The 576,716-nt window shown below is 36.0% G+C and overlaps 1 protein-coding gene, 1 non-coding gene and 2 pseudogenes across 8 annotated transcripts; 3 read left to right on the forward strand and 1 right to left on the reverse strand.

The window, feature by feature from the left end:
- Window positions 1-8,902: 8,902 nt before the first annotated feature.
- On the forward strand, window positions 8,903-306,202 carry CHSY3 (chondroitin sulfate synthase 3). Of its 7 annotated transcripts, XM_063665475.1 has the most exons (6): window positions 8,903-10,103; window positions 12,550-12,833; window positions 157,896-158,066; window positions 160,553-160,640; window positions 284,314-284,440; window positions 298,700-298,928. In XM_063665475.1, exons 1-6 carry the CDS (start codon window positions 9,302-9,304, stop codon window positions 298,785-298,787), a joined length of 1,560 nt encoding a protein of 519 aa, XP_063521545.1. In that variant the 5' UTR covers window positions 8,903-9,301; the 3' UTR covers window positions 298,788-298,928. The 7 variants fall into 7 exon arrangements, with proteins under 7 accessions (XP_063521545.1, XP_063521548.1, XP_063521547.1 ...); XM_063665478.1 differs by lacking the exon at window positions 284,314-284,440 and having other exon boundaries at window positions 8,904-10,103; window positions 298,700-298,778; XM_063665477.1 differs by lacking the exons at window positions 284,314-284,440; window positions 298,700-298,928 and adding an exon at window positions 166,044-166,098 and having other exon boundaries at window positions 8,904-10,103.
- Window positions 83,238-83,348, forward strand: LOC129037726 (U6atac minor spliceosomal RNA; annotated as a pseudogene).
- LOC129037094 (heat shock cognate 71 kDa protein-like) lies at window positions 250,299-252,224 on the forward strand (annotated as a pseudogene).
- A 204,562-nt stretch (window positions 306,203-510,764) lies between the features above and the next one.
- Window positions 510,765-510,826, reverse strand: LOC129037683 (U7 small nuclear RNA). The gene has a single exon (XR_008502913.1). It is a non-coding gene; the product is annotated as a U7 small nuclear RNA (small nuclear RNA).
- Window positions 510,827-576,716: the final 65,890 nt, after the last annotated feature.

The following is a 576,716-nucleotide window of genomic DNA, read 5'->3' on the forward strand; positions in this document are numbered from 1 at the left end:
AAACTGAAACTGGGCCCCTTCCTGACACCTTATACAAAAATCCACTGAAGATGGATTAAAGACTTCAATGTAAGACCTAAAACCATACACACCCTAGAAGAAAACTTAGGTGATACCATTCAGGACATAGGCATAGGTAAAGACTTCATGACTAAAACCCAAAAACAGTGGCAAAAAAAAGCCAAAAGTGACAAATGAAATCTGATTAAACTAAAGAGATTCTGCACAGCAAAAAAAAAAAAAAAAAAAGAAAGAAAGAAAAAAAATCATCAGAGTGAACAGGTAACCTACAGGAGAAAATTTTTGCAATCTATCCATCTGACAAAGAGCTAATATCCAGAATCTACAAATAACTTAAACAAATTTACAAGAAAAAAAAAAACAACCCCATCAAAAAATGGGCAAAGGATATGAACAGACACTTCTCAAAAGAAGACATTTATATGGCCAACAAACATATGAAAAAAAGCTCATCATCACTGGTCATTAGAGAAATGCAAATCAAAACCACAATGAGATACCATCTCACACCAGTTAGCATGGTGATCATTAAAAAGTCAGGAAACAACAGATGCTGGAGAGGATGTGGAGAAATAGGAATGCTTTTACACTGTTGGTGGGAGTGTAAATTAGTTGAATCGTTGTGGAAGAGTGTGGCGATTCCTCAAGGATCTAGAACCAGAAATATCATTTGACCCAGCAATGCCATAACTGGGTATATACCCAAAGGATTATAAATCATTCTACTATAAAGACACATCCACACATATGCTGATTGCAGCACTGTTCACAACAGCAAAGACTTGCAGACAACCCAAATGCCCATCAATGATAGATTGGATAAAGAAAATGTGGCACATATACACCATGGAATACTATTCAGCCATAAAAAGGATGAGTTCTTGTCCTTTGCAGGGACATGGATGAAGCTGGAAACTGCCATTATCAGCAAACTAACAGAAGAACAGAAAACCAAACACCACATGTTCTCACTCATAAGTGGGAGTTGAACAATGAGAACACATGGACACAGGGAGGGGAACATCACACATTGGGGACTGTTGTGGGGGTTGTGGGGCTTGGGGAGGGATAGCATTAGGAGAAATACCTAATGTAGATGACAGGTTGATGGGTGCAGCAAACCACCATGGCACATGTATACCTATGTAACTAACCTCCACTTTCTGCACATGTATCCTAGAACTTAAAGTGTAATTTTTAAAAAAATTCAAAGTTCAAAAATGCAAATTCATGGCCAGTTACTCTCATGTCACCCCACTATTGATGTTCCATCACGGACAGGAAATGATTTTACTATTATTATTTTTATTATTTTTCTTTTGAGATGGAGTCTCGCTCTGTCACCCAGGCTGGAGTGCAGTGGCGGTATCTCGGCTCACTGCAACCTCCACCTCCCGAGTTCAAGCGATTCTCCTGCCTCAGCCTCCTGAGTAGTTGGGACTACAGGCATGTGCCACCACACCCAGCTAATTTTTGTACTTTTAGTAGAGACGGGGTTTTGCCATGCTGGCCAGGCTGGTCTCAATCTCCTGACCTCAGGTGATCCACCTGCCTCAGCTTCCCAAAGTGCTGGGATTACAAGCATCAGCCACCACGCATGGCCAGGACAGGAAATTCTAACTCTTGTTAATTTTTCCTAGGTAATTTTTTTTTGGCAGTTCTAGCAGAAAAAAAACTAAAGTAAGGAATTTCTTTAGACTAGCAATCTCAAACATTTTGTTCTTAAGGGATATCAAGCATATATTGAATGATAAATTTAAAATGAGATAAAATTAAACATTTATTATTTCATTTAAAATGACAAACCTAATACAGGTTAACATGATTAAATAAGATAGTTGGTGAAAATAATTATATTTTCAACCACCCCCAAGAATTTTGAAGACTGACAGAAAAACAATCTGCTCTCCCGGTGCCAATATTCTGTTGAAAGTCATAAGTCCTTACTTTTAATAACTATTGAAATATTTGTGTCATTATTAGTTCACTACAGACTTAAAGAAAAATCTACTGCTGTATGCAGCACCTTAAGATGAATTATAAATTATTCCCGCCTCATTCACTCAAGATACAAAATCTTAGATAGAATACCCAACTTGCTAAGCCTAAGCCATATCACCTTGACACGGGGTTGAGAGATATGGTATCTAACTTCTCCTACATCCTAGTAAGGTATCCTAAAATTTAAATAAGAGTAATCATTATGGAAAAGGAAAGACCTCAATCTCTCCTCTTATGTTTAACTTGTCATGATATGTGGTTATAAAGAAATGTATATATGTGTGTTTCTATATGTGCATACACAAACACATATATATATAGTGTTTCTGTATGTAAACACATACATACATATATATTTATGTGTATAAATATGCAATGTATTCATATGTTGATATCTAAGAATGCAGCACAATGAATCCTGTAAACATCCTGAAATCCAATTGTCTGTCATTTAAAGTGTTTTTAGGCTTAATAGTCAGAAATGGTATTTTTTTAATTTAAAAAATGTTTTAGCTTCCCCATCCTTTTAGTTTTAGTTGACATGTAATAATTGTATATATTGATGGGATACAGAGTGATATTTTAATACATGTACATAATATATAATGATCAAATCAGGGTAATCAGCATATGATACCTATCACCTGAAACATTTTACCTTTCTTTGTGCTGTGAACATTCAAAAATCTTCTCTTCTAGCTTTTTGGAAATATACAAAAATGATAATGAACCATATTCACCCTGTGATGCTTCAGAACACCCAAACTCATTCCTCCCATCTAGCTGTAATTTTGTATCCTTTATGCAAGCTCTGCTCCTCCTCCCCCTTATGTTTCCCAGCCTCGAATACCCACAACTCTACTCTCTACTGGAACTGGATATATTAAGGAAAATAAAATAAAGTATATTAGTAAGATTAATTTCACATGTCCTTGCTTTGTAAAATGCGGCTACTAAAAAATTTTAAATTACATATGTGGATAATACTATGTCTCTACTGAACAGCACAGATCTATGGGACAGGAAAGGAAACCAAGTAATGAACAGGGATTGACAATTAAAGCAACAGAAAGAAGGTGGCACATGCATTTTATTTCAAGTTTTCAGAGATAGGAAATATTGAATTGGAGATTATTCATACTTTAGGAAAGTAGTGAGCGGAGCCAATTAAAAATAAAAATCTTTTTTTTAGCATAAATTCAGGTTAGTGATTAGGAACTCGAGATTTTGCAGCCCATTACCTAATCATAGACTATTACTACTTACGAAAAAATTCTCATGTGTAACTAGTCCCTTTTTCTTTGTAAAAGCTTGATCGAGTATTTTGCTTATGTCTCAGACTGTCATGGGGCCAAGAGGGGCTGGAAGAAGTGAATGTTTTTATTTCAATTGATTGCTTTTTGACCCTTTCCTAAGTGACAGGAGGAGTTTCATTCTTTCCTCCTCAACTGATCTTCTCACTGATTGTTTAAACAAGTGGACCATCTCTTGGTTAGGTAAATCTATAGAAAATAAATGAAGAGTATGTCCTGACCTTAAACAAATGAAGTATTTTTTAAAAAAACTTTTTATTATAGAGATCCAAATTTATCTGAAGATAATTACCTACCCTAATAGTAATCAATACCTGGTCAATCAGACCCTATTCACATCTACATCCATTTAGCACCCCCCTCCATCCCATATATTTAAATCCCAGATATCATACCAGTTTATCTATAAACATTTCAGTATGTATTTCAGAAAATAAGGACTCTTTGTATAAAAAAACAAGGCTACAATAGCATTATCATACCTAAAAAGTAACTCTTGATTAATAAAACTTTGGTAGCATCAAATATCTGATCGATGTAAAAAAAATTACTGGAACATTTTCATGGTGATTAAATGTAGATTAATACTAGGCTCTGAAACTTACATAGTTTTATGATATGCCATAAATAATTACCTTTTCATATGTCAATATATGGATTTTGATCATATATTGATCAAATCAATTTATGCTGATTTCTGAGAAAATAAAAATAGAATCAAATTGTTATCTTATTATGTCTCTCTGATTATAATACTCCTTGGCAATATCAAAAATATTTTGTAACACAATTTATCCCTTAGGAACAAACTGAATTACCATTATGATTATTAACCACTAGATGCCACAGTTGCTTCACACAAATGAAATTAACTCAGCCTTGATCTGTCAAGAAAAAATGATAACATTCAAAATAGCTTAGTAAAATCCTGATTCAAAGTGTCAGTACAAGCCTAATCTTGATTATACCTTGTAAGAGAAGCATAAACTGAACATTCATGTATGTGTTGACCTTTTACTTTCATAAATGATCAAAGAATGATTCCACCCTTTAAAGTCACTTGTGCCTTTTCTGTGATTTTAAAGTTATTAGTAACCTTTTCCAATTAGTTTTAATATCTAATGTAGTCCCATTAGAGCAGTTTGCTCAAAGACTCTGCTAAGTATAGCAGACTTTGTCTTGGGGTGGTTGACATTAAAGTCTTTCCAAAGCCACAGGAACACAATCTCTACAAGAAGAAATCTGTCTTCACTGTGAATCCAGATGATACTTTATGTTCCAGTAGCCACAGCTCAGAGAAAGTGGCAAATAATTCATATGTTACTGTAGTCTAATATGGACATATTTGAAATTGTTAAAGGGTTTAGGAAAGACAGAAAATCAGTTTTGTAATTTTCTTTGTAAACTATTATAATTTTAGAAGGATTTTATTATTGCTTTTTTCTCAAAATCCACTACAGAGGTGCTTCACAGAGATTTTATGAGATGGTTGACAAGTATACTTATTGGCACATTCTTGCTTAGATAAGAACAGCAACTATATGAGACATTTTTCCCAGAGTTATTATTATAGAATTACCTGTATTTGTGTATCCTTTCCTCTAACATAGTATATAGATTTTTATTATATTTTGGTATGCAATTATGTTTATTTTTCTTCAATGTTAGTTCCATGAAAATTTCCTCCTCAACAACCCTTATATCCAGTTGAAATTTTTTTCTTAAATTATTCCTATAACTTATTACTTAATGTTTTGAAAATAAAAAAGTGAGTTCTTGATAGAGATTTCCCAGAAAATTACCTCCTCTAAAAGTCATGTATCTTCAGAACTAAAGTGAGTATGAGAAAATTACTTCACTGACTTTGGGAAACTCCCACAAATAACCATAGGAATCTCAATACATATAAAATTAAATTTATATAAAAATATTTTCCCAGAGCTTCTACTTATTACAAATAAGGAAAGGGGCAGACGCTGTGCAGGAAGAAAAAAAAAGAGGCTTGTTTTTTCCCTTCTATTCTAAAGTGATGGGGTCACTTCAATAAAGATTTAAATGTTTTCTCTAATTCTACCCTAGAATGATCTTTGTAAACAATAAATAAAAACCAGATCACTACTCCACACAACAGCTTCATTGTCACTCGGAATAAAAGCCAAAGTCTTTATGAACGTCTGCAAGGATCTATATATGCACTGTCCAATGTGGTAGTCCCTAGCCACTTGTGTCTATTGAACATTAGAAATGTGGCCAGTTTGAATTCAGATGTGCTGTAAGTGATGAGCACACAATGGTTTTGAAAAATTAGTACTAATAAAAAGAATGTAAAAATCTCCCGATATTTTAGATATATTAAGATGAATAAAAAGTATGAAAATCAATTTCACCTGTTTTTAAATGAGGCTTCTAGAAAAAAATTAAATTATATGTCTTGCATTTGTGGCTCACATTATAATTCTATTCAGCACTGACCTAAATTATCAACAAGTCATCCGCTTCCTCCTTTTTCCAATCTACTTTGGCCTCTGCTGCTTCTCAATATGCCATGTCTGTGTCAAAGACTTGTGTTAGCTACTCCTTCTCCTTGAAAAGTATTATTTCAGATATCTTCAGGATTAGTTTCCTCACTTTTTTCTGTTTTCTTCTAAAATTATCAGAAAGAACTTTCCTGACGTATCAGTTTTAAGGGCCTCACCCAACACATAATACACTCACTATCCTTCTCTATTTTTTAAATAAACACTTACACCAACATATTACAGGTATTTATTTCTTCATATGTAAAAATACTTCATATACACACATGCATGTGTGTGTGTGTGTGTGTGTGTGTGTGTGTGTAATCTCCTCTTAGAATACAAGTCCCATGAAGTCAGGACTTTGTTTTGTCTACTTTTTTTCTCAGTGATAGTGTCTGCCTCACAGTACATACTAAATAAGTATCTGTTAAATAAATGAAAAGATGAAATGTAATAAAAATGAGATGATAGATACCATGAGAGAGACGTTTTAGCATAAGGGAAGGGATTAGAAAATGAGAACATTTCCCAAGTGTTTACAATGAAGTAAACATCATGCTAAGCACTTCATATAGTATATTAATAAAGCCTCACAGAAATGAATTTACAGATGAGAAATCAAAAACTTAGAATTTTCACAACTTGCCCAAGATCACTTGCCTCATATGTAATATCACTTCAATGATTTCATTTTATCTGAATCTTTTCTAGTGACTTCCCTCATTCCCAGACTAAATTAGATGCTCTTATAAATATTCTCAGAGTACTCTGTATTTCTATTCATATCATTTATCACCATTGTAATTCATTTCATAGTGTGATGTTTAATGTGTCTTCTTCAATGCACTATAAGCTTCATGATGGGAAGCACTGAATAGTTTGTTGACATCTCCATGTCCAGAGCCTTCCACCTTGTCTAATGTTTAATCTCTAATATACACTTGTTGAATAAGTGAATGAAATCAACTTTCTCTCCAAATATTCCAAGCAGTTGATGAATGGGTTATTTATGCCCAATGAGAATTAATGATTTTGTAGATCAACAATATGAATGGCATCCATTACCATAAAGCCCAGTTGAATACTGCAGGGGAGAGGGTGCTGGTGTGTAGGTGGACTTATTTGTCCTTTACTGTTGACTATATGCAATAGGAAATCCTCTGGAAATGTGCTGTCCTACATGGTAACCCCTGGCCACATGGGGCTATTTAAATAAAAAGTAATTAAAATTAAATAAAATGAAAATTCATTTCTTCAATCACACTAGCCACCTTTCAATGCTCCATAATTTTATGTGGCTACTAACTGTCTTATCAGCACAAATAAAAAAATTTCCATTATAGCGAAAGTTCTATTGAATAGTACTATTCTAGAAATTTTAAAATGCCTTTGACGATTTAAAAATCAGAAGGGGCCTGTTTGACTAGCTTTGTATTCTAACTAAAATTTAACTTTGAGAGAGTCCATTAATCTGTATTCCCAAGTGTCTCTGGGCAAAACCTAGACATGGAAAAGGAGCTTCATTGTCCAGCAGATGAAACATTTAGTCAGACGTGCTCATGCACAGCCAGTGACCGGTGTGGAAAGAACCATTCCTCCAAAGGCTCCAGGCAGGCCTAGTGTTCCAGGGACGCTGCCAGCACCTCGCTGGATCGAGCCATTATGTCTAATGCCATTCAATACCATCCCTTTGCGTTTGATGTCTAAAACAGAAGACTGAAATTTGAAGAGAAGGAAGGACTTGGGATGCCAAATGCACCCCAGACTATAGCCTTATGCACAACCTTTAGAGAGAAATTTGTTAATGCTCCCTTCTTCAAAATATCATATACCTTCAGGTAATTTCTTCCTAACGTAACTAAGGCACAATGCTTTTGGCCAATACAGCTTAACTTTTTTTGAGATTCTGTTGCTGGACAATTTTCCTCTCTCATTGGAGAGGTAAAATTTTCCTGTCTTTGCCTTAGAAAATAAAACGGTTCATAGGCAAGAATAAAAATCATATCCTCCATTTTATTTTTTGATTAAGTTCACTTATTTTGTGGGGGTAAGAATTTCTTTCGTTTGGATCTTCAGGGTATTGGCCCTGTGAATGTGTGCCCATTTCTCCACTATTTGCCAGTCCCACTGAGCCAATCTTCTACCAAGACTGAAAATATACCATAGTGCTCATTTCTAGAACAGATATCATCAGGAGAGCCGAGGGGCAGACCATTAGGCAGCCCCACATTTTCCAACTCAACAGGTGGAGGACATGGGATTTTTACGTTCTTTGGGGATTGAACCCCCACTCACCAGCATCTCCCTTAGCCTTTCAGGATAAGTATTTCCAATCCCTCAGAGATTTTCTTACGAGAGACCCCAAACGACAGTGGTGCTTCTGTGAAGGACTGAGGAAAGCTGGTGGAGGATGCAGGTAGGAGGGAAGTTAGGCTGGGAGGAGAGGTGCTGGGATGGGACTTTTGGTTTCCTGACAAATGACCGACTAGAGAGAGAAGGCGCGGAGTGGCAGCGGTAAGAACAACGTGGAAAGGACGGAAAACGCGAAGAGTGGCGCCCTGGCGGACCTGGGGCGGGGCAGAGTGGTAAGGGTCACGCCAGGACGTACCCGGCAGTGGGCCGGGGGAGGAGAGCCCGAAGGCACAGCGACGAACTTGCTGGGGGCTCCCGGACCCGAGCTCCGCCGATGAGGTCAGCGGAGCCTAGGCGCCGGGAGGAGGCCCATAGAGCCCCCAGACACGAGTGTCGGGAGGCCAGCGGAGGGGCGGGACAGGACGGGAAATGGGACGAAGAGCAAGAGCTAGGGGAGGAGGGAAGAGGGGGCGTCAGCGCTGCAAGCCGGAGGCGGCCCGACAGGGATCGTTTCCTTCCGGAGAGGAGGCCGGCTCTAGACTGAGGCGCGGACGGGGGGCGTCCAAGGGTGGGTGACGGGGAAATACCGCGGCCCGCGCTTCTCTCCGGCTGGCAGCGGTGCCGCCTGCGGCTCCTCCTCCGGGCCAGCTCGGAGCCCGGCGGCGGGGGGAGCGGGAGGCGGGAGCGAGGGCGGGGGCTCGGGAAGGAGGGAGGAGGGAGGGCCCAGGCGCGCCAGTGACAGGGTGGCAGCCTAGGAGCGGACGCGTTGCCGCCGCCGCTGCTCCTCCTCCTCCTCCTGCAGCTCCTCTCGCTGCCGCTGCTGCCGCCACCGCCGCCGCCGGGAGAAGTTTCACTCCCGACCCTCGCTCGGAGCCCCAGCCCAGAGCTGAGGGGGAGCCCGGCAGGCAGCTGCAGCCCGCGGCAGTCGAGGCGTCGGCGGCGCTCCGACCTCCAGCCGGTGTCGGCGCCTAGGCTGCTGGCTGCGGCCGCGGCTAGGGGCGCAAAGGCGGAGGAGGGGCGGGTGTGAGCCGGCGGAACCGCGTGCCGCGCCGCGCCGCGACAGCCCAGCGAGCGTCCGCGCCCGGGACAGCCGCGATGGCTGTGCGCTCCCGCCGCCCGTGGATGAGCGTGGCATTAGGGCTGGTGCTGGGCTTCACCGCCGCGTCCTGGCTCATCGCCCCCAGGGTGGCGGAGCTGAGCGAGAGGAAGAGACGCGGCTCCAGCCTCTGCTCCTACTACGGTCGCTCTGCTGCTGGCCCCCGCGCCGGCGCTCAGCAGCCGCTCCCCCAGCCCCAGTCCCGACCACGGCAGGAGCAGTCGCCGCCCCCCGCGCGCCAGGATCTCCAGGGGCCACCGCTGCCCGAGGCAGCGCCCGGGATCACCAGTTTTCGAAGCAGCCCCTGGCAGCAGCCACCTCCGCTGCAGCAGCGGCGGCGAGGACGCGAGCCTGAGGGCGCGACGGGGCTTCCCGGTGCTCCAGCGGCTGAGGGGGAACCCGAAGAGGAGGACGGGGGCGCGGCTGGGCAGCGGAGAGACGGCCGGCCGGGGAGTAGCCACAACGGCAGCGGGGACGGGGGCGCTGCCGCCCCGAGCGCCCGACCCCGGGACTTCCTGTACGTGGGGGTGATGACCGCGCAGAAGTACCTGGGCAGCCGCGCGCTGGCCGCGCAGCGGACCTGGGCGCGTTTCATCCCCGGTCGCGTGGAGTTCTTTTCCAGCCAGCAGCCCCCCAACGCCGGCCAGCCCCCGCCACCCCTGCCTGTCATCGCGCTGCCGGGTGTGGACGACTCCTATCCTCCCCAGAAAAAGTCCTTCATGATGATCAAGTACATGCACGACCACTACCTGGACAAGTATGAGTGGTTCATGCGCGCCGACGACGATGTCTACATCAAAGGTGACCTCCCTGCGCCGGCTTTCCAGCCTGCCAGTCTCCCCGACTCCTTTCTCTGTAACCGGTCCTAGCCCCTGCCCAGCCCCTCCGCTGCTTCTCTGCCAGCACGTGCTTCGGGCTCCCACAGGCCCTGGCCCGTCCTCCCCACCCCTTGCATCCGCCCACAATTCATAGCCCGTTCCTCGTCTTCTGCAATCTGGACCCTCCTCACACCTGCCTGGCTTTATTCGCCTTCCTCACTTGCTGTTTTCGGTGCCGCCTCGCGCTTGTCCCTTAGTCTTTACCGTGTGGGAGAGGTTAGAAAAGGGACCTTAGAGCTAAACCAAAGGCCATTCCCACTCTGCCCTCCTCTGAAAGCCCCTGCTGATGGTAGTTTCCCCAGTCGGTCCAGAGGGGCGTGGTCTTTGGTGCAGGAAGGGAAGACGGAGGATGCTGGCTACAACCAGTCTGGAGATCCAGTGTTCTGGCTTTGGATCTTGCTCTTTTGTTTAAACTGGATCTAGCGCACTTTTGGAACTGCTCAGATTGAGGAATCATCTTCGCTGTCCCGGACCCTTTCCTATGTGTTCCTTTCCCTTTGGCTCAACTCTCCACATACTGGGAGTCCTTCGCCATCCCCACCGTGCCAGCGCGCTGCTCCTTCCAGCCACTACAGTTCAGCACCAAGCCGTCCCCCATCCCCCCGCCACACCTCAATAAAACCCTGAGAGGATGGGCATGTTGTAAGGAATTGGTGGTGGGGGAAAAGAGGAAAGCACCCGCTAATAAGCCAGACCCCTGGGAACAGCAGACTGTACTAGCACACACTAGTATTGGTTCCTTTCCAGTGCATTTTGGTGGCCGCGGTGATAAGCAGAGGCTGGAAGTCCTTCCCAGAACCACAGGCAGCCACAGCAAGAAAAAACTTTTTTTGTCAGTTTAAAAAAGGCGCGGTCTTTTTCCCGGAATGTGGGCAGCTCTGGACAGAGAATTTCTAAACTCAGCGGATCAAAGTTCTTTAGGTCAGAGAAGTGAATCTTTCCAGTCCAGCCAGTTGCTGATATGGGGAGGAACGCAAGGGAAGCAGCAGGGTTGTACCGAATGAGGTTTCTCTGTGCTTTCCACATTTCCTTGCTTCTCGGTCAAAGGGGGGCAGCCCTTCCTTATTTTATGCCTCTACTCATAGCCTCATTGCTTTCTCCTGATTCGGATAGTACTTTTCACATAATGCAAGAAAAACGAACAAAAAGCCAAACAATAAACCCAAACTGTTGCATTTTGGCACAAGGAATTAGTGTAATCATAATAACTAGAGATTTCTTGGCTTTGGATTGGAAGGAGGGAAGTCACTCTAGAGCAGGTTGGAATAGAAAATATTGATAATTGGATATAAAAATAAAGAATAGTCTCATTACATTTTTAACAGTGATATTTAGGATTGACTCAAAGAAGAAAGCTTCCTCTACTTTAAGTTCCTTGCCTTGGATGTCTCAAAATTACAAAGGTTTCCTGGCAGAAGTTTGCCACATTTTGCAGGGAATTTATAAAATGCATTAACAGCACCTACTTCTTTCATTTGTTTTAATACTTTGAAAGATTGTTCTTTAGAACATTAAAATAACATATTATTTCAATTTCTATTAAGAATGAAATGTGTTTTGAATGAAGAACACAATAATAGCTGAAACTCATTGAGATACACGGGGCAAGGCATGGGATCAAGATAATGACTGCAGATGCTGTGCTCATCAAAAATGGTAGTAAAGATGCTGATTGGGAATATGAAGAAGGTGACTCTCTACTTATTCCAATGTATCAGTTAGAATACCAAGTGCTTCTCAACTGTTTTAGCTGCAAAATTTCATTTTTAAACGTTTTTTCTGAATTTACAAACTGCAAGTGAAACCAATTACACTAATTTTTGACAAACTTTTTTTTTCTAAAAAGGTGCCTTCCCAAATTAAATTTCAAGACAGGTTTGATTTAAACATCCTCCAAAACTGTGTGGGTTGTATATGACTGAAGTTTAGTTAATGGCAAAACACTGAACTAAACCAATTATGAATAAAAAATAATTATTAGGTATTAAGAGTCAGCCAAAACAATGCTAAATACCAGTATTGAATATTATTTTATATTCCTGGGAACTTTTTGTTACTTCAAATGTACTAAGAAACCTGTCTTTACTTTCCTTGTCGTTATTTCACCTTTTACAGAAAATTGATGATTGTCAGAGCTGTTAAGGTTTTTCAGTGACCTAGCCAGAAGCTGATACAATTTTAATATGTTTAAATTAATAACTATGAATTAGTCTTTCAAAAATAATAGAATATTGGAAGAGCCTTTTTCTTCTTTTCAGTTGTGTAAGACTGAGGATTTTAAGCACAATGTTGAAAGTTCTGTCCCTTACCTTGTACATAAGTGACTATGAAATAAGGAGACATAGTAATTGTTGCCTTTCTTTTTGTAGGTGATAAATTAGAAGAGTTTCTTAGATCACTAAACAGCAGTAAGCCTCTCTACCTGGGACAGACTGGCCTGGGGAATATTGAAGAGCTTGGAAAGTTGGGACTGGAGCCTGGGGAAAACTTCTGTATGGGAGGACCTGGCATGATCTTTAGCCGAGAAGTTCTCAGGAGGATGGTGCCACATATTGGTGAATGCCTTAGAGAAATGTACACGACTCATGAGGATGTGGAAGTAGGAAGATGCGTTCGCCGTTTTGGTGGGACTCAGTGTGTCTGGTCTTACGAGGTAAGCATTGAGCTGTGATGAAAATGTTCACATAGTACATGTACATGCCATTTTATAATCTAGGGCAGCGATTCTATTCATTCTCTCTGTATCTTTGTATTTACTTGAAAGTGATAGTAGCAGCCCTTAAGGAATACAAGAGTGGGAGATAACTTTCTCATTAGGTGTCAGGCCTGTCTGAGACTTTGTTATTAGCATGCCCCTTAACTTTAAGCAGTGGCCTATACTTATGGCCACATCTCTGGAAGATGCTTATATCCTCCCCTGCTTGATTTATTGGTGCTTATATACATGTGAATCTATTTCCCTTCTCTAACAAGAGGTTTAATTTTACTCTTCTCTTCAGCTGTAGCCTTTAGCATTTGGTACTGTGCCTTTTTATTTTATTTTATTTTATTTTTTTGGTTAGGTGTGTAATGGCATCTCTTTGTTTTTAAATGGTTAAAATCTGAAGTTTCTTTGGATATTTTCCAGTGGAAATTTAACATATTTTTAAAAGTATTAGAAAAGTAAACTAATAGTGTATCATTTATGGTAGATGTATTCACAAAATTGCAATCACTGTATTTCCTTAGGCATACAAAAGGAATGAGTTGTCTGGAAAAAAGCAGAAGTTTAAATGGTGGGCAGTAGCTGCTTAGTATTTTTGACAGGTTCCCTAAAATTTGTTTATGTCTATTCTTATGCTATTTTCTGAAGAGGAACCATTATTTAAATAATCTTAGCTATTTATTTATTGCCGTGATCATTTTTATGAAATACTTTGAGATTTTTTCTTCAGAAATTGATTTTGAAATGTAATAACATTTTATTTAAAATAGATTTCCCAAAAGATAATTTTAGTAAAAATCTATTTAACATTAAAATAATGTATTGTTTTTAGTATAGTTTGGTTTTCAAGTAGTTGGAATTTAGTATTATTTTAGCTATGGAGTGCACAGCTTTGTAAATTATATCTTAACTCCTTTGCTTATGTTTTCAAATTTTTCATGTCACTTAGTATAGAAGAAACATTTTATGAAAATATGTTCCCTGTGAAGTCACCAAATACACAGTTTCATTTGTTTTTCTTGTAAGTGTAGTCTCACTATAGTTAATTTTGCTTTCTCTTTCATACTTCGTGGTATTTATACTTTGGGGACATATTTTATACATTACAGAAAGTAAAATTTATTCGTCATTTGAAATAGGCATGAAAATTTGAAATGATTATGTTGCTGATTTCTTTTGCTAATAAAATGGTAATTTGTAAAAACTATCCTACAACTACCCTTTAGGATAAAAATTTATGTAAAAACATTACGGTTTAGAGACAGGTAATCTAGAATAAACTCAATAAAATATTTCTTCCTTTGTTATAAAACAAAGTAAAAGACAAAAATATTCAATACGGGGAACATATTCAGTTGATTTTGTTTACACACTGTTATTGTTTTGCAGATATTTACTTTGCATGGATAAGTAAAAAATATTTGTACAGATAAGTAAAAAAATCTCATCTGTAGTTAACAATATAGATGGGAAATTATTGTGTTTTATAGGATACTTTATTACCTTAACATAATATATAAAATTTTAACCAAGATAGTGTTTAAGTGTTCCTCTTTTCAAGTTCTCATTGATTCTGCTATGAAGGCCTAGTCTTCGCCTAGCATTCCATTCATTCATGTTCAAGACAGTAAGATATGCACAAAAATTGGGAGCTCAAAAATTGATTTAATATTTTATTTATAATATAGGCCTTTGTTCTGGTTAAAGTGAAGAGAAGTTATATTATAGATGTGCACCCTGTCTATTAGAATAAGTGCAATCTTAGATCCTTTTATTAACTGATGTAAGAGCAAACAAAAGAGATTCCAAGTCTTACAGGCTATAACCTGGTGAATATAACATTTTCCGTAACTTTTCTTAATACATTTGAATTTAGACTGACACTTGACCATCACTGACTTATGAATCTGTATAAAACTAAACTAATTGTCTCAATATATTTTCCTAGCATTATAAAATATTTTCTAGATAAGTACTGTTGACTTTATGTTTTGCTAAGCCATTATATAGAATTTACTTTGTATTGGGATTTCAGTCATTAAAGGAGCTATTTAAACAGTATTTATTTAAGGGAGGCATTGATTTAATTCTAATATAAAATCTCAAAAGTCTTATATAGAGAAATGATGGTAAATTTTATTACCAAGAGATATGTGAAAAAGCATTGTTAGCAAAACTAGTAAAGATACATATACAAAGAAATTATATCTAAATTTTAATACTAGAATGTGTTCTATGTTTCATGAGACACCTAAGTACATAACTTGGGGCACAGCTAAACTGGGTATAACATTCACAGATCCCATACTTCACTTTCTAATTTGGATTTTATGTTAGTGGAAATGGTCTCCATATATGATACTGTTCATATTATATAGAAAGATTGGTCTATTCTACTCCAGGTTGGCATTCTCAGTAAAGGTGAGATTTTACATCTGCTGGTTAAAAAAGCTATGAAATTGATCATTTTTTTTCCATAGTTCTTTTAAAAGCACTATCTGTGATAGAATTTTCGTAAATTTTTAAATTTCTTTTGTCTATACCTTTCACAAATTTTAGGATTTTTTTTTTTTTTTTTGGTTTATCCTCCTAACAAAAGTTCTTTCAGAGTTGAGAGTCCTGTTAAGGCACCATGTTCATGATTTTTGAGTTTGAATAGATGAAGTGTTCATGATAGAATGTCATCTTTTAAAAATGGTGAATGTGCTTACAGATCTTATAGAAAGAGAATTGAAATAATTATTAAATAAAATATATAATTGTATAGTTTCCTTGAATATAAGTTATATTTTTTTAAAATCCAGGATTGAAGCTTCTAGTATTCTTCTTAACTGCTAAACTGAAATTACTTTCTCTGTGTTTGTATATACTATTAAAAATATATTGTAAAAGACAAACAGAGAGAAAGGTAGTAGCGGGATTTGAACTGGGGTTTGAGCCACCATCCTAAGACTTACTAGTTTAGTTGTCCTTTGCAAGTTACTTCTTTAAGTCTTGTGTAATTCAACTGAAAGTGGAGATTTTAAGAGTGTTTATCTCATACATTTCAGGAAAGATTAGGTGAAATGATCCATGTAAAGCCCTTAATGTAGTGTCTGTCACATAGTAAATTTTCAATAGATGTTAGTTTTTATTGTTCTAATGTTATAGATATCACGTACTATATTATACAACATGGATTCATATATTTCACTTAATAATCATTAGTAATGGATGGGTGATTCATTTATATCAAAAGGGTCAAAATAAAAAATAAATTCTCAGAGAGTTAAGCTTTTTTTGGCAAAGAATAAGAAACCAGTATGTTGCAGTATTTTAGAAATATGAGGGATTCAGTAATAGTAAAACTTACTATGGGCCGGGCACGGTGGCTCACGCTTGTAATCCCAGCACTTTGGGAGGCTGAGGCGGGCGGATCACTAGGTCAGGAGATCCAGACCATCCTGGCTAACATGGTGAAACCCCGCCTCTACTAAAAATACAAAAAATTAGCCAGGCGTGGTGGTGGGCGCCTGTAGTCCCACCTACTTGGAAGGCTGAGGCAGGAGAATGGCGTGAACCCGGGAGGCGGAGCTTGCAGTGAGCCGAGATCGCGCCACTGCAGTCCGGGAGACAGCGAGACTCCGTCTCAAACAAACAACAAAAAACTTACTATAAAATATGGACACCTGTTTTAAAAATGCATTACAAATATTTGTTTCAGTCTTTGCACCTAATATGTGTAAGATACATATAACTGAATTTGAGGATGTTGTGTGGAAAATATTACTTAACAAGTTATTATTTAATATACATATATAAAGAATCCCAAACAGATCTACATAAGGAAAAAAATTACAGTATAGATTTCTAAATTAATTGCCAGAACAATGGCCCCCTTTTTTGAGTTTCTCTGGCATCTTCAGTAGGGAAGGAAGTGAATAGTATCTCATTCTCCAGTCAACTCATGAACACCCAGGGGCTTGTCTCTCAAGGCAGCGGGAACCTCCTCCTGGTGTACCTCAGGTCTTTGAGGTAATGATCTGCAGCTTCCGGCCTTTCTCACAATAAGGCCCAGGTGGTCTGGGGAAATATGTCTTGCTTGTTGGTCTTTTGCTCTTTTTCTCTGTCTTCTCTGCTCACTTTTTCTATTTCCTTCCGCTTGGTGATAGATAAAATAAATTTCAAATGTATTTTGATATGTACTGCTTTTCATCAGGTTCCTTGTAAATTAATGTGCTCATATAGGCCAATCCGGATATCTTAAAAGATCACTGGATGTGCACCCAGACCACAGTAGATCACAGTTAGGGCTCCAGCATGGTCTGACCTGTTCAGAATAAAGAGGCCTTTGGTTGAGGGTGAGCCTTACACAGACTGGTTCTTTGTGTGCCTGTGATCATTGGAGAGTCTAAATTGAGATTCCCCCTTTCCCACTTGGGATTGAGGCATCTTGTTTTAAGGCCATATGGCAGATGTTAATAACCAACAGACTTCATGGGTTATACCTCAAACTTTATAAGCAAAGATTACTAACTGAATGAAGCATGCATTCTATTCTATTCACTCTGCAAGTGTTAGAATTTATTGGCCCCTCCTGTTGGCAAAGATCACACTTTTGGTTGAGCTCTATCTTGGCTACTGCTTTTCTAGAGCTGCAATCTGGCAGTTTGGGAGGCTGCATATGGCTCTTAAACATTGTTTGGCACATAGAGTATTTTAAGGTTTTTTGCTTTTGTTTTTGTTTTTTGACTCCTTTAGCAGAGGCAGGCAATCTACAGTTCCCTTCATGTCCTCTTATTATTTGTAAGACTCTTTTTTTCACGTTTATTTTCCCTGCCTGGCTTACGCAGGCATAAAAATTTTGATCTTTTGAACTAGATAATGCACATATTGCAAGTTTCATGATAATATTCTGTAGAAAATGAAGTGATTTTCCAGTGAGACTGAGAGGTATATTTTAAATACTTTATGGAAGAGTTAATATGTTACAAATTTGGCCATTAAAATTGTATATCATATAACATAGTTACATTTTATTATAGATATGTTTTTAGTAAATAACAAAAATATTCTCACTGTTAAAAATTATTTATACATTCGTGTTCATTTTGTGTATTAGCAAAACCGAAAGTTTTGTTTTTTGATTTTGTTTTTAACAAGATCACTTATATTCAAATCATAAAATAATTTTAATTCAGATTATTGTTCTTCTCCCTTTGAAGGAGTTTTGCATTTCTTCTAAGAGTCAGTTTAAGAATAGTTTGTACTTATCATTTTAATGTTTGCAGTAAAATAGAGCCAAAGAGGATATCTATTTCATTCAATTAAATGTTATTTCAAAGACAGCAGAGTTCTATGTTGGTAAAAATATGTATCTGTAGTTTTAAAAATTATTTCATAAGACTAACTAGATTTTCATTAGTCTCCTTAAAGTGATAATTTTACACTAGAATGTTTTATGTTCAATCTTAGTTCCTTAAAGTCTGTAAACACCCTAGGAAATTACATTATTTCACAAAAGGATATATTCTGGAAGTGTTTTCCTGAGCTTGTAAAGTAATATCAGAAAGCTGTACCATATGAAACTGAACTATCAATAAGTTCTTAATAACATATTTTTAAGGTTAAAATATCTGTATTATTCTTACAGGGCTGCTGCACATCCTTCTTAGCTTCCTATTCCATATAAATTTCCCTTTTTTATTGACACGGAGTTTCACTCTTGTCGTCCAGGCTGGAGTGCAATGGTGCAATCTTGGCTCACTGCAACCTCCCCCTCCCAGGTTCAAGTGATTCTCCTGCCTCAACCTCCCGAGTAGCTGGGATTAAAGACATGCACCACCACACCCAGCTAACTTTATATTTTTTTTAGTAGAGATGGGGTTTCTCCATGTTGGTCAGGCTGGCCTCGAACTCCCGACCTCAGGTGATCTGCCTGCCTTGGCCTCCCAAAGTGCTGGGATTACAGGCATAAGCCACCGCACCCGGCCAAATTTCCCTCTTTTCTAATGTTGATTTTACTCAATCATGAACATGTTTATGCCCCCAAAGTATATTCATATATATGAAAAAGTATAAAACAGGGATTTTGATTTAAAATTCAGTCTTTCAAAATCTTTTCTTGGTCTGATTCCGTCACAATTTAGTTTTTAACTTTACTAAAAGCAGTAAGCTTCTCACACCTACTCTTCCCACTCCCATACCACTTGTCAGATGAAATCATCATGCATCGATTTTGTAAAACTTATTTTCTTCCACACTGTTTTCTTCATTATACAAAATAAAATTGCATTCTGAGTTGATGGAGAAGCATGATATGGTAAGTGTTGTAGGCTTAGGTAGTTCATTTTTATCACTAACTGATGTCTTATCACCTAAATTGTGACAATTTATGCTTTCCAAGAAGATGATTTACTACAGTTATGAAAAATGTTAAGTTTGGAAGATGCCTACAGGCAATTCGAAATAAGCTCTGTGATAACAAAAATACTCATATTAATTTAAAAACTTTGAATATTCTTTCTCTTTAATTGATCACAAACATTCTAATTTCCTGAAATAATTCCAGGTCAGTTTCCTACTTTCCATTTATTTGTCTTGGTCTCCAAAAAGCTATGTTTTGGGAAACATTCACTTTAGTCTCTTTTCTATTTAGTGAATTATGCTGAAATTACAGAGAAATATATTCTACTATATAACTATATTGCATTTAATTTTTATTATAGCATGTTATTTTTGCACCAGGTATAGCTGTTAATCAGGCATTTCAGTTAAAAAATTCATTGAAATTAGAAACAAAATCAGCTTACTGAGTTACATGAGTCATTATCTGATATTATTGAACCACAAAAAAGCCTAAGTAAACTGAAAAATTGAGGAGTTGCAGTTCTTCACAATTCTAATGTTCTCTTAAATACTGTCCTAACCATTAAACAACATTCTACTTGAGGCTTAACTACATATAAATCAGTTTGAGTCATGCTATGTGTTTAAAGATACTCTATCTTAGAAAGTGTATAACAAGTTTCTAAATTAACTGAATCAAAATAATGTGTTTAAAAAATAAGCAGGCACAATTTTGGAAGTAACAGATGAACGAAATGCATTTATTAATTTTTTGAGATTTAAAAAGTTTTACTCAACCTTTGTAATTTTGAAAGCTATGCTAATCATTCTTCACAGTCAGTGGTATCTGAACATGTCATCATCTCTTTCAGTTTCATTATTTTTTATTGCAAAGCTATTTGTTTATTCGTAGAGTTTCTGTGTCTCAAAAAGTGGTGGTTTAAAGAAATTAATATGTGTAATATTAATATAGATACTTTATAGTAAAATAAAATTAAAATGTGAAGAAATAAGAGAGAAGTATGCAGAAAATATGATAAAACCATAAAAATACATGTTGGGTTCCTGTTTTCCTGGCATGAAAGAGAACTCTAACTTCTTTTGATACTGAGACCTGAGAAATCTCCCCCAGAGAAAAGAAGGAAGTTGTGAGGGATGTAGCAGATCACAACCTTAGCACCACTTCTATAAATAGAGTAGCATGGTTTAATTTGGATGTTCCTTAATAATTCCCTCAATAGAAGCCAGGGCTACAACTCAAAAGGGCAATTCTACAAAAGAAATTCAACTTAGAGATAATGCAGTTATGGTCATAGTGTACTATTATTTAGTTCCTTGCTTGATTTTGTTTTAAAATTTAGAATACTCTTCAAAGAGCCCTTCAAGGCTGTTATGTCTCACTCAAATGTTTTATATGAGGTTGTCCAACAGGAAGTTTGAGATACGCATATTCTCTGGTGAGAACCCAGAGTGTGGCTATTGTATTGTTGATTAACGGCAGATCTATAGTTAAGCTTTGCTAATCAAGAGGAGAGTAGATATTAAATATACCAACCACAAATGGAGGAAACCAACCAGGTAAGGACAGGATGGGCCCCCAAACCGAGGAGCACAGAAGAGGTTCAGAGAATTCTAAACAGCGTGGCTTAGAAATGTGGTCACCTAGCTACTGAGATGATTACTTAAAAGGTCTGCTTTTATAATAATAATTTAATTTTAAGGTAAAACTTTCATGTAAAAATTAAAATATGGAAAAATCAACATTTTTATTAAAACAGTGTATTTTAATTATCTGATATCCTATTGTACAGAAATAAATGTTATATGAAGTAAGGATATTTAAAATATGTGAGTATCTTATAAAATATGAAAACATATGGTGTTAAAATAAATTGAAAATGTTCTGCCTTAGAATTCAGTCATTTCACATCTTATGTAGCTAAATGATTTTATTTGCTCAAATGTGTTTATTGAGCAGTTTTTATCAGCAGTAAACAACACACATGCCTTCCTTGTCTTCATGGAGTGCATAAGGAGGAGGAGTCAGGCTTCCTACTGATCTCTTGGTTTCAAATCTAATATAGAGTTGGGTTTCTAATCTCTGACATCCTTCTAAATTGTTTTTTTTCACTATAGGTCATAAAATATCTCTAATTGGGTCCAATTTTGGTACCTCTCTCAGAACTAGGACCAAATTATTCTTATTTGAGTTTTCTTAAGTAAGCCTCTTCTTTTATTTATATAACTATCCCTTGAAGAAGAGAAAAATAAAGACATTTTTTAGTAATTTTCTTGTATATTAATATATTTTATGCCTGTTGAATCACACCAATAACTAGGATTTTGTATTTTAGGTTTAGCACTAGATTACCTGGCTTCTTACTCTAGTTTTGCCATTCACTAGCTGTGTGGCCTTACACAAGTTATTTAACCTCTCTGTGCCTTAGTTTCCTCATCTGTCTACAATGGGTCAGCCCTCATATCTGAGGTGCATTGTTTCTAAGACCCCCATGGATACTAAAATCTATGGATGCTAAAGTTCCTTATATAAAATGGTGTAGAACAATAGGTCTTCCATATCTTTGGATGTGGATGTTATTACAACAGAGAGCCGGTTGTAATAACAGTGCTTACTCCCTAGAGCTGTTATGAAGATTAAACGAGTCAATGCAAATAGCAGCATTCAGAGTAATGTCTCACGGTGTTAAGCATTCTGCAACTACTAGCTATTTTTGCAGAAGCAGAAAGGCATGAAATAGTGCCAACTTCACAGAGCTGTTGTGAGGCATAAAAAGGTCAGTGTATTAGAAGCCCTTAGAATAATGCTTGCCACACAATAAACTCTGCATAAAGGTTAACTATTATTACTATTTTCCAGCTTTTAATGTTTATATTATTTGTTCCCCTCATGGGAGTGGGATAATGTTGATTGGATAGGTTTTCATTGCTATTTCTTTTTGTATGGTGGGCTTTGCTGTAATAGGGAAGGTGTTCATTCAGAGTGGTTCCTGACAGCGCAATAGAACTTTCAATGGACTTTGAAAAAATTCTGATGCTGGACCCCACCCTTCATCCATTATGTCAAAATCTCTTACAGGTGAGGCCTGCAGCATAGATAGTGTTTAAAGCTTCTCAGGTGACCCTAATTTGGCTTCAGGGTTTCGACCACTGTGTAAATTTGTTTTATCAATTTTCCATATTCAAATATCAAGTCTATTTTAAAACTATTTGTTAAAAGTTAGTTTTGCTTTGTTTTCCTTTTGGGGAATCACAGGAGAGTAATGAACACTTCTGCATTTCCATTCTTGTCTGGCCTGTTACTCATCTGTTCCAAATAACTAATCATTGGACTTTAAGACGATGGCTACAAAGCCATCACTGACAACTCCATGTTTTCTCACGATCTGATTTTCATGGTTCATATATTAATTATCCTTTTCTTAAAAAATATCCAAGGTGGATTTTAAAACATTCTCATAAAGATATGTTTTTACTCTACAAGGCTTAAGGTTTATAGTTGTGTTTATTTATTACATCTCAGTAATACATAATAAGAGAGTTCTTATGAGTGGAATGTCTACATTGGCTTGATTGCTTTAACATTGACTTAAATAATTTGATCTCTAATGGAAAAAGGTATCAGAACTACATGTGGGATTAAATAATAACTTTTTAGATTTTTTAAAAGCTTAAATGGGTAATTTTGATTCTATGCCATCACTCTCAGCAAATAGTTTTGAGCCCACTCCTATAGGTGACTGCTATGATGGAGGAAAGTACAGGATACACAGGAGTTTAAGGGAAGAAATGCCTGAGGAGAGCAGGAAAATGCTTCCTCCAAACTGGAAGTAACACATAGGGGCAATGCCAGGTGAGTGGGGATGCATGGGCAGGCAAAGGTGGAAGAATAGCACACTAGATAATGTGTTTGGCTCCAGCATATGTACAGGCAGGAGATGTGAGGCCCAAAAGCTGTAGTTAGAACCCAGTTATGAAGGGCTTTTTATGTAATGCTCAAAGGTTTAGATCACACATTGTAGATCAGTGATTCTCTTTTTTTAAAAAAAAATTAATTTATTCTGCTAATATATTTTTTAGAAGGTAAAATCATGATTCTTGCAAAAATATACACATTGAAGGTCTTATTTATTTCATCAATTAATAAAGAAACAGTGTTACCAACTGTTCAGAGAAGAACCCAAAGACAATTACACATATCAGTATTAGAGAATTCTGGGGTAAATGTGCAAATAGATGCAAAGGTAGGAAAACTGTTAATATCTATAAGGTGTTGTCAACTAATCAGTTGCACTCAGTGGACATAGTTGGTGTATTAGTCTTTTCTCACACTGCTGATAGAGAGATACCTGAGACTGGGTAAATTATAAAGAAAAAGAGGTTTAATGGACTCACAGTTCCACGTGGCTGGAGAGGCCTCACAATCATGGCGGAAGGCGAAAGGCACATCTTACATAGCAGCAGGCAAGAGAGAGAATGAGAACCAAGTGAAAGGGGTTTCCCCATATAAAACCATCAGATCTTGTGAGACTTATTCACTACCATGAGAAGAGTATGGGGGAAACTGTCCCCATGATTCAGTTATCTGCCACGGGTCCCTCCCACAACACGTGGGAATTATAGGAGCTACAATTCAATATGAGATTTGGGTGGGGACACAGCCAAACCATATCAGTTGGCATTCTGTCAGTGACAATGATTTGTATAACTATAATAAAACATTTTTATTCTTATTATATATTAACAAGTTATAGTTGTGTATGTATATATAAGGTAAAAAGTGGTATAATGATTTTTTTATATAATGTGGAGTGATTAAATCAAGCTAATTAACCTATTCATCACCTCAAATATTTGACATTTTTTTCTGAAGAGAACATTCAAGATTTACTCTTAGTTATGTTGAAATGTACAGTATTCAAGTATTAGCCATATTTACCATGCTGTGCAACAGATTCAATTAAAAAAACAAACGTATTCTATCTAATTGAGGCTTTTTAATCTTTGATTGTCATCCCCCTATTTACCCCACCTGAAGTCCCTGCTAACCACCATTCTACTCTGCATCTATGAGTTCATTTGCTTTAGATTCCACATAGAAGTGAGGACATGTGGTACAGTGGTCCCCCGCTAATCCACAAGGAATAGGTTTCTTTTTTTGCTTGTTTGCTTTTTGTTTTGAGACAGAGTCTTACTGTGTCACCCAGACTGGAGTGCACTGGTGCACGACCTTGGCTCACTGCAACCTCCACCTCCCAAGTTCAAGCGATTCTCCTGCCTCAGCCTCCTGAGTAGCTAAGATTACAGACATGCGCCACTACGTCTGGCTAATTTTTGTATTTTTGGTAGAGACGGGATTTTGCCATGTTGGCCAGACTGGTCTCGAGCTCCTGATCTCGTGATCCACCCACCTTGGCCTCTCAAAGTGCTGGGATTACAGGTGTGAGCTACCATGCCCAGCCAGGGAATTGGTTTCAAGACCTCTGGTGGATGCCTGAAACCCTCTGTAGTACTGAACCCAATTACCATCAGTTGGAACACATTTCTGATCATGTCTTCCATCCATAAATTTAACGCCTTTCTATTATAACTAAGCACTTACCACACACTGTGGTTGTAACTTTTACAGTTTGAAGTGTATCAGTAAAACTAGCACTAATTTCTTTCTCCTTCTTTGTAATTTCATGGATAGAAGTGTCGTTCTTATATTAGACCTTAGCAACCCCACCATATGATTTTTTTTTCTTTTTTATTTAAGACTGTGTTTCACTCTGTCACCCAGGCTGGAATGCAGTGGTACAATCATGACCCTCTGCAGCCTTGACTTCCTGGGCTCAGGTGATCCTCCAACTTCAGCCTCCCGAGCAGCTGAGACTGCAGGCATGCACCACCATGCCCATCTAACTTTTTAATTTTTTTGTAGTGATGTGGTTTTGCCACATTATCCAGGCTGATCTCCAACTCCTGAGCTCAAGTGATCTGCCTGCATTGGCTTCCCAAAGTGTTAAGATTATAGGCGTGAACCATCGTGCATAGCCGATTTTTTTTCTTAAGTCCGGAACTTTCACCTTTTTGCTCCTAGGAGACATTATATGGCTCCTCTTTGGCATACCAAATTGCTGGCATCACTACTCTTGCACTTTGGGGCCATTGTTAAGTAGAACATGTACTATGCACAAGCACTATGATACCTTGACACAAGCATTATGATACCTTGAGCACAAGCACTATGATACCTTGACAGTCAGTCTGAGAAGCAAGGTGCTACTGAGTGACCACCAGGCAGGTAGCATCTATAGCAGGGATCCCCTAGATAAAGAGATGACTCATGTCCTGGGCAGGATGGAACAAGATGACTCAAGATTTTATCACTCTATCAGAACAGTGTGCAATTTAAAACATATAATTTATTTCTAGAATTTTTCATTTAATATTTTTGGACCAGAGATGAGTACAGGTAACTAAAACCATCCACAGAAAGTGAAATGGTGGATTAGGGAGGACTACTGTATTTGTCTTTTTGTGCTTGCTTATTACGTTAGCATAACGTTCTCCAATTCCATCCATGTTGTTGCAGATGAGAGAATTTCTTCTATTTTTACTTTAAAACATTTTTATTTTTAATTTGTATGGTATATGTTGTATATATTTATACAGTACATCTGATTTTTTGATACAGGCATACAATGCCTATATCAACTCAGGGTAATTGGGATATCTGTCATCTCAGGCCTTTTATCATTTCTTTGTGTTAGGAACATCCCAATGTCACTGTTTCGGTTATTTTAAAATATACGATGAACTATTTTCATCTATAGTCACCCTATTGTGCTACCAAATACTAGATCTTACTCATTCTAACTGTATTTTTGTACCCATTAACCATTCCCACTTTAACACACTCTACCCACCCCCAGCCTCTGGCAACCATCATTCTACTCCCCATCTTCATGAGTTGTTGTTGTTTTAATTCCCACATATGAGTAAGAACATGTGAAGTTTGTCTTTCTGTATCTGGCTCATTTCACTTAACCTAATGCCCTCTTGTTCTATCCATGTTGTTGCAAATGACAGGATTTCATTCTTGTTTATGGCTGAACAGTACTCCATTGCATACATGTAGCACATTTTCTTTATCCGTTCATCCACTGATGGATACTTAGGTTGATCCCATATCTTGGCTATTGTGGGTAATGCTGTAATGAACATGGGTGTGCAAATATCTCTCCAATGTACTGATAACATTCTCCTTTGGATATATACCCCAAAGTGAAAATGCTGGAACATATGGTAGTTCTATTTTTATTTTGGGGGGAGCCCCCATATTGTTTTTCATAATGGGTATTCTAATTTACATTCCCACCAAAAGTGTACAAGCATTCCCTTTTCTCCACATTCTCACCAACACTTGTTATTTTTCATCTTTTCATAATAGTCACTCTAACAGGCATGAGGTAATAGCTCATTGTTGTTTTAATTTACATTTCCCTGATGATTAGTGATGTCTAACTTTTTTTTTTCACGTATCTGTTAGCCATTTGTATGTCTTTTCAAAAATGTCAGTTCAGGTCTTTTGCCCATTTCTTAATCATATTATTTGTTTTCTTTCTGTAGAATTGTTTGAATTCCTTATATATTTTGGTTATCAATCTCTTACTAGATATGTGGTTTACAATCATTTTCTCCCATTGTATAGATTGTTTCTTTACTCTGTTAGCTGTTTCCTTTGTTGTGCAGTGATCAGTTATTCTGAGAATTACCTGGAGTGATATAATTGGTCTAGAGCAGTGCCCATGCATAGTATTGTTGAAAATCTATCCGGGTGATTCTAATGAGCAGTCATGTTGGAAAATCAGTTCTGTAGATAATGGGGAGATTTGAAGAGTTCTGAGTAGGTGAGCACCATGATCAGATTACCTCTTGTTGGCTGGATCATAGAAGGATGTATTGGAGGTTTTTGTCTTAGAGATTGTGACAAATGACAGCTATTTCCCCAGACCCAGTGAGAGATGAATTTTAAGTCATAGTGGAAATGGAAGTGAGGAGATGGACTTAAGAGCTAAGGAGGAAAGAAAATTTGCAGAACTAGTGATTGATTAGAGATGTAGGAGCGGGATGTGGGAATTTTTAAGATGATGACTAGGTTTTGGATTTGGATGATAATAATATTCCTAGAGATAGGGTATAAGAGAAGAAAAAGAAACTTAGGTGGTTGGTGTGTTTGAGCCATTGGGAGAGGGTGAAGAGGAATGAGTTTTGCTTTGTGAACATCGAGTTTCATTCATTATTCATTTACTCAACAAATACTTATCGAGCATCTAATATGCCAGGCACTGTTCCAAGTGCTGGAGTTGTGGCAGTCAAAAAAATAGACAAACTTCCCTAATTTATTTTATAATGGGAAAGACAAAATATAAGCAGGGGAAATGAATGCAGGATGGTAGGTGTGCAGTTTTAAATAGGGTGGTTAGATGGACCTCACTGAGAAGATGATATTTAAGCTATGGAGATGTCTGAGGGAGAAGCTTTTCTGCAGGGAAGAGTAGGTGGACAAGTCCTCAGGGAAACACAGTTGGCAGATCAAGAACTAGGCAGAAGGCAAGGGAAACTAGAATTGAAGAAGGCACTTTGGGACAGTAGTAAAAGGGGATGAGAGAGGAAAAAACATGGGATATGAGGGCAGGTATCATATATGGCTTTGCAGCCCTTTGTGAAAACTTTTTAGTAGAAAAGTAAGGATCATCTAGCTGAATAACTTTCCCAGATTAGGCAGGCAGGGGTACAAATCCATTGTGAGTATTATCAGACTGCATAAATGCATTTGTTTTAAGTAAATTATATTCATGGGTAAAGTAGTTAATATTTAAAATTAAAAACAAATTGTATCACAGCCATAGAATTAAAAAGTTTAAGATTTGACTTATTAAACTCAGTAATTTGTTTGAAAATTATATAAAATTTAAGTTCTGTTTAGTGATTTGAACTAAATCACTAATATAAAATGGTTCAAACACTAAAAAGCATAAAAATACATATAATGAAAAATCAATTTCTGTTCTCTATCTTCCTAGAGAGCTTCCCCCAACCCCCTACTAACCACTCTTTTTTATATTTCCATAGTTTCTCTCAAACGTTAGACAACTTGATACATACGTTACCTCCTTTACCCTCAATTTTTGTTTATCTCAAGAGGTGGTGTATTACTCACATTGTTCTGAATGCTTTTAAAATTAGAATTAATGGCTGAGCGCAGTGGCTCATGCCTGTAATCCCAGCACTTTGGGAGGCCGAGGCGGGCGGATCACGAGATCAAGAGACCAAGACCATCCTGGCCAACATGATGAAACCCTGTCTCTACTAAAAATACAAACATTAGCCAGGCGTGGTGGCATGCACCTGTAGTCCCAGCTGCTCGGGAGGCTGAAGCACGAGAATTGCTTGAACCTGGGAGGCAGAGGTTGCAGTGAGCCGAGATCATGCCACTGCACTCCATCCTGATGACAGAGTGAGACTCCATCTAAAAAAAAAAAAAAAAAAAAACAATTGGGATTAACTTTCTGTAGTTATTCTTATGCCAGTACCTAGATATCATCTTTATTTTTTTTTTACTTTAATGCTGCCTAGCATTTCAAACCAATTGAATTATTGTTTTCAGAGAAGTGCATGCACTTCTGTGAGAGCAAGAGGAAAATGCACTGCATAGCATCCTCAAATTAACACACAAATTCCCACCCTTTTTAGACTACTAGAAATTATTTTAAAAGAGGAGCAAATTCCTTAAATAATGATTATCCCTCTTTAATATGTCTTATTTGTTTATTCTACATTTACTGAGTATGTCTTGGAAAAGACATACTTTGCTGGGTGGTGGGATAGGTGAGTTCTCTGTCCTTGTGGAATTTATATTTTCATGGAGGGAGATATAAAATAAACAGGTAAACAAATAGATGATCACAAACTCTGAGAAGAAATGAGCTAGATTATGCAGGAAAGATTAAATGTGGAGGCCACTTCAGATTATTTCACCAGGGAAGGCTTCTGGGAAGAGGTGACATTTGAGCCCAGAAGTAAAGCATAAGAATGAACCTGGGAAGAATTGAATATCCAGACTAAGGCCTTACTGAGATGTGTGTAGAATTGGTTATGGGGTAATGTGGTTGATATATAAACATTCAGGGAGAAATGACATGAGATTAAGGTTCCAGAGAGGCAGGAGCCAGATGACGGAAAAGAAGTTTAGTAAGAGAAATGGGAAGGCTTGAAAGATTTTAAACAGCTGAGTGATCTGCCTTATTTATAAATTCATGTTCTTTTTAAAATTTTATTTTTCAATTGACAAATAAAAATTGCAAATTTCTGTGGTGTACAACATGGTTTTCATATATGTAAGCATTATGGAATGCTGAACCAAGCTAATTAGCATGCATTACCTTGCATACTCATCATATTTTTGTGGTGAGAACACTTAAAATCTACTATCTTAGTTGTTTTCAAGTATACAGTATATTATTATTAACTGTAATAATCACAATGTACAATAGCTGTCTTGAACTTATTTCTCTTATCTAACTGAAATTGTCTATCCTTTGATCAAAATCTCCCAATTTTCCATTCCCCAACCTCTGGTAAACACCATTCTACTCTCTGCTTCTATGAGTTCACCATTTTAATTTTTTTAAAGACATGCTTAGTGTGATCTGAAAGGTAGAAATTGTAATATTATGGCTGCACAGTATTCCATGGTGTATATATGCCACATTTTCTTAATCCAGTCTATCATTGTTGGACATTTGGGTTGGTTCCAAGTCTTTGCTGTTGTGAATAATGCCACAGTAAACATACGTGTGCATGTGTCTTTATAGCAGCATGATTTATAGTCCTTTGGGTATATGCCCAGTAATGGGATGGCTCGGTCAAATGGTATTTCTAGTTCTAGATCCCTGAGGAATCGCCACACTGACTTCTACAATGGTTGAACTACTTTAGTGTTCCTATTTCTCCACATCCTCTCCAGCACCTGTTGTTTCCTGACTTCTTAATGATTGCCATTCTAACTGGTGTGAGATGGTACCTCATTGTGGTTTTGATTTGCATTTCTCTGATGGCCAGTGATGATAAGCATTTTTTCATGTGTCTTTTGGCTGCATAAATGTCTTCTTTTGAGAAGTGTCTGTTCATATCCTTTGCCCATTTTTTGATGGGGTTGTTTGTTTTTTTCTTGTAAATTTGTTTGAGTTCATTGTAGATTCTGGATATTAGCCCTTTGTCAGATAAGTAGGTTGCGAAAATTTTCTCCCATTTTGTAGGTTGCCTGTTCACTCTGATGGTAGTTTCTTTTGCTGTGCAGAAGCTCTTTAGTTTAATTAGATCCCATTTGTCAATTTTGGCATTTGTTGCCATTGCTTTTGGCGTTTTAGACATGACGTCCTTGCCCACGCCTATGTCCTGAATGGTATTGCCTAGGTTTTCTTCTCGGCTTTTTATGGTTTTAGGTCTAACATTTAAGTCTTTAATCCATCTTGAATTAATTTTTGTATAAGGTGTAAGGAAGGGATCCAGTTTCAGCTTTCTACATAGGGCTAGCCAGTTTTCCCAGCACCATTTATTAAATAGGGAATCCTTTCCCCATTTCTTGTTTTTCTCAGGTTTGTCAAAGATCAGATAGTTGTAGATATGCGGCATTATTTCTGAGGGCTTTGTTCTGTTCCATTGATCCATATCTCTGTTTTGGTACCAGTACCATGCTGTTTTGGTTACTGTAGCCTTGTAGTGTAGTTTGAAGTCAGGTAGGGTGATGCCTCCAGCTTTGTTCTTTTGGCTTAGGATTGACTTGGCGATGTGGGCTCTTTTTTGGTTCCATATGAACTTTAAAGTAGTTTTTTCCAATTCTGTGAAGAAAGTCATTGGTAGCTGATGGGGATGGCATTGAATCTATAAATTACCTTGGGCAGTATGGCCATTTTCATGATATTGATTCTTCCTACCCATGAGCATGGAATGTTCTTCCATTTGTTTGTATCCTCTTTTGTTTCATTGAGCAGTGGTTTGTAGTTCTCCTTGAAGAAGTCCTTCACGTCCCTTGTAAGTTGGATTCCTAAATATTTTATTCTCTTTGAAGCAATTGTGAATGGGAGTTCACTCATGATTTGGCTCTCTGTTTGTCTGTTATTGGTGTATAAGCATGCTTGTGATTTTTGTACATTGATTTTGTATCCTGAGACTTTGCTGAAGTTGCTTATCAGCTTAAGGAGATTTTGGGCTGAGACAATGGGGTTTTCTAGATATACAATCATGTCATCTGCAAACAGGGACAATTTGACTTCCTCTTTTCCTAATTGAATACCATTTATTTCCTTCTCCTGCCTAATTGTCCAGAACTTCCAACACTATGTTGAATAGGAGTGGTGAGAGAGGGCATCCCTGTCTTGTGCCAGTTTTCAAAGGGAATGCTTCCAGTTTTTGCCCATTCAGTATGATGTTGGCTGTGGGTTTGTCATAGATAGCTCTTATTATTTTGAGATACGTCCCATCAATACCTAATTTATTGAGAGTTTTTAGCATGAAAGGTTGTTGAATCTTGTCACAGGCCTTTTCTGCATCTATTGAGATAATCATGTGGTTTTTGTCTTTGGTTCTGTTTATATGCTGGATTACATTTATTGATTTGTGGATATTGAACCAGCCTTTCATCCCAGGGATGAAGCCCACTTGATCATGGTGGATTAGCTTTTTGATGTGCTGCTGGATTCGGTTTGCTAGTATTTTATTGAGGATTTTTGCATCAATGTTCATCAAGGATATTGGTCTAAAATTCTCTTTTTTGGTTGTGTCTCTGCCCGGCTTTGGTATCAGGATGATGCTGGCCTCATAAAATGAGTTAGGGAGGATTCCCTCTTTTTCTATTGATTGGAATAGTTTCAGAAGGAATGGTACCAGTTCCTCCTTGTACCTCTGGTAGAATTCGGCTGTGAATTCATCTGGTCCTGGACTCTTTTGGTTGGTAAGCTATTGATTATTGCCTCAATTTCAGATCCTGTTATTGGTCTATTCAGAGATTCAATTTCTTCCTGGTTTAGTCTTGTGAGAGTGTATGTGTCGAGGAATTTATCCATTTCTTCTAGATTTTCTAGTTTATTTGCGTAGAGGTTTGTAGTATGCTCTGATGGTAGTTTGTATTTCTGTGGGATTGGTGGTGATATTCAGTTCATGTCCTTTGTAGGGACATGGATGAAATTGCAAATCATCATTCTCAGTAAACTATCGCCAGGACAAAAAACCAAACACCACATGTTCTCACTCATAGATGGGAATTGAACAATGAGAACACATGGACACAGGAAGGGGAACATCACACTCTGGGGACTGTTATGGGGTGGGGGGAGGGGGGAGGGATAGCATTAGGAGATATACCTAATGCTAAATGATGAGTTAATTGGTGAAGCACACCAGCATGGCACATGTCTACATATGTAACTAACCTGCACATTGTGCACATGTACCCTAAAACTTAAAGTATAATAATAATAATTTAAAAAAAGAACACAAGCGCGTGACAGCGCACAAGCTATTAAGTGGCCACAAAAATGGAGAAAATACTAAAAATATGTGAATCTAAAAAAAACAAAAACAAAAACAAAAACAAAACACAATAAAAATGATATTGAAATAGGCTTCTTCTACTCCTCCCACAGAAAGTCAATCACTAAGACAGTGAATTTTCCAGTAGAGAAAATATTTGTTCACAGGGCAACCCAATAAGGAGACAGGAGAAAAGTTATCAAATCTGTCTTTCCGAAGATAAGTCTTAGGGAATTTATGGGGTAAAGAAGTGGAGTGGTCTAAGGCATGGGGAAAGGTGACTGGCAGTGAGGAAGAATGAAGTAGTCGGTGATCTGAGCAAGCATAGTCAGGGTTCACGGCTCCACATAGGGCTCATGTACAGAAAACAGCAGCGTTAGCACAACCTGAGGGAGGAGTTTTTGATTCTCTGACATCAAAAAAATCACCTCAAAAAAAAAAAAGAAATTGTATATTAAAACACATTTTAGGTATTCTTGAATATTTCTTATACTAATGTGTGTGCATATATGTGTATGTGCATGTATATATATGCATTTATATAAAGCATTTATCACTGCATGAGATTGTGAGGGCAGTTATGGAGATTCTTTATTATTAAATGGCCAGTAAAAGGATAATGGACATAAAGGATAATAAATCTCCAGTTGTAAATTTGAGCTTCTGTGTATTTTATGTGATTTACCAGACCTTGAATGCAATGTATTCTGTCATTGAGATTTTCTGAATTAGGATTACAAAACAAATTTTGGGCCATTAAAGCATATAGCATGGAACTTGATCACACATTATTATTTGGTCACGAACCAAAGTTCTTTTTATTTCCCTTGAAAATTCAGTTTGGATGGCCAACTTATTGATTATTTACATAATGTTGTTTGTCAAGCCCGCAGGTTATTTTTGTAATACAGAATCATTTAATAAAGTTTCCATCTGAAATGTCTTTAGTTTGGTGTGCCAAATCTCTTAAGATATATGTCTTATTTTGTGAACTGGAGTTTAGATTTATGAACATATAGTTTTATTTTATTTCTTAATTGAGTTGTAGGTACTTCTACTGTAAATAGACTGAGAGCAGCATAACCTTGGATTAATTTAAAATATAAATCCATGATCATTGATTTTCCACCCATATAATTGGTTATGTTAAGATTCATGTGATTCCCCTATGGTTGTTTAAAATTCTGCATTTCTCATATTTGACCTTCATCTTGTTTTGGTTTCCCTTTTTTTTAAAAATAATCTTAAAGATTTATGCAGTTGTGGTAAATCAAATTTTAGCAAGAATGTCTTCTGACTTCAGAAAGTCTATAGAAAGATTTACCATAATCAAATAACTTTTGTTATTCAGTGTTTGCTCTTCTGATGACATATTTTATAGTTTTGTTTGTGAGTGTTTTTTTCGTTGGTTTTAAGCATATAGTTGATAAATACTCTTGTTGGTATACATATTTGTTACCATAATATTTATATATTCAATTCACTAACTTCTGCATGTAGATTGTCTAACACCTGGTCAAGTATATAAATAATTTTAAATTTATTGAAATTGATCTGTTGTTTTATTTAAAGAGCATTGAACAGTATACCACAAATTGGTTTTGTTGAAACCTAGGCAACCTAATGAATGATAGTGTATTAATAATAAAACAAACTTACTTGACACAAACAATAAATGTAGATATTTTCATGAGGTCCTATAAGGCCCTGATTTATGTAAATTTTAGTATTCTGTTTTTTTCTTAACTAAGTTCTAATTTCTTAAAATTTCAACTGAATTTTCATTTTATGTTCTTTATGCCTCTAATATTTCTTTGTTTTCTGGTCTTTATCTTGTTCAGTGCTATTAGCAGGTTTTATTTTGCCTCAATTCATTTTAGAAATGGTTCATTTTCTGTTAAATACTGCCATATTGCTCTGGAATTCTTGGACACATTATGAATTTCGATTACATTTTTCTTAAAAAAAACTTCTGACATTTTTAACAAATGGTCACAAGAACTAAGTTTTGTGTTCAGGACACTGTGTTTATAGATTCAAAAATCAGCCTACCCAAAACTCTTAAAATATCCAAGCTTGTGAAACTTAAAATTGCATTTGAATTACACCAAATATCCATTTCATCAAGTATGTCGTTTGCAGAATTGATTGAAACAGTTGATAACGAGTGAAATTGAGTTCATCAAATTTGGCAGACAACTGTAAAGTGTGTCTGTGAATAATTGAAGGAAAATGCATTTCGTTGTTTTTCAGGTTTTATTGTGTAGTGGCACATATCAGTTTCGTGTGTAAATAAGTAATAATACTGACAACTCCTGGTTATGTAAAACATTTACACTTGTATTTTTTTTAAAGAAACTGTATTTTCATTTTATTTTTTCCCAAAAGATTTGTGGTTGAACACATTACAGGAACATTTTTTTTAAGGGATTGGAATGGTTAATCCCTTTCTTGTTTTCCATTTCTCCATATTAGTGTTAAATTCCAGTTTTTGTGTGTGTGTGTGAGTTTATAGGATATGTAGTTGTCCTGAAGCCCCCACAATTCCTAGGAAAAATGAATCAAGAATGATAATTTTATGTGATTCTTATTGGCCAATTCATGTGGTTATTAATCATAAATTTTAGAATAGTAGAAAATTATGAAAATACATTTTTAAAACTTTTAAGTTCGGGAGTACATGTGCAAGATGTGCATGTTTGTTACATAGGTAAATGTGTGTCATGGGGGTTTGTTATACAGATTATTTCATCACCCAGGTGTTAAGCTTGGTATTCATTAGTTATCTTTCCTGATCCTCCCTCTCCCCACCTTCCACCCTGCGAAAGGCTCCAGTACTCAACTTCACTGATCATTAGAGGGAGAAAACAAATTTTTTGTTAGTTCATATTTGTCATTTTTTCAGTAGAATAGAATTTACATGGCTTGGCCAAATTAATCTAGAACTGCATCTAATAGTTTTTATTTTTAAATAAAACAAGTTTTTTTTTATTTAACAGTTTGGTAGATAATGCTGGCATCATTTTGTACAGCTGCTTTGATTAGCTTTGTTTCTTTTGGATGCTATATTTACAGTTGAAGTAAATTTAGGTGAGTCTCTGCATCATTTTAACACTTAAGGTATCATGCAACTTGTGGAGGAAATGGCAGTTGGAACAAAGACTTATTGTAGCATAAAAACCAGTATAGACAACCTAACTAAATGCTGATCTGTAGCTCTGTGTGGTTCTATTAATTTCTACCTTCTTTCATTATAGAATCAAAACTATGCTAAACAAGTCTCAAATATCTGGTATTTTATTATGCTGCTGATGAACAATAATCTAAATGTTTGAACACTTCTGAGTGTATAAAATAATGATAGTAATAAGCATAAAATTGATTTATATTGATATGTAGCTAAAACAATATTGACCATTATTTATGTACCAAGCTGTGTACTGGGTGCTTTAACACAGTTTTCTGAGCTATAAAGGGGATTAAGTGAGTTCCTTTGCCCTATGCCACAAATGAGGGAACAGGCTCAGAGAAATTTAATAACTTGCCCAAGATCACACTGCTAGAGAGTTGTTAGGGTCTTGCTTTGAGCTCTGGCTTCTTTTATCTCAAAGACTATATATTCTTCTCACAATGTTACATTGAAATTCTGCTTATGAATTCAAAGAAAGGCATTTCATTTTTATTTTAAAACCGCGATGTCAGATTGGAATAGACAAGGTCAAGTATATATAATATAAGGAAATGGGAAAGAAAAGAGGTAGGTGACAAAGATCAGACAGTAAAGGCCCAGAATGAACTATCGTCATCCATTTTAGCATTCTCTCTACTAGACAGTTGGAGCTAGAGTCACTTTGTTGTTCTAGGAGAGATCTGTGAGGAGTGAAAGAGATAAAAATTGCTACATTTCTTCTAGTCCGTAGCATGTTTACAGGAAAAATATGTAAGAATAAAGTTTTCATTTTCGGTAGAAACAGAAAATTGTATCTTTTACTGTACCTCAGGGCAAGAATAAAAATATAAGCTGTCAGTTTTATTTAATGTAATTGTTTTTCTTTCAGCTGTACTATTTAGGAACAAAGTGCACATGGGACATGGGCACACACAGCACACTAGAATTTCACTTGATGGGCTGTATTCTGAAAACTCATCATTGTAGCGGAACATGTTCCTTGTTCTGGTGATTAGTGTAGGTTAGAATGAAGATTTCTCATTTACTGCTCAAAAATATATACACATAGTGGAAATTTCTCAGGGATAGTTAAATAGTAAAAATAAAAAAAGAACACAAACTAGCTGCAACTTTGTTGAAATCCTTATTGCTCCAGGAATTTTTAACATTAGTGTTTAATAATTTTTAATTTCTAGGAGTGTCTTTTACATTTCTTTATATTGTTAGTAAATCCTTGTGAAAATCTCTATGGATAAGTGGGGTTATTACCACCTTTATTAAAATTACCATAGTAAGCAGGTTTGTGTTGAATTTAGCCATATGCTTAGCTGTTGATAGAATATGAAAATGATGGTGCTCCAGATAATCTCTTTAGAAAGGTACAACTATTTCTGGAGTTTAAACAAAATGTAAAGTCATGCAGTAAAAATATCAGGACATCAGAGTATACCTGAATGAATGTATTGGAAGTACTTACCAGGTATAAAATTCTATGCCTTCGGGCATGGTGGCTTAAGCAAGCATGGATGGAATCTTAGCACTTTGGAAGGCCGAGGCAGGCAGATCACCTGAGGTCAGGAGTTGAGACCAGCCTGGCCAACATAGTGAAACCCCATCTCTACTAAAAATACAAAAATTAGCCAGACATGGTGGCTTATGCCTGTAATCCCAGCTACTCAGGAGGTTGAGGCAAGAGAATCATTTGCACCCCGGATGCAGAGGTTGCAGTGAGACAAGGTCTCGCCACCACACTACACCCTGAGCGGCAGAACCAGACTCTATCTCAAAAAAAAAAAAAAAAAAAGCTATCCCTTATTCTAAGCACATAACCATTTTTCTTGAAGAGTGTAGCTATGGAAACAAGATAGCCAAATAAGAATATGAGTCACATAGAAGCTAACATGGCATTGATAAGTCATACATAGATAAGCACCATAGATGTTTGAAAGGAGGCATCACTGGGGGGGGTATGAAGTTTTGGCTGGAGGACTTCATGAAGTTGATCTTAACTTGGAAAAGCAGGTAGATAAACTTTCCAAGCATAGAGAAGGAATAAAACAAGGTGAGCTGCACATGATGCCCTGAGGGGAGGACGGTCAGGCTAGTTTCACCTACATCAAAGCTGTAGATAAGGCAGTCACAGAAACAAAAGAGGAAACCCAAGACCCTACCCCCATAAGGCTGACTGCTTCGGTGACTACCTAAGAGTCCCAGCTGTTGTCAAAAAGCCATGGGACGACTACAGATGAGATGACAGCCACAGAGGGACCACGAAAAGTATGAAGGAGAATACTCTCCTACTGCTGGGGATTGAGCATCTCTTCTTCTCTACCAATTAAAGTAACATCTTAGAATTCTGGGAACACATAGGTAAGTAGGTTAATTTCATTTTATTTTGGAAACAGCTTTATGCAAATTTGTGTCTGATGCACATCAGCCTTTCCAATTCAGTCGGTTTTAAATTGCCTTTGTCTCAGCCTCCTGATTTTATTACAGTCTGCCTATAGCAACAGTTGTAAGGTCATATATTATGCTAACTGAATATTATTTTGTCATTTTGAATAATGCACTGAAAATAATTCCTGTTTAGTGTGGCTTTGAAAATAATTTAAAACATGTATATTTGTGAAAAATATATCCAGCCTACACATGTGTCTCCATTCTTATTTGTTAGTGTTGTCCTACAACCATTTGTGCCATGGACAGACTGACATCCCCATCTTGTTTCATGGATCTCAGCTGATTGGAAGGGCTGATTTCTTCCAGCGTAGCTCTAAATGAGAGCCTATTAAACACAGCCATTATTTAATTATTTTAATTAAGGAAATCATTAAGTGCTTGATAAGTTATACCTGGGCTTTGAATAGTTCTATTTTCTTAAAATTATGTTTTACTAACTTTTTTACAAGGAAAGAGATATTTACCAGCTGAATGCTAGATATTTGATCTATAGATATTTGAATAGATGTGTATAAAGACATTATACAAGTTATTGTGGCAGTTAATAATGTATTTTACTAAAGAGAACAGAAAACTTGGCCACAGTGGCTTTTGCTTTTCAATTTTCCAGATGTATAGGTGAGTAGGCCATTACTAAATGATGCTGTTAGGGTCTCATACTTTTTTGTCTTTTTACTCTGCCTTTTCTTCAAGTGTTGGCTTTTGTTCTCATGCATGTAGATTTCGGACACTTTTTAAGTATCTAATTCTAGTTTTAGGTAGGGAGGGGGACCACTGTTTCCTGGCGTGGATTTTGTCTTTTCTGCATGGATGAAAGTCCTCCCCATGGACTTCTACCTAAATTGTGTCATATAACCAAGTGTAGCTGCAAGAGAGGCAAATAAATTGAGTATTTACATTCTAGCTTTCATAGCAGAAGAAGGGAAAGGAGAAGGATCTTGGGAAGTGGTGTTGATAAAGCTAATGTACTCTACTAGTTAGGGTTCTCTACAGAAAAAGAAATAATAGGATATATGAAAAAATAAAACCATATATTTATATGTAAACAGTAAAACCATATATACATAAACAATAAAACCATATATTTATATATAAACAATAAAACCATATATAGTGTAAACCGTAAAACCATATATATATATATATATATATATATATATATATATGAGAGTTAGCTATCTATCAGAGTCTCTGATAGTTTTTTTTTTAAGGAGTTGGTTCACACTGCTGTGGGGTCTGGCAAGTTTACAATCTGCAGGACAGGCTGAAAGATGGGAAATTCTAGCAGGAGTTGATGTTGGGGCACTAGTATAACGGCAGTCTGGAGGTAGACCACCTTCTTCTTCTTCAGGAACCTATCTTTCCCCTTAAGACTTTCAATTGATTGGATGAGGCCTACATACAATATGATGGAGAATAAGATTTATTCAGAGTCCACTGATTTAAATGTTAATTATGTCTTTGAAAATACATTTACAGCCACATCTAGACTTGTGTTTGACCCCAAACAACTGGACACCATAACTAGCCAAACTGACACATAAATTTACCCATTACACCTATATTATCTACAAAGGATTAATAATAATCAGTGGTTTAAAACTTTTGGATACTAAAGTCCAGCATCAACTTCTTAGGGTTGACATCTTCCTGATCTGTGTATTAGTTTACGTATATTAAATGCAATAATGTTTCCATGTATTCCAGAAAGTTCTTACGCTAATTCTGAATTAGAGTTAAAATATTGACTAATATCCATTTTAAAAAGAGAAAGTCTTTTTTTTTTTTTTTTTAAAAGGCATATTGAGAATTTCTAAGGCTCTTACTTTGTTTTCAGGCAGTAAATGACGTATATAATAACATTTTAACCAATAAGATTACTGTTGCTCAAATGGCCTGGAGAACGTTAGAAGAAATAAAGGAATGTTGACTGGCCTGAAATGAGGAGATGTAGGTTTTTATATTAATTCTGACATTAGCTAGTTTATTACCTTGCTCTCCTGAACTTAAGACTGATAATAGATCCCCTACCTTTCCTCCCAGATTGTGGCAGTTACATGAGATAACAGATCTAAAAAATGCTTAATGTAGCATAGAGTGATACAAATATATAAAGCAGCATTGGAATATAAAGATAAATGTCTCATGATAACCTCCTCTGTGATTGGAGGATGGCATGGCTGACTAGCCATCAAACAAAGGTTAGAACTGAATGCAGACTCAGAAGTGACCTGTGCAAACTCTGTTAGCCTGGATGGCCACAAAGAAACATCCATTATCCATCCATTAAAAGTAAAATTCTGTGGAAAGGAGGGCCATTTCTGTCAGCATGAGGAATGTTTTGAAATTAGCATCAGGTTGTCAGGCTTGGTCAGCATGACAGCTGTTTCAATTCAGGCTTGTCCAACCCCTTTCCTTGGAAATACACAAGCAATTACTCTGCTAATGTTGGGAAAAATCCGATGTAAAAAATATTTCATTTTAATAACAAATTTCTAGATCTGAATATTATATTTAAAATACTAAATAAAGAAGGGTGTAACAGAAGTGTTTACTTGATGTATTTATTTTTAAGAAGATCTTTTAGTCAAAGTAATTTTAGCTAAGTTAATTTTACTTGTGTACAGAATCATTAGGTACCACTAAAAGTCACTGACAATTTTTTAATTCAGTGAGACTTACTCTATCAGCAAAACTTCCAAAAATAGTTGATAATAAGTATACCCCTGGAATGGGATTTATATAACCCCACATTCATTTAACATTATCTCTAAATTCTTTCATATAATTCTATTCTTTCATGTAATTTTTTCATATAATTCTAAATTATTCCATATAATTCTAATTCTAATTGGATGAATTTTTTAGAAGTTGTAACCAGCATTTAATTTCTTTAAAGATAGTAATTTTGAAACTCTTAAATACCAGCTGTTAACACTTTTTCTTGATGTTCATGTGAAATGGACACTTAGAATTTCAGTGTTGGTTTCAAGTTTTCAGTGTTGCTTATGCATAACCAATCCTTTGACCTAACAATGCCACTTTTAGTTGTTTATCCTAAGGAAACTAGAGATGATTTTAGGTTTGTGTGAAATGATATTTATTATGTGAGGCAACCTAGACAATAGATGGAAATGGTTAATAAACTACTGTGCATTTGTATTATAAAATTTCAGACAAAATTATAAAAAATGATCTCAATATTTATTATGTGAAATAGAAAAAAGCTTATGACATAATATGTGAAAAGAATGAGATAAAATATAATTCAAATCATTATCTTTATTTAAGAGATACCTTACAATATAATTAGGGCTGTGGGGGCACTAACTTGAACTCTCCTATACTTGATCAGATTATGTTAATATGTATAATGGTGTGGTTGCTCTGTTTACGGCAATTTAAAGTGCTTTTTTTAATGTGAGAAAATGAAAAATAAACAAACATAGTGGGTTTCTTGCCAGATGATAGGCATAGAGTAAATATAGAAGAAATCATTTGAATTTAATGCAGTTTATCCTATGTTGTTCAGAAGTGTAGTTCTGTGATTATGATAGCCTATTAGGAAGGTAACTGGAGCAGCAGTCTGTAGAAGGTTCTGGAGGAGTAAGTCTGGATTTGAAAAGGTTAGGAGAAAGCTTTTGTTTGTCTGTCAGGATAGGCTCTTCATTTGCACTGGCGTGTGAAAATAAGGCTGCATACTGCTCCTGGATAGTGCTGGTAATTAAACATAGGTACCCCATATTTTGTTTTCCAAAAATAATGCTGACATCTTTTTATTTCCATTAGCGGTCTGTTATGAATAAGATTTGGGAAAAGAGAAGGGAAGCAATGAGAAAACAGGTTGCTTTATTAAAAGGCGTAGGTCTCACTGAGAGGGACTTTGCAGAGTAAAATCCTACAAACTTAGGAAGACTTAGTCTAAATTTGGCACTCCGAAATGCAGAAAGAAATTCTTACTCATAATAAAAACTCTACACTCACATTAAATGAATCAAAACAAGAGCTAGGTTATCAAAGAAAGACAAACTACTTAAAAGAGCTATTTTAATTGCCGTACGAGAAGGACATTTCTCGTAAACATAAACAAAATTTCTTTAGTTACATCATGTTTTCTCTTGGTAGTTATCTCTCATTATTGTGAGAAAATTTTAAGAATTCAAATTCACATTTCTGAGATAAACATTCTGAAATATTATTTTGTTTTGAGCAGTCCCTTTAGTGTTTAAATAACCTCTCTTTCTGATCACAAACATGGAAGAGGTTTCTTTGTTATGTATCATCTTTTGTCCTAGTAGTCACATATGCTTATACATGAAATATGAAATAAGAAGATAAAAGACATTTTTTGTTTAATTTTGGCAGTCTATATTTGTACTCTGTGTCCCTAAATTAGAGTCGCTACAGGGCCTTACCTCAGAACACTCATGTTCTTCTGCCAAATAAATAAGGACAGACATCGCTCTTGAGGCCTTTATTAGTCATCCCTTAGAAAGGTTGGTTCTTGACAATGTATCATTTAGACAAAATATTCATTTAGCACAGTTTGTATTTTCAGGGCATATTCATCCACATCAGGGATAACAAATAGTTGCATAAGGGGAATTATTCACAAATTGAATTGCTTGAACAAAAAGGAAGAATAGATGGAACAGAAACCCCAAAATTGTTCCACTTAGAAATGAGATGTGGCTACTCTTTTGATTCATCTTGTACCAAATTCTGAGTCAATCACATGGAAATATTGCATTTTAAAATAAGTGTTACAGCGCAAGATTTACAGCTCTCAAGCTCTAAACTGAAGCTGCCACGTGTCAAGTGTTGGCTTGTATGGCTCATAAATCACCAGCTGTTGTTTAGACTGTATCCATCTTCAAAGTTTGTACAGTAAAGGGGTCTATTCAATGCATTTTTACATCAAATTTCTGCAGAGGAGTTTTGGACTAGACAGATCTGGGAACTAGGCTGAGAACAACCTCTTAGTTGTTGATTCAAACACACTTTTGGCAAAATTTAACTCAGAGGCTGAAAAAAATATCTGAATTTCAAAGCTGTAGTAAAGTATTGATTAAATGGTAATCTATATTTATAGTGTTTTAAACCTTTAATTAATACACGTGTCCTTATGTAAAAGTTTGGGGAACTTGAAAGACTTTATGAAATTGATTGGAGGATAAAAAGAAATAACACTTCTAAATCAAAGTCAGATTTGGAGAAAACTAATTTGCCTCTAATTCACTTTTGTTTCAATGTATCCTATAAAATAAAGGCCAAGCAATTTTGCATGGCATGTTAGGATTCTTGGTTGAAAGCAAAAGGAACACCTCTGGTTAATTTATATAGAAGGGAATTTTTTTAAAAAGGATCTTGTGCAATTCATAGAATCCTTACATACCCTAAGAAACAGATTGAGTTCTAGGCTGACAGGCATAGGGCCTAGAGTTTTGGATCAGCCCCTATCTAGTGTGATGTCAAGTGCCACTGCAAGGGCACTCACCAGACCTTGGTCACCAGGCACTGACCCTGGAAACATTTTCCCTCCTTGCTGCCTCAGTGGTCACCACTTTTGCAGGGAAGGAGCCTGCACTGTTTTTGTTTCTCCATGTCACCAGCTTTCTGGGCAGCTGGGTCTGATGTGGAGATCCCAGGCTAGATTTCTGCACCATAGCTGTAAGGAAGGTTGTGAACATGACTATGTTTCATTTTTATTGTTTCTTAGAGAGACATAAGATAGGGATCTTGTATAGGGCATTCCCCATATAAGAATGGGGTATAGATGATGACAGTACAGGAAAATATTAAAACATATATGGTATACAAGGTCTTAAACTACCATTCCCATTCATGTTGCCCTGCATTCTGGCCACAGGCTCCTCATCATCCCTTTGGCATTCCTTATACTTTTCTGACACTGTAGTGCTGCTCATGTTGTTCCCTTGGTCTGGAATGCTCTCCTGCTCCATTTATATAGACTTTCCTTCAAGGGGTATCTTAAAGCTCCACAAAGTCTTCCTCTTTTCCCTAGGTAGAAGAATTACCTTCCTTCATTTGGAGTTCTCTCTTTCTCACTCTCATTCTCTTTTTGGTTTCTGTCTCATCCACTTGAAGCTAAACTCTTCCAAATGAGACACTATATTTGTCCATTCTCATACTGCTGTAAAGACATACCTGAAGCTAGGTAATTTATAAAGAAAAGAGGTTTAATTGGTTCATGGTTATGTGGGCTGTACAGGCTTCTTCTTCTGCAGAGCCCTCGGGAAACTTCATGGTGGAAGGTGAAGGGGAAGCAGGCACATCTTCATATGGCTGGCAGGAGAGACAGGGAGCTAAGGAAGAAGTGCTACACACTTTGAAACAACCAGATCCCATGAGAACTATATCAGGAGACAGCAAGGGGGAAGTCCACCCCCATGATTCAATCACCTCCCACCAAGCCCCTCCTCCAACACTGGGAATTACAATTCAACATGAGATTTGGGTAGAGACACAGAGCCAAACCATGTTATTCTGTCCCTGGACCCTCCCAAGTCTCATGTCCTTCTCACATTTTAAAACACAATAATGCCTCCTCAACAGTCCCTGAAAGTCTTAACTCATTCCAGCATTAACTCAAAAGTCCAAGTCCAATGCCTCATCTGAGACAAGGCAAGTCCCTTCTACCTATGAGCCTGAAAAATAAAAAGTAAAAAAATAGTCACTTCTCAGACATATGGGGGTACAGGCTTTAGGTAAATGCTCCTATTCCAAATGAGAGAAATTGGCCAAAACAAAGGGGCTACGGGCCCCATGCAAGTCTACAACCCAGCAGAGCAGTTATTAAATCTCAAAGCTCCATAATAATCTCCTTTAACTCCATGTCTCACATCCAGGCTACACTGATGCAAGGGTTGGGCTCCCAAGACCTTGGGAAGCTCTACCCTTGTGGCTATGCAGGGTACAGCCTCCACAACTGCTTTCACAGGCTGGTGTATGGGGGCTCCAACCTCACATTTCCCCTCTTCACTTCCCTAGTCGAGGTTTTCCATGAAGGCTCCACCCCTGCAGCAAACCTCTGCCTGAACATCCAGGCATCTCCATAATCCTCTGAAATCTAGGTGGAGGCTCCCAAGCCTCAACTCTTGCCCTCTGTGCACCCACAGGCTTAACACCATGTGGAAGCCACCAGACGTGGGGCTTGTACCCTCCAAAGCAACAGCCCAAGCTGTACCTCGGTCCCTTTTAGCCATGGCTAGAGCTGGAGCAGCCCAATGCCAGGAGCCTTGTCCCAAGGCTGCGTAGAGTAAGGGGGCCCTGGGCCTGGCCCATGAAACCATTCTTCCTCCCTGGGCCTCCAGGCCTGTGATGAGAAGGGCTGCTGGGAAGGTCTCTGAAATGCCTTGGAGGCATTTTCCCAATTATCTTGGCTACTAACATTCAGTTCATGTTTACTTATGCAAATTTCTACATGCAACTTGAATTTCTTCCCAGAAAATGAGTTTTTCTTTTGTGCTACATGCCTGAGCTGTAGATTTTTCAAACTTTTATGCTTTGCTTCCCTTTTAAATATAGTTCTCTTTGTTCATGCATATGAGCGTATGCTGTTAGAAGCAGCCAGGCAACATCTTGAACACTTTGCTGTTTAGAAATTTCTTCTGCCAGATATTCTAAATTTTCTCTCTCAAGTTCAAAGTTCCACAGCTATCTAGAGTAGGGGCACAATGTCACCAGTCTCTTTGCTAAAGCATAACAAGTGTGACCTTTGCTGTAGTTCCCAATAAGTTTCTTATCTCCATCTGAGACCTCTGCAGACTGGACTTCATTGTCCATGTCACTATCAGCATTTGATCACAATAATTTAACAAGTCTCTAGGAAGTTCCAAACTTTCATTTTCTCATCTTCTTCTGAGCCTTCCAGCCTGTTCCAGCCTCTGCCCATGGCTCAGTTCCAAAGTTGCTTCCAATTTTCAGGTATCTTTATAGCAATGCTCCAATACTCTGGTACCAATTTTCTGTATTAGTCCATTCTCACACTGCTATAAACACATAACTGAGACTGGGTAATTTATGAAGAAAAGAGGTTTTATTGGCTCACAGTTCTGCTGGCTGTACAGGCTTCTGCTCTTGGGGAGCCCTCAGGAAACCTACAATCATGGCAGAAGGTTACAGGAAAGTAGGCACACCTTCTCATGGCTGTCAGGAAAGAGAGAGAGTGAATAGGGAAGTGCTACACACTTTGAAATAATCAGATTTTATGAGAACTCCATCAGGAGACAGCAAGGGAGAAGTCTGTCTCCCCAACCCCCGATTCAGTCACCTCCTACCAGGCCCCTCATCCAATGCTGGGGATTGCAATTCAACATGAGATTTGGATGGGGACACAGAGCCAAACCATATCAGATGCCATACCTTAATCATTCTGTGGAGCTTCAAGTCATAATGAAGATTAGGCTGTATTCACTCTTGTCAAAAGAATTTTTAATATGACCCTTTAAAACTTGAATATTGTAATATTTGTATAGGATTTTACCTTTTCATTTATTTCCTTCAAGTGCCATTTTACATAGAGCCTCAGGTACTATGTTTTATGTATAATTTGAAAAATAAAACAAACTTAGAAATTACATACTTTGGATTTTTCTCTCCAAATAAGAAATGAAAACCTAGAATATGGAAAGTCTTGTCTATCTGAATGATGCTTTGAATTAATGTGATATAGTGAACTTTACTTCAGTGAGTCTGAATTTACATTTGGGATATGAATAATCTTCACTTATGTTGAAAATGATGGGCTGAAAATAAACGTACTCATAGCTTTTTCATGCAGATCCTTTAATATCAATTAACATAGGAAATCTTTATAAGTGCTGCTTAAAGTTTAGATGATAACTTAAAGCCTGAGGATATAAAGACATAATGATCAGACATATCTCAAAATTCTGATTATTCACTCTCATATTATATTGGGAGATATTCCCATTCACTAAGGAACATTGTATGTTATCTGAGTTATAGGACTGTTTAAACAGTATAATTTCCATATATTATATTAGATTTTAAGAGTGATTATGCTGATCAAATTATAACACCACTGAAAAAATTCTTTAAAGGCTTGTCATTAAATAGAAATGTTCTAAATTCCTTTTTCCAGTTTGGATTGTCTTCACCCCTGAAAATATGGGGACACATATTCTCATTGCCTATATACACCATGCAGTGTCTCTACACAGAGTATAAGAAATTTAAACCTATTATCTAGATCTAAGGGGATATGAGCAGGCATCTCCCTAGATTTTCTTAAAAAAAAAAACAAACTGAATTCTTTGTTTAGTACCTATATGAGTTGAAATTCTGATTATTGAGTTAAGATGTGATGAATCTTTTGATTCTTGTTAACTGAACTCATTCTCAGGATTTGTAGTGATGACTTACATGTGAATCAGAAATTAAAGTTTTTCAAAAGAGTAATTGCCAAAATTATGTCATTATATTGTTGTACAAGTATTGTTTTTAGGAATATAACGTGTAGATGCTATGTTAACCTTTAAAATGTGAGAACAAATCTACACATTATTAATTTAATGTAGATTCCTAATATGTAAGAATATGCTTTTTACATTTTGGAAAATTACATAAAATTGACCTTTTCCCTCTTTTTATAAACTCTGATTTTAAAATTTCACTATTATAAAAAATACTGCAGAACCTATCTTTATGCATGTGTGTGTGTGAGTGTGTGTGTGTATGCCAATGTATGTGTGTATAGTATGTACAGGTAAATAGGTCTGTGTGAGAGTATATTCATGTGTGTAGACTTTATACATACGTATATATATATGTTTTTTCACTTTCAGGTTAATATTCAACAAATTACATGAGATATTCAACACTTCATCATAAAATAAGCATTGTGTTAGATGATTTTGCCCAACTGAAGGCTAATGTAAGTGTTCTGAACACATTGAAGGTAGACTATGCTAAGCTATGATGTTCAGTAGGCACGGTGGCTCATGCCTATTATCCCAGCACTTTGGGAGGCCGAGATGGAAGGATTACTTGAAGCCAGGAGTTTGAGACCTATCTGGACAACATAGGGAGAGCCTGCCTCTACAAAAAAAAATACAAAAATTAGCCGAGCGTGGTAGCACACAGCTGTGGTCCCATGTGGTCCCAGCTATTCCAGAAGCTGAAGTGAGAGGATTGCATGAGCCCAGAGGTCACTGCAGCCCAGGCTGGGTGACAGAGAAAGATCCTGTCTTAATAAATAAATAAATAAATAAATGGAGTTTTAGCTTATAATGTTTTCAATTTATGGTGGATTTATTGGGATGTAACCCCATCATAAGTCAAGGAACATCCATATCTTTGTATAAACAGATGCACAACAAATGTATTATTTAAGTAAATCAATATCAAAATCATAGACTCTTTATTCATTGTATTAAATTATAGGAGACAGGGCCATATTATCATTTTTTCAATTAATAAGTAGCTTTAATGGTAGACAGATTTATGCCAGTGTCTTAATTATGATTTTTATATGATGTTTCTTGGTATAGGTGGAAATTTCCAAAAGTGGCATATACTTTTGATAAAGCAAAGCCCATTTAAATTTTCATACTATGAATACTAGCCTATAGAATCTATTTAACAAGTGAAGATTACCAGAGAGTGTCTTTGTCAGGGGAAAAACTTTCTCAAACCGTGTTTTTCCTCTAATCTCATACTACCACAACAGTCAACACAGAAGACTTCTATGACAAAAGCAGCAGACACCAGCTGGGTGTCCTCTAATTCAGTTCTCACGCTCTCTACTTGGAGATAGTGTAAGATTGCATGGGTTGGAGGCTCAATCCCCACGACTAACCACACACCCCAGACACCAGTCAAAAGTCCAGACCTCTGGAACTTCTGACCAACTGGCTTCAAGCTGGGGTTCCCACAACCCCCTCTTTGGATTTGATTAATTTGCTAGAATTGCTCACAGAACTCAGGGAAATGTATTTAGTGGTTTATTATAAAGGACACTGCAAAGGATACAGATAAAGAGATGCGTAGGACAAGGTATAAGAAACTTCTGGAACCCAGTCCTTTTGGGTTTTTATGGGAGCTTCACGGTGTCATCATTCCTTCCCCCAGGGTATAGGACAGGACTGTTGGGAGGATCATAAAATCTACAATCAGAAAGGTGGGGAAAGATTAGAGTCTTGCCTTGGGATAGGTGAAAGGAGGGCAGGAGAGAGATTCTGCTTCCTGAAGCCTGTGACACCCAACATTACATCAAAAAACTATAACTAGAGCTTTTGGAGTTATGAGCCAGGAAGCATGGACAAAAAACAGTATATACCACCACAGTAACACTTAACACTGTAAGAACACTAAATTTGTTTTATTTAAATGAGTTCATTATTTTCTTATAAATGTTGATCCCTAAAATTTCTATTATATATTTGGAAAATTACATTTGTCAACTTTCATAAAATTAATTTTCTTCATATTTTTGAATATGGATTTTATTTAGATGTAATAACATCAAATAATTATCTCTAAATTTTCTTCCCAAAGGAAATAGTACAGATTAGCTAGAATGAAAGAAGAGATTTATATTTGTTGTACCAGACACCCTGCCTAACATGATCTATGTTAGCTTGTTTCGTTTTTACAGTAACCTGAGTGTATATTTTATCTCCACTTTATAGATAATGAAACTGCCGCTTAGGGGAGGTTACCTAATATTTCTAAAAGTTTTCTGATTTCAAAGCCTATTATCTTTGCATTCTACCTAACCAGATCAAGGAGAGAGTGTGTTCTTTGGTTTGAATGTTTAAAACTATGTTTTATTTGGTCACAGATTTGGGAGATAGAATTTACATTTAATGTTTTCTTCACTTATGACATGTTGCAAGCTGAGTAGTTAATGGATATATATGAGAGTAGCTTTTATTGACTCATGTGTTTATCCTGCCTTCAACCAAAATTCTTCTTTGGAGTGTTTTCTTGGATGTAAAAGAGTGACATTTGCATTCGTATGAGTCTGAAAGTTTTCCACAAAAGTTATATATCTTTTTATCTTGATGATAATGAAATAATATATATTGGCACATTGAACAGATTCTGCATCATTTTTATGATGCCATTATAACAGTTTTGGCATGCAGTAGTAGTATGCATATTTGTGTCCATTTTTTCTTTCATTTGAACTAAATAGGTCTCTTTTCTTTATCATGAGCTAAGGTTAACAGAAGAAAGTCAGACTAATATGGACCTAATGCATTAGCACCAAATGAATATTAAAATATCATCAATGCACACTGTGAGAAAGGTTTTGCAGTAGTTCAGTTACTGAAAACTGCTGGAGGAATTGATCTATCAAATGTTCATCAAAAAATCATGCTGAACTCCAAAGAGCCTGTGCCATTGTAGGCAATACTCTAAACAAATTGGAAAACGGCAATTGTCACATTAAATTAATGCTAAAATTTTTGTCGGTTCAAATTTTATTGGTTTGCCATGCTGGCATTTAATTTGTAAATTAAATATGTGTAGATAAAACTATATTATTATGTCAGATATAAGCTGACAGATTTTGTAATTAGTGATATGTTTGTACATATTTAGGTAATGTATTAATAACAGCCATTTAAATCAACGATCATGATCCTTGAGAATTTTTTCCCTTTAAACGTATTTTGTACATACAATTTCATAAAGGGTAGATTAGGATATTCTAACTACTTTGCAGACAGGTACCAGAACTAATTCGGAGCTGTAGAGAATAGATGTTTTCAATAAATTTGTGAATAATTAAATTTTATCATCCACATATAGATAGTATTAAAGAGACAGCTCATACACATAGATTATAATGATGAGCATTTACAGCTTTTTTGGATTAAATATTAAATATTGCCATAAAATTTGAAAGGCATTAACTGGAAATCTCACCAAATTATATAAATGCTAGGCAAGTTGCACAAGCTGGGGAACACACAAGTGTGAGTGTTGTAGTAAAGTTGAATGGATGCCCTTCTACTATTCCATGCTGCTTCTCTTTTGTAATGGCAGCTCTTTTATGGTTTGTATCAAATATAGAGCTTCCACTTGGAAAGTGATAGTTACAGAACTATCGTTTTCTCCTGGGCTTCAAAGCTAAGTTGACAACATCCCCTCCTGTGGCGCTTGGCCAAGGGCCAGCTGAAATTAATCTGCGAAAGAGACAGTGCCTCTGACATAAAGGTCTCCTTACTTCAACAGAGAGAAGTGACCCATCTGAACATCCATGATAGTTTACTGGTAGGTGGAAGGAGGAGGGAGAAGATTAGTTGTCCTAGACTGGTAATGCAAGGTATCCAGAAAGAGATAAGTTTTCATTTGCCTAAACAGAATTACAAGCTGGGTGTAGATGGTCTTATAAATTGCCTGTGATAAAGTCACTCATTTGGAACAATTAACGAATTTTTTTTTTTTTGAGTTGGAGTTCCGCTCTGTCAGTTCAAGTGATTCTCCTGCCTCAGCCTCCTGAGTAGCTGGGATTACAGGCGAACACCACCACACCCAGCTAATTTTTGTATTTTTGGTAGAGATGGGGTTTCAGCATGTTGGTCAGGCTGGTATTGAACTCCTGGCCTCATGATCTGCCCACCTCGGCCTTCAAAAGTGCTGGGATTACAGGTGTGAGCCACCGCGCCCAGCCCAGTGAATAAACTTAATATTCTGAACTGTTGACCACAGCTATATTTTAACTATTTAATTTTTAGATTAATATATTTGAAAATGTTACATGAAAACAAATTTATAGCGAGTATAGATGAAAATTCCAAGTGCTGTAGTTTTACTTCCTTTTTTATTACAAAAGTAATGCATGCTTCTTATAAATAACAAAACAATGCAAACAAGTAAAAGGGATAAAGTAAATGTCTCTTTTCTCTGTATATTTCACAATGTATGTGTTCATAGCTTAGACAAACAAAAAACAATGCGTATTTTGTTTAAAAAAGGAAAGAAACAGAAAGGATTGTCACTTCCTTAACAAATGCTGATATCAAATGATAATTTTAGAACACTTATGTTCCAGGCTAAGACGTCCATTATTTTCTTTTCATTTCTTTGAATTTATCTACGCAAATTAACTGGATTGGGAATTAAAATGAGCCTGTTTGTTCAGCCATTTGTGCTTTAGTAAAAACAGATGTGTTTAAACACCTGATTACTGCAATATTCAAAGTTTGTGAATCATTCCGAAGCCTTTTGTAATCTACTGCCCTGGATATTCTAAGTGAAGATGGACATTAGGAAACTCTGTGGGCAGGAGGAATATGGAACATGGCACTTGTGCCTGTTGGGAGAAAACAAAAATTGCTAGTCTGTTCTTTTCAGAGTGGCCAAACATCCCAAGAAAAGCCACAGAATAAACATGGCATAACTTCTTGAAGTATCAGCTTTGCTTAAAGTTGTGAGAGGAAAACATTATAATGAAATAAATAAGGCTATGTTAAGAAACAAAATCAAATAATTTATAAAATTTTTAAAGTTTTAATATAAAACAAAAGAAATTACTCATAAGCATTGACTTTATACATACCATCAAGTCCCTGAGGGTATGTGTCTCATTTCCCCTTCTGTTAAGGGTACTACTTATTGGGCAAAGTTGAGAAACTGCTATATAAGGACTCGGGGAAAGAAGAGAGAGGGGAAACTTTTGGATTTTTCCTTCGGACAGTATGAGAGGAGACAGATGGGTAGGTAAAAATTGAGGATGTCTCACTTATTTTTTATTTCCCACAGTATTTAGGATAATACCTTGCAGATGGTAGGGTGGTAGGGCATATAAAAATGTTTGTGGGATTTTTGATTCTGTTTCTTTTCTTATGAAGGAAAAAACATGCGTTACTGAACACTAGCTTCCAAATTTTGCCAATAAGGTTTATAAAAAGTTTTTTAACTGGCTGGTACATTCTTTTTTCTCTTTTTTTTTATTCTGTAGATGTGAGCTCTGACTCAGAGAAAAAAGAGAAAGATTTTGAGTAAAGTGAACGATAAAAATATTATTCCAACCACAAAACTTATTTTTAACAATCTTCCCACACTTAGCTGTGACTTGAATAGCAGCACAGAAGCACAACTGCACTAGGTGAAGTACAGTGAGGGTGCCGGGCAGAATTTTTCACCTTTCTGAATATTCTTATTTTGTTCACCAGTTATTTCTTTTGTCCTTAGATATGTGGCTTGATGTTAAATAGTACAGTTGAAGAATTTTCTTTTTTGGAAAAAAATAGACATTTCTAGAAATTTTTTTTTCTTCTTATTATTATTATTATTATTATACTTTAGGTTTTATGGTACATGTGCCCAATGTGCAGGTAAGTTACATATGTATACATGTGCCATGCTGGTGCGCTGCACCCACCAACTCGTCATCTAGCATTAGGTGTATCTCCCAATGCTATCCCTCCCCCCTCCCCCCAACCCACAACAGTCCCCGAAGTGTGATGTTCCCCTTCCTGTGTCCATGTGTTCTCACTGTTCAATTCCCACCTATGAGTGAGAATATGCGGTGTTTGGTTTTTTTAATTTCTCATTTCCTAGATGTTTTCTAAAGAATACTTTTAAGGTCAGATTAGGGGATCTTGGAAGTAAGCACATTTCCAAAAAGGATTTCTCCATATAAGGAAATTATTAGCCAAAATTAGGCCAGGGCAAAATTTCAGATTATAGAATTAGAAAGTTTAAAAAGTATAGGTTTTAAACTTAACAATCCAAACACAATCATAAATTTAAGCGACTGTTTTGTTTGGATTGAAATTGTATAAGTATTCATAGATAATTTTGTTTTAATCTATAATTTCCATACACTAAATAAACTATAGTTACTATGCTGTACATTAGGTCTCCAAAATTTATTTATAACTGAAGGTTTATACCCTTTGACCAGCATCTCCCCTATTTGCCCTGACACTTGAACCCTGATAACCATGTTTCTGCCATTTCTATGAGTTTGACTCTTTTAGATTCCACATATAAGTGCCTTTCTGTGCCTGGCTTATTTCTCTTAGCATAATGTCCTCCAGGTTCATCCATGTTGTTGCAAATGGCAAGATATCCCCCTTTTTTAAGGCTAAATAATATTTCATTGTATATACTTGTCACATTTTCTTCGTTCATTTATCCACTAACAGACACCCAAGTTGTTTATATATCTTGGCTATTGTGAATAATACTGCAATGAACATGCAGATATCTCTAGACATAGTGATTTAATTTCCCTTGGATACATACTCAGATGTGGGATTGCTGAATCATATGGTAGTTGTATTTTTAATTTTATGAGGAACCTCCTATATTAGTCCATTCTCACACTGCTAATAAAGACATACCTGAGACTGGGTAATTTATAAATAAAAGAGGTTTAATTGACTCACAGTTCAGCATGACTGGGGAGGCCTCAGGAAACTTACAATCATGGTGGAAGGGAAGTAAACACGTTTTTCTTCACATGGCAGCAGGAAGAAGAAGTGCCCAGTGATAGGGGGGAAAGCCCATTATAAAGCCATCAGATCTCATAAGAACTCACTATCATGAGAACAACATAAGGTTAACTGCCCTCATGATTAAATTACCTCCCACCCTTTCCCTCCCATGACATATGGGGATTATGGGAACTACAATTCAAGATGAGATTTGAGCTTGGTGCAGTGGCTTACCCCAGTAATCCCAGCACTTTGGGAGGCTGAGGCGGGTGATTCACTTGGGCCCAGGAGTTCAAGACCAGCTTGGCCAACATGATGAAACCCATCTCTACTAAAAATACAAAAATTAGCTGGGTGTGGTGGCGCATGCCTCTAATCCCAGCTACTTGGGAGGCTGAGAAATAAAAATCACTTGAACCTGAGAGGTGGAGGCTGCAGTGAGTCGAGACTGCACCACTGCACTCCAGCCTGGGCACATAGCGAGACTCCATCTCAAAAAAAACAAAACAAAACAAAAAAAATGAGATTTGGGTGGGGACACAGCCAAACTATATTATGTCCATACTGTTTTCTATATTGGCTGTACCAATTTACATTCTTTCTAACAGTATAAATGTTCCTTTTTATTCATGTCTTTAGCAACACGTATCTTTTGACTTTTTGATAATAGCCATCTTAACAAGTGCCAGGTGAAATCTTGTGGTTTTGATTTTCATTTCCCTGAGGATTAGTGATGTTGAACACCTTTTAATATACCTGTTGGCTATTTGTATGTCTTCTTTGGGAAAATTCCTATGTTCTTTGCCCATTTCAAAAGTCAGATTATTTGTTTTTGGGCTATTCAGCTATGTATGTTTCTCATATATTATGGATATTAGTCATTTATCATATAAATTGTTTGCAAATATTTTCTCCAATTCTATAGGTTGCCTTTTAATTTTCTTGATGGTGTCCTCTGCTGTGCTGCTAAACAAAATTGACAAACCTGAACTAGACTAAGAAGAGAGAAGACTCAAATAAATAAAATTGGAAAAGATGGAAGATATTTTTATTTATTTTTTTATTTCCATAGGTTTTTGGGGAACAGGTGGTGTTTAGTTACATGAATAATTTATTTAGTCGTGATTTCTGAGATTTTGGTCCACTCATCACCCAAGCAGTATATGTTATACCCAATTTACAGTCTTTATCCCTCACCCCTCCTTCCACCTATTTTCCTGGGTCCCAAAAATCCATTGTATTGTTCTTATGCCTTTGCATCCTCATAGCTTACCTCCCACTTACGAGTGAGGACATATGATTTTAGTTTTCCGTTCCTGAATTACTTCACTTAGAATAATGGTCTCCAATCCCATCCAGGTCACTGTGAATGCCATTGTATTGTTCTTTTTAAGGCAGAGTTTTATACATATATATATATACACACACATATATATGTATATATATATAAAAGGCAGAGTTTTATATATATACATATACATATATACGTATATATGTATATGTATATATATGTATATGTATGTACACACACACCATAATTTCTTTATCCACTCATTGATTGATGGGCATTTTGGCTGGTTCCATATTTTTAATTGCAAATTGTGCTGCTGTAAACATGTATGTCCAAGTATCTTTTTCATATAATGAGTTCCTTTTCTCCTGGTGGATACCCAGTAGTGGGATTGCTGGATCAAATGGTAGTTCTACTTTTAGTTCAAGGGATCTCCATATGGTTTTCCATAGGGGTGTACTAGTTTACATCCCCACCAACAGTGTAAAAGTGTTCCCTTTGCACCACATTCATGCCAACATCTATTATTTTTTATTATGGCCATTCTTGCAGTAGTGGGATTGTTGAATCAACTGGTAGATCTACTTGTAGTTCTTTAAGGGTTCTCTATGCTGTTTTCTATAGTGGTTGGACTAGTTTACATTACCACCCGGAGATTGCAAAGGTTTTCTCCCACTCTATGGGTTGTCTATTAACTCTGCTGATTATTTCTTTTGTTGTGCAGAAGCTTTTTAATGATAAAAGGACTAGTCCAACAGGAAACTATCACAATCACATGTATATATGCACCTAACACTGGTGCTCCCAAACTTATAAAACAATTAGTACTAGACTTAAGAAATTAGATAGACAGCAACAAAATAATAGTGGGGGACTTCGATACTCCATTGACAACACTAGACAGGTCATCAAGAGAGAAAGTCAACAAAGAAGATGGAAGATATTACTACTAATACTGCAAAAATACAAAAAATCATAAGAAACTATAGACAATTATACACTAACGACCTGGAAACCTAGAAATAATGGATAAATTTCTAAAGACATACAACTTACGATGACTGAATCAATAATAAATAGAAAATCTGAAAAGACTAATAAGGAGTAAGGAGACAGAATTAATAACAAAAAAGGCTCCTAACCAAGAAAAGAAAAACAAAGAAAAGTTCAGTGACCTGATGGCTTCACTGGTGCATTCTACCAAACATTTAAAGGAGAGCTAATATCAATCCTTGTCAAACTCTTCCCAAAAATTGAAGAAGAGGGAATACTTCCAAACTAATTGTATGAGGCCATCATTATCCTGATACCAAAGCCAAGATGAGGACACTACAAGAAAAGAAAACTATAGGCCAATATCCCTGATGAACATACATGCAAAAATCCCCAACAAAACCAGAGTAAACCAAATTTAATAGCGCTTTACAAACATCATTCACCATGATCAAGTAGAATTATACCTGAGATAACAAGGGTGGTTCAACATACATAAATTAGTAAAGTTGATACACGATATTAACAGAGTGAAGGATGAAGGATAAAAATCATATGATGAATAGTCCGGGCACGGTGGCTCACGCCTGTAATCCCAGCACTTTGGGAGGCTGAGGGGGGTGGATCACAAGGTCAGGAGATTGAGACCATCCTGGCCAACATGGTGAAACCTTGTCTCTACTAAAAATACAAAAATTAGCCGGGCATGGTGGCGGGTGCCTGTAGTCTCAGCTACTCAGGAGGCTGAGGCAGGAGAATCTCTTGAACCCAGGAGGTGGAGGTTGCAGTGAGCTGAGATTGCGCCACTGCACTCCAGCCTGGTGACAGAGCAATACTCCATCTCAAAAAAAAAAAAAATCATATGATGAATAGTTGCAGGAAAACATTTGACAAAATTCAACATCCTTTCATGACAAAAATTTTCAACAAATTAGGTGTAAAGAAATATACCTCACTATAGTAAAAACCATATATGATAAGCCTGCACCATCATACATAATAGTGAAAAACTTAGTTTTTTCTGTAAAACCAGGAACAAAGAAACAGTCCCTACTCTTATCACTTCTATTCACCATATCCCTGGAAGCCCTAGCCAGAGCAATTAGGTAAATAAAGAAAGAAAAGGCATCTAAATAGGAAAGGAAGTAGTAAAATTGTGTCTGTTTGCAGATGATATGCTCTTATATATTACAATTTCTAAAGACTCCACCAAAATACTGTTAGAGCTAATAAATATATTCAGTAAAGTTTCAGGACACAAAATGAATATACAAAAATCACTTGTTTTCCTATACACTAACAATGAAATATCTGTAAAAGAAATTAAGAAAATAATTCCATTTATGATAGTATGAGAAAAATACTTAGGAATAAATTTAACCAAGGTGGTGAAAGAGCTGTACATGAAAACTGTAAAATATTGATGAAAGAAATTGAGTAAGACACAAATAAATGGAAAGGCATCCTGTGTTTGTAGAATAAATAACACAGTCAATATATCTATACTACCCAAAGCAACCTGCAGATTCAGTGAAATCCTTACCAAAGTTCCAATAGCATTTTTCACATAAATGGAAAAAGTAATCCTAAAATTCACATGGAAACACAAAAAAACCCTGAATAGCTAAAACACAAGAACAAAGCTGGTGGCACAACATCTCCTGATTTCAAATTATATTACACAGCTGTAGTACTCAAAACAGTGTAGTACTGGCATAAAAGCATACACAAAGGCCAATAGGGCAGAATAGAAAGCCAAGAAATGAACCCAAGCATTTATGGTCAACTAATCTTTGACAAAGACACAAAAAATACACGGTGGAGAAAGCAGAGCCTTTTTAATAAATAGTGTTAGGAAAACTGCTTATTCACAGGCAAAATAAAAGTGAAATTGAATCCTTATCTTACATCACACCCCAAAATCAACTCAAAGTGAATTATAGTTTTAAACTTAAATCCTGAGCCATAAAACTCCTAAAAGAAAACAGAAAAGAAAAGCCCTATGACATTGGTCTTGGTGATTATTTTTTACATATGAAACTAAAAGCTCAGGCAACAAAAGCAAAAAATAAACACATGAGGCTAAATCAAATGAAACTGATTTTGTAGTTTTAATTTTAAAAGGCACATTTACACAAAATATGACATTTTCTGTTTGAAATTAAATGAGTTAAATACCAAAGCATTTTATCTGTAAATTGCTTTTTTTAAATTAATAATGTATATCAATATGAGTAATAACATTTAAGCAACACATGTCATCTTTCTCCCTGGTGATTCTGCCTGTAAAATCACATGCCTGTGGTGGGAAGCTTGGGAAGGCAGAGCCCCACCTGATAGGCATCTCCACCCATTGTCTCTCCGTGTGGACCCTGAAGAGATTCTGAGAATTCATGTACATAGAAGCAGTCTAAACCATTGGCCATCTGTGTAGATACTTGGCTTTGTAATTTACATTTTCTTAAAATATGATATCCAGATATAAATTGAAAGGCAGACTTCTCCAGGTATGTAATATTTTTTAAATTATCTGTTTTGGCAAACAATGTAATTACCATTTGTTTTTAACTGTTTTTCAGCTTTACATTACTAGCACAGACATTTATTGAGCATCTGCTAAATACTGGTTATACTAGAAGGAATGATACAATCAGCCTGGATAGGAAGAGGGAGCATCCATGTAGAAAAATCATTATCACATAATTAGCTTTTAACTTACTACCACATTGGTATAGGCAATAAGAACCCATAAATATTCAAGTCAGGAGGTAAAGGAAAAAGAGCTGAACCAGGTTGAGAGGTTTTAAGGCAGTCAAGAGACTGATGTTGGAGGAAGAGTGGAGCTTCTAATACTTGTTTTAAGTAAAAGTGGAAAGAATGCCTGTAGCTCTTAGAGCAATAAGCAGAGCCCTTGTCCTGCTGGGTTGGAGGGTTTGGATAAGAGAGGTGAGCAGTATCAAGTTGGAAGAGCAATTGAAACCAGATGTAACAAAAAACTTATTTCTTTTGAAGACCCCTGGAAAGTGTTTAACATCTATTAAAATCTCAAGGTCAAATATGCTTTTTATTAATGTAATTGAAATAGGTATTAATATATTTACATAAGCAGTGCCATTAAAACAGAATTGTATTCATTTTGCTGTCAGAAATGAGCTTATAACTTAAGATGCTAATTTGCCTAATTATCTACATTTTCACCTTATGTTTTAAAATCTTTCTTTGAACACATTTGAGGAGTCATATTTTCTACCAAATGCCTTTAATGAAAATGTCCATTTTATTCTTTAAATTCTGCAATTTCTTCTTTATAGAATTTGCCTAGCCTGTTTCCAGAGAGTGCGTTTTATTTCTACTTTAGTTCAAATTATTAGATGTCTTTTGCATCCATTAGGAAAGCACTTTGGCATGCTGTGGTAGTTGCCTAGGAAACACTAATAAAGATAGGATGAGTGCTGAGACAGGAAGAGAGGAAAAGTAACTTCTAGTGTCTACTATATGCCAGGCACTGGGCTGGATATTTGGATTATATTGTTTTCTTTAATCATCAAACACTGTAAGGTGAATATTATTGTCCCCATTTTTAAAATTGTATGACAAACTTTTATTTGAGACTTCAGTACACGAACAAATAAGAATGACTGAAAATTGTGTAGTATCCTATATCTTCTTTTTTTAAATTATACTTTAAGTTCTGGGATACATGTGCAGAATGTGCAGGTTTGTTACATAGGTATACACATGCCGTGGTGGTTTGCTGCACCCATGAACCCATCATCTACAGTAGGTATTTCTCCTAATGCTATCCCTCCCCTATCCCCCTATCCCCAACAGGTCCCGATGTGTGATGTTCCCCTCCCTGTGTCCATGTGTTCTCATTGTTCACCTCCCACTTATGAGTGAGAACATGTGGTGTTTGGTTTTCTGTTCCTGTATTAGATTGCTGAGAATGATGGTTTCCAGCTTCATCCATGTCTCTGCAAACGACGTGAACTCATCATTTTTTATGGCTACATAGTATTCTATGATGTATATGTGCCACATTTTCTTTATCCAATCTAACATTGATAGGCATTTGGATTGGTTCCAAGTCTTTGCTATTGTGAATAGTGCTGCAATAAACATACGTGTGCATCTGTCTTTATAGTAGCATGATTTATAATCCTTTGGGTATATACCCAAAAATGGGATTGCTAGGTCAAATGGTATTGCTGGTTCTAGGTCCCTGAGGAGTCGCCACACTGTCTTCCACAATGGTTGAACAAATTTACACCCCCACCAACAGTGTAAAAGTGTTCTTATTTCTCCACATCCTCTTTAGCATCTGTTGTTTCCTGACTTTTTAATGATCGCCATCCTAACTGGTGTGAGATGGTACCTCATTGTGGTTTTGATTTGCATTTCTCTAATGACCACTGATGATGAGCTTTTTTTGTATGTTTGTTGGCTGCATAAATGTCTTCTTTTGAGAAGTGTCTGTTCATATCCTTCTCCCACTTTTGGATGGGGTTGTTCATTTTTTTCTTGTTAATTTGTTTGAGTTCCTTGTAGATTCTGGATATTAGCCCTTTGTCAGATGAATAGATTGCAAAAATGTTCTCCCATTCTGTAGGTTGCCTGTTCACTCTGATGATACTTTCTTTTGCTGTGCAAAAGCTCTTTAGTTCAATTAGATCCGAGTTGTCAATTTTGGCTTTTGTTACCACTGCTTTTGGTTTTATTCCTGAAGTCTTTGCCCATGCCTATGTCCTGTATGGTATTGCCTAGGTTTTCTTTTGGGGTCTTTATGGTTTTAGGTCTTACATTTAAGTCTTTAATCCATCTTGAGTTAATTTCTGTATAAGGTGTAAGGAAAGGGTTCAGTTTCAGTTTTCTGCATATGGCTAACCAGTTTTCCCAACACCAGTGATTAAATTGGGAATCCTTTCCCCATTTCTTGTTTTTGTCAGGTTTGTCAAAGATCAGATGGTTGTAAATGTGTGGCATTATTTCTGAGGCCTCTGTTCTGTTCCATTGGTCTATATATCTGTTTTGGTACCAGTACCATGCTGTTTTGATTACTGTGGCCTTATAGTATAGTTTGAAGTCAGGTAGAGTGATACCTCTAGCTTTGTTCTTTTTGCTTAGGATTGTCTTGGCTATACGGGCCTTTTTGTTTGTTTTTGGTTGCATATGAAATTTAAAGTAGTTTTTTCTAATTCTGTGAAGAAAGTCAATGGTAACTTGATGGGGATAGCATTGAATCTATAAATTACTTTGGTCCGTATGGCCATTTTCACAATATTGATTCTTCCTATCCATGAGCATGTAGTGTTTTTCCATTTGTTTGTGTCCTCTCTTATTTCCTTGAGCAGTGGTTTCTGGTTCTCCTTGAAGAGGTCCTTCACATTTCTTGTAAGTTGTATTCCTAGGTAATTTATTCTCTTGGTAGCAATTGTGAATGGGAGTTCACTCATGATTTGGCTCTCTGTTTGTCTGTTATTGATGTATAGGAATGCTTATGATTTTTGCATATTGATTTTGTATCATGAGACTTTGCTGAAGTTGCCTATATTTTCTTAAATACATTTTTTTTTGAGATGGAGTCTCGCTCTGCCACCCAGGCTGCAGTGCAGTGGCGCAATCCTGGCTCACTGCAACCTCCGTCTTCTGGGTTCAAGTGATTCTCCTGCCTCAGCCTCCCGAGTAGGTGTGACTACAGGCGTGTGCCACAATACTTCGCTAATTTTTGTATTTTCAATATAGACGGGTTTTCACCATGTTGGCCAGGATGGTCTTGGTCTCCTGACCTCGTGATCTGCCCACCTTGGCCTCCCAAAGTGTTGGGATTACAGGCGTGAGCCACTGCGCCTGGCCCATTTTTTTTAAATGACTGTTTTGGAGCTATGATTTTTACATAATGACTTTTGTTTACACAGATTTTGACCAAATTATATGAAAATTAAGTATCCCCCTCTTTTCCTTGGAGACATCTTCTGGTGCCTTCTACCGTCTTGCCCAAGTTTGGGTCTGTTGTTCCAGAGCCAGCTGCACAACTCTCACCAACTGATCTGCATGTATTCTTTCTTGGTTATCATTGATTTTTACTTAGTTTTTGTTTTTGTTTTTAATATTTTTTCCTCTCTCCTTTCCTTTTTCCCTTTCTCCTTCCTTTCTTTTTCCCTTCCTTCCTCCTTTCTTTCCTTCCTTACTTACATATAACTTAAGATATATGTATTTATTATATATATATATATATAATCTTAAAAGTTTATTTAAGTTCAGGGGTACACGTGTAGGTTTGTTATCTAAGTAAACTCATGTCATGAGGGTTTGTTGTGCAGATTATTTCATCACCCAGGTATTAGTTATTTTTCCTGTTCCTCTCCCTCCTCCCACTCTTCACTCTCCAGGAGGCTTGAGTGTGCATTGTTCCCCTCTATGCGTCCATGAGCTTTCATCATTTAGCTTCCACTTATAGATAAGAATATGTGGTATTTGCTTTTCTGTTCTTGCGTTAGTTTGCTAAGGATGATGGCTTCCAGCTCCATCCATGTTCCTGCAAAGGACATGATCTTGTTCTTTTGTTATGGCTGCATAGTATTCCATGGTGTACATATACCACATTCTCTTTATCCAGTCTATCACTGATGAACATTTAGGTTGATTCCATATCTTTGCTATCATAAGCAGTGAACATACACATGTATGTGTCTTTACCATAGAACAATTTATATTCCTTTGGGTATATGACCAGTAATGGGATTGCTGGGTTGAAGGTTCTCTAAAAAGTTCTCTTTTTAGCTCTTTGAGGAATTGCCACGCATCTTTCCACAATGGTTGAACTTATTTACACTCCCACCAGCAGTGTATAAGCGTTTTTTTTCTCCAAAACCTTGCTGGCGTGTTATTTTTTGACATTTTAATAATAACCATTCTGACTGGTAGTATTTAATAATAGCCATTTTGATGGTATCTCATTGTGGGTTTGATTTTCATTTCTCTAACAATCAGTGATGTTGAGCTTTTTTTCATATGCTTGTTGGTCGTATGTAGGTCTTTTTTTGGAATGTGTCTGTTCATGTCCTTTGTCCACTTTTTAATGGAGCTGTTGGTTTTTCTCTTATAAATTTGTTTAGGTTCCTTATAGATGCTGAATATTAGTCTTTTGTCAAATGCAGTTTGCAAAATTTATATCTCATTCTGTGGGTTGTGTATTTACTCAATTGATAGTTTCTTTTGCTGTGCAGAAGCTCTTGTGTTTAATAATATCCCATTTGTCAGTTTTTGCTTTTGTTACAATTCCTTTTGGCATATTCATCATGAAATCTTGAATTGATTTTTGTGTATGGTATAAGGAAGGGGTCCAGTTTTAGTCTTCTGCATATGGCTAGCCAGTTATCCCAGCACCATTTATTGAATAGGGAGTACGTCCTCGTTGCTTGATTTTTTTGATTTTGTCAAAGCTCAGATGGTTGTAGGTTTGCAGCATTATTTCTGGGCTCTCCATTCTGTTTCATTGGTCTATGTATCTGTTTTTGTACCAGTACCATGCTGTTTTGGTTACTGTAGCTCTTTAGTATAGCTTGAAGACAAGTAGTGTAATGCCTCCAGCTTTGTTTTTGTTGCTTAGGATTTCTTTGGCTATGCGGGCTATTTTTGGTTCCATATTAATTGTAAAATTGATTTTTTTCTAGTTCTGTGAGGAATGTCATTGGTAGTTTAATAGGAATAGCATTGAACTTATAAATTGTTTTGTGCAGTATGACTATTTTAACAATATTGATTCATCCTATCCATCCTATCCATGAGCATGGAATGTTTTTCCATTTGTTCATGCCATCTCTGATTTCTTTGAACAGTGTTTTGCAACTCTCATTGTAGATATCTTTCACCTCCGTCATTATCTATGTTTCTATGTATTTTATTCTTTTTATAGCAATTGTGAATGGGATTGTGTTCCTGATTTGGCTCTCAGCTTGATTGTTTTTGGTGAATAAGATTGCTAGTGATTTTTGTACGTTGATTTTGTATTCTGAGACTTTGCTGAAGTTGTTTTTCAGCTTAAGGACCTTTTGAGCCGAGACTATGGGATTTTCTAGATATGGAATTATGTTGTCTGCAAACAGGGATAGTTTGACTTCTCTCCTATTTGAATGCTTTTTATTCCTTTCTTTTGCCTGATTGATCTTCATGTATTTGACATAAATATATGTGGGAGATAAACTGAATGAATTCCTGCAAGTATGAAAGTATCTGTAGTTTTTCCTCACATGTAATTAATATTTTGCTTTAGCGTAGAATTTTAGGTTCAAAATATTTTTTCCTCATACTTTGAAGATATTGATGAACTGTGTTCTATTTTTTACTGTAATATTGAAATATTTGATGACAATCTCATCATTTGGAAATCATTACTTCTTTGCCTCTCATGCCTTCAGGAGCTATTAGGTTCTTCCTTTATCCCCAGTGCTCTAAAATTTCATAATTTATGTCTAGGCATTGTAGGTTCATATTAATTTCAATATAAACACTTGTGTCCTTCAAATCTGGGTTTCTTTTTTTTCTATTATTTCCTTGATTTTTTCTTCCCCTCCAACTTCATTCTTATTCTTTCTTTTCCAAAATAAATCCCAGTTGGCCATATCTTTAACTTACTATGTTGATCCTCTATCTGATTTATCTTTACTTTCATACTTTTCTTCTTCTGAGATTTACATCCTGGCTGATGTTTTCAACTTTATGTTCTAAACCTTCTATTAATTTTTTAAAATGTGAATTTTTAAAACTTCTAAATATTTTTAATGTTCTCTGATTGCGTCTTTTCAGAGCATCCAGTTATTTTTATGAATGTGATACTCTTCTTGAATATTAGAGTGTTATTAGTTTGTGTGTTTGACTTTTCTTTGCTATCTTGAATTATCAATTTGTCCTCTTCTTTCCTTGGGAATCTGTTGATTCTTGGTTTTCTGCTCATATTTGAGTGAAAGGCATGGTTGATTATTCTAATTATGCAATGTGGATTTCTTCTACTGGTATATAACTAGACCTGATTCCAGCTGGGCCTTTCTTGGGAGTAGGGCATCTGACAGGGAACTATGGGTAGGAAGGATATGAGCATATTTAAAATTATTCCTTGCATTGGGTGGTCAGGGAAGCTGCTGTCAAATGATTGACCCCCAAGCCTGCATTAGAAAGCCCTCCAGGTCACTTTAACATTTTTGTAACTTCTGTACTTTTGTTGAACTACTTTTGTTATCCATTAAATATCACTTTACTGCTGGTTCCTTGTTCAGGGAAATCTCACTTATCAACAATATAAGAGACAATTATTTTCAACCTACAAAGCAGAATAAAAAACAAACCAAAAAAATCACTGTAATCCCAAATCTCTGTCACAAAGACATTAAAGTATGAGCTTGATTCCTTATCTTTTATACTGGACTTTATCTACTCTAGCGTTTTCCTGATTTTCTAACAAAGTTGCTTTCTTGATTTTTTTGTTTGTTTGTTTTTGTTTGTTTTGGTTTTTTTCCCCAGTAAAAAAGGAGAATAAAAAAGAAAAAGAGAAACGAGGTATCATTAGAAGTAGGTGATCTTCTGGAGATCAAAAGTAAATGGAGGATGGAACCATAGCGATATGAATAATAAGCCATATAATCTCCAAATTAAACTATGTTCAATGCCTTCTTCTTAAAAATATTCTATTTTTTTTAAGAAATGGGGTCTTGCTCTGTTACCCAGCCTGGAGTGCAGCAGTGTGATCACAGATCACTGAAGTTTCAAACTCCTGAGTTCAAGCAATCTTCCTACCTCACCCTCCTGAGTAGCTGAGACTACAGGCACATGCCACCATGTCTGGCTATTTATTTATTTACTTATTTTTTCCAGGTGGGGTCTCACTTGCCCAGGCTTGTCTCAAGCTCCTGGCCTCAAGTGATCCTCTTGTTTCAGCTACCCAAAGTGCTGGGATTGTAGGAATTAGCCAGTGTGCCTGGCAGATGCAGATGTCTTCTTTGTAAGAAGATAGAGAAGCAATTTTTTTTAGAGAGAGATTATTTTTGAATGCCATAAATTGGTAAATATTAATCCCTAAAAGAATAAAATATAGGACTCAGTATTTCCTTATTAGCCTAAATAAATGACATATTAATCTAGTTTGTTAGCTAAACATAGCAAACTCTACTATTCATTCAAATTTCAGCTTGAATCTTGCCCTTCTTAATGAAGTCTTCTTGGATGAATCCCAAGTGAATATGCTCTCTTTAGTGAATTTGGATATTCATATATTTATTTTTCCTTCTGTTATGATAATTAACATATTTTGCATTTACTAGTTACTTCTAGACGTTAATCTTGTCCTGAATAAGATTTGAATTTTCATTTATCTTTCTTCATTTTTAGATACTTTTGCCTAGTATATATGTAAATAATATTGGTTAGATGACTAGAGAGATGATCTCATTATCATATTCCAGTAGTAATTTGTTACTTGCTTTCTAAGCAAAAATCTTTGCCCATATATCCAGAATGTTGTTTTTTGATGCTTTCACATTTCCTATAGCTACCTATGGGATTGTAGTTTGTATTTTGATTTATGATTTGCATCTTGAAATTTGGATGTTATGAATAAAAAATTTGAAAACAAGAACTCTCTTCTGTATTTTCTTCACTTTCATATTTATTCAGTAGAGCAGAGATTCTTAATTTGCATGTAAAACTATAAGACATGTTAATTTCAATATTGTTAAATAAGGAGGAATAACAATAAACATATATTTATGATCTGGAATAGTTGAGTTTATTGTTATTCAGTTTGAATATGCAGCTAAAGAAGCAAGATTATAAATAAGTGGTTTCCATAGATAGCATGTTTAGACTTATTTGCATTAAGATTTCTATGTCATCAGCATAGGAAAGATGCTGAGAGCTATAATAAATTTGAAATTTTTTTCCGATTACAGTTTTTACTTTGCATGTTCATTTTGTTACAGTTTAAGGTACTGTTTTCTTTTTCCTTTTATTGCAAGTGATGCGTATCTTTTTTTTTTACTTGTTAACAACACTTTAAAATTTCTCTGATATCATACTTGATTATTGCATTGCCATGAAGTTAAGTGGTGTTGAGTGTTTAAGCATATTTGATACTGAATATATTTTCAGACAAACCTTAGAAAATTCCTATTCCAAAGGACTCTGAAGGGACTAAGTTAGTTTTATGACAAGAGATGATGATTTAATGAAGTTAGAAAGCTTTTCTGGGACCCCATCAGTAGAATTTTCCCTCCCTTAAGAAAGCTTCTTTCCATTCCCAGCACACTTAGCACATCTTCCTATCATGGTCCTGATGCTCTTTGTGGGCTTTACAGGATTCTTTCTCTCCCTGTTTGATGTTGTCCACAGAAGGACTGGTAGAGTTTGGCATGTAGCAGACATTCTCTTAACGTGGTTGAATGAATAAAGATTGAGCTTATAAAGTTTGGAAGATCTTTGAAGGTTTTTGGCCAAAAATGACATGGTGAATACAGTGTCTCCAAAATATTTATTTCCTGATACTCTTTAAAATGGTCATTGAGGTTGGGATTTTGTCACTGGGTATACTTTTTAATAAATAACTTCAAGGATTAATGTGTTTTCTTGTGAAATGACATGGGAAATTTAAATTTTTATCATTTAAAAAAGACAACTGTAGTATGATGAGCCAGTCATCATGCTACATTTTGGTCATTTTACTTAAATACATGAGAAAACGGAAATTACAAAAAAGATTATTAAACTCCAACTTTGATTTTAATTAGATTTATTTGTTTTAAAGTTTTAAGACTCTCAATGTAATAATCTCTGATAATTTGGTAAACATGAAACTTTGTATCAGCATCCTTTTAGTAAATCATTTGTTTTATATATGAAATATTTTTTAAAAAAATAATGAATGCATGCCACTGTTTAAAAAGTAAACTAGTTTTAATTTTTCCTGCAAAATTAACAGATTTTTATGAAACATTTTATATGTACCCTACTCCAAATAATAGCATAAATAAGAAAGGGCATTATAAAAGACTGCCCTTGTAATTATTTTACTTTGTGCCCAGTGTTCGTAGTTATCAAATTATAATCTATTTTCCAAGTTACTCTGAATGCCGTGTCCACCAGTGGATATGATCAAACCAGTAGACAATTTCCGCAGTATGTTCTGAGTTGAAATTCTTCCCGGAGTGACTTGAATTGGAATGTTTGGTTGATTGCGGCAAGTCTGACTTGCTTTTCACCATAAATGGTACAGACATGAGTTTTCAGAAAACGGGCAATGGAAATTACAGCTAATGCATGGAATACACCAAAAGGGGTAATTGCTTCCTTCCTTCCCTCTTTAAATTCAGTATTTCTGACATTGCTAACGTTGCTCAAAATGCTTACTTTTCTAATTGCAACATATAAAGTCAGTAAAAGCAGGGAAGGTATGTAACAGTGATAAAAAGGGTTTGAATTGAGACAGAATAAAATGTGTGTTCATATTGGCCTATTATTTCTTAAAATAGTTTTATGTGAAATAGCAATATACAGAGAATTATTCCTCAAATTGTGTGAACTTTTCAAATTGAACTCTCATTTGAGAAAAATAGTTTAGACCACTTACTGCCCCCTTTTAAGAAATGATAATCAGTGATGATCATCCCTTTCTTTTTATATCTGAGCATACTGTACACAGTATGCACTTAGCCCTAGAAGTTTTTCTCTGATACCCAAAAGTCCTAAACTGCTCCAGGCTTTCCACGCCTTTTGTTTCTGATTTTAAACACTACCTCAGATAACCCCTTCTCTGATCACACATTTTTTTTTCTTTGAGCATAATTATTCAACGATTCTCTCCTTTTCTCTCCATTAGCCTCTTTCTTCCTTTCTGATCCAGGATGGTCCACAATTTCAGTAACCTTTAAGCATTAATTTGTTTATGAAAGCAAAACCTGACATAAACTTGTGCAACAGCTGTACTTTTTTCCCTCTAGTCAATAAATTTTTTTAAAAACTTTCAATAACTATTTCAGATCTTCTCTATTCTCATGCTTTTTATTACTCACCTCATTTTCTACAGGTGACTCTGCTCCTTCCATCCAGAAGAAAATAAAAGTCATTTGGGAACTCTCATATTCTCTCAGCCCAAACCAGGAAACTATCCATACCTGCAGCCAATCTTTCAACTTTGTCCCTAAGTTACATACATAACAGGGGTCCTACTCATCTCATACCAATCCCTGCTTCTGGGTTTTGTTTCCTGTATCCCCAACCCTCTCAGAAAATTTTCATTATGAATTATTTTCTCCTCTCTTCTGTACCAACTATTGCATCTCAAAAGAATCATTCCAATCAAGACTCAGACTCAACACCACTATGGCTGAACGCATAACCCTCAGCATCAAGCCTTGCCTTTTCTTCTCTAATCTCAGCAAATGGTACCACCACCAAGCCAACTGAACAGAAACCTGAGTCATTCATGAGATCTCCTCCTCTCTCCCTGAATTCAATCTGTCCCCAAGTCTTATTGCTATTGCCTCCTAAATATCTCCTTTAAATCCACTTGTTTTCTTCTCTCCTCTTAACACCCTCATCTAGGCTGGCATCATCTGTTTCCAGAGACACTACACAAACTTCCTAATGCATCAAGATTGTTCTCTGATTTGCAGCTGTATTTATCTTTTCTGATTGTAAATATGACCTGTCACTGCCCTGCTTAAAACTATTTAGTTGTTTCCCATAAAACACAATATAAAGACCACACTCCTTTCTGTAGCCCATGAGATCCTGCATGGTCTGACACCTGTGTGCTTTTGCAGCTCTGTCTCATGCTCCCTGCTCTCTGCTCTCCAACCACAACAGCCTTCTCTAGTCAAGCAAAGAAATCCTGCTTCCTCCTCTCTGATGGTGACATCAAGTCTCTGGACTCTGGCTTTTTTTGTACATATTAACTTGATGGCTGAATTCCGGCTTCAAGGTTTGCATTCAAATGATAACTCCAGCAGAAAGAGCAGAATTATCATCCAGAAGAGCCAGCTGACTGTATGAGAGGTTAGAACACATGGGTTGTGATGTAGGCTGCACCTATCTTTGGTATTGATAGCCCATTCTGGAACAGCCAATTTGGGGGTCTTTGCGGCTTATGTTTTAGATTCTGCTCCTGGTGTTCTAGTAACTTCAAGGTGGTTGCTGGGAGCCTCAAAGGTAGCTGCCAGGGTTTCAGCTCCAGTGGTAAAGCCAGAATGATGAGAATTGACTATAACTTGTAATTGATCTAGCAAAACTATGGTGGAATGGAGAGAGAGGGCTTCTATACTGAGCCTAGATCTAGAATGCTATTGATTATTGAAGAGAGATGTGTACACTATTTTATTTCCCAGGCTTGGAAAATGGATGATAGCTATTACAGATACGTTACATCTCTATAGTCTTTTGATGTTTAGGAAACTATTTTCATCTACTGCCTTGGTTGATAGCTTACTTGATTGTTAGGGTAGGCATGACAAACATTTTTCAATTTCTTTTTGTATAAATGAAGAAGCTAAGAGAAGGGTTATGACTTGCCCATGACACTTGAGTGTCAGAGTCCAGCATGAGCAGCTCCTTGTTCTGATTTCTGTGGTTCCCCTCATGGGACTGGTATAACATTTAACACTATTCTGGTCACGATGTGTACTATTAACATATGAGTGAAGTGTGATGCAGTGGGAAAATGACTAGCAGATGACACTGTGGAGTCAGTTTTCAGCTGCTTTTCACAGTGCAGCCCTCTATTCAGCAGTTTAATCGACCTATTTTTAGTTGTGTTTGGGACAAAGCCCAGAGCTGTACTTTACAGAGTCTACAACCTCCTGTTGGGTGTTATTGCCCTTAGTCATCATTTGAATGTTTCTTATGTCATCTGACTCAGAAAGTCCACATTTTCATTTTCTTCCACAGAATTGGTTTGGCTAATCTTGGGTCCTATATAATGTCAGGTTTTTTTTCCCTTTAAGAGTTTGAAAAAACCCCAGGGATATGTGTGGGCATGTGTGTGCATATATGTATCTGTGTATATATGTGTATGTGTATATGTGTAGGTGTGTACGTGTATCTGTATGTATGTATATCTGTATGTGTGTGCACATGTCCTGTAATTCACTTGGGATAATAAATTTCTGAATCATGGTAGTGCTCACTTTCTCGATCCTCACTGTTCAGGATGGTGTATGCCAGTCAGAAACAGATATAGTGGGCAACCTCTCCCTCAAGCCCACCTCGTGGGCATCAAGGAAGTCTGTGCTGGGTAAGAGTGGAATAATGGTTTGCCTCCTTACTCTGGGGCCAGGATTTTATGTGGCTGGAAGTTGTTTTTAGAGAAGAAACTCTGATGTACTTTCTGGCTGTGTGATCCTAGACTAACTGACTGAAGGTCTGATTTGACCCTGAATACCCAAGGATACACCTGCTCTTATATACAAATATGTGAGGAAGATAAGGTGTATCCTTGGGTAAGGTGGAATTCCCACTCCTGCTGCCCTAGCATCTTCTGTTTCATCAGTTGGGCTCTATGTAGCTTGGGAGGGAGAAGATAGGAGAAGATGAAGAGAAGAGGGTAATTATAAATACCCTCCAGGAAAGAGAAGAGGGTAATTATAATTTTTCCAGAAGCTAGGGGGCTAACACAGCCCAAGTGTGCATTCAGGTATAGGACTCCAGTAGCTCTCAATCCATCCCTGTCAATGTTGTGTGCCTCTCTTCTATTTGGGATTCCCAGCTGGAAAACAATGCGCAGTCCTATCTGGTCTTACTTTAACAGCCACTCTTTAACAGTCTAGGATTGAATTATTCAGGGCAATTTTCCCCCTGTGTACATAGCAAATAGTATGTAGAGAATCTTAATCACTTTAGAAATAATCTTAATTACTGTCATAAGACTGGTTATTAGTAATTTTGGTGTATTTGAAATTCAAATTAGTATGAAGGGTTTTTATTCTTCACTGTACAAACTCTGGAGCTATGAAGCTGCTCACAGTGTAGATCTTTTCTTTTCCCCCACTTTTAGAGCTATGACTGAAAACACAAAATGTTCTTGATTTTTTCATTCCCCATCTGTTTTCTGTCATTCAAATACCAGTACATTATTTGAAATATATTTAGTCTGCAGCCACAGTACATAGGTTGAATCATGTGTAACTTTTCATGTTGACCAGTTTAAACTTTACTTTTAATTGAAAAACATTTTCAAGTGCCTCATGACATCAGTTGGAATTTTCTTGGTTTGTGTGTGTCAGTGAGGATTTGGATTCACGAGTTTCCTTCCAGGGGGAAGAGGCAAAGAGGTTAAATGGTGTGGATGCACGTTATTTTGTGGAAAGAGCTCTGAAATGGGTGGTAGAAATCTGGTTTTCAGGTCAACTTCTGGGAAACACTGCCATTTGACAATGGGGAAGTGATGTTACTTCTTTAGAACTGAGATTTGCCATCTGGAAAATTGGCAGAAGTTGCCTAGATGTATTCTACCTTGCCAGCTTTGAAACCTGTGACACCATCACGTGTTCTTTGATTTTATTGCAGAATTTCCAAATTACATTTCCGTATAATACAGTATGATGTGGAGCTGATCAAAAGTTTGCTTTAACTGTCAGTCCTGGTGGTTAAATAAATATTGTACATAGTTCACTTTGTGGACTCTTCATTTCTAGTTATCATATGCTATTTTGGTGCTGCAGTGCACTTTGAGGTTACTCCATTTAGATACACTGTTTAATCCAATGCTTCTGTGAGTCATTAAAGAAAGGTTTTCATCGTACCTTTTGTTGAAACGAGATAATTGACAGGTTTCAGAAAGGAACCTGGAATCGTGGGGAGGTTACTAATTTCTAACATATAATTGATAAAGGGTAATTGTCTTTTCACATTTGTCAAACATTTTTTCAGTAATTATTCTTTGCAGCAATAGGAAAGAAATCATAGGGATGTCTCATTTAAGGTCACCAGAGATTTTATTTTATATTACAGAATACTGGTTCATCAGCTATTTGCCTGTTGATAAACTTGTTGGTATAAAAACATTTCAGTTAGTGAGACCAGAGCCTTAAATTCTTGTTTTAAAAGCTGTTACATGAGGAGTAGTTGACTGAATAACTCTTCTCATACTCCACAGATTCTGGATTCTGTCCATCAGAAACATATTTTGATGAAGGGAGCTCTGTACACACATGCAAAGATGTAAAGCTCCATCCTAACTTTTCTGACAACATGCTTTATTCTAGGTGATAGTCTGTATTTGTATTATAGGCTGTTAGAGAAAAAGCACCTTTGAAGTATTAGAAATACCAAATGATTTGAGAAGAACAGCTGTTGAAATGTCAAGGAATGTTTGTGTAGTGGAAGCAAAAGTGTGGAGTATTTTTCTTCTGTTTAATCTGTTGATCCAAATAAATTCATCTTTGGAAACTATCCAGTGTCTTGTGCATAACAGGAACTCAGTAAGTGATTGGCAAGTGAAAATAAGGCCGCATTTCTCAGTGCACAGCTCAGCAGGTAGGTAGTGCATTGTGTAAAATTTGCTGCACTGCACAAGTGTGAACCTGGGCTCTCTAACTACTTGCCAGATAACTGTTATCTCACTGAGCATTTGATCACTCATCTGAAAATGGGGGCAATGTAAGATCCATGTCATAAGGTTGTTATGAGCATTAAATTAGATAATATGTTAATAAAATGATAAAATTTTTAATGAAAAATAAGTAAATAACGAATACCTTTATTTGTGTCTCATAACGTCTTGGAGGTATGAAAATTGAAAGATTCCCAAGACATACTCATCAAATCACAGTTTGGAGTTTATAGACCTCTACAAATTTGGCAGATATTCTTTACATGGAACTTTTGCAGCTCCATGAAAAGTTCTGCTTTTATCCAGTGTCTGCTCAAAGGAAAGACTCTCACCTACTGTTTGTGTATCAGTTTTCCTGAAGTGGGTTTAGTTCTTGCCTTGAAAAGAGAATGAAAAAAGTCACTAAGAAGTAACAATAAGAAAGGAAGCAATGCCTGACTTTATTTTATTTCTTGATGACCAAGTTGTCCCTCCTACAGTACAGATACTGAAAGTAACTTTATACTTAAGGTCAAAGTACTCCTTGTGTAGGGGCTCAACGTGTGTAGTGTTACCTCTGTCTAAAGCAATTTAAGAAGGCCATCATAAGCGATTTGACCATCTTCTATTTATATAACCAATTTAGAGTGGCAGAGTTGTAACAGAAAAAGATACTCAAAATCCAAAGCCCTTGTTTAACATCAGAATTCACTCCTTAACTGGCTTCAGTATCTTCATAAAATAAAAATAATGTACCTATCTCATAGACTCTATAGTTTAATGTGCCCATACCACATTTATATAGGGTGAGAAAGACTTTGAAGGAGGGAAGATGGAATTAATGGAGAGCCTTTTTACGTGTCTTAAGAGTCAGCATTTGATACAAGAGGAATCAAGTCATGTAAATAAGGACTATTTTCAAATGATTATACTTGATGAAAAGTCTTATGTGGAATACCATTTTAGATATGTGTATATAATATGCTTATCTTGTTTACTTTTAAATATCATTTTAAGAGAATTAAACACACTTATTTCTGTAAAATTGAAAAGTCATTTCTAACAGTTCTTTTTCCTGCTAAATATGGCATTTATTTAAAGATCTAATATTTACCAGTCACTGCTATGTGGTTCTCTGAAAACCCTCCTAATTATCTGTGAAAGCCAAATGTGATCTGAGCTTTCTTGGCAAAAGGATATTGACTTTCATTAAGACCGAATTGCAGTACAGACCTTTAAGCCTTTATCTGCATCTCATTAATTGGCATGTGATTTGGGAGAGTGGCTATTAATTATACAGAAGACGGTGAGTGAATAGAAAGGATCATTCAAAGGCAAACTATGCTTAAACCTGACCATGTCCACAGACATTATATACTTCATCTGGCAGTCATTAATTTTCCTAAGTGTTTGAAATCAGCCATAGTAAGGGTTTTTAAATGGCACATCTAGAAATAACATTAATGTCTAGATTTTTACAATTTAATTTACTGGTAAGTCACTTTTATTAAACTTGCATGAATTTTTGGTTGAAGTGGCAATAAGAGAGTATACATAATATGATACGCTACAGATCCATTTTTAATAACAAAATCTCTCTTCCGCTGACAATAAACTATGGTAGTGTAGTCTTCAAAAAATCCACTAAGTTAAAATAAAGTTTTCAAGCTAAAATAAAGATACAAGAAGAGACAATCCTCATACCTATCTTTAAGATGTCAGCAGGTAGATTGTGCCTTGTTAAATACATACTGTTGGGGAATCTAAATTATTCTTTCAATTCCATTAGAGTGATATCTCATAATATACTTTGATAAATCCACACATAAGAATAGACCAAAATGAACGTGCAGTTAACTTTATGTGAATTCCCTGTTTTCCGTTTTATCTGTGTAGCTAACATTTTTTAAATTTGAACATATATTTTCAAGTTGTCTCTTTTTCCAGAGAACACTTAAATCCATCTAATTGTTGCATTGAAAAATCTTGATCATTTTCAATATTAAATTTATTTTTATTAATGCAATTCAGCAAAAATATATTGAATATTGAGTACAAAATGCATTGTTCTACATTAAACCACTTAGATGGGGAGTTTGAAACTTGGTACTCTAACATTTAACTTGGGAGAAACAGAGTAGAGGATATTGATTCCACTGATGAGGTGAACAGTGTTTAGTCATCTCATCTGACTGGTTTCTCACTAGTTCCTTATGAATTTTGCTGTAACTGTAAAGGACAGGTGTTTCTCACACTTTGATGGGTCAGAAGCAAATGGAAACCAACAGTTTTGAATGAAGGTTTTTATTAAATGGTAAGCATACTGTTACAAGATCTCCCAGCAAATAGGCCAATGTGTGTTTAAAACACTTTTCTTCTTAAGATTATCCAGGCTCAAGGCAGTGTTTCCCAAAGTGCAGGCCACCAGTAGTCTACCTGCATCTGAAATATGTGGGGGTATTTATTAATGCAGATTTCTTGGCTCCACTCCACAGTTAACTGAGTCAGAATCTGTAGAAGTGGAGCCTGGGAATCTGTATGTAACACATTCCTTGGGGGAATTCTTAATCACTGACTTATTTTTCTGATGTTTTAGCTAGAATGGTTAATTTATGTGAAAAATGCTTATGATTAATGGATATCACATTATAGTTAAGTCAGCGTTGTTATGTATTGGTGTATATTCTACAGCGTTACTGTATCTTTGAAAAGAAATATCTGTGGGTCAATGGAAGTAAATTGATGCTGGTATGACAGCTCCTTTCCTATTTTCCTATAAAATGATACTTCAAAAAATTTACTTTACACCTAGACACACACACATGAAGTTAAGAGGTGACATAGCTAGGGTTAAATAAGTCGGTATAAGTTTGAGACCACATTTCTGGAAGCAATGAATATTCCAATATGTTTAAAGTAGTTGATACCACTTCCATTATCAATGTAATGATTTACTCATTAATGTTTAATATTAAGCATTACTTAATGTAATTAAATAGACCATGTTTTATGATGCATATTTTCTTCAACTAAACATTAGCTAATTGTAGTTAAGTCATTTAGTATACTGATTGCATGCTAAACACATTTTCTTGCTTTTTACAGACAATTAATTTGAAATACTGCATGAATATCAGTTATTTGCTTGTGACTGATCTCAAGCCTAAAAAGAAACTCTTTTCATGAAGTATTTAATTCAGTTATTTTTACACTCTTTACAAAGGATATGTAATTTCAAAGCATATGTAAATGGTTTTGCTAGATTGTTTGAAGAAATGGGTAGAAAAAATACTTTTCTCCCTGATCTGAAATAGGTTTATCTTTAATTCAGTGGTGGAATAATTTTGGTAAGGTTGTCTTAAGTGCCATTTCTACAATAATTGAAGGGTATCCAGAAATAGAAGCTTGAGAAAAATAGTTTACTTTAATTAATGCATTTAGGCAGTTTCTTTCTGTTGTATCAAAAATAAAATAAGGAACTTTTCAACCAAAATACTAGTGAAGCATTATGAACATATTTATTTGTTGAATAAATAAAATGAACTCTGTACTTCTTTCAATTTCTCCAAAATTCCAGGCTGTTTCCTGAACTGTGTTCTTGCCACATGCTGTCCCTGCTTGTAAAAGGCCACCCAAATCTGCAAAGCTGCCTCTTTCTCATTCTTTAGTTCCCCACTTGAAGGAGCTCCTCTCAGATCAGCCTTGCCTTACTACTACATTTAATGTAGATCTCCAAGTCAGCCTTTTGTTTGCTTCTTTCGTAAGACTTACTGAAATTGTTTTATTTGTCTGCTTACTCATTTCTTTTTTGTTTCCCACTGGGCTGTAAGCAACTTGAGATCAGAGAAAATGTTTGTCTTGTAAACATTTGCATCACCAGAGCCTAGCAGAATGCCTGGCACATAGTAGGTACTCAACATCTTTATTTGTTTGACTTTAGGGATGGATAGATGGATGGATGGATGGATGGGCAAACAGGGGGGTGGACAGAGGAACAGATTAATTAGATAGATAGATAGATAGATAGATAGATAGATAGATAGATAGATAGAAAGTGCTTTTGAGTTGAAAATGTTTACACAGAGAGAGATCTTAAATGAAGTGCTAGCATGGAATAATGCTTACATTTGATCAGTGGTAAGGAATAGATAAAAGTGTAATCACATTTATCTAAAGCATTTGAATGGAATAATCAGGCTAGAGAATTTTGTGGATTGGGTTGTTTTTCTGAAATGCTGTATTTCACTTACACTGTTGTGTTTAATTTGATTGATATTGTAGATGCAATTTTCTTTGTATAACTGAATAATTTTTCTCATACTTATAAAGAAGATGTGACTTGTGGGTAAATTTGATTAATAATGCTACCAGCTACTCTAGGCTATACAACTATGCTACCAGAAGCCATGCTGCCATTTGAATTTGGCAAATGTCCAAACCTGATGATATATGTGATAACATTGGGGAAACATGAGTTACTGTTTATAACTCTAAATTGTTATAGTTAAATATCAATCTAAATGTCTCTACTATGCCAGATAAACGTAAGGTTATAGCAGGTCTTTTCATAAAGCTATAATATTAAGGCTTATTATAGTATGTACCTATAAATGTATGCTCAGCCCATTCCTTGGTGTTCTATTTAAAAATATGTGAAACTATTTAGAAGAAAATAGTATATTTGGAATTCAAAGGACATGTACTGAACAGGATGAGGAGGTTGAAAGTGACAAGTTTTCAGGATTATTCTGTTATCTCATTTGTAATAAGATGGAAGCAACTCTGCATGTATTTTAATTTTAATAATAATGTAGGTAGTGTACATTTTACATTTGGTATAATTTTATAGTAAAAGTAGATATTCAATACATTAATTAGTCAAAATATGGTAAGTTATTTTAAGACAGATGCTGTTTTAAAGATATGAAATAATAATAATAAATAGGTTGGTTTCTAATTTTATTTCCATGCACTAATTTTATTAAAATAAATAAAATAATAAAATAATTTAATATTTATTTAGCTATGTAATTCTTCAGTCATTGGCTAACAAAAGATTTACATCAGAATACTATGTACTGTAAATTTAATTGCTTAGTACATTTTATTACCAGGTGCTGAAGTAGACAAGTTTTTAAAATTTCTGTCTTCACAGCAACTCTGTAAGTTAGTATCATTACCTCTATTTTACAAATGAGAAAATTGTGACTTAGGAAAGTTACTTGTCTAATGCTATATTGTTAAAAAGTTTCAGGGTCAAGTTTACCTACTTTCAAACCCCTAATGTGTTATATGGTATATCACATTGCTTATAAAAAATAGCTTTAGCCATGTAAAATAATATTCAGAGACATTATTAATGAGGGCTATATTTTTCATTTAGCCAATCAGCAAGCATTTATAGGGAGTGACCAGGCACTGAACTGAGAACTAGAGATAGTCTAAAATTAGACATGAGACTTGTCTCCAAGGACCTTACTGTTGTAAAGTGAGATCGTTGCTGGTGGCTGTAAATTTCTACACATGCTTGGATTCTACTGGGAATTCAGCTATGCTATTTTATACATCTCTTCATCTGTAGCTAATTCAAAAGTGTGAAAGGGCTGCTTCCCCTAGGGCAATTCTAACTGTGCCTTGTTTAACCAACAATGCACTAAATCATTCTATCAAGAGACAGACTTTCCCTTAAGAATCAGATTAGAGTTTTGACTGAATTCAGATAGGTAACTTGAACAAAAAGAACTTCAGTGTTAACTGTTATTTACAGATTAAGTCAAAATTATTTAGCATGACTTAAAAATTATGACATAACCAGTCCCCAAGTTTAAGAACATTACAAATTATCTCCAGATTTTCCACTCTGTCTAAATGGACCTTAGGGTTGCAGAAAGATAAAAGATGAAAAATCATGAGTGAGAAGGGGATGACTTGAAGACCCCTAACAGTTATTCCTGGTATGTTTCCCTTCCCACTTTCTATTTGTAGTATTCCAGGATGCAGTTATGCAAGCCCAGTTTAGTCCTCTCAGTCACATATAGATATATGTATGCATATGCTATATATGTCTATACATCCTATTATTTTTGTACAACCTAAAATTTTTGATGTTAATAGCCTTTTTTTCCCTAAGTAAAAGTCTTAATGTCTGTTTTAGGGACTCTCCAAGAAATCTGCATCATGAAAACAGCTACTGGCCTGATCTCTGCAGTGTGTGTGTGTGTGTGTGTGTGTGTGTGTGTGGTCTGTGTGTGTCTTGATGAATATGGGAAAATGCTCTGCAACTGAACCCTTAAGGTTAACTCCCCCACACCCACTCTCCTACTCACAAAGCTTTCAAAATCAGACCTATAATAGGCAAGAAATGAGTGGGGAAACCATCTTTATTTCTTTTCGAATATCTAATTCTGACATATTGACATCTTGAGTGCTGTCTATTGTTGCCTGTGTCTTAGTTTTGTGCCTTGCATCTTCTCATGGCTGTCTTCTCTGTTTCATAGGCCTATATTGCCTCCTCTGCTCTTTTCTCCCACGCACTGCCCTGTCCCTTCTTACTTGGTCTTTAGCCCACTGATGGAGTCTTGTGATGAGTCAATCATGCTTTTTCATCTCATGGTGAGTCTTATGCCTTGTGTTGCTCTCATATTGTGATTGTAACTCTCTCACATGATGCTCCTGCTCCTCTATCCCCTCAATAACTCTTTCATTAAATTGCTTTTTTGTGAGTTATCTTTTAGCTATGGTGTTTATGAAACCTTTGTGTCATAGATTCTACACTGATCATGTGTTATCAGGAATGTAGTCCTATCAGCCATGATTGTTGATTCACATTATATTATTCTATCCAAGATCATAAGCTTTCCAAAAAGAACATATTCTCATTTAATTTATTCTAATTTAATTACACTTTTTATGAAGAATTTCAGAGAATCTAGAATTCTATCCGTAGTGCTAACTTAGCCACCTCTAACTACATATTCAAATGAACTGAGAAAATTTTGCCTGTTTTTATGTGTCTGAATTATATTCTTGTATGACTAGCTATTTTATGCATATGAAGTTTTTTATTCGTATTCTAATGGATATAAAATGTTTCTTTTTGAATTGTTGCCATTTTTAAAGATAATTAAGTGCAATTCAGTTTCTTCAGAATTTCAAAATGATTATATACATATTTTCTCTCCCCAATACGCCCCACTGTTAAGTATGATTTGTTACAAATTTGCAGTAGTCTATATTGTCATTTTGTGAAATCTCCTTTCCTCAATTTTTACAGGCATTGCCTTGATTAAAGGCCTCATTACCTCTCCTAGAGGAATGATGAGCTGCATCCTCACAGTCCATCCCCTTAAAAAGTGATTGTTTCCACAGTAATCTTCTAAAAAAAGTATATCATTTTGGAGAAGTCACTTTTAGTCTTATAGTCCTTCAGTGTCTTGACAAAACCCAGACTCCATAGCAACATCTGCCCCTGCTTACTTTCTCAATAGAAATTATCCCACTGTTTATAAACCTCAAACTACTTGTGTTTTCTTCTAGAATGACATGCTATTACACAACCTCATGATTTTTCATAAGTTGGCTCCTAGGTCTGCAGTGCTCTTATTCTGATTGTCAGTCTCTTGTCTCCCCTGCATTCTTAATAGATTGACCACCCCTGAACTTTCTATAATTGTAAAAATAGCATATTATCCCAAATAACTGAATATGAAAAATCATAATTTCATCAAGTCTATTTTGGGGCAAATGAGATTTCCTAGCACATAGCTTATTTCTAATAGCCCATAATTGGAAGGGATGCCTTTGAGCTGATAAGGCCCTTTACACTGATCTGGTTACATTGCTGCTTGGTCCTCCTGGTGAATCATGTAAAAGGGATGGAATGTGCCAGTCTGGCTGTGCAGATTATCACCATAGAAAGGATAACTCAACTGACCCTTCTGTGGGCTTACCCTGACTTGGTGATACTGCGACTTTAATATGAGTTAGACCAGTCAGAAGAACAGTAATTCCAACTGGAATATATAAAATGTGTTTATACTCACCCCTACCCCCAGTGCCCTTAATGTAGTTTCTCTTGCTAATCTTTGAAGGAAGATCTAAAACACTGGAATTCTTTGTCTCCGCTAAAAATCAAAAATTACCATGGTCGAGAAAAAAAAGCAAGAGCCCCTATGTACTTATAGTTCCTCAAGGCTGTCAAGTGTGGTTGGGTTGCTGGTGCTCTCCACAATTCTAGAGGAACTTCATGGCACAGTTGTAAGGGCTGGTGCAGAGAATGAGATTCGGGAGCAGAAAGTTGTGCACAGATTTCCTTTACTGGATGTCAAGGTGGGCAGCACAGCACATTGAAAATGTCACATCTGATTTTACAGATTTCAGGACACCATAGAATGTCTGTTTTTTTATCTGTAGAAAGGATCTAAATTGATTTTTACACGAACATATATTATTTGTGTAAGCTATGGTGTAGAGAAGTAACATTAATCATATTTAAAATCTAAGACTAGTGTTGTATGAAAGGAGAGAAGGTTAGCACTCCCCTTGACAAGGATGGAAGAGGCCCTTGGGCCTGACAACACACATACGCAAGGACAAAAAACCAAACACCGCATGTTCTCACTCATAGGTGGGAATTGAACAATGAGAACACATGGACACAGGAAGGGAAGCATCACACACCGGGGCCTGTTGTGGGGTGGGGAGAGCGGGGAAGGATAGCTTTAGGAGATATACCTAATGTTAAATGAAGAGTTAATGGGTGCAGCACACCAACATGGCACATGTATACATATGTAACAAACCTGCACGTTGTGCACATGTACCCTAAAACTTAAAGTATACTAAAAAATAAATAAATAAATAAATAAATACAATCTAAGACTATTAGTTTTGTTACCTCGGATACAATTATAGTAGCATCTACTCAGAACTTTAGTTTTCAAACTATATGTAATTATTATTTTAAAATGATTACTTTACAATTTATGACATTACAAAATGACTTATCGTTGACCTTCAATTTCTGAAGGAAGTAGCAAGTTGAAGAACACAAAGCATTGATTGAGAGATGACTGTCCTAATTTTTGATGTTAATACAATATTTTAATACAATAATGAATTATTAGTTACTTCATATGTAACAAAAGTACCTCTAGAAATTTGACTAAGATGGTTAAATATAAAACTTAAATAGAAAGTGCTTTATCTAATGTGATTATTTGATTTTTTAAATTTTATAAACCATTTTTGACATATATTACAATATGTAATTCTGTGAATATTCGAATAATATTTGATGTGTTCCACTTAGGATAGTCAAGAACCAAGGTAATGGAAAAATTTCTCTTAAGCCATCTTTACTACGGAATTTCTGTTTGGTGATGATGATGGTGACAATGATGGCATCATAGTTATGTATGAAATTTGAACTCATATTATGGACAGGTCAGTCCTCTTAAGTATTTTGTATAGGGTTGTTGCATGGATAAAATGAGATAGTTTATGTGGTAGGAGTCATCATTTTTCTCTTTATATGGGCAAGGAGACTGATGCATGGAGAGTTGAAGTAACTTGTACAGATCAGTAAGTGGTTGTGTTCGGAGTTTCATCTTAGCTGTTCTGACCACATTCTGTGTTCTTCTGTGTGAAAAATAAATAAAAATAAATTAAAATAAAACCAGTCTTATTCAAGAAGATCGGCTGTTTTGCTTTCACCCTACTTGATACGATAGTTGGTTGAAAATGTCTATATCCTTAGATCCCCACAGACCCCACAGATGTGAAAAATGAGTAGTGGAGTTCTCTCAAAGAAGAAATATGTGGTCAATTAGGACCTAGAATCAGTCTTTGATGAACTGGAAGTTGCCCGGATAGGCAGAAAATTCATAAGAAATCCTAGAACTTGGCCTCAAAGACTATCCATGGCAATTTAAGTAGCTGAATGAACAAAATCTGAGTCCAAAGTGAAGAGCTAAGTTAAAAAGAAACCAGTTAATAAATAGGGATTTGCCCTCCATAACCAATCTCACCTTGGTTTCATAGATAATATCCCAGTAAATGTGCACAGATATTTACTGTAACAGAGTGTCCACCTAAAAATACAGTGGATTGTGTTAGGACGCTAGAATAAAATGTTATAAAAGGGAATGACTGAATGAAGGATATCTGAGAACCTTTCCTTTTCTTGAATTTGTATTCCTTTAGGAGTATTTAATATAGAACTTCCTGATTGGAAGACTTACATATACCTAAAAAGCTCTTCACATTTAATATTATATATTTTTTAAATGGCGGGATTTTTGGCTGTGTAGGAACTGGCTACTCTGGCATTTTTACTCATGATGAAGAAAACTCTAGTAATCCAAAAAACATTTATTAAAAAGAGAGTTAAATAAAGCACATTGTTTTTCTTATGACAACCTCTGTCTGGGGGGTGGTTCACTTGAGCAGTTCATAAAATATGTCTAATGCTTTGCTTTGTTAAGACAAAGCAACTTTCTTGTTTATGACATGCAGAGAAGACATATATATATATATGATATTACTATGTAGAAGATGTTCATTTTTTAAGTTTTGCTTTGTTTATTTCAATACTAGCCTAAAATTTTCATTTAATTGAATGGCTACTATATAAGGCACTTCCTGCTAGGTGTTTTACATTTTATACCTCTAATCTGAAAAATAACCTTACGGTAGAAATTATTAACCCTTCTTTACTTAGAAGAAAGTCAGAGCTCACATAGTTTTGGGTAAAGGGATGGGTTCCAAAGGTCCAAATGGCATGAAGGCAATCCAAACCTGAATCTCTGTGCCCCAAAGGTCACACACTATTCATTACATCACACTGGCTCCCAAGGACAAAATGAATCCAAAGATAGGTATTTCAAGGATAGGTATATTTTCAATTACTGATTAGCAGCACAGTTATAAAGCATAAGCAATCCTTTAAGAACAATGCTTTATTTGGGAACAGATTACTTGGGACTATCTGAACCCTTATGAATCCTTGAAAATCACCACTGTGGCAGCTCAAAACAAAGCAGTCTTTTGTACACATAATATATCTGCATTACATAAGTTGAATGTATATTTGTCTAATGTCACCCAAAGTTAGCTTATCTGTAAGATGGTTTTTAAGATGTAGGAAGATAATAACTAAAATGTGCTCATGATTCATTAAAATATACTTTAAAAGAATGAGATGAGCATAGCATTGAACGAGGTATCCCATTTCAATGGTAATTATTTCCCTTGAGTTAATTAAATAGTCTTTTATTTAGGGGAAAATTAAAAAGTAAAAAATATCAAGTTTTATCATGGCCATAAAGCTGTCAAAATAGTAATGGTGAGATTATCTGTACTACAGTTTTAATTTAAAGTAAATCTTTTAAGCAAATATGTATGGAAATATTAAGTCATTTTCCTGATTTTGACTTGCTCAGTATGACCATTATAAATATAAGAAGTAAAAAATAAAAAAAAAAAACTAATAGCTTACTTCAGAACAGCAACAACAAAAATAAAGCATAGATGGATTTCTGAGTGGAGATTTTAACAAAGCAGAACTGAAAGAAATCAGTCTGAAACTTTCACCAGAACCCCTCTGCATTTTTTCTTTCTCAGTTTCTGTTGTGCTTCTTTTTCACAATCTTCTGCCTTTCTAGAAAGTAAATGTGTTAATTAATTACTTATATAGGAGGTTTACAATGCTGTGAATTAAATGTTAACATAATTTATTTTTAGGTATCCCTTTAGTTCTGAGCTTAGAGTACTAATTATTTTGTTGGAATTTTGGTTATATTTTGCTTTTGAAAAAAAGATGGTCACAATTCGCTTCCAATGACATTTATGAAGTAATATTTATGGTATGTCTTTGATTTCAAAACAGTTTTAACTTAAAATATCTAATATAAATGATTCATTTTAGTCATATCTGTTATTTAATATCCAGTATTTTGCCAATACAAATTATGCTAATGAGTTTTTAATAGCTTCATTCATATTTGTCCTTAAGTTGGAGATGTACAAATACATATTTTACATATGTACACATGAGCACTTTAAAATATGTAAATATACAGCTGTTTTGAATGCTCTTACAATTAACATGCAGTTTAACAGAACTTTGAACACCTGCTGCATCTTATGTTCTATATTCCTTACTGTGTGGATACAAAGATGAATTACAAACAGTTCTTGAGATCAAGGACTTTCCAGTATATCATATGTATTTTTATGTACAAATCATAATGAAGATAAGCCTATAATGTTGATGGAATGTGTCACTGACAAATGAGTATTTTGCCTTTTCTTTAATAATTTATATAAATTTTCTACAGTGAGTATATGTTATCTCAGTTTATCTAAATATATAAAAGTATTTTAATCTACCCAAAAAAGGAAATATAAGTATATTTGATAATTTATATTTCCAGATACTTAGCTTCCCAACTGAAACTGTAATTATTTATTTATACTAAATAATTAAGAAGCCTTAATTAGCATTATACTGTCATCAGAAAAATTGGTACTAATTGGCCGGGCGCGGTGGCTCACGCCTGTAATCCCAGCACTTTGGGAGGCCGAGGTGGGCAGATCACGAGGTCAGGAGATTGAGACCATCCTGGCTAACACGGTGAAACCCCTTGTCTACTAAAAATACAAAAAAATTAGCCGTGTGTGATGGTGCGCGCCAGTAGTCCCAGCTACTCAGGAGGCTGAGGCAGGAGAACGGCGTGAACCTGGGAGGCAGAGCTTGCAGTGAGCAGAGATCGCGCCGCTGCACTCCAGCCTGGGCGAGAGAGTGAGACTCCGTCTCAAGAAAAAAAAAAAAAAAAAAAAAAAAAAGAAAAATTGGTACTAATTTGTCAGTAACGGTGTAATTCAGAAGTTAATCTAATGAAGAAAATATTACACTGAAAAGTTAAAATTGTGAGGTTTAAAAAACTGACAAGATTTGTGGCTTTTTATTTACTAAATATTCATTGTATGATATAAAGTTTTTAAACTTTTCAACTCATAACAAGTGGTTCAATTAGAGATTCTGGCCTTCCTTTTTTTTAAAGACTATTTTTAGAGCAGTTTTTTCTTCACAGTGGAATTGAGATTTCCCATGTATCTCCGACCTCTACAGGAGCATAGCCTCCACATTATCAACATCTCTCACCAAAAGGTACATTTGTTACAATCGATGAGCCTAAATTGACACTTCATAATTACCCAAAGTCTATAATTTACCTTAGGGTTCACTCTCAATGTTGTACATTCTATGGGTCTGAACAAATGTATAATGACATGTATTCATCCTTATTGTATTTTACAGAGTACATTATAAATATCCTCTGCACTTGAACTATTCATCCTCTATCCGCCAGTCTCTGATAACCACTTATCTTTTTACTGTTTCCATAGTTTCGCCTTTTCCAGAATGTTCCATAAAGTACATAACCTTTTTAGCTTGGTTTTATTCACTTAATAATGTGCATTTAAGATTCTCCTATGTCTTTTAATGACGTAATAACTCATTTCTTTTAATGATAGATAATATTTCATTTCCCTGATATATACCTCATTTTATCCATTCACCTAATGAAAGACATCTTGATTGCTTTTAAGTTTTGGCAATTATGAATAAAGCTGCTGTAATCATCATTGTGCAGGTTTTATATGGACATACGTTTTTAACTCCATAGGGTAAATACTACAAAGTGTGATTGCTGGATTGTATGGTAAAAGTATGTTTAGCTTTGTAAAAAATCACCAGCCTGTCTTCTTAAGTAGTTATACCATTTTGCACTCATCCCAGCAGTAAATGGGAGTTTCTGTTGCACCACGTCCTTTCAGAATTTAGTGTTATCAGTGATCTGGATTTTGGTATGTAGTAGTATCTCATTCTTGTTTTAATTTGTATTTCCTAATGATGTATAATGTGGAGCATATTTTCACATTTGACATTTCATTCACATTCATTTCACATTTCAGATGCTTATTTGCCATCTATCTATCTTCTTTGGTGAAGGGTCTGGTGAGGTCTTTGACCCATTTTTGAATCAAGTTGTTTGTGTTCTTATTGTTGTGTCTTAAGTGTTCTTTGTATATTTTAGGTAACAGTTCTTTATCAAATGTGTCCTTTTCAAATATTTTCTCCCAGTATGTGACTTGTCATCTCATTTTCTTAACATTGCCTCTCACAGAGCATAAATTTTTAAATTTATCAAAGTCCAGCTTATCAATGATTTCTTTTATTGATTGTGTCTCTAGTGTTGTATCTAAAAGGTCATCACCATACCCAAGGTCGTCTAGGTTTTCTCTTATGTTACCATTTGGGAGTTTTGGAGTTTTGTGTTTTACATGGAATTCTAGGATTCACGTTGAGTTAACTGTGTGAAGAGGATAAGGTCTGTGTCTAGATCCATGTTTTCATATGTGGATGTCCAGTTTTCTAGTACCATTTGTTGAAAAAACCATGTTTGCTATATTGTACTGCCTTTGCTCCTTAGTCAAAGATTGGCTGGGCGCATTGGCTCACACCTGTAATCCCAGCACTTTGGGAGGCCGAGGCGGGCGGATCACGAGGTCAGGAGATGGAGACCATCCTGGTTAACACGGTGAAACCCCGTCTCTACTGAAAATACAAAAAAAAAAAAAAATAGCCGGGCGTGGTGGCGGGCGCCTGTAGTCCCAGCTACTCGGGAGGCTGAGGCAGGAGAATGGCATGAACCCGCGGGACGGAGCTTGCAGTGAGCCGAGATTGCGCCACTGCACTCTGTCCTGGGCCAAAGAGGGAGACTCCGTCTCAAAAAAAAAAAAAAAAAAAAAAATCAGTCTACTATATTTATGTGGATCTATTTCTGAACTTTATTTTGTGTTTCATTGGTCTGTAATATTTGTCTTTCCTGCTGCCAGTACCACACTGTCTTGATTACTGTAGCTTTATATTGAATTATTTTATTATATTCTGCAACCTTGCTATAATCATTTATTATTTCCAGGATTTTTTCAGTATTTTTGGATTTTATGCAGATGATCATGTCATCTGCAAATAAGGACAGTTTTATTTTTTCCAAATCTACATACTTTTAATTTTTTTTTATTTTTTATATTTAATTTTGGAAACAGGGTCTCACTTGGACACCCAGGCCGGAGTGCAGAGGTGTGATCATAGTTCGCTGCACCCTCGGACTCCTGGGCTCAAAGAATCCTCTCACCTCAGCCTCCTGAGTAGCTGGAATTACAGGTGCGAGCCACCATGCCTGGCCAAATCTGTATACTTTTTATTTTCTTTTCTTCTTGTCTTAGCAGAGTCCCGGCATGCTACTGAAAAGCGATGGAGCGAGGGCATATCCTTGCCCTGATCTTAGTGGGAAAGCTTTGAGTTTCTCATCACTATGTATAATGCTAGATGTGGGTTTTTTTGTAGGTATTCTTTATCAAGTAGAGTAAGTCCCCCCCTTTTCCTAGTTTACTGAGAATTTTTGTCGTGAATGAGTGTTGAATTTCATCAAATGCTTTTTCTGAATTTAATATAATCATGCAATTATTCTTCTTTAACCTGTTGATGTGCTAGATTACATGAATTGATTTTTTAATGTTGAACCAGCCTTGCATGCCTGAGACAGATATGAATTGGTTGTGGCATACAATTCTTTTTATACATTGTTGACTTTGATTTGCTGGCTTGTCTTTTAATAGGATTTGAGTACCATGCATATTTTTTACTTTGGCAACATGTTTGACACTTGCTGTTAGGTTCTTTATAATAAATATACTATTCATTTATGTGATAGAAATTCAGTCTTCACTGATTCTTGTCCTCACATCTTTCTATATATAAAACTATATTATTCCAATGTAAAAAAATAACACACACACAAAAAAGCAACCCATCAATGAACTCTACTCTAAAATGGTTGCCTTGGTTTTCCTTATAATTGCAATTTTTTTTAACGTAAGAGAAACAAAAAATTCATTTCCGTTATCCATCTATTCCATGTAAATTTGAACACATTCTTTTATTCATTTTTTTCCCTTTCATGAAAGTGGAATAATATTGTAAGAGCAGTTACATAATTTGATCAAAATTTGTGTCTTGAATTGTTAGTTCAGCATGTAATTTTCTTTTGTACAATTCAGAACTATGTTTTTTTAAAGGGTAAAGAACAGGTACTATATTTAACACCATATCTTTCATTCAGCTTTCCTAATATATTCTAATAGCCTCATTAAATACAAATATAAATTAAACATTCAATTTCAAGGCTTTAAAATTATGTTAATTTAATTAAAGAAAGTATCAAAAGCGGCACTCATAGAAGTTATATAAAAACTGAGATAAAATTCAGTGGAAGTATATTATTTTAGCTTTTGATTTAAAAATGAAGTTTATTTCACCTGTTAATTATGTTTTTTTATCTAATAGAAAGGGAGAGTGATAGCTACTTAGCAAAGCAGCTTTAAGAATTACATAAACAAATATACATAAAAGTCTTAGTAGTACCTTGCATACAGTAAATGCTCAATACATGGTGGTGTTTATTTATAGTTAATGTTCTTGATAATTTTGTGTTTGGGATTTAATCTTATATTTTATAATTAAGCTAACCAGTTTGTAACTTTCCATGTTGTAATGAAGCATAATACTTGTTTCAAACAAAAATTGAGTTTCTTAGTTATTCTTTGAAAAACACTGTATATCTACTGTTAAAAAATTATAGTGTAATTGATGATGTTTGTATATTTTAACTTGTGTCTTTGCTTCACCTCTCTTCTCTTCATTTATCAACCCAATAACTATTTGTAGAATAGGGAGATTAAATCTCTACACTTTCAGTGTCTTGTTCAGGTCTCTTTTAGTGCTGTGGCAGTGGTAATTCTTTAATATTTACACTCACAGAGACAGTGTGATTAGGTCAACATAATTTTTTTCATGGTGTTCTTTGTCCTCCTACATCCATATTTGTCAACATTCCTCATGGTATAAGCAATCAATGTAATACATTACTTATTATGAAATAAAATGTTTATAATGTATCCCATTTTCAGAAGCATTTTTTTCTACTGTGTACACTTAGATTAAGCTTAAATATTCTTTGATCTCTGAAGAAATTGAAGAAAGAGAGCTCTTCCTTTTCATTCTTCTCTGATATGGGCCATGAATGATTTAGTTTAACACATATTTATGGAGCACCAACTACATGCCAAGAGAGAGGGTAGATGCTAATGATAGAACTATGAAAACTGCCTTTAGGATGCTCAGGTACATACAAACTCATTTCAATGTAGTTTATTAAGTATTAAGATCAATGTATGCATAAAATATGAGGGGAATTGAGTATCAGAGAAGCATTTAATCCAGCTTCCAGAAAATGAATTCAGCCCAAACAACCCATTTTAAGGTAGAATGGTAATTATATGTAGAATTACATCTGAATTATCATGAAATTCTTTGGTCATCAGTAAAGATGCACTTGTGATCATAGTAATTCTCTGAATATTGAACAAAACATCCTAATGCATTTTAGCAAAAAATTTTAATTGTAGTAAACAAGGAGTGTTATCTGATGATTAAGTGGAAATTTCACCAGAAACCTCATATATTTTCATTTTCCAACTTTTAGGTTCAAGATGTACATGTACAAATTTGTACGTGGGTAACTTATGTGTTGCAGGGGTTTGATGTATAGATAATTTCATTACCCAGGTAATAAGCATAGTACCCAATAGGTAGTTTTTCAATCCTTACTCTCCTCCCAACCTCTACCCTCAAGTAGGCCTCAATGTCTGTTGTTCCCTTTGTATTGATGTGTACTCAATGTTTAGCTCACACTTATTAGTTAAAACATGTGGTACTTGGTTTTCTATTCCTGTGTTAATTCATTTTTGATAATGGCTTCCAGCTCCATCCATGTTGCTGCAAAGGATATGATCTCATTCTTTTTTATGGCTGTGTAGTATTCCGTGGTGCATATGTACCACATTTCTTTATCCAGTCCACCATTGATGGGAATATAGGTTGATTCCACATCTTTGCAACAGTCAGCACTGCTATGACACACACATTGATGTGTCTTTATGATAGAACAATTTATATCCCTTTGAGTATATGCCCCGCAATGGGATTGCAGGGTCAAATGGTAATTCTATTTTAAGTTCTTCGAGAAATCTCTAACTGCTTTCCAAAGTGACTGAGCTAATTTACATTACCCCAGAACTGTATGTGTTCCCTTTTCTTTGTTATCTTGTGAACATATGTTATTTTTTCACTTTTTAGTAGTAGACATTCTGACTGGTGTGAGATAGTATCTCATTGTGGTTTTTATTTGCATTTGCCTAATGATTAGAAATATTGAGCATTTTTTCATACACTTCATGGTTATGTATATGTCTTCTTTTGAGAAATGCCTTTTCATGTTCTTTGCCCATCTTATAAAGTGGTTGTTTGTTTTTTGCTTGTTGATTTGTTTAAGTTCCTTGGAAGTTGTGGATATTAGACCTTTGAGGAATGCATAATTTCCAAATAATTTCTCCCATTCTATAGGCTGTCTATTCATGCTGTTGATAGTTTTGTTTTGGCTATGCAGAAGCTGTTTAGTTTAATTAGGTCCCACTTGTCAATTTTTGGTTTTGTTACGATTGCTGTTGTAGTCTTCATCATGAAGTCTTTGCCAGGGCTAGTGCCCCAGATGGTATTTCCTAAGTTTTCTACTAGAGCTTTTATAGTTTTAGGTTGTACATTTAAGCATTTAATTAATCTCGAGTTGGTTTTTTAAAATATGGTGAAAGCTAAGAGTCTAGTTTTAGTCTTCTGCATATGGCTAGCCAGTCATCCCAGCAACATTTATTGAATAGTGAGTCCTTTCCCCATTGCTTGTTATTGTCAGCTTTGTTGAAGATCAGATAGTTATAGGTATGTAGCTTTATTTCTGGGTTCTCTAACCTGTTCTACTGGTCTGTGTGTCTGTTTTTATGCGAGTATCATGTTGTTTTGGTTACTCTAGCATTGTGGTATAGTTTGAAGTCAAGTAGTGTGATGCCTCAAGCTTTGTTCTTTTCAGTTAGGATTCCTTTAGTTATTCGGGCTTTTTTTTGGTTCCAAATGAATTTTTGAATTATTTTTTCACGTTCTGTGAAAAATGTCATTGGTAGTTTGATAGGAATAGCACTGAATCCGTAAATTCCTTTGTGCAGTATGGCCATTTTAACGCTATTGATTCTTCCTATCCATGGGCATAAATGTTTTTCCATTTCTTTGTGTCATCTCCGACTTCTTTGAGCAGTGTTTTGTAATTTGTATTGTACTGATCTTTTACCTCCCTGGTTAGCTGTATTCCTAGGTATCTTCTTCTCTTTGTGGCTTTTGTGAATGGGATTGTGGTCTTGATTTGTCTCTCAGCTTGGACATTATTGGTATATAGAAATGATACTGATTTTTGTACATTGATTTTGTATCTTGAAACTTGGCTGAAGTTGTTTATCATATCCAAGAGCCTTTGGGGAGAGACTATGGGATTTTCTAGGTATAGTATCATAGTATCATATTATCTGCAAAGAGAGATGGTTTGACTTCCTCTCTTCCTATTTGGATGCCTTTTATTTCTTTCTTTTGCCTAATTGCTCTAGACTTCCAGTACTATGTTGAATAGGAGTCATGAGAATGGGCATCCTTGTCTTGTTCCAGATCTCAATGGGAATGCTCCCAATTTTTGCCCATTCAGTATGCTGTTGGCTGTGGTTTTGTCATAGATCACTCTTATCATTTTGAGGTATGTACATTCAGTGCCTAGTTTATTCAGGGTTTTTTAACATGAAGGGATGTTGAATTTTATCTAAAGCCTTTTCTGTATCTATTGAGATGATCATGTGGTTTTTGTTTCAGTTCTGTTTGTGTGATGAATCACAACTATTGATTTGCATATGTTGAACCAACCTTGCATTCCAGGAATAAAGCCTACTTGTATGTGGTGGATTAGCTTTTTGATGTGCTCCTGGATTCTATTTGCAATTACTTGTTGAGGATTTTTGTATCATTGTTCATCCAGGATATTGGCCTAAAGTTTTCCTTTTTCATCATGTTTCTGCCAGGTTTTGCTATCAGAATGATGCTGGCCACATAGAATGATTTAGGGAGGAATCCCTAAATCATTTAAAAATACTAGCATGATTAGTTTATTAACATTTTCAACACTATCAGAAAAGGTTGCTTTCCTTTATTTTATTTGTTTATTTATTTCTTGAGACAGGGTCACACTCTGTCACCCAGGCTGGAGTACAGCGGCATGTTCTTGGTTCACTGCAGCCTCCATCTCCCAGGTCCAAACAATTCTCTTGCCCCAGCCACCCAAGTAGCTGGGATTACAGGCATGCACCACTGCGCCCAGCTAATTTTTGTATTTTTTGTAGAGACAGGGTTTTGCCATCTTTCCCAAGCTGGTCTCAAACTCCTGAGGTTAAGCAATCTGCCTGCCCTGGCCTCCCAAAGTACTGGGATTATAGGAGTCAGCCAATGTGTCCAGCCACAAGTTTTCTTATTAACGACTTTTCTTTGACTAAAAACAAATTGAACAAAGTTGAAAAAGAGATATCAAAAAATTATAGCAATATTTTTGTTAATTTTATAATTTTTTAAATTAACTCAAAATTTGGTTTCATTAAAGTTCCTTTTTCTGTGAAGTTCAGTGGCCATATTAGACCTTGATATTTAGAAAAATGAAAATATTAAAATAGAGAACAGAGAAAACAAAGATTTCATTACTACCCTAGAATTCAGCTTGGTGGTGGAAGGAATTGTGTTCATCAGTTTGTTCATAAAATTCTGTAGGCCATATGGAGAAGATTAAATGTTATGTTATTGGTAGAACTATGTGGAAAATTAGAGAGGACACACTATATAAAAGTAAAACATTTCTCATTTAATTTACAGTACTAGAGAATGCCAAATGCTGTCCTTGTTGTATGAATTAGGTACAAAATGTTTATTATGACATTTTTAAACAGAACTTAGGACACATTCCGTGTAATTAATAACAGGAGATGTTTCTTAATTCATGATATCAACTCCTTTATAAGCATATTTTGGAGATTATCTTTTAATTAAAATATACCATACTTCTAGCATAGATGTAAATCACTCATGTTTAAAGGAATGACTTCTACAGGGTGATATGATCTCATTCAGAGATACTAGAGCTTTGGTACTGTTCTGTAGGTTGGTTTTAGTTTCCTTCAAAACAAGATCACATTGTTAAATTTTATTTCCATAACTTGCTCATATGTGTAACATGGCATATTTCTGTCTTGTATTAGTTGACTATAAATTTAATAAAATAATAGCTGGCCAGTAGAAAAAAATAAGCAGAAATATCTTGAGAAGAAGCGTATTCCATTTGGACTGTTTTGTTTTTTCATACTAAATATGTTGGAAAAGTTTCTGATTTTTCTCGCTGCAGTTGTGGCTCTTAAGTAATTTATTTTGATTTACCATGAAGATCATATTATGACTGCCTATTTCAAATCATTCTTAAAGTCTTTCTGTTTTTCTTGCAGTGTGCCATGATATTTATAAGTATTAAAATTTTTTAGGCACCTGAAATAATCTACAGATATGCTTGTGTAGTGAACCAAGAAATGCGATAAAATGAATGCATAGGACACTTATAGACATAAAAGGACATTTGCTTCAAAATGGCATTTGTACTCAGGGTTAAAAACAGGTTATTTTCCTGGCCCAGAGAAATGTACTCTCTTTACAATGACGTATTGTTCCCTGAATTTGGATGAGTAATGGCACCAGAGCCATTTTACATGTGAGTACAGATCTCTTAGATTCTTTTAATCCTGTTTAATCACTCAGGTGATGAGTATGCAGAATGAAAATATTTTTGATAAAAGGCATAGCTCATTCATCTAAAAAGTTATCAATGTTTTCTTCTACCTTCCTTACAAAATACCTTTTCAGAAACAGACCTATTTATAAACACTGGTAAAGAATCAGACAGTGGTAAGGACTGTCATGAAGCCCCACTCGCTGTCATGGTGTCTTCTAGACATATATTTTTCTTGATGATAGTAAAGGTTGGCCTCTTCCATTTCAGAGCACACAAACAAATCTAATCAGGAGTTCTTATCAGTTGTGTTCACTGCTATATCCTCATCCCCTAAAACAGAGCCTAGCACATAGTAGGCACTCGGTAAATATTTCTGAATGAATGAATGAATATATTGTGCAATAGTATTCTATTAGAGCTGTCACTTGTGTGAGTCAGTTTTTATTAGATCATTGGGCTAATCAAGTCAAAGATATAATCATGTGAAGCTGCTGACTTTTTAAGAGAGAACTCTCTGGTCTTTTGCAATATTTTATTATTTTAACCTAAAATTTTCTAAAATGTGATTTTTCTAGAAGTATAAGTTCATGCTGTAGAATTTAAAGCTGAGAAGGACCTTAAAACCTGTATTTCTGTACCAACATCATCAGAGGGGCCCATTTGTCTTCCTCGAAGAGCAACTTGGAATACTTTCTATACTGCTTCACATCTGGCATATGTCTTCAGAAAGCTGTATTCCAGTAAGGGATGCCTCTAGAATAAAAGGAGGTACACAGTGAGAAATTTTGTAAAGTATTCTTTGCTTAGTTCCTGTCTTAGTTTGTTTATGCTGCTATAACAGAATACCACAGACTGGGCAATTTGTAACAAACAGAAACTTATTGGCTGACGGTTCTGGAGGCTGGAAAGTCCAAGATCAAGAGGCTGCCATTTGCACAGCCTTCTTACAGGGTCATCCCATAGAGGAAAGGCAAAGAGGATGAGAGAAAGCAAGAGGGCAACAAACTTGTTCTTTTTTTTTTTTTGAGACAGAGTTTCGCTCTTGTTGCCCAGGCTGGAGTGCAATGGCGGGATCTCGGCTCACCGCAACCTCCGCCTCTGGGGTTCAAGTGATTCTCCTGCCTCAGCCTCCCAAGTACCTGGGATTACAGGCATGCGCTACTGCCCCAGCAAATTTTGTGTTTTTAGTAGAGACTTGTACTTTTATAAGGAAACCATTCCCATGGTTTTATTATTAATCCATTCTTGAGGGCCTCACCCAGGCCTTAACACCTCCCATTAAGCCTCACTTTCCAACACTGCTGCATTGGGAATCAAGTTTCCAACATATGAACTTCAAAGGACACTTTCAAACCATAGCAGTTCCTTTCTGCTAAATTAGCTTGACAAGTGGTTGCTTAAAAACACGACTTGCAGCGTTTGTCCCAACTCTGCCATCTGCTAACTTTCCGATGTTGGGCAAATTATTTAACTTCTTGATGCCTCAGGTTATCATTCATAAAATGGTGATAATTATAGTGCAAGCTTCATAGTATTAATATTACTTTGGTAATTTAATGAGCAGGGTTTAGGAGTCTTATTCTGTAAACAGATAGTAAATACTTCAGGCTTTGTATGCCATGTGTTACCTCTGCACTACTTAACTCTATTGTGTCATACAAGCAATATAGGTAATCCATGAATGAATTAATATGGCTCTGTTCCAGTAAAACTTTATTTACTTAAACAGACATTCCAGGAGCTGAGGTTTGTGGACCCCTGGTCTAAAATATTGCTTAGTAGATAATCAAGTTAAAAATGATTAAATCTTTTATTCCCTTTTGAATTTTTTTTTTCACTTAACGTATCATGGATATACAGAATTCTTCAATGTACTAAAAAAACACACTGTATGTTTGCAAATCTAATTTTTTAACAAAAATACAGATTTATTATAATATAAAAGAATGTCTAAAAACTTCTGGTAGCAAATCCTTAAATTAATCAAGGGATAGGATTAGAAAATGTTTTTAAAGGAATGTAAATGGAATAGGTTTAGGATAGGTTTCAGGGCACTCAATGATGTGTTTCAAATCAAGCAGCTGGGAAGCATCAGGAATGGGGCTGAAGTGGTGTGAGTGAGTGTGTGTATGTGTGTGTGTGTGTGTCCTGCTGTCTAGTCTGTGGCCTTTTTACCTGTCAATCATCCATACTGTAATTGAATTTAGAAAGTATATTTACCTCCTGGTCATACAGAAATTGAATATAAAGCAATATGTATTTGTGAAGATGGATAGGTAATATATTAACAAACCCAAATTTTTATTTTATAGAACTTAACTACACTGTCTGGTTGTATTAATGCTAGAAATATTATTCCAGTAGCATTTATATCAGAGTTTGATGACTTCAATCAAATTCTATCCATTTATATAGTAGTAGATTATACTTATATTCAATTATTTCTTAGTTAATTTTTCACTTTATTCATTCATTTAGCAATAATTTGTTGAATACCTTCCCTAGGGTAGAATCTGAGAGTGACAATATGAAAAAACATAGTTCCAGGGATCAAGAAGTTTATAGTAGAATAAGGATAATAGAGAAGCAGTAAGGTGGTAACATGATGGTTGACAAAAGTACCATAGAAGGACACCCAGGGGGTTGTGAATCTACAGAGCACATAACCCAGCCTATGTGACACCTAGGCTAAGAGGTGACACCTAGGCTAAGAGGTGACACCTAGGCAAAGACCTAGGTGTCAGAAGTTATTGTTAGCAAGTTTAAGGATGCCAGGTAACCATTTTAGACAAATAGGGCACCAAGGTGAGAGATCACAAGGAGACAGAAAGTAGATCATTAGAAGTGAGTAAAATAAGAAGGGGTTGGGGAGGTTGCAGGTCTTTATCTGCATAATTCCTGGGATGGTGACTAAAGAATTTAAGTTGAAGAATAGCATAATTGAATTTATCCTTGAGGAAGAATGATCTAGTGGCAAGGTGGGAAATTCACTGGAGGAAGATGATGCTGGAGTTTGAAACAAATTAAGAAGATTCGGTAGTAGTAATATCGATGAGAGATGATGCCAGTTGGACTTCTGGAGAAAAATTTAGGAGCTAAAATTAAAAGCTTTGAAGATTGATTTCTGAGGGAAATGAGAGTGAAGATATAATCAGGATGACTTCTGGACTTCTGGTTCTTTTTTATACTAATTTATTTATATTCGGTATCTCAGGTATGAAATTTCATCAACACATTATTTGCTCTTTTTATAAAGCAGTGATAGTGCTGATATATTTAAGAGCTTGTTCCTTGATGAGTATAATAGTAAAGCTAAAGAATATGTAGGGTGTTGAGGTCTGATTAACAAGCTTGAGTTTTTCCTTGAGTGTTAACCAGTGTCTGCCATTGTTACAATTATGAAATTCAAATTCTGTAAGTAATGTAACTGGCAAGCAGCCATGGGTAGTGGCTTAATAACAGCATAGGCAATAGCTATCACTGGATGAAGAGGAGTAGGAAAAAGAGGAAGAAGAAAAGAAAGAGTAGAGGGAAGAGGAAGAGGCAGAGGATTCTTGTTTGAGATTGGGAATCAGGGAAGCAGATAATTTTTCCCTTAGATTTAAAAGAAAATACGACAATTAATGACGTCCCCAAAAGATTTCAGGGAACATGAAGTTGCTTCTGAGAACTCTCTAGGTTGCTCCACTGTGGTTATGCCCTTTCTCTGTTTATAGTTTATGGTTAGGCTCATCCTATAGTACAAACTGTTCTTTGTTTCTCCATTTGCTTCTGTCCAGGAAGCACTGGAGACAATCAAAGATGAAGAAAGAACCTTTTAATTAATTAAAGTTGTTCTGTAGCTTGCCTTTGAAGTTTCTTTTCTGGGAACTTCTTCAGCAGCTCAAATCAGCCATGTGACCCTGTGAGGCAGCTTGCTGAAACTGAAGGCCTGCAAACAGTCTTGTTCACCATGCTATACACTTTTGCTAAGGCACACACTTTCTTCACCTTTCAGTCACAACAACAATAAAAGTAAGTTAAAATCTGACTAGAATTCAGTAGTACATTACTTTGGCATTCCAACTGAATGATTACCTTGATTAAGCCAAAGTATATTTTGGAAGGAATGAGTATGTCCCCTACTTTTATTTATTTTCTAATATTTTATTTTATACATAGTTTTCAGTTAGGAATCATACACTATTGAACTATTGCTCTTTTTAATTACCAAAGCATGCTGAATTAAACTACAAATACCAGATAAGACAGAGGACAGAACAAACTGGCATTCTCCAGTACTTAAAAATTTTATTTTATGTTCTTAAACACATTTCACAGATGTTAGATTTTCAAATGGGACCTATTTTTTACATCATTCAAGTAAAGCTGGAAAACAATCTTGACGTCTGTTGTTGGAGGTGCTATGAGCAGAGGAGATGAATTTTTACCAGTAGTCCTGTCCCATCAATATATGATGTGCTTTATGGCCAGAGCAGCCATTAGTAGTGTTGTCACCTTTTGTGGCTTTGACTAAATCCTGATCTGCCTTAAGGTTTTGCCTAAAAGAACCATTGCTAATAGTAACATGCTGGTCTATTTGAGGCAGTTTCCTTGCAAATCCTCAGTCATGCCATGTTATGTCAAATTGTGTACTAAAGCAGTAGTTTTTGATTGAAATTCTCACACATATCTATTATTATCATGGTAATTGGGAAAATAAATTTTTGTTCAATATTTTGAGTGTTGGAGTGTTTTAAGTTCAATGTTCTGAGTGTTTTGAATCACAAACTTTTGTTCTGGTGGTTTGGCACTCAAAACACTGTTGCAAATGCTTTACCCATGTTGTCATTTAATTTTCCTTCTAACTCTAGAAAACGGGTACTGTTGTGTGCTATTTCAGATGAGAAAATTAAGCTCAAAGTTTATGTGACATGCTCAAGTTTATATGGCACGTTAATTCATGTTGGAGCCAAGATTCTAGTTCTTGTCATTAGTTCTGAATCCAAAAACTACACTGTTGTTCACAGTACTCTGTCTTTTAAGAATGATGTGATACCGTCTCATTGATCTGTCTAATGTTGACAGTGGGGTGTTAAAGTCTCCCACTGTTATTGTGTGGGAGTCTAAGTCTCTTTGTAGGTCTCTAAGAACTTGCTTTATGAATCTGGGTACTCCTGTATTGGGTGCATATATATTTAGGATAGTTAGCTCTTCTTGTTGAATTGATCCCTTTACCATTATGTAATGGCCTTCTTTGTCTCTTTTGATCTTTGTTGGTTTAAAGTCTGTTTTATCAGAGACTAGGATTGCAACCCCTGCCTTTTTTTGTTTTCCATTTGCTTGATAGATCTTCCTACATCCCTTTATTTTGAGCCTATGTATGTCTCTGCACGTGAGATGGGTTTCCTGAATACAGCACACTGATGGGTCTTGACTCTTTATCCAATTTGCCAGTCTGTGTCTTTTAATTGGAGCATTTAGCCCATTTACATTTAAAGTTAATATTGTTATGTGTGAATTTGATCCTGTCATTATGATGTTAGTTGGTGATTTTGCTCGTTAGTTGATGCAGTTTCTTCCTAGCCTCGATGGTCTTTACAATTTGGCATGTTTTTGCAGTGGCTGGTACCGGTTGTTCCTTTCCATGTTTAGTGCTTCCTTCAGGAACTCTTTTAGGGCAGGCCTGGTGGTGACAAAAATCTCTCAGCATTTGCTTGTCTGTAAAGGATTTTATTTCTCCTTCACTTATGAAACTTAGTTTGGCTGGATATGAAATTCTGGGTTGAAAATTCTTTTCTTTAAGAATGTTGAATATTGGCCCCCACTCTCTTCTGACTTACAGAGTTTCTGTCTAGAGATCAGCTGTTAGTCTGATGGGCTTCCCCTTGTGGGTAACCCGACCTTTCTCTCTGGCTGCCCTTAACATTTTTTCCTTCATTTCAACTTTGGTGAATCTGACAATTATGTGTCTTGGAGTTGCTCTTTTCGAGGAGTATCTTTGTGGTGTTCTGTGTATTTCCTGAATTTGAATGTTGGCCTGTCTTGCTAGATTGGGGAAGTTCTCCTGGATAATATCCTGCAGAGTGTTTTCCAACTTGGTTCCATTCTCCCTTTGACTTTCAGGTACACCAATCAGATGTAGATTTGGTCTTTTCACATAGTCCCGTATTTCTTGGAGGCTTCGTTTGTTTCTTTTTATTCTTTTTTCTCTAGACTTCTCTTCTTGCTTCATTTCATTCATTTGATCTTCCATCACTGATACTCTTTCTTCCAGTTGATCGAATCGGCTACTGAGGCTTGTGCATTTGTCACGTAGTTCTCGTGCCATGGTTTTCATACCGGATTATAAATCATGCTGCTATAAAGACACATGCACACATATGTTTATTGTGGCACTTATTCACAATAGCAAAGGCTTGGAACCAAGCCAAATGTCCAACAATGATAGACTGGTTTAAGAAAATGTGGCGCATATGTACCATGGAATACTATGCAGCCATAAAAAATGATGAGTTCATGTCCTTTGTAGGGACATGGATGAAATTGGAAACCATCATTCTCAGCAAACTATCGCAAGGACAAAAAACCAAACACCGCATGTTCTCACTCATAGGTGGGAATTGAACAATGAGAACACTTGGACACAGGGCGGGGAACATCACACACCAGTGTCTGTTGTGGGGTGGGGGGATGGGGGAGGGATAGCATTAGTAAATATTCCTAATGCTAAATGACAAGTTAATGGGTGCAGCACACCAACATGGCACATGTATACATATGTAACAAACCTGCACATTGTACACATGTACCCTAAAACTTAAAGCATAAAAACAAAAAATTCAGACTTTCACCAGCAGTGTATGATAGTTAGATGGTCAATCCTTGCCAAAACTTTTATATTAGTTTTTAAAGTTTTCTCCATCCTAGTGATGTGTAGAGGTCTCTCATTATGGCTTTAATTTATATTTCTTCGATTATTGTTATTAAACATATTTTTGTTTATTGGCCATGTGTATATCCTTTTTGTAAAATGCCTGCTCAAGTCTTTTTGACCATTTTATACAAATGATGTATTTTTCTTATTGATTTGTAGGAGGTCCTCATATTTTCTGGGTATGAGATCTTTATTGGATAGATGTATTGCAAATATCTTCACCCACCCTGGGGTTGGCCTCTGCACATCCATAATCATGTCCTTTGATGAACAGAAGTTCTTAGTTTTAATAAAGTCTAATTCGTCAATAAAAAAAAGAATGATGTGATTCCAAACCATCTAGGTACTTTTTTTTTCTTTTCTTTTTCTTTTTTTTTTTTTTTTTTTTGAGACGGAGTCTCGCTCTGTCGCCCAAGCTGGAGTGCAGTGGCTGTGTACTTTTAAGAAAAGTAGTGCACATGTATTAAGGTTCTTCCTTCCTTCCTTCTCTTCTTCCCTTCTCTCTTTCTCCCTCTCCCATGTTGGAGCCAACATTCTAATTCTAGTCATTAGTCCTGACTCCAACAACTACACTGTTATCCACGATACTCTGTTTTTTAAGAATGATCTGGTTCCAAACCATCTGTATACCTTAAACAGAAAAGTAATGCACATGCATTAAGATTATTCTTTCCTTCCTTATCTTCTTCCCTGTGTCTTCTTTCTCTCTCTTTCTCCCTTTCCCTCTCCCAACTCCTGCCTATCTCCAATCTCCCATCTTTATCTGTCTCTACCATTTCCTTCTCCCATTTTCCATCTCTCTCTTCCTCTCCCTCTCTCTCTCTGTCTCTCTCCATCTTTCAGTTTCTAGATATAGAGCATAGGGCTTAGAACCAAAAAGATCTTATTTCAAAGCCTGGTTCTGTCATTTGCCAACCATCTTATTTTTGTTATGAAGTTAGTGAACGTCCCCAAGACTCAGTTTTTCCATCTTAAAAATGGGGTAATAATACACTTGTCAGAGTGATTTTTGTTTAAATTATTTTGTGTCTGGGAAGTGCCTAACAACAGCAGCTGTTATTATGAGGAAATTTTGTTATTATTACTTTAGGTCACCTTGGAACCTCACTTTTAATGCTGCTGTCATCTATACACCCAGCCAGTACAGCCTGATTGCATTGTGGTCCCTTTAGTGCTTATGGAATAGCTTGCTTATAAGAACTTTTACAGGACTGTATTCATACACCAAATGTGAGTGTCTCAAAAAATGGCACAAGAAGCCCAGTGGAACATGGTGGCATTTGTGCCTCTCGGAACCCTGAAGTTATTTGTGTTATTTTTACATCATCCGACAGCATTTTAATATGTTGTAGGACTTAATGCCATAAACAGTTTCTGTTTTCCAACAAATATGCTGGATTTCTTGATTTGGTTTCTTAGTTCATTGTCAGAAAGAACTTGTTTTAAAAATGCACAGCAAAGTTCTGTATTGATGAATATCATAAGTTTTGTGTGCTCTAGTTTTTGAGGACAAGGCCTTCTAAACCAGGCTGAGTGCTTCAAAGGAGATCTTATTATCTTTATGACAAACGTGGCAATTCTGAGGTCTGCCATCCTCAATACATAGTCACACACATACACACACACACTCCTACATCACTTGCATTATTTTTGTTTCTTTATAATAGCATTTATCATATTTGTAACAACCTAATTTAATTATTGCTAATTGTGTATCTTTCCCATCATAGTCTTAATAAAAGAAGATATATTGTTTCCCTTCTTTTCAGTTTCATTAGTGCAAAACACAATTCCTGAATTTATACAAATTTTTTTGAACCAATGAATGAATCCATATAAAGTACCAGTGTTTTATTCATAACTATGCCTTCTGTCAATACTTGGTTGTTTCTTCCTCATTTTTGGATTAACTTTGCAGAAACTTCTGATGATTGAAGTCTACCAAAGTGCATATTTCTCAGATGATTCAAAGCATATTAAAAAAAAAAAAAACTCTAGCTCTTCTGTTTCATTCTTGAGGATGACTTTTTTAAACAAATTAAGTAAAACCAGGTTAGGTCATTTTCTGCACTTTGTCAAAGCCAATATATGACAATATATGCCATATATATGACCAATATGACACCCGCCTCTTTTTCTCTCAGACAATAAAGTTATATCAGCAATGCTACCAAGTGTTTAACCTTTTTTTAACCTCATTTTTTAATTTAAAAAGCTATGCAAGAATATAGTTTTTAAAAATCAAAACTCACAGTGCAATGACATGTAAGTCTCCATGCCAACTCAGATCCTTTGGCTTCAAGACTAGAAATAATCAATAACTTAATTTATAGTAATTTAACAGTAAAATATTTAGAAACATTTCACTCTTTTTTTTTAATACTTTAAGTTCTAGGGTACATGTGCACAATGCGCAGGTTTGTTACATAGGTATACACGTGCCATGTTGGTTTGCTGCACCCATCAACTCATTATTTACATTAGGTATTTCTTCTAATGCTATCCCTCCCCCAGCCTCCCACCCCCCAACAGGCCCCAGTGTATGATGTTTCCCGCCCTGTGTCCAAGTGTTCTCATTGTTCAATTCCCATCTATGAGTGAGAACATGCGGTGTTTGATTTTCTGTCGTTGTGATAGTTTGCTGAGAATGATGGTTTCCAGCTTCATCCATGTCCCCGCAAAGGACATGAACTTACCCTTTTTCTTGTGGCTGCATAGTATTCCATGGTGTATATGTGCCACATTTTCTTAATCCAGTCTATCATTGATGGACATTTGGGTTGGTTCCAAGTCTTTGCTATTGTGAATAGTGCTGCAATAAACATACGTGTGCATGTGTCTTTTTTTTTTTATTATACTTTAAGTTTTAGGGTACATGTGCACAATGTGCAGGTTAGTTACATACGTATACATGTGCCATGCTGGTGTGCTGCACCCATTAACTCGTCATTTAGCATTATGGTAGCATGATTTATAATTCTTTGGGAATACACCCAGTAATGGGATTGCTGGGTCAAATGGTATTTCTAGTTCTAAATCTTTGAGGAATCACCACACTGTCTTCCACAATGGTTGAACTAATTTACACTCCCACCAACAGTGTAAAAGCATTCCTATTTCTCCACATCCTCTTCAGCATCTGTTGAGAAACATTTCACTTTTATGCTAGCCTATATGTATGTGTATAGTTAAATGAATTCTTTGCTCACTGTTATAACACTTTGGTTATTTTTCCCCACTTAAAAGTAGGTATCTTTAAGATCCTTGTTTATTAGTATATGAGGAACTAATTTTATTAAAATTACTGCATACTGTTTCACTGTGAGGATATAAATCCCTAAATTTAGTGATTAATCTACTGATGAGCATTAAGATTGTTTTGTGTTTTGATATTTAAAAGCAATGCTAAAATAATTATTATGGTAAATAATTCTTATACACACATTTATATATCTATAGGATAAATTCTTAAAGTAAAATGTTGGATAAAGGGTTTATGCTTTGTAAGTGAAAATACATCTTGCCAAATTTTCATATAGGTTGATTGCTCAAATTTATACTACTGAGAAGAGTCTATGAAGAATATTGTTTATGAAAAATCTTTTTGATTTTGTCAGTCTGATTATTAAAAAAGCCAGTCCTTTTTAAATTGTTTTTGCAGTTTTTTTGACCAGGTAAAAGGCTTAAGATCTTTCAAATCTATGTATTTTTTTTTTGCCCAGTTTTCTTTTATGTTTTTGACTTTTCTTACTGATTTGTAGGAATATCTCATTCAGTACAGAAATTTGCTCTTTTTGTGCCATATGCTGCAAAATTCTTTTTTCGGTTAGTTGTTTGGGCTTTTTCTTTTAACTTTACCATGTTTTTTATGCAGAATTTTTAAAATGCAGACATAGTTATTACTCTTTTCCATTACCCCTTTTTTAAGGCTTCTGTGTTATTTGACATACAGAAAGGATTTCCTACTCCAAGATTATGTTAAACATTGTACCATTTTATTCTAAAATATTACAGGTTTTTAAAAATGTTTAAATCCCTGATCCAACTGGAATTATTTTTTTGGAAGAGTGAAATACAGATCTAGCTCCCCCCTCCTTTTTTTTTTTTTTCCTGTGTGGCTAGCTCTTTGTCCCAACACTAATTGTTGAATAATATATCTTTTTTTCTATATGTTGAGATGGTATCTTTATCCTATACATAATTTCTATATACAAATACACCCAACCTTTTGTGAAAATTGAATGGAAAAAATGAAGAGACTGCTATGATTGAAAACAATGTTATTTCATTCTTCCTTTTTATTTGCAGTTATGCAGAAGTGGTTCAGAGAGGACTATGCCAATTAAAATATCTAAAAACTTTCCATCATATACTATCATGATAGTGTGTATTACAGTAAGAACTGAGATCCCAGAGAAGACCTAGGCAATGATAATGGCAGTGGTGGAGTATTCCATCCTAAGAAATGCAATGATTACACTAGAAAACAAGGTCCATGAACACCTTCCAGCAATGTTGAGAGGGTACTGAATTTTATCTTCCAAGTTTCTGCATTATCAGACCCTTCTTTTCCCTATAGTCTCATTTTGTCCTATTCTCTTCCTCATTCAGATAGCTCCAGCTACCCTGGAATTATTTCAGTTTCCTGAACACACCATGCTTTCCTGCCTTTGGGAATTTATTCCTCTAGTTTGAGTAATTTCCCTTACTTACTTAGAAGAATTTGCTTTAAAACAAAATTTAAACTCTACCATATATCTACATAATATTTTAATTTAAATATTAGGTAGCTGCAAGATAATGTGACAGCATAAAAATGTTAAAAAGTGGATACCTTTGTGACAACATCTAGGTTAAGAATTAGGATACCACAGGCATACTAGAAACCCCCTATTTTTCCTTTCTGATTCCATCCCATTTATCTTCCCTCAGAAGTAACCATTGTCTTTGAGAAAGCTAAAATCTCCTGCTTATCAAGAAATTTGTGATAAATTTCAGCATATCTCAGAAACAGCTAACTTTGAAAAGTGGTAAAAAGTATTTTTTATGAGGAGTATTCCCATATTTAAAGAACTCATACTTCTTAGATGAATAGACAGTTTTCAAAGATAATGATTATGGATAACATATATTTTATTTTCTGTTGCTTTTTATGAAAGATAGGGACATGCTAAGCATGCTTTTCCTTCTCTAAGTTAAAAATCATCGTAGGATTTTAGTGTAACGTTTTGAAAGGCTGCACTATAAAAATAACACTTTGTAGCAGGTACAAATAATAAGGTAGAATGAGGGTGCATAATTTTTATTAGACTGTTAGTAGTGGAAGAGTTGATCATTAGAATTATATCTGATTTTAAATTTCAAGTCAGTACACATTTAAACTTTATAAAAAATATCTACTTCATGGTTTAAAAGATTCTTCTAACATGGGTTTATATTCATATATACTATGTCTCTTGCCGATTACGATTTTGTGTTCTTTCTCTCTAACTCCAGAGGTTGATGATTATTTTACAGACTGTAGTAGAAGCTAGGTGTATTGCTTCTTCTTTCGCCCACTTTTTTTTTTTTTTTCTGTCACCCAGGCTGGAGTGCAGTGGCACAATCATGCTTCACTGCATCCTGGGCCTCCTGGCCTCAAGCCATCCTCTCACCTGAGCTCCCCAAGTAGCTGGGACTACAGATGTGTAACTTCTCTTCCTTTTTTTTTTTTTTTTTGTGGAGATGAAATCTTGCTACGTTACCCAGGCTGGTGTGAACTCCTGGGCTTAAGCCATATTCCGGTCTTGACCTCCCAAAGTGCTGGGATTACAGGCTAGGTCACAGCACCAGCCAGCCTGTCTTCTTTTTTTTTTTTTTTCTCCAAGACAGAGTCTCGCTCTGTCACCCAGGCTGGATTGTGCAGTGGAGCAATCTCCACTCACTGCAACCTCAGCCTCCAGGGTTCAAACGATTCTCCTGCCTCAGCCTCCCGAGTAGCTGGTACTACAGGTGTGTGCCACAACGCCTTGTTAACTTTTTGTATTTTTAGTAGAGATGGGGATTCACTGTCTTAGCCAGGATGGTCTTTATCTCTTGACCTCCTGATCTGCCCGCCTTGGCCTCCCAAAGTGCTGGAAATACAGGCATGAGCCACCACGCCTGGCCCTGCCTTCTTTTTTATATGCCTACTCAGTAATTTAGGCAAAGGGCGCCACCTCTCAATGCTCAGGTTACCTGGAGGTTGAATTTATACTCAAGGGAAAGAAAAGATTATCTGAGAAACAGTCATGATTCATGATGCAAAAAGTTTTAGAATTAGGGGCTTGATGGAATTCTTTCATTTTAAAATTCTTCTTCCTCCTACTCTTCTTCTTCTCCTTTTCCTCCACAGTTGAGTTAGTAGGCTGCTGAAGAAATTACCAGATGATGAAGGTATCACCATGGACACAGTAGGCATAGCTCCTTTGTGCCTGTGGCAGAGACTGGTACCAAGATCTAGCGAAGGGCCTGGGATGAGAACCAAGATACGCAGGACCCCATGGAGAGTCCCTCCTGTCCTTGCCTTTATTCCATAAGAATAGTACTACGTGAGCATTCTGTGAGAATTTATGTGTTGTTGTTTCTAGTTAAGTAGTAGGATAATATGTAGAGAGTAATTTATAAGCCTGTGTCTTGACTATTCACAATTATTTCATAAAAATAAGTAACATTATTTTTTAAAGATCTCTATGCTCATAAAAATGGCATCCCTTATTCTGAACATGCCCTTGCTGATAGTTTCCTGTATATCTAGGTTATGGGAATACAAATATCTATTTTCCTGTAACTGACATTCAGAAATTTAACCCACTAACATAATCCCATATGTAACAAAAAGGTAATGGTGGAAGCTGAAACAGTTATGTAAAATTCTGGCTAGTTCCTTTAAGATGTTAATTAATATGTCAGCCAATCCTTATATTGGCTACAATAAGCCAGTGCTTATAGTAACTTAGAGTTACTCTGTAAGTCCTTTTTCTGTGTTCTTTTTTTTAACTCACTACTTTAGCAATAGAAGATGAAATTCTGTTGCCTATAAACAAAGGTGGTGCTTGGTGGCCTTCTTCTGTGTCTCTGTGTGTTGTCCCTTGAGAGAATCATTTAGTTTCCACCTTGTATGCCATAGGGCTCAGGACAAATTCTATGAAGCCTATATAGTTAAGGAATAGGTTTTATTGGGAAAACCTGCATAGCCCAGGATCAAAAAGAGAAGAGAAGGCATGGCTGCCTCGGATCCTTCCATTATCCTGTAGAAAACCATGTCCTGGCTAGAGTGCTTCCAGCCCAGGCTGATTTGTGCCAGGCAGCCTGTGTTTAGGATGCCAGCTGTTTAAAAGCCTTTTCTGGATGTGCCCCAGTTGCGCAGCACTTGGAGGCCTTATAATCCATTGGATATTACAGTTCCCTCTGCAGATGAGAGGGAGCCACAGGAAGCTGAGCTTGCATGGCCCCTGCTGCTAAGATACAAGGCAGCCCCCATCCTGGCTAACTTATTGTCCAGGAAACCATAGTACTCAGTCATTTTTCAGGCAGTCCTGATGCTAGTGCTATAATGTAGGAGCCACCAAGAGCAAATTAGATCCTAAAGAGACATAGAAGCTAGAGACATAAATATTTTTAAATGGATAACTATTTGAGATGATGTCTATGTTAATTTGTTCCACTATAGTAAACATTTTATCATATATGCATCTTATAACATCATGTTGTATACCTTAAATATACACAATAAATATTATTTTATAAAAATAATTAACAGGTATTAAGCTTGATTTTTTTCCCTTTTTGGGAGGGGCTGGAGGGGGTGGGTAGTTTATTTTCAATCACATAGCCACACTTCTAACCCAACTGTAATCCCAGATGACTTTACGTGTGTTCTTGTTTCTTTGTTTTTAAATTACTATTTCTGTTTGTGTTTTAAAAACATTTCCTGTGTTCAGTCCCAGTTTCTTTGGGTTGCTTTGCACATGAATGTTATCAGGACTTCTCAGATGACTTTCCTACTCAAACTGATTTGTTGTAAGCTGTCCTTCAACAGCTGCAGATCAGATATGCCCGTTGTCAGAAACTTTGTCCTGTTTTTGATGTTGGTGATAGTGTTGTTGCTAATTAATTTGTTAGGACTCGGATGGAATATCCATGATAGCCCAGGTTCTTGTTATCAAAACCATAATGTGGTAGGAAGCATTATTATTCAGGTAATGAGTTTTTCTTGAGGTACAATGCCATGTTGTAATGGAGTTTGCTGGTATGTAAAAAGGGTATTTAACATCTTTGTCTTCTTTTGATGGACAGAAGGCTGTCAAAGGAGCAATAGTTTTAGTTCCCTTTGGGGTTTATTATGGTCAGAGTGATGTTTCAGACTTGGATCTGATACAACCTAAATGGTGAACTAATTTGAAAATAAAAAATATCATAAGCCTTGTTGTAGGGACCTTGAATTGGCTCAAGTTAGGCTCAGTGAAAGGCTGTGCTGTGTTCTTCCCAAGCACAATTGTAATTGGGAGAGGATTCCATTTGTATTCTGTCTTTAGCATGAGCCACATGTTCATGTACTCTGGAGGCAAGACAAAGAGGGGTTACCAGATGGGACAAAGCAACATTTACTTAATTAAAAAAAATAAGAAAGCAGAACAGAAAAATAATCCCAATGAATAAGAAGAGAGGGATTTTAAAGTTCCTCCATGGGCAATTTGAGACCCTGTGGTCTAGTTTTCTTGAAATTTTCTGTTATGAGGGCATTGAAGTATATGACTGCCAAATTGGTTTAAGCACCTTGAACATGTTAATGGTTAATTTGATGTACACAAAACCTGTTTGTGCCTCATATTTTTTGGGAAAAATCCAACCCTTGTGATGTCATGAATCAGCATTTATCATGTATTTTGAATTGTTCTCAGTATTTCATATAACAGATATTTATTTAAAAATTGGTTTGACAGGATATGCATTTTTTGGTTTCGTATTTTTCCTTTGAGGACTTTACTTATTTAAAATATCTGGAAAATGTTCTGAAACATTCAAAGCCATTGATAAATTAGATATATTTCAGGGTTTATGTGATTTTTAAACTTGCTTTAATATATTCACATTTTAATTCTTAAAATTTATTCAGACTATAACTCTTGAAAAGCTAAAATGCAGAAAGGAAGTTGTTTCTCATTTGTTTTTGTATCCTCCATATAGTGGCCGTTCAACCTACTTTTCTTAAATGAAATGATGTTCTTTTCTTAACTGAACCACGCAACATAAAGTTGACTGCTGAGTGGCAAATAATGAATAATGCAATGTCTTTCTTTAAATAAGCTTGTGTTTTTCAACGTTTACAATTTTTATATATTTGAGTATAAGTGATATATTTCTGTTACTTTGAAATTTTTTAAACCATCTAGAGTTAGAAATATTGATTGGAACCTGGTCTTTATTAATCATGACTTAAAGTAAAAAGTATGTTAATCCATAGAAGCAATAGTTACCCAGTTATTTGCCTGTTTGTCCTGTTTGTATTTGTTGATAGTATCTACTAAATGAGGAAAGAGAAAAGGTGAGGCAAAAATGTGAGACTTGATTTTGGTAATAATTAGGATACCCCAAATTAATCTAGTTTTAAAAATTGATATTTAGGGATTGAGTTGGCTCTGAATTATTTGCATGTTTCTAATAAAAGATTGTTTTAAAACAAATGTTCACAAGTGAATGAAATATTGTTTAAGAGACTGGATAACCAGACTGGAAAATAATGAAGTAGGTCATGAGTAGACCTGTCACTTTAAAATTATATTTATGTATATTTTAATTTATTTTTCTTCTCACCAAATATGATTATAATCTCAATGTTACTTTGGATGCTGCAATTTTTGTTATATAAATAACTTTATATCATTATATCAAATAAAGTGACGGACTAAGTGAATATTATTCAAACATTTTCCAAAGCTGATAGTTTGTAAGTATGCTTAAAAGTATATAATTTGAGGATCCTATTTCAGTAACACATATTTAAACTCAATATATTAAAGTTTTTCGAGATACTATAAAGTTTAGTTTGGCCAAAAAACCTATTATCATTTAGATAAGAAATCAGCTGAGATTTTTAAAAGTACCTTCTTTAAAATTCCAGCACTTTGGGAGGCTAAGGCAGGCAGATCATGAGGTCAGGAGATCGAGACCATCCTGGCCAACATGGTGAAACCCTGTCTCTAGTAAAAATACAAAAATTAGCTGGGCATGGTGGCATGCGCCTGTAGTCCCAGCTACTCGGGAGGCTGAGGCAGGAGAATCGCTTGAACCCAGGAGGCAGAGGTTGCAGTGAGCCGAGAGTGCGCCACTGCACTCCAGCCTGGGCGACAGAGTGAGAGCCTGTGGAAAAAAAAAAAAAAAAAAAAAAAATTATAATATTATTACGTAAAATAAGTTATTTTTAAAAATTCACTCTCTTAGTATGCATTGCTAAACATGACTCAATACAATACAGAATTTCTGCTTAAATTTATTGTAATAGTCTGAAGATACTGTGATGTTTTAAAAACTCATGATATTTAGGAATAACTTGTTTCTTTTTAGTTGCATTTTAAATCTATGGGTGATTCCAGTAGGATGTCAAATTAAAGTACTTGAATAAGATGATTACAATCTTTATTTTTTATATTCGAATCTGCAGTGAGGCAATAATGAATACCTTCTGTCCTAAGCACACTGATACTCTAAATTGCAAATTTTGAATGTCATTCTCTCTGAAATATTTAATTGAAAGAGGAATGTAATTGACATATAATTTCCAAATAAGTTTTGTTTGGCTATATAATACATTAATTCATGCCTTTGTTCTTTTTATCTTCATTATGCTATCAATAACAAATGTTTATTGCTTCTGTTTAAAGTATTCCTACAGATAATGGGAATCTTGGAGGCATAAGATATAGAACTTAGTCTACTGGGCAAATTGTACATGAAAAGATAAACCCATGGAAGCCCATACTAATTTGTGTCAAATTAATAATGTGTGTCCCAAAATTAAATAAGCGTTGCAGAAAATAGAAGGGTATTTGGGTCACTGGGGTCTGAGAGTAGTCAATGAACTTCACATTCTTGGATTATACTTGCATACAACCTTGTTTCAACAAAAACAAGGAGGAACATTTTCCAAGCAGTAGGAATCTGGGTAAAGTTGTGGTGTTAGGAATTTGCCTGGAATGGTTAGAATGGCCTGCAATGTTAGGACACAGTAAGATGCAAACCTGGTGTGAGAGAGGATAGATATGTAGTGTGGAACTAGGAGATGAGGATGAAGAAGTGTCAGGCTAAAGTGTTTGTATTATGTAACTCATGAATGTCTTTAAGCTGTGAGCGACAAGTTCCAAAGAACCAGCTGTGTCAGATAATCAGAGGGTGAGCTCTGTGATGATCTGGGTTGAGGTAATATGTTCCAAAATGCCTTATAAAATAAGAGTTTATGCTACATATTTTGATTGGTGAAATTCAGAATATATAAACTATTAATAAAATTTTGTGTTTTCTGAATGTAATATTGGATTACTCAAGGAGCAGAGGAAGCATAGGAATAACACATCAGCAAAAGTGGTTACCCTCAACAATATCTTGTGAAATAATATGATATTTTTAAAAAAGGTATCAAAGTAGTTACAAATGGAAGCATCAGAGCTATATAATTTTTAAAATTTAATACATTTATTTTCAATTGCATATAGGAAGGGGATATATTTTCAGTGCTTGGGTCCTCTAAAAAATTTATCTAATCCTATGCAGATATAATATTTAATGAAAGGGCTCTTAGCCTACAATGTGCTAGATGACTAAGAAAATCAATTGACTTTCTGAAGAAACTAGATATTGGTGGCTGTCAAACATTATGCCACACTACCTTGGAATCTTGTTAAAATGCAGATTCTGAGTTCAGTTGCTCTGAAGTGGAGCCAGAGATTCTACATATCTAAAAAGCACTTAGGCGATATTCATGATGTTGATCCTTGGACCACACGTTGAGTAATACAATGAAATTTTCAGCAAGTTATTCTCTTAATGTATTGTACATAAACAAAATATTATACCATGTTGTTATGTGTTGGTTTATACTCAAAGTACTGTTCTAAGATTCTATCCAATACTTTTAAAAAGTGAAGGATTTAACATCCTCTTACACATTTTTATGTTGTTTTGTCACTGCTGTGAATTATAAAAAGTTTTAAAAGATACTGTCACTGCTGTCAAGAAATTTCTATTTAACTCCCTTCAAGATGGCTGACTAGACACAGACAGGAAGAGTTTCTCCCACTGTGAGGCCAGACCATCAAAAAGATGCACAATCCAAGCAGATCTTCTGAAGGAACTAATTGAGAATGGAAAGAGGAAGGACTCAGATCCTGGGTTGAAGGGGGAGGAAGCAGAGAACCCTGCATGTGGTTACTTAGTAGCAAGACTCATTCTTGGTCCTGTGTGCTTCCTCGAGAAAGGGTGAGTTAAATAGACATGGTCTGTGGCCCACATTTGCCACAGACCTCCAGAATCCTAGCATCAGGAGACACCATGAACCCCGTGGACATTTAGGCTGGGAGAGAGAGCTGCTTGGAGAGTTTGCAGGGTCACAACTCAGTATTATGAAGCCCAGAGGGTTTGGTGTGGGAACTGCTATGGTGGAGTATTACCAGTTACACTCACGCCTCAAGACTCACCAAACTCCTCCAAACTCCTCTGGGTGGCTTTGGTCTTTGTTGACTGTTGGGTCTGTACAGAACAGGGCTATCTTGCCCATGGGATTGGGCCAATCTAATCTGAATACCCCCTTGTCTGCCAGCCTCTCTCAGGGTCCCTGTCTGGCCATACCCTCTTGCAGCACAGCTTCAGATGTTCATATGGGGCACATCTTGAAGGCCACCACCATAGCTTTTTTACTGCCAGACCTTGCCTAACCATCGGAGAGATTTTGCAGATGGGCCCCAGCCAGTGTGTAACCACATGCAGCCTCCCCCGCACCACTTTGCCAGCATGCGTTCGTCTGCAGCATCGCCCACCAGTTTGCCAGCATGTGCAGACCCCGCTGCTGTACCCCCACTGGAGCACGTGTATGTGTGGACCCTGCTGCTATGCCAGTGCTGGTGCACATACATGTGCATGGACTCAACTGCCACCATTCTGACAAGCACTGTTGCTGCCCACCCCCCATACCCCCCATTGGAGTGTTGTTGCCAGCAGACTGGGGACACATTGGCCCCTCCAGTGATAGCAGATCAGAGAACAAAGCCATGGGCCTGGTCCCAGCACCTAGGGTTAGAGCATGCAGACCAAGAGTGCTAAACTGAGCTGGCCCCCTGAAATCATCGAGAAATGAAGCCAGTTGATGGAACCCAACTTATACCATAGTCAAGGCCTCAAAATAATCAAAAAATATAAAAGCAAAAAGCTTCATCCAAAGGACAGCAACATCAAAGATTAAAGGAACATCAACCTAACAGATGGAAAAGAATTAGCACAGGAATCCTGGCAACTCTAAAAGCCAGTGTCCTCTTCCTCCAAACAACCCACTAGCTCCCCAGCAGTGGTTCATAATCAGACTGAAATGGCTGAAATGACAGACATAGAATTCAGAATCTGGATGGCAATGAAGATCATTGAAATTCAGGAGAAAGTTGAAACCCAATCCAAGGAATCTAGTGAAATGATTTAAATGCTGAGAAGTGAAATAGCCATTTGAAGAAAGAACCAAACTGATCTGAGAGAGGTGAAAAACTCACTACAAGAAATTCATGCTATATTCGAAGTATTTACAGCAGAGTAGAGGTAAGGTGAGGTAAGAATCTCAGAGCTTGAAGATTAGTTCTGTGAATCAACTCAGTCAGACAAAAATAAAGAAAAAAGAATTTTAAAAAAGGAAGAAAACTTCCAAAAAATATGGGATTATGTAAAGAGACAAAACCTATGACTCATTGGCATCCCTAAAGGAGAGGGAGAGAGAGCAAGCAATGTGAAAAACATATTTGAGGATATTATCCACAAAATTTTCACAACTTCACTAGAGAGGTCAACATTCAAATTCAGTAAATTCAGAGAATCCTTGTAAAATCGTATACAAGATGACCATCCCCAAAACACATCATCATCGTATTCTTCAAAGACAGTGCAAAAGAAAAGATATTTAAGACACTAGAAAGAAGGGGCAAATCACCTACAAAGTGAACCCAATCAGGCTAAGAGAGGACCTTTCAGCAGAAATTCTATAAGCCAGAAGAGATTGGGAGCCTATATTCAGCATCTCTAAAGAAAAAAAATTCCAACCAAGAATTTCATATCCAGCCAAACTAAGCTTCATAAACAAAGGAAAAATATAATCCTTTTCAGACAACCAAATGCTGAGAGAATTCATTACCACTAGGCCTGCCTTTCAAGAGGTCCTTAAAGGAGTGCTAGACATGAAATCAAAGACATTACTGGCCACCAAAAAAAAAAAGAAAAGAAAGAAAGAAAAAGTAAAACCACTCATTTAATTACATGGGTTAATGATACTATAAAACAACTACACAGTCAAGTCTAAACAACAACCAGCTAACATGACGACAGGATCAAATACACATGTATCAATATTAACCTTGAATGTAAACAGACTGAACACCCCATTTAAAAGGCACAGAGTGGCAAGTTGGATAATGAAGTAAGGCCCAAATGTATGCTGTCCTCAAGAGAACCATCTCACATGCAGTGACACCCATAGGCTCAAAGTAAAGGGATAGAGAAAAATCCATCAAGAAAACAGAAAACATGAGTAAAGGTAGCTGTTCTAATTTCAGGAAAAACAGATTTCAAACCAACCACCATCAAGAAGCACAAAGAGGGTTATTACATAATGATAAAGGGTTCAATTCAAAAAGAAGACTTACCTATCCTAAATATATGTACACCCAACACTGGAGCACCCAGATCATAAAACAAGTAATTAGAGACCAATTAAGAGACTTCTATAACTGCACAATAATAGTATGAAACTATAACACCCCACTGACAGTATTAGACAGAATATCAAGGCAGAAAACCAGCAAAGATATTTGGGACCTAAACTTGACACTTGACCAAATGCGCCTAACAGACATCCACAGAACATTCCATCCAACAAAAAGAGAATATATATTCTTCTCATATGCACATGAAACATACACTAAGATCAACCACATGCTCGACTGTAAAGCAATTCTCAACAAATTATAAAAACCAAAATTATACCAACCATACTCTTGGACCACAGTGCAACAAAATTAGAAATCAATTACAAGAAGATCTCTGAAATAACTTACATGGAAATTAAACCTGTTCCTGAAGGACTTTTGGCCAAACATGACATTAAGGCATAAATCAATAAATTCTTTGAAATTAATGCAAACAAGGATACAACACACCGGCATCTCTGTGACACAGCTAACACAGTGTTAAGAGGAAAGGTGATAGCACTAAGTGCACACTAAAAAGTTAGAAAGATCTTAAATTAACAACCTAACATCACACCTAAAGGAATTAGAGAAACAAGAGCAAACAAAGCCCAAAGCTGGCAGAAGAAAATAAATAACCAAACTCAGAGCTGAACTGAGTGAAATGGAGTAATGAAAAATATTATAAAAAATCAACAAAACCAAAAGTGATGATTTGAAGAATATATAAGATTGATAGACCACTAGGTAGACAAATAAAATGAGATGGTTCAAATAAACACAATCAGAAATGACAAGGGACATTACCACCAACCCACAGAAACACACACACAAAATAGAGAGTATTATGAACAACTGTAAGCACACATAGTTGAAAACCTAGGAAAAAATGGATAAATTCCTGGAAATATGCAACCTCCCAAGATTGAACTAGAAAGAAATTAAAACCCTGAACAGACCAGTAATGAATTCCAAAATTGAATCAGTAACAAAACACCTACCAACAACAAAAAGCCCTGATCCAGACAAATTCACAGCCAAATTCTATTAGATGTATAAAGAAGAGCTATTACCAATCCTTCTGAAACTATTCCATTGAATTGAGAAAGCAGGACCCTTCCTAACTCATTCTATGAAGGCAGTATCACTATGATAGCAAAACCTTGCAGAAACAAAACAAAAAAAGAAAATTTCAGGCCAGTATCTCTGATGGGCCTAGGTGCAGAAGTGCTCAACAAATACAAGCAAACCAAATCCAGCAGCACACCAAAAAGCTAATCCACCATGATCAAGTAGGTTTTATTTGTGAGATGCATGGTTAGTTGAACATATGCAAATCAATAAATGCGATTCATCACATAAATGGAACTAAAAACAAACACCACGTGGTCATCCCAATAGATGCTGAAAAGTCTTTCAATAAAATTCAACATTCCTTCATGTTAAAAACCCTCAGAAAACTAGTCATCAATGGTACATGCCTCAAAATAATAAGAGTCACCTATTACAAACCAACAGCCAACATCATACTGAATGGGCAAAACCTGGAAGCATTCCTTTGAGACCTGGAACAAGGCCAAGATGACTGCTCTGACCACTCCTATTCAACATAGTAATGGAAGTCCTAGCCAGAGCAATCAGGCAAAAGAAAGAAATAAAAGGCATCCAAACAGGAAGATAGGAAATCAGACTATCTCTATTATATAATTTTGTACTTAGAAAATGCCATGGTCTCTGCCCAAAGGCTCCTAGATCTGATAAACAACTTCAGCAAAGTCTCAGGATACAAAAGCAATGTATATAAATCAGTGTTTCTATACACAAATAACATTCAAGCTGAGAGCTAAATCAAGAACACAATCCCATTCACAATAGCCACAAAAAGAAGAAGATGCCTAGGAATACAGCTAACCAAGGAGGTGAAATATTTCTAAACAAGAATTAGAAAACACTGTCCAAAGAAATCATAAATGACACAAATAAATGGAAAAACGTCCCATCCTCATGAATAGGAAGAATCAGTGGCCGCACTCCACACAGCAATTTAAAGTTTCAATGCTCTTCCTACCAACTACCCATGACGTTTTTCAAAGAAACAGAAAAAAATATTTTAAAATTCATGTGTATCCAAAAAAGAGCCTGAGTAATAAAAGCAATCATAAGCAAACAGAACAAAGCCACAGGCATAACACTGCCAGGAGTCAAACTACAAATGCTACAGTAACCAAAACAGTATGGTACTGATACAAAAACAGACACATAGACCAATGGGACAGGTTAAATAACCCACAAATAAAGCTGCATACCTGCAAGCATCAGATCTTATACAAAGCCAACAAAAACAAGCACAAGGGAAAGGACTGCTTATTCCATACATAATACTGGGATAGCTGGTTAGCCATTTGCTAATGACTGGAAATGTACTCCTTCCTTTCACCATTGTTTTACTCCATTCTCATGCTACTGTGACTTAGACTAGGTAATTCGTAAAGAAAAGAGGTTTAATTGATTCACAGTTCCACATGGCTAGGGAGACCTCAGGAAACTTACAATCATGGTGGAAGGCACCTCTTCACAGGGCAGCATGAGAGAGAATGAGTGCCAGCTGGGGAAATTCCAGCTGCTTATAAACCATCCAATCTCATAAGAACTCACTCGCTATCATGAGAACAGCATGGGGGAACTGCCCCCACAAACTAATCACCTCCCACATGGTTCCTCGCGTGACACATGAGGATTATGGGAACTGTAATTCAAGATGAGATTTGGGTGGGGGCACAACCAAACCATATCATTTTGCTCCTGGCCCCTCACAAATCTCATGTCCTCACATTTCAAAACACCCAAGTCATGCCTTTCCAAAAGTCCCCCAAAAAGTCTTAACTCATTCCAGCATTAACTCAAAAGTCCAACTCCAAAGTCTCATCTGAGACAAGGCAAGTCCCTTCCACCTATGAGCCTGTAAAATCAAAAGCAAGTTTGTTACATCCTAGATACAATGGGGGTACAGGCATTGGGTAAATGCACCCATTCCAAATTAGAGAAATTGGTGAAAACAAGGGGGCTACTGGACCCATGCAAGTCTGAAATCCAACAGGCCAGTTATTAAACCTTAGAGTTCTAAAATGATTTCCTTTAACTCCATGTCTCACTGTTGCAAGAGGTGGGCTCCCATGGTCTTGGAGACCTCCACCTTTGTGGCTTTGCAGGGTACAGCCCCCCTCCTGGCTGCTTTCACAGGCTGGCATTGAGTGTCCCTGGCTTTCACAGGCACATGGTGTAAGCTGTTGGTGGATCTACCATTCTGGGGTTTGGAGGACAATGGCCCTCTTCTCACAGCTCTACCAGGCAATGCCCTAGTGGAGACTCTGTCTGGGGGCTGCAACCCCACATTTCCCTTCTACACTTGCCGTAGCAGAGATTCTCCATGAGGGCTCTGCCCCTGCAGCAAACTTCTGCCTGGACATCCAGGCATTTCCATACATTCTCTGAAATCTAACTGGAGGTTCCCCAACCACAGTTCTTGACTTCTTTGTACCTTCAGACCCAACACCACGTGGAGGCTGCCAAGGCTTGAGGATTGCACACTCTGAAACAATGGCCCCAGCTGTACCTTGGTCCCTTTTAGCTGGAGCAGCTGGAGGTAAAGCAGCTGGGATGCAGAGCACCATGTCCTGAGGCTGCACAGAGCAGAGGGGCCCTTGACCTAGCCCATGAAATCCTTTCCCTTCCCAGGCCTCCAGGCCTGCAATGGGAGGGTTGTGATTAAGTCTCTGACATGCCCTGGAGATGTTTTCCCCATTGTCTAGGTGATTAACATTTGGCCCCTTGTTACTTATGCAGATTTCTGTAGCCAGTTTGAATTTCTCCCCAGAAAATGGGGTTTTCTTTTTTATCTCATCATCAGACTGAAAATTTTCCAAACTGCTGTGCTCTGCTTCCTCTTGAATGCTTTGCCAGTTAGAAATTTCTTACAGCAGATACCCTAAATCATCTCTTTCGAGTTTAAAGTTCCACATATCCCTAAAGCACTGCACAATGCCACCAGTCTCTTTGATAAAGCATAGTGAGAGTCACCTTTGCTCCATTTCCCAAGAAGTTTCTCATCTCCATCTGAGAACACCTCAACTTCTACCTCATTGTCCATATCACTATCAGCATTTTGGTCAAAGCCATTCAAAAAGTCTCTAGGAAGTTCCCACTGTCCCACATTTTTCTGTCTTCTTCTGAGCCCTCCAAACTGTTCCAATGCCTGCTTGTTACCCAGTTCTAAAGTCGCTTCCACATTTTCAGGTATCTTTACAGCAGCACCCACTCCTGGTACCAATTTACTGTATTAGTCCATTTTCATGCTGCTATGAAGAAATACCCAAAAGTGGGTAATTTATAAAGAAAAGAGGTTTAATTGACTCATAGTTTCACATGGCTAGAGGACCTCAGTAAACTTACAATCATTGTGGAAGGCACCTCTTCACAAGACAGCAGGAGAGAGAATGAGTGCCAGGCCGGATGGGGAAATGCCAGACATTCATAACCATCAGATCTTGTGAGAACTCACTCACTGTCATGAGAACAGCATGGGGGAATCTCCCTGACAATCTAATTACCTCCCATGAGGTCCCTCCAATGACATGTGGGGATTATGAGAACTACAATTCAAGATGAGATTTGGGTTGGGGCAAAGCCAAACCATATCAACCACATATAAAAATTAACTCAAGAGGGATTAAAGATGTAAATAAAAGACCTAAAGCTTTAAAAATCCTAGAAAAAATTCTAGGAAATACTATTCTAAACATCAGCCTCAGCAAAAATTTCATGACAAAGACTCCCAAAGCAATTACAACAAAACCAAAAATTGACAAGTGGGACCTAATTAAGCTAAAGAGCTTTTGCACTGCAAAAGAAACTATCAACAGAGCAAACAGACATCCTACAAAATGGGAGAAAATATTTGCAAACTATACATCTGACAAAGGTCAAATATCTATAATATATAAGGAACTGATATGGTTTGGCTCTGTGTCTCCACTCAAATCTCGTGTTGAATTGTAACTCCCATTGTTAGAGGAGGAACCTGGTGGGAGGTGATTGGATCATGGTGGTGGATTTCCCCCATGTTTTTCTCGTGATAGTGAGTTTTTCTCATGAGATCTGATGGTTTAAAAGTGTGCGGCACTTCCCCCTTCACTCTCTGTCTCTCCTGCTGTCATATGAAGATATGCTGGCTTCCCCTTCACCTTCTGCCATGATTAGAAGTTTCCTGAGGCCTCTCAGCCATGCCTCCCATACAGCCTGTGGAACTGTGAGTGAATTAAACTTATTTTCTTTATAAATTACCCAGTATCAGGTATATCTTTACAGCAGTGTGAGAATGGACTAATACAGGAACTTAAACAAATTAACAAGCTAAAAAAACCTCATAAAAAATGGGCAAAGGACATGAACAGACACTTCACAAAAGAAGACATACACAGGGTCAACAAACATATAAAAAAATGTTCAGCATCACTAATCATTAGGGAAATGCAAATCAAAACCACATTGAATTTTTCTCTGACATGAGTCAGAATGCCTATTATTAAAAAGCCAAAAATTAAGGGATGCTGGTGAGATTGTGGAGAAAGGGGAACACTTACACAGTGCTGGAGGGAATGTAAATTAGTTCAGTCACTGTGGAAAAAATTTTAAAGATTCCTCAAAGATCTTAGAACTATGATTCAACCTATCAATCCCATTACTGGGTAGATACCCAAAGGAATAGAAATCATTCTACTGTAAAGATACATGCACCTGAATGTTCATCTCCGCACTAGTCACCATAGCAAAGACATAGAATCAACCTAGGTGCCCGTTAACGGTGGATTGGATAAAGAAAATGTGGTATATATACACCATGGAATACTACACAGCCATAAAAATGAATGAAATCGTGTCCTTGACAGCAGCATGGATGCAGCTGGCGAGCATTATCTTAAGTGAATTAATGCAGGAACAGAAAATCAAATACCACATATTCTCACTTATAAATACAAGCTAGACATTTAGGGCATATTGACACAGAAAAGGGAAGAATTGACAACCTGAGCCTACTTGAAGGTGGAAGGAAGGATGGTAAGGATTGAAAAACTACCTGTTGTGTACTATGGTCTCTACCTGGTGATGGAGTAATCTTACAGCAAACCCCAGTGTCACAAAATTCACCCATGTAACAAATCTGCACATGTATAAAATTTGGAAGAAACAAAAGAAAAAAGAATTTTCCACTGAAAAGGGGAGAGAAGACACATAATTGGGGTTATAAGGCTATCCATATTGTATGTAGACAGCGTCTGGAGTGAACAGATAAAGTACTATAACAGGGCTGATGATTTTGTCCATCATTTTCAAATATCATCATTATTAGTAGTAGTATTTTATTTTATGTTATTTTGTTATTATTTTTTGAGACGAAGTCTCGCTCTTGTCCCCCAGGCTGGAGTGCAATGGTGCAGTCTCAGCTCACTGCAACCTGCGCCACCCGGATTCAAGTGATTCTCCTGCCTCAGCCTCCCAAGTAGCTGGGATTACAGGTGCCTGCCACCACGCCCAGCTAATTTTTTGTATTTTTAGCAGAGGTGGGGTTTCCCCATGTTGGCCAGGCTGGTCTTGAACTCCTGACCTCAGGTGATCCTCCGCCTTGGCCTCCCAAAGTGCTGGGATCACAGGCGTGAGCCACTGTGCCCGGCCAATTAGTGGTATTATTAACAAGGAAAGGACAGTCCCTAAATGTCTGAAGTATAGAGATCGTATTACATATTAATTAGGCATGCGACTATACTAGGTGTGTTATAGTAGATCTAGAATTCCAGCTTGGATTTTGTTTAGTGGTAATGGACACCATCACTTTAAAGGCTTTTGAGATAGTAGAGGAGAGTGGGAAGGTAGTGCTAGAGAGAGGATGATCAACCGACACATTAGGAAAATGGGTCTTGATAGGGGTATGGTATAGGTAATACTGGTGAGAGTCTGAAGATAGTTGGGTTTTTGAGGAGACTGCTGTAAACATCCAGCCATCAAATAAGGACCAGGATGAATGCAAAGACGTGGGAATTGAAAGACACTGATACAAGCCTGATTTATGAAGGTTCTACTTTTTAAAATTAGTTTCTTTGTAGTGGTTTGAAGTGCTTGAACGAAGAGGATACTGCCGGCAGTTTTTTTTTTTTTCATTTGTTTGCATATTTTATATTCATGCTATGCAGGTGTGGAAGTTCAAGTGTATGGTTAGTGTTCAGGTTGCTGCCAGTCTCAGATATTCTAGAGGTTAGCAGCTGCATGGTGATTAGAATCCTGCTGCTTTTTCCTCACTCCAAACGAGATCCCCTGTCAAACTAGTCTCCTCATTGCCCCAGACTTTCTCAGATCTTCCCACTGCCTCTCCAGTAGGTTTTTAACAGTTTGCAAGCACTGGTGTGGTGGTGGGATGGAGGGGTCTGGGGTAGGGAAGGCTGGGATAGTGCACTTTCTAATCCTGATGGTAGTGAAAGGTAATGAAAGAGAAAAGTTACTTGATCTCCCGAGAAGTTATTTTCCTGTTTTCTTTAATATGAAAATTTGACAGGCTTTTAAAAAAATCTCTTTTTGAGGAAATCTCACTCCATATTCCCTGCTCTTAAGTGATGTTTACATTTACTTATTTTATTATTTTCTTTAGACCAGTTGAATATTAACATACTGAAGTAAAATTTTTTAAATGTCCTACTAACAATCTTTTGCTGCAATATATAAAGTTAGTAAAATGTAGCTTTTAAAAACATTTAACTAAAACATCATGGAGATATTAAGCAGTGGATTTAACATAACTCCAGAAAGCAAGAAAAACAGCTTTGTTTGCATTTTCTTTTATATCTTGAGATGAGAAAACCAACCATAATCCTCTAGAAACCTCTTTGAACAAGGACCCTACTTTTGAGAGAATGGGGTTAATGGACACGTAATTCCTTTGTAGTAACTGTTCTGTTTCTGTGCCCACTGTCTGGTAATCTTATGTGGATCTTGCCACTGAAGAAAATCAAAGTAGATTGCAGAGGTATGTCTTTAGGTACTTTTGTTTTTTAACAGACAAATTGCTCCTCACTCAACTACTTTGTTTTTCTCTTTAAAGAGAGAATGTGATCTCACATTCTTATTTGTAAAAAATAAATCTTATTTTCTACAAAAAAGTTAATCTTATTTTTTACAAAAAATTAATCATATTTTTTACAAATAAGATTTTAAATCTTATTGTTTAAATCTTCTTTCACTATCTTAGTGAAATATAGTAAGTCTTTATTTGTCAAATAAATTGCAGTGCCTCTTGCCCAGATACACACCTCCTGATGTTTTAACAAGTATCCAGAAATGTAATTGTTCAAATTATAATCACCCCTGCATCTCCAGCTATTTAACGCACTTCATGAATAACTTTGAAATGGTCCTAGTAACTGAGACAATAAATACTTTTTTGGTTCTCTGCTTCTGTCTCTACATATGCTTTGCCAATACTGCTGTGGCTTTTGTGCTTCTACATATTTTCTCATTACAAAGAATTTTGTCATGGTTATATTAGGTCAAACACATTTCTAGGACTTTTGCTATTTATTGAATGGTTTTATATATCTTAACCATAGGTCAGCCTTGTCGATGTATTGTGGCTTTATCGTAATTCATCACTGCTATGGTTTAGATATGGTTTGTTTGTCCACACCAAATCTTACGTTGAAATTTGATCCCTAGTGTGGTGATGTTTGGAGATGTTGCCTGGTGGGAGGTTGTTTGGGTCATGTGTGCAGACCCCTCATGAATGGCTCAGTGCCCTTCTAGGTTAGTGAGTTCTCACCCTTATTACTGGCTCAGTTCTCGAGTGCATGGATTCATTTCCTTGAGAATGGGTTGCTATAAAGCCAGGATGCCCTCAGGCTTGATTCCTCTGTGCATGTGTGCCCGCTTCCCCTCGGACCATCTCTGCCATGTTTTGATGCAGCCCAAAGACCCTCACCAGAAACCAAGCAGATGCTGACACCATGTTTCTTGTATAGCCTTCAGAACCATGGGCTAAATTAAACCCTTTATTTACTACCCAGTCTCAGGTATTTCTTTATAGCAACACAAAACAGACTAAAACAATTGTGTAGAAGAAAATTTTTTTTTCTAAAATGCATTGTATTCTCACTTAAATAACTAATTTTACACGTGCTTGTTTGAAGAATAATTGCTTGCATGATTACCATCAATATGGTAATGTTATTAGACCTTAATATAAATTTTAAAACAACTAATTTTCCATTCTCTTTCTTTTCCGTACTCTTCTCATGTATTCTTTATCTCTGTGAATGGCAACATCAGGTACTCCATCACCCAGCCCAGAAACCTGGGCAATTGTCTTTTGTTTCCTGATACTCGTACAGTTCCCCAACACCCCACCACCACCACCAATTATTTATGTGGTTGATCTTATATCCTTAATATCACTTGGTCCCATCACTAACTTCCTGTGTCACCACTTGGTCCCCTCTTCCTTAGCTCAAGTCTGTATCCCTTCTCCCTTAGATCACTGCATTTCCCACCTAATTAGTCTGCTATGTTTAGTCTCTCTGGTTTTTAAGCAGGCTTACCCCTCAAAATAACAACCTCGTTTATCTTTCCCTGGTAGAATGTCTCTTAATTTTTACAACTGCAGTTTCATAGGTGCTTCACTTGATGTTTGTATCAGAAAATTTTATAAATTTCTTATTCGGTGTAGCTGCATCAGTTTGAGCATCGACTAAAGGTTTTTGCATCTCTCATGTCACTAACACTATGAGAGGCCCTTTTTACTTTTCACAAAACTATGTGGTTTAGCAATCATGTTGTTTGATCAGTAAATTAGAGCTTGTAGATATTTTAGATATGCTTTAGGAAAATGTTAGGGATTTGCATTGATTTATTTTGCATTATAATTATTTACACTTAAAATAATAGGAGATAAGCCCCAATTAGCATTGTACTGAGGAATATTAGAACATCTTACTTTCATGAGTTATTGACATTTAGAGTGAGATTCATATACTTTCTCTACAGTGTTGCCTGTGAGATCTTGCTAAAATATAAATTCAACCCTCCTATTTCTCAGATTAAATTTTTTTCTCTGGGCCAGGTGCAGTGGCTCATGCTGGTAATCCCAGCATTTTGGGAGGGTAAAGTGGGTGCATTACTCAAGGTCAGGAGTTAGAGACCAGCCTGGACAACATGGTGAAACCCCGTCTCTACTAAAAATACAAAAAAAATTAGCAGGGTGTGGTGGCTGGTGCCTGTAGTCCAGCTACTTGGGAGGCTGAGGCAGGAGAATCGCTGGAACCTGGGAGGCAGAGGTTGTAGTGAGCTGAGATCGCGCCACTGCACTCCAACCTGGACAACAGAGCAAGGCTTCAGAATCTCAAAAATATATATATATATATATATTTTTTTTTTCCTCTGACTCCTCCACATCCTTTTGATTAAAGTTTAAACTCTCTGTTGCTTGAAGAAAGCTTTCTATACCTCTCCTTGACTTTTCACACTGCCCCTTCAAAGCAGTCTTTCTCTGTTCAGGACCATGTGTATCTGAATCACCTGAGATGCATATTAAAAATGTGAATTCCCAGACAGTTTCCCAGACATACAGAATCAGAGGTTCTGGGAGTCTAGCCTAGGAATCTTCACCCACTGCATAAGTTATTGGTCAGGACGCTCACCTAAGCAATAACTTATGAAGTGTGTATGTAATTCCTCTAAGAAATCTATTGCCTCTTCTCCTGTCCCCTACTCAGTCTGTCGAGATGCTTCAAATCTGGGCTCATACTTGTCCTTGTGCATGTCGTGATCTAACCCCTTCCACACCATAGTATTTTCAGTTATTTACGTGTTTTTTTCTTCTCAACTCTACAGTATATTCTTAAGAGAAGGAGCCATGTTTTATTCAGTGTTGTGCCCTCTGTATTTGGTGTAGCAAATGTCCAAGTATATTTGCCTGACCAATAAATAGATGAAAGACATCTGCCAAGATGGTAAAACTTGGAGATGGGACCTCTGTTTATTTGATGTTATATTACCAATATTTATGTAGCATCTTCTCTCATATTTTTTATCATATACTTAAGATGATGGGTTTAGTCACCAGAATCTTGTCCTGATTCACAATCCCAATAAGCATATATCAGCATTATTTACAAAGTCTTAGCTAATGGGCCATGGTTAATATTGCACTAAGAAACATTTGCCTGTGCCTACACTTGTTATTTTACTGCCCTTACTACCACCACTAGTAACATGCCCCACATAGTAATAATATCTAACCAGCATATTGGAGAGTTTTTGGATTACTATTATTTTCATTTATAATGGAATTCCTGTTTTCACTGAATCAATACAGCCTGATCTTTTCTTCATATCCTACCAAATATGAGGAGAGAATAAATAGAAAATAAAAAAGAATTGTTTTTCTTGTCAGTTTCCGTGGCAGTGGAGCTTTCTATTTGTTTCACCAGTAAAGAATGTTCACACAACCTGTTTTTCTTTTTCTTCCCCGTCTCACACTCTCTCACACACACATACATATATACAAACATCATAAAAGTTTATTCTGTCAAATCTAGCCAAAACTATAATATGTTTTAATGCTTTTTCTACTTTAGTTAATTTGTCTTACCCAGCGCTATTTCACTTATAATAAAAAGATAAACACTATGTAAATTCGCATGTGTGATAAATATTTAGAAAATGTGAAAGGAGCAAATATGTGATATTTTCAAAATATACTACAGCTCTCAGGGTTATGAAGACTTTCACTTTTCTAATTGGGGTTTCAATAAAATTAAAAAGGAGATAGTCATTGTTTCTATTGTTTACTCATTGTCTTGCCAATATATGTAATTATGTGCCATCTATTGGAAAGATCCATATGTAGTCAGATCCATGGAGTACAGGAGTAATTAACTGAAATCATTATTCTTATTTGTATGAATGAATTAGGTCATTTGCTGGGAAGGTAGATTAAATTTCTTCTGTGTTCTGAAAGGCCGACATTGCTTTTTGAAATACCCTCCAGGGAGGGCTGGATGAATTTGACAATTTGATTTACAGTATTAATGTAGAAAATAATGTAATTCTATATCCAGGGGATTAATGAATATCTATTTCCACCTATACTAGCTTGTTATTCTCGGTAATTAGGGTTTACCATGGCAATTATTGAACTTTAATTTTCATGTGTTTGTGAGTCACACTATTCTGTAGCATAGTTACATTGTTAGAATATATTAGCATTAACTACATGATGTTAGTAAGTAGTCATGAGTAAGTAGTCATGACTAAGTATTGTACTAAGAAACTCCTTTGGTTTCTATACATAACATTATGTTTGGATTGCTGCTGTTAATACCACCACTAATAATTTGCCTAAAATAGTAAATAGTAAATTATATATATGGTTGCATTTGATCCTAGCAAAGTTAAAAGTATCTAGATAAGTCTTTGAGAGTAGTACCAGTTCTATTTATTCTGTCAATGACATCTTGCCTTCTTTTTGTGACCCTTTTTGATCAACTGTAACTTATAATTTATTTTTAAAAATACATTTTTGACCAGGGAGTGAAATGATAAACTTAATAAATGACAATCTCATCAGATAATTTAATGATTTTACATTTAACCCTTGTAATTTATTCGATACCTTCCATGAAATCACATTATTTAAATGTTGCCTTGCTAACTTGCCTGTTATTTTGGAATATATTTAAAAATTAATAGTATATGTACCTTACAGTGAATGTAAGGTAAATAAAAAATAGTTATTTCTCTTCTTGCTTTTGTGTGTTCAGTTTTCTGAAAGGGGTCCATGAAACTTCCAGTAAAATGTGAAATTTAATTCACCTAAAATTCAGAGTATAAAAATATGCCCTATATTTGTTATATCTGGGGAAGGGGTAAAGTTAAATAATGATGGACTCATAAACTTGAGATAGACTGAGAACCATAAACAATGACTAGAATGTCCTTGGATATTCCTAGAGAAGACCTCTCAAAATTCTTGAAACATTTCATAATAACTTCTAGAATGTTCCAGGTCAGAGTGATTTTCACTCTTAGATAATGAAACCTTCAATTCTTTTTTTAGAAGTGGGAAAAATCTATACAGATGAGTGTATAGTCCTTGAGTTTTGTTTCTTAGGTTTTGTTTTCCCCATAGGAAGGAAAAAAAAAAGAGTTTATAGTTGCTTACAGATGTTAGGAAACCCAGTTATAGGGAATCTAGCAAATGGTAAGGGATTTTGGGGAATACATTTCTTCTCCAGAAATTACATAAGGAAGAAGGGACCATAATCTAGCCTTTGATTCTGATCATGCTGTACTTTTACTTTTTCAGAGGTCAGTTTCCCAGTTTGCCTCACAGTTAGTATTGGGAAGATAAATATGAAGCAAGAATAATAATACATGATAATATAATGGGAAAGAAATTTTGTAAATGCTTGAAGGGTGTTTATAAGAATTTCATCAACTATTTAAAACTAATGTGTTTAAAGTACGGAGGAAAAGAGCCCAACCAAGGTTCGGTGAGAGCTAATCATTGGGCCTAAATGTCTTCAGATTTACAATTTTTCAGTAAAATGTGCATAAGAAGTAAATAAAGAATACTGAAGTCTAAAACCATCATCACAGGGTTTTAAAGACAGTCCTGAGAACAGTGCTGAAGAAATTAACACCCAGGGCTTACATGTAACACTCTCCACCCTTTTCTGTTTTTTTTGGTCTCATGTATTAATAAAGTATACAGAGAGGAAAAATGAGTAAGACAGTTTAGCCTCAGATAGGAGGAAATGCTTGTTCTCTAAATACACAGCATTACAGCACACATTATTTAAACATAACACAGTAAGACCATTTCCCCCCGCCCCCAAAATAGCTCTTTAAAGGGGAATACAAGCTTTTTGGCATGAACTGCTTATCACATTTTCCTAATACTAGGTATTGGTAGCAACTCTTACAGTTTTTAAACAGTTTATTCCACTTAAAATATTCAATCAATGTAGACACTTCTTCTGGGTAGTACTTACATCTCCTATTTAATAATCAGATGTTGTCCTCATCCTTCCCTATGATTGACGGCCAAAAAAAAAAAAAAAAAAAAAAAAAAAAAAAAAAAAAAAGCCTGTCTTGCTTTTTTAAGGGCTTTCTCCTTGCCTGTTTTGTAATTGAGTAACCCCCACCCCCAGGGAGAATCTAAATTCTTTCCACATTAGAAATCAAATATCAAGTTCTTTTCTCTAGCTTTTCCATTATTGATATAATCTAATTTAAATGAGTTTGATAAGATCTAAAAATGACAGTTGTTCATCCAAATCTTTTAAATATAGAAGCCCATTGCAGCAGTCTGTATTTTACTGAGCCTTTACTTGATTAATGTAAGGAAAGTGCCTTTCCTGCTTCGAATTTTTGAGCAATTAGTTTGGAAAGTGTTTATTTGTAGGAAAAAAGAATGTGCAGACTCTGACCCTGACTTTCTGCAGTGTGCCGCTCTTTCATGGTGACATCTAATCTGTTTTAACCCCTATTAAGGACAATACAAGATAGTCAATCAAATTACGTTTTACAAAATGTACTTTTGCTGATTTCATATTGACAATATGGAGAGTTAATTTTCTTCTACATGCTTAGAGAAGTGGTCAGAGATTAGAAATTCTTGGTAACCATGAATAACATGAAAAAAATTGGACAAAACATTGAAGCAGCGTTCATAAATGATCTACAATTTGAGATAGACAAATTCAGACTGCTCCCTAATGTCACTTTGTAAACTACAGTGTATAAACTTATGTTGATAATAGGACAATTCTAAAGGTATTTTATATTATTGAGTTATTCTAAAGGTATTTTATATTATAAGTTATCTGAGTTTTAATGTTGCACAGGATCAAAAGTGACAGTGGCTGGGCTGGAATTGAGTTCAGTTTTATTAATCTATTTTTATTGATTCAGCAAATGTTTGATGAGTGATTGATTTATGGCATGAGGCAGGTTATATAGTAGAAAATAAAACAGAAAGTTCTTCCCTTGAGAAGTATTTTCATATAACACATTTTTCTCCACTATGTAAAACTTATTTTCAGTGTTATATTAGGGTCCTTTATGGATTTAGTGTTATGAACATCTCTCAGGCTGGTCAGCCCCTTAATTTGGCTTTGTATGAGAGAGAGTAGTGAAAGGATCCTAATTTGGATTTGGTATAGGGATCAGTGAAATTTTCTCTAAGGAATTAACCTTTAGGTTGAGACCTGGTAAAATTAGCCATGTGAAAAATCCAGCAAAGAGTGTTCTGTGCAAAAGAAGCAACATGCAAAAGATACAGTGCTGGGAACCAGCTAAGAAAGAAGGCCTGTGTAGTCAAAGAGAAGGAAGTAAGAAACTCAGACAAGCTGGAGGGCCAACAGGAGGAGCCAGATCAGGTGGGGTTCTGGCTCACAAAAAAAGATTTGCCCTATAACAAAAGAAGCCACGGAATCAAAGAGGAACAGTGATATTGTCTCAGTCTGCTTGGGCTGCTCTAACAAACTACCATAAACTAGGTGGCTTCTAAACAACCAAAATTTATTTCTCACAGTTCGGGAGGCTGAGAAGTCCCAGATGAAGGCACCAGTAGATTTGGTGTCTGTTGAAGGCCTGGTTTTTGAGTCATAGACAGCTGTCTTTGGGCTGTGTCCTCCCATAGCAGAAGGGCCAGGGAACTCCCTGGAATGTCTTGATAAATGTACTAACTCCATTCATGAGGGTTCTGCCTTCATGACCTAATCTCCTCTCAAAGGCCCCATGCATGTCCAAATATGATCACATTGTGCATTTGAATTCAGCATATGGAATTGAGGTGGGACACAAACCTTCTGTCTATAGCAGATATCATCTGGTTTGTGCTTAATTCATTTTGACCACCATTGAGAATGGATTGAAAGGCCAAGAATGAAACAAGGAGAGGCCAGTTTTATTAACATGGGTAGCCCCTTGCAGGCATTTAGGTAAGAGATTCTGGTGACTCTAAGGACCTGTACAATGAAGAAGAAAAGTGAAGTGATGTGAAGGAAATTTCATAGGAACTTGTTGCCTCACAAGACCATGTTACCAAGGAGAGTTACTTGTTTGTATATATTTTTTCTGATATTTCTGATCTCTGCAGCCCACCCTTTCTTTCCTTGAAATTTCTGCATGACCATGGATTCCTTAGCAGTTTCTTATAGCATTCATAGATTGAAATGACTATTTATCTGTAGTATCTCCTCTTAATTTCCAATCCAACATTTTGAAAATCATCACATTTTATTTGGAAAAGTAATAAAATGGGACTAATGAAGTGATTAAAATGTAAACTGCATTCACCATAATTAAATACTATAGTAAAGGAAGATAATAATTTTCAAAATAAATTGACTGCTTGTTGAAAACACTGGTAAGCAGGATTTCCTTCAATAGAACTCATTGTTTCACATCAGCAAAAAATATTATTATGGACTCTCAGGTGGGATCTATAAATAGCAGTGATATATTTTACCAGTGTTGATGTAAATATATTTTGCCTTGTAATTTTGAACCTAATTTGCATTCTTATAAGAAAATCATGCTTACTTACTTCTCTGAAAATGGGATCTTACTACCCTTAAAATTGTATGTAATTGCTTTTGGCATTTTATATTACATTGTGTTTTAAAAAGTAAGTTGTTTTAAAACAAGTTATCATAAAAATTTGCCTTCCTTCTGCAAGCTTGGCAGATTAATCTATTTAAATTTGAATTAAACAATAACATGTAATTAAGTAAAATTCTTGTAACATTTTATTCTGTTACCACACTTTTAAAAACACTGACAAGTTTACTTTTCTGTAATTTGAGATAAAAATATTATTTTTCCCAAGGGCCATGTGTGTGTGCATTCACACATAAGTACATAGGTAATTCTAATTTAAAATAGTGGGGAGTGGGATGCCTAGTGCTGTCTTTTCCTGTGTTTACAGCCGTCATCACTAGGGTGTTGCAACCTCACGTGACTTGCCCTTGCAGCCTCTAGGAACACTGACTAAATTTGTGCCCCAAAGTCACTGTAGTAGCAAATGCAGCCTTTCTGGTTCTCTAACACTATGGTACTTCCTGAGACACAGGGAAGGAGTTTCATGCTGGCATTAAGAAGCTCTGCAGTGGCACTGAACTCAGCAAATTATATAATGTGAGTCTAATAAATCTACAGCAGATAAAGGATTTACTCTTTCATTTGATATCTAGAAATGCCCAAACCCTGAACAACTTTGTAAAAGGAGAATATAGCTGGGAGGAAGAATAGCCACAAGTCTGGGGTAGTAGAGCACCTCAACCTCTGTGAACATTTATGTTACCTGTAAAAGAAATATGATAATAGGCTTACCATGAGGATTAAACAAGGCATGCACAATATCAGATGCATAATTTTTTTACATCTTAATACTTATTTTTTTAATTTTATTCTTATTATACTTTAAGTTCTAGGGTACATGTGCACAACATGCAGGTTTGTCATATATGTATACATGTGCCATGATGGTGTGCTGCACCCATTAACTCATCATTTACATTAGGTATATCTCCTAATGTTTTCCCTCCCCCCTCCCCCAACCCCACGACAGGCCCCGGTGTGTGATGTTCCCCTTCCTGTGTCCGAGTGTTCTTGTTGTTCAATTCCCACCTATGAGTGAGAACATGCGGTGTTGCATTTTTTGTTCTTGCGATAGTTTGCTGAGAATGATGGTTTCCAGCTTCATCCATGTCCCTACAAAGGACATGAACTCATCCTTTTTTATGGCTGCATAGTATTCCATGGTGTATATGTGCCACATTTTCTTAATCCAGTCTATCATTGATGGACATTTGGGTTGGCCAAGTCTTTGCTATTGCTGCAATAAACGTATGTGTGCATGTGCCTTTATAGCAGCATGATTTAGAATCCTTTGGGTATATACCCAGTAATGGGATGGCTGGGTCAAGTGGTATTTCTAGTTCTAGATCCTTGAGGAATCACCACACTGTCTTCCACAATGGTTGAACTAGTTTAATGGCCATACTGCCCAAGGTAATTTGTAGATTCAATGCCATCCCCATCAAGCTACCAATGACTTTCTTTACAGAACTGGAAAAAACTACTTTAAAGTTCATATGGAACCGAAAAAGAGCCCTCATTGCCAAGACAATCCTAAGCCAAAATAATAAAGCTGGAGGCATCACGCTACCTGACTTCAAACTATACTACAAGGCTACAGTAACCACGTGGTACTGGTACCAAAACAGAGATATAGACCAATGGAACAGAACAGAGCCCTCAGAAATAATACCACACATCTACAACCATCTGATCTTTAACAAACCTGACAAAAACAAGAAATGGGGAAAGGATTCCCTATTTAATAAATGGTGCTGGGAAAACTGGCTAGCCATATGTAGAAAGCTGAAACTGGATCACTTCCTTACACCTTACACAGAAGCATAATTTTTAATAATTATGAACTATTATTACAATTACTATTTTGGCTAAGTGTCCAACATGTCACCTGGTACATAATAGCTGCTTAATTAAATTAGCTATAGTGAAAATGACAACTTATTATCTCACATAACTGAAAAGTATAGGGGTGGTCCTAGTCCTGGGCTCATCTGGAGAGCGTGCTGGAAAAAATCTCTGTCTCTGTCTCTCTCTTTCTTTATTTCTGTCATTCTCTCTCTTATTACTTTTTGTATTGTCTATTTTTATCTCACTGTTTCCATATCTTTTCTCTATCTTTTTTCTTTTGTCCCTTTCTAAAGCTCTCTTATGTTTTACCTCATTATCATTCTCTTGCTGCCTCTGTCTCTCTGCCTCTTTTCTCTCTGCCTCTTTGTCTCTCTCCCACATCTGCTTCTCCTACTGATTCCTCACCACCTCATATCTCTCTCTTCTTTTTCCCTCCTTCTGTCTGTGTCTGTCCTTGTATCTTTGCTTCTTTATCTATTCTGTCTCCTTCCCTCCTTCATTCTTGTGTGTTGGATATGATTCTTGATAGACTGACATCAGTGCCGGTGGCCCCACAGAAAAGAAACTACTACTTCTCTCTTACCCCCAGCCAAAATCCAGTGTCCCCAATCCTCACAAAAGTGAGTGAAGTGCTATTTGCCGAGGTCCGGAGCCAGAAGCTTTGTTCTACCCAAGTCTCTTGGACTCAAAGGGGATTGTGTGTGACAATAATAAATACTGTAGCTTATTAGATTGATTATTATTTAGCAGGTCTCATGCTACACATTTTAATAATCTTATTAAGTATTAAGAACTATGCTATCCTCATTCAACAAATCAGGAAATTGAGGTTTAGAAAATTAAGGGTCTTTCACAAGGTTGTATATCAACTAAGCAACTAAGCTGGCATTATTAATAGAATATAGACTGTCTGCCCCAAGCCCTGTACTGTTAATGCCACACACACACACCACTGCCTCACAAGGAAATTAAATTTACTGGGTCTCCATGTGTTCATGAGGTGTTTGATTTATATATTTATGCTGTTTAGTCCTTATAATATTAATTTTGCAATTAACTTGCAATATATTATACACACATTTGAGCACCTTCTGCTCCTTCCCAAAAGTTCTCAGCTAGCCCTCTTTTTTTAAAATAAAACGTTGTGGGGTTTTCATTTAACATATTGTTTTGTATCTAGCAGAACTTCGGTAACATAATCCCTTGGTAACATTAGAGAGAAAATCAGCATTGCTCGCCCACTGTGGGTACAGAGACAGAATTGATTCTCCTACCAACCCCCATCCCCACTCCATCTTTCCGCTAGAAATGGAGGGGTTGAAGTCCAAAGACTTCTTATATTCAACAACATGTCAAATTGTATCTCTTTTGTATAGCCAAAGATGTAAGAAGTAGTGGATTATACCTTTTTCTTTGAATATTGTAAATGAAAGTTACTACAGACACAAATATTTGCATCTGTCCTATACTTAAATTTTTTTCCTAAATTAGTTTTCTAATTCTTAATTTTTTATTATTTTCTTATTTCTTTTCAAGAGGTCCTCTATTTTATCCTCTAGGTTGATGGTATGCTGTTTTTTATTATTTTGTATGTATTTAACCACGATTTGAATTATCTCACCTAAAATATCTTTTTCATCTCAATGTTTTGTTCTAATGAATTGAAAAAGAAAGTTTTAAGTGTCATAGTTTTCTGGTTATATGATGTTTTGCCAATTTTGCACAGGTTTAGAGTTTTAATGACTTTTAAAATTGCTTCCAGTAATGGAGGCAGCATTTTACATTTCCTTTAACGTATGTCAGAGATGATACACAAAATCCTGAATTTAAAAAACTGTATATGCTAAAAGAATTGTTTATCAGGAAGTCAAGTAAACTTACTTTTATTGTTAAAACTGTATTTTGAGGTTAATTTTCCAAAAGAAGCATGTGCCACAACTCTGATATAATACTGGTGCTTAGAACATTATTCAAAAATAGGGAAATTTTAATGTTATTCTTTAGTCATTATTATTTTGGTTTCTGAAAATAACTTGTTAATTCAATAGAGGTTTTTAAATACTGTTTTTGAAAAGTTGATATGTAAATAGTAATTTAACGTGTTTAATTCCAATATCCATTTTTGGAACACTAGTAAAGCTATTATCTGAGACCTAATCCCACAGAGCCTTCCAGGTGGACTCTACTAAGTCAGGACAGTTTTAAGAGCTTTGGGGGCTTTAGTGTTATTCCCCAGAGCTAGGTTCTTAGAGTGTTTATGAACCTAGTCCCTTGATCTGAACTTTCCATTGAAGATTTGAGGATGGTCTAAAGAATGGTAATTAAGGCTTGTTATAAAACATTTTGTTGTAAGAATAATGAATGAAAGTTTTTGCCTCATTATATGTCCCTACAAATCAGGGATAGTTTTTACTTTTTTTTATTTTAATAGCTAGAGTATAGCAGGCTTATCCTAGAAGAATTAAACCTATTACTTATGGAGTGTAAGAAGCAGATGGTTTCATATAAAGAAGACCAAATGAGATTGGCTCATTCTGAGTGGTATGAAAAATAAATAAATAAATAAATAAATAAAACAAAATGGAATTTGTAAGATAAACAGTTTAAAAAAGATGAAGACTGGGATTCTGCTGCTCTGGATGTGTATCCTGATGAGCCATTAATTTCTCTATATTTTTGCTAACACATGAGAGAGCTGAAGATCTGTCCAAGGAGTTATATTATTAGACTCATTGTCTTTATTCATCCAAGATATACTTATTTATTTGCTGTTATCTCATACTTTAATGGATTTTATGCATATATGAATTATCTAAATTTGAAATAGTGTGATATACAACATTATTATCTCACTGTGTGCACAAAATATTTACTAGAACAGCCCCCAAATTAACTTTCTATTGTTAAAGAATTGGGAAATTTCCAAGATGGGTGGGTATTTGTTTATCTTGTTTACATTATTCCATGTGGCAACATTGCTTTGGCTAGTACACCAATAAAACTGTCATTGGTAATCAAGATCCCAGTGAATTATACAAGTTTTGAATTGGTTGATATGTGCAGGGGATATATATCTTGCATAAATTGTGAATACAATGTACATTGTTCCATATAATATTTGTAAGCCATGCATGGTTTGAATAAAGTTATTCATTCAACATTGTAACTGTGTTGTTTAAGATGCAAAGGCACAAAATTGAATCTAATGGGCATAGTATCTTCCATCAGAAATTATGCAAGATAGTGTTACAAATTGATGTTTGGGTAAATATGTAAAAATCTATTTTCAGTTTTAAAAATAAATAATTTCTGTTGAAATTAACTTGTTCTAGCAGAAATATGCCCAAGCCAAACATTTTGATATTTCACAGAGGCAGGCTAGAAACTCAGGAGAAGAAATTATCTTCAACTTAGATGTAACTTGATAAATTTGCAATTTGATAAATCAGAGAATGTAGGCATTCGATGATGAATTCAGTAAATCAAAGTAAAATCACAACTTGTATTTCATTTATGGTTCCTCCCTATTCCTCTATTGCTTATTGTCAGTAAATCCCAACTACATAAATGTGTATGTATGGGTTTGGAATGTATCTGTTGCATATCTATATAATATGTTCTATTTCCTGTAGTTATGTTCTGTTATGGCAGCCTCTATGTTTGCAAATCATTTCCCGTCACAGATTATAGATGTGAGATATCCTTGAACAATAAGGGAATATTTCCCTCATAAATTGGTTGTTTGGAAGATAGTATTCATAGCACTTAGATTATATGTGTTATCGTTTCTACTAATGTAAAAATATTTTGTTAGATTGTGCCTGTTTGGGTAATAGGGTGTTTAAATGGAAGCTTTGGCAGAGACACATTATAAAGGTAGATTTTGCCTAGGCTTTCCTCAGAAGAATCCCACTGTGACTCAATACCACCCATTTCCAAAATGAAAAAGGTCCATGTTGCTATCACCTATCCTAAGCCTAGTGAGAGAGTCTTCAAGGAGATTTATTGGAGAGAACTCTGCTATGCCTCCCGCTACCCTCACCTTCCCAGGAGTGCTACCCGCCTCACTTCAGGTTAAGAGAGAGGAGATTTCGGTAGACCACTCTGAGGGCATAAAATGAGTACCCAGGTTAGACATACGCCTGGGAAATCAAAGCTGAATACGAATGAGAAAGAGGTGTATGCTTTGGGATAAACCTACACTCCTGAAGTTTGTTGGAGTTTCCCAAGATGAATCTCAGGAGATTCATCTGAGATTTAACACCATTAACACCTGTGAAAGGAGAAGGGTGAGGAGGCCCAATTAGTTGGGCCAGGGAAGCCATTAGGCAGCCATGTAGACCAGACAGTGTCTCTGCCAGCCCAGCCAGAATGCACATTAGACAAGTCCCATGTTGTGGGGAAGTGGCCAGTCCCTCATACCAGAGTCTTGCTCAATCCTGGGCTGTGGGCCACTCTGAGAAGACTGTGCCTTTGGCTTAAAAGCTGAAGCAGACCCAGATGAAGCCGACAGCTGGAGGCTGCCAACTAACCACACTCCTCACAGATGGACATTGAATGCTTTCTTGAAGGAGAATCTGGTCAGGATATCTCCATTTGTAAAAGTCCTCTAGCAACTCTGTTGATACTCCTATAATCAAAGTATTTTGTGTACTTTTAGTCATCAATCTTAAGTAAACTTTTTAATTAGTTACAGTCTAGTGTAATCATCAACATTTGGATTTTCTTCAATTATTTTATCCCTTCAACCCCAGCACATATACAACTACTCTCTTTCCTCCATTTGTTCTTTAACTCCTCTTTCCTTCACTTTCCAGAGGTAGCTTCTAACTCTTCCAGTTTAGACCCAAAGAAGAGAGGCATTAGTGGAAGAAGAGATACTGTTGAGGTCCCCTGATCCATAGATGTGCAATTACTGATTCTCTCTCATGAAACTATCTTGTGATAAATGAATCTCATTGAATTACAAAAATATTGGATGATTTTAATGTGTTTTATTAATTACAGTAATTCCCACTGATTTGGAAGACACTCCCAGGAACTGTATTTACAAACTCTATGTATTTTTAACCATTACACCAATTTTTATGTACAAGAAACAAACCCCACTGGTAAATGGAGATGCTGGAGACTGGATAGCTGAAGATCCCAGAGTTCTTGTGCCTAGGCTGCCCAAATGTGGGATAGACTTTTTAAAAGATTTCCACATTATGTACTTTATATTTGCTTTTAAAAAAATTTTTGGCTTAATAAAATTTTTGAGTTTGATTATATTTACCAATTTCTGGTCTTTCTATCAGTACAAATCAAGAGAGTAAATACAAGTAACTATCTCAGAACAAATTAAAGAAATCCAACTTGCAATTCTCTGGATGTTTGGAAGGTAGTTTTAAATTGGAAAATCTATTTTTGTTTTAGGGATTTATATTTTAAAATGCAAGTTGCAAAAGAGTGAATTTTGTAGGAAAGGGAGGATCTGCGAATAACATCTTCTTAAACTAAATCTTGCTTTTGACTATTACTTAAGTTTTTTACACAATAACGTTCCCCAGATGTTTGTTTGCAAGTTGTTTTGGTGTTTATCATATGAAATAGGACAAATATTAACTGTGTCTATTTCTAATTTTTCTTATGTAAGAATAATACAGCAGTTTTTTTTCTTTTTCAAATAACATACTTGAAATGGAAGCAAATTTCACTTCATTTTACAATGAATATTCTAATAGGCTTTTAGCTATTAATCTTGGATGATTCTCCTATGAAAGACTCTATCATTATAAACTTCCTAAGTTATTCAGAATTCATCTTTTCCATATTTATGAGAGGTACAACTTCACATTTTTAAAAAGAATGGTTCATTTCCTGAAATAGAAATCTTAGCACTGCCAATTTTAGCAACATTTTATTATGAGCAGTTGTCACCATTCTCATCGTTGACATTTAATTGGTTTCCTTTCAAAACCAGGAAAAGATCCATTCAACAGATATTTATGGTACAGGCCCAGCTCTAAGGGCTGTAGATAAAATGGTGAACAAAACAGTCAAAATCCTTCACTTCATAGAAGTTAGACTCTAAAGAGGTGAGATAAACAATTAAAAGTAAGCAATCAAAAAAAAATTTAACATACCTCATGGTGATATGTGCTATATTGAAAAAATAAAGCAGGATGTCAAGACAGGGAGCACTGATGGGATGGGAGAAGACAGTGTTTTGCAATTTTAAATCAGCAAGTTGTCACAAAGAAAATAACACTTGAATAAAAACCCAGTGGAGGTCAGAAAATGAGGCAGAAAAATATCTAGGGGATGAACATCCCAGGCAGGCAGAATAGCAAGTGCAAAGGTTTTGAGGCAGGAGCTTGCTTGAAATATTAAAGAAGGAACAGGGAGATCAATATGGCTAGTACAGAGTGGACAGAGAAGGGAACAGAGAAGAAGATAAGGATAGAGAACCAATAGGGGAAACAGCAAGTAAGTTCTTTTAAGTGATTTGAGTAACTAGGATGTCTGTGCTGGTGAGATGGGAATGCATAGAAGTATTTTGATCAGATGAGTCACAATGGTCTGACTTCCATTTCAACATACATTAGGAATATACTAAAACAAGGCAAGGGAAAAAGCAGAAAGATGAGGTAGGAGGTTGTTGTTGTAATACAAATGAGAGATGGTGGTAACTTGGGCCAGGATAATTATAGGAGAAGTGGGAGAAGGGGCAGTTTTGTGGGTATATTTTTAATTTAGAACCCATGGGATTTCCTGATGGATTAGCAGTAGAAATGCAAAAAAAGAGAGGAATCCAGCCGGCCTTCACGATTTTTGGTATAAATAGCCAAAAACTTGGGGATGCCACAAAACATGAGTGTCTGCAGTCCAATCAAAATCACATATGCATTTGGTATTTATTTATCGGTAATACAAGGTATTGCAGAGAAAAACAATCTAAATTGGCTACAGTTAAAGCAACATGAAGCCTATAAATGCCCCCAGGCTGTGCATAGCACTGATAAAGTAAGTAGAAATGAGTGATATGACACACATGCCTCAAGATACAGGAAGCAGAAATGAGCCAACCTCTGTTAGCAGTAGGTAAAAATTACCATGTGAAGGGTGTAATCATTTCTGTTCATGAGAAATCTGATATATCAGATCTTCAGTCACTTTGAAAATGAAAGCTTCTAAGCTAATTTCTTTCCTTTTTCAAATTCAAATGACAAGATTGGTGCAGGTAAGTCCTATGACAATGAAATTAAAAATAAGATATGCAGTTGATCAGGATACTGGCATTCCAAGGGTAATTCTAGGGCACATTCCCAAGTCTGGTCATTCATTTGGTTTTTTTTTTTTTTTTTTTTTTTTTTTTTTTTTTTTTAGTGTTGCTTTAGAAAGTAGTTCATGAGCATCAATGTGTGAGGTATGATCATCAAACTCCTGTATTAAAAAGATGTACATTCTAAAAATGTGGCAAGGCCCTTTGTTCAATCCTGGGCAGCTAAGAGAAGAGCTTTGGTTCCAGATGCACTGACTGTCTCAAAAAAATATGGGAAGATAGATTTAGCATCTCAGTGTTGCTGAGCACTCTAGTGTAACATGACAGTAATTCTTGGTCATTTTCTTACACTGTCTTTCCTGGACATGATAAAGAATTAGTTAAGTAATGCCCATTCTTGAGGGAATGTATTGAACAAAAAGGGTGGCAAAAGCTCTTGCATATACTTTATTAATTGTGTCTTCTGTATCTTCTCACTTTGCCTGACAAGATTATGATTTTCATGCATTCTTAAATTACTTATATATTTTTCTAGTATATCTCTTCCATAACTGTGCTAACGTATCATAGCTAATCTAGAGCACCAAATTTAAGTATCTAAAATGCACAAAGATTGCTTTTGAAATGTGTACTAATTTCAATGACATTGGGCTTGGATGCTGTAAATATTCTCCCTTTTAAACATAAAATGGATTTGTTCATTGCTTAAATATCATGTCCCCTGTTAAACTGCAAAGGTTGCTGGAAAAGTGGAAAAACAATATAAGCAGGCTATTGAGAAAAGACCTTGGACCTTGGAGCCCTACAGATCTGGGCTCGAATCCTAGTCCTGCCAGGCTCCAGCTGTGAGTCCTTCCTTCATCTCCCTAAGCCTCAGTTTCTTCATGTGTGGAAAGGTTTTTGTTTTAACATGGATTAGTAAACAAATAACTGAGTAAGTGTGGTTTTACTTTGTCCCCATTTCGAAACCAGCTCTGTGTGTGTGGCTGTGGGTGGGTGTTTGTGTTATGTGTATTGAGGATCATAAATGTTAAAGATAGAAGAATAACTCCACAACTCCTTGTCAGTGAAACTGGTAAAGAGCCATAGTCCAAACCACAGATGATAAATTCCATGCTAAGTAGACTGAAATCTGGATCAGCTTGAGGAAAGATACTAAAAGAAGAAACAAATCTCCTAACTCATGTAGCATGTAGATCCTCCAAGAACATATGGTATCCTGAATGGCCCAAAGATGCTTATTGGAAGTAGGATGTATAGGGATGGTAGCTGTCATAAAAGAAGGAAACATGCATAGCAAGAGAGACTTCCTTCTACTCAGCGGGATAGCAAGGAGGCAGATTGAAAAAGGCACCTTTGAGACAGGCCGTATTTAATTTCTGGAACCCACCTCTTGACCTAGAAAAAAATAGCCCAGAAATTACACAGAAGGAGCATGGTGCAGCTGAGGACCTTGATGGGCAAGTGATACATCTTAGAAAGCAGGATGAGGGACACTCTTCCCACCGTCAGACCCCTCTTGCCAAGGAAGGTGCAGGAAGACAAATCATGATGTGCCCACAGTGCAGAGGCTGTTAGAGTTGGTGAAATAAAAAGAAAATGAGCAGTTGGAAAAATTATTTATAAAACATAAACCAGCAAAATTCTCCATTTCTTAAAAGTATTTTTAAAAGCTTTTAAATCAGTAAGAAAAATGAGTGGGGAACCAAGGTAGTTTGAACATACTATGGCCTGACTGTTCCACTTCTATGATATATATTATATAAATAAAGTTTTAATCGTGCCTACCTGTCAACAATGAGATGGAGAGGTGACTTTTCCTTTTTACCTCATAATTTACTATGTTTTCAGAATTTTTAAAATTACCAATGTAATTTATTTTCTTTTATTTTTTAATTTTTTAAAATGAAAGGAAAGGGCAATATTCTTCAAAGTGCCTAGTACAGGGCAGCAGCTAATATCCTAGAGCTCAACCACTTGTGTAGTTAGGTTGTTCAAATTCTGCTTTCACTTAAAAGCAGCCATTTGATCACATATAGAGACAAGAATGCAGATTTTTTGAAATCTAAAAATCATTAGTACTGGTAATGAGATATTTATTTTTAGAATCACTTATCCTCTTGACCCTTAATTTATGGTGCTGTTTGACCATTAAAAAATTGTGTGAGAGGATGGTAAGTGAGATAAATATTATTAACCTGAACTTGATCTTTCATTAGCCCCTGTGGTATGCAGTGCTACTGAAGTCAAAAGATACCTGTATTAGCAGGTTAATTTCTGCCACAGAGAGAATTGCTGAAATTTACATTTGCTTTGTATTTAACTGACTGTAGGGAGTGACCTTAGATACCTCTGGCTAGGAAAAGGGCAGAATATTAATATTGTGTAATTATCCTTTCCTTTATGTTCCCAGAACTTTTGTTCCTGAAAAAGATTGAGGGACAGTGAAAAAGGTACCTCTTTATGTTTCTCTATTTGAAAAGTTATAAGGCAGCATTGCTCTATTACATTCTAGGAATAATACAACTAATTCTTATTAAGCTCGAAAATAGACTTCTTAATGTGCAGAATGACCGTGTTATTTATTGTTGGTCATAATTATGACTTTTTAAATAAAGGCTTGATAAACTTTCTCTTACATGTGATCCATGTGATCATCAATTTGTATTTAACCGAAAAGAGCAGGTAATGTAGAGATTTTGCATGTGTAGATTCCTACCCTGCACACAAGGATTGGGAAGAAAGGAAGCACATTCAAGCCTTAAAGATGCTATGAGGTAGGAAATTATTTTGAAGGGAATTTCCACTTTCCTCTCCATAATGTATTGTTTGTCTATTTCAGTCTTTTATTCCTTTGCCAAATAATTAGTTTTCTCTGCTTTACATGTGCAACGGAAGACAATTAACTTGCTGCATGCTGGATAGGGAATGGTTTATCTGCACTGCACTACAAAATATGTGTATTCTTATTGTTATTAAGGGTGAGTGCCTGGTTTATAACAGAATTATAAATAAAGCCATCAGGAAGGAAGAATCCACCATAATTACTAGATTATCTTTATTGGCCAATCTTTTAACCTTTTCCACATATTATATTTACATTTCCTTGCAATTATTAGAAGAAAAAGAACAGAAGCACCACTGAAAGAAATGCAGAAATTCAGATGAATATTTCTATATCGTAACAGTTCCTCAAAAATTATTAGAGAAGAAAGAAAATAAAAAATTAAGAGATTAGGGTTATAATATTTTCAAGACATTTTTCTTATTTTACTTTACCTCCAATTAAAGCTTCACACAGAACAGGGAGTTCATTGTGTGGCAGATTCCCTTTGTAGGACTTTAGAGTCATTTAGAGTATCTACTAGAGATTCCAGGAACAGGATAGTTTGGATTAAAAATAGGTAACATCCCAGAGCTTTGGGAGACCAAGGCAAGAGGATTGCTTGAATCCAGGATTTTAAGACCGGCCTGGACAAAATAGGGGAACCTGTCTCTACAAAAAATAAGAATAAAAATATAACCAGGCATGATGGTGAGTGCCTGTAGTCCTAGCAACTTGGGTGGCTGAGGTGGGATGATCTCTTGAGCCCAGGAGTTCAAGGTTACAGTGAACTATGATCATGCCACTGCACTCTAGCTTGGGTGACAGAGCAAGAGCAAGAGCAAGTCCCTGTATCTAAAACCAAAACACAAACAATAACAACAAAACCAAGACGATAAATTAATGTGGAATTTTCCCAGTTTGTATAAACTTTTGTTGTTGTTTTGAGACAGGGAGTGCAGTGGCACAATAACAGCTCAGATTCTCCTCAGGTAGCTGGCACTACATGCCAGGCTAATTTTTTGTAGAGACAGGGTTTCACTATATTGTTCAGGCTGGTCTCAAACTCCTAGGCTCAAGTGATCCATGTGCCTCAGCCTCCCAAGGTGGTAAGATTACAAGTGTGAGCCACTGCATCCCACTAACATTTTTTCCCCTAAGTAGCAGTTGTGGCAAAGGGCTTTTCCCTGTGAAAACTTCCCCCTAAATAGCAGTTGTGGCAAAGGGCTTTTCCCTGTGAAAACTTTTCTGATCCTCTTATTTCTTTATAGTATTTGATTTTCCAGGGTTTCCTTTCAAAAGATTAGAAACTTGTGTGTCTAAGTTGCTTAAATTTTGACACTGACATTGTCGCTTTAGGGAGGTAAAGTAAAAAACTAAGGTAAAATTAATTTATTCCATGGGGAAAGTGAAGGGTGTGACTGTAAACATTTTGAACTTTAGTGTAGAGTTTTGTCTCCATTGACCACAGTATTACTATTGTTAAGCATCCAGGTACTTGGGTGCCTATGTGCAAGAGCTCTAGTGAGGTCTTTGAGTGTCTCTCCATTAAATCTGAAATAAAACTGATTTCAAAATAAATTCCATTTTCGGCAACTAATCAGTGACCATTTTCCTGGAAACACCCAGTAACTGTCTTGTATTTAGAGTACACCACGTGAAGACAAATCACAGGGAATGCTGTCTTTGTCCAGCCGTCAGCTTCCAGAGTACCAGTTTCATCAGGCATGCAGAATACCAGTTTCAATTCTGAGTGACAAGGTGTCCATTCTAAAATTTGCTCCCTGAAATTGTTCATACATGTAATAATATGTATTTGAGACAGTAAAAATGGTTAAACTGTCAAAACTGTCTTTCTTTGTCCATATTTAATTTTGAGGAGATGGCGAAGGCTCAGCACAGCCAAGAATTTACTCACTTAATGGCCTATGATAAATCCTTTCTGGCTTTAATGCTTTCAATATTATGTCATGTACAGCTGTAAATAATAACTTGCAACTATAGTCGTGGAAATCAGAAAGGTAAACAATTTGAAACTTCATGGGCACTCAAAATGAGCAAATCATTAGGTTTCAGAGAAACTGATTCTTATGTCAAACACCTAAATGAACAGTTTGCAGCCTATTTATAGTGACAGCATTTCTTGAGAAAAGAGGAAAAGCTGTTTTTTCAAGGCTCTTCCTAAACTCTTTCAGTGTCTATTCTATATTGATCCCTTTGTGAGGCCCCTATATGGTTCAGTACAAAAAGTGGTCTACTTAATTTTCAGAAGAGAAAATACTGTTTAGTAAGCTCAAGCAGCAAAATTGCTTGGCTGTTTATTTAACAGAGGCAAATTAGTATTGATGAACAGATTTGATGATTAACAAGGATCCTACTTGTCCCAGCTGTTGGAGTACAGCTCAGATCTGCACTTGTGCTGTCAATGCCCGTTAGCAAGCTGCTCTAAGTGTTGGCTGCTAACAGCTTGGAGCTCTTTCTCTGGAATATTGCCCTTGGTCCAACAGGAATTGTCTTACCCCCCAAAAAAGTTACGTGCCCCTTACCCACCCAATGACTGACTGATAATGGGATGTGGAAGATGGTCTCTTTGTCCCAAGGTGGAATAAACTTTGCTGTGCAATTGGCATCCATTTCTCCCCAAGCAATCAGGCTGAAGCTAGACACCAGCTGAGACCATATTCTCCTGCAATGGTTTCCTCACACTCTGTTCCAAGAGAGTACTCCCTCAGTAAGACATGTGCACCTGAAGCTGCCTCTAGGCACTCCAGCCCAACACAAATGTGAATGCTGCATTTCTACAATACTATTTTTACCCTATTACATTAGTAATATCAAATGTAAGAGGCATCAAGACACCAAAAGTGACCAGGAAGCCACATGTTACTTAGGTTACCTAGCACTAGTCAACATATAAACTGAGAAAACGATAAAAGCAATGGTTGTTTTCTCTAAAAGGGTATCCCAATTGTGTAAAGATGGTATTTAGTGAAAGAGAAAGAGAGAAAGAAGCAGAGAGAGAGAGTGACTATAAAATACTATAAAATGTTCAGGTCATTAAATTTTCCTTTTTTGATCATTTAAAAATATTTTTTGAAACTTATGAGGCTACATTTTAACAGATATAAACAATGTAATAATGAGGATTAAATGCATAGTGATCACATTCGAAATGTTTCTCTTAATACATATTAAGAGAAAATGTGAAAGTTTCTCTTAATACATATTTTAGTGATGCCTATGTCTTTATAAATTATAAATTAGGAAACATAGAGAAAGGGTAACAGTGGTTGAAGTAATAAATCTTTCCACATAATTTTAAGGAAGTTTGGAATTTAAAAATCAGCCTGGTACAGTGGCTCACACCTGTAATCCCAGCATTTTGGGGAAGGTAGGAGGATCACTTGAGTGCAGGGGTTCAAGACCAGCCTGGGCAACATGTTAAGACCTCATCTCTACAAAATCTGAAGAAAATTAGCTGGACATGGTGGCACATGCCTGTGGTCCCAGTTACTTGGTAGGCTGAGTTGGGAGGATCCCCTTAGCCCAAGAGTTCAAGGCTGCAGTGAGCCAAAAATATGCCACTGTACTCCAGCCTTGGGGACAGAGTGAGACCCTGTCTCCAAAAATTTTTTTTAATCTCGTCTGTTACAGGATATCATTGCTATCTTCTAGCTTTTAATTTGCATATAAATTTATTATAGCATAGCAGCTCACTAATATGCATTTTCCCCTAAACAGTAATTATTCAGGCAAATCTTTAATTAGATCAAGGCAAAATAAATATTCATACACTCTAATTTTGAATTGTTGGAACCTTCTATTATAATTTTAAAATGATAAGCTCCCATTACAGTATCAATTCCTTTGTCTATTGGTTTTAAAAAGAGAAGCACATCATTTTATTTGATAGCAACCTGCACATATGAAACTATTTCAGTATTTGTTTTTTGTTAAAGTATAGAGCGTTTATATTCTCAGTTTGTTAAAGGTACTCTATAAGATTTTGTTTTTATTTTTTAATCATGGTGCATTAGAGATAAAAATCAATTGCTTTCTTACCATGTATAGAAATACATAACAGTTACAGTTAGCAGGACAGTTATTACCTACCAAAGTGGTACATTATTCTTTTTGGTTTCTCACTCTTCATATAGCAAATAAACATTAATTCAGTGTTTTGTTTCCAACAGTACCCTAGAGCAGTTTCTGCTTGTTATCGTGGTATGTATTATCTAACCCTCATTAGTATAAACACAAAGATGTATTTGCAAAAGTAGTTTTATTTTTGAGTTCTTCAGTAGGGTCATGATAATAACTCACAGAATTCTACCACAAGAACTGGGATAGCAAAGTTGGGTCATAGGCAGTTAAGTAGTTGGCCTCAGATAGTTATCCTAAAGCTGGAAATTTTTGTAAAGTTATTGTTGGTCCAATGAAAAAGCTGAAACATTATCCTTAATTGTGATATAAATGTTAAATTCCATGTTAACAAGGAGTGCTTTGCCTTAAGCGCTCTACAAACTAGGTCAGAACACAAAAATCCCCCAAGTTAGAGATTACTTTTATTGTTTTGTTGTTTGTTTGTTTTTTACTGTGCTAAATTGAAATTTATTGTCAAATAAATAATTTTTAATAGATCATTTAAAATTAATAAATAGATATTTAATAAATATATATTGTTAAAGAGAAGTCACTTATTTGTCTAGACTATAATTTATAATATCAGGGGGATGATTCATCAGATATTTCCCTGAGAATAGATTTCAATTAAGGAATTAGAGATTAAAAAGGAGAGATTTGCATGAATTTGGATGTCTGGAGAGGGGAGAACTTAGAAAGTGGAGGTTACTTCAGATATTTGCCCTGTTTCACAGTCTTGTCCACGTGGGTCTGTTTGCATTCTCTGTTTTGGTAGACAGGAATAATGCAGCAGCATCTCTAAACAGAGTGTTAGAACATTAGCCGTCCACAATCCTAAATGTAGGACATTGACAATACAGTTATCCTTTGCAGTACTGTTGCCTTCTAGTATGGAAGTAAGTCACATATAATGCTGGTTAGTCATTTATTATATTTGATGTCATGTAGCAGCATTAGTTTAAGAAATCATTGGAAAAACACCTGACGTATGCGTATGTTTTACAGTGTTTAAGGTTGTTCTAAAGATAATAGACAAAGACCAGTCTTTAATTTCATTGGAGAAAAAGATTGACTTCTGGATTTAATTACAATTTAGTTCTAGATTCCAGATCAGATTTTTTTTATGTTGAAAAACACCATTTCACCATGCAAGGCCTCTGTTGTCAGCTTTGTACTTCCATAGATTTGGCCATGCTGAGGTTAAAATGCATGTTAGACATCAACATGGAGATATCAGGCACACAGCCGAATGGAGTCTGAAGCTCAGAAAGAGATCAGAGTTGGAAATACATATGCTGAAATATGTAAATCTTGAGCAAATATAAAAGGCATTTAAAGGCCCAGGGTGAGATAAGTTTACTTGAAGAAGGAATATACTGAAAAATTTGAACAATTCAAGAATGATTATCTAGGAACTTCATTATTTGGAGGTCAAGTAGAGGAGAAAGAAGGAGTCACTAAGAAAGTAATATAAAAACCATTGGAGCATATTATCATGGAGACCAAGAGAGGAGAGTGTTTCAAGAAGGGGAGAGGAGGTCAGCTGCATCATCTGTGGCTAAAATATGATGGTAGAAACATCATCGTTGATTTTGATAACATGGGGTTTTGTAGGTGAATTTGGTGAGACTTTTCAGAAGTGTGGCGGATACACATCAGATTGGTGAGTACTGAAGCATGAATGGTAGCAGAAACAGGAAAGCAGATGAAGTCAGTTTGGCTTTGAAACAGAAGAAAATAGTTGCTGGAGAGACTATGAAGTCAAAGAAATAAGTGACTCTAAAAGGGATGGTGGTGGGTAGCAGAAAAGTGGATTGGTCAGTGAAAGTCATACGAAGTAGTAGAATTTTAAAATGTATTTGAGTCAATGAAAAGGATAGAGGAATATAGTCAGTGAGATAAGTATTATAAAGAAGATGAAGGAGGTGGGATATTTTTCTAAGTGAATGTTAGGACTAGGGTATCGTTATGGGAATGGGAAGCTGTCAAGTAATGTAAGGAAAGCTTACTGGAGGCGACAAAGTCAAGGAATCAGATGTCGGCGTATTGGGTGGGTCATTCCCCAGATGCTGATGTAACACAGAAGGATGACAGAGAAGATACTTCAATAGATCTTCAAGGATCTTCAAGGAATGACCCAAGTTTTATAAATGACACTAGAGGAAACAATGGCGGCTAGCATACTTGGATGGCATAAGTAGTTTTTTGTTTTTGTTTTGTTTTGTTTTGCTTTGAGACAGGGTCTCACTCTGTTGCCCATGCTGGAGTGAAGTGGCACGAACATGGCTTAAGTAACAGCCTGGCCTCCTGGGCTCAAGCAATCCTCCCACCTCAGCCTCCCAAGTAGCTGAGACTGCAGACACACACCACCATGCCTGTCAGTTTGGGTTTTTAATAGAACTAAATGAATTACAAATGGAAAAGTAGAGTGAAAACACTCATCTTCACCTCCTGGACCTGAGGTACACAGAGTGTAAAAGAAAATTTAAAAAGCACTCACTAGGGAGAGCTAGTAAAACAATGATGTGCTCAGGGTACATTCACATTTGAGTTATGGCAAGGGGAAGGACATATTTTTAAAAGACATTGAGAGTAGAGGAACATGTAGTGATCATAGACATGGGCTTCTGGCAGTAACAAAGTGTTTAGAATGGAGTGGAGATGTGAATGAGGGTATGCACACGGAACACACAGGGGATGAAAGTCTGAGTCATAGTGAGTGTTATGATCCTGGAGGTCTGGTTGCTAGTGACACAAGGATGTGGGGCAAGATGAAATTAATCCCAAGAGCATCCTGAGCAGAAATAAGACTAATCAGTTCTGTATGTGTGCCTGAAAAGTTATCTGATGTAGATTTGGTGCTCTCTATGGGAGTACGTGGGGATGCCATTGCCCTGGAACTACTGTTTCTGGTGAAGGATGCTGAAGCTTTGTGGATTCTTCCTCTAATTTGCCTCACTCTTGAGTCCTACCCAATCAGTACATTTTCAGAGATGGAAACTTCGTCACTATTATATTCAGCAAATATGAACACCTTGTGCTTGCTCAGAGTGGGTAAAAGCTCTCAACCCTGCCAAGATGTGCTTCAAACTTGATTGCTCTGGTAATTTTCTTGTGCTCAATGGCAGGGCAAGGAGTAAAGGGAAGAAATTTTCACTGAGTATCTAGATGTGCTGAACTCTGGAAACCTTGCCTCATTTATTGTGGCTTCAATCTACTCTTCTGCTCATTTTGTAAGCAAGAGTCTCAACTCTACTAATGCTAGCAATACTTAACTGCAGGAAACGACTATTATAACACATGTCATTATACCGACGTCTTGAAAACTACCATATTAAAGGGAAAAAGTACTGGCTCAGGGAGGCTACTTTATTAATATCACATTACATTTAAGTCAAAGTAATGCTGCTTTTGGAATTTAGATTTCTTGCATCCAAATCTTTTTGAAGGTTAGGAAGCCAAGTAGCATACAAATGAAGGTGAACTATATTATCTATTGCCAAAGTTAGACTGATTTATAACCAAATACTATGTGTGTTATGCTATTCTTTTAGTATATGTTAAAGTATAGAGTTAAAGCTTGAGGAGATGCTGAGAGGAATGTTATCATGAAAATAAAATCTGTCTAGTTATTAAGGTGCTTCAAAATTAGATTTTCACCGTGGTTTGGGTTTGACCTTAAATTTGTAGGCTGATGGATTTGATCTTGTGATTATCTCAAATATCTAGTGAACAGCTACATTGTGGGAAGCTGTACCTACAGAGACAGCTTTATTGTTCAGTGGAGACAGTATCAAATATGACATACCTCATGACTTGAATGAGCTTACGATCTTGTAAAACATACAATCAATTGTCAATTAGAATGTGCTAATCATCGACATTGGAACAACAGGGAAACTAAACGTGGGGGCAGGGTATCAGGGCAGAGCTGTTAAATAAATGGATATCTAAGCACCAATAAATAATTTTTACGGATACCTTGCATAAAATCAGCATTTCAGTTTTTTTTAATTTACTATTAAAAATGCCTGTATAGAAAATCAGATTATTTTGTGATCTCTTAAATGGCAGCAAGTTAATTAAAAGTTCAGTGTATTCAATTGTCATCTTTTTGGAAGAGATTGAATTTTTAATTAATAAATTAACACATTAAATATAAATTTTCTTAATATAAATTGTTAAAATAAATTAATTAAAATTTAAAATAAATTAATTAAAATTTAAAATATGGTATTGTTTCTCCTATGCTGATGTAAATTTTCTTAATATAAATTGTTAAAATAAATTAATTAAAATTTAAAATATGGTATTGTTTCTCCTATGCCGTTTCAGTGGGTACATTTATTTCCATGTCTTCTGTAAATATAAGAAAAATAAATAAAATTTAAAAGTATATTTGATAACTTGCAATATTTGATCCTGCAAAAGTCTTGGGAAAATAAAAATAAAAAGAGGAAATATTTTCTTCGTATTCAATAACGTATTGAAATGACTTTAGCTCACCTCACCTTTTATCTGATATTGTTCCCTAAGATTTTAACTGCTTTTAGGAGTTGAAATGACTCATTCATCCAACAAACCTTTCTTTTTCACCTACTGTGTACAAAGTCCCACATGACCTCTCAATATGTTATCAAGAAAGATAAAGCAGACAGGGCCCCCAGCCACAGAATCTTACAAATACACCTTACCAGTTGCAAGTTAAATACTACATTGTAGGAAAGAATTGTCTTCTGAAATATATGTTAGTAATTTATTGGCCATCCAGAAATGATCATGGTCCCTTATTTATCCCAGAATTTTCCTGGACCAGATTTCTCCTCTATATAATAGGAAAAGTCTGTTGGATGCAGTTCACTAGCTGAAATGAATAAAGTTCAAATAATACATATTTCTTATATAATATGTGCTAAAATCCTCAATAACAACATACTGAACTCTTACAAATGCCAAAGCAAGAATAATATCTAATTCCATTTAAAGCATAGAAACCAGGAAATGGAGATCAATATATTTTCATCACTTTTCTCATTATGTAATCAAGTCAAATACTATCATTGCATTATGTATATGCGAATATATGTTTCAACTAATTTTGTTAATTCAAATTTTAATATAACATTTCACTTTTTATAATTACTGAACAGAATTATTGTCAGGTTTTGTTTGTGTTAACTTGTACATCTTAGGAGTATCAACCTTTTTTTTTCCTTTTTTAAGTAAAAATAAAGAATGACTTTACCTATTTTGCACGTGTGGCTGTAAAAAAAGAAGCAAAGAAAAAGCAAGGAAAGAGGAAAAGGTTTAAAAAATGGGAAGGAAAGAAGAGAAAATGAACAAATTCGTAGAACGAAGTATGGATTTAGTGTGTATATGTGTATAGAGATGGGCTCTTCTGAGTTCTACTTTTCTGCCCAGTTGGATCTTAAGTCTAATCCTTATCATTATCATTAGTCCATGCAGGGTTGGCTTTTATGTGTTTAGTTTATTATTTTTACTATTGTGATAAGCATCCAAGAACCCTCCACATCCACAAAATAGTAGGAGTTTTAAAATATATATATAAAGTGAAATATATAGCTACTCCCTGAAATATATTCCTGCTCCTTGATGAGTTTTTCTAGATATTTTTAATTTCTTTTCTTTTTATTATTTTATAGTTTGAAACTATGATTTTCAGTGTATACCTCTGGAAAATATTCACTCTTTTTGTATAATTAATATAGTAGGTGCAACTGTTTTCTTTTTCTGTCTCCTTAAATCTATGGAGTGCAGCTTGGAGTGGAGGAAGAATTTGATAGGGCAGAGCCCTGTCTCTGCAGATTTTTGAATGTGCTCCTGTATTCAGTTAGGGAAGAAACAACTTCCAGATCTGTGCTAATTACTCTGCTCTCCTCTCTCTCTCTGCCCCCCCCGCCTGCATCTTTCTCCTCTTCTCTCTGTATTTTTTCTTTTTCTTATTTATTCTTGTTATGTATCTTTTCTACAAGTCCTTCTCTTTCCTCAGTCATCTTCCAACTTGTGAGTGAGATGGTGAGGATAAATATTAAGAAAGCAGAGGGTAGAATGGTGATTACCAGAGGGTAGGGAGTTGAGTGGAATGGGGAGATGGTGGTCAAATAATACAAAATTTCAGTTAGACAGGAAGAATGAATTTTTTGTGCTGCACAACATAGCGACTATAGTTAATAATGGTGTATTGTATATTTCAAAATTGCCAAGAGAGTAAATTTCAAATGTTGACACCACACACACAGACACACATGCACACACACACAGAATTTTGATGGTGAGTAAAACCTACTTTTCAATCCTGGTTCTTCCCTTTCACAAAGTTGCAGCAAAAGGGATGGGATAGTGGTTACATAATTTACAACATTTATAATTTGGCTCTAAGTCATGAGTTATATTAATACATCTCTAAACTCTCACTTTAGAACTGATGTTGAATTTCTAAATAAAAGATAAGATATGACATTTATTTTATGAGAGTTGAGAATTTTGATTTTCATGATTGAAATTATCACACCAAGAAATTATCACACCAAGAAGATATTTTTAAAAATTCTTTCATTGACAAAAAGAGGAGCTTCTCTTTATGTCAGCTGGGAACATGCTTGTATAGTACAGGCTTTTCTTATGAAAGAAAATTTATTAAAGCTGTTTCCCCTTTTATTTTTCCCACAGATAGCTGGCACATGCCATAGAAAAGAACAAGAAGTCATTCTCAATGTTCTGTTACTTGTTGCCCACCATATAAGCAGCTCCTCAAAATTAGGGACCCTAACTAGAGTTTCAGGAAATACCTTTAAATATCTTTTATTTGAAGCAGAGGCTGTCAACTACTCTAGTAAAAAGGTAAGCTCACTTAACTGGCAAAGTATAAAGATCAAATTATCCTACTAGGATGTGCTTTATAAATGTCATGATAAAATGCTCTTTGATGCACTAATTAATTGGTACATAATTGGGTAGTTTTGTTCCACAGTCAAAAATCAATTATAAAACGTTCCCTATATATCTCCCCATCTTTTTTTTTTTTTTAAATTTGAGATTGTCGATAACCACGCATCTTCTTTAACAATTTAGGGACGGGAAGAAATGAGGCTCTTCTGCTTCATAAAGTTAGTACAATGGGGGAATAAGGGGATCATCATTTTGCTCTTTTCGTGAGACAGCAAAATTTCTCTATGGTTTGTACTTCTTTGACTGCCTTCCAAGCATTTTTAAAGTATAATCTTGTACCTTAAGACTGTTTTTTCAACACTTTAAAGACACCATGGAGAAACTTGTAGGTATGACTGTAAGCTGTATCTCTCTTTAACATTTGAACGCTAAGAAGCAAAGTATTACTACTAAGCCACCTACTGTTGTAGGGCTTTGTTTACTGCTCCACATAGGTGAATACACATCAAACTACAACAACATTGTATTTAAGTACTTTTCTTTTGACTAGTGCATTCCGTTCTGGTGTTATAAAATTCCTGGCAGTTGTATGTCAATTGTCTTCTATCTCACGTTAAAAGATTTTATGAGAATCACTCAAATTACCTTCCGTTCATTATCTTTACCTGTTCAAAAATAACTTAAATTTAATTTGTGGTATCTTTAAGCAATATGTTATTGATAAAGGGGGCATTATAAATGACATAATCTGGCAACTAGAGGAAAGAGTGCTATGTCTACACAAAGAATACAAATTTATGGTTATGGCATGTAATCTGGTTTTGTCCAGCTGCTCTTTTTAAATACCAAATTTTATAAAGAAATAATAATTTTGTCTAATATTGTACAGCAATAGCTGGTTGTATATAGAATTTACTCTCTATGGAAGATTTAATAAGCACTCATTTGGGAAGAAAACCTATGTTTTAAAACTTGAAACGTGATATAATTAAAAGAACATGGGCACTGTAATCACATACAGTTGGGTTCAAGTTCTAGATAAGAACCTGTCTTAGCCATCAAGGAAATGAGAATTTTCACTAGGCATATGTAAATGTACTCATCTTCAATATTGGCACTCATCTACGCATACATATCAGTCAGCTAGACTCAGCAAGGTTTGAGGAAAACCAGCCAGCAGAATTGTTACCACACTCAGCTACACATGAAACACCTTTATTTGTGTTTTTCACTATGTCATTGTTTCTATTGTCCATCAATAAGTTAATGATTGTGTTAATTGGTATATACCCACCTTTGGGCTGTTAGTGCAGCTATTACAAAAAATATGGTATATTTAAATGTACTATCATAAAAATATAAAATATATTCTTAAATGGAAAAAAGTTAAAAGCTATAAAGTATTATTTGATTTTTGTTAACAAAAGAAAAACATGTTTACAACTACAAGTAAATCTTTAGTAAGACATAGGAACAATGTATACCAAACTCTTAACAATGGTCACCTCTGTGGAAGGGAGTGGATGGAGATGAGGATGTGGTGGAGGTGGGCGTGCATGGAGGGAAACTTCATATTGTGTTCTGTGCAATTCTATATTGCTTGGATTTGTTTTTAGGGTAAAGATATATTCATTTGTTGCTTCTGTAAGTAAAATATAAAGAATATAATTGAAAATCACTATAGAACTTTTTTTTAAAGGAGCTAAATTTCTTTAAAGACTGCCTATCTGTCTACCAGGTCCACTAAATTTTGATTCTTTCTAGGCTCTTACTTTCTTAACCAAAGAAAAACATGTTTTTTAGACACAGTGGGCCTGCAGTGCTCACAGTGTAATCAAGTTATTACACACTAGGGAAGAAAACTCATACCACGTGGTATATATGTAATAGAACCCCAAAGAATGACCTAGAAAATGGTCATAGGATGTCATTAATACCTGGGGGATGGAACAGGGACATTTCCTGTGAGGAGGACAAGCTTCATTACTAGAGTGATAAGCCAGAATCAGACATTTGAGGAAAGGAAAAAAACTTATGGGAAAAAGATAGAGATAACATTTAAGGTGTATTCAGGGGACAGAGACCCAGGCAGGTGAAATGCAAAACAAGTGAAACATTCTGGGAAAGATAAGGGGAGAAAAGCAAATTGTGGAAAATTGTGAATGGACTTGTAAACCAGACGTTAGAATTTGAGTTGCCAGAGAAGGTGACAGGCATTTAAATTAGATGCAGTACATTGAGATGACAGAAAAATATTCAGAGGTAGAATTGGGAATGACAACTGTGTGCATTAAAATTCTTAAAAAAAAAGAAACTCACTTCGAAAACAAAACTGGAATGTACTAAAATGATTAGGGTACAGCAAACCAAGAACTATACTTTGCCCCTCTCTTGTTTCTCTGGGTGTATCTGCATCATTCTTTTCTTTCTCTCTGCAGATGAGCTTTCATGAACTCTCAGTCCACACTGCCATAGATGGTCATTCCCACAGCTCCTGCTCTGCATGGTGTAGCCCCATAGACAGAGGTACTGGACTCCCTCTCACCCAATCTCTCTCAGGGGGAGAGAGAAATCTAATTAGCCAATCTGGGCTCAAGAACCCAGAATAATCTATAGTGAGGAGTAGTGAGCAGTTCATGGTGCAGTCATAACTCCTGGGAGTTCCCCCCACAGTGGGGGTGTGGTTCCCAGAGCAAGTGAGGGGAAGACTTGTGATCAGGTACCTTCTCTCTCTATTAACTATGTAACTATTAGCTACATAATTGCCATTGGGAAGATTTTACTTTTGGTATTATTATCCATAAAGATACTGATAAATATTTTGTGACAAAGCATTGGTCCCATGGCACTGCTCATGCCAGTTTACCATCAATAACAATTTTTTTATTTTGTGAACTTAAAATATTTATGAATGTCTTATTTTATGAACTGCTGTGAGAGAAAATAAGTGGGAATTTTATTCAAAGGGAAAACAGAGACATCTGTCTAATCAAGAAGTGCTGAAACCAAACTTGGGAAATATACCTTTTTTTCTATTCTGGTAAGGGAGCCTATGTCTTTTACCCAAGGCTTTTCACATCTTAATACCATTTAAATATTATAATCAGATAATATCCACAGGCGTTAATTTATCCTTTCTGCCTCTGTTTTACAAATGAAAAGCTGAAGCATTTAAATTTTCTCAATGCTACATAAGACAGAAAAATGGACTCAGTAAATTTAAGTACTGGAATATGCTCCAGTACTAAAACAGGAATGCCCAGAAGAGACAGGAAGCTATAAACCATGATAAGTAAACAATACAAAAACTTAATAATTATGAAATACAGCAAACAAGGAGTGAATTGGATAACAAGCCCATGGTGAACTGTTGAGTCAGTTGTATAATTACAGATATTATAAGTTCAGAGGAAGGCAGTATCCTAAAGATTAGACATGGCTCAATAATTTATGTATTCCCAAATAGGAACACTTCTAAATTGAATAATTAAAAAAGAGTTTGTTTTAACAGGAAAAATAGCTGGTCTGTATAGAGTTAGTCTCCTGAAGGAGAGAAGAATCACATGATAGCTAAGTAAAACAAAAACTAGGATGTAATAAATTTTAAGTAACAAACAGAAAATATAGACAATGAGGGCCGAGTCAAAGTTAAGATCAAAATGAGTTTACTTTTAGTTAAAAGTAATAAGGAAGCAAGAACTATAACCAAGCAAAAGCTATATAGGATGAAATGTAAGAATTAGTGAATTGGAGGTGGGAAGCCCAGATAGGCAGATCTGTAGAAGGAACCCATAGAGTAGAAATGCATCTGTTAGTAATGATGGTCATTCCTCATGTTTCTGATTCTCAAATGCATACATACTGTCTCAGTTCCAGAACTATCCTTCAGTTCCTAATTGGGAGGCCAAGCTTATGATGTGTCTTGATTGCAGACTTGTATGTGATACCCTTATCTTTATCACATCACATGTGTCTTACAGTGGCTCCAGTGCTGGCCTTAGTGGGTCTCTATTCTTTATAACAGGGGAAGATAAAGTAGAACCATAGAATAAATATGGCCAGAAAAGGGAAGAGTTAAAGAAAACATTGCATTAAGAGCCTGAGTGATTGGGAAAATATCAACATTAATGATAGAAATCGTGAAAATAAAAGGGTATGTTTAGATGAGCTCACTTTTAGGTATATTTTTAGTTATCTTAATTTTGAGGTGCTCAAAAATGAAATATAAATGCCTCATAAATCTGGAAAATTCATCCTGAGATATCAAGATATATTTATTTTACTCATTTTCCCAGCATTCATTAGAACTTCTAAATCCAAGAGCCTAAAACTTTCCTCAGTTTTAAGACATTTTGTTCCATGCTTGCTTTACATGTCCTTATACTTTATTTTCTCATTCTTGGTTTCTGGAAAGCCTATCGTCAAATATTGGAATCAGTCCTTCATATCCTTTGGCTTTACTTTCACGCTTTGTATCTCTTGGTATTTTTAACTGCTTCTGGGAGAATTCTGGCTCATTCTTCTAATTTGTTATTTCGCTGTGCCCATTCTCTTATTCAGCTCATCTATTGAGATTTAAATGTCAGTGATCATTTTGGTCATTTTTCTGAAAATTAGTTGATTTTTATTAAGGATATAGCCTCCTATTTCCCTGATGATATTAATTATACTTAATCTAAATTTTTGAGAAATTTCTTCTAACTTTGTTTTCAAATATATTAATATTTATTAGCTGCTTTTCATGGCATCGGCTTTCCTTAAATGTCTATGTGCTCATCTTTAGAATCAGGATTCCTTGTTAGCTCAAGAAAAAGTCTAGTGAAGTAGTTAAGAAGATAAGGCCCAGAGCCCCATGGCCTGTGATGAAATTCCTGCACTACCATGTGCTGGCCCTGTGATATTAATATTCCCTAAGTTACCCTGTGACTAATGTGACTTCACATTTCTGTGCCTCAGTTTCCTCACATATAAAAACTCTTACTTCACAGGGTTTCATGGGAATTAAATTATTAACACATGCAGTGCTTTTGGAAGGAAACCTACCACTTAATGGATATTAGTTATTAATGTTATGAGAATAATGAAGTGTTTTGGTATTAATAAATACTAGCTTTTAATATTATATGACTACTGAAACATTTTATTGCATTCAGACTCCACTAGTTATGTGAGTGGTTAAGCCGTGTTGCTGAGCAGAGTTGCAGTGTACTAGTAGTTTGTCCTCTAGGTATGGAGGCTTTCTGATCCTATCTAATGTAGTCAGCCACCTGGAGCATTTACTGCTCCAGCAGGGCTAGGTGGGGTCTGAGGACGGTGGTGGAAAATCATATCTCCTTCTCACTCCCTGGTCCAAGTGTATATATGGAGGTGGAGGACTCCCTGGATACTCCAATCTTATATCACTACTCTTCACCCTATAGGGAGTGTGTCTGGCTGTGGGTCTCTGTCTTCTGATATGTATAGGGATTTTTGATAGGAAAATGAAGTGCAGCATGTACTCTGATCCCCATCTTGAGGTAATTCTGAGTGTTTGTTTTGAATGTGACTTGCCTGATGTGATTCAACAAACAATTCTGTGTTTTTGACATGCCCTCCTTTCTGCCAATATGTCTTAGAATTTGCCCCTTGTAAAAAAAAAAAAAAAGTCATTTTGAACTATGGATATGGTGGTCTACAAAAGTGTTATAAAGATAGCTTTTGTTTTTATTTCATAGTTTATGATACATGGCTGCAATAAGTAAATACGTCCATTAATAACTAGTGTATAGATTTTTCCTGGTTTTCATTAATAAGTAGATTGTGAAACAAGAGTTGGAAACAAGTGGAAAACATTTTAAATTCTTGGCTTTTTTGTACTGATGATGTGTTAGAAGAGATATGGGAATTTCTTCAGCTATTAGTTGAGCTGTCTTAATTAGTTTCATGAAATCAAATCGTTTCATGATGGCTTTGAGGACATAAAATAAGATGACACATACACCCTAGTAGTATATGTATGTCCTCTATACATCCCAAAGATTATTCTGAATAGGAGAACAACAGCAGCAGCAGCTACTGCTGCTGCTGCCACTGCCACCGGAAGCACTGTGGTGGGAAGGGACTCAATTTTCCAGGCGAAATGCCATTAAGTCCCGGACATTTTAACAAGATGATGTATTCAATGTCTGAGCTCATGCAAGGCAGTGGCAGTGGCACCTTCATCCCTCTCCCTGCAGAATTGTCATTGTGGCTACTGGTCACCAACACCAAGGGACAACGTATGATAAAAAATGATGCTGGTAGAAAGATTTGGAGGGGGATAAGAATTGATGTTGATACTCTTTCCCTTTTGATCATATAAGTATTAATGTTGCCTGAATTTGATGCATATTAAGATTCTCCTTTGTGGAAGAGGTGAATGCCTGTCATGCTCTAAGAATTGAAGCCAGTGTGACATGCCTTGAAAACTTCAAACTGTACTTTCTTTCCTATGTGCATCCTAACTTCTCCAGGTTGGATGCAGTTCATTGACCCAGAAGGTATCTGATGGCATGGAGTTGGCATTTAAACAAACTTTCTGACTCAGGTGGTTCAAGAAAAAAGTTTTGGTTCATCAGAAAGAGAAGTTTCTTAAAAAAAAAAAAAACTGGGCAGTTAATCTGACAGCTTCGTGTTCACTTTGATTTAAAATTTGCTTCTCTTTTGTTAAAATGTTAACATTCCATTTATTGTGGTTCCCATCTTTAGAATTATTCTTTCTCTTTTGCTTAAAGAGCTTTGATAGAATTGGATTAGAATACTGTGGGCTGTTAAATATAGTCGTGATTTGTAAGAAAAGGAATTTCAAAATGAATCAAAGATGAATCTTCACTGATCTTAGAAAAGCAAAGGATACATGGAAGCTTGACTTTTCAGAATTGATCTTTTTGTTTTACAGCTTGTTTTCATTTCAATAAAAAAGACACTAAGTCTGCAAATACCTATCACAAAATCTTAAATGTCATTTTTATTTATAGCATGCAGTGCATAGAGTAGTGTAGCTTAGTGATTTAGATCATGGATAAAATCCTGACTCAGTCCTTACTAGCTATGTGGTCTTGGGCATGATTCTTAACTGTATTGTGACTCAATGTCCTCATATATAAAGTAGGAATAATAAGAGTATCTGTTTGATGGGGTTGTTAAGAGGACTATGTGAGTCAATACTCAGAAAGCACAAAGAGTATATACTACCTGGAAACACTATGTATATGTTTATTTTTAGCATTTCTTTTTTTTTTTTTTTTTTTTTCTGACAGAGTCTGGCTTTGTCGCCCAGGCCGGAGTGCAGTGGCATGATCTCGGCTCACTGCAAGCTCCTCCTCCCGGGTTCACGCCATTCTCCTGCCTCAGCCTCCTGAGTAGCTGGGACTACAGGGCGCCTGCCACCATGCCCGGTTAATTTTTTTGTATTTTTAGTAGAGAAGGGGTTTCACCATGTTAGCCAGGATGGTCTCGATCTCCTGACCTTGTGATCCACCCGCCTCGGCCTCCCAAAGTGCTGGGATTACGGGCATGAGCCACCGCACCCGGCCATGTTTTTAGCATTTCTTTTTTAAAAAACCACCTGAAATTATGGGGAAGCTTAAGTTATTGGACTATATAAAGTGAAATTGTTTCTGAAGCTGTTTGTAAACATATTTTGTGATTCTGACGTCATGTGTAGTAAATTACTACGAAAAAACTTCCCTAGTTATAATTAAGAACAATAATTATTCTCACTCTTATCACTGTTTTCTGAAACTAAAATATTTTTCTTCCCTTTGTATAGCTCAGTATAAAAACTACAGAAAACTTAATGTGATGCTTTTAGAAGGAAAATCTTATCAATGATCCCATAATACTAATATTTGTCATTAATAACCTAGCTCAGTGTATCTTACTGTTTGTAGCATTTTTATTCATTTTCAGAGCTGGTAGCAAAAATCACATTAAATGATATTGTTGGATGACAGTGCCTATTAATGTAAGTATAAAAGGACTAATGATGGACTCATCTATAATTTTTGGCTTGCTTTCTCCATACCTCCTTCAGTAGTAACTCTGTTGATGTACACATTCATACCAAGATGTTTACCCAATTTGTGAAATTCAATACGTGCCAAACTTAATTTTTCATCATTCATGCTCAGTTCTCAGACCTTTATCTGTTTCTCCCGCCTCCTTTCAACCTTTCCTTTATACTGCCTATGTCGACACATACAAGCACACAGAGAGAGAGAGAGAGAGAGAGAGAGAGAGATACAGAGCACCTCTGTTCAACTTTTTTCTCAGATGTATCTTTGTTTCCTATTTCTCCAATCTCAAATATTTAATTATATTTGAGTCATCATTTCTGTTTTTTTAAAAATTCAGAACACAATGAAATTGTAATGAATCTTCCTTTAAAATAGCTCTTCTTTCCTACCGCTGCTGTCATGACTCTAGAGATAGCCTTCAATGTCTGATTTTCTTCTTTCCGTATTGTCATTATACTTAACCATCTGTATTTGTTGGTCATATTGATTTTTATTATCAAATCTAGGTGCAAGGTACTCATTGCTTTTGAAATGCTTCATTGACAAATTATCCTTTAAGTATGGGTAGGTGAAAAATGGACAAGGAAAGATGATATCTTATAATATCATAAAATAATGTAATAGAGAAGAAATAGCCAGGCACGGTGGCTCATGCCTGTAATCCCAGCACTTTGGGAGGCCGAGGCAGGTGGATCACCTGAGGTCAGGGGTTCGAGACCAGCCTGGCTAACATGGTAAAACCCCATCTCTACTAAAAATACAAAATTCGCTGGATGTGGTGGCACGTGCCTGTAATCCCAGCTACTTGGGGGGCTGAAGAAGTGGAATCACTTGAACCCTGAGGTGGAAGTTGCAGTGAGCCAAGATTGCACCATTGTACTCCAGCCTGGACAAAAAGAGTGAAACTTCGTCTCAAAAAGAAAAAAGAGGAAATATTTAGAATGATTGGTTAAAAGTATGAGGAACATATTAATTTTCTATTTTCAGCTATTAGTTTTCTGTGGCTGCCATATTACCACAAACTGAGTGCCTTAAAACAGCAGAAATATGTTCTCTTATTCTTCTGGAGGTCAGACGTCTGAAAGCAAGGTGTCAGCAGGCCTGTACTACATCTGTGGCTCCAGGGGAGAATTCATTCTTTGCGTTTTCATCATTCTGGCTGTTGCCAGCTTCCTTGACTTGTGTCCACCTCCCTTTGCTTTATCTTCAAATGGCCTTCTCTGTGTGTTTTTTATGAGACATTTGTCTTTGAATTTAGGGACTATGAAGGTTGATTTTTTGTGTGTGTCAACTTGGCTATGATGTTCAGTTGTTAGGTCAGACACTTGTCTAGATGTGTTTTGTGAAGGTACCTTAAAGATGTGATGAATATTTATGAGACAGCAGATTATCTTCTGTAAAATGTGGATAGGCCTCATGCAAGAGGCCTAAAGAGCAACAGCTGAGGTTTCTTGGAGAAAAAAGAATTTTGTCTCAAGACTGTAACATAAAAATCCTGTCTGAGTTTTCAGTCTGCTACTCTGACCTATAAATGTCAGACTTAGGACTGCAACATCAACTTTTACCTGAATTTCAAGCCTGCCAGCCTGCCATGTGGATTTCAGACCAGCACTTACAGTTGTGGGAACTAATTCCTTAAAACCAGTCTTTCTCTGTTCTCTCTCTACCTCTCTCTCTCTCTTCCTCTCTTTCTCTCTCTCTCCCCCCTCTCCTTCCCCCTCCCCTTCTTCCAATCTACCTCCTTATTTCCATCTTTTCCATTGATTCTATTTCACTAGAGAACCCTGACTAAAACAGGATCCAACTTGCATACTCTGGGATGATCTTAACTCAAAATTCTTAACTTAGTTACATCTGCAAAAACCCTTTATCTATCTGAAAAACCCTTTATCCATAAAATAAGAGTCCTAAGTTCCAGGGATTTGATATGAATAAATATCTTTGGGGTGGGTGGATATGTTTTAACCGACTACAACTACCCTATAATTAGGAATTCCTTATTCTGTCTCACTTGTACCACAGTACATTACCAAGTTTCAAAAGGTATCATATACTTTTCAAAAGAGTTATCAACATAAAATTAATTTTATTCACATCAGAAAATGAACATATATGCCAGATGAACTTTATGAAAGAAGACTATCTTAAGGTATAATAAAAATAGTATAGTTAATTATAACTTTAAATCCCATGCATAAAGCTATATTTATTAATAAAATCTAGAATCTGAGCCACACTTTTAAAAAATGAAATGAAGATGTACAAAAAAAAAACTGGTACCAGTCTTACTGAAACTATTCCAAAAAGTCAAGGAGGAGGAATTCCTCCCTAACTCCTTCTGCAAAACCTGTATTACCCTGCTACCAAAATCGGGCAAGAACACAACAAAAAGAGAAAACTACAAGGCAACATCCCTGATAACACAGATGCAAAATCTTTAAGAAAATACTACCAGACTGAATCCAAAAGCACATCCAAAAGATAATTTACCACAATCAAGTGGGTTTTATTCCAGGATGCAAGGATGGTTCAACATCCACAAATCAATAAATGTGATTCATTGCATGAACAGCCATACAAGCAAAAACCATATGATCATTCCAATAGATGCAGAAAAGGCATTCGATAAAGTCCAACATTTCTTCATGATAAAAACCCTCAACAAACTATGCATAGACAGAGCATACTCCTAGATAACAAAAGCCACATACAACAAACCCACAGTTATCATACTGCATGGGGAAAAGTTGAAAGCTTTTTTTCCAAGAACTGGAACAAGACAAGGATATCTACTCTTAGTTCTTTCATTCAACATAGGACTGGAAGTCCTAGCCAGAGCAGTCAGGCAAGAGAAGGAAATAAAAGGCCTCCAAACTGAAAGAGAAGAAGTGAAATTATCTCTGCTTGTGACATGATTATACACCTAGAGAAGCTAAAGACTCCTCCAAAAGACTCCTAGACTTCATAAACACATTCAGTAAAGTTTCAGGATACAAAAATCAGTAGCATTTCCATACACTGATAACATTCAAGTTGAGAGCAAAATCAAGAACTCAATCCCATTTACAATAGACACACACACACACACACACACAAACAAATAAATGCCTAGGAATACATTTAACCAAGGAGGTGACAGATCTCTAAAAGGAGAACGACAAACACTGATGAAAGAAACCATAGATAACACAAACCAAAGGAAAAACATCCCATGCTCAAGGATTAGATGAATCAATATCGTCAAAATGACCGTACTGCCTAAGGAAATCTGTAGACTCAGTGAAATCCCTCTAAAATTATCAATGTCATTTTTCACAGAAGTATAAAAAACTCCTAAAGTTCATATGGAACCAGAAAAGACCCTGAGTAGCCAAAGCAATCCTAAGCAAAAAGAACACACCTGGAGATCCCACACTGCCTGACTTCAAATTATACTACAAGGCCATAGCAACTAAAATAGCATGATACTGTACAAAAATAGATACTTTGATCAATGGAACAGAATAGAGAACCCAGATATAAAGCCACATATTTACAACCAATTGACCTTTGACAAAGTTGACAAAAATAAACAGTGGGGAAAGGACACCTTATTCAATAAATGGTGCTAGAAAAATAGGCCAGTGATATGCAGAGGAATCTCTTTTATCTCTTCACATATACAAAAATTAACTCAATATGAATTAGAGACTTAAATGTAAGACCTGAAACTATAAAAGTCACAGAAGAAAGTCTAGGAAAATTTCTTTTTGACATTGGCCTAGGCAAAGAATTTATGATGAAGACCCCAAAAGCAAATACAGCAAAAACAAAAGTAGACAAATGGGACTTAATTAAACTAAAAGCTTCTGCACAGCAAAAGAAATAATCAACAGAGTAAACAGAAAACCTGTAGAATAGGAGAAAATATTTGCAAATTGTGCCTGTGACAAAAGACAAATGTCCAGAATCTATAAGGAACTCAGACAATGCAACAAGAAAAAGACAACCCCATTGAAAGCTGGGCAAAGGACATGAAAAGTCATTCCTCCGAAGAAGAAATACAAGTAGACAAAAAACACACGAGACAATGTTCAACATTACTGATCATCAGAGAAATGCAAACTAAAACCACAATGAAATAGCATCTTACATGAGTCAGAATGGCTATTATTAAAAAGTCAAAAAAAAAAAAACACCAGATATTGGCATGGATGCAGAGAAAAGAGAACACTTATACATTGTTGGTAAGAATGTAAATTAGTTCAGCCTCTATGGAAAACAATATGAAGATTTATCAAAGAACTAAAAATAGCACACCATTCCACCCAGCAACCGCCACTACTGGGTATCTACACCAAGGAAAAGAAATCATTCTATCAAAAAGACCACTGTACTCATGTTCATTGCTGTCCTGTTCACAATAGCAAAGTGATAGAACAAACCTAAGTGTCCATCAACAGTTGATTAGATAAGGAAAATGTGGTATATATACACCATGGACTATTACACGGCCATTTTAATAAAGAGTGAAATAATTCCCTTTGCAGCAACATGTATGGAGTTGGAGGCCATTATCTTAAATGAACTAACCCAGAAACAGAAAACCAAATACAAAATATTTTCACTTATACATGGGAGCTAAACAATGGGCACACATGGACATAAAGATGGAAATAATGGACACTGGGGACTCCAAAAGTGGAGAGGCTGAGAGGGCGGTGAGGGCTGAAAAATTACCTGTCAGATAAAATGTTCACTATTTGGGTAATGGGTACTCTAGAAGCCTAATCTCTGTCAGTATGCAATATACCCATGTAACAAGCAAGCACATGTACCCCCTGAATATAAAATAAGATAATTTTTTTTGACTGAACTTTTTTTTTGTACTTTAAGTTCTAAGGTACATGTGCATACCTATGTAATAATTTTTTTAAATGCAGTGAAATTAATTTCAGAGGAAATTCATGTTTCTATAAACAAGAGACCTAATTTTTCAATATTAGGTCAAGAAGCTAATACAAACTATATTTGTTCTATTAATTTGCATATTTGCCAGAGTTTATGAAGTTTTTTTTTAGTAAATAACTTATTCAAGCTATTTATATATCAGACTGAAATAAATATCGAGCATATTTTAAGGTATATATTAACTCACAATTTTTTAAAGCATGTTCAAAAAAATATAGATTTTTTTTTACACATGGGATTCAGCGCCCAAATGAAAAACAGACTTTCATTTAAAAGGAAATTTGCATTTGGTGGATAATAAATAGCTCCTGGATTTTGTTGAGTGTGGCTTCTTTTAGCATTCTTTTCTTTCTTGCATTTTAACATCTGTTAAGATTCAGCAGTAGAATTTGGTCTTCTATATTAAATGGCTATGTCTATTTTTTGATTTTTAAATTTATTTTCTTACCATTTTAAAACTGAAGATAAACTTTACAGTTTTTTATTGTATGCATGTAATCTGAGCAATAATTTTGTGAATATATGTCTACTCGCCTGAATCTCATCAGGTATTTGATTTTGGGGGTGGGGAGAGTAGCTGAAGATGAAGAAAAAAATAAAGGACTCTCAGCATAAACAAATAAGCCTTTTGTCTTTAACTTTTGGAGCCCAACTTTCATTTATAGTTCTACACTGATTGTCATAAAGGTTCACAAAATTGGATGCATTTCAGTAGTGAAACTGTCACTGTACTAGAATGTTCTTCATCTGATTTTTCATTGTTGTGACATCTCAGATATATATTTGTGTCGTAGTTTTATATCTCTCTTCTTGCTTTTTCACTAAATTTCCATCTTCATTCCTCTTGAGAACCTTTCATTGTTACTGTTGTCATTAAATAATCGAAGAGGGTGTACTCTCTTTTTATAAATTTAGTATTTTCATTTCCCAGGAGTTCTGTTGTGTCTTAGTGCATTTGTGCTACCACAACCGAATACCACAGACTGGATAATTTATAAACAATAGAAATTTATTTCTCACAGTTCTGGAGGTTGATAAGTCCAAGATCCAGGTGCCAGTATTTGGTGTCTGGTGAGGGCCTTCTTGCAGCATCCTCACCTGGCAGAAGATGGAAGGGCAAGAAAGCAAGCTAGCCCAATGCTGTGTGGAGCCTCTTTTATCTGGGTCTTAATCTCATTCACATGGAGAGGAGCCCTCATGGCCTAATCACCCCTAGAAGGCCCCATTTCTTAATACTATCACATTGGCAACATCTGGATTTTGGAAGGAACACATTCAAACCATAGCATGATAATTAGGGAAGATAATACTGATGAGGGTGATTTTTAACAGTAATTTTTTTGAAGATGATTTAGGAGGAATTAGTCATATGGACTAAGTTTGCCTTCCTATTCAGACTCTAATAAAAAAGTAGTCACAGGAGGCTTTGCAGATATACTAAGGAAGACTCAGGGACAACTGACTTGCTATTTGGGCTGGAGACAATCTTATGTTTTAAAATGTTTTCATCAGTAGCCCATAAGATGATAGACATTCCCAACTAATATATTATTAGTGATTATTTTAGGTACATACTCTATATCCAAAATGCACCAGATGTTTTGCACATATTCTCTCCTGTCCCCACAGGAGTCCTGTCATGTAGATATAAGGTCCATTTTACATGGAAAAATTGAAGCTGACAGAAGTTAAGGAGTTTTTACACAATTATACAGTGGCTAAGGAAGGACTAGAGACAGTTCTGTTTATTGCTTTAATTCTTCACTGCCCATCCTTTTTGTGTTTGGATAAGGAAGGTGGTTTTGAAATGACTTTTACTTGCTCTAGGCAAGTTTCAGAAACAAACCTACTTCTATGGCACATGTTAAGAATTTTAAAAATAGTTCAAATAATTTTGCTCAATTTGGGAAACAGTTGAAAGTCTTGTCTGCTGTTCATTGACTTCACATTTTACATAATGAGTATACGATGTTTAAATCTGCATATGCCTCACTCTTTATCTAGAGCCAAATCTCAGAGAATTCTCAAGAGCAAGGGCTGCTACCAGAATTCTTCCAAGTGATTTGCAGGGTCTAGAAAGTTAAGTCCAAACAAAGTCATTCACCATGAGAAAAGAGAAAGTCTGGATAGGTTACCAAATAATCGTGCTGCGCATGAAATAGGATTTGCTTTTCCTTTTTCTAGAGCTGACTTTGTATTAGATTTAAGGACATGCCTCTCTGAGGAGCTGTCTAGGGGGAATACTTTTATTGTGAACAGTCAGGAACCCATGTATAGTTTCTACTTTGCACACATCAGTTTGCAAAAGTAGTTTCTTTCTCTTCTTTTTCATTACCCTTGTCATTGATTTCCTGCATAGGCTGTGAATAGAACTTGGTTTCTGTAACTCATTCATCTGGAAGAAGTCCTTTATTTTGCTACTACGGAGCCAACAGATGCCAAAGCCTCAGAACAGTTAAATTTATTTTAAAGTGTTTTTTTATGGTGGTTGTTTCGATTTTGCCTGTAAAATATGAACTTAGTGTTCATTATTTTGAAAGAATAAATCCACTTTAAAATAAGAACACCTTTGCTAGGTAATAGCAACTTTGACATTTAGAACCAGCTTGTAAAATTCTCTCTTAACAATGTCTGAATATTTATTGAAGATTTAGTGGTAGCCCTTGGCCTCTGTTTAGTACAAATTAAAAGCAAAACAAAACAAAAAACGACTCGTGTAGGCCATTGGCCCTTCATCTGCTTCTTTGCTTATAATTTCTGACTATGGGGATTTTAGAGTACTTCATAGAAAATGAGGTTGCTTCTGGGAATTGTATGGAGTACACTAGGGTCCATCCTCTATGTGACCCTTTCTATTCTCTGGGGTAGCTTCTTGTTCTTGGGTGAATCTGAGAAACTGGTGACGATCACAGACTACCAAAGACTGTACCTGAGAACTTTAGTGATCAACTTCACAACTCAAGAAAAGCTGGTTAAGTGTAAAATATCTAAGATAGCACTACTGTGTCACCAGTTTAAAAGGTTCAGACAAAGTTGTATTTCTAGTCTGACAATGATCCAGTTTGTGAATATGCTCCTGAATTTATTGTCTGACATCATTGTTTAATCACAGCCATTCATCGACTTTTCCAGTTTGGTGAGACTCCAGTTTACTAAACTGAAATGTCTGGTTCACACAGTCTCCTCCCCTGTCACATTGGTTCAGGGCCTACAAGTTTTTAAATTCTGAACAATGTCCTTGTTCATACTGCTTTATATTACATTAAGATCTCCCCAGCCTGCTTTCAGGTCATTAACTCTTTATTCCCAAACACATTTTGGCTTCTACCATGGAAAATAATCCAAAACTTGGAAAACACCTTGTTCTGAGACTACATCAACACAAAAAGCCATGAATCTTTGCCTTCATTTCTCCATGCTTCTTCAAACCAGCATTTTCTACTGTTTGTGTCAGGTTTCTGCTACTCATTACTTCCTTTTCAATACTCCTGTTCGTGTGTCTCTTTCATTTATCATATTCTAGAGGATTATTGAATTCCTGACCAAAATCATCTATTATTATTGATTTTGCACACAACTATGCTGGGTATTATTTCAGAACACCCTGGGGATAATATTTTGCTGCCCCCAAAATAATGGAGCATGATGAATCCAGAGAGGCCACTGAGAAAACCTCCCTCCTTTTGAATACTATGAGAACTAAGGAGCATAAAAGTTAAGTGACTTTTCTGGAGACTCACGATTAATTAGTAGCAAGATGGAATTTGAACTTAGGGCCTCTAGCTGTAAGTACAATTATTTTTATATTGTTCCATTCTCCAAACAAAATAAAACTGGGGTGTATAGTGTAGTAGGACTTGAATACCCAAAGAAGATTTGAGAAAAAATTAAGCATAGCATCCTTAACCAATCTCAAGAATTCCACCCAATCCTCAGGTTAGTAAAGCTTTACTTGGTCCTATCTCTATTGTTATTACTTATTCATAACTTGCATAGCACTTTGACATTAGGTGACTTCATTATGTAATGTAACTTTTCCATGGAGAAAATAAGGAGTCATCTACTCTGAGTATTTAGGCCAGGAAAAGGCGTAAGCTGCAGGACCAGCCAGGGAGCACAAAAGCAAGCTTCACTGTCGGATGCTTCTCAACACCCTTCAGGATCCAGGGTCTGTGATAGGCTTATGGTGGCTATTTCAGCAGGAGTGCTGTTTTATCTCATGCCTGGGCTACTGCCAGCAAGGCCAGGATGCTAGATTCCTTTTCAGTGATCTGCTAATGTAAGAAATGTGTTTCATAATAGTGCTTTAGAATTTTGTGAACTAGCACCTCAGTTTCTTCCCCTGTCTGCATTTCATTTTTATTTTCTTCAAGTATATTTATATAACACAGTTTTACTAAAAAAACTGTGGTGACTTTGGGTGGGAAATAATCCTTACTAAAGTTTTCACATCTTAGTTTGCTGAAACTCACAATTAGGACTTTCCAATAACAGTGAAATAGCTCTCTTCCTGAAGCCCTCTCTAATTCCACTGACCAAATAGTTCTCTTCCTTATATGTACTACAATCGTTTTATATCCTGTATGTTTCTCTATGGATTTGTCAACATTTTATATTTTCATTAGATGTGTCACCATAGTTCTGTTATGTAACATGGTTTGAAATATTTGAAAAATTGTCATATCCTTTACAAACTTAGTTGAAGAGTTTGTACACAATGTGTGCACTCAAACATTTTCTAATTGAATGCCTCTTTGAAGTAATGAAATTTTGTGCACTCTCCCAACTTCTTAAACAGCTGTGTAATGAAAGCGTGATTCTAGAGTATTTACATAAAACAGACTTTTTAGTGGTAGGAATGTTTGTTTAGCAGAGTTAAAGCAGTAAAGATACCTGTGCCACCTCTGTACTCTATGGTATTGGACTTTTAAAAGAGAAAACAGCCACTCCTAGAGAAGGTCCAGGGAAAGCAGTACGCTCAGAAGAAAGAGGTTAGAGCAGTAAGATGAGAATAGGTTAGAACAAGAAGGTGAAAGGAATGTTTAGGGTAGAGTTTGAGAATATGAGTGATTATGTATGTTTGTATATCTGCTTTTGTGTTTACATGATTGTGATGTCGAAGACATCAACTATATATTTTATTCATCTCTGGGTTCCACACATCTATCACAATAAAGCATTGTTGAATGATTTAATGTTACATAGGTTCCCCAAAATAAATGTAGAACTTTTTACAAAAATAGATCCAAACCATAGTTTAGTTCTATGAAAGTTTAATGTTTGTAGGTCTATAAATAACTTTCCCAGTGAATAAATGGGTGTTAGGCTCATAAATGTCCAGGCAGCTGTAAATATGTATTACATGTAACTATCTAATGTTTAAGTTGCCATCACCTCTTCTCACCCCTTCTTCAATGTGGCCTGTTTCAATATTGAATTTAATTTCATTTGTAATTCTTTATTGGTTTTCCAGCCAACAACTAAGTGTCATTATCATACACAGAGCACCACCAATTTCTGTTAATTAGCTCTATAATTGCAAGTGAAAGAGCTGAATACACTTGAGTTTCCCATGAAAATTAAAAAATAAGATGGAAAATCCACTAATTGCCCATTTCAGTTTCAGAGGATTTCATAATTACCAAAGCATCCCTCTGCTGCATTGAATTGATGCCTCTGACTGTACATGATGGTCCACGTGCTCACAGGGTGGGCTGTCTTCAGTTGTGCTGATTTCCTGTTTGTCAGTAGTCACCAAGAAAACACTGTAAGAAAAATACTACTCCTCTAAGAACAACAACAACAACAACAAAAACTATACGACAAAATGTCTACTCCCTTTCCTAGTACAGAAACCTTTGTGGGGAATTCACTTAACATCCTGAGTGTGTACTGGGAGGGTTGCCACAGAGCAAATGCATGCCAAAGCACAAAAGTGCAGTAGAAAATATGAAGCAAGTTCATAGGAATAAGTACCGTATAGCAATTCCTTATGGAAAACACCATTTTAAATGGTATGAGTCTGTGAAGACATTTTCTAAAAGCTTTCATCAATCATGCTGGTACATGATGCCTGCAGTCAACTTATTTATAGTCTGCCACTGTCAGATTCTGGCTCGAAGAGCTGATCTTTCACTTTCACACATTTATATAGGTAGTTCAGTAACCACTAGAAAGCAAATTTGTCAAGGAAAGGGATTTGGTTTTGCTCCTTTTGGCATCTACAAAGTCTAGTAGCAAAGTCTATTGCCAATCTAGAACTCAAAAATTGTTTCGTGCGTGAATGAATAAATGGGTGGAGTACTCAAAATATGTAGGTATTTCATTGTGTTTGTAAACATCTTGTCATAGAAAATCCATATTTTCTAATAGGTTACCCAGGGTTCAATTACCTGTAAATCACATTAGCTGAGGTTGAAAACATAAGCACTACTTAACTCCTTGAATGGAGAATGTTATTGAAGAGGCAAAACAGTGCAAGTTCAGGCCTGTCATCACAGCCTCTGTGGTCATCATACCTAGCCTGTGGTCGGTCATCTTCTCAGATATGGGACGTAAATGCATTTGAAGCTATAAGACTATGTAAACAGAAAATTACTGTGAATATTGATCTATGACCAATAAAATGAGCAGAAATGAAACATACATTTCAATCTTATGAACTTAAATAAACCAAGATAGAAGAAGAGTGTATGGCCAGGCATGGTGACTCATGCCTGTAATCCCAACATTTTGGGAGGATGAGGTGGAGGATCGCTTGAGCCCACGAGTTCAAGACCAGCCTGAGCAATATAGTGAGACCCCCATCTCTGTTTTAAAATATATATATTTTTAAAATAAATAAATAAAAATAACTTACATGGAACAATTTTCTCACATAATTATTTTCTTGACATGCCATGGCCTATTTGGTAAATGTATACATAAAAATCTTTGCTGACTTATCTACTTAACATTTGCATAATTTTATGGCTTTATTTACATATTACATCATATGTGATTTGAATCTTCACTATCTCTATTTTTATGGGATTGAACTTCTAGGAAACATAGCATATTCCAGACTGTGCTCTAGATTGATCTAATAGGTAAAAATCTCTGATAACATGGAAAACAAAAGATATTTCTCTTACCTTTATGTTTCTCCTTCTTCTCACCAATTCTTTCTCTTCTAAATTAAGATTTTAGAGAATTCCTCTGTCATAAATTAAATGATTAAGTACATTTGATAATTTTGATATCTCACTAGGAGGTACTTTATTACCATTTGTACTGTAGCATTTGCATTTAATATTGACATTTATCTTAAATAACATTTTTAATGAAACATAAGATATAGGCATATATTTCTATTTTTTTGATGATTATAGAATTAGAAACACAGAAAAGATCACATATCTAAGAAAAACATACCAACAATAGACATAATGAAAAATTAGATCTTATAGCTGTTTTACAAACACAGTCCACTCTTTAGAACTTCAGAAACATCTTTACACTTACTATTAACTAATAGGAGTACTACCTATGAAAATACTTCTCTTCATGAAAATTCTAAATAAGTTTTTATTATTTCATTTGGATTACTGTTATGTATTCATTGTCATAAAATGTTAAAAGAAATGATAGACATTATACTGAATCAAGCAATTTGAGTTGTTCCCAGAATTGATTATATTTGATTGCTAGTGAATGCTGGGATATCTGGTTTTCAGACCAAAACAAGCTAAGATTAGGACAGTGATTGAAAGGCAAAGAGCTTGGATAAATGAATCCACCATGTCCAGCTTTCCCTGGTACATCACAGTAAGTTTTATGTGGATTTTGGTGTCAGAAAATCATGAAATGAAAAATCTTCTTAAGTACAAATGTTCAATTAACTATAGAAATCATAATGCAGTATTGAAATATTGAAATGATTAAATGCGATTGGTTTTATCAGATGTTGAAACTGGAAATAATTTTAAGGTTAATACTCAATTATTTGGCTAAAGGCCCTATTCCTCATTTATTTATTACAGTCATATAAAAATAAATTCAACTTTTACTACTTTGATAAAATATACAGATATTCAGTACTGTTGAAGTGTTAATAAAAGTAAGATGAATCTTAATAATGTTAAAGCTGTTTTCAGCAGCCAAAATAAAACTCACTAGGAATAAACACAGTAAGAACAGTGATATTTTGACTGCTTTACGACTCAGATTTGCTTTATTGGTGCTTCAGGATTGGAAGTCATTTTATATTCCTTTTTATTTGCAGAGAGAAGGGTTTGTAGCTTTCATAGATAAAACTATATAGGTTCCTGTGTTCATTTATCTATATATGTCTATGCCATTTAGATAGATTAGATAGATAGACACAGAGACAGATAGTAATAGAGAGAGATGCTTTTTTGAGATTATATCAGTTTAGCAGTGTGGTGTCCAATCTGATGCCCAACACTGGCAGTAAAGGAACCCAACACTCTCTCTATAATAAGGCTGTTGAGCTCCAGAGAGCTTCATAAGCACATCTGTTGTTTTGTAGCTAACTTGGAAATTAGTAAATGCACAGTTTTATAACCATATTTAAGAGAGAACAGTTGTCACCTAAAATATTAATTAGTTCTTGGTTGCCTGGACTTTTACATTTATGTGTTTGCATGAAAATGAAGGTTTCACATGCAAAATAAATTTTCAAACCTGACATTTGTATTCTGTCAAGAGAAGAGTTGGGTCCATCCTCTGAACAGTTTGGACAGTTTAAATAAATGAGTGAAAAGACTCGTATCTGTGGGAGAAAACAAAACAGTTTATTTTGCCTCATAAAACTGCACAAAATATAGCTGAGTAAAAAGATGACACTATTGTATTTCATTGTGTGTGTGTGTGTGTGTATACACATATCACATTCTTTTTATCTATTTACCCTTTGATGGACAGTTAGATTTCTTACATATCTTGGCTATTGTGAATAATGCTGAAATGAACATGGAAGTTCAGATAGCTCTCTGACATAAAAATTTCAATTATTTTGGATATATACTCAGAAGTGGGACTGCTAAATCATATAATAATTATGTTTTTAGATTTTGAGGATCCTTTGTATTATTTTTCAAAGTGACTGTACTAATTTACAATCCCAGGTTCCCTTTTCTCTACATTCTTACTAACATTGGTTACCTTTCTCTTTTGGATAGTAGGCATTCTAATAGGTGTGAGAGGATATCTCATTGTGGTTTTCATTTCCATTTCCTTGATAATTAGAAATGTTGAGCATTGTTTCGTGTATCTGTTAGCCATTCATGTCTCTTTGTTTGAGAAATGTCTGTTTAGATCCTTTGCCCATTTTTAATTAAGGTTATTTGTTTTCATACTATTGAGTTTTTTTGAGTTCCTTGTGTATTTTTTATATTAACCCCTTATCAGACATATGGTTTGCAAATATTTTCTCCCAATCCATGGTTGTCTCATCACATTGTTGTTTTCTTTGCTATGCAAAAGCTTTTTAGTTTCATGCAATCTACCCAAGAAATCATTGCCAAGAGCAATGTTTTGGAGATTTTCCCCTATGCTTTCTCCCTGTAGCTTTACAGTTGCAGGTCTTACATTTAAATCTTTAATTCATTTTGAGTTGATTTTTGTGTGATGTGAGAAAATATTTTAATTTTATTCTAATGTCATTCTTCAGCATGTGGATATCCAGTTTTCTTAGCATCATTTATTGAGGAGACTGTCTTTTCCCCATGTGTGTTCTTGGCACCCTTCTTGAAAATCTATTGATAATAAATACTTGGGTTTGTTTCTGGGCTTTCTATCCTGTTCCATTGGTCAGTGTGTCTGACTTTTATGATAGTACCATGCTGTTTTGATTACAATAGTTTATAATATATTTAAGTCAGGAAGTATGGTATGATGCCTCCAGCTTTGTTATTTTTGCTCAAGATTGCTTTGGCTATTTGGGGTCATTTGTGGTTCCATGCAAACTTTAGGATTTTTTTCTATTTATATGAAAAAACGGCACTGGAATTTTGATAAGAATGCATTGAAATTGTGGCTTGCTTTGGGTGGTGTGGACATAGTAACAATAATAATTCTTCCAATCTGTAAACATGGAATACTGCACAGCCTTTAAAAAGAAGGAAATTCTGCCATTCATGACAACATGAGTTGAACTGGTGGACCTTATGCTAAGTGAAATAAGCCAGGCACAGAAAGACAAACACTGTATGATCTCACTTATATATGGAATCTGAAAATGTCAGTCTCCCAGAAACAGTGTAAGTAGAAAGGTGGCTACCAGAGCCTGGGAGAAGAGCAGGATAGGAAAAGGGAAGATGTTGATCAAAGGGTACAATTCAGTTCAGTTAGACTGGAGGAATAACTTTTAGTGATCTATTGCACTTCATTGTGACCACAGTTAATAATAGTGTGTTGTACGTTCAGAATTGCTAAAAGAGTAGATTTTAATGTACTCACACACAAAAAAAGTTGATTGGATGATGTATATGTTAATTAGCTTGATTCAGTCTTTTTACAGTGTATGCATAGATCAAAATGTCATATTATACCCCATAAATATACACATTTTTCTTCAATTAAAAATAAACTTTTTTTTTTTTTTTAAGACAGAGTTTCACTCTGTCGCTCAGGTTGGAGTGCAATGGCATGATCTCAGCTCACTGCAACCTGCGCCTCCCGGGTTCAAGCGATTCTTCTGCCTGAGCCTCCTGAGTGGCTGGGATTACAGGCATATGCTACCATGCCTGGCTAGTTTTGGTATTTTTAGTAGAGATGGGGTTTCACCGTGTTGACCAGGCTGGTCTTGAACACCCGCCCCAGCTGGATCAAAAAGAGAAAGATAACAAATGTTAGTAAGGATATGAAGAAAAGGGAACCATTGTATACTGTTGGTGGGATTGTAAATTAGTACGGTCACTTTGAAAAATAAGACATAGGGCCCTCAAAGTGCTGGGATTACAGGCGTGAGCCCCCGCGCCTGGCCAAAAATAAAAATGTCATCATTGACTAAACTTCATTGAAATCAACTGAATCTTACATTGTCATATTAATCTATTGTATATAGTTTGCAGTGCATACTTATGTTTATTTCTTATATGATTTTCATGACAGACTTTAGTGACAGGCGTGGTAGAAACATCACCCTGTGTCACAGACTGGAGAGGTGAGATACAGAGTTTGAAGTGACAACCACAAGTTCATGGAGCTAGTATGTAAAGAGCAATATTCTTCCAAGTGGGCATCAGACTATCTTTGTTTACCTGACTTTTTGTTTTCTTTTCTGTGTCCTAGTGAAATCGTATCACATTGGAAGATTTAACAATTATCTTTCAGCTAGAATACAATTTTTTTTTTTTTTTTGAGACAGAGTCTCGCTCTGTCACCCAGGCTAGAGTGCAGTAGCACGAACTCAGCTCACTACAACCTCCTCCTTCCAGTTTCAAGTGATTCCTGTGCCTCAGGCTCTTGAGTAGCTGGGACTACAGTTGCACACCATGACACCTGGCTAATTTTTGTATTTTTAGTAGAGATGGAGTTTCACCATGTTGGCTGGTCTCAATCTCCCAGCCTCAAGGGATCCACCCGCCTCAGCCTCCCAATGTGCTGGGATTACAGGCGTGAGCCACAGCGCCTGGCCATACAACTTTTTTTAATAGTGTACCACACTAGAAGATATGGCACACATTCCTAAAAAATAAGGTAACAGAGTAGAATAAAACCGTTAAAATATAGGAAATGAGAGGATGAATTTGATATAACCAAATGTGCTCTCTTAATATTTAGGAACTGCTGAAATTAAAATATTGATACAATGTGGAATTTCTACATGACTTCCACAATGTCTGCTTATGAAAGATCCAACTATTTAACATGGGAAATATTTGGAATACTTTTATTCATTGGTGCTAAAAATAGGGGACAGTTTTCTACACAAAATGCTCTTGAGAGAAGAAATAATTTATTAAAGATTATAAGACTGTTCATTCCTTCAGTTTTTACATTGACATAATGTTCAATACTGACAGAAAAAAATACATATTTAGGATTCAATACTTGTTGAATGCAATTGGAAACCTTGCTTTTATACCCAGTAAAGAGAAAAGTTGATTTTTGAGAGTAAACAGTTGGAGTTATATAAACAAATACATTAATGATAGTAATAATTAAACTTTTTAACTTAATAGCCACATGACTTCAGACAAGTTACCCCTTGTTCCTGAGCTGTATTTAGTTTTATCATCTGTAGATGAAATAAAAATTCCTCTCTTACTGGAATGCTGTCAGGATTAAGTGGAAAAGAGGGCTTTCAGACTCCAGAGTCACACCCATTTATGGAGCTATTTCTGTTTGTTTGTTAAAGCCACTATTACTTTTTTTCCAAGAACAGAGAAGGGCCATTGCGGTCCACCTACCTTAAATGTGCTTAAAATATTTCAGGCTTAGAGAGGGATACATCCAACTCATTATTCTCCTTGCTTTATAGGAAAAAGTCAAACACCTTGTTTTTATAATCTTGGGTTTAAAATTTAAGAAAAAGAATCCTTTTTAGAATGTTCTAGTGCTCAGAATATTTTTAAATGAACTGATATATAGTGATAATACAATAAAGCAATATAAAATTCAAAGAGATGGGTCTCTAGTCATATATTATATACTTTAATTACTAAAGCTTATGCAGTTGTATTCATTCTACTAAAAATATTCCTGTTTGAAAGTACCCAATGCCTTTCTGTTCATTTTTATTTAGGTTTTATGAGGGAACTTTTTTCCTTTCCCATTCATCCAAACTCTTATTTTTCAAGTGGCTATTACACACATAAGACATTATGCAGGCACTATGAAAAATACAAAGACAAAATATTTATAAATCTTGACCTCAGATTGCTTAGCATCTAGTTGGATAAAGGTAAATCAATTTCATATGTATAATAAAATGCAAAAAGCAAAGAAGCTGGGAGTGCGTTGGGGAAATGAAGTAATAGTGCTTGCCGTGCCATCTCCATGGAAGAAAGGGCCATGTCAATGGCGTGAGATCAAGTAAGGCAAGTGCCACCTGAGTTTTCATATAGGCCAATGTAATTCATTCATATTTCTGGTGATGATTTCTGTTGCTATCCCAGTGCCTCAAATTCAATGATGTACCAGAATTTATCATGTTTTCAAAAAGTACTGTTTCCTCTTGACCTAATTTTCCTTTTTAAGGGAATTACCACCTTCTTAGTTATCAAGGCTTAAAATCTTGGTTATCTTTGACCCTTCCCTCATTCTCAACACTCAAATCCATAGGAATAGGGATCCATGTCTTCTTTGAAACTATACTTGTCTATTGCCTTTCTGGTCCCAGCCTTGCCTTAACCTTACTACTCTCCACTGTGTCAATTTACCCTATGCCATTGTACTTCTATGCGTTCGCGTATATATTTTCCTCTACCTGGAATGCCCTTCCTCAATTATTTTTTGAGAGCTATAAGCATCTAACTAAGATGCAGCCTTGTCCATAAACCTTGTCTGTCCTCTTTCTTATTGCATACCTTCGCTTCAGGACACCCTGTCCTCCCAGCTAAAACTGAATCTTTTTTTTTTTTTTCCCAAAATCCATGGCCCTCAGTTTCTACCACTTTTGCGGTCTTATCACATTCTACGCCACATTATAATTATCTGAGAATATACATTTTTTTGTAATTAGTTTATAAGGCCTTAAAGAAAAGAAACTTTTTTTTCCCATTTTGGTATCCTGTGTCTTATAGAGTAAAATAGTAATAAATGTTTGTGTATCAATGACCTAACAGATAATTTCAGGCAAATAATTTAATAGCATTTCCTTGAGATTAATAATTTTTTAAACATTCCTACATGCACACTTCATATGTTCTCTAAAGAAAAAAAAATGTTAAGATACATACACATAGGGTTTTACTTTTCTTGAAATTTTCTCTTATTATTAAAAAAGAAGGACATCATTTTAATAATGCTACATTACTCCTAAAATTTAAATGTAAACTTTTGGGAGTAGGGGGTAGTCAATGATCTTTCATTGGAGTTAAAAGATTTTAACTTTTAAAATCTTTTTTTATACTTGTCACGAAAGAGAGTGACAAGTATAGTTGGAAGAGGCATAAATAGTGCCCACATGTGGCCAGGAGAGGTGTGAGGCCTGCTTCACAATATCTTTAAAGTTCTACCCACCCCCTACACCCTCAGTGATTCTGGAATTTGTTTTAATTTTAACCATGTATGCTGTAGTAATGTATATAGACAGTCCCTTCTCCTTTTAATTTGAAGTACCTGGATACCATAACGTGACCAGAGTGTGGCAGAAGCCCAAACAGGAATTTATTTTTCAATTGCCTGGTCTCTGTGAACCTAAGGATGGGCATTTTAAAGGAGGCTGATAGAATAAATATGGGACCTTTTCATTGTGGAGACGTTGGACCGCTAATATCCATATATGTTGTATGCAGAATTAATATTCTCCACTACTCAGGACAGTACATTTATTTCAGCAAGCTAACGAGGAGGAAGAGTTGGAAAGTTATTTCTCAATGCATATAATATTTTGTATACAAGCAGGTGTTCTATACTAGTAAATGGAAATTTGAACTTATCAGAGAAGTCTGAATATCAAAAGCGGATAATTCACAATTACTGACTAGCACATCCTGTATCTCTTTAAATTACTATGTCTAACTTTTTAATAAACCTACTTGTAGTTCTGACATATATATGTGTATATATATATACATATATATACACATATATATATACACACATACATTTATATATATTCTTTTTTGTGAGAATACATATTGAAAAAAAGTTTTATTTTATATAACAAATAGAAATCTCCTAGGAAAACTATTTCTAAAGAAAGCTGAATGTGAATATATAGCCATAACAAGTAACACCTATTGAGCACTTAATACTTGCCAGTCACTGTGCTAAGCAATGCATTTTCTCTGTTGAATTGTACTACAATACTTTGAAGTATTATTTCCATTTTATGGATAAGAAAACTGAGATTTGGAGAGTTAAAATAACTCATGCAAGGTGAAATATCTTATAAGTGTTGGTGATAGGATTTTGAATCAGATTGTCTGATCCCAGGTTCCAAATACACCGTGTTGGGGGGCCATCCATACAACTTTACTTGGCAGTATCTGTGTTTCCTGAATCACAAATGCCTCTCTGCCAGCCTACCCACTTGGGCTTCAGAAACACCAAATATAATTCTCATAAATTTTACGTGATCGTGATGCTGAGATGCTTTTACTCCATTGGTGTGTGTATTGTTTCATGAAGAAAACAGTGAGTACTTGCCTATGGAACTGCCACATAAAGACATACATATCCCGGTCCCTGCAAAGCAGCTGCCCCATCTTGCTAATATGATCACTCTAGGATTAAAAGGTAATTCATTTTTGGAATCATTTTTTAAATATTTTTAAAGATTTACACGTCAGTTTTGTCATTGATGGGAGTTGACTGTTGGATTCTTTTATTAGATATTCAAAACCCTCAGCTATTATTTGTATTTATTGCTCTAACCAATTGTTGCTAAGCTAGAATGCTCTCCTAGTCACTATTATGTTTTAAAGACCATTTGGACATAGGATGCGTAGCTGGTCCTTAAAAACACAAAATACAAAGTGCCAAAATAAATTCCTATTGACTTCATCAAAGCAGACCTTATTCTTTTGCTCAGTGCTTGAACCTTCAGTGATGCTCAGCTGGCCTCCGAAGGAGAGGGAAGAAGACAGGCAGCTGTCGAGAAACAGCTGTGCCTATTGGAGAGGCCGTGAACAGCAGTGGAGAATAAGGCCGGATCCATTGCTACATGTCTATCATACTCAGTCTCTCTTTAATCACCCATCCCCCTGAGCTCACTTGCTCAATATGCTATAGTCGTCAAAGCAAGACATTAAGTATATACTGAGATTTCTTCTCCTCCAAAGGTTATTATGAGGATTGATGAGATTATATTTGTGAAAGATCCCAGCAAATATCAAATGAAAGGCACTGCCTGTATATCAAGAGCTCCTGTATTTGAAGGAAAACATCGTTCTTCTCTGCTTTTTTCTCTTGTATGCCTCACAGACCCATGACAACCTCCATTCTTCCGTTTTCCCAGCCAAGATATAGGCTGTAAAAAGGACAAAGCTCAAAGCTGAGGTCAGAGCTTCTTTCCTTAGAAATTTAGACCTGACTTGTATTGCTTTTACCTCTTCTACATAAAACATTTCCTTTCAAATATATTTTATACACTTACAGATGTATTTAAATAAATGGAAGTTTCTTTTATTAAAGACTTGAAGCCAAATCTTATAAGGAAAGCTTTTTTTCTGGCTATGATATTTTTCAATTTTTAACACTGGGATAAACTTCAGGATTTTTGTGGAAAATAGAATCTTGTTAGGTTTAAAAGCAAATATTTTTGCCTCTTTCCTTTATTATTTCAGTGAATGCTGTCATATGTAGAATGGATATCTTTTCTAATATCTAAAGAAAATAGTTTCAGGGACAAGCAGAATAGAATCACAGTTAAGAACACAGAGAGGGATCTTACAGACTGGGTTCAGGTACTGGATCCGACACTAGCTGCCTGGCTTAAGGCAAATAATTAAAACTTCCCGAGTCTTGTTCTTTTATCTGCAACAGTAGCATAATAATCATACTTGTTTCATAGAGATGAAGAAACCAGATACTTGTAAGAAGTATTTGGCACAAGTTTTACATGTGCAGCAATTACTGATTATTTTAATGTACTTTTTCAATCCATATCAGAAACAAGGAAGTTTGTGAGTACTACATTAGCATGAGAATTTATCAATAAAAGGCTAACATTTCTCTCTCTGGCTACCTTCTAATGATCCAAGGGTCCTAAAGAAGTCATTAAATTGTTTTTTTGTTTGTTTGTTTTCTGCCAAGCTCATAGCTATACTTGCTTAGGAAAATGTTTTCAGCCCTTCAGAAATACACCTGAATATATACACACACACACACACACACACACACAGACACACAGAAAAACACACATACATACATACACACACACACATACACTTAAATATATACATAAAATGTATATCTATCATGCTACTGTTTCTGCAAGCTACAGGTAATTCAATCAATCTATACTATACTATATAATATAAACTACTTCAAGGAAGTAGGTCAGACCTCCAATACACACTTTCATTACACCATGTACCCATCTCTCTGTGTGACCATGACTTCTCCATGGGTCTATAGTTCCTGTAATTATTCTGCCCATCACCGATACTGAGCATAGTAGGTATTCTATCTGTATTGATGGTAGCATTGGTTTATAGCTGAGGACTGATTGCTGTAAGCTGTCATATGATGTTTTTTCTCACATAGGATGTTTTTTCTCACAGTGTATTTCTGCAAGCAAGGTATTTTGTGATAAGTTTATTACTTTGTTTATAATTTGTTGGCTCCATTCTTAGGATATTAGGTAAAACCTGGGAATGTAAACAAAATTTTAGTAATTATTTAATGTAACTCTTGGAAAATAATCAAGATCAGAAGTCAGGGTGTACTCAGCTGAACAGAATGACCTCTCTTTTAAAAAGACTATCTTCATTCCTTCATTACTTAAATACCTAAAAATTATGGACAGCACAGAGAAAAAGGCTGAGTGGATTTGAGTGAATAAATATGCTTCACTTACTGTGTGATCATAGTCAATCTTTTAGACTCTCTAAGTCCCTGTTTCTGAATTGAAGATTATACCTATAGGGGCCAAGAGAAAACTTCCCTTTCACTCTCAAAAGGTTCACAGAAAAAGAAACTCAAAAAAGACACATTAATAGGAGAAAAGGCATGCAAATTTATTAGCATGCACAGGGAGAAAATTATAGGGTGATTACTCCGCCACACAACAGGGTATAGTTGTTCTATACCATCTTCTTAGAGACCAGGGAGATGGGAAAATGTGGATGATTTTAGGGAGGTAGTAATTTTTTTAGGGGAATTCAATGGGCTTGAAGAACCTACAATGGCTGGGAACAAAGTCTGTTGGGCCTGCAGAGCAGGCAATGGTTTGTAACAAAAATCTATTTAGATGTGTTGACAGATTTCGGTCTTTCTTCCTGTGATATGAGTTCAGTTAATGAAAACTCAGGGAGGATTCCAGAGGTCACTGTTTTCTTCCTTGTTGGATCTGGACTTCAGTCAGATAAAGGGACTTCAAGAGAACAGCTTCATTCTGTGCTTTGGGTGGGACAGAGGATTGTCAGACAGGATAGACAGGTGTGTGTGTTGGTGGGGCGGGTGGGGGTGCTGCAGGACTTGGGGGAGGGGAGGTCAGAAAGACCTTGAGGCTTCTTCTTCAAGTCAGCATGTGAAAGTGCCATATTTGGGAGTTTTGGTTTCTGAACCCCAATATACCCCATGAACATAGTGTGATGATTAAATTAGACAGGTTGTATAATATCTCAAACCAGTACCTGGCTCCCTGATATCGTTTGGCTGTGTCCCCACCCAAATCCACTCCTGAATTATGGCTCCCATAATCCCCACATGTTGTGGGAGGGACCTGGTGGGAGGTAATTGAATCATGGGGGCAAATTTTCCTGTGCTGTTCTCGTGATAATAAGTCTCATGAGATCTGATGGTTTTATAAAAGGCAGTTCCCCTGCACAAGCTCTCTTGCCTTCTACCATGTGAGATGTGCCTTTGCTCCTCCTTCACCTTCCGTGTGATTGGGAGGCCTCCCCAAGCATGTGGAACTGTGAGTTCATTAAGCCTCTTTTTCTTTATAAATTACCCACTCTTGGGTGTTTCTTCATAGCAGTAAGAAAATAGACTAATACATTCCCAATCTATATATTTTTTCCTTTCTTTTTAAATATCTGTCTCAAAGATTTAACAGAGGAATTAAGGAATGTTATTTTGAATTATTGCTTGAACTAGAAATTTTCCTTACTTATAGCTCTATAATTGAAAGCAAATCCTAAAGACATTATGCATTGAACATAATCTCTCTCCTGGAAATATCCACAAACTGGTGTGCACATTATGGGAGTACAATGGAAAAATTACGTTTCCCATCTGAATCCAGTTTAACCAGAACCCAAATGTCAGCATTTGTCTCCAAACCCCATCTCCAGTGGGGTTTCATGGAATTATGATTATTATGGTCACAATCTTAAAAGGCCAGCAGAAATGACATTTAAAGTGGACTGCTGAATTTTTACTTATATAAAACGAGCTTTGATTTATAAGAGTAATAAGTGGTTGATAAATTCAGTATGATTAATAACTTTTAAAACATGAATTCTTCATAGAAAAATTAATACAAGGGATTCTGAAATAACAAATTTGAGAAGCAGCTACTAATATGTTTTGTTCAGAGATAAGAAATCCAAATCACAGTGTAGTTTGTTTCAAATCATATGTTTGATCCAATAAAACATTTTCTTTTAATGATTTCTCTTAACGATGTAAGCATGGAATTCATTTTCCTCTTGTATTATTACAAGAGTTTATCTGAATAAATATCATTAATGCTAATCTCTGGATTAATCTGGCCAAATTCCTTATATAGTGATTTTTCTTAATGAATATTTTCCTATTGGCCATGTTGTGTTTTATTCCCAAAGATTATGTATGGTTAAGTCGGCATGGAGCAGGGATAGGAAGGCATGTTGGCATGTGTTTGTGCTTTTGAAAAAAGCCTTCAACAAACACATGAGAAACACTGTTTTCACAGTGACAGAAATGGAGTGTATCTAATTACTTGTACATGCTTAAGTGACAGTAGTCCTCCTGAAATGTTGGAGCACTATATATATGTGTGTATATACATATATATACACACACACACACACATATATATATATTTAAAGGAATTGTGATGGGTTGATAGCTGCAGCAAACAATCGTGGCACACATTTACTTATATAAAAAACCTCACATCCTGCACATGTATCCCAGAACTGAAAATATAAAATAAATAAAATAAAATAAAATAAGGAATTGTATTAGTAACAGGAACAGAGGTAACAGAAATGAGGAGCTTCAATCATTTCCAATGTTGTAATTTCCCATTGAATGCAGAGAAGAAACATACTTTTCCAAGACCTGAACTTTTTTTCTTTCCTTCTTAATATAACAAATGACTGCTGTGATTCAAAAGCACTATTTGGTCTCCTATCAATTATTTTATTTTACATTTGGGGTTTGTACATTTAATCAGCAGTAAAGCTAATTCATTTCTCAATTCGTCTTCCTGCGTAGGTATATATGTGAGAACGAAGCAAGTACTGAGCTGGCAAAGCATCTTTTTTCACTGGATCCTCTTCTATTACTTTTAAACTGTATCTCTCTGTGTTAGCATTTTATGGAAGTGTATGCATAGGAAAATACACCCTATTTTTCTCCTTTCTCAAGACTCATTTCCACTGCCCTAAGGCTAATGATTCCATGTTATAAGCAGGCTTCATTACCTAGCCATAAATATGACAAGAAAAATATTAAAATCAATTTGAGTCATCACATGTGGTAACATCCAATTTATCTGACATTATTAAAGAATTAGATGAGAAATATAAATGAACGTTTGAGATAATGAGGGGTTTGGTTCCTTATGTGCTTTTTCATTTTAGCAAGTTTTCTCCAATGTGTCTTTCTAAAGTACATTATACTTCAGTGAATTGTTGAAATACAGTGTTCTGGATACCAGCAAACATTTTTAGGGTAATTCAGGATCATTATCATAAACGAATGCTGGTTTTTGTTTTTTTTCTGTATGGAAATACCTCAGAAGCCTTTGAGAAGTATACATTTTTTTTTTTTGGCCTTTTAATAAACAGACGTATGCTGGTCTTTCTGTTTTCTTTTTTTCCTCTTCTTCTTTAAATGGGAGATTGTATTTCAGTTTTTTCCTCCCTCCAAATAAGAAATACGCATTTTTTTCAAACAGTTTACTACCCACCTTTTATATTTACCTCTCTTCCTTTTAATCAAATAACTAATCGTGTTAAACCATTTAATGTAATTTAGTCACAACTAAAGTTTCCTGTCGTCTGAGGGATATTTCATTGTCTCCTTAGGTAATTCATATTAGTTCTATGATATCCTTCAAGAGGCACTTTTCCACTTGCTATTGGGTTTATCATTATATTTCAAATATCTGAAATTGCTAAAAATCTGCTGTCTTCAACAAGTGGGAATTTCTAATATTGAACTTTTAAACAGTGACTATATCTACTAATAATGCATATTTCAAAATAACTAAAAGAGAAGATTTTAAATTTTCTCACCACAAAGAAATCATAAATATTTAAGGTGATAGATATGCAGTTAGCTTGATTTGATCACTCCACAATGTATACATGTATGTGTTGACAAAGATTCAAACTCTGTAAAATATTGGAAAAAATTTATTCAGAGCAAAATATGTGTGACCAATGACCTGTGACACAGCCCCAGAAGACCCTGAGAACATGCGCCCAAGATGTCAGGCTACAGCTTGGTTTTATACATTTTAGGGAGACATAAGACATCAATAGACTGAGCTTTTAATTAATTAATTATTTATTTATTTAATAAGACATCAAAAGAATAATTAATCCTTTGCAGCATTTTGTTTCCGGTTGTGCTGTTCTGATCCTAAATGTAAACACAATGTATTAATATCTTATGTCTCCCTAAAATATATAAAACCAAGCTGTAGCCCAAGTGAGGTTGGGAAGGTACTTTCAGGTGATTGAATTCAAAGATTTGCTGATTGGCAATTGGTTGAGAGAGTTTATCTAAAGACCTGGAATCAATAGAAGGGAGTGTCTAGGTTAAGATAAGAAATTGTGGAGACTAAGGTTTTTATTATGCAGATGAAACCTCCAGGTAGCAGGCTTCAGAGAGAATAGATTGTAAATGTTTCTTATCACACTTACAGAGTCTGTTCTATCAATTGTAGGATTTATGTTTTCATGTTAACGCTGGTCAGCTATACCTGAATTCCAAAGAGAAGAAAGTATAATGAGGCATGTCCTACCTCCACTTCTCATCATGGCCTGAACTAACTTTTCAGGTTAATATTGGAATGCCCCTGGCCAAGGGCGATGGTTCATCAGTAGTTGAGAGGATTAGGGTTTTATTTTTGGTCTACATATTGAAACATTGCATTGTACCCCATAAATATATACAATTATTATTTGTCAATAAAAACTAAAATTTGTAAAACTTTTTAATTGGAAAATGTAATACACATATTTGATCAAATAATGATATGAATATGCAATTTCAAAAGCAGCCTTGAAAATATTACAAATAGGTAAAAATGATTAGACTCAGTGTCAGAAAAAATAGTCTATAATTATGATGATTTTTGAACCAGAGCATCTTCTATCTTGGTTGATATGAACTTATTTTAAAGTACAGAAACTTCATTTTAATAGATTAATTAAGCATCAAGTAACCAAAAAAAATTGCTGCTTTCAAGTGAGTAGTAAAATTTTGCTCATCAATAGTTTCAGTTAGCAAATGGTACAAAATGTGTTCATTGACTTAAATTTTCAGCATCTGATCTATTTCTGACAGGAGAAACACAAGTATTGGTTGAAAAATATTTGTTAAATTGCTGTTAGAGGAATAGGCATTGCCTGAGAAACATGATACATGAAACATGATCACTGCTTGATCATGCCTGTTTGATTTCTTCTCATATGTTTAGAAAACTGGATTTCTCTTATTTTGTTGCATGTGTATAATACACATTTCTCTCTGGATAGACATTTGTAGGAAGATAGGTAAAGGAATTGCAGAGCTCTGTAAATTGGCATCCCTGAAGTACTGATGACAAGGGAAATGGAAGCTTATTACTGTCAGCATGTGTCCAGATAACAACTGGGGACCAACAAAGGTTGTTCATCCAATATTTACACTTCAGTGTGAAAATGTAGTTGTAACTGATTGATTGAACCAGCTAAACACAGTAGGGGGAAAGCATCTTTATTCTTTCACATTTCCTTCTTTCCTTCATGCTCCCAGCTTCAGCCTTTATCCCTTATAGTTCCCATGGCTTGCCTTCACTCCAGGTACTAATACCAAAACTTCAGCCTCTTAAAAAATTCAGTTTCTGTCTTCCCCTGCTCAGGCCTGCTTTAGTTTCTTCACTATTTGCCCTCCTCTTCCACTCACCAGGCTGCCTCTCCATTGGAGAGTTACAGGAAAGAGAAGAGGTAATGGGGCAGAAAAGGCTTAGGATGGTGTTAGTGCCTTCTCAAAGAGCTAGATATCTAATTGCAGATTATTTCCTTGTGAGGTATGGAGAGCCCTTTACTGGAGTCTTCCAATTCCCTAGCATGCTGAAGACCCCTCCAGTGGGCTCCCTACAACTTAAGTCTCCTATAGTACCTGGCTACCAGTGCTTCCACATTAGTCACTTCTCCAGTCCACATGGTCCACACAGCTGAGGTCACATTCAGGAAAACAAGGCTGGTGCCCTTCTTCAAGGATCTGCGTCTGGTGTTTCACCTCTCACCACTGTTGCTTGCTTCTTGCTCTGCACACTCAAGGTGGGCTCCTGATCATTTAAACATTTTTACCTGTGAGCACACACCAATCCCTGCATTCTCCAAATTCTGGAGAACACGTATCACGTTGTTGCATTACTCACTCATTTTTCCCCTCATTGGTTAATGCACATATTTTATTTACTCAGGATACACACAGATAACATGAGTTTGTTTCCCATTAAGACTGCCTTGCCCATTCAGTATGATATCATAGAAGGACAGAAGGAAGCAATTACATAATGTGAAGTGCCTCCTTTTCTCAGATTAATACTTCCCAACACAGAAACATTGTAAATCTTCTTTGAGAATAAAGGGGGAACTTTGCACTTTGCCTATGAAATAAGTGAATGAATATGCTATTTAAAGTATGTTGTTAGTTTAGCTGGCTAGAAGCTATCTGTCTGACATAAATATTTTCTTTCCTTTCAAATCTGTGTTTTTTTTTTCATTTGGGATGTTCTGTTTATGAATTATTTATATCTCTTATTTACCAGAAATGACTTTGGACCATTGCCAAAGCACCAGGTCTGCTGTTTCTGAACTTAAACGCAACACACACACACACACACACACACACACACTTCTTTACTTTTGTTCTGTTTAATTATGGAGGCTTCTGCTTTCCTCTTATCAGGGCCATGATTCAGTCCTTTTAGTATGTAATTATCCCAAGTGTCCTCGACTTAAAAAAGTGAGACTCTGTATTTTTGTCAGAATGCAGTGTTATTCAGCTATGGAAATCTTTTGTGGCATTTTGTTTCCAATTGTACCATTGTGATTCTAAATGTAAACACAAGAAGTTGAATTTCTACTTGGTAAAGAGAATTCATCTTGAAATAAATTAACCAACAAAAAAGTGAAGGAAAATTCTAAGTACTCATTGCCTTATCTGCAAAACAGCTATGGATAGCTTAAATGTTGGATGGCAGGACTATGCCTAATGATCTTTTCAAGATCCCTCTAGGTCAAAGTACCATAACGTAGAACAAGAACATGGATTGCTGAAAAAAATCGCTTTTCAAATTTCTAGGTTCTTTATCTGTAGGATTAAGATAATTACACTTCATAAAGTTAATAGGACCATCATGTGATATAACAGTACCTGAAACAGCAGGCATGACATAAATGCCTGTTCACTCTAACAATGCATTATATTTAGATAGGGGGAAATGACATTTTAAAAAACTGCACTCAAAAAGCACTTCAGGAAAATTTCTAAAAATCTCAATTTTAATGACCTCTTTGCAGAGTTAATTGTTATTTCTTGGTACCGCAGGCTTCATAAGGTTAACTAGCCTAGAGTTCAAAATGAGATTCCATTAATGGTGAAGATCCCTGTTTTGCTGACTCCTGCCCAAGTGAGATCACCTACAGTGGTACTGGGGAGTCCACAGAGAGAGACAATCCCTCTCACTTGTTCTCAGTCAGAGAGCATTTGGGGGGTCTGTCAGTTTCTTCCTCTCTGTCCCTGCCATTTTGAGTGAGGTCAGTTGCTGAGCCCTCCGAAGGCCCACAGTGTTTACTCATCCTCCCTCTTGCCCTCTGTTGCTGGACCCCACTATGCATTGCAGCAGACAGCTCAAGGAGGCAGATGGGCCTATGCTCTGAAACCTTAAAAACACTGGGTCTGCTCTAAATTCCTCATGTGTGACATGGGAAAATAATTTTCTCTCTACCCTGCTACAATTTATCACACTGTGGAAAAGGGTTTAGTTTGGGGGACAAATCTTGAGTTACAGATGCCATATACAGAAAGCATTGGCAGGCCTACACTACTGATAAGCTAGACCTGCATAAGTGGGCCAAAACCCACTGTGAATTCATCATAGTCTTGAGTTGGAATGATGATGTTTAGGTTCACACCTCTTTATAAAATACTTAGAGCTTTGTTTACTGTATAGATTCAAAAGAACTACATATTCCACTAACCCTAAAATTAAGTATTCTGATTCCTCAAAGTACCAAAATATGGGCAATTTTAATGTACCCAAGAAGTTTCCTGTCCATCTTTCACTTTAAATATTGGCCTTTGCTATAATCTGAACATAATCTGAATCTAATCTTTTAACCAAAATACCAGGGGTTTGGTATAGGTCCTGCTGCTTGCATTACAGAAAACCAATTACTGACACAAGTATTGCCAGGAAAGAAGGCTTCAATCAGGTGCTGTGGCAGAGGAGATGGGAGATCAGTCTCAAATCCATCTCCCTGACCAACTAAAATTCAGGGTTTATATACCAGGGAAGAAATGGAACCATGTGTAGGAAAACAGGAATTAGGGAGTGGTAAGAAAGAGGAGTTGATCAACAGAAAGCAGGTAGTCAGGCAATCATAACAGCCAAGGTGTCTGGCATCTCATTGTTCAAATCCAATGATCTGGTGAGTATCAGCTCCTAGCTACTATCTGGGAGGCCTCATGGTTGGTTTCCTCAGAAAGGAACTCAGATAAAACAAATGTAACTTTCTCAAGTTTTAAGACTGGGAGAATCAATTTATGTGTTTATTCAAAAAATTATAAATACCATCTCTATGGGACAATTGGGTTAGTTTCAATCTAAACAATTCCATTGAATTTAGAGAGTTTTCTTATGACTACTTTTGGAAATTCCTAGAAATACAAAGATGAAAAAGGTATGAGTCACTCTTCCAGGACCTCCACAGACTATAAGAGAAACACAGAGAAAAATTTAGATAGATCATGTCTTGTTGTTTTTGAATATACAATAATGCATATTATCTTGTTTTTGAAGCACAAGTACTATTTAGTTTATTTGAGTAATATAACCATATTGAAGTTTTTTGGAATTGTGGTTATTTTAAGAAATTATATATGTTTGGTTGTAAATATTAAATGCTGCTATTCTTATATAACCAGATTTCCCTATCACATAAGAAAATACGCACAAATACTACTAATAATGATAATTGCTTTTATTGCTGTTGCATACTTATTTATACTAGATGCTTCATATGCTTGAATTTGCTTACTTATTACAACAACCTTGAAAGTTATGTATGATATGGTTTATTTTGCATTGAAGGAAACTGATGAGTGATGTAGTCAGTTGCACAGAATCACACACAACTTGCCAGGGCAACTGTAAAGTCAATACTTTAGGCTTTACCTTCTCTGCTTGATTATATCTCAAGAACACAGCATCTTCTTAAGAATGGGTTCATTTTCATCCTTTAATTTTTTTACCCACTTATGGTAACCACCACGAAGCTTGCTTTGAGAAATTGCTATTTCAGCATAGAAAAAGTCCATATAATGGTGAGCAGAAAAGATTTTAATTTTTTTCTGCTGAATAAAAAGTACCACATCTCTTCTATTTCCTTCTCTTAACATTCTGGTGATCACTTGCCTTCCATCCCACTTCACCATTATCTACTGTTATGCACAATAATAACAAAATATTATAATGCATACAAAAATGCACAAGCACTTTCTGCATGAGCCATTTGTTGTCAGCACACTCAGTAAAGGGGCTCGGTAGGGATAGACAGTGGCAGCCCTTCTAGTAATCTTTGACAAGTACTGGATACTTCTCCAAGAAAGCACCACCTTCTTCTATTAGGTGGAGGAGGGAGAGAGAAGGCTGGTATTTTCATTCCTTTTCAGTGAATAGATGGTGCTGAACTATAGACTTCTTAAGAAACTCTAAATGTAAGCATTCAAAGAAAGAAAAATTACCCCCTAAAAAAATCTATGGTGTAATTTTATATATATTTAGACCTAAATAGTTTTAAAGACCAAATCTGAACACTCATATATTATAAAACAAATGGCAGTTTGTAGCCTTACCTGTTGGACTTTTTCTGTGTACTGACCTTCAGATGCATTTTTACTATAGCATAGTTAAAATGCGCTATTTAATTCTAATTAATTCCAAACCGTATACAGGATATTGAAGTAAAAGCTTGTTTTTGTCTGGTGTCAGGAGTGAAGAGTTTCCTATACAGGGGTAGCACAGAGAAATTTTTGGGGTGACAAAACTGTTCTGGGTGGAATTGTGGAGGTGGATACATAGCTCCAGGCATTTGTCAAAATCCATAAAACTGTACAACAAAAAAGTGAAAGTTTTTCTTTAATTTAAAAAGTCCATTAGGAGGTGGCAGGGGGATAGAACACAGACAGTAACAAATGAATCTAACTATATTACACAATGAACCACATAACCACATTGGGGGGTGGTAGGAAGAAAGGAGCTGACCTTCCATCATTTGGAAAATGATGTTTAGACTGGATACTATAAAATAAAGATAAAAGGAACTGTATATACGCATATTAGTGAGGAATTTTGAAAGTAATATATTTGTATACTAAGATTGAACAAATAGCTATTATATCATAGATAATGGGAGCTAGGAGTCCCACTGTTAGAGTAAGAAGTTACAAAAGAAAGGGGAATGCTAGAATGAGCCCTGTGGTCCTGAATGAGAGGTGGAGGTATTAATGTGGATATACCAAAAAATTGTATATAGTATCATTATATATGCATACATATATACACACAGATGAATAGAAATAGACACAGAAATATAGATGCTTACATATGCATGAGTTAATATACATACCTATATTTCCTAGTTCTCTTCACTGAGGAGACTAGAAACAGTAATTTCCCCAATAGCAATGAGCATATTCAGTGCTTATAATTTAGTAGTTTCTAAATACAGTTATGCAATAAAAAATACTTGGGGTCCTTGGAGAACTGTTTGATTCCAGGACTGGGGCAGGGAAAATACAAGTTGCATCTAGAGCATCTTGCTATACTGGAAAGTGCCAGGTGCTAAACATAAGGGAACTGGGGATGAAGCCTAGTGAAAGGAGCACAGAGCCAACCTGAAAGAGCTTGAGCAATAAAATGATTATAATAGTGGATTATACTCCAAAGAATGGAATAAATATCCGTGGCCCCATGCCAATATAAAAAATTGAATCAATGAATAAGGTGGTTAAACAACAATGCTTTGCAGAAGAATTCCAATTATAAGTGTAGAAGAAGGGACTATATTAAAATACAAAATTATAAATGGAAAATCACTATTAGAATATCACAGTAACAATTGCTGCAAGGCAAGATCCACCAATGGAGGCTAAAATTAATGGGCAAAAGTATAAGCAAAAACAGGATATTTGCATAGTCTCAAAGTATCTCTTTCAAACTATTTAATAATTACAAATGAAAAAAGTAGTAACTTGACTGTGGACAACCTTGGCAGACATTATCCTAGCCAAGGTTGACGTAACCACCGATACGTATAGTCATAATGAACCCCCGATATGACGCACTGAAAAGGCTACATCACCTGCGTGGTATCGTTCCAGATAATGCATGGTCTCAATATAATTATGAGAAAACATCAGACCAAATGAAATTCAGGAACAGTCTACCAAATAACTGACAAGAAGTGTTCAAAGTTCTCAAGGTCATGAATGATAAGGAAGATTGAGAAACTGTTACAGACTCAGGGTGACTAAGGGCATGACAACTAAATGCAATATGGGATCTTGAATTGGATCCTGGAACAGAAAAACTACATAACTAGAAAAACTGGAGAAATATACATATATATATTTTTTTAGATGGAGTCTTGCTCTGTCGCCCAGGCTGGAGTGCAGTGGCGCAGTCTCAGCTCACTGCAACCTCCTTCTCCCGGGTTCAAGCAGTTTTCTGCCTCAGCCTCCTGAGTAGCTGAGACTATAGGCGCATGCCACCATACCCAGCTAATTTTTTGTATTTTTAGTATAGACGGGGTTTCGCCCTGTCAGCCAGTATGGTCTCAATCTCCTGACCTCATGATCCACCTGCCTCGGCCTCCCAAAGTGTCAGAAATATTTTAAAAGTTCTGTCGTGCACTTTGGTTAGTACTATTGTATCAAAGCGCTTAGTTTTGATAAATCTTCCATGGTTATGTAACATGTTAACAGAGGGGAAGCTGTGAAGGATGTATAGGAATTTTCTGTACTATTTCTGCAACTCTTCTGTAAGTCTAAAGTTATCTCAAAATAAAGTTTTTTTTAATTTGCTTTGATTTTTTTCACTACCATTGGTTCTTTTCTAAATATGACGTAAGGTGTTGCCAACCATTTTTTTTAGTATTTTTTTTTTAGTATTTTTTTAAATGAGCAACCACCACCTGCAGTTGAAAGCAGTTGTACCAATTTTTATTTGCAGCAAAATTCAGCCTCTTTACCCCAGTACAGAGCTGGTTACTTCCAAATGGTCTTAAGGAGGAGGAGAATCTGGAAGGAGTAGGAGCCTGAATTGTCCAGAAATTATTATTTTCATTCTCTTATCCTTACAGTATTAACATTTTATTGCTATGACTCTTTCTCCTACTATATTTGTTTTGTGATCTATAATACTTTGATATTTAAATATGATATTTTAGTATTTGGTGTGCTGCTTCCAAGTGTCTAGTTTGTTTTTTGCTCCCCTTGTGGGTACACACATGCAAAGTAGAGCAATTCTCTTAGATAATTCTATGACAGCTATAATTTTGCTAGGAGATTAATAATTTTTGATTATCCAGACTGTTAGTATGTAAGTTACAGTACAGTAAGCACTCACTTCTGCTTACAGAATGGCCCCTCCAGAGCCTCTACGTAACCCACTGTGTTTGTCATTTTCTAAGTGATTCTTCCTATTTCTGATACCAGGCATTAGATACACCAATATTAGGCTGACCAGAGCAGCCAGTCAGCCAATGTAGACAGACAAAACTTGAAGAAAGACTTCTACCCTGTTTTTTGCCTCCCTCTGTGAGCAGCCTCAGGGAAGAGCAATTCAAACACTGGCTGCCATGGCTTGTATTTCTACTCTTAGCATGTCACAGATGAACCTCCAGGAGAGGCTGGGACTCTCCTGCTACCTGTGAGAATGACTTAATTGACAAAGTGCTACTGCAGGATTCCACTACCTACTCCTGCCTCTTTTGGGCTTCCCTCTTGTGTTTGGATTTTTGAAACACTGGTCTGACTTTTTAGCCCTTTGGTTTACCTTTCAAACTAATTAATTGTAACTACGTGTTAAGATGTCTACACTGTTTTTAAGTAAATGTTTTTATTTTGAGATAATTGTAGATTCACATGCCATTGTAAGGAATAATACAGGAGGCAGGATGTGGTGGCTCACGCCTGTAATCCCAGCACTTTGGGAGGCCGAGGCGGGCGGATCACAAGGTCAGGAAATCGTAGCCATCCTGGCTAACACGGTGAAACCCCGTCTCTACTAAAAATACAAAAAGAAATTAGCTGGGGGTGGTGGTGGGCGCCTGTAGTCCCAGCTACTAGGGAGGCTGAGGCAGGAGAATTGTGAACCCGGGAGGCAGAGCTTGCAGTGAGCTGAGATAGCGCCCCTGCACTCCAGCCTGGGTGACAGAGCCAGACTCCATCTCAAAAAAAAAAGAAAGAAGTAATACAGGGAAGATGCCATGTATCCATTACTCAGTTTTCCTCCAATGGAAAAAAAAGCCTACAAAACTATAATGCAATGTCACAATCAAGGTATTGATATTGGCCCAGTCAGGATACAAAACATTTTCATCCCTTGAAGCATCCCTCATAAGAACCCTTTATAGCCTTACCCTCTTCCCTCCTGCCTTACTCTCTCCTTAATCTCTGCCAACCTTCAATCTGTTCTCTGTATCTATATGCAGTCCTTTAAAAAATCATGATTTGTCTGCTTATCAGAGAGGAACAGTCTTTCTCCTATATCTTGGAAGGTATACACACCCACGTTTATTGATATCTGCCAAATCTTAATCTGTCTAGTTGGGTGTTTGTGGGAGCTGGTGCACTTGGTTTGGCCTCAGTGCCTGTGAATTTACTACCAAATCACCAAGGATTAAATTCTCACTCTCTCTGCCCCGTGCTGGCTATGTGACCTTGGACAAGTCAGACTTCTCTGAAACAAAGTTTTCTTACCAAGGGGAGAAAAAAAATGGATAATAATAACGTTTACCTTAAAGTGTTTGGGGTGAACTACATGAGATGATTTAAGCAAATTACTCACTATCACCTGATGGAGTTGGTTCTAGAAGAATTTAGAACATGAGGAAAAGGCAAGTGATGTCTATAGACCCAGTTTCCTAACTCCACTTTCTCAGGCTCAGGAGAAAACTAAAAGCAATAAAATTCATAGAAGGTTCTTGACCAAAGGGAATCATTAAGAATCATTAAGATATTCAGAAATTATTAAAAATGAATTAATATTAGAAAGTATCCATGAGTAATATTTCAACTTTGAATAACAGTTAATGACAGTTGCCTTTAATTATTAGTGTTTTCTAATTTTTTTAACTGTTAGAATTTTTCCCTAAAAAATGCTTTTACATTAATGTGTGGGTTTGACTTGCAGCACAACCCTAAATATGCACCTGGACAGATTTAAATTCATTCTCCACTAAGCATGCAGGTCCCAAAAGCAGTTGGGCGGAGCAGTGTCTGTAATTGATATAACATATTGGTAAATCAACACATTTATTTCTCCTCCAGTGACTCATGCAGCTGTATACATCTAAAATAAACTGTAATTCTACCTCCCACAAACCAATTTGAAGACTCTCTGCTAATGTTTATTTGGTGGTTGATAAAAATGGAATAATTATGTGGAAGTTGTTTTTCTTTCTGGCATTTCCAGTGCTCCTTTCCAAACAGATCTCTTTGAGAGAATATTTGGAAGGCAATGCTTTCCATTCTCCAAACCTTCTTTGATATGCTGGTAGCAATATAGAGAGGCACATAGATGTGTTCATTGTTAGTAGTATGTCCTTTTATTAGAGCTGGATAACATTTTAGTACAGATGCCAAGGATGTAGTGACTATGGAAAGTCTGATATAATTCTCAAAAATTAGTCGAACAATGACAATGAGATAGGAATATCCCTCATCTTTATAAGTGAATTAATACATATGTCTATACACGAATGTGTGAGAATGATTCTATTTTGAATGGAATTTATTCCTTTTACATGAGTCATTACCCATAAAAATGATATTCAGAATTTCATCTTTTCATTTATTTTGCACTGGTGTGAGGAGCTATCTACTCTTATAATTGCATTTGTGAGCACTCTTATAAGTGCATTTGTATAATTGGGGCAGAGCCAAATAGTGAAACATTTTCATGGGGTCTACTTTGCACAGATTCTCAGGCTAAAATCATGAAGTAAGCTATGGCACATAATATGTCAGTCCCTTAAAGCCAACCTCTACCGAGCTTTCAGAGCTGACTGTTCAATGTAGCAGAATTTCTGGTGCAGTTGTTTCTTTTTTTTTAATTTTTTTATTTTTTATTTTTTATTATTATTATACTTTAGGTTTTATGGTACACGTGCACAATGTGCAGGTTAGCTACATATGTATACATGTGCCATGCTGGTGCGCTGCACCTACTAACTCGTCATCTAGCATTAGGTATATCTACCAAGGCTATCCCTCCCCCCTCCCCCCACCCCACAACAGTCCTGAAGTGTGATGTTCCCCTTCCTGTGTCCATGTGTTCTCATTGTTCAATTCCCACCTATGAGTGAGAATATGCGGTGTTTGGTTTTTTGTTCTTGCGATAGTTTACTGAGAATGATGATTTCCAATTTCATCCATGTCCCTACAAAGGACATGAACTCATTATTTTTTATGGCTGCATAGTATTCCATGGTGTATATGTGCCACATTTTCTTAATCCAGTCTATCATTGTTGGACATTTGGGTTGGTTCCAAGTCTTTGCTATTGTGAATAATGCCGCAATAAACATATGTGTGCATGTGTCTTTATAGCAGCATGATTTATAGTCCTTTGGGTATATACCCAGTAATGGGATGGCTGGGTCAAATGGAATTTCTAGTTCTAGATCCCTGAGGAATCGCCACACTGACTTCCACAATGGTTGAACTAGTTTACAGTCCCACCAACAGTGTAAAAGTGTTCCTATTTCTCCATATCCTCTCCAGCGCCTGTTGTTTCCTGACTTTTTAATGATTGCCATTCTAACTGGTGTGAGATGGTATCTCATTGTGGTTTTGATTTGCATTTCTCTGATGGCCAGTGATGATGAGCATTTTTTCATGTGTTTTTTGGCTGCATAAATGTCTTCTTTTGAGAAGTGTCTGTTCAAGTCCTTCGCCCACTTTTTGATGGGGTTGTTTGTTTTTTTCTTGTAAATTTGTTGGAGTTCATTGTAGATTCTGGATATTAGCCCTTTGTCGGATGAGTAGGTTGCGAAAATTTTCTCCCATTTTGTAGGTTGCCTGTTCACTCTGATGGTAGTTGCTTTTGCTGTGCAGAAGCTCTTTAGTTTAATTAGATCCCATTTGTCAATTTTGGCTTTTGTTGCCATTGCTTTTGGTGTTTTAGACATGAAGGCCTTGCCCATGCCTATGTCCTGAATGGTAATGCCTAGGTTTTCTTCTAGGGTTTTTATGGTTTTAGGTCTAACGTTTAAGTCTTTAATCCATCTTGAATTGATTTTTGTATAAGGTGTAAGGAAGGGATCCAGTTTCAGCTTTCTCCATATGGCTAGCCAGTTTTCCCAGCACCATTTATTAAATAGGGAATCCTTTCCCCATTGCTTGTTTTTCTCAGGTTTGTCAAAGATCAGATAGTTGTAGATATATGGCATTATTTCTGACGGCTCTGTTCTGTTCCATTGATCTATATCTCTGTTTTGGTACCAGTACTACGCTGTTTTGGTTACTGTAGCCTTGTAGTATAGTTTGAAGTCAGGTAGTGTGATGCCTCCAGCTTTGTTCTTTTGGCTTAGGATTGACTTGGCGATGCGGGCTCTTTTTTGGTTCCATATGAACTTTAAAGTAGTTTTTTCCAGTTCTATGAAGAAAGTCATTGGTAGCTTGATGGGGATGGCATTGAATCTGTAAATTACCTTGGGCAGTATGGCCATTTTCACGATATTGATTCTTCCTACCCATGAGCATGGAATGTTCTTCCATTTGTTTGTATCCTCTTTTATTTCCTTGAGCAGTGGTTTGTAGTTCTCCTTGAAGAGGTCCTTCACATCCCTTGTAAGTTGGATTCCTAGGTATTTTATTCTCTTTGAAGCAATTGTGAATGGGAGTTCACTCATGATTTGGCTGGCTGTTTGTCTGTTATTGGTGTATAAGAATGCTTGTGATTTTTGTACATTGATTTTGTATCCTGAGACTTTGCTGAAGTTGCTTATCAGCTTAAGGAGATTTTGGGCTGAGACAATGGGGTTTTCTAGATATACAATCATGTCATCTGCAAACAGGGACAATTTGACTTCCTCTTTTCCTAATTGAATACCCTTTATTTCCTTCTCCTGCCTAATTGCCCTGGCCAGAACTTCCAACACTATGTTGAATAGAAGTGGTAAGAGAAGGCATCCCTGTCTTGTGCCAGTTTTCAAAGGGAATGCTTCCAGTTTTTGCCCATTCAGTATGATATTGGCTGTGGGTTTGTCATAGATAGCTCTTATTATTTTGAGATATGTCCCATGAATACCTAATTTATTGAGAGTTTTTCGCATGAAGAGTTGTTGAATTTTGTCAAAGGCCTTTTCTGCATCTATTGAGATAATCATGTGGTTTTTGTCTTTGGTTCTATTTATATGCTGGATTACATTTATTGATTTGCATATATTGAACCAGCCTTGCATCCCAGGGATGAAGCCCACTTGATCATGGTGGATAAGCTTTTTGATGTGCTGCTGGATTCTGTTTGCCAGTATTTTATTGAGGATTTTTGCATCAATGTTCATCAAGGATATTGGTCTAAAATTCTCTTTTTTGGTTGTGTCTCTGCCCGGCTTTGGTATCAGGATGATGCTGGCCTCATAAAATGAGTTAGGGAGGATTCCCTCTTTTTCTATTGATTGGAATAGTTGCAGAAGGAATGGTACCAGTTCCTCCTTGTACCTCTGGTAGAATTTGGCTGTGAACCCATCTGGTCCTGGACTTTTTTTGGTTGGTAAGCTATTGATTATTGCCACAATTTCAGCTCCTGTTATTGGTCTATTCAGAGATTCAACTTCTTCCTGGTTTAGTCTTGGGAGAGTGTATGTGTTGAGGAATTTATCCATTTCTTCTAGATTTTCTAGTTTATTTGTGTAGAGGTGTTTGTAGTATTCTCTGATGGTAGTTTGTATTTCTGTGGGATTGGTGGTGATATCCCCTTTATCATTTTTTATTGCATCTATTTGATTCTTCTCTCTTTTTTTCTTTATTAATCTTGCTAGCGGTCTATCAATTTTGTTGATCCTTTCAAAAAACCAGCTCCTGGATTCATTAATTTTTTGAAGGGTTTTTTGTGTCTCTATTTCCTTCAGTTCTGCTCTGATTTTAGTTATTTCTTGCCTTCTGCTAGCTTTTGAATGTGTTTGCTCTTGCTTTTCTAGTTCTTTTAATTGTAATGTTAGGGTGTCAATTTTGGATCTTTCCCGCTTTCTCTTGTGGGCATTTAGTGCTATAAATTTCCCTCTACACACTGCTTTGAATGCATCCCAGAGATTCTGGTATGTTGTGTCTTGGTTCTCGTTGGTTTCAAAGAACATCTTTATTTCTTCCTTCATTTCGTTATGTACCCAGTAGTCATTCAGGAGCAGGTTGTTCAGTTTCCATGTAGTTGAGCGGTTTTGAGTGAGATTCTTAATCCTGAGTTCTAGCTTGATTGCACTGTGATCTGAGAGATAGTTTGTTATAATTTCTGTTCTTTTACATTTACTGAGGAGAGCTTTACTTCCAAGTATGTGGTCAATTTTGGAATAGGTGTGGTGTGGTGCTGAAAAAAATGTATATTCTGTTGATTTGGGGTGGAGAGTTCTGTAGATGTCTATTAGGTCTGCTTGGGGCAGAGGTGAGTTCAATTCCTGGGTATCCTTGTTGACTTTCTGTCTCGTTGATCTGTCTAATGTTGACAGTGGGGTGTTAAAGTCTCCCATTATTAATGTGTTGGAGTCTAAGTCTCTTTGTAGGTCACTCAGGACTTGCTTTATGAATCTGGGTGCTCCTGTATTGGGTGCATATATATTTAGGATAGTTAGCTCTTCTTGTTGAATTAATCCCTTTACCATTATGTAATGGCCTTCTTTGTCTCTTTTGATCTTTGTTGGTTTAAAATCTGTTTTATCAGAGACTAGGATTGCAACCCCTGCCTTTTTTTGTTTTCCATTTGCTTGGTAGATCTTCCTCCATCCTTTTATTTTGAGCCTATGTGTGTCTCTGCACGTGAGATGGGTTTCCTGAATACAGCACGCTGATGGGTCTTGACTCTTTATCCAGTTTGCCAGTCTATGTCTTTTAATTGGAGCATTTAGTCCATTTACATTTAAAGTTAATATTGTTATGTGTGAATTTGATCCTGTCATTATGATGTTAGCTGGTTATTTTGCTCGTTAGTTGATGCGGTCTCTTCCTAGTCTCGATGGTCTTTACATTTTGGCATGATTTTGCAGTGGCTCGTACCGGTTGTGCCTTTCCATGTTTAGCGCTTCCTTCAGGAGCTCTTTTAGGGCAGGCCTGGTGGTGACAAAATCTCTCAGCATTTGCTTGTCTGTAAAGTATTTTATTTCTCCTTCACTTCTGAAGCTTAGTTTGGCTGGATATGAAATTCTGGGTTGAAAATTCTTTTCTTTAAGAATGTTGAATATTGGCCCCCACTCTCCTCTGGCTTGTAGGGTTTCTGCCGAGAGATCCGCTGTTAGTCTGACGGGCTTCCCTTTGAGGGTAACCCGACCTTTCTCTCTGGCTGCCCTTAACATTTTTTCCTTCATTTCAACTTTGTTGAATCTGACAATTATGTGTCTTGGAGTTGCTCTTCTCGAGGAATATCTTTGTGGCGTTCTCTGTATTTCGTGAATCTGAATGTTGGCCTGCCTTGCTAGATTGGGGAAGTTCTCCTGGATAATATCCTGCAGAGTGTTTTCCAACTTGGTTCCATTCTCCCCGTCACTTTCAGGTACACCAATCAGACGTAGATTTGGTCTTTTCACATAGTCCCACATTTCTTGGAGTCTTTGCTCGTTTCTTTTTATTCTTTTTTCTTTAAACTTCCCTTATCGCTTCATTTCATTCATTTCATCTTCCATGGCTGATACCCTTTCTTCCATTTGATCGCATCGGCTCCTGAGGCTTCTGCATTCTTCACGTAGTTCTCGAGCCTTGGTTTTCAGCTCCATCAGCTCCTTTAAGCACTTCTCTGTATTGGTTATTCTAGTTATACATTCTTCTAAATTTTTTTCAAAGTTTTCAACTTCTTTGCCTTTGGTTTGAATATCCTCCCGTAGCTCAGAGTAATTTGATCGTCTGAAGCCTTCTTCTCTCAGCTCGTCAAAGTCATTCTCCGTCCAGCTTTGTTCCGTTGCTGGTGAGGAACTGCGTTCCTTTGGAGGAGGAGAGGCACTCTGCTTTTTAGAGTTTCCAGTTTTTCTGCTCTGTTTTTTCCCCATCTTTGTGGTTTTATCTACTTTTGGTCTTTGATGATGCTGATGTACAGATGGGTTTTTGGTGTGGATGTCCTTTCTGTTAGTTTTCCTTCTAACAGACAGGACCCTCAGCTGCAGGTCTGTTGGAGTACCCGGCCGGCCATGTGAGGTGTCAGTCTGCCCCTGCTTGGGGGTGCCTCCCAATTAGGCTGCTCGGGGTCAGGGGTCAGGGACCCACTTGAGGAGGCAGTCTGCCCGTTCTCAGATCTCCAGCTGCGTGCTGGGAGAACCACTGCTCTCCTCAAAGCTGTCAGACGGGGACATTTAAGTCTGCAGAGGTTACTGCTGTCTTTTTGTTTGTCTGTGCCCTGCCCCCAGAGGTGGAGCCTACAGAGGCAGGCAGGCCTCCTTGAGCTGTGGTGGGCTCCACCCAGTTCAAGCTTCCTGGCTGCTTTGTTTACCTAAGCGAGCCTGGGCAATGGCGGGCGCCCCTCCCCCAGCCTCGCTGCCACCTTGCAGTTTGATCTCAGACTGCTGTGCTAGCAATCAGCAAGACTCCGTGGGCGTAGGACCCTCTGAGCCAGTTGCGGGCTATAATCTCCTGGTGCACCGTTTCCTAAGCCCGTCAGAAAAGCACAGTATTCGGGTGGGAGTGGCCCGATTTTCCAGGTGCCGTCTGTCACCCCTGGAAAGGGAACTCCCTGACCCCTTGCGCTTCCCAAGTGAGGCAATGCCTTGCCCCTGCTTCGGCTGGCACACGGTGCGCTCACCCACTGACCTGCACCCACTGTCTGGCACTCCCTAGTGAAATGAACACGATACCTCAGATGGAAATGCAGAAATCACCCCTCTTCTGCGTGGCTCACGCTGGGAGCTGTAGACTGGAGCTGTTCCTATTCGGCCATCTTGGCTCCTCCCCACCTGGTGCAGTTGTTTCTAAATGAGGCTCATAGATTGAGCAGAGCCTAATGTAATGAATATGTCTCACCTCTGAGTCCCTGGGTATCTTGTCTCCACTTTATTTTAATTGTAGTGATTACAAAAAAAAAAAACAGAGAAAGCTGTGAAGAGAGAAATTTAGAAAATAGATACTGTATTTTGGAAAGCATCAATGCTTTCCAAAAGCATTAATTAATGAGAGAATATTTTTATGAGCACAGAGATAAGGTATGGGAATATTCATAGAAGGGCAGAGATAAAAAGGAAGCTTTCAATATACTCTATTTGAGGAGTTAGATTTCTTTTTTTTTTTTTTTTTTTTTTTGAGACAGAGTCTCGCTCTGTCGCCCAGGCTGGAGTGCAGTGGCGTGATCTCCGCTCACTGCAAGCTCCACCGCCTCCCAGGTTCATGCCATTTTCCTGCCTTAGCCTCCCAAGTAGCTGGGACTACAGGTGCCTGCCACCACGCCTGGCTAATTTTTTTTGTATTTTTAGTAGAGACGGGCTTTCACCGTGTTAGCCAGGATAGTCTCGATCTCCTGACCTTGTGATCTGCCTGCCTCAGCCTCCCAAAGTTGAGGAGTTAGATTTCTAATGCATCTATATCCCTGATGTTTATACATACCTATTTATCAAAGTATCTGATTGTCAGCAGATTATTGATTTTTCCCTAGATTCCACCTAAAGTTGAAATGAGAAAGTCAAATTTAGGTCCCTTAGTGACAAAAGTTAAATAATGTAGCTATCATTAACTGAGTAATTATTATGTTCCAATTAATAGGGTAAGAGCTTTACATGATTTCTTAAACTAACTTTAATCCTTAAACTAACTTTATGAAGTTCATTTATCTTTGTAAATGTTACCAGTCAAAGGAAAATGAGGCTTGAAGAAGGTAAGTAACTTACACAAGTTGTTAGTACTCAGGAAATGTATACCTGTAAATTTGTAATTGCCATTTCAACCCTCTTAAGTCTTAGAAAAGGCACAATTTGTTGACTTTTTGATCTAATCAAACATAAACTGTGCAAGAAATGAAAAAGCTCACCTCAACTTTGCCTTGAAATATAAATGTTTCACTGATCAAGTATAATAAATTTCTCCAATTGGGTCACCCCAGAGGTATAAATTCTCTCTTTCCATCTAAATATATTAAACAGTCCCTCAAGTACTTTTAATTGAAAATGAAAACTGCTAGCAATTGTCTAACAGCTGGGGTATCCGTGAAGAGCTGGCATTCAGTGGACTATTTCTTCATACTCTTATTTTCTCATGCATGATCACACTGCTACAAAATCTTGATAAACCATCTGAGTATTTTTTTGTTTTTGTTTTTGTTGTTTTTGTATTAATTTAACATTGTCAAAGAACAATCACAATCAGTTTAATGATCAAATAAATGCTGTCTTTTACTGTATCATTTCCTTCATAGAATAGCATAACGCAAATTTCTCAAAATCACCATTGATTCAGCAGTTATTACAAGCTTCTCAGAAACATCACAAAGCACATGTTTTTTCTAAAAAAATTACCAAAAAGATACAATTATGTCAGTTAAGTCTATAAGATGTTTTTCAACGTATCCTGTTTTTTAAATAACAAATAAAAATTATATATATTTATAGTGTATAACATAATGTTTTGATATATGTAGACATTGTGGAATGCCTAAGTCAATCTCGTTATCATATCCATTACCTCACATACATTTTTGAGTGGAGAACGCTTAACATTTATTTACTGTCTTAGCAATTTTCAGGTATACAATATATTGTTATTAACTATAGTCACCATGTTATACAATAGGTCCCTTGAAATTATTCCTCTTGTCTAACTTATATTTAGAAATTTACATTTAGGTAGATATGTATGTCATGATATCATAAAAGGGACACTGGGAAATCATTTGATTCCAAAAAATTTCAATACTTTGATTCATAAAGTATTTGAAATCTGCCATTGGTTAAAAATTACATCACAATTTTGTATCATTCTTCAGTTTTAATCAATCTTGTCAAGATTCACTTGCTCCTTTTGTGTTACATTTAAAGGAGTAGATTATTTCCAAGCATTGTCATACTTTTGTATTTTGTTACTTGTAATGGATGTTGATGCAAAAACTGTACCATGAAAATCAACATTGTTTTGTGGTGTTATTACACTGGAGTGCTTCCTTTTGGAAGATGTCAGTTGTATTTTTTCCACCAATTATTGGGCTTGATATCTTTCACAAGTTTAAATCCTAATATATTATCCTTGTATATTAACTTATTGTTAACACATTGACTTTAAAATATTTCAATGGTAAATGAAAGAAAAAAACATCAAGATTCTGGCAGTAAGACAATGCCATAGCTACTAAGTTCCAATAATAAGAGCCAGGTAGCAACAAGACAAATAATCACCTCTACTATTAACTAATTTTGAAAGAGGATATCTTCAGGGTAGACTTGATTTGCTGCATTAATTATGTGTCCTTTTTGTCATTAGTCTTGAATACTATTTTAATTAAACAAAATTAAAATTCATACTGTTTAATAAATCAATGTAATTTGAAAACCTTACTGGTAGTTAACTATTGAGAAAGATCTTGTTTTTTAACTACTCTCCTTCTACAAAAAAAAAAATGACTAGTGAGCAATAATATTTCTGGTCATTTTTAGCAGTAACCACATTTGCCTTACGGTGTAGAGCAGCACAATGATTTCACTTTCAGATGGGGCTAGTCACATTACCTCTATGTAAACACACAGGTAATATTCCATCTGCTAGGTATAACAGCATGATTAATTGGATGAGAAAATGTTGATGACCATAAATAATCCTTGAACCTAAAGCCAAATTATGAATATGGCTTAATTGAAATTTAAATTCCTACATATTGGCCTGGTTGTCAAGAAGAATAAGGGAATGGGGTACCAGGAATCTTCTGATTCGTGTTATTTCAGAACTCTTTTCTGCTACTTTATTTATACACCTTCTCTCCTACACATTTTTTCTAACAGCTTGTTCTCTGAGGAAAGACCATATAATTACTCTAGTACAGTGTTTCACTTGAGAATAAAAGTGTTTATCAAGTAACTCAAGGAAGAAAATATGGGTTATTTATTTGCCTAACAACAAAATAAAATGAATCACATGCCCAGCTAAACAGAAAAAAAAAATAGGACTACTCAGTCTCCTTGTGCCTAGAGGCTTGGTGCTTCCTGGGATGCAACTATGGATTCAGCCAGACGAACATATGGCAGAGACTAATTACAGGACTCCTACTGGGAACAAGCCACTTTCAGAACCATTTCTAGAATGTTGAAAATTTCTAGCAACAGCATACTTTGTGGTCTTGTTTAGCCTTGTGGCCAAATTTGCAAGTTGTATGACAAACCTATTAATGCAGGAGACGGGTCATACACAATCCAGAAGTAAAGGGATCTGTGGAATTCTAGAATTGATATATTATGAAGTTATATTAGAATTTCTATAATTGAGTTATTTACTTCTGTGGCATTGTACCACATTGAGAGCAGAAAGTAATATAAATGTATGACTGTTAAATGTGACTTATAAGGTTGGCCTAAGTGTTCTCTTTATGTGCTGCAGTTTTATTATTGTTATAATTATCTTCTCTTTATGTTTTGTTCCATTCAAGTTTCATCATTTTGCTGAGTATATGCCAGACGTAGGGTAGCATTGTGTTATCCAGTATTATAAGAGAGGAATATCTCACTGTTGGCAGAAAAATATATAGAGAGATATATGTATGTGTATACATGTATGAATTATCTGTTAACTGACAATGAAATGTTTTTCTGTATTTAAAAACACATAAACATTTTACTACTGCATATAGCCAACTCTTAATGTTATATATAAGTTTACCTGAGAGCCTTGACTCCTTGTATGTATTACCTATCAGCATTTCACTCTGAATAAAATATTACCCTATTTATGGCTACGCTTTGCTTTACACATGCCTTGATGCACATTTCTTGAGCTGATGACCATACATTGTTTACTCTGGGATAATTAATTCATAAAATGGGTTGTCTCCTAGTATCTTATATCTTAAAAGTGTCTTTTATCTCAAACACAGTACCTTGTTCTAGCCAGAGACTATGTATTGATGGACTTTAAGCATTCATTTTTTACAAGTAGCTAAATGGATCTGCTAGTTTTGTTGTTAGCCCAACCCATTTTTATGTTACCTTTAGTTTAGTTTTTTGGCATGTTTATTATTTTGATTCTTGCTTTGGTAGGCTTACCTTTTAGTGTATATATCACCAGCCCATAAAACTCAGCAGAAGCACAGATAATTGATTATTCACAATAAAAAAGAATGCATCTATGAAAATTTCTCAGAGGATTAAAATTAAAGCTGTTGATTAAACACATAATTTAGCACATCTCAGCCATGATGTTTTCTCATGGGAATCCTTTCTCACCAAAGAGTTACTTTACATGTGGCTTCAGGAATGAATTAACAGCCTTGATCGAATTAACTAAATGTGTTTTCAGATACCTCCTTCCATCACGGTAATGTGCTTTTGTTGATGAAACAAAATATGACTCAAAAAGAATAAAACTGGAAGGTTCAGAGTTAGGAGGAAGAGATTACCTATTTTTAGGAGAGACTTCACACCAAAAGCCAAAGGTTCAGGGCTTTTGGTCTCATAGCGTATTAGGTAAACAGAGAGAAGAAGGAAGGACTGGAAGAGCAATGCCATAAACAAAGGCATGAGGACATTTCTTTAAAGGTGCTATTATTGGCACTAATGTGAGACAAGTAGCGTAAGGCCTGTCATACTTGTTAATGTTTCGACTTGTTAATGTTTTTTGTTAATGAATGTGAATTAACAAAAAAGTATAAGTGCGTGACTGTAATAGAGCCACTTAAGTCACTACAGAGCTAAGCATTGTCTTCTTATGCTAATGAAATAAAAATATCATGCAATTTTTATGACTAATTAAATGTATCATGTGGTACAGTAAAATTATGTAATTGGCAACTGCTTTCTGAAAGGAGCCTGAGACTCTTATTCTCATATCCAAATCCACTTGACCTTGCGTGCTGGGAGACAGGGTTTGGGTTAGACTGATAGACAGTCAGGGTTTAGGTTAGACTTATGAAGTCAAGGAAACCATTATTGGTTTTTGAGCCAAGGGGCCCCAAGTAGTTTTTAGGGATGAGTAATGTGATAACAATATGGTGATTAATTGGAGGTGGAAAGTATGAATATGAGATTAAGGCAGTGTCACCTTTCAGCAATGCAGCCCTGTGCACATCATTTCTCTCTTTCTTTTTTCTTGCTCCCTTTCTTTCTTCCCCTGAAAATAATTTGGACACAAGAATTTAAGAACTTCAAAGTATTATTTGATTTTAAATATCTAATGTTTAAACATATAATTTAGTCTCACTACCAGTGTTTCACTGAGATAGAAGTGGCTCCTAGGTAAGTAAAGATCGCTATTCATTTATTGCTTCCCACTGACATTTTCACTCTGGCATAGTTTATAATTCTCTGAGTCAATCCAGATCCTACTATATAAAAAGATGACAGAGAGACTTATTACTCACTTCAAGAAAGGCCTCCATGAAATAGTAGCATTCTCAGAACAAAGTGGCATGGAATTTAGCATAACTTTTCATCACAGGCCCTGTTTCATTCCGGAAATTGTTTGGAGTTATGCTGTCATATTATGCACATTCCTATGCAGTGGCTACTAACTAGATATTGTAAAATTACATTTACATTTATAGCAACTGGACTTGGGTTGTAATTTTGTCAGAGTTCATTGAAGTATCCCATCCTCAATCATTACTTTTCAGATGTATTAGTGCCATTGTCGTGAGTATTAAATTATCTCCAGATCATTTTATAAGAAGATCCTATGTAAAGCAAGATTTTAAAAATATATGTGGACATAAAATTATTCTTGAAAAAGTGATAGGCAGCAATTCAGATACTCTGTTCTCAAAGTTCCAATAACTGATCAATATGGATAGTTATAATTGAGTCAAAACCATTTTTCTCCAGTATTCCCCCAGAGAACTAGGATGCTGTTCTTTTTTTAAAAAAAAGTTTCTGATAAACAGGGTTTTGGTTTTTGTTTCAGATATTTTTCACTGTGAATATGTGAAAATATTTTACTCTAATACCTTACTTAACCTCCCCAACCACACAAGTTCGAGTGGATTTGGGTATGAGAATAAGAGTCTCAGACTTCTTTCAGAAAATCATTGCCAATTATGTTATTTTACTATAGCACATAATACATTTGTCATATAAATTCCATGATAATTTTATTTCATTAGTATGAACAGGCAATGCTTAGGTCTGCAGTGAGGTAAGTGGACGTATGACAGTCATGCGCTTAAACTTTTTTGTTAATTCATATAATTTTGCTGCTTTTGGATGGTGTAAAAGACCAATCTTGTCACTAAATCCATTAATTTGTGTTATGGGTGTATCGCTCCCAGCAGTACAGGAGAAGAATACACACTCATGGGCAAACCAGTTATGTAAAACACCTACTTTTGTGTGCTAGGCATTGGGGATACAGCAGAGAATAAAATAGATCAAGTCTTTGCCTTTTAAACCAGCTTTTATTCTACTGTAGGGATACAGGCAATAAACTCATAAAGAAATAAATATATTTCAGATGGTGACAAAGTTCTATGAAAGAAAATAAAGTGAAGTAGGAATGAGAAAGTACTATTGGTGGGAAGACATTGAACACAGTTTAACCTGCCCTTGAGATGACTTAGCATCGTCTATTATAAATATTCATATTTGCATGATTCATTGTTATGTTGTCTGTCTCTAAACTTAAATTTATAATCTCAGCTGTCACTGTTCTAGAAGTCATTATACCTACCCCTAACTACGCCACTTATTGTATTTATTACTTGCATATGCAAGGGAACATGGAAATTAGGCCAGTTAGAAAAATTATGTTAAGAATCAATCCAGGAATGCTAAGGAAGGTTCATAATTTTAGTTTAAGCAGTTTTTATGTGGCATGTGTTGCACAGTCTCAGTTACCTTTTTGACAATTTGTTATGCTTTGAAGAGTTGAGAATGAATGACATTTAATTAACAATTCTCATTTTGTCACTGTAAGTCTCCATTACTGGATTTACTCTCAATTTATTGAGAATCTTAGTTTGTTTACTAAAATATGGGTAACTAAGTTTATTAATATGATTATTTAACATAACATTGATAATAATTGCTTCAGTTAATGTTGTGCTTTTCAAAGCAAAATGATTCTTACTTGTATAATTTTGTATTATTTGATCAGAGCCTTCATTCTTTACTCTTCACCTATAAAAACAGAAATAAAACTGATCTAATTTGCAGTTTTGCCATCCAAGCATTATGTAAAGGGTAAATTCTCCTGACCTTCTTCACAATGTTACTATAGCTAACGTTAACAATAGTAATGTGGTGTTCCTACTAGCTCAGCAAAAAGAGTAGTATATATTTAACAAAGAAGGTGACTTGCTCTGAGTCTCTTTTACTGAATAATTAAGTATACCTTACAGGGCTACAGTGTGTGTGTGTGTGTGTGTGTGTGTGTGTGTTCATGTATATATATACTTTTTCCAATTTATTTTGATATATGTAGAGGAAATGGTACTTATATTAAAATAAATTTGAAAATGAGTTGTTTTCCTTCTGCTTTATACGTACATATACCACTTTTGCAAATGTGCTGTTAGCTTAGACAGCCCTAACTTCACTCTTTGTAGTATTACATGTGTATTGTCAAATTCTGTTCTGCCAACTTATATGGCATACTCTGGCGGGCAGGCCTTTGACTACACAGAATAGATACAAAGTAAAACTTAGTGGTATTTGATCAATCAAGTCAGTTCAGTTTAATAATTAGGTCTAATTATTGGTATCATGCCTGCAAAGCAGCCTCTATCCTCTCCATCCTGCCTCACAATCACTCAAATCAGTTGGCTACTTAATTCTTCTCTCCTCTAGTTTATTACCTCTTTTCAGAGCAGAATAGCTAAGGGGTTATATTTGCTTCAGTGTCTAACACCCTCTTTCATATGGCTGATAGAATCCTTCAGAATTACTTTTTATTATCAAAGTAATTTATCAACCAACTATAAGCATAACACACCTGACAATTTTACAATTGTTTATAATTTACAAAACACTTTCATATATATTTTTAATTGTGGTGCTACCAACAGCCTTGTAAGGTCGGTGGGGCAGGAATTAATATTCTTGCCTAATTCTATAATTTATGCACTCTAGTTGATGGCAATTTAATCAGTTTATGATGCAAAACTTTTTACATCATGAAAATACACATATATAAATATTTAAATGTTATTGTTATGTTTGAAGTTATCTAAACATCATGCTCATATTGGAATTTCCATGCATAGTTCCAGAGAGCCCTTTCAAAAAATTATCCTCCTGCATTAGTGTTTTATATTTTTATATTATTGTATATATCACATATTATAAATTATATAGGGCCATCCAGAGTCTATGCAAAGTACTTAATACAAATAAATAACTTCTCCTTTGGCTAACTTAAGTGGCAATTTGCCATTTACCTAAGATTGAGGTTTTATTCTTTCAGAAATAGTTGTAATCAATATTTCATGAAATGATAGAAAAATGCAAAACTGACAATCATTTAGATTGTAATGCTTTGTCAAAAAGTTATATTATCATAAAAGCACAATCACATATATGCGGTTATGATTAGTTAATGGAAGGTTTTATCAAAGATGAGGTTGAATTTATTGGTTTTGATTTGAAAATGTGATAAAGTTTTTACAGCATTTAAAAAAATGACTGCATTCACACTTAGGCTTTTCATTAGAACATTCACATGCTATATTATCAACTTCAAATCAGATGCACCAATGGAGACAATAGTTAAGCATTTTATCCACAAGTATTTTTATAGGTTTATTAACTGAGTAACATATCAAGCACCCAGAATAATCCTTTTGTATTGCGTCTATTAAATATAAGGCAAATATTAATATTTTATATTTTGTATACCGTCTCTTCTGAAAATGGACCAAAATAGTCTAAAGCATGGGTATTATCCATTTGACTATGAAGACATATGAAGCCCTCAAGTTTCTTAAACAGAAAGAAGATTGAAAATTACTTCAGTCATGTATTATAGTTTACATTTACAGCCCCATCAGTGTCTAAAAATAAGATAAGGAAATGAAATAAAAGTTCTGATGGAAATAGACAATAATTTGTGAATTAGGATAAAGGTCCAAGAAACTTTAAAACCGTTAATATATTCTTATGCAAATAGGGACTCATTGTAACTTAGAAATCTTTGTTGCTTACAAAATTGCCGCTTCAGATTTTGCTTGACAGTATTAATATCATTTTAAGAGACATAGATTTCCTTTAAATTTTCACTAAACAGAGAAGCACAAAAATGCCATACTTTCTACTGCATTTCCACTAGGGGGTGATCTCCTATTGAAAGTAGCAGAGGAGGATTGAAAACACTGTGACCCTACCAAGGCAAAATGGATACCGTGGTAGGTTAGAAAGTTCTCAACTAAAATGTTGTAAGTAAGAGAAAAAAAAATTAATACATTAGAAGCTAATTTCAGCAAGGAGAACCTCTAAAATCTTCACACGTCTACAAAACACAATTGTTAGGCTTAAATTTTTTCCCAATTTTAAAATTTCAGGAGTTCTAGTATTTTTCTCATCAATATAGAATATAAGGAGCATTTCATGAAAGAGAGCTGCACCTTTGCTTCTTCCTTAAAGAACACACTTTCCTATTCTGAGGAGAGTAATTTTTTTTGAAGTGCATATTTACTACTTTGTAGATGAATATCGGGAAATAGTAGGTGGGGATTTGACATGGGGTTGGAATCTGACAATTATCAAGGGCTTGCCCAGAGCTGGATATTGTCCTATGTAGGTTTTATACATCATCTTATGTAGTCTTCACTGTCATCCTGTTTAAACCAAAAGTGACTTGAAAACTCCACAGATCTCCACAAGGGGAAGTGAATTGGAGTTTGGGTATTAAGCAAGGGAAAGAGATGGGATAGAGAATGGAGAGGTTCAAAATTGCTAGGAAAAACTATGGCTTATAATTAATTACTAAAGAAAAGGCTTATAAGTACTGGAAATGGCAATGCTGAACAATCTGCAACTACTCTGATAAAGAAAAATGTTGGCAGTTCATGGGTATGAAGAGCAAACCTGGCTGCTTCTGAAATTTTTTCCTGGGATTTATCTAAAAAGTATGCTCTAGAACCTTGTTTTTGTAGTGACTTCAGAAATGAGCTTGGCTTCTACTGAACATGGGTTCTTATATAGTCACCATTGTTTTTTCTCATTTAATTTCCTGACAACAAAATTTGACTAAAGCTTTCCCTTTAGTCAAAATTTCAACCATAAAGAGCTCGGTTTTAGATGCAATGGTTAGCTAAATGTATTAAGAAATTTTCTTAATACCTGATTTTCTTCATCTTACTGTCATGTTCATAATAACACACAGGCAGAGGCAGCTATTGAAAAATGTTGTTTCTTTAGTATTTGTAATTCATAAGAAATGTGTTCTGACATTTCTCAAAGGAGAGCACAGATAAACCACAGTCTAATCTTTGGCTTTCATTCTGCCCAGAGGGTTTTGTGCTGACAATATGTGAAGCCCAGACTTCATAAGATCTGTCTTGAGCCTTAGGGAGATAATCTTCACAGTGGATGGATACTTACATGCAGGGTTTTTTTTTCTAACTTAGATGAAAAATACATCCAACTCATTTTCATTTTCATGTAAAAAGCATAGAGAATATTAATGATGACATATAATACCTTTTTACATTTCATTAACTTGGGGATTAAATCTAAATAAACTGTGCAGCATTATAAGATAACTTAAAACTCTGTATATTATATCCCTAATAAGAGAAATATTTGTAAGATCTTTAGAAATCTTCATGTTTGGGAATGTAAAAATGTTTGAACAGTCTTTTGCTTTTGTTAGGAATTGAATTTTGACTGTGGGTAATTTTTATTGCTAGCTCTTCAACTTTCACCAACATTTAATTTCTTATCTGTTGGCTGTTACTCATTCACAAACCTCCATGTTTGTATCATTGAGAAAAGGACGTATGACCATATGAAAGAATGCTGCCTGTAGGCTAGGCTCACTGAGGAGCACAAGAGCTCAAATCCTATTTGCTAGCCCCATGGCATGAAACCTTCAAATCTATGTTTCAGTCAAGTACAAATCCCCATAGTCATGGATCTTCAGGATGAAAACTGATTAACATTAAATCCTCACATGCCAATAATCTGCTATACTGTGTTTTTAACCATATTGCTAGAATTGAAGTATCACCTCCTTAATCAGCCAGTTTTTTAAAATTCTTTACACATTGATGATGAATTGTCTGAAACTATACATTTTATGACCCTGAATATATATGGCTAATTTTATACTAAGTCCTCAGATTCATTAAAATCTAGCTGTTGTTAAGTTTGTGAGCACATTATACAATCAGCCCATTTTTAAAAAGCTCTAGGCAATAGAGCTTTGCTCTATTCAGTATGATTATTTATTTGTGTAACAAAAGATCCCAAATATGACCACCATGTTCTAGAAACATACTGCTTATTTATAGGTTAAGGCAGTAATTTCCAATCCTAGCTGAATATTATAATTGCCTAGAGAGTAAAGTATTCTAGTACCAAGGCTTCAGCCTACATCAAATAAATCAAAATCATCAAATAGTAATTTTTAAAAGCTTCCCAGGTGATTCTAATATTCTGCCAAGATTGGGAACCAATGGGTTAAAGTGATTTTTTTTTCAGCCATCTGGAAATAAAATGCTGACAGAAATATGCAGGTGCAATGAGGTGACTGTGGGTAAAATATAACAGATGCAACTAATTCCACACATTTTATTTTAACACACACATACCGGGCTTACTAGAATTCAGGCAGGGTTTTAAGTGGTTGACTCATTTAACCCTCGTATCATGTTTATGAGGAATACACTAACTCATCCCCATTTACAGAAAAGAATTGGATTAAACAGTTTTCTTAAACTTATACAGTTGATAAGGGGCTGAGCCACACTTCAGAATCTATGTTCCAATCCGTTGATTCTCAGACTGTGGTTCCCAAGTCAGCTGCATCTGGTTTTTTGGAAAATCATCACTTCAAACTTACAAAGAAAAAGATTTGTAAGTACTATAATTGGAGATATCACACAACTTGTTGTTCTCATGATAAAGATATGGATATCAAAGATCATAGATATCAATAGCACACCTTGCTACTTCTGAATATTTTCCTGGAATTTGTCTAAAATAAATGCTCTAGAAAGTTGTTTTTGTAGTGACTTCAGAAATGAACTTTGGTTGCTAGTGGGTTTTAACAAGTTCTCAGCTGGAAACTTGTTAGAAATGCAAATTCTCAGACTGGATTTCTAGAGTTTCCTAGTCAGTAAACCTGGAGTCTGGCCCAAGAATTTGCATTTCTAAGTTTCAAGGTTCTGCTGCTTCTGCTGGTGGTCTGCTAAGCACATGTGGAGAACCACTACACTGTCTACACCACCTCTCTAAATTAGCCAATGAATTTTGCTGTATTGTCCGGCTACACTCCCCTATAGAATAGTCTTTTTAATTATAAGAACAATATAAGTGTAAAAGTCTAAGCCTTGGTAGACATAAATTATTTTTATTACTCAGAGTCACCTTTGTTTGTTTGGAGAGATATAGGCTGGAATGGCTTAAGTTGATGAATCTGTGTGTAAAATGTACAAGCTGCTGCTGAGTTTCCTATTAGGGATTGAAAAAGTGAGATTAAACAAGCAAAAAGGCAATGAAAGAAATGAGATTATAGATATAGAGTATCCTCATTTCACTATGCCTTTGACCACAACCCAACTCATTTTCCTTTTTAGATCTTTTATTTCATGCCATTTTCACTCTGTTTCCCTTTGGCTAAATAACTCTGTGATTAACAATATAATGCAGAAAATTACTATTACATAGTCATTTGTAGCTTATATTTAAAAGCAATTAGAAGTCACATTTTAAGATAGTACTATTAATCTTTTGTTTCATGTAGTCTGTGTTGGAATGAGGGGTATATTTGGAATTTTGTGATCATGAGTCATGTTGTAAAAATGATATAATAAGTGTGTGTGTATACATATTATATATAACGTATCTGAGACAAATAATTTCTGGAAAGAATATGAGACAGAATATCAGCTAACATTTATAACAAGGAAGATAACAAATGATAAATTTATATATTATCCTTCCAGTAATATTTCAGCTGCAAAATCTCAGTTTTTGTGTAAATCATGCATAATGTCCCAATTTATTTTTGTCAGAGCATAGATCTTTAGTTGGCCCTTGTCAAATACAAGTGTATATCTCAATCTCTGTAGGAATATATTTTAAGTACAGTTCTGTGTACTTTGTAATCGCTCCATTTATAAATGTCACAATATGTATTTAAACTCAGAAACAAAGCTATTAAAAGAGCATTTTTAATTCATTCAAAATTGTGTTTGTGTTATAGATGGGAATACAGAATTTAAAAATATAGACATAACAGTTAGAAAACACTAATAGAGTTTTATTCTGGGACTTGGCACAGAGTAGGTGTCCGCTGAGTTCCACTCCTATTGCATGATTCCTTTGTCTATTACAAGGCCCAGTCTCTCCATTTGCAATCTTCAGTTTGATACATTCCAGGAGTGGCAGGAGAGACAGGTCTACATAAGAGACCACACCATCAGAGTTGTTTCACCAGCCACATTCATCACAAAATGGAATCATTTTAGTAGTGCTATTTTACAGATACGTAAAAACCAACTATATTCTACAAAAATACACTCCATCCAAAAATACTGCTACAAACCAGGAGAGTGCTAAAAATTCTATTAGTGGAGAAAATAAGAATTAGATAAATAATTCCTTAAATTATACTCCCCTTTTGTCATTGCCACCATGAGAACTATGTTATGTTTTGGAATGTGGGAAAATGATACTACTTTTCTGCTTTATGCTGAATCATTTTGAGACTCAATTTTTACTCATATTTTTTCTTCATTGTTTCCATAAAGGATTTGTGTGAAATGACTAAGCAAACATGTTTTTATTACGTTTTTATTATAGGTTTGAAAATCTCACATAATAGTTTATCCAAATGCAGTGATTATTGAGCCTTGTTTTTGTCGTTTTAATTGTGGTTCTTGATATTGGCTTATAAGGATAACAAAACAGCCAGAAGCCTGGTGAAGTTTTCAACTTGAGAATTACGAAAAAAGTTCGTGTGATGGTGGTTGCTATAGATAAGAAGGCATGGAAACTATGTATAATAATGAATAATACAGTGAAAGCCTTTTGGATATTGCTGTTATCCTAGTTTCTGAAAACTTTAAAGCCCCTAAGTGAAGTTAGAAATGTGGGAAAAGTCTACGGCCATACCACCCTGAACGTGCCGGATCTCATCTGATCTTGGAAGCTAAGCAGGGTCGGGCCTGGTTAGTACTTGGATGGGAGAAATGTGGAAAAAATACTTTTAAAATCTCTGCATACTATGAATAATAGTAGTATCCACCTCATGGAGATATTGTGAGGATTAAGTAAGGTAATATGTGTAAAGTTCTTAGAACAGCGTCTACTACACACTGCCATGGAACTCTGAAAAATCGGTGATGAATTAACCACCAAAAGAGTCACTTAAAGTTTCTTTATGTGGTATGCCTAAAACAAAAAGCTTTTTTCTCTGAATTTTCATTGCCATTTTCAAAATACCTGCAAGTAGTGTTCAGAGTGTGTCCCTTCCAAGCTGTCACTTTAGGACATCATCTGACACTCCTAGGCTGCATGACAGGATCCTTTTTGTCGCTTTCCTGGTACCTGTTTCTGTTCCTGTCTGTTGCCTACAGGACCATCTGTCCTTAGCTGACTCCTGAAGATGCTACTCAACTATTGAACAGTCCTCTCTAAATTTGTCCTAGGTCTTTAACTATCAATGGGATCTATAGCTATCACTTTGGAATGTGCAACAGAGATGGGTTAAAATCCAATTTTTAAAAATTGCATGCAGGGCATGATTGCAACTATGGAAAAATAAGCAAATTGTTCAAAGGTTTTTTTTATTTTAGGTGATTTTATTTATTTTCTCAAATTTTTATAAATCTTCCACAATGAGATTGAAAGATTACAATATGAATGATTGCAGAGAGGATTTTTTTTCAAATCTCGTCCCCCTAACACTTCAAAAAGAAAGGTTTATAGTTCTTTTTTCCTCCCATTTTTTTCCTCCATAAATACAGAGAACATAATCATCTTGTGAACAAATAATTATGTTTAATGTTTTCATGGTAATATATTTATATAATTGTAATATTAGACCTGAAAAAGTCACTTCAAAGCAAGGCATAAATTTCACAATTTCACAATTTCCATATAGTGTTTCTCCATCTTGTCAACGTTTTCTAATGTTTTTACTTATGTTTTATGTCTCCAGATTACCATAGCTAGAACTCCCATTTTTTCCTACTTATAATGCTTGCTGAAGATGAATGATGTGATCATTCTACTAGAGCTAGAATTTGACATTATACTGTCCTCTTTAAATGTATTTATTAAACAAACGATTCAGCCGTTCTCTTTGTTTCTGAAGTATCTTATACTTCCACAAGATCTTCTGTCCAAATCTGTTAACATTTTACTAATTTAGGGCCCAATTATTCACTTCTTACTTGGATTATTGTAGCATTGACTTCTTTTCTGTTAATTTCAGACAACCAAAAACAAAATGCATGTAATCACGAGTGCTAACTAACGTAGTCTGAGCTCAGCCGGATTACATACTGACGCTTACAGCAGAGATTTTCTTGTGAATGGCAGTGTTCTGTATTCTTCTTCCAGACTAGCAGCCGAGGGGAGCCCACAGTGGCCCACCATCCCTGGAGTCTGACTGAGCTCACGTCGACCTCCTTCTATGATGACTCAAAGACTCCTCTCCTTGTCTTCTTCAGTTCTCTCACCACACAGATCACACAAGAGGTTCTCCTTTCTTGTCATTTTCATCCTCATTTCATTCTCCATCCCAAAGTGACCAACCTAAGTGCATCATTGCCCCTTTCTTCTCCAGAATCCCTCTGGCAATTTCTTCACTTGCCTCCCAGAATTATTTCTGAAAAATCCTTTCTGGGAAGTTTTAAGATACTTGACCCAAATAGCAACAACAATAACATTTCCAGCAGTAAAAAGAGGAGAGTTATACTCCCACAGCCTTAGGCAATCATACTAATTATCTTAGAAGAGTTCACAAAAAAAGTGGCAAGGATAGAGTGCTAATTGTAATGTTCACTCTTTGACAGAATTAAGCTATAAATAGCATCTTCTGGATCAGAGTAAGCACGGTGCTTTTAAATATGTTATCAAAATAAGTTTGTCATTTTTTATATCCAGTATTCAATTCTTCTGGCATTCTTTTCCTATGGACTGTACAAGAATTCAGATGAATCAACTATTAGGAAGATTTGTGGGCAGTATTAATGCTGTAACTTTAATAGTCTGAGCAAGAAGCTTAATTGGCACTCACTTTTCTTTATTCCTGATGTAATAGTCTCTGTAGTTGGCTGTGATGAATTATTCCACCTTCGTGGGTGCCAAGTGGAGCGATTCCTGATTCATTAGTCCATTGCTCCTGAAATGGAGAGTTCACTACTTGTATGGATCTTTTGAGATCCCACGGAGCCCATCTGTGTGCCACTCATAGGAATGCAGACCTGAAGGCAGTATCAGCAAGAGAAGGTCAGATGATAAATTGTGGCTCTCCAAGCCAAGTTATTCAGAATTTGTTCTGAAAGTTCAGTCAGCAGTATACTAAGAGACTTGACAAATTCTCCTGAAGTGAAAAATTGCCTTTCAGCTGTAGCTTTGTCTTTTTTTTTTGAGTAAATAAGTTATTGCAATAGAAAGAGAACTTTTGATTAAGTGTTTAATTATTGCCACTTGTGTAGAAAATGTGGCATCATTTCAAGGGGACCTGGGCTTCTTTTGGGGGAGAGAGTTGAGACTGGAATGCAGAGCATCCTAATTCTTGCAGTGTATCCTCTCAGTACCTACCAATCTCTTGTCACCCAGGTGAAGTTGGATGGGAGCATGCCATGGAGAACACAGAGACTCACTACAGTGGTGTGAGGAGGAGCAATTAGATACCTGTATTTGGACCAGCAGGGTCCGGGAGCCCTACGGGTGGTGCTGGAGCACAAGGAATTGGTGGGAGTGGGAAAGTGATGGTCTTGAATTGACACAAGGATGCAGAGGAGCCCAGAAGATGTGTTGGATGTTACTAATTTCTACACTAAGGAACCATGGGATCATGGAACACTGTTGATAGAAGAAATGTTGGAACTAGAGATTCCAGACCATTTAGTTTATAGCCAGTGAAAATGAAGCCCAAAGAAGTTCCATTGAGATCTCATGGTCAGGTTGTGGCAGAGCTGAAAATAAAAACCAGTCTTCTGATTCCCAGTCAATGTCTTTCTCTCTGAGCTCTTTGCAGCTTCATTAAAGACATTCTGTCAATAGTTATACCATGTCTGCTTTCTGGGTAGCTGTTTTTGTTTCCCTGTTTTTTTGTTCATAAACAAGCTTAGAGCATAATAAACAATTTTTTTTGTTTTTCCTTCATACTTTCTGTGTGACTGCAAAAGTTTGTAAAGATGATAATTTTTCTAAAATTTCTAAATTTCTAAATTTTCTAAAATGTCACCACCAAAAGTTTCTTCAAAACTACAGATGTCCAGCTACTTATCTGGTATCAAACACATCATACATTTGTTAAATACTGATGCTTCCAGATCATTTTTCTTGATGCTCAGAATAATACTGCTGCATTTCCATTAAATTCTCAGCATTAATGTTGTGCTTTGGATGTTTGTCTCCTCCATATCTCATGCTGAAATGTGATTCTCAATGTTGGAGGTAGGGCCTGGTGGGAGGGGATTGGACCATGGAGGCAGATTCTGTGAATGGCTTAGTACCATCCCTTTGGTTAGTGAGTTAGCACTCTGAGTTCCTGTGAGATCTGGTTGTTTAAAAGAACATGCCACTCCCCCTGCCCCTCTTGCTCCATGTTTTGTCAGGTGACATGCCTGCTCCCTCTTCGCTTTCCGCAAGCGCTGGTAAGCTTCCTGAGATCCTCACTAGGAGCAGCTGCCAGCACCATACATCTTGTACAGCATGTAGAACTATGAGCCAATTAAACAGTTTTTCCGTATAAATTACCCAGCCTCATGTATTTCATTTCAGGGATGTAAGAATGGACTAACAGAATTAGTAACTAATATTTTAGCTTTGTTTTCAATATTTATAAGTCAGGGCATTTATAATGTTTTAAATGCAGATAAACTTAACAAAACAATCAGAATTTACCCAGTTGTTTTTATCAATAAAGCAGGTTATTCTAAGTAAGCAACTGATTGCACATCTACAATTACTACATCTCTCTATCTATATATACACACACACATATGCACATACACATATATAATGTATATATGTGTGTGTGTATATATATATACAGACACGTATGTGTGTGTATGTGTATATATTATATAATGGTGATTCTCATTAACCTTAGGCTATTTTTCTGTATATGCAGAGGATAAACTGGAACATCTGCTGTAGAGTATGATACTTTTCAGTAGTATTTTTGCAAACTATCATCGATTTCCTTTCTCCACATGTAACCTTAAGATGAAGAATTTTGTCTTTTCTTTTAATGGAGGTGAAATTTTCTTCCTTAGATTATCCTCTGTAAAGCACTTTATTAAAGTGATTCTATACCTAAGTGTCCATGAAATAGGAATGCTGGGTGCTTTTGTATTCCAGGTGTGTCATTAAGCGAGGCTACAGTAATGATAATTCTGCCAAATTTTCCTCTTTCTTTCACATACAGATAGGAAGAAGGAACATGATGACTAAAAGCCCAAGGCTGGCTTTACACACATCAAATCATTTAATATCCTTATGATGAGGAGGGAGCATATAATTTTTTCAAATTGGGACTATTTTAGAATGAAAGGGAACACTGTTAATGACTTAGAGGCAAAGGGTATAAACAAACACTATCCTAAGAACTTGAGGAAATGTGGTCATTCTACCTTGACCGCTAGATGAGGGTTTCAGACCCTCTCATTGTACAGGTAGGGGAACTGAGGTGTAGAGAGGATATACAGTAGGCCCGAGGTTGCATTTAGAAAGTAGGTATCCAGAACTCCAACTCAGGACTGACTGACTTCAAAGCAGATGCTCCTTCCTCTAGACTACCTTTCTGTGCAGTTCAGCATTTCCCAGACTGTTTCTACAAACATGACATTTTGTAGCCGTGATTGCAGGAGTAAGAAAGGTGCCTGCTTGAGGAAGATAGAGATGTGCTAAACATCCTAACTGTTTCTTTGTATGCTTGATTCATTACGCGTGTATTGAGTGTGCTAAACAGCTTTGAGGGGCCTCAGGTCGCAGGGAGGAGCTCCCCACGGCCACTTTTTCCCTCTTCCACTGGGAGCAGCACCTGGTCTGTATTCCAGGCTTCCCCTTGACATATTCAACCTGAGACTCTCAACTGAAGGGGTTATCTTCCCTTCGTAGAGGTTTATTGCTTATATTCTTGACTCAGTATTCATGTCATTTCCTAAATTTGAAAACTCCAGGGTCAATAACTAATTTTTGAGTAATGATTACAAAATTAAAGGAAAGACAGGTTTTTCCCCTAACTTGATAGAATATTTTATTCCTTTTGTTTTCTTTTCTACTTACCGTCACTCCTCTTAATATCATTAGACTCAAAGGGAAATTTTAATCTACCCGGAAAGGCAAATTAAAATAGAAAGCATGTTCTTATACCCATGAAAAAATAAATAAAAGGTAGCCTATCTATTTAAAATTTATTTCGTTTGCTAAAAATGTTAAACGAGTAACATGACATTGTGTCTGCTTCTTTTTCCTTTTGTTCTTTTTAATTCCACATTCGCTTGCTATCCTCAGATTACTATACACATTCAAATATTCAATTTAAAAAGCATAAATTAAACTATCAAACCCATCCATATAACCTTAAAGAACATAAATATAAAATTTTAAAAATCTACAAAAAAAGAAAGTATAAACTTTCACTTCTCCTCTTCTCACCCACCTGCCCACTTATAGGGAGAGTCTTCCAGCCTTGCTGCTTGGGGCCCGCCACCTCCTCCAGAGCCTCATTATATCTCTTGCCTACATAGTTTTAGGGACTTCCTTCAAACATTCCTGCCATTTTTTTTTCTTTTATTGCTACCAGGGTCATATTCCTGAACATTAAACCAGATAATAGCACAACTTGGACCGTTCCTGTAGTGTTCTCTGTAGCCTGTAAGATAACACTCAGGCTTCCCAGAATAATACACGATCAGCTCCTTAGAGAAAACAATCAATCTCTCAAAAAGAGAGAACAAAAGGAGGCATGCCAATTTCTGGAAAAAAAAAAAAAACACGACAAAATTATAAGGTCTGTCTTCATTAACACTAGTTGTGAACACAGCTGACCCTGACCCAAACTACCTGTGACTGTGTCCCCCATCTACCACTTACTGGTTGTATATGTGACCTATGGCAAGTTATTTAACTAACTTCTATTCCTCAATTTCATGAGTGTGAAAAGTGTGTAATAATAATGCCTACCTCATAGATTTGTTGTCAGGATTAAATGAGTTAAGATTAATAAAAGAGCTTGGAACAATGAAAAAACAAAAAAGAGAGAGAGAGAAGGAGTGAGGGAGGGAGAAAACATGACTATTTCAGGGACACACCGTAAAAGCTGGTGGTTGCACAGAGCAACCAAACGTTAGAATGTGGCCTGCACGCCGCTTTCCATATCCCTGAGTCTAGGTATGTGGGATGGACCACCCTGAAGAAGAGACTCCTTTTTCTAATTTGTACAAAAACTCCTCCACTTGCCAGTGCATGTGCCCACAGGGCTTCCTCCATCTGGGGATCAGCATCTTTTCAATGTGTGCCCTACTGTTCCGTTTGGGCTGGCTGTGGCCCTGGCTGTTTCCTGTGATAGACTGTAAATCTCAAGGGTAGGGCTATGTCTTTATAGTGCTTCCCCAACTTTAATGTGCATATGATTCAGCTGGGGGAGTCTTGTTAAAATGTGGGTTCTGATTCAATGATTCTGGGTACCGATGCTGCTGATCCATACTTTGAATACCCAGATTCTAAAATCTAATCGTGTTCTTAGCATATAATAGGGGCTGCATGAATAAACACTGACTGGATGCGTAAATGGAAGCATGAAAAGGAAGGATAAAGCTATATTTCATACACACTAGAGACCTAGAAATCCATTTTTCTAATGTATTTAGAGAAATGATGCCAAGTAAAGGTAAAATGATGAAGAGTTGTGAATTGTATTTTTCCATAGGTAAACATTTTTGAAATTCAGGACCAGAGTGTAAATCTATTAAAGGAGATTCCTGCATTTCTCCTGGAGCTTCCTTGTAGCTCTAATAATAAAGCATGACCTCCACAGTAGCACAGAAACATAGATACTTGGGGCACATCACATATTAAATAACTACTCTATAATATCTGTGTACTCTGAGATTTATGTAATTTGGGGGGGAATTTAGGGCAGCAGTATTGTTTAGTATACTTGAAACCATTCATTTCAATGTTTTCCCTTAAAAAACAAAAACAAAAAGTGTGTCCTTCATCACTGGTGATAGAAAAACAATGAGGGCAAGCGCATTACTGCTTTGTTGACCCATGTATGTCTCCAAATTGCTTATCTTTTTTTCAGAAATAGGAAAGTGAGGCTGCTAAGGAGGATGAGGCTGGGCATAATGGAACCTGTAATGGGCTGACCACCAGAGACTGGCCCTTCTGGTTCATGGCTGAGTGATCCTGGACATGTCCGTCTGGGCTCAGCACCCTCAGCTGCACAATTCACCAATCCAGCATCTATTTATTGAGTGCTTACTTTGTGTAAAGGCCCTACCCGAGGAAATATTAGTGAGTACACTGAATTAGGTGACCCCATCCTCATTTGTTAGTCTATAAGTCAGTAATATCTGTGACTTGCCAGAATATACATGAATACATGAATTAATAAGTAAACAATTGATATAATAGCTCAAGAAATATATACATATATACGTACATGCATGCATACATGTAGAAAATCAGTCTGTGATAACAGCAGATTTAGACATTCTTCAATTTGTTCCTATATTTGTTGTTTTCCTCTCTTTATATAATTATTAGAGTGAATTTCTTCTTAGTTGAATTAGACATTTTTTCAGACTTTAAGATAATATTTGGGCAAAATAAGAGATTAACCTAATCTAAGCCAAACTCTTGATTTGTGTGGCTCTTTACTTCTTAATGATGAGTATTATTTCACACTTAGGCTTTCTTTTGATGCCTTTCTGGAAAGGAAAATAAAAGAAAAGTAAGTATACATTTTTGTCTTCTAACAGCCTGTAGCAAGTAGCACAAAGGCGGCACTCAGCTTTCTAACGACACCATCTTGAAGATAGTGTTTGTATCACTTTGGAAGGGAGGTTCTCAGACAGTCCCATAGTCAGGGATGCGCAACAGCCAGTGGTTTTGTGCTGTTAGGATAAGGGTAGTGTTGCTTATGGCATTTCCAAAATGAAAGAGGTTTTTGTTTTTTCCAGGTAAATGTAAATATTTTGGTTTGCCTAAATATTTAACAATTAAAAAAGAAAATCTTACTGTCAGCCAGGAATAAGCTTATTAAAGCATAAGTGTGTTTTTCTTCGTGTCATTTATAAATGTTCTTTCATAACAACACATATTAGAAGCTATGTATAACGTGAGAAAATGACTAAAATAGGGAGTCCATTTCTGGGGTCTGTTTGCTCTCACTTCAGTTGTCCAGAGAGATTATGTTAATTGACCATATGGCAAAGTTTTAGTGCTACTAGGTATTTCTCATCTTTACATTCTATATTCCTGAAACAAATATTTTAGAATTCATCCTATTGGCCATTTCTTGAATTAGTAGGTATGACCCCTGCCTCCATAAGATGCAAGAAAAAAAACGCAAATTAAATAGAGCCATTAATTAAAAACATTTCCATCGGATATTTATAAAATAAGAGATTAATTTTATATAGTTGCCACTATGTAAAAAATAAAAGTATAGTAATTTGGAGAAATTTCTATTGAGCCCCAAATAGGGAGACTGTTTCAGAAAGAGAGTATCTTTTAAATTCACCATTTTCAATCTAATGAATATGCTGATTTTTCAAATAAGCCTGTTAGAATGGCAGTCCCCAACCTTTTTGGCACCAGGGCCCAGTTTTATAGAAGACAGTCATTCCATGGACCAGTAGGGAAGATGGTTTCAGGATGAAACTATTCCACCTCAAGCATTAGATTCTCATAAGGAGCACACAACCTAGATCCCTCGCATGCACAGTTCACAATAGGGTTCCTTCTCCTATGATAATCTGATGCCACTGCTGATCTGACAGGAGGCAGAGCTCAGGCTGTAATGCTCACCTGCTGCTCACCTCCTGCTGTGCAGCCAGGTTCCTAACACACCTTCCAGTCTGTGGCCTGGGGTTTGAGGAATCCTGTGTTAGACCACATCAGCTTCTGCTCTTACTCTGTTTCTTTTGTGCATCTGTGCATGCACACACACAGAGACACAATCAGTGCCCTAAAATAAAAAATAAAAAAGAGAGACACAGAGACAGTGATGACAAAATATAAAGAAATAAACAGTTCTGGCTGGGCCGCGGTGGCTCACGCCTGTAATCCCAGCACTTTGGGAGGCCGAGATGGGTGGATCACGAGGTCAGGAGATCAAGACCATCCTGGCTAACACGGTGAAACCCCGTCTCTACTAAAAATACAAAAAAAAATTAGCCGGGCGTGGTGGCGGGCGCCTGTAGTCCCAGCTACTGGGGAGGCTGAGGCAGGAGAATGGCATGAACCCGGGAGGCGGAGCTTGCAGTGAGCCGAGATCGCGCCACTACACTCCAGCCTGGGTGACAGAGCGAGACTCTGTCTCAAAACAAAACAAAACAAAACAAAACAAAAAAAAGAAGTAAACAATTCTAAGAGCAATGGAGGAAAAAGCATAAAATTGACTATATAATATAGGATTAAGAAAAGTTAAATGATAAAATAGAAAGCAGAATTTTTTGGATAGATCTTAAGTAATAACAACAGGATGTGAGCCATGGTTGCAGGACAGTGTCTTAAGGGCCAAAATAGCTCCACATTCTCTAAGCCCACCTTGTCCTGTGAGCTTCAACTTGCATTTTCTGTCTTCCTTCTGTAATCTCTGCCCCTGAATCTTCTTCATCTATTCTTCTGAGAATGAACCAACAGTAGTTATTTTCATAATCATGTCTGTAAAATAGGGCAAACTATTTTTGCGTCTTGCAAATTTATCTGTGCTTCAGTACAAATACCAAAAACATACAGAGCGAACATTTTTTTTTTTTTGAGACAGAGTCTCACTCTGTTGCCCAGGCTGGAGTGCAATGGTGTGATCTCAGCTCACTATAACCTCCACCTCCTCGGTTCAAGCAATTCTCCTGCTTCAGCATCCCCAGTAGCTGAGATTACAGGTTCCCGCCGCCACACTTGGCTAATTTTTCGTATTTTTATTAGAGATGGTGTTTTGCCATGTTGCCCAAGGCTGGTTTCGAACTCCCCAGCTCAGGCAATCCACCTGCCTTGGCCTCCCAAAGTTATGGGATTACAGGTGTGAGCCACTGCTCCCAGCACATAGTGAACTTTTATTCCTTAACCATGGCACATGTATTCCTATGTAAAATTGCATGTTAGGCACATGCACCCCAGAACTTAAAGTATAATAATAAAAAAAGAGTAAAAAAAATGCAGCTCTTCAAATTTGGCTCCAAGTGTGATTTCTCTCTCCTTATTCTTAAGGCACCTCTCATATTTTGCTCTCAATGCCAGTAAAAATTCTAGCAGAGAAAATGCTTGTTAAAAACTAAATGTATTGTCCGGGTATGATGGCTCATGCCTGTAATCTCAAGCCTTTGAGAGGCCGAGGTGGGGAGAATTGCTTGACCTCGGGAGTTCTCGAACTCCTGCAGAGATTACAGAAGGAAGACAGAAAATGCAAGTTGAAGCTCACAGGACAAGGTGGGCTTAGAGAATAAAATGTGGAGCTATTTTGGCCCTTAAGACACTGTCCTGCAACCGTGGCTCACATCCTGTTGTTATCACATAAGATTGGACAGATTGAGTCCTCATCTCTCCAAAAATTAAACAAATCAGCTGGGCATGGTGGTGTACACCTGTAGTCCCAGCCACTCAGGAGACTGAGGTGAGAGAATAGCTTGAGTTCAAGAAATTGAGGCTGCAGCAAGCTGTTATCATGCCATTGCACTCCAGCCTGGGGAACAGAGTGAGATCCTGTCTCAGATAGATAGATAGATAGATAGATAGATAGATAGATAAATGGATTTAATATTAGTTATACTGCAGTTTTCTTCCTTTTCAACTCATCACTAGAGAACAAGAGTAAAGGTTGGAAATGAAATGATGAGCTATACATGATAAAATTTCAGTATAGAGATAATGATGAACTCCAAGTTAATACCTAATTAACATAAGAATAACGGAGTCAAAATTTAGTCTCTTGATCCCTATTCTGAACCCAAATCTATACATGACTGTGATGATCACTTGGAAACAGGTTTGTCTGCCTGTAAATCTGTTGACTTGATGGTGGCAAAACCGAAAGCAAAAGAGGTAAGTGATCTTAGAAAGCTGCTCTCATAAGAATGGCTACTAAGATTTCCTTGGATAACAAGCCTGAATTTTGTATTTTATGACTCCATCTCTTATGATTGTGCAAACTGGTCCCAGGAATGCCATCCTTCCCACTCCATAATAAAATGGGCACAGTTCATTAGACCTTTTAAACCAAATGTAGCTTCCCAGCTCTCAATTGAGTGTTTCCTTTACTTACTTGCTTAACATACCTGGTATTGGTCATTATAATAATACCTAGGATTTGGTTTTTGCAATGCCTTTTTATATACTTTTTTATTCCTCCTTGATGAATGCCATTCTAATTAATAATCACATTTTGGGGTTGCATGAGTACCTATTTCATGTCTGCCCCTGGGAGAGTTTTCTTATCAATATGGAGTCCCTAACACATGGTGGGTACTTGATAAGTATGTGTGTATTGATTTCCTGCTGAATGGCCTCTGATGGGCTTATTAACCTTACCTAAAGAAAAAAGACCAATGATTATTGGTTACATAGGCTGAGTTAAAAAAAAAAAAGGTAGGTCTTAGGCTGTAACATTAGATAATCTTACTATTCTGCTTCCAAATATTTATGCAATATTATGGGCTTGTGTTTACAGTCATTCAGTTAACCAACTCTGAATAAATAAAGATAATTATACTCATGATATTAGGTGGAACTTCTTGGTAAGAATAGTGTCCATTTGTCTTTTTTTCTCTGCATTGATAAGATTGGCTTGTAATTTTGTTATGGTAGAGAGAGCGAGAATGAGAAGAAGCAACAGACAGAGAAAGAGAGAGAGAGAAAAAGAGAGAGACAGAGACAGAGAGACGTTGCTCTGTCTGTAAACTGAAAAATCCATGTTGATCTTATATTTTTATGTTTTTCTCGTAGAGTAAAACTTGAATGGTCGAATCATTCTCATTTCATTTTTGGGGCTTTTCTGTCTCATAATTTAGTGATAGCATGACTACATAATATCATATAAACCAAGACACTTTAAGAATAAAAGAGGCACCTCTATAATTATCCAAAAATGAAAAGCATAAACCCAGACTTTAGGGTCACATTGTCATTGTTTTTCTTTCCTTTCGTTCCTACCCCATTAGTGAGCCACCTCTGTCTGACTCTGAACAGATGCAGGCAATGGCCTTGCTGAGTTTCTGGTGTTCATGGCCTGTGTGGCTATGCTAATGCTTTTTGGCTTTGCACCAAGTGAAACATCTTTCAGAGACATGAAAGTTATTGGCATCTCCTGGGAAAGGCTGTATCTATTTTCCTCTGATACATATGTGAACACCATTGGGAATCTAATCTGAATCAAGCAGCAGCTTTGTTTTCCAAGTGTATATTATCAATATATTGTAATGGACAAAAATGCCGTAACATGAATTAGTGTAGATCATGCCACATTTTTCTCTTGAGCCAATCATCATAGACTTAGCCTTTCTTTCTCAATCTCAATCTGTGAGTAGTTATACCAATAATATTTCCAAATTAAGCTCCTATTTCATGCCTTGCTCTGTGCCAGACAATTCCCCACATTATTTCTAATCACTAAAACAACCTGCAAGTGAAGAAGCATATCCTCTTGTAAAAACTGAAGAAAAAGGAGAGGAGAGAGGCTAAGACACTGGTCTAGTTAGTAAATGTAGATTCTGGGTTGCATCTTGGGTCTGTCTGACTCTAAGCCCATGTTATTTCTACTAAACCCTAATTTCTCTTTAATTAATAATATCATAAACATTCTAGAACATATCTTGCTCTCAGTTATGATCTGATAGCAGTCATTTGCTGTAAATATATGGATAAAGGCACTTTGTTTTATTTTATTTTCATGTCAGTTAGACCATTGTTAAGTCATAAATTAGGAAAACCAAACAGTCACAAAGGTAATAAGAACTCAAACTTAGGTCAATGAGAAATTCCTGATGTTGAAACTGCTATCATACCATCAGCTTCTTAAGGATTAACACCTGTTTCTGGTGCTTTTTCTCCATGAAGATGAATTAACAAGGTTTTGTTCTATTCTAAAGAATATTATTTTAGAGTGTGGGATGCTTTATTATGATTATGCACTATTAGAGTTCTCAATTCTATAAATATATGCTTTAAAATATAGCAGGAAGGTACAATTTCAGCACCTTATCAACCAAGTAAGGAAGTATATACCTAAATTATTACTGCTTCACTGACAATTTGCAGCTTTAATTTATTCATAAAGTTTGAAGGAAACATATCCCAACTTTATATTTATGGATATTTTAATACAAAAAGTAATGTTTTGTGCTTATTCCAAAGAAAATCTTTTCATTTCTAACAATGAACACATACTGAGGAATGAAAATAGCAAAATCTCATAGAGAAAAACAAATTATATCTCCCTCAAAAATTCTCTCAAGAGATGAACAAGATTAAAAAATATTTCTAGTAGCCAAGATGTGGAAGAAGAAAATGTGGTGTGTGTGTGTGTGCACACGCACATGCTCAGGCATGCACATCTACGCATATATACATGTTATGATGTGTGTGTATGTGTAAATAATGAATATTATACAGCCTTAAAAAATAGGGAAGTCCTGCCATTTATGCTAACATGGACGGACTTGGAGGACATTATGCTAAGTGAAATAAGCCAGACACAAAAAACAAATACCTAGTGATCCCACTTATATGTAGAATCTAAATTAAATCATATAGGAGTAAGTAGAATGGTAATTACCAGAGGCTGAGGGGAGAGGGAAATGGGGAGATGCTGATCAAAAAACATAAACTTTATTATGCAAGATAAGTGGAGATCCTTTATGCAGCATAGTGCCTATAGCTAATAATACTATGTTGCATACCTAAAATTGCCAAGAGTAGATCTTCTATTAAGTGTTCTTAACACACACAAAAAAAATAATAAAAGGAATGGTAGGAAATTTGGGTAGGTCATACATGTGTCTGTGGCCTTGTATAAGTCTGTGATGGTGGGGATGGTTTAACAGGTGTAGACTTATTCCCAAACTCATGGAATTATATACATTAAATATGGACAGCTATTTACATGTCAATAATACCTTTATAAAGTGGGTTAAAATATTTCTGTAATGAACTTTATTTCTCATCAAAGTAAGATCATGGGCATGTGTATGTTGACAAAAATGTGAGGTGTTTTTTTTTCTTCCTTTTTTTCAACAGGTCTGCATAGAGAATGCTCAATGTTATGGCTATTGTAGTTAGCCAATACAGTAGCAAATGTGCTCAGGCAAACATTTATCTGCTCAATTCTAGTGATGCACATAGAAACTAGGGTGGACACAGAAAGCCCTGTGTGCCAAGTTTCCTCAAGATAATCAGCACCAATTTTGTGGATGGTGTACAAGTCTTTGTTGTATTATTCTCCATTACCTAGTATGCCCAAAATATAACATTAATACAAGATAGCATCATCAATTTAGCTTAGATAGAAGGTCTCATTTCCATCTAATGAGCAACATTTGGCCAGCCCAAAATGTGGAATTGCTCTAAAAGGATGAGTTTCACAAAGATCTCTACTTATGAAGTGCCATGGTGGTAACATGATGTGCCAGAATCTCTGCTCATGATATGCCACTAGTTGCACATATGTAAGGTGCAAACTTTTAGATGAGCAACTGGATCACTTGGCTTTGTTGGAAATACTTCCTCTTCATATGGCACAAATTAATTTATAACACACAAGACATTTATTATCCTGTTTAGCTTTCTAAGTAGCAAGACAGGTAATTTTCCGTTATGTGATTATACATGTGCTATTTATGAAACTAATAAAAATTTTAGGCCTTTATCCTACTTTAGAGACACAATAATATGAATATACATAGCAATTTAGAAAATGAATATTAAATCATTTTAAATTTTGTGATAAAAACATTGTAATGGAAAGAACAATGGACCATCTGTCAGAAGCTCTAATTCTGGAGCTCGCACTGCCCGTTACTAGTTGTGTGTTCTTGTAGGAAGCCGCAGACTCGAAGTCTCATTCTCCTTATCAGTAAAAGATGGATGAAACCACATTGCCTGAGTGACCATAAGAACCCAACGAAAGAAAGCACATGAAAGTCCTCTAAAAGCCATCAAGCACTGTATACATACAAACTAGTATTCATAAAATGTAACATTTGACATACTTTTCCTCTGAATCTTAAGTAAAATGAAATTTGCTTCTGATAGGAAAATATCATTACAATTATTTAAAAAAACGAAATTTCACAAATTGTTATGCCAAGAAAATTTGATAGGGAACTAGAAACAGATGAATGTAATTATCTTAAATCTAATCTAGCTTTTATAAACTGTTTATTCTATTAGGATGTCAGAGTTTATAGACAAATGGCCAAATATATATTTTTAATTTGCATGATTTAATTTTTAAAGGTACTACTGTCAGTAAATATTCCCCCTTAAGTTCTCTTTCTCTCTCTCCTATTTTTCTTCCCTGACATCAGATGTACACACAATTAAGGCAAGATTTTTTATAGTTTATGCATTTCTGACTTCCCAACTTTTCTGAACCATCCTCTCCTAGAATTTCTTGCCATGTAATCATTTTGAAATCCATATACCTAAATCTATGGTGTATATCTGGAATTCTGATCTCAGGTTCCTTCCCTAGCTTTCACAATCTCTGAGATGCCACAGACATTTTATCTTCAGGTTCTTATTACTTCACTAACCCATTCCATTTCATCTGCCAGAATTAGGTTTGCAGGAGCCCTTCCTCCAGGCACATCTCCTTCTTGGGAGTCTAAAACTTCTCCTAGTGTTTGACCAAGACTTACAGAAGATGCCCCAACTGTTGATGTTCACTGTCAGCATTATTTCCTGCACTTCACTTGGTCATAGACATCAGTCTCTTCTCTAGAAGGCCTGAGCTGTTGTAGCTGGTTCTGCAGTCATCATAATTCTGTTCCTTTTTCTCTTTGTCCTTCCTTTCATGTTCCATACTTCCTTTACTCCCTCAGGTCCACAAACCTCCACAGAGGTGTTCATCTTCTTTTAATAAGTACTTCTGTGAACCACTTATAGCAGAAATTGTTTGTAAGAAATGATACATCCCCTGTATAATGTTTCCTGCTTTCCCTATGTCAGTCTCACAGACAGGTTCTGTTTTCATGATTCTATCTGGGTATGATTCTCCATAACCTCAGGATTCCCTGATCCATTACTAAGGGTGTTTCTCAGAGCTTGCTTTTCATCTCTATTCCTTTTTATCTCCACACATCTTCCTAAGGAATATCATTTACTGTCACCACTTATATAGCCCAGTGCTCACTCATCATCTACTCACATATTCCCAGAAAGGACTGAACTAAAACAGTTAATATTACATTCTAGAATATCTGCCCAATTTTGTTTCTTCAGAGTCTTCTCCACCTTAGGAAATCATTGAATGGGTCAAGTTGGATACTACAGTGTGTTCTTGGATTCTTCCTTTCACTTTTCACACTCAATTTCCCCTAAAGTATCTAAAAGGCTAAAAAGCCTTTTCTGTCTAGACACCACTGTTGCCTCTTACTGGGGCCTTCTGCAATAGCCTCCTGACTCTCTCTGCCGTTTCCACTCAACTTTCCATATAGAAGGAATAGAGCTCTTCTAAAACTGTAAATCAGATCATACCACTTGTCTGCTTAAAACCTTGAAATGCCTTACTTTTTCACTTAAACTTAGCATTAACCAAGCCCAAAGTTAATAATCAATATTTATATCTATTTATTTAATCCTACCATCCTATATGGTAAATACTACTAATATAGTCATTGAATAGACAAGGAAACTGAGGCACAGAAAACGCAGGAAACCTGTCCAAGTTAATCCAGGCAGTAACTACTGAATCCAAGATTAAAACCCAGGTAGTGGCTCTCAGAGCCTGTATGGTAAACTATCACAGTTTGCAGTTCAAAGGCCCTGTAGAGTTGGTCATTGCCAACCCAACCATTCAACCTCATGATATCTACTAGAATGTAAGCTTCATAGTAATAAGGATGTTGTCTACTTGTTTCACTGCTGTGCCCCAGAGTCTGGAACAATGTGTGTATGTGAGAAGCAAACTCTCTTCTTCTTGTGGACTGCACATACTGGTCCCAGATAACCCAGAGAACACTTCTAAATTGTATCATAGAGAGTGCCTCCTTATCTTTAAGGTCTTACCTAAACTGTGATTCCCTACTCTCAGCACTCCCCTCCACCCAAAGGCCCTCACTGGCTACCTTATTTAAAGCAAGCCCTATGTGACTATTCTTATAGCATTATTCAATTAATTTCCTTCATACCATTTAGCCCATTTTGAATTTACTGTTAACTAATATACTCTTTTCCCTTTTGACTTACATCAGAATGTAAGCTCCATAGAGGCATAGACATATTTACTCTTGTAAACCCAGAGTCTCTCATAGCAGGCATTTAAGAAATACTTGAGTGAATCGGCTTTCCATTTTCACCTTTAAGCTCTCTTCAAGATCAGAGATAATCTCTGAAAAAGCATGGTTATTTATTCCTGGTGCATTCATAAATTCAATAAATACTAAGTGATTTATCATGAAACTAAAACTACCGTAGGAACTGGAGATGCCAAACTGAACAAGTTAAACGTGATCCTGTACCTCAGAGAGCATACAGTCTAGAACAAGAAGAAATAATAAGTATAACAAAAACCACAACAACAAATTGTTGCAATGTAATATGATGGGCTAAGTTATTATAGAATCACACATTATTCTTGGTATCTTAAGCCACAGTGACAAAATCTCAGTTGATATAAGTAGTTAGACCTTCTGTTTTCTAACAGTATCCTCTCTCTGTTTTAGCAGCTGGATCTGATTAGGATAGCAAGAATGACTTGATTGATACAGACAGCCCAGTGGTTCTCAACAGAGGGCAATTTTGTCTCCCACCCAGAAGATACTTAGCAATGTCTAGAGACATTTATTATTGTCATAATTGGGGGACACCTAGTCAGTAGAAGCCAGAAATGCTGCCAAACATCTTGCAATGACCAGGATGTTTCTTTTCACACACACACAACAAATAATTTTCCACCCCAAACGTCAATAGTACCAATGTTGAGAAACCCTGAAGTACCCTAACACTGGCCTCACAATCAGACTTCTGTAATCTTTCACCAAAGACATCATAAAAGCAATAGTTAATATTTTCTAAACCTCTTCAGTAGGCATAATTCATTCAGAAAGTATTTATTTATTATACTAGTCTACTATAGGAGCATAAGAAATGCCATGCCTCATTGGAAATCTGTGTAACATGGGTGGGCATGCTGGAGAGATGTGTCCTGAGATGTTTATGTAAAAGGTTGTATACTAATTTACCAATTTACCAAAAGTTCTCCATCATAGACATAAAAAGGACTCAGAGTCTCAGCACCATGAGAAGGGCAAGAGGCAGAAAATTTCAATGACATTGTTTCCATCACATTCTCAATCATCAATGAGACAATTGTGTGGATTACTTGTAATGCATTTTTTTCTTCTCCTAGTCAGACTTGGAATTGACCCCTTGGTGTGCATAGATATGCATGACTACTGGGTAGCCATGTGGGATGCATAATTTATACTTTTAGCTTTCATAATCTTGAAATTAATGAACCATTACAATCTTTTTTATATCCCTAAAAGTTGGTTTTCAAAAGAGGCTAAGCATCAAGATAAGTTTACAAGGTAAGGCCTGGCATGGTGGCTCACACCTGTAATCTCAGCACTTTGGGAGGCTAAGGCAGGTGTATCACTTGAGATTAGGAGTTCAAGACAAGCCTGGCCAACATGGTGAAACCCCATCTTTACTAAATATACAAAAATTAGCTGGGTGTGGTGTCATGCATCTGTAATCCCAGCTACTTGGGAGGCTGAGGCACGAGAATTGCTTGAACCCAGGAGGCGGAGGTTGCAGTGAGCCGAGATCATACCACTGCACTCCAGCCTGGGCGACAGTGTGAGACTCTGTCTTAAAAAAAAAAAAAAAAAAAAAAAGGGCTGTCAACCTAAGAGGGAGAGCAGCAAAGAAAGCTGGTTTATATTTGCTCCCAAACATATATTCCCTTTATTATGATACCCACTTTCCTCATGTTGCTTAACTCTAATTTTTGATTTTCAGTTATTTCATAAAACCTATACCCGATTATTCTAACAACAGTTATTAAGTATTGTTACTATGATATTAATTGTATTTTCTTGACTTGACTTAATGTATTATTTACATTTTTCCACTAATTTTTTAAGCAACCTGGTGAGATATGTTTGCCTTGTTATTTAAGGGGACAATGAGGCTTACAGAAGTGATGTTGCTTTCTTAGGGTCACAGAGTTTGTAAATGGCAGATTTGGATTCAAACCCTGGTTTATCTGATTCTGCATGCAGTCCATGCTTCTAATCTTCAAGTTATTACTACACTGGTTTGTGTGGTGATCTTTTTGCAAATGGTTGAACAGTGTGATTCATTCTATTTTTGGTTTCCATTTGAAAGGTCATACATTTTAAAACTTTAGAAGAGGAGACTTAGACATCAAAATATATTATAAAAGTTAGATATTTTGGTAACACACAAAAAAAGTTTAGGATCATTTCTTTGACAATGGCAGGTAATAATCAAAAACATGTAGCATTATTCTGAATCCTGTTGACATTCACTAATTGTAATATCTTATCATGTCTTACATAGTGTTCCATACGCATATGTTGAACACATTTACTCTCCTGAGCAGGGACTTTCTCTCTTGAGAGGAGAGACTTAGTTTGGTTTAAATATGCTATTCCTAAAAACCATTGATCATCTTGAAATTACTAATTACTGTTGTTACTGCTACACTGATTATTTAAGATTTTGAGATTGAAGGTTTCAATTTTTTAATGTAGTTTTGTTTTGTGTTTGCATCATTTTTCTACACACAAAGTGTTTAGATGGCAAAGAAAACTGAAGCATAGAATTTTAGAAAATAAAGTTAATAGTTAAATTGCACCATCATCTCTGGTTTTATTTACTTACACTCTCACGTTTTACTTCCCACCCCCCTAATTTTTATGCTTCATATGTCTAAAATTGACAAGCTACAAAAAGGTAAACAACAAGAAGTGTATTTTTCTCCAATATCAGAATCTTAAAGCTCATTCCCCAGTCACCCATTTGTGAATCTTATCTTTCCAGACATATTATTTGAATATAGGTACACAAAGTATTAAAAGTATATGGGTACCTTGTGTACCTATAGTGTAGATATAGATATACTAGTATAGATACAGATGTACACACACATATATACATGTCTATATTTTTAAACATACTTATACATACAGTTGTGTATGTGTGGTCCCTTCTTTATGGCTGTATATGAAAATATATTAAATATATGTGTGTATACATACATAGATATATGTATACACACACAAACATATATGCATGTCTGTGTATATAATATGTATAAGTTTAATAAGTGTATATATATACACACACACACTGTGCTGTACTTTAGTTTTCTTTCACTCAATCACATCTCTTTAAACTTACTGTACACTAACAAATAGAGATTTACCTCATTTACCTCATTATTTTAAGGACTGCCAAGTGGAATCACTGAAAAGATACTGAGGTTTATCCTTAGAAAATCAGACTTGGGAAGCATTTTAACCATTGGAAATACAATTTTAATTCCTTTCTCTTATATTTTCATTTGTTTAAGTTAACTTTAAAGCCCACACCAGTCATGTTCCTTCATTACTTCTCACAGTCTCAAACTCAATTTCCTTTGTTGTTTGTTACCATCATTTTTCTCTGCCTCTCCATATCACAATGAATGGGTTTCCCTGCATGTCAAAACTGTCACTGAAATAATGTTGAGAAAGCTTTCAGGCTTTACCAGTCATGTTGAACTCATGACTCATTTCTCTGGAAATAACTCAGTGTGTCTCAGTGGGGACCATGTCTTGATTATATATTTCCTAATAAAGGTAAAAGAGCTAGAAGATTGTTTTGCTACCCTCACTAATCTTCAGTCTCAAAAGAAATAAGTAAAATCCATTATTATTTTGCTTATGTAATTGTTTAGAGACTGTGTATAACCAATAAACCAAAATTAAGAATGTTAATTTTCCTTTTGTTTTTCCAAATATTTATTGAAGGCCCTTCATTTCCTAGGCATTATGCCATGTGTTTAAAATTCACTAAGAAAAGTCCCAGACCCTTGTGTTCATTAAAGCTGTTAAAGGAAACAAGCAAAGTGTTTAAGATAAAGTGTTGGATAATTAAGGTGTACACTGGATACAGTGGAAATCCAGAAGAGGTCATCTACCATAGCTAAATAGGAGTCAGAGTGAGAAAGGCTTCACCAAGGAGGTAATGCTTGATTTTAATTTTAATACAGGAAGATATTAAGCCAGCTAGAGAAGTGGAATGGTTGCCAGAGCTAGAGAAGTGGGAAAAGGTCCAGGCAGAAGGAATAAGTCACTCCAAGGCAAAAATCAGCATAATGTATTTGGGAAACTGTAAGTAGTTTGGTAAAACTGGTGTGTACTGTGCATGGATGGTTGCAAAGAAACCTAAGAGACAGTCATGAAGGCTGATACCAAGGAACTTTGAGTAACTGAAGTTTTGAGGCAGGGAGTGATATAAGTGAATTTTAACTCTGGCAGCTGCATGGCAGATGGAGTTGAGAAAGAAGAGAGTGGACCCATTTCAAAAGCTACTGAAATAGTCCAGGCATGAGCTGATGAGATACAGACCTAAGCACTGGCAGGAATAATGGAAAGAAAATAATAGTTTAAGATTTCTCTAGAAATTAAAAAGACAGGACTTTATTCACTCCTGAGTCATTCAACAAGAAGAAAATCATATGAAGTAGAGATTTTAATTACCAGTAGATTTGAATCAGAAACTCATGCTTTGTAACACTTGAGTTACAAAATTTTTGACAATTCTCTCATGAAGGAAATTAAATATTGTTTTGATTTTTTAATTTTCGTGTTATTTTATGTACCAGTATTCCTGGTGGGTAAAATATAAAGATTTATTTAAAATATAAAGCATATAATAAATGTTATTGAATTCACCATTCAACCCAAGAACCAGATCATCATCAATAAGTGAGTCTGTTTACTTCTTCCCTATTTTAATCTCAGGTTCTCAAAGCTTAGTAAGACTTAAAAGGCCTCATGTGCCTTCAAAATTGTTAGGGGTTTCTTGTCTCCACTGGCTCCAAACAATATCAAATGTTCAAAACTGTTTCCTACCTTTGTTCTTTCTGTATTTTCCCTTACATATAAATCTCTAGTCTTCAGATAGAACTAAGAATAAAAAAATCACTCCTCTCAATATATTGTCTTCTACTATTTAAAAATGAGACAAAGGGGAACATCACACTCTGGGGACTGTTGTGGGGTGGGGGGAGGGGGGAGGGATAGCATTAGGAGATATACCTAATGCTAAATGGCGAGTTAATGGGTGCAGCACACCAGCATGGCACATGTATACATATGTAACTAACCTGCACATTGTGCACGTGTACCCTAAAACTTAAAGTATAATAATAATAATAATAAAAAGAAAAAAAATAGGGATGAAAGAAAATTAGATTTCCTAGATGTTTTGTAGGTTCTGTTTGCACATCTCCAGGAATGAAGATCTTGTATCCTGTCGTTTTCCATGCTATTTAATACCCAAAATACATCTTCCTACAACTCTTTTCCTTTATCAGTCCTGTGGAACCACACAGAACATGTTGATTTTTTTTCTGACAGCTCACCCGGTATGTGAAGATTATTATGATCTTCTAAGTTTTCTCTTTTCTAACTAAATATCCGAATATTTTCAGTATATCTTCTTGGTTTTAAATCATTTTGCCATCCTGATCCTTTTTCCCTGAAGCACTATATTATATATATTGGTTAAAAGCTTAAATGACAATGGGCATAATATGAATTTGTGAATTTAATTGAGGGTATATCAGAAATGTTGCACATGAAACATCTAAGAATAGTCTTCTCTTTCATTAAAAGATATACTCTCATTTATTTATTAACATGGATCTAGGTCAACTATTTGTTTTCCTACTTTTATTAGAGTCAACAGTAAAAGGATATATTAACTTAAATCTTAGATATAAAATTTAAATATTTTTCTCTTAAATATTCCCTATGAAAAAGGCAACAGGACAAACATGATGATCAAGATCCTGGAAATTTGGCTACAGTGTGAGAAGGAAGACAGTTGTTTACAGTAGCAACTGTAACATCTGGAGAGAGTTTATACCCAATCTTAAGAGTCAAGAATGTTGCCATATGGCAATGTGGACCCAACATTGTTACAACTTCTACCTTCAAGCCAGCTGGAAGTCTGTTTTTGGTTTTTTTTGGTTTTTTAATGTGAAATTTTTTGATTTGTAAATTTGATAGCCAATTGAAATAAGGAAGGAAAAGAGGAGAGAGAGAGAGAGAGAGAGAGGGAGAAACTCTGTGTGTTAATATTGTGCTAGCCAAAAAATACAAATACAAAAAACAAAAATAAAAATAAAAATTCAAAAAAAAAAATTTCTGTAGGACAGACATAGCAATTTTGTAACTCTTGCTTACCAATCCTTCCTACAGATGTTGTTTAAGAATAGAAGCTCCTTGGGCAGAAGTGTGGAGCAAAAGAGGCACAGCTGGGCTAAGGAGGCCATTCAAGGGCTGAGCCAGCACCAGGAGCCAGGACAATATCTAGCCAACCAAGGACACATCTCCTCAGGTGTCTAAGGGCAGGCTGTGACCAGAGGTAGGCATAGGCTGTCAGCAAGGTAGGTCATACAGGGTAGGCAGGCTTTGTCCAGAATGCCGGTGGAGCAAGCCTGGAAGGACCACAGGGCCACATGGTTCTGGTGATGGGCATGGCTTAGATGTAGGGAACTCGGAGGCCAGCCAGCTAGGTGGGAAATGTGAAACTGAAGCCAGTTAAATGGCAGGGGGTGGGCTACAGGCAAGAAGGTTAGACAGAAAGTTGATACTAAAAGAATGGCAGACAGCCAAGACTGCTGAATTTTTAGCCTAGAATACATTTCATTCTTTATGCCCAGAAGCAGTATTGGCTCAAGAGCTAAAATGAGGCTAGGAATTGGCAAGGATGATATAAAGATAATAGAGGCCACAAAGAGAATAAACCCTGAATCTGATTTAGCAATCAGCAAAAGATTGCTAAAGTGGTGATAAATTATGAGATAAGGATATATTAACTGAAGAGCTCATACTGTTCTAGTAGGTTGGACCCAAATCCCTTTTGTTAAAGTAGAGCAATGATGAGACTATTAAAAATAATATAGTCATGTGTCCCTTAAGTGAATGCATCATTCTGAGAATATGTTCTGAGAAATGCATTTTTGGTGAATTCATCATTGTGTGGTTATCATAGAGTGTATTTATGCAAATATAGATGGTATAACCTACTACACACATAGGCTATACGGTATAGCCTATTGCTCCTAGGGCTATACACCTGTATAGCAAGTTACTGTACTGAATACTCTAGGCAACGGTAAGACAATGGAAAGTATCTAAACGTAGAAAAGTTAATTTGTTGCCCTACAACATTACAGCAATTATATCACTAGGCAATAAAAATGTTTCAGCTCCATCATAATTTTACCAGACCACTGACCATATATGCAGTCCATCATTGACTGAAGCATCATCTAAAACATCAATTCAGCCAAGGGTAGAAATTGATTGGCCCAAGGAGATCCGTTGAGCAAGACACATTGGAATGAACCTTGAAGAGAGAAGTAGAAATTACAGCAGGTGATTATTTTTCCCATCATATGAAGTTCAGAAGTTCAGAGCAAGCAGTGTGGGCTCTGTCACACTTTAGCTGGATATGAAGTCTATGTGAGCTCCAGATTAGAGTATGTATGATAACTTTACATCTTTGTCACTCATAAAAAAGGAGAGCAACACTTTGTTAGAAGATCGAACAAAAGCAATTTTTTGAGAATAGGAGCTGCTTTATTTTAAGTTAAAGTTCTTTTCTTCTGTGCTGCTAATGAGAACATGTGGCTGCCCTCTTGGGATTTTACAACATGAAATCAAAACCACACAGTTCCACTCTGAATATTCTACCTTTAAAATATGGTGAAGAATATTAATAATAATCATTACAGGTGCCATTATAATAGGTATTGATTATTGTGGAGAAATTGGAAACAAAAGCAAATATTTTTAAGCCTTCTACAATATTAGATTGCTTAGTAGTATGATTATAAAACAAATTTTCAGCCAATTATTTTGTTAACAATAGCTTACCTCGAATAATAGATCTTACCTCAAAAGTAGAACTACTTCCTACTACAGCTAAATTTGACTATCAAGTCAAGTACACTGATGGAATTTTGAAGCATTTTTTAAAAAATGCCTATAATGGCTCATGGAATGTTGTGACAGCTTTTGGGATTCCTGTGTCTTCACAATCCATGCCATGACTATATGCAAGCAAACATGTCTAAAGGACCTGCAGTTGGTATTGATCTTAGCACTACCAACTGTTGTGTGGGTATTTTCCAGCATGAACAAGTAGAGATAATTGCCAATGATCAGGGAAGCGGAACCACTCCAAGCTATGTCATCTTCACTGGTACTGAATGATTGATCAGTGATGCCACAAAGAATCAAATTGCAATGAACCCCTAACAACATGGTTTTTGATGCCAAATATCTGACTAGATGGAGATTTGAGGATACTGTTGTCCAGTCTAATATGAAGCATCAGCGCTTCATAGTGGTGAATGAGCCCAAGGTCCCAGTAGAATACAAGGGAGAGACAAAAAGCTTCTATCCAGAGGAAGTGTTTTTTTATGGTTCTGTTAAAGATGAAGGAAATTGCATAAACCTACCTTGGAAAGACTGTTACCAATGCTGTGGTCACAGTGCCAGCTTACTTTAATGACTCTCAGCATCAGGCTACCAAAGATGCTGGAACAATTGTTAGTCTCAATGTACTTAGAATTATCAGTAAGCCAACTGCTGCTGCTACTGCTTGTAGACAAAAAGGTTGGAGCTGAAAGAAATATGCTGATCTTTGACCTGGGAGATGGCACTTTTGATGTGTCAGTCTTCATTGTTTAGAATGGAATCTCTGGCGTTAGGTCTACAGCCATAGCCACCCACTTGGGTTGAGAAGACTTTGATAACTGAATGGTCAACCATTTTATTACTGAGTTTACGCACAAGCACAAGCACAAGAAGGACATCAGTGAGAACAACAGAGCTGTCTGATGCCTCCATACTTCTTGTGAATGTGCTAAGCATACTCTCTCTTCCAGCACCCAGGCCAGTATTGAGATCTATTTTCTCTTTGCAGGAATTGACTTCAATACCTCCATTTTCCATGCCTTATTTGAAGAATTGAATGCTTACCTGTTCCATGGCACTCTAGACTCCATAGAGAAAGCCCTTAGAAATGCCAAACTAGACAAGTCACAGATCCATGATATTGTCCTGGTTCATGATTCTATTTGTATCTCCAAGATTTAGTAGCTTCTCCAAGACTTCTTTAATGAAAATGAGCTGAATGAGTATCAAGCCTGATGAGGCTATTGTTTATGGTACAACTGTCCAGGCAGCCGTCCTATCTGGAAGCAAATCTGAAAATGTTCAAGATTTGCTGCTCTTGGATGTCAGCTCCTCTTTTTCTTGGTATTGAAACTGCTGGTAGAGTCATGAATGTCCTCATTAAGCATAATCCCACCATTCCTACCAAGCAGACATAGACCTCATTACCTACTTTGACAACCAGCGTGGTGTGCTTATTTAGATTTATCAAGGAGAGAGTGCCATGACCAAGGACAACAACCTGCTTGGCAAGTTTGAACTCACAGTCATTCCTCCTGCATCCCATGGTGTTCCTTTGATTTAAGTCACTTTTGATATTGATGACAATGGCATCCTCAATGTCTCTCTTGTGGCCCAGAGTAAGTAAAGGAGAACAAAGTTATTATCACTAATGACAAGGGCCATTTGAGCAAGGAAGACATTGAATGTATGGTCCAGGAAGCTGAGAAATACAGAGCTGAAGATGAGAAGCAGAAGGACAAGATGTCATCCAAGAATTTAGTTGAATGCTATGCATTCGATATGAAAGCAGCTGTTGAAGATGAGAAACTTCAAGGCAAGATTAACGTTGAAGACAAACAGAAGATTCTTGATAAGGGTATTAAAATTATCAACTGGCTGGATAAGAATCAGATGCAGAAGACGGAAGAATTTCAACATCAAAATCTGGAGAAAGTCTGCAACCACATAATTACCAAGCTGTACCAGAGTACAGGAGGCACACCAGGAGGAATGCCTGGGGGATTCCCTGATGGTGGAGCTCCCTCTCTCTGCTGGAGCTTCCCCAGGGCCCCCATTGAAGAGGCTGACTAAGTCAGCTCAAGTATAGATGTAGCATTGTTCCACACAGTTAAAAACATTGAAGGACTCAAATTTGTAACAAATTCTGTGGCCATCTTAAAGTTGAGCTGCTGTAGTTAACTAATGGCCAATCTCAATACTTGAATATGGAACATGTGCACAGGGGAAGTACATAACATTGCACTTTATAAGTACTGTATTATAAGTGGAAAAGGTAATGTCTTAAAAAACTGTATTTAAAATTGGCACCAAAAAATTCTATAATAATATGGTTTTCACATAGCCAAACTAGCAGTCAGTATCTACTGAGGAGATGGGGATCTTCAGAGTACTTTGAAACCCACAAGTGTGCATATGCAGTGATTATGTATTTAAAATAAATTGTGACTATTTGGTATCTGTTTCATTTGGTGGAACATTTATTCTCAATCACTCAAACATTTATTCTCCAAAGTGAGAGTCATGACCTTTTGTTCATAATTTTTGTTTTCAAACTGGAAAACTGAAAGCTCGCTTTTTGGAAATGTTGCTTGTAGCTAACAAAGAAATAGAATATTCCAATTTGATTATGTTTTAGGAAATTATTTTAAAATAAGGTATCAAAATCAATCTCTTTTTAAAGGATTTTCATTTTTATTATTGTTGTAGGAATTAATTACATAATATCAAAAGATAAATGAGAATATAAATTCAAGATCCTCAAAGCCTTTCCTTTGCAATTGTTTCTAAGCAAAAATTATCCAGACAGTTTCTGTTATTAAATGTGTAGGGAGCTCCTAGGCTATTTGATCAAGTCTCAAATTTCCACTTTCCAAAGACAGAGAATCCATGGTCTTCACCTTAATAGCTGCTTTAGTGAGTGCTCAGTGGGACTGGAAGGGCCAAGCCTCAGAAAATAGGGCAGAGTCAAAATCCCATATGGGTGAACTTGAAGATTTCCCTCAATCAGAACACAGGAGATGGTGGAAAGGAGGAGCAAGCCAGAGGAAAGGGAGCCACTTCTAAAGAGACATTAATAATGTATCTGGTACTCGTTCTACATTCTGTCTTCTATAAGAGTATGGAAGTATGTTATGGCCTTACTTAACACATCGATCTGTTGTTAATGCTATCTTCTAACCATAGCGCATTGCTAGCATTTCAGTGTATCTATTCAAAAAAATAAATCCTTAATTACAACAGACAAATTTTTTTGTGTGGATAAAAGCCTAGTGATTGCCTTACCCATAAAGAGCTAGCTAGTTATCTCTCCAAACTATTTCTTTCCTTTGATCATTGTCACAACTTGTCTAATAGAAGTAGTTTGAGTTCATCATTTGAAATAGAAAGGCAATAACCCTCCAGAGTAGGTTTTGATTACAAGACATAATATTGAATTTACTAGGAAAAAGAAGCAGACCATGAGACAAAGGGATTTTTAAAAGCCCACTAAGGGACCAGAGTTTTAAGACAGGCCAAATTAATCTAAGCTATTTGAACTGAAATATATGAATTTATATATAGTAAGTGCTATTTCGTATCTGGCTTCTTTCACTCAAAATTATGTTTGCCAGAGTCATCTGTGTTGTTGCATGGAGCGATGGTTTGCTCATTCTCATGATATATTCCTTCATTCTACTGGTTGATATTTGGGCCATTTCTAATTCAGGGTTATTGCTACTATTGGGGCTATTGCATACTATCACTACTATGAAAATTGTTGGACATGTCTTTTGGTGAACATATGCACATTCATTTGACATACCAAGGAGTAGAAATCATACCCATAGGATATATATATACACATATATATATATAATATATATATAATATATATAATATAATAATATATATATAATAATATATATATTATCTATATATATTATATATAATATAATAATATATATAATATATATAATATATATATTATATAATATAATAATATATATAATATATTATATATATAATATAATAATATATATAATATATTATATATATAATATAATAATATATATAATTATATATATATATTATCAATATAGCTGAATATGTATATATATACATATTCAGCTATATTGGATACTTCCGAACTATTTTCCAAAGTAGTTGGATCAATTGTATACTTTTACTAACTGCATATGAAAGTAAGTATTACTTTATATTCAGGAAAAAGTGAATATTAAACTTCAGAGTGGCAAACTTCAGCTTTACATTGCTGTCTTCTTTTTATTAAGTTGTTCAATCTAGGGTGTCTAGAGATTGATTGTAATGATTTGTGGGTGGCCTTAGATTGCTATTCTTAAAGGGTTTAAGCAGTGTTTCTTCTATAAATATATCTTTCCAAGCAAAAAAAAAAATTTACAAGTATTCCGTGTTTACCAATGACAAAACATGTAATGACTTTTGATATAAATAATAGTACTTTAGAACGCAGAAAAATCTTCCTAAAACTCCAAGTGGAGCAAGATGGCTGACTCCAGTTTCCTGGTACTTATCCCCACCAAAAGGGACTAAACAACAAATATATGGTTATTTGCTGGATACAAAATCAACACACAAAAATCAGTAGCATATCTAAACACTAATATTACACTATCAAGTAAAAAAAATTTATTTACAATAGCTGCATAAAAGTAAGGTATCTAGGAATAAACTTAACCAACGAAATAAAAGATATCAACACTAAAAACTATAAACCATTAATGAAAGAAATTGAAGGCACAATTAAGTAGAAAGAAACCCCATGTTCATAGGTTGGAAGAAATAATATTGTTAAAATGTCCATACTACCTAAAGGAAAGTACAGATTCAATATAATTCTTATCAAAATACCAATGAAACTCTTCAGAGAAATGGAAAAAAATCTTAATTTTTTTAATGGAACTAAAGACACCAAATAAATAGCCAAAGCAATCGTGAGAAAAAAGAACAAAGCTGGAGTCATCCCACTGTCTGACTTCAAAATATAGTACAAAGCTATAGTAAGCAAATGTATTAGGCCCTTCTCTCATTGCTATCAAGAAATATCTGATACGGGGTAATTTATAAAGAAAAAAGGTTTAATTGGCTCACAGTTCTGCAGGCTGCAAGCCAATTACAAAGAAGCATGATGCTGGCATTTGCTTGGCTTCTGGGGAGGCCTCAGGAAACTTACAATCATGGTAGAAGGGAAAGGGGGAACCAGCACTTCACATGGCTGGTGCAGGAGGAAGAGAGAGGGAGGGGCAGTGCTACACACATTTAAACAACCAGATCTTATGAGAACCCACTCACTATCATGAGAACAGCACCAAGGGGCTGGTGCTAAACCATTAATGAGAAACCACCCACACAACCCAGTCACCTCCCACCAGCCTCCACCTCCAACACTGGGCATTACAATTGAACATGAGATTTGGGTGGAGACACATATCCAAACCATTAACATCAAAACAACTGGTGCTGGCATAAAAACAGATAAATAAACCAATGGAACACAATAAAGAGCCCAAACATAGTTCACACAGCTATGTCTAACTGATTTTTGACAAAGGTGCCAAGAACACAGTTGGGGAAGAGATAGTATCTTCAATAAATGTTGCTGGGAAAATTGGATATCCACATGCAGAAGAATGAAGCTACACCACTACCTCTCACCATATACAAAATCAACACAAATTCTAGACTTTAAGGAGAATATTAAAGACTTAAATGTAAAACCTGAAATGAGGAAACTACAAGAAGGCAAAATGCTTTATGGCATTGGCCTGGGCAAGAATTTTTAAACCAAGACCTCAAATGTGCAGGCAGCAAAAACAAAAACAGACAAATGAGATTACATCAAACGAAAAAGCTTTTGCACAGCAAAGGAAACAACAGAGTAAGGAGACAATGTAGACAATGGGAGAAAAATATTTGCAAACTATACATCTGACAGTGGGTTAATATCCAGAATATATAAGGAATTTAAACAACTCAACAGCAAAAAAACTAAATTACCCCATTAAAAAATGGACAAATGATATTAATAGACATTTCTAAAAGAAGACATACCAATGGCCAATGAATACATGAAAAAAGTTCAACATCACTAATCATCAAGGGAATGCAAATCAATGCCACAATGAGATACTATCTCATTCCAGTTAGAATGGCTATCATTAAAAAGACAAAAGAAAAGTGTTGGCAAAGATATGGAGAAAAGGCAACATTTACACACTGTTGGTGGTATTGTAAATTTGTATGTCTATTATGGATAACAGTATGGAGATTCCTCAAAAAATTAAAACTAGAACTATCATATGACCCAGCAATCCTACTACTTAATATATATCCAAAGGAAATATAATCAGTATGTTGAAGATATATCTACACTCCCATGTTTATTGTAGCACTATTTATAATAGTCAGGATATAGAATCAACCTGTGTCCAACAATGGATTAATGGTTAAAGAAAATGTGGTGTATATATACACAATGTAATATTATCTAGCCATAAAAAAGAATGAAATCCTTCATTTGGCCAGGTGATGGTTGAATCAGGAGGTTATTGTGTTAAGTAAAATAAGCAAGATACAGAAAGACAAATACTGCATGATCTCACTCATACGTGGAAACTAAAAAAAAGATGTTATCAAACATACCAGAGAGTAGATCAGTGATTACCAGAGACTGGAGAGGGAAGGGAGACGAAGGGGGAGAGGCTGGTTAATAGGCAGAAATTACAATTAGATAGGAAAAATATGTTCTTGTATTCTATTATACAGTAGAGTTAACCATCACTAGATGGTTAACAGTAAGATATTATACATTATGAAATATCAGAAGATAGGCTTTTTAAAATATTTTCTTCACAAAGAAATGATAAATGCATTTATCATTAAGGTAATGGATACTAAATACACTGATTTCATCATTATATGTACATATCAAAACATCAAATTGTACCCCATGAATATCTAGAGTTATAGTGTGTTAATTTTTTTTTTAAAAAAAAGCATTTTCATTTGTTTTTTGTTTTGTTTTGTTTTGTTTTTTGAGACAGAGTTTCATTCTTGTCACCCAGGCTGGAGTGCAATGGCGCGATCTTGGCTCACTGCAACCTCTGCCTCCTGGGTGCAAGTGATTTTCCTGCCTCAGCCTCCCCAGTAGCTGGGATTACAGGTGCCTGCCACCATGCCCAGCTAATTTTTGTATTTTTAGTAGAGACGGGGTTTCACCATGTTGGCCTGGCTAGTCATGAACTCCTGACCTTAAGTGATCCGCCTGCCTCGGCCTCCCAAAACGTTGGGATTACAGGCATGAACCACTGTGCCGGGCCTTAATATGTTTTTATCTCATGGTAGTACTGCTTGCCTTGTTTCCACATGATATATCTGAGATCCAAAGAAGTTAAAAGGTTAAAGCGTTTGTATAAATAGCATCGTTCCATATCAGATCTTGGACTATGATCTAGATGTGAAGACTGCCAGCCATGATATCATTCTTCATGGATACAGATGTAGGATTGTGAGCCAAACTCTTTAAAGCATACGTGAATTGTGATTGTATCAACTGAGCTTTATTTATTCCAGGTAGACAATACCACTGCTAATTTGCATGGTTGCTTTATGTTAATTAATGCATTTGTTTCCTTTTGTAAAAAATTAGAAATTGAGTCATAGAAAGATTAAATGCCTGGCTTAACATTACCAGAAAATGACATTCCTTTTATGAACTTCCAATTAAAGATGTCTTCAACTTCTATAACATCAAGCATTTTAACAGCATATGTGTATTAGGCCATTCTTGCATTGCTATAAAGAAATACCTACGACTGGGTAATTTACAAAGAAAAGAAATTTAATTGGCTCCTGAATCTGTGGGGTATAGAGGAAGCATGGTGCTTGGCATCTGCTCAGCTTCTAATGACGCCTCAGGGAGCTTACAATCTGGCAGTAGGCAAAGTGGGAGCTTGCATGTCACATGGAAAAGCGGGAATGAGAGCGAGTAGGGGAATGAGAGTGAGTAGGGGTAAGATAATACACACTTTTATTTTATTTCATTTTTTGCTTTTTACAACTTTGACTTTTAAATTGAGAAGTAATTTTTTAACCTCAAGTTTAAGGGTACATGTGCAGGTTTGTTATACAGGTAAACCCGTGTCATGGGGGGTTGTTGTACAGACTATTTTGTTACCCAAGTATTAACCTCAGCAACCATAGTTATTTTTCCTGATCCCCTCCCTCCTCCCACCCTCCATACTCCTGAAGGGTGCTGTTTCCCTCTATGTGTATATGTGTTCTCATCACTGTTCCCCGTGTGTGTTGTTTTCCTCTATACGTATGCACATGTGTTCTCATCATCTTGCTCCCACTTATAAGTGAGAACATGTGTTATTTGGTTTTCTGTTCCTGCATTACTTTGCTAAGGATAATGGTCTCTAGCTCCGTTCATGTTCCTGCAAAGTACATGATCCCATTCTTTTTATGGCTGCATAGTATTCCATGGTGTATATGTACCACATTTTCTTTATTAGTCTATCATTTATGGGCACTTAGGGTTGATTCCATGTCTTTAACATTGTTAATAGTGCTGCAATGAACACATGCATGTGTCTTTATGATAGAATGATTTGTATTCCTTTGGGTATATACCCAGTAATGGGATTGCTGGGTAGAATGGTAGCTCTGCTTTCAGGTCTCTGATGAATCACCACACTGTTTTCCACAATGGTTAAAACTAATTTACACTCCCATCAATAGTGTGTAATGTTTCTTTTTCTCCTCAACCTGGCCAGCACCTCTCATTTTTTGATGTTTTAATAATAGCCATTCTGACTGGTGTGAGATGGTATCTCCTTGTGGTTTTGATTTGCATTTCTCTAATGATCAGTGATGTTGTTGAACTTTTTTCATATGCTTATTGGCTATATGTATGTCTTCTTTTGAAAAGTGTCTGTTCATGTTCTTTGCCCACTTTTTAATGGGGTTGTTTGTTTTTTTATTGTAAATTTGTTTTAAGTTCCTTATAGATGCTGGATATTAGACCTTTGTCAGTTGCATAAATTGAAATTATCTCCTATTCTGTGGGTTGTCTGGTGACTCTGTTGGTAGTTTCCTTTGCTGTGCAGAGTTCTTTAGTTTAATTGTATCCCATTTATCAATTCTTGCTTTGGTTGCCATTGCTTTTGGCATCTTCATTATGAAATCTTTGCCTGTTCATATGTCCAGAATGGTGTTGCCTAGGTTACCTTCCAAGGTTTTTATAGTTTTGTGTTTTACATTTAAGTCTTTAATCCATCTTGAGTTGATTTGTGTATATGCTGTAAGGAAGTGGTCCAGGTTCAATCTTCTTCATATGGCTAGCCAGTTATCCCAGCACCATTTATTGATGTGTCTGCTACCCAATTCCAAAGTTGCTTCCACATTTTCAGGTATCTTTGTAGCAAGACCCCACTCCTTGGTACCAATTTTCTGTATTAGGCTGTTCTTGCATTGCTATAAAGAAATACCTGAGACTGGGTAATTTATAAAGAAAAGAAATTTAATTGGCTCATGGTTCTGCAGGCTTCACAGGAAGCATAGTACCAGTATCTGCTTCTGGGGAAGCCTCTGTAAACTTATAATTATGGCAGAAGGCAAAGCAGGAGGTTGCACATCACATGGTGAAAGCAGGAGCAAGAGAGAATGGGGGACGGGAGGTGCCACACACTTTAAAAGACCAGATCTTGCGTGAACTCAGAGCAAGAGCTCACTGTCACGAAGACAGCACCAAGCCTTAAGGGGGTCTGCCCCCATGATCCAAACACCTCCCACTAGGCCCCACCTCCAGCATTGGGGATTAAAATTCAACATGAGATTTGGGCAGGGACAAACATCCAAACTATATCAACATATGGTGGCAACCCATTATGACAGATTATTATATTAAATGAGACTGAGTATCTAAAGAGTGAGAGTTGCATTAATGACTAAAATTCTGGTATAACAAGGGTCAGCCACTTTTCTCAGAAATGGACAGATTTGCCACTGTGCATTTATTGGTTAAAAACACCAGTATCTGTATACAAGTTTCTTTAAAGAAATGTGAAATTACAGTAATTTTTAAAATATGAATTATGCTTGAAAATTTTATTCAGCCATTAAAATGATGTTTATAAACTATTTGAAATAACCAGCTTTAAAAGTAGACTAAGAAATTGCATATGTCTTATGATCACAACTATGTACAAATACATACAGAAAGACTGAAAGTAAGTATATAAAAATAATGATGGCTCTCGTGTGATTTTAGATCGGGGTGTATTTTGACAACTTTTAAAATATTTTCCAAATTTTGTAAAGTAAGTATTTATTACTTTTTTTCACAAAGAATGAAAAATAACTTTATTAAAAAGTTTGACTACTAGTGAGAGAGACAAATGGATAGAATTTTTCAGCAGTAAACAGAAGATACACACTGTATTCCAATAACACGGGGAAAAATAAATAGCAAAGTTTTAGGTCTAACAATATCATTAATTTTATGAAAGCAGAAATTCAACAGGTCATATCTTTTAGGACACTAAAATGGCAGTAGAAATTACAAATTGTAATCAACAAGTAATATCTAGCCACACACAAATTTTGTTTCTTCTAATTAATTTATAAAATAAATAAAATACTCAACAAATTACTTTTAAGAGGTCACAATATTTATTACTTTAAAATGAAAAAATGTAAATAGAAATAATATTGTACTGGAGAAATCATTTAAAATATGGATAAGTAGAGCTGTGTTCAACCAACCAGTATTAATTAATAACAACATGAACACATTTGAATATATACTATTGATAAAAATTTTATGATTATATGATATTTAGGCCTGAAGCAGTCTCAAAAGGATTACTTTCCATCATGGTGCTAAGAGTACTGTAAACTTTTATGTTAAGTGTGTTAATTTACAGGATGAATTACTAAGGGCATTAGCACCAATGTCCTTACTAATGAAGGACACATTCAAAATAGTACAGGATCTGCTCCCTTGGTTAATACCATGTATTTTCCATCTTTTCTGAATCTCTATGAAGGAATAAAACTTGCAGTTATATTTGTTTCTTCCTATGAGTTTTATGTAACTTTATGATTTCACAAAATATTTTTTTGTGCCCTAGAGAAATAATACAATATTTCTTAAAAGAAATCATGTGTTTGTGTGGGTCTGCCTGTCCATTCCCTTTAAATCTAGTTGAAACATCATCACACCAAGTTTGTTTCAAAGCATGACAACTAACGCAGGAATATTTTATAAGCTCATAGGGTCTGAAAAAGAAAATAGGAACTCTGCAGTTCAGCATCATTAAGAACCACATGGATATTTTGTGGGGATTATGGGTGTCATATTTCTGTGATAGGTTATACATTTGGAATGTGCATGCTGATTTGTTGTGATCCACTAAGGTACTGCAGCCCCTTACAGGTACACTTTTAAGTTTTGTAGGTCAGAAAATAAAACTCAAAAATTACACTTTCAAGACTGGTAACTTTGCCAAATGTCATTATTATGAGGCCCAAAATGCCACTTTTTGTGAGCAAATTGGGGCATGCTTGACACAAGTCCTTTGCCTTCTGATGGTTAGTGTGGGATAGAAGATCTAGTGAACGGTGTGAACTTCAGAAAGCAAGTACTGACATGCTCAAATCATTCTTTCACACATCCACTCAACAAATAGTTATTCTGTTCCATTGATCTATATCTCTGTTTTGGTACCAGTACCATACTGTTTTTATTACTGTAGCCTTGTAGTATAGTTTGAAGTCAGGTAGTGTGATGCCTCCAGCTTTGTTCTTTTGGCTTAGGATTGACTTGGCGATGCGGGCTCTTTTTTGGTTCCATATAAACTTTAAAGTAGTTTTTTCCAATTCTGTGAAGAAAGTCATTGGTAGCTTGATGGGGATGGCATTGAATCTGTAAATTACCTTGGGCAGTATGGCCATTTTCACGATATTGATTCTTCCTACCCATGAGCATGGAATGTTCTTCCATTTGTTTGTATCCTCTTTTATTTCCTTGAGCAGTGGTTTGTAGTTCTCCTTGAAGAGGTCCTTCACGCCCCTTGTAAGTTGGATTCCTAGGTATTTTATTCTCTTTGAAGCAATTGTGAATGGGAGTTCACTCATGATTTGGCTCTCTGTTTGTCTGTTATTGGTGTATAAGAATGCTTGTGATTTTTGTACATTGATTTTGTGGAAGTCAGTGTGGTGATTCCTCAGGGATCTAGAACTAGAAATACCATTTGACCCAGCCATCTCATTACTGGGTATATACCCAAAGGACTGTAAATCATGCTGCTATAAAGACACATGCACATGTATGTTTATTGCGGCATTACTCACAATAGCAAAGACTTGGAACCAACCCAAATGTCCAACAATGATAGACTGGATTAAGAAAATGTGGCACATATATACCATGGAATACTATGCAGCCATAAAAAATGATGAGTTCATGTCCTTTGTAGGGACATGGATGAAATTGGAAATCATCATTCTCAGTAAACTATCGCAAGAACAAAAAACCAAACACTGCATATTCTCACTCATAGGTGGGAAGTGAACAATGAGAACACATGGACACAGGAAGGGGAACATCACACTCTGGGGACTGTTGTGGGGTGGGGGGAGGGGGGAGGGATAGCATTGGGAGATATACCTAAAGTATAATAATAATAAATAAAAATAAAAATAAATAAAAAATAGTTATTGACTCTGTGCCGGGTGCTAATCTCAGTGCTGGGAACATGGCTGTTGTATTAGCCTGTTCTCATGCTGCTATGAAGATATACCGGAGACTGAGTAATTTATAAAGAAAAGAGACTTAATTGACTTGCAGTTCAGCATGGCTGGGGAAGCCTCAGGAAACTTACAGTCGTGGAAGAAGGGGAAGCAAACACGTCCTCCTTCACATGGTGGCAGGAAGAAGTGTCAGGTAAACAGAGAAGCCCCTTATAAAACTACCAGATCTTATGAGAACTCACTCAGTATCATGAGAACAGCATGGGGGTAACCGCCCCCATGATTCAGTTACCTCCCACTATGTCCCTTCCATGATACATGGGGATTATGAGGTTACAATTCCAGATGAGATTTGGGTGGGAAGACAAAACCAAAACATATTAGCTGTGAACAAAACAGGCAAAATTCATCCCCTCACAATGCTTGCATTCATCAGCATTCATCAGCATTGTCATTGTAGATACATCTCAGAAGTTTTTACTTTCTTTGAGGACATATCTATGCCAGGCACTAGGTGCCCTTGAGCCAGCCCAACATTATTCAAAATTTAATTCGGAGACACCTGCATCAGAATCACTTGGAGACACATTTTAAAAATCAGAATTGGACTCTTTTAAGAAAAAGTCTGAAAATCTGCATTTTTGACAAGCACCCCAGCTGCATCTTCACATGAAAGTTTAAAAGCCACTGTTCCAGCATTAATGTCTAATATTTATTATGAGGAAAAAATAATAGCAAAATAGTTGAAGCCAAAGTAATTTGCAAACTTGTGACCATAACCAAAATTGTTGAGTTTCCATAAAAGCTGTGGTCTTCCCATTCTAACACTATATTCAGTAAGAAACAGCTGCAGACTGACTATTAATGATTTCCAGAACACATATTGAATAATTAAATAAAATATGCTTCACATGTTTTGATCCTCTACTAACTTTCATCATTTCTCTTCTTCCGGTAATTTTTGTAGATATTTTTATGTCGACTTTTTTCCTTCACCACAGAGCATTTAAAACTTTTCCTATCAGTTTTGTGAGGGTGAGTAAGAGGGTGAGAGTTATTTAAGCTTCTAGTCAGTGTTCTCTTGCTAAAATTGGAAGTAAATAAATAATTAAAATTCATATATGGAATACCTATAATTAAAACTATACATACAGCAATAGACACAAGTTTCCTCTGAAAGCAACAGATAAAAGAATCACAGCTGTTGTTAAAAGCTGTTTTGCAAAGAAATATGAAGTAAGCTTGACTGATAATATTTAATGCCCTTGGAACATCTGTAAAATGGCCTTCTTTCAGTTTTTGGTAATTTTTGAAAACTGAATAAATTATTACAAACCATTTGCTAGCCCAAGCAGCACTAGTTTTATAAAATTCTTACTTCTGTGTACATCATCTCTGTAGCCCCAGACAAATCAATGGCATGTTACATAAAAGCAACTACTGATAGGCTAAGTGCAGCGGCTCACACCTGTAATCAGTCCCAGCACTTTAGGAGGCTGAGGCAGGCAGATCACTTGAAGTCAGGAGTTCGAGATCATCCTGGCCAAAGTGGTAAAACCCCGCCTCTACTAAAAATACAAAAACTAACTGGGTGTGGTGGTGCACACCTGTGGTCCTGGCTACTTGGGAGGCTGAGGTACGAGAATTGCTTGAGTCTGGAAGGTGGAGGTTGCAGTGAGGCAGGTAAGCAGAGATCACACCACTGCACTCCAGCCTGGGCACCTGGGCAACACAGCGAGACTCTAAAATAAAATTTTTAAAAAAGCAACTATTTATAAATGAAAGAGGTTTCCTATTTTTCTTGCCCCAGCCTGGAAAATTACCATTCTTGAGAAAAAAAAATAGGACATAATTCACCAACTGCTTAAAACTACATAAATTTGTTGCCTTTGTATACCCTTCTCCTAGCCATTCTGACCTCTGATGTTTTCTCAAAACATCATTCTCTCTCAGCCTTTAAATTTTGCAAGTTGAGTTATCTTACCTGCTTATAAATACCTTCTCCTATTACCTCTCTTCCCATTTTTTGCACCTTTGATCCTTTATATCTCAGCGTATAATCCCCAATCTGGGAAGCCTTTTTTCATTGCTCCAACAGGTAGTCCCTTTTTAATTTACAGCTCCTTGAAGGCTGGATTCTACTTCAGCATGCATCACACTGTGCTTCCTCGTGCTGTCGCCTCTGCAAGTGCCACAGCTGGTCTTGATCATCATGGAGCCCCCATTGTGAGCACTGCTGCCAAGCCTCTATTGGGTCAAAATGCTAGAGTTTAGAGTTTGCAAACTACTGGTTCTCGGCAAGCTCTTAGTTTTATTTACTTGGTTCATTGTTCATTTAGTTTTTGTTTTTCGTTTTTTTGTTTATTTTTTTTTCTGTAATCATTACTCAAACATTAGGAAATTGCACATACCATAGAAATTTGGATTTCTGGCTGTTTTTGTTTGTTTGTTTATTTGTTTGAGACAGAGTCTCACGCTGTTGCCTAGGCTGGAGTGCAGTGGCACAATGTTGGCTCACTGCAACTTCCACCTCTCAGTTTCAAGTGATTCTCCGGCCTCAGCCTCCTGAGTAGCTGGGACTACAGGTGCACGCCACCACACCCAGCTAATTTTCGTACTTTTAGTAGAGACAGGGTTTCATCATATTGGTCAGGCTGGTCTTGAACCCCTTACCTCAGGGGATCCACCCACCTCAGCCTCCCAAAGTGCTGAGATTACAGGCATGAGCCACCGCGTCTGGCCCTGGCTGTTTTTAAAAATCACAAGATATGCTAACATCAGTCCCAGTAGACAAGAATTTAAGGAATAGCTCTTCCTTTAACACAAGACAAATAGCTTTTCACTTAATCTCCTTCAACTTTTTGCCCCTGGCCTCTGGAGTATTAGAATGTGTGTGTCCCACTTGCTAATTTAAATTTCACATGCCTTGGAATGGAGGACAAAACATTATGATAGCTAATCCAATATTATCTTAAACTATCTCAGTGAACCATCCCATGATCTTATTTTCTCCCATTCAGAAAGACTCAGTGCCTTCTTAAATGTCATGTTTTTCTGTGTCTATCCATCCAACGTTGTGATTATTCATTTGTGATTATTCATATGTGTCTAGACATTATTAAATCATTGGGTTGAGAGTGTGTCTTCTTCAATTCTGATGGTTATGTAGCACATAGTGGATGTTCATTAATAGTAATATGTTAATTAACTTTGACATGGAGGTGTTTATATGTTGTTGCTGTGTGACTCTCAGATGAAATTCTTTTCTATTCAATATTATATTGTAAGAGGAGAAATTAATGTTATTGTTAGGAGTGTGAGATAATTACAATAGAACTACTAAGGGAGTTAAAGATCTTCCTAGGAAGGTAGAGTGTTAGATAGAGACTGGCAAACCCTGTGCCACTAAAATTTTAACTTGCAACCAGATCACCTGGGGATTTTGTTAAACTACAGCTTCTGATTCACTAGGTTTGGGGTGGGGCCTGAGAGTCTTCATTTCTAACACACTCTGTGATGATGCCCATATTGACACCTCAAACAGCAACTCCAACAGGTTTGATTCTTCAGTAGGAATTTGGTATTGGTTAAGTGGTAGACCGCTACTCCCCGGGACGTACTGTAATCTGAAGATGAGGTCTGTAGGAGGCATTTCCTAGAGTTAACTTTGGTTTTAATTCTTCAGTATGCCAAGAAAACTGAGTGCTGGATTCTGGATAGATAGCTTGTAATGGGCCAGCAGATTTTCTTTGTATAGTAAACGTGGGACCTTTACATATTTAGGAAGCCCCCATCTGGGGAAAAAATGTGCACATAAAAGAAGGCCCTTTGATTTCAGTTGAAGGGCAAGCCATCTAGCCCTCTTTTTATGCAGTAATCAGGCTAATAGTGCTAGTGGCTTTGTTGGAGAAAGCATAGAATGGTACTTTAAATCTGTTCAAGGCCCTATTTTTAGAGTCTGGCAGCACAGGAATGGAGTGTTTATTTCATGTTTAATGCAACCTTCCACTTCAAACTAGAAACGTTTCTTTTCCTTTACTGAGTTTCTATCAAGTCTCCCAAGAAACACTGCCAGCTTTGCATATCCCTATCCTCTAAGATGATTAACTGTTTAAAATTGAAAAGCCTTGAAAATGCAAATCCTGCCACAGGCTCCTCGTGGGGTAAAAAGACAACTCAAATAAAATGTTTCCAGATGGTTTAGGCATTATGTTCTTTATATCCTCAAAGCAAGGGAGGGATCCTAAGCTGGACGAGTCGGTAAAGAGTCATATTGAGGAATATTTAGCAGCTTCTTTTTCAGAAGCTGAAGAAGGCCACCGCATAGTTCCTGGAGTGGCATACGTTAGTGAGATTCTATTAAGCAGCTGTTCAGCTCTAGTAAGAGCTGCCTCAGTAGAACGGTAGGATGGCTTGTGTAGTCTTGTTTTTTAATCATTGTACATTTGTAATCTATTTTGCAATCTCAAAACATTTTCTCAACCTGACAGTTTAGCATTTGAGAGCAGCTGTATCTGCTAATCCAAATCAATAGATCTTATGGTATGAGGAGTGCATTTATAGCTTTATTAGTAATACTGAATTTTTACAGAAAGAACTGTCAGATTTCTTATCATAGCATGTACTACCTGGAGTAATTTTTTTCCCCTGAGCAATTTAGTTACTTGTCTTTCTGACAATCACTTAAAGTATATCCTCCACCTTTTAAAGAGAGACGTTCAAGTTACTGCTTATTTCTAACTTGCAGTCATAAAATCCATAAAAATTTTGTTGCTTCAAAATAGAATGAGAGAGGACTATGGATTTTGAGCAGGTGTCAGGCTGTTTATTTGGTTTCCCCCATTTTGTGCAAGGCATTTCATCATCTAGGCCACCTTAATGCCAAGGTACACTTGTCATCTGTTGAATACACACATTTAGTATTTAAATAGCAATTTGCATTTTCAAAGTGTTTTGTCAACTATTAATTAGCACTTCTTCGCAGCATACCTGTGAGATGGGTCAATATCACCATTTTACAGATCAGAAAAGTGGAATGACGAAGGCTGAGTGATTTGAATGAAGGAACACAACAAGTCAAAGGCAGCCAAGGATGGATTTGTGGCACCAGCCTGGGAGTTCAAACATATTATGCTCTCTGAGCATCAACATCCTTCCACTCAGTGTTCAAAGAGGGCTTAATATTAGTAAAGACACAGATAGTTTTGCTTAAGCAGCAGATAAACAAATTACTAGGGTTTAATTGATTAATACAGGGACTAGATTGACTACGGGCAAGCAAGCTACATCCTACAGACAGCTGATGGCTGAAACCATAGGATCAGGCTTTTTGACACCCATCTCTGTGACAACAGTATGGAAACTTTTTTAACAGCAAGAAAACACTTTTTATTGAGTATCTGTTCTGTGTGAAGACTCTCTTAGAATCTACAAATATCATTGTTATGGCAGCTGTAAGGATGTACTGTCATTCCTAATTTGTAGATTAAGAAACTGAGGTTAAATTCCTTTTCTAAATCACTTGGCTGGTTTGAGGTGAGGCTTTGATTCAAACATAAGTTTATGAATTACTTACTTGTGGTCCCCAAATGTGCACATGTTGAGGTTAAGTATCAGTCTGGACCAGAGAGCCACACAGAGTTGACTTCTCTCTCCCACTGTTATCAATGACTCAGGTAAATTTATAGACAGCAAGCACATCATGTTTAAAAACCTGTGAAGATTAATAGAATAAATGTTGGTTAAGAGAATAATGATCTACTGTATTTTATTTATTTATTTATTATTATTATACTTTAGGTTTTAGGGTACATGTATGCAATGTGCAGGTTAGTTACATATGTATACATGTGCCATGCTGGTGTGCTGCACCCACTAACTCGTCATCTAGCATTAGGTATATCTCCCAGTGCTATCCCTCCCCCCTCCCCCAACTCCACAACAGTTCTCAGAGTGTGATGTTCCCCTTCCTGTGTCCATGTGTTCTCATTGTTCACTTCCCACCTATGAGTGAGAATGTGCGGTGTTTGGTTTTTTGTTCTTGCGATAGTTTACTGAGAATGATGATTTCCAATTTCATCCATGTCCCTACAAAGGACATGAACTCATCATTTTTTATGGCTGCATAGTATTCCATGGTGTATATGTGCCACATTTTCTTAATCCAGTCTATCATTGTTGGACATTTGGGTTGGTTCCAAGTCTTTGCTATTGTGAATAATGCCGCAATAAACATACGTGTGCATGTGTCTTTATAGCAGCATGATTTATAGTCCTTTGGGTATATACCCAGTAATGGGATGACCAAAACAATGAGCCAGATCTGGTGCTCAGATACTCAGGCCATACCTGGAATGCTGTTATGTGTTTACTTTTGGTTATTATACCTTAATAGGACTGCAATCCAGTAGAAACATATTTAAAGGAGAGAGACTAGGGTGCTAATAGGAACTATTTAGGCTGCATAGCAACAGACCTAAGTGACCCAAGCTATCTATAACATGAAGACATGTCATATGGAAGAAGGAATAAAACCTGAGTTTGGCAATGTTAGATGTTAGAATTAATACCAGTCGCTAAGATTTAAAGGACCAAAGATTTTCGTTTATAGAGAAAAATTTTCTACGGGTCACATCTGTCTAAAAAAGAAGTCAACTGAACAGAGAGGCACTGAATCCCAATAATCATGTTACCTGAAAGGGCTCCCGATCCAGACCCCAAAAGAGGGTTCTTGGATTTCGAGCAAGAAAGAATTAGAGGTGAATCCATAGGGTAAAGTGAAAGCAAGTTTATTTAAAAAGTAAAGGAATAAAAGAATGGCTACTCCATAGGCTGAGCAGTGGCATGCACCACTGGTGGCCCATTTTTATGGTTATTTCTTGAGTATATGCTAAACAAGGGGTGGATTATTCATGAGTTTTCCAAGAAAGGGGTGGGAAATTCCCAGAACTGAGGATTTTTCCCCTTTTTAGACCATATAGGGTAACTTCTGGATGTTGCCGTGGCATCTATAAATTGTCATGGCACTGACGGGAGTGTCTTTTAGCATGCTATTGCATTATAATTGCATATAAAAAGCAGTGGGGACGACCAGAGGTCACTCTTGTTGCCATCTTGGTTTTGATGGGTTTCGTCCAGCTTCTTTACTGCAACCTGTTTTATCAGCAAGGTCTTTATTACACGTATGTTGTGCTGATCTCCTATCTCATCCTGTGACTTAGAATGGCTAACTTACTGGGAATGCAGTTCAGCAGGTCTCAGCCTTATTTTACTCAGCCCCTATTCAAATGGAGTCGCTCTGGTTCACAAACACCTCTGACAATCAAAGTTGTCTGGCTAGTGTGGTGAGTGGCAGGAGCATGCCTTTGAAGCTAGACATGCCAGAGTTTGAATTTCAACTCTACCATTGCACTGCTCTGAATGAAGAACAATGGTAGAGGTGCTGTATCCTGTTCTTAAAGAAGCAAGTAACTAGCTATATCCTATGTTAAGTTTCCTAGAGTACTTCCTAGCCAACAAGTGGTACCCGGCAAATACTTAATGTCAATTTCCCAGTTTAAAGAGATCAAATAAAATGCATTTAACATCAAATGTGGGTCTAGACAAGATGTACTTTAAAGTGCCTAACACTATGCTCTGGACAGCCTTTGATTCTAAGTCAGGATCAGCCATTAGTCAAGGGAGAATGAATTTTCTAAGTGGTGACCTTTTATAAAGGAAAGTATGGGAGAGCTGAAAACTTATTCCAGAGTTTTTGCAGCAAGTTTCTGAAAAGCATTACTTAAGTATGAACAGACAAAAAGAAAGTTGTCATCAAGGGAATTTCCATTATTTTTTATTTGTTTGTTTATTTATTTGTTTTAGAGACAGGATCTCTATCTGTTGGCCAGGCTGGAGTGCAGTGCTATGATCACAGCTCACTGCAGCCTCGACCTCCTAGGGCTCAGGCGATCTTTTCACTTCAGCCTCCCAAGTAGCTGGAACTGCAGGCATGTGCTACCACGTCCTCCTAATTTTTCTATTTTTTGTAGAGACGCAGTTTCACCATGTTGCCCAGTCTGTCTCGAACTGCTGAATGCAAGCGATCTGCTTGCCTCAGCCTCCCAAAGTGCTGGGATTACAGGTGTGAACCATGGCACCAAGCAGAATTTTGGTTTACTAAAAAACTTTAAAACATTTATTTCTTAATTCTGCATTAAGATTTGTCTTTTTTTTTTTTTGAGACAGGATCTACTCTGTTGCCCAGGCTGGAGTGCAGTGGCACAATCATGGCTCACTGTAGCCTGGACCTCCAGGGCTCAGGTGACCCTCCCACCCCAGCCTCCCAACTAGCCAGGACTACAGGCGTGCGCCACCACACTCTGCTATTTTTTCTATTTTTTGTAGAGACAGGGTTTCCCCATGTTGCCCAGGCTGGTCTCAAAATCCTGGGCTCAAGGGATCCGCCTATTTTAGCTTCCCAAAACGCTGGGATTACAGGCTTGAGCCACTGTACCTGGCCGCAATTCTGCATTAAGATTTTTAAAAGCATGTTTTATGTAGTACTTGAAACCACTTTAAATTTAGTTTTAAGCACTTTTCTTTTACTTATTGTGCAGCCTCTTCTTTGTGCTTTTTTTCATTTTTCCAATTGAGGCTGCATAAATAAATGAAGTGAAAGTTTGAATGCAATATCTAGTCGTTGCATTTTCTCTGTAATATGCAAATTAAGTCTAATAACTTTAAGCAAATTAGCATATATCAATTATTCTTATCTTAGATACACATGACTAGATGACTAGAGGTATGAGTGGTGAGATTAGGATATTGGTAATAATTTAAAGGGCAAGAGCAAGGATCGGCATCAGTGATCACTGTAAATTAGCCAAGAAATGCATCCAAGGCAATCAGTTACTGATAGTACTTACCATGGAACAGCTTCTTGGTAGAAGTGCATACCTAATGTGACAAAGAATATTTCTAACTAAAAATCCCTAATAGTAGCATTTTTTTGAAGAAGAAGATCAAAGGTAACACAGTGGTTTGAATGGAGTTTGAAGGTGTCACCCAGGTTACAGAAAAAGAAGGCATATGTTACTGGAGATACTCTGTTTTGAGACTGTTAGCACGATTTAAAGATTATTCCATCTGAGAAGATGATTTCTGTCAAATTTTGCATTCCAGTTTGGATCTAAATCTGGAGCAGATTGAGTATTTGCATTCTATTTTTATTCATAGAAAGATTATGTAAATTGGAACCACAGATTTACTCATTTCAACCAAGCAGAGTTAAATTGAGAACAAGCAAGTTCCTTGTCCATCTGACTCCCAATACTTGCCTTAATTAGAAGTCGTAACATAGGAAGCTTCTCATCTCCTCACTACAAAATCCTCAGTCCTGCTTTCCTCCTTGCCCACTATCTTTTCAACCCCCCTTACTATAACATGGAATGGCCCTTTCTCCTATCAAAGGCCCATTCATTTTCTGATGCTTTGGACCTCATTTCTTTCTCAGAGACCTATCTGCTTCCCTTTGTAAATCCATCCCTTTGCCCATTACTTCATTATTTCCTTTGAAATCCACTAAACAGTTTACTGAGCACCTACTCTGTGCTTTCCTGGTGTCCTCGGCATTTGGAGATGCTTTCTGCATTAGAGCCAGAGAATTTTGATTCTTTTATTCTCACAGAGGGGAAGAGTCTTTCTCCCCAATTAAATGCAATGTCCTAACATTAGCCAGAAGGGACCTATGCTGCTTTCAACTCTTTGCCTAACTCTAGGTTTAGGACAGTTCTAATTTAGACGGTGTTACCTACTTGCCAAATGAGGATTCAGTGGAGGATGAGGGGTGTGTGACCAGTAAAGGGGTTTCACTACAACTACAGATAATCCTTTGGAGGGAATACCAGGGAACGGCTCCAGAAAGTGATGTAAAATACTGATAATTTTTATTTATTCATTTATTATTTATTTATTTATTTTTATTTATTTATTTATTTTTTTGAGACGGAGTCTCGCTTTGTCGCCCAGGCTGGAGTGCAGTGGCCCGATCTCAGCTCACTGCAAGCTCCGCCTCCCGGGTTCACGCCATTCTCCTGCCTCAGCCTCCCTGGTAGCTGGGACTACAGGCGCCTACTACCACGCTCAGCTAATTTTTTGTATTTTTAGTTGAGACAGGGTTTCACCATGTTAGCCAGGATGGTCTCCGTCTCCTGACCTCGTGATTCACCCGCCTCTGCTTCCCAAAGTGCTGGGATTACAGGCGTGAGCCACCACGACCAGCCTATAGGTAATTGTTTTAATAGCACTTGTTGAATGATTAATCCTTTGACCACTTATTAGAAATGTTACCTTTTAATTTATCAAACTTCTGGAACGTGTAGTACTCTTTCTGGATTGTTCATTCTATTCTACTGATCTATTTATCTATCCTAGTACTATTACCACACCCTTACATTACTCAAATAAATTGGATGTCCTTCTTTTCAAGATTTTTTTTACCAGTGTTGTGCAAACACCATAAGTTTTAGGAAAAGCCTATCAAGTTCTAAAGTTTTAAAAGTTAATATACTTTCTAGAATTGCGTTCTATTTTAAGAGGAATTATATTTAGTTAATGTAGACATTAAAGAATTATATTCTCATTCAGAATTTTGGTTACATTTTGCAATTTATTCAGAGTTTGCTCATATGTTAGCATAGGTATTTTACAAGGTATATCAGTCAGTCCTACAACCATTATAAACTTGTTATAATAAAGAATGTTTATTCTAGCTTATCACCACTTTAATGTTTGACTTCTTAACTTCAAAAATAGTTGAAAACTTAGAACTGGCCAGGCACAGTGGGTCACACCTGTAATCCCAGCACTCTGGGAGGCTGAGGCTGGTGGATTGCTTGAGTCCAAGAGTTCAAGACTAACCTGGGAAACATATTGAAACCCTGTCTCTACTGAAAATATAAAAAATTAGCCAGATGTGGTGGCGTGCCCTGTAATTCAAGCTACTAGGGAGGTTGAGGTGGGACAATCACCTGAGCCTGGGAGTTCGAGGCTGCAGTGAGCCGAGATTGCGCCATTTCACTCCAGCCTGGGCAACCAGAGTGAGACCCTGTCTCAAAAAAAAGAAAGAAAGAAAGAAAGAAAAGTTAAGACTATCCTTGTAGAGTGTTTTAATTTAATTATTTGGTCAATTAATTTTACCCCTCAATAAACCGTTTACCTATTGACATTCGTGTGGTGTAAAAAAGTCATTCCTTGATTTGTTGGAACATTTATTTTAAAAATGTACGCTTAACCAGAGACCCATTTGTGTCTACTGCACATTTAAATAATGTATGATATATAAATATATTTTAATGTTTTCACATAACTGTCTTCTTTTGACCTTCATACAAGCATTGTACATTTGAAAAAGCAATGATTTTTCTCCCCATTTAAAAAAATGAGAAGACTGACATAGACAAATAGTGTGCTTTGCCCACTATCACAAAGCTGGTCAACGGACTCTCAGTACAATGACCTTCCTTATGAAATCAGCTGCTTCCTAATATTCCTTTCTGTAAAGCCATACAGCAAACTCTCTAGATTCCTATATTTATTTATTAATTGACTTATTTAAGAAACGGGGTCTTGCTCTGTCACCCAGGATGGAGTACAGTGGGATGATCATGGCTCACTGCAGCATGGAACTTCTGGGCTTAAGAGATTCTCCCGCCTCAGTCTCCTGTGTAGCTAGGACTACAGGTGCCTGCCACCACACCTGGCTCATATCTTTTTTTTTTTTAATGTTATTTCTCATTATGTTCTCTCCAACTAGAAGCATTGGAGCAGAATTGTGAGGAAGGACACCCTAAGAAGTGAATCTTGAAGGATGGTAGAAAGGCCACATACCAATTGTACTGTGGCTGGCACAATGCAGATGGAATAAATTACATAGCCGCAATCAACTCAGGTCTAAACTCAGGTGATGTGAATGTAGCAATATTGTACTTTCTCTATCTAATTGCAATTGCCTCCAAGTTTATTTGTCACGAAACAAGCAATTTTTCAATCAGTGCAACTTGTGCAAATCAGCACTCTGGGATGTGAATGATTTAATTCACTCATCATGCACTTCGTGATGCCCAGCCCTACCCCACCAATGAAGAAAATAAATAAAGTTTAAGGAGAGATTACATGGAAAGCAGACATGTGGGGCACAAAAGTAATGTCTAAGTTATCATTCTTAAAAAAAGTTAAACGTGAGAAGAGTAGAATAAAACTATTAGTGAGATACATAGTTTTATTTAACAAAGAAACACAGTATTGATTAAAATAAGAATAAAATGAAGCATATTTTATTAACCAAGAATAAAGCACATTTTATTCTTGGTTAATTTTCCTTCTTTTTAGAGAACTTAATAGACATATATATATAGTAATTGTTTGTTTTGACAAAGAAGACATTTAAGCAGAAAGAGGATGCCTTCACATTTCATTTCTTTACACAAATGACACATGCCAGACCCATGGAATTCACTCCCAACTAATAATGACACTTTCCCTTCAACTTCTGGACCGTTCTTAACTTGAGGTTTCAAAGAGTTGCTCCCATTTCTTCTAAATTATTCTCTGAGGAAAAAAAAAATCTATTTTTCTCGAGAAAACCTATTTTTTCTTCCTCATTAAAAGTATGGTCATTTATTAAATTTTGCCGTACTGAATTATCTCAATACTAATCACAGTGAGTGAAATGAAAAATTTGTTATTACCTTTGCCAAAATAAACTTAACAGTTTAACTGTGGATGGGGGAGGATTGAAAATAATAACTAAGCTAGCTAACTAACATATAAATCTCTAATTGATAGAGGAATAAATTAGAAAGTAAAGCATTATAGTAAACACCAAACTATATGATATGGTGACCTCTGTGATACCTTGCAAAGAAGAGTCATGGTGTCCTGGAGTTGACCGAGAATGCATCTGTATGATTAGGCATCTAGCAAGATTTAAGGAATGGGTAGCATTCAAATTAACAGAGCTGTGCAAGAAGGTGAAAACTCAGGTGATAACAGCGATTTTTCCCATTTGACAGAATTTTCTCTTTAAGTGAACGACTGCTTGGAGACCTATTATGTAACAGCTTAAAGCAGAACTGCTGTGATTGAAGGGAGGAGAAAAATGGGCTCCAGAGCCCTGTTAAGATGTCCTTCTGGTTTTTCCTGGGCTTCTCTCTGATTTAGAATGTTAAAAACTCTCTATCTATATTTCATTTGATCTATATCTTCCTTGAGGATTAATATTGATGCCCTATAATAAAGATACTTGTAATAATTCAAACTTGAGCCAGGGTCCAGGTAATAAGAGGGGAAGAAGCAACAGGTTAATTAGGGAGCAGTTGTAAAAAAGAAATAAAATTGACTAGGACGCAGGTAGAGGAAGAAAGGAGGAGTCTACGACATTGTAGGAGTAAGAAGTCTATATATCAGGAAGGAAACAGTTGTACAAGGTAGAGAATTGAGATGTCAGGAGAGGAAACTATATTTGTTTATTTGTTTTAGTATATATAGTATGTATATGTTTTATTCAATTTCCCCCTTTCAATATATCACTGTATTGAGATGACTCTAAAGCAGGAACATAAAGACCAGATTTATTCTGGTTGGATCCATAAGACTCCATCTTTTCTGAAAATCTAGAATCCATTCATAGGCCTGTGATGTGCATTGAGTCTCTCTTCCCAGACAGCTCTGCCCTGCACCATTTACAGGATGTCAGGCACTGGAGATAGAATGGTGAAAAAAAGACACAGTCCTATCCTTCAGAAAATTCCCGAATTTGTTAAGAAGCCAGATGTATCTAGATCAATAAACAAATGTAAAATTATAATTTGATTAATTAGTGAGGCAAAAATGGCACCTAGTACCAGGAGACATATACTAGTCCTGATTTAGTCAGAGAAAGTGTCCATGAGGTAGCTGAGTAAGAGTTAAATAGGAAAAGAAATGGTATTGACAGATGGGAGACCACCCTAAGTAGAAAAAAAAGGCATATGCAAAGGCACTAGGAGAGAAAGAAGCCAGTATTGGTAAAGTATAGAGGGTGAAAGGTAACAGAGAAACCTGGAGAGGAATGCAAGGACCAGACCATAAGAGCTCTTTATTCTACAGTCATCTATTCCATGGTCAGTGGATGGCATGGACAGAAGGGAGAGTCATATGATTACATTCCATCTTGGAAAGATGCCTCATGTTGCATCATGGAGAACTGATTGGAGAGTGGCCTGATGACATGTAGGCAGACCGGTAGCTATTGCAGACAAAGTTCTTGGGATTTTGGACCAGGATGGTTGCCCAGAAGATATGAAGAAGAAAAGCAAGAGTCAAGAGATAGGTAAAATAGATTGGAATTAGTAATGAGGCTTAAAGGAGAGCAATGATATAATAATGATTTATAATGATATATTAGGGCTAACTCTTGACATGACATCATTATTGCAAAATCACTTTCCCAATTTGTCTTTTAATTTTATCTTTGTCGCTTTTGATATAGGAAGCTTTTAATGTTAATGTACTATTAAAATCCATTATCTTGTCCTTTATTTTCTTCTTTATATTTTTGTTTTTGCTTTAAAAGAACTTCTCCACGTTTAGAAAAGGTAAATATTTACCTACATTCTTTTCCCATTATTTTATGGTATTTTTTTTTTCTTATAGGAGAGGGTCCAAGTAGGATTTAGATCTTTTATATATTTGAGATACATGCACATATCTATGTGCACACATATATCTGAACACATATACAGGTATATATGTATATGTATTTACTGTATTTAGTATAAGATATGAGGTAGGTATGGATCTAAGTTTATTTTTTCCTTGTAAATGGCTAATGGCCCTATAAATCATATATGAAATATGATTCTGAGTCATTTGCCTTTTCGTGAAATATTTTCTCAATGAATATGCCATTGAGATTAGCTATGCAATATATAAAGAATTGGAGATGGTATTCACATGAATATTTTGATTACACTGATCTGTTTTAAACAATTATGTAAACAGTATGTAAAATAATTTAAATGTCCATTAGTATTAGGAGCAATAGTAGTGAAAACAGAGCCATGAAAACAAATCCAAAACCTAGTGAGATTTGGAGTGTTTAGCTTTCCTTCTTTATAAAATATAGTTATTTAGCTCATTGATTGTACTAATTATAGTTTTATTCCTCAAATCTCAGCAGTTTTGCCTTAGCATCTTATATCTGCTTTATAGAATTAAAAATAATTCATTTATTTTATTTTATCTGTTCAGAGAGAAAAATTTAAAAACTCCATTTAAACAATTTTAAAAGATAACTGCGCAGACTTGAAACCCAAATTGTTCTTTACTCTTTTACCAAAGCTATTATGGTGACAGTGAGTCACTAGGACACTTACTGGGTCTCATGAAATGATTTTATTAATCTTACCCTTTTCCGTTATGTAAATTACTCTTTTTGTGGTGACATCTTTACACATAAGAAAGAAAGGTAAGTTATACTTAGTCTCCAGTAAGGATATATCAATGTAATTAGATCAAAGAGACTCAAGTCTTTGCATCTTCATTTCCAGAAAATTTGACTTTAAAAAGATTAGGCTTTACTTGATTTTTGTTAGCACTATCTTATAAATACCTACTTGTTATTTAGCACTGTGATTCCCATCCATTCCCACAGCAGTGTTGTGCCCATGCAGAAGTCCACAGCACTATAATTAGGGTATTTTTTCCTAAGAAAAATATTGTAATAGACATCTTGCCATGCTTATGTTATTTTAATTGGATGTTTAGCTCTAGGGATCTTCATAATTTATCATAAAGCTTTAATGTTAATAAAATCAGCTGGAAGGAAACACTACTTATCTCCTTGATTGCACCACAAGGAGTAGGATCTTAATTTGAGCCTTTCTTTCCTTCTTTTTTTAAGCTAATGGAGAAAGAGTTTTAAGTGGATCATGAGATCTAAGCAATGTAACACAATGCTTCATTAAGTATTACCCATGATCCACATCAAAGAAAAATTACTAAAGGTGGAGGTAAACAGGCAAGGAAGACTTATTCAAGACTACTACAATAGGGGAGAGATTGAACTCAACTCCCACTGAAACAAAAGGAAGGAGAGTTTTTTTGCTTGTTTGTTTTCCTTTTTTTTCCCCGCTTCTTTTTTATTGTGTAAATTTAAGGTATACAACTGATGTTTTTACATACATACACAAAGTAAAGTGATTACTACCTGGAGAGTTTTTAAGTGCTGGGGTGAGCCAGTGGAAAAGTACTGGAAGACATTAGAGGGGAAGTTGGCTGGTATGATCAGGTCTTCTGTGTTTGCTAATTGGTGTTTATCAAAGTTAGGCTTCTACCCTCCCACAGAGACTAAGAGATGGAGGGCTGTCTTTCTTGATGATTACATTTTGAAGGGATAGCTAATAGTACCTTGAGAAAGACATTTCTAGATTGTAAAACTGGCAGGCAAGAAGCTGGAAGATTTACATCTCAATAGGGCAGAAAGGAATTCACAACTGCAAGTTTTATAAAGTAAATCTTCTAAGAAAAAGGAGATCTGGAACCTATAGTCAGGAAGAAACCTAAGTTATTTCAAGCTGAGGGAAATGTTAAGGCCATCTTGGCCACGCATTGATGGGTATTGGATTTTACTTGATCTGGAAACTGATCTAAAAGTATAAGCCCTTTCTTACTTTACAATATATAATACAATCTTAAAACTTTAAGTATTATGTACAACTAAAGGTTACTCATTAGAAAACTAATAAATTAGATATTCAGATGCAGAAGGGATGTCTTTGAAATGTGCTTTAGAGTGCAAGAGATTTCACTGTTTAAAGTTTACTAAATAATATAATAACAACACCTATTGAGTATTTACCCTATGTCAGATACTAATTTATGCATGTTTCATATAACGTAGAAAAAAATCTAGGAGCTCTTCTTTTCCTAGAAGAAAATTTAATCCAGTATCAAACTGGGAATGGAAGAGCAGGTCTCAAAACCAAGCCTGTGACTTCAGAGAAGGGATCTTGGCCTGGAATAGACACACATGCACACACACTGATAGAATAACAGATGAATATGCTGAAGAGGTTCTTTTTTCTTTCCTTTAAGTAGTTGAAAGGTCCCCAAAACCCAGGTCTAACTCCACCACTTTAAAATTTCCTACAGAAGCACTAGTTTTGTCCTATTTCTTGAATGAAAGACTACCTTGTTTCCATGCAGCTGGCAAAGGCCTTCATTGGGCTTTGCTGTCATTCTCATTTACTGTGGTCTTTCAGCAGCACTTCATTTATTTGTGCAGAAATTATTAATGTGATGGAGTGCAGCCTGACTTAGAATCAGTTTAGACTCCTACAGTCATTTCACATCCCAGTGCCACAAAGCAGGAATGATGATGGCTGTTTTCGCCCTTTCTCCCTGCTTGGATGACTGCATCGATTACGAAAATAGTAAAGAGATGGAGGACTCCCATCAGTCATGCTACAACAGTACTGGCCTGTGAGTCACTACTTAAATAAGATATAAAAGCTCTAAGATATGTGCCAAATCTTTTGCAGCACAGATGTGTAAAGTCTTAAGTTACATTTTATTTTTTAACTTAAAGAAACATTCAGAAGCTTGGGAAATACTGCAGAATTCTGAGAATTGTCTTTTAGACAATTAAAGTTCTTCCAGTAAATATTTTGCTCCCTGTTTTGGTTATCAGCTAGTTTTGGAGGGCATATGTTACTTTATTAAAAATTAATTATAAATATATTCTTAAATATTAGGCCTAGGCTACCCTCTAGGAGCTGGTCATCTAGAAAGGCATGCTATCAAGTAAAGCAGCAAGTACAATATGGAATAATTAGTACAATGAGCACTGGCCAAAATTACACAGCTGTTTATGAATATGTATAGTTAGTGCTTGTCTCCTTCACTAGATAGTTAGCTCCATGAGGGCAAGGACCATTTTTGTTGTTGTTGTTGCTATATCTATAGTAACTGATGCATTTTAGAAACTCAGGAAATATTTGTAAATGAATGAATAAATATAGCTGCAAGTAGCAGAGGGAGCCAAACTGTTGGGGAGGATAGAATCAAGAAAGGTTTGTTCAGACAAAATTACTGAAATGATCATATTGTAGTAGAGTATAGTATGTCATCTTTCTTATGGTTTCCATTTTTTTTGTCAATTAGATCTCACTAACCTTCTTCAGCATCTACTGTATACATGGCAGTGAACTATGTTCTCTTCTGTACCTTATTACTCTGCAATGTACTGAGAGCTGAGGTCCATTTCCTACATAATGAATATAAATTTTTCACTCTTAAATATTGACAATGTGATACCTAATTTCCATTTCTGAGTATATCCGAATATAGACCAAATGACATAAGAAACTCCGCAAAAAACAATTAACACTGAACACTGCACAATGGCCCTCCTATTTGTTGCAAGGTGGTCACATTTTAGCTCCTTATACAGCATTCCAAATTTCCCTGAAGATTACTACAGAAGCATAAATGATGATCACTGGAAATTGTCAGGTAGCCAAAGCTGATACTCACAGAAGTATATGTTATCCTTCAAACAAAAAAATCCTGAGTTTGTCCTAACTTTATCTGACCCATTTTTTAATGCTCTCTAACATTAGTGAATGATATAATGTTTATGCAGAATTAGATAAGCTTATGTTAAGTTTTTCACAAGGCTAAATAGTTGGTTGCTTGAATTTTGGGAGCACGGAAAAAAAACAAAAATTGGATTGGTAATTACAACCAATCCAACCTTTGGCTTTTGCTTTAGCACATTAGTTAAATAAGAATCTACTTGGTATTTGAAAGCTTTCAAAACTGGAATGAAACATATGAATTAGAAAGAAGGTAATTTCCTCTTTTTTATCTGAAAGGGAGGTATGATTTTATGCATGATCAGTGACATCATACACTCATTATATTTCCTCTGTGGATACAAAACATTCATGAATTGGGTTAATGTCTTCTGAAATTTTGTAGCAACTACTATCTTTCTTTTTATTTTTTAAATTTTTAAATAAAATATTTTATTTTAGATTCAAGAGGTACGTGTGCATATTAGTTACATGGGTATGTTGTGTACTAGTAGAGACAGGGCTTCTAGTGTACCCGTTACCCAAATAGTAAATATTGTATCCAAAATATGATTTTTCGACCCTTGACCCCTTTCCACCTCCCCGATTTTGGAGTCCCTAGTATCTATTATTTCCATCTTTATATCCATGTGTTCCCATTGTTTAGTTCCCACTTATAAGAAAGAACATGTGGTATTTGGTTTCTTGTTTCTGAGTTAGTTCACTTAGGATAATGGCCTCCAGCTGCACCCAGTGTTGCTGCAAAGGACATGATTTCATTCTTTTTTGTAATTGCATAGTATTCCATGCTGTGTATATACCACATTTTCTTTATCCAGTCAACTGTTGATGGACGCTTAGGTTGATTCCATGACTTTGCTATTGTTAACAATGCTGTGATTAACATACAGGCACAGGTATCTTTGTATATAATTATTTATTTTCCTTTGGATAGACACCCAGTAGTAGGATTGCTGGGTATAATGGTAGTTCTGTTTTTAGTTCTTTACTGTTTTAGTTCCATACTGTTTTCCATGGATGTTGAACTAATTTACATTCCCACCAACAGTGTATGAGCATTCTGTTTTATCTGCATTCATGCCAACATGTTTTTTGACTTTTTAATAATAGCTATTCTGACTGGTGTAAGATGATATCTCATTGTAGTTTTAATTTGCATTTCTCTGATGATTAGTGATGTTGATCATTGTTTCATGTGTTTGTTGGCTGTTTGTATTTCTTCTTTTGAGAAATGTTTGTTCATATCCTTTGCCCAGTTTTAATCAAGTTTTTTTTTTTTCTTGTTGAGTCGTTTGAGTAACTATTACTTTACGTTTTGTTTTTCAGAGGTCTTGAAAGCCTAGTTTGGAAATGATAACTTCCCTTTGTCTATTGTTAGTTATGCTCTGAACCAATCATTTACAAGGAAATGAAATCACTAGTGAAGGGAGTCGTTATATTGGTATTACATGAATAAAGGGTGTGTGCGTGTTTGCAAAATGGCAACTCACAAACCTAATATTCTTCTTTACCTCTTCTTTGTAATAAATAGTGAGTACTTAAAATGTTTAGGGAAAAAATAAATGTAAAATTCTACTTGAAAGTTTACCAAATTTTTTAAAAGTATACAGAGGAAGAGAAATGTGTAGATTTTAACAATCATCTAGTGTTTTCTTAACTATATCTCAGGCAATATATATATATAGTCACTCTGAATATGTGTATGTCAGGCTAAATCAGGCAGATAGATGAGCAGTTAAGTTCAGTTATCATTAGTTTTTTTTCTTATTAGAGTAATATTTTAGTTCTAAAAGGGTAGTTTTAATTAAGGCATAAGGGTTTATTTAAACTAACAAATTATTATGTGTCGTTATACCATTATAAACAAATCTGATGAACTTAGTGATTTCTTTAAGATTTTTAATCTCTTTGGTATTTGTCTAAGACATCAGGTGTCCAGAATATACTCTGCTGAGAAATCTATATCAATGACTGAGAGTTAATATCTATGAGCTATTTTCCATGTTGTCTGAAAGTGTTTTTAAGTTGTATAGAATATATCTTTCTAAGTAATCTTTATCACATATAAGAGTTGCTATCTGCAAGCTATTTTCTGTGTTGTCTGACAGGTTTTCTAAAAACTAAAATAGCTAAAAAAAATGAAACAGGAAAAAATGTGTCAGTTTTAATGGTGCAGATTATCCATATCAGATTGTTACTTGGATTTCAACCAAGACTGAACTAACTAATTAAACAGAAGGCAAACCTTCTTCAAAATCATACAGAGCATTAGTACAGAGCTGAAATTGCAACTTCACTTATCAGGTTGCTTTTGACAGGATGCTTTGTGGTGCAAGTGACAGAACCACAGCTAAACTAACTGGAATAAAGAAGATACTATAGTCCTAGGAAGCCAGAAAGTCTGAGTGTGCTCTGGCCTGAGGCATAGCTCAGTGCTGTGTTCAGTGCTCTCAATAGCACTCAGTTTTTCTTATGTCACTTCTCTGCCCTGTCTGGGTGGTGAGGTCTGCTTTTCTTTCTCCAGGATTATAGTGTGCAAAATATGAGCCTATGGTCAAAGGCAACCATTTTTTTCCTGTTACAAGAGAGATCTTGCCCATGAATAAAACTAATCCAGAAGGAAACATTTATAACAAAGCATATTAATTGGCCAGAGTGTGATATGCCTTCACTTTTAGGAAAAGATGAAAGTTGTGTAAAATAAAAACTGAAGAAAAAGAATAGTTTATTGTTTAACTCTTTTTTTTTTTTTTTTTTTTTTGAGACAGTTGAGACAGGGGCTCACTTTGCCACCCAGGCTGGAGTGCAATGGCACCATCTCAACTCACTGCAGCCTCAACCTCCCAGGCTCAAACCATCCTCCCACTTCAGCCTCCCAAGTAGCTGGGACTACAGGTGTGTGCTACCATGCCCAGCTAATTTTTCTGTTTTGTAGAGATGGGGTTTCACCATGTTGCCCAGGCTGGTCTCAATATTCTGGACTCAAGCGACCTGCCTGTCTTGGCCTCCCAAAGTGCTGGGATTACAGGCATGAACCACTGTGCCTGGCCACATGTAACTCTTTTGAAGTGTACAATTTGGTAGTGTCAGCTATATTAATGTGTTGTGCAATGCTTCTGTAGAACTCTTTAATCTTGCGAAACTGAAACTCCGTGCCTGAACAGCAACTCCCCATTTTCTTCTCACTCCAGCCCCTGGCAACTGCCATTCTATTTTCTATTTCTATAAATTTGACTACTTTAGATATTTCTTATAAGTGGAATCATAGAGTATTTGTCTTTTTGTGACTGGCATATTTCACTTAGTATAATGTCCTCAAGATTCATCCATATTGTAGCAAGTGATAGGATTTCAAAAGGAAAAGAAATTTTAAGATTTTTTAAAAGTTACTTTAAAAGGTTATTCACAAACATAAAATGCTTTCAGGAAACTTAAATTTATGACAACTTAAATTTATAACAAACATGGAGAAATTTGATGGGACTGAAAGAAACTTGAAAATGCACTGATCGCTTATTATCTTTCAAATTCAAATTTATTCAAAATACTGGACTCACCAAGAAAAAAGGCAGCAACAAAAATCACATCTATAGCCTTTGGACTACACGTTTTTAACACTGCTACTAATATATTTGGGGAGGGATTTCCTTCAAAACAAAAAAGAGAGAGAGACAAGAGACAAAATATTTTATTTTTTGCATCATAATTTTTAAAATTTAACCTTTTGTTTGGAAATAATTATCAATTCACATACAGTTGTAAAAAAAAAAAAACCAAGAGATTCCATGTGTCCTTTATCCAGTTTTTCTCACTGATAACATCTCGCAAAACTATATTCACAACCAGGACATGGATATAATCCACTGATTTATTCAAATTTTCTTAGTTTTGCAAGTACTCTGTGTATGGGTGTTTGTGTGCATGTATACACACAGGGATTTAGTTTCATGCAATTTTATCACACGTTGTATAGTGAATTTAAAAGCAGAGTTTATAGATCAGATATATCTATTATCAAGGTGTTATTATTTTTAGAAATCTCAGTGGCAGAATGTTCTTATTTTATATGAAAAATATGCATACATGATATGAAGAAGAGCATACCTTATTATTCTTATACCAGATCATTGCTTTAAACAATTTATACAAGCTATATACACTCTTTAACATGTTCTCATTCTTTCCATAATTATAGAATGAAATATGTATGTTTATTTTCCCTCAAGTTATTTATTTTCTTTTATATTGAGAATCAGGCTTTTTTTAAATTTTACCATTATTACCAGAGAAGTAGGGCACATGTTAAGAATCTTACTGTTAATATCTGCAGACAATAATTGAGGGCAAACAATTGTGTTAATTTGAAAATTCACTATTTTACTTAGAATTTTTATATTCACTAGTCTTATAAAAGAAAGATTATTAATCATTTTCATTAAGGACAATAAGACTCTCCATTTAGTTACATAACTAAATCATCGAAAATAAAATGGGTTTAAATATTTGCAAAGCAAATTACTGAACCTATAGGTGCATATTCACCATTATATTGTACACCACTTAAATGATTTTTTATTTTCTTACATGCCTTCATAATTTTTCTAATTTGCAGAGTCTTCACTTCCTGGTAAAGGAATGCCTCATTCTCCCAAATCCTCCTTGATCTCATATCTAAGAAGAGATACAAACAGATTTTTCCAAGTTAGAGGATCCTTTCTCATAAAAAAAAAATGTAGTAGCATAATGAGAACAAAATAACTTTCAGATTGAAGTAACTTCTTTACATAAGTAAATTAAGGAGACTTTTTTCCTTCATAGAGAAGACCAAAGATGTTCATAGACAGCTTTACCCATAATAGTATGGCCTCTTATTTCTCTTTCAACAGAGGTAATTTAGTTTTCTTAGTTTTCAAATTATGATCTGAAATCAAATGATAGCTATTGTAAACACATTTGAATCATTTTCTAAGGCAAATTTAATCAGGAGCATTTTCATGTACTCATTTATTCAATACCTACATTAATAATAATATAAAAACAAATTTCAACAACTACAAAGATAACAACTACAACAATAATAACTAATTATATACAATCATAATAACTAAGCGGTTACAATATGCCACATTCTTTTCTACATGTTTCAAATACAAATACTCATTTAACACTAACAGCCACGCTATGAGGTATATACTATTTATTGTATTTCTTATTTTACAAATAGTTAAACTGAGGCACAAAAAGTTAAAGGATTTGTCCAAGGTCACATGTTTATTAAGTTTCAGAGCCTGGCTCCATCCATGGCATCTGGCTCCAGAATCTAAGCACTTCGTTGCAATGCACATGCACCCCCCTGAATTACAGTGAGACATACATGGAAAAGAGACACACGTGGAAAAGAGACATACATGGGAAAGAGACATACATGGAAAAGATGTACACCCCCCCGAATTACAATGAGACATACATGGAAAAGACATACACCCCCCTGAATTACAATGAGACATACATGGAAAAGAGACATACATGGGAAAGAGACATACATGGAAAAGACGTATGCCCCCCTGAATTACAATGAGATATACATGGAAAAGACATACACCCCCCTGAATTACAATGAGACATACATGGAAAAGGCCTGTTCCCTTCCTTCAGGATATTTATAGGCTCATAAGAGAGAAATGACAAACACCTATAGTACAAGACAGAAAGAGATTGGGGTCATTAAGACATATACTTTGAGGATTTCTGAGTTATTTATAGAACAGGATTTCTTGCATGTAGTTGAAAAAGGTAGCAACATTTGTGACATAATTCAGAGTTAATAGTGTGTTGACAAGATGGAAGAAAGAGAAAACAAGAGGCCTGGCTGGGGACAAGGAGAAGAGATTCTAGGAAGGGTGCCTGGGCTCCTTCAAGTGTGAACAACTAAAGGAAACAGCTCCTTTTTTATCACGTGGGGGCCCCTTTCTGAAGATACAGGAAAATTTTGAACATAAGTCTCTCGGTTATGGATAATACTTATCAAAATTTATATGTTACACAGATGATTATCTGGTTTAACCTAATTTTTATCAAAGACACATGTATATTTGTTAAAAAGTTAAGTGATGCTTTGAATTTATAATGCAAATCCAGAGTTTGGATCAAAATGCAAATTTTGACTTTTTTCATAATTTTTAAATGGAATCTTTATTTTTAAAAAAGATTGATGAGTTTGCTCACCAGCTTAAGGAGATATTGGGCTGAGACGGTGGAGTTTTCTAAATATACAATCATGTCATCTGCAAACAGAGACAATTTGACTTCCTCTCTTCCTATTTGACTGCACTTTATTTCTTTCTCTTGCTTGATTGCCCTGGTCAGAACTTCCAATACTATGTTGAATAGGAGTGGTGAGAGAGGGCATCCTTGTCTTGTGCCAGTTTTCAAAGAGAATGCTTCCAGCTTTTGCCCATTGAGTATGATATTAGCTGTGGGTTTGTCATAAATAGCTCTTATTATTTTGAGATATGTTCCATCAATATGTAGTTTATTGAGAGTTTTTAGCATGAAGGGGGATTGAATTTTATCAAAGGCCTTTTCTGCATCTGTTGAGATAATCATGTGGTTTTTGTCATTGGTTCTGTTTACGTGATGGATTACATTTATTGATTTGCATATGTTGAACCAGCCTTGCATCCCAGGGATGAAGCTGACTTGATCTTGGTGGATAAGCCTTTTGATGTGCTGCTGGATTTGGTTTGCCAGTATTTTATTGAGGATTTTCACATCAATGTTCATCAGAGATATTGGCCTGAAATTTTCTTTTTTTGTTGTGTCTCCCAGGCTTTAGTATTAGGATGATGCTGGCCTCATAAAATGAGTTAGGGAGGAGTCCCTCCATTTCAAATGTTTGGAATTGTTTCAGAAGGAATGGTACCAGCTCCTCTTTCTACCTCTGGTATAATTCAGCTGTGAATCCATTGGTTCTGGGCTTTTTTAGGTTGGTAGGCTATTAATTACTGCCTCAATTTCAGAACTTGTTATTGGTCTATTCAGGGATTCAACTTCTTCCTGGTTTAGTCTTGGGAGGGTGCATGTGTCCGGGAATTTATCCATTTCTTCTAGAGTTTCTAGTTTATTTGTGTAGAGGTGTTTATAGTATTCTCTGAGGGTAGTTTGTATTTCTGTGGGATCAGTGGTGATATCCCCTTTATCACTTTTTACTGCATCTATTTGATTTTTCTCTCGTTTCTTCTTTGTTAGTCTTGCTAGTTATCTATTTTGTTCATCTTTTCAAAAAAACAGCTCCTGGATTCATTGATTTTTTGAAGGGCTTTTTGTGTCTCTGTCGCCTTCAGTTCTGTTCTGATCTTAGTTATTTCTTGTTTTCTGTTAGCTTTTAAATTTGTTTGCTCTTGCCTCTCTAGTTCTTTTCATTGTGACATTGTGGTAAAGATTTTAGAATCTTTCCCGCTTTCTTCTATGGGCATTGAATGCTATAAATTTGCCTCTAAACACTGCTATAGCTGTGTCCCAGAGATTCTGGTATGTTGTGCCTTTGTTCTCATTGGTTTCAAAGAACTTATTTGTTTCTGCCTTAATTTCGTTATTTACCCAGTAGTCATTTAGGAGCAGGTTGTTCAGTTTCCATGTAGTTGTGCAGTTTCAGTGAGTTTCTTAACCCTGAGTTCTAATTTGATTGCACTGTGGTCTGAGAGACTGTTTGTTATGATTTCTATTCTTTTGCATTGGCTGAGGAGTGTTTTACTTCCAATTATGTGGTCAATTTTAGAATAAGTGCAATGTGGAACTGAGAAGAATGTATATTCTGTTGATTTGGGGTAGAGAGTTCCGTATATGTCTATTAGGTTTGCTTGGTCCAGAGCTGAGTTCAAGTCCTGAATACCCTTGTTAATTTTCTGTCTCATTGATCTGTCTAATATTGACAGTGGGGTGTTAAGTCTCCCACTATTATTGTATGGGAATCTAAGTCTCTCTGTAGGTCTCTAAGAACTTGCTTTATGAATCTGGGTGCTCCTGTATTGGGTGCATATATATTTTGGATAGTTAGCCCTTCTTGTTTCAGTGATCCCATTACCAGTATGTAATGCCCTTCAGCAAAGTCTCAGCGTACAAAATCAATGTGCAAAAATCACAAGCATTTCTATACACCAATAGTAGACAATCAGAGAGCCAAATCATCAGTGAACTCCCATTCACAATTGCTACTAAGAGAATAAAATAACTAGGAATACAATTTACAAGGGATGTGAAGGACCTCTTCAAGGAGAACTACAAACCACTGCTCAAGGAAATAAGAGAGGACACAAACAAATGGAAAAACATTCCATGCTCATGGATAGGAAGAACCAATATGGTGAAAATGGTCATACTGCCCAAAGTAATGTATAGATTCAATGCTATACCCATCAAGCTACCATTGACTTTCTTCACAGAATTAGAAAAAACTATGTTAAATTTCATATGGAACCAAAACAGAGCCTGTATAGCCAAGGCAATTCTAAGCAAAAGAACAAAGCTGGAGGCATCATGCTACCTGAATTCAAACTATGCTACAAGGCCACAGTAATCCAAACAGTATGGTACTGGTACCAAAACAGATATATAGATCAATGGAACAGAATAGAGGCCTCAGAAACAATGCCACACATCTACAACTATCTGATCTTTGACAAACCTGACAAAAACAAGCAACAGGCAAAGGATTCCCTATTTAATAAATGGTGTTGGGAAAACTTGCTAGCCATATGCAGAAAACTGAAACTGAACCCCTTCCTTACACCTTATAAATTAACTGAAGATGGATTAAAGATTTAAATGTAAGACCTAAAACCATAGAAACCCTAGAAGAAAACCTAGGCCATACCATTCAGGACATAGGCATGGGCAAAGACTTCATAATTAAACACCAAAAGCAATGGCAACAAAAGCGAAAATTGACAAATGGGATCTAATTAAACTAAAGAGCTCCTGCACAGTAAAAGAAACTATCATCAGAGTGAACAGGCAACCTACAGAATGGGAGAAAATTATTGCAATCTATCCAACTGACAAAGGGCTAATATCCAGAATCCATAAAGAACTTAAACAAATTTACAAGAAAAAAACAAACACCCCATCAAAAAATGGGCAAAGGATATGAACAGACATTTCTCAAAAGAAGACATTTATGCAGCCAACAAATATATGATAAAAAAGCCCATCGTCACTGATCATTAGAGAAATGCAAATCAAAACCACAATGAGATATCATCTCACATCAGTTAGAATGGTGATCAATAAAAAGTCAGGAAACAACAGATGCTGGAGAGGATGTGGAGAAATAAGAATGCTTTTACCCTATTGGTGGGCGTGTAAATTAGTTCAACCATTGTGGAAGACAGTGTGGTGATTCCTCAAGGTTCTAGAACTATTTGACCCAGCAATACCCATTACTGGGTGTATACCCAAAGGATTCTAAATCATTCTACTATAAAGACACATGCACACATATGTTTATTGCAGTGCTATTCACAATAGCAGAGACTTGGAACCAACCCAAATGCCCATCAGTGATAGACTGGATAAAGAAAATGTCACACATATACACCATGAAATACTGTGCAGCCATAAAAAAGGACGAGTTCATACCCTTTGCAGGACATGGATGAAGCTGGAAAGCATCATTTTCAGCAAACTGACACAGGAACAGAAAACCAAACACTGCGTGTTCTCACTCATAGTGGGAGTTGAACAATGAGAACAGATGGACACAGAGAGGGGAACATCACACACCAGGGCCTGTTGAGGAGTGGGGTACTAGGGGAGGGATAGCATTAGGATAAATACCTAATGTAGGTGATGGGTTGATGAGTGCAGCAAACCACCATGGCACGCATATACCTATGTAACGTGTATGGCACATGTGTCCCAGAACTTAAAGTATAAAAAAAAAGATTGAATTAAAATACTTATTTTGATTACCACATCTCTAATAACTTCCTTGTGTTTTTTCTTCATCTTTCAGTTTTAGTCATTTTCTATTGACTTAGTTAACTTTCCTTTCCTACACAATCACACATGTGTATCCTGTCCTTGACTCCCTATACTTCATATGGGGCACATAATTTTTCATACATATATATATATGAAAAAATATATATATATGAGTGTGTGTATATATATGTGTGTGTGTATATATATATATTCATTTTTTGTATTCTTCATGAACTGCTTCTCCAGATTCACTGGGTTTTCTATCAATTTATTTTTCTGAACAATCCCTTCCTTTTGCCTTCTGACCTGCTGGAATATCTATTGGTTGCCTTTGATGTTCCTGTTTGCACCATGTTTTCTCTTTCCTGACTTTCTCTCTGCTTGGGAATAGCAAATCTATTAATAGTTCTCTGAGAAATGAGCTTGAAAGATAGTTCTTTGAGGTACAGCAATTACCTTATTTTCTCCTAACACTTCATTGATATCTTGTTTAGCTATAGAATTCTAGGTTTGAAGCCATTTTCATCATATTTTGAAATGACTATTTGTTTACTTTTTGTACTTCCAGTTTTCATTGAGAAGTCTATAGACATGCTGCTTTTTGAGCCTTTTATCACTGTCCTCCCAGGAGACATCTAACATATCCTCTGCCTCAAGGCTCTAAAATTTCACAGTGGTGTGCTTCATATGGGTCTAATTTCATCGGATTTAGCTTTTATAGAATAAGCTCTTTGAATCTGGAAACTCAAGCCCTTCATCTGTTGCATTTTGTGGAAATTTTCTTGAATTATTTTGTTGATAATTTTTTCCTCTCTGTTTCTCTGCTCACTCATTCTGGAACTACTGTTATTTGGATATTGGATCTCCTGAACTGTTCCTGTAATTCTTTAAACATTTCCCACAAATTTTCATTTTTTGTCTTTTTGCTTAACTTTCTAGGAGTTTTATTACCTTTATTTTCCAACTCTTCTTTTGCATTTTAAAATTTGTTACATTTTAATTTTGGTGCATTTTATGTTTTGGTTTTTCTACATGTGTACTTGATATGTGCAATTATGTGTGGGTAGATAGATATAATAAAACATATATAAACATGGATAAATATGGATATAGTTGTGGTCTTTTTTTGGTATTTTATATATATATATATATATATATTTTTTTTTTTTTTTTTTTTTTTTTGAGACGGAGTCTCGCTCTGTCACCCAGGCTGGAGTGCAGTGGCAGGATCTCAGCTCACTGCAAGCTCCGCCTCTCGGGTTCACACCGTTCTCCTTCCTCAGCCTCCCTAGTAGCTGGGACTACAGGCACCCACCACCACGCCCAGCTAATTTTTTGTATTTCTAGTACAGACGGGGTTTCACCATGTTAGCCAGGATGGTCTCCATCTCCTGACCTCGTGATCCGCCCGTCTCGGCCTCCCAAAGTGCTGGGATTACAGGTGTGAGCCACTGCGCCCGGCCGTGGTCTGGTTTTATGTTCTCAGTATCTTCCCTCACTTTTCTTAAGATAGTAATTCAATATACATTTTTTTGTCTTCTTCTACCTGAATATTCTCTATTTCTATAGAGACGGCTTCTATCCTTAATAAACTGCTCAAGATTGAGCATAAGGGATGACAATCTGATGAGAAACTTTGAAAAAGTGACTTGGTTTTATCAACAATGACAAGGGTATCCCTAAATTCAGAGATGATGGAAAATAAATATTAAGTTTGTTAACATTACTTTTTTGCTCAGAGAGGGTCAGTTGTCTGGCTGCACAATCTGACTGATTATTTTCACTCTACCAACTTTTACTCCTATTTCTGGAGGTTCCAATAAGGGTTTCAAGGTTCAATTTAAGTTTATTCTTGGTTTTGCCCATTGCAAGTCTACAATTCAGTTTTCTACAATTTGCTAGATCTATTACCACTTATCTGTGTGCAGTCAACTTCCACAATTATAGTGTCCTCCACTTCTTTTATTCCCTATGTTTTTGTGTATACCTTTAAAGAATCACTTTATTACTGTCCTCATTGAGTTCAATAAATAGTAAATGTGGAAATTACTGTTAAATCTACCATTTTTATTCAGAAGTTGACTTGAACTTTTTATCTATCTTCTAAAGGATTTTGTTCTTTTATTGAACATTCTGGGTTGATTTTATCTGGCACAGACAGTAAGACCATTTAATGTAGATACTATGCTCTTTTTATTTCAATAACAGTTTCTTAAATTGTATGTTTATGTCTTCTGTTTTATTATTTTTTTTCAGTCACTCTAAGCATGTTTTTGGCTTTTCTTAGCCTACCCTCCTATCAGTATGATTTCTCTCTCGTTTGTCATTAACTCTTTATTTCTATTTCACTTTCCTTAGCTTTCCTTATTTCTGCCCTTCTATCCCTTAATAATAGCTTTCCACAGTGCCTATTTTTTTCTGATTTTATTTTCATGCCTGTGATAGAGTTTATTTTTTAATTATTTCTTTATTTCTTTGTTCTTTGAGCTAACATTTCATCTTACTATCACATCCCTGAGCTCTTATATTTCCGCTTTGTTGTTTATGAAGACAGAGGCAAATGCTTCATATGTTTTCAAAAATGGGTGCCTAATGTTTTTCTCAATTTCATGGCTTTTTTTCTGGGGGGAAAAGGAAGTGGTAGTTTTTCATCTAATTTTTTTTTTGATACTTTGTGTCAGCGTTACACTATTTTTCTTTTTTAGATAAATGACTCATCTCTGAAAAAAATTACATTTTTCCTGGACAAGCAATTCACGGTAGATTTATTTTGGTAGGAGTGTTTGCTATAATTCTTGGCTTGCTGATTTCCACAAAGAAAAGACATAGATATTCTCTGCTGCTTCAGATTAAACCTGCTTCATGAAACTAGGGTTTAAGTGTTTAATTCTTTCTGTACCTCTGTCTTTTCTACTTCTCTGAAACCAAATGTTGCCATCAGGGTTTATTCCGCCTGTCCAGCTCACCTGAGTTCCTGAACTTAAAGTTGTAAATGTAGAGTAAGTTTTAGGCCCTACATTTTCAGGCAGTGTATTTTCTTGGTGCTTTCTGAGATCTATTACCCTTGAACCCTTTGGGCACTGACATTGATCTGCTTAGCCTCTCATTTCCCCCTGTTTCCAAATGATTCTGCCCAACCTCAGAAGCTTTTGGAAATTCTAAACATATTTTGGCGACTAAAGGCATTTTGGTGACTATGTATTATTCCATCTCTTCATTTTTAAAGTTAGAGTTAGAGGTATTTTATTTTTATTCCCTATTGTTTTCTAAGTAGCCTCATCACTGTATAATTTACATTCCACAAAATTTTCTCCTTATATATATTACATTTTACTGATATTTGGTAAATTTATACAGTTATACAATCATTACCACAATCTACTTTTACAAATTTTCCATTGCTCCAAAGTTACCTTGTGGCTATTAGTAATCAACTCCTGTTTTGTTTGTTTTTGTTTTTTTAATATTTTAAAGTTTCTCATTTAAGACTGGGCATGGTGCCTCACGCCTGTAATCCCAGACTTTGGGAGGCTGAGGTGGGAGGATCGCTTGAGCCAAGGAGGTCAAGACCAGCCTAGGCAACATAGTGAGACTCATCTCTACAAAAAAAATTGAAAAATTAGCCAGGCGCGGTGGTATGCACCTATAGTCCTAGCTACTCAGGAGGCTGAGGTGGGAGGATTGCTTGAGCCCAGGAGCACTGCAATGAGCAGAGATCAGGCCACTGCATTCCAGCCTGGGCGACAGAGTGAGACCCCATCTCAAGAAAACAAAAAACAAAAAAGTTTCTCATTTATATAGCTATGATCATTTCAGAAATGACCTATGCTATGTTTTCATTATTAATAATTCTAAGAAAGGTAACAAAAGTGTAATATAGTAGAAGAGTAAATAATTCAACATAAAACTACCTCTTGGCATTTATTCTTCTTCTGTTAGGTTTTTTGAGAAGATTTTCCTAGAGCCTCTCAGATAATCTTTCTCAGAGGGTGAGATCATGTGTGATACATTTAAAGCACTGGGTTCAGTTGGGGCACACTGGTGTTCATTGCTGCTGTGATTTTGTTGTTGTGAAATGATTTTTCTTTGCAGTGTAATGTTCTGGAGGTTCCATGAAATCCACTGATAATTCTTTAAAGGAGAGGAAGCCAGCTTAAACTAAAGGTTCTTAATTATTTCAAGCAAATTAATATAATTTTTAAAATAAATTTTACACTTTTTTTCTTAGAACAATTTTGCTACGTTCAAAATGTATCATGATCTATAGAAAAACTGAAAATAATGAGAATTCTAGTTTTAATTTTATTCTCATCATTCTCAATAGACACTTGGTTGAATAACTCTGGGAAAATCTCTCTGATATCCTCTCTCTCTCTCTCTCTCTCTCTCTCTGTCTCTCTCTCCAGGCCCACATATCCACACATTTATGAACATACATGTCAGAAAAGCATATCTAATTCTATGTGCATATATATGCATACTTTCAAAATAAAGTCCTTCATTAATTGGAGTATAGCAGATAAATATATCTTAAGCAGCAGTTCAGTGAATGTTCACACATTAAATGCACACATATGACCACCACCTGGATAAATAAAAGAACATTACCAGCACTCCAGAAGCTTCCCTCTTCTTGATTCTTGATCATTATTCCAACAGGAAACCATATAGGTTAGCTTTACCTGTTTCTGAATTTCACATAAATGGAATCATACAAAATGTATTATTTTGTTATATGGCTTCTTTCATTTTTTGTGAGATTCATCCATGTTGTTGCAAGTAGAATTTCAAGTATTTAATTGATGTATTGTTTTTCATTACATGAATATACTACATTTATTCTGTTCTTGATGTAAATTTAGGTTATTTTCGGTTTTGGAGTATGAATAATGCAGCTATGAAAATTCTTCTATATATATTTATATTTTTATATATATATATATACGTATTTCTATTGGGCATGTATCTAAGAGAGAATTACTGAGTCGTAGGGAATATGTATGTTCATTTTAGTTGATATGGGTTTTCTCAGTGATAGAACCAAGTTATATTCTCATTAGCAGTGTATGAGAGTTCCAAATCTTCCACTGCCTTCACAATGCACAGTATTATCTATCTGTTTTTTTGTGGATCCATCACGTTATCACACAGTAATTTTAAGTTGCTTTACCTTGATGACGAATAAAGTAGAGAATGTTTTTATATGTCTATTGAGTATTTGCATACTCTTTTGTGAAGTACTCATTCAAGTTTTCTTTCTCATTTTTCTGCTAGGTTTGTCCTTCCTTTTTTCCTTATTTGTATAAGTTTATTATATATTCTGGGAAGTGGTTGTTTTCATAAAATCTATTGAATTTTTTTTCTCCTGCTCTGTAATTGCCCTTTATTATTTTCCTAATGGTGTTTTTAAAGAACGAGCTTCTTAATTTTAACATAATGTAATGTATTAGTCTGTTTTAATGGTTAGTGCCTTATGCCCTATTTACAAAATCTTCACCTACGCAAAAGTCATGCAGATATTTTCATGTAAGTTCTAGAAACTTTTTAAAGACTTTTTCTAAAATAAACCTTTATATTTACATCAACAGGTCATCCATTGTAGGATGTAGGGGATCAATTTTTACCTTTTTCCCTTATATGAATATCCTACTGATCTGGCACTAATTACTTAAAAGACCACCCTTTCTCCAAACTGTAAGCTCTATTTTATATTTCTATTACTTTGCTAATTTTTTTCAAATCTCTTCTTCCTATGTTTTTCACAAATCTCTTTTTATGCTTCTTGCAATATGTCTATCAATGATTTTATTTTTTTCTCCCTTTTTTCCTTAGCCCTGCCAGTTTACTTTTTGTCTTTTTTAAGCTTATTTGTCTATTAATTGAGTTTTTTTTTGAAGAGGCTGTTTTTTTAAATTTGTGTACAATTTGTACCTGCTTCTGATGAGTATTCTTAAGTTTGCAATATTTCTTTCTTCTTATTCATCAGTATATTTGCAGACATCTCATGATGCTGCTGGCCTTTTTTCTTCTTTTTCAACTCCTTCTCCTCATCCCATCTTTTTTTCCTTCTTTTTCTTATTCATAATCACTTATCTCAAGTGGGTATAATGGAGGTATCTTAATCAACTGGCAGAAAAGGAAGAATCAGCTGGCAGTTTGAACTTTGTCCTCATAACTGCATTTTTTTTTCATTTTTCTTTCTGCCTGAACTAGTGAATTTGTTCTAGACTAGCAGAAAGCCTTTTTTTTCGTAAGGATGTCAAGCATGTCTATTTTGGGTATGATACTTTACATCAGGAGTGTAGATCAGTATAGTTTCTGTTTCACCTTATCTTACCAAGAACTTACTCGGTAAAAATAGTATATCAGGATGCTAAATGAAATTTACGACTCCCCTGGCAAATAACCTCTTATTGCCATTCCAAACAACAGGTCATTGGTTTTCCTCCTTAGGGTGAATCCTTATTTTGGAAGACTCATGCTGTATCCATTCTGTCTCTCTCCTTCTCCGTGATCTGTTATGGGGTTATGGACACAGTCAATTGTTGTTTTATGTATAGCTAGAGGTTCATTTGCAATATTTGAGCCTATGAACCCGACATTTATGCTGTCACACATATATAGAAATCAAAAAGTTGATTTCATAGGACTAGAGTGTGGAATGTTGGTTACCAGGGGCTAAGTCACCTGGAGAGAGGGGTTGGGGAGATTTCTGTCGAATGATACCACATTTCACTTAGATAGGAAGAATAAATTCAAGTGATCTATTGAATACACGATGACTATAGTTAATAACAATATATTATATACTTTAAAATGCTAAAAAAAGATGATAAATGTTCTCACCACAATAATAACTATGTGAGGTAACGAATACATCAATTAGCTAGATTTACTCATCCCACTATATGTATATTCATATTCTATATATATATTATATATATACTTCAAAACATGTGGTACATGATAAGTACATGGAATTTCATCTACCAATTACAAATAATAAAACTATTTTAATTTTAAATAATATAAATATTACAAACCATTTTTGTTATGAAATACCGTACCAAAAATTTATTAACATTTTCATTTAGATGCTTTAGTTTATTGCTGGTTTTCTTTTTAAATAAATCTTTTAAAATTAATCCTGATTTTTTTTATTTTACTTTTCAGATGCAACAACTGTTCCATGAAAATTATGAACACAATCGGAAGGGTTACATCCAAGACCTTCACAATAGCAAAATCCATGCAGCCATAACACTTCATCCCAACAAAAGGCCTGCATACCAATACAGGCTGCATAATTACATGCTCAGCCGCAAAATTTCTGAACTTCGCTACCGCACCATCCAGCTCCACAGGGAGAGCGCCCTGATGAGCAAGCTCAGTAACACAGAAGTGAGCAAAGAGGACCAGCAGCTGGGAGTGATACCTTCTTTCAACCACTTCCAGCCTCGGGAGAGAAATGAAGTGATAGAATGGGAGTTCCTGACAGGGAAGCTCCTATACTCAGCAGCTGAGAACCAGCCCCCTCGACAGAGCCTCAGTAGCATTTTAAGAACAGCACTGGATGACACCGTCCTACAGGTGATGGAGATGATCAACGAGAATGCCAAGAGCAGAGGACGGCTCATTGACTTCAAGGAAATTCAGTATGGCTACCGCAGAGTTAACCCCATGCACGGGGTGGAGTACATTTTGGATTTACTCCTTTTATACAAAAGACACAAGGGAAGGAAACTGACTGTGCCAGTAAGACGTCATGCCTATCTTCAGCAGTTGTTCAGCAAGACTTTCTTCAGAGAGACCGAAGAGCTAGATGTCAACAGTCTTGTGGAGAGTATTAACAGTGAAACTCAGTCATTCTCCTTTATATCTAATTCTTTAAAGATATTATCTTCTTTTCAAGGTGCCAAAGAAATGGGAGGGCACAATGAAAAGAAAGTAAACATTCTCGTTCCTCTCATCGGAAGGTATGACATTTTCTTGAGATTCATGGAGAACTTTGAAAACATGTGTCTTATCCCAAAGCAGAATGTAAAGTTAGTCATTATCCTTTTCAGTAGGGATTCTGGCCAAGATTCCAGCAAGCATATTGAGCTGATAAAAGGGTACCAGAACAAGTACCCCAAAGCAGAAATGACTCTAATCCCAATGAAGGGAGAGTTTTCCAGAGGTCTTGGTCTTGAAATGGCTTCTGCCCAGTTTGACAATGACACTTTGCTGCTATTTTGTGATGTTGACTTGATCTTCAGAGAAGACTTTCTCCAACGATGTAGAGACAATACAATTCAGGGACAACAGGTGTACTATCCCATCATCTTTAGCCAGTATGACCCAAAGGTAACAAACGGGGGAAATCCTCCCACTGATGATTACTTTGTATTCTCAAAAAAGACTGGATTTTGGAGAGACTATGGATATGGCATCACCTGTATTTACAAAAGTGATCTTCTAGGTGCAGGTGGATTTGATACCTCAATACAAGGCTGGGGACTAGAAGATGTAGATCTCTACAATAAAGTCATTCTATCTGGCTTAAGGCCATTCAGAAGCCAAGAAGTAGGAGTGGTGCATATTTTCCATCCAGTTCATTGTGATCCTAACTTGGACCCTAAGCAGTATAAGATGTGCTTAGGATCCAAGGCAAGTACTTTTGCCTCAACCATGCAACTGGCTGAACTCTGGCTAGAAAAACATTTGGGTGTCAGGTACAATCGAACTCTCTCCTGACAGTCCAGGCAACACATTTTGCCTTTTTTAAGGGGAGTTTACCTCATTGTTGGTTGTTGTTATTTTTATTTTATTATTGTTATTTTATTATTATTATTGTTATAATTTTATTTTGTTGTCCTGGTCTTAAACTACTCTTGGTTGTCTTCCTAAGGGTGTTTGTTGACCTCAAGCAAGAAGAGTCTGCAGTTCACTGATGTTTCAGATTTCTACTGAAGTCAATATGTTTTATTACTTTTATATATCTTTATTTGAGATTGAGTTAAATCGTGGCAATCAAATGACTTTTGAAACTCATTCATCACAAGAGACAGCTTAGAAGAATGTTCTCTTGGGGCTTAAAGATGCAATATCGACTTTTATTTGGTTTCTCAAATTCAATGTGATACAAATATTTACTGGTGAAAGGTACCACAAAAGTGCTTTATGCTTCCTATGGGGAAGGGACTCTGTAACATAAACTTGAGTTTTGTAATTTATACAAGGACTTAAATATATAGACAATAATTTTCTTCATCTTTAGAATTTTTAAAGTAAATGAACACCTATGATTGTATGTTTATTTTTTAAAAAAAGTTTTAAAAATTGAGGAGTTTTGTTCCACAAGCAACCGGTACTGGCTACCCTGGTCTTATGACAATTATGAGCTCCTCACAACTGTCTGCTATAAATGCGAATGAACTTTATTTTCTCAAGGAAATATGATTTAATTAAATATTCATGTACATTTTAGAAGCTTTATGAAACAATGTCCTTCATTTGCTGGCAAGAAGATTAAAATATGACAGAACCTGTTTATTTAAAATAAAACACAGGTATAGCAGTATTCTTTTTCAAAAACACTGACAAAGTTTTGTTGTTTCCTTTTAGTCACGCCTGATATGTTTCTGTTCATTTTCACCAAAACATGCTTGCTGAGCAGGCTTGAAAAGTTAACAAAGGATTATAGTATGCTGTTTGTATTATTATACTGGAAAATCTAGCCTTCATAAGTGATTAAACTGAGCAATTTCTTTACTCAATAATTTACAATCTGGGAGAAACATCCTTCCTCAATCTCTTCAGCTTTGGGATCAAGCTGACCCAAGAACAGTTCAAAAATTGCCTTTAATATGGGTTTGTAGTTATCTCAAAAGTCACTGGAGAAATTATTAATATGACATCAATTTTATAATTATTAAAATACATCAGGAAATATCTCATTTAGTTTTACATATCATTCTTTCTTTGACCTGGATCAGTGGTGTCCAGTTTCTAGGAAAGCATAATGGGATTAAAGAAGTGTAAGAGAAAATGAACATCTATGCAATGGAGTGTCATTAAGGCATATTGTAAAATCTTATTTTGTAAATAGGTAATAAATTTGCACGGTTCCAAAATCAAACAAAATTTTTAAATGCCTAAAGCTGTTGGCTCCACTCCCCATCCACCCATATCTGTCACCTGACCACACATGACCATTGTTTGGGCTGTGTGAGTGTTTTGTGCATGTCTTTCTAGAGTTTCTGAAGCACACATTTTATTTTTTTAACTCTCTATACACAAAATGCAGTATACTATACATATTGTTCTGCACTTTGATGTTCTGTTTCTACTTAATGAAAAAATAATTTGCATCAAAATTGATTTGAAAGTGATTGTTGTAAATTGTTGCCATTATTTTTAATGGAATGCCATGAGGCCACATATCATTTGCCTTGGTGATGGATTCCTTACATGTTGACAACCTTTTTTACTGAAGACATTTTGGGAGCCTTAACAAATATAATTGCTTAATATTAGGACAAACAGGATGGCAGTGTCCTTGGCTATAACTTGTAATCCTAATAATGTCAAATTCATTAGAAAATAATTAATGGTATTTTTACATGTTAAAATGCTCGTCTTGACAGGGCCAACAATTCATAATTGATCTCTGCTCTAATATTGTCTCTGGCTTTCACAAACCCTCACTCTAATAACTTATTTTCCTGTATTACAAGACTTAGCTCTCTTGCAGGTTTTATTTTGCTGAACAGTAAATATATTAACATTCAGTAAACATAGTCATTTGGGAAGATCTATTACCAAATAATAAGTATTAAGTATTTTGTTAATGAAGAAAGGAAATCAGGGACTGATCTTTAACTCAGACAAATGAAATAAGGAGTTTCACAGAGGTAATAAATGTAAAGGCCTAGTTTAAAACATTCCAAGACTTAGAGAGTTATGAAGCAGCTGCCAGGGGATGAAGTGGCATTCTGTATTATATGATGAAACCATGCTGATGAACCAAGGGAATGCAGAGATCTCATTTGAACTTAATTACACATGTATACACTATACTGTTAGTATACATGCATTTTAAACCTATTATGTGATTTTGCATTCAGCCTTCATATAATCTTCTTCAGGCAATGCAGTACTACCTGACTGAAAATATGGGGAGAATGATGATAGTAAAATTGAGTGTTTTTCTATCCGTGTAGTATCAATTACCTAAAGCCTTTAAGTTTGAAGGGCAACACACTATGAATGCAACCAAAAAAGCACAATATATGCATGTGAAGTAATCCATACATTGTAGTGTTACCTTATTTGGATAGCTGTAGATGTTCTGTTTCAATGTCACCCCAAGAATAATTTCATCAGCATTCAATGTCATCTTACTGATCATCTGCTGTCCACTCAGCACCACACTATGCATTTTATTTTTAAGCTTAATCCTCAGAACGGCTCTCAGAATATCGATATTACTTTCTTCATTAAACAGATATGGAAACTGAAGCCACACATGGTTAAGTAACTTGTCCCAGGTTCACACAGTTGGCATGCTGTAGAGGTAAGATTTAAGCAAAAGCCTGTCTGAATGAAGCGCCTGTTTTTTCACTGTACCCCATGGCTCCTCAGTTGCTGGAGGGATGTAGAAAACAATGGGGGGCAAAGGGCCTCCTGACATCATGCACATGTGAGATCCACTAGTCAGCTTGCTCCTGCTGAATACTCTTTCTGGACAGAGCTAAATTTGCGGATGTTTGCTCAGTTAAAGCCTCTTCAGGATTTAATCTCAAGCGTCTACCATTTTGCTAGGTCCTTCTGTGTACCAGTGTCAGGCAAGGGTAGGGTTTTTCTGTCTACCTGCTCAAACATCACTGAACTTCAGCAAGGAAAAAAACTGTCCAGAATTTCTGATGCCAACAATATCCCTTCTATATCATCTCAGCCCCTGAGTGTAGAAACTGTTCACACTGATGAACATCACCAAATAATTGCTTGACTGTTTCTGTCACTTATAAGCAATGTTGTCAGTGCTGAAATAGTTCTGAATTTAAGAGATGAGCCCATTATGACTAGTTAATAGATACGGAACTAGAGGAAGGAAACACCCAAATGTGTAGACTGATAGTCCAAACAAGAGAATAAATATTCCCTGGAAAGGTAAATTATGAAGTTACTCTGTTTTTAGCATATGAAACCTGGAGACCATCTCTAGACAGCAGCCCCATGGCTGGGCTACTCTCATTTCATTTTCAGAGGAGCCCTGTAGAAAGTTCTGTCTTCTAAGAGTAGGGCTCACCAGATGAGGTTCCCTTCTAATGGTTTCAGATTGCTCAGATGAGAGGCTGTGGGCCTGTCTGCCCTGTTGAACCCTCAGCTAGGACTTCCTTGTCCCGGGGACTATATTCTAAGGTAGGCCTGGATCTAGAAAGAGATTGCTGTCCCTCTTCCTTTCCTCTTCCACCCCAACAGAAAATATGCTTATGCTGGTAAAATATAAATAACCACAAAATATTTGTAGCTCCATATTGACCTTAATGATAAGATTTATATGGGGAAATAAAGATTTCAGCATATTTTACATTATATGGTCAAGCTACCTTTATTTCCCTGCTACCTAAGTCACTGCACCTGTGGCCCTACAAGTTATAGGAAGCTTGTGTGCCTTATCCTAGCAGTATCTCTATCTAAGAGGTGACTACTGGTAATCTGAAGAATGCCCACTTAATCTCTCATTTGTGCTTAATTATTGATGGCACAATCTCTTCAGGAAGTAGCCTGCGATTGTGGATATTACAGTGAATGAGAAAAACGGTGTCCTTATGGACAATAAAAGAATTTGCTATCAGTTCTTAGTGCTGTTGACTTGCCTACCTTCCCCATTCACATTCTTATTAGCATCTTAATTCCTGTCAGACATACAGTGTTGGAGTATTCTGCCTGTGCTGAGGCCAGGAGCCTCCTAGACCTTTGTTTTCAACCAGCGGCAATAGTGGTGCCAGATTGGAGCTTCCAGATATGCCAGTGTGGTTCTGTCTCTGTCTGCCCCACAGCCTCCTTCACATGCTGGCTGTGCTGCCAAGCTTGCCGGGACAGATGGTGGGAATGATGTGAGGAACTGGCAATGACTCATGCTCCCAGGTGGTGATACAGTCAGCATCTGCATCAAGCAACAAACTACCTGGCACTGGCACAAAGTGCCAGGGTATTCTATTGTCGACTTCAATTTGACACCCTGTTGTCCATTTCCCTCTTCCTTTCTGATCTCAAAAGCTGCCAAGGTCTAAGACATATTTGGGATTTCACTCCATGCAGGATTTTATTTCGATCAAATTTAGTCAATATGTATTTTATTCATAGGTTGGTGTCAATGCTGAGATTCTTCAGTTTTATTATCCATTATGCATGGTTATACATTTTTGCTATTCCTTTACCATCCAACCCCCATCTTTATAGGCTTAATTCTGGAGGATTTGGTAAACATCATATTAGAACGATAAAATTGTATATTAAATGGTCCTATGGTAAAAAGACTTCCAACAGAAAAAAAAAAAACACAGTAACAACAACAACAAAGAAACCACAACACTTGCTCATATCTGTAATGTTAACTGATTATTTATTGGAACTTGTTTGGGCACAATACTCTCAAGTGGAAACTCCGAGGCTGTGAAAACATGCATCACCTGGAAGCAAACCTCTCAATACTATTAGGCCTCCTTCCTTGGGGCTGTTTTCCATCTCTTTCTCAGTTCTCCCACAGCCACTATCCCTCAGTGTCCCACAAACACGGTTTCTTATTTTGTCCAAGTGGGGGTAAGTGTGTATACATACCAAATGGAATCTAAGTCCTACAGTTGAATTTCAAATACAGATGTGAATCTACCTCAGTTGTTGCATTTTGATTCTTGCAACAAAGGTTCAAATTGACATTCGTCAAAAATAACTAAGTTAATATAAAAATGAAAAATACCTTCAACTGTAGGGTTTGCCACCACCCCAATACAAAGCTCATATAAAAATGAAAATAAATACCTCCAACCATAGGGTTTGCCACCAGTCCCAATCATTTTTAATATCTAACCTATTAAATGCTCTAACACCACAATGACTCTCAAGCTCTTTTTCCTTTCTCTTCCATACCCACCAAAGTGGATCCAACACCTACTTCTAAAAGAAGTATCTTTAATAGTAAATAAGCAAAATGTTAAAGACATGGTACTAAGAAAATCCATTATTTTCTTCTTTTTAACTTGACTCCTAATTTTCCTACCATTCTAATATGTTGATGACCTACTTTAAAAATTTTTTTCTTTTTTTCCTGCCATTAAGGTCTTCCCTGTCTCTCTAACTTAGAAACTAGATGATACAAACCACATGCTGTTTAGATTACAAATTTTTAGTATGAGTATTGAGAAGTTACTATTATATAATTCATGAGCTTGAAGTACAAAGTTAACATACATTTTTCAATTCTTTTTCTTTAGTCATTTTGGCCTATTTCAAGTGTGCTGGAATATACTTATTCTTTTTAGTTGACTGGAATCCCAGAGGCTTTTCTACAGCCTCTTGAGTTTTTAGACTAGAAACTGAAGGCAGAGAAGTTTGATCCTCTTCAAACGCTTCCATTTCTCAATTAATCTTTTCAACATTATATTAAGGCTTGTGCTATAATGAAAAAAAGGATTGCATGAAAATATTTACTGAAGTAATTATTCATTTATTTAAAGAAAGAGACTTCATGAATAAATATAATGTGTATTTTTAGAAACTATTTTGCCTTTGCAAACTAAATAATTCACAATGGATTATATGTTTATATGTATTTTATAATATATTTCTGATAATTCATTATTATATTGAATGAGGAATATTAAATAATTATGTTTTAGTTATCATTGTTTCCTCAATATCAATAATGTTCATAATTTTATATTCTACATAAGACAAACAGATTTCTTTTAATAAGCCTAAGAGATCAGAAAGGGCATGTGATAAAAATGGAAATAAATTATTATTGCTCATAATCATCATTCTTTTCATTTACACCTGTTTCCACCCAATGTGCAGTCAATTTAGAGAAAGGTCATTTTGTTTTCAAACACTCCTATTTGTTACTTCATACAAGAAGCTACTTTAATAAGGGAGGAGAAAAAGCAAAATGCTTTTATTGTTATTATTTTAGTAGTTACTATTCATTAAGTGCTTACCTATTCTGCACTGTTACTCGGAAAACTTATCTTCTTTGAGCTTCATCAGCTCTAAAGTAGGTATCATTATCCCTATTTTACAGGTGAGCAAAATAAATTTCAGAGATTCATTTTGCTCTCAAAAATGAAAATGCCTGAATTTGTGCTGGGACTCAACCCCGCTCAAATGTGTTTGGTTCATCTGCTGCAGATGGACCCAGAAAGTCCATCGGTGTCCAGAGCACATACTTTCCCCAATACACAGTAAGATAGACGGAATAGAGTATCTAACCCATCTACCTTCAGAGATTCTTTAGGGGGCTCTTTAAGCAAGGCTGGTATGCATTTATATTAGTGTCACGCCATTGATGGGATATTTCTGGCAGCAACATTTTCTTCCTTTCTTCCATATTTCTTTTACTGAGCTAACATACACCAAAGACTTATTTGAGACAAAGTGCAAGTATAACATCTCATTTTGTTCAAACTACTGTCTCAACAGCATCAATCTACAGTAACTAGCTGGATTGTCCATAATGCCACAATTCTTAATTTTGCCACAATAAAACATCCTTAAAAAGACTGTATATTATGAAAATGAGACTCACAGATAGTGGGACATATTTCTACAAGAAAGACTTCAAAACTCCCCAGACTATATACCTTTTGGAATAAAACAACATGCTTATATGTTTTTTAAATGTATAATTCATTGTGCTTACTTTTCACCTATGTATAAATAAGTTGAACAAACCTATCAGTTTATGCTTCTAAGATGTATGATTCATTGTTTCTACTTTAAAGACTCCTATATATTTTCTTGATTTATTAGTTTATTATTTAATGAAGTAACTTTTGACTGAATCATATGGAAAAATGTCAAGTTCATTTTTGAAAAAGCAGATATTATGGGACAATTTATGACAATATTTTGTTAAGAAAAAAAGGTTCTAGGCCAGGAGCAGTGGCTCACGCCTGTAATCCCAGCACTTTGGAAGGCCGAGGCAGGCGGATCACTGGAGCTCAGGAGTTACAGACCAGCCTGGCCAACATGGTGAGATCTGTCTCTACTAAAAACACAAAAATTAGCCGGGCGTGGTGGCATGAGCCTGTAATTTCAGCTACTTGAGAGGCTAAGTCACGAGAACAGCTTGAACCCAGGAGGAAGAGGTTGCAGTGAGCCAAGATCATGCCACTGCACTCCAGCCTGGGTGACAGAGTGAGACTCTGTCTCAAAACAAACAAACAAACAACAACAACAAAAAACTCTATTGTGAGCCAGTTGCAGGTACTATTCTCTGAGCATCCTTTATTCAGACAAGAAATTTGAACTTTACGTTTCTTTACAAAAAAAAAAAAAACTGCATAGAAATTGAAGTCCTTTAAGGAGAATTTCCTAATAAGAAAATTAGTCCCTTACTCCTTCTATGTTTTTATATATTTTTCTGTATTCTCTTTTTTTCTTGACCTTTTTTTGATACTACTGCCTTTATCTTTATGGAGAAACTTGTTCCTACACCAGCAACTCTAACCTGTAGCTCTTTTATTTTCCTTGTTCTATGTAGCTGTCTCTCCTCCACATGGGCAGAACAGCTGAATTCATTTCTCATTCTAATTGGTTTCTTCATAATCTTTAGAAATTGAAGATATTATAATAGCATAATATTTGGCTATACATTTAAAATGTTTTTTCCACGGATATTTCATCAAGTTTCTTTTTTTTTTTTTTTTAAACCAAGTCTCGCTCTGTAGCCTAGGCTGGAGTGCAGTGGCGCAATCTCGGCTCACTGCAAGCTCTGCCTCCCAGGTTCACACCATTCTCCTGCCTCAGCCTCCCGAGTAGCTGGGACTACAGGCTCCTGTCACCACACCTGGCTAATTTTTTTGTATTTTTTTAGTAGAGACGGGGTTTCACCGTGTTAGCCAGGATGGTCTCAATCTCCTGACCTCGTGATCCACCCGCCTTGGCCTCCCAAAGTGCTGGGATTACAGGCGTGAGCCACCACACCTGGCCTCATCAAGTATTTTTTAAACTTTGATTTTTTTAACCGTATCTCAAAATAGATCAAAGGGTCCATATAGAGGCAAATAATATTTAAAAATCAATATAGTTTGAAAAACTGGGAATTGCCTTACAAATCATGGGATTCATTTTGTTTCAAAATAATATTTAAGAATATTTAGTCTCCACTGATTTTTGAAGACTCTACTTGTTATTTGAATTAAGATGTTTTAAAATTCCAAAAAGAAGCAGGATTTGGATCATAGATAGTTTCATGATTGATGCTTCTCTTCTTAAAAATCTCTAAATCTTTCCAAATTTACTTAGTGTAACATCTAATCTCCTTTCCTTGGTGTATAAAACCTGCTGCACGGGACTTGCTCCTGTCTCCTCTCTGTTCTCTTCTCTCTCACTCCACCTGGTTCATTCTGCTCTCTTCATACCAGCCTCTGTTAAGTGTGCCAAGCTGGCTCCCACCTTTGTGCCTCTTCCCAGGTTATTCCCTGAGCTTGGAAAGTTTGTCCTTGAAGTCTTCTCAGTTGATTCATTTTTATAATTCAGGGCTTACCACACATTTTACCTCACCAGAGAGACTTTTCTGAGTGCCCAATCTTTAATAGCTTCCTCTGCCACCTCCTCCAAGTTATTTTCATTTACTTCTCTGTTTATTCTCATCACATAATCGTTACCATTGAAACAGCATCTGGTATATTCTGTTTACAATGAATCTGGAATATTCATTATTTACTTTTAAAATACACGTCTTTGTCCTTCCTTCCTAAAATAATGTGCTTTATAAGAACAGGGACCCTCACTATCTGTCTTGCTCAGTGCTGTGCCCTCAAGTGCTAGAATAGAGCCTTGCTCAGGGATCTCAATGTCAAGAGCATGAACCTGATTGGAGAGGGCATCTCAGACTCAGTTCATTTTTCCTTCTCTCCATTTATGTCTTCTCTACCTCCTACCTCCTTTAATCTCTCTTCTCTCTTAATAAGCCATTTTCATTCATTTCAGCCTTATGGATTTGGAGCTTCATTGCACATTGTGTCATGTATTATTTTACCCTGTTTATTTCTTATACATGCATTAGCAAGTCTTCCATCTTTTGCCATAAGCTGAATATTTGTTAAATACTAGGTAATGCAGGAAAAAGTATCTTCCCCACATATAATAATAACAAAACACAAAAGACCAAGCCCCAAATTAAAAGTATCCTTCAGGATATCAGTAAGGATACTATAACTTATTTCTTTCTTCTCCCTATTCTGCCCAATTATGGCAGATTCTCTTTAAAAGTTTTTTCTTCCAAAATGTGAAAATAAACTGTGTCTCTGGATGTCCTTGTATTGTCATCTAATGTTTCCGTTTAAATCTCTCCTGTGTTTGAAGTGTCAGCACTGTGACAGAAGTTCTGCATTTTTGTGGAATCTGAACAGCTCTGCATCTATCAGTGACCCTTGTGGGCTCAGGGGTCCACTTTGTCAAAGGGTTTAGAGCAGATTCTGATACTAATTGATCTGCGTTAGCAAAACTTATCAGGTACAGAATTCCAATAGGGTCCTTAATACAAAGATAGCAGTTGCCGGTTAATTCACAAAGACATATTCATTGTCCCCATGTTATCATCTTTCCAATATCCAAAGCCTTCTTAGAAGCAAACAGCAAAAAATGGTTGTTTGGTTAAGCACAGGTTTAGAATTAATCAAAATGAATGACTTTAATGCATATTGCCATCAAACTATGTGGCCTGGATAGGCAGAGGAGCCTCTACCAAGATGACTCCAACTAGATGACTGTTTCCCAGCATCAAGGACCTTCTTTACTCACACTTCCATTGCTACAGGAAAATACAGGCTATTCACCCAATGTGTGTTACTATATTCTGGTTTTAGTCATAAATGAAATTTAAATCATAGTGTTATGTGCATGTATCAGTCATGTTCTAGAGTGTATAATATTCTAACCTATTTCATCTACAAAATTTATTAAACTATATTTAGTAAAATATCAACTAGGGCAAATTAAAAACTTGCATTCTATGCAAAAGCAATTATGAAAACCTGCATCTTACCAGTGTGCATCAGCGACTAATGGTCAGGCAAAAAAGACAAAAGAGAATTAAAATGATCACGTCTGCAATGTCTTGATCTCACTCTAGTTACACAGTTGTTTTTTTAAAGTCAACTATTTGAACTTTGTAACTAAATGAGAACTAGTACATAAAGGCAGCATCTTCTAAGTAATCAATTGAAAAGTGACTAGCCACAGCTAGTGACTAAGGGCTATTGATATATTAAATCCATCACACAGGTATATATAAATAAAAGAGAGTTGGGTTATATGAAAGAAAATTGATATGTGACTTTTACCTTGTCATTTGCTAGCCTCTGACCAGCTCTGGCTTCTTCAATGTAAGCATGTGAAGAACTATGAAACAGCCCAGACAACTCTGGTCTCCCAAAAGTTGATGAAATGTGTCTTCTTCTTGCTGCCTTTTTACCCTCCATGTTGACCATTATTCTTCTATTACAACATTCTTTCATGATGGGTATATTAAATATGGTTATAGGTTATGTTTCATCATTACATTAAAATCTATAATGAGATTTGAGGATGATTCTCTCATATCAGAAGCCACACACATGCATACTCTGTCTTAGAACAAGCTACTTCTATGATTTATTCCCATTAAAGTTTACTAAGAACTACCTAATGCAAGACACTGTTCAGGGTTGGGGATGTCAAACTGGCAAAACCTCGTCCACAACAATCTCATCCATTTCATAAAAGTGAGAGAAATAATTTTCTGCTTCACTGGCAGCCACTTGGCCCTTGCTCCCAAATTCTGGTAATGCACAGAATTTGGAGTTTAGCTAAAGTTTTATGCAATTCTATTTATTAAATAAATGCTTAATTTTAATCTTGAGTGATATTTTTAAACAAACAGCACTAACTTTAATAAAATATTTTTATTTGAGGAGCATTAAGAAAAAGGATGAAGACAGAAACCTGATTAACAAACTCAAGGAGCTCCAAACCCCAACACACTTTGCATTCACTACAAGATAGGAGATTTTACCCCATAGACCACTTTCCTAAGTGTTATAATATATCTTTACTAGTCTTGACAGAAAACATGAGGTTTCTGACATAGAAAACAGAATGATTACCTACAAAAAAATCTTATATTGTTTTCCCACACCCCAATCCCCTACAGGGTGATGTGATGAAAGTCAGATGTACCCAGTTTGTGCAAGTGGAGAGAGGTCTGTTCCACAGGAGAGGAATCCCCCGAATTATACATTTCTGAGCTTTCATAGAATGGCTGTCATAGTTGCCCATCCTCCCTTCAGAAGAAAGAGAAATCATATCTTCTAATACAAACAAATTCTCTCTGGGAAGAGAAAGAGAATGTCTCCAGAATCACTACCCTTTGTCATCTAAACAAATGGTTCCAGGGGAGAAAAATCTGAATCTCTCCAGAACGTATCTGAATTTAATATTCAAAGGGTTCTTGCCATTCATTCATGTTTGAACCCAGGTTGCTAGAACTGAGAAAGCTCACATCATGAAGAAATATGAAAATATTTATGAGACTTTTCCTCCTGACAGTCCGCTGTTATCCCTCTTCAGATCACCTTTTAGTAATTGAAGAGTATGTGGTGTGCTAAGGGAGTGTCCAGAGCATGAAACTGCTTTACTGTCCAGGCTTGAAATCAGCCATACTTTCTCTTAGTTCCTGTTCCAAAATGCTTCATTTTCTATTAATCTTTGGTTATCAGAATGAGTATATTTCTCATTTCCTCACAATTCTCTTACCTGTCAATAACTCATAAAATTAGGTTGAAAACTCTTGTTTATATCAATTCAAAAAACTAAAGGAAGAATTATAATAATTATTTCAAAATTAAAAATCAAGTCTGACTCAATGTTTTTGTCTAGAAAATTCTTAGAAACTTTCTCCTGAAAAAAAATAATGCCCACCTGTATATATCAGTTATTCAGTCCCTCCTGTTTCACTTTGCTGTCCATAACCATTCATTGGAATTGTATAGGAAGAAATGTGATATTTTAACGTTAAATATCCATACTTACAAGTTTAAAAATAATAATTTCATCTGAAGTTACAGTGTGGTTATCAAAGGCTTCTTTTCAATTGAAATGGAGTTTTAACATTAGGATTGTATTTGGCTTATCCCTCCAATGAAAGGTTTTCTCCTGACAAAGTGATTAATGTATCCCCTAATGACAAAATCATTTGTCTTTTTTTTTATGAACTTGACATCCTCTCCTCATTATTTCTCAACCAGGTCAAAAAGGCAGAAACAGTTCTGCAGAATTTTTTAGGTGGTTGGAAATGTTGACATTTTATCATTGCTTGAGGGAGAATTAAGAATGGACTTAAGAATATCCATTTTTTGTTGTTACTGTTATTTCTGTGATGGAGAGTTCTATTTTGGTTTCACACTCTCTCAGAGAACTTATTACATGCTGTTATAATAACTTTTATTGCCTTTACAATTTATTATTTTAGTATTTATTTAAATGTCTTACTAATATGTTTCTCTGATCAAAATGCTCAAGTAGAAAGCAAAGTTGATCTTACAAACATATTTCAAGTTTTTGCTAGACTTTCATTTGTTCTGATTAGTTATTGCTGCATAATCTACTACCCCCAAAACTTAATGGCTTAAAACAAACATTTTTTATTGTTCATGATTTTTTGGGTCAGGAATATGGGAAGGGCTCAGCTGATGCCCATGGCATCCTCTGGAATAGCTGAGGCTGGATGATCCACTCCAAGATGGCATCTTCACTCTTGTCTAGAGCATTCATGCTCTTCATCCCCTCTCTCTCTCCACAAGGTGTTGCATCCTTCAGAGCCTCTTCATGTAAGGAGCTTTTCTTAGCTTGGCTGCCCAAGGGTACCTGAGTTTCTTCACTTGACAGCTTAAGTCGCCAAAGCCAAGTGTCCCAAGAGACCAAGGCAGAGTCTGTAAGCCTTCTTATAATCCAGCTTTGGAATTTGAACATATTCTATTCATGAAGCCAGTCATGGAGGAGGGAGAGTTCCATTCTACCTCTCAATAGGAATTATTGCAAAGAAAGTGTGGTCCATACATTCAATATGCCCAGAAAATGGCTTCATCTCTGCCTCTCCAGGAAACTGGGTAGTAAATCAAGAGAAAGAAAGGCTGATTCTCATCACAGCTTGAAACTTTAATCCCAGTATTAGACCCAATTGAAACAAACAAAATGGTGTACTTAGCTGTAAAGAAAAAAGACCAAGAATTGTTAACTTTTTCTCAAGAAGAAAGCAGGTGAGCTCATGGAAAGAAGGTTTAAAGGGCACTTCACAAAACACTTTTTATAAAATTGCCTGTTAATCTCTCACAGAAACAAAAAATTCCTGGCATGCTGCAGATGACATGATATGGTGATGTATCAATCAAGACTTTCAATCAGACAAGTATTAAATCTTCAGGGAACTTAAATCTCAAGTGTTTAATTGCCTGTTTTATCTCTCCAGAAATTTTCAAGAACTCTGAAGAACTTAGCACTTTCACACAAGTAAAACCAGCAGTTTTGTTTATCAGTGGTTCACAAAATAACCTAATAATTTAAAATAAAACCCTCTTTTAAAAAAGAATACATGATTCCTATAATACCTGTGTGTGTAAAATTTTCCTATAACCAAATAAAATTATGAATCCTCCAACAGACAACTTACACACGTTTTTTGTAAATCTAGCAATTTTTATCTTGTCATTGTTTCCTTGTTATCTGTATCACCCTCTTCTCTTCCCTGTTTTTCATCCTTTTTGTTTGTTTTTGATAATTCATAATAGTTCTGATTTATATGCATTTTATTATTTCTGATGCCCAAAGATTTTAATTTTCAAAACAGGATTTTAGAATTTGTTTTCTTTTTCCTTTCCACTGTAGTAAAAATGTTAATGATAATATGTGTTTTTAATATTAAGCTAATCATACTTTATCAAAAAACATTTTTCTTAAGTAATCTTTAATAAATGGATCTAAGTAGTCACTTGTTGCTCTGTAGATAATAAATGAAAATCTGTTTTTATATCTTTATTTGCCAATATTCTTCCCTTAGGCAGATGCTGACTCCCCTGCCCTTCATATATATTGATTTGGAGAATGAATATTTTAAATAATTTTAGCCAGCTGTGTGTTCCCTGATTTTTCCCCACTGTCTTCTGTTAATTCTAGACTCTAAAATAATTATTCATTCTGTAAATGATTTTGGTGTGTCTACTGTGTTTCTCTTATCATTGCACTAATTTCTGGTCAAAGTTGATTAAAATAGGACCATTGCCCTGAAGAAACTTATAGTCTAGCAAAAAAAAGGAAGAACAATGAACTATTACAAAATATGTGAAATACCACAATAGGAAAATGTATTATGGGTTCAGTAGAGTCAGAGCAGATTCTTCTTGGAGACAAAAAGAGCAGGGAACATCTTCTCCAAACAAGGCCAAATAAAGTTCTATTTATTCATAGTAAGGACTTTAGAATTTATTCTATTAAAAAGGGCTAAATAGAGAGCAATAAGGATGTATGCATTTAGAATATTTTTATAATTAATCATTAAAGTCCATGATCTTTATCTTCAATTTTGTAAAAATTTTCCATATAATTTTATAAAATTATCTATGAATGCATATAACTGTAAAAAGTACTCTCCTTTTCTCAAGTCTTTCTATAGAAGATATGTGAATGAGTTTGCCTCCCAAAATACATATTCTTTTCTTTTAAGAATTAATTCCCAGAAATATTTTACTATAAAATAATTATTACTTCTGACCTTTCTTAAAACAGATACATGGGCTATTTTTAACCAATATTGGTAGCTAAAATAAATACGGGTTGGAATAATAATACGAATAACAATAATAAACATTTATTGAGGCCCATTCATTTTCCAGGCATTCTACTAATTACTTTACAGCTATGTTATCATTTTGTTCTACAATAATCCTATAAAGTAGGTATTATTATTTTCTCTATTTTACAATACTGACACAGAAACATGAAGATTAAACTACTGGATCCAGGTCTCACAGCCAGGAGGTGGAGGATCAAGGATTCTAATAAAGGTGCCAGAATTCTAGCATGTTAAAAACATTTAAATAAGAGATCCCGAAATTATGGTACCAGAAGTCAATTAACAGGTATTTTCCTATATTCTGATCATTTCTAAGCACATAATACTTATTATTTTGTTATTAGTTTAAATTTTATGACCTGTTTTTGAATTAGCTATATAATCCTGAAAATCTCCAAACATCTTTTTTTTTTTTGCTCTAATAACCCACGCTAACATGTACCTCCTTTTATTTATTGTGATGTAATTTGCAAACACAAAAATGTACAAATTTTGGTGTGCAGCTTAATGAAATTTTACATGTGCATATACATACATTACCACCACCCAGATCAAGACATGTTCCTTCTCCCCAGTAGTTTCTGTATGCCACTTTCCAGTAAAGAACTATATTAGTCTGTTCTCAGGTGGCTAATAAAGATAGATCTGAGACTGAATAATTTATAAAGGAAAGAGGTTTAATTGTTAAACTCACAGTTCCACATGGCTAGGAGGTCTCAGAATCATGGTGGAAAGTGAATGAGGAACAAAGTCACGTCTTACATTGTGGCAGGCAAGAAAGCTTGTGCAGGGGAACTCCCCAATATAAAACCATCAGATCTCATGAAACTTATTCACTATCACAAGAACAGCATGAGGAATACCCACCCCAATGATTCAATTACCTCCCACCAGGTTCCTCCCACAACACATGGGAATTATGGGAGCTAAAATTCAAGTTGAGATTTGGGTGGGGACACAACCAAACCATATCATTCCATCACTGACAACTCCCAAATCTCATGTCCTCACATTTGAAAACAAATCATGCCTTCCCAACAGTCCCCCCAAAGTCTTAACTCACTTCAGCATTAACTCAAAAGTCCATAGTCCAAAGTCTCATCTGAGACAAGGCAAGTCCCTTCTGCCTATGAGCCTATAAAATCAAAGGCAAGTTAATTACTTCCCAGATACAATGGGGTACAAACGTTGGGTAAATACAGCCATTCCAAATGGGATAAATGGGTCAAGACAAAGGGGGCACAGGACCCATGCAAGTCCAAAATCCAGCAGGGCAGTCAAATCTTAAAGCTCCAAAATGTTCTTTGACTCCATGTCTCGTATTCAGGTCATGCTGCTGATGCAAGAGGTGTGTTCCCATGGTCTTGGGCATCTCTGACCCTGTGGCTTTGCAGGGTATAGCTCCTCTCCTGGCTGCTTTCATGGCCTGGCATTAATTGTCTGTGGCTTTTCCAGGCACATGGTATAAGCTGTCAGTGGATCTACCATTCTGGGGTCTGGAGGATGGTGGCCCGCCTCTCACAGCTCCACTAGGCACTGCCCTAGTGGGGACTCTGTGTTGGAGCTCCAACCCCACATTTCCCTCCTGCATTGCCCTAGCAGAGTTTCTCCATGAGGGCTCCACCCCTGCAGTGTACCACTGCCTGGACATCCAGACATTTCCATACATCCTTTAAAATCTAGAGGGAAATTCTCAAACCTCAATTCTTGACTTCTGTGCACCTGCAGGCCCAACACCATGTGTAAGCCTCCAAGGCTTGAGCTTGCACTCTCTGAAGTCATGGCTCAAGTTGTATGTTGGCCCCTTTTAGCCACAGCTGGAGCATCAGGGATGCAGGGCACCAAGTACCTAGGCTGCACACAGCAGGGGGGCCCTGGGCCCAGCCCATGAAACCATTTTTTCCTCCTTAGCTTCTAGGCCTATGATGGGAGGGGCTGCTGTGAAGACCTCTGAAATGACCTGGAGATATTTTCCCCATTGTATTGCCAATTAACATTTGGCTCCTCGTTACTTATGCAAATTTCTGTAGAAGACTTGAATTTCTCCTCAGAAAATGGGTTTTTCTTTTCCATCACATTGTCAGACTGCAAATTTTCCAACTTTTTATGTTCTGCATCCTTCTAGACATAAGTTCCAATTCCAAACCATATCTTTGTGAATGCATAAGCCTGAATGCTTTTAACAGTAGCCAAGTCACCTTTTCAACACTTTGCTGCTTAGAAATTTCTTACACCAGTTGCCCCAAATCATCTCTCTCAAGTTCAAATTTCCGTAAATCTCTAGGGCAGGGGCAAAATGCCACCAGTCTCTTTGCTAAAACATAACAAGAGTTACCTTTGCTTCAGTTCCCAATAAGTTCCTTGTCTCCAACTGAGGCCACATCAGCCTGGACTTTATTGTCCATATCACTATCAGCATTTTAGTCAAAGCCACTCAACAAGTCCCTAGGAAGTTCCAAACTTTCCCACATCTACCTATCTTCTTCTGAGCCCTCCAAAGTGTTCCAATCTCTGCCTGTTACCCAGTTCCAAAGTCACTTGACATTTTCTGGTATCTTTAGAGCAGTTCCCCAGTACTCCTGGTAAAAATTTACTGTATTAATCTGTTCTCACACTGCTAATAAAGACATACCCAACACTGGGAAATTTATAAAAGAAAGAGGTTTAATTGATTCACAGTTCCACATGTTGAGGAGGCCTCACAATCATGGTGGAAGACTAAAGAGGAGCAAAGTCACATCTTACATAGCAGCAGGCAAGGGAACTTGTGTAGGGGACCTCCCCTTTATAAAACCATCAGTTCTTGCGAAATTGATTATTTTTTTATTTTTTTATTTTAATTAATTCATTATTATTATTATACTTTAGGTTTTAGGGTACATGTGTGCAACGTGCAGGTTAGTTAAATATGTATACATGTGCCATGCTGGTGCGCTGCACCCACTAACTCGTCATCTAGCATTAGGTATATCTCCCAATGCTATCCCTCCCCCCTCCCCCCACCCCACAACAGTCCCCAGAGTGTGATGATCCCCTTCCTGTGTCCATGTGTTCTCATTGTTCAATGCCCACCTATGAGTGAGAATATGTGGTGTTTGGTTTTTTGTTCTTGCGATAGTTTACTGAGAATGATGATTTCCAGTTTCATCCATGTCCCTACAAAGGACGTGAACTCATCATTTTTTATGGCTGCATAGTATTCCATGGTGTATATGTGCCACATTTTCTTAATCCAGTCTATCATTGTTGGACATTTGGTTTGGTTCCAAGTCTTTGATATTGTGAATAATGCCACAATAAACATACATGTGCATGTGTCTTTATAGCAGCATGATTTATAGTCCTTTGGGTATATACCCAGTAATGGGATGGCTGGGTCAAATGGAATTTCTAGTTCTAGATCCCTGAGGAATCGCCACACTGACTTCCACAAGGGTTGAATTGGTTTACAGTCCCACCAACAGCGTAAAAGTGTTCCTATTTCTCCACATCCTCTCCAGCACCTGTTGTTTCCTGACTTTTTAATGATTGCCATTCTAACTGGTGTGAGATGGTATCTCATTGTGGTTTTGATTTCCATTTCTCTGATGGCTAGTGATGATGAGCATTTTTTCATGTGTTTTTTGGCTGCATAAATATCTTATTTTGAGAAGTGTCCTTCGCCCACTTTTTGATGGTGTTGTTTGTTTTCTTCCTGTAAATTTGTTGGAGTTCATTGTAGATCCTGGCTATTAGCCCTTTATCAGATGAGTAGGTTGCAAAAATTTTCTCCCATTTTGTAGGTTGCCTGTTCACTCTGATGGTAGTTTCTTTTGCTGTGCAGAAGCTCTTTAGTTTAATTAGATCCCATTTGTCAATTTTGGCTTTTGTTGCCATTGCTTTTGGTGTTTTAGACATGAAGTCCTTGCCCATGCCTATGTCCTGAATGGTAATGCCTAGGTTTTCTTCTAGGGTTTTTATGGTTTTAGGTCTAACATTTAAGTCTTTAATCCATCTTGAATTGATTTTTGTATAAGGTGTAAGGAAGGGATCCAGTTTCAGCTTTCTACATATGGCTAGCCAGTTTTCCCAGCACCATTTATTAAATAGGGAATCCTTTCCCCATTGCTTGTTTTTCTCAGGTTTGTCAAAGATCAGATAGTTGTAGATATGCGGCGTTATTTCTGAGGGCTCTGTTCTGTTCCATTGATCTATATCTCTGTTTTGGTACCAGTACCATGCTGTTTTGGTTACTGTAGCCTTGTAGTATAGCTTGAAGTCAGGTAGTGTGATGCTTCCAGCTTTGTTCTTTTGGCTTAGGATTGACTTGGTGATGCGGGCTCTTTTTTGGTTCCATATGAACTTTGAAGTAGTTTTTTCCAATTCTGTGAAGAAAGTCATTGGTAGCTTGATGGGGATGGCATTGAATCTGTAAATTACCTTGGGCAGTACGGCCATTTTCACGATATTGATTCTTCCTACCCATGAGCATGGAATGTTCTTCCATTTGTTTGTATCCTCTTTTATTTCCTTGAGTAGTGGTTTGTAGTTCTCCTTGAAGAGGTCCTTCACATCCCTTGTAAGTTGGATTCCTAGGTATTTTATTCTCTTTGAAGCAATTGGGAATGGGAGTTCACTCATGATTTGGATCTCTGTTTGTCTGTTGTTGGTGTATAAGAATGCTTGTGATTTTTGTACATTGATTTTGTATCCTGAGACTTTGCTGAAGTTGCTTATCAGCTTAAGGAGATTTTGGGCTGAGACAATGGGGTTTTCTAGATATACAATCATGTCATCTGCAAACAGGAACAATTTGACTTCCTCTTTTCCTAATTGACTACCCTTTATTTCCTTCTCCTGCCTAATTGCCCTGGCCAGAACTTCCAACACTATGTTGAATAGGAGTGGTGAGAGAGGGCATCCCTGTCTTGTGCCAGTTTTCAAAGGGAATGCTTCCAGTTTTTGCCCATTCAGTATGATATTGGCTGTGGGTTTGTCATAGATAGCTCTGATTATTTTGAGATATGTCCCATCAATACCTAATTTATTGAGAGTTTTTAGCATGAAGCGTTGTTGAATTTTGTCAAAGGCCTTTTCTGCATCTATTGAGATAATCATGTGGTTTTTGTCTTTGGTTCTGTTTATATGCTGGATTACATTTATTGATTTGCGTATATTGAACCAGCCTTGCATCCCAGGGATGAAGCCCACTTGATCATGGTGGATAAGCTTTTTGATGTGCTGCTGGATTCTGTTTGCCAGTATTTTATTGAGGATTTTTGCATCAATGTTCATCAAGGATATTGGTCTAAAATTCTCTTTTTTTGTTGTGTCTCTGCCCGGCTTTGGTATCGGGATGATGCTGGCCTCATAAAATGAGTTAGGGAGGATTCCCTCTTTTTCTATTGATTGGAATAGTTGCAGAAGGAATGGTACCAGTTCCTCCTTGTACCTCTGGTAGAATTTGGCTGTGAATCCATCTGGTCCTGGACTTTTTTTGGTTGGTAAGCTATTGATTATTGCCACAATTTCAGATCCTGTTATTGGTCTATTCAGAGATTCAACTTCTTCCTGGTTTAGTCTTGGGAGAGTGTATGTGTCGAAGAATTTATCCATTTTTTGTAGATTTTCTAGTTTATTTGTGTAGAGGTGTTTGTAGTATTCTCTGATGGTAGTTTGTATTTCTGTGGTATCAGTGGTGATATCCCCTTTATCATTTTTTATTGCATCTATTTGATTCTTCTCTCTTTTTTTCTTTATTAGTCTTGCTAGTGGTCTATCAATTTTGTTGATCCTTTCAAAAAACCAGCTCCTGGATTCATTAATTTTTTGAAGGGTTTTTTGTGTCTCTATTTCCTTCAGTTCTGCTCTGATTTTAGTTATTTCTTGCCTTCTGCTAGCTTTTGAATGTGTTTGCTCTTGCTTTTCTAGTTCTTCTAATTGTGATGTTAGGGTGTCAATTTTGGATCTTTCCTGCTTTCTCTTGTGGGCATTTAGTGCTATAAATTTCCCTCTACACACTGCTTTGAATGCACCCCAGAGATTCTGGTATGTTGTGTCTTGGTTCTCGTTGGTTTCAAAGAACATCTTTATTTCTGCCTTCATTTCGTTATGTACCCAGTAGTCATTCAGGAGCATGTTGTTCATTTTCCATGTAGTTGAGCAGTTTCGAGTGAGATTCTTAATCCTGAGTTCTAGCTTGATTGCACTGTGATCTGAGAGATAGTTTGTTATAATTTCTGTTCTTTTACATTTATTGAGGAGAGCTTTACTTCCAAGTATGTGGTCAATTTTGGAATAGGTGTGGTGTGCTGCTGAAAAAAATGTATATTCTGTTGATTTGGGGTGGAGAGTTCTGTAGATGTCTATTAGGTCTGCTTGGTGCAGAGCTGAGTTCAATTCCTGTGTATCCTTGTCGACTTTCTGTCTCGTTGATCTGTCTAATGTTGACAGTGGGGTGTTAAAATCTCCCATTATTAATGTGTGGGAGTCTAAGTCTCTGTGTAGGTCACTCAGGACTTGCTTTATGAATCTGGGTGCTCCTGTATTGGGTGCATATATATTTAGGATAGTTAGCTCTTCTTGTTGAATTGATCCCTTTACCATTATGTAATGGCCTTCTTTGTCTCTTTTGATCTTTGTTGGTTTAAAGTCTGTTTTATCAGAGACTAGGATTGCAACCCCTGCCTTTTTTTGTTTTCCATTTGCTTGGTAGATCTTCATCCATCCTTTTATTTTGAGCCTATGCGTGTCTCTGCACGTGAGATGGGTTTCCTGAATACAGCACACTGATGGGTCTTGACTCTTTATCCAATTTGCCAGTCTGTGTCTTTTAATTGGAGCATTTAGTCCATTTACATTTAAAGTTAATATTGTTATGTGTGAATCTGATCCTGTCATTATGATGTTAGCTGGTTATTTTGCTCGTTAGTTGATGCAGTCTCTTCCTAGTCTCGATGGTCTTTACATTTTGGCATGATTTTGCAGTGGCTGGTACCGGTTGTGCCTTTCCATGTTTAGCGCTTCCTTCAGGAGATCTTTTAGGGCAGGCCTGGTGGTGACAACATCTCTCAGCATTTGCTTGTCTGTAAAGTATTTTATTTCTCCTTCACTTCTGAATCTTAGTTTGGCTGGATATGAAATTCTGGGTTGAAAATTCTTTTCTTTAAGAATGTTGAATATTGGCCCCCACTCTCTTCTGGCTTGTAGAGTTTCTGCTGAGAGATCCTCTGTTAGTCTGATGGGCTTCCCTTTGATGGTAACCCAACCTTTCTCTCTGGCTGCCCTTAACATTTTTTCCTTTATTTCAACTTTGGTGAATCTGACAATTATGTGTCTTGTAGTTGCTCTTCTGGAGGAGTATCTTTGTGGCGTTCTCTGTATTTCGTGAATCTGAATGTTGGCCTGCCTTGCTAGATTGGGGAAGTTCTCCTGGATAATATCCTGCAGAGTGTTTTCCAACTTGGTTCCATTCTCCCCGTCACTTTCAGGTACACCAATCAGATGTAGATTTGGTCTTTTCACATAGTCCCATTTTTCTTGGAGGCTTTGCTCATTTCTTTTTATTCTTTTTTCTCTAAACTTCCCTTCTCACTTCATTTCATTCATTTCATCTTCCATCACTGATATTCTTTCTTCCATTTGATCGCATCAGCTCCTGAGGCTTCTGCATTCTTCACATAGTTCTCGAGCCTTGGTTTTCAGCTCCATCAGCTCCTTTAAGCACTTCTCTGTATTGGTTATTCTAGTCATATATTCTTCTAATTTTTTTCAAAGTTTTCAACTTCTTTGCCTGTGGTTTGAATATCCTCCTGTAGCTCGGAGTAATTCGATCGTCTGAAGCCTTCTTCTCTCAGCTCGTCAAGATCATTCTCCGTCCAGCTTTGATCCGTTGCTGGTGAGGAACTGCATTCCTTTGGAGGAGGAGAGGCGCTCTGCTTTTTAGAGTTTCCAGTTTTTCTGCTCTGTTTTTTCCCATCTTTGTGGTTTTATCTACTTTTGGTCTTTGATGATGCTGATGTACAGATGGGTTTTTGATGTGGATGTCCTTTCTGTTTGTTAGTTTTCCTTCTAGCAGACAGGACCCTCAGCTGCAGGTCTGTTGGAGTACCAGGCTGGCCATGTGAGGTGTCAGTCTGCCCCTGCTGGGGGGTGCCTCCCAGTTAGGCTGCTCGGGGGTCAGGGGTCAGGGACCCACTTGAGGAAGGAGGCAGTCTGCCCATTCTCAGATCTCCAGCTGCGTGCTGGAGAACCACTGCTCTCTTCAAAGCTGTCAGACAGGGACATTTAAGTCTGCAGAGGTTACTCCTGTCTTTTTGTTTGTCTGTGCCCTGCCCACAGAGGTGGAGCCTACAGAGGCAGGCAGGCCTCCTTGAGCTGTGGGAGGCTCCACCCAGTTCGAGCTTCCCAGCTGCTTTGTTTACCTAAGCAAGCCTGGGCAATGGCGGGCGCCCCTCCCCCAGCCTGGCTGCTGCCTTGCAGTTTGATCTCAGACTGCTGTGCTAGCAATCAGCGAGACTCCATGGGCGTAGGACCCTCTGAGCCAGGTGCGGGATACAATCTCCTGGTGTGCCGTTTTTTAAGCCCATCGGAAAAGCGCAGTATTCGGGTGGGAGTGACCCAATTTTCCAGGTGCCGTCTGTCACCCCTTTCTTTGACTAGGAAAGGGAACTCCCTGACCCCTTGCGCTTCCCAAGTGAGGCAATGCCTCGCCCTTCCTCAGCTCGCACCCGGTGCACGCACCCACTGACCAGCGCCCACTGTCTGGCACTCCCTAGTGAGATGAACCTGGTACCTCAGATGGAAATGCAGAAATCACCCGTCTTCTGCGTTGCTCACGCTGGGAGCTGTAGACTGGAGCTGTTCCTATTCGGCCATCTTGGCTCCTCCCACGAGATTGATTATTTAGTATCATGAGTAAAGCATGGAAAGACCCACCCCCATGATTCAATTGCCTCCCACCGGTTCCGTCCTACAACACATGGGAATTATAGGAGCTACAATTCAAGATGAGATCTGCGTGGGGACACAGCCAAGCCATATCAATAACCAACCACACACCCAGAGGTAACAAACATCCTAAACTCTGTTACCATAAATTAGAATTTTTCTCTTTCTTAATTTCATATAAACAGAATCAAACAGTAGATACATTTTAGGTCTTGGTCCTTTCACTCTACATGTTTTTGTTATTATTCATGTAGTTACATGGAGTAGTATTTTTTATTGCTGTATGATATCTCATTGTATGAATATGTCACAATTTTTCATCAATTATATTATAGGTGGACATTTGAGTTGTTTCAGCTTGGTGCTGTCATGAATAAATCTTATACATTCTTTTTGTGGATGCATGCTCTTGTTTTTCTTGGCCATATAAACCACGGAGTGGAATTGCTAGAACAAAAAATATGTCTATGTTTAACTTGATTTAGTATGTACAAAGTCTTATTTAAAGTGGTTTACTATTTTATTTACACTGTAACCAGCAATGTACGAGAATACTTTTTCTTTACATCTCTCTGTCACATGCAAATCTTTCTAATTTTAATTTTTCTGATATTTCATTTTCGTTTTAACTTCCATTTCCCTGAGCTATCATTGGATCATAATATAACAGTAGATTGGGTAATGCAGAAGGAAAAAGCCATTGGAATTTTAATTTCTGTTAATGAGTGTCTAATATCTAAAATTTCTACTTAGTTCTATTTGTTTTTCTCCTGAAGTGTTCTCTATTTCCATCAATTATACTTATCTTTTCTTTTAAATTGTATAATATATGTTTATTATTGTATTAAAGTCCTTGCCTGCTAATTTAATAATTTGCTTTATCTGTGAGCCTGCTTCTATTGACTGTTCCTCTTGATTCTAAGTCACATTTTTCTGGTTCTTTGTATGTTTTGTAATGATTTTATTGTATTCTGGGAATTGTGAATAACAGAATGTTGGAGAATAAATATACATGTTTTGTTATTTTCCAGAGAGTGCATACCCCTTCCTGTGCCTAGCAGCTTAGCTGAGGGTTAATCATTCAGACTCCTTCCAGCATATGTTGAGCTGGCACTCAATTGAAGCTGCAAATTATTGATTTTACCTGTGATTAACTTAAACTTTAATTCTCCCAGATACCACCTCTTTGATACATTAATTATTTGTGCAGGAACAGGATTGGCAGAAGGTTTACATATTTTTAGTTCACCTTTATATTCAACCCTACCTGGGCTGCAGAATCCAATCACCTTGACAATGTACTATATGATTTATTTCTGCTCATCAGCCCCTCCTATAAAGTTTTCTGAGCAAAACTGAAGGATGGAGAGAAATTATTGACCTAGTTGTTTGTCCATCTATTTGACTTTCTTCCAGATGCAATCCACCCTGCCAATTTGTGCTGTTGTCAAAAGCCCAGATAATTTCCTCTTTTGCATATACATTTTCTCCATGTATCCTGACCTATATTCAAACCAGGCATGTTTCTCCAAGTATGAATGCTGATATGGCCCTTCTTACTTGTAAAGATATTGATTTACTCCAGAATTTACTACCTCCTTGTCAGTTACTACCATCTGCAATATTCAGAAATACAAAGATGAAATTTATTTCTTTATAAAATCAATTATATAGATCATATACTTCAATTTCTGCTAATGATAAAAAAGTTAAACATGCCAATTCAAGTAACTCAGTCATGTGTGTTTAAAATTCAGTCATTTTGGATAACATCCAGTCTAACTCAGATTTCCACCCTCCTCCTTCTCTTTCCATCTCCTTGATTTTATACCCAGCATCTAATGTACCAATTACCATACTGGAACTAGGAGACAGTTATTACATCACCATACCACACTCTGGCCTTGCTTCTGGCTTTTGTTGAGGAACAGCATCTTACCCAGTCTCTGTCATCCTAAACCAGTAGATTTCGCTAATAATCTACAGGGATCAGATCCTTGTAACCTGTATTCTCTTTGCTCTCCTTGCTTAGCCGTATCTGTTTCTCTCTTAGGACACGGTCTGATGCTCTCCTTCACTACTGTGAAGTACATAGGACTCTAGGAATCTACTCTATGAACCATTTGCCTAAACCATTCCCTCAGCCATTGCTTGGGTACTGGTTAGATGCACTTCCTCTAAGGCGCAAGAACCTTCTTATTTCTACACAAAGTGAAGAACAAACAAGTCTGTCTCTTCTCAGATTCACCCAAATGTATGTGATATTTCAGCCTGACCCTGGGATCTCAGCCCAATGGAGAGCAGAACCTAGAAATTTCACATTTGTATTAATGTTCTTTTCTACTTCCAGCAGATTTCTTTCTCCCAGATACCACTTCCTCCTCCTGTAATTCAACAAAAGTTTCCCCTGCTCCACATTGGCAGAAAAACTTCTGAAATTCTCATTTGTAATATTTTTATATTTTATAATTTGTGTTATTAACCCTAAATTTATAGATCTCCTGGCTGTGAAATTTCATATGAGAAGCCAATCACATGGAATTCAAGAAACCCTTTTCTCTGGCTCTTGAAATTGAGAGCTGTGGTTTTTAAGAGTGTCTTTTCTATTAAGGGTTTAATTAACTTCTTTGTTCTCGCCATATTCCCCTTTCCAATCAATGCATATACAAAGCTACTCTGCTCCCTGAATAGTGGGATAGATTAACAGTGCAAAGAAGCATGAGAACATGATTAAAATCTCAATTCATAGCCCTAACAATCAGGTTTCTGACAGCAAGGAGATGGCACACTCAGAATGCAAGAATGAAAAATGTTTAAGGAGGGAACTGTTTACCAAATATGGACGTGATTGAGGTAAGCCCACTATAGGTGATGATGCAAGGGGGAATTATTATCTCTAGGTAAAGGGTGAAGTGATTGGTTTTTAAAGAAGAGAGAGCAGCTATGCTATTTTAATAATTGTAGGAATGTTCACAAATCACAGGTAGGTCACAATAGCTAGAAATGGGCTTTGCGAACTACTAGCATTATATTCAGACTTTGAAAGAGCATGAACACAGGGTAAATATTAAGGGATTCATTTTGAGATCTTCAAATTCTCTAAATTTGTTTTTATAAAGCTGATGTGCCCAGGACAGTGTCTTTTTTTTTTTTTTTTTTTTTTTTGGGACGGAATCTCATTCTGGGATGGAGTGCAGTGGCGTGATCTGGGCTCACTGCAACCTCCACCTCCTGAGTTCAAGCAATTCTCCTGCCTCAGCCTCCTCAGTATCTGGGACTACAGGTGTGCACCACTAAGCTCAGCTAATTTTTGTATTTTTAATAGAGGCGGGGTTTCACCATGTTGGTTGGCCAGAATGGTCTCCATCTCTTGACCTTGTGATCTGCCTGCCTTGGCCTCCCAAGATAGTGTCTTCTTTAAAGGCCTCAAGATGGATGAAGAATGAGGCAATTATTGCCTGTGTTGAGATTTTCTAAATCCCAATGTATTGTGTAGTGAGGCAAAAGTCATGACAAGCTTAATTTAAAGACCTTGCCACTTCTTCTTTTATCAGTCTTTATAAAAATCTATCACTCTGAAGGAGAGAATTGGTAAGAAGTGGTTATGGCCTTAGATAGAAGAACATAGCCATTATCAAACCATATCATCACAGGGAGGGAACTAGAGGACAAAATAGTCCCCTAATTATTTTCTGCCGCTACCCAGACTGATGCTAGTTCCTGCTATTGGTTGAAACCTGCCAAAGACAGAAGGAAAGAAATATAGTTGCAGCACCTAAATGTCAGCTTGTGGTGGCAAGACCAGGAAGAGAAGAGCAGAATCTTAGAGGAGCAAAGGGAGAATATAGAGCAAGCATAACAACACATTGTTTTCTATCTTCCTTCCCAATTATTATTCGTGTTCATTTAAAAACAGTATAATGCTTGCTTTATTATGATACCCATACATATATATATATACACCTTCACGTGTATATATAGATAGAGAGGTGGGGGAAACAGTTGAGGCAACTGTATATAGTTCAAGAGTCAACTGTATACAAGTACATATGTATGTGTATACAGTTGTATGTGTATACAGTTGACTTGAATTATATGAAGTTGACTACATATGTGTGTGTGCGTGTGTGTGTGTGTATGTGTGTATACAGTTGACTCTTGAACAATACAGGGGTCTAGGGTGCCAACCAGCCACACAGTCAAAAATCAGTGAATAACTTTTGACTCCCCCAAAACGTAATTAATAGACTACTATTGACCAGAAGCCTTATTCATAACATAAAAAAGTCAATTAATATATATTTTTATATGTTATATGCATTATAGACTGTATTCTTGCGATACAGTAAGCTAGAAAATAGAAAATGTTATTAAGAAAATCATAAAAATCCATTTTCTATTCATAAAATCAAAGTAGATCATCCTAAAGGTCTCCAACTTCATCATCTCCACATTAAGTAGGCTGAGGAGGATACTTGCTGTCTCAGAGGTGGCAGAGACAGGAGAAAATCTCCATATAAGTGGAACCATTTAGTTAAAAATCCACGTTGTTCAAGGCTTAACTGTATATAGATTTTTTCCTTTCTATAATTTTTTTCTCAAGCAATTTGTCCTTTTTTTGAGGGAATAAGTTATTCAGTAAACTCAATCCATCTTTATTCCAGCTACTTACCAAGTGACCACATAACCTTTTCAATTTCTTCTTTCCTTCATTGTCTCCTGAACAACCACTATTCATTCTTCAAGATGCTATTAGGAACTATCACATGGAATTCTTAAATATTGAATGAGTTGGTAAATAAATGGTGGGGGGAGACTCTTAAAAGCTATTTTTGTTCTTTCCAATTTGACCCACTTTCCTTCGTATCTGATCGTTCTTTGTTTTCTTAAAGAATCACAGTCCCTTTGGGCTGCTATTATAAAACACCATAAACTGGGTGACTTATAAACAAATTTTTTTCTCTCAGTTCTGGAGGCTGAAAAGTTTAAGATAAAGGTGCTGACAGACTTTGTGTCTAGTTAGGGCCCACTTCCTCATAGACAGCTGTCTTGCCATTATAACCTCCATGGGGAAAAAGGTAGGGCAGCTTTTTGGAGTCTCTTTTATAAGGGCACTAATCCCTGCCCTCATGGCCTAATTGCCTGCCAAGGACCCCATCTCCTAATACCATTTCCTTAGGAGTTAGGACTGCAACATATGGATTTTGGGAGTCCATAAACGTTCAGCCTATTAGCAAATAACCCTATGCATTAAAATTATTACAACATTTTATTTCTTTCTTTACTCTTAGGATTTAGAAAAGGGCCTAGTGCATAGTAGGGACTCAGTGAAAGTTTGTAGAATGAATTAATTCTTCACTGTCCTCATGAGGTATATTGTATCCCTAATAAATAATTTATGGATTATAAACTTGTTATGTTGATCCACTGAACAACATATCTATATACAACTATTCATCTTTCCATTCCCAACATCCCAGCTTTCAACTGAATATAAATACCCACTTACTCATTCTCACCCTTTAAGTTGTCATCTGAATTCTCCCGTTTATTCGTGGTTTCTCTCCTTTTCTTGAGTGTTGTTTTTTTTTATCTATACAAAAAGTTACTGCAATTTTATGCTTCCCCTCCATTGATCTCTTTGAATGCCATTCCTTTCTTCATAGATTTCTTTTTCTCTTTTACTGTCCTCAAACAAGATTGTCTCTCATCAGGAGTTTTTTCTTCTAGCCTCCAAATGTACTGTTTAATATTTTATACATAGTTATTGTATACTTTGTTTAACCTTACAATTATATCTCTCCATAATCTTTCTTCTTCCTCTAGACTGTCTCCATCCTACACTGTATTTTATACTCTTTACTTTGAGGCATCTCCAAGAAGATTCTTTAGACAGGGTCTCCCCCTTAGCTCTGTCACATAGGCTGGAGTGCAGTGGCTGCAATCATAGCTCACTGAAGCCTCAAACTCCTGAGCCCAAGCGATCCTCCTGCCTCAGCTTCCCAAGTAGCTGTGGTTACAGATGCAAGTCACTGTGTCCAGTTCTAAGAAGATGTCTCTTCTAATCTAAATCATGACAGTTGGCATTTACTCTTTCATGTGTCATGTTCTGTCCTAAATGTTTATATGTAAGTTACTTAATTGTCAATACAACCCTACAAGGTGCATACCATGAGTATTCCCATTTTTATAGTTAACAAATATGAGATCCAGAGAGTCAACAGACCCATGTTATCCATCTATTAAGTGATTGAGCTGGTTTGCTCTGCCTCTGTGGCTCACATTTTAAATGCTTTTTGGCACTATTTCTATATTTTCTTACCACCCTGGAACTCATAGAGTCAGATGGACAAATGATACCAGCCCGGATATCTGTATTTTTATTTTTCCAAAGACTTGTTATTGTCTCAGATGCTTGTACCTGTCTTATTCTATATTTTTCTGTGTAGTTTGCAGAAAGGTTTCATTTATCAGAAGAAATGGTCTGCATAATCCTTCTAGAAAGCACTGGTATCCTTTGATTCTCTATTCTAACATTTCCTCATATTATTTACAAGTACAAGCTTTCGTTGCCTATGTCTTCACTGTGTTTTGGGTGTGTTCTAATAAAATCTAATCTTTATCTTCTCCCAAATGAATGAAAATTACTTCTTTTAAAACATTTTACTTTTCTAGCTAGAGTTATTTTAAGCCTCTGAAATGTCCATGTTTTATTAAAATAATTAATGCATCATAGTATCTTCTGACCTGTCACCATATCACTGAGCTTTATTTTAATATCTAAAATGATAGACATTATTATTAATATTGAACTGCATTCATGAAAAATCCCAAGCTTCTGTTACTAATGTAGTTGACTTTATCCAGAGATGGAAACCAAATAATGTACAATGCAAATATTTGGAGAATAAACTAAATGTTTTATTACTTGTACAAATTAGTTAGAAAAACAACTAAAATACAAAATATCTTACTATAGAAATATATGTTAATAGTATTTCCCTAGTACTAAGCAGTAATCTCTCCAGGTAGTTTTAGGATTTCTACACTAAAATTGTTATTACATATTACTGCCAACTGAACAATTCCTTCATTTTGATTGTACTATGTGCAAAACGAATCACAAAAAACTCTAACTGGGAGTCTCAATATCTATTTTAGATAAGTGTAATTAAGTCCTGTTACAGAGCAATAGCTGAACCAGTTGCTCTATTGTCCAAGGTCCAAATTTTGGGATCTATATCTTTGTTTGAACTCATCTCCATGTGACTTATTATTTTATGTATAAGATCTAGTCTGGGTCTGATCCATTCCTCAAAGTATGTTTACAAATAGTTGTCATTAAACTCCCCTGTTTTTTAGATCTTATCACTGGACAGCTGTTGGGAAGATTCTAACAGCAAGATAAGTAGGCCTTTTAGGCTTTATGATTATGTTACATTTGGGAGTTTAGAATTATCTATATCAGAGGTGTCTATGTTGAATATCTTGAGCCTCTCCAACCCAGAATGAGCTGTCACTTAGGAACTTTCCATCTTAGTTTTTTGTTTAGGTTCCCAATAAATAGTTTGGAGACAAAGATTTCAGGAAAAAGTAGTTTATTGGAGAAGCGAAAGTAATGGGAAGTTGGAAAGTAACACAGGAAGAAAAGGCAGATAAATAAAGAATGAGACATTCAGCCACCTATCTGTGGTGACTGGAACAGATTCTGGTAGTTGGAAATCAAACAGGAATGACCAGGTTTGAGAAACACGAATGGAGCCCTCTGTATTGACTTGTATTAGTCCCTTCTCACACTGCTATAAAGAACTTTCCCGAGACTGGGTAATTTTAAAAGGAAAGAGGTTTAATTGACTTACAGCTCTGCATGGCTGGGAAAGTCCCAGGAAACTTAACAATCATGGCGGAAGGGCAAGCAGGCGACAGGAGAGAAGAGAATGAAGGAGAAACTTCCAACCACTTATAAAACCATCGGATCTCATGAGAACTAACTCACTGTCATAAGAACAGCATCAGAGAAACCACCCCCATGATCCAATCACCTCCCTCCCTTGACATGTGGGAATTACAGGTCCCTCCCTTGAGAGGTGTGGATTACAATTTGAGATGAAATTTGGGTGGGGACATAGAGCCAAACCATATCAATACTCTCACAGACACATATTTAAGATTAAAAGGAATGGAGAGTTAAGTTAGTTAAAGTTAAGAAGAAAAGCTGCAATTTAAATAGCTAGAACAATATAGAGGGGAAAATAAATAGTAATTGGAATTGGAAAAAAAATGGAATAATTGTAACATTATGTCCTCATTTTTATGTCAGTTGTTACTTTCAAAAGTAAAATTAATTAATTAAATTATTTTCCACTTTTTAGTAGATCATCAGGGATATATCAAACAAGATATTTCAAAGTTCTCCATCAGATCTGATTCATAGTATTGAATATGGGTGGCTTTACCAAGTTTTCAGCAGCATACATGTTACAGGAATAATTCTCCATTGTTTGTTATTCACATTACAAGATGTCAAACCGTATCATTTGTTAATTGAATTTTATCAATAACACTTTCAGTATTCTCTCTAAGCAGAAGATTTTTTCATTCCAGATGTGCCAAATTAGTAATTTCTGTATTTTGCAGTAGCCTGGTGCATATTGGGATATTCCCTCCAGAGTAAAAACCAGGTTGCTTAATCTTGCATACTCCACTGTAAATAGAGGCACAATGCTTGGCAGGTCTTTTTGGGTTTAAGATGTTGTATTAGTCAGGGTTCTCTAAAGAGACACAACTAATAGGATATATGTATATATGAAGGGGAGTATATTAGGAGAATTGACTCACACGATCACAAGGGGAAGTCCCACAATAGGCCGTCTGCAAGATGAGGAGCCAGAAAGCCAGTCCAAGTCCCGAAACTTCCAAAGTAGGGAAACCGATAATGCAGCCTTCAGTCTGTTTCTGAAGGCCCAAGAGCCCCTGGCAAATCACTGGCACAAGTCCAAGAGTCCAAAAGCTGAAGAATTTGGAGTCTGATGTTAGATGGCAGGAAGCATTCATCATGGGAGAAAGTTGGAGGCCAGAAGACTCAGCAAGTCTGCTCTTTCCATGCCTGCTTTTATGCTGGCAGCTGATTAGAGGGTGCCCACCCAGATTGAGGGTGGGTCTGCCTCTCCCAGTCCACTGACTCAAATGTTAATCTCCTTTGGCAACATCCTCACAGACACACCCAGGAATAATAATTCGCATCCTTCAATCCAATCAAGTTGACACTCAATGTCAAGGATTTTTTTTTTTTTTGAAATGGAGTCTCACTCTGTCACCCAGGCTGGAGTGCACTGGTGCGATCTTGGCTCACTGCAACCTCTGCCTCCCAGTTTCAAGCAGTTCTCCTGCCTCAGCCTCCTGAGTAGTTGGGATTACAGGCGCCCACCACCACACCTGGCTAATTGTCTTTATTTTTAGTAGAGATGGGGTTTCACCATCTTGGCCAGGCTGGTCTTGAACTTCTGACCTCTTGATCCACCTGCCTCGGCCTCCCAAAGTGCAGGGATTACAGGCATGAGCCACCATGCCCGGCCCAGGGATGTATTTACACAACATTTAGAATACTGATCATTAGTGAGTAACTCATAAATAAAAACTCTGTCCTTTAGCCTCATTATTCAAACAAAGTAATATTGCCTAAAATGCCTGTGTCAGTTAAGGACAATATAAGTACTTAAAGAGAATTACATCATAAGCCCCTAGAGTTTTGAAATCAAGCCATGCTCTCTTAGGCATGTAACTATTATATTTCTGAGAAATGGCTCCTAGTACGCTATTGGGCCTTACTCATGACAGAACATCAGATCAGACTACAAAATATTCATGCTACCTTAGCTGTCCCTCATGAACTAGGCTCTATCTTTTCCATTAAGCTACGAAATTCAGCACCAAGGGCAGCATTCAAGGAGGTGGTGGTGGAGTGGGGGGGAGTAGTGGGGCATGTAAGATTGGCCTTAAGCTGATCCTAAAGTAAACCACCTGAGCAGGTGATTGATACTCTTAGCACATGTACTCCCACACGTCTCAACACATCTCCCTCAGCAAATACCAATGGACTCATGTCGGGATCTCCGAGACAGAGTTGACTGAAGAAGGTTTGCAGGTGAGTAGGCAAAATATGCTGGTACCAGCCAGAAATGAACTGCTATATAATGTAGCATCTCAGGGGTATACTTGGATAGTACTCCTTTGGCTATGTCTTCAGATGATATATCTGGAGGGCCTAGAAAACAGAAATGGCAAGAAGTATGAATGTGAACTGATTCATGAATAGTAGCAAAAATTTGGATGGAATGGTCTAATAATCTGAAGAAACAGGACTTGAACACATTTTAAGTATGGTAGTCTCAGAATTGGCCCAGAGCATAAGAATATGTGTGTCCTATATGAATTATTCATCAAGGGCACAGACTGAAGACAATGCTTTCAATAATCAGATGTTCAATATGACACACTCTAGGGATGTTTGTAACCCACTCTCCCATTACTTCACTGCTTATTTGCTCAAAAGTTAATGAGAAAAGTGGCCACAGAAACCAGGCTGGAAGTTATAAGTTTGCTCAACAACCTTGGCTTTCCCTCACTAAAGCTGATCTGGCACACCCACTGCTGAGTGCCTAGTCTATTATCAGGAGCAAAAACTGACCCTTTCTCACGAGGTTAGGTGAGCATGACAGACAGTCGTGTCATTATGGATGGGACAAAAATTTTCCCCCACAGGAATAAATATTTATTCCAAATGTGGATTTCTCTTTTTTGGACAATCTGGCAACCCCAAATGCCTTATTTGCCATCATTTTATCCCTTTTACTTTGCCTTTAACAAAGAATGTTTATGGTGAAAAAGTGAGAAAACAGGCTGATTGCTTAGGAATTCATTAAAACATGGTGCAACTGTCAATAAATCTTAGGTGTGACACCGGCTGGGTGACAACAACTTGCAAATTTGAGGTGCTATTTTACAGGATGCTTTATGAGTTCCAAATCAACAACATGTATCTGGTTTTTCTTTTTTCCAAAGTCAGAATATAGCAACTTAGAGCACAGTACTATTTCTCTTAGGAACACTGTTGAAAAGATTTTGCTTTCATTTTTCTCTAGTTATGCTTTTGGCTGATTAGAATTCTTGGTTTCCAAGGGACAAATGCTTAAACAAGGGCACAAAATAATGGTTCCATTGACCTGGATGCTGAGTCTACCAGCTGGCCTTTGGGGCTCCTCATGTTCCAATACCAATGAGCAAAGGAGATTGATAAAATATCTGTGGTGACTGATCTCAGAGTGGGTATGATTGATGTTTCTACAAAAAAGGGGCAGCATAAACTATGTCTAAAACCAGGAGTTTCTCTGAGAGGGGATACCTCCTAGCACTTCCACATCTAGCTGAAAAGGTTCATTAAAGTTTCAAACCAATCAACACAATAAAAATGACCATGGCTCATCCTCCATTGGGAGAAAAGTATAACACTCCATCAAACAAAGCTGAAGAACATGGAAATTATAAATACCAACTATGGCCTCATGACCAACAGTAGAAACAACTAGAGCAACCACCCATGGTTGTTTGTTTATTTTTGTTTTTGTTATTTGTATTTTATGTATATTAATCTATTTTTCTTGTTCTTCTTTTTCCTTACTATTATTTCATTAAAATGAGTTGGTAGTGGTTACATTTATAATTTTATCCTTAGTTTTCAGAATATTAGAGTAGGGCTGTAACTAAATTTCAATGACTAAAAACACTTAGCTAGAGATGTAGTTACTAATGGGATGAAGAATGTATTTGGATATTTAGGAAAGTAGTAGCTTTGTAGATGAGTTTTTCTCAATGCAAAACATTTAAAAAGAGGCACCTTTAAAAGATGAAGCATGCAATCTTAAATAAAGATATAATTTTCTAACATCTTTACTCACCAACTATCACAACACCAAAATACATAAAGCAAAAACAGTAGTAGAAAGTCACAACAGTTGTGGGTGAATTTAAATAAACTGTCAGTTATGATTGATGAGGTAGACCAAAATATGTAAGAGTGCATGTAATATAATAAATCATACAGTTGACCTAATCAATACATCTCAAACACAATACCCTGACAACAGAGAACACTTTTTCTTTACATACTCTTATGAAACTCTTCAAGAATTGATTATTTATTAGGCTACCAAGAAAACCTCAGCAAAATCAAAAAAGTGGAAATCACGTAGATCATATCGATTTGCTTTCCAATATAATCTAAATATTTGCTTTTGTTTCACAATCATGTAACTCCCAGTTTTTCTTTTAGAAATCATTTTGCTGTTAAAACACTTAATAGAGAACTTGGAGAAAAAGAATGGAAATGCTTATGAGGAAATTGCTTCTGGCTTCTACACTGGAAAGAGTAGAGTCAACTTGCTGCATATTTTCCCCCCAGGGAATAAAAATAATACATTTCTACTCTTAAACAGAACCATTTACAAATCTTTCATTTTTCTCTTAATAAGCTTTCAGCTCAATTCAGGCCAGTACTAACAAGCAGAACTTTACTTTGGGAAAGATATCTGAAAAAAAAATGTTACTTTATTTTATTTTCCTTCCAAATTATTTTACTCATTATAAACCAGGTCTCAGAATATCCTAGACTAAATCAAATAGGCCTCTGTAATAAAGACAGAGCATCCCAGCTACTAAGGTGAAGCAGATAAAAGAAGAGTTTACTCAAGTCCCCCAAATTTCGATATATTTGAAAAGTTATTGATGACTCTCAATATTCTAGGTTACCTAAGTGGACAGAAAATATCTCTTTATATATTTGATTTCCCCACAAATTGTTCATACTTTATTTCTCTAAACCTACTCTTTTTTAAAAATCTAGTAACGTATCTTGTTTCTATGCAACAATATGTACATGTTTATCATTCAGTACTTATATGCTTATATAGTTATTCTGCATAATCTCATGACTCAAAGATAGAGCAATGTAATATACAAAAGAAACCATGTATGAATGTGAACTTCAGTGCAAGCCTCAGTGTAATGAGCAGCTCAGGAATAGTACCAAATGCCTTAGGAATTCGATCTTTCTGCAAATATTTAATGAGGGCATACTAAGTGTCAGGGACCATTCCAGGTGCCAGGGATAAAGCAATGGACACAACAGTGTAGGGGAAGTAATGGAAAAGCAAAACATGCAAGTATAAAATATGTCAGAGTATATTACTTATATGTGCCATGAAGAAAATAAAGCAGGGGTCTGGGCGTGGTGGTTCACACCTGTAATCCCAGCACTTTGGGAGGACAAGGTGGACAGATCACCTTAGGTCATGAGTTGAAGACAAGTCTGGCCAACGTGGTGAAACTCTGTCTCTACTAAAAATGCAAAAATTAGCCAGGCATGATGGTGGGCTCCTGTAATCCCAGCTACTTTGGAGGCTGAGGCAGGAGAATTGCTTGAACCCAGAAAGCAGAGGTTGCAGTAAGCCAAGATCGCACCATTGCACTCCAGCCGGGTGATAAGAGCAAAACCTCCTCTCTCAAAAAAAAAGATGAAAGAAAGAAAAAAGAAAAAGAAAGAAAGGGAGAGAGAGAGGGAGGGAGGGAAAGAAGGAAAGAAGGAAGGAAGGAAGGAGAGAGAGAAAGAAAGAAAGAGAAAGAAAGAAAGAAAGAAAGAAAGAAAGAAAGAAAGAAAGAAAGAAGAAAGAAGAAAAGAAAGAGAGAGAAAAAGAAAGAAATAAAGAAAAGAAAGAAAGAAAGAAAGAAAGAAAAAGAAAGACCAAAAGAAAGCAGGGTAAGGATGCTAGGTAGTGCCAAATTGAGTAGAGATTGCTATCTTATCCATGGTAGTATGGGAAGATCTCTAAGAGGGCAACAGTTGAGCAGACACTTGAGTAAGCAAGAGTTGATTCACACTGATGCAAGGGGTAAGAATGTCTTTGGCAAAGAGAACGGCAAGTGTAATATCTCAAGGTGGGTGTGTAATTGACGTTGGAGGATCCGCAAAGAGAACAGTAAGTGTAATATCTCAAGGTGGGTGTGTACTTGACATTGGAGGACCAGCAAAGAGGCACATGTAGTGGTAAAGCAGCAGTGGGGATGGAAAGTGGTAAGAGATGAGGCCTTGGAGGTAGTGAGGTGCCAGGCCATGTAGGGCTTGTGCCAGTTAATGACATTGGCTTTAACTGTTAGAGAGATGGGGAGCCTTTGGAGATCATAAGCAAAGCAGTAATATAATCTGACTTAGATTATAAAAGATTACAGAAAATCTCAAATATGTGGGAGCATAGATACTTCAAATTTGGCTGAATGCTGCCACATTCAGTGGAAAAAAAATCTATAAAAGACAGAAAAAACAATATAAATAATGTGTGGCCAGTAGCTGTTGAATGGAACTGATACAAAATATTGAAAAGTGTGCAGTAACCAAAGTCCTGATTCTAGGGCTGGAAATCAGAACTACAGAAGTGGAGTTTGTGGTGATGCCCTATTATAGGAAGCTCCAGCATGAGTTCCCAAGCAGGACCAATCAGGGGGTTTTACTTCCTTAATCTTCCAATAAAGACACATTCGATCACTCACCCACATACACGAGCAGATGGAGGACTAATTTAAAAAATAAACTTGGGTAGGACATGGAGCCTAATATAGGTGAAATTATTGTGTGTGGTTGATGAAACTCAGGAAAATAAAGGGGCCTTATCTTATTAAAGCTGTCACCTTATGTTAGGTCGGGGACATCTCCCTGTAACTTTCTGCAGCATCCCCACACTGTATACAACTTGGGAAATAATTTTGTTCTATATTTGCATTTCCACATTTCTACATATCTTTTTCTGGCTTTCTATATATTTTGCAATAATGCATTACAGTTATTTACCGATATGTCTCTCTTCCTCACTAACTTGTGAGCAGTTAGACACCAGGTATCATGTCTTTTCCATCTTTGCATCTCACAGTCACTAGGACAGCATTTGGCATGTAGGATTTACCAAGTAAATAGTAATTTAAATATATTTCTAGGAACAAGGAAGCATGTATAACTTTTTCTTGCTGTATCTAATTTTTAAAAAATCAACCTCTTAGTTTTCCACTCTTAATTGGAGAAAAAAACTCTATGTTGGCTTTTCATTTTTGTCATTATGGAGGGTTTATAGGTTTGATTTTCCCAACATTTTGAATATGAGAACTAAGATTTCACAATGAAAGTTAAGCTTTCAATTAACAAAGAAGAAGGAGAAAGACATCTTGGTCTGCATAAATTTGAAGTCACTTGATTAAAAATGTATATATACATTTAAGTGTGTATACATATGTAATCATATTGAATACATAGAACTACAAAATAAATCTATAGCACATCCAATTAATAGTTATATTGTAAGTTTTATTTAGCACTTACTCCATGACAGAATTGTTCTAAGTGCTTTATAGGCTTTTTATTAAACTTCTTCACAATATTATTTTCAATTATATGTGTCAATTAATTTGGAAGTAGAGAAGAAATAGATAATTTTCTACCAAAATGGACATAATAATTTCTATTTTCTGGATTGATAAGGATGGTATGAGAATTTGGAAAGCTAGTCAGACATGTAACTGCCAAATTTTAACTAGACCCAGAAAGGTGAGTTTTACTCAATTTCTAATGAACGGATAATAATTCCTGATTCAAACTGTTCTGATAAAGAAAACAGTTGAAATATTTTCAAATTGTTTTACAAAGCAAACAAAAATCAGGCAAGGACATCACACAAACTGAAAACTACTCTTAATTTCATGTATGGAAACATCTATAAATACCCTAAATTCATGCAAGAGATATCCACAGAATATGAGGAGCAAATGTGTTTAACTGTAGAAATTTAAAGATGGCTCATTATTAGGAAATTTGTTACTATAATTGGCTATATTATCAATGTAAAAATATTATGATTATATGGGAAGATTAATAAAAACTGATGAAATACAGTAAGTTTTAACTTATCAAGTTAAAAGTAGAAGGTAACTGCTTTTATAAATGGTGCTCTGCCAGACATCTACAATAAACACTCTAACTAGACATAAAGCATTGGAAATATTTCCATCAAAGCTAGGTATAAGCAATGAACACAGCTATTGTACCACATCATATTGCCTTGTAGCCACTGCAGCAAGACAAGAGAAAATGATGAGGTAAAAATATTGGTATAAAAATATTTCACTGCTAAAAGTTTTTAAAGTTATTATCTAATCTACATTTTACCAAAGTAAAATATAAAAGTGTGAATATCCACCTTATACTGTTTTAAAATATACTTGAAGAACTTTTTCCTGTAAAGCTTTTAGCAGAGTCTTACATAAAAGAAGTACTCAATTACCTATCGTCAACATTATCATCATCATCACCATTTACTCCCTGAGCCTGCAAAGTTAAAGGCACAAACAAATCCATGACAATTTGAATACATTTAAAAGGTTTGATCTGCAACTCCTAGTTAAAGGAGGAGATTGAACATATCCATTATTAAAAGCATAAACTTACAAAGACATGGAGGATGAAAGAAGAGAGAAATAATAAAAATTACTTAAATAATTACTTAAAGATTAAAGTAGGTAGAAAAGATAAAATTACTTAAATAAGCCTTAAACATTTAAGCAAAATAGAAAATTCTCCCAAAATTTGGAGTTATTGGCTCTAAGAACCTCTAGAAGAGATGAAAGGTGTAGAACTGAGGTAAGGAGACTTAGCAGTCTTTTTTAAAGAAGATTTATAAATCCCCTCCCCTTCCCCTCTACCCCTCTATACTCCCCACAAGACGCTGGATAGTTTTTATTTGTAGGGGTAATTTACTTGGGAGATATCACCAGACACCACCACCAGATTCATGGTAAAACCTTAATGTCCAGGGTAAAAAAAAAATATAATTTTAACAATTTTTTTCTGTATGTAAAAAATGAGTACTACTGTGGAATGCAGTTATGTGATTTTTAAGTCAAATTATTGTCTAAGTATTTAAAAGCATTGACAGATGTGGGTATCTACGAATGCAGAAGAAATGGTGAATCTGAAACCACAAATAATATTTTCTTAATTTAATTCTCCCCAGAAATACTACTCATCAGCATGTTGAAGGTTTAGCTGATAATTTCCAGAACAAATTGCATGGGAAAGTTGAATCATTTGTGGGCTTTTTGTATGGTGAGTATTAGAATCCAGATATAGACATCTAGATAATAGTATTTATTGGGAGAGAATTTTTGCATGATTAAAAAATTTATACACGATGCCTATGACAACTGCAGTATTAGGAACTGATTAAATCTTTTTATTTGGGGAGTGTCTAAAATCTCAGTTTCTATTTTTATTATGACTGCTTCTTTTTTAACTTTTAATTTAAGTTCAGGGGTACATGTGCAGGGTTTGAAAAACAGGTAAACTTGTATCGTTGGGGTTTGCTGTACAGATGATTTCTACCAGCCAGGTATTAAGCCTAGTCCCCATGAGTTACTTTCCCGATCTCTCCTTCCTCCCACCTTCCACCCTCCAACAGACCCCGGCATGTGGTGTTCCTCTCTATGTGTCCATGTGTTCTCATCATTTAGCTCCCACTTATAAGGAAGAAGATGCAATATCTGGGTTTCTGTTCCTGTGTTAGTTTGCTGAGGATAATGGTCTCCAGCTCCATCCATGTCCCCGCAAAGGACATGATCTCGTTCCTTCTTATGGCTGCATACTATTCCATGATGTGCATGTACCACATTTTCTTAATCTAGTCTATCATTGACGGGCATTTAAGTTGATTCCATGTCTTTGCTATTGTGAATACTGCTGCAATAAACATACATGTGTATATATTTTTATAATAGAATGATTTTAGTACTTGATTTCACCTTTATTTTGGAAAGAATCTTATAAATTTTAATGAAAAACTGGTCAAAATTGGTAAGAGTATCTACAAATATTGTAGCCAATGAATGGTCCTTCTAACACTGTATCTGTTACAGAACTTACATGTAAGTGGACAACATTTTACAATGTTGAATGAACATGGATTAATTAAATCATTCTACAGGATGGAATTGTTCAAAAGCTCATAGTGAAACCTTTCACATATCATATAAGATTCTCTCAGCCGCAAGGAATCGAAAATTTCCATTTCAATTGGCTTAAAAATAGGAAAAATATTAATGTTACATGCAGAAAGTCCAAAGAAAGAGGTTTCAAAGTTGGTGGCTTTAGTATCTCAATGTCTTATTAAATATCATAGGAATCCTCAATGCCAGTTTCATACTCAGGCTTTAGCAAGATGCCTAATGGATGAGGTGCTGAACACAATTTTTAAAACACTTTAATATCCAGAGGAAGATGACAGACCTTTCCTGGAACCAATCACTGGAAAGGGGAAATACATTTAAACCAGTATAGCCTGCCCTGAAAGCTTGAAGTTGGGTCATCTTCCTCTGAGATACATGGAGAGGAGATTTTCTAGAAAAAAAAACAAATCAAAGTTCTACTGAGATAGAAAAAAAGGAAATAAATGCTGGGTAAGAACAGACATTGTTGTCTTAGATGTGTTTTCTTGGCTTGAAATGGAGACAGTTTAGTCTTGATTGATGAACTGCAAGCACAATATGTGGTTGGCACTACTAAAATGAGGTTAGGTGGTTTGGTATGAAGTGGTGCTGAATCCTTTTATGGAAATTTTTAAAGAGTGAAAATCAGCTAACTGATGAAGACTGGATTAAAAACATTTGGATGAACATTATTATAGCCATGAATATTATAGCCATTGAATTCCTTTGAATATTTCTTGGCAAGGACTTCAAAAGAATTTACACCAACATATGCTTTGATTTGCACATTCCTAGTGAGACTGTGACTCAGAAATTTATTTGGCAGAGAACACACTGGTCTTTCTGGAGTTGAAGTTCATTTTCAAAATGAAAGCAATGGTCTGGGCCAAGTTCTACAATTTTGAGATTAAGATCCAATTTTCAAAACAAGGATTTCTTTGATTTTAAATTTCATGAAAATAAATTACAATTTCCCAGTTCATTTTCTCTTAAAAATTTGACAGTGTGAATGAAAAACTGCAAGTGGATGCTGTTAAATTATAAGACTACATAATACTGAAACTAAATAGGGCAATAGTAGAAACCAGAATTCTACAAATATCTTAGTTGCTTCCCTAAACATACAAACCAGTCAGCAAGATTTTATCCATGTCCATGAGTACCTGTATTTGTGTATTACCATCTTCAACTAAGAAACTGCTTAAAAATAAATATTGCTCTAAGTTAAAGGATCAAAACTAAAATGATTTCTGATTTTCATATTTTGGTGCAATAGAAATATGTTAGATTTCAGATTGCAAATCAAAATAGTAACATGTCAGTAAGGAAAAATTTAAGAATATTTAAGAATTAAATATTTATATATTTAAAATTACAATGCCTAATGTTACTTATGCTTTCTTTTGCTAAATGTTTACACTGAGATTATGGTAGCTGGAATTTTTTTCCATATGCTCTGATTTTTGCAATTGAATTATCTGCCTGTAGGTATTTTCCTTTGTGTCTCTGTTTTAGATCTAAATGAGTTATTTTGTCTTAAAACCAGCCAAAAACTGTATGTAGGACTATCAAATGATTCTGCCTTGATCTTTTGAGGATTGCCTTTTTAATCCCAGGGCTGTGTTGAGGCTACTTCTTTAGTGATTTATATCTTGTGATGGAACTACTTTCATTTAGTTCTATATATTACCGGATTTGATAGTTAATTTTATGTCAGTTGTCTGGGCCATAAGATGTGCAGATACTCAGTTAGATGTTATTCTAGGTGTGTTTCTGAGGGTGTTTCTGGATGAAATTAACATTTAAATTGGTAGACTGAGTAAAGCAGGTTGCCTCCCTTATGTGAATGAGCTCCATCCAATCCATTCAATCTCTTGAAGACCTGAACAGAAAAAAAAAAAAGCCTGAGTAAGAAGGAATTTTCTCCTGCCTGAGTGTCTTGAGCTGGAACATCAGTTTTTTCCTGCCTTTGGACTCAAACAGAAACATCTGCTCTTCCTGGTTCTCAGGTCTATCGGCTTTTGAGCTGGAACCTACCACTGGCCCTCCGCAGTTTCTAGCTTGCTGACTGTAGATCTTGTGATTTGTCAGCCTTCGTAATCATATCAGCTAATTCCTTCTAATAACTCTCTTTCTATACATCCCCCCCAACACATACACACACATATCCTATTGTTTGTGTTTCTCTGGAAAACCTTGACGAATACATACACTGGAAATCAGATTTATTATCCCCTTGCTTTCAGCAAAAATTACATTAGGTAGATGATTGCTTTCATGCTTATTCTCTTGACTTCAACTGGGCCCAACATTTCTGAATAGTCTATTAAAGCATTACTTCTCAAATTTGGGGATCATTGTTAAAATGCAGTTCTGGTATAGTAAAGCTGCTTTTCTAGCAAGCTGTCAGCTGATACCAATGCTGCTCAATAGTAAGGTGTTTGAGAATTGTGTTTTCACAAACAATTGACTTACCCCTAAACTTTGACAATATATTGAAGATCATTTTCTGGAGGCTTTGTCTACAGAATTGCCTCTTGACATCTCAACATAAAAGTTACCATAAATGAGACTGTATCTTTCAGAACCATCTATTGCCATCTAATGATAGTTTAGAAGGCAGTGAAGACTTATTAGGAAGGCATACCATACTCATGGAATAACTGTATCATACTTTCAAAGAAAATTATCAAAACTGATTTCTAGCAGTTTCCACAGATATTTATGACTTCTCCAATTCAATTAAGTTAAATATTTTAACATTTTCATTTCTTCCCCTCACTTCATTTTCATTTACCACATGTGGCATAATGAAATAAACATAGGCTTTGGAGTGAGACACAACTTAGGGAAGTAATCTAACTTCTTTGGACTTCAATTTAATTATCTGTCAACTGAAATACACTCCTCATTACTAAATGAGTCTTCTTTTTATTTGAAGCTCCTATTAAAAGTATAAATCTACAAAGCAGAGGCAAGAGGTTGTAGAAAACTTTAGTTGTTTTTATTTCATCATGGCATTACCAAATCCATGGAAGTAAGGAAATGTCTTAGACCCAACCTGACTTAGAGAAGATGTCCTAACAAGGACTCTTTTACTACAGTATAATTCGTTAATTCTTCTTTCACTCATTACTTCACCCTCTCAAACAACATTATAACCACCTAAATCTACATGAGGGGAACTTATGGGAGGAAGAAGAAAAGGTTCCTTCTGAAACCTTTCCAGAAGACTGTTGCTACTTATGGTTTTTTCTGGGGACTTCTGTTGTATCTGATTCCTGTTGGAATCACAACACTTTATAATTTTCAGCATCTGCTCATAATGTTTGAAAAATTATGGCTTGTTAGATATCCTGATGCCTTAAGTCAAATCTCAGAAATCTATTTCAGTACTATTCCTCACTATAATTAATATTGTTTAAAACAATAGAGATGTCTTTGAAATTTAAAAATATAAGAAATATTTTATTTTTTAGGACAAATAAATTAAGGAAACAGATATATTATTTATACAAAGACACGGTGTGTTTTTCTGTCTAGCTAACAAATTCTAATTGTATGTATAATTTTTGTTTTATACATATATAATCTTTGCTATAAAAATATACAATTGCTTGTAGATGTGTGGTATTATTTCTGAGGGCTCTGTTCTGTTCCATTGGTCTATATTTCCGTTTTGGTACCAGTACCATGCTGTTTTGGTTACTGTAGCCTTGTGGTATAGTTTGAAGTCAGGTAGCATGATGCCTCCAGCTTTTTTCTTTTGGCTTAGGATTGTCTTGGCAATGCAGGCTCTTTTTCTGTTCCATATGAACTTTAAAGTAGTTTTTTCCAATTCTGTGAAGAAAGTCATTGGTAGCTTGATGGGGATGGCATTGAATCTATAAATTACTTTGGGCAGTATGGCCATTTTCACGATATTGATTCTTCCTATCCATGAGCTTGGAATGTTCTTCCATTTGTTTGTATCTTCTTTTATTTCATTGAGCAGTGGGTTGTAGTTCTCCTTGAAGAGGTCCTTCACGTCCCTTATAAGTTGGATTCCTAGGTATTTTATTCTCATTGAAGCAATTGTGAATGATCTTTGACAAACCTGACAAAAACAAGAAATGGGGAAAGAATTCCCTATTTAATAAATGTTGCTGGGAAAACTGGCTAGCCATATGTAGAAAGCTGAAACTGGATCCCTTCTTTACACTTTATACAAAAATTAATTCAAGATGGATTAAAGACTTATATGTTAGACCTAAAACCAGAAAAACCCTAGAAGAAAACCTAGGCAATACCATTCAGGACATAGGCATGGGCAAGGACTTCATATCTAAAACATCGAAAGCAATGGCAACAAAAGCCAAAATTGACAAATGGGATCTAATTAAACTAAAGAGATTCTGCACAGCAAAAGAAACTACCATTAGAGTGAACAGGCAACCTACAGAATGGGAGAAAATTTTTGCAATCTACTCATCTGACAAAGGGCTAATATCCAGAATCTACAAAGAACTCAAACAAATTTACAAGAAAAAAGCAAACAACCCCATCAACAAGTGGGTGAAGGATATGAACAGACAATTCTCAAAAGAAGACATTTATGCAGCCAACAGACACATGAAAGAATGCTCATCATCACTGGCCATCAGAGAAATGCAAATCAAAACCACAATGAGATACCATCTCACACCAGTAAGAATGGTGATCATTAAAAAGTCAGGAAACAACAGGTGCTGGAGAGGATGTGGAGAAATAGGAACACTTTTACACTGTTGGTGGGACTGTAAACTAGTTCAACCATTGTGGAAGACAGTGTGGCGATTCTTCAAGGATCTAGAACCAGAAATACCATTTGACCCAGCCATCCCATTACTGGGTATATACCCAAAGGACTATAAATCATGCTGCTATAAAGGCACATGCACACATATGTTTATTGCGGCACTATTCACAATAGCAAAGACTTGGAACCAACCCAAATGTCCATCAATGATAGACTGGATTAAGAAAATGAGGCACATATACACCATGGAATACTATGCAGCCATAAAAAAGGATGAGTTCATGTCCTTTGTAGGGACATGGATGAAGCTGGAAACCATCATTCTGAGCAAACTATTGCAGGGACAGAAAACCAAACACCACATGTTCTCACTCATAGGTGGGAACTGAACAATGAGAACACTTGGACACAAGAAAGGGAACATCACACACCGGGGCTTGTCATGGGGTTGGGGGAGGGGGAGAGATAGCATTAGGGGATATACCTAATGTAAATGATGAGTTAATGGGTGCAGCACACCAACATGGCACATATATACATATGTAACAAACCTGCACGTTGTGCACATGTACCCTAGAACTTAAAGTATAATAAAAAATAAAAATAAAAAAATGTACAATTGCTTTTGTCTGAGTATTCTAGAAAGTACAGCTGGAGGCAAAGATAACATTGGCAATAATTGGGGGTTGAGGTGGGGCAAGTACAAAGCCTAAGGTATTAAGAGCAAGGGAAAATGGGAATGAGGTAAAAGATACAATGTGATACTGATGGCAGGTCACAAGCCAGATTTGTTTACTTGGTCTATAGGGCTTCTATGGAAGAAATACAAAAGGAATTACACTTAGAGTAATCTATAGAAAATATTATTTTCTATAATATTATAAAGGCAATTTATCTGTTTAATTCCTTCCTCTTTCCCAATTCCCATTGGTCAAGATTTACCACAAGAGAGGCTAAGCATTCTCTGGATTGCATCATTTGGCCCTTCATCAACCATTCAAGAGACAAAGACCCATACCCTTCTGTGTGATGTTTAATATAAGTCTGAAAACAGCAGGGTCCAGGTGGAACACTGACGAAACAGAGAAAGAAGGAAACCTTCTTTTCTCCTGCAGCAGGAGGCTGCAGGAAACCTACTAAGAACTTTACATTCGAATATCCAGGTACTATAGATTCGGTTTTGCATAGCAATGTGTATAGCAGTCTAGTAACTTATCCAGGGTTTTACTTAAAATCAGATTTTTAAATAATAAATCTTAATGCCATTTGCTTACCAGTCTTAATATTTTCATTACAACAAATGCATTGATAAAGTATCTACAAGATTTCAGGGCATAATTTTACTTAAAATGTGTTCTGCAGAGAAGTATGGAAATATACTTTTGGTTTGCAATGTATGGCAAATAAAAGTAGTTTTAAAATCCTTTACATAAGAACAATGAAAGTCCTTTCAAGTATGGAGTTTATTATCTGGCAGGTAGATACTTGTGGAGGTTTATACATCAGCATAGGTAATGTGGTAATGTAGAACACAAAAGCTGACGTTGAGGTTTTGTTTTGGGGGTTTGTTTATTTGTTTGTTTGTTTGTTTGTTTTTTAAGAAAATGATCAAACAGAATGGCAGATAGGACCACACTAACAAAGCTTTCAACCTATCTAAAGTCTATGTCATTTTAATATCTATAAAACATCTGACTGAGTATATTTTGGATACTATTCGGATTCTTGATGAACTAGCCTCAGAATTTAATAGGCATGTTTGCTTGTGTTTTCCAAAAAAAGGTTTAGATTGAAGGACTGGATTGTCACTGTATTTCAGATAGTGATCACCGTCCACAAGACAGCTCTGAAAAATAAAATAAATGATGTAATGCAGTGAGACAATCAGTATCTATTATGTGATTATGGAATGAAACTGTTTTCAAGAACAAATCAGAACTTTTTGAAAAATGTATTAGAGATACAAACTTTTATGAAATAAAATATATAGAATTAGAACCACTGATAGTACTGTCACATATACCAGCTGGGAGAATATTTCTGCCAACTTTGGAATATGCTCAAAAATAAATAGCTCTAACTTTAGAAAAAGAAATTTCAGGCCGGGCACGGTGGCTCATGCCTGTAATCCGAGCACTTTGGGAGGCCGAGGCGGGCGGATCACAAGGTCACGAGATCGAGACAAGCCTGACCAACATGGTGAAACCCCGTCTCTACTAAAAATACAAAAATTAGCTGGGCATGGTGGCACGCTCCTGTAATCCCAGCTACTTGGGAGGCTGAGGCAGGAGAATTGATTGAACCTGGGAAGCGGAGGTTGCAGTGGGCCGAGATCACACCACTGCACTCCAGCCTGGTGATGGAGCGAGACTCCGTCTCAAAAAAAAAAAAGAAAAAGAAATTTCAAACATTTGAATTTAGTGTTCACCCTTGGTAGAGCAAATATATGAGCTTTATTCTATCAAGGAGTTTAGAAAATTAATTACATGATCTGCTTCTAACAGAATGGCAGATTTGGTTGAGGAAACTCACAACAGAATGTACTTTTAAGGAACAGGAAAACTCTGAAATGTAAAGGAACTGGTGAGAAATAAAATAGAAAATGTATGTGAACCTAAATAAACATCATATAAATGTAGACAAAAGAACTAAAATTCAAAACAACAATGGCATGTATGCTAGGTGGGGCATGATTAGAGTTAACAGAGAAAGAAGAAGGAGTGTCTTAAGAGTCATGTATTATTCTGAAAAAAGGTTAATAAATTGTTCAATATTATAATTTTTTCATAAAGTTAAAGGATAAAGATAAAAGAAGTATATGATGTACATTTCTAAAACAGTAAAGAGAAAAGTAAGAACAGTAATATGAATAATAGGACAAATAGGAAAAAAAATAACATAAGTGATAAGGTTTGGCTCTGTGTCTCTACCCAAATCTCATCTTGAATTGTACTCCCATAATTCCCATGTGTTGTGGGAGGGATCTTGACATATTTGACTCCATGTTTAGCAATGCTGTGAATTTAGAAGAATTGTTAAAGGAAGCCTAGCAAGTAGGTCAAATGTGTGTGTAGGTGAAAGTGTGATAGTGACCTCAGGTATTAAGACAGCAGCTTGAAAATTGCAAGAACCTAAAGATGAAGTAGGTAAATGGATTATGAGAAGGGACTTTTAAAAGAATGAGGAAGAGCCTTTTTGATTTGTACTTTTCCCCCTAACACATCAGGAAGAGAATGTACAAAATGATGAATACGGTTAATGACAATGTATTGTATTCTTGAAAAATGCTAGGAGAGTGGATGTTAATTGTTCTCACCACAAAACTGATAACTAAATGAGGTAATGCACGATATTAGCTAGATTTAGTTATTCCACAATGTACATATACTCCAAAACATCATGTTATACATGATAAATACATATAATTTTATCTGTTGATTTAAAAATTACATTAAATTAAAAAGAAGTTAGAGAAGTAAAGAAAGATGGGCCTACTTAACACCATCTGTCAGGATGTATCCAAAGTGGAGGAAGAGGAACCAGTTGCTCCCACTGTCAAAGAAGCTGTTATGCATAGGAACCAAAAGGAATTAAATGTGACTTCCTGTGTCAAAGAAAACATTTATGATCATGGGGCAATCAGTGCAGAACTCACATTGATAAGACCTGTATGATCAGGCAGCTTTTCACATGAAAAATATGCCATAAAAATCAACAATGACTGTCCCTAGATACTAAGTGCTTCTTTCTTAATTTAAAATTTAGAATTCAGTTGTTTTACTTGTCCAGCAAGAGTTCTATAGGGGCTTTTATTTTGACTTTGTAGCATGCATAACTGAGTAATTTTGGCAAATACTATTTAATTTAAAGACATAGAAATTGATACATTTTTCTAAAAGCTAGCAATACTCTTGTCTTCATTGTGTTCTTGGTAGGCAGCTGTTCCTGCCAGTTATAGTCTTGTCTCAGGAAACAGTGATTGATACATTGGAAAATAGCTTTGACAACAGCCTAGAGTAAAGGATGTGAAATTGAATTGCCCCTGTAATTTTCCTTTGTTGTTCATTTATTATGTGGTTTCCAGGAGATGGTAAGGTAGAAAAACGACTATTAGCCAATGATTAATAAAAATTAAAATTGTCTATTTTAAAGAGTCAGAATTAAAGTATCTTCAGAGTTTAAGTTAATGTAAAAATGACCAACATATTGAGCCTTAATATAAAAATAAAATAAACAATATAAATATTTATTTTTATTTTTGAGAGTGTCTCGCTTTGTCACCCAGGCTAGAGTGCAGTGGTGCAATCTCTGCTTGCTGCAACCTCTGCCTCCCAGGCTCAAGTGATTCTCATGCTTCAGCCTCCTGAGAAGCTGGAATTACAGGTGCACGCCACCACATTCAGCTATTTTTGTATTATAAGTAGAAATGGGGTTTCACCATGTTAGCCAAGTTGGTCTCGAACTCCTGACCTCATGTGATCCACCTGCCTCAGCCTCCCACAGTGCTGAGATTACAGGCATGTGCCACTGCATCCGGAAAACAATAAAAATATTTGTATTTCACTCAAACCACATATATCTGAAGCACAAGTATATTTGTAAAAATATGTTTCTAGTTCACAAGAAAACAAACTTAAGCAAACTTAATTATCAAATTTAGTATATTTTGACTTGATGTGCAACGTTATAAATGAAAAGAAAAAAATCATGTAAAAGTACTCTTAGGAGTTTTAGGCTTTTCTCATTTTAGCTAAATGTTATTAGCTTGAAAATACTAGAAAAGTAAAAGCTTTCTTTATTTTTTAGCCAATCATTCATTTTAATCAAGGCAAACATATAAAACATCATAAGTGAAACCTCATAGTGAGAAGGAACATCAGAAGTCATCAGAGCAGCTACTCTCTTTTGGGGAGGCAACTGTATTAGTTTCCTAGAGGTGCCATAACAAATTATCACAAACTAAGTGGCTTAACACAACAGAAAATTACTCTTTCACAATCTTGGAGGTTAGAAGTACAAAATCAAGTCGTCAGTGTGGCCACACACCCTCTGAAGCCTCCAGAGAAGAATTCTTTCTTGTCTCTTCCTAGCTTCTGTGGTTGCCAACAACCCTTGCCATTCCTTGGCTTATGACTGCATCACTCCTAATTGCTGCCTCTGTCTTCACATGCTCTTCCTTGTGTGTGTCTCTGTGTCTTTTCGTGGCATACTTATAAGGACACCAGACATTGGATTTAGGATCCTACTTCAATATGACCTCGTCTTAATTACAAGGTCAAAGACCCTATTTCCAAAATAGGGCCATCCTCTGAGGTTCTGTGTGGACACGAACTGTTGGAGGATATTATTTAACCCAGTACAGAAACTTGAGCTGTTGTAGTTTATTTATTCACTTATAACTCTATATGTATCTCTTAGTTATGGCAAGTGCCATACTGAGCACAATAATATGTAAAATCCTATATGATTCTGCCATCATGAAGATTGTAGTCATTCAGAATTTTTTTCTGAAATGCAGTTACAAGGTGGTATGATAGAAAAAGCACTGGTTGGCTGGGCACGGTGGCTCACACATGTAATCCCAGCACTTTGGGAGGCCGAGGTGGGTAGATCACGAGGTCAGGGGTTCAAGACCAGACTGACCAATATGGTGAAACCCCGTCTCTACTAAAAATACAAAAATTAGATGGGCATAGTGGTGGGCGCCTGTAATCTCAGCTACTCAGCAGGCTGAGGCAGGAGAATTGCTTAAACCCGGGAAGCGGAGGTTGCAGTGAGCCGAGATCACGCCATTGCACTCCAGCCTGGGCGACAGAGGGAGACTGTGTCTCAAAAAAAATAAAATAAAATAAAATAAAATAAAAAATAAAAGAAAAAGAAAAAAGAAAGAGCACTGGTTTGGTAGTTGGAATGCCTAATTTATAGATCAGACCCAATACTGATGAGTTCTGGGATATGAGGTAGGCCAAATAACTGCTTTGTAATTTATAAGATGTTGTGGATGAAAAATGTGGCCCCAAACTACAGCCATTTCTAATCTATATGCATTTGTACCCAGATTTTGCTGTTTGCCCTTTTAGAGTCCATGGTACCCAGGCATCTTTTGGAGTCCTCAAAGCAATATATCAATTTTGCTCCATGCCCACTTTCTATGAAACTGCCTGTTGAGTCCTATCTTTCCTCTCATCACTCCTTGGGGTCAGCATTACTCAGATGATGGTCTACCACTCTTTACAGACAGCCATTGCCCCCCTGCTGTGTCCCATCTCACCTGTGGCTCCACGGGTCTGGTATACTTTACTGCTGACCTCTCAAAGCAATGTGGTAGCCTGTACCAGAGTTGAGAAAAGCTTTCTCTCCTTCGAGGCATATTCTATTAAAGAGGTCTCAAAGCCACATCTCTTTCTCCCACATTGTGTTTTACAGAAAGAGCTTTTGTTTTTACTCACTAACCATTTATGCCCCCTAGGTACAAGACAAGTGTCCGGGGAACTGAGGTTGGCAGATTCATTTCATAAATATCATTCATTATTTGGAATGCCAGTTCCTGAGTAATCTGCTGTGGTGGTTTTTATCGTGGCAAATCAGCCAAGCTAAAACTACTTTTCCCAGAATTCCCTTCCACCCATGGTTCTGGATGAGGGTTGGCCACAGGGAAAATTGTGAGATTTACAGAGAGGAGAGAATCAGCAGACATTGGCTCCTTCTTCCTGGTTTAGTCTTGGGAGGGGGTATGTGTTGAGGAATTTATCCATTTCTTCTAGATTTTCTAGTTTATTTGCGTAGAGGTGTTTGTAATATTCTCTGATGGTAGTTTGTATTTCTGTGGGATTGGTGGTGATATCCCCTTTATCATTTTTTATTGCATCTATTTGATTCTTCTCTCTTTTTTTCTTTATTAATCTTGCTAGCAGTCTATCAATTTTGTTGATCCTTTCAAAAAATCAGCTCCTGGATTCATTTATTTTTTGAAGGGTTTTTTGTGTCTCTATTTCCTTCAGTTCTGCTCTGATTTTAGTTATTTCTTGCCTTCTGCTAGCTTTTGAATGTGTTTGCTCTTGCTTTTCTAGTTCTTTTAATTGTGATGTTAGGGTGTCAATTTTGGATCTTTCCTGCTTTCTCTTGTGGGCATTTAGTGCTATAAATTTCCCTCTACACACTGCTTTGAATGCATCCCAGAGATTCTGGTATGTTGTGTCTTGGTTCTCGTTGGTTTCAAAGAACATCTTTATTTCTGCCTTCATTTCGTTATGTACCCAGTAGTCATTCAGGAGCAGGTTGTTCAGTTTCCACGTAGTTGAGCGGTTTTGAGTGAGATTCTTAATCCTGAGTTCTAGCTTGATTGCACTGTGATCTGAGAGATAGTTTGTTATAATTTCTGTTCTTTTACATTTATTGAGGAGAGCTTTACTTCCAAGTATGTGGTCAATTTTGGAATAGGTGTGGTGTGGTGCTGAAAAAAACGTATATTCTGTTGATTTGGGGTGGAGAGTTCTGTAGATGTCTATTAGGTCTGCTTGGTGCAGAGCTGAGTTCAATTCCTGGGTATCCTTGTTGATTTTCTGTTTCGTTGATCTGTCTAATATTGACAGTGGGGTGTTAAAGTCTCCCATTATTAATGTGTGGGAGTCTAAGTCTCTTTGTAGGTCACTCAGGACTTGCTTTATGAATCTGGGTGCTCCTGTATTGGGTGCATATATATTTAGGATAGTTAGCTCTTCTTGTTGAATTAATCCCTTTACCATTATGTAATGGCCTTCTTTGTCTCTTTTGATCTTTGTTGGTTTAAAGTCTGTTTTATCAGAGACTAGGATTGCAACCCCTGCCTTTTTTTGTTTTCCATTTGCTTGGTAGATCTTCCTCCATCCTTTTATTTTGAGCCTATGCGTGTCTCTGCACGTGAGATGGGTTTCCTGAATACAGCACACTGATGGGTCTTGACTCTTTATCCAATTTGCCAGTCTGTGTCTTTTAATTGGAGCATTTAGTCCATTTACATTTAAAGTTAATATTGTTATGTGTGAATCTGATCCTGTCATTATGATGTTAGCTGGTTATTTTGCTCGTTAGTTGATGCAGTCTCTTCCTAGTCTCGATGGTCTTTACATTTTGGTATGATTTTGCAGTGGCTGGTACCGGTTGTGCCTTTCCATGTTTAGCGCTTCCTTCAGGAGATCTTTTAGGGCAGGCCTGGTGGTGACAAAAGCTCTCAGCATTTGCTTGTCTGTAAAGTATTTTCTTTCTCCTTCACTTATGAATCTTAGTTTGGCAGGATATGAAATTCTGGGTTGAAAATTCTTTCCTTTAAGAATGTTGAATATTGGCCCCCACTCTCTTCTGGCTTGTAGGGTTTCTGCCGAGAGATCCGCTGTTATTCTGATGGGCTTCCCTTTGATGGTAACCCGACCTTTCTCTCTGGCTGCCCTTAACATTTTTTCCTTCATTTCAACTTTGGTGAATCTGACAATTATGTGTCTTGGAGTTGCTCTTCTCGAGGAGTATCTTTGTGGTGTTCTCTGTATTTCCTGAATCTGAATGTTGGCCTGCCTTGCTAGATTGGGGAAGTTCTCCTGGATAATATCCTGCAGAGTGTTTTCCAACTTGTTTCCATTCTCCCCGTCACTTTCAGGTACACCAATCAGATGTAGATTTGGTCTTTTCACATAGTCCCACATTTCTTGGAGGCTTTGCTCGTTTCTTTTTATTCTTTTTTCTCTAAACTTCCCTTCTCGCTTCATTTCATTCATTTCATCTTCCAGGGCTGATACCCTTTCTTCCATTTGATCGCATCGGCTCCTGAGGCTTCTGCATTCTTCGCGTAGTTCTCGAGCCTTGGTTTTCAGCTCCATCAGCTCCTTTAAGCACTTCTCTGTATTGGTTATTCTAGTTATACATTCTTCTAAATTTTTTTCAAAGTTTTCAACTTCTTTGCCTTTGGTTTGAATATCCTCCCGTAGCTCGGAGTAATTTGATCGTCTGAAGCCTTCTTCTCTCAGCTCGTCAAAGTCATTCTCCGTCCAGCTTTGTTCCGTTGCTGGTGAGGAACTGCGTTCCTTTGGAGGGGGAGAGGTACTCTGCTTTTTAGAGTTTCCAGTTTTTCTGCTGTTTTTTCCCCATCTTTGTGGTTTTATCTACTTTTGGTCTTTGATGATGGTGATGTACAGATGGGTTTTTGGTGTGGATGTCCTTTCTGTTAGTTTTCCTTCTAACAGACAGGACCCTCAGCTGCAGGTCTGTTGGAGTACCTGGCCGGCCGTGTGAGGTATCAGTCTGCCCCTGCTGCGGGGTGCCTCCCAGTTAGGCTGCTCGGGGGTCAGGGGTCAGGGACCCACTTGAGGAGGCAGTCAGCCGGTTCTCAGATCTCCAGTTGCGTGCTGGGAGAACCACTGCTCTCCTCAAAGCTGTCAGACAGGGACATTTAAGTCTGCAGAGATTACTGCTGTCTTTTTGTTTGTCTGTGCCCTGCCCCCAGAGGTGGAGCCTACAGAGGCAGGCAGGCCTCCTTGAGCTGTGGTGGGCTCCAGCCAGTTCAAGCTTCCCGGCTGCTTTGTTTACCTAAGCGAGCCTGGGCAATGGCGGGCGCCCCTCCCCCAGCCTCGCTGCGGACTTGCTGTTTGATCTCAGACTGCTGTGCTAGCAATCAGCGAGACTCCATGGGCGTAGGACCCTCTGAGCCAGGTGCGGGCTATACTCTCCTGGGGCACCGTTTCCTAAGCCCGTCGGAAAAGCACAGTATTCGGGTGGGAGTGGCCCGATTTTCCAGGTGCCATCTGTCACCCCTGGAAAGGGAACTCCCTGACCCCTTGCGCTCCCGAGTGAGGCAATGCCTCGCCCCTGCTTCGGCTGGCGCACGGTGCACTCACCCACTGACCTGCGCCCACTGTCTGGCACTCCCTAGTGAGATGAACACGGTACCTCAGATGGAAATGCAGAAATCACCCGTCTTCTGCGTCACTCGCGCTGGGAGCTGTAGACCGGAGCTGTTCCTATTCGGCCATCTTGGCTCCTCCCCCGACATTGGCTCCTAAGGTCGTTGTAAGGTACCAGGTACCACCATAATCAGCATCCGCTGCTGGCTTATCTCACTGGGATGGGGTGGCAATTTGGCCTCACTAGCTTCACTCTAGTCCCTTGCATGACTTGGCCTCACTAGTTTTATTCTAATCCCTGTCAGATATTGTTTTGTTTAAAATTTTAATATTTTATTCACCATAAATTTTTGGATAAATTTTGACTTGATGTATTACATTAAATATTATTTACATTGATTACTAAGTTATTTGGCACTCCATAAATTTTTGCATCAGCGACTATTGTCTAAAGGACTAGTGTTTCTCTCATTTCCCAGCCTTTTATCCAGCTCCTGCCGGATCTCTTCTGGCTTCTCTAAATTATGGAACAGATGTGCAGCTCTGGGACAAAGAGCACCAGTTTTTTCAGAAGGTCTCCCACATGACTGAGGTTGGAGGTGATGAGAGAAAGATGTGGGTTAAATATTAACCTTGCAATTCCTGTTTGATATGATGGGTTTCATGTTCTAGTCTGTCCTCGCTTCCCTACTTCTCACTGTGCCTTTCATTCCAGTCTGTGGCCCTGCGGGCTTAACAGTGCCTTCAGGCCTACAATCAGAAGCAGAAGCAACAGCTTTTCCTAGGCTTCTTCGCCAGATCCCACCATTGTGTCAAGTCTGATCTCTAGTGTAAACTCCACATTCCATGTCTTCATAGAGGTTCCACTTCCCAGCTTGAGACTTAGTTAATGCATCCCCAGAGTGCCTGGTCCCTCTTTCTTCAGATTTTTTTTTTTTTCCCTTGGAGGTTCTTTAGTAGTCCCTGAAGATAGAAGTTTTTTTGGTTCCACCCTGCAAACTTGCCAGAATGTACAGAAGTGTTTGAACTTCAGCAGCAAGTAACACTTGACTTCTTTGCCAGCAGAATTCTCAGTTTCATTTTACATAAGGATCTGGCAGATTATCTCTGGCTGTTCACCAGATGTGACCAGACATATCTGGTTTTCCCTTTCTCTAACTGTACCTCAGACTACCTAATATTTTATGACCCCTAGAAATATGTTTCCAATTAATATAAAACCTAGGATATGGCCTCCAAAGCTACTCCAGTTAGTATAAAACCTAGGATATGGGCTCCAAAGCTACAGGCATTCTTTTCTCTGGGTGAAAGATCTCTGGTATTCCTCAAAAGTACATGATTTTCTAGACGTACCATCTGTATCAGTTTCCTGGGGCTGCTATAACAAGGTGCTGCAAACTAGGTGGCTTAAAACAACAGAAATTTATTGTCTCATAGTTCTAGGGTCTACAGGTCTGAAGTCAAGGTGTTGGCAGGGTCACCTTGCCTCTGAAATTTGTAGAAAAATCATTCTTTGCCTTTTCCTAGCTTCTTGTGGTTTTCTGGCAATCTTAGGCATTCCTTGGCTTGCAGCTGCATAATTCCAATCTCAGCCTTCACCCTCACATGCTCACATGACATTTTTCCTCTGTGTGTGTGTGTGTGTGCGTGTGTGTGTGTGCATGTGTGTCTGTACATGTGTATGTGTGTCTATGTCTATACGAACATATAAGATCACCAGTCATATTGGATTATTGGATTAGGGGCCCACCCTACTCTCCAGTATGACCTCATTTATGTTAACTAATTACATCTCCCATAATCCTGTTTCGAAATCGGGTCATATTCTGAGATATTAGGAGTCAGAACTTTATCATAACCATTTTATTGGAGGGGCACACTTCAACCATAACACCATCATTGTTAGCCTCCTTACCAAGGTCTTTACCTTACCAATGTCTTATAAATGTGGTGCTAAGTATTAAACAAAATAATCCAAATCAGATTTGATTACAACAGAATATAGTGAGATTACTACTTACTTCTGCTACTCACTTCCTTACTTCACTTATCCAACAAATGTTTATTGAGTTTCTATTCTATGCTTAACATTCTGCTTGTACTAGGAACACACTAAAGTGGAAAAGAGACAAGGTCACTATCTTTATGGAGCTTACATTCTAATAAGGAGATGGAAACAATAAGCACATACTTCTGTTAGAATTTCGATTAGACTGGATTAAGAAAATGTGGCACACCATGGAATACCATGCAGCCATAAAAAATGATGAGTTCATGTCCTTTGTAGGGACATGGATGAAGCTGGAAATCATCATTCTCAGTAAACTATTGCAAGGACAAAAAAACCAAACACCGCATGTTCTCACTCATAGGTGGGAAATAAACAATGAGAACACATGGACACAGTAAGGGGAACATCACACACCAGGGCCTGTTGTGTGGTGTGGGGAGGGGGTAGGGATAGCATTAGGAGATATACCTAATGTAAATGACGAGTTAATGGGTGCAGCACACCAACGTGGCACAGGTATACCTATGTAACAAACCTGCACATTGTGCACATGTACCCTAAAACTTAAAGTATAATAAATAAAATAAAATAAAATAAAAGAATTTCAATTATCTCAAGTGCTATGAAGAAATATAGACCAGGGTAATTGAAGGAAAGTGATAGGTGTTATCAGAAAAAGGATTATCTTTGAGAGATTAAGTAAATGGGCTTGGAGATGGGAGTGTTTATGGGGAGTTTAAGGTACAGAAAGAAGGCCAGGGTGGCTGGAAGGCATGAATGAACAGTGACATGGAAAGCAAACAAAGAGGCAACCATGCCCTAGGAGGCAGAGTTGTGGATGTTATCCTGGGTGTGAATTTAGTCAAAGGCTTTTGAGCATCCAAGTCATGTGGTATAACATATTTTGGCTGCTGTATTGAGAAATGAGTGTTGTAGAACAATAGAGAAGCTGAAACACCTATTTAGGTGCCATTTACAGTAGCAAAGGTGAGAGATAAATGGTAATATGGACCAATGTGATAGCCAGAGTTGTGATGATGGTCAGATTTAGGATGCAGATTTGGGACAGAGGCCTTCATGATTTGCTGATGGATTGAAGAGTAAGGGAGAAGAAAATATGAACTGTAAGATGCTCTAGTACTTAGAAGTTCAGAAGTTGAAGAGAACTCCATAAAGGATATTGAGAGGAAGTGGCCTGTGATGCAGGAGAAAAACGGAGAGCAAAAGAGAGAGAGAGAGATCCAAATGCCAAAGAAAGTATTTCAGAAGAAGGGAATAATCAAATGGGCAAATACTACTGATAGGTCAAGTAAGATAAGGACAGAAAACTGACAGAGGTTTTGGTGAGGTGGCATTGAATGGTCTCAGTGGAATTTCAAGGGAAAATATGAGTTGAGGTAAAATTGTGAATTAAGACAACTCTAATCACACTCACTATTCCAAGCCACATATTATTGAAACACATACCCCCCATTTTATTTCCAGAAGTTAACTCCTTTCAAATTGTTTCACCAGCTGTTTCTGAGGCTTTCCAGATGGTTAATGGTCGTGTTCCCAGAGGCAATTTCCTAAATATTTGGACATTCAGCCTCCTTATTGGTTCTCTGCTAACTAGTTATAAATATTAGTTTTAATAAAACTAGCTGAAATACAATATTTTTCAAAATTTATGTGAGTTTGAATAACATCTCGAAAACGAGATTGGATTCCATTTTTATTTTCCTTTGTTTTTTCAAGATTACTTCACAGATTGGTATCATGTGCTTCCTTCCAAAAGTATACGCTATTTGGTCATTTCTTTGTTCACAACACTAGTAAAAATATGTTGAATTTGAGTTCCAATTACATTTTATTGTCATGGCTGTATATATATTCAAAAATTTTGTTTCAATGCTGAATTTCATTTTCACTCTTGTTAAATTTTGTTTTACAGTTCAGGTTTGTCATTCTAGTCAGTTAAAGCTTTGGGTATATCAATAAGCCACACTTCTCTATTTTGTCCCAAATTCTCAGGAGAAATTTTTACAAATTCTTTGGTAAATTAAGATGAAGTGTTTCAAAAATTTCCCCTGATTTAGATACCCTAACCACAGTGAGTCCATGGTGGTGTTCAGTGATAATGCGTTATTTTAAAACAGTTTTAGAGCCAGTCTGTTTAATAGTTCTAGAGTTCTTTTAGGAGATCAGCAACTAACACGTTAGCGAGCTAACACTTTCTTAGGTGGTTTCACAAAACATCAGACGTGTTAGTTGCCGATCTTTGAAAGAACTCCACTTTTTTTGAGTGGTTTCATGAAAGTTTTGAACAGATGTCTGGAACTTCTTTATCTTTATATAAATTCAAAAAGTAGCTAATGATTTGTGATTACATCTGCAAATCTTTCCACCACTCTGAAATATGATTTTGGTGGAAGTTCACTTCTCTGTGACTTCACATCATCTGAGCTATAACTTCCTCTTTATAATGTATTCTGGAGCATTTCCAGTTTTAATATGATTCTTTTTGTAGACAAAAGAAGGAAACAAAACAGGAACTGAGTGGTACTTTTCCCTGTCCATGCGCTCAAATTTTAATGTAGGGAATTTTCTTAGATATGCATTCGTTTATGGTCCACTTTGCTCACCACATCCCTCCCTTCCCCTTCACCCAAGATAAGTGTCGTGAGTATAGGAAATTTGCTTCATCCCTTGCTGTATTCTTAGAATCTGGTTCAGTTTCAGTCACCAGTAGGAGCTCAAAAAAATGCGTGTTGGAGGAATAGCTACTTTTTGTAGCCTTTTTGTGGTGCTTTTAAAATTTTTATTTTAGCTTTATGTATATCAATCTATCTAGTCATAGAGAAATTTGACAATAATATCTCCTATTTCCTCTTTGTTGAGAAGAAACCTTGAAACTTTGTACTGTCATTTCTAATAGTTCCATTTCAAAACGTTTACATGTGAATTTTCTCTGTCTTAGTTGATATATTTTGATTTTAATAATTATGTACCCGTGATCATAAAAATTAATTCATAAGAACAACTTTTAGATGTTAAACATTTAATAGTTTAATCCTCAGTTTTACTTAATATTTCAAGAGAGCTTTATAAAGCACATACTTAAGTATCATTGCAGAAAAGAAGTTTAGCTGTTCATCATGAAAAATATTTAATCAATTCTAATAGAATAATAAAAACATTTTTATTTCAGATTTCTAAAATTTCAGGAGAAACTGGTGTTCATATCTATCAACCCCTTTCAAATTGCAGGTGAAACTGGTGTTTCCAATATCTCTCAACCCCTTTCGAATTCTGTGTTTATAAAACTCTGTGTTTACAATCTATAATAAATATATCAACCACTTTCAAAGGGGTTGATATAGTATCCATAAATTATTTGTATATTTTTATTATATTATTTATATCTTATGATATAATATATAATTATTTGTATTTATATATTGTTTTAAAATTATTTATATAATTTATATAATTTATATATTATGATATAACCAACTCTTTTGAAAGGGATCGTATCTATCAACAACCCCTTTCAAACTCTGTGTTAATAAAATTCTGTGTTTATAATCTATAATAAATATATCTTGCATCAAGACAATATGCATACATGTATGTGACTGTATCATATATAGAGAAATATATATCTCATATGTAGAGATATATATATCATATATAGAGATATATATAAAGCTTTTGCTTATGTATGAAGCTTTTATATATAGATACATATGTGAAAGCTATATCTGTATATGAAGCTTTTGTTTATATATCTATATACATCTTTTGTTTATATATAGACAGTGATATATATATATACCTCTATAGATATCCTTATTAGATGAGATACATATTCTATTTTATACTATTTTATTCTATTGATCTAATTCATTAAAAGATAAAAAGTGATCATTATAGGCAATCAAACAACACAAATATTGATAATTTTCTTAGAACAGCCTCTACTTAAGAAATCACCATTGTAAGAGTTCAATTCAGTTCAGCAGTTACTGATTATGCCCGACCAATGTATCCAGTGCCGGGTTAGACATCGATGAGTTTACAAAAATTGGACGAAATGCGGTTTTAGCACTTGGTAGATACCATCAGCTTTATTTTCCTCCTTCTTGTCATCATGGCTTGGTACATAAAGTCCCTAGAATCTAACTCTAACTTCATTATTCCCATTGATATCTTCTGACACTTCACAATCATAGAACCCTGAACCTTATTATCAGATATTCCAACACCTCTGAGATATGTAACAGTGTACTTTCATACAAAAATATCCTTACCTCTTTTTGTGTGACTACTATGTTACAGATATTGAAAATAAATTGTTATCTGGGAGCCTAATCCACTTGTAGTATTTTCTTGGCCTCATTGATCACTACCTTTAAGGAGATTACTTTACTTTATATCATGGATTCCCAAATGTTGTCGCACCATAAAGTTTTCACAAGAATGCAATGAAATGAAAAATAATGACAATATAATAAGTTTTGGATAGAGGTAAATTCATCCAATTTAAGGAAAAGTTCCTTACATTGAGGATATTTTTATTATCTTGTTAGATTTTCTTTTTTTTTCTCCCTATTAATTGTTGAAGTTTTTATTTTATTTTATTTTTATTATTACACTTTAAGTTTTAGGGTACATGTGCACAACGTGCAGGTTAGTTACATATGTATACATGTGCCATGCTGGTGTGCTGCACCCATTAACTCGTCATTTACATTAGGTATATCTCCTAATGCTATCCCTACCCCCTCCCCACACCACACAACAGGCCCTGGTGTGTGATGTTCCCCTTCCTGTGTCCATGTGTTCTCATTGTTCAATTCCCACCTATGAGTGAGAACATGCGGTGTTTGGTTTTTTGTCCTTGCGATAGTTTACTGAGAATGATGATTTCCAGTTTCATCCATGTCCCTACAAAGGACATGAACTCATCATTTTTTATGGCTGCATAGAATTCCATGGTGTGTATGTGCCACATTTTCTTAATCCAGGCTATCATTGTTGGACATTTGGATTCAGGGACCCACTTGAGGAGGCAGTCAGCCGGTTCTCAGATCTCCAGCTGCGTGCTGGGAGAACCACTGCTCTCTTCAAAGCTGTCAGACAGGGACATTTAAATCTGCAGACCTTACTGCTGTCTTTTTGTTTGTCTCTGCCCTGCCCCCAGAGGTGGAGCCTACAGAGGCAGTCAGGCAAGCCTCCTTGAGCTGTGGTGGGATCCACCCAGTTTGAGCTTCCCGGCTGTTTTGTTTACCTAAGCAAGCCTGGGCAATGGCGGGCGCCCCTCCCCCAGCCTCGCTGCTGCCTTGCAGTTTGATCTCAGACTGCTGTGCTAGCAATCAGCCAGACTCCGTGGGCATGGGACCCTCCGAGCCAGGTGTGGGATATAATCTCCTGGTGCGCTTTTAAGCCCGTCGGAAAAGTGCAGTATTCGGGTGGGAGTGACCGGATTTTCCAGGTGCCTTTTGTCACCCCTTTCTTTGACTAGGAAAGGGAACTCCCTGACCCCTTGCGCTTCCCGAGTGAGGCAATGCCTCGCCCTGCTTTGGCTCGCGCACGGTGCGCTGCACCCACTGTCCTGCGCCCACTGTCTGGCACTCCCTAGTGAGATGAACCCCGTACCTCAGATGGAAATGCAGAAATCACTCGTCTTCTGCGTGGCTCACGCTGGGAGCTGTAGACCGGAGCTGTTCCTATTCGGCCATCTTGGCTCCTCCAGATTTTCAAATTATTATTTTAAAAAAATTGGTAAGTGGTATAAAGTTTCTTTTTCTCAACTTTTGTTTTGGATTCAGAGAGTGCATGTGTAAGTTTGTTACATGGGTTTATTGAGTGATGCTGAAATTTGGGGTTCAGGTGATCCCATCACCCAGGTAATTAGCATAGTACCCAATAGGTACTTTTTCAGCCCATGCTCCCCTCCCTCTTCTCTCTAGTAGTTCCCAAGGTCTATAGCTCCCATCCTTACATTTGTGTGTACTTAATTTTCAGCTCCCATCTGTAAGTGAGAATATGTGGTATTTGGTTTTTTGTTCATGTGTTAATTTATTTACTTAGGATAACGGCCTCCAGCTCCATCCATATGGCTAAAAAGGACATTATTCTGCTTCATTTTTATGGCTGCATAGTGTTCCATGGTGCATATGTTTCACATTTTCTTTATCCAGTCCATCATTGATGGGCACCTAGGTTGATTTCATATCTTTGCTATTGTGAATAGCACTGCGACGAACATATGAGTACATGTGTCTTTTTGGTAGAATGATTTATATTCCTTTGGGTCTGTACAAAGCAATGGGATTGCTGAGCTGAAAGGTAGTTCTGTTTTAAGTTCCTTGAAAAATCTCCAACTGCTTTCCACAGTGACTGAACTAATTTTCATTCCCACCAACAGTGTATAAGCATCCTCTTTTCTCTGCAGCCTTGCCAGCATCTGTTATTTTTCAACTTTTTAATAATCACCATTCTGACTGGTGTGAGATGGTATCTCACTGTGGTTTCAATTTTCATTTCTCTGAGGATTAGTGATGACGAGCATTTTTTCATATGTTTATTGGCCACTATGTATCATATAAAGTGTCTTTAATAAGCAAAAACAAACCAAAAAGCATTTTTTAAAAAACAATAAAGATCGATCACCTTAAATTGACTTTACATTTTGAGGATGGGATGGCTGTGGATATGATTGCTACATTTATATAGAGTAACATAAAAATCCTGAAATGTCAAAGTTTACCTGTCTGTCAAAAGTCCCCAGTCTCCCATCTTTGACATAAGGTTATCTCCAATATGGGCTATATGTGCTTACTTTTCTCACTAGGATTTAGTTTCAATCTAACCTAGAACCCTAATATGTAGAGGGTCTTTGGTCAAAGTTCTCTGAGGATTGTCGTTTTGAGTTTTAATTCTGATATTAATTCAGTTCAGATGCTTATTTCATCACCTCTTCTCAGACAACTTTTTGTGAGCCAGATATTCAGTAGTTAGCTGATTTGGAAATATTTTCAATGATTTAGACATTTTATTCAAAGGAAACTTGAGTGGCACTGGACAAACCCAACAGTGTTTTTCCCATTTCATCCATTTCTTTACATGTGGAAACAGGAGTAAGAATAGTGTTTATCTAAGTCCTATCCTTGTTGTACAGATTTTATTTTCTTTACTTATACTCAGACAGCCAAAATGTGCTTATTTTCATGTTATTTATTTATTTATTGGGTAGCATTTGGGTCTCACCATTAGCCCTGGCTGGTCCCGAAATCCTGGGCTCAAGTGATGCTCCCACCTCAGCCTCCAATAGTGTTGGGATTACAAGCATGAGCCACGACACCTGGCCTCTCTATTTATTTTATAATCACTATCTTAGAATTGATATATTATTACTGATTTTAAAATACAAGTATCTCTAAGTTGAATTAATATGGAGGAAAAAACCCTACAAAGATGCGTAAGAAACTTCAAAGACAGTGATTGTGAGGAAGAGGAGTGGGAACCAGCAGATGGAGAACAAGGCTGAGAGGGATACCTTTTGCTGTATACTTTTATGTGCAGTTTTTGCTTTAAGAACCGTGTGAGATTATTACATGTTTAAAAGTAAAAAGAGGCAAGGCACAGTGGCTCATGCCTGTAATCCCAGCAATTTTGGAGGCCGAGGCGGGCAGATCACTTGAGGCCAGGAGTTCGAGACCATCCTGGCCAACATGATGAAAACCCATCTCTACTAAAAATACAAAAAATTAGCTGGGTGTGGTTGGTGGTATGATCCTATAATCCCAGCTACTTGGGAGGCTGAGGCAGGAGAATTGCTTGAACCCGAGAGGTGGAGGTTGCAGTGTACCAAGATTGTGCCACTGCACTCCAGCCTGGATGACAGAGTGAGACTCCCTCTCAAAAACAAAGAAAAGAAAAGAAAACAAGTAAAAATTTAGAACAAACTGATAAATGTAATAGTTTAAAATATCCTTGTCTAAGCTCTTAAAATGTCATAATAAAAGAATTAGATTGGTAATACTGAGGAATTTAGAGTCTAAAGAGTTGATATAGGTTAACATTGGAGGTATATCAGACCAGGGTTCTGACCCAAATAATAATAAACATTAACTCCGAAGAAGTGGCCACTCCTGGAAAAGACCGCTAACAAAGCTGTGCCAGCAGACACAGCAATAGGCAACAAAGCTAAAGCCAAAGTTCAGGTTCTGGCCAGAGCCACTCTAGAGGTGGTTTAGATCCACTTAGTAAACAAGAGCAGACCCCCAAGAAGCTATCCAAGAGTCAGCAGTCATGGCCATGCATCCTGCTCACAGAACTAATTGTTTCTAAGATTGATTTATGACATTTAAAGTGGTTTGGATCAAAATCCCAAAAGAGACAATTCCGTCCATAATCCTGAATGTTGAAATCCCGGAAAGATCAAAATCCCTAATGTCTAAAATTCCAAAAATCACAATTCCAAAAGGTTAAAATACCAAATGTTGAAATCCTTAAAGCTGAATTCTGGGGAAGGGATTAGTGTGTTTTTGATTGTATACAGTAAAGTTGCATCTTATTAGGCAAAACTATTACCTTGTTATCATCTTTATTTTGGAAATTAAGTATGGTTTAAAGAGATGCATCTGGATGCCAAATTGACAAGGGGTGGACTTGTGGAGTTAATTCTAGGTGTCAATTTGACAATATTAGGGAACACCTAGGAAACCTGTAAAGCATTATTTTGGGTGTGTCTTTGAGAGAGTTTGCAGAGGAGATTAGTAATTGAGTCTGAATAAAGTAGGTGGGAAAGATCTGCCTGCAGCATAGTCAGGCACCATCCAACTGGCCAAGGACCTGAACAGAACAAATACAAAAGGTGAACTTGTCTCTGTGAGCTGGGACAGACTTTTTTTCTGCCACCTTGGACAGAAATTTGATTCCACAAAAGTGCATTGTCACAACATTGACTTTGTGTGTAAGCCTTGTGTGTATATATAAAAACATAGAAACTTCCTCAATAAATGAGGAGATGTCTTTTTTGTACATGTGCATTTGTGAAAGATAAAATTTCTTAGCTTCTGGAGTGGCTGCATATGTGGTGGTGGCCATCATGGTTTTAGATCCATCTTGTGAAAAGACTTGGGTTGTCTCTTAGCGTATTTCAGAGAATTGCATTATTGAGCTGGTTATACACAATTACCAACCATAATGACATGCATTTATTGCGCATGCATTATTGCTTTTTCACCTGTTTCTTTATGAATATGAATATGGTTTGTCTGCTTATAACTTTATGCCTGTGCTACTGTTACTATACCTGAGTGTTTGCAAAAATATATGCTATTATTTACCTATTTTATCATGTAAAGTGGCCTGTGAAGTGTTCTGTCATGCTTTCATATGTTTCTCAAATAAATATTTTTTTAAAATGTAAATAAATACCTTTCAAATTATTTTTATAATTATATTTTTGGGATATTGATATTTCAGAATTTCAACAATTGAGATTATGGCTTTCAGGATTGTCTTCTGGGATTATGATCAGCTCCCGATTTAAAGATTCTTTTGATGGCAGGACAGAACACATTGATATTCCAAACCAGAGAAAGCTGTCAGGCAGGGCCCACAGAGAGTTGCATCCAGGAACAGGGTAATAGCAAGCTGCAGCTATAGGGGGCAACTTGCATATGTCAAGTGGGGTGAGGTTAACTAGGTTTTGCAGGCTCCGGGTGGATCAGCTAATTTGAATGATTTCACAAGGCTCCAGGGCAGAGGGATTGTCTCTAGTTTTCTGGTACCTACAGCTGGGGCAATGAGGGCAGGTGTAGAGTGGCCCAGACTGTGATCACCCATAAAGGAAGTTGTTGGAGTATAGACATACCTGCTCAAGAAGGGGAACTGACCTACCTCTAGTCAAGGCCTCAAAACTGGGTCAAGAAAACATTAAAAAACAAAACAAAATGAAACTTTATTATACTTGTTAAAAAGACACATTCCTAAACCCCCTTCCAAACCTCCTGAATTGACTTTCTTGGTCATGAGGCTTGGGAATCTGCAGTTTTAACATTTTCTCCAGGTGAATTGAATTTACAATAAGTTTACAGAGAGCTCAGATTGGGCTCTGGAGTTAACCTGTCTGGGTTAGTGGCTAGATCGGCCAGCCGTAGCCCCTGAGCCCCTCACTTCACTTCTTTAGTTCCCAGATTTCTCACTGTAAAATTGGATAGAATAATAGCACCTACATCCTAAGGTGGTATGAACATTAAATGAAATAACATATAAAGTATTTAGAGTGCTCGCCACATCCAAGTGCTTGTGTTAAGCTTAAAGAACTTTAAAATTTCTTTGAACAACTAGAGCTAGGCCAGGCATGGTGGCTGACACCTGTAATCCCAGCACTTTGGGAGGCCAACGTGGGTGAATCACATGAGGTCAGGATTTCGAGGCCAGCCTGGCCAACATGGTGAAACCTTGTCTCTAATAAAAATACAAAAATTAGCTGGGCATGATGGTGCATGCCTGTAGTCCCAGCTACCCAGGAGGCTGAGGCAGAATCGCTTGGACCCAGGAGATGGTGGTTGCAATGAGCTGAGATCGCGCTGATCCAGCCTGGGCAATGGAGCTAGACTCAGTTTCAAAAGAAAAACTAGAATGATAAAAATCCAATATCTTAAAGCATTTCCTTTAAAAGGATTGTGCTAGTTGCATCTCATTTAGGAAATACTAATGCAGAATCCAATCAAGTATATTTCTCAATAATTTTTAATTTTAGGAGTCACTAATCAGGGTAGCCATGAGAAAATTCCCTTTTTCCATCTAGTCCATCTTCATTTGAAATTAATCATCTTTATTTTTTTGCAGCATTTGTATCTTTCTGAAGTCTTTAAAATTTTGTTGATAGTACATGTTTCATAGCCAAAACAATAAGAATAATAATGAAGCAACAAAGAAAGAGAGAAAGAAAAAGAAACACTTGTTTAAAACACTTTAATCTTCATTCCATCATTCCATCAGGAGAGAATTGATTACTACTTGCTTGCAACTTTAGAAGCAGACGAACCCTTATTGGCATTTCCAAGATCTGTTTTGTCCTTTCACCTCTTAGCCACATGAAAGCAAAATTGGCTATAATGTGATATTAGTGGTCTGCAAGAAAATGTGAAATGTCTTTTTTTCAGTTTACAAGAAAATCGTATTCTATTCTCAAAAGATAACACTTCCATGACCATTAAAAGGGAACTAATATTTTAAAAAATTAATTTAAAAAATTTTTCCAGTTTTATGGAATCAAATACATATTGACAAAATGGTATATTTTAAGGTGTACTACATGATGTTTTGATATCATCTCCCATTGTTAGTTGTTGGGTATGGTGAGAACATTAAGATCTACTCTCTTAACAAAAAATCAATTTTAAAATATTAAGATTTATACCTCTTTTCTGTGAGCAAATGGTTTCACAGGCTTCTATCTGTTTTATTACTTTTAACTTACACTTTGAGTTTACTAGAATGTGATTGTTCATATAAAAAGTGAGTTTTATACACTAATTTTATAAAACTCTCACTGAATAAAATATGTAGAATGCCACATTTCTTCCCATCCAATTGGTTAAATGATAAAGGATTTTTAAAATAAGAATCAATTTAGCCCTACTATTAAAATCAGGAAAGTATCTATTCAGTTATCCTACTCATTGAAATTATAAAAATAAGTAATATTTGCTTTGTTAAATCTTCAGTAACTTCAGATTGTTGATTAAAGTTGAAAGAAACTCTTAACTTTTAATGAGACCATCTTTATTTTCTTGTTGGCCACAGTTTACAAAACTTAAATTTTATCGACACTGTAGTTTTAAAGGATTCTTTTTAATATACTTTATGTCCTGGGGTACATGTGCAGAATGTGCAGGTTTGTTACATAGGTATACATGTGCCATGGTGGTTTGCTGTACCCATCAACCCATCATCTACATTAGGTATTTCTCCTAATGCTTCCCTCTTCTTCCCCCTACCCCTTGACAGGCCCCAGTGTGTGATGTTCCCATCCCTGCCCCCGTATGTTCTCATTGTTTGACTCCCACTTACAAGTGAGAACATGTGGTATTTGTTTTTCTGTTTCTGTGTTAGTTTGCTGAGAATGATGGTTTCCAGCTTCACCCATGTCCCTGCAAAGGACACGAACTCATTCTTTTGTATAGCTGCATAGTATTCCATGGTGTATATGTGCCACATTTTCTTTATCCAGTCTGACATTGATGGGCATTTGGGTTGGTTCAAAGTCTTTGCTATTGTGAATACTGCTGCAATAAACATATGTGTGCATGTGTCTTTATAGTAGAATGATTTATAATCCTTTGGGTATATACCCAGTAATGGGATTGCTGGGTCAAATGGTATTTCTAGTTCTACATCCTTGAGGAATTACCTCACCGTCTTCCACAATGGTTGAACTAACTTACACTCCCAACAAGAGTGTAAAAGCATTCGTGTTTCTCCACATCATCTCCAGCATCTGTTGTTTCCTAACTTTTTATTGATCACCATTCTAACTGGCATGAGATGGTATCTCATTGTGATTTTGATTTGCATTTCTCTAATGACCAGTGATGATGAGCTTTTTTTCATGTGTTTATTGGCTGCACAAATGTCTTCTTTTGAGAAGTGTCTGTTCATATCCTTCACCCACTTTTTGATGGTGTTTTTTTTTTTCTTGTAAATTTCTTTGAATTTCCTGTAGATTCTGGGTATTAGCCCTTTTTCAGATGGATAGATTGCAAAAATTTTCTCCCATTTTGTAGGTTGCCTGTTCACTCTGATGATAGTTTCTTTTATGGTGCAGAAGATCTTTAGTTTAATTAGATACCATTTGTCAATTTTGGTTTTTGTTTCCATTGCTTTTGGTGTTTTAGTCATGAAGTCTTTGCCCATGCCTATGTCCTCAGTGGTATTGCCTAGGTTTTATTCTAGGTTTCTACGGTTTTAGGTCTTACATTTAAATATTTAATCCATCTTGAGTTAATTTTTTATAAGGTGTAAAGAAGAGGTCCAGTTTCAGTTTTCTGCATATGGCTTGCCGGTTTTCCCAATGCCATTTATTAAGTAGGAAATCCTTTCCCCATTTCTTGTTTTTTTCAGGTTTTCAAATGTCAGATGTTTGTAGACATGTGGTATTATTTCTGAGGCCTCTGTTCTGGTCCATTGGTCTATATATCTGTTTTGGTACCAGTACCGTGCTGCTTTGGTTCTGTAGCCTTGTAGTGTAGTTTGAAGTCAGGTAGAGCAATGCCTCCGGCTTTGTTCTTTTTGCTTAGGATTGTCTTGGCTATAGAGGCTCTGTTTTGGTTCCATATGAAATTTAAAGTAGTTTTTTCTAGTTCTGTGAAGAAAGTCAATGGCAGCTTGATGGGAATAGTGTTGAATCTATAAATTACTTTGGGCAGTATGGCCATTTTCACGATATTGATTTTTCCTATCCATGAGCATGGAATGTTTTTCCATTTGTTTGTGTCCTCTCTTATTTCCTTGAGCAGTGGTTTGTAGTTCTCCTTGAAGGAGTCCTTCACATCCCTTGTAAGTTGTATGTAGCAATTGTGAATGGGAATTCACTCATGATTTGGCTCTCTGTTTGTCTGTTATTGGTGTATAGGAATGCTTGTGATTTTTGCACATTGATTTTCTATCTTGAGACTTTGCTGAAGTTGCTTATCAGCTTAAGGAGTTTTTGGGCTGAGACAATGTGGTGTTCTAAATATGCAGTCATATCATCTGCAAACAGAGACGATTTGACTTCCTCTCTTCCTATTTGAATTCCCTTTGTTTCTTTCTCTTGCCTGATTGCCCTGGTCAGAACTTCCAATACTATGTTGAATAGGAGTGGTAAGGGAGGGCATCCTTGTCTTGTGCTGGTTTTCAAAGGGAATGCTTTCAGCTTTTACCGATTCAGTATGATATTGGCTGTGGGTTTGTCATAAATAGCTCTTATTATTTTGAGATACGTTCCATCAATACCTAGTTTATTGAGTGTTTTTGGCATGAAGGGTGTTGAATTTTGTCGAAGGCCTTTGCTGCATCTATTGATGCAGCATTGTGGTGGATTATGTTTATTGATTTGCGTATGTTGAACCAGGCTTGCCTCCCAGGGATGAAGACGACTTGATTGTGGTGGATAAGCTTTTTAATGTGCTGCTGGATTCAGTTTGCCAGTATTTTATTGAGTATTTTCGCATCGATGTTCATCAGGGATATTGGCCTGAATTTTTTTGTTGTTGTTGTTGTGTTGTGTCTTTGTCTGGTTTTGGTATCCGGATGATGCTTGCCTCATAAAATGAGCTAGGGAGGAGTCTCTCTTTTTCTATTTTTGGAATAGTTTCAGAAGGAATGGTACCAAGCTCCTCTTTGTACCTTTCGTAGAATTCGGCTGTGAATCCATCTGGTCCTGGGCTTCCTTTAGTTGTTAGTCTATAAAGTACTTCTTCAAAATACTTGAGTTCATTTCTCATTCCTTCACACTGGACTGCTCTCAGGGATCAGATGTGCTATTAAAAATAAAACAACAGTTGACTGGGCACTGTGGCTCATGCCACCCAGCATTTTGCAAGGCCGAGGTGGGAAGATCACTTGAGACCAGGAGTTCGAGGCCAGCCTGGACAACATAGCATAACCCCACCTTCACAAAAACCTAAAAAGTAAGCCAGGCATGGCACTGCATGCCTGTGGTTTTAGCTACTCAGTCAGCTGAGGCAGGAGGATTGGTTGAGCCCAGGAATTCAAAGCTGCAGTAAGCCATGATCACTTCACTGCACTCCAGCCTGGGCAACAGAGTGAGACTCTGTCTCAAAAAAAAAAAAAAAAAAAAATATATATATATACATATATATATGTATATATATATCCTTCATGCATCCCGAACAACAGTTCCTGGTTTTCCAGTAACATGTTCACTGTACATTTTATATTTTCCATCATCCCAGGTGTTTATCCTCAATTCTTACCATCTAATCCCTTTAAGTGTCTGGTTATGCATGCCAATAATCACAATAAGCAGAATATCAAAAATATAGCTACCATGGATTGGTGTACATTCTGTGTAACAAGGCAACAGCCTGAGTTCTGTTACATAGCTATTATTTTATTTATTCCGCAGAACATTCCCAGGATAAAAATAACATCACCTTCATCTTTTCACATGAGAGAAGGGTGCAGAATTAGAGACATTAAATAAATTGCCCAGGACCCCAAAACTCTTACTTGGATGACACAAAATTCAAACTCCAGCCCCTTTAACTCCAAAGTCCATTCTCTCAACCATCAGCTAAGTGCCTTCCCTCTGTTGAGAAAGCATCACACTCTCCAGTCACACACCCACGACAGAGAGGTAACATTCTCTATTTGTTCTTACTATGGAAAAACTCTCTTCTTTCTGGGCTCAGTCTGAGTGGACATGACTTAGCACTCTGCAATGGAAATATAAGGCATGACGTGTAATTTTAAATGTATTAGTACACATTTAAAAACACATTAAAAATAAGAAACAGGTGAAATTCTTTTTTTAATAATATATTTTAACCAACCCAATATATCATTTCAGCATGTCACTAGCCCATTTCATGGTCCAAATAGCCACTTGTGGGACAATGCAGGCTTAATGTCTTCAAATTAGACTATCCACAGGATCATTTATTTAAATATAAATATTGTCTTATCACAGATATTAAAAAACCTAATTATAACATTTAAAATAATAAAAAATCCATTAGTTTTCATAAAGAATATCTAATGAGTATTTTACTATACAATCCATTAATGAAGATAAGAAATTATCTCTCCAAGTCATTGAGGTACATAATCAGGAGTGGTATCTTGGACTATGAGTTATGAAATCTCATCATGTTCTTCTATTTTTTAAATTCTTATTTTAGATTCGGGGGTGTGTGTGCAGGTGTTTTACATGAATATATGTGTATAATGATGAGTTTTGGGCTACTAGTGTACCTATCACCCAAACAGTGAACATTGTACCCAATAGGTTATTTTTCAAACCTTCCATTCTTCCCCCTTTTAGAGTCCTAGTGTCTATTGTTTCCAACATTATGCCCATCTGTACCAGTGTTGAGGTCCTGTTTATAAGTGAGAACATTCAGTATTTGATTTTCTGTTTCTAAGTTATTTCACTTAGGATAATGGACTCCAGCTGCTTCCATATTGCTGAAAAGAACATGATTTCATTCTTTTATACAGATGCATAGTATTTCATGATGTATACATACCACATTTCTTTATCCATTCTTCTGTTGATAAACATTTAGGCTGATTCCATTATCTTGCTAGCATGAATAGTGCTGTAATGGATATGCAAGTACAAGTGTCTTTTTGATATAACGATTCATTTTACTTTCTTTCAACCCAGTAGTGGTATTGCTGGGTTGAATGGCAATTCTATTTTTTGTGTTTTGAGGAAGCACCATACTGTTTTCCATAGACGTTGTACTAATTTACACTCCCACAAACAATGTATAAGCGCTACCTTTTTTTCATATTCACACCAATATATGTTATTTTTGACTTCTTAATAGCCATGTTGAGTGATAGAAGATGGTATCTTATTGTGGTTTTAATTTGCATTTCTCTGATGATTAGTGATGTTGAATATTTTTCATGTTTGTTTGCCACTTGTATGTCTTCTTTTGAGAAACACTTGTTCGTGTCTTTTGCTTACTTTTTAATGAAGTTATTTGACCATCTTCAGAGTAAGCCACCATGGGGCCTGAGCAGGATAGGTAGCGTCATTGTTGTTGGAGGTAACATTGTCATTACTCAGGTTTATAAACCACTGACTTTTCAACATCTGCAGCTCAGGGCTTCACTGTTTGGTTATCTTTAGAAATAACTGTTTGTGTAATTAGCAGAGTTGACATTGGGCATGAGCATCTTAAGGAGGGAATTTGTTTTCAGAAAATATTTTATGTGGAGTAATCTTACAGAAACATCTTATTTTTTTTGAAAGTACAGAAACTCCAGATGGTTTCACCATCTTTAGTTTATTCTTTTGTTATGTGGCAGTTATTAACCCCGTCCAAAACACTGGCTCCAGTAAACCTCGCCAAAGCTTTAAAAGTAAAATGTTTCATGAAATTTTACATTTTTAAATTATGCAAGACTGCTCTAATTTCACAAAGTGTCCTTAATGGCATTTATTATTATGATCTATTGGTTATAACTAATTAAAATTGAACTACATTAAATATAATTACTGTATCACATTTGTTTTCTAGTATCAGCTTGCATATTTTCTTTATTCTCCCATCTCTCCCCTTAATAATCTGTGAAAGTCAGTAATCAACTTCATGTACCTCTGTTGCTTAAGTTTAAAAAGGCATGTAGGTGGAGCCAACTCATTTTAAAAATATTAAAATGGACATAAAATATTTTCCCTGCTTTCATGTATTATAAATTTGATACAGAAGGAGAGAATATAAAAGGAAATGTTTTTTAAAAAGGAAAACACACACCTTATTTGTGAAGATTATCCTATTTTACTCTTTATGGCACTCACACTTTGGCTTTAGAGTCCCTCAGCTTTCCTTACTTCTACTTGTCCCATGGATTTATTTTTGAAATTTAACAAAATAATGCATATAAAGTGCTTGCACGTCTCTGATAACACAAGCGTGGCAAATTGATTTATCTCCTTCCTCATTTTTCTTCTCCTTTATCATAATGATCATCATAATTACAGTGAATTCTGCCTATTTGCCTAAGAGCTGGTTCGTGAGTATTCCACAGCTAGCTTGCAAGAGCCAACTGTTGAATTTTCAGGAATTTTATGAGCTGATTCTTAAACATAGCCATTATTAAAACTTAAACTTTATAAACTTACAATTAATTACATAAAATATAATAAATACTGAAAACACAATCTGTAATTATTTTAGCACATTTTATATTTTCTATGCTCTTGAGGTTATTTGTATCTTTTCTCTCAGTGTGGTAGAAATACTTTATACTGTTGAGCTACTGTACATCTCTTCTCAACTCTGCATTCAGTGACATCATATTGGTGGCTTGAAACTGCCCATGGTGGAATATTTACAGTGCTGAAATCATCAAATTCCAAAAATTGAGGCTTCTTCCCCCCATTGGAGAGTCATTTGTTAAAATTTACCTGGGGCAGAAAATATACAAAATAATCCTGGAGCATTTTGTAATGCCAAAAATAAGGAAGTTCTAAAAAAAATAAATATAAAATAAAAATAACCCGCTTTCCAATGATGGGGAAAATGTCAAAGTGACACAGGCACCAACTAAAAGAGCTCTCAATCGCCAAAGCTGGAACTATTTGAGCAATAACATAAAGAATTTCATTGGTAGTGTATTATAACCCAAATTATAAAATGAATATTCAAAAATCCATACTAATATAAACAAATAAATTGAGACGGGAAAGAATAAACAAATCTCACGTGCAGAAGAATTCCAAATAAACTATGTAGTCACTCGAACCTGAAGAAGATGAAATAGAATCCCCTATTCCTTAACTATGAGCTTTTTCCTTCCAAAGAAAGCCTACTAAGAGGAAGAAAAAGAATAACTTTAGAAAAACCTGACAAATGCTACCTTAGCCAGGTGATCAAGACTAGCATTTACAGTGGTAAGTCATGTTGATAGTATTCATTATGTGGTATGACGTGTTTAAAATGGCCCTTTGAGAGGTCTCTCAAATCCAATAACCCCAATCTACTCATGAGAAAAGCTCAGACAAATCCCAACTGAGGGACATTTTCCAAAATACCTACGCAATACTCCTCCTAACTGTCAAGATCATCAAAAACAAGGAAACTCTGAGAAACTGTCACAACCAAGAGGCAGCTAAGATGTCATGACCACTGAATGTAAAGTGATATGCTAGATGGGAATCCTGGAGCATGAAGAGAACATTCGCTAAAAATTAAGGAAATCCAGGTAAAGTATGAATTTTAATTAATAATAATGTATTGATATTGATTAATTGTGACAAATGCACCAAACTAATATGTTATTAATAGGGGAAACCTACTCTGAGATATATGGGAACACTCTATATTATCTTCATAATTTTTCTGTAAATCTAAATTATTATAAAATTGAAAGTTTTTTTTTAATTTACTAACACAGAACTGATCAATTTCTACCCTAGATGTCACTTACTGAAGTCCTATTCAATACTCAGTAACTCTGGGTGGACATCAAGCTGTTTTGCTGGTATTGCACTGGCCCTGGGCCTGTCCCCTAAACATCTCCATGCTAGGATGGGGGTGAAGGTAGGAAGCTTGACGAACAAATAAAAAATTGTTAGTAATTTATGTTAAAAATTATATATCGACATCACATAGCTTACATTCTTGTCAAATCATTATTAATCTGTAATATATAACCACAGGATGGCAAATAAGAAACAAGAGTTTTTAATTAATCTATTTCTTCATTCATCAAAGACAGGTTAAAATTCCCTGGCTATGACCTACTTTTTATCCAGTATAGCAAGAACAGAGTTCTAAACTCTGTTCCCAGGAATGGGAAACTCAAAACCTTCAGGGTTAGGCCAGCAAATGAGTGGATTGCCTGAGTGAAAGACAATAAGAGATGGTGGGTGGATTGCCTGGGTCAGAGACAGTAGACATGATGGAGATTTTCATCAAACTGGAGAGCACAAGCTTGACCTAAAGCAGTTAGTGTTAAGTATTTGTTAAACTGCTATTGCAGCCCAAGAAAAAGTTACCGGTTTGGCAGGAACTTCTGTTCTAAATTGTCAATTAAATCCCAAATAAATTTCTTTGACAGACTTGAGAGAAATTGAGGTGTTTCATCAGCTTATAGTTTGTCTCGAGATGTAGACGCTCAGAAATTTTAATACATTTTAATGAATTTCTTCAATTTATTTTATTTTTAAACTGGATAAGTTCTTATTTTTTATTTTTAAATTAAAGAAATTCACTAATGTTGATAAGTAATATATGTTTTTACACCAAATAACTGGTAAAAAGGAAACAGGCTGCTTTCTGTGTTTTTGTTGAAGTCTGTCTGTAAATAATATACTTTTAAAAATCAATAAAATTTAGGATATTTTTAGTTTCATATTATTGGAAAATCAATCATATTATTGTTTGTTCTAATCCTGAGTTCCTTTGAGATTAGGTTTTCAAATAATATATTAATATGAGAGTTCTTTTATCAGTAAGTTTAAAAATAATAAGGAATTTTACTATCTCCTTAAAACCCAAGCACGCATCTAGTGATTTTTTCACACAGAAATGCTGCTATTAAAATTAGTCAAGGGCAATGGGTAAGTTCAATATAAGCCATTATTAGAGAAGACTACAGTTATGACTTCTAATGATAGTTTACTACAAAAATATTCATAGAAAAAGAAAATTAATTGGCTAGATTCCTTTGAGCTAAAGCAAAATTTTCTGTTATAGGAGCTGCAGAAGATATACAGAAAGAATAATTTAAGTCTCATGCAAAAATAAATTCCTCTTAATGCTTATATTGAATTAAATTCTTTGTTTAAGGGAGTACTAAAGCTAAAGTATCATTCTTTCCTAGCTTCAAGATAATTTTTAAATTTCTCAGCTATTTAACATAGCCATATAATGCACTAAAAATCATCAGTGACCTTGTTGCTAAATTCAGTAGATATGGTTCAGTTCTTTTCTTACTTTGCTCACAGTAGTTGTTGATGGTATTGTTCATTTTCCTTCTTAAAAATGCCCAAACCCACAGCTCTTACTTGCTTCCTACCTCTCTTATTTCTCTCACCAATAAATTTTTTACTTGATGCACAAAGCTTGATCATATTCCTGAGGTACATGTGACATTCTGATTCCTGCATAAAATATATAATGACCAAATCAGAGTAATTTGAATATTCATCACCTCGAACATTTATTATTTCCTGTGTTGTGGAACATTCCAAATCTTCTCTCCCAGTTACTTTGAAATATACCATAAATTTTTGTTAACTATAGTCACCCTACTGTGACTAGAACTCATTCCTTCTAACTATATTTTTGTGCCTATTAACCAATTTGATTTCATCTCTCCCTCCCCTCTATTATTCCCAGCTGAGAATACCATTCTACTCTGAGAAACACCATTCTACTCTCTACCTCCATGAATCCACTTTAGCTACCACAAGAACATGAGATATTTGTCTTTCAGTGTCTGGCTTATTTGACTTAACACAATGTCCTCCACTTCCATCCGTGTTGTTGCAAATGACAGGATTTCATTATTTTTTATGGCTGAATAATATTCCATTGTATATACATACCACATTTTCTTTATCAATTCACCCATTAATGAACACTTGGGTTGGTTCCATATCTTGGGTATTGTAAATAGTGCTGTAGTAAACATGAGATAGCTCTTCAATATACTGATTTCCTTTATTTATTTTTTTGGATATACACCCTGTGGTAGGATTGCTGGACCATATGGTAGTTTTTTTTTTTTTTTTTTGGAGATGGAGTCTTGCTCTGTTGCCCAGGCTGGAGTACAGTGGCATAATCTGGGCTCACTGCAACCTCTGCCTCCTGGGTTCAAGCAATTCTCTGGCCTCAGCCTCTTGAGTAGCTGGGACTACAGGCACCCACTACCACACCCGGCTAATTTTTGTATTTTTTGTAGAGACAGGGTTTTACCATATTGGCCAGGCTGGTCTCGAACTCCTGACCTTATGATCCACCTGACTCAGCCTCCCAAAGTGCTGGCATTACTGGTGTGAGCCACTGTGCCCGGCCAATAGTTCTGTTTTTAGTTTTTTGAGGAACCTCCATATTATCTTCCACAGTGTCTGCACTAATTTACATTCCCATGAGCAGGGTACAAATGTTCAGCTTTCTGGGAATCTTCACTAGTGTCTTTAATTTTTTTATCTTTATGATAATAGACATTTTAACTGGTATAAAATGATATCCCACTGTGGTTTTGATTTGATTTCCCTTGCAATTAGTGATGTTGAGCATTATTTCATATACTTGGCCATGTGTATGTCTTCTTTTGAGGAAGGTCTATTCAGATCCTTTGCCCAATTTTTCTTCCATTCTATAGGTTATCTCTTCATTTTGTTTAGTGTTGTCTTTGCTGTGCAGAAGCTTTATAATTTAATTAGTCTCATTTGTCTATTTTTTCTTTTTGTTGCCTATGCTTTTAAAGTCTTAGGCATAAAATCTTTGTCTAGACAAATGTCATAAATCATTTTCCCTAAATTTTCTTCTAGTAGTTTTTAAAATTTTGGGTCTTACACTTAAGTCTTTAACCCATTTTGAGTTGACTTTTATATATGGTGAGAGACAGAAATTTAGCTTTATTCTCCTGCATATGGAAATCCAGCTTTCCCAGCATCAGTTACTGAAGAGATTGTCCTTTCCCCGGTCTATGTTCTTGGCACCTTTGTTGAAAATGAATTGGGTATAAATGTGTGGGCTTGTTCCTGGGTTCTCAGTTCTGTTCCATTGGTCTATTTGTTTGTTTTTATGCCAGTACTATGCTCTATTGATTACTATTACTGTACTATACGTTTGTAGTATAATTTGAAATCAGGTAATATGCTTCCACCTTTGTTCTTTTTGTTCAATACTGCTTTGGCTATTTGGGGTTATGTGATTCCATGTGAATTTTAGAATTGTTTTTTGTATTTCTGTGAAGAATGTCATTAATACTTTGATAGCGATTACATGGATCTGTAGTCTACTTTGGGTAGTATGAACATCTTAACAATATTAATTTTTCCAACCCATGAACATGGGATATCTTTTCATTTGTGTGCGTGTGTGTGTCCTCTTCAAGTTCCTTAATTAGTGTTTTATAATTTTCATTGTAGACATTTTTCACTTCTTTGGTTAAGTTTATTCCTGGGTATTTTGGGGTAGCTATCATAAAATGAAATTGCTTCCTTAATTTCTTTTTAAGATGGTTTGCTGTTTGTGTATAGAAATGCTACTGATTTTTGTATGTTGAATTTATATTCTGTAACTTAGCTGAATTCATATGTCAGGTATAGCAGGGTTTTTTTGATGGAGTCTTTAGTTTTTTCTAAATATAAAATCATGTTGTCTGCAAAAAAGTATAAATTGACTCTGCCTTTCCAGTAGTGATGCCTATTATTACTTTCTCTTGCCTAATTGATCTGGCTAGGACTTCCAGTTGATCAGGAGTGGTGAAAGTGGGCATTGTGTCCTATTCCAGATCTTAGAAGATAGCCTTTTAGTTTTTTTCCCAGTCAGTATATTAGTTTTGAGTTTTTTATACATGGCCCTTAGCATTTTGAGCTTTTTTCCTTCTCTATCCACCTGATTGAGAATTTTTATCATGAAGGAATGTTGAGCTTAAATGAATGCTTTTTTTTACACCTATTAAAACGATCATATGATTTTTGTTCTTGATTTTATTGACATGATGCATGATGTTTATTGATTCATATGTGTTGAAACAACCTTGTGTCTCTGGGATGAATCTCTATTAATCATGGTGAACGATCTTTTTGTTGTGTTTTTGAATTTGGTTTGCAAGTGTTTTGTTGAGGACAACCAGGTTATTTGGTAGGGCCTTATAAAGGCATGAAACATAAGCCAGCAATATGGACACTTAGGCATTATTACCTGTTGCTGGATTTTTAAATACTATATCATGGTTGAAAAAGATTATATTTCTAAACATATTCTCACAGAATTAGAACATGATATCAATGGACAAAAGGGAAGAATTAACCATAATTAAATAAAGCAGATTTTCTAAGCTTGAAGATACTATGTTTCCAATTAAATTTGGGGAATACATTTGTCCTACATTTATATGCAGAAAATTTTTCTAATTTTCAAAATGAAATCTAGTATAATTTGTTGAAATTAGGCCAGGTGCAGTGGCTCACGCCTGTAATCCTAGCACTTTGGGAGGCCGAGGAGGGTGGATCACCTGAAGTCAGGGGTTCAAGACCAGCCTGGCCAACGTAGCAAAACCCCATCTGTACTAAAAATACAGAAATTAGCTGGGCATGATGACACGTGCTTATAATCCCAGCTACTCAGGAGGCTGAGGCAGGAGAATCGCTTGAAGTCAGGAGGCAGAGGTTGCAGTGAGGCGAGATCACACCATTGCACTCCAGCTTGGGTGACAGAGCGAGACTCTGTCTCAATAAATAAAATAAATAAATAAATAAATAAATAAAATAAAAATTTGTTGAAATTAGCAGCCAAAGAAAGAAAGCTATTAGCCCACTGGTATATGAGGGTTTCAAGACCCTATTAAAGACTTAATATATCTGGTATTTAAAGTAAAATCCACAACATTCAGATAAAGCTAACCGACTATGTCATATGCATTTGATTTGAATGAGTAAATAATCAGAAAGTGTTTGACAAGTAGCAATTAACAGGAAACTTTCATTTGAAGAAAAAATGAGAATGGATTTGTAGCTGCCAATAAATTTCTCAGTAAGTTTGAATAATACTGTTTATTCAATGAGTCTGAATAAATTTTCAAGAACATTTCAAGCATTAACTTGCCTCTTTTGTAAGTTTTTTAAATTTGAAAATGTAGTATGGATCTGTCAGAAGTAAAGTTAGAATTTTTAACTTTTTCATACTTGATATTATGCAAAACATGCAAGACACTGATGTATGGGAGTTCTCCCCAAGCATTTTCTTTTACTGACAATTCAGAGGGCCTGCTTCTTAGAGGTTGGATATTTACTCCCTGCTTAATACAAGCCTTGGAAAATCTCACTCTAAATAGATAGGCAAGGCACAGAACCTTGCCATGAGTTTGTCACTAGGAGAAAATAAGGCTCTGCTGTCTTCAATATTTCTTACTAATTCTCTTCCTCAGAAGTGATACCTTTTTAGAAAATTAAAAAAGAGAAGCAGCAAAGTCTTTATAGGAAAATTGTCATCATTCCTTTTGCTCAACTACATAATAGATTGGAATTTAGAATATTCCAACACAGGCCATGATACCCCAATTCTCCAACCACAATGGGGTCTTAAAGAAAGGTACTTTCCTAGACACATCAGTTTAATGAAAACACATTTAGAGAATTGAGGATCTGGAAATAAATCCCTTAATATTTACCATGTGCACATGTGCATTCAAACTCTAAATATGCTACCAGCTGTATGCAAATTAATTTTTCTTTCCAATGTGGTAGCTATAGTATACCATTTGTAGTTTATGAACATGCCTATTTCTTACCAATCACTGTGTAAAAGCTGTTCTTTCTGCTTTAAAAACCAATCACTTTACCCTTTACCTCTAACTTCATCTAGCAAATTTCCTTTCTCTCTCTATGTATTTAGCTCACATATTTTCTGTTGTGAAATAGTCTCTTACCTTGGGGCAAGAGGTGTGAGAGTGTCAGTCAATTTCATCTTCCTCAGTGATATCAGTACTCTCTGCACATAAATCTATATGTGGTTACCATTAGTATATTATAATTGTTTATATTCATGTCTCTCTCCTATATTAGATTCAGAAAATTTCTGTTGTGGAGATGGAATGATACATGTGTTCCTATCCCCAACATCGTGCACAATTCCCATCTTAATATTAGTGTTCAGTAGCTTAATATTGGCTTCATGAGTGTTCATGGCCACACACAGCCCCCAGACTTATCTAGTTAAATTGCTCATCAATAAAAAAAAAATCTCTTTCAAAGCATTCTAACATACAGGTACCAAATTTTTGCCCAAAGGTATTCAGGTATGGTTATGTTAGCACTTTTTGTGATGGTCCTTACAATTGTTAGAATGCTGTGTCTTTATTTAGCGCCCAAGTGTGTATCTGTGTAACTTCAACAATATCTGAATTCTCCGTCCTGAAGAAACAAGTGTATAGACTGGTACTTTTTCATGCCAGTTTTGCCTTATTCTTCTTGTTCTCTTTTTTAAGGTAAAATGTGACTTACCTATTGCAAATATCCCAAACATGAAATAGTTCTAAAACACTTAACATTTCTGGGCAACTGTTTTTATGTATTTTAATGTCTCTTTTGAAATACGACACAAAAACAGAAAACACTAGATATAAAGTGATCAGCCTAAAGCATGCCAGTTACATAGCATGGATAATTTCAATTTAATAATTCTGTAATAGAGCCAAATGGTGAATATTTAACTAATGCTACTTATTGCTTAAAGTACTATCACATCGAAACTATGCCATCTGTGCCTGTGCTGATGCCCATTAAATTAAAATGTTGGTGCTTCTTTGGAGCCAAACCCTCCTCTAATCCACAAGTCCTGGCAACTATTGATCATTTTCTCTTCCTATAGATTGCCTATTTTAGAATGGCATGTAAATGGAATTGTACAGAATTTAGCCCTTTGAGTCTGGCTTTTTTCTTTGCATAATGAATCTGAAATTCATCTTTGTTGTTTCTTGTATCAGTAGTTTGTATCATTTTATTGTTGAGTTGCATTCTGTCATATGAATACACCACAGTTAGTTCATTAATTTACCAGTCAAAGGACATTAGGATTATTTCCCATTTATAGTGATTATGAATAAAACTTTATTAACATCCACTTATGGATTTTTCTGTGAATGTAAGTTTTGTTTCACTTAGATAAATCCCTAGGAATGAGATTGATGAGTTATATAAGTGTGTATTTAACTTTATAAGAAACTGCCAAGCTGCTTCCACTTGTCCTTCTATCAGCAATGTTTGACAATTCTAGTTTCTCAGTTTTAAGAATTCAAGTTGCACAGAGCAGCCTAACACTGGATATTTATTTTACTAATCTTATTATAGTTATTCTAATATATATGCAGTGATGTATCATTGATTTTTGACCTATATTTCCCTAATATTAAATATTATGAAGAACCTTTTCTAGTGCTTGTCATTCATATTTTTTTCTATTCCCATGTTTTGCTCATTTTTTTGCCTGAGTTGTCTGTTTAAATTATTAAGGAGTTTTGGTAATTCTTTATATATACTTACTTGTTTTAAATATGTGCTTTGCGAATATTTTCTCACATTTTGTGGCTTGTATATTCAGTTTCCAAAGAATATATTTCAAAGAGGAGAAGTTTTTAAGTTTTCATGAAGTCCATTTTATAAATTTACCATTTTTTTCTTTTATAGATTATGCTTTGGGTACCAAATCTAAGAAATAATGTTTCCTTCACTTTTCTCTAGAGGTTATACAGTTCAGTTTCAAATATAGATCAGAAATTCATGGATAGAGGTTCATTATTTTTCTACCTAAAAATTCAATGCCCAGCACCATCTGTTAAAAATTATTTTTGAACATTGAATTGACTTTGTCCTTTATCAAAAGTCAATTGACCACAAATGTTTGAGTTTTATTTCTGGATTTTTTTATTCTGTTCCATTTATCTATGTATCCATTCTTTTGCCAATATCACAGTCTTTATTATTATAGCTTTAGAGTAAGTATTAATATCTAATGATGTCTTTCCTCCCCTTTGTTCTTTTTCAAAATTGTTTCTGTTATTCCAGATCACTTAGGTTTTTTGTTTTGTAAATTTTAGTATTAGCTTGTTAATTTCTACAGAAAAAAAATCTTGCTGGAATTTTCTGTTGGGATTACATTACATCTACACATTAGATTGGGGAGAAATTGACATCTTAACAATATTGAGTCTTTAATATGTGAACATAGTACATCACCTACTTAGTCTTCTTTGTTTATTTTCATCAGTGTTTTGCAAGGTCCAAATACACATTGTGTGTAAGCTTTGTCCTATTATGAATCAGAAAAGATAGATCACAGTATTCGTAGGCTCATAATTAATATCAAATAAGAAAAAAATTTAAAGTTGTCTATATGGGTTTCTCTATTTAGTGGAAAAAAATTATTTTAAAAATGTTGTGAGCAAGAAACTCTCATAATAATGTTAAGCAATGACATTATAAGTGACAATATTACCCTCTGTCCCTTACAAATGGCTTCAAACAATATACTTTGACTACTAAAATAGGTTTTATAATATTAAAAGTCTATTACTTCATTTATACATTCTAATTGGATAACTATGAAATTGTCTTTAAAAAATACAGATGTTTAAAAACACTACTTTTGCCTTAAAATGTATCTGGATATTGGCTACAAAATTTTACTCCACATCATAAATATTGTCACAGAATATGGATTTAATTATTGAATTAAACACACATTCGAACTTCTGAATCAAAATTTTACAGGCCGTACTAATGTTTTTTCTTCTTTTTTTTTTTTTCCTCTAACTTTTATTTTAGGTGCAGGGGGTACCTGTGCTGGTTTGTTGCATGGATAAATTGCATGTTTCTGGGGTTTGGTGTACAAATTAGTTTTCCACCCATGTAGTGAGCATAGTACTCGACAGGTAGTTTTTCCATCCTCACTCTTCTTCCACCCTCCACCCTTCAGTAAGCTCCAATGTCTATTGTTCCCCTTTTTGTGTCTATGTGTACTCAATGTTTAACTTCACTTAAAAGTGAGAACTTGTGGTATTTGGTTTTCTGTTCCTGTGTTAATTCACTTGGGATTATGGCCTCCAGATCCACCCATGTTGCTGCAAAGGACATGATTTTATTTCTTTTATGGCTGTGTAGTATTCCATGGTGTATATTTATCATATCTTCTTTAGTTCACTGTTGATAGGCATCTAGGTTGATTCCATGTCTTTGCTATTATGAAAAGTGAGGCAATGAATGTATGCATGTATGTATGTGTCTTTATGGTAAAATGGTCTATATTCATTCGGGTATATACCTAGTAATGGTTCAGATGGTAGTTCTTTGGAAAGTCTCCAAACTGCTTTCTGCAGTGGCTGAACTAATTTACACTCCCACCAACAATGTATCTGCATTCCATTGCTCCATGACCTTGCCAACATCTGTTACTTTTTTGACTTTTTAATAATAGCCATTCTGACTGGTGTAAGATTGTATCTCATTGTGGTTTTTATTTGCTTTTATCTGATTATTGATGATGTTGAGCATTTTTTCATGTGCTTGTTGGCTGTATGTATGTCTTCTGAGAAGTGTCTGTTCGTTTCCTTTGCCCATTTTCTAATGGGGTTGTCTTCTGCTTGTTGATTTGTTTCTTAGAGATTCTGGATATTACACCATCGTCAGATACAGTTTGCAAATGTTTTCTTTTATTCTTAGGTTGTCTGCTGGCTCTGTTGATTATTTCTTTTGCTGTACAGAAGTTCTTTGGTTTAACTAAGTCTCACATGCCAATTTTTGTTTTTGTCGCAATTGCTTTTAGAGCCTTTGTCATTAAATCATTGCCAAGGCCTATGTCCAGAATGGTATTTCCTAGGTTTTCTTCTAGAGTTTTTATAATTTTAGGTTTCATGTTTAAGTCGTTAATCCATATTGAATTGATTTTTGTATATGGTGAAAGAAAGGGGTTCAATTTCAAATTTCTGTATATGGGTAGCCAATTCTCCCAGCACTACTTATTGAATAGGGAGTCCTTTCCCTATTGTTTGTTATTGTCAACTTAGTAAAATATCAAATTGTTGTAGATGTGCAGCTTTATTTCTGGGTTCTTTAATGCTTCCCATTGGTCCACGTGTTTGTTTTTGTACCAGTACAATGATATTATGGTTACTATAGTCTTGGAGCATAGTTTGAAGTCAGGTAGAGTGATGCCTCCAACTTTGTTTTGTTTTGTGCTTTGCTTCATACAGATTTTTTTTTAACATAGCATGTACTAATTAATGTTAATGAGCAATACTTTTGTAGATATAGTAAAATATTTAAGCTGGAATTACAATTTGTACTACAAGCTATATAATAATATCTTGATATATAACTGTTAGAAACATGAAAAATTGATAAATTCCAGATCAGATAAATTTTTTAAATTAAATCATTATAGAGCTTTTGGAAATGGTTTAGTCTAAGCTTTATAGAAAACCCGTTATAACTATGCCTCTTATCACCTTTGGTAATGGAACTCTTTGAATGTCTGAAGAAAACCATAGATTGACTCTAATTCTGTGGTTGGAAAAACATTTGATTGTTTAGACAATCAAAGGGTGTTTAGGGCTAAAGTTTAAGTTGAATTCCCTGTTCTTTTAACTCTAACTAAATTCAAAGGAAAGGGAAACATTTCCATTTCATTGAATACATTACCTAAATCCTTTTGGTCTGCAGATTTTTTTTTGCTTTGACTACAATTGGTATCATATGTTATTACCATTATATGTTAATAATTGAGATGTTCACGCTTTCTTACTTCAAGAAGATTCCTTTGGTCAAATACTCCAAAATAATAGTGATGATGATGATGATAGTCAGTAGTATTATCATTTGGGTATTTTTCTTTAAATCATGTAATGCATGAGTCATCTGGATATATTCTTCATGAGAAATATTACATATACAATGTGAAAATTAAAACATGGGAATAAAGACACAAAATAACCTATTTCTTTCTATCATTTTTCTTTAATTTTATTTTGTTGTCAGCCTTTATCTGTTTTAATGCTGTAGGACCTGTATGACTTTTATTATATCTATTAAGCAAGTCAGTCCTATTTCCTTGCAGTGGAATATTTTTACCTTCTCCAAAGTTTGCAAAGCTTAATAAAAAAAGAAAAGTGAATCATTGTTTTATGTGACCATAACTGATTGCTAATAATAACTGTTATTAATATTGATTCTTATATTTGCATTTGCATATATTTTGTCATTTGCATATATTATTATTTTTAGTGATTCACTACCTAAGCAATCAGCAAGTACTTGACAAAGGAATGAATGAAATGATGAAGGACAACAGTTCAGAATAGCACTGCAATTATTACCTCAATTCCACAGATGTATAAACATCCATAAAGAAAATAAGAACACATGCATATGTCTTACATGGCTTTCAGTTTAACTTTCATTACTTTATGGTCATATTTTGTAAGGTGCTCAGTGTCTACTGAAAGTTAGTGGATTACTCAAGACTGACGTCATTGTCTCCTGATTCTCAATTCCAGATTTTATTTTGCTTTGTTCTATTTAATCTCAGTAGGCAACATTATCACTTGGGAAGCTGATTTGGGTAATATAAAGAAAACTTTCTTATTTCATTGGTTCCCCAATTAATAAATATTTACTGATTATTTTCTATTTGAAAATCACTATACTCAGCCCATGGAGAATACAAAATTAAGTAGACATAAATCCATACTTAATATGTATGTATTTATGAAAATAGAAAATCTAACACTGCAGCCATCAAGGTTTACATAAAATTTCTTAAGAAGACTACATTACAGAGATAGCTTCTAACAGCGCGGGTGTGGGGTGGCAGAGCAAAGAGGACTGAAAAAGAGCATAGGGAATCCTTAGTGAGTTTGCTTGATGATTATGAATATATATGGGCATATCTATGTCTTGGTGCACTGGATATTCTGTTCAAACACAGACTTTGTTTGGATATCCTTTGATGGTAGACTGCTTTTAGAGAAGTGCCTAATGTATTACGTGTGCCCATCAAATTTGTTTATTCTTTCTACCCACTTCCTGTGATGCAAGTATCACAGGAAGAAGGAATAAACAAGTTTGATGGGCACAGGTAATACATTACACACTTATTCACAAAGGCTGGGCAGAGACCTTGGGAAATGTAGCAAAAACTTCCTAAAATAAAAACATGACAGCTTACATTTGAAGTTAATAAACATCAACTATACCAACCCTGTTCATTCATTTGAGTTCAATGCAGGGAGACTTGACCACTTATCTTAACCTTTTGTACAAAGAAGAAACAACTGGAATATTACCCAAAAATTTTTATATTTGAAATATCATTGAAATTAATTCTGTAGGGAAAATAGTCTGTCAGTGCACTGGCAAGGGCAAGCCCTCTATAAATGGGACTGTCAATACTCTGCCTTCAGCATACATCACTAAGTGTGACATTTGAATTAAACTTAGTAAAAAATTAATAACAGGGTATTCAAAGAGGCTTTGTACTGTGAATCTAAAAAGCTTTCAAGAACACTGCACAATTATAGCCTTTTTATAATTTATATTATCAAACACGCTTTAAACTATCCTAAAATATTATTAGCATGTTAGTTATTGCTCCAAGCTTGTAAAGGATTGCACCACAGGCCTTTGTATAGCTATTTATTCTTCTACTTTGTTATCCATATACAAATTGAAAGCCAAAATGCTTTCAAGCATTATCAAATACCCATGCATTTACTTCCCTCAAAAATAAGGCAAAATGGTGAAATAATACAGAAGTGTAATGACAAAATTTAAAAATGGAGGCTAGAGTAGTTCTCATCTGCAAAACCATCTTTAATTAAAACATGTATTTTAAAATAAACTCTTTACTTTTGAATAACTTTAGATTTACAGAAAAGTTGCAAAGATAATGCAGAGAAATCCTTCAGCTAGTTTCTCTTCCTGTTAGCATCTTACATAACCACATTATATTTATCCAAATTAAGAAATTAATATTGGTGCATTACTATTGACTAAACTAAAGACATTATATGTATTTCAGCAGTTTTCCAACTAACATCTTTTCTCTGTTCCAGGATCCATTCAGAGGACCACATTGTCCTTCCTGTAATGTCTCTTTAGTCTTCTCTGATTAGTTACAATTCCTCAGATACCTTTTTTTTGTTTGTTTTTCATAGCCTTAACAGTTTTGAAGAGTCAAGCAGGTTTCCTTGTTTTCTGAGCTGGGCAGTTTGAAGAGTCAACTTTGTAGAAGGTGCCTCAATTTGGAATTGTCTGGTGTCTTTCTTGTGAATGGACTGGGCTGATGATATTTTGGGGAAGGATACCACAGAGGTGAAGTGTCCTTCTTTTCACACCGTATTTTGGGATATATGATATCGCTGGTGATGCTACACTGGTCACTTGGTTACATTTGTTCAATTCCCTTAGCAAATTTCTGAGAATATGGTAAAAATTATTTAAAAAAATAGAAGTTATCACATGCATTTTTCGATCATAAATTATCCATAAGATAATCCAAAGTATGAGTTATTTTATAGGATGGAATAATAAGAATTCATTGGTTAAATGATTTGATATTTTACCTCATTTTATGTTCTTTTTGTGAAAACATTGTCTAAACTAAAACTGTGATTTAAATAATTGTTTATAGAATTGGGTAAAATTAATAATCTGCAAGATTTTTGACTAATTCTAATGTCATACCAAAGACATACTGTGAGCTAACTGGTCTCAATGATAACACATGTAACTAATGATGGCTTTCTTATTTCAGTATCTTGATAGGTAACAATTGTTCATAAACATTTAATTGCAGCTGTTCAAATATACAGTACCGTTCGCTTATCATGTACTAAAACAAAAATCAGTGAGAAGGCTTCCAGAAGCTTTGTAATTGTTGATCTATTTGATAATTAAGGTACTAAAATTCTAAAAATATTACTGTAATGCGTCCTAGTGCTTCATTAAGTGAATTATTTGTGTGCTGGATGGAAGTAAGAGAATTGGTCAACATATTCTGCTTTGTTCAGGTCATATCTAAAATATCATGTGTTGGCTTTAGATCATTATGAGAGGAAAAGAAAAAGTAATTTTCAAACCTGTTTAATTTACACTCTCCTTTTTCTAAAAACATTCCCACTTTCAAACCATAGGTGCAGATCTGCTGTCAAGTTCATGCAATGTGACCCCAACTAATTGCTTGAGTCAGTAGGCATGAATCCACAGTCTAGACTAAGATAATTTATATGCTTGCTTCATCTCCACCCCCACCGCAAAATAATTAGTACACAAAGACTAGTCCATTTATTGGTCACTTCAACAAGGAAGTGATGGAAAGTGGAGTCTGAGTTAACCATACTGGTCCATGAGTAAGAGGACCAGAGAAACCAGCTCTTCAGAGAGAAAGGAGACGGAATCCAATCCACTGCAAGAATCAGAGGTAACAAAAATACCAGAAGTGAGAAAAAGACAGAGAGCACAGATATCTCTCTTCCTGGTGACTTTTACTTCCTCTCAAAAATCTCTGGGGGAACTTGTCTGCCCTTCCCAAGGAGTCTTAGATATATCCCTGAAATTTTTCTAAAAGTCTAACCTTTTTTGTTTAAATTAATTAGATTTTGTTCTATTATTTGCTACAAAAATGCTGTCTACACAGAGGAAAAAAAAACGGACCAATTTATTTATTGAATAAAGAATGGAATGTATATAAATCAGAAGCAAGAAGAGGGAAGAGATTGTGATAAATATACTCTAATGGCTAAAAGGCTTTCATATGTTGTTTCAGACTTGGAAAAAAATTGAAACAAGGAATGGAAGTTCCAGTTAGATAAATTCAATCTTAACATAATATAAAAATATGCAAATAATTTTCAAAAAATACAGTAATTTAAAAATGCAAAGGGATTCCTTTTTATCCCCAGATTTGTTCCTCACTAGGAGTCATCCAGAAAAGTCTGCATGCACCCACCCGGGAGTATTTTACATTGAGTAAGAAGCTTGCCTAGGGGCCCTCTAAGTATGCTGTAATTGTAAGTGATAATAAAATGATGAAACTGTTTTGGCGGGCATTTCTGAAGGATGATTAATAATGTTGTGGAAGAAATATCATGGTACTGTAAAAATGAGAGATGTATTTTACAAGTAAGAACTGACAAGTAAGAAAAGATTCTTCCTTCTGAAAGCATACCTTCCATTATAACTGCACAGTGGAAACATATTAATTAGAGCAAAGATTGCTCATACTAAAACACTGAGGCCGGAGAGTCAGAGCTGAAACAGTAGAGTCATTTCTGGTGTCAACAAGTAAATCTTTTGTTCCATAAACCTGTCCTTAAGCAACCTAAGAATTATCTGATATAGTAATAACAGCTATGAAGAATGAAATATTTATAGATCAAGATCATTGTGAAACCTCTTACCCCTCCCAAGAGGAGAATCCGCAGACTCTTCACTTGGCCATTTTGATTAAGAATTGTCATTAATGTCTTAGTGTAAAATACCTGGATGCTGATATTAGAGTCTATTGGGTATTCTTCATAGCTTGATCTACTTAGTATGTATTATAAAACCTATATAGCTTTTCTTGCATAAAATGGGTTTTATACATCTAATTAAGTCTTCACAGAATTCTAAATCAATGAGCCATTGTAAATTTTGTTTTAAATATTATCTAAGTTTTCTGGACCTTACCTAACTGCTAAATTCAATATGTGGTTTCCAAGGGTGGCCTAATCATGTCAGCATCCTTGTGGGCCTTTGGTTCTGTCTGATGTAAATCAAAAGACAACTCTTAAAAAAATGTATGAGTTAAGCCAAATTATTAAACTAATGGGTTACAAGGAGGAGGTTAACACTAAAGATGGCATTTCTAAGGCTATTTCGCTTAGAAATGCTGATTTCTTCCTTAGGCAACTCTTCTTTTGAGAACTGGTTCTTGAATGAAATTCTATTGTAGTAGGCTCATTTTTTTTGTTTTGTTTCGTTTAATTTGTTCTTGATAATATTAACCCCACTTTCTCCAACTTCCTGATAAAGCATGTTACACATCTCATAGACATTTGACTTCACTAAGTTATGGCAGATTTGATGTGACTCTGTTAGTAATTTATTGCTTATATATTATAATAGAGGTGTTTTATTCAATTTTCTGAAAAAAATAGATAAGTTTGGTACTGTAAAAGAGTTAAAGAGTGTCAGTGGCTCCCTAAATCACTGATTCAAAAAGTCAGAGAATAAGAGACCATTTTTGTGAGTGTGATGCATAGGTATATCGGATTACGTTTAAACTCACCCAAGAACTCCCACTGATCCTCGTGAGGTCCCTAACTTACAGCCTTAACTTTTCGCCTTTTCGCTACTCAAAGTCTCTGTGAATTTCAAAATCCCAGCTAACTGCTTTTCTTTCTAACCCAAATTGTATTGCTTTAGGCACTCTGTGAGAATGCTGGATAACAAAAATTGTGTGTCACAAGAAACAAGTAATTATTTAGTTCCCAACTTGCTCTAGGCTATAGTTTAGGCACAAAGTTTTAGAATAGCCTTTGCAAGGTGCATACAAACTTCAGCTCTCAAAATCTAATAGTGATTGTACTCACACTTACTAACTTTCAATTGATATTGATGCTTTATGTCATCAGTTTTTAAGTATTTGTTTGTAAATATTTATAATTATCGCTTTTTAATAAAAAACCACATTGACAATTTAGTATGTCATTCTTTTTCAGGCTTACGTTTTTTTTTTGAGACGGAGTCTCACTCAGTCGCCCAGGATGGAATGCAATGGTGTGATCTCGGCTCACTGCAACCTCCGCCTCCTGGGTTCAAGCAATTCTCCTGCCTCAGCTTCCCGTGTAGCTGGGATTACAGGCATGCACCACCATGTCCGGCTAATTTTGTATTTTTAGTAGAGACAGGGCTTCTCCATGTTAGTCAGGCTGATCTCAAACTCCTGAGCTCAGGTGATCCACCCAACCTTGGCCTCGCAAAGTGCTGGGATTACAGGTGTGAGCCACCGTGCCTAGCCCAGGCTTACTTTTTAACACATTTATTTACATAAAAAAATAGTTTGTTTCATAACCTTGATTTGACATCCTATAATTTACACTATATTTACACTTCTTTCAAAATTTCCATCTTCACAACATGTTGTATTATAGGACAGTGTGAATAAGAGAAACCAAGTCTGAATGTCTCCTAAACAGCCTATGAGGAAAGTCTTTAGAGCAGGATATATTTTTCTTTTATATTTTCTCAGAATCTGGTTGAAGTCCTACTACACGGTAGGCTTTTATTAAGAATCTTATTAATGAATATCAAATGAATCATATGTATTGCCATTTTATTTTATACATGTAAATGATCAGAAGCGCCCATTTTTTGTGGATTTTTGAATCCTCTTTCAACTCTCAACTCTTGTTAGAAGTGTACCTTAAAATTTGATTGCTCTTATACGTTAGGAGTGAAAAAAATAGTAGCATTAACACCAAAATGGAAATGAGTCTTTAACTGGGAAAATGACAAAGCTTTGTAATTGTTCTCAAGCAAAACAATGAAAAGAAAGCTGACAGATGCCAACAAGGAGAGGGCAGATGAAACAAGTATGCCATAGCCTGGACTCCAGCAGTTTCTGTCCAGAAAGCTGCTGAGTCTCTAATTGTGAAAACAAAAGCCAAAATGTCTTCATAGCCTGAAAGAGTGGCCTTTTGTCACCCTGTTTTTACAACAACTGGTAGTTGCTGCTTGTGCAGACTTCCTACTAGTAACCAAAGATTGGTAAGTTCCATGAACATACCTGGATTTTCCAATTTGAGTAACTGGCATATCTTGACCATTGGGGCATTATTGCAGCTGGTGCTATCTCTTCTTTAGGCATCGCCACATAAGAAGAGTGGGGTGGCAATATCTTTTACCTAAAATCATTGACACCTTTTTACTACTTTATTAGCTCAATACGTTACCCAGAAATGATTCCACTGGTTTGTATTTGTGGGTTTAATACAACTTAACTTACTTTATTAATTATCTTTACTCCCTTCATGTGTTGAGTCAGTGATTGTTTTGCAGAATGTTGACAGTTGATTTCTCCAGAAACCCACCAGAAAAACCTGTTGATCAAGAAAGAGTATATTAGACCCACTGAAGCAATGGAGAATGCTGTTTTGACAAAATTTAAGAGGATAAATTAAAGAGGATAAATTAGAAAAGAATTTACAGGGTACTGGAGCCTCGACTGGATGATTTTTTTTTCAACTTTTATTTTAGAATCAAGGAAAACATGTAGATTTGTTACAGAGGTATATTGCATGACGCTGTGGTTTGGCGTATAAATGAATCCATCACCCAGGTAGTGAGCATAGTACCAATAACAATAGGTAGTTTTTCAACCCTTTCCCCCCCTCCCCCTCCTTCTATTCTCCAGTGTCTGTTGTTCCTATTTTTATGTCTGTGTGTACCCAATGTTTAGCTCCCACTTATAAGTGAGAACATGCAGTATTTCTCTGTTTCTGCATTAGTTTGCTTAAGATAATGGCTTCCAGCTGCATTCATGTTGCTGCAAAGGACATGATTTCGTTCTAAGCAAGTTTTGGAAGATAGAGTAATCAACTGTCCTGGTTTGCCTGGGGCTAAAGGTTTTCCCAGTATGTGGAACTTACAGTGCTAAAACTTAAGTCTTGAGAAAACCAGGACAGTTGTCCACTCTAGATTGGGAACGGGCAGAGGTTATGAAATAGCATAAGAAATTTGGACTGGTGGTCATTGAAATGAGTTTTGATTACCCAAGCTAATGGTTTTGATAAATAAGCTGGTGAGTGGGCTTAGTTTCATTTGCAGAAGCAGGTGTGTTCTAGAGTAGGGAGCTGTTATTTTTGCTTGCTCTCCATATTGATTTAAATAGGACCAAAAAAGTATGCCTAGTCACCATATTATTAAAATGAGAGTGCAGAAATTATATTGATTTCCATTCTAAAGATTGAATATAATCTATTTGAATGTGACTAGATTCTGGGTTTAGTTTTGTTACTTAAACATTTTGCAGAAGCCAACATTTTAAATTCTACTTTCAATGTCCTTGAATCTTAAAACCTAAGTTAGTTAATAATAAAGTCATCCTCAAAAGAAAAATTATATCTTGGTTGTAGAGATATTCATATGAATGAATCATTCGTCTAAACTACAATGAAAAGAGAAAATTTTGCTATATACAAAAAACTAAAAATTTCCATTGTGATCTAACCTGCATTATGATGGAAGTAGGAGACAAAAGGGAAAAAAGCAATATTTCTAAATCCCTAATATGTGCAAACATTGCTCTTGAAATACTTGTAAATGAATTATGTTAGGGAGTCATTATTGTGTCTATTTTAAATATGAGGAAACAAAAACTCAGAGAACTAAAGTAATTTACCAAAGTCCACCAGACAGTAAAAGGACAGTTCCTTGATTCTAGAATAGTTCTGTCTGAATCAAAGGCTTTACTATTTCCAAAGCACATCACTGTAATAATGTGATTGGCCACTCTTCCTGCATTCCAACTCTCCCTTCTCTTTATACCACCTCAAAGATAATCTGAAAAGTTACAGCAGGAACATATATTTAAAACAACCTTATCTAGTTGCTGTCATATGTAAACTAAATCTAAAATTTGCAGGTAAATTTGAGCTTATAATCTGGAGATTACCAGAGTAGTATAAGGCTAAGACAAATTTTGATTGTATACAAATACAAACCTGTAGCTTTTGGATACTCATAAAATAAAGCAATTTATTTTTTTTTCATAAAATCAAAATAGAACTAAACAGCTATGCAACAGTAACCTTTAAGAAGTAAATAGAAAAAGTGTTCTACAGCCTTTCTCTTGTTCTAAAGGAAGATGTAGATTTAGATTAGAGTTCCTGAGAAAGAATGGCCAGAATTAGAATGAAATTTAGGAGATAGTGCCAATAAAGTCAAGACAGTGAAGATTCAGGAACAGTTGCAGTAAGTGAAAAACTCAAAATCATCCACTGGTTTTTGTAATAGAGTCTAAAGTTGCACCATATATCCGAATCTGAAAGAAAGGATATTAGAATGGAGATACAAAATATTTGAAAATGGAGGAGTCATGCAGTTGTAGTTCAGACTTGATGGGTGTACACTCACATCTAGTAGTATGCTGAAGAGTGAGGGGATGGAGAGAAATAGCAAAGATTTAGCACATTCTTGATGAGGAATGGGATTACAAACAAGACAAGGATTGTTTCTTAGAATCAAGGATCCCCTTACAACTGACTACAATTTGTCTGTCACTCATATGCATGATTGTGTGATTTTCTTTTGCTGTGCTTGACAGTTTGAGCAAAAGACTGGAGGAGGTGTCATGAGATCCTTGGGATGTCACTTTGCCATCCAGAAACCTCTTTTGCCAGATTTTTGCTAGGGGCTGCTGGGCTCATTCTGCCCACTCAGCCTGACAGGCTGCACTCAGCTTGCTCTACAGGCCCAGATCCCACACCTGCCAAGGGCTAGCCAGGTGCAGAGTAGCGAGGGATGTGTGAGCAGGCGAGCGTGGGGTCTGGCCACTGCACACAGCCAGGCATGCAAGCTGCAGTGGGTGGACCAGGAGTACTACAAGCGGCTTCCACCGTGGGCACGGGGGAATGGGGTGGCACCTGGAAGCTCGGAGATTTCAGGAACTGCAGAGTCCCAAAGAGGGTGTCACAGCCCTGGCTTAGGGAGCTCCTAGGTCTGGGGTCCCCAGAGGGCCACAGCTACTCTCTCCTCATCACCTGCAGTGTGTCAAGTGGGGTGGGAAGGGGCATGTTCCCACCCCAGCTGTTTGTGTTATAGCTCTTTCAGTCCTGCCATTTGGAGGGTCCTGAGCTCTTGTCCTGCGTCCAGCATGAATGAGATACGTGGACAATGTGGACAACCGGAGTGTGCTTTATTGAGTAACAGTACAGCTCCCAGGCGACCAGAAGTAGGTAGCTCCTTTCCACAGGCAGGTCGTCCCAACATCTGTGGAAACATCTATGGGTTTCCAGACAGGAAACCCAGAGTGGGTAGCTCCTATCTACAGGCAGGCCGCAGGCTGTCCCAATGAGTGTACAGTTCTCCGCAGAGAGGAGACACAGAGTGGGTAGCTTCTCTCTGCAGGCAGGTAGTTGCATCATTTGCCTGAGTCAGGCTGAGTCCGGGGGTTTTTATGGGCCTCAGAGGGGATGAAGTGCATGCTGATTGGATTGGTGGCCGTGGGCTGGCCCAGAAAAAGCATTCCTAATTTTGTACTCCAGTCTGTGGGACTGGCAGCCTGGCCCCCAGGCTTCAGGCTGTCCCTGGCTTGAAGGTGGAGTTTAACCAGGGACCTGCTCCTTTCGGCCCAGGAGTCCATCTGTCTTCTGCTGCTGTTCATGGCACCCAGGCGGTTCATGCTGAGGGGTGCCTGCAGGCTCACACCAAGCCACCCTCAGCCCCCTACTCAGTCTCCCTCCCATACTTGTCGGTGTTCAAAGTCCAGACGGGGCTGAAGAGGCAGGGAGCTGGCATGTCAGTGCCACCCTGAGCATGTGTACACCCAGCCAGGTTGTGACAATGCCTAGACTCGGCCATAACTTTGCTCTGAAATCAGAGCGGGTACTGACAGCAAGGAGAGGCCAGGCAGCAGGAGCAGCACTTCTGAGCCTGTGGGGGGCAGGAGAGCTTCCCAGGCCCACAGAGCTCAGGGATGCCTGTGTCCACATCCACAGATGGGTGGCTGCAGCTGTGTCCAGAAGCACAAGGCTCCTGCCCCAACAACTCAGAATGGGATGGGGCTCCTGCCTGATCCTGGCTCCTGCTGGCTCTGCAGAGCACTCAGCCCTGGCTACACTTCTCTGCTGCAGCTGGCGCCTTGGCAGTGGCCACCTCAGACGGGCCACTGCTGCCATTAGAGACAGCTTATGGGACTGGGTCAGAGTTTTGCCTTATGACTATGTACTGTCTAGGAAAGGGCTTGTAATAGTAAAGAGTGTTTGGCAAGGAGAGGTTCATCTTATTGGTGTCAGTAAAATATGTAAAACAGAATAACTGAGAGATTAAAAGAAAATAGAGAAAGGATAGGAATAGTGGTCAACATGATATAAAATGTAGAGTAAAATTTGGGTCACAAGAGAGCTGGAAAGATAGGAAGTGATAAAAATAATGAGATCTTGGAATGTAGGCAAGATATTGGAATAAGGTTTCCTCGTATGATGTGATTATGTATTTATTTATTTAATAACTACTTAGTTAAGTACCTAATATGTACCAGATACTTTATTGTTGAAGACACAGTGTTTAACCCCACAGAAACTGTCCCCCACCTCAAGGAGCTTATTCTTGCAGGGTATTCTGTGTAAGAACCAGAATGAGGTAATAACCAGAGTGCAGCTGTATGTGTTAGTAGCTACAATAGTGAGCTTGAGAATGGACATTGTATATGTTATTCCATACACACAGCAGCAATAGGGAATAGAGGGGAGTTGAGCCAGCATCCAAAATATAAGGTGTATCCAGGACAGGAATATAGAAGGGTGTTTTGCTGTTTAGTCCATTAATAGGATCTCAGATATGTAAAAATGTTAGCATGAGGCAAAGAAGCAGCAGTGTTCAGCAGTGTTAAGCAAGGAGTCTCAAAAGAAGCAGCAGTGTTAAGCAAGACGTCTACCAGTCTAGTTTCAACTTGACCCTTAGGTAACTAGGGTGTAGAAGGTTGAGAAGCCACTTCTGCAGAAAATTGCAGAGTAAGTAATGTTCAGTGAAGGCAAAGGAGAGCATGAAACATTCAGTGACATAAATAAAAATGGCAGAAAAGGGAAGATAGACAGCATAACTAAAGAAAGACAATGTCCTCTCTCCTCCAAAAATGGAGAGGTGCTGGATTTTTTCCCAGTATATTATGTTTTTGGTATTAAACTATATGAGTATATCTAACTGACTCAGTTATGTGAGTCACAACTGAATTGACAAAAGCTGAATTGTCTTCTCTGTAAGAGAGATTTTTCTTCTTAAATTAAGAAATATGTCATATATCTCTATCAAAATTTCTGTCAAGCACATCGTTAGCATTTAACAAGTGAAAATACAATTAAAGGGCTCTACACTTTTGGAGCCTAGCTTATATTTAAAACTTTGTGCAAAAGCATAACTATTTTAGATATAACAAAATATGCCTTTGACCTTTTGAATATTTTATTATGTCCTTGTCCTTTTCAAAATGACAACCCATTTTTAACTCCAAAAGTTTGCTGGAGCAGAGCTATAACCTTGTGTAATACACCCCACCCTTGTCAGGACAAGCTTAGAAAACATTGTTTCTTCTGACTAGCAAGGCACTATAGTGACTGATTAAAATTAAAATTAAAATACCATGACAATTTGTCTCTAGTTTAGGCCACCTCCCAAAATAATTTTAGGACAACAAGCAGTTTAATCCACATGGTTTTTACTTTTCTAGATATTTTTTTCTAAAACAAAACTGTTTTGTTAAGGGGTGCTACAGACTGAGTGTTTATTCCCCTCCCTCCAAATTCATGTGTTGAAACCTGGTCCCAAATATGATAAAAAGTGAACGTGCAGCCTTTGGAAAGTGATTAGGTTGTGAGGGTGGAGCCCTCATGAATGGGATTAGTAACCTTATAAAATAAACTCCAGGCTGGGCACTGTGGCTCAAGCCTGTAATCCCAGCACTTCGGGAGGCCGAGGTGGCGGATCATGAGGTCAGGAGTTCGAGACCAGCCTGGCCAATATAGTGAAACCCTGTCTCTAATAAAATACAAAAATTAGCTGGGCATGGTGGTGCACACCTGTAGTCCCAGCTGCTCGGGAGGCTGAGGTAGGAGAATCGCTTGAACCCGGGAGCCAGAGGTTGCAGTGAGCCAAGATCATGCCACTGCACTCCAGCCTGGGTGACAGAGCAAGACTCCATCTCAACAATAAACAAATAAATAAAATAAAAATAAACTCCAGAGAGTTCATTTATGTGTTCTATCATGTGAGATTACATTGACAAGGTGGCCTTCTATGAGCAAGGAAGCAGACCCTCACCTGACCCAAATCTGCCAGTGCCTTGATCACGGACTTCCCAGTCTCCAGAATTGTGAGAAATGAACATCTGTTGTTTATAAGCTATCCAGTCTGTGGTATTCCATCACTGCAACCTGAATGGACTAAGGGGAAATAAGTGCAAGTATAAATGGAAAAGCTCTGGAGACTATTTTAAATTAATTACAATCACATTTCTTTTCAATTAATAAAATAGATTCCTTTTTTAAAAGTTGTGTTTAAAATTCATTTTAACTGCCATGAATCTTTGCCATTAATTAGCAGCTGGGCATAGTGGTTAGGAGGAGATATCTGGAGACATGCTGCTGTGTGTTACAACCTCAGCTTAATTTTTTTTTAACTTGCTGCGTACCTTATTCAACATCCTTATTTGCGGTTTCCTTCTCTGGTAAAACTATTCGACATCTCTATCCCCAGTTTCCCTCACTATTAAATCATGGTACCAGCCTCCTTGATCTCTTGTGAGGTTTTAATGATTCATTTTTAATAAACCACTCAGCGCATCACTTGGTACCTACTGAGAGCTGTAACAATATTACTATGCACACATACACACAAGTGCGTGTGAGTTTGTTATTAATATAGAAAGCAGTTTAAAACGTTAGGAGTTGAAAGCACATATCTTTCAAAAAAGTGCATAATACTATACAAACCGAAGTATACATAAGAAAATAAAGAAAGGAGCCAACTCCTGGCTGCTTAGCATGTATGAATCATATGTTATATTGTTTAATCTTTGGAGCCATCTTTTAATTACAACTATCTCATTTAAGAAATTAAAAACTGAGGTTGTTTTAAATATTTTTCTCAAGGTCACATGCTAGGCAGTGGCCTGGATAGAATTCAGATCATGATGTGGAAGATAGCAAAATGTATGCTGTTTGCACTTTTGCACATTAACAAGCCTTAGTTGTATAAAATGAGCCATTTACAAATGGTATTTATGGAACCTCAAATAGGTAAAGTATCACAGGGTTTCTTGCTCATTTTTTATTTCATTCCAGTATTTTTACAATACTGAAGATATTCACAAACAGGAAACGTTTCTTTGCTATTCTCCCATTAACCTACTAACAGAGCTACATTCTTCACAGTTTTCCCTTTTACTTTCCCCTAGATCTGTAGTTCTAGCCAGATCAGGGCCAGAGGGATATAATGGAAACAGCTTGCTTTCCTGCTTCAGTGTCACCTTCAGGGTGAAGTAGACATATGCTTGCAGAAATCACTAGCTGCTAAATGAATTGGATACTTGCAAGAAATTCATCTTATCAAGAGGTAGAGAATATTTCTCTTCCCTGTGAACCTGGGGTTGGTCTTGTGACTAGGTGTGACCAATAGAATATTAGCAAACATGACATGGGCAGAGGAGTAAAAAGTGCCTGTGGATTGGCTTTTCTCCTCTCTTGGGGCTGAGACGATTTCTGCTACCATGTGACTAAGTCTGGACTAGCCTTCTGGGGGTTGAGAGACCACAAGAAGAGAGATCAGCCATCCTGGCCATCTCAGCTGAAATCCCATGGACCAGGTACAATATATGGAAAACCAGACGTGAGTCAGGCCATTCTAGACCAAGCCAGCACTGAATGGAAGAAATGCCAGGTCGACTCACAGAATTGTAAGAAATAATAATAGTTTGCTGTTTTAGCCACTAAGTTTTGGGTTGGTTTGCCTTCCACCAAAGGCTTTATGAGAGATACAATAGACATGTGCCAGAGACTTTGAAAAGCACTTTGGGGAGTTCAAAGATGAGTAGGCCTTAAAAAGTGTAATTGGAATGTTTGTAACACCAAGAAATGATAAATGCATAAGATGATGGATACCTCATTTACCCTAATGTGATTATTATGCATTATATGCCTGTATCAAAACATTTCATGCACCACATAAATATATACACCTACTACGTACCCGTAAAAATTAAAAGAATAGAATTGTTGATAAGATCATAAAAAAGATAGGTCCTTGTCACTACCTTGTCACTAGCTTAAAGCAGGTTATAGTTGAGACAGAAGGTGAAGATACAAATACATTATAAAACATCTCATAAAAACAAATGATCAAATAACATTGCATCCAAATACTAGAAAAGGTATCACAGTAAAAATCCTAAAATTCATTTGGGAGTTAGGGAGCTATGGAAAACCATTCTTCACACCAATATCAAAATCAAAAGAAGGAAAGAAGAATGTTTTCAAAGAATTTTAAAAGTAAATTTTGGAGACATAAATAACCTTAGCCTAACTCTCACACTTTGTGGATGAGAAAACAGAAAGTTAGGATAGTCGTGGCCATGAGGGACCCTCACCCATCTAACCACTTAGATTTCTGCATGTGACAGCATGCCACGCCTCCTGGATCTAATCATAAGCCTTACATTTGATGGCTGCCTTTGGATGAAAGAGGAGACCTTTCTCCTTTTTCCTACTCCTGATTTCTTGAAAGCACAATTAATTCACTCCTTTATTCACTTATTTATTCTTTACCTTTCATCCTATTCAAATTCTTTACCGTGGATTACAAATTTTTACATAATCATCTGGTTCCTGCTCTCCTCAGCAACCTCATTTCTTATTACTCTTTCTGTTGGACATCAGAATAGTTGTATTACACTTGCTGTTTCCTTGGCCTGGAGCACACTCCAGGACCCGGACCTTTGATTGGCTACCCAGAGGATGAGTTACCATGAAACTAATGGTCGTTAAGATGCAGGGCCCCACATATGCACAAACTTATTTCAAGGAATTGTTACATAATATTGAATTTATAATTCTGTCCTCTTTTTCCTAAAGGGGACTCTAATAATTGATAAGGAAAGTATCTGACATTATTGCTTCTGCTGAGCCCTTGGTGTCCCAGCCTAGGAAAGGCAAGAAGCTACAAGGTCAGTCATGGGCAGGGTCAGCTGTGAACACAGAAATGAAAGGTAGGAGATGTGAGATGGAAATTCAGCCTTTCTGTTGTGTCTTTTTGCTACAGCATTCTGGACATTTACTCTATGCTGTAAATCTACAACTATTTATTTTATTGTTCTGTAATGTTTTCAGTTTTGAATAAAAATGTTCTGACAGCAATAAGTTTAATAAAAAAAGCATTTCATTTAAAAAGAATACAGCATTTTTGTTTCTTAAGAATATAAATACTGTATGTTTTAATGTAAAATGTTTATGGACATTTACCATCCACCAAGGGCACAGGAGTAATAACATCAACAATATGAAAGCCAGAAAACACCAACCAGCTTAAGAAGCCTTAGCCATTTTAAAATTTATTAGCTATTTTAGTACTGTGATCAAAGACAATAATTTAACACATATAGCTACAAAAGTTAATTTGCATATCACTCTACAAACAAGACCTTTTATTTAGATTGATTGTTCTTCATCTATATTAATTTTGCTCATTACAATTTCAGATTTTCTTATGTAAATACAAAGAATAAAGTGGTGACTATTAATACATTAGCAAAAGAATTGCTCAATGATGTTAGTTTTATGTTAATGTCATCAGCTGCTGAAATAGAATTTAGTTAATTATAATAATGATTTATTTATTTTTTATTCAATTTATGGAAAAAGTAAAGCTTCCACAAGTTAATTCAGTCAAAAATGACATTATTAAAAAAGATGTTATCAATTCATTCAAAAATTAAATGAATAAAATAGTATATTGGTACCAATTACATAAATGAAGTTTTAGGTGGTTCAGAGCATCATAGTAAAAAGCAATGTTCTTAGTAAGTGAAAGCATCTATGGAACAGAAATGTATGTAAAATTGGTTGAGGCACGCTTGCAATTCACAGTGCACCTAAAACAAACTGAAATGCTTTGCCAATTTACATAGAAGTGAAAAATTAAAACGTACAAGTAACTACATATATATAATACTTGCTGTTTAAATATATAAATGCACACATAATAATTCTAATAATGATTTAATTATATATGCATAGAGAGAAAGAATGAAGGAGAGAGAGAAAATGGACTTCAATTTATTTCCAATTTGTTGAATAGAAACAAATACTTTAGTGTAACAGTTGGTTTTTCTCTTTTTGCTACCCATTTTCAGACAGACTTTAGAAATGCTGAGCCTTTGGAGAACAATTTCAATCTAAATGTTCAACAGTAGTATAGACCATTACTGGAAAAGAGTTTGTGTTCCCTTTTTAATCAGATAGAAATTTTAATAAAAGTATTCAAAAAATGGAGTAACAAAAATGCAACCTTTATCAAATTGAATAATTGAAAACAAAGCTTGCAGATAGAAATTGAAATTTATACCTGCAAAAGCAAGGGCAAATGAAATAAATTAGACAATGAGAATTCAAATAATGTATAGGTTGAATTTGGAAGTCCTCTACCTGTGCTTTGAAATATCTCCACTTATGAGAAAAATATTTGATTAAACTCCCTTCTATAGCTAATTCTATAAATTAATATTATGTTCTTGAGTAGATTCAAATTTAGAAAACTTATGATTTTTTTAACATCCAAATTTAGCAAAGACATGGAATCAACCTAAGGGCCCATCAATGGTAGACTGGACAAAGAAAATGTGGTACATATACACCATGGAATACTATGCAGCCATAAAAAAAGAATGAGATCATGTCTTCTGCAGGAACATGGATGGAGCTGGAGGCCATATCCTCAGCAAACTAAGACTGGAACAGAAAACCAAATGCTGCACATTCTCACTTACAAGTGGGAGATAAATGATGAGAACACATGGACACAAAGAGGGGAATAAAAGACACTGGAGCCTACTTGAGGGTGGAGGGTGAGAGGAGAGAGAGGATCAAGAAAAGTGAAACTACTGGCTACTAGATCTAGTACTCAAGTGACTAAATAATCTATACAACAAACCCCCATGACATGAGTTTACCTATATAACAAACCTGCATTGTACCCCTGAACCTAATAACAGTTAAATAAATAAATTTGATGAAACATCTTAAAAATAAATATTTTGGTGAGTTTTTCTTACCCATAATTTCATAAAACTAATTTATCTGGCAACGCAATGTTTAGAAAATTACATAAAATTATTTTAATGACTCCTTTCATTCTCAAAACTGTCCTGATACAGATGATAAATTTATGGTCACCCTATATATAATGTCGTGGGAGGTTGCCCGACTGCTTCCCCTAGTGTGATGTGGTGATATTCTTCAAGGCACTGGCTTAGACACTGGAAACAGAAAAGGAGTATTAAAACTATCTCTGCCTCCCAGAAGCTCACAGTGCAATGGAATGAAAAATATTCATTAATTAATATTATGGGTTCCTGGTTGGAGACATACAAAAAGCTCCAGAGAGAACTCCAGTGAGAATGGCTAGCATTGATATTGCAAATATTTTGGCAATTTGATTACTGAGTGGAATGTATAGCTTTTAGAAAATTGACCGTCCAGCAATATATTTCTGAAAGAATTTGTTCTGTGGTGTCAAAGAAAAATTGTACCAGAGTTAAACAGGCAAGGAAGACTTTCTTCAAAACGATTACAGTGAAAGTCAAGACTCTTGTAATAGGAGTGAGAGATCAAATTCAACTTCTACTGGGAAAAAATGCAGGAGAGTTTTTAAGCACTGGGGTGAGCTAGTGGAGAAGTACTACAGGATGTTGAGGGGGAGGTTGGTCCATGTGATTAGGCCATCTGCGTTTTCTAATTGCGTTTATCCAAGTTAGACTCCTACCCTCCCACAGAAACTGAGAGAGAGGGGCACTATCTTTTTTGATGACTACATTTCAAAGGGGTGGCTCCCAGGTCCTAGAGAAAGACACTCCTCGGGTGTAAAACTGGCAAGAGGCTGGGAGATGTACATCTCAAAAGGGAAAGAGAAAGAATCTACAACTGCAAGTTTCCTAAATTAGACGCTCTCAGTAAATGGAGGTCAGGGGTTTATAGTCAGGAATAAATCTGTTTAAAGTTTAGTCAAGCTAAGGGGAATGTTAAGGCCATCTTGGTCAGTGGATTTCTGAGCATCCATGCATATTTGACTCCAAGTTAGAGGAACACAAGGAAAACTCACTTGCCTGGAATCTCTCCCCACTGCTTCTCTTGCTGGTGAAGTTTATTCTTGTCTGGCAGGTTATAATCCTGATGGAGTGTATATGGCCACCTAAAGACTGATCATAGGTCTTTAAGATTCAGTTTGAATAAATAAATACTTTTAGTGCTGCTATATAGTCAGCTTGGGAATAGGCTCTTCCCCTTGGACAGACGGCTTCCAGGGTTCCTGTATAGGAAATATTTTACTTTTTCACACTTTAGAGCCAATGAAAATGTACTTTTCTGCAAAAATGATGACAATGACAGGATATAACATCTGCTTTATAAGAGACAGCTGCATACAGTAGCTCCACGCTAAATTTAATCTAGTCCTTAATTCTTAGCTGTGTTCCTGAGGGAGCATGACTAAAACCATTGCGTTAGCTTGTTCCCAACGATGATGTCCAATAAAGATGCCAAAAATATTTTAGCATTATTTTTATCTTTGACATTTGAAAGCAAACCACACTTACTGGTAAAATTTTGTTTAACATCTTTACTAATTGCCTTCAGTATGTTAAAAATGTAACCCTTTTAACAGTCATCTTTCCTTTTTGAGGTATTTTGTGCTAATTTAAAATACTGAAAAGGAATAAAATGCACAAGAATAAAATGAGGCAATGTGGTATTCAAACCACGCTCCTTTCTTCTCTTGCTGTGTGAATTTGCTCAAGTTTCTTCATCTCTTTGAAGTTCAGTTTTCTACCTGATAAAATTGAAATAATAAAAACATCTCCTCTGCATTCTTGTTTTGAAGGTTGAGGATTATGTATGATGTTCTTGAAACATAGTAAGTACCTAACAGTATGTTATTATAGATCTGAAAGCATCATATATACAGTGTGGCTATAAGAAGGGACTACTATTGTTACAAAACTGTAAGGCAATTTTGAATATACCCATGACATATTCTGAGCCCAGATGTGGTTAATTGTTTTTCTTATTCTCACTTTCTTGAAAGAAATTTTTTTTGAAGATTATAGTACCAAACAGAGCTAGAGAATAAATGCACTGTTGGATAATTGATTTGGAGGTAACTTTCATTTATGAGTTGTGAGACCAGGCCCCTGGACTCTGGACTCCAAATCTGGTATTTTTTCAAGAGTATCCAAAGAGACAAGGTCCATTCTTTGTTGCAGGACCAAGGTAGCACTAATCCTTGGCTAGTTTTTGGAAGGCAATCTCAAAGCTGGATGTGATACAAACAGAATAGGTATTGGGATAACTCCAGAAAAATTTAGTCTTTCATTAATTCATGCATGCATGCGTGCATTTATTCAAAAAATATTTGTTGAGTACCTTCTACCTAGCCAGCACTATGGCAAGTGTCAGGAATAGACGAAAAGAATAATAGCTAATTCTTATTATGCCCTGCTGGTACTAGGAAAGAGTTTAAATACTTTATTGCTCTTTTACTCATTTACACCTCAATAACTTCCTGAAGTCTATATTGTTGCTATCCCCATTTTATAGATAAGAAAATTGAGTGAAAGAGAAGTTAGAAAACACATATGGTAACATAACATCGTGAAGTCAGAACCCAGGCTTTTGAACACCACTTCATAGTGTCTCCTCTAAAATAATAGTGAGCTAAGCAGACATGGTACTTGACCTTGCCTAGTGAAGGAAAAGAAGTTAATCAAATAATCACAATAAGTATATGATTATAAACAATTATAATGGGGCACACAAGTGTAGGAACATTACATAGAGAGAACCTGATAAGTGTGAAGGCACAGAAAGAGCATGAGAAACTGAATAAAGGCCAGGGTGGCTGGGACACAGAGATTCACTGGGAGAAACAGTGCAAAGTACCACCAGAGAGGTAAAATGTTTAGATCCTGTATAAGCCTTAACTTTGGGGTCCAGAATACCTGTGTTCCAATCCCAGCTCTGCCACTTTTTTGCTCTGTATTTGCAGCAAAGGACTTAACATCTCCGAACTTACGTCTTTATTTTTAAAATAAGGATAATAATAAGATCTACTTCACAAAGTTATTGAAGTCAACAAATGAGTTATTTTATGTCTGGTACTTAGCATAGTGCCTGGCACATTATAAAACTAAATAAAGATTAGTTATTATATGATTATATGAAATTATAAAAATACTTTCAATTTTATAAATTATAAAACATACAATTTCAATTCACCTTACTGAATCTGATTCTTTTCTTTAGCCTGAATTCTCTAATTTATAGACTTAATATTTATAGAGCAGGATGTGAGCTAAACTGTTCTGCTTTCTTCAGCAGACTCTAGACTAGAAAAAATATTTTAAAAGATAGTTTAAAGTAACTAATGTGTTAGTTGTTATAATACCCCAACTCCATTACCTTACATATGCACAGACACATGCTCTGGCACAGGCATTTGTGTCTGTGTGTGTGAGTGTGTATGTGTGCACTGTAGTTCAGACAAGCTTTCCATATTCCAGTTGGATCAAGCCTGTATTTCTGACATAGTCCAGGTTCCCAGGTAATTCCCCAGAGCGCAATTATGTTGAAACCCCAAATCACTGGCACTACTGCACCACAGTTGTTAAAACAACCCCAGAAAAGCTACAAAAATGAATGAATTTCCAAATTTAGCCTGAGTGATTGCTTAGAGCGGTGACTATCATTCTAAGGAATGTAGCGGGTTAGTGCAAGGTATTGCCAAAGTAGGTGGTGGATTTCCTCCTTACACAAAACTATGATAGTTAGTGGGTTTGTAAAAACTCAGCAGAAATACAATTCTTCATTTATTTTGTTTCCAAGAGTAGAAAACAGGAGAATTTTTCTTTTTCTCTTTGTGATCAAGAGGAAGGTAGCAATGATCAAGAGTCATCTCGCAAAATGCCAAGTGAGTGGAGCTGATCCATTGGCACAGGTGATAGAAGCCTACTTAGTGAACCCCAAGCAACAGGTTTTTGTCAGTGGAAGGAATAATCAAAGAACTTTCTGTATAGGTTAGCACCTTAATAAGCCCACTGTAAAAAACGCCTCAGGAAGAATTTATTGATAGTCAGTATAACACGAGTCTAAACAGAGGCTGCAAACTGAGTGGGTGTGGAAGAGGCTTGAGGAAATATGCCATTCATAGAGAACAGGGAGGTGCTAGCAAACAGGGAAGTTGGAGATATTCCATAGCAAGATTTTTCCTAGGGCTGTGTCATTTTGAAAAAATATAAGTGCCTCTTTAAGCAAAAGATTGTTGGTTCCCAATCCCTGCAATAAGCCATCTGGCCTCTGGTGAGGCTGTTGCCACATGGACGGTCATTTTATCTGAGGAGCGACCAAGAGCACTATGAAAAAAAAATGTAATAATGATCTCTAATTGACTATATAGTCTAATTTTAAAAACTATGGCAAACTCAAAGACTTCAAAGTGCTGCAGGGAAAATTTGCACATGGGTGATGCCTTATTTCCCTTCCTAACTCTCTAAATCTCAGTCTCAGCATGGAGCTGGTCACATCTGCTTGCATGGGTCTTTATGCTGCCAGTCAAGCTGTGTGGAGAACAGGCAGCATGGCTGGGTACATGGCCGCAGGTGCATCAGTAATTCCTCTAGGTAGGAACAAATAAAGTTTATGTTTGAAACAACCAACTGGAAACTCAGGAAACCTTCTTTAGTAAACATTGTAAGAAAACTTGGCATAGTTCCAAAGAAAGTGTACTGTCATTTACTTTGTTTAAGGAGAAAACTTATTTTCCCAATGTGTTTTCAAAAAGTTCTGATCATTATGTTTAGCTATCCAAATAGTCTAAGAAGTCAAACAAATCAGTCCTTTGCTACAGTTACCATCAATGGGATACAAAGAAACGGATATTATTTTAATAGCCAATTGCTTTCCAAAGCTATTTGAGGAATAAATATGACTTAACAGAAAATATTTGATGTTTCACTAAATTAAAGATAATGGATATCCTTGTTTTTATAAAGGGATCTAAGTCTATTGAAAATTTGAGCTGCATTCTTCCTGAAATGTGTGCATACTGATTCATTCAATTTTGAAGTAATTTATCACTTTTATAAATTAAATGATTTTCCTCTGCTTCTCACACAATGAAGTTATGTGTGAAAATTAACTAGGCCGGGCGCAGTGGCTCACGCCTGTAATCCCAGCACTTTGGGAGGCCGAGGCGGGCGGATCACAAGGTCAGGAGATCGAGACCATCCTGGCTAACACGGTGAAACCCCGTGTCTACTAAAAATACAAAAAATTAGCCAGGCGTGGTGGGGGGCACCTGTAGTCCCAGCTACTCGGGAGATTGAGGCAGGAGAATGGCGTGAACCCGGGAGGCGGAGCTTGCAGTGAGACGAGATTGCGCCACTGCACTCCAGCCTGGGCAGCAGAGCTAGACTCCATCACAAAAAAAAAAAAAAAAAAAAAAAAGAAAAAGAAAAAAAGAAAAGAAAATTAACTAATGGGCTGGGCATGGTGGCTCACGCCTGTAATCCCAGCACTTTGGGAGGCCGAGGCGGGTGCATCACGAGGTCAGGAGATTGAGACCATTCTGGCTAACACAGTGAAACCCAATCTCTACTAAAAATACAAAAAAAATTAGCTGGGCGTGGTGGCGGGTGCCTGTAGTCCCAGCTACTCGGGAGGCTGAGGCGGGAGAATGGCCTGAACCCGGGAGGCAGAGCTTGCAGTGAGCCGAGATCGCGCCACCACACTCCAGCCTGGGCGACAGAGCAAGATTCAGTCACCAAAAAAAAAAAAAAAAAAAAGAATTAACCAGTGATTCTGCAATTTAATGCTCTTTCTTGAAAGAACACTCTAGGGAGTTTTATTCTGATATGCTGCTAAAGTTTAGGGTATGTTTATTAATTTACAACATCCATATAAATGATTTCTGAAATTAAGGAGGGAAATGCACTCTAATTTGCCAAGGCTTTTGTAAAATTTTTTCCAAAAAGTCACTTGAATATCCTTGATTTTGTACAATGAAATATCTTTATAGACTCTTACCATAACTCAGTGTTCCTGATGATTTTGTCTGTGATTATTAAACATTTTACTATCACAGAAATAGAAAAAAAATTGAAATTCCTATGAAACCACAGAAAACCCCAGATATTTAAAAAAAAAAAACTTGAACAAAAAACAAATTTGGAGACACTACCCCACGTGATCTCAAAATATATTACAAGGCTATGGTATTCAAAACAAGATACTGGCATAAAAACAGATATATAGATGAATGGAACAGGAAAGACAGCCCATAAATAAATCCATGCATTTACAGCCAATTGATCTTTAACAAAGGTGCCAAGAACACAAACCGAGAAAAGGACAATCTTTTCAATAAATGAGATTGGGAAAATTGAAAATCCATGTGCAGAAGAATGAAATTAGACCCTTATCTCACACCATACACAAAAACCAACTAAAAATGGATTAAAGACTTAAACATAAGACCTGAACATGTAAAACTACTAGGAGAAAAACAGGAAAATAATACTTTTTGAAATTTAGTCTAAGCAAAGATTTTTTGAATATGATCCCAAAAGCATAAGTGACAAAAGCAAAAATAGACAAATGGGATTGCAACAAACTTTAAAAAGGTTTTGCATGGCAAAGAAAACAATAGAGGGAAAAGAAAATCTACAGAATGGAAGAAAACATACAGAATGAAAAAAATATTAACCACTGATAAGGGGTTGATGTCCAAAATATATAAGAGACTTGCTATGGCTTTGATGTTTGTCCTCTAAACCTCATGTAGACATTTAATTCCTCTAAACCTCATGTAGACATTTAATTCCCAACGTTGGAGGTGGGGCCTAATGGGAGGTGTTTAGGTCGTGAGGTGAATTCCTCATGAACAGATTAATGTCCTCCCATGGGGGTGAGTGAGTTCTCATTCTTTTAGCTCCTGAGAGATCTGGTTGTTAGAAAGATCCTGGAACCTTTTCCCTTTCTCTTTCTCCTGCACCTCTGCCCAAACACTCCCCTGTGCTTTCCACTGTAGGTGCAAGTGGCCTAAGATCCACACTAGATGCAGATGCCCAATCTTGAACTTTCTGGCCATCAGAATAGTGAGCCAAATAAACTTTTTTTTCATAAATTACTCAGCCCCAGGTATTCCTTGATAGCACACAAAATGGACAAGACCAAACTCAAATAACTCAACAGCAAGACAAAAAGTTACTCAATCTAAAAAGTGGGCAAAGAACCAAAACAGATATTTCTCAAAAGAAGACACACAAATGGCTAACAGGTGTATGAAAAAAAAAGTTTAACATCACCAAGTATAAGGAAAATGCAAATTAAAAACACAGTGATATCACCTCACACCTGTTATGATAGCTGTTATCAAAAAGATGGAAGATAATAAGTATTGCCAAGGATGTGTAGAAAAAATAACACTCACATACTGTTGGTGGGAAGGTGAATTAGTACAGCCATTTTGGAAAACACTGTTGTGCTTCTTCAAAAAACTAAAAATAGAACCACCATATGATCCAGAAATCCCACTACTGGGGATTTATAAAATAAAAATGAAATCAATATGTCAAAGAGATATTTACATGCCCATTTTCATTGCAAACATTATTTACAATAGCCAAGATAGGAATCAACCTAAGTTTCCACCAACAGATATATGTATAAAGGGAAAATGTGACACACACACACACACACACACACACACACACACACACACAGTGAACTACTATTAAGCCTTTAAAAAGAAGTGAGTCTTGTCATTTGCAGCATGGATGAAACTGGAGGACTTTGTGCTAAGTGAAATAAACCAGACACAGAAAGACAAATATTGTGTGATCTCACTTGCATGTGAAATCTAAAAAAGTTGAACTCATAGAAGCAGAGAGTAGAGTGGTGGCTGTCAGAGGCTGTGGGGTAGGAAAGGTGGAGAATGAGAGCTATTGGTCAAAAAGTACAGTCTCAGGATCAATAAGTTATGAAGATCTATTACATGGCATGATAACTATTGTTAGTATAATGTATTGTATACTTGAAAATTGCTAAGAGAGTAGACATTAAATTTCTTACCACTAAAAAAGACAAGTATGTGAAGTAATGGCTATGTAATTTTGTTTGATTTAATAACTTCCCATTGTATGCATATGTCAAAATATCACATTGTACAGTGCAAATACATACAATTTGTATTTGTCAATTATATCTTAATAAAGCTGGGGGGAATGTTAATAATGGCAATGATGGTGACAATTGCTGAGCAATTGCTTTATGCTGGATACTATTATTTGGTAGTTGATATAGAGTAGTATTTAAGTACATTGGCTTTCAATTCACAGAAACCTTGTTTTCCATTACACCTTTAGTGAATACATTAGTCAGCAGAAGGTAGCTTATTCATGACTGTCAGAGAAAGTCTTCTATGACCTCTTGGAACTGAATTTCTCCATCTGAGAAATGGAAATAAAACACCTACCACACAGAATTGTTACTATAGCAGATAATTTATATACAGCACTACACAAAGTTTTGAAGAAATAAAATTTGTCAAAAATATACTGAATTTATATATTTTTTAAACTTTGAAATTAAGGTCAAATACAATCATTTGTGAATAGAGATCAGAAAAAATGGTATTTTGGCTTAAATTGCTTCAAAAAATAACACTTATCTTCCATTTAAATTTTTTTACATGTGCATGGAATTTGGCAAATACGGAATTTTAAAGTATTAAAATACTTGCTAGAGTTCATTTGTGCCTAAAGATATGCTGAAAACTCATCCAGCAGGTTATAAGCTGGTTGACTATATAACTTGCTGTCTGGAATAAGTATTATATATTTGGGGCAAAGATTTATATTTATATCATTCTACCTATAGGCTTCATTAAAATACTTGAAATAATTATTAATAAACCTCTGCATGCTGAGAGTGAAGATTCTAAGCAATGAAAATATAAATACTTGATAACAATATTATATATACATTCTTTAGTATGATTGTACTCACATAATTTCATTGAGACTCAAAACTATTGAGAAGTAGGCAGGTAATATTATTCCATTTTTAGATGAAGAATCTGAAGTTCAAAAACTTAATAACTGGTCTAAGTTTACCTGAGAAGTAGGCAGCAGAGCTGACCAGTTTGCTCCATGTCCCAACATTTTATCACTCTCTTTACGCTGCATCTGATTTTGTATCCTTGAAAGACAACTGTGGCATGAGAGTGAAATTCTATGAGAAAGAAAACAAAAATAAAGGGAGTGGGAAATATTTTGGATATAAGTGTTTGCAATAAAACTATGAGCCATACTGCCATCAAGATGTTTACTGAACAGATATAAATCCTTTGGTCCTATTCATATGCTTTGATTAAAACAGAATTCCTTTCCCATTCCCTTCTCATATGATTATTTTCACAATAATTGTAGATGGCTGAGCTAAAGGTCAGGAACTCTCAACATAAAATTCTAATGATAAAATATCACGTTATGGCATACTACCCAAATTGTATTAACTTTAGGTTTCCATTTGATTATATAATTTTTGACTTCCATGATGACTTCAGACTTTAATAAGTTGGAATATCTACTATATATAAGCAAAAGCAGGGTTATCATTAAGCAAATTATACCAACCAGTCATGGTTTTTCTTATTACTGTCTCTTTTCCTTTTTGTTTTTGTTTTTTATTCTCCTGTCAGGATACTTTGGTTTTGGTTTTTAATCACGCATAAATAGAATTTATCTGAAGAGAAAATTTCTTCATATTTCAAGATAAATTTTAATGAACATTGAAATATTTTCACCTTTCATAATAGACCAACCTGTGTTTTTACTTGAACCAATCATAATTATTATTTTAAACATAAGGTAAGATAGAGGGGGGAAAATGTTCTGTTTAGCACCAGACTTTATATAATGACCAAGCTTATATTAGAGATCATGATGTTGTCAACTGTCTGAAAGATTATTGCACCCATTTCCTATCTGGAGTTGCCAGTGGGAGTAGGGGCATCAAGAAGCAAGAGGGTGTAACATAGTCATAGCCAAGAACTAGAAGGAGTAAGAAAACACAGGCACAGTTTTTTAATCATTAGGCTTTAGGAATGCACTAGAAGTTAGACCTTTGCACATCTTAGGTAGCGCCAGTAAAAAAGATGATATAACATTTGTGATTCTTTGCACAAAATTTAAGGAATCCAGCAGACCTTTCTACCCCAGAGGTGTTAACTGTGGCTACAGATACATTGATATTTGCATGCATTACAGAAAGTAGAAACCATTACTCTACTCTTTAATTCTATGAGATCAACTTTTTTAGATTACACGTATGAGTGAGGTCATGCAGTATTTGTCTTTCTTTGCTTGGCTTGTTTCACTTAATATTATGTCCTCCAAGTTCATCTACATTTCCGCAAATAACAAGATTTACTTCTTTTTAAAGGCTGAATAGTATTCCATTATATATATATATAGATATATATATACACACACACACATATATGTATATACATATACATACATATATGTATGTATGTATATGTATGTATACATATGTATGTATATGTATGTATGTATATATGTATATGTATGTATGTATATATACATATATACGTATGTATACATGTATATACGTATGTATACATGTATACATGTATATACATACATATACATATATGTATATACATATATACATATATACACATACACATGTACATATGTATATATGTGTATATGAGTATATACATGTATATACACATATATACACATATACATGTATGTATATGTATATACATATATACATACATGTATATATGTGTATATATGTATATATACACATATGTATGCATGTATGTATATATGTATATGTGTGTATATATACACATATGTATAATTACATTTTCTTTATCCATTAATTCGCTGATGGACACTTAGGTTAATTCCATCTCTTGCTACTGGGAATACTGCTATAATAAACTTGGAAATGCAGATATTTTCTGCATACTGAAGTAGAGAGAACAGTGGTTACCAGAGACTGAGGAGGGGTGAGGAAAGGAGACAGATGATGAGGAGAGGTTGGTCGCAGGTACAAAGTTACAGATAGAAAGAATAATTTCTGGTGTTCTGTTACATACCAAGGTGATTATAGCTAATGACAATGTATTGTGTATTTCAAGTTAGACAGGAAAAGGACCTCAAAAGTTATCACCACAAAGGAATGATAAAGGTTTGAGGTGATGGCCATGCTAACGATCCTGATTTGATAATTACACAATGTATACATGTATTGAAATATCACACTGTACCCCATAAACATTATTGTCATTTCTTAGCAAAATTTAAAAAGAGAGAGTAGGAATAAATGGCATAATTGTATTGTGGTAGGCTTCGTTTTTTAGTTGAGGAGAAACTATCAGAATGATCAGGGAGAAACTGAGGAGAGTTAAAGAAAGCTTTAAAATGAGAGGGAATACTTTAGGGAATTAAGAAAGAAAGGAAAAAACTAAATTTCATGTTAAAGGAATAGACTATTTTAGGGTTGTTCCTGTTGTTGGTAGCCTAAATAAACTAAATTTGAGTGTGATGGACTTTTCTGTAAGTTGAAAAATCCATGACACTTGCTTTTACTATCATATTTGTGGTAGCATGCTTACTTTAATTGTGTCTTGGTTAAAGAGTACATAAAAAAAGATAAAGTGTATATATTGGGGAAGCAATAAAATGTCAAATAATTCAATTAGTTTTTAAAAATTTGATTTACCAAATGGGAAAAAAGCAAGGTCATCACTTCATGTTGTTAATTGCTCATCAGTTCGTTGTGTTTGATTCATTTAAATTCAGGATAAAGAAGGAAATGAGATAGAAGCTGAGGGAGTTGTTAAAGAGTTTCTACCTAAAGAAAAGGGGTAAGTAAATGCAGTAAAGTTAATAATGTCTGTGAGGAGGAAGAAATAGATACTTGTGCATAGATTAAGTGATACTAAAAGAAAACTCCTTAAACTTCATACAAATAAAATTTACTGTAAGATTTATAATTTACAAGGTGTAGGAAAGTAACAAGAAGTTAAATATACTTCACTGATAGGTATCAGCTCCTGAAGAAAACTTCTGTGAACATTTTGGTGTGTTCCTATGCACAGACTGTAGTTTATTTTATGTATCTTAGATCAAATTTTATATGCTCAGTTTTACACAGTTTTCTTTGTTTATCATTTTAACAATGTAAAATGTTCCTGGTGCTATAAGTTTAATAAATATCTCTAATCTCTGCACATTTTCTTAAGGATGTCTACAAGGGTAATTCAGTCATTTTCTATTGTTTAGATTTTTTTCTCATTTCACAAAAATAAATAATGATGTTTGTAGGGTGAATTCATTGGGATAAATACCACAAAGTTTCTTGTTACACTTGTCCTTGACACTTGTAAGATGTGTACTTTCACTATGAGTGGATGAAAGTGTATATATCAATATGCCATTTAATATTATGACTTAATTCTTGCTTATTTGTTAAAAAAACTTAAGCATTAATAATTATTTTGATGATAAGATCACCAGGGCATTTTTCTTCGTTGCATATTTCTTACCCTGTTACATTTTGTCATTGATAAATAGTCAGTTCTGTGTTTTCTTCATCATTTTCTGAAGAAATACTCTACTTCCACCATTATGCACTTCACACTCACTTGCATTCTGAGACTACCTGGGAAACACGAGTTTATCTAATTTGACTTACCTTGACTTGCAACTGTTTTCCAATTGCCAAATGATTATAACAACACTTGGTATTTTTTGGGCTTCCAATTTCTCCCCCAGAGCTTATAAAGTCCATTCAATTAAGTTCTTTTTTTTTTTCGAGGTGGAGTTTTGCTCTTGTTGCCCAGGCTGGACTGCAGTGGTGCAATCTCGGCTCACCGCAACCTCTGCCTCCTCGGTTCAAGCAATTCTCCTGCCTCAGCCTCCCCAGTAGCTGGGATTACAGGCATGTGCTACCATGCCCAGCTAATTTTTTTGTATTTTTGGTAGAGATGGAGTTTCTCCACCTTGGTAGGCTGGTCTCAAACTCCTAACCTCAGGTGATCCACCCTCCTCGGCCTCCCAAAGTGCTGGGATTACAGGAGTGATCCACCACACCCAGCCAAATTCTTCTTAATCAACATGAAGTGGACTTCTATCTGTTCTAATTTATGTAGTCAAGTTTTCCTATTTTCTTTCATTGAGACAGAAAGAAAACCAGAAACCATCAGTTTTGATCTTTGGATCACTTTAAGTTTGTGTTGTTTCATCTCAATTCTTTTTTAGAAAATATCCATCTAAAACTACTAGGAGAAATAATACTCCTACTTAAAATTCCTTTTGATATGGTTTGGCTATGTTCCCATCCAAATCTCATCTTGAATTGTAGTAATCCCCATGTGTCAAGGGTAGGGCCAGGTGGAGACAATTGAATCATGGGAGCGGTTTCCCCCATACTATTCTTGTGGTAGTGAATAAGTCTCAAGAGGTCTGATGGTTTTATAAATGGGAGTTTCCCTGCACTAGCTCTCTTGCCTGCCACCATGTAAACATGACTTTGCTCCTCATTTGCCTTCTGCCATGACTGTGAGGCCTCCCCAGCCATGTGGAACTGTGAGTCCATTAAACCTCTTTCCTTTATAAATTATTCAGTCTTTATTAGTATGTCTTTATTAGCCGTGTGAGAACAGACTAATACACCTTTTAATGTTTTAATTTCTCTGTGCCACCTCTGAAAACTTTAGCTACTTTATATGCATATACTCACTCATACCCATCATTAAGAGACAAGACGTTTCTTTGCTTGTGAAGACTCTCTGACAGTCATGTGCTCTAAGAACAATTTCTGTGGTGCCCTTGAAATAAACATACTGGTGAAGTAGAAGAAACTTCAACAACTAGCAGCAAACAGATCAAATTTCAGCAAATGAAACAAGGTTCAAAGTCTAATTACAACTGAATTCAAATTGAACCAGTGGCACCAGTGACATTTCTTTGGCCTGTTCTGAAAGACAGTGGGTGTTTCTAGCACAGATTGTTAGTTTTAATTTGCTCAAATGTGTTTTTATTACCAATTGGTACAGAGGTGGCAAAAGGAAACAGTCTCTGGAGGCAGAACAAATGGAGAAAAGTGTTTTGAGTCCCTTTTAGCAGCAGTCAGTTTGATATCCCCAGGGAAATATTTCTTGACAATAATTATAAGACAAACATCAACATTTGGTTTCTTAATGTTTGACAAAATGGAAACTATTTTTGCCAGGAAAATGGAACCAGTGGATCCCTTCAAACTCGGTATTTAATGCAGGCTTAAGAAAAGGCTATAAAGGAGAAAATATGGAAAGTATGTGATCTTTAACCCAAATAGGCTGTAAAGTCAATCTAACACACACTCTAGATTTATGAAGACCTACATTTTCTGTTTTTTTAAAGTTTTTAGAGTTATTTTCATTTGTTTTATTTTTAATCTTTCATGCCTTTCACTAATGCATTGAGTTTTCTTTGTTCTTTTCCCTTGATTCTAGGTTCTTTTTTTTTTTTTTTTGGAAATTATGCATTTAAAAATCTTCTAATAGTTACTAGAGACAATTTTAAATATATTAATTTTGCTATTAAGTTAGCCTAGAATTTTAAAATTTCCAAACAGTTCAATAAAATAAATTTAACACACGGAACTAAAATTACTATTGCCAGGTCTTACTTGGATTCTATTCTTTTTCCAAGTAAATGTTAATGAGAAGAGTAGCAGGAAGAAAAGTGACCATAACAATTGGCAGATATATTTATTTCTCTAGCTTTTAAAAGTTTATTTTAAACACACAAGGCAGAAATATAGGCCCCAAACAGGCACCACCCAACCAATAAAGAATGTTTTATAAAACTTCAATGGCCTTGTCATCTGTTATTTATTTTTATTCATCTTTGCCCCGTTTTCTTTCTTTTTCCTTCTATATCTACAGTTAATAATAAAAATTAAACAGGATATGCTAAATGAATGTAACTCAAGGCGAAGTTTTTTCTGTAATCAGAAATTATATAACATTATTCTGCAGAGCTTCTTCATTTGCTTTATCCAATTAACATATAACTGGAAAGTTCCACTTCTAAGTCTGATAAGTATTTGGGATCAATAGAAAACTTCAGTTTGAATTTTTATTGCATCAGAAATTAGCAGTTAACCAATAGTCATTTATCTGGGCAATTTATAATTATTTCCTTCATTTCACATTAGGAATAATATCTAAGTAATCATAAACCCAAGTTCTCCTGTACCGAAGTTTCTTGACAAGCCTCTAAGCTTTGCTAGTCCTTGTTACCAAAGTGATTTCACAGTTCACCTTTTCTCCTCTCAATGTGATATAAAATCCAGCCATGGCCCACCTTTGTTTTTAATACCACATTGGGTGATGGTTCTGTGTGGTAAAGAGAGCCCATAAAAAACAAATAGAACATTTCAAGATGTCATTATTAATTCCACATGATGAATATTTACTGCAGTTGCTATTTAGATGTCTCAGAGGGTATCCAAATTCATTTGATGTAACATGAGGAAACTAGCAAACAACATCATTAGCCTTGGAAAAAAACACTGGTTAAAATAACTAAAAACAAACACAAGCCAAAAAAAAGGGGGACAAAAAGGGTAACACTTTCTCACAAACTTGTTTTGGGAATTTCTATTAAACCATTCTGACCATTAGTGAGCATAACAGTGTTTTTCAGATTTTTTGGATCCTTATATATTTACTCAATAAAATCATGACTTTATTTGTTTTTTAAAATTGGTACATGATGACAGGTCTGTGCGTCTGGCAGGAACAATATCTTTCCGGTGTCCATGCTCCTTCACCTCTTGTTACTGTCATTTATAATTATCAAGGAAGTACCAGGTAAACAAATGTGAGTTTAAAACAATTATAAAGCTTGTGGAATCATACATGGACATTTAAAAAATATGAATTAATTTGTAGGGCCACCAAACTAATAATAATTTTGAGCCACTGCCAAAAAAGGTAAATAAGATTGTTTCCCACCTACTTAAAATTCAATGCAAATGTTGAAAATATTCAGCTTTATTTTCATTCATTTAACTAACAGTCCCTAAATATGTAAAAAGATCTTGTCACTATGCATACCTTGGAACTAGTGAAATAATAAGATACAGCTTCCATTTTTGAAAAATTCAATATAAATGTGGGGAATATCAATCTTATTCCATTTTAGTCTAAGTTGAAAATTTGATACCTCACTCTTACAGTCACTTTTATTTGCATAACATCAATTTTACTTTCTATAGAGCATCATATGTTAAACGAATTTCATCAAATGTCTTTCAAGAAAATAAATACTATGATGGCCTGTCCTTAAACCTACCACCAATAGCTAATTTTAAAAACGTACAGTGAGAATTACTCAAAATTGTATTTAATGATGCTCTGATGAAGATGGCAAACTGAAAATGTGGCATTAGTGTCTCTCTTCATCTCCCATTTTTTTTGAAATCAAAACAACAACAACAATAAAGATTACTTAACAAAATCCCTTAACAACAACAAAAAAATAAGAACCAGAAAATTTGCCCTTTGAGGGCCTTCTGGAAAATAGCAAAAAAATGATTTGAGATTGACAGGTACATTTAAAGCAAAGTCAATTATAACAATATACACAATGTGTATCCTCCTGCAGGGATGATAATTGGTCTTCCTAATAAGTCCCTGGAAAAATTCCAAGTCTGTAGTCTGTGGGTGGACATGGTGACTTGTCTTCCTGCCGTAGTGGGCAAGGCATGCCAATCAAATTCTTGGAGTATAGAGACGTTCAAGGTGGGAGACTGGGCTCAGACTCAAGTGAGAAAGGCAGATGCATTTGATGCCCTTCCCAACGTTAATCATTCTTCTCTTTATCAATCATAAAAACCCAACCTTGAGTATTTGCCCTCCATCTCCTACCAGAAGGAAAGCCCAATTGCATAGAACCCAAATTCATTCCTCTCATTCATAAGGAAGGCTACTGTGAAACAATTTTTTTCACAATTAAGAAGCCCATGCCAGCTGTATATATGAATCCTTATAATCATTATAATTCTCTCTTTGTAAGTCAAGTAATTTGTCTGATAGAGCTTTTATTGAGTCCATGTGATGTGATAAGCACTGATCAAATAATGAGATACACTGAGGTGAACAATCCAGACAAGGTCATTGGCGTCATAAAGTTAACTCTCTTACATAGAATACAAATGGTAAATGAGCAAATAAAGAAAAATATTTAAACAAGCAAATAAAGAAAAATACAGATTATGGTAAGTGATACAAAAGTTTAAAAGTCAGGTGAGGAGCTAGAAGGTAATAAGGGAGTCCCTTTATAAAGGAAAATCAAAAGACCTCTTGTAACAATATGAGATTTCAGTAGAAACCTGAAAGAGGAGAATGAGCCAAACATGTGCAAAGTTACAGAAAAGAACATTTCAGGCAGAGGGACAGTCTTAAAAAGGGGGGCCTGGATACATAGTTGGGAGGAGGGCAGCATCTTTGAGAAAAACAAGGAAACCAGTGCGCCTGGAGCATAATGAGAAAGGTGAAGATTGATGTAAGGTGAGGCAGTGTCCATGTCAAGAAGAGCTTTGAAGAATATAGTAGAGCCTGGATTCTTTTTCTGACTCATGAGATAGCATTAAAGGTTTTACTCGGAAGGATGGCATCATCAGCTTTATTTCTCAAACAATCACTACATTAGCTCTGAGGAAAATAATTGAATAAGGGCAAAGTGGAAGAAGAGAGACCAATAAATGGTCTCTGGTGGTAGTCTAAGCAAGAATGATGTCATCTCAGACTAGGTAGAGGCTTTGGGTATGATTCCTGGGTTTTTGGTTTGAGCAACAGAAGGATGGTGGTGATATTTAGTGAGATGGGAAATATTAGGGAGGAATAGGATTTAGTGGGAGGTAATCAAATTTTACTATCTAATATGATATGTTTGAGATGTGTAATGGTATGTTTGAAGGTGTTAAAGATCTTGTCTTTTTCAGCGAGAGATCAATGTTTGACTAATAATAAAATATGCTTACATTTTCAACGTTTGATAACAATTCAAGGGTAACCAATAAAATTTTAGAAATATAATTTATAAATTCCAGGTAACCAGAAGAAGAAGAAAAGAGTTAATAAAATGCCAGAGAAATATAAACAAAAGAGAACGTGTAAGAAAAAAAATAAAATCCTACTATAAACATAAAATAAGGTGGTAGGATATATCCAAATGTCTCAATAAATTTAATACCTGCCAGATCACCCATTAACTATATCTTCTTCGAGAGGGCAGAGAATACTTCCGTCATTTGAGAAGTGCGTTGGTGAGAAGAGCACTGCTCTGTAGTGGCTTCTCTGGAGGCCAGAAATGACAGCAGAAAGTACTGCTATAAAAATGGGTTCTCTGAACTGAATAGAATCTATGAGATCCTATATTTCAGGGATCAAATGCAAGCATTAAATGGCCAAAGACAACATGTGCATGGTTACCTTGATGGGCAGCAGACTCAAAGCAGTAATAGAAAACGGTCTGACCCACAGAGACCTTTGGCATTGGCTAATTAATCATGGAGACCCTATGGCTAAAATAAATATGCAGGCTAGTAACATTATAGTTGGTATATATCAATAAATGGCCCTAGGTGTGGTGAACAGAAGTTCGACTTGAATTGCTCAATATGGAGTTATGGCCCATTTACATCCCCAGATCCTCTTTACTTAGGCAATGCTGGGTGTATTTGAGAATTATACTGCCCAAAACTTATGCCCTAAATTTCCTCCAGCTTTCCTCAAAAGAACTTGTGATCATCCAAAAGAATTATTGTTGATGGGAGAAGGGAAAATAATCAGATTTTTCAGAGATTATTGATCACTGGCTCTGAGCAGTGGTTTATGGAGAGCAGTGGGTTAATGGAGTTTTAGCGAGAGTCCATCTCACAGTTGGCTTGGTAATCGCTCAAACTCATGCTGTGATTATTTTCTCAACCCTTCGGGGCATAATTGGAATAGGTATACTCTCAGAGCAAAGTTTAAGTGGAGACCTCTAGAGCTTCCTTTGTCAAAATGATAATTCAAAATCAATACTGCATTTCTTAAGGAATTACAAAGATTAGTGCCACCAAAATGTACTTGAAAGATATCAGAGTGGGTGATACTACTGCATTCCGATTTAACTAGCCTATTTAGCTTGCATAGAAAACAAATGAATTTTGGAGAATAACAGTAGATTACATTAACTTGATCAGATGGTGACTACAATTGCAGCTGTTGATCCAGCTGTTTTTTCCTTACCAATGGAAATCAACAAATCTTCTGTCACCTGATATGTAGCTTTTGATCTGTTGAATGTTTTTCTGCCCTCTATATCTTTTAGTAAATACTGCCAAAGGAGTTTGATTTAACTGGCAGATTTAGCTTTAAAGTTTTCACTTTCATTATCTTACTTCAGGGTGGTTTCCACTCTCCAGCCTTATGACATAATCTTCATAATTGTTTCTTTATTTCATTGAATATCATGTTGATTGATAATATTATAATATGAACATTTTGCTTATTGGGCCTGGTGAATAGCAAGTAGCAGCTACTCTAGTTACCTTGGCAAGACAAATGCTTATCAAAGGATGAGAAGTAAATCCTACCAAAATTTAGGGACCTGTAATCTTGCTATTAGGGGCTTGGTGTTCTGCAGGAGGCTGAGATATTATTTTTAAGATGAAGCATAAATTACTGGATCTGGCCTATTATACCACTAGGAAGGGAGTACAATACCAAGTGATAGTCTTTGAATATTGGGTATGATAGTCATTGTTTTTTGAAGAACACAAAAGAAAGTCATTTTTAAGTGGTCCTGCAATAAGAGAAGGCTCTCCAACAGATCCAGGCTGCCATGCCAGATGCTCTTCCTCTTGAGACATATGTGCCATTAGATCTGATGCTGCTGAAGTATTTATGGCAGATAAGGAGTCTATAGGAAGATTCTGGAAAGTCTCTATAATGGATCACGGCACAGAAATTTATGTAAGTCAGATTCATTCCTTATGACCTCAGTCTTTCTACAAGGGCTCACTGACAAAGTACTAATAAATGTAACGACTGGTTGACAGTCAGTTAAGTTGAGTTGCTGCCACACAATGCAGTCTTAAAAATGATCTACCAAATTTTTACTCCAGAAATACATCAAATGTGATTGTAATAAATGATTCTTTTTTTGTATAGTGCTGAATTATGTTTGTAATCTCTCATTTAGGATATTTGTGTCTCTGTTCATGAGATATATCGGCTTTTAATTTTGCCTTTTTATAATATATTTTTCAAAGTTAAAATTAATTTGGCCTAAAAATACAAGATAAAAAGTGTCCTCTCTTTTTCTATTCTTTGTAAAAGCTTGTGAAAACTAGTGCTATTTCTTCATTAAATGTAAGTAAGATCAGTCTCATGCTGGGAAATATTTAACAGCTGGCTTTTCAAAAATATTATATATATTATAATTTATGTTACATATAACATGCAAATATTATATATGTAGTATATACTGCATGCTCATTGTGAATTTTTACTGCTATTAAGGATGTGTAACACAACTTACAAATGAAGTGTACATTCTTTACTGTAAACTCTTTATTGCCAATTGAGTCTCATATAATACTTTAGTGGCTTTCTTTCTTAACTCTTGTATCCACACTCAGTCTAGAAGAGCAATTTAGCCAATTTGATAAATAGATTTGCATCCTAATCTATTAAATGTCTTCCTTTTGTATTTACTGTTATTAATCATATATGTGATCTACTGATCAACTAATTCTTACCTTCATACAAACTATATTTATGAAACTGAAGCCTCTTTACATTTAGCAATAAATCAAGCCCTCATATATATGGCTTAATAATTTCTGTGGTGTTAACTCTCCCACCCTGGCTGGTTTCATGCTATCAATGTGATATCACTGAAAATAAAATTGAGAAGAGGGACACAGTAGAGCACCAGTATAAGTATTTGCACCCTACAGATACAATAGATGTTAATAACCTCAAGAGCAGCTAATAGTAAAATGTAATAAAAAATAATGAGGAAGTGGCCGGGCGCGGTGGCTCAAGCCTGTAATCCCAGCACTTTGGGAGGCCGAGGCGGGCAGATCATGAAGTCAGGAGATCAAGACCATCCTGGCTAACACGGTGAAACCTCGTCTCTACTAAAAATACAAAAAATCAGCCGGGCGCAGTGGCGGACGCCTGTAGTCCCAGCTACTCAGGAGGCTGAGGCAGGAGAAAGGTGTGAACCTGGGAGGCAGAGCTTGCAGTGAGCCGAGATGGCACCACTGCACTCCAGCCTGGGCGACAGAGCGAGACTCCATCTCAAAAAAAAAAAAATTATAATAATAACGAGGAAATAATGAGTTTGGGATATTGATTATTTTTCAATATGATTTATTTAGTTGTAATTTTAAATGTTTTAATTTTTAATAATGACTGTGTTAAAGAACTAGCTTGCAAAATTTCTGAAATTTTAGCAGTTGTCAGGAACAAGCCATCTCCAGTACATCACCATTGAAGTCATCACATAATCTATCTGTGCCAAGAGTTTTATTTAAGGTAAAGTATTCAATTATAGATTTATTTCATTTAACAGTTTTAAGACAATAGAGACTTTTTATATCTTCTTGTGTCAATTTTGGTAAGTTGTATTTTCCTAGAAAATTGTCCTTTTCTTCTAAATTTCAACATTTATTGGCATAAAGTTGCTCACTAAAATATCTCATAAACCTCTTAATTCCTATTACTATTGTCCCTTTTTAATTCTTGTTATTTGCTTTTTGTTCGTTTTTATTTCTTGACCCATCACACCAGGAGTTTATCAATTGCCTTAGTTTTTCTCAAAAAATTTAGCCATTGATCTATTTTATGTTTATTGCTACTTCATTAACTCTTATTTTGACTCTTTCCCTTCTACTTTTTATAGATTTAAATTTACTGTCATTTTTCTAAGTTATTGAGATAGAAGCTTAGATAATTTATTTCCACCTAGCTTTTCTAACTAATCATTAATGTTCTATGAAATGATGTATGTATGATAGCTACAGATTTTTCATTAATATTCTTTATATAGTTGAGGAAGATCCCATCTATTCCTAGTTTCCTGAGCATTTTCATGAGGAAATTTAAGATTTCGTATGAAGCACAGCTTTAACTGCATCACATAAATTTTGATATGTAGTACCTTAATTATCATTTATTCCAAAATATTCCCTAATTTCCTTTGTGATTTCTTTTTTAACCTATGAATATTTCCATTTACAAACCTTGGAGTATTTTCTAATTATCTTGTAGTTATAGATTTCTACACTAATTGTACCATGGTAAGATTACATAGTATATGATATAATCTTTTAAAATTTGGCTAAACAAATGGTTAATTTTAGTAAAGAAATGTGTATCTTGTGATTTTGGCACCACATGCAAAGGTATGCCATTTGGACCAAAAATATTATGTTTTTAATAATAAATACTCATATTGAGATGTGTTTGTTTGTTTTCTAAATTAAAAAAAAGTTAAAATCTCCCCAAAATAATGTAGATTTGTATATTTTTACTTTTTAATCCATCATTTAAAAATTAATTATTAGATGACATTATTAAGATGATTCAGGTTAAAATTGTTCCATTTTCCTAGTAAATTTAAACATATTATTATAAAGTATATCTCACAATATCTAGTGTTTGTTTATGTCTTACATCTTATTTCATAGGTCTATAAACTTTGAATATTATTTATAAGTTGTATATTTTTCACTTTTATTTATTTTCAGTTTCTGTATGTCCTTTAGATATGCTTTCTAAATAGAACATGGTTGTTGCCATTGATGTTATTATTTTTATAAAGTCTGAAAATATATTATATTTACATTAACTTCATTTACACTTAACATAATCACACACACATCCATCCATTTGTATGTATGTACTCAGTGTATTTCATCATTAAGTATGATAGCTATAGATTTTTCATAAATATCCTTTATATAGTTGAGGAAGATCCCATCTATTCCTAGTTTCCTGAGCATTTTCATGAGGAATAGATGTTAAATACTTATTTGCACCTATTGAGATAACCAAAGCATTTTTCTTTTCTATTCTACTAATGTGATAAACTATCATGCTATATTAATATAGTGTATACCACAAAATTGATAGTTCAATGCTAAGTGAGCATTGTATTTATGGAATAAATCCCATTTGGTCATGATGTATTATTCTTTTTGGATATTACTGGATGTCATGTTATATCTTGCTGCATAATAAATTCCCAATAACACATCTACTTAAAACATGATTTTATTATCTCACAGTTTTCATTGGTTAGGCATATAAGCATGGATTAACTTGGTTCTCAAATCAGAGTTTTACAGCTGTAAGCAAGGTGCCAAATATGATGGAGTTCTTATTTGGAGTTTAGGGTCTTCCAAGCTCATTCAGGTTGTTTTATGTAGAATTAGGTTTCTTGAGGTTGTATGACTGAAGTATTCATTTTCTTGCTCTCTGTCAGTCAATGACTACTGTCAGATCCTAGAAGCTACTTTTGGGTTCGTATCATGTGGAGCTCATAGGCAGTTCACAACATGGATATTTGCATTCTCCCAGGCCAGCAAGAGTGTATAAATATGACTTTCTCCTCTGCAACTAGCTAGAAGAAACTCTCTGTAAAGATCCTGCCTGATTAGATCAGGCTCACCTAGGATAATTTCCTTTTTAGATACATAACATAACGTAATCATGAGAGTGGTAACTAATTACAATTATAGCTTCCACCCACAATAAAAGGGATTATATAGGCACATACACCAGATGGTGGGAATCTTGAGAATTATCTCAGAATCCTGCCTATGAGAGATTTTATTTGATTGAATTTTGTTTAAAAATGTATTTAAGAACAAAGCAAAGAGGCAACCTACAGAATGGGAGAATATATTTGCCAACTATGCATCTGACAAAGGTCTAATACCCAGTATCTATAAGGAACTTAAACAAATTTACAGAGAAAAACAACCCCATTAAAAAGAAGGCAAAGGACACAAACAGACACTTCTCAAAAGAAGACATACATGTGGCCATCCACATATGAATAAAAGGTCAATATCACTGATCATTAGACAAATGCAAATCAAAACTACAATGAGATACCATCATCTCTCACCAGTCAGAATGTCTACTATTAACAGATACTGGTGACGTTGCAGAGAAGAGGGAACACTTATGCAATGTTGGTGGGAGTGTAAATTAGTTCACTCATTGTGGAAAGCAGTATGGCAATTCCTCAAAGAGCTAAAAGCTGAGGTAACATTCAACCCAACAATCCCATTACTGGGTATATGCCCAGAGGAATATATTAATAAATCATTCTACCATAAAGACACATGCACGCGAATGTTCATTGCAGCACTATTCACAATAGCAAAGGCATGAAATCAACCTAAATGCTCATCGAAGACAGATTGGATAATGAAAATGAGGTACATATACATCATTGAATACTATGCAGCCATAAAAACGAATGAGATAATGTATTTTGCAGGAATGTGGGTGGGACTGCAAGAACAGAAAACCAAATACAGCACGTTCTCACTTAAAAGTGGGAGCTAAATGATTAGAACTTATGAATACAAAGAAGGAAACAACAGACACTGGTGTCTACTTGAGGGTGGAGAGTGGGAGGAGGAAGAGGAAAAAAGAAGATAACTATTGGGTACTAGGCTTAATACCAGGGTGATGAAATAATTTGTACAACAAGCCCTTTGATATGATTTTACCTACATAACAAACTTTCACGTGTACTCCTGAAACTAAAGTAAAAGTTATTTTTAAAAATGTATAGAGTAGAATAGTGGCTACTAGAGGCTGGATAGGGTGAGGGTGTTGGGGAAGGTTGGTCAAGGAGTACAAAGTTACAGTAAGATAGAATGCATAATTTCTAATGTTTCATTGCCGAGTAGGGTGATGTAGTTAACAATAATATATTACATATTTCAGAATAGCTAGAAGAGAGGATTTTGAGTGATCTCACCAAAGAAATGATAAATGTTGGAGGAGATGAATATGCTAATTATCCTAATTTGATCATCACACATTGTAAACCTATATGAAAACATCACACTGTATGCCATAAATATGTATAGTTATTATATATCAACTAGCAATAAAATAAACTTAAAAAATAAAAAGAACTAAAAATAAAACTACCATAAAATCCAGCAGTCCCACTACTGGGTATATACCAAAAGAAAAAAAAATCATTCTATTAGAAAGATGCCTGCACTTGGATGTTTATCACGGCACTATTCACAATAACAAAGATACAAAATCAACCTAAATGTCTGTCAATGGATGAGTTGGTAAACAAAATATAATCTCTATACGCCATGGACTACCACTCAGCTATCATAAAATAATGATATCGTGTCTTTTGCAGCAAGATGGATGGAATTGGAGGCCATTAAACTAAGGGAAATAACTCAGAAACAAAGTCAAATACCCCATGTTCTCACTTACAAGTAGGAGCCAAACAATGGGTACACGTGGACATACAGAGTGGGAAAATAGACACAGGAGACTCAGAAAGGTGGGGTGGGGGTGAGGTTGAAAAATTACCTATTGGGTATCATATTTACTATACATAAAAATATATACTAAAAGCCCAGACCTCACCACTATGCAATATACCCATGTAACAAAACTGCACATGTACCTCCCTACATCTTTAAAACATGTTGATTCTGTGTACCTAAGAGGTTTTGGTGAGTAGTTTACAGGTTTATTTTTCCCCTTGTAATGTCTCTATCTAGTTTTGATAGAAATACTGCTGTTCTCATGTGGAGGGTGTTTCCCTTCTCTTCATTTTCTGGAAGAGTTTGAGTAGAGTTGGAACTATTTCTTTGTTTAGTGTTAGGCATAATTCACCACGGATGCCATCTGCGCATGTGGTTTTCTTTGAGGTTAGGTTTTTTTTAAATTATACTTTAAGTTGTAGGGTACATGTGCACAATGTGCAGGTTAGTTACATATGTATACATGTGCCATGTTGGTGCACTGCACCCAGTAACTCGTCAGTTAACATTAGGTATATCTCCAAATGCTATCCCTTCCCCCTCATCCCACCCCACAACAGTCCCCAGTGTGTGATGTTCCCCTTCCTGTGTCCATGTGTTCTCATTGTTCAATTCCCACCTATGAGTAAGGACATGCGGTGTTTGGTTTTTGGTCCTTGTGATAGTTTGCTGAGAATGATGGTTTCCAGCTTCCTCCCTGTCCCTACAAAGGACATGAACTCATCATTTTTTATGGCTGCATAGTATTCCATGGTGAATATGTGCCACATTTTCTTAATCCAGTCTATCATTGTTGGACATTTGGGTTGGTTCCAAGTCTTTGCTATTGTGAATAGTGCCACAATAAACATACGTGTGCATGTGTCTTTATAGCAGCATGATTTATAATCCTTTGGGTATATACCTAGTAATGGGATTGCTGGGTCAAATGGTATTTCTAGTTCTAGATCCCTGAGGAATCGCCACACTGACTTCCACAATGGTTGAACTAGTTTACAGTCCCACCAACAGTGTAAAAGTGTTCCTGTTTCTCCACATCCTCTCCAGCACCTGTTGTTTCCTGACTTTTTAATGATCGCCATTCTAACTGGTGTGAGATGGTATCTCATTGTGGTTTTGATTTGCATTTCTCTGATGGCCAGTGATGATGAGCATTTTTTCATGTGTCTTTTGGCTGCATAAATGTCTTCTTTTGAGAAGTGTCTGTTCACATCCTTCGCCCACTTTTTGATGGGGTTGTTTGTTTTTTTCTTGTAAGTTTGTTGGAGTTCTTTGCAGAATATACATTCTTCTCAGTACCACACCACACTTATTCCAAAATTGACCACAGAGTTGGAAGTAAAGCACCCATCAGCAAATGTAAAAGAACAGAAATTATAACAAACTGTCTCTCAGACCACAGTGCAATCCAACTAGAACTCAGGATTAAGAAACTCACTCAAAACTGCTCAACTACAAGGAAACTGAACAACCTGCTCCTGAATGACTACTGGGTACATAACGAAATGAAGGCAGAAATAAAGATGTTCTTTGAAACCAATGAGAACCAAGACACAACATACCAGAATCCCTGGGACACATTCAAAGCAGTGTGTAGAGGGAAATTTATAGCACTAAATGCCCACAAGAGAAAGCAGGATAGATCTAAAATTGACACCCTAACATCACAATTAAAAGAACTAAAGAAGCAAGAGCAAACACATTCAAAAGCGAGCAGAAGGCAAGAAATAACTAAAATCAGAGCAGAACTGAAGGAAATAGAGACACAAAAAACCCTTCAAAAAATCCATGAATCCAGGAGCTGGTTTTTTGAAAAGATCAACAAAATTGATAGACCACTAGCAAGAATAATAAAGAAGAAAAGAGAGAAGAATCAAATAGATGCAATAAAAAATGATAAAGGGGATATCACCACTGATCCCACAGAAATACAAACTACCATCAGAGAATACTATAAACACCTCTGTGCAAATAAACTAGAAAATCTAGAAGAAATGGATAAATTCCCGGACATATACACCCTCCCAAGACTAAACCAGGAAGAAGCTGAATCTCTGAATAGACCAATAACAGGCTCTGAAATTGAGGCAATAATGAATAGCTTACCAACCAAAAGAAGTCCAGGACCAGATGGATTCACAGCCAAATTCTACCAGAGGTACAAGGAGGAGCTGGTACCATTCCTTCTGAAATTATTCCAATCAACAGAAAAAGAAAGAATCCTCCCTAACTCATTTTATGAGGCCAGCATCATCCTGATACCAAAGCCTGGCAGAGACACAACCAAAAAAGAGAATTTTAGACCAATATCCCTGATGAACATCGATGCAAAAATCCTCGATAAAATACTGGCAAACTGAATCCCGCAGCACATCAAAAAGCTTATCCAGCATGATCAAGTGGGCTTCATCCCTGGGATGCAAGTCTGGTTCAACATACACAAATCAATAAACATAATCCAGCATATAAACAGAACCAGTGACAAAAACCATATGATTATCTCAATAGATGCAGAAAGGCCTTTGACAAAATTCAACAACTCTTCATGCTAAAAACTCTCAATAAATTAGGTATTGATGGGACGTATCTCAAAATAATAAGAGCTATCTATGACAACCCATAGCCAATATCATACTGAATGGGCAAAAACTGGAAGCATTCCCTTTGAAAACTGTGGCTAGGTTTTTAACTATCAATTTAATTTATTTAATAGGTATAGGGCTGTCTGGTTTATCTATATCTGCTGAAGTAAGCTTCAATAGTTTGTGTCTCTCAAGAAATTTGTCCAGTTCACTTAAGTTTTGGAATTTATTGACAAAGTTGTATGCAATATTCCCTTAGTCTTTGTTATTCTTTTAAAAGTTGTAGATTTATAGTGATAGTGTTTCTCATTCTTGCTATTGTTAAATTTTCCTTTTCTTTTTTTTTCTGATTAGCCCAGGTATATATTTCTTCAAAGAAAAACTTTTGTCTTTATTGTCTTTGTTAGTTCTCTGTTTTCTATTTTCTTGATTTCTGGACTGATCTTTATTATTTCATTGTTAATGCATATTTTAGGTTTCATTTATGCTTCTTTTTTGTTAATAAAGGTAGAAACTGAAGTTACAGTTTTCATCTCTTTTCATATATGTATTAGTGTTTAGTCGTATAAATTTCCCTTTAAGTGCTGTTTTAGGTGCATACCACAAATGTTGTTGTGCTCTATTTGTATTTTAAAAATATAAATGACTGAAAATGTTTCCCATTTTACTTTTGATATCTTATTTGACCTTGGGTTATTGAAAAGTAAGGCTTTTTTTTAGTTTCTGAATATTTGGAGATATCCTTTTGTTACTGGCATCTTAATTCTATTGTGGTCAGTGAGCATACTTTGCATGATTTGAATTCTTCAAAGTTTATTGAGACTTGTATTGACCTTGAATGTGAATTATTAGTAAACGTTCCATGTGCTGTTGAAAATACATGTATTCTATTGTTGGGACAGTAGTGTTTTAGATCAACTATTTCAAGATTGTTGGCAGTGCCATTTAACTTTACTGATTTCCTGCCTATTAATTCTATCAGTTATTAAAGTAGGATTATTAAGACTTCTGACTTATAAATTTGAATTTGGCTATTTCTCTTTATACTTCTATTAGTTTTGCTTCATGTGCTTTGAAGCTCTGTTATTAAATGCATTAATGTGTAAAATTATTATTCTCTTGATGAATTAACTTCTTTATTATGAAATTGCCCTTTTTCCAAGTAATATTTTGCTCTAAAATCTACTTTATCTAATATTAATATAGTCTTTCTAGTCTACTTTGATTATTGTTAGCTTAGCAATAAATATAATTTTCATCCATTTTCTAACTTCTTTGTGTCTTTATATTTAAAGAGTGTTTCATGGACATCAGATAGTTGGATGTCATCTTTGTGTCCAATCTGACAATCCTTGCTTTTTAACTGGAGTGATTATAATATTAAAATTTAATATGATTATGGATGTGTTTGGGTTTAAATTCACCATCTTGCTATTTGTTTTCTATTTTCTCACCTGTTTTGTTCCTTTTTGTCCTTCTCTGACTTCTTTTGAATTAATTTAATATATTTTTATTATTCCATTTATCTCCATTGTTATCTTATTGGCTATAACTTTTTTGGTATTATATTAGTGGTTGCTTTGGGATTATATAATATACATTATTAGTCATTATCAACTTTCAAATGATATTATGCCATTTCATATATAGTATAAGAACCTTAAAATTGAATGCATTCACTTTTCCTTGCCTGGCTTTTGTGTTATTATTGTCAAATATTTTACTCTTCCGTATGTTATAAAATTCACATTGCGTTGTTATCCCTCTTGCTTTATATCCTCAATTATCTGTCAAAAATATTTAAATGATAAGAAAAAATGTATCTTATTTATATCCATATAGTTATCATTTCCAGTGTTCTCTCTTAATTTATGTAGATTGAGATTTCCATCTGATATTATTCTTTTTTCTTTGCCTGAAGGGTATCATTAAACATTTCTTGAAGTGCAAGTCTTCTAATGATTAATTCTTTTGGGTTTTGTATGCTTAAAACCCAAAAGAAAATCTTAGTTTTCTTAATTTACTAAAAAAAAAAAATTGCTGGGAATATTTGTCTAGGTTGACAAATTTCCCATCCACCAATGCTTTAAAAATATTGCTTACCATCTTCTGGCTTGCATTGTTTTCAGTGAGAAATCTGCAGCCATCTATGTCTCTCTTCATCTATACATGTTGTATTTTTTCTTCTTGCTGATTTTAAGATGATTTCTTTGTCACTAGTTTTAAGCAATTTGATTCAGATATGCCTTAATGTAATTTTATTTGTTTCTTGTGCTTGGGATTGTTTGAGTTTTTAGATCTCTGGGGTTTGTAGTTTTCATTACATTTGACATTCTTCAGCCATTATTTCTTCATCTATATGTTTTTTCTCCTATTTCTCTATTCTTGCTTCTTTACATACTCCAGGCGTATGTATATTAGATCACATGAAGCTGTCCAACACCTCACTCACACACCGTTCATTTTATTTTCAGTTATTTTTCCCCTATGCTTCATTTTGTACTTTTTACATTGGTTTTCCAGTTCACTGATCTTTTTTCTTTTTTTCTTTTTTTTTTTTTTGAGATGGAGTTTCACTCTGTTGCCTAGGCTGGAGGGCAGTGGTGCGATCTCAGCTCACTGCAACCTCTGCCTCCCAGGTTCAAGTGATTCTCCTGCCTCAGCCTCCCAAATAGCTGGGACTACAGGCGTGTGCCATCATGCCCAGCTAATTTTTTTATTTTTAGTAGAGACGGGGTTTCACCATATTGGCCAGGCTGGTCTGGAACTCCTGACCTCGTGATCCGCCTGCCTCAGCCTCCCAAAGTGCTGGGACTACAGATGTGAGCCACCGTGTCCAACCTCCAGTTCCCTAATCTTTTGGGAATCAATGTCCAATCTGCCATTAATCATATCCAATGCATTAAAACTTTTTTGACATTATTTTCATTTCTAAAAGTACAATTTGGGTCTTTTTTATATCCATCCTCCCTCTTTTTAACAGGCCAATATTTCCTATAGGTTTTTGAAAATATGGAGTACAATTATAAGCTATTTTGATGTCCTTGTCTACTAATTATATCTATTTCTAGGATAGTGTGTTTTGATAGAATTTTCTCCTTATGATTACATTTTCCTTTTTTCTTTTCATGCCTGGATATTTTTATAGGATAGCAGAAATTGCAATTTTTATCTTGTTTGGTGCTGCATATTTTGTGTTATATGTTTGTATTTTATATATTTTTTATATGAGATTTATCAGTTTGTCTGGAGGGAGCCCAGTGCTTGTTCCTTCTCCTTTTTTGCAGTGTTTTTTTCTCCTGTCCTCAATTTCCTCATATACGTGTGCTGATCAATCCTCAGCTGAAGACTGAGGGGAAACCTCTGCACATATTCAGAGTCTCTGTTGGAGCAGCCCTGTCTTCTCTGGGATTTTGCCCTATATACTACAGCTGTCTAAGAATCCCTAGACTCCCAGCTCTGTTGCCTCACCTCAGGGAACCAAGATCCTACCAAATTCCCACTTCTTATGGAGTAGCCTTGTTGTCTGAGCTATTACCCAGAGTTCTTTGTCTCATGACCAAGAAAAATAAGGAGCATGGACACCAAAGGTGAGGTTGGAGTGAAAGTTTAATAAGCAAAAGAGGAATCACTCTACAGCAGAAAGGGAGCCCAAAAGAGGGTTGCCAGCTATAAGACTGAGTTTAGGGACTTTATGGACTGGAATGGAGAGTAATAAGCTGACTGGTCTACAGGTCATTTTGGAGAAAGCACAAGTTAGAACAATGTATGATAGTGTAAAGAACCAATTGGAGGCAGAGGTGAAGTCTTGGCCTGGCACCTTGGCCCCAGACCAATCAGGTACTGAAGTGATGACTCACCCTATGTAAATGAATACTTAGCCCACAGCCAACTATAGAAAGGTAGGCATATGTAAAATAGGTGAAAACTAAGAGACCAATAGGTGAAAAGTAAGAAACTAAGTCATGCCAAGGAGAGAGAAATGTGTCCAAAAAGAGGTTGAATTTGTTCATCTCAATTCACAGGGCAAGCATTTCTATTCAAGGACATGGGCTCTTTCTTTTCTGGGGCCTACAGTTTGATTTTCAGGCTGTTCTTTGTTTGAAGGAATTTTACCAATGACCCACCCTAACTGCCTGCCTGACTGGTTTCTTACTTCCTCCTTTTTCACCTATGCATGGCCTCTCTCCAGGCAGTAAACTGTGGTAATTATAGGCCTCAACTTTTTTATTTCTTGCCTCTCAGAAATAATTGTCCTTCATTGCTGGATGTCTAATATATTGAAAAACATTCTCATATATTCTATGCCAACTGGCAAATTTGTTCTCTGTAATTCTATATTGGCTGGAAATTTAAGTCCAGTGTGTTTTTCTTTTGATTTATCCTGTTTAAGGGCATATTGCTCTCTGTAATCAAACTTGATTTTTAAAAACAATTTACATTTTTTTCACCACTTCCTTTCTATTTCTACTCCTACCCATCTGTTATTAGTAGCTCCTCTACCTCTACCACTCCATTACCCATATACATGTTCTACCTTTTCTCTGTATCTCTTTTATCGTCTTTCTGTACATACGTATTCTTTTCTTTTTAATCTCTTTAAACTTACTTCTGAAAATTTTCTTCTGACATGTCTTTCAGTGCCTAATTATTTTTCTAATATGTTATTGAACCCATATTTAGAGTTCTTACTTTGGTTTTATATTTCTCAGTTCTAGAATTTAGATTTATTTTGTTTGTCTAGTTTTCTGTTTTTAGGTTTCCAATTTTATCTTATAAATCTTATTTTCTTTCCATCTCCTTGAACATAGTAAATGTATTTAATTTGAATTATGTGTGTCATACTTTCATTAGCTGTATTCCCTGAGCATTCATTTTTATTGTCTGTTGTTTCTCTTGGTTTATGTTTATGTTATTATATTCCTCATCTTCCACTTTCATTTTGAATGAACGATAGATATTGAATATGAAAAAAAGTTTAGAAATAATTTTAAGCCTTGGATAGTGTTCTTCCTTCAGAGAGGAATTTATTTGCTTCTGCTAGGAGGCTATCAAGATACCAGTAAGTCAAAATTATAGAGCTGGTATGTTTCCAAAGTCCCTCTTACTCCCAAGGTATTATCTTTTGTGATATAACTACAGAGAACAGAGAAATACCAGGTGCCTCCTTCTGTATGTTCTGGAATCTAATATTTTTCCACTAGCACAGGATTGTCAAAATGATCACTCAACTCCTTAGCTTCTCATCCTCTTCTTGATTTAGCAAACAATATCTTGAAAAATGCAATGCCAGGGTGGGGCCTACCTTACTGCGATTCTGCCTTCTTTTGGATCCTAGCCTAAACATCCTTCATAGTCTTATTAGATGTCTAATATAAGTAGATACTTTTAATATTTTGTTCAGATTTATTAATTGTTTCAATGGAAGTGCTGGTCTGGATTGCCTTGCTTCTGATTACTAGAATATAAAATTCCATTGTTATTTTCACCTTTTTACATAAGTACATGCATTTGTTTGATAAAAGTCAATCAAAATTAAATGCATTCTGAAATAAGTAAATTTTATTTGATTAGCAGTAATAATCCACTATAAATTCTGGTTGAAGGTAGAGACATGAAGGCAATATTATTGGAGAAATGGATAGAATTAGAAATTTTTAAAATAATAATTGACTATAAAAGTCCATAATTTCAAATGTGGCTAAATTTTCATAACTAATCATTATATTGGTAGATCTTTGTTTGACCTAATAGTAAAAATAAGTTAGTGTCCTAATTAATTGTTCACAGATTTTCTATTACAACGCTAGTAGCAGAGATTTTACTTTGAGCCAGAGTCAAATCCAATGTAGTGGTGGAAAGTTATTTGTGTGTATGTGTGAATGTGTTTGTTTGTGTGTGGTCGGTGTAAACTTAAAGAGATTTGGGTGAAATTAAGTTTGAGAGAATGATCAAAATTAGAAATATATGACATAAGAATTACTTAAAGTTTTATACTGGAAAAAATAAAGTGATTTAGTAGCAAAAATTAATTAGGAAATATCTATGTGAGCTTACTATTTTAGTAAGAAATATATATTTCAGCACTGTCACCAAACAGACCCAGCAGGGAGTGAATACCACCAGTGAACATGGAGAAAAAATAAAATATTTATATCTAGTGCCGATATTTAGAGTCTATTTCACTCTAAACTTTTATGTGAAGAGTAACTGATTTCATGTCTTCGACCAAGAAAACATTAAAAATAAAAAGTGTATGAAATATTGCTAGAAAGCAAAGATGCTTTTAAAATGTCTGGGGCAGTATTGAAAGAAGCCAACCTTAAGGCATTTCCATAAGCTAAATTGTCACCAAGTGAGACTGAAAAAGAGACTAATAATCATGGCCAATAGGCATAAAAAGAATGAAATCATGTCCTTTGCAGTAACAGAGATGGAGCTGGAGGCCATTATCCTAAGTGAACTAACTTAGAAACAGAAAATCAAATATCACATGTTCTCACATATAAGTGGGAGCTAAACAATGGATACATATGAACATAAAGATGGAAATAGTAGATACTGGGGACTCCAAAAGTGGAGAGGGTGGGAGGGGGCTGAGGTTAAAAATTACCTATTGGGTACAATGTTCAATTAAAAAAAAACTGTGTGAAAGAAATGGAGCTAAAAGTCCTATTTATATAGTAAGTGATGTATAATTTTTAGAAATGTTTTAACTCAATGTATGTTAGTTCTAATTTGAATTACCAGTTCATAATCAATATCAAAGAGTTAATAATCTAGATGCTATAACTTTCTGCTATCTGGTTACATTCTTTTTGTTAGATTACCTTTACCATGGAAAAGTATCAAAATAATATCATTACCTTTGTGAGTATCAGAATGATATTTATTACTGTACAAAGAAAGTATAAGAATCAATATAGAATAAAACTTTAAAATAGGTGCAGTTGGAACTCTTTTGTTGAGTTTGTGAGTGCTGAGCTTCTGTATTTTTTATCTTCTGTTTAAGAGGTTTGATGTATTTTTTAAAATACAATAATAAATTCATAATTTTATTTTAAATTAATAAGATCATTTAATTGATTAATCTTAGCATTTAAAAACATATTAATCAATACATAGGTCTCCTAAACTGAGCATGAATTAAAGCAGGAGAAAACCCCCCTCTCTTTGTATAAATATCCCTGAGACATTCAAGAAATCTAGGAATTCTGAAATTTTAACATGTCTGACCACGTCTGGCTAACTGTTAAAAGAGTCAAGAGAAGACTATGTGTAAAGGCTTTCTATAGGCAAAAAGAGGCAGGCCAAAATATCTTTCCCTTTACAAAGCCTTCATCATTACAAAGGTGGTAATAATTCTGGCTGCACCATGGTGGTTATCAACAGCCTGGGCTAATAGCCACGTGTCTGGGTCCTTAGGAAAGAAAGTGATATAAGTAAAAATAATAGGGCTGTGGCAGGCCAGGTCTCACTAACAGCTGAATAGGCAGGCCTCCATGATGACTTTTTTAGCACTGACTGAGTGGTTAAGTTAAACATTAAAAGCTGATAGGGCCATTGCCCTTATACAAAGGCTGGAATGTAACAAAAGCCCACCAAGGGTTTTGCCAAGGCTTTTCCTGGGCCTTGAAGCGTGACAAGATAATGAGGGAATTCTTAACAGGACCTGTTTAAGATTAAACAAGTTTTATTGGGGGTCTGAAGAAACTCTGCAGACCTCCACAAACAAGTTTTATCAGGGAACTCCCCAAACCTCCATGATTTAACAGGAGACAAGATAAGGGTAATCACCCCTATCACCTGGACCCATCAAGATTAAGTAAATTTACTGAGGCTCCAGAGGAAGGCCTTAAGGACTCAGACCTTAGTTACAGATTAGAAGAAGTTAATCATTTATGTCTTTAGATGAATGCACACTTACAGGCAGACATGTAGCTTAGAAGGTATATAAGTGCTGGAAAACTTTGTAATTTTGAGTTGGTCTGGTGATATTTTCTCGGCCTTCTCCTTGTACCCAGTAACAGAAATAAACTCTTCTTTCCCAGTTCATCTGCATCTCGTTATTGGGCCACAAGAATAAGCAGCCTGACCCTTGGTTTGGTCTGAGAACAGGGCCATAACGCAAGAGCACACAAGCAGCAATTCATGTCACATAGAATATACTACAAAGGTATATTCAACTTGCAACACATCAGTGAGTAGCTTTGATGCCATGAGGGCATTTGTGCCTCAGTGGTGATGCCTCAGGTTAACTCCAGATGGAGCAATAAGTTGCTTAGCAGAAATGCTAGTGCCTAATAGAGCACTTGTAGGCCTGCCAAAACCAAGGTGGCTGAAAGAGTACCTGGAAGATCTGAAGACACAGCTGGGTAAGTGCAGTGGGATAGTTCATGGACAAATGTCAAACATGCTCTAGAAACACTTGGGCTGAGCTTGTCAGGGATGAAGATCCTGCAAGATGCGATTTGGAAGAATGGCAGCAGTAACAATAAATGTCACTTAATGTTAATGTGACCTAACATACATAAATGCTCTTAATATCTGGATAACTTGTATTTCATACTTATTACAATAAATTCTGAGGGTATAAAATTATAACATCATTGTTCTAGGGGAAATTCTGGCTGTGTTTAAAAATAAAGAATCTTTTAATAATTGAAATTTTAAAACTCTCAAGTGTAAATATTTCTACTATGGTAATTTATAATATAAATATAGTTTTTAAATGTTGAAGCATTTGTTGAAATTCATTTTACTGCCATGACCAAACACAAATAAAAATAATTTCATTACAGTTTTATATAAATGAGCTTAGCAGGAATGCAAATTCTCATTAGCTGTGATGAAAAGACACCTATCCTATTAACAAAAGACCATCTTTGAAAATTTGTTAGCCTCTGCTACTTTTCAGGCAGCATTCTACGTGGTCAGCTTAAAGCAGTGAACAAGACAGAGAATGTCTGTGCTTCCATAGAGACCTGCAGTGTCAGGGAGGGAGGGAGAAATATCCAAACAAGAAACAAAAAGGATAACCCATTGGTAGGTATTGTACCTCTACTTTCAATTGGGAGCAATTGTCATATATAAAAAGTCTCAAGGATATTGGATATTGCCCCTTTATAATGGTGACCATATAACTTACTGCTTGAACCAGGGCACTTCAGAGAGTAAAAAGTAATGCTTAAAAAATTAAATAATTTGGATGAGTATGGTGGCTCATGCCTGTAATCTCAGCACTTTGGGAGGCTGAGGTGAGTGGATCACTTGAGATCAGGAGTTTGAGATCAGCCTGGCCAACATGGTGAAACTCTGTATTTACTAAAAATACAAAAATTAGCCCGGCATGGTGGCATGTTCCTGTAATCCCAACTACTCGGGAGGCTGAGGCAGGAGAATTACTTGAACCGGAAGGTGGAGGTTGCAGTGAGCCAAGATTGTGCCCCTGCACTCCAGCGTAGACAACAGAGCAAGATACTGTCGCAAAAAAATCAAACAAATGAAGTAATTTAATTTTTAAATATTTATTGACTGATAAATTAGTTTGATTATATTTATTGACCTACAAAACACTTTTGCTAAAAAATTACATTCAAAAATAACTTTCTTAAAAATAACATACATCTGTACATACTAAAGCAAAATTTTCAAAAATCCCATTCATTATCTAAAATTAAACATAGACTAAGTAAATTACTTATCTTGGTACATAATCAGTTTTTAAACTTTATTAGCTTCTAATACTTTGTCACTGATATTTTTCTGAAGCACTTAGATTTTTTTCAGCTGGTCTTATTTTCATTTTTCCAAATAACTCCAATAATTTTTAAAGTTACATTTTATACTTAGTAACTTTAAAACAGTTGATATTTTTAATCAATTCTTCTCTAAAGAAAATATTAATGGAGAAAATATTCTTTCTACATGTGAGGTACTTGGTAATCTCAAAAAATTTTTTTGATGGGCGATATTATCAATTTTTGTTCTTTTCATATTGAAATGTGTAAAATTTTAAACCCATGTATTTTTCCAGTTATTTTCTTCTTTTTTCTCCTTTAGAAGACCTTTCTTTGATAAATATTTTTAAGCTAAACTCATAAAATAAATCCTATTTATTAACTTTTTGAATAGTTTACATTTAGATACAAATTGTAGACCTTCTTAATTTAATTTTATCCTAGTATAGAGTGTAAATTTATCCAACTAAAAATAGCAGTTATGTCAAAAGATTCTTTCAGGTCAAAACATCACAATTACAGGATTTCCAAATTAAGTCTTGTGAACTGTTTGATCTTTCATTTTTCATTCTGTTCAGTTCCACACTTTATCTGGTAGAAATAATTTTTAGTATTTTCTGGCTTGTAAGCTTTGTCTTCCAAGTCTTGATATAAATTTAAAAAGTGGCTGAAGATTGATTAAAGGAGTCAGTAAGAAATTTCCAGGTGTGATAGAATTATTCTATACCTCAGTGGTATAATGGTTACATAAATGAATGCTTTTAGCAAAACTCATCAAAATGTACATTTAAGATCTTTATATTATGCTGAATGTAGATCTTACTATGATAAAAAATCAACTGAAAAAATAAAAAACTCAGAGCTTATGTGAGAAGTTAAAAAACAAGATGAAATAAGCTATATAATCCAATATCATTTATATAAACTAAAAATATGTCCACACAAAATAACAATACATGTTGCATAAAACACATACCCAGTGAGAAAACATAACATTTGATGGTATAGAATGGTTGCTGTGGTTGGGTAGGGGAGTAGGGGAAGGAGTGGTGCAGAGGAAAAGTGAGAATAAACAAGTAAAGTGGAATTTGCTTCCATGGCCCTTTCACATACATATTCCTTTCAGGTACAACTTTCTGACCTAAAATGCAACCTATGCATTTGACGAAGGTCTAATTTCCAGAATCGATAAGTAACTTAAACAAATTTACAAGCAAGAACAAAACAACTCCATTACAAAGTGGGCAAAGAACATGAACAGACACTTTTCAATAAGCATATGTAAAAATGCTCAACATCACTATTCACTAGAGAAATGCAAGTCAAAACCACCATGAGATACCATCTCACACCAGTCAGAATGACTCTTATTAAAAAGTCAAAAAATAACAGATACTGGTGAAGTTGCAGAGAAAGGGGACCACATACACTGCTGGTGGGAATGTAAAGTAGTTCAACCACTGTGGAAAGCAGTGTGTGGATTCTTCAAATAACTTAAAACAGAATTACCATTCAACCCAGACATCCCATAATTGGGCATATACCCAAAGGAATATAAATTATTCCACCGTAAAGACACATGTGTGCATATGTGTTAATCACAGCACTATTCACAACACCAAAAACATGAAATCAATCTAAATACCTATCAACAGTATACTGGATAAAGAAAATGTAGGCTGGGCGCGGTGGCTCATGCCTGTAATCCCAGTACTTTGGGAAGCCAAGGTGGGTGGATCATGAGGTCAGGAGATTGAGACCATCCTGGCTAACATGGTGAAACCCCATCTCTACAAAAAATACAAAAAAAAAAAAAAAATTAGCCATGCATGGTGGTGGGCACCTGTAGCCCCAGCTACTCAGGAGGCTGAGTCAGGAGAGTGGCATGAACCTGGGAGGCGGAGCTTGCAGTGAGCCGAGATCATGCCACTGCACTCCAGCCTGAGCAATAGAGTGACACTCTTGTTTCAAAAAAAAAAAAAAAAAGTAAATGTGGTACATATACACCATGGAATGCTATGCAGCCATAAAAAAAGCACAAGATCATGTCCTTTGCAGCAACGTGGATGGAGCTGGAAGCCATTATCCTAAGCAAATTAATGCAGGGACATAAAACAAATACTGCATCTTCTCACTTGTAATTGGGAGCTAAACAATGAGAACATATGAAAGTAAAAAGGGCAACAACAGATACCAGGGCCTACCTGAGGGTGGAGGTGGAGGAGGGAGAGGAGCAGAAAAAATATGTACTATGCTTAGTACCTGGGTGACCAAATAATCTGTACAACAAACCCCAGTGACCTATATAACAAACCTTCACATATACCCATAAATCTAAAATAAAAGTTTAAAAAATTAAAGAAAATATGTTATCATAATTTTATGAACAGTCTTGTTAAAGGAAATTTTACATATTTACATTGTGAATTTGTTTCTTGGCTAATCCAGTCGACTTGAGAGTAAAATTTCATTAAACCTGGACAATGAAAATTCCTCTCCCTATAGTCAAAAGTAATAATAGATCAATATAATTTGACTCTAAAAATTCTAAAATGCACATGACTAATTTTTTTAGTATGAAGGAAGAATGAGGGGAAATAGGTCTGTGGCAAAGCAAATTAACTCTGATTCTGTTTTTCGCACATTTTGAATAAGAGATTCACACCTGCCATTTATATAAGTGTAATTTTCACAGTCCTGAGGGTGAGTATCCACCTTCTTTATGGAAAGTTAAGGTATACAGTTTTACAAATAGAATATTGCATTTGATTTAAGATTGTTGATTTAAGGTAAATATTTGCACAAGCATCATAGTCCATTTGTTAAGAAAAAATCATAATTCCTTAGGGCCAAGCTCATTTTCAAGATAGTGTTTCAGATACACCCAATCCGAGCATTTGTTGGTTCCAAATTAGATAAGATTGTAGATTTTAATCTATGGAATCAATGTCACAAGGTTAAAAACATGACATCACAAGATGCGAGAACGTTAGAATGTATTATTGAACCAACAATGAACACCATTTGTAGGCTTTTGGCTGTAGTATGTGAGAAAAATTATGCATTCTGTCTTCCTGACATGCTCTCTTCAGGCTTCATAATGTTGTTTTGGTAGCAGTGTAAAGTATTCTTTATTCTTTTTTAAATGTGTCCTCAAAATAACAGGTATTATTTTGGTATAATTCTGGTTAAGTAAAACTCTGGCAGAACGATTAAGTTATAGAGTAAAAGACATTCCTCTTTGAAGCAATTGTGAATGGGAGTTCACTCACGATTTGGATCTCTGTTTGTCTGTTATTGGTGTATAAGAATGCTTGTGATTTTTGTACATTGATTTTGTATCCTGAGACTTTGCTGAAGTTGCTTATCAGCTTAAGGAGATTTTGGGCTGAGACGATGGGGTTTTCTAGATATACAATCATGTCGTCTGCAAACAGGGACAATTTGACTTCCTCTTTTCCTAATTGAATACCCATTATTTCCTTCTCCTGCCTAATTGCCCTGGCCAGAACTTCCAACACTATGTTGAATAGGAGTGGTGAGAGAGGGCATCCCTGTCTTGTGCCAGTTTTCAAAAGGAATGCTTCCAGTTTTTGCCCATTCAGTATGATATTGGCTGTGGGTTTGTCATAGATAGCTCTTATTATTTTGAGATATGTCCCATCAGTACCTAATTTCTTGAGAGTTTTTAGCATGAAGGGTTGTTGAATTTTGTCAAAGGCCTTTTTCTGCATCTATTGAGATAATCATGTGGTTTTTGTCTTTGGTTCTGTTTATATGCTGGATTACATTTATTGATTTGCGTATATTGAACCAGCCTTGCATCCCAGGGATGAAGCCCACTTGATCATGGTGGATAAGCTTTTTGATGTGCTGCTGGATTCGGTTTGCCAGTATTTTATTGACGATTTTTGCATCAATGTTCATCAAGGATATTGGTCTAAAATTCTCTTTTTTTGTTGTGTCTCTGCCCGGCTTTGGTATCAGGATGATGCTGGCCTCATAAAATGAGTTAGGGAGGATTCCCTCTTTTTCTATTGATTGGAATAGTTGCAGAAGGAATGGTACCAGTTCCTCCTTGTACCTCTGGTAGAATTTGGCTGTGAACCCATCTGGTCCTGGACTCTTTTTGGTTGGTAAGCTATTCATTATTGCCACAATTTCAGATCCTGTTATTGGTCTATTCAGAGATTCAATTTCTTCCTGGTTTAGTCTTGGGAGAGTGTATGTGTCGAGGAATTTATCCATTTCTTCTAGATTTTCTAGTTTATTTGTGTAGAGGTGTTTGTAGTATTCTCTGATGGTAGTTTGTATTTCTGTGGGATCGGTGGTGATATCCCCTTTATCATTTTTTATTGCATCTATTTGATTCTTCTCTCTTTTTTTCTTTATTAGTCTTGCTGGTGGTCTATCAATTTTGTTGATCCTTTCAAAAAACCAGCTCCTGGATTCATTAATTTTTTGAAGGGTTTTTTGTGTCTCTATTTCCTTCAGTTCTGCTCTGATTTTAGTTATTTCTTGCCTTCTGCTAGCTTTTGAATGTGTTTGCTCTTGCTTTTCTAGTTCTTTTAATTGTGATGTTAGGGTGCCAATTTTGGATCTTTCCTGCTTTCTCTTGTGGGCATTTAGTGCTATAAATTTCCCTCTACACACTGCTTTGAATGCATCCCAGAGATTCTGGTATGTTGTGTCTTGGTTCTCGTTGGTTTCAAAGAACATCTTTATTTCTGCCTTCATTTCGTTATGTAGCCAGTAGTCATTCAGGAGCAGGTTGTTCAGTTTCCATGTAGTTGAGCAGTTTTGAGTGAGATTCTTAATCCTGAGTTCTAGTTTGATTGCACTGTGATCTGAGAGATAGTTTGTTATAATTTCTGTTCTTTTACATTTACTGAGGAGAGCTTTACTTCCAAGTATGTGGTCAATTTTGGAATAGGTGTGGTGTGGTGCTGAAAAAAATGTATATTCTGTTGATTTGGGGTAGGGAGTTCTGTAGATGTCTATTAGGTCTGCTTGGTGCAGAGCTGAGTTCAATTCCTGGGTATCCTTGTTGACTTTCTGTCTCGTTGATCTGTCTAATGTCGACAGTGGGACGTTAAAGTCTCCCATTATTAATGTGTGGGAGTCTAAGTCTCTTTGTAGGTCACTCAGTACTTGCTTTATGAATCTGGGTGCTCCTGCATTGGGTGCATATATATTTAGGATAGTTAGCTCTTCTTGTTGAATCGATCCCTTTACCATTATGTAATGGCCTTCTTTGTCTCTTTTGATCTTTGTTGGCTTAAAGTCTGTTTTATCAGAGACTAGGATTGCAACCCCTGCCTTTTTTTGCTTTCCATTTGCTTGGTAGATCTTCCTGCATCCTTTTATTTTGAGCCTATGCGTGTCTCTGCACGTGAGATGGGTTTCCTGAATACAGCACACTGATGGGTCTTGACTCTTTATCCAGTTTGCCAGTCTGTGTCTTTTAATTGGAGCATTTAGTCCATTTACATTTAAAGTTAATACTGTTATGTGTGAATCTGATCCTGTCATTATGATGTTAGCTGGTTATTTTGCTCGTTAGTTGATGCAGTCTCTTCCTAGTCTCGATGGTCTTTACATTTTGGCATGATTTTGCAGCGGCTGGTACCAGTTGTTCCTTTCCATGTTTAGCGCTTCCTTCAGGAGCTCTTTTAGGGCAGGCCTGGTGGTGACAAAATCTCTCAGCATTTGCTTGTCTGTAAAGTATTTTATTTCTCCTTCACTTATGAAGCTTAGTTTGGGTGGATGAAATTCTGGGTTGAAAATTCTTTTCTTTAAGAACGTTGAATATTGGCCCCCACTCTCTTCTGGCTTATAGAGTTTCTGCCAAGAGATCCTCTGTTAGTCTGATGGGCTTCCCTTTGAGGGTAACCTGACCTTTCTCTCTGGCTGCCCTTAACATTTTTTCCTTCATTTCAACTTTGGTGAATCTGACAATTATGTGTCTTGGAGGTGCTCTTCTCGAGGAGTATCTTTGTGGCATTCTCTGTATTTTGTGAATCTGAATGTTGGCCTGCCTTGCTAGATTGGGGAAGTTCTCCTGGATAATATCCTGCAGAGTGTTTTCCAACTTGGTTCCATTCTCCCCGTCACTTTCAGGTACACCAATCAGACATAGATTTGGTCTTTTCACATAGTCCCATATTTCTTGGAGGCTTTGCTCATTTCTTTTTATTCTTTTTTCTCTAAACTTCCCTTCTCACTTCATTTCATTCATTTTATCTTCCATCGCTGATACCCTTTCTTCCAGTTGATCGCATCGGCTCCTGAGGCTTCTGCATTTTTCATGTAGTTCTCGAGCCTTGGTTCTCAGCTCCATCAGCTCCTTTAAGGACTTCTGTGTATTGGTTATTCTAGTTATACATTCTTCTAAATTTTTTTCAAAGTTTTCAACTTCTTTGCCTTTGGTTTGAATATCCTCCCGTAGCTCGGAGTAATCTGATCGTCTGAAGCCTTCTTCTCTCAGCTACAGGTTGGTTAAACCCTTACTTAGCCCCTATATATTACTCTTGTGAATGGCTGCTGATACCAAGCAAAGATTTTAAGCGTTATTAATTTAACTTCTTCTAATGTGCTCAACAACACTTTCTAAAAATCACATGCAGTAATTTCCTCCTACCTACTTCAAGCATTAAGTGAACAGATTTGTATAATTTTGTATGCATAATTTTATTTTAATCTATAATGTAGGTGCCATCACTAAGTTCTGTTGAAGAATTGATTGCTACAAATATTTTTGTTTTCTTTAATTTGGAATATATATATAAAATCTAGGAATACAAAATGCTGCATAATGGAATCCAAACTTTTCATTTTTTTGCATTTATCCTTTAGAATATTAGAAGTTCATGCATGCCTTTAGGACAATATTAGAGTAAGTTAGTAGAAAGAAATGTAGAATAATGCTATTAGGTTTTCTGTGTTTTTTCACTTTCCCATATAAAATGTGGTTTCCTAAGGTTAGATAGGAAAATGACAGTTGTTTTCTAATAATCTTAATTTCTAGTTCTGCTCTCAATGTCTAGCTCTGCTCTCTATAAACCATTATTTTCATTCTTTTTTATTTAGGTAGTAATTTGATATAATTAATACACTCCCAACCAAGGCACAGATAAAATAAGTATAACAATTCATTCTAACGTGTTCTCCTTTAATATTGTTTCACAATGAAAATATGGACCTTTGGTAAAAACATAATTTCTCCTCTTCATTTCAAAATGTAAAAATCATAGGTAGCTTTTGTGATACTAGGTGCTCAAATACTTGTAGTATTTTATGATAGAAACAACTCTGTCAAAGATTGTGTTAATCTTCTTAAGCAACAAGAATTCCTATTGGTCTTTTCCTTACATGTTAAATTGAACCACATAATTTCAAAAGTCTCAAAAGCTGTGAAATTATTATAATAATTGGAAATGTGTCAAAGTGTGGAGTATTTATATGACAGTTTCATTTAAGCTTTCAAGATACTATTGAAACACATTTCAACCTTAAATGGCCATCCAGGCAGAGGCTTTAGAAGTAAATTGTTTACATTGATTCACAATCCCATAAGCCTTTATAGTAAACTATTCTCTTGGAATTTACAACCTTGCTTAATTCAGCAGAAAATTGCTTTCTATTTCTGAGACCCACTTAGAAGGCTTGCGCAGATTTTTTTTTTTTTAATTGTCCTGTGATGATGATGAAGGGAGACTTGAGAATCCCTTTGAAAAATAGAATTGACTACAGACCGAACAGCCTGTGTTTATGGATAACTGAGCTTCACACCTCTCACTGAAGGTGAGAAAGTCCTACTGAAGATGACAAAGTCCTTATCACAGTGCCTGTTACAAGGTGGGTACCCAAATGTGTGTCCCTATAAAACAGCAGCAAAGGAACTGTTACTCCTCAAAAACTCTCATCTCCACTGAATGGGTATAGGACACAGAATCTTCCTGTACTCAAGCAACTTTTAAATAGCACTTTATACACTCTCAAAAGATCAATTACATCAGAGTAGCTATGGCTTGTGAAAGTAAAAAAGGGAAGTGAGCAATATCTTAAGAATACCTGGCAGATAAGAAATGCAGCTGTTATGATTGCCTAACTGACCACCTGTTTCCTGTTGAAGGAGCCAGTTGTACTAGTGGAGAGATTTTAAAAGGAATTAAAATACATTCTTCAAATTTACATCAAAATGGATATCGTACTAGCTACTGTTTCATGATTAAGAACATATACAAAGCCCTTCTTTTATCATGCCTATAGTTCCTGGTGTTCCTGAAAAGTGATAGTGAGACTCAACTATGTACTGAAAGAAAGGAGAGGTAGAAATCATACTCAGCAGCAAATGGGATGCCTGAATCAGAATCCCAGCTCTGCTATTTACTAACCAGGTGACCGTAGAAAATGTTCCAATCTCTCTTATTTTTGTCATCTCTTAAATGGGGATATTAATAATAGTTACATCCTAGGGTGTTGTGAGAATGAAATGAGTTAATATATGTTAAGCATTCAGAACAGCCTGCCAAATAATGAACACTATGTAAGTATTGACATTAATATTTTGTTATTACTTTATAAGCACAAATTTTCTGTAATCCGGGAAAGAAAGAGGAAAGCAAAGAAACCTTGATGTTCCAAGCAAGTAAATACTCAAGTTCATCCAATTGTGCTTCTATCAAATGTGAGGGGTTTAGGAGTAGACTGTTTTCTTTATTTTATACCTGATGGAACTTAGGCAAAAGGGAATAACTGGCTTGTATCAGATGATGTCAGTCATTGATTCAGTCACTTTCCGAGCTTTTCTTTTTATTTTTCTTTCCATGATGAGCATTTACTCTTTCAACAGCCAAAGATCATTTCCACATTCTTCTGGTAATGAAACTGACCAGATGTCCCACAGAGCCGATGTTCGTTGTTTCTTTGAATAAACATAGAAGTTGGCCCTCCCAGTTTTAAAACTTGAGAAAAATGCATTTGTCTTATCTGAGTTCCTTTCCAAGGAAACCAGCTTCAGGCCTTCCAGATAGTAGCAAGGAGCTGAAAGTCACCAGATCACTGCATTTGGACAATGAGATGCCAGACACCTCATCTGTTATGATTGCCTAACTGATCACCTGCTTCCCGTTGACCAGCTGCTCTTCTTTACCCCTCTCTAATTTCTGTTTTCCCACACATGGTTACATTTCTTCCCTGCTATATAAGCTCCTAATTTTAGTCAGTCAGGGAGATGGATTTGAGATCTCCTGGCCTCTTGGCTGCAGCACTCTATTAAAGGCTTCGTCTTTGGCAATACTTGTTTCAGTGATTGGCTTTCTGTGAAGCAAGAAATAGGACCTAGACTGAATACTGGTGTTTTGGTAACAGTAAGTGAACACAATTTCCTTTGAAAGTTGTGCCTCCCTGACAAGGATGCCAGTTGTATTTCACCAAACCCAGTAAGAGTCATTGACCTGCGCCTGGCCAGGCAGCCAACGTGTTGTTGGATGAATGTTACAAAAGAAGGGCTGCTGATCTTTTATATGGCACTTAATATATAAATACTGGATAACAGAAGCACACTTTACTCTGAGATCAGTGGGCTGACATCATGTAAACTTAAGGCTGTATACAAATATGTCATTCCCATTTTTATCTTCCATCTGGGGGAAGCCCAGCAGCAATGGAGGAAATGAGGCCAACACATAAAGTGAAGCAGAGCTAATGGATGAAAGAAGAATTCTGAGGGTATCATTTAAGTATCTGGAGTCTTGAGACCTTTCCTACATCTGGATTTCCAACGTATGTAAGCTAACAAATTGCTTATTTTTTTGCTTAATCTATTTTTACTTGAAGTTCTGTCAATTGTGATGAACAGAGAGCCAACTGAAACAAAAATACTGCAAATGGAAAAATCCTAAAATGTAGATTTGACAGAATAGAAAATGGAGTGAAGGGAAGTATGGATCTTACATTTTACAATAACGCAATAGCAAAGCAGCTGGTAGATCTATAACCTATTATACCTTGGGTCTTGAACCATATATCAACCAAGGGTGGCACTTCATGGGCATGATAGAGAAACATCATGTTGTTAATGTGTTTATTATCTCTTGTAGCTTCCAGTAACATCCAAATGGAAAGTGCTAAATGTTTAGTCTAAGCCGTTATATATGAGAGCACATAGAGAAAAATATACATCTTTAGGAAAGGTCGCTGAACTGCAACCAATGACTGGCAAAGATTGGATAATCATAAGCTTTGCAGGATTAAAATTCAATTCCCTTTTATAGACCAAGTTGGATTATCTTTCTAGATTAATTAGTTAATCTAAAATGGCAAACACTGTGAGAAATAAAGTTGGAAGTTAGGATTCAGGGCAATAGGTTGGGGAATGGGAGCATGTGTGATCCTCTGGGCCTCTTACAAACACCTGGTGCTTTGCAAACTCTTATGCAATACAAGTATAATTTCATACATTAAAATGTGTGTTTTAAGCCTTGTACCCATTGGTTATTTTTCCTGACCCTCTCCCTCCCCTGACCCTCTCCCTCCTTCCTACCCTCTCCCCTCCAAAAGGCCCCAGTGTGTCATTCCCCTCTATGTGTCCATGTGTTCTCATCTTTTAGCTCCCACTTATAAGTGAGAACATGCAATATTTGAGCTTCTGTTCCTGCATTAGTTTGCTAAGGATAGCGGCCACCAGCTACATCCATGTCCCTGAAAAGGACATGATATTTACAACAAACCCCCATGACACAAGTTGCTTGCTTCCCCTTTGCTCTTCTCCCATGACACAAGTTTACCTATGTAACAAATCTGTACTTGTACCCCTGAACTTAAAATACCTCTTCCATTTATACAGGCAAGAGCTAATTGGGGCTTTTTTTTTTTTTTTTGAGACAGAGTCTCACTCTGTTGCTCAGGCTGGAGTGCAGTGGCGTGATCTCGGCTCACTGCAACCTCCACCCTCCCAGGTTCAAGCAATTCACCGGCCTCAACCTCCCAAATAGATGGAACTACAGGTATGCACCACCACACTAGCTAATTTTTGTATTTTTAGTAGAGATGGGATTCCACCATGTTGGCCAGGCTGGTCTTGAACTCCTGACCTCAAGTGATCCACCCGCCTTGGCCTCCCAAAGTGCTGGGATTACAGGCATGAGCCACTGCACTTGGCCCTAGTTGAGGAATTTTTGAAATCAGTAGTTTCCCTCTTATCTACAGGGGATATGTTCCAAGACCCCCATTGTATGCCCAAACCACTGATGGTACCCAACCAGATTGCCATCAGTTGGAATACATTTCTATTTACATATTCTACCAACAAACTTAATATCTTTTCCATTTTAACTTAGCATTTATCACACGGCTATAACTTTTCCAATTTGAAGTGCAACAGCAAAACTAGCACAAATTCCTTTTCCTTCTTCACAATCTCATGGATAGAAGATTTGTTCTTACTGTAGATCTTAGCAACTTCAGCATATGATTTTTTTTCTTTCCTTATTAACTCAAAACTTCTACATCTCCACTTAAATGGAGCACTTTAGGGATTCTTTTTGCCATATCCAAATTGCCAGGATTACTACTCTCATGCATGGGCCATTATTAAGTAAAGTAAGGGTTCCTTGAACATAAGGAGTACCCATACCTCTATGGTCTGAAAGCCAAGTCAGCTAATAAGTGATGCAGGCTGGTAGCATCTACAGTGTGGATACACTGGACAAAGAAGTGATTCATGTCCTGGGCTGGATGAATCAGGATGCATGAGATTTCATCATGCTACTCAAAACGGTGTGCAATTTAAAACTTAACATTGGTATTTCTGGAATTTTCTACTTCATATTTTCTAGACTGTAGTTGATCTCACCTAGGTAAGTAAAGCAAACCACGGATAATAGAAAGCAAAACCACAGATAAGAGAGAATATATGGTTCAAAGACTAAATAAAAAGGGAAATTGGAAAGATCATAATCTTAGACAATTTGACATTTCAGATATAAATACGACATACACACATATAAAGAACATAGAGTCAAAGTGATAAATATTGTCAGTTCTTTCTTATATTACATCATAAATCAGTAGAATTCGGATTTATATTCCAATAGGGATTACAATAAAATTTGACAAGTCGAATCTAAAACTTAAAATTAAAAAGTAAAATATGTGAAAATCACCAGAACAAATTGTACTTCATTAAAAAATTAATAGCATTATTGAAATATAATTGACATACAGTAAAGTGCATATATTTAAGTGCATACATTTTGATAAATTTTGACCCTGCAATTAAGACAGTGAACATATACATCATTCCTAGAAGTTTCTTTGCATCCTTTGTAATCCTTCCCTTCTGACACTCCCTACCACTGGATGGGTATAGATAGATTTGTAAATTAATGATTTTTGTCTTTCATTATTTTAAAGATGTTGCTCCACTATCTGCAGGTTCTTGTTGTTTTGGATAAGAAATCTGATGCCATCCTTATCTTTATTTCTTTACGTTATGTAATGTCTATTTTTCTCTGCTTTTAAAATGTTGTCTTTATTACTAGCTTTAGGCCATATGATTATGATATGCTTGGTGAAGATTTTAAATTATGCATCTTTCGCGCTTTGGGTTTGTTGAATTTTTTCATACTGTGCACTATAGGGTTTTTTTTTTCTGTTTTTAAAATCAAATTTGTGAGATTTTTTTAGTCACAACCTCTTTAGCTTTTTTTCTGTACCATTTCTCTCCTTTCCTCCTGGGAGACTAATCAGACATAAGGTAGGCTGCTTGAAGTTGTCACACTGTTCACTTATTCTCTCTTCATTATTATTTTTTAGTTTTTTGCTGTTTCATATTCTATAGTTTCTATTTCTATGTGTTCAAGTTTATTGATTATTTCTCCTGCAATATCCAATCAGCCATCAAATCCTTCCAGAGTATTTTTTATTTCTGTACTAATTTTCAGTTTTGGAATTTTGATTTGGAGTATTTTTTAATCTTCTATGTTTCTACTTAACATGCTCAATCTTTCCTCTAGCTTTTCAATCATGTGAAATACAGCTGTAATAAGTGTTTTAATGCCTATTAATAATAATGTATGTGTTAATTCTGGTTTGCTGCTGATTGGTTGCTTTTCCTCCTAATTTGGGGTTGGATTTTCCTGCTTTTTATATGGTTTTTCTATAGAATGCCAGACATTGTTGATTTTACCTGCTTAGGTGCTGGGGATTTTTTCATTGAGATAAATATGAATGACCTTTGTTCTGAGATGCAGTTAAGCTAACTTATTTAGGAAGAGTTCCTATTTCTGAGATTCATTAGGTAGTACCACAGCAGTATGTATCCTAGAGTAATTAGAGGTGTCTCAGGTTCCTTGGATTTCCAGCTTTATCATCTCAAATCAGGAAGTCTACCAGGCTGTGTCTGGGTCTTTTCTTCCTGCCCCACTGGCTGGAATACTGAAGGCAGTAAGCCGTGGCAACTGCAGATCTAAGCTTGTTTATTTCCTATTTTTCAGTGATCATTGCCCTTTTTTCCTGATATCCAATATCTTGAAAACTATAGTTTCATATATTTTACCCTGATTTTCATTGTTTCTGCTAGCAGGGTAAACCTGGTCCTTTTTGTTCTATTTCAGTTGAAAGTATAAATAAACCAAGATGATTTAGAGCAAAAGATGTGAGAAAATTTGCTCTATAAGAAAATACAGTCATGTATCACTTAATTACAGGGATTCATTCTGAGAGCAGTAGGTTAGCTTACACCAGCATCATCACAAACACATGAGTAATGCATTGCACTATAGCGTTAGGATAGCCATGATACCACTGGGGGAGAGGAATTTTTTTCAGTTTCATTATAATCTTATGGGACCACTCTCAAACAGACAATTCATTGTTGACCAAAACAATGGTATGCAGTCAGTGCATGACTAATTAAAATACTGGTTATTTGGTGTGAAATTAAACAAATTCTATCGGACAGAAAATGACCTGTATTTATATGGAAAATTAGCACTGAGTTATTGTAACTTTTTGACTTAGTTAAGAAGCTATAGACTACTTAAAAATGGTATTGGAAATATTGACAAGTATTTGGCAAAACTAGAGTTATATGCCTTCTTCACTTCAATCACAAACATACAATTCTAATTGGATTAAATATCTAAAATAGAATATACAAAATCATAAAGTTTGTAAAAGAAAATAAATGTAAATAATTTCAGAACTGTGAGTTATTGAAGCTTTCTATAAACTAAAATTATAAGCCATAAAGCTAGACTAACAAATTTCACTATGTTAAAATTAAAAATGTCTCTGCCATCAAAAAAACTTCACCATTAACAATGTTAAAAGATAAATGACAGATGAGAACAAGTACACATAAAACAGCCATTGGATTAATATTAAAATATGTAAAGGGTTTACCAAATAATAAAAATAATAGGCCAATGGAAAACAGAGCAGAAAATATAAACAACTATAGCATTTAACAACAGAAAATACATATAACCAAGGACATATGAAGTAGAGTCAAGCATTTTTAAAATACACATTGGCGGCCGGGAGCGGTGGCTCACACCTGTAATTCCAGCACTTTGGGAGGCTGAGGCAGGCGGATCACGAGGTCAGGAGATAGACATTATCCTGACCAACATGGTGAAACCCTATCTCTACTAAAAATACAAAAATTAGCCAGGCGTGGTGGCATGTGCCTGTAATCTTAGCTACTTGGGAGGCTGAGGCAGGAGAATCGCTTGAACCAGGGAGTTGGAGGTTGCAGTGAGCCAAGATCGCGCCACTGCACTCCAGCCTGATGACAAAGTGAGATTCCATCTCAAAAAATAAAAAAAAGAAAGAAAGAAAGACAAAAAAAAATTGGCGAAAATTAGTTTGTTAATATCAAATGTAAAGTTATGGGAAATAAGTAGCCCCCCCAAATTTAAACATTATATGTCTAATGACCAGTTTTATTTCTTATTATTATACACTCAGATTTAAAACCACGGTTAAGAACAAGAGGAATAAACAGAGATTTTCATGGCAATATTGTTTATTATAAAAAATTTGAAAACAAATTATATTTCCATCATTGGGAAAATAACTAAACTACAAATAAATTGCATACATAGTATAGCATACACTATATAATGTTAAAAAGTGACACAGAAAAGTCTCGAAAGGGATTATGATGGTGAGAGAAGGGAGTAGGAAGCAATTATCATAATAAAGCATTTAGCATGATAAATTATCCATCAGAAACACAAACACACAGCAACACTGTACACTTCTCTAAATAGTTGGTTGTGTGAGTACATGTGTATTTAACACATTAAAAACCTAAAAATATACCCGTTAAATGATAATCTGGGATAAAAAGAGTTATTACATGTAGTAGTCAAAAAGCATTTTACCTTAACCTATAATATTTCATTTTTTATCAATGACAATGCATTCTACATTGCTTGTGTAATTCTATAAATATTACTATACAAACAAGTGCTAAAATGAATTATAATATGGGAATAAGCATGCATATGTGGGTCTGTATATGCGTGCTAGGAGGCCACTTAGTGGAATGTAGTGGGTGCCTCTCATTTTTGTACACAGCATCCCTTTCTCCTTTTCCAGTTAATAGGACAATTAAATTCCTTTTTATAGTTTTATTTTGCATAAACTAATTCAAATTGGGTTTGTATCACTTGTAACTGAACAAATCCTTATTTTCTAACACATTTTCCGTTTTGTTGTCATTGTGTTTTAAAAATGTAAAAACAGCACATTACTATGCAACTTCCAGTTTATCTTGAAGAAATGAGTCACCACCCAAGTATGGAGCATGAGCTTAATCTCACGGGATTGGAAAGGCAGACTGGGAAAGGAATGACACTTTGGAAATTTACTTTGAGAAATGTCTGTATTATTAAACAGAATAAAGTTTCATTTCTGTATTCTTTCAGCAAAGCTACTAATCTAAGCAATGTGGAATTAAAATTGTAGACTAATAAAAGGTAAGATATATAAGAGTAAAGTATATAAGATTCTAACAATAGAGACTTTGATAATGGGTAGTTGTTTCTTATTTCCCTTCTGTCAACAGCCACGCCTCCAGAGCCCAGCTCTGGGACCCTGGCACCAGGGGAAGCTCCCATGACAGATTACCGTGGTCTCTTGCATGCTGCTGTAGATTGCAATACTGAGAGCATGATAACCTGCCACTCCCCAAAATATTCTTGTCTTGCCTACTTGCTCAAATATTGGAGGAGCCGAAGAAATTATGAAAAAGTATTGATCCTTAGTAATCAGTTAGGATTGTCCAGAAAAATAGAAACAATACGATGTGCATATATATATGTAAGTGAAAGAGATTTATTTTAAAGAATTGGCTTATGAGATTTCCCAGACTTGGTGTGTCCACATTCTGATGAGGAAGCCTGGAAGGCTGAAGACTTAGGAAAGAGTTGCAATCTGTGTCCAAAGGCAGTCTGCTGGTGAGCCAGGAAGAACTGATGTTGCAGATGAAATCTAAAGGTAGGTACTCTGTTGTCAGAATTTCCTCTTGCTTGCAGGAGTTCAGGCTTTTAGTCTACATGGGCCTGCAACTGATTGAATGGGGCTTGCCCACATTGTAGGGGATACTCTACTCAAAGTTCATCAATTTAAAGGTAGATCTCATTGAAAACACCTGCACAGAAACAATCATAATGTATGACCACATATCTGGGCACTGTGGCACAGCTGTGTTGACACATAAAATTAACCATCACACTTAGTCTAACATCTTTCAAGCATTTCCAAATCGGTTTTAATTTACTGGTGGACCTACGACTTATATTGAAAATTTTAAATGAAAATAAAATTATTTTGAGAAATAAAGATAATATAGCTATGTACATTAAAACAAAAACTTTATATGACTATCTGATTATGAAAAATGGTATTAATTAAATAATTATTTTTGGTACATATTTGGAATTTTAATCTTTCTTGGCCATATCTCTAATATTATGTCACTGGAGTTCTTTAGAAAAAATATATATTTTTAGTATGGTCCTACTTTTTCTTTTTCTTATAACATTCCTTCAGTATTTTTAAAGTTGTATGTTATGGCAAATCAATTTCTAATAATCTCAGAGCAAATTCTACAAACTGGAAAACACAGTCAATTGTAAATCTTTTCATAAAGAAATACATAAATATTTTAACAGAAGTATTGTCATAAGTATAGTATTTTTGTCTCCATGTAGACTACCATGTTGACAAATATTTTTAGAAGACATCAAATAATTTGCCACCATTTATGATTATGTTTAATATTTTGTCAGATGTAAATGCTGCAAGTACGTAGGGCTTCTGAATGTTATTTCATTCAAGTGGAGGATATAAACATATCCAATACAAATAGAAGTTCCAATTTTTCGTAAGTCAAGATATTCCAAGATGCAATTAAATCTCAAATTTTAATTTCATATGCTCTTTGAGTTCTTGTTTAATTTGATTGGTTCTCGTGTGGCTTTTTAAAGCAAAGTTTTGTTGTAAGGCATGCATACTGAAAAGTGAACAAGTCATAAATTATACAGGTTGGCGAAATTTCACTAAGTGATCAACACCAGTGTAACTACCATGTAGATCAAATCAAGAAAGAGATTATTATCAGGTTCCCAGAAAGTTCATCCTCATATTTCCTTCACATCAGTAACTATTGCCTAATGCAGTGACTATTGCGTTCATAGTTGTTGGGGGTTTTTCAGTTCAGAAAAATAATTATTGCCCATTATCTGTATTATTAGGACATTATAATAGTGAAGTAGTTCAGTGTGTGTTTGTGTGTGTGTGTGTAAAAGAGAGACAGATAAAAGAGAGACATAGTACATTCAATTTCTTTTGGATTATGTGTTGCTACGTCATTCATTACATGTTGCATGTTGCTATGTCATTCACAGAAACATCAGGAGTAGACAAGACTGCCTGTTAGTGTGTAGTACTCGATCCATTTCTGTTTTGATTTGGAGATGATAAATTAAGCAAACTCTTCTTGGTATGTTCATTTGTGAGGATGGTCAGTGTAAGAATTAGATGCCAGTGTATGTGTAGATCCTTCACACAAAGCCTAGAACAACCATTTGGAAAATTCAGTGCCGATTTCTCACAGAATAATGTAGTGAAGTGGGTTCCCTGGGTGCCTGCCTGTAGGATGGCAGGTGCCTGGAAATCTAACCAAGAGAACAAAGGGAGAGACAGGAGGTAAAGGTACTGGGTTGGGAAAATCAATAAATCATACCTTTTTTTTTTCCTGTCCTGAATTTAAAATCAATTAAGAAATAAAACATGGAAAAGACACTGATGAGGACCAAATATTGGTTTTAATAATGATAAAGCTAATTGGAGAATTTGGCTTTAGTTTTCATAACAAAGGACCTGCTAAAACTCAATACAGGGAAACTTTGGGTCTGCTAAGCAAATATACTGATCTGGGATGATGACCTTAAATGGGTGGAGAAGAAATAAAAGAAGATTAATCCCCTGTGCTTATAGATGTTTAATAGATGAGGCTTGTTAATTTACACACATGGATCAATGGTGTCAGACCCTTGCCAACCAACAACAAATACTACACTTTCTATATGGAGAAGAACAGGAAAGGGATGAAGAAAGAGGCCTGAACATTAAAGGACCATTGTCACTCTGCACAAGAAAACAAAACCAGATAAGTGAAGTTTCCTTCCTAATGTTAGTCATCACATATAACCTTTTTACAGAGACTAAATGTATATCTAAATGCTGCCTTGTGTTATGATCAAGATAAGTTTAATGTAATGGTTAAAAACTATGGTAATCACATATGTCTGTATATAGAGAAATTTAATTATCCTCAGAATATAAAAATGAATTATTTGGACAAATTAGTCAATACTTTGGTTGGTGGTCTATATGTTATATTGAAGTATAAATTATTCCAGCCTTTCAAATATATAGATAAATTTTGATTAGTAATGTGATGCCAGAATTCCAGGGATTGTCCATCTCACCCATTGATAATGCTAAGCAACTCTAAGGGACTATGCAGAAACGAAAAAGGCAGGAAAAAGTCATTCGAACAAGAAAAGTTGTTCGAGCAAGAAAACATGACCTTTATTCCAGATTAAAATTTAGGATACATTATTAAAAGGTTGATATGTGAGCAACTGTGAAAGAAACTAGTGATTATTAAAGCCAGCATGTCCTCATTAAACAAGTTATGTCACAATAACTACATTTTTTTATAACAAGGCTGTAAGATTAGTAGGCTATGGAAGTTCTAAGGAAAAAAATAGAAATAATAAGTGCAAGGGTAACAACAGTGGCAGTAATGTTTACTTTAATCTATTAAGTCTAAGAGTTAATAGACTTAATTCATAGACTTAAAACAACTGGAATGCTGCCTGATACATGGTAAGAGCTTAAAAACAAACTATTTTTATGATTGTCATTATTTTTTAAGAAACTTTAGTTGGGTTAAAATATAACACATATTCATAAAAGATTTTGGAAACGTGTTAAATATTGTCTAAATTGATAAGTTGGGACAGATCGGAACAGATTTTATTGTATATAGGGGAATTTGCAACCGGGTCATAATATTGAAAGAATTTAAGATAAAGAAATAACTTCAGTGGCATAATAAAGGTCTACAATTTAGACTCTTCTCACTGAGCATTTTCATTAATGACTTCAGGAAGGCAAAGTTATTAGTTAGAAGATAAAATAAAGCCGAAGGGTAGCAAATCAGGAATCCAAGAACTGCTTCTTTCTAGAAAAACAGGCTGAGTGGAATAAAATTAATTATAATAGTGAAAATTGAAGAACAGCACACTTAAGTAAAACAAAAACCCAAAAAAGAACTGTCCATGTGCATTAAGCATCAGTATTACTTAGCATCAGTATTAGTGGGGAGAAAATATTTGTTGAAAAGCCAGCTTATTATGAATCAAAAACTGTAAAATAAATCTTCAATAAAATAAAGCAATTCTGAGCTTCATTAAATTCTAATTTGTTCTATGTGTCAGAGGTATTGAATAAGCATCAATTGATAGAAGATGGGGGAAACCATTTTCACTCAAGCTCTAAACTCACCCTGCCCCAGTTTATTGACCAGGCTGGAGTGCAGTGTCATGACAGCCTTGAATTCCTCGGCTCAAGTGATCCGCCCACCTCAGCCTCCCCAGAAGCTAGAACTACAGGCGTATGCCACTAAGCCTGGCTAACTTTTTGTTTTGTTTTGTTTTTTGTTAGTGACAAGGGTATTGTTATGTTGCTCAGGCTGGTCTGAAACTCCTGGCCTCAAGTGATCCTCCTGCCTCAACCTCCTAAATAGTTGGGACTAGTGGCATGCGCCATTGCACCCAGTACTAAAGTTAAACTTTCTAAAGATTAATTGAAACTATCCAAAGTTGAATGCCCACGTTTGGGGAGCAGTTTATTCTCAATATTTAGAGTACTTTGAGCAGTACCTGGAAACCTTGTATAGCCATAGTTTCATAATCTAAGGTCAGAAATAAATAAAGAGGTTGTTTAGAAAATAAGGATGACTGGAACCTACTCCTTTATGTTCTGATCCAAGAAGCCTGAAGTGGATACAAGCTTCTCATCTGCTTTCTTTTGTATTTACTATGTACTTTTTTTTTCTTTTTACAACACTGTTCCTGTTGATAACCCAGGAGTGGAAATCTGACCTGGATTGTGGATCAGACAAGGCATTCCTAAAGCACTTAACGTGATAGAGATCTGAAACATATGTAAAGAGGCCTTATAAGGGCGTTCCAGGCAGATGGAACAGCATGTGCAAAGTCTCTGTGGTAGGCAAAAAGCATAATATGATGAGTAATTAAAAGAGAGCGGGAGTGGCCAGAACAGAATATGAAAGAGAAAATGGAGAGATGAGACTGGAGAGGTCTATATTACTGACAACACAGGGCCTTGTAGTTCATGTTCACAATTTTGACCTTTGTCTAAAAGAAATAGGAAGCCACTGAACAGTGTCAATTAGGAAGGTGACATGATTGGATTATGGTTTTGAAAGGCTTGCCCTGTCTGCGGGGTGGTTAATAGATTGGAGAGGGACAAAGATTATACCAGAAATTCAGATAGATGTCTATCTCAGTGGTCCAGTTAACAGATTAATGATCATTTATTTTGATAAGGTGATAAGGGAGATGAAAAAATTGATGATAAAGTGATGAATTCAAAAGATATTTGCAAATTAATATCAATAGGAGTTAATGAAAGGTTGAGGATGGGATTGGAGTAGAAAAAAATCTCAAGGCTCTGTTCTTTCAGTGAATATTTATGAAACCACTACTATGTGTTGGGTACTGTTGTAGGACTTAGGGGTACACCAGTGAACAAGATGAACAAGGTCCCTGAGTTTGTGAAGCTTACTTATCAGTGGAGAAGACACATAAACACATAAAGAAATAAAATAAAATCCCATGTACTTTGAGGAAAATAAAATGCAGTGATGTGATAGAGAGTCGCTGAAGAAATGTTTAAATTCATGGTAGCTACAGAGCATCTCAAAGAGTAGTTAAGTGTTAAGCTGAAACCTCAATAACAAGAAGGAACTCGTCATAAGAAGAAATAGAATTGGAGCCTTCCAGACCAAACCAAAAAAAGGCAGTGCAGATGTCCTAATGGAAGAACAAGTCTAATGTCTTTAAGGAAAAAATAAGGCTACTTTGTTTGGAAAGGAATGAGGAGGGGTGCCATGGAAAGAATGACGGTTGGAGAGGCAGGGCTAGATCATGTAGCACCTAGTAGATCATACTAAACAGTTTCAACTTTATGCAATGCCTATGCAAAAGCATAAAGGTTATTTTGTTTGTTTGTTTTAATAGGAAGGTCATCAAGATCCTATTGCAGCAATTCAGAAGGGAAGCAATGATAGTGATTTGGACTAGTGAGCCATTAGTGGAAAATGGAGAAAATTAATACAATTGGGATTATTTTGAGGGTAAAAAAGGAGGAATTTGTTGTTGGATTAGATGTGGGGGTTCAAGAAGGACAGCCCTCTTTCTCAGTTTTTAGTTGAACAACTAAGAGGATAGTATCATATCCTTAGAGGAGGAAGACTTAGGAGAAAAAAGTTTTTCAGACAGGGAAGGAAGAATAAAGAATTTCAGATCATCCATGTTGTTTAAGATGTCTATTATACACCCAAGTGTACATAAAACTTTGATCAAGACTAGAGATATTATCTAGTTTGCATGTCTAGATAGATGGTGCTGCCTTTTATTGATATAAGAAATCCTGTCTGAAGTGCTACTTAATAAAGTATGTGGTCCAATGAGATACTAAGCATTACAAAGGTAAAGTAAGTCTACTGCTGAATTCATTAGTAGCAACCTTGCAATGGTGCTATTAGCTTTCCTAAATAAAGAAGGCTGCTGGGTTTTTTTGTTTGTTTGTTTTTTGGAGATGTCAGCAGGTACAGGAAATGGGAAGAATGTGTCTTATTTGTTAATCTCATTTTTTTCAGTAAACTAGCTTAATTTCAGAATTTCAATTAGGGTCATTCCTCCTCTGCATAATCAGTTTCTGATTTGGAGTCTTTATTATTTATTTATCTATATTATAAATAATATAATAAATAAGCATTTATTATAATCATCATAGTAAATGTAAAGTGGCATCTCATTATGATTTTGACTTGCATTTTCCTGGAAACTAATGATATTTGTCATTTTTTTCTGTACTTATTGGCTATTTGTATATATTCCTTGGAGAAATGTCTATTCAAATTTTTGCCAATTTTTAAATTGGGTGGTATTTTTGTTGTTGAATTGTAAGAGTTAATTATGTATTCTGGTACTAGATCTTTATTAAATATATGATTTTGAATACTAGATCTTTATCAAATATATGATTTGAAAATATTTTCTCCCATTTGGTGAATTGTCTTTTCACTTTCTTGATAGTGTGGTGGATGCATGAAAGTTTTTAATTTTGATGAAGTTCAGTGTATCTATTTTTCTTTTGTTATTTATGCTTTTGATATCATTCTAAGGATCCTTTGCCAAATCAGATTCATGAAGGTTTACTCCTGCGTTTTATGCTGAAAAATTTACAGCTTTACCTCTTACATTTCGCTCTTTTGATCCATTTTGAATTAATTTTTGTATATGGTGTAAGGAAAGGGCCTAACTTGATTGATTGATTGATTTTGCAAGTGGCTATCCAGTTGTTCCAGTATCACTTGTCAAAAAGACTATTTCCACTTTGGATGGTTTTGGCACACTTGCTAAAAATCAGTTAGCCATATATGAATAGATTTATTTCTGTATTCTCAATTACATTCCATTGATCTATCATAACCATTATCTTTGTTTTTTGTTTTTGTTTTTGTTTTTGTTTTGTCTGTTTTGAGGTGGAGGCGTGCTCTGTCGCCTAGGCTGGAGTGCAGTGGTACGATCTCGGCTCACTGCAACCTTCACCTCCGAGGTTCAAGCAATTCTCCTGCCTCAGCCTCCTGAGTAGCTGGGATTACAGGCACCTGCCACTACGCCTGTTTTTTTTTTTGTTGTTGTTGTTGTTGTTGTTGTTTTAGTAGAGATTCAGTTTCATCATGTTGGTCAGGTTGGTCTTGAACTCCTGACCACAGGTGATCCACCCGCCTCGGCCTCCCAAAGTGTTTATACCAATACTACACTGTCTAAACTTTGCTTTGTAGTGAGTTTTGAAATCAGGAAGTGTTAGCCATTCTACTTCTTCTATTCAAAATTATTTTAGTTATTTGGAATTTTTGAAATTTTAGAGTCAGTTTGTCTTTTTTTTTTTTTTTTTTTTGAGATGGAGTCTCGCTCTGTTGCCAGGCTGGAGTGCAGTGGCACGATCTCGATCACTGCAACCTCTGCCTCCCGGGTTCAACCTATTCTCCTGCCTCAGCCTCCTGAGTAGCTGGGACTACAGGCATGTGCTACCACGCCCAGCTAACGAGGTTTCACCATTTTGGCCAGGATGGTCTTGATCTCTTGACCTCATGATCTGCCTGCCTCAGCCTCCCAAAGTGCTGGGATTACAGGCACGAGCCACCACGCCCGGCCCAGCTTGTTAATTTTTAAAAGAAGTCATTTTGATACAGATTGCATTAAACTTGCAGATCAGTTTGGGGACTGTTCCCTTCTTAACAATATTAAGTCTTCCAATCCATGAACATGGGATATTTATTCAATTATTTAGATCTTCTTTAATTCCTCTCTACATATTTTGTGGTTTTCAGAATATAAATTTTTCACAGGTTTGTTCAATTTATCCGTAAGTATTTTAATTCTTTGGATGCTCTTATACACAGAATTGTTCTCTTAATGTCATTTTCAGATTATTCATGGCAAATGTATAAGAATTTTTGTATATTGATTTATTTTGTAACCTTGCTGAACTCATTTATTAATTGTAATAATAATTTTTAGTGCATTCCTTAGGATTTTCTATCTACAACTTCATGTCATCTGTGAACCAGGATAATTTTACTTCTTTCTATCCAATATGAATGCCTTTATATTCATTTATCTTTCCTAATTTCCTTAGCTAGATTTTATAGTACAATATTTAATACAAGTGTCAAGAGCAGGTGTCTTTGTCCTGTTCCTGATATTATAGGGAAACCATTCAGTCCTTCACAATTAAGTATGAGGTTAGCCAGAGGTTTTTTATAGACCTTCTTTATCAGTTAAAGATGTTTCCTTCAATTTCTAGTTTGTTGAATTTTTTAAAAAATCATGAAATGGTATTGGAGTTTTCTGAATCTATGATCATATACTTTTTCTGAATCATATGCTCTTCCCTTTTTATTCATTCATATAATATATTACATTAATATTCAGTTGTTAAACTAATCTTGCATTACTGGAATAATGGTCCTATATGGTCATGATGTAAAATTATTTTTTATATATTGCTGGATTCAGTTAGCTAGCATTTTGTAGATTTTTGCATCTTCAGTCATAAGAGATATTGGTCTCTAGTTTTCTTGTGATGTCCTTGCCTAGTTTGGCTACCAGGGTAATACTGGCCTCGTAGAATGAGTGGAAAGTATTTCCCCTTCTATTTTGGGGAAGAGTTTGTGAACAATTGGTACTACTTTAAAAATATGCCTGGTGGAATTCAGCTTGAAGCCACCTGATCCTGAGCTTTTCTTTGAGGATAGTTTTTTTTTAATTACTACTTTAATACCTTTACATAATATATCTCCATTCAGGTTGTCTATTCCTTCTCAAGTCAGTTTTGCTAGCATGTGTCTTTCTAAGTTATCTAAGTTATCTAATTGGTTGACATACAGTTATCATAGTATTAATTTATAATCCTTTTTATTTCTGTAGGTTCAGAATTAATGTCCCCTAATTTGAGTCTTCTATCTTTTTCATCAGTTGTTTAGCTAAAGATTTGTCAATTTTATTGATCTTTTTAGAAAACCAACTTTTGGTTTATTTTATCTATTGCTTTTTTATTCTCTAATTCATTAATTTCTGCTCTAACTTTTCTTATTTCCTTTCTTCTGCTTGCTTTAGGTTTAGATGGCTCTTCTTTTTCCAGTGTCTTAAAGTAGAAGGTTAAGTTATTTATTTGGCTCTTTCTTCTTTTTTAATATAGGCATCTTCAGCTTTACATTTTCCTCTAAGCAGTGCGTTAGCTGCATACCGTACATTTTTATATGTTGTATCTTTGTTTTAATTATCTTTGTTTTAATTCATCTCAAAGTATTTTCTGAGTTCCCTTTTGTTTTTGTCTGTTTTTTAAAAGTCATTTCAACTTTTATTTTAGATTCAGTGGGTGTGTATGCAGGTTTGTTATATGGGTATATTACAGGATGCTGAGGTTTGGGGTATGGATAATCCCATCATTCAGATAGAGAGCATAGTACCAAACAGGTAGTTTTTCAGCCCACAGTCCCCTCCTTCTCTCTCCACTTTGGTAGTCCCGTGTCAGTTGTTTCTATCTTTACATCTATTTGTACTAAATGCTTAGTTCCCACTTAGAAGTGAGAGCACGTGGTATTTGATTTTCTGTATTAATTTGCTTAGCATAATGGTCTCCAACTGCATCCATGTTGCTGCAAAAAACATGATTTCTCTTTTTTTATGGCTATATAATAGTCCATGGTGTACACATACCACATTTTCTTAATCTAATCCACCATTTATGGGTACTTAGGTTGATTTCATGTCTTGTTATTGTAACTAGCACTGCAATGAACATGCCAAGTGCATGTATCTTTTTTGTAGAATGATTTGTTTTCCTTTGGGTAGATACCCTATAATGGGATTTCTGGGTTGAATGGTCGTTCTGCTTTAAGTACTTTGAGAAATCTCCAAACTGCTCCCCACAGTGGTAGTACTAATTTACATTGCTACCAACTGTGTATAAGTGTGCTCCTTTATTTGTAGCCTTCCCAGCACCTGTTGTTTTTAGAATTTTTAACAAAGGCCATCCTGACTGGTGTGAGAGGATGTTTCATTGTGGTTTTGATTTGTGTTTCTCAAATGATTAGTGATAAGCATTTATTTCATATGCTTGTTGGCTGCATTTGTGTCTTTTGATAAGTGTCTGTTCATGTACTTTGTCCATTGTTTAATGGGGTTACTTGTTTTTTCCCTGTTGATTTGTTTAAGTTACTATAGCTTTTAGCTATTAGACTTTTGTTAGATACATAGTTTGTGAATATTTTCTCCCATTCTGTAGGTTGTCTGCTTACTATGTTGACAGTATCTTTTGCTTTGCAGAAGTTATGTAGCTTAATTAGGCCCCAGTTGTCAATTTTTGTTTTTGTTGCAATTGCTTTTTGTGACTAAGTCACAAATTACTTGCCAAGGCCAGTGTTCAGAATGGCATTTCCTGGTTTTCTTCTAGGATTTCTATAGTTTAAGGTTTGAGTTCCCTTTTGATTTATTTTTTGACTCATTGGTTATTTAGGAGCCTGTTAATTTGCACATATTTATGAGGTTCTCAAATTTCTTCTTGCTATTGATTTCTAACTCCATTCCATAGCAGTAGGAGAACATATTTTATATTATCTGCATCCTTTGAAATATATTGAGCCTCAATTTATGGCCTAGCATATGGTCTATTCTAGACAATGTTTTAGGTGAACTTGAAAATAATATTTGCTGTTGCTGTTGTGTGTTCTGTAGATATCTGCTTTTTAAAAAAATTTTGACACATAATCATTGCACATATTTATGGTGTATATAGTAATGTTGCGATACATATAATACATAGTGATGAGATCAGGGTAATTTTCATATCTGTCTTTTTCTTTTATCTAGTTGTCTATAGCTGTTCTCTCTTGCAAACTAGCTAGCCTACATTTTAGCTAGTATCTTGAATCTCTTCCTAATATGCTTTTACTACAACCTGCACTGTTTTTGAGAGTGCCCTTAAGCTTGACTTTCTCCCTGCTCTGTCGCAAATGAATTCAATTTCTTTGAGAATAAATTAGGAACTATCTGTTTCATGGCCCACTTTTCCCTCCAGGTGTAATCTGTAAACCAGGGCTCTAGAGCTGGAAGAGGGAACAATAGCAAGCTTTTCTCCAAGTGTCTATGTTTCCCTAGGAAATGAGTGCTTCTGGAGTGGGGTTAGGGGGCAGCCAGAGGTCCTTTCCTTTACTTCTCCTGGCATGAACAAGGGCAAAGGTGATCAGGGCCTCAGGCTTCTCAGATCACTGTGCCCTATGTAAAGCTTCCATTCTATGAGTGGAGGCTCTGAGGCAGCTTCTCAATGACACCCAGGACTTAGCCTCAGCAACAGGTAGCTGAGGGCAGCATGAGAAATGCTGATGTCCTACTCCTCCCAGGATACATATATAAAAAAATGATTTCTGACTCAGAGCTTTGGGGAGAGGGAGCCCTGTGCTTTTGGCTGCAGCAATCTAGAGTGAAGTCTTTATCTTGCTGAGCTGGGAGGGGGTAGTAAGGGAACAGTCTTGCTTAAGATACCACAGATGCTCACCTTTTAAAATAGATTTTTTTTAATTGCTGTTTCTCCATATGCTATTTATCCTTACAACCATTTCCAGAGGCTTTAAATGGTTATGTTTTAAAATTGATTTCACCAGTTTCAATAAAGGGGGTCAGTGAAGTTTCTCACGCTGTCATTCTGGCAGTCAACACCTAATATACGGTTCTAAACACTTTAACTCTGGTATTCCGTGTTTATGATTATAGTTCCATAAGAGTCATTTGAATAAGTGTTACTTGGCCCTCAGAGGGAATAAGAATTCTCTTTTGTCTTAAAAAAAAAAAAAAAGAAAGAAATGAAATAAAACAAAATCTGTCTTGGGGGATTTTATGTTACATGAAATTCTGCCTTAACAATTTAATGAAAGGGCCAGGTACAGTGGCTCACGCCTGTAATCCCAGCACTTTGGGAGGCCGAGGCAGGAGGATCATGAGGTCAGGAGATTGAGACCATCCTGACTAACATGGTGAAACCCCATGTCTACTAAAAAAAAAAAAATACAAAAAATTAGCCCGGTGTGGTGGCGGGCACCTGTAGTCCCAGCTACTCGGGAGGCTGAGGGAGGAGAATGGCGTGAACCTGGGAGGTGGAGCTTGCAGTGAGCTGAGATCGTGCCACTGCACTCCAGCCTGGGCAACACAGCGAGACTCCGTCTCAAAAAAAAAAAATTAATGAAAAGATAAATATCTGCTTTCATTTAGTGTTGGTATGTAGGTTGGTAAGAGGTATGCAAATTGCATACCAAAACAGACCTTCCCTCCCACATTCTAAAACTCTTGGTGAGATTGACTTGTCTTTCTAGATTTTTGTAGTTGGTTCTCACAGTGCTACTGTAGGCAAGTGTCTACTTTAGTCCTTGACCATAAACGCTAGGGAGTAAATAAAGAATATATTTAGATTGTTGGTAATATATCACCTCTATCAAAAATGTGGCTGAATTGCAAGCTCTTGTTACAGAATGAACAGCAGTCTTTACAAGGAGCAGCAGCACAATATTAACATCATCATAATCATTGTGTGCTCTACCAAGGAGAATCTCCTTCACACAAAGGGATCATCACTGAATACATGGGGATGACTCTAACTTCAGAGTGTGTGCAGCACAGTAGAGAGAGCACTGGAGTAGGTTTTCACCCTAAATGTGTTGTTAATTAACTCTGTGACTTTGAGAAAGTTATCCAAACCTCTAGACCTCAGTCTACTCATTTATGGTGTGAGGGGATTGGATGAGATGATCCTGTTCATCTTCAGTAATCTATGACTACATGTGATGTTAGGTACAATTGTGGGACATAGGAAAAGAGAACCAATAATTCCTGCCCACAAATTTTGAAAGATATAATATGATAACCAAGAAAATATTTAAACATACAAGGAATTATGGCAAATGTTAAACAGTATAGAAAATAATTCTCTCATGGTCAAATAAGGATATTTCGTGGATATAAATCACCTATAAATTCTAGGTATCTGTTTAGCTTTCAATAGCTCTAAATAGCTAAACTGTGGGAGGGAGAGGTCATTTCCCCAATAGCAAAATGTGAGTTCCATGGAAATCTCAGCAATACGGGGAAAGATTCATAAGAAACTCTAGTATTTCAGAATACATAATAAAATTAAGATATTTAATTATAAAAAGTCTAATTTTAATTACAGAATCTACTAAATACAGTGAAAAATCTAGCTGCAGTGCAATACTGACACCTTAGCCAATAACATGCTTAAAATGAAACAGCAGAAAAATTGATTTCTACCTGTAACTACCTCCGGTTTCTTTTATTGGCTTAATGATGCAGGTACAACAGAATCAAACAAGTAATTGCTGATGGCCCCTATCAACTCCTGCCTGTATCTCTAAGCTGTCAGAAGTGGAAATAGTTGCTCTTATGGGTAATGGCATATATGGGACCATTTGTCTATTTTGAAAGCTTTATGAATCATTTTCAAATTATTTTCCTTGATACACTGTAGTATCAGCTATTATAGCCCTCTTCTGCTTTCCTTGTTTAGTTGCACCTCCATGCTCCATGTTCTTACTCATTTTGGATACAACTAAATGTCCCATAGTAAGTCACTTTTCATAATTAGCTAGCTTAAGGGAATAGGTTTTATTTTTAGTGGTTTTCCCTATAATTTATTTTCTGCGTAATAGAGGAGAGAGACTTGAATGTGCTGTAAAATTTTTAGATGCTAAAACTCATTTTAGTTGACTCATGCAGTTAGAATAATTTTAAGCTAGGATTTGATGTAACCGTTTTTATTGCATGATTTCCTTAACAAAAACTTTTTGTTGAACTATTATTTGCATTATAGTATCCTATGAGTTTAAAAGCAATTAGGCTATGGCTAAGAGAAATGAGCTAGAAACAATGAATAAAATCTATCGGCCCAGCCTGCCTTTATGCAGGCAACTGAATCTAGATGTTTTCAAGGAACTCTCATTTTACATCCGTAATTTATTGGCCAAATTTAAATTTTAAGTTTTGCATGCCTTTGTTAAATTTATTTCTACATATTTTATTTTTTTGATGCTACTATAAATATTTTTTGTTAATTTATGGCTTGATTGTTCACTGAGAAGGTATAAAATGCAATAAGCTTTCGAATATTTATCTTTTATACTGCAACCTTTCTGAACTTATTAGTCTAATAAATTTTTAGAGAATTCCTTAGGATTTTCTATATACCAGATCATGTTATCTGCAAATACAGATAGTTACTGCTTCCTTTCAAATAGGAATGCCTTTAAATTCATTTTCTTGTCAGATTGCTTGGTTAGAACCTTCAGCACAAAGTTGACTAGAGTGGACATTCCTGTCTTGTTCCTGATCTTAGGAGAAAAGCACTCAGTCTTTTCTCATCAAGAATGATGTTAGCTCTGGGCTTTTTGTACAGGCTCTTTATCAAGTGAAGAAGTTCCCCCGCCCAATTCCTAGCTTGTTGACCGTTTCTATCATAAAAACATTTCAAATTTTGTCCATTGCTATTTTTTTTTGCATCTATTGAGAAGATGCATTTTTTGTCTTTTGTTCTATTGATAAAGTATTTTGCATTATATGATTTTTAGATGTTAATTAAATCCACCTTTGTCATAGTGTGAAATCTTTTAAAATATTGCTGAGTTTGCTTTACTAGTATTTTATTGGAAGATTTTTGCATGTATATTCATAGGAGATACTGGTCGATAGTTTAGGGGTTTGTGTGTGTGCACTAATTATTATTATTATTATTTTATTTTTTTGCTGATGGAGTCTCACTCTGTCACCCAGGCTGGAGTGCAGTGGCTCGATCTCTGCTCACTGCACCCTCTGCCTCCCTGGTTCAAGCAATTCTCCTGCCTCAGCCTCCCGAGTGGCTGGGATTACAGGCGTGCACCACCATACCCAGCTAATTTTTGTATTTTTATTAGAGACAGGGTTTCACCACATTGGCCAGGCTGGTCTCAAACTCCTGACCACAAGTGATCCACCTACCTCGGCCTCCCAAAGTGCTGGGATCACAGGCATGAGCCACTACACCTGGCCATGTGTGTGCTGTTTTTGAGTAGTTTTTGTTTCAGGTTAATATTGACTGCATAAAATGAGTTGAAAAGTGTTCCTTTGTCTTCCACATCTTGAAGCGTTTATGAAGGGTTTAATGAATCTTCAAATGATTCATTAAATTTACCAGAGAGGTTATCTGAGCCTGGGCTTTCTTTGTGGGAAGTTTTAATATAATATTATTAATTCAATCTGTTTATTATGTGCTTATTCAAATTATTTTTTCTTGAGTCTATTTTGGTACTGTATGCATTTTTATCAATTTGCCCATTCCATTTAATGTGTCTGCTTTGTTGGTATATAATTCTTCATAGTATTTTTCAATAATCTTTTAAATTTCTATAAAGTAGGTGGTAATGTCTGCTCTTTAATTCCTGATTTAATAATTTGAGTGTTCCCTTTCTTTTTCTTGGTCGGTTTAGCTAAAGATTTGTCAGTTTTGTTGATCTTTCTAAACAACTAACTTTTGGGTTTGTTGGTTTTCTCTTTTATTTTTCTATACTTTATATCGCTAATTTCTGCTCTAACTTTTAGTATTTTCTTTACTTCTTGCTTTAAGTTTAGCTTACTCATCTTTTTCCAGTGTCTTAAATGATAGGTTAGTTCATTTAATTTTATATCTTATCTTTTTTAAAAAATATAGATGTCTGCAGATACAAATTTTGTTCTAAGCACTATTTTACCTATGTCCCATAAATTTGCTTCATTTCCTTTTGAATTACTCTTTTAAAATACTTTTAAATATTTTCTAATTTTCTTTGTGATTTCATACTTAACCAGTGGGTCAGGTAGCAGTGTGTTGTTCAAGTTCCACAAATTTGTGACTTTTCCAAATGTCTTTCTGCTATTGGTTTCTAATTTAAATCTATTGTAGTCAGAGAATATTCACATCCTTTGCATGATTTCAAACCTTTTCAGTTTGTATACATTTGTTTTGTGTTTTATCATATTGTCTCTTCTGCAGAATGTTCCATGTGCACTTGAGAAGAATATATATTCTGCTGTTTTGAGTTAGTGTGTCCTATAGGTGTCTGTTAGATCTCCTTGGCTCATAATCCTGTTCAAGTCTTCTGTTTCCTTGTTGACTTTTCCCTAGTTGTTCTATCCATCTCTGAAAGTGGAGACTGAAGTCTCCAACAATTATTGTTGAACTATGTCTTCCTCCAATTTTTTTAGTATTTGTTTCACACATTTTGGAGCTGTGACATTAGGCACACATCCATACATTTCTAAACAAACTCCTAGCTGTTTATGTTAACATTACATTATCTTTCTATACACATCATTTAATTATGTTTCAAATTTCTATCTGAAGATATGTATTAGGTACCATGGCTTAGCTTACTTAATCTTCATTTCACCCATTTTCCAGAGTACATTACTCTACTTCAGAGACCAGAAATCTAAAATCTACATTTGTCAGAATTCTTTGCAGCTACAGTTCTGTGGAAATTAAATTTTATATACATAAAATTTGGAAGATAGAGGTACACAGAAGCAGAGCTTCTCTTATTCTTCTTACTGTCTATTTTTGCTGATAAAATCATGAAAGCATAAGGTTTTTCTGCAGCTATTTTCCATTCACTGTTCTGTAGTTTAGTTTTCTGGTTGTCCAAAGGTAGTTTAGGAGGTACAATCAGAGTTGTTGGAGCTTTGATTCTATCTTCTAGTCCTTAAATCATAATGTGGAGGTGTGTTGAACCCAACAGTTTTAAAAGTGATCTAGTAAACAGCATGTCTTCAGTGGGTCATTTCTGCATTGCTCGGAAAGTGTTATGTAGAGACTCATCTTAGATCCCATTCCTGCAGCTTTTCCAATCATTTTAAGCACCTAATTACACCCTATTTCCACTTAATACCTAAAATAGTTTCTATTTCATGCAGAGAGACTTTACTGATAAGAGTATTTAGAGCCAGAAGAGGTTACCTGCAACAGAACTACAAGGATGGGAATCTTAGATCCTTTACCTAACTTACTTAGAATTAAAGGCAGTGATGTCCCTATTAAAACAGGAAATAAGAATACTACTAGTCCATGCCACGTGATGACAAAACCGTACCTTAAAATTTTAACTTGATGTCATCTGCAACAAAGTAGCTACTGAGAATAAGGCTATGGCAGATGGAGTGATTCCTACAACAGAAAATTTTGGTGGTACTTTTGATGTGTGGTTTGAGAAGCTGAGGGTAACTGCTTGCTCTGTTGACTGAAACCTAGATTTAGAAGCAATTAAGATGCCAGTTTTTGTGTTATAACATGAGTATTAACACATTTAAGAGATAGGAATGTTTAAGATTAACTTTATAATATATACTCCCCTCACTTTATTTGTTCAAATGAACAACTAAGTCCTTATTTGCTTAATATAACCTGTATGAGTGTGAAGAATAGAGTCTTAATTTAAGCCACCACAATGGAGAGCGAAATCCCAGACCTGAGTCAGTATAGACCCAACAAGGCTTAAATAACTTGGAAATCAAATATTCTTGAGAAAGTTCCATGACATCATTCTTCAAGTATATACTTTAAATATTCTTCCTAGTCTTTTCCAAAGGAATCTGTAGCTATTTCCCATGGTTTTTGTACCTTAAAGAAAGAAAAATAATCAAACATTTTGAGTATTCATGCTCTGAGTCCTTCAAAGTACACAGTCTCTGCAGACACAGTGTTCCACTGTGTCTCTCAGGTATGACTGAGGGCTTATAAGGGTAAGGTGATAAATGGAGATTTGATGAAACTTTATCCCCTTGTGTCTCTCTGGGTCTAGAAACTCATTTTCTTGCTATTTCCCCTGTTTTGAATGGAGAATGGAAAAATATACTTAGTAAATGGAAGAATTTCGTTAACTTTCAGAGGACCATTATGATAGGAAAAACCAACTAGAAGCCAAATAACTGCCTCTCCCTTCCAAAAGAGTCATTCAAAAGCAATAGCACATCTTGAAGGGAATTAGTGCCACCACTATGTAGTAGATTGCTGGAAGCATAATCAGGTGATGACAACAATTGCAGCTATCTATCCAGGTGCTGTCTCTTTAATGGAGCAAACCAGTTTGTTTTCACCACCACTAGAAGTAGGACACCTATACTGGTTTACCTCAGGTAGTGTCAAATCTCCAGTGCTGTGTAATAAACTCAAGAAAATTTTCATTGTCTTACCATACTACAGATCATCACATTGATGTTTCCAATGTTGATGTCAGAATGCCACATGGACCTGGTGGGCTGGAAGTATTTGCTATCCCAGTTGTCTTAGAAAGATACAAGTGCATTAGAATGTGGAAGGTAACCCAGTGAAAATATAGGTGCCTGCTACCTTGGTGAAATATACAAGCACATTATCAATATACTCATTTCACAATGAAACACAGTTGGCTGCACATTCATGACCCACTGGTGTTGGTAGGCATTTCTGGATTTTGGATGCTGCATACATTATATTTAAGGGTGCTGCTCTGACCATTTACTAAGTAACCTATAAGGCAACTGGCTTAGAATGGGGCTCAAAGTAACTGATTTAAGCTGCCAGTCAAGCAGATATGGTATTACATAACACATTTTTATGACCAAGTAGATATAGTCACCCTTGATGTTTCTATGGTAGATTAGGACATTGTATAAAGGACCTGGAAATCTTCAATAAGAGAATCACACCCCTATAATTTTGGAACTAAGCCACAGAACTCACCAAATACTATTGTATTTCACCTTTAAAAAAATAGCTTCTGGCTTGCTAGTTAGCCTCAGAGGTAGAAACATTATGGGGAGTTTTTATTATTTTGTGAGTCATCCTTGGAGGTCTAGCTTAGAGCTGGATCTTTGAGTTCTTTTGATGATATTTTAATATCTTATATTAAACCTCTTTCTGCTTAAGTACCTTGAGTACCTTCTATTCCCTCTACTGAACTCTGACTTATTGGGGATACCATTATTGGGTTATAACTCATGATTGACATTAGATTAACATGTAAGTGTAGTAAATGCTTATAACGTTATGTTGTCTTGGCATCTATTTTAAATATAAGTTAGATAAGATATAGTATTTCACAGCACAACATGGTGGCTATAGTCAGCAATAATTCACTGTACATTTTAGAATAACTGAGGGAGTACAATTGGAATGTCTTTAGCACAAAAGAATGATGAATTCTTGAGGTGATGGACACCCCATTTATCCTGATGTGTTTATTACACATTGTATGCCTGTATCAAAATACATCATGTGCCTCATAAATATATACATATTCTGTGTTCCCATAAAAATTAAAAATAAATACATACATAACTATAAGTTGGGTTTTCTCATACCAAGAACAGGGCTTAGTCACCCTTGATGGTTTCCAGTTCTACACAACACACTCCTCTTCCCTCAGTTCCTCAATATAGTAGATCCATAAACAACTGCTCCCTAGTAACCACTTTGCTAGAAAACAGCTAGGTGCAGCCTGCTTGACTGGCCCTGCTGACCCTCACACCTCACATGGGCTGTGCACAGTGACTACCTCTCAGTCAGCGTGTGACTTCCTGGAACTCACGCCTCCTTGTTTTAAACCCACCAATTAATATTCTCCGCAGGAAACCTGTTTGGAAAATTCCCTGGGCCTATTTGTTTGGTGCACAAGTAATTGCAGTTTTTCCTATCACTTTTAATGGCGAAAACTGCAATTACTCATGCACCAACCTACTAGTAAAGGTATTGAATCTCTCCCCCTACTTACGCTCCCTGACCTCTGTGTTTGTGGCCTCCAGGTGTGCTGTGACCCCACCCAGGGCCTGTAAGTATTAAAAACTCATAAACTGACATGTGGACCATAACATCCAGCATCCACAAGGAATTTAAACAAACTTACAAGAAACAAACAATCCCATTATAAAGTGGGCAAAGGACATGAACAGACACTTCTCAAAAGAAGACATACATGCAACCAAGAAACGTGAAAAAAAAGCTCAATATCACTGATTATTAGAGAAATGCAAATCAAAATCCCAATGTGATATCATCTCACACCAGTCAGAATGGTTATTATTGAAAAGTCAACAAACAGATGCTGGCGAGGTTGTGGAGAAAAGGGAATGCTTTTACACTGTTGGTGGGAGTGTAAATTGGTTCAACCATTGTGGAAGACAGTGTGGTGATTCCTCAAAGACCTAGAGGCAGAAATACCATTCTACCAATTTTTGGTATATACCCAAAGGAATGTAAATCATTCTATTATAAAGATACATGCATGTGTATGTTCATTGCAGCAGTATTCACAATAGCAAAAACATGAAACCAACATAAACACCCATCAATGAGAGACTGGATGAAGAAAAGGTGGTACATATACATCATAGAATACTATGTAGCCATAAAAGTGAACGAGATCATGTCCTTTGCCATGATGTGGATGGAGCTGGAAGCCATTTTCCTCAGCAAACTAACTCAGGAACAGAAAACCAAATACATGTTCTCACTTATGAGTGGCAGCTGAATGATGAGAACACGTGGACACATGGAGGGGCACAACACACATTGGGGCCTATTGGAAGGTTGGGGGCAGGAGGAAGGAGAACATCAAGAACAGCTAATGGATGCTGGGCTTAATACCTAGGTAATGGGATGATCTGTGCAGGAAACCACCATGGCACACATTTACCTATGTAACACACCTGGACATCCTGCACATGTACCCCCGAACTTAAAAGTTAGAAAAAAAAAAAAAAAAACCTCTTAAACTTTTAACATTGTGGTTGTGTCATTGAAGTTGTGTCTGCATTCCAGCCCCTGATGGCAAGGCTGCCCTAAGTGACACAGGCACATGGAAGCCCTGCTGGTGCTCTTTGGTCCTGGCCTGTGGTGGCTGCTGAGGGCAATAGCTACCAACTAAGTTGATAAAGAAACTCAAAGGGTTTCATTCAAAAAGTAAAATATGAGAAGATGTGACCTTTAGGAATTTTTATTCTATGTCATATATGACATTGAGAAAATAATTAATATCATACATAAAAATAGAAATTTTCCTGGAAGGTATATAAAAAAAATTTTATCCTCTAGAAATAAAATAACAACTATTTAAACATGTAAAAAACATTATACCATGTCAAATCACTGGTAAAGTCTATCGAAGTGTTCTAAAATTGACCTAAATTGGAAGAAGTTAATCCTGTACTATCTGTTCCTATATGTTCCATTAATATAAAAAAGTTATTTTTACTCTTTGATGTTTAGAAAGATAATGGGTGCTGCAAATTAAAGGCACTTGATCTTATAAATAAGATTGAAGAGCTGACTCTACTTGAAGATGTTTGACTATTAGAATAATTTGAAATCTCCTACTTTATACTGCCCTGAAAAAAAGGAGAAAATACAAAATTAAAGGTTACAAATATCAAGATAAATTTTATTCAGTTTTAAAAAATCTTCCAGGCAAGAATATTAAACTAACAAAGTTGGATCATATTGCTTTCAGGGGTCTTTATAAGAGATTTAATAGACAGAATAATCACTCAAATTCTCATTAAGTGGTATCAATAGCTGACATTTTATCATTTATGTTGTTTTTCTTCTTCATTTAAAAAATGTTGATAAGATTCCTGAGATTATTCTTTAAGTTGCACACTAAAATTTTTATTAAAATACATTTTAAAGAAATAGAAAACTCAATTATCAGTCTTAATATGTCAGATGCTACTCAAAGGAAAATAATAAATCTTACAACAAAACTTTTAAAAATATGGACCAAAGTGGTGTAATATAAGCTTGATTATTATGCCACATATAATTCATCAAAGATATGATTAATCTGCCTATTTTAACATGAGTCACAAAAGTAAAGAACATAAAGAGTTCACTGTGTTCAATAAGCATAGGAGCTATATCATCTTCTTGGCCCACTGATAATGCAAGTAGGAATATAAGCTCCAGTTCAGTTTTCATTTGAGAACCGCTTAATTTTAGATGATATTACTTTTACCAATTGCTTTGTAGAATGTCCTAGATTCTATATTCATATTTTTTCCTGTTCCATTCATTTATATAACAAAAATTTATTATTTGAATAAAAATAGATCACCAGAGAAAGAAAGTCTTCATATGTAAATCAATTGGCCAGAAAACTGTCAAAGAATTTTAATACATTTAAATCACCTATGTGGAAAGAACACACTTAAAACAAGCTGTAAAAATTCTAGTATAATTATATTTCTCCATATGCTGGTTTATTCCACATCCATTAGTACAGGTATAAAAGCAAGATTCATTTCCAATCTTATTTTTCTTATTTGTATCCCTCTACCCAGAGCAGCAAAACAGATTTCTAAGATGTAATCATGTTTAACCTTTTTCTTTGCCTTCTCCTATTAAAATGTCTCTTATTCTTTATATATTTTTTCTTTTTTGCCTTTGGAAACTCATTCTAAATAATTTTCTTTCAAGATTTATGTTTGCCTCTTTCTTTCTCCTATATATTGAATCCAAAACATTTATTTGATATTTATTATTTGTTATATACTTTCCTGGGCCCAGGGATATCATAATGAGAAATATGGTACAGATTTCTATGTTTTTCATAGACTTAAAAATAATGAATATACAATAATAATATAAATATAATATAATTATAGGATTTAGAGTTAAAAAGTAGGGATTCTCCTTTATCAAACTTCTCTCTAATCCCATCCCATGGACCCTTAACCACTTTTTCAAGTTTAATGTGCACCCTTTCAGACATTTTGTGTGCATTCATGCAAATATATGTGACCTTTTTTAAAAAATAGAAATTTCTACCTAAGTAAAATCATGCTACTTAAATGTCTTTTTATTGTTGACATGGTGACTTAGCAGTCTCTCCAGTTAGAGCATCTAGATCTTATGTAACTACTGTATGAGTTTTTACGAAGGTGTCTTAATTCATTTAATAATTCCCCTACTGATTAACATCTAAATTGTTACTAATGTTTGACTAATATAATCAATCCTATAATGAATATCTTTATACATACATGTAGATATTTTTATAAAGAAAATGTATATGTAGGTATATATAGATTTTTTATGAAGCATATTCCAAAATTGTACCTCTGTGATCAAAATAATACTCACAACCCTTATTTCAATACATAATTCCAAAACACACTGCACAAATGTATATTGCTATCAATAATTGTGTTAAAATTCCTATGCCTAATTCTCACATACCATCCTCACAATAGTCATTTTAATTTTTATGAATCTGAAATATATTGCTGTGTTAATTTCTATTCTCTGATTTCTGGTGAAGTAGAATATCATTTCATATGAATGGAGGCTATTTTTACTCCTTTTGTGAATTACTTAGGTGTTTTTGTCCATTTGTTTGTCATTTCCTTTTTGCTTATTGATATGCAGGCATTATTTATGTATGATAAGTATTTAACATTAGTGTATTTTACATATGACATCTATTATTTAATGTATAATTAATATGATCAAATCCTTTACATTTCTACTATAATAGTTGCTAAGGCTACTACAACAAAGTATCATAAACTGGGTCGCTTAAATAACAGAAACATATTGTCTCAAAGTTCTAGAGGCTGAAGTCTAAAATCAAGATGTTGGGAGGGTAAACTCTGACAGCTGTGAGGGAAGGATCTGTTTCAGGTCTCTCTCCTTGGCTTGTAGATGGCTGTCTTCATGTTCACATGATATTCTCTCTGTATCTTCATATTATCTTCTCTCTATACATATGTGTGTATATCTGTATCCAAATCTCCATTTTCTATATAGACACAGGTCATATGGTATTAGAGCTCATCCCAATGACCTCCTTTTAACTTCCATTACCTCTGTAAAGATCTTATCTCCAAATAAAATCATACCCCAGGGTACTGAGGGTCAGGACTTCAACATATGAATTTTGGAACACAATTCAACCTGTAACATTTCACCCTCTGTATCCTCTAATTTGTGTCCTTCACATGCAAATATATTCATGTCATCCCAATATCCCTGAGAGTCTTAACCAATTCCAGCAGCAACTCTAAGTCCAAAATCTCATCTAAATATCACCTAAAGCAGGTATGCGTGAGATTGGAGGTATGATTCATCTGGAGGAAGAATTCCTCTCTAGTTGTGAACCTGTGAAACCAGACAAGTTAGCTGCTTCCAAAATAAAATGGTGGGACAGGTATAGGATAAACATTCCCATTCCAAAAGGAAGACATAGGAAGGAGGAAAAGGATCATAGGTTCCAAACAAGTCTGAAACCTAACAAGGCAAATTCCATTAAAATTTTAAGGCTTGAAAATAATCCTCTTTTGCTTCCTGCTCTGTCCTACAGGCCCACAGTAGTGGTAACCCCACTTTCCAGGCCCACCATGTTGGCAATCCCACCCTTTCTGCTCTGAGAAGAGGGCCAGACCCTCTGAACCCAAGGAGATGACCCCACTCTCTGGAACCAAGCAGGAGATGGTCCCATACGCAGGTTTGTGCACTCTAAGCTGTGGTAGCAGAGGCAGCCCTGACATGATCTGAACCACCTTCCAGGTGTTTGTTCTCTTTTCTTGAAGGATAATTCATGTTAGTGTTATTGGCCTATTTCTTTCCTGTAGAATTCTAGAAGTCTAGCAGCCTTCTTTCATTTTATCCCATCTCTGTTCATCTCAGTTTACTCTAGCAGCATTTCTGCTTGTATAAAATTTTCAGAAACCTATTGGCCTCCCATGCAATTCATGGGGTCCAGTCCATCCGATAAGTGGATCATTTACAGATCTTTCCTGGTTAACTCATCTCTATTCCTGGCTTCTGCTGAGATGGTTGATTGGATCTGTGAGTCACATGCCTAATCTCTTCAGCAAAGGATCGTCCAACCACACCCTGGATATTCTCTATAGAATGTGTTTTCTCATTTTGTGTAACATGTGTAGGCTGAGAATTTTTCAAGTCTTCAAGTTCTAATTCCCTTTTGCTTACCAATTTCTTATACAATTTCTTATTCAATTTAGCTGTCTTCTCACATTTTACTATAAACAGTAAGGAAAAACCAGGCCATACTTTCAACACTTTGCTTAGAAATGTCTACATTCACCTACTTTCTACAAAACACTACAACACAATTCAGCCATGTTCTTTGTCCCTTTATAATAAGAACTGCCTTTCCTCAAGTTTCTCATAAGATGTTCATTTCCATCTGAGGCCTCAACAGAAGCACCTTTAATGTTATTATCTTTACCAACAGTCTCCTCAAGACAACGGAGATTTTTTTTCTATAAAGTGCCTCAAAACCCTTCCAGCCTTTATCCATAATTCAAATCCAAAACCACATCCACATTTTTCGGTATTTGTTATAGGACCTACCATTTAAAAATATTATTATTATTTTTGTATAGACAAGTTCTTACTATGTTTCCTAGGCTGGTCTCAAACTTCTGGTCTCCAGCAATTCTGCCATGGCCTCCCAAAGCACTGGGGTTAAGCGTGAGCGACTGGACTCAGTCTCCTCCCAGTTCTTCGGTGAAAACACTCTACAGCTGATACACTTGCACTTCTTTTTTTGCTTATTCAGATATTCTTCTAGGGATGGCGATAAAGAAATTACCAAAGAAATTAAGTTCCTTCCCTCATGAGGCATCATTTCTATTGGGATGAGATAGACAAATGGATGAATAAATAAATAAACATGTAGTGTCAGCTTATGATACAGGATCTAGACAGTAGAAGTAGGGCAAGGATGAGGGGCGGAGAGGCTGCTATGTAACATAGAGTGTTCGGGAACAACTTTCTCTGATGAAGTGACATTTCAGCATTGACTTGAATGAGGTAATAGAAGATATCATAGGATATATGGGGTAAGAAAATTTCGGACAGGGAAACTGGGTGTAAAGGCCCTAAAACAGAAGTATGGTTGGCTTTGTTTAATGAATAGCAGAAAGGGCAGTGTTGGTTAGAGTGCCTTGAGAGCAAGCTGTGGCATGTCTGTATTATGGCATTAATTCAAATGATGGCTTTCTCATGGGATCCACACAGAACCTCATCAGGTGCCCTTCTCAGATGTAGCTGACGTGCTCATGACTCTATTCTCTTCAAGAATTGTTTTTTTTTTTTTTAATCAGTATAAACTGCTGTACTTAAAGCTTGCCACCTTGAATTTTATCTGATATAATTATTATTACAGATTTTATTGTGCTTGCTTATGACATATATTTTTGTATCTTGTTTTTTTCAACATGTTTATATCATTTTATTTAGATTTATTATTTCAAGTAAGATATAGATGGAAGTATTTTAATGAAATTTTAGAGTCCCAGACTTCTTCTTTTTTAAAAAATTTGAGACAGGATCTCACTCTGTTGCCCAGGCTGGAGTGTAGTGGTGTGATCACAGCTCACTGCAACCTCAACCTCCCAGGCTCACTCATGTGATCCTCCCATCTTCACCTCCTGAGTAGCTGGGACTACAGATCTGTGCAACCACTTAATATTTGATATTTATTCATATAATTTTGCTATATGGGGCTAAATGCATAATTATTTACTTATTAAAAAGTAAAAATAGGCCAGGCACGGTGGCTCACGCCTGTAATCCCAGCACTTTGGGAGGCCGACACGGGCGGATCATGAGGTCAGGAGATCGAGACCATCCTGGCTAATACGGTGAAACCCCATCTCTACTAAAAATACAAAAAAAAAAAAAAATTAGCTGGGCTTGTTGGCAAGCGCCTGTAGTCCCAGCTCCTCGGGAGGCTGAGGCAGGAGAATGGCGTGAACCAGGGAGGCAGAGCTTGCAGTGAGCTGATATCGTGCCACTGCACTCCAGCCTGGGGGACAGAGTGAGACTCCGTTTCAAAAAAAAAAAAAAAAAGTAAAAATAATAAGTTTGCTTTTTTTAATAAACACAGGCATTTAAAATTTGGAGTTTGGGGCAATAGTTAAATCTAATACTTGCTTCTACATCCCATTTACATCAGCAAGTAGGTGGTTATGGTAAAATACTTTTAGCAGTTTGTTTTGAAATCTTAGGATATTCTTCAGTTAAACAGAATTAGCAAGAAAAGATTTTCTCCTTGAAAACTGCATAAATATGAAGAAATCTGACATAAAATTTGCATCCTTGATCGTCTTTAATAAGCTAAATCGAGGTACATAATACATGTTTTTTTTAAAATTTTAATAGTATAAAGGTTCTTTGTGAAATTTGAATTATCTTTTGTGAAATCCTGAACTACCACTAGAAACCTAAGAGCCATTTGAATCATTGACTTAAAAAGAGTCATCCATAAAAATATTGAAGCAAATACCATATATATAATTTGTAATTAGTCTGATGAGGCTAAATATTCTAGTTCTCTTTTTGGGGGGCTTTCAAAGTAATTTTTTTTTTTTTTTTTTTTTTTTTTGAGACGAAGTCTCGCTCTTTCGCCCAGGCTGGAGTGCATTGGCGCTATCTCGGCTCACTGCAAGCTCCGCCTCTCAGGTTCACGCCATTCTCCTGCCTCAGCCTCTTGAGTAGCTGGGATTACAGGCGCCCGCCACCGCGCCCGGCTAATTTTTTGTATTTTTAGTAGAGACGGGGTTTCACCGTGTTAGCCAAGATGGTCTCGATCTCCTGACCTCGTGATCCGCCCGCCTCGGCCTCCCAAAGTGCTGGGATTACAGGCGTGAGCCACCGCGCCTGGCCTCAAACTAATTTTTAAGCCACTTAATATATTCTTTTTTAATTTTAAAACTTATTTTTAATTGAAAAATAACTAATACATTTATGGGGTTGCAGTGGGATGTTTTGATAATATGTTTACAATATAGGATTATTAAATCAGGCTAATTAACAAATCCATACATTTTATACTTATTTTGGGGGGGAACATTTAAAATCTACTCTTCTGGCAATTTGGAATATACAATGCATTATTATTTATTATAGTCACCATATGTGTAATAACTCACTAAAGTTTATTTTTCCTGTTTTACCCTTTGATCAACATCTTCCCTTCTCCCACTTCAGACTCTCCCTAGCCTTTGGTAATCTTCATTCTAGTCTCTACTTCCTTGAGTTAAAATTGTTTAGATTCCATGTATAAGTGAGATCCTGCAGTATTTGCCTTCCTGTGCCTGGCTTATTTCACTTCGCATGATGTCCTCCATGTCTGTTCATCTTGTTGCAAATGACAGGATTTCCCCCTTTCACAGCTGAATAGCATTTTATTGTGTAATTATACATCACATTTTCTTTATTTATCTGATGAAGAACACCTAGGTTGTTTCCATATCTTGGCTATTGTGAAGAATACTGCAATGAACATGGGAGTACAGATGTCGCTTCATTAGCAAGATATTTTAAATTAGATTCAATACCTAGTTTGCTTTCTCAATTTCCTTTAACTGAACACATTAGTTAATATTTTAGAAGATTCAAAGGGGCTTTCCAAGAAATTTAGCTTCATAACACCAAATAAAATAGCTATATCTTGAGAGATTGAGCAATTAAATCACTTTGATAAGAGCATATGAGGTCTTTTGTATGATTAAATTTATTGAAATCTGGCTTCTTTGAAAATAATAATACTCAGAATTAGAAAAAACTCTATTTTTTGTGACATCAAAACCATGCAAGATGTGACAAAGCAGAGCTTTAAAATGATCCTGTTGATACCTAGGGTATTTCTTTCTTAATAACAGCCTTAACCACAGGGAATTTTACACACACACGTGCACACACACACACACACACACACACATTTTAGTTTTCTAAACTCATTGCTTAAATTCAATCTCTACAAAAATAAGAACTTTTTTTTTGAGGCAGAGTCTCGCTCTGTCACCCAGGGTGGAATGCAATGGTGTGATCTCGGCTCACTGCAACTTTGCCCCCTGGGTTCAAGCTATTCTCCCGCCTCAGCCTCCCGAGTAGCTGGGATTACAGGTGCCTGCTGCCATGCCCAGCTAATTTTTGTACTTTTCGTAGAGATAGGGTTTCACCCTGTTGTTCAGGCTGGTTTTGAACTGCTGACCTCAGGTGATCCACCCACCTCGGCCTCACAAAGTGCTGGAATTACAGGCATGAGCCACCGCACCCAGCCCAAAATAAGAACATTTTAATCTCTTCATGATACACTCTGGCTGGAGATTTAGGCACCTTTAGAGTATAAAGTGATTAGCATTCAGACAATTTTCCTTCCCAACAAAAGCTTCTGGACAAATTGATGAGTAAATTGAACAAACTATCAGTTCTGTCTCATTATTAAAGAACAGCATTTTGGCAATTTCTCTGCCAGGGCCTTTGTTTTAATTTTAAAACATGGCTTACAATTTGTGATAGATGGGTCCACTGGATTTTGCAATGCTTTCATCAAGTTCCCTGTGTCTCTTTGAGTCCAGCTGAATCTCATTTGCCTTCCATTTTGGATTATACATTTGGAGCACCACGTAAAGGCTATATGAGCAGTAGCAGAATGATTCCAGAACTGTTCCGACCATTGCTTTCAGCTTTAATTCACTCTTTTAGTCTTTGATTATGTTGACAAGACCAAGATGTAAGTTTGATTATTAATGCTTCTATAAAGTCTTGGTGCTTATGACACCATTAGAGCAAGAGAAATCAGGGTTTGTATCTTAATTAGACATATTATAATTTAAATTGATTTTAAATTATCTAGTAATAGTGTGATTCCACTTTTAGATCAATCAAAAGATGACACTTCTGCCACAGCAAATAAAAAGAAAAACTTTGTATATGCTAACATCATGGTTTTGTTCAATGAGAGTTGTATGATTCAAAAGTGTCTGGTATAGAAGTAGGATTAAACAAAAAAAGGATTCCCTTTGGAAAACATTTAGGCAACCAGTATTTTAAAACATCTTACCATTCAATTACCTCCAGGTTTTAGTTTCATTCACTCTGTTAGGCATATGGTGAAATCATATGGATGGCTACCAGAAGTTCCTGAGAGAATTGTTAAAGACTTTTTTTCTACTTTTAGTGAATAAAATTTTAGGATAAAACTAATTTTTTAAAAATTACTTTGGGGAGACTATGATGACATTTTAAAGTGTCATTTAGCTAGGCTGAACTAGATTACCCAGAATTCCCTTTTTTATGCATTTCCAATTAGGGTGAAGCACAAAGGAGATTCTTGCAAGATTTGGAAGACCTAGGGAAGGAAGTGACATTTTATAGCTGACCTATGCTGTTGCTGATCTGTTGCGTCATTTCAATGGCATAAAGCGCATCTGGATCTGCGGTTGTTTAGCCTTTTCTGGATTCATCTTCAGTTTTTTGACCCCTGGGCCAGGTAGGTGTTTAGCTCTGAGATGAAGGCCTTTGCAGGATACCCTTTTAACCAAGGTCAGAGGCAACAAGAATGGACATGCATTTCAGTTTATCCTTGTGGGGTTTCTGACATGCTTGCAATCTTTCCTTCCTGATTCCTTGCCTGTGGACTTCAAGCTCCAACATAAGATACAGAGACATAGTTTTCAAAAGACTGCTTAACCAGCCCTCATAATTGTGTCAGTCAATTACCAGTATCAAACACACATATGTATATATACAGGAATGTATATCTATGTAAAATATATCTTGCTGGTTCTGCTTCTCTAGTTGAACCCTGAATGGTACAGAATTCTTCACTAAGCACTGGATCTCATTGAAAGAAATTGAATAGGTTCTATATTTGTTGTGGAAGATATTACTATGTTGTGCTCAAAGATGGAGGAATGGTTGTATCTGGAATGGAAATAGACTGTAAGGGACTATAAGACTGTAGATGGTAAAAACTATGGGAAATCAATATACAACATTCTCCTGTTTTGATTTTTAACATTCTATTTGTCTTTCTCATCTTGAGACAACTCAACATACTTGCTAACAAAAGACTTGTATAGTTTACATTTATCTTCACTTATTTTTCTTACATCCAATAAAATTTTATTTCTGTAGCTAAAATATCATAGCTTGATAGCCAATAATGTTATTACCTAGTTATATAGACAACCCCAAAGAAATTAGAAGAATCATCATAATCAATACAATAATTACAATCAGTGTTTCAGCAATTAAGTGCTGGAAGAAAATGAACCAGTGTCTTCACAGCTCTGAGGTAAAATAACTTTGAATCTAGAATTCTATACATAGCCCAACTTTTAATCAAGTACAAGAGAAAAGTGAAATTATTTTCAGTCATAAAGTTTTTCCCCATGCACTCTTTCTGAGAAAATAAGAGCACACTCTGAAAACAAAGGAAATTCAAGAAAGAAGATACATGGAATCCAAGAAATAAGACAACTCAACCAAAAGAGCAAATGGAAAGAAATCTGAGGAAGACAGCTTGGCAGTAAACTGGAAAAATAACTAGTCTACAATTGATGGGGGAGTTCTTAGGATTTCAAGAAGAATATCCTTAGAAAAAAGTATTCTCACTGCAACAAATAATATGAGGATGGTGAACAATTTTAGAGATAATATTTATTATTGTCCTATTTACCTTTTCTTTTCTCAAGAAGAAACAGAAAAGTCAATACAAACTTCTGGGATAAGGGTAGGGAGAGTTGTACAAGAAATTCATAATCAAAATACATAATTTTGAGTAATCTTGAATAATAATTTTGTGCTAGAAAATGGTATCTACAGGAGACAAGTATTATGCTTTTTTGTCTACCTAAAACCTTTTTAACATCTCTTCTAGGCTAGGAGAGTTTTTGTCCCTGGTTTTGTTATCCCTAAGGCAGAAAGTCCACAATCACTTCTCCAGCCTCCCTTCAGTCATGTATGTAACCCAGCCTGTGCCATTCAGATGCACCTTTATGAGACATTAATTCAAAAGTAGATGATGTGAAGAAGCAAGTACCATTCTGACATGAGGTCAAATGAGAGAAGAGGCAGAAGTCTAAACATCAAGTGCTCAGAATAAACAGATATATTCTAGGGACTGTGTCTTTGGGAGGCAGCAGTGAGTCTTCACTGGATTCTGTTTATGTTGTCAATGTTTCTCCTTACATTGTCCCCAGACTTGATTTTCTGTTGTGACATAGAATCTACAAATGCATGTGTTTGTTGTTGTTGTTGCTGTTCAAACTACCTAGCCTGGGTTATGTCATTTAAAATTTAAAAATTGACTAACAGTAATTGGGACCAACAGTGGTTAGAGAGAGAGGATTTGAAGAAAATTAGTATTAACAGCGATTATTTGACATTAGTAAAAATCTCACTATCATTTGGGGATGCAGCTCTGGCAACCGATAACTGGAAGAGATAAAATAGTTAATTGAACTATCAAGCAAACTTATCTAGAATCAAGTATAGACTTAAGGCAAGACTTCTGAGACCTTGTAGTCACTGCCTAAGAATAATAAGGAGGACATAAGGCTTCTTCTCTCTGTGCTGGAGAGTTCAAATAAACAGATTGACTAGACTGATATCCCAAATCTTTGCTCAAATCATGGTAAAAGGACCAAGGATTTTCTATGACTTTACTACAAAAACCTCTCATCTATTGCTTTCACAGTGTTGAAATCACTTTAAAAAATCAATTATAATTTTGACTTCGTAAATTACTCCTGGTTTTGGGGGTTCCACTTAACATTTCTTATAGAAAAGGGTTTATGCTGCTGAAAACTTTGAAAATTGATGTCTTAAACCATATTAATTTTAAATAAGCCACATATTTCTCTTTGAGCTCTAGGGCATAAGAAAAGCTTTCCCAGGTTCCCTGTGCATTCATGGCAATGGTTATATCCTCTGCAACGAACTATAACATCCTTTAGAGCTATGTAACAAGTAAGCCAACTAACAAGGGTTAGCAGATAAGCTCAGAATAACTGAGACCTCCAGTCAGAAGGGGGGAGCCATGTTCACTAGAAAGGCCTTTTTCATAGGCCTCCACCCAATGCCTACAAAAAAGCAGGAGGTTGTAAAATTGCCACCTCTGTGATGCAGGTGCACAAGTAGTTTTCAGCTGCTCCCTGGGTCTGGCATCAAACATCAACTGCTTTTCTGGGCACTACTCTCATACAAAATATAAAGACACACTGCTTCGTGGCCGGGTGCGGTGGTGCACGCCTGTAATCCTAGCACTTTGGGAGGCCAAGGCGGATGGATCACCTGAGGTCAGGAGTTTGCAACCAGCCTGACTAACATGGTGAAACCTCATCTCTACTAAATACAAAAAAAAAAAAAGAAACTAGCCGGGCATGGTGGTGCATACCTGTAATCCGAGCTACTCGGGAGTCTGAGAAAGGAGAATCGCTTGTACCTGAGAGGCAGAGGCTGCAGTGAGCCAAGATTGCACCATTGCACTCCAGCTTGGGGAACAAGAGCAAAACTCCGTCTCAAAGAAAAAAAAAAAAAAAATCCACTGCTTCTAGGCAAGGGTAGAAGCAGAGGCCCTGTGCCCCAGGGGAGGAGCAGAAAAATCACTTGGTCCAGGCTCCTTCATGGACACCAAATAGAAATTGGCTACAACTGGGGAAGGAGCAGGAAGCTCTCCTGTCCAAGACCCAACAAATACATAGGCAGAGTCTGACTGCCAAGTAGAGGAGGGGCAGGGGTGCTTAAAAGACCATTTATCCAAGGCCTAGGATCACAAGCCCTGCACAGTATTGAAGCTCAACAAGTAAAACTGAAAATATCTTTGCTGCACCACCATGAGCTCAACAATCTATCAATGAAGAAATAATGAGAAAATGTCCTCTCTGTGACACAAACATTCAGAAACTACTGAAAGCTGAGGAAATTGGAAACACTGAGAAAAAATACCCTGGCATCTCAGGCCATATACTGGGTACAAAATAACAGAAGCCGAGAACTGGAGGAATTTGAAGCCAGTGAGGCACAGATAGCTGTGGGACAATACCAAAGACTTTAACATATATGTGATTATAATCCACAAATAACAAGACAGAATCAAAAGAACAGCACAGAGGAATATTTGAAGAGGTATTGGCCAAGAATTTCCAAAGTTAGTGAAATAAAAATTGACCATATATTCAAGAAGCTTAGAACTCTCTAGCAGAATAAACAATTTAAAAAAAAGTATAAACCAAACCAAACCAAACATCACCTAGATACATTATAGTCAAACTTCTGAACATCAGAAATAAAGAGAGTACCTTGAAGGTATACAGAGAATAAAAGTATTACTAGATACAGAGGAACAAAAGTAAAAATTATAGCATACTTTTCATTAGAAACTATACAAGTCAGAAAAAAATAGAGCAATATCTTTATGTTCTGAGTGAAAAAACTCATCTAGATTTCAATATGTAGCAAATACATATTCTAATAATGGCAAAGTAAATAATTATTGGAAAAACAAAAGCTGAGAGACTCAGTGCAAGCATACCTGCAATCCAAGAAATAAATAAATGTCTTCAGGCATAAGAAATAGTATAACAAATGGGAATCTGATCTACACAAAGAATATGAAAGCACTGGAAAAGGTAAAGATAAAAATAAAAGCCATTTTTTTCTTACTTTTAATCACTAAAAGATAATTGACAATTTAAAGCATAAAGAAAACAATGTATTTGGTGGTTATATAACATCAGTGGAGTCCATTCTCACACTGCTATAAAGAATACTACCTGAGACAGGGTAATTATAAGGAACGAGGTTTAATTGACTCACAGTTCTGCAGGCTTAACAGGAAGCATGGCTAGGAGGCCTCAGGAAACTTACAATCATGGTGGAAGGGGAAGCAGGCACCTTCTTAACAAGGCAGCAGGAGTGTCAGCAAGAATCAGAAAGTGTCTCATTTAAAACCATCAGCTCTTGTGAGAACTCCCTCACTATCATGAGAACAGCATGGGGAAAATTGCCCCCCAGTCCAATCATATATATATCCAATACATATGATTGGATCATATACGTGTGTGTGTGTGTGTGTGTGTGTGTGTATATATATATATATATGGAGAGAGAGAGAGAGACATAGATCAGAAGGAATTTATTAGGGGAATTGGTTCATTTGATTATAGAGGCTGAGAAGTCCCATGATAGGCCATATGCAAGCTTGAGAACCAGAAAAGCCAGCCAGCAGTGTGACTCAGTTCAAGTTCAAAGGCCTCAGGACCAAGGAAGTTGATGGTGAACTCTCAGTCTAAAGCCAAAGGCCCATGAACCCCAGGAAAGGGGTTTTTTGGAGAGGAGGCAGCACAGGTGCAAGTCTCAAAGGGTGGAGAATATGGAATTCTGTTGTCCAAGGGTGGAGGATATGGAATTCCGTTGTCCAAGGGTGGAATAAGGGTGTTCAGGCTCTGGAAGAGACAGCAAGAATTCTCCTTTCCTCTACCTTTTTGTTCCATTCTAGCTGGCTGATCAAATGATACCTGCCCACAGTAAGGGCAGATCTTCTCTACTCTTTCCACTGACTCAAATGCCAATCTCTTTTTGAAACACCATCACAGACACACCTAGGGCAGCTCAATCTTCTGATCTAATGCCAAACCACCTGGCTTATTTTTACCAGAAGAGGGACAGGCTCAGTGCCTACAGAAGCACTGAGAATATTTAGTGCCTTTCCAGCTACCCAAGTATCCCTTAATCCAGTCAAGTTGATACCCCAAATCAGCCATCATGGTTAGTAAGAGGTAAAATGTATTTGCTAGTAGCTCCATCCATGTAATTCCTCAACAATTAATATTCTGAGCCAGAATTTAGATGTTAGATGGGTTTATCAACCAGTCTTCATTTGTCATATGAATTACTACAGTCCTTAATTATTCTTTCTTGAACTTCTTTCTCTGAAAACACAATCACTTGGACATCTTCAATATAGTATGTAATTCTTGATAATTATTGATTCCAAGTTGCTCCATCCTTGATTATGACAGTGCAATGGACTTATAGTTTATATCCCACTAAAATTCATATATTGAAACCTAATCTCCAATAGTGATGGTATTAGGAGGTGAGGCCTTTGGGAGGTGATTAGTCATGAGTATGGAGCCATCATGAATGGGATAAGTGCCCTTATAAAAGAGACCCCACAAAGCTCCCTAGTCCTTTTATTCAGGCCTCTGAGCCCAAGCTAAGCCATCATATCCCCTGTGACCTGCACATATACATCCAGATGGCCTCAAGCAACTGAAGAATCACAAAATAAGTGAAAATAGCCAGTTCCTGCCTTAACTGATGACATTCCACCATTGCGATTTGTTCCTGCCCCACCCTAACTGATCAATTAACCTTGTGACATTCCTTCTCCTAGATAATGAGTCTCAGAACCTCCCCACTGAGTACCTTGTAACCCCCACCCCCGCCCACAAGAGAATAACCCCCTTTAACTGTGATTTTCCACTACCTACCCAAATCCTATAAAACTGCCCCACCCCTATCTCCCTTTGCTGACTCCTTTTTCCAACTCAGTCCACCTGCACCCAGGTGAGTAAAAAGTTTTATTCCTCACACAAAGCCTTTTTGGTGGTCTCTTCACATGGACGCACATGACAGTTTTTGCCATGTGACAATCCAGGCAGGCCCTCATCATACACCAAATTGCCAACTTCTTGATTTGCAGTTTCCAGCCTCCAGAACTGTGATAAATAAATTTCTGTCATTTTTAAGCCACCCAATCTATGTTATTTTTGTTGTAGCAGCTGAAACAGACTAAGGCAAATGTTGTGCTGATGAATTCAAATATCCCTGTGGCAAAAAACACACATGTATATTAAATGTCATCTTATAAAATGTAAATTGTGCCTGACGGGACTCTGAGACAGAAATGAAAAAGAAGATAATTGCCATGCCTATCATAGCAAATCAATTGACTTTCCCTGTTGTACTTTTTGTCCTGTCTTTACTATATGAGTACAGCTGAAGTAATAGGGGAAACATTATGTTTCTTCCCCATAGTCTACTCTGTCTCCAGGAAATCTGCCTTGAGTTCTGGACTGACAGGACTATTAGAGAGTTTTAGAATCAGTACTTTACCCTCAACTATTTTCCTAATCAGGACAACTATCCCTTGTTGCCCTTCTGCAAATCCATATTGCTTGTGAGGAAGTCAGAATAAGATCATTAGCATGTTTCCAGGAAGATATGGAGCCCCACATATTTGCCAGTGTTAATACCTAATGCACACATCCCTGGTTTATACTTTCTTTATCCTTCTTTTTTTCTTTCTCTCCTCTCCTCTTCTCTCCTTTTCTCCTCTCTTGCTCTCTCTCCCTCTCATCGATTTCATCATCTAGTCCAGCCCAGTGGGTATTTTTTGACCTATCAGGCTGAAGACCCTAACAGATACAAGGAAATTTTACCAATATTCTATAGCCAAGTGATGCATATGCATGAAGCTATGTTTTTGTCCTTGACTGTCTCTATTTTCTCTGTAGGTGGAAGGATTATAACAAATGATGCATTTTTCATATAGCAAGAACACAGATATTTTTCCTTTTTATTTCTCTCTGCCAAATATACTGCATCTCTCATAAATGCTGGTGTAATTTTTTTTTGGCAAGTTTATGCTATTCCATGCACTTAGTCACAAACTTTCAAATGCATTTTTGTCACAGAAATGTAGTTCTGCTTTAGAAGAACCATCAGTCCTGTGATCAGGTCCTGGGATCAGATCCCCCCTTGCCTACTAATACTTCTTTCTGGATTTTTTTTTAGCAGCTTTATTTCCCAATTATTATTGGTCATGTATTCTAACAACAGCTTTAGAAACAGTTTTCAAAAATTTGTTTAAACCTTAGATGCCTTAGAAAGTACTTAATATCATTTCCATTTTACAATTGAAATTGAGGCTTGGGTGGGCTAAATAAGTTGCCCAAGATCACACAGTAAATTGTTGTGGGATGAAAAATGGCATTTTCATCACCAAGAATGTATTTATTAAATTTCTAATAATAACCATCTATATTTAGGGCAACTGTTTCTCAAGCTCTGTTCTACAAGCCCACTGTCTTCCTGGCTGAACATCCCTATGATTGCTCCTGAGAGAAGATGGAGCTATAGCCATCTCCCAACAAACTAATAAAAATCATGGCATGGAAGAGAGAAGATCATGCCAAGAGATGGGGACAAATTCAGTTCTGATCATACAATTTGATCCTTGAATTCACCTCTACCTGAATCCAGATTCCCCTGAAATGTTAATTATATGAACAAATTCCCATTACTTGCTCAAGCTAGTTTAAATCATGTTTTCTGTCACTTGTAATGATACGTTAGTGGAGCCAAACTTTAAATCCAGTTCTGCATGACTTTAAAGTCGATGTAATAATCTCTACATGAAAGTGCCTTTCAATGTTTATTATACTGAGGACAGAGGAAGTTCAAGGGAATCTTCAGTAATATCTAGTGACTTATAAGTAAAAGATACTGTAATTTCCTTCCTCTATTAATGATGAGAAAATTGTCTTGTAAGAATTCAAATGCATGCAATGTGACAATTTATTGAGGAAATGCAAAAGTAGTAGCTGGCTTTCTCAAAATGATAACTTACATTATATATGAGTTTTTCATTACTAATGCCATTATATATTTTCTGTAGACATGAGGCATATTTTACTTGAAAGTCTCCAGTAAAGAGAGATCTCAATGTTATTATTTCCCTTTTTCCAAAAGCATATCCTCTGATAGGTGACATTTTCCCCTGCTAGCTTGAATTATGTAAATGTTTCTTAATAGGAGTCACATAAAGAGCCCATTTGCTTTACTTCTCTTCTTTCTAGTGCCAAATCAATATATTCTAGAGATGGGACAGATAACTCTGTTCTCCTCCTGCCTCCACTCAAAAGGAAATCATTTCACCGATTTAGACTCTTTGAACCTGACCTCATATTTAAGCCATCAGGATGAATTGGAGCCAAAGGAAAAATGACTATCCTGAAAGAGGTAGCCCTTAGCAGGGCTGATGAAAGATTTCTTTCTCACTTGGCACATGGGGAATTTGCTACTCCTTGTGCTGGATGAAAACAGTGTGTGTGTTAATTTTTGAGTAATACTTATGCTCCCTGGCTCTGAAATGAATAAAATTCTGCAATTGTTTGTCAAGTATCCATTTAAAGACACTCATTCATTAATGCCCTTGGCACAGAAATACTCAATAGCAAATCTTGTGCCCCATGTACTATACCTACCTTAGCCTGACTGCTGGATAGTTTCTATATATGACTTTTATGACTTTTTTTTTTTTTTTTTTGGTGACAGTGTTTCGTTTTTGTTGCCCAGGCTAGAGTGCAATGGCACGATCTCAGCTCACTGCAACCTCCGCCTTCCAGGTTCAAGTGATTCTCCTGCCTCAGTCTCCCAAGTAGCTGGAATTACAGGTGCCCACCACCACACCTGGCTAATTTTCGTATTTTTGGTAGGGTGGGGTTTCACCATGTTGGCCAGGTTGCTCTCAAACTCCTGACCTCAGGTGATCCACTGCCTTGGCCTCCCAAAGTGTTGGGATTACAGGCGTGAGCCACCGTGCCCGGCCCATGACTTCTCTGAAGTTAGTGCCAGTGATTTACTGAGCAATGAGTAAACATGGGAACAATTAACAATTATGTATAAAACATGGCAGCAATGTAAAGCAGATTTAGTGAGCCTGCAGAAAAAAATCCCAAGACACAGAACTGCTTGATAAAACAGGCTTACCAACTAGCTTTGATTTCATTTGGATTCTTCATTTTTCAGGCTTCCAAATTATTGCCTCATTGCTGCTCTGAGTACCAGTGCTGCCTCCCATAGGCTGGAGGATGCAAAACAGTATTTTTCACATGTAAAGACTCATTTTACTGTGAGGTCCCTTAATTATATCAGTTGTTGACTTAGAGCTTTGTGAGGTATGGAGTTGGGAGGGAGTAGAGGGAAGCTATGGAAACTTTACAGGGTTAGGTAGAGGCCAAGAGGCCAAGACCTGTTTATGCAAAAGACCAATGGGCAGTTAATTGCCTACCGACCTCTGACTCAATTTTTTTAATTAATTAATTTATTTATTTATTTATTTTAACTTTGCATCCTTGCCTAGGGGAAAAGGAGTATAGCATTCATTCATCAACCTATTTATTGAGAGTCTGTGATTATCAGTCACTCTAAGTGGTAATAGTAAGGTGGAGGTTTAGGGAGGTAGAGTGGAAAGAACAACATTGAAATATGGTTTTTATTCTGAAGAAAATCATATTGAGTGGAAAATTAAAACATGATTTTTTTTAAGTCAATGGCATAGAAATAACATTCAGGGGAGCTGAAATTTCAAAGGAGCCTCTCATCATTTCTCCCCATTACTCCAACTCCATCACACACATTTTCACCCACCGTGACTTTTCCAGCTTGGATTCATAACAATCGTGTTTTCAGTGTGCTCCCTGACTCAATCTCTGTCTTTTTCAGACTCAGAGTTCACCTCCTCCAGGAAGCCTTCCTTGAGATGCCATTGCTCACCTGGCTCTACTTGCTTGACCAGAGTACTTTAAAGATTATATCTTTACATTTTGTATCTGCAGGACTTGAAATACAATGAACATTCCAGACATAATTGATGAATAAAATAATGTCCAATCCCTTCATTTTATAGATTGGTTGATGAAGGCCTTGGACTTTTGGCCAAGATTGAACATCTACAGTGGAGATTATTTAGTGCTGTTTTCTATTCACAGGCCTAGCCACTCCAACCTGTCTGTTGTCTTTACATCATAGGACTTTACCCAAGGTGCACTCTATAATACATGCCAGTCCAAATATACATTCTGACAGACGATCTAGCTGCCCACATCTGTAAGATGGCTCTTTCTGTGACAACTGAGGATAAGAATTTTTTTCTTTAAGAATTACAGCTAAATATTATGAAATATAATCTAGACTTCAAGAAACTTTGACAGTTACCTGTATCACCGTCAGTGGATGAATAAAAATCTCTTTGACATCTAAGACAAAATGGCCATTCACCATCTATCTGAAAATTCTAGTGAGGACAACCATACTTTCTGAGGCATGTTGAATGGCTAACATTTTAGAATTCTTCCTTACATTGGCTGAAATATGACTGAAGTTTCACAGATTTACCCTTATTCCTCATGATAAAAGTACAGAAGTTTGTTAAGTGTCCTTGGTGACAGGTTGGTCAAGACTGGACCTTCCATAGGATTACATAGTCTCACATCCCCTCATGGCTACGGTTCTCATACGGATGGGTCTGAACATCAAAAACATCACTGTTTTTATTCAGGTACTGACGGCGCCATATAAATTATGGCTTAAAGCGTGGCTCTAAGAAGAGTGAATATTCTAATGACCTGTCTTGAGTGAAGCTGATGAGACTTTGAGTATTACTGTACCTGTTAAGGCTATGCAGCTTATTTAGAGAGAAATGTGGAATTTGTTATATAAAGGTAAGTTTAAATAGAGTGCTAATATCTAGGAAGGTCAACTTTGTTAATTCAACACAAATAAAAATCCAAGCCATGGTCATTCAGCACACATAAAGTCTAAGTAATTTCAAATAAAATTACTGCTTGGCTGAATGCTTAAGCAATTTTGGATTGCTGGAGTGAATCAAAGAATACTCATAATGTAAGCTCGTTAGATTCACTGAGAGATATGCTGATTTAATTCAAGTGTTCTGCTGTCCATTTAAACTTCACCTTCTTTTCTTACTTTGGATTACTAGATGTTTTTGTTAATCCTATTTGACAAGCTGCATCTAGTCTTATGAATTTAACCTTTTTGTGAACTGTCTTTGCTATTAAAAATTCTGTAACTATCAATCACTTGAATCATGTGGAGTCATGAAAAATGTCTGATCCTTGAATGTATATGTTTTCTCTCTCCATCTGTAATATCTATGTACAGAATAAATTAGAAACTTATCTGTGATGTTAATATTTCTGATAGCTTAAATATGTCACTTTACATATGATTTATATGTAAAATGATTTCTAAATATGATAAAATGTATCCCAGACTTAATAGAGGTTCAGCTGATATTTTGGTTCAGCTTTTATTTTTATTTATTTATTTATTTGTTTGTTTGTTTGTTTGTTTTTGAGACAGAGTCTTGCTCTGTCGCCAGGTTGGAGTGCAGTGGCACGATCTCAGCTCACTGCAACCTCCACCTCCCGGGTTCAAGCGATTCCTCTGCCTCAGCCTCCCAAGCAGCTGGGATTACAGGCATGCACCACCTTGCCTGGCTAATTTTCTGTATTTTAGTAGAGACGGGGTTTCACCATGTTGGCCAAGACGCTCTCAATCTCCTGACCTCATGATCCACCCACCTCGGCCTCTCAAAGTGCTGGGATTGCAGGCGTGAGCCACCATGCCCGGCCAGCTTTTATTTTATAGTTTGGTGTTTCTATGGAAGACTTAGGGGGAAAACTTAGTTTCTTCTTTTGTCACATAATGTTTCCCGCCATATAGAAAAAGGTAATATTTTTTAAAATTACAAAATTACCCTAAAAAGGAGTTCCCTTTTCTTAAGATACGTACAAGTTTTCACTCAGAAAAGTTGAATATTTTATATATATCTCCAGGATTTTAGATTTTTCACTTCATGGACTGCATGATAAATCTCATTAAATCCATTTGAGAAAAGGTCTTTTCCTCTGTTTAAGAATTGTTTGAAGACTTTGCAGTAAATGGTAGTGTGGTAGTAGATAAATTCTATCCCCTGCTTCACCTCTAACCACTGCACTCTTAGACTACAGACAACTTATAAAAATAAACTATCACATTGTATTCAATTATTCAGGCAAGTGGAGTTTGTAAACCACCCTCTCCCTAATTTGTCTGCCTCCAGCATATTAAAACTACCACAGCTTGGCTCCAAGGATTCAGGAACTGTTGAATTTGCCCCTACCAAGCAGAGATGGTGGACAACATTATGAATAATAGCTGAAAATTGTTTATACTTTTATTTTAATTGAGAATAAAGAGAACTATAAAAATCCTTTAACTGTTCCCTCCTACCTATCAGTGTCTCAAAATTTTTGACTCATAACCCATAGAAAAATCACAAGATTTGCTTAAAACAAAAATATTAAAATATTAAAACCCCAAGTGCATGGTTTTCTATAATGTAATTCAGTTAATGTAAACTCTGCTTTGTCTTATAGGAATACAGTTATTCACTAAGAACCTTCAGAAGAAAGGAAAAATAAACATATAAATGTTAAGATTTGTCCCATTTCATACCTCATCTAGCATGGTTTATTTTCAAATTACTACAAACACGGCCCCTTTTTTTGCTAGAACTCTTTCCCCTGGAGATTGAATTGTAGAGATAACACAGAATGGAATGATTTTTATTTTATAATTAAAGACAGCTTCTTGGGTGTTATAATAATGGTAAAATATAGACTGTGTCTAAAGCAAAACACAGCAAACAAATGCAATATTGGGGCTATCTGGGCTTAAAATGCATTTTCTATTGTAATTACCTAACCATTTCAGCAAAAAAGGGAATTTTATTAAGATTTGAGTTAACTCATTTAATCTGGCCATCTATCATTGTCATTTTAAATATCCATTTCATTTTGAGTATTTGGGCACATGTTTTGTTTATAGGTACATGAGAAAATCTAGCACATAATTAATATATTAAGCTGGCTGTCTTTATATCACAACATAGTTTATTTAATCTATTATGTTGTTTAACCAAAACCAAACTATAAAAAGCAAGCATGGATATAGTAGTTTTTTTCTCAGAAAAAAAGCTTGACTATTATTTTTATGAAATTGCAAAGAATTACAATATTCTTTCACACTGCGTTTCAAGAAAATGAGCAAAGGATATTTATAGACATGTTTTTGATAGATACCCCAGTGACAATGGAAGTCACTTTTAAATTATAAGGTAAAATGTGAAACTAATAGATAAAATTTGACATGTTAAGAGTTTCATCTTCCTCAAATATAAAGATAAGAACCAATGTAGTTTGAAAATAGCAAAAGCCTTTCACTATCCTATGGACAGATATTTTGGAAAACCTATTACTTTTACCAATTAAATTTAAAACTGCACTGCCTGGTTGTTTCTTTGTTTATATATTTGTATTCCATCTTATTTTAATAAAGTTTTAAGAGGAAAACATCTGTATGATTTACATTAAAATTTTTTCAGGGGGCTTCAGTAGGCTACATATTAGTAAATCTATCCTAAATACACTTATTCTTCAACAAATATTAATTAACTATTATGCAACAGGAACCATGCAAGGTAATGGAAATCCTTTAGTAAATCAAACAGATGTGTTTCTCATTCTGACAGAATAAGAGAGATGAACATAATTGCTAGTAGAAGAATAAACTCTGTAATTGAGGTAAATGCTATGAAAGAAATAAAAAGGAATGGAGAAAAATGTGTGTGAGTAGGTGGAATGAAGCTACATTATATGTGGGAACATCTCTTTGAGAAATGGATATTGAAACTACGAATTAAATAATTAAATGGTGGTAGCCACGTAAAAACTGGAATAAAGTGAATGACAAGCAGAAGAACTCAGTGAAGAAAAATGTGGCAGAAGTATAAAGAGCAATGAAGGTATTGTTATATTATAAGGCTGGAGCAACCCACCAGAGAGAAAGCAAGAAGGATCAGATGCAGGAAGGCACTTGAATTTTTATTCCAAGTGCAACAGAAAGGCTTTCAGCAGAGAAGGGATAAGATCTGTTTCACATTTTAAGATGATGTGTAAGGAAGGATTAGAGGCGGCAAGGGTGGAAGCAGGGAGATCGCTTGAGAGACTGCTGCAGAAGTCCATATGAGGAATGACACGATAGACAAATGTGGTAGCTTTAGACAAGAAAAGAAGATAAATTCATAATATACTTAGAGGAAGATTGACTGAAACTTGAATCATTGAAACTTTCTGACAAATTGGACATCATGGTAAGCAGGAGGCAAGAACAAACTGGAAGGAAAAATAGCTTCTAGGTTTCTAGCTTAAGAAATCGGGTATACGATAGAACATTTACTGCTATGTGGAACATTGGTATTTGAGAAATAAAAGGTTCTGTTCTGCATGTTGAGTTTGGCATTTTTGAGGTATCCAATTATGCATATTAAGAATTAAATTGGAATTTAGAACCCAGAGGAGAGATTTGGGCTATAAATATATATTTTTTATATTATCAATACATGGGTTTTATTTGGGGCAACCCTTTTTTCTACTGATAATGTGATCATATGTTCAGGACTAAGTACAGCCCCTGTCACAATTCAAATCATTGTAATTAGTGGGAAGAAATATTTAGGGACTGATAGGTTTCTTGATACTTTCTCAATAAAACTAGATCATGTCCTTTGTAGGGACATGACAGGATCTGGAGACCATTATCTTTAGCAAACTAACACAGGAACAGAAAAACAGATATGGCACATTCTCACTTTTAAGTGGGAGCTAAATGATGTGAACACATGGACACATAGAGAGGAACACCAAGCACTGGGGCCTCTCACAAGGTGGAAGGTAAAAATAACTAATGGATACTAGGCTTAATATCTGGGTGATGAAATAATCTGTATAACAAACCCCCATGACACACATATACTTGTGTAACAAACCTGCACATCCTGCACATGTACCCATGAACTTAAAAGTTAAAAGAAAAAACTATATCTGTGGTTACTTAGCATTTTCACAGGAACAAATTTACACAGAGTTATACAGAATAATACAAGACACAGTTTCCACAAAATAGTATAAGACACACACTAATGAAATTTTTCCTTTTACTATAATGGTCAAATCATGCTATCAAGTATGAAGTCTCCATGGATTAGCCTACAAGACAAACTTTCATTACACCATTGCATTTATTTCTATTAGCACTCATCCTTTTGATTTCTGACTACTTGAGTTCAACAATTGATCAGAACTTTTTGAAATTATAAATATTATCATACTTCTTACCATTTTCTCTTGTACTTAGATGACAATTTAATGGATAGAATGTCATGTCAATGAAAATACTACTAGTTCCAGGAGATACATTTAAAATAGCAATACCACAATGACAAGAATATTACACAATAAATGCATTTGAGTAACCAACTGAATAGCTGATTACAATCCCAAATTTTGTTTGAATAGACAATATGTTATCATTATTTAGTTCAAAGAGATTTACTAACACCCATCATATGATAATTTATTTTATGCACTGGAGAAGTCAGTAGGGATAAAAAAATTTAAAAAAAAGTTGTCGGCATTCAAAGGCTCAGATGGGAAATTGAAAGGTAGCAAAAAAAACCCAGGTAATATAAAATGACAAGGGCAATAATAGTAACATGTGTAAGTAATAGTAACATGTATAAATAGTAATATATAATAACATATTAGAAAAATTAGTGTTGTGCCTAAGTAAACCAGCCTTGAAAGATAAGTCAGGATTCACCAGGAGAGTAGGGAGAATATCATATGCAGAAAACAGTGTGAGCAAAAATGCAGATGTAACCACAGGAGGAAAGCTGGTCCATGGGCCACCTACTTTCCCTTCCCAAGCTCCATTCTCTCACACTTTTCTTTGGTCACTCATATGAGCTAGGTATGGTCACATTGAACATGTAATCTAAATTCATGAAGGTGAAACTGGGAAGAGGCTGGTACAGTACTTGGATGTGGGTTGGCACCATATAGTGAAGGAATTGTAGGGTCTCTGGTGCCAGGAACATGGTTTAGAAGGGGGAGGTACACATTACCCCAGTGAGCTTGTCTCTTGCCCTGACTTAAGCGTGGTACTGGCTGCAGTTGCCAACACTTTCTCCGCTTATGGGATACATTGGTGTAAATTCAGACTCTCAATCCTCAAGATATTTTTTTCAAGTGCTAATATTGGTTACAGTATTCTCCATAATAGAATGATCAATGATGGTTGCCTCACTAAGACAATGAAGAATGAATAAAATTATTTAAAATAAGTGAAGAGAATGTAGATTTGCCAGCAGTTTATCTTCATTTAAAAAATAATGCTTAGTTTCCTCTTGTAACTTAATAAAACTAAATGTAACAGGATGTTTTTTCCTAATTTTTAGCAAGAATGCAACATTTTTCTCTAAAAGTTTTGATAGTTGATACTGTCTGTGGCCTTCTTTGTGGGAAAACAGTTCAATTAACTGATATATTAAAAAGTCATTTGCTAAAAGAGAAGAACTCTCATTTTGATTCTATCTCATTTTCATAATCTTTTGAAACACCTTAAACATAATGGAAAACAAATAAATATGCCAGACAATTTATCGAGTTACATAGCAGTCCGTCCCCTTTTCTCGCATATATTTATCTTGTCATTTCTACTTGAATGTTTTATCCTTGGGTGAATGCAGTATTTTCTAATTATTTTGAGGAAAGCTTAACAGAGATAGGAATAATCCATTAAACATGGTCTTGTTCCTGCAGCATTGTTACCTATTGTAGAAATGTAATTCTTGCCATAACTTCAGTTGATAAACATGTTAATAAGAAATTTAACTGAGAAAAATAAAAGCATAAGAAAGAGATATTCCCTTGACACAATAGGGTCCTCTACAAATGATAATTTCTTACAATTTTTCTTCAGTGAAAATTCTAACATGTCTTCACTGATTAAATTTCATGGTCCCCTAATAAACCATCTTATCTTTACTTTGATATGAATAATCACAGAAGCCCAGCCAATGTAATATCTATAAGGATTTTTGTCCTCTCAGTTGGCATTTACTTTTCCGATTGTAAACCAAAAATAAAATTCTAAGCCCCTCAGCTAACTGAATGGAACCCACCTCCTGGCCAAGAAGAACCCAAAACAGAAAAACATTCAGACCCTGACAGGAAGTGGGAGTCGAACATGCCTCATTATACCCTCCTCTCTGTGTTGCTTCCCTTTTAGCCTAACTGCTAACGTGAAGGCCCGGAACTCCTGGCAATAATAGGCAGCACTAGGTTGCCATTCTTTAAAACAAAGCTGCTGAACCATCTATGAGCTCTGTCCTGGCAAAAGGTATTGTGAGAGGCAACACAGTTTACATTTCATTAGGTTTATTCCCACATCCTTGGTGAGATTTGCCCATGATTTCAGACTTTACCTGGGGAAATAAGCCCTATTCCTGGTTCACAATGTGATGGATTTTGAGAATTTATAAATCAGGAAAGACTTATAAATGCATTCTATTTTATTTCATGGGCATGTAGCACAGGATAAAGTGACAAGAATCTTCAACTGCTACATATTTTCCATGATTGTGAGAGCTAAAGCAGAAGGAAAGTTTAATGTTTCTCAAAGAGCAAAGACAAACAGAAAGCAGAAGGCCTGAGGATCAGCATCACATAAACAACAAGCTGAGGAGCAGGGGATCCCTGAGAGAGTCAAGAAACTGAGGGAGGAAAGGTTTATGGGAAGGAAGAAGTGATAAATGGTGTGAAATGTCACCTAGTGGTCAAGCAAGAGGATCTGAAACATTTTCCTTTGTGTTTATGAATTTGAGAATTTGGATGACTTTATAGAGAAATTTAAATAGAAAGATAAATAGCAAATATGGAACTTCTCAGAGGCTCAAATGAGAAAAATTTAGAAGAAAAAGAATGCATGTAAAGAGAGATATTTGTCCTATAAACTTGAGAGAGCTCTCTGAGAGGATTAGTCGCATCGTCTTTGTGTGTATATTGGCTGGGGAGGGTTTCTGCTAAAAAACCGAAAACCTGCTAGACAAATTCTAAAAGAGCTGTAACACTACTTCATGTCTTTTTGTAATCTACTACTTTAAATTTTTAAAGAAAAATTTTAGGTAATTTTTACATAAGTTTTACTTTATTTTACATAATTAAAAAAATACCATAGGCCAGGCACCGTGGCTCACGCCTCTATGCCTGTAATCCCAGTGCTTTGGGAGGCCAAGGCGGGTGGATCAGTGGAGGTCAGGAGTTCGAAACCAGTCTGACCAACAAGGTGAAACCCCATCTCTATTAAAAATACAAACATTAGCCAGGCGTAGTGGCAGGGGCCTGTAGTCCCAGCTACTTGGGAGGCTGAGGCAGGAGAATTGCTTGAACCCGGGAGGTGGAGGTTGCAGTGAGCTGAGATCGTACCACTGCACTCCAGCCTGGGTGACAGAGAAATACTCCGTCTTAAAAAAATAAAATACTATAAATAAGCCATTGTAATTTTATTCAACTTTAATGAGTTTATTTTTAACAAGTTTTTTTCTTATAGTGAAACTGTTATCCAATTTAATGAAATATTTAATAAAATTTCAGTTTAACACGTAACTCTGATTCAATGTATCTGATGAATTATTTGTTTGCTTATGATGATATTAATATAGTAAAAATCCTAAATAATAATAATAATAATGTGTTTTAGCTAGCCATACTTTTTATGTGTAGTGTACTTAGAGTTGCAGACATTGGCAGTTCCATAAACTCATTTCAGTGTACCAGTTTTTCTTAACACAGATGAATAATAGAATTTTCCCCCTACTCACAACTCCAAAAGCTTTCTACTGTTTAATTCTATTCATGTGTTGTAATCCATAGTTATTCACTCGAATTATGTTACTTTTGCCTTAAAAAGTGGTAAAAACATAATTCTAAAATATAACCTAGACCTTAAGTGCTGAAGAGTTTCTTGGCTTCCATTATATGCCTTACCTGTATTTTCATATATTAAATTATTTAACAAAGCCAAGGTCCACACATTCTCATGTGAACATCATTGATACATATGGTCTGGAAAGAGAATACGAGAGGGAACAGCTAAGGTCATCTGTGAATTCATTCAATCTGTTTATGTCTGAGGCCAGTGAGATTTATTGAGGAAAATAGTCATGCTCCTTGAAACTAAAGACTAATCTCTGGAGCAAAGAGCCCCAAGTGGTATGATAGCAAGACTCAACCCTTATTCTCTCAATAGATGTTTGCACAGAAGAACATGGGTGAGGAAGTGTAAAAATTGATGGTTTTGAGAAAAATGTACTTTTCTCATGAAAAATTTTCAACATATTGTGACTTAGAAGGAAGTAGAACAGATAAAGAACTAGATATGTGTTGAGTGAGTACTAGATAGGGATATATGGATAAAACAGAATGCCAAGTATTTACATTTGGACAGTATTACACCATAAATAAATATATGCAAAGTAAGTTATTATGCAAAATTAAAGATGGCAGGTTTCATCAGGTACCCAGATTTTAGGTTGAAGGTCATTGTTATCTCCCAGTTTTCCAGAGTCACAGAGTGAATTCATCAAAGGGCATTGATTCCTGGGTGATTAGCACAGCCACGGAATTTTTCAAAGATGCTTTACATTAAATTTCTATATGATTTAGGCTATAATTTTGTTCATGTTACTTTCTTAAATTTTATATGCAATATAAGTAATACTACCTGTTACTTAATTGTTACTGATGTTTGTCATTATTTCATCTAACCTAAGTATTTATATAAGTGAAAATGAGAAGCTCTATAATATGGGAATTGAATGAAGCCACTACATGGAGAATGATATGCATTATGCATTCCTCAGAAACTATGTGTAATCAAAGAATTTCCAAGTTCCTACAACTTAAGCTTCCTAGAACTTGACTCTGATCACATACTGAAATCCATAATCTTACTGCCACTTCTTTTTTTCCCTTAATTTAAGGAACTGGCACAAAAACACAATTCTACTGCCAATCAAATTTTGGTTTTCTGAAATCCTAGTATAAATAAGATTTTAAAATAAAGCAAAAACAAGAATAATGCATATGGCTTTGTACTTCTCTTCAATAGGCCTGGATTTCCTGAGAAACTTTATAATCTGTCCTCAAAATTTGGGCTCTGCTGCCTATTGTAACTGAAATCTATATACATAGAGTATACAGACTACTTCTTATTTTTGTATCTCCATTTAATAGCAATAAATCATTTTGGAAGCTCAGTGTTGAGATTTGAGAGAGCTTAACTCTTCACTGAGTATAATAAGATACAATGCTTGGAAAATTGTGTGTGTGTGTGTGTGTGTGTGTGTGTGTGTGTATTCGTCACATACAGCATAAGAAAATGAGTATTTAGGCCGGGCATGGTGGCTCACACCTGTAATCCCAGCACTTTGGGAGGCCAAGGCAGGTGGATCCCCTGAAGTCAAGAGATCGAGACCATCCTGGTCAACATGGTGAAACCCCATCTCTACTGAAAATACAAAAATTAGCCGGGTGTGGTGGCACACACCTGTAGTCCCAGTTACTCAGGAGGCTGAGGCAGGAGAATTGCTTGAACCTGGGAGGTGGAGGTTGCAGTGAGCCAAGATCACGCCACTGCACTCCAGCCTGGCCACAGAGCAAGACTCCGTCTCAAAAAAAAAAAAAAAAAAAAAAAAAGTATTTAAGTGGCATTATCATTAGTGTTCTGATTGCAACAGATTTCTAGCCTTTCAGTATTACCTGCTAGCTTTTAGCTTTTACTCTCTTTAAAGAAAATTCACAGTACAAGACCTGTGGAAAATTTAATTGATTCTCAAATACTCAGTTCTCTTATAATTTCCTGTTCATGTCATTCTCCTGAACACGGACAGTATACTAAGTATAAACAAGGTGATTTCTAAATTTGAAGTAAAGGGCATGATGAGATACTCTTTCACACTGAATGTGGGTAGAAATCACCCAGCTCTCAGGATATTTGAGGCATAGAAAACTGGTAGCTGATAAGGACACTGAAGAACTAGGAATTTATCTAGATCTTATTTTAACTGCAGATTCTGGTATAACTCCTCATGATGAGAAATATTTGTTTTTACCAATTCCTCAAAATTTTTATCTTTATATTTCTATTCTCTGTATGCCTGAAATAACGGTTTTAAATGAGAAAAATAATTTTTAGAATTTAATCACTCATGTAAAAAGTAGTTTTTCTTGTCTTAGTGATATTCGTTGATTTTCTAGATCCTTGCTAACTTGCCCAGTAGTCATATGGGTCATTCAACAGATACACTCAACTGCCTTTTATTTGAAAGGATCTATAAAAGGAACCCACTGCTCAGAGAAGTGCTCTCTGTATCCAACCTCAAAGTAACATTCCAAAAGAAACCACTGCACAGAGTCAATGTTGCCTAGCTACAAAGAAAAGGATCAGGAACTAGGATTTCTATGCTTAAAAGAAACATATTAAGTTATAGTTTAGGAAAATGTTTCTGCTGTTTTAGTTATGTAGCTATTCCTCTAGACTATCTTTTCACTAGATTTGAGTTTGTTGTTTAGCAGCTGTGTTCTTAAACAGCTGACAATATGTTGAACATAGTTCAAATTTATTATATACAGCTCCAAAATTCATATTGAAAATTTTGGCCTTTTAAATAATACGATTCTCAAATAAGCTTCACTCATTGTGTTATACCAAATGTTGATACAAGTTATGTGTATTTGTTGATACAATTATCAGATAATTCAAAACACAGTAATGTTTTTTATTTTTCAGGGAGTAACTTCTCAAGTATACTCCTTAAGTTGTTTAATATTGAAGGTAGAAAAATGGACCCTAAAATTTTCCTAATAGGCAGATTTTACCTTAAAGGTAATCTATTACTTAAAACAATGTGATCAAAAACAGTTGTGTTATTTGAAGTAAGAGTAAAGTTAATAGTGACAACACAATACTATTTTTATTGTAACTGAGGGCTTTTTTTGGTTTATTTTCAAAATATTTTCTCATAATGACTCTTCCAGGATATTTTAAGCTATTCCATATAAAAGCACAAATTTCTAGGATACAGTACCAGCTAGTTACTAATAAAGTTTGAATTGACATCTTTATTTCCCTTTGTAACATTCACAAAAATGGACATATATGCAACATTATTAGAGTTCTACAAATTCAGTTTAGATTTAATTATCTAAAAGATATCAAAGGGATCATCACTAAGCAAATCACAAAGAGGCTGTAGAATTCAAACAAAGAAGAAATAAAATATTTCCACTACCTCTTGGAGAGATGTGGGCTTCAGGGATGAAAAACTAACAGTAGCATCCTTTAAATTGGGATCTGGACAATAATTTTAAAACCTAGTAACAAAACCTAGTAAATAAAAATTCCATCTAAATAATTACTGTATAAATTTTTTAAGACATAATTTAAAGATAATAATGATAAAATACAATACTTACCTGTGTATAAAATCCCAGATTTTTTAAATCAAAATGTAGAGTGAAGTGGGTGAGTGAGGCCAAATAAAATCATGCTTGATTCTTCCTTTTATTTAAATAAAATATAAATGGATAAGTTATTCTTTATGTTGTTAATAAGTGAAATCTATTTTTCTTAAAAAAATAAAGCCAACCACTAAGCATGAAAAGACAAGAATATTTTCTGAATACTTACAGCAATAAAAACAAAAATAGCTTATAGAAGAAAAAGCCAAAACGCAGTAAAAATCAACAACTAAAACTCAAACAGAATCGTGGAAATGTCCATTACAATTATAAAATAAATGGATTAAATATATAAATATAAAAATATGTAGAATGTATACATATAAATATGTAGACAAAAACACATAAAATTTAGCTTTGATTTAAAAATGAAATCTTGGTAGATTTTCTTGGGAAAATACAATTAAAAAGTTAAACATGAAAAATATATAGAAAAAAGCAAAAACTTGAGAGCTTTGTAAAAATACCTTTTCAAGGATAATTGTATTAATTTTTGCTTTAATTTGAAAATTGTTAATGCAAACATTAGGAGGGGTCTTTGGTGGAAATAATGATTTTTTTTCATTACAAGTGTTCTACTACAAAATGTTGTGTTATAGACCATATAGTCATAATTTTCTAGGCACAGCTAAAACAATTTGTTTTAAAACCACACAACTACATGGAAATTGAACAACCTGCTCCTGAATGACTACTGGGTAAATAATGAAATTAAGGCAGAAACAAATAAGTTCTTTGAAACCAATGAGAACAAAGACACAATGTACCAGAATCTCTGGGACACAGCTAAGGCAGTGTTTACAGGGAAATTTATAGCACTAAATGCTCACGTGAGAAAGTGGGAAAGATCTAAAGTCAACACCCTAACATCACAAAATAACTAGAGAAGGAAGAGCAAACAAATTCAAAAGCTAGCAGAAGACAAGAAATAACTAAGATCAGAGCAGAACTGAAAGAGACAGAGACTCTTTCAAAAAATCCTTCAAAAAAACCAATGAATCCAGGAGCTGGTTTTTTGAAAAGATTAACAAAATCGATAGACTGCTAGCCAGACTAAGAAAGAAGAAAAGAGAGAAGAATCAAACAGACACAGTAAAAAATGATAAAGGGGATATAACCACTGATCCCGCAGAAATAAAAACTACCATCACAGAATACTATAAACACCTCTGTGTAAGTAAACTAGAAAATCTAGAGGAAATGGATAAATTCCTGGATACATACACCCTCCCAAGAATACACCAGGAAGAAGTCGAATCCCCGAATACACCAATAACAAGTTTTGAAATTGAGGGAGTAATTAATAGCCTACCAACCAGAAAAAGCCCAGGACCAGACGGATTCATAGCCGAATTCTACCAGAGGTACAAAGAGGAGCTGGTACCATTCTTCCTGAAACTATTCCAAACAATAGAAAAACAGGGACTCCTCCCAATTCATTTTATGAGGCCAGCATTATCCTGATACTAAGACCTGGCAGAAACACAACAAAAAAAGAAAATTTCAGGCCAATATCCCTGATGAACACAGTTGCAAAAATCCTCAATAAAATACCAGCAAACCGAATCCAGCAGCACATCAAAAGGCTTATCCACAACAAACAAGTCGGCTTCATCCCTGGGATGCAAGGCTGGTTCAGCATACGCAAATCAATAAATGTAATCCATCACATAAACAGAACCAATGACAAAAACCACATGATTATCTCAATAGATGCAGAAAAGTCCTTCGATAAAATTCAACACCTCTTCATGCCAAAAACACTCAATAAACTAGGTATTGATGAAACGTATCTCAAAATAATAAGCTATTTATGACAAACCCACAGCCAATATCATACGGAATGGGCAAAAGCTGAAAGTATTCCCTTTGAAAACCAGCACAAGACAAGGATGCCCTCTCTCACCACTCCTATTCAGCGTAGTACTGGACATTCTGGTCAGGGCAATCAGGCAAGGCAAAGAAATAAAGGTATTCAAATAGGAAGAGAGGAAGTCAAATTGTCTCTGTTTGCAGATGACATGATTGCATATTTAAGAAACCCCATCATCTCAGCCCAAAAAACTGCTTAAGCTGATAAGCAACTTCAGCAAAATCTCAGGATAGAAAATCAATGTGCAAAAATCACAAGCATTTCTATACACCAATAACAGACAGCCAAATCATGAGTGAACTCCCATTCACAATTGCTACAAAGAGTATAAATACCTAGATATCCAACTTACAAGGGATGTGAAGGACCTCTTCAAGGAGAACTACAAACCACTGCTCAAGGAAATAAGAGAGGACACAAACAAGCGGAAAAAAATTCCATGCTCATGGGTAGGAAGAATCAATATCGTGAAAATGGCCATACTGCCCAAAATAATTTATAGATTCAATGCAATTCCCATTAACCTACCATTGACTTTCTTCACAGAATTAAAAAAAAAAAAACTACTTTAAATTTCACATGGAACAGAAAAAGAGCCTGTATAGCCAACACAATCCTAAGCAAAAAGAACAAAGCTGGAGGCATCACATTACCTGACTTCAAACTATACTGCAAGGCTACAGTAACCAAAACAGCATGGTACTGGTACCAAAACAGATATATAAACCAATGGAATAGAACAGACGTCTCAGAAATAACACCACACAGCTACAACCATCTGATCTTTGACAAACCTGACAAAAATAAACAATGGGGAAAGGATTCCCTATTTAATAAATGATGTTGGGAAAATGGTGAGCCATATGAAGAAAACTGAAACTGGACCCCTTCCTTACACCTGATACAAAAACTAACTCAAGATGGATTAAAGACTTAAACATAAGGCCTAATACCATAAAAACCCAAGAAGAAAACTAGGCAATACCATTCAGGACATAGGCATGGGCAAAGACTTCATGACTAAAACTCCAAAAGCAATGGCAACAAAAGCCAAAACAGACAAATAGGATCTAATTAAACTAAAGAGCTTCTGCACAGCAAAAGAAACTATCATCAGCGTGAACACGCAACCTACAGAATGGGAGAAAATTTTTGCAATCTATCCATCTGATAAAGGACTAATATCCAGAATCTACAAAAAACTTTAACAAATTTACAAGAATAAAACAAACAATCCCATCAAAAAGTGGGCAAAGGATATGAACAGACAGTTCTCAAAAGAAGACATTTATGCGGCCAACAAACATGTGAAAAAAAGCTCATCACTGGTCATTAGAGAAATGCAAATCAAAACCAGAATGAGATACCATTTCATGCCAGTTAGAATAGCAATCATTAAAAAGTCAGGAAACAACAGCTGCTGGAGAGGATGTGGAGAAATAGGAACACTTTTACATTGTTGGTGGGAGTGTAAATTAGTTCAACCATTGTAGAAGACAGTGTGGTGATTCCTCAAGGAACTAGAACCAGAAATACCATTTGATCCAGCAATCCCATTACTTGGTATATACCCAAAGGATTATAAATCTTTCTACTATAAAGACACATGCACACGTATGTTTACTGTAGCACTAGTCACAATAGCAAAGGCTTGGAACCAACCCAACTGCCCATCAATTATAGACTGGATAGAGAAAATGTGGCACATATACACCATGGAATACTATGCAGCCATAAAAAGGATGAGTTCATGTCTTTTGCAGGGACATGGATGAAGCTGTAAACCATCATTCTTAGCAAACTAACAAAGGAACAGAAAACCAAACACTGCATATTCTCACTCATAAGTGGGAATTGAACAATGAGAACACATGGACAGAGGCAGAGGAACATTACATACCAGGGCCTGTCGGGGTGTGGGGTCAAGAGGAGGGATAGCATTAGAAGAAATACCTAATGTAGATGATGGATTAATGGGTGCAGCAAACCGCCATTGCACATGTCTATTTATGTAACAAACCTGCATATTCTGCATGTGTATCCCAGAACTTAAAGTATAATTTTAAAAAAAGAAAAAGAACAATTTGTTTTAAAAGATCTCCTTTGCATTTAAGCATTCTTTTTCACTCTTTCTTCTTCTGTTTCCAAAGTAACTTAAAAACATTCTGCCAAAAGAAAATAATCTTTAAAATAAATAACAATAATTGAGTCTAGGAATATGTCCTCAGTTATTGCAACCAAGCACTACATTTTACTATGTGAAGGTCAAGAAATCTATCTAACATCCTGTTTATATCAAAGAGTTTATATATTTTTCTCATCGATCTTGTATTTCTATATCTTTCTTATGAAGCATGCAACTTGTATAGGCACATATAGACCATAATACAAAAAATAATATTTTCTATCTTTATCAACGGAAATGAAATGTTCTCATTAATTACTTCCAGGACATAGCAATCCGACTGAGAATTGAAGATGGCCATGAACGTAACTGGAAATTAAGCACATAAAGTCAGAGTTCAAAATTATCATACTACAGTATAAAAAACAACAGTCTACAACTTAGGAGAATTTAGGGAGGTTCTTTTAGGAGAATTTTGGGACAATTAAGCATAGGACAAATCCTTTTACCTCTCAACTTTCCCAGGTCTTATATTCCAAAATTGCATGATACTATGTAACTCCAAGGTATTGAACTTAGTCCAAACTTAAGGTTTTTCAGTGGGTGTCACCATAAGGAAATTGTATAAACTTTTGAAGGTATTCTGTCATGTAGTAATAAATATAGCTGAAGAAAGTGCTATAATCATTAATTTGCATGGAATTAACAGTTAAAATACATATTTGTTAATGTACGGTGAAAAAAACGCATTATAATATAAATTGTAGTTGAGGTTCAAGGTTATTTTGTGAAAATAATAAAGAACTAAATAGAATAAAAAGTTATTACATATAATAAAGGCTAACAGGGAAAGAGATCTTAACAATTGATAATAAAGAAATTAAACCTATTGTAGAAAGCACAGGTTGGCAACCTATGGCCCAAAAACCAAATCTAGGCCACTTCCTGTTTTTGAAATAAAGTTTTATGCGAACATAAGTACCTTCATTATATATTGTCTATGGCTGATTTTACCCTACAGAGATAGAATTGAATAGTTGCCACGGATAATATATGGCCCACAATGCTTAAAATATTTATTATCTAGCCCTTTATTGAAAAAGTTTGTCAACATCTGGTAGAGGAATTTCAAGATGAAAATGCTAACTAATGCCATACTAAAAATACAACCCAAATTAACTAAACTTTAGTTTGGAAAGAGTCTTTGGACTTCATAAAAACTGAGTAAATAAAGCCCTTATGATGTAAAAGATACAAGCATCTTAATATAGTTTCAAAGATCACAAATTTGAATCCCTAATAATTAGTAAAAAAAAAAAAAAGGTTTTTTTAATAGAATTCACCATATTCCACATTTAGAACAAATTTTTATATCTCACTTGATTTTTATCATTAAAAGTCAGAATGTTTTACATCATTAATGGTATTCATAATTGAATACACATGGCACACACTTGGTGCACTTCTGAAATGTTTCATAACCATTGATTAAAATAAAAATGTATTCTTTGAATTACAAAGTCTTCACTGGCATTTCTTCTCCCATAGAAAAGCCTTCCACTCAGACAGAGTCCTAGTATTTTCAGTGACTAGTCTGGCATACAGCATGTGCCCTATAAGTTAAATAAATAAATTTTTTCCGAAAAAAATATGTAAACTTTGTCTTTTGTTACCGATTGGATTATGAAAGGAAGATTTTGGTTGCTGTTCATTTTTCTGTAGACATTTACAGGGAAATGAAAACAGGCCATGTAAATTATATTAATCAAAAACACACAATTTCCAGAGATTGTCTTTCACTTGAAGATAATGAAACAGCCATGGCTGGTTAGCTTCTGATTTACTTTAAGTTTCTATAGCTGATATTTCCACTTAAATAGATTTGTAAGTCTCTTCCTTAAATATTGAATTTATCCAGAAACAGTCTTTCTTTCCATTGCTTTAAATGAATATTGATTTTTCTTTTAGCTTTAAAAGCCATCAGTTGAGTCTTAAAATGTATCAGTAATTATTATGAGAATTAAATAGTGCAAGTAAAATGACCCACTTTAATTAATCTAGTTGAGCAGCTAATGATCACTTTTTTTTTTTTTACATAAAATTGTATTCCTTTCTGTAGTTGGTCCAGTGGCATTTCATCAGGAAGAAATACAGTAAGAAGAGTGCAGCTATCTCCATCCATACAGAGCTGATTATAATATAGAAGTCCTGTAACTGGTTATTTCATTTCAGAAGCTTATTGATACGGCTCAGCTGAATTATGTCTCCCAAATGTCATCTTGAATTACGTCTCCCATAATTCCCATGTGTCATGGGTAGGACCCTGAGGGAGATAACTGAATCATGGGGGCGGGTCTTTCCCATGCTATTCTTGTGATAGTGAATGAGTCTCACAAGATCTGATGGTTTTATAAAAGGCAGTTCCCCTGCACAAGCTCTCTTTGCATGCCTTTATGTAAGATATGACTTTGCTCCTCCTTCACCTTCTACCATGATTGTGAGTACTCCCCAGCACGTAGAACTGTGAGTCAATTAAACCTCTTTCCTTTAAAAATTACCCAGTCTCGGGTATGTCTTTATTAGCAGCATAAGAACAGGCTAAAACAGTAAATTGGTACCAGTAGAGTGGGGTGCTCCTGTAAAGATACCCAAAAATGTGGAAGTGACTTTGGAACTGGGTAACAGGCAGAAGCTAGAGCACGTTGGAGAGCTCAGAAGAAGACAGGAAGATGTGGGAAAGTTTGGAACTTCCTCGAGACTTGTTGAATGGCTTTGACCAAAATGCTGATAGTGATATAGACAATAAAATCCAAGCTGAGGCAGTCTCAGATGGAGATGAGGAACTTGTTGGGAACAGGAGTAAAGGTTACTCTTGCTATGCAAAGAGACTGTTGGCATTTTGCCCCCACCCTAGAGATCTGTGGAACTTTGAACTTGAGAGAGATGATTTAGGGTATCCGGTGGAAGAAATTTCTAAGGGGCAAAGCAATCAAGAGGTGACAGGCATACAAGTTAGGGAAATTTGCAGCCTGATGGTGCAATAGAAAAGAAAAACCCATTTTCTGGGGAGAAATTTAAGCCAGCTGCAGAAATTTGCATAAGTAAGGAGAAGCTGAATGTTAATCACAAAGACAATGGAGAAAATGTCTCCTGGTCATGTCAGAGACCTTCATAGCAGCCCCTCCCATCACAGACCTGGAGGCCTAGGAGGGGAAAATGCTTTCATGGATGGGGACCAGAGACCCCCTGCTCTATGCAGCCTTGGGACATGGTGCCCTGCGTTCCAACTGCTTCAGCCCCAGCTCAGCTAAAAGGGGCCAATGTACAGCTCAGGCCATTACTTCAGAGGGTGCGAGCCCCAAACCTTGGCAGTTTACATGTAGTTTTGGGCCTGTGGGTACACAGAAGTCAAGAATTGAGGTTTGGGAACTTCCACCTAGATTTCAGAGGATGTATGGAAATACTTGGATGTCCAGGCAGAAGATTGCTGCAGGGGTAGGGTCCTCATGGAGAGCCTCTGCTAGGGGAGTGTGGAACAGAAATGTGGGGTTGGAGCCCCCACACAGAGTTTCCACTTGGGTACTGCCTAGTGGAGCCATGAGAAAAGGGCCACCATCCTCCATACCCCAGAATGGTAGATCCACTGACAGCTTGCACCGTGTGCCTGGATAAGCCACAAACACTCAATGCCAGCCCATGAAAGCAGCCAGGAGGGGAGCTGTACCCTGCAAAGCCACAGGGGTGGAGCTGCCCAAGTCCATTGGAGCCCACTTCCCTGCATCAGTGTGATCTGGATGTGAGACACGGAGTCAAATGAGGTCATTTTGGAGCTTTAATGTTTAATGACTGCCCTATTGGATTTCAGACTCAAATAGGGCCTGTAGCCTCTTTGTTTTGTCCACTTTCTCCCATTTGGAATGTATTTACCCAATGCCTGTATCGCCATTGTATCTGGGAAGTAACTAACTTGTTTGTGATTTTACTGGCTCATAAACAAGAAGGGGCTTGCCTTGTCTTAAATGGGGCTTTGGACTGTGGACTTTTGAGTTAATGCTGAAATGAGTTAAGAATTTAGAGGACTGTTGGCAAGGCATGATTTGTTTTGAAATGTAAGAACATGAGATTTGGGAGGGGCCAGGGACAGAATGATATGGTTTGGCTGTGTCCCCACCCAAATCTCATCTTGAATTGTAGCCCCCATAATTCCCATGTGTCATGGGTGGAACCTGGAAAGAGGTAATTGAATCATGGGGGCAGGTCTCTCCCCCTGCTGTTCTCATGATAGTGAGTAAGTCTCACGAGATCTGATGGTTATATAAAGGAGAGTTCCCCTGCACACACTCTCTTTGCCTGTCACCATTTAAGATGTGACTTTGTTCCTCCTTCACCTTCTTCCATGATTGTAAGGCCTCCTCACATGTGGAACTGTGAGTCAATTAAACCTCTTTTCTTCATAAATTACTTAGTCTCAGGAATGTCTTTATTAGTAACATGAGAACGGACTAATACACTGATAGAAGAAAGGAAGAATGAAGACAGTGGCTTGGCCCCTTAAAAATGATTTACAAATCAAGAGGCAAAAAATCAGGTTATCCGTCTTCTTACCCAAATGTTTTAACATTTGAAAATTTTAAGGAAAAATTAGACAATCCCTGAGAAATACGTCATAATTATTGCCATTTAAGTGAAATAAAATATATTATTAATTTTACCTTTTCATATACTCTGTTACTGATATTTTAAAATATTTACCCCTCTTTTTTCCTGAGAATCAGATTTTCTTGCCTTTTCACTTATTTAGCCATGGAAATTGGTTTAAGTCCATAAAGTATGAGCTGTAAAGGGCTTTTATTCCAAAATCTACATGAGATCCCAACTACAGGTGCAATTTTCAGCCTCTCTGATAAGACCATGGAGAAATCTAAAGAGATGGCTCCTATAAGTTCTCAGCTAGACAAAAGAGTTTCTAAGAAGTTGAATGGAATTGTCTCATTGCTCTTTGATTTTTAAGCCCAAAGTAGAAATGAAACTGGATTGAAGGTATACATAGGTGTGGCTTTTGTGTAACAGAGTGGTTTATAATCTAATCTGCAAGAATTCCATGCAACTTTTAAAGGATTTGTGCCATCTTGCACTGAAAGGATAGCAATCGTGTAAAATGAAAAGAGGACTCCTTCCCTAAGCAGTCTGAGGGAACTACTCAAATGCAAATATTTGCCATTTTTCATAGAAGAGCAGTGACTCAGGATGGGACCAAGATTACAGCAGGCAGGGCCAAAAGCCCTGGAGAACAATTCTCAGGGAGCCAAATTGAGTTCTAATCAACAATATTTCATGCTCTCAGAGCATGGGGAATTGGTCAGCATAATAGATGCAGGCATTTGGTAAATTCGGTATGCAACTATAATTCAAAAAAAGTAAACATTTATTAAGTTAGAAATAAATGAGAACCTCCAAGGCCTAACAAAAAATTTCCATAAACATCTGGAGCAATCATCTTAAATACGGTACCAATGAAAACAGTTTCTTAAAAATAAGGGACAACTCAATGATATATACTACCACCACATCTATTCTATTTTATTGGCAGCCTTAAGTAGTATAAGGGGAAACAAACAAGGTATTAAGGGTATAAGACAGGAAAGCAAAATTATTAGAGATAATTTTTATCATTTACATAGAAAATGCAAAAGAATCCATAAATCTCACCAAAGGACAGAATATAAAGTCAATAGCATTTATATACACCAGAAGAAAATACCCAGAAAACAAAAATAAAGAGAACAAATTTTCAATAATTTAAATACAGCAGTATTTACAAGAATACAAGAATAATATATCATAAGATACATAAAATCTCTACAGGTAAATTATAAAACTTTTAGAGCTATTAAAAAAACTGTAAAATGCAGAGAAACCATATTTATAAAGAGAAAAACTTTATATTATAGAAAAATCAATTTTCCCTAAGTGGAACTCCAGATTTAATAAAATTTCATAGAAATTTCTGACTTTTTAAATGCAACTTGTTCAGATTGTTATAAAATTTATATAAAAGAACAAAAAGAGCTAATAAATACCCTGAACTAATCTGAATAAGTGAAGGATGGGTAATTTGTCCTACTAAATACTTTAAATCTGTAATAATCTAAATAGTATGTTACAGCGTCAGGGATAGAAAATATAGCTTATCTGATAAATAAAGTTGCTAAAAAGTACCCAGACATTAAAGGAACATTGTTGTATAACAGAGATAGCATGCCAGATGGCTGGGTGAAGTTGAAATTATTTAATAAACAGATAAGTTGAAATTATTAAATAGACATTAAGAAACATGGTTAGCCAAGTGAATAAAGACAAAATTAAATATCTACCTCATAGAATATGAAAATAGATTCCAAAAGCATTAAGGACTTAAGCTTCTTAGTAGAAAATATAAGTAAATACCTTTTAGACTTTTGAGTGAGAAAAGTTTCTTAAATAAGTACAAAACGCATTGACTGTACAAGAAAAAAAGATACATTTGGATTAAAACTAACATTAGTTAATCAAAACAACAGATCAAATTGGGAGGCGATATCTGTATTACAGACAAGTGCCAAAGCATTGGTATGGATAATAAAGTGCTTCTATAGGTCAATAAAAAAAGCAAAGTAAAAAACAGAAAATTGTTGAAAGTTATAACTGGCACCAGGCGCGGTGGCTCACGCCTGTAATCCCAACACTTTGGGAGGCCAAGACGGGCGGATCATGAGGTGCCAAGCGTGGTGGCAGGCGCCTGTAGTCCCAGCTACTCGGGAGGCTGAGGCAGGAGAATCACTTGAACCCGGGAGGCGGAGGTTGCAGTGAGCCGAGACCGCGCCATTGCACTCCAGCCTGGGCGACAGAGTGAGATTCCGCCTCAGAAAAAAGAAAAGAAAAGAAAAGAAAATTATAAATGGTAATTTCAAAAATAAAATCCATGAATGGCAATAAGCATATAATGAAATATTTAAAATTATTAATGATTGCAAAAATAAAAATCAAAATTGCTGAGATACCACTTACATTCATTTGTTTAAAAATAAAAAGAAGGCACCTATAATCCCAGCACTTTGGGAGGCCGAGGCAAGCAGATCACCTGAGGTCGGGAGGTGGAGACCAGCCTGACCAACATGGAGAAACGCGGTCTCTACTAAAAATACAAAATTAGCTGGGCGTGATGGCGCATGCCTGTAATCCCAGCTACTCGGGAGGCTGAGGCAGGAGAATCGCTTGCACCCGGGAGGCAGAGGTTGCAGGGAGGCGGAGGTTGCAGTGAGTGGAGATCGCACCATTGCACTGCATTCTGGGCAACAAAAGGAAAACTCCGTCTCAAAAAATAAAAAATAAAAATAAGGAATTAGACAATAATTAAGTATTGAAATGGACGTACAACCGGAGGATATCTTACATATTGCTGAAGGAAGTGCAAATTGGTGCATTCACTTAGAAAATCAGTTTGGCATTTTTTCCTAAACTGGAACATTCTATGCCTTATGGTACAGAAATTTCATCCCTAAATATAAAATCAATATACTGCAATACAGTTTAAAATAAAGTAAAAATACACTTCTTCAGAGAGTATCTAAATGCTATAAGAAATTACAAGGGAATGACAAACATAGAATCAGAAAAAAAGTTTGTTTAGACTGAGGTAGGTAGGGAAATGAAATATAGAATAAATTTCAAAATTATTTTTAAAAAGAGAGAAATACTTTACATTGCCTGACATTTCAGCCTCTGCGAGTATGCCTTAGAGAGAACAAGACATTGGAGGTTAAAAAAAGGGGGATTCTCTCATGGATATTGTTTCTCAAGAACCTCCCATGATGTGAGAATCCAGCCAAACTGAATGTGATTGTAGTGTATAAAAATTAGTAATTAGTAGCTTTTTATGCTGTGGCACCTTAACTCAAAACAAGCACCTTTTCTGAAACTCATCTGGAGAGCCAGACTCTAGACACTCCCTACCCACCCCCACCACCAAACCCGCGGTTCCCCACCGGTGGTCCCTAGTTTGTTAGGAACCAGGCTGCACACCAGGAGGAGAGCGACCGGCCAGCATTATCGCCTGAGCTCCACCTCCTGTCAGACCAGAAGAGGCATTAGATTCTCAAAAGAGCATGAACCCTATTGTGAACTGTGCATGCAAAGAATCTAGGTTGTGCGCTCCCTATGAGAATCTAATGCTTGTTAATCTGAGGTGGAACAGTTTCATCCCAAAACTACCCCCACAACACTATCTGTGGGAAAATGGTCTTCCGTGAAACCGGTCCCTGGTGCCAAAAAGGCTGGGGACCACTGCCCTAGAGGAAGCACTGAACTTATTGAGTGATGGCATCTCATCCAACAGGACACTTTCCTAAGATATATTTGGTGGTAATTTTACTACTTAAAGTTTTCTTATTATTAAATTATTAACAAATATGTTCACATTATATTCTAACTTTGTGTAAATTAACAATTTTGCATTAAACATTTCCAGTTTTCTTTACCAAAAAGTATTAAAAACTTGAAGTGAATTATAATTTTATTTATAATAAGAGATTTCTGTGATTTTTACATATCTGAGTTTTTTACATATGAGTACTGTACACATAGTAGGCACTCAACACATTCTTGTTGAGAAAAGGAGTAAATGAATGAGAAGGCAAATTTACGTAATGATTAAGATTATAAGAACCCAAGACCTGGGTTTGGGTCCTCCTTCCTCTTTCACTAGCAATGTGAATCTGTAAGTTTTAGTCTTTTTTATTTGCTGAGTAAAAAAGTGGTTTATAATAGCAATCACCACCGAGGGCTGTCATGATGATGAAATGACAACATGTATGTAAAGTGCTTAACAGTGTGCCTGGCACATGTAAAGTGCTCAATAAATTTAAGTTATTACTTTCATCATCATCATTATATATATATATAGAGAGAGAGAGAGAGAGAGCGAGAGAATGCTCACCTAATCAGACTTTCTCACTGCTTGATGATACCTAATTAAGAGAATTTACTGTAATACCTAAAGCTCAGTAAATTTATTGCATTCTTGAAGCCATAAAGACTGAAATGTTACATTAAAACTTTATTATGCACTGAAAGATTTCATCATAGCAATGATCTTTATGTTCCAGAAAAGGTCATATAAACCACACCTTTGATTTTTCTTTTCTAAGCAGGGAATGTTGAATGTAGAATAAATGTTCAGTTTATCCCTTCCTTTCTTCACAAAAAATTAGCCAACTCTTCTAATGAATTGAACAGTGCTAGGCCTTTCCAAAATCCTCTCCATATTGCAAACTTGTTTCAAGTGTTTTCTAAAAGCTCCTGATTAGCCTTAGAAGAAGGAAACATACATACAGCATCCTGAATAACAGTGCCAGTTATTGCAACTTGGAAATTTTTTTCCTCAGGTTCAGTAATAAGCAAGAACCAATGTGAAATGTTTGATACAAAGGGCAGTTCTAGAGTGGCATGATGGCTCCATTCTTTGGTTTACTAAACAAATGACATGCATGGTGGATAATGAAGCCATGAGCCTCCCTAGCCCTTGCCTCAATGTGTTCCTCTAGACAACCTGCCAAATGGGGCCAGTGTTAAACACTGAAGGTCATAATGCTGTCTACTAAACAATTCTGATTTTTAATATCCTGTAGTTTATTTGAAATTTCCAAAGAAACATATAAACTCAAGCCAGCATAATTTAAACAAATGATAAGAGTGACAGGAGATAAAATCAGAGGAACGGTCAAGAGCATCATCAGGTAGCGTAGGCTGATTAAAAGATTAAATGATTTTTTAATCCATAGATTTTTTTTTGAAAAAACGAGATAAAATATATACATTATATACAGTGAAATACACAGATGTTAGGCATTCTGTTTGATGATCTTAACAGACGTCTACATCCATGTGCTAAAGATCCCAATGAAGATACAGAACATTTTCTTCACTACAAAATGTTCCCTCATGCCCTTGTTCAAGAATACCAATGCCCATAGAAATAATTGCTTTGACTTCTATCACCATTAATTAGTTTTGTCTGTTTTTGAGCTCTGTACAAATGGAATCATACATTGTTAACAGGTTGTACTATTTTGTATCTTGCTTCTTTCTCTCAACCTACTGCTTTGAAGATTTATTCCTATTGTATGCATCAAAAATTTGCTCCCCAGTATTACTTAATATTATTTCATTGTATGAAGGCATCATGAATTGTTTACCATATCTCCTGTTGAAGGACATTTGGATTGTTTCCAGTTTAATGTTGATATGAATAATACTGCCAGAAATATTATGTCAAAGTGTCTGTGAGGACATATGTTTTTATTTCCCTTGGATAAATATTAAAAAGTGAAATTTCTAGGTATCAGGGTAGATGTAGAATTACATTTAATCCCAGCTACTCAGGAGGCTGAGGCAGAGAATTGCTTGAACCTGGGAGGCAGAGGTTGCAGTGAGCTGAGATAGCACTACTGCACTCCAGCCTGGGCAACAGAGCGAGACTCTGTCTCAAAAAAAAAAGCATTTTTCAAAGTGTTGTTCCATTTTATACGCCCACCAAAAATGTATGAGAATTTCTTACTAACATTTTATTTTGTCTTACTGATAATTTTATTTTGTCCATCTTTTTAATTTTAGTCATTCTAGTGGATTTGAAGTAGTATTTCATTGTGCTTTTTAATTTTCATTCCCTAAATAATAATAATAATAATTGTACTTGAGTACACTTATTAAACATATAAAATAACTTTTCAAGATTTTTGTCCATTTTTATTGGGCTATTTGTTGTTCATCATTAATATGTAGTTCTTTGTATATTCTAGACGCATAGTCTTTGTTATATAATGTACTGTCTTTTGTAAGCAGCTTTATTGAGATATAATTGGCAAACAATAAACTACATATTTGCTATATAGAAGTTGAAATGTTTGAAGCATGTATGTGCTCATGAAACCTTAATGACAAGATAATGAATACATCCTTCACCAAAATATGTCCCTCATGAACTTCACTCAATTCTCAGGCAATCACTACTGATTTGCTTTTAGTCACTATCAGATTAGTTTAATTTTTAACAACTTTATGTACATGGAATCATACAGTATATGATCTTTTGTGTCTGGATTCTATTACCAAATATAATTAGATATTCACATATAATATACATATCATTTGTTCATTTATTTTTATTGGTGAGTAGAATTTCATTACATTAATATACCACAAAGTGTTTATCTATTCATATGTTGATGGACTTTAGGTTATTCTTAGTTTTCTTCTCTTACAAATAAAGCCCATTCTGCCTCAGCCTCCTGACTAGCTGGGACTACAGGTGGCTGCCACCATGCCAGGCTAATTTTTTGTTTCCTTAACTTTTATTTTAAGTTCAGGTTTGTTATACGAGTGAACTCATGCCATGAGGGGTTTACTGTACAGATTATTTCATCAACCAGGTGTTACACCTAGTACCCATTAGTTATTTTTCCTAATCCTCTCCCTCCTCCTGCCATCCATCCTCAGGTAGGCTCCAATTACTGTTGCTTCTTTCAATGTGTGCATGAGTTCTCATTATTTAGCTTCCCCTTATACGTCAGAACATGCAGTATTTGGTTTTCTGTTCCTGCATTAGTTTGCTAAAGATGATGGCCTCCAGCTCCAACAATGCTCCTGCAAAGGACATGATCTCTTTCCTTTTTCTGGCTGCATAGTATTCCACGGTTACATACCACATTTTCTTTATGCAGTCTACCATTGATGGGTATTTGGGTTGATTCCATGTCTGTGCTATTGTGAATAGTGCTGCAAAGAACATAAAAATGGATGTCTCTTTACAATAGAACAATTTATATTCCTTTGGGTATATATCCACTAATGGGATAGCTGTTTTTAGCTCTTTGAGGAATTGCTATACTACCTTCCTCATGGTTGAACTAATAATTTAAGCTCTCATCAACAGTGTATAAATGTTCCTTTTTCTCCACAAACTCATCAGCCTCTGTTCTTTTTTTGACTTTTTAGTAATAGCCATTTTGAATGGTGTGAGATGGTATCCCATTGTGGTTTTGATTTGCATTTCTCTAATGATTAGTAATATTGAGCTTTTTTTCATATGCTTGTTGGATGCATGTATGTCCTATTCTGAAAATTGTTTGTTCATATCCTTTGCCCACTTTTCAAAGTGGTTGTTTGTTTCTTGTAAATTTGTTTAAGTTCCTTCTAGATGCTGGATGTTAGACCTTTATCAGATGCATAGTTTGCAAACATTTTCTCCCATCCTGTAGACTGTTTACTCTGTTGATAGTTTATTTAGCTGTGCAGAAGCCCTGGAGTTTAATTAGCTCACATTTGTCAATTTTTGTTTTTGTTGCAATTGCTTTTGGCATTTTCATTATAAAATTGCCCATTCTTATGTCCAGAATGGTATTGCCTAGGTTGGTTTCCAGGGTTTTTATAGTTTCAGGTTCTACATTTAAGTCTTTAATCCATCTTGAGTTAATTTTTTATATGGTGTAAGAAAGGGGTCCAGTTTCAATCTTCTGGATATGGCTAGCCAGTTATCCCAGCACCATTTATTCAAGAGGGAATCCTTTCCCCACTGCTTGTTTTTGTCAGCTTTGTCAAAGATCAGATGGTTGTCGGTGTGCAGCCTTATTTCTGGACTCCCTATTCTGTTCCATAGGACTATGTGTCTGTTTTTGTATGAGTAACATACTGTTTTGGTTACTGTAGCCCTATATCATTGAAGTTGGGTAGCATGATGCCCCCAGCTTTGTTCTTTCTGCTTAGGATTGTCTTGGCTATTCAGGCTCTCTTTTGGTTCTATATGAATTTTAAAATTTTTTTTCTGTGAAGAATCTCAATGGTAGTTTAGTAGGAATAGCATTGAATCTACAAGTTGTTTTGGGTAGCATGGTTATTTTAACAATATTGATTCTTCCTATTTATGAGCATGGAATATTCTTCTATTTATTTGTGTCACCTCTAATTTCTTTGAGCAGTGGCTTATAGTTTCCTTGCAGAGATCTTTCACCTCCCTTGTTAGCTGTATTCCTAGGTATTTTATTCTTTTTGTGGCAATTGCAAATGGGAGTTCATTCCTGATTTGGCTCTTGGCTTGACTGTTGTTGGTATATAGGAATACTAATGATTTTTGTGCATAGATTTTGTATCCTGAGATTTGCTGAAGTTGTTTATCAGCTGAAGGAGCGTTTAGGTTGAGACAATGGGGTTTTCTAGATATAATCATGTCACTGGCAAACAAGGATAGTTTGAATTCCTCTTTTCCTATTTGGATGCCCTATTTTTCTTTCTCTTGCCTGACTGCCCTGGCCAGGACTTCCTATAATATGTTGAATAGGAGTGGTGACAGAGGGCATCTTTGTCTTGTGCCAGTTTTCAAGGGGAATGCTTCTAGCTTTTATTCATGCAGTATAATATTGGCTGTGTGTTTGTCATACATGGTTCTTATTATTTTGAGGCATATTTCTTCAATACCTAGTTTACTGAGAGTTTTTAACATGAAGAATGTTGAATTTTATCAAAAGTTTTTTTCTGCATCTATTGAGGTAATCATGTGGTTTTTGTCTTTAGTTCTGTTTAGGTGAAGAATCACATTTATTGATTTGCATATGTTGAACCAACTTTGCATTCCAGGGATGAAGCCTACTTGATCGTGGTGGGTAAGCATTTTGATTTGCTGCTGGATTCAGTTTCCCGGTATTTTGTTGAGGATTTTTGCATCGATGTTCACCAAGGATATTGGGACGAAGTTTTCATTATTTTGTTGTATCTCTGCCAGGTTTCAGTAACAGGGTGATGCTGACCTTGTGGAATGAGTTAGGGAGGAGTCCCTCCTTTTCAATTTTTTGGAATAGTTTCAGTAGGAATGGTACCAGTTCTTCTTTGTACATCTGGTAGGATTCAGCTGTGAATCCAGCTGGTCCTGAGCTTTTTTTGGTTGGAAGGCTATTTATTACTGCCTCAACTTCAGAGCCTGTTATTGGTCTGTTCAGGGATTAAATTTCTTCCTAGTTCAGTCTTGGGAGGGTGTATGTGTCCAGGAATTTATCCATTCCTATTAGGTTTTCCAGATTATGTGCACAGAGTTTTTCATATTATCTGATGGTTATTTGTATTTTTGTGGGATCATTGGTAATATCTCCTTTGTTGTTTCTAATTGTGGTTATTTGGATCTTCTCTCTTTTTTTCTTTGTTAGCATAGACAAGTCATTCTGAAGACATATGCTTAATTCTCTCTTAGGTGAATACCTGAATGTTTAATGACTGGGTCATATATAGTGCTAGGTGTACATTTGATTTTTTAAAGAAATTGCCAAACTCTGTTTCAAAGTGCTTTTACCATTTTATATTTCAACCAGTAGTGAAACAGAGTTCCAGCCCAATGTATTCTTGCTAACACTCTTCATAATCCTTTAAAAATTTTGCCTTTCAAGTGGGCATGCAGTGGTATCTCATTGTGGCCACATATATAATCATACATAAAGTAGGAGAAGGAGACAAGAGAGAATGAAGCAGAAAAAACTATTTTTAGAAAAAAATTGGTCAAAAACTTTCTAAATTTGATGAAAAGCATTTATCTATTCACACAAAAAACTCAGTGAATTCCAACTGGGAAAAACACAAAGACATCGACACCTAGACACATCATAATCAAACTGATGAAAGACAAAGACAAACAGAACATTTTTAAAGCAGTGAATGAAAAACAAATCATCATGTGGAGGGAAACGATATAATTAATAGCTGACATCTCATCTAAAGCATGGAGGCCATAAGGCATTGAACTGATACGTTCAAAGTGCTAAAATAAAAAAAAATCTGATTGCCAGGGGTTTTATCCAGAAAAAAACCATCTTTGAAAGATAATGACATTCCAGAATAAACAAAATTTTCAGAATCCATTGCTAGAAAGGATAGAGGCAGGAGTTTGAATCTTACAGTCTGACTTCACAGCCCATGTCCTTGATTCTTAGCGCACATTGGTTCTCACTGAGCATTCAATGCCTAATGGTTTTCCCTCAGGGATGAAGTAAACCATCTGACTGTAACTTCTTCAAGTATAGCATTGGAACATAAAAGCCTAATCTTCTCATACTTCTAAAAGATGCTGTGAGCACTTCGCTTTCAAACATGTCTTTTAAGACTGTTCCTCCAAACCCAAACTCAAGCAAATACTTTTAAAACCAGCTGCTTTACATTAGACTGAAGGTCCATTGAGCTCTCTGGAAACTGTCTTATGTAATGACCTGTGTTTTTTTAATTAGATCTCAGTTGGGTCACCTATCATTTGAGATTTACATAAAATTATTTCAAATACTCTATTCCATATTTTTGTGGAAAGTAAAATGTTCTTCTCATGATATCTGCGAATTTCAGGAGGTTTAAATTCTTAAAACCTTTTCTTGCACTGACGTACTGCTGCTTTTGACTTATTTATGTATTCATATCCACAATATGTGGCTGTTTTCTTCTCTTGCTACACAGGCCATAGAGCACGAGTATAGCTTTCCCAGGTCTCCACACACCACCAAGGCACACTATTCATTTGTGCACGGCAGGTTTTAATAAAGGTGTGGTATAATAGAAGAGAAATGGTATTTGTGCACTTAAAAATATTTTAGCCATAGCCAACAGGGTTCTGGAGTTACGCACAACAGTCTCTGTTCCACAGTCAAGTTGTTAATCATCTCCCTTTCATTTTTCTTGTATTTTCAAAGCCCCTCTCCTTTATTCCTAGTGTCTTCTTAATTGTGAACAGTGAGGGTATCATTCTGTTTTGCTGTCTCCTTTCAAAGCATGTGCTTGTGTCTGCTTATTCAGGTATTCTCTCAAAGGCCCATATTGTGTAGAAAGAAACAATGCCATTTCCAAGGAGTCAGAAGCAGCAGCTACTATTTGTGATTTTAAAATAGCAATTATTGATGCTACACTTTAAAATGTGGTGCATTTCACTTCCTGTCCATTTGTCATATGCAATAGACAAATACCTTTATATTTGTCATTATTTTCATGTGACCTCCTAGCTTTCATCAGAGTAAGCGTATTTTAGAAAACATGTTTCAGTGGCCAGGTTATGTACCAGGTGCTGGAACATCTAGGTTCATGGCCAGTTAGTATTGCCACTTAAACTGAGTTTCACACCTGTGACCTACGGATAGCAATGGTTGAAAGAAAGTTTGTTTTCTTTCTCAAACGTGCAAACTAATATGATTTATTGAATATGTATTTTGAACATTAAAATGTTATCTGGGTATTAAGTATTGTTATATTTTCCATTCATTCTTTTATTTTAAAGTATTTAATGAGTGCATGTAATGCTGCAGTGACCTTATCGGTACTGGGAATGAATACAAAGAAAAGTTCTTATCCTCATGGGCCTTATATTTCTCACATGTTTAGGAGAAAGTTTTTTAGGTAAAATATATGGTTATTATGTTTTCTCCTCTTCTGAGCAAAAACATTGACTACTGAACTTCATTCCTTCTATGAGATTTTATCTAGTCGGTAAATCCTACAGATTTCAGATAAAAGTTGATATAACATTGAAAAAAACACCTTATTTAACATTCCAACAATAAGAACATCCACAGAATGCAGGAGACAACAGCACATTGTTTAACTCCACTAGTCCTAGGAAAGAAAGAATGATGAGGTGAATTATGTATAGGTTTTTGTCTCTGAGATTTTTCCTTCAAATGTATTCCTTTTAAAGACATTCCATTTATTAATGATCATAGAAATGGAAATTTCAAAGCAGGGAACTAAGATTGTAAAACTGAGAGATATAAATTGCCTTATAACGAATCAGAACCAAACCTTTAAGCCAAAAGATATAAACACAATCTTTATGACTTATATTCCCACGAAAGGCCAGCACTACATATTTATTACATTGGGACTTCAAAATTACAACTTGTGCTAACTTCCCAAATGATCCCAGAAAATCTTCATTCCAGTTTACATTAAGAAAGGATAGTTTATGAATGAGAAGCCAGAGAATATGATTCTGTTCAACCTATGGCACTGATGCTATTATCTCTCACATAAATCAGATGACAACTTCTTCATTAGCAACCATGGAGTCAATAGTTAAAGCTCTTTAATTCTTAGGCCCATGGAGATAACACCAGCCTTCCTATGATCCTTATGATAGTGGAAATAAGATACACATAATTCAGTTGCCACTGCAAGAACCATTAGCAACTAGGCAAATTGTGACATTTGGACTGTTGTTGAAGATAGAAAAGTAAATTCTTCATGCTTTGGCTTGAGAAAAACTGAATGCAACAAAGGAAATGAAAACAGAGAAAAAAATAAACATTGCCTATGAAATTAGGAGAAAGCCACACTTCCAAACCATAATCTGTGAAACACTGTTGTCAAAGGGAATTAAAGATAAATAAAGTTAGAGAAGAGCAATCACATGCATCTGCAGATAAAAATCAATATGCAGAATTCTCCAAGAGGTGAAAGCACAATTTAAATATCTGAGTCGGTGATTCCTTCCTTGTAACAATAATGTCTAAATGTGCCAACAAAATATAATTCAGGTTGCCCTTTATAACAGGTAAGCAAGTCAGGTCTTAAAAACAACACATGCACACACACACACATACCCCTCATTGCAATGATCAGACTGTTAGTAAAGTCATATGGTGAGTAAATGGGAAATGGCAATTAGCTCTGCAGCTGAAATTGGTCCACTGAGAAGAAGCAAACATTAAAACACTCCACAAAGTGCCTGTGGTATTCAAGGCTTCCCTGGAAGCCAGGCACACTTCCTGCTGGATCATGGAAGGCCATTTTCCCAGAGTGGAGTGTTGATGAAATAGACTAACTTCTATTAAACCAAATCTTTCTACCTCATGGAATTGAGTACCAGTTGTTCACAGAAACAACCCACCCACTAACACACCCACTCCCTGGAATACAGCCTCATGGATTCAGTCCTGGTAAAATACCACAGCCAAGAGATGTGTGCTTCCTGATTCTGGGCTCACCATTCTTGGATTGAACCAGCAGGCCTCATCTACTGCTTTATGCATTTGATGTTCTGTTCCAAAGTCAACTTTTAACTACTTCCAAAGTTTCTGTAGGTTCCTGAGGCTGCAGATCCCTCCATCAGAGAACATAGCTCTTTTGGGGGGAAAATTCATAAACAGTATAATTTTGACCACATAATATGAAATTAAACCAGTTTTATTTTCCCATTAACCGTTATTGACCACATAATATGAAAATAAATCAGTTTTATTTTCCCCTTAACCCTTTTATCTCATCTATTTACAATGATCTTTATTTCCTCAAGATCCATATTCCCCTATCAAGCTTATTATTCCCTCTGGTTTTCCGCCTTGAACATCGCCCTCATATTTTCCTTTTGGGACCCCCTGCTAGTTTCCTATGGCTGCTGTAACAAATTACCACACATTAATGGCATAAAACAACAGAAATTTATTCTCTCCCAGTCCTGGAGGTCAGAGGTCTAAAATCAGTTCCACTGAGTTAAAATCAAGGTGTCATGAGAACCACAAGCCCTCCATAGGCTCTAGAGGAGAATCTTTTCCTTGCCTTTTTCAGCTTCGGAGGGTTGCCAACATTCCTTGGTTTGTAGCCACATCACTGCAATATCTGCATCTGTCTTAAAATAGCCATCTCTGTGTCTGTTTCAAGTCTCCCTCTGCCTCCCTTTTATAAGGATGCATGTGATGGCACTTAGTGTCCACCCAAATAATCCAAGATAATCTCCCTATCTCTAGATTCTTAACTTAATCACATCAGCAAAGACCATTTTCCTATAACAGTCACAGCTTCTAGGGATTAAGACTTGATACCTTTGGGGCCACCATTCAGTCTACTACAGAGCCTACAGGTCTAAATCTAAGTTCATTGGTCAAATGTCAGGCAAAGTGTTAGTCTTTATCTCTGCTTTAAATCTTATATACTTGATAAATTAACATACTCCAAATTCAATCCAGTATGGTATTCATGGAAGAATTTGCACATTGTTGAAAAAAATTCTTTCCACCACCAACTCCATGGAAAATTATACCCAGAGATCTAGACTTGCAACAGCCGACATTTTAAACCAGACTTAGTGTGGTCATGCTAGACTTCCTTTTACTTTGCATCATGTGCCCTAAGCCTTCAGTTAGATTTTTGACTCTATAAATGTCCTGGTCATGCTTCCCTACCTAAAATAACTACTATAATAAAATACATTGTATAAAGCAGTATCTATTCTTCATTGATCTTCTTGGCCTTCTCTTTTAACTCTGTTAAAATTGTGTGCTGACACTACTTACAGCTATATGTAAACTGTCTTTAAGGGATTTTTTCCAATAGCTCATGTCAGTGACTTCCTATTTAAATCTTTATGGTGCTGGCTTTCAAAGGTTTCTTGAACCTGATTTCTTTTGGTGGTAATAATTTAATAGATTATGGATACAAGTTTAACTTTTGTAATATGTTCTCTTTTTTCTTTTTAATAAGGAATAAATTTGATCTCTAAGACCTTAAGTCCCCTCTTAGTCATCTCCTTTTCTACTTTCGTCACCAGGTAATCCTCCAGTTTGCTCTTGTATCTCTCTGAAGTTAAACTGCCCCCTGACACCAGTTCTTAATTCATGTTAAATACTGTCCTGTTGCCAAACATCTTAGTATCGTGCTAATCAAAGTGTCATCTTTGGGTTGACAAACTTAGTATAACATGGGCATCTGTTAGAAATGAAAAATTTCAGATCTATTGAATTAGATCTACTGAATTAGGACCTGAATTTTAGCAAGATCTCCAGGTGATCTCAATAAAATTTACATTAAAGTCTAAAAAGTGCTTTCCTAACCAAAACAATTCTAATGTCACATTTAAATGGACAATCTATAAGTTTAATGATTGTTTTTCTATTTACATTTGTAACAATTTCATTCGGTTTTTTTTTTCTCCATCTCGGTCCAGTTGGCAGTCACCAATTACACCAATCCTCAAATTATTTATCTTAATTTAAGGAATAAAGACAATAATGGGGTAAAGATACTAGTAGTTTCCTTCTGATACTTCAGATATTGGGAGGAAAATGATTTTGAAGGATGCCAACTTTCATATTGAATAAGCAAATTAATATAAAATCTGTAGCAGATGATGGATTTGTAATAAAAATATGTAAGTACATTAAAAACCAGCTATTTATTGAGACACAATGAACATAGTACAGCAAATGTCAGTTTAGTAACATAGTCACTCATTGTTTTCTCATATTCTTAAATGACGACATCACTGTATCTTCTGTTTTAGTTATTAGCTCCAAAGTATTTTTAAAATAAATTACCAAAGCTTGATTAATATATGGATATAATTCTCAGTTGCATTAAAATACTGTCTGGGACTTTTCTTTAAAAATGTCTCCAAGGACTTTGTTTACAAGTAGACTATAAGAGTCTGTCATCAGTAGAATATTACAAACCATCTTATTCTCAAATAAGTGAACAAGAAAACAAACTCTATATTATTATAACATTTGAGAGAAAGCACCCGTGGTTTGTACCTGATCTTATCTTTTCCCATGCTGTTTAAGTCAACATCAGTTGCTCCAAACAGAATAGAGATGGGAAAAGAGATGGAAACTGCAAGCATTTTTAGAGACCCCACTGAGAGTATAATGTTTTATTTCTTCTCCATGCAAAACCTTTTCACGTTCCAGTAGCATTTTTAGTCAGAGTTGGTGAGTCTGAATCAGAAAAAAGAGTTGAAAAGAGCTGAAAATATTCTGCAAGACTTGCTTGTAACTCATAAATAATGGGCTAACCATTAACACCTATAAGCATATGTTTGATTTTTTTAAATGGTGACTAAGGCTGAGAAGTTAATCTTACTTTTCTATCTTTATCTTATTTTAAAATTATTTTTACGCCTACATAGTAGTAGGTGAAGTTTTCATGTGACCATCTAGTATTAAATCCTTGAAAAATACACTTTACATTATTTATATTCTAGAAATAATTTCTAACATTGAGTGTTTACTGTGGGCCAAACACCTTTTAATATATTCTCCTTATAACTTTATGAGTTGTAGGTTATGTCACCGACTTTCTTTTATAAATGATGGAACTGAAGTAGAGAGATTATATCACTTGACAGTAAGTGACTAAGTGGAATTCAATCTCAGGCAGTATAACATATGCTAATTATTTAAAATAAATTCAAATAAAACAGAAGACTGTAGTAAACAAAAGATTTTCTTAAATTATTTGAAGCAATAAGTCTCCCAGCATTTTCTGAGGGGATGTATGTGTGGGTTAGGGCATGACTTCAGTGTTCTGGCAGGCAGTCAGTAACTCTGCCTTAGCCTTCATGTCCTGTTTATGCAGAGTCTCAAAATCAAAGGTGAGAGGAGAGATAAGGTCTTCTCAGGTCTTTCCTGGGCATGTACACAGTCCTGCACATGTACATAACCTTCTGCATTCTCCGAAATATGTTACAAGTTCCCACAGACTTCTTACTCCCCAGGGTTTTTTTTAAGTTTTTGTTTGTTCGTTTGTATTTTTAAATTTGTCCAGCATCCTGTTAGCTGTAATGGGTAAACTGTGTCAGGCAGCTGTGATGCTAAAGAATGACCGCTGACTTTTTTGAGAAATGTCCTGGTGATAGGGCTTTTGCATGGAGTGAGCTCTTAGGTCAAATCAAGACATGAAGAGAATCCCAGAGAACAAAACAACTCAGGTAGCTTCCAGGTAGGTAAAATGCCCATAATTTTCTAAGGATGGGACTTTTGTAAAGTTGTATACCAGTTCTGCCTCCTAGAGTGGTAGCTAGACTGATGGTTTTCATAGCTACAAGAGTTGCAAGGCTGTTGGGTTTTTAGGCTACCTTAGAGCTGGAAAAGTGGGATGGGAATAAGGAAAGTTAAAATGCTACAAAACTTGCTGTTCTTACCATTCTCAAACTGATTGAACTTTATGTAGTCACCAAGTTTTCAGCATATTGCTATGTGAACTACTCTCATAGTTTTATTTTGGTACATGCTCTGTCAGATAGTAGGTAAAGTTATTGAGTCAAAATTTTTTACATACTAGCTATTGAAAAATACTACTAATTACCTTCTAAATGTGTCCCCTCATCCTTGAATGTCAACTTTACCAATAATTATTCTATTGCCCTTATTTTTTACTTGAATGAAAATTTTATGAGTCAATCATTCAGTACATAAACAAAGGTAAACATCTCATGATAATGGACTACACCCCTAAGAAAAACTGTGTTGTGAGAAATAACACTTAAAATAACAATTCAATGATGCTGTGTTTACATTTTGAGCACTTTTTTCATCACTCTGATTTTTTAAAGTATATATATATATGCATCTATATACACACATATATATACATATATATATATGGCTTTTAGAGTTTTTACTTTCAAAAATAAATTTGTTAAAGTTTAGGTAATTAGCTACTCAAAAAAAAAAAAACAAGTTGATGCATTCCAACTCGTAAGGTTGATAGAAGTATGGAAATGGTTCTTAAGAGTTTGACCTTTGGATTCAAATAGGGCAAACTCCTTAGATTTGAAACCTACCTCAATCACTGCTAGTTGTACAGCAGAAAGCATGTATGGTACTTAACCTCTTTATTTCTCTGTGTGTTCAATGTCAATAGGGATGATTATAGTGACAAACTCATAGGGTTGATATGATAAGAACCAAAGAAATGCAAAGTAATTAGAATCATACCTGCCCTATAGTAAACATAAAATAAATGTTCATTTTACTGTTGTTACATGTAACTCCTATGGTATTTGGTATTTGCATTGAAATCACTTTATACCAATAAACTAGATAAGGGTTCAACAGACTATATGTTCTATGGGGCAAATCTGGTCCCAAGCCTGCTTTTGTAAATAAAATTTATTTGGAATATAGCCATTTCCATATGTTTATGAATTATCTATGACTGCTTTTGTGCTATAAGGTAGCTATTAAATAGTTGCAACAGAGATTAGGCAAATATCAAAGCCTAAAATATTTGCCATCTGGCCTTTAACAAAAAAGTTGCTAATCCTTCAATTATATCACCCAATAGAATCATAGAAATCATATTGCTGGACTCTGAGCTTCCACTGGGTACTTGTGAGATAAAAGAGCATGGCCGGGAGGGCCAGTAAACATTCTTGATTGGAAGTCTTAACATGGCAATACCATTAAGGTGGGGCCCTCAATTCTGAAAACTCATGAGCTTGATTTTTATATGGCATTCAGAATATTCTGAATGATATATTGGGAATAATCACACCAAGTTCTCAAGAGACTGATAATTAAAACAGAATATGAGTAAATTAATTTGTAACAAATATTGGCTAAGTAAAGCAGGTTCTGTTCTTTCTTATATAGCAGCTTACTTGGGAAGATTAATAAAATTAATACAAAAAGTATGAAGAACCCAGAAACCAGGGAAGGAGCGGGAAAAAGTTTTCAAAGATATAATTCTGAACTAAGCAAGTTTTTTTTCTCAATCTTTACATTGAGTGGTTATTAATCTTAAGACTGTTAAAGAGGAAAAAATGGAAACTAAAAATCTAAAACAAATACTAGTAAATTGAACAAAACAGTATGCTAAAATAAAAGTTGACCAAGATTAGATACTTCCTTTCCAGAGAATCAAGCAATGTTGAATATTCGGAAAGCTATTTAAGGCACGTGACTATATCAAAGAAGAAAATTATAGTTATCTTAATAGATGTCAAAAATGTTTAACAAAATTAACAAAATAGATAGACCGCTAGCCAGACTAGTAAGAAAAGAGAGAAGGATAAAATAGACATAATAAAAAATGATAAAGGGGATATCATCACTGATCCCACAGAAATACAAACTACCATAAGAGAATACTATAAACACCTCTACACAAATAACTAGAAAATCTAGAAGAAACACATAAATTCATGGACACATACACCTTCCCAAGAATAAACCAGGAAGAAGCTGAATCTGAATAGACCAATAACAAGTCCTGAAATTGAGGCAGTAATTAATAGCCTACTGAACAACAACAACAAAAAGCCCAGGACCAGATGGATTCACAGTGGAATTCTATCAGAGGTACAAAGTGGAGCTGGTATTATTCCTTCTGAAACTATTCCAAACAATTGAAAAAGAGGAACTCCTCCCTAACTCATTTTATGAGGCCAGCATCATCCTGATAACAAAACCTGGCAGAGACACAACAAAAAAAGAAAACTTCAGGCAAGTATCCCTGATGAACATTGATGTAAAAATCCTCAATAAAATACTGGTAAGCCGAATCCAGTAGCACATCAAAAAACTTATCCACCATGATCAACCCAGCTTCATCCCTGGGATGCAAGGCTGGTTCAACATACACAAATCAACAAACCTAATCCATCACAGAAACAGAAACAAAGACAAAAACCGCATGATTATCTCAATAGATGCAGAAAAGGCCTTTGATAAAATTCAACATCCCTTCATGTTAAAACTCTCAATAAACTAGGTATCAATGGAATATATCTCAAAATAATAAGAGCTATTTATGACAAACATACAGCCAATATCATATTGAATGGGCAAAAACTGGAATCATTCCCTTTGAAAACCAGTACAAGACAAGGATGACCTCTCTCACCACTCCTATTCAATATAGTATTGGAAGTTCTGGTCAGGGCAATCAGGCAAGAGAAAGAAATAAAGGTATTCAAATAGGAAGATAGGAAGTCAAATTGTCTCTGTTTGCTGACGACCTGATTCTATATTTAGAAAACCCCATCATCTCAGCCCCCAAACTCCTTAAGCTGATAAGCAACTTCAGCAGTCTCAGGATACAAAATCAATGTACAAAAATCACAATCATCCTTTTACACCAACGATCAACAAGTGGAGAGCCAAATCATGAACGAACTCACATTCACAATTGCTACAAAGAGAATAAAATACCTAGGAATATAGCAAACAAGAAATGTGAAGGACCTCTTTAAGGAGAACCAGAAACCACTGCTCAAGGAAATAAGAGAGGAAACAAACAAATGGCAAAATATTCCATCCTCATGGATAGGAAGAATCAGTATCGTTAAAGTGGCCATATTGCCCAAAGTAATTTATAGAATGCCATTCCCATCAAACTATCATTGACTTTCTTCACAGAATCAGGAAAAACTACTTTAAATTTCACATGGAATCAAAGAAGACTCCGTGTAGCCAAGACAATCCTAAGCTAAAAGAACAAAGCTGGAGGCATCACCCTACTGACCTCAAACTCTATTACAAGGCTACAGTAACCAAAACAGCATGATACTGGTACCAAAACAGACATATAGACCAATGGAACAGAACAGAGACCTCAGAAACAACACCACACATCTACAACCATCTGATCTTTGACAAACCTGACAAAAACAAGAAATGGGGAAAGGATTCCCTATTTAATACAAGGTGCTGGGAAAACTGGCTAGCCATATGCAGAAAACTGAAACTGGACCTGTTCCTTACACCTTTTACAAAAATTAACTCAAGATGGATTAAAGACTTAAATGTAAAACCCAACCATAAAAACCCTAGAAGAAAACCTAGGTAACACCATGCAGGACACAGGCATGGGGAAAGACTTCATGAGAGCGCCAAAAGCAATTACGACAAAAGCCAAAATTGACAAATGGGATCTAATTAAATTAAAGAGCTTCTGCACAGCAAAAGAAACTGTCATCAGAGTGACCAGGCAGCTTATAAAATGGGAGAAAATGTTTGCAATCTACCCATTTGACAAAGGTCAATATCCAGAATTTACAAGGAACTTAAATTTACAAGAAAAAAACAACCTCATCAAAAAGTGGGCAAAGGATATGCCTTCTCAAAAGAAGACATTGATGTGACCAACAAACATATATAAAAAAAAAGCTCAACATCACTAATGATTAGAGAAATGCAAACCAAAACCACAATGAGATACTGGCAAACTGAATCCATGCCAGGCAGAATGGTAATGATTAAAAAGTCAAGAAACAATACATGCTGGAGAGGCTATGCAGAAATCGGAATCCTTTTACCCTGTTAATGCGGATGTAAATTAGTTCAACCATTGTGGAAGACAGTATTGTGATTCCTCAGGGATCTAGAACCATAAATAACACTTGACCCAGCAATCCCATTACTGGATATATACCCAAAAGAATATAAATCATTCTACTGTAAAGACACATGTATGTGTATGTTTATTGCAGCACTATTTACAATAGCAAAGTCATGGAACCAACCCAAATGCCCATCAATGATAGACTGGATAAAGAAAATGTGGTACATATACACCATGGAATACTATGCAGCCATAAAAACGAATGAGAGTATGTCCTTTGCAGGGGCATGGATGAAGCTGGAAGCCATCATCCTCAGCAAACTAACACAGGAACAGAAAACCAAACACTGCATGTTCTCACTCATAAGTGTGAGTTGAACAATGAGAACACATTAACACACAGAGGGGAACAACACACAGCAAGGCTTCTTGGGGGTTGGGGGCAAGGGGAGAGAACTTAAAGAATGGGTCAGTAGGTGCAGCAAACCACTGTGGCAAAGGTATACCTATGTAACACACCTGCATGTTCTGCAAATGTATCCTAGAACTTAGAGCAAAAAAAAAAAAAAATTAACATCTTCAACTGAAAAAATAATTCTTGGTAAAGTTATGAAAAAATAATCTTTCTCAAAAAACATTGCATATTCATATCATGCTTATTAATGATATATCTACAATTATAATTTTAAATTTCAACAGCAAATTAAGGTTGCACAGTATGTTGAAAATTATTTTGGTATTTAATACAATGCAATAGTTTAAAAAAATTGAATTGCACTGTAAATATGTAAAATAGAAAATATATTTTAATTGCCTACCTAGAGAATCCGGTAGAACCAACTGAATATACACACACACACACACATGCACACACATACACACACATATATATACACACATACATATATATGTATACGTATTAATATTTATGTATCATTTATCAGTAGCAAATGGGAGAAAATGGTATTTTTAAAGTTATTTGCAATTAAAAACATATACAAAGTCTCATGAGTAAACTTTTCAAGAGATGTATTTAAGATTAATCTTCTCTACTTTCAGCTACATCCAAGACATTTGTTTGACAGTTACCTCTTTATCTATCAGAACCATGTACAGCCAACAACTATGAGAACTGCATTGGCCTGTACTTCTAGCAGAAGCCCTCTGCAGTCTAGAGCTGGATTCTATTGGGGTCAAGCTGTCTCCTTTCTCAGAGATTCTCAAAACTATATCACTCACTGTTTCAATCATTTACCAAAAGTTTAAACACTTTTATCTATCTTTCAGTTTACTACCAACCTCATTGTCCTCTGTATTTCTTTTCCTCTTAATAAAATTCACCATTTTTCACCTTCCTAACAGCCCTTTCTCCTATCTTCTGTAAATCTATACTTCATTCGACATTTCCTCTGTTTCCTGCTTCACATATGAAGTCATTGCTTCCCCTGAAGCCCTTTTAGGTAAAGGCTGTGTCGTCTCTCACATCCTACCTACTTCTGTTCCTCCCACCCAGTGCCACTTTAAAATAAAAATGGGAAAAAATCCAAACAAAACAACTTGCTTCTTTGAGCTTATATCATACAATTAAAATTTTAATTTCCTTCCTCATCGCTTTACTTGTTGAACTTCAAATGACTCTTTCTAGTTTACTTAAGACATTGAAAACAAGAGAGCAATCTTCTCCTTTGTTACAACTTGTTAACAAATTATAACTTGTTCTCTGAGATGTTTCCAACAGTTTTGGTAGCAGATGTGATGGGTGCTGAACTAGGAATCAGAAGTTCTCCACCCCTTTCAGGAATTCTTTAAGAGACGCCCCATCTTGTAGTGTATAGGATGGGGTTGAAACCTTTTTATGATATTACGTAACGGTGTGTCTTTAAAGATGAAGCTCTTAGAGTAACCTGGATTTGATTAATACATAAAATGGGATGGTGTGTTTAATCAAATGTTCTACAAAAAAAACCTTTAGATTTTAAATTCTGTGATGGAATGAGTTTTCAAAATAATCCAAATTTAGGTTCCATTTTAACTGGATAGAACCCTTATTGGGAAGGTACTTTCAGAAGTACAGAAACATTATTGGGCTGTGATGGTATTGGGCTCACCTTGCACATGGCAGAATGTAACTATGGAGTTCTGGTTGCCTGGACTAAGCAGGTTTGTTGAAAATGTATACACTTGCAGGTTAAAGCTTTAAAAAGCTTTTAAAAATATTTTAGCTGTTTCTTTATGACACTTTGAAAACTATTTTTATCCTTCTTGGATCAAGATGGTTTATAAACAATAAGAAGTTAACAAGGACTGTATTATAACATTTTATAGATAGAAAATTGAAACATAAAGCAGTTAAACTATATATTTATCTGAACTCACTGCACAAGAGAAAACATAAGGAGACAAAGAGGACTTAGGCTCTCTAGCTTCTGAGAATACATCCTAATTCTAAAACCACTCTTTCTTCACAGTGATATTGTAGTTATTATTCATTTTCTTGCATTTGTGATTTTCTGTGACAGTGTTATCCTGATGAAATGGTCACACAAAATATACCCGCATTACATTGTCAGGTCATCATATAATGTAGTAATTTCATCCTCCTAGTATTTAATGAACATAAAACCTCTCCTTCAATTTCTATTTTATTTCTTATCTCTTTATTTTGGGAGATAAATATATTCAAATACACATGCAGAACTATACACATACAGAGATATGCACATATGTGTGCATTAATGTATATTTATGTGTCTTTAATGATATACGTGTATTTTTACATATTGTTTGTAGTTACATAAACATATCTTAATTTTATAAAGATATATTTGTATACATTATACATGTGTATTTATATGCACCTATTAAACAAACAGAAACATCCTCAAAATGTAGATGCACAGATCAGTGATTTCTCACAGAACAAATGCACATATCTACCAGGTAAACAAAAAGAACATTGGTGGTACCTCAAAAGCCCCTCACCTATACCCCTACCCTCCAACTGTCACTCCGTTCTTCCCTCCAAAGGTCTGCCCAGTTTTTTTTCACATGGTCCTAGAGAAACACTAACTTGTACATTTCCAAAATAGAGGATATTCCAGGGGCCATATAGCACAGACTCAGTGAATTTTATATTGTTTGGGAATGATGCGTGGGAAGACGGGAAAATAGCTTTTGTTATTCAGTTCATCAACTGAACATTAAAGCATTGGGATGATGACAGAAGAACCAATGTCAGCCTGCCCTGGAGTGGCCTGTCACTCAGGCTGTAAATCAGCGTCCTTGGCTCTCACTGGCACTCACATGTCTCTCCCCACTCTGACCTAGAAGAGCCTCGTTTCCTTTGTTCTGTCACAGTTCCAGGGCAGGAGGAGAGAAGAGTTTCCAACCCAAATTAGCTTGTTTGCAACATTTGTGCCCAAATTAAAAACAGGCAGCCTGGCTGACTAAAGAGTTCTCATTTTCTTCTCAAGTTTTGATAGAAAATATGTCTTGAAGGGAAAATAAGCAGGGAAAAAGGATTAGAAAACAAAATCATCTAATGATGAAAACTACCTTTCCCATTATTTGGACAGATGGCACTCAGAATAGATCAGATCTCTAACTACCAGTGAGTAACCACCAATCCTTCCACAGGGTGACAGAGAAGCTACACAGAAAATGTTTTATTCTTGAATCAAGGTAAACAGTTTTAGAACACATTAGAAAGTGTATAGTTGTATACTCATCATGAAGAAATATGTTATGAGGAATTCTGTTGAGATAATTATGGAAATAAGACTTTTAATGGCTGAAATGGAGAGAATTTAGGATTTTCATAAATCAATATTCAACATAATTCTAATTGACACTATTAATAATAAAGGAGATATCACATATGATATGAGTTGCAACTTTTTAGAAGAAACAGTTATGTTCCTAGGCATAAAGTTCAAATCCCAGGTTGAAATTAAATGAGTAGATATCACATAGGGCAGAACTCCCTAATTTTATAGCCTAACGCCAAGGAAAATTTGGTTTATTATGCCATGTTTTAACCAGTTCTGTCAAGCAGCCATATAAATACGTAAGTCTTATAATAAGTTATAATTCAAAAAGCATAGATTTTGTTTGATGAGTAATTACTTTTGTCCAGGTTACTAATGGCTAGTAAACAAGGATTTTTTAGGGAAACAATATTTTTCATGAAGTACTTTGAGTTAAGGGTTAATTTCTGGCCATGACTAATATAAGCCTGCCTGAGAAAATGAGCTCAGAGTTCTGTTTCTTTATAAATTACCAAATGAAGATAACTGTAGAATATGCTATTTGTCTTGCTCTCTGAGAAACCTTTGAGCTGTGGGGCTTCTGGTCTAGGGGAGCTCTGGTTGCCATGCAGACCTTGGGCTCACATGCCTAGATCTGTACCTCTGTGTCATCGTGACCCACACTCACTCTGCCACTCATCTGCTGCAACTGCATTCTCCATGTGGGTGAATGCACACTGTGTGACACTAGTGTTTGCAGTGATGGGTAGAGATCAGATAGCCTCATTAACAATGTGTTTAGAAGCCTGCAGCTTTGTACAGCAGTACACTGTAGGACGAGGCTTATTTTGTTGAGGCCATTGCCAATACTTGATGCAAAATAGGAGAAACTGTTGCTAATTGGTGAGTGTTGCATAATACAGAGGGAGGGATGGTAAACCAATGACATCATTTCCCCTACCCCAATTCCCCAAAATTTCCTCTTTTAATTTCTCCTTGTGTGCCACTGATTGACTTAGGAAAGAAAAAATCAAGAAAATTTTTCCCCTAAGGAAGGCATTTTTATGTGTTGTGGCTCAGATCCTCTTCTAACACTGCTATTTTTGTAAACATGCAAAATGTAGATTCAATAGATGCAAAGTGAATTGTGTTAAGACATTTTCTTATTTTTATTTTATTTATATTGTCTGTGCATGTGTTTTTTTAATTTAGCTGTCTAGCATACCTTTTTGTTTATATTTTACCAATGTTTGTACTTTACAAACATATCTAATGGCCCAATGCAGCTATTTTTAAGGATGAGGTGTGAAATGAAAAGTTTCTAGGCTTGGGTCAAAGGAAAATTCTGATAAGGTTAAAGATGAGGAAGAAAAGCCATCTTGTGGATCCTTTCACTGCATCAATGGGGTGTAGATGAAGGTTATTTATATGATGAATGTCACCTATTAATATTAATAGGCTTTAAATAAGTTGGTAGCTTAACCTGTTTTCTTCTATTGTGCATCATTTGTGGCAAATCCAAGTGCAGCAATGGTTCCAGCAAAATTGAAAAGACACCTGCACAATTATATAAGAAAAGTTGAGAGGTATATTAAAAGGTGATTACCACTTACAAACAAATGAAGCAAAGCTTTCCTTTAAAAAAAAAAAAGAACATTTAACAAAAGGTTCAGGGCACAAGATTTTTAGTAGTATATCTTATTATTCAGAAAAGGAAAACTCACAATATTGGTGAGAAACTAATAATGTCAACATGACAAATTATAGTGAATAAAATCCTTGAACAGGATGTAAAAAATAAATAGAAGAGGATCCTCTCTGTAAGAGTACAGTAAGTTAATGTACAACCAGCCTCTGTATCTATGGGTTCCACGTTTGTGGATTCAACCAACTACAGATAAAAAAATATTTTTTTCAAATTGCTCTCATACTGAACATATACAGACATTTTTCTTATCATGATTCCCTAAACAATATAGGATAACAATTGTTTACATAGGATTTACTTTGTGTTGGGTATTTTAAGTAATCTAGAGATTATTATAATATATGGAAAAATGTGCATAGGTTATATGCAAATACTACATGACTTGCGCATCCTTGAATTTTGATATCCACTGGATGTCCTGGAACCAATCCCCGAGATAGCGAGGGACTACTGTATTGATGACATGTCACATAATGCCAAAGCTCTTTCAAGTAAAAACTCAAAAATCACAGCTTCTGTATTCAGTTATGATTGGTCAACATATTTTAATGATATGTATTATGTTGAAGCAATGGTAAGATTGGTAAAGGGTGGTAAAATTGAATAAAACATTTTCTGCTACAAAGAGCTGCCTAAAACAAGAAAAGGCCATGATCTACGTAACGTTTTTATGTCTACCCAGAATTCAGATCTCTCAGAGAGACCGTGCTGCCATCTATTCCTACTGTGCTCCAGCAGTAACTGGTTCAATGGCAATTTTTCTTCTCTTGTAAGAAGAGAAAAGGCTTTGTTTTCACAATACACTGCTTTCTTCACAGGGAAGTGATCATGTCAAAATCTCTTAGAAATGACATTTAAAAATTATGGATGATGCCAGGGAAATGGTCAATGTTATTAAACAAAGGTCAATTCATCTGAGATTTAAGGAAAAAAAATGAGACAACCTAGGCAAAGAGCACATAAATCTCCTGATACATTTCCAAAATCTGGTGGTTTAGCAGGGTAAGAGTTTTTAACAGGGTGTTTGAGTTGAAGAGTAAATTAAAGATGGTCAGATCCAGTGGCAGAAAATCAGTAAGGACACAGCTGAACCCAACAATGCTATCGATCAGCTGGATATAATTGACATGTATAGACTACTTCATTCAACAACAGCAGGAATACGCATTCTTTTCAGGCTCCCATGGGACATTCATCAAGCTAGGCCATATTCTGGGCCATAAAACATGCCTTATCAAATTTAAAATAATAGAAATGATACAGTGTCTGCTTTCAGACCTCTATGGAGTTAACTAGTAATCAATAACAGAAAGACAACATAAAAATCATAAAATACATGGAGATTAAACAATACACTTCTAAATAATAAATGGGTCAAGGAAGAAATATCAAAAGAAAAATTAAAATATTTTGAACTAAGTAAAAATGAAAACATGACTTATCAACATTTGTAGAATGCAGCAAAAGCAGTGCTTAAAGGGAAATTTGTGTCATTGAATGCAGATATTAAAAAAGAAGCAATATCTGGCCGGGTATGGTGGCTCATGCCTGTAATCCCAGCACTTTGGGAGGCCAAGGCGGGTGGATCACCTGAGGTCAGGAGTTCAAGATCAGCCTGACCAACATGGTGAAACCCCGTCTCTATTAAAAATACAAAAATTAGCTGGGTATGGTGGTGGGCGACTGTAATTCCAGCTACTTGAGAGGCTGAGGCAGGAGAATCACTTGAACCCAGGAGGTGGAGGTTGCAGTGAGTCGCGATCATGCCACTGCACTCCATCTTGGGAGATGGAGTGAGACTCTGTCTCAAAAAAAAAAAAAAGCAGAAATACCTAAAATTAGTCATGTAAGTGTCCACCTTATAAAACTAGAAAAAGAAGAACAAACTAAATCCAAGGTGAGCAGAAAAAAAGAAATAATACACATTAGAGAATAAATTAATGAAGTTGAAACCAGGAAATCAATAAATAAAGTTGACAAAACCAAAAATTGGTTCTTTGAAAAGATCAATAAATGTGATAAGTTTCTAGCCAGGCTAACTAGGAACCAAAAGCACAAATTACTAATATCAGAAATGACAGAAGGGACATCACTACATAAGTGAAAGTATCATAAAGGAATAACATTAACAACTTTATGGCCACAAGTTTGATAACTAAAATGACATGGACAAATTCCTGGAAAGATACAATCTGCAAAAACTCACACAAGAAGAAATAAATGATCTAAACAGATCTACATTATTAAAGAAATTGAATCAAGAATTAATAACCTTCCAAAACAGAAAATATTAGGCCCAGATAGGTTCGCTGGTGAATTCTACCAAATATTTATGGTAGAAATTATATCAATTCTCTTCAACATTTTTCAGAAAATAAAAACGTAGGGAATGCTTCCTCATTTATTCTATGAGGACAGAATTTCCCTAACACCATAACCAAACAAAAATTACAAGAAAACTATAGATCAATATCTCTCATGAACATAGATGCAAAAACTCCTCAAAAACTTTAGCAAATCAAATCCAACAATGTATACAAAGAATTGTACACCATAACCAATTAGTGTTTATCCCAGGTAGGTGAGGCTGATTCAACATTCAAAAAGAATTAATGTAATTCATCACATCAATAGGCTAAAGAAGAAAAATTGGCTGGCGCCGTGGCTCACGCCTGTAATTCCAGCACTTTGGAAGGCCAAGGCAGGCGGATCACGAGGTCAGGAGATCGAGACCATCCTGGCTAACATGGTGAAACCCCGCCTGTACTAAAAATACAAAAATTATCTGGGCGTGGTGGCAGGCACCTGTAGTCCCAGCTACTTGGGAGGCTGAGACAGGAGAATGGCTTGAACCCAGGAGGCAGAGCTTGCAGTGAGCCGAGATGGTGCCACTGCACTCCAGCCTGGGTGACAGAGAAAGACTCTGTTTCAAAACAAAACAAAACAAAACAAACAACAAAAAAAACTATTTGACAAAATTCAACACCCATTCATAATTTTTAAAGAAATCTCAATAAACTAGAAATAGAGGGGAGCTTCCTCAGCTTGATAAAGAATATTTTTTAGAAACTGACAGCTAACATATTTAATGGTGAGAAACTAGAAACTGTCTCACCAAGACCACGAACCAGGTAAGTTCTTGTTCATGAAAGTACCACACCCTTTCAACATTATACTGGAAGTCCTAGATAATGCAATAAAACAAGGAAAGGAAATAAATGGTATATAGATTTAAAAGGAAGAAATAATCTTTTTTAGCGGATAATATGATTGCGTATGTAAAAAATTTGAAAAAATGACAAAAATTCTTCTGGAACGAATAAATGGCTACAACAAGACTGCACAATATATAAGGTTCATTTACTAAAAAAAAAAAACGTGTTATTCTACATACCAGCAATGAATAAGTAATATCTGACATTAAAAACACATAAAAGAAAAATTACAAAACTCTGTTGAGAAAAATCAAAGAACCAAATAAATGAAGAACTAACTATTCCATACTCATAGGTAGGAAGACTCAATATTGCCAAAATGTCCCTACTTTCCAATTTGATCTATAGGTTCAGTACAATCCCAGTCAAAATCACCCCAAGTTATTTTGTGGATATTGAAAAACTAATTCTAAAGTTTATATAGACAGACAAAAGACCCAGGATGACCAACACAATATTGAAGAATTTGTGTTGGAGAACTGACACTAACTGATTTCAAGACTTACTATAAAGATACTGTAATAAAGACTGGGACATTGTTAAAAGAACAGATAAATATATCAGTGAACTAGAATAGAATAGACCCACGTGAATATCATCAACTAATCTTTGACAAAGAAGAACAAGTGATATGGAGAAAAGATAGTTGTTTTAACAAAATGGAACTGGAAAATTTAGATATTCATGTGCAAAAAAAAAAATGAATCTAGACACGGATCTTAAACCCTTCACAAAAATTAACTTAAAATGGGTCACAGATCTTTATTAGTAATTTCTGAAAGCTAGAGGCAGCCAAGATGTCTTTCAGTAGGTAACCTAATAAATCAACTGTGATACATCCAGACAATGGAATATTATTCAGTGATTTAAAAATGAGCTATCAAGTCATAAAAAAGACATGAAGGAAACTTAAATGCATATTACTAAGTGAAAGAAGCCAATCTGAAAAGGCTATGTACTGCATGATTCCAACTATATGACACTCTGGAAAAGGCAAAACTGTGTTGACAGTAAAAAGATTACTGGTTGCCAGGACTTGGAGGCTTGGAGTTATAAATATGCAGAGTACAGAGGATTTTTAGGACATTGAAAATACTCTGTATTTTACTATAGTGGTGGATACATGTCTTTTAACATTTGTCTAAGCTCAAAGAATGTATAACACTATGGGTAAATCCTAATGCAAACTATGGACTTTAGGTGATAATGGTATGTCAACATAGGTTCATCAACTGTAATGCATGTACCACTCTGGTGGGGGATGCTGATAATGGAGGAGGCTATGCATGTGTGGGGAAAAGGGGTATATGGAGTATCTCTTTACCCTCCTCTCAGTTTTTCTGTGAACCTAAAACTACTCTTTAAAAAATATTTTAAGTGAATTAAAATAGTACCTTCAAAATATGGGAGGCCAGATTTTGAACAAAATATCTGTGAAAGCCAGTAACTTAGCAGACTTTTTTTAATAACATGAGCCAATTGAACAAGTTTTTGCAAACCACTGAAGAAAATGTTTTGACTTCACTTAACAAATTTGTTAGCTCAAAACAAAATAGAATCTTTAGGGGAAAAATGCAGCAAAAGGAAATCTTAAAAGGCTTCCACAGCTTCTTGGGATTGAGAGTGGGAAAGATATCAGCAAGTCTCAAGTCATATAAAAAACCACCTGGAAAAACTGAAAAACAAATCTAGATGGTGGTTTCCCTCTCATTCAACATAAATGTATGGTTAGGTGAGGGATCATTTTTCTTAATCTTATGCTGATACTGACTTTGAGCAAGAGAAAGCACTTTATGAGATGCAGCTAATCACACATTCAAGATAAGATTTATTGATTTTTACCCTAGATGAGTTCTAGATTTCTGTGAAAGAAGCATTTCTTGCCATTTGTAAGAAAATAGTGGATATTTTTGCTGTGGTTTTCAACCTCTTTCATATGGGAGGAACAGTTTGCTTACTTATAAAAATCAAGAGCAAGAGCAGAATAAACTCATTTCAGTAGAAAATGAAATCTGTGTGTAGTTGTGTCATGTTTGATTCATAATTGAATTAAATAAACTGATCATTAACTATGTACAGGTTTCATGTGAGAGAGTAACATATTTTTAATTTTAGTTTCAAAAACAGTGTTTTATATGCATGTATAAGTCAAACAGACATCATTTAAAGATACATATGTTAATATCACACAATATTAAAATATTTAATATTATTAACCCTGAGGTATGTATTTGAACCTCATCACCTTACTCACAAAGATATTATTTTTACAAAGTCCTATATGAAATTCTATCTTTGGCCACATTTAATTAATATTTATTTGCTTACTATTTGTTAGTATTACTATTTATACTTTGCCAATACATTTTAATGCAATAAATAAATTTACTTTATTTTAAAACTAATGGGCATAATTGTAAAAACTAAAATTTCACTTTGGCTTAAGCCAGTTATTTAACACATTTATTTGTCTTGTGGATTTTCAAGTTTTATGAAAATAGAAAGATTTCATGAAAGTAAGCTAAGTCTCCAATATACATAAAGCAAAAACTGAAAGAATTTTGAAATTGACTATTCAACAGTGTTAACTGGGGACTTTAGTACCTCATTCTAAATAATGGGTACACCAAAAAAAGGATATAGAAATAACATCCATCTTTATAGAGCATTCTAGGCAATAAGTGGAATTTATATTCTACTGAAGCACAAATTGAACATTCTACTTGGATAGACTACATGCTATGCGATAAAATAAGTTGCAATAAATAGAGGACTAAAATCAAGCAAAGAATATTTTCCAGCCACAACAGAATTAAATTTGAAATCAACAACAAGGAAATTTTGGAAGTTTGTGAATGTGTGGATATTAATAACACACTCCTAAATAACCAATACAAAACAGAAGAAATAATAAAATAAATTAGAAAATACTGTAAGATGAATTAAAACAAAATTACAGCATGCTAAAAATATGAGATACAACTAAATCAGTGTTTAGATAGAAATCTGTAGTTTTAAACACTTACATTTAAAGAGAAGGTAGATCTTAAAATAACTTCTACCATATGAAACTGGAAAAAAAAGAAGAGCAAACTAAACTGAAAGCAAGTTAAACAGAGGATATACTAAGGACAAGAGAAGAAATAAATTATATAGATAATATAAAAAGAATAAACTTTTTAAAAAATGGTACTTCGAAAGATCAACAAAACTGATAAAACTTCAACTAGATTGACCACGATTAAAAAAGAGAAAACATGAACCACTAAATTAGAAACAAAAGACAGGAACATCACTAATTATCTTAAAGAAATAATAACATATTAGTAACATGTTACTATGAACAACTATTTGTCAACAAATTAGATGATTCTGATGAAAAGGTCAAATTTATAGAAGGACACAAATAATCTAAATGGACTCAAGAAGAAACAGGAAATCTAAATAGATCTATATAGCAAGTAAAGAGATTAAGTAATTATATACATAACAGCAAAGAAAATTTTAGGACCAGAGGACTTCACTGTTGAATTCTATAAAACACAAAAGACTAATGAATAGCAATCCTTCCAAAACTCTTCGTCAAAACAGAAAAGGAGGCAACATATCTCAAGTCAATTTATTGAAACCAGTATTATTCAAATTCCAAAAACAAAGACATCACAAGAAAGCAAAATACAGATTAATTTCTTATAAATGAAGTGCAAAAATCCTAAATAAATTACTAGCAAACTCAATCCAGCAACACATAAAAACACCATGATCATGTGGGATTGATCTCAGGAATGAAAGACAGCTCAATATATGAAAATCAATCAATGTAATATATCACCTTAATAGAAGCAAAGGATAAAAACCACCTGATTATCTCAAGAGATACAGTATTTTACAAAATTCAATGCCCTTTCATGATTAAAACAACAACATTCAACAAATTAGGAAAAGAAGGGAACTTCCTCAACCTAAAAAAAAGAAATATGTGGAACAGCTACAGCTAATATCATAATTAGTGGTGAAAGAGTGAATATTTTTCACAAAAGATCAGACACAGAACAAGCATATTTGCTTTCACTACTGCTATTAAACTTTGTTTGTTTGTTTTTTGAGATGGAGTCTCGCTCTGTCTCCCAGGCTGGAGTGCAGCGGCAGGATCTCAGCTCACTGCAAGCTCCACCTCCCGGGTTCACGCCATTCTCCTGCCTCAGCCTCCCGTGTAGCTGGGACTACAGGTGCCCACCATCATGCCCGGCTAATTTTTTGTATTTTATTAGAGACAGGGCTTCACTGTGTTAGCCAGGATGGTCTCAATCTCCTGACATCGTGATCCGCCTGCCTCAGCCTCCCAAAGTGCGGGGATTACCAGCGTGAGCCACCTGCCTGGCCTGTTTGTTTTTTGTTTTTTGTTTTTTTTTTGAGATGGAGTCTCGCTCTGTCACCCAGGCTAGGGTGCAGTGGCATGGTCTTGGCTCACTGCAACCTCCGCCTCCCAGGTTCAAGTGATTCTCCTGCCTCAGCCTCCTGAGTAGCTGGGATTACAGGCTAGGCACCACCACACCCGGCTAATTTTTGTATTTTTTGTAGAGATGGGGTTTCGCCATGTTGGTGAGGCTGGTCTCAAACTCCTGACCTCGTGATCCGCCTGCCTCAGCCTCTGAAAGTATTGGGATTACAGGCATGATCCACCGCGCCGGGCCTGCTATTAAACTTTCTAACTGGAGAGCCTAATCACAGCAATTGGGTAAGAAAATGAAATAAAGGCATCCATTATCTTGTATACAGAAAATCCTAAGGAATCCACAAAAATAATTACTAGAGCTAATAAACCCATTTGCCAAAGTTTCCTGACAATCAATATACAAAAAATAGTGATTTTTTATACACTTGCAATGAAGCATCCAAAAATAATACTAAAAATACAATTCCATTTATAATGGCATTAAAAGGATAAAAGACTCAGGGATAAATTTAACAAAATAATTGTAAAATGTGTCCACAATTAAGAATTAAGTTTTTTAACTAATTAAGGATTAAGTTTTTAAAACATTGTTGAAATAGATTTTAAAAATAATAAATAAACAGAAAGATATCCTATATTTTTGGATTAAAGACAACATTTTTAAGATGACAACATTCCACAAATTGATCAATAGATTCAATGCAGACATATCAAATTTCCAACTGCCTTTTTTCCAGAAATTGATCAGTTCATTTTAAAAGTCATATGGAAATGCAAGAACTCAGCATAGCCAAAACAATCTTGAAAAACAGAGGAATAAATTGTGTAGGGAGACCCCCTGAAACTATTGCTATGGAATAAAAGATGAAATGCTCCTGATTATTGTAAATACAAAATTGCATGCAGGATTGTGTAAAGACAATGCCAGGTTGGACAGCCAGAATGAGCCAACAGCGCGTGATGTGCTTCCCCCTGCAGAGAGCCTATGAATGGACGCGCAGCCAGGGAGGTTTCACATCACCAAAAGCAGATGTTCATGGCTCTGGGAATGGAATGCGACCCTTGTGGAAAGCCTATAAATGGATGCATGGGGGGCGCCTGTCCATATGGATAAGATAGGGCTATAAACGCCCTCATCTTGCCACGGCTCTTCCAGGCCTCTTTAGGGTTAAGGCATACTCCCTTCTGAGAATTTCTGGTCTAACCGGTTGTCTAGCTTCATGTCCTGTTTCCATGGATGGTTTGTAACCAGCTTTTGTTGCAATTGTTACCGCTGATTAATATCTTGCTAATCATAGGTTATGGAAAGATTGTGTTTCTCTTTTAAGGCTCTGTCAGAAATTACTGATGCACACATTATATTGTAAATTCTTATCTCTGTATACTGTACTTCTACATTCAAATGTACTGTACTTCTACATACAAATGTTATGTTAAAGAATTACTTCATCCGCATGTGACCATCTCACCTCACAATCAATTGACCCTAAATCCCTCACTAACCTACCCCCGCCCTCACTAAACTTAATAATAAATGCTGGTACATCCAGTGCATTGTTGGCACCACGGGACCAGAAGGTGGTGACCCCCCTGGACCCAGCTTTCACTATCTTGCGTGTGTCTATTATTTCTCAGTCTGCCGATCTGCCTGGGAACAAAGAGAGAGCCCCGTTGCATTGTGGGCTGCTGGCCAGATCTCGCAATAAAATTGGAAGACTCAAACTTTCCAAATTCAAAACTTACATCAAAGATAGAGTTAATGAAGCATAAACCATACATAAAGCACAAATGAAAAAAAAAAACTAGATAATTTAGATAAACAGAACTTCGTCAAACTTAAAACCCTTTCTGTTTGAAAGGACAATATCAATACAGTTAAAAGACAACCCACAGAATGGGACAAAATATTGCAAATTATATATCTGACAAGAAACTTGTATTGGGATGTATAAATGATTCTTGCAACTTGGCAATACAAAGACAATCAATCCAATTTTAAAATGGTCAGAGAACCTAAATTGACATTTCTTCCAAAGAGATATGCAAATGGTCAATAAACACAAGAATGATGCCCAAAATATTACTTGATATAGTTTGGATGTTTGTCCCCTCCAACTATCATGTTGAAATGTAATCCCCAGTGTTGGTAGTGGGATCTGGTGGGAGGTGTTTTTACACTGAAATCAGCTATATTCATTTTTTATCCACTTTTCATGAGCTTGAAAAAGTGTCCGGTTCTTAAATGTTTTCTGACATTCAATTTTGGTGATACATTCAATATTTCTACCTGGGTAGCAACATAACATAATTAGAATAGATTAGATTACTTTTTAATGTTTTGAATTGAATACATAATACAGAAAAGTATGTATAAGATATGTCGGGTATAAAGAAACATAATGGAAAACATTCACATGCCTATCCTGTTTTTTAAAAAATATTTACATAATCTTTAGAGTTCCTTGCATTCTTCCTCATCCTATATATTTCATCTACAATTTTTGCAGTATGTTTTCAAATTTTTGTGTAGTGTTTACATTATTGTTCCCTTCTGTAAATTCATAATCTCCTGTATTAACTTTTAAAGATTGTACAATTTTTGTTTTATGTTTAAATGTTTATGATTTATGTTTAAATCTTCAATTGCCCAAAATAGTTGTTTGTATATTTTATGTAGTATGGGATTTGATCTTATTTTTCCCTACCCAACTAACCATTGTTTTACTAACATTTATTGAAAATTCCATTTTCCACTTATCTGCAATATCAGCTACTTTCTAAATCACTTCCGCGTTCATATTTAATCAGTCAATATGTTTATTCCTATACCAACACTACATTCAATAGTTATATTAATATCCTTTATAGAGTTTTTTAAATATCTGATAAAGCAAGTCTCCTGCTTACACATACCTTATTGGTTCACATTCAAGAATTATATTGCCAATCTCTTTGGCATGTTGATTTCCTTTCTTTTGGATATATACCCAGCAGTGGGATTGCTGGGTCATATGGTACTTCGAATTTTAATTTTTTGAGAAACCCTCATGCTGTTTTCCATAGTGGCTAAACTAATTTATATTTCCACCAACAGTGTACAAGCGTTCCCCATTCTGCAGATCCTCATCAGCTTCAATATTGCCTGTCTTTTGGATCTGAGCCATTTTAATTGGGTTGAGATGATATCTTAATATAGATTTGATTTGCATTTCTCTGATTAATGATGCACTGTTCATATACCTGTTGGTCACTCATATGTCTTTTTTGAGAAAAGTCTATTCAGATCTTTGTCCATTTTAAATCAGATTATTTGATATTTTCCTATTGAGTTGTCTGAACTCCTTATATATTCTATCAATCCATTGTCAGATGACTAGTTTGCAAATATTTTTTCCCATTCTGTGGGTTGTCTCTTCCCTTTGTTAATTGTTTCCTTTACTGTGTAGAGGCTTTTTAAATTTATGTGAGTCCATTTGTCTATTTTTGTTCAGTTAACTATGCTTTTGAGGTGTTACACAAGAAATCTTTGCCCAGACAATTTCCTGAAGAGTTTCTCCAATGTTTTCTTTTAGTAATTTTATAGTTTCAGGTGTTAGATTTAAGTCTTTAATCCATTTTGATTTGATTTTTGTGTACAGCAAGAGACGAGTCTAGTTTTATTCTTCTGCATATAGATATCCAGTTTATGCAACATTATTTATTAAAGAGACTGTCCTTTCCCCGGTGTATGTTCTTGGCACCTTTGTTGAAAATGAATTCTTTGTAGATGTGTGGATTTATTTCTGGGTTCTCTATTCTGTTCCAATAGTCTATGAGTCTGTTATTATGACAGTGCCATACTGTTTTGATTACTATAGCTCTGCAGTATATAATTTGAAACCAAGTAATGTGTTTCCTTCAGTTTTGCTATTTTTATTCAAGATGGTTTTGGCTATTCTGGGTCTTTTGTGGTTCCATATAAATTTTAGGATTGTTTTTCCTATTTATTTGAAGAATGTCATTAGTATTTTGATAGGAATTGCACAGAATCAGTAGATTGGTTTGTGTACTATGGACATTTTAACAATATTGTTTCTTCCAATCCATGAACATAGACTATCATTCCATTTGTGTGTGTGTTTTCTTCTTTTCTTTCATAATGTTTTATAGTTTTCTTTGTAGAGCTCTTTCATTTATTTGGTTAAGTTTATTCCTTGGTATTTTATTTACAGCTTTCATAAATGGTATTACTTTCATGATTTCTTTTTCAGATTGTTCACTGTTGGCATATAATATAGAAATGCTCTGAATGCCTGGAGATCTGCCTGGTTGTGCAGCAGAGAAAGACCCCTTGCACCCTTTCCACACAGAAATGGTAGAGGGCCTCATGTTGCTAGTCCATGTGAATGGGTGATTCAAATGCCTGGAGATCTGTCTGGGTGTGAAGTGGAGAGGGCTCCACTGCACCATGATCTATGCACAGGAAGGGTGGATGGCTTACGCTGCTGATTTGAGTGAGGGAGTGCTCCAAATGCCTGGAGATCTGCCTGGGTGTGGAGTGAAGAGGACATCACTACACCACAATCTATGTGTAGCAAGAGTGGGACAGCTCAGGCTGCTGTTCCAGGGAAGTGTGTGCTCCTAATGCTTGGAGTTCTGTCTGGTGGTGGAGTGAAGAGGGCCTTGCTGCTCTACCATATCAGGGGAGCAGGCTGAGGCACCCAGCAATGACACATGCAGATCAGTTTCACATCTCCAAGCTGGCCCTGGCTGCAAGTCTCACCGCTGAGGAGAAACTACAGCCATTGCAGCTCTCCTCCTGTCCCAGGCCTGAGATGGGAGAGAGCACAGTTCCAGTGCCTACTGCTGAGGTGCTCTCCACAATTCTGGCTGTGCAGGCCCCTAACCCGCTGTAGAGAAAGTGCTCCTGTTTCTGGCCCAAGACAGAATGCCTGCATGGCCATTCTTTGTCTGGGTTGCCAAAGAGCAACTGACTTTTTATGTCCCTTGGATTAACAATGGCACACTGCTCTAAATCCTGGGTCTGGGAAAATGCCTGCACCTTTTCCTGGTGTGTTTTTCTCTCAGTGCCTCCAAACCTCTCACCATGTTCTCTCTCCAAGCCTTGAGAGAAACAAAATGCTCTCCTTAGGCCTAGGTTGCTCCAGATCCCCAGAAAGAAGGTGAGTCACAGAGGAAGGCTCTCTGCCTCTCTCAGGTACTGGGACTTCAATCATTTTTATCAGCCAGATGCTGTGATGTAGGTTGTTTGCCTAGGTTCTGTTCCTTGGGATCTGGGGTGTCATCCACAGTTCTGGTGGATTCTCATTTTCCATTTTGAATTAAAGCTCAAAGTGATCTTTATGTAATATCTTGCTATTTCCAAGTGTCTGAGGCATGCTAAAAACCTCTAATCAGCCATCTTATGGAAAAAAGAAAAAAAAAAAAGACTCTGTTTCCTCCTTCCTTATCATCCTTTGTGTAAAAGTGATTTTCTCTGGTAAAGTTTTAATTTCTTGCTTTTTATTTTTAGTGTAAATGTTTTACGTTTTTGATTTGAGATCACCATGAGGCTTGCAAATAACATAATTGGCTATATTATTACTGATTACAACTTAATTCTGATTATAAAAAAACAAACAAAGGGAAAATTAAACAAAAAAATCTACACTTTTCATTCCATGCTCCCCCCACCACTTTTTGACTTTTTGTTGTTTCTATCTTTTTGCACTATCTCTCTCTTAAAAAGTTGTAATTATTTTTGATAGGTTTGTCTTTTAGTCTTCCTACTCAAGATATGAGTGGTTTGCACACCACAGTTACAGTGTTAGAGTATTCTGTATTTGTCTGTGTACTTATTGTTAACAGTGAGTCTTGTACCTGTGGATGATTTCTAATTGCTTGTTAACATCCATTTCTTTCAGACTGAAGACGTCCCTTTAGCATTTCTCATAGAACAGGTCTGGTATTGACAAAATCCCCCAGCTTTTGTTTGTCTGGGAAGGAATTTTTGCCAGGTATAATACTCCAGGATAATTTTTTTTCCTTCAGCACTTTGAATATGTCATGCTACTCCCTCCTGACTATAAAGCTCCTCTCTTTGTCTTCTTCTGCATTATCTTTTAAAATTTCTCCATTAATATCATAATGTATATTCATTTTTTAAAAAATTTAATGGTCACTATTGGTTTTATTGTCTAAAATCAATAATAACTTTATCTTCCTTTTGAAAATCTTAGAACACTGTTGTTCCTGAACTCTTTATCTATTTACATGCTATCTTATTGCTGTTTGTGTTTGTTCCAAATTGGTTTTTATCTCTTAAGGTGTTTTACATTTTTATTTTATATTTAGATATCAATGTTTATATATATTTTTCAACATATTAACCACTTTCTCAACTCTTCCTTTTATATTGTGTCTCAGATCTCCCATCTGGGAATCTTTTTTCTTCTGACAGAAGTGTATGTTTAAACAGTCTTTTAATGAGAATTTTCTACTGGAACACAATTTTTCTTTGTCTGAAAATTTTTTTTTACACTTACAATATTAAAAGATATTTTTGTTGGATATAGAATTCTGTGTGGACAACTACTTCTCTCAGCATGTTGAAGGTGACATTCCACTGACACTTAGCTTCCAATTGATGTTTTAAAATTAACTCATCCTTCATGTCTAGCTACATTTTATACCTTATCTTTGCATTAGAAATTTGGAAGTTTTATTTTTAATGACTTTATTTTTATTTTTCTAGCTTTATATAATTAGGCTTAATTCTGTAGCTTCAAAAATATTCTTAGCTGTTGGCTCCTCAAATATTGCCTCTACTTCATTTTCTCTCTCTTCTCTTTCTAAAACTCCTACTATGGTATTGGGCAACCTACAGTCTATAACCACTGACAAAGATTCTCTCCTTGAGGCAACTAATCACAATTCTCTGGGCTCTTTTACAAACTAGTCCCCGTCCTTAACAGTCCAATTTTAACAAGAATTCTGTTAAGTCCATTTAGCCAGAATCCCTTACCCTTGACATCTGATCACTCTCAATATCTGACCAAATTCCTCCTACCCTACCATCTCCAAGGTCTGATCACACTGGCTTGCCTTGAGCAAGTATCATGCTAGATAGGTTTAGCAGAATCCCCACCCCCAACCTTCCCCTGTTGTTTCCACTTAGTAATGACAACTCCCTCCTGTTCACACCTGCACACTCTGCTCCTTGGCTATTAATTCTCACTTTTCTTTGTTGTACTCAGAGTTGAGACCAATCTTTCCACCCTATTGCAAAGTCCCATTTCAGTAGTTTCTTTAATAACGATAGCCCTGAATAAAGCCTGCCATGCCATTTTAACAAGTATCAGAATAATTTTTTCTTTCACACCACCTATGTAGTGTGAATTTTGGTAGCAATATATATGAGGAGCAGCTTGTAGTTATGAATTCTGAGAGGTTTTTTTCCTCCTACACTCAGTGCCAGAGTTTGAGACAGGAAATTTTCTTTAAGGGTAAAATTTACATTTAGACTGTATGTGTAGCACTTAGAGGTATCATTTTAATGGTGATGATGTTCCACCAGACACCTCAAATTTAGTGGGCCCTGAGCTTGGCTTTCTAACCCCTGAATTCTAAAATGCTTCAAACTAAAACTCGATTTAAATTTATTTGGTAAATGTTCTTAACAGAAAAAAAAATCAACTTTCATGTTCCATTTACCTTTTTCAGCATCTTATTATTGCCTACTTTTTTGACAGTTCTTGGATTCATATAAAATGATTATAAAATAAAGTTTTTTAGCATTTTTAGTTGCATACAGTTGTTAGATCTGTTCAGAGAATATGCTGCTATACTGTTGGCAGGTCATTCATAAGATTGTAATTTGGTAAAAGAAAATTGTCTTATTGCCCACATCTTTGATATAGAATGCACTGAAATACCACATATGTTACTTTGTGTAAGTAATACCATATGTTTTTACATTGTTCTCACAATATGTAGACCTGATACTGTCAGTTTGTCATTGGTCTTGCATCTCAAATTCTATTTTGTTTTTATCAGTGTTTTGGGTATTTTACTACTCTTCACCAACCCAACCCAAATATTTACTAGTTGTAAGATCTTAGGAAGTTACTTAACTTTATGCCTTGTTTTATTTGTATGACAATAATCATAATGCTATATAAGCCACAGAGTTATTCTGAGGATTAAATGAGTTAATATGGTTAAAGTGTTCAGAATAATGCCTGGCACACAGTAATGCTAAATAAATATATAATATTATTATATTTTCAAATTCTGGTAAGGTGCCCTGAAACTTGAAATGCTTACATAAATGTAAACGAAAAATATCTCCTCAAATTTTACAATTAAAATAGTCTGGTAAATAAAAAAAAAAAAAAAAAAAGAAAGAGGATTTAAACTCCCAAAGCATAACTTTTTAAACCTTGAAGCATAAAAAGAATAAAAAAATGTAAACTAATAGCTTAAAGAATGTTTTTGTCTCCCTTCAGATTCATTATTCCTGACTGCTCTTCCCAATAACAAACACAATCAAAAGTTAACTCTTGGAAACTATCTTATATTTGTTTTTCAACTCTTTCCTGGTAATTAACATAAAGAAATGACATGTTTTGGTATTAGAGATGCTATTGGAAATTATTTTATTATTCAACTTCCAAATGTGGGAACTGCTTTCAGAACACCCATAAGAAATAACCATTAAAGCTTCAAATTTGCTGTGATACTTGAAATAATGGGAATAACACCCCTTTTAAGGTACCCATTTGTTGTTGCTGGAAAGCTATAATTTATGAAGTTCTATTTCATAATGTACCCAAATTACTCTCCCTCAAACTTCTGTGCATTGTATTTTGTTCTGCACCCTAAATAATGTATCTACTCTATCTTTCTTTCAAAATGAAAATGTACTCTTCCTCCAAAAATAAAAAAAAAAAATCAAATATTTTTTCAGCATGTAACAAAGTTCCTAGGGAAAAATAGGCATTAAAATGTTAGGTCCTCTTCTTTAACCTTCATCTTTTCAAAACATATCCTTTCACTTATTCCTCTCCCCTTATCCATCTCCCCTTCCTTTCATTTCTCTCTTTTCCTTCCTCCTTTCTTATTCTTGTCACAGCCCTTAGAAAATATATACCACATGTTGGCTGGGCACGGTGGCTCACACCTGTAATCCCAGCACTTTGGGAGGCTGAGGCAGGAGGATCACGAGGTCAGGAGTTCGAAATCATCCTGGCTAACAAGGTGAAACCGTCTCTACTAAATATACAAAAAATTAGCCGGGCATGGTGGTGGGCACCTGTAGTCCCAGCCACTTGGGAGGCTGAGGCAGGAGAATGGCATGAATCCAGGAGGTGGAACTTGCAGTGAGTGGAGATCGCGCCACTGCACTCCAGCCTGGGTGACAGAGTGAGACTCCGTCTCAAAAAAAAAAAAAGAAAAAGAAAGAAAAAGAAAATATATACTACATGTCTTCAAGTCTTTCTTTCCTTACAACTTCCCTCAAGCCTTCCATTTATGATGTGGTTTCACAACTTTTCATCACTTTGATCATTTCTTTTATCATTTCAATTCTCTAATTGCATCTTACAATATAGCACGAAGTACTAAGGAAAGCACTAATTCCATTTCCTACATTGCTCTAGCTATCATGCTGCTAACATTATAAACCTTCACTGAGATTTTATCTACCAAATCCAGGTTGGTTTACAATGAGCTTCAGGTTCTTCAAAATCATCATGGGCTTTCTACATTAACTGCTTCTAATTAAGGACTCCAGCATTCAGTGATTGCAAATGTGCAATCACAAGTATTCTAATGTTAGGATTTTAAATTTATTTTTATTAGATTGTATCTTAGACTTTCTGCAATTTATTAGACTTTCTGTAATTAGATGTATCTTAGACTTGTCTATAATTTGAGCCTGTCAAGATGTTTTTCATCTTTATTTGACAATTCATCCCGAGATGTGCCAGCAGAAAATTTGAAAAATCTGTTTTTCATTCTTTTGTCCAAGTTATTGAGCAGGTTTTTCACATATCCTTTTACCATTCCCCCAATACTAACCTATTATGACTCTCCAAACTTTGTTACTATGTGAACGATTACTTTTCATGACTTGATAAAAAGGCTTTATCAAATATCAGACAAAATTTACATATGTGTTGTTCATCTGATCTGCCAATCTGGAAACTACGTTTACAAAACAAATTATTTTAATTTTTCATGACATTCTAAGTCAATTCACCCTCATTCCTAGAAAATGCATTTTTATTTAAAGTTCATAAACCATCTGCACAAAAATCTTTTTCTGGAATTTGCCTAAGTGTACTTTAAATGTATTTAACAGTAGTATATGAAATCCCCCTCTTCTAGGTCTGAAAATCTGGGACAACATGTGCTAGTGTTTAGATATCTGGTGGATGTTTTATAACCAATGGATTCCTCAAACCTACTAAAAATGCTTGTGTTCAAATCTGATGAATATATTTTCTTGATACTCCTCTGTAACTCACTTAAATTATCTGAATACAGGTGCTTTGAATTCATTTACAAAGTTGTACTATCTCACTGTTCTATATAGTACCTCATGTTTTAATCATTCCAAAATGTTTGTAATATCTGTTCTATTCCTTCCAATTTGAAGATAATTCTACTAGATGGGGAAGATAGAAGTAAATACAGCTTGTACAGTATTCCTTTTTCCTTCTCTGCCTTTACCAACTTTATAAAACATTGAGTTGGTCCCTTCTATTTTATTTAATTCACTAATATACTATAAATCATCTTCTGTTTCCTTACTTTTTTTTCGCGTGCTATAAAATATTTTCACCACTGGTCTAATGAATTTTAACCTCAAACATTGAATGTTTGCCTCTAACATTGGTGATGCTTTTTAATGACGTGCCTTCTATTTCCTAATTTTAAACCTTAGGTTATCAGCAATTTTCTCATTTGGGCAATTTTTAAAAAATTGTTTGCTGCTTCTCCTCATGTGTGTTTTATAAAACTTTATTTTAAGACTTTAGAGGTTTTTTGTCATTAGAAAAAAAATAACTTTTCTCATATTTAAAAAAAGTGATTTCTTAACACCTAGTATACATGTACCCATATCTGACTGTGTTAATTACTCAATTAACTTTATGGTCAGAATCATCAAATTCTATGTTTATTTTCTCTCAAACTTTCTATTACTTTCATATCATTAGCCATTTCTCCTTTAATTCCAGAAATAAGTCCAGATTAACAATAACCCTTGCTCCTTTTTCTAATTTCTAAAATCAATTTTGGTTAAAGATTACCATTAGATGTCCAGATACTTGGTACTTTTTAGTCACTGTTTTGTTTTGCTGCTGTAATTATCCATATTCTCTAAGTGTCTAGAATATCTGTAGCCTATTTATTTCCCCAACATTATTACTTCTTTCTTCTCAGTGTATACTTGCCTGTAGGCTGTCAGCCCCTTCCCCTACTCTTCCCAACAAGTTCTTGAATTATCGTGCACGTATTTTTAACCTCTAGTGCCAATTTATTTTCAATTTTTATATTCAATCCATAAATAGTGCTGCAAAAGTCTCAAGTATACTCATAAAAACTTGAATTTTGTTATTTTAAAAATCAATCTTACTCCATCACGTACAACTATGCAATGAAGTACAAATATATCTATGACATAGGTATTGTAAGTATATATCTATGGCATATGTATGACATATGAACATTGTCCTGTTCATCATCTTTAGTTTCTCCCTGATAATTACTAAAGTTTTTTCTACAATTTTTTTATTCCTATTTACAATACAATCTTATCCTATGTAGTATGTAGTTGTCCAGTATAAGTCAGGATTGTGTTCTTCTCTTGGATTCATATTTCACTTTAATGCTTTGATTAATTCAATATATTGCCTGCCAAATGTTAATTCTACTTTTCTAAAGAGCACCTTGACTCTTGGCTGTAGATCACCACTCAATATTTTAGTCATCATCTATGAAATAATCTTTTCTTCAATGTCAAGTATATATTATTGGAGTTATTAGTTCAACACCTATGAAATAGTTTCTGGGGATGAAGTGGTGCCAACACTCACAGGGTTTCTATCCTCATGGTGGGCACACTACTATCAGGGAGACAGTAAATGACTAATCACATACAGTAATTACAGAATGTGACTAGAGCTATAAGAAAATACACAAGAAGATGTTACAGGGAGAAACTGAAAAAGAAGAAATTACATGAGACATGGGTATAACTGCAAAAAGTAGACCTCAAGTAGAATAAAATATTTTTTAAAAATTATTGTCCTTCATCCACTCTGTTTCTTTTCCACTATTTAAAGAATACTAGGGATCCATCATGTCAGCCCAAAAACTCCTTAACCTGATAAGCAACTTCAGCAAATTTCAGGATACAAAATCAATGCACAAAACCCACAAACATCCCTATACACCAACAACAGACAAGCACAGAGCGTAATCATGAGTGAACTCCCATTCACAATTGCTACAAAGAGAACATAATACCTAGGAATAAAAATTACAAGGGACATGAAGGACCTCTTCAAAGAGAACTACCAACCACTGCTCAAGGAAATAAGAGAGGACACAAACAAATGGAAAAATATTCCATGCTCATGGATAAGAATAATCAATATCATGAAAGTGTCCATATTGCCCAAAGTAATTTATAGATTCAATGCTATTCCCATCAAGTTACCATTGATTTTCTTCACAGAATTAGAAAAAACTACTTTAAATTTCATATGGAACTGAAAAAGAGCCTGTATAGCCAAGACAATCCTAAGCAAAAAGAACAAAGATGGAGGCATCACACTACCTGACTTCAAACTATACTACAAGGATACAGTAACCAAAACAGCATGGTACTGGTACCAAAACAGACATATAGACCAATGGAACAGAACAGAGACCTCAGAAATAACACCACATATCTACAACCATCTGATCTTTGACAAACCTGACAAAAACAAGCAATGGGGAAAGGATTCCCTATTTAATAAATGGTGCTGGAAAAACTGGCTAGCTGTATGCAGAAAACTGAAATGGGATGCCTTCCTTACACCTCATACAAAAATTAACCCAAGATGGATTAAAGACTTAAATGTATAATCCAAAACCATAAAAATCTTGAAGAAAACCTAGGAATAACATTCAGGACATAGGTATTGGGAAAGACTTCATGACTACAACACCAAAAGCAATTGCAACAAAAACCAAAATTGACAAATGGGATCTAATCAAACTAAAGAGCTTCTGCACAGCAAAATAAACTATCATCAGAATGAACAGGCACCCTACAAAATTGGAGAAAATTTTTGCAAGCTACACATCTAACAAAGGGCTAATATCCAGAACCTACAAGGAACTTAAACAAATTTACAAGAAAAAAAAAACAAACAACCCTATCAAAAAGTGGGCAAAGGATATAAACAGACACTTCTCAAAAGAAGTCATTTGTGTGGCCAACAAACATACAAAAATAAGCTTATCATCACTGGTCTTTAGAGAAATGAAAATCAAAACCACAGTGAAATACCACCTCACTCCAGTTAGAATGGTGATTATTAAAATGTCAGGAAACAACAGATGATGGAGAGGATGTGAAGAAATAGGAACACTTTTACACTGTTCATGAGAGTGTAAATTAATTCAACCATTGTGGAAGACAGTGTGGTGATTCCTTAAGGCTCTAAAACCAGAAATACTATTTGACCCAGCAATCCTATTTCGGGGTATATACCAAAAGGATTATAAATCATTCTACTATAAAGACACACACGCATATGTTTATTGCAGCACTATTTACAATAGCAAGACTTGGAACAAACCCAAGTGCCCATCAGTGATAGACTGGATAAAGAAAATGTGGCACATATACACCATGGAGTATTATGCTATGCAGCCACAAAAAAGAATGAGTTTATGTCCTTTGCAGTAACATGGATGAAGCTGGAAACCATCATTCTCAGCAAACTAACACAGAAACAGAAAACCCAACACCACATGTTCTCACTCATAAGTGGGAGTTGAACAATGAGAACACATGGACACAGGGAGGGGAACATCACACACCAGGGCCTGTCGGAGGGTGGGGGTGGTGGGTGGGGGAAAAGGTGGGTGGGGAAAAAGGGAGGTGGGTGGGGGAAAAGGGAGGGAGAGCATTAGGATAAATACCTATGCATGTGGGGCTTAAAACCTACATGATGTGTTGATAGGTGCAGCAAACCACCATAGCATATGTATATGTAAGAAACCTGCACGTTCTGCATATGTATCCCAGTACTTAAAGTAAAATAACATTATAAAAATAATAATAAAGGCCAGGCATGGTGGCTCATGCCTGTAATCCCAGCACTTTGGGAGGCCAACGTGGGCAGATCACCTGAGATCGGGAGTTCAAGACCAACCTGGCCAACATGGAGAAACCCTGTCTCTACTAAAAATACAAAATTATCTGGGCATGGTGGCGCATGCCTGTAATCCCAGCTACTCGGGAGGCTGAGGTAGGAGAATTGCTTGAATCCAGGAGGTGGAGGTTGCAGTGAGCTGAGATCACGTCATTGCACTCCACCCTGGGCAACAAGAGCAATACTCCATCTCAAAAAGAAAAAAAATAATAATAATAATAAAATTTAAAAGACTAGGTATACATTTGTTCCCATATGAGTTAGTTGAAGCCAAAGAGTTTGAAAATTTTAGAAGGGTTCTTGAATACATCAGTAACAAAGACAATAACCACTACTGATGAATCTACATATATTTCCATATCTACATTAGAGACTCAATAACCACGAAAATTCATTTTTCTCCATGGGGCTGTTAGAAGGAGTCACCCATTTTTAATGTGCACCCATTTGCTCATCTTAAGCTTACATTGGATACTTTTTGATATTATTTCCTCAGAATATCCAAATTTACTGTCCTGTTCAATGGGTAAAAATTGGCTCAAATAGTGATTTTTCCCCTTCTCTTTTTTCTCCATTATGTTATTTCATTCATCAGCCACTTGACACTGACTTTGGCACTTTTTTTTTTCCTTTAGACGCCTTCTTTTGTAAAATCTCTTCCATCTTGTCTAGTAAAACTTACCATGCTTTTTTAAAAAGTAAAAAATAGGCATTTTTCAAGATCAATAATTATACTCACAGTGTTTAGTAATTCTTCTCCCAGTCTAGTGTAGGAGGCTCATAGAAAAACATCTACCCTGGCCAGGCATGGTGGCTCACATCTGTAATCCCAACACTTTGGGAGGCCGAGGTGGGCATATCACAAGGTCAAGAGATCAAGACCATGTGGCCAACATGGTGAAACCTTGTCTTTACCAAAAATACAAAAGTTAGCTGAGCATGGCCCGGTGCAGTGGCTCACGCCTGTAATCCCAGCACTTTGGGAGGCCGAGGTGGGCAGATCACAAGGTCATGAGATCGAGACCATCCTGGCTAACACGGTGAAACCCCGTCTCTAGTAAAAATACAAAAAAATTAGCTGGGCGTGGTGGTGGGCGCCTGTAGTCCCAGCTACTCGGGAGGCTGAGGTAGGGGAATCACTTGAACCCAGGAGGCTGAGGTTGCAGTGAGCCGAGATCGCGCCATTGCACTCCAGCCTGGCGACAGAGCAAGACTCCGTCTCAAAAAAAAAAAAAAAAAAAAAGACAAGAAAAGAAAAACATCTACCCTGATACTTCCATGCATTCAACCCTCCAGAGGACAACCAGTCAAGTGATTGAACAAGGACTAAAATTAAGTCTTAGAAATCCAAGTCAAGTGATCTTTCCAGTATACAACAGAATGAAATGGAAATTTGATAAGTTGCCAGGTTGTCAGAGTTCATACTGAAACCTGATGTTCCCTCATACTCACTTTTATTAGTTTATAGGCAAATTGATCAAGTACAATGGTGACTTCCAAACTTTATAAATTTTATGCAATGTAGGAAGAGTCTCGGGCTAACAAAAAAAGGCATAACATGTAACAATTAAAATAATTAACCAAACATTTAGTAAATGTTCTAAAATTATTATGATTCAACAAATACTATGTCAATGTATAGTTTCAAGTGTTGATATGATCATAAATGAAAAGGCTTAATTATCTCTCTTAATGTCAATGCTTTTATATTTCATACTTCTTACAGCTTTTGTTAAATATCCCTGGAGATGAATGAGTAACATGGAATTATGCACTTCAAACATAAAGCCTAATATGATTTGGCTGGGTCCTCACCCAGAATCTCATCTTGAATTGTAATCCCCACAAGCCCTATGGTCCCCAAGTGTCAAGGGCAGGCAGGACCAAGGGTGGAGGTAGTTAGAACATGGAGGTGGTTTTCCCCATGCTGTTCTCATCATAGTGAATGAGTCTCACAAGATCTGATGGTTTTATAAGCATCTGGCATTTCCACTGTTTGCACTTCTCCGTCCTGTCATCCTGTGAAGAAGGTGCCTGCTTGTCCTGTGCTTTCTGCCATGACTGTATGTTTCCTGAGGCCTCCCCAGCAAAGTGGAACTGTGAGCCAATTAAATTTATTCCCTTTATAAATTACTTAGTCTCGGTTACTTCTTCATATCACTGTGAGAAGGGAGTAATACAAAGCCACAGTGGTTTTTCCCAATCTATCAATATTATACCCCTATATCTAAAATAAAAGTTGAAATTTTAAAAATTAAGTAACAGGTATAAATATGAGGAAAACATTCCTTCAATATTAAACTATTTTATATTTTACCAGTGGAAATGTGAAGTTCTATAGATAATGAGCTAATCATTTCTTTCCTATAATAAGTACTAGGTAAATTCACTCTTTAACTGCTTAGGAGATTTTGCATAAAATCTTGATAGCTATGATATAATTTTGCTCTGATGTACATTATTTTCTCAGGTTACGTTTCCAAATTATTTGGGGGGAATTTTAGTCATAACTTTCAGTAAAATAATAAAGTAGGTTATCTCCTATCCATAGATTAATAATAGAAAGTTATAAGTTTAATGTTTCTCACTATGAAGGAAAAAAAATAAACTTAATTAGCACATTAAATTGTTTTTGAAAATTAATTAGCGAACTCATTTGCCAAAGGCTTTCCCATCTTTTCGGAAAACCAGGCATTATGACAGGTGAATATGTATCTGTAGAAAACTTGATTTTATTATTTATTTTACATGCTATTATCTCTCCAAATTCCCCCCATTTTAGAATAGCAAAACAGCATATAAAAGTGACTAGTGTTCAACTTAGTGGCATGTCAGGATGCTTAATGGAAAAGACAGAATGACAGGGGCACAATAAGCAAGCAAGCTTTCTAGAGGCCTGTATAAGTCCATATTCATGCTGCTGATGAAGACATACCCAAGACTGGGAAGAAAAAGAAGTTTAATTGGACTTACAGTTCCACATGGCTGGGGAGGCCTCAGTTCATGGCAGGAGGTAAAAGGAACTTCTTGTATGGAAGCAGCAAGAGAAAATGAGGAAGCAAAAGTGGAAACCCCTGATAAATCCATCAGATCTCGTGAGACTTATTCACTATCATGAGAATACCACAGGAAACACTGGCCCCCATGATTCAGTTATCTCCTCCAGGTCCTTCCCACAACACATGGGAATTCTGGGAGATACAACTCAAGTTGAGATTTGGGTGAGGACACAGCTAAACCGTATCATTCCACCCCTGGCCCCTCCAAAATCTCATGTCCTCACATTTCAAAACCAATCATGCCTTCCCAACACTCCCCAAAAGCCTTAACTCATTTCAACATTAACTCAAAAGTCCACAGTCCAAAGTCTCATCTGAGACAAGGCAAGTCCCTTCTACCTATGAGCCTGTAAAATCAAAAGCAAGCTAGTTACATGTTAGATACGATGAGGGTACAGGTATTGGATAAATACAGCCACTCCAAATAGGAGAAATTAGCTGAAACAAAGGGGCTACAGGGCCCATGCAAGTCCAAAATAAAATGGAGCAGTCAAATTTTAAAGCTCCAAAATTATCTCCTTTTACTCCAGGTCTCATATCCAGGACACACTGATGCAAGAGGTGGGTTCCCATGGTCTTGGCCAGCTCCACCCCTGTGGCTTTGCAGGGTACAGCCTCCCTCCCAGCTGCTTTCACGGGCTGGCATTGAGTGTCTGCAGCTTTTCCAGGTGGACAGTGTAAGCTGTCGGTGGATCTATCATTCTGGGGTCTGTAGGACAGCGGTCCTCTTCTCACAG

The sequence above is a fragment of the Pongo pygmaeus genome, chromosome 4 (genome assembly GCF_028885625.2).
Source record: "Pongo pygmaeus isolate AG05252 chromosome 4, NHGRI_mPonPyg2-v2.0_pri, whole genome shotgun sequence".
In the NCBI taxonomy this organism is placed as follows: domain Eukaryota; kingdom Metazoa; phylum Chordata; class Mammalia; order Primates; family Hominidae; genus Pongo; species Pongo pygmaeus.

Coding starts and splice junctions, on each gene's coding strand:
- CHSY3 (XM_063665474.1), top strand. CDS start 9,302: ATGGCTGTGCGCTCCCGCCGCCCGTGGATGAGCGTGGCATTAGGGCTG. Junction 10,104..12,549: donor CGACGATGTCTACATCAAAG/GTGACCTCCCTG, acceptor TTCTTTTTGTAG/GTGATAAATTAGAAGAGTTT. Junction 12,834..157,895: donor AGTGTGTCTGGTCTTACGAG/GTAAGCATTGAG, acceptor TTTTTCCCACAG/ATAGCTGGCACATGCCATAG.